The sequence below is a fragment of the Homo sapiens genome, chromosome 12 (genome assembly GCF_000001405.40).
Source record: "Homo sapiens chromosome 12, GRCh38.p14 Primary Assembly".
In the NCBI taxonomy this organism is placed as follows: Eukaryota; Metazoa; Chordata; class Mammalia; order Primates; family Hominidae; genus Homo; species Homo sapiens.
In genome coordinates this window covers 75,433,298-75,987,197 of record NC_000012.12, presented here as the reverse complement: position 1 = coordinate 75,987,197, position 553,900 = coordinate 75,433,298, and the positions used below count along the sequence as shown (strand labels likewise).

Below are 553,900 nucleotides of genomic sequence, written 5' to 3'. Positions count from 1 at the left end.
TGATTTCATATTTAAATGATGTTTTGGGTATATTGGGTTAAAACTAAATAACTAAAATTAATTTCACCTGTTTCTGTTTATAATTTAATGTGTCTAGTAGAAAATTTAAATTATATAAGCAGCTGGCCTAATTTTCTATTAGGCAGCACTGATGTAGGTGGTGCCACATTGACTTTAAGCACAATAACATTTTTCACTAATGCACTTCATTCTGCCAGCACAGACAGAAGTCTAAACTCCGTTAAAAGTAGGAATCAGTCTTTTTAACCCCTAAATTATTGCCTTAAAAACGAACTGCTTTATCTTACAGAGGTCTTCAGAAATACCCAATGCAGTTATATTTTTTACACTTTCTTTTGCATTTGTTTAATTATTTTTTCAGCGTGCTGTCGTAATGATAACTTTCTATTCTTTGGAAAAATTAGATCAGATGATTAAATCCCCTTCTGAGCATTTAGAAGGGGGTAGCCAAAGAAAGCTGATTTGAATACAGGGAATAAACAGTAATTAAACTGTAAATGTTGATTTCCTTTTGAAGTCCACTGGCGTGTTTGGTGTGAATAAAGAGTACATTGTCAGTTATTATTCCTGCTGCCACAGTTATGGCAGATGAGAATCGTTGAAAGGCTAAGTTAAATTGGGGAGTTTCCCAGGGCTGCTGTACTGAGACTGCCTTTGTTTATATTAAAGCCTGAATTTTCCCCCAACCTCAAACAGTACACATCGATTTTTTCAATAAAATCTGAGAGTTTTTTTCTTTTCCTTTCAAACTCATCTGCTGTGCTGTATTCTGGAGAGGAGTTTTAAGACCTGGAAACGTGGCTTATTGTAGGAAACTAAAAAAGATTTATTTATTTCGCTGTGCATTTTTTTGAAGATTTTAAAACAGTAATCTCAACCTCAGCTGTTTCTTAGACTCAGGTGACGAGGTTTGAAAACTTCCAGGGTCCAGGGTGCATGCCAGTCAATTATGTTAGAAACGCTGGGATAGGGCTAGGGATCAGTAATTGTTAACCACCCCCAGGTGATTGCAGTGAGTTGCTGAGGCTGAGAACCACTTCTGCATTAACAGTCTAAGGAACACCTGTGTCCACCAGTTTTTCCCAGAAGCACTCAAGGAACCCGGCTTGCAGTATGCACAAGAGTTAAGTTTCTAGACGACTTTTTTCCTCCCTCTGATGGAAAATTAGAGGGGCAGTACATTGGTTCACTCTGAAACACATAACAATGTATACTTTTCTCACGCTCTAATATAAACACCGAAGAGACTTTGATGATTATAAAACTGACACAAGTTCAATAATTACTTGAGCTCATTTTATTCAGGATATGTGAGCTAGGCTGTTTGTCTTTTAAAGCCACACACACAATAAACACACATATACACATACAGAATCGAAGTATATTCTGCCAATATGTTTTCACAAGTTATTACATCAGCAATTTCAGCTGGATTCTAGAGGACATTTTCGGCAGGGTGAGTATAGTAGGCATTGTACTGAATTATTCTGGGTTAGGTATTACCGTTTTTGCAAATGCAGTTGTTATCATGGAATCCAGATTTTTCCATTGTGAAACTGTTCCTCTTGAATCTAGTTCTGTTGCATCTAAGGCCTTTGACAGGGGTTCATGTGGTAAAAATATTTTGTAAACTATAAAGCACTAAGTAAAGTAAGCCAATTCATTATATGCATTTTGTGAAGTTGGTGGTTTTGTTTAAAATCAATATCAAATGAGAAAATCTCTTTTGTGGGTAGCCAAGAAAGGTGATTTATTCTGGGGTTGCTCTTTTGGGAGGGGTTGGGATTATTTGGTTGTCACAAAATGGATGGCGAGTAGAGTATAAAAATCTTTGAATCAGTAGCAATTTGTTGTTGGCCACGTATTATTAAGAGCTTTGTGATGTTCATTCGCTCATTCGTTCATTCAACAAACACTCATTGACACCTTCCAGGTGTCAGTATTGCTCTGGGTGCTGGGGATACAGCAGTGAGCAAAGTAGAACAACAAAACCAATCCTGTTCTCCACGAGTTAACCTGTGGTTGGTGGAGACCAACAATATGTTAGTAAATTATGAGTGAAAAATAAAGCAGAGAAAGGGGATAGGAAGCACAAGATTATAATTGTTCATGTGACTACAGCCAGCCTCACCCAGAAGGTGACATTTCAGCAAAGGACTGAAGTAGGTAAGAGAGCAAACCACACAAGTATCAGAGGAAGGGTGTTTCAGAGAGCAGGAACAAGCAGTACAAAGGGCCTGAGGTCAGCGGGAAACCGGAGCTGGTTGGATGAAATGCAGGATGCCCAGTTTAATATGCATTTCAGGTTGCACATACACACACCCATGCATGCACACACACGTGCATGCACACACACAGAGACATACACGCACATGTGCACATGCACACACACACACACACACACACACACACATATATTTAGAGATGGAGTCACACTCTGTCACCCAGGCTAGAGTGCAGTGATGCGATTATGGCTTACCACAGCCTCAAACTCCTGGACTCAAGCAATCCTCCTGCCTCAGCCTCCCAGGTAGTTGAGACTATAGGCATGCGCTGTTGTGCTGGGCTAATTTATTATTATTTTTTTGTAGAGATGGAGTCTTGCTTTGTTGCCCAGGCTGGTTTGAACTCCTGGCCTCAAGTGATCCTCCTCCTTTGGCCTTCAAAAGTGCTGGGGTTAGAGGCATGAGCCCATTTTTTAATATAAATATGTGCCATGCCATATTTGGGGCATACTTATGTTAAAAACTTAGAGTGCCTTGTATTTTTATTGCCCAAATCTGGCTAAATCTGGTAACACTGGGTATACCTACCAGGTTTTTTTTTTTTTTTTTTTTGATATGGAGTCTCGTTCCGTCCACCAGGCTGCAGTGCAATGGCTCTATCTTGGCTCACTGCAACTTCCACCTTCTGGGTAAAAGTGATTCTCCTGCCTCAGCCTCCCAGTAGCTGGGATTACCGGCACCCACCACCATGCCTGGCTAATTTTTGTATTTTTAGTAGAGACGGGGATTTGCCATGTTGGCCAGGCTGGTCCCAAACTCCTGACCTCAGGTGATCTGCCTGCCTTGGCCTCCCAAAATGCTGGGATTACAGGCGTAAGCCACCATGCCCGGCCTGCCTAGCAGGTTTGAAAGTGTGAAAGGACTCCAGTGGCTGGAGTGGAAGTGAGGAAGAGGGAGAGCTCCTGGGCACCAGAATGAATGGGGAGGGTCCTTTAGGGCACTGTGAGGCCATTAGCTTTTACTCCTACTGAGACTGGACATCCCAGGAGAGTTTCAGAGCAGAGAAGTGCTATGACTGCTCTTGAAGTTTAAGAGGACCAGGTGGCTGGCTTTGCTGTGTGTCAGAGAACAGGAGCAGAAACAGGGAGACCAGCTGGGAGGTGACTGCAAAAGTCCAGGTGAGAGGCGATGGAGCTAGTGAGGAGTGCCGGAGGCCTGGTGTATTCTGACGGTAAGCCAATAGCATTTGTGGATGGACTGGACATGGGGCATAAGCAAAATAGAAGAGTCAAAGGAGGGATGAAGTTGGCATTAAGTGAAAGGGGGAAACTTTAAGTGCAGCAAGGTTTTTTTGAGGGGTGGGGATAGGGAAAGATCATAAGTTCATATGTGAGGTGTTAAGTGTTAGATGTCTATCTGACATCATGTCCAAGTGGAAACAAATTGGCATTCCATATGTCTTTTCCAATAGCAAAATCTGGAATTGCATCGTTTCACTCAAGTGGAAAAGGAAAATGAAAGTAAGGGTGAGGAATGGGTGAGAAAGAGGAATATTTGGAAGAAAAAGATGTTCTTCACCCTGCTATGGGGGACTTGATTGAGGACTGTGACAGTCTTTGGGAACTGATAACTAGGGGAAGCTGCCAATGCTTGGTGATCTCTCAAATCCCAGGGAAGACAGGCTGTCAGAGCTCTCCGATGGCATGTAGAAGAGCTGAGCTGAAGGTCACGTCTCCATGCTTCCAGCTGCCAAGGCGTGGTGGAGTCACTTAATGCCACCACCTCCCAGTTATCCTCCCACAGCCTTTTGTAGTGTGCCCAGGTTAACCCATTCTCGCCACTTCCCCTCATAACAGAGGAGCTGTAAGGAAATATATATGGCTGGGCATGGCTCACATCTGTAATCTCAGCACTTTGGGAGGTAAAGTAGGAGGATCCTTGAGTCCAGGAGTTTGGAACCAGCCTGGGCAACACAGGGAGACCTGGTCTCTACAAAAATAAAAAAAAAATTAGCCAGATATGGTGGTAGGCACCTGTGGCCAAGGATTCTGTCACCTTCACCTTTGCTGAGTTGGGAGGATCGCTTGAGCCTGGGAGGCAGAGGTTTCAGTGAGCGGTGCTCGTGCCACTGCACTCCAGCAGAGTGAAACCTTGTCTCAAAACAAAGCAAAAAATAAAAGCAAAGAAAAAGAAAAACATATATAGGCATTACTCTCGTACAAATTACCTCAGGAGGAAAAAAATAAAATCTTTTCTTGGAGGAGTGGAAAAACTCTTTTTAATTTTTATTTTATTTAATAGAGATGGGGTCTCATTATGTTGCTCAGGCTAGTCTCAAATTCCTGGGCTCAAGCAATCCATCTGTCTCATCTCCTAAAGTGCTGGGATTACAGGCATGAGCCACCGCACCTGGCCAATAAAGCCCTTTATATGATATGTGTTGTTGCTCTTGTCCACAACCACAGTCATGTTCATCTCCGTGATGTCTAGGAACCTGCTCCTACTAAGCACAGCCTCCTCCCACATCTCCAGGAGCCTTTCTTTTCTCCAAGGCGACTCCTGACTCTTTCCTCTCGGCTGTCCCTGCGGATGTTATCATTTCATCTCTCCCACCCACTAAAATTTGGCTCCTCCTCAAGGCGCTTTCGCATTTTCCCACGGTTTTCTTCTTGACTCTTCCTGTCAGCTTCTATGTTCTCTTCTCTCATTCTCTGTAGATTCTGTGAGAACTTGGCAATTTTTCTCTTAGGCTTTTTTTTGCCATTTATTCTCCCCCTCCCCCTCCCCCTCCCCCGTTTTATTTTTTACGGCTTGTTATATACTGAGGTTTTGTATTTATCTTCTATCCTCCTCTACTCCATAAGGCTCAGAATGGAGAATTTCTTTAAGCCTTCATTATATTACTTGTGAGTTTCTCAGTTTCATTCAGAAATCAGTTATACATACCTAATAATGAAACTTAATTTGGGGAAGTTTTGCTGACAGTCTCTATGCCAAGTTCATGATTAACAGCTGGGATAGGATATATAACAATTATGTTTAATATTTTGTTTCGAGATGATCAAACTCCACCTGCAAGTTTCCCGCTAGCTTTACTTTGGAAAGAAGTTATTTAATGCAGAGATTGGGATGTGGGAGAGCTACTTGGTTTATGTTTTTTAATGACTCTGGGTTAACTCGAACTCAGACTACAGTTCACATGGTTCTTGTGCTCCCTTTGTCTGACCCTCTCTTTCTGCCAATTAGCTGGGTCTGATTTCAAAAGCCTTTTTCTTTTATGCCAATTATCGTTGATTATCTTGGCAAATTCCCACCTAATGCTCAGTTAAGGGCGGGTTCTCAATCTTTTTCCACTGGTGTCTCAACAGGTTTTCCATGGGGAATGTGATATGGGTACACTTCCTTGGAAAGGAGTGCCTTAGTAATCACTAAGCTCCCTTGGTTGGGCCCTAAATAGACCTTCCTTATAGCAAAATCCGCTTTGTAGCCAGTATTTTTGTGGCGAGTCTTTATTGTGCTGCCAGGTCTTATCTCATGTAGGCCAGCCTGTCTTTGGCATCTGTAGTTTGCAAATTGGTAACTGGAAGAATACAATGAGGATTTTTCCCTCCCTCCCTCCCTCCCTTCCTTCCTTCCCTCTTTTTTTTTTGTTTGTAAGCTGCGTGTATGGAACTCTTACTCTATGCCAGGCACTGTGATAGTGCTTTAGACAGAAGATTCATTCGGTTCATACAACCCATTTTATAGATGGAGATGGATGCTTAGAGGGCTTAAATAACTTGCTCAACTTATAGCTAGCTAGTAAGTGTAGGAACCAGGATATGAACTAGATCTAGTTTCAAAACCTGAATCCTTGAAGATAGTTCTTCCTGTTACACTATGGGGTTTAAAACTAAATCAGCGAGGCCGGGAGTGGTGGCTCATGCCTGTAATCCCAGCACTTTGGGAGGCCGAGACGGGTGGATCATGAGGTCAGGAGATCAAGACCATCCTGGCTAACACGGTGAAACCCTGTCTCTACTAAAAATACAAAAAATTAGCCGAGCGTGGTGGCACATTCCTGTAGTCCCAGCTACTCTGGAGGCTGAGGCAGGAAAACCACTTGAACCCAGGAGATGGAGGTTGCAGTGAGCAGAGATTGCGCCACTGCACTCCAGCCTGGGCGACAGAGCGAGACTCCGTCAAAAACAAACAAACACCCACTAAATCAGCAAAAGAGAATCAATACAATTCATTTCTCTTTTCCTAAAGATTTTAGTTTTCCTAGAAAATTTCTAACAACCGTGACATTCATTTGAAATCTAAAAGTTGGGTTGTCTTTTTCTATTCCCAGAGTCAGAACTTTGATTAACGTAAAGAAATCTCGAATCTCTAAGCTGCTGATTTAAAAAATAAATATGTATATATGTGTATGTATTGTCTTGAACATAATGAGGTCCTGAACCAGAAACCAATTGTACTGTACATCTGCAATAAACTAGCTACTAAATGCCAAGCTATGGGGAACATGCACTAATTAAAGACAGACTGTCTAATTTTTCTGTGATTGCTACAAAGTAATCGTGATAGTCTCAATGCACATGACAGATGCTCACTAAATTGTTGATAGGTTAGTTCCGGTTCAAAATGGTGGGAGAAGATGAGAGTGTGATTTATCTTATCGTAAATGTTGTTCCCAACAGAAGGTCAGACGATGAATTCCCAATGAGAAGTTGAACCCAATTGGCCCCTTTCTATGTGTGCTTGATGAGGTGTTTCTGATGGGGCTTTTATTGGTCAAGCTTGAAAGACCATCTTTTCAGAAAGGTCAAATTCCCCATTATCCAGGAATAGGGAAATAAGGCTACAAACTTCTAGGGCTTCTGCTGCTGTCTTTCTTCCTTTCTCATTTCTTATACATAAGAAAGAAATATCGAAAATTCATAGATGACAGCTGAGATGTCCTCTTGGAAATAAGACTTCATTATGTTTCCCGTCTACTGCCTGCTATGATTACATAAAGAAAAGGTGACCAGAATCACTGTAGCAACAAATAGAATTCAGTTGCTTCTTTTCCTGCCCTCAGCCTCCTAGGGCCTATAGTGTGGTGGCTGAGAGCTCAGATTCTGGAGGTGAACAGCTCTGGGCTTAAATCCTGGCTCCTTTACCTTTTGGCTTGATTTTGGGCAAGTTACACAATCCCCTAAACTCATCATTTCCCATCTGAAGTGGGGATGAAAATAGCACCAATCTAATATGGTTACTATGAAGATTAAAAGGATTAATGTTTGTAAAAAAAAATTAGCAGTGTACCTGGCATATGGTAAATATCAAATTTATGATAGCTGTTTTAAAAATTATTATTATTGCAGAAATATACTAGTTCATTAGTTGCATATACTGATAGAAGTGGGGATGGAACTTCATAAGGGAGTGGAAAGAGAATACTAGCACTCCCTGGTACCACTTGTATGTAAATCACTTAACGGTGTGCAAAGGATCACACTATAGTTCTGTGATGTGAGAGAAGACTGAATCACTTCCATTTCCGTTGGTAAATGCTAAGGGCAACTACAGGGTGCAGGGCAATAAATGCTGCCTCTCTACTTGGAAATGACTAATCTCCTTTCTCTAAAGTAAAGTGATGTTGAAGTGGGTAAGAAGAGAGAAGATGAAGGTAGCCAGAGTGAGAAGTGGGATGGAAGGGACAGGGAAGTTTCTAAGATCAGCCCCAAATCTTCCTTCTTGAGCTGTGACCAGAACACCATCCAATATCCAATGTCTTCTATCAGCCTGAGTTATCAAGCACAGGAGAGAGCTCCGTATTAAACTGTGTGGCATACGAGTGCCTAATTCCCAGTCTTCTAACTAGTAAGGACAAGGTTTCCTTGCCAAGTTTATCCTGAGGGCAAAGGCCTGGGTGATGTTTTTTGAGGGATGGTATATTCTTTTTAAAAAAGGTATTTAGGAAGCTGTACTTTGTAGACCCATGTGAGAAGGGAAATTGCATTTAAAACTCACCTTGGGGTGAAGGGAAATGCCTTTGAACTCTGCAACTCAGTAGGTAGTCACTTATCCCCCTCATCATTGATGGGTGAGCAGACAAGCTGAGAGCAATCGCATCTCAGCGTACAGTCCTGATGCACTTGTATTCAGTAATGTAGGCAGTTTGAGGTTTGCCCTTCTGTCCTCGCTAGGTGTTTGCTTTCTACTCTGTACATGTTTTAGGATGAACTATAGTTATCTTCCAAATTAGCATTTTAAAGGCATTCTGATTTTGTTTAAAACAAATCACAACGTGAAGTATTGGACTATGGCTGTAGATAATTCTTCAGATTGTGTTAGTACTCCTGGACCAGTTATTGTGAACTCATGGCCTTTTCAAAATGCAGTCGTTGGCTTTCATCTTCTTAAATGTGACTCTATCAAATCCATTCCAACTCTCATACTGGCATTAGTTTGGCCTACTTCCTCTAACGCAAGCCAAGCAAATTCTCCAAATACCAAATATAAGATGGAGATTCAAAGGTCATTGTTTTCTTCCATGCCATTCCACTCCACTCCCACCCCCAGCCAGCAGGGTAAGGGTTCAGATTCCTGCTTAAAACAACAGGTCAGTGGGCACTGCCAAATCATCCTCAATGCCGTTTCAACTGCTAAGTTTTCTGTATCACAAAACCAATGTTTATCCTGTATTTGCAACCCCTGAGCTGCGTTCTCTTGCCCTGATTCTCTTGCTCTTCCCTGCCAGTGAATTTGCATCATTTCTGTGTGTGCTTTGTTTGACTGCCCTGACTCCAGTTCTGCTGAGACTGTCTGTGGGTGGTTTCCCTGTGCAGAGATGACAAGTGCAAAGGTCAGAAGCTTCCATGATTCATTTCCTCTTTGCTGCACGCAGTGGATGGTTTTCTGGGTGAGTCACTCAGATGCCAAACACAGGAGGGATTTTCTTCACATAGAGGCCCTGAGGCTCTGCTATGCCCTGAATTGGAGGAGGAACTGAGTTCTTAATATTTCCTGAAAAATTGTGTATTTTTTCCAATGATTTCATAAGCCCATTTGTATTCCCTTTCTTTGCATCTGATGACTCTGATTTGCGAATGCTGCGTACCCCTTGGAGAACATTTTGGTATCTTGTAGAGCTTCACTGAGTTCTGACTCAAGAGTAATTGGACTCTTTGAAATATACCCCAAAAGCCTGGATGCAGTAGCTCACACCTATAATCCCAGCGTTTTGGGAGGCCAGGCGGGAGGATTGCTTGAGGCCAGGAGTTTGAGACCAGCCTGGGCAACATAGTAAGACCCTGTCTCTCTCTAAAAAAAAAAAAAAAAAAATTACGTGTGTGTGTGTGTGTGTGTATTATGTTTGTGTGTATATATCTCAAGCATATTCCTGTATTAAAACATTCCCTGGTATGTTATCTATACAGGAGTATTAACAGCAGTCTACCTGTGGCTCTTCAAAAATCCACCCTCCTAGCCAGGCACAGCGGCTCATGCCTGTAATCCCAGCACTTTGTGAAGCCGAGGTGGGCAGATCACTTGAGGTTAGGAGTTCAAGACTAGCGTGGCCAGAGTGGTGAAACCCCATCTCTACTAGAAATACAAAAATTAGCCAGGCGTGGTGGCGGGCACTTGTAATCCCAGCTATTCGGGAGGCTGAGGCAGAGAATCTCTTGAATCCAGGAGGCAGAGATTGCAGTGAGTCGACATCGTGCCACTGGCCTCCAGCCTTGGGTGACAGAGTGAGACTCTGTCTTAAAAAAAAAAAAAAAAATACTACCCTCCTCTTCTTCTTCCAGAATAAAAATCTATGGGAGGAACAAGAACATCAACTGAGGATGATGGTAATGTTGCAATACCTAGGGCTGAAACCTACAGCAAAGTATTATTTTCTCAATGAAGAGAGGTTATTATTTTCTTTTTTTTAAACCTTTAAAAATTATGAAATAGAATATGCAAACAGAAGGCATAAGTGTATAGTACAATGAATAATTACAAAGTGAATACCCTCCATCAAGAAATGGAACATGGCCAGCCCAGACGTCCCTCCTTTGTTTACCTTCTAGACGTACCTCCCTTCTCCTGTCTTGAGGTATCCACTACCCTGATTTTTGTGGTAGTCATTTCCTTGCTTTTCTTACCACCTATGTATGCAAGGTTGTTATTTTGTAAAGCAGTATCAATTCCATCTTCTGCCGGTGGCACTATGTAATTCACTTGTATTAAGTAGCGACCACAGGATGACTTTGGGCTAGAGTGGTATATATCTATTCTCTCCCCACCCTAAAATTCCATAAAAATGCTTATCCATGTCTACTGTGTCATGAACTAATAATACTCCTGCTAAGACACATGTTTAAAGTAATGACAGTGAAGAGGTAAAATAAGCACGAAATTTTCAGTGGTCTGTCTCCTGTGCTCTGGGGTTCCTGAGCTGCAAATAGAGTTAAATGATCTGTGATGGGAATATAGAAATCCTCCCCGCCAACCCCCTGCCACCTCTTACTATCCCCTCTCTCTGATTTCCCTGGGAAATATCCCAGCAAGTTGTAAAATCTGCAGAACTTGGGCATGAAAAGGATCTATTTACAGGTCCTGAACTTTCCCCTTTTGGTTTCTTACTTTGAGAACATACAGGCTGTTTCAGCATATTTCTTTATCAGGGCAACTCACCCCAAAGATTATTTGATCTTCTTTAGTCTGACATGTTCTCTGCTGAGCTAGGAAAAGCAGCTGAGTGGAAATGGGACTTAAAATGTAATTCTTAACCATTTTTACTTCCTCGCCTTCCTTCTCTTCCTTGATTGGCTCAGGCAGGTTTGTAGAGGCAGAAAAGGAAATTAACGTTTATTACACCCCTATTTTGTGCCAGGCACTTTTGAGTCCATTATCTTATTAAATACAACACCAGGAGATACTTATTTTTTTTTGTTGGCTCCATTTTGTAATGGAGGCCACTGCATTTCAGAGCACTTAAGTAACTAAACATCATTATGTAGTTAGAAATGGCCATAATGAGGAACTAAACGGTCTAACTCCAAAGCCAAGTTCTCTTTCTTCTCTATCAAGCTGTCTCTTATTTCACTTGCCTGATGACCTTGGAGTGCCCTTGGCAACCACTTTTTAAAGGAGGGTCTATTTTTGTTAGGCAGAATGAAAAGTTATTGGGTTTATTAGCAGTAATGGGTTCAAGGTCTCAGAGTTTTCTTTTTTTTTTTTTGAGACAGGGTCTTGTTGTGTCACCCAGGTTGGAGTGCAGTAGCGCAATCACTGCTTACTATAGCTCCAACCTCTCGGCTCAAGTGATCCTCCTGCTTCAGCCTCCTGAGTAACTGGGATCACGCCCAGCTAATGTTTTTATAATTTTTAGTGGTGACGAGGTCTTGCTATGTGCCCAAGCTGGCCTGAAGCAATTGTCCCACCTCAGTCTCCCAAAATGCTGAGATTACAGGTATGAACCACCATGCTGGCCTCAGTTTTCTTCTTAAGAGCACTGGCTTAGGGCTGGGTGTGGGGTGTGGTGGCTCACACCTTTAATCCCAATGCTTTGGGAGGCCGAGGCAGGTGGATCATTTGAGGTCAGGAGTTCAAGTCCAGCCTGGCCAACATGGTGAAACCCTGTCTCTACTAAAAATACAAAAATCAGCTGGGCCTGGTGTTGCACACCTGTAATCCCAGCTACTCGGGTGGTTGAGACAGTAGAATCACTTGAACCTGGAAGGTGGAGGTTGCAGTGAGCCAAGATCATGCCACTGCACTTCAGCTTGGGCAACAGGGGGAAAAAAAAGCACTGGCTTAGGCTTCGGAGCCACCAGGATGAAAGGCTTCAGGTTATGGTAGTTTCATAAGGGATGGAGGAGGACCGTCAATCTTTGAAGCTCATGTTTGATCCAAGGCCACTTTCTGTGTTTCCTTACATCACAGGTCTGGCTGCCTCTGTGATCTGGTGCCCATAGTCTGTAGGAGACATTATAAGCTTACTGTAAGAAAGCCTAATTAGAAAACAAAGACAGCATGGAGGGGATTACCCTGGAAACATTCCTTGTGCTATAATGCTATTCACTGTGGAGTACAATTTGGTGAAATGCCCACCCCTCTTGCACCTTATCCAGGGAATGTTACTAAAGCAGCACAAGTACTTTGTTTTGTGTTGGTCTTTTGTGTAAGGCAGCTCTCCAGTGTGGTTCCTGTAGCCAGTGTTTCCCCAGAAGAGAGCATGTTAAATGCTTACGGGAAACAGTTTGGTCAGTTGAGGAGCAGGTGTCGGGAAAACAAATGAGGCAGGAATTTAATTTTGGAGTATGTCTGGAGGTGGTATTTACAGAGCACATGGAAGTTATTTTTGGAGGTGCTTATGAATTGTTTAAGTCCATGTCCTTAACTTTAGGAGGAAGTAACATCTGTGTCACACTAAATGTGGAACCTGAATGAGGCTCATAGCCTGTGGCAGAGGCCAGGACCTTGGGCCAGCAGTTTTTGCTCACCATGTGAGGTTGAGTGTCAGTGTTAAAGGGCATTTTTTCAGAGGGGGAAGTTGGAGAGGGAGTAGTGGGTAGCAGCTCCTACTTCAACCATCTCCAGGATTCTGCCCTTTTAATCTGTGAGACATGAGGAACGATTTTTCATCTTCTCCCCAACACAGGCACTACTCCACAACTCCATTGCAGTGATCATATTATTGTTATCCTCTTATGATATACTTCTCTCTTTTGTAATATCTATGGCCATTCATTTGTTCATTCTTGATTCATTTGTTTAATCAAAAAATATTTTTTGGGCCGGGTGCGGTGGCTCATGCCTGTAATCCCAGTACTTTGGGAGGCCGAGGCGGGTGGATCACGAGGTCAGGAGATCGAGACCATCCTGGCTAACACGGTGAAACCCTGTCTCTACTAAAAATACAAAAAATTAGCCAGGCGTGGTGGTGGGTGCCTGTAGTGCCAGCTACTTGGGAGGCTGAGGCAGGAGAATGGCGTGAACCCGGGAGGCAGAGATTGCAGTGAGCAGAGATCGCACCACTGCACTCCAGCCTGGGCGACAGAGCGAGACTCCGTCTCAAAAAAAAAAAAAAAAAAAAAAAATTTGATCTCATAGTAAATGCTAGGCAGTGTCTTAGACCCTGGTGATACATAACGATACAGACGAACATCATAGTTTGTTTTATTTTAAACAATTTTCATTTTTTTGCATGAATTTTAAAAACACAATTATGTAATTGCAAGTACTACAAAAAGAAGTTGCTTGTTTGTCATTGATAGGAATAATTAAAAAAAAAAAAGTCATATGTAAGACTCAATGGTAGGGAAATAATGTGGATTTTACTAGGAGATGGAGCAGGAACCTGACAAGAATAAAACCACATGTGTCATTTTCCCTGCTCTTGTCATTGCTGTTTCTACAATGGCAGCAAAAACTTGGGTTATGTTTTCATGGATATTAGTCTCTTCTCCAAGTCATTGTAGAAGCATCATTGATCTGTTTTTTCACTTTGCGTAAGTTACCAAATTTTTCCATATATCTCAAATAGTTAGTATCACACAGTGTTAGAATTGGAAAGGCCCTCCAATGTTTATCTATGAGGAAATTGAGTTTCAGATGGAGAGGTGATTTGTCTAACATTAGTGGCTAGTTAGTAGCAGAGCTAGTTCTGCTCTTCTTCCTCCAAAATGGAATTCCTGAGTTATTTGTTTTCCTAAGATCTATTCCATGATTGACCAGACTACACTATGCTGCCAGCTCCTGTCTGTATCTAACACAGATATTTACATAATGCCTCTCTTGACAATATAGTAATATATATTGAAAGTCTACTGTAAGTAAGCGATGAGCTGAGGGCTTTACACACATGATGTTATTAATCTTCACCCTAACACTTTAAGAGGAATGTTGTTATTGTTTTCATTTTACAGATGAGAAAACAGAGAGACTAAGTCAACGATTCCTTAACTAGCTTTAAAAAGTCAGATTATTCAAGGCCAGGTGCAGTGGCTCATGCCTGTAATCCAAACACTGGGAGGCCAAGGTGGGAGGATCACTTGAAACCAGGAGTTCAAGACCAGCCCAGACAACAAAGTGAGACCCATTTCTACCAAAAAAAACCATATTAGCCAAGCATAGGGGTGCACATCTGTGGTCCCAGCTACTCAGGAGGCTGAGACGGGAGGATCATTTGAGTTCAGGAGTTCAAGCCTGCAGTGAGTCACAATGGTGCCACTGTACTCCAGCCTGGGTGGTAGAACAAGACCTTGTCTCTTAAAAAATTAGATTATCTTGAAGAACAAAATAATGATAGCATTGAATTAAAACTCAGAATAAAATAAATATCCACGAGTCCATACTGATATTGATAAGTAATTGAAAAAATGAAGAGAAGGCACAACTTTTCCTTACAGAACTCTTCCTGGAAAATTCTAACTAATAAAGGTAGAAGGAAGGAAATAGAAACTCACCATTAGAATACCCCATTAATAATTGTTGCAGACATCAGTGTGTGGAAGTTTGAGGAGAAACACAATATTTACTCTCTCAGAGTATCTCCCTCAAGATTATTAATCACAAATGGAGACATACTAACTTGACAGCAGAAAACTCCAGCAGACACCACCTTAATTGAGTGATCCAGGTTAACCTCACCAGTAGTGAGATATAATGATATCTCCTAACCCAAAACGATACACTGAGAAGGGCACTTCACTTTGGTGGCATTCTTGCTAAAAATGTAAAACATCAATCTCATCTTGAGAAAACATCAGACAAACACAAATTGAGCAACATTCTATAAAATATTTACCACTCATCTTCAAAAGTGTCTAGGTCATGAAAGTCAAGGAAAGACTAAGGAACTGTCATAGTGTGGCGGAGACTAAGGGGACATGACGACAAAATGTAATGTGGAATCCTGTAAGAGAAAAAGATTTTGGTGGAAAAACTGGTGAAAATTGAATAAGTATCACTCCATGTAGGTATAGCATTGTGTCAATGTTAATTTCTTATCTTTGATAATTGTGTTATGGCTATGCAAGTTGCTAACATTAAAAGAAGCTAGGTAAAGGACATATGGAAACTGTCTGTACTGTTTTTGCAACAAATTTTTCTTTTCTTTCTTTCCTCCTTTTTTTTTTTGTTTTGTTTTGTTTTTGAGACAAGGTCTTGCTCTGTCACCCAGGCTGGAGTAAAGTGACATAACTCACTGTAGCCTTAAACTCCTGGGCTCAAGTGATCCTTCTGTTTCAGCCTCCTGGGTAGCTGGGTAGCTGGAACAGGTGCATAGCACCAGGCTCAGCTAATTTTAAAAATTTTTGTAGGGATGGTGTATTAGTCGATTCTCATGCTGCTAATAAAGACATACCTGAGACTGGGTAACTTATAAAGGAAAGAAGTTTAATTGACTCACAATTCCACATGGTCGGGGAGGCCTCAGGAAATTTACAATCATGGCAGAAGGTACCTCTTCACAGGGTGGCAGGAGAGAGAATGAGTGCTCAGCAAAGGGGGAAACCCCTTATAAAACCATCAGCTATCATGAGAGCTAACTCATTATCATAAGAATCATGTGGTAACCCCCACCCCCCATGATACAATTATCTCCTCCTGGTCCCTTCCATGACGCATGGGGATTATGGTAACTATGATTCAAGATGAGATTTGGGTGGGGACCCAACCAAATGATATCAGATGGGGTCTTGTCATGTGCAACTTTTCTTTAAGTGTAAACGTATTTCAAAATTGAACCAGGTCCCATTTAAGACTTACTAAATCAGAATTTTGCCAGTTCGTATGATCCAGAACTCTGTACTGTCCTGGGTGACCCCTGTGTCTGAGTTTGCATATGTAGGAAGTGGTAGGACCAGGATTTGAACCTAGGTCTGCCTGATTGCAAAGCTCTTCGCCAGAGCAGGCTGCCTAATAGATACTTGAAGTTAAGTGGAAATCCAGATTAAAAATATCAACAATGTTTGAGATAAAAACACTCAGTGAAAATTATTGTATTTTTATATCTTGTTCTTTTAAATATACAGAGATGATGTTTGGTGATTAAATTGAACTAAAGACTAAATCCTTCTTCCTGATCCTAATTCCCAAGTCATCTTCATTTATTTTAAATAGGCAGCGTAATTATCTCAACCAAATAGGCTATTCCTGAGTTATAGTACCAAAACTTGCTCCATTGTTGGTAGAGAAGAACTCAAAACTGTAATTGCAAATGTCACTGTTGTAAAGTATGGTCAAATCATAAGAATTTAATGATATATGCATTTTGGACTAAGTAAAAAGAGCAAAATCAAATTCTAAAGATAATTATCCAAGCGTGGTTAAAAAAATCAAGGCCTGTTTAATCTGTTTTCTCTCTCATTTGGCCCAGTTCATCTCTCAGATGGCCTCAGACCCTGGCAAGTAGAAGTTCTGAGCAGGCTGGAATTACCCACACTTGGGGAGATAGGTTGCCAAAGAGGTGTGGCTAGGAGGGTGATGAAAAAGGCTCTGTGCCCAAGGCTTCTTCCTTCTCACTAACTTTGGTGCCAGGCACCCTATTAGTGCCTAGAGATGTAGAGATGAATATGGCACAATCCCTGCCTTCAAATCACTCCTGGCTTAGTTTGGGTGAGAGAACTATGGATGGCTCAGAGCTGGGGATTGGACAAGTAAGGGCAAAAAGAAGGGAAAAATTGCTATTGGAACAAAAACTGATTCTCACCATTTCACATACTAGGAGACTGACATGAGTTACCCAGGTGTGATGGCTCTTTGACTTAAAAATTAAACTTGAACTACTTCTTTTTGAGTAGTCAGCCTCTCCTCCTCTGTGGCTGGGCCTGTGGTCTGGAAGGAGAGAAGGAGATTCAGAGAAAGCTTTTGGCTTTGCATAACAAAGCAGCAGGAATTGAGGACTGTCACCTGGCATCTCAAAGGCAACTGGGAATGAGTAGAGCGGTGTGGAAGCTGGGTGCAGCCTGTGCTGACTCAAAGCAGGCAATCTCCTCCGCGTTTCCCCAAATTCTTCGGAGAAAGGAGAACCTTAAAAGGGATGGGGTGAATGGACCCTCTGTCACATAGGAAAGTGAAGAATTGCAACATAATGCAGTGGAGTCATGTGCTGCTTGGGATGAGATCACAGAGGAGCGTCTGCCTAACTTTGATGGGGCAAGGGTGGGGGTTGGAGGTGTGAAAACTTCACAGAAGACATCATGTCTCAAGTTTATACAAAATTATGAATAGGAGTTCATCAGATGTCTAAGGAAAAAAGAGCTTTCCAGAAAAAGGGCTCATACATTAGTGAGTAACCCCTTCCCAACCCCACCCCTCCCCATTTGAGTTTTTTCTTGGGTGAGAGATTGTATCTGTATAGGGCTCTGCCAAAATACAAATAAGTTCCCTGGGAGGGTATTATGCTTTTGTAGCAGCAGTTTCGGAGGAATACACTGGGCGAGTTTTATCAACGGAATAGAAGAAAACCAGAGCACTTAGCTCTGGGAGGTCAAACTCCACCCTACCCCTGCTTCTACCCCATTTGGAGCTGAAAGGGTGCTCCTGGGTAGCCAAAGGGCTCCAGAAGGAAGGAAAGTGGTGCTTGAGGAAGGAAGTGATGGGTCGGGGGAGGAGAAACAGGACCCAAAACAGACTCTGGAGACAAACATTACCTCTCCAGCCAGGCTGGCTTTGACAAAGTAGCTTTTCTCTTGTTTAGATGGGAGATGACCAATAATTTGACCATTTCCAATCATTACCATGTTTGAAATGAGCAACAAGCAAAACAAAAAAATGTGATAGTGACAATATGATGTGTTGTATTTACTGAGAGCTCATTGTGTACTTTATATGCTATTTTTCCTTTAAAGCTTTCCACCAGCTGGTGAAATAGGTGTGATCTTTAACATCTTCATTTTGCAGAGGAAGGAACAGAAAAGGGGTGAAGTCACTTGTTCATGGCCATTGAGCCCATAGGGGCAAGTGCTGGATCTCAGTCCAGGCTCTTAACCGCTAGCCGTGCTGCTTCTCTGCTGCTGGAAAATTCAAGCCTGAAATCTGGGCATAATCTTATCTTCTGTGAGTTTCCCTTCCTGGCATTTTGGGCAAAACAATTCTCGTGTTGGACTGTCCTGCACAGCAGTACCACAGGTCCTGCTCACTAACTGCCAGGCACTCCCCAGCCACTGTGACCACCTAAGATGTCCTCACATGCCCATTTCCCCAGAGTCCTCTGGGAGTACCCTACTGGCTAAGAATGATGCTAGGCTCATAAGGGAGAAGTGGAGCAGATAAAATTTACAAATCTGACCATTGGCAAGAGCTTGGGATAACCTGCTAATTCTGGGCAAGTTTTTCAAGTTCTCCAAGCCTACAGCAGGATAGTGAAATTGGTTCTCCAGATTCCAATTCCAGGATTTTGGTGAGAAGCCAACAGGTTCCTCTTATTTCGAGAATGCTTCAAAATAATTGAAGTAGAATGTTGTGCCAGATATAAAGAAGAGTAAGAAAGAGCTCCTGCCCACAAGGAACTCACAGTATAGCAAGGCAAGTGAGGTCCTCAACTGACCCTCATGCGATGAAGTGATGTAGAGCTTTCCTCTTCTCAAAGTGTGGCACCAAGGCCAAGAACATCAGCATCAGTGGATGTTAAAAGTATAGAATCTCAGGCTCCATCCCAGGTCTACTGAATGAGGATCTGTCTTTTAACAATATCCCCAGGTAGCTTGGATGCACTTTTTTTTTTTTTTGAGATAGGGTGTTGCTTTGCTGCCCAGGCTGGAGTGCAAGTGGCATGATCATGGCTCAATGCAGTCATGACCTGCAGGGCTCAAGCAATCCTCCCACCTCAGCCTCCCTAGTAGCTGGGATGACAGGTGCTCACCACCATGCCCAGCTAATCATTGTAGTTTTTATAGAGACGGGATTTCGCCATGTTGCCCTGGCTGGTCTTGAACTCCTGGGCTCAAATGATCCAGCTGGCTAGGCCTCCTAAAGTGCTGGGATTCCAGGTGTGGGCCATTGTGCCCGGCCTGGATGCACATTTAAATGTAAAGATCTCTGGTTATAGAGCACATAGGAGAAAATAACTAAGTTTGTTGCAGTGATCAGAGAAATCTTCCAGAGAAGAGAATGCTAGACCTTGAAAAAACAAAACAAGTAGGCTTTTTTTTTTTTTTTTTTTTTTTTTGAGATGGAGTCTCGCTCTGTCTCCCAGGCTGGAGTGCAGTGGCACTATCTCGGCTCACTGCAAGCTCTGCCTCCTGGGTTCACATCGTTCTCCTGCCTCAGCCTCCCAAGTAGCTAGGACTACAGGCGCCCACCACCACGCCTGGCTAAGTTTTGTATTTTTAGTAGAGATGGGGTTTCACTGTGTTAGCCAGGATGGTCTCGATCTCCTGACCTCATGATCCACCCATCTCGCCCTCCCAAAGTGCTGGGATTACAGGCATGAGCCACCGTGCCTGGCCACAAGTTGGCTTTTTTAGTAGGCAGAGATAGAAGAGAATAAGAGCCTACTAGTTAGGAACATAGAATTTTTCCCCTTGGAATTATTTATTGGTTTGAGACACCAAAAGGGATAAAGATTTATGTGTAATCAGGGAAACAAGAGTCTTTGGGTACTCACATTCATGTCTGATAATAATATTAATTCAGTTTGACAAATATTGTTAAGCAACAATTATTCATTATCACTCAGCGTATGGATGTTCCCGGTATGCGGTTGAACAATGAACACAACAGATGTATCCTCTCCCTGAGTACTGAGTCCAGGTTAGAATCCTGGGAAAACCATGTATCAGCTGTGTAAACTTGGGACATTATTTAGCCTCTCCTTTTCTTAGTTTCCACATCTGTAAAGGGGGATCATAATGGCACCCACCTCATTGGATTTATGTGAGGATTACATGAACAATACACTTAGAGCTCAAAAAATAGTAATAGGAGCATACAGAAGTTTATTGAGCACTTTCTGTAATGAGGAATAGTGTGCGCAGAGTAATGAAAATTTTTGAAATAGGTTAAACATTTCTGAAGAACTTTCGAGACTTCCTGGATTACCAAATCTTCTTATATCTCTTCATTGTGTATGAAGATTGTTTGAGGTCGTATGTTTCCTGACACCTAATGGCAGAGAACATTAACAAAAGGCTACGTATTGTTCATGATGATGTGTAGTCATGAGCCTGTCCAAAACTTTCCTCTTTAGCTGTTTTATCCTGGCTTGTTCCTTGCTAATGGTGTGACCATGAGCCAGTCATTTAACTCCCCAGGCTTTGGTTTCCTCATCTGTATAATGGGGATAATCAATGTACCTGCACATAGGGCTGCTGTCAGGATTAAGTTAATTTCTGTAAGTAAATCAGGCACTTAGAATAGTGCCTGATCCACATTAAGCAGTTGATAAATCTTAGCTACCATTGTCATCATCATTCTTATTTTGATTATTTCCCTTAGTTAAAGAGCTACCTGGAAGTTAAGCCCAATATAGGGAAGGCATTACTCACATGTCAAATCAAGGCTAGCTCTCACAGTAGAGTGTCCTTTATGCTCAATTCCTTGGCTGTCCTGCCTCTTCTGCCTTGATAGAAACTTGATTTGGTTGGTTTTTAGGCCACATAGAGTGTTGTTAGTCCATACCTGTGATGTGAACAGACAGAAAAATGTGATCTGCATCCTCCAAATAAAAATGAGATCTGCATCCTCTTTCTGTTAAAAATGGCCATTCTCTTGCCACCATCACCCCCAAAACCTTGTCAGACACACTCTGTCTGCAATTTGAGTTTCAATATTCTTCATCAAGTTTATGTCATAACCAGTGGTGACTTCTTTAAAAGGGATAGATGGACTAAGTGCATTTATAGAGATGTGCACTTAGTCTTTCAAATATGACAGCTGCTCTAAAACTTCCAACCAGCCAAATCTCAAATCTTCTGTCCTGCTGGGCTGGATATTTCATTGTCTTACCTTTCTCACTCTCTTTTCATTACTACACAATGTACTATTTCACCATGAGGTGAAAATAGAACACCTGTTGTGAGTCTTTGAGGATTTTGTTCAGTGTTTTCTTGTAAAGTCAAACCAGAAACCCCCACTGGCAAAACTAGCTGTGTCTCATATTTAAACACAAACTATAAAGTGTCAGGGAAAGAAAAAGTGACTTAGCCAATGAAAACAGTGCACTGGGGGCCAGAATCTGTTTTCAAGATTTATGAGCTGAAAGTAAGTCACGCTTTAATGAATGTTAAATGAAACCCATCTTATTCGTGAAAGACAGGCTATATTTTCTTATGAACATGACCAAGGAATGCCTCTTTTCTGAAACTTGAGTTGTGTCCTTAAAATGATATGCAGGTGAACACATTACAATCAATCTTCTGAGAACTAGAAAATATATGATGGTTTGGCATTATAAAAATCATTTTTCCCCTCTGAAGTGTGTCAGAATTTTATGTGTGTGTGTGGGGGGGATGTTACAAGTGAAGAACAAGGAAAGAAAGCAGTGTCTTATATTTCAACCTATTTTGTTCTTGGTTTGAGTATTTGTGACTTTGAAAACCAGGCCCAAATTTGGTATAAGGGGTCAGACATGGGCAATATCTGTCTCTGGTGGCCTCAGTACTTTTTTCTATGCTCCGAATTCTCCTTCAATTTTGGCTGCCACAAAGTGTTCCACCCTCACTCCCCTACCACTCCCACCCCTAAATATCATCAGGAAAAGATTTGACTCTTAGTGTGAATATGATCTTTTTTTTTCTTCAAATCATTTTATCTTTAATAATCTTGCAGTAATTTAAAATATGAGAAAAAAAGTTAAACGTGTTCCCTTTACAGGTGATGCCACCATGATTGCCTCGCACAAGCATGATCAATCACCATGATGAGACTGGATGCCAAAGAGCATGGCTGGCAAAAAGGCATCAGGGCTCACAGATTGAAGAGTTTGGTTACGGAGTCTCTAGGGGGTAACAGGTGGCAGAAGAGACATCAGTTTAAGGGACCTTCAGAGGACAGGGCGCGGTTGCTGGGTCATGAGCACCTTTAAACGTTTCTTGATGGTGATTCGGTGTCGGGAATATTTGTCATCTGGGGAGAACTGAGCAGGATGGGCTAAGCAGGTCTGTTGTCCCATCGAGTCAAATTTCTCCAGCGTATAGACCTGATCTCCCTGCTCACTAATACTGAAGAAACATGATTACTCTTAAGCCAGAGGTTCCAATTTGGTCCGCAGCTCCGTCTGTCGCTGTCTGCCGAATATGATCTTTTAGAAGGTCATTTGCATTTAAAATTTTCTAAATGCAGAAGGAAATGTTGGTATATTTGGGGGCATTTGGGAGTATGTAAGGAATTAATAGTGTGTTGTGGGAGAGGAGAGACAGAGCCTCTTCTCCCAGGGGCACCTATCATATCCTGTTGTCTGTGCCCCTGCAGATGGGCAGTGCAGTAGCCCTGGAGAAGGAGATGGTACTGTTAGCTTCTCAGTATTTCTGAAATCATACTAAAATACTAAGTAGGAACCTACCTGTGTGGCCTGGCTGTGTGTAGGAGATGGATAGAGAAACAATCCTAGAAGTGAGGCAAGGCCAGCCTGAGAAGGAAGTGAACTGAAATATCTGTTAGAAATACTTCCTCAGGCAGGGAGGGAACCTGTGCAAGAATAGGGGGTGTGGCCAGCCATGAGTGACAGACACTCGTGGACTTCCACATTAGTGCCATATTCAAACTGAGCAGAACTAGAATGCAGAGGTCCCAGGCTTCTAGAGTTGTACTTCCAGAATATAGTCTGAATTTTCTAGAACTCTTTAGAAATTTTTCCTTTTGCTTGTGAAGGGTGATGGCAGGGTATATCAGGCTACAGTCTCCATGTAAGTGAAGGTGTCAGTTCTTTTCCAGGTTAAGGTATACTATACTAACTGGTATGACTGTTTGATCCCTAATTTGGGAAATGATACATGTAGTGGTAAAGAAACAGGATTTGGAATCAGACTGAAGATAAATCCCTCTAAGACAGGAATAGCATCCATCTTGTTTGTTGATAACCAAAACCTAGCTTCACTGGTTCCTGGCACAGGGAATATACTCAATAACTATTTTGAATGTTGAGGGAATGAATCAATGGATATATGAATGAATGAACTAACCTGTTTGAAATTCCAGAGCTTCTATATTTGAGACTTATGGCCTTGGGCAGGTTACCCAAGTTCTCTGAGTCTTAGTTTTCTTATTTGAAAAATTGGAAAAATAATACTCAGTTTACAGGGTTGTTATGAGAAATAACATGATCTAACATATCCATAGCCCTTAGCACAATGCCTTAATAAAGGCAAGCTGTCATAACAGTGATAGTAGCAGTATTAATGTTCATCACTCCCATAATCACAGAATTGTTGTTCAGTGGGGGAGGAGGTGGGTAAAATGTGGACATAGATCCTCATGGCAGCCAATGAGAGATTAACAGAGGAGAATTGTTGTGGAGTGGAGAGTCTGGACAGGGGTTATTTTATGAGGTTTAGGTGAGAGATTGTACATGCCTTGACCTTGATAGAGAAGGTAGACATGGCTGGGGTGAGGCCTTAGCAAAACTGGGTCAATTTGAACTAGTTTCCTTTGGGAAATCACCAGTGTGTCTGGCCTCAAAGTTCAGGCCATTTCTACCACATCATAGTACATACTCCTACCTATGTGAAGAAAAGAGGGGGATAAATAAAATGTAGGTCTCTCTCTCTCTCTGTGCGTGTGTGCGTGTGTGTGTGTGTGTGTGTGTGTGTGTGTGCGCGTGTGTTAAAGGCCTGGAAGATACTGCCTAGTTGGTAATGGAGACAAAGTTGTTGGGAGGTAGTCAAAAGGAAGGGTTGGTGTTAATCAGAGTAAATTTCTGCCTTTCCCTTCTGGCTGGGCCCAGTCTTACCTCTGGATGGGAAGCACAGCTGATATGCTGCCATGCTAGGTTCACTAGCTCATGCTTTCTGGAGGAAAGCAACGATGTTTGCCGTCATGCAATCTTATGCTATTTTGCAAGCCAATTTTTACAGCCTTTACAAAGTACTCGTTAAAAGGGAATATATAAAATGCTTGAAGGGAGAACCATGAGAGAAAGTTGGTGCCATGAGTGTATCTTATTAGGTGTGTTCTAACAGGCTAGATATTTTACATACCTTATGTTTCATTTGTATGACCTCTCTCTCCATTTTATAGACGAGGATGCTGAGACTTGGAGAGGCTAAGTAACTTGGTTACTAAGTTGTGCAGTCAAGATTCCAACCCTGACCTTTCTGAATTCTGAAGCTATTCTCTGACCATATTCTATAATGCATGTGAGGATGCAAAGCTAAATGAGCCTTTCACTCTCTGCCTTTGTCTTCTCTCTGCAGTTATCTTGCATTTTATGGAAGGGCTAGCTCAGCGATGGGAATGGATGTTTTTATGGAAAAGAATCACTTACCGGCCAGGCATGGTGGCTCATGCCTGTAAGCCCAACACTTAGGGAGGCCGAGGCGGGTGGATCACGAGGTCAGGAGTTCAAGACCAGCCTGGCCAAGTCTCTGCTACAAAAGTGAGCCAGGTGTGGCGGCGAGCACCTGTAATCCCAGCCACTTGGGAGGCTGAGGTAGAGAATTTTGCTTGAACCCAGGAGGTGGATGTTGCAGGGAGCCGAAATTGCGCCACTGCACTCCAGCCTGAGCGACAGAGCAAGACTGTCTCAAAAAAAAAAAAAAAAAAAAAAGAATCACTTGCTGTTCCAGGCACAATGGTTGTATCTTAACTTAATAAGAGGAGTAAACAAGTGTTGAATCCTTAGTATGTGCCAGCCATTACACTAAGAGCATCACCCTCACGATCTTACTTAATCCTCACCGCAAGCCCATGAGCTGAGCACTGTGCATGCATGCTACTGGGAGGTAGTGGGTGGGATCAGTATAGGCTCTTCCAGCTCATTGCCACGCCTTGGCAGGGTGAGGTCCATTGCATTGGCTTCCCTGCCAGATGCTGTAGGAAAATACACTGGAGGCCAGGTGCAGTGGCTCATGCCTGAATCCCAGCACTTCGGGAGGCTGAGGAGGTGGGCAGATCCCTTGAGCCAGGAGTTTGAGACTAGCTTAGGCAACATGGCAAGGCCCCATCTCTATGAGAAATACAAAAATTAGCCAGGCATGGTGGTGCATGCCTGTAGTCCCAGCTTACTCAGGGGGCTGAGGTGGGAGGATTGCTTGAGCCCAGAAGGTCAAGGCTGCAATCAAGCTGAGACTGCACCATGACACTACAGCCTGGGCAACAAAGTGAGAAGCTGTTTCCAAAAAAACAAAAACAAACAAACAGAAAACACCAGAGACCTGGTTCCTAGGTTCATAGCATTCTCCCGTGGAACATAAACAGCTAGTGTAAGACCTATCTTCCTCCAGAAACAAGTGAGTTATGAGTGCAGATACAGTTCATTGACAGTCAATGTGATCCATAAGCTGGGTGGGACAGTGGTTTTTCCAAGGCCACATCCCACCTTATCATCTTCTTCCCTGTAATAGCTGTAAGAGTATTAGCTCATATTTGTTGACCTGTTGTTGAGCTCCAGACACTGTCCTAGTCATTGTACATGCATTCTCTCTAATCCTCATTGCTATTCTCTGAGGGTGGAACTGAGACAAAAAAAAATTAAGTCCATTTGCCCAAGGACTCACAGCAAATGGAAGGGCTCTGATTTGGACCTGAGGGCATCTGTTTTTAGAGGCTAAATGCCTGACAGGGAGGTCTACAGCTGAAAGTCTCAACCAGATGGTAAATGAGAAGCACTGCGTTTTATTTACCTTCCTGACACCAGGTCATGTACTGTAGGGACTCAGTAAGACTTGTTACTCAGGGCCAGTTGCGGTGGCTCACACTTGTAATCCCAGCACTTTGGGAGGCTGAGGCGAGTGAATCACCAGTTTAGGAGTTCAAAACCAGCCTGGCCAATATGGTGAAACCCCAACTCTACTAAAAATACAAAAATTAGCTGGGTGTGGTGGCGGGCACCTGTAGTCCCAGTGTCTGGGGAGGCTGAGGCAGGAGAATCGCTTGAACCTGGGAGGCAGAGGTTGCAGTGAGCCAAGATCATACCACTGCACTCCAGCCTGGGTGACAGAACAAGACTGCATCTCAAAAAACAAAACAAAACAAAACAAAACCCAAAAACTTGTTACTCAGAAGAAGCACCAAAAGGTGGTTGTTTTGGGGGATTGGCAATGGTGTGGAGTATATCGTATGTGCTAAGTGCTTTTTAACCAACTTGGATCGAGGCCAGGGTTATTTTCCTATTCTAGGTCTGACCTCAAAGTGCTCCCTTTGGCATGTTGGATTCAATTATTAGGGTGTTTTCACATTTACCTTTCCCAGCAATAGTTTTCAGCCTTAGCATTCTGCTCACATTTCACTTTTAACTAAGTCTCTCTTTAGCAATCTGCTCAGACCTCTTGCCTGTGTGAATAAAGTTTGATTTTCACAAAGGGCACTTTCTAGTCAAAATTCCATACTTGCTGCTTTCCGGGCTATGAAGTGCTGACCTGGGTGGAGGAGACATTGTTTCCTTAGAAAACGACAGAGCTTGAAGCTCTTCACTGATGTGAGGGCCTTTCTCTCCCACTTTGGAACAGTATCAGTCAGATGTACTTCATTAGAGAGACCCTGGGCTAGTTCCTAGGAGCTTCCTGTCCACCAGCTGCTACAGTGGGGTTGGCAGGTACCAGGTGTGGCCAGCAAACATACCTGCCTCAGAGGCCTGGGTCCTTTGAAGTGCCGAAGGAATGTCACACTTCAAAGAAACCTCACTGCAGCTGTCACCTGGCTATCGAGGGGAGGTCAGAGAGTTAATATGCAACCATGAAACTCCCACCTCCAGCCAACACCTGCAAAGCTGAAGCACATTTTTTTTTTCTGGTGCACAGGATTTGAAAGCATTGTTCCTAATTTATCTCAGCATTGTTCCTAATTTATCTCAGCAAGAGCTCAATGCCCTATGTCTTCAGATAAAGATCTATTGTATATATCTGTCCAACAATAAAATAAGTAAATGAGCTGGATTTTTCTTTTCTGAATAGGAATTATTTAGTAATGAAGTAAGTATTTGCAATTACTATTTGCAGGGGTTTAATTATGGGACTAATTTGTAAAAAACATTAGCAAGGCTTTGTACAAATGTAGCATCTTTTATCCGAGGATCACAATGTGTTGTATGCAAATGAATGAACTCTGCTGATGGCTCTGTTTGGTATGCACTCAGTCACTGTTTTAAATTTTCCTTGGGCATTCAGCACTCTAGGGCTGGGGTGGGAAGCCAACATTTATTTATAAATTGCAGCAAGATGGATGTAGATTAGATCTAAAAAAGGACTTCCTGGTTGTGATGTTACTAAATGCTGGCCTGAATTACTGCAGCAGTTTTTAAAGACTTGCGTGAACAAGACTTCCTGCCACTTTGATAGTAGTCTTTTTATTAGAAAACCAAACCCATCATCTTCTTCCAGTAGAAGAAGCTAAGTTTTCAACTTAAACACAAATAGTAAGCCATTAAAGAAAAGAAAAAGAGGGTTGGAGTGAGTGACTATAAAAGCCCAAATTCTGGCAGACTCTCCTTTAAGGCTCTGGACTCTGCTAAAACCTGGACTGCAGGAAGGTATGCCTCAATTAACATCATAAAGGCTAAATTTTGCCTGGGGATAGCCTTTGTTACAGTTCCTAGCCTCAAAAAAATGGCTTCAGCTCCCTTTCCCTCCCACCCTTGTTTATACATTCCAATACAGATTTGCATCTAAAAAATAAGATAGACAAATGCCTGCATGTATATGTTTATAGTGGAATTTCATTACAGATATCTGCCTAATGCTGACAGATAAACCAGGCCCGATGACCTAATATTCCTCCTGCACTTGTTTTATTTGAGCTTCATGTTTCTTCTACCTACTCCTCCTTCGGCAGGAACAGAAAGATTTAGAAAAGAACAGGTTCTTTGCAAACAGCCTATGGCTACTCTGATGGCGGACCCTCATTCACCCTCACTCTCTGCTTTCTAATCTCTTTCCTGTCCCACTGCCTTACGGTTTATTGAAACCTCAAAACTTTCTATAGCTTTGGTGCTAAATTTTGCAATCAGTTTTCTTCCTCACTTAGGGGTTAGTGCCCCTGGACTCATATTGGGCTGCAGCAGAGCAAGTGGAAGGTCAGAGGAGTTGAAAAGAAGAGTTTCTGGAATTGGGCTGCTTAATTCAAAATCTGGTTTATGAACCATGGGAACTTGGGCAGGTTTCTTCACCTCTCTGCCTAGTTTCTTTAACTGTCAAATGGGGACAGTATTAATCCCTACCTTATAGAAAATTCATGAGAGTTTAAATGAGATGATACATGTATAATACATATTTCAGGTAACATAATACAGATTTCTGTTAATTAATTAGACTCCAAAAACATAAAGATGGGAATACTTGTATCTCATAGCATTTTTGAATGCTTTTCACATGCTTCTTAAGTATTGTACACATACCATCTCATTTAACTCTCATGACTTTTCTATAAGGTAGGAATTAATATTGTCCCTGTTTGAAAGTTAAATAAACCAGGCAGCGAGATGAAGAACTCTGCCCAAGTTCCCATGGTTCATAAACCAGATTTTGAACTAAGCAGCCCAATTCCAGAAACTCTTCTTTTAATTAATTAAACTCTGAAAACATAAGGATGCTTATACTTATATTTCTTTCCTGGATCCAGAGCATCTTCAATTATTATGGTGTTTCTCCAACTGTGGGTTGGGTATTATTAATGGCTCATGAACTCAACTTAATTTGATATCAACTAGCCTACGAAAAAAGGAAAAATATCTGTGTACAAGGCAGGTATTAAGGATAGTACTACCAGGCATGATAGCATGCATCTATAGTCCCAGCTATTCAGGAGGCTGAAGTGGGAGGATCGCTTGAGTCCAGGAGTTCTTGGCTGTAGTGCATGATGCCAATTGAGTGTCTGCACTAAGTTCAGCATCAATGTAGTGACCTCCCAGAAGCAGGAGACAACCAGGTTGCCTAAGGAGGGGTGAAGTGGCAGAGGTTGGAAACAGAGCAGTGCAAAACTCCCACACTGATCGGTATTGGCATCACACCTGTGAAGAGCGACTGCCTTGCAGCCTGGACAACATACTGAAACCTGCCTCTTTTGAGTTCTTACCTTATAAAGTATCCTTTCTTCTCATGCATCTATCCTAAGACAACAGAAAGTACAGTATGTAAACTTTTTTTTAAACATGATAGTACTGTTTTAGAAAACTTTTATTTATTTTATACCTGTATACTTATATGTGATATGTACATTTACTTAACATGCTTTACCTATGTATATTTACATATATACTTACATGAGGTACATTGAATCATGATGTAAAATATTATTTCAAGTCAAAAAAGTGAAAAAATGCAAGACATTTTTCCATACAAATTGAACAGAGTTGCCTGCTGTACCCGTTTCTCCCCTGCGTCATGGGTTATGTACTGTACTCTTTCAAGATGATAGTGGTCTTTTAGAAATATTATTAGGAAAGTCATAAATGCAGCCAAGGAGGGAAGAAAGGAATAATTTAAATGACATATACGGCAAGGCAGACAAAAACTATTGGGCATAGTATGTAAATTATAGAAGTTCATTTTTTACAAAGTATATATATGTAAAGGTTTAATATCTTTACTATATACAGAACACTTACAAGGCATATGAGCAATTAATTCATAAAAGGACAGTCAGCCACCTCTATCTGCGGATTCTGCATCTGTGGATTCAACCAACTGTGAATCAAAGCATTTCAAAAAAAATAATAATTATCTCTGTACTGAACATATACAGACTTTTAGATCTTGTCATTATTCCCTAAATAATACAGTATAACAACTATTTACATAACATTTATATTTTATTAGATAATGTAAGTAATCTAGAGACTAGTTAAAGTATACAGGAGGCTAGGCGTGGTGGCTCACGCCTGTAATCCCAACGCTTTGGGAAGCCGAGGAGGGCGAATCACGAGGTCAGGAGTTTGAGACTAGCCTGGCCAACATGGTGAAACCCCGTCTCTACTAAAAAAGACAAAAAATTAACTGGGTGTACTGGTGGGCGCCTGTAATCCCAGCTACTCAGGAGGCTGAGGCAGGAGAATTGCTTGAACCCGGGAGGTGAAGGTTGCAGTGAGCTGAGATCGCGCCACCGCACTCCAGCCCTGGTGACAGAGGGAGACTCCATCAAAAAAAAAAAACTTTACAGAAGAGACTAGGTGCGGTGGCTCATGCCTGTAATCCCAGCACTTTGGGAGGCCAAGGCGGGCAGATCACCTGAGGCCAGGAGTTCAAGACCAGCCCGGGCAATATGACAAAACCCTGTTTCTACTAAAAATATAAAAATTAGCCGGGTGTGATGGTGGGTGCCTGTAATCCCGGCTACTCAGGAGGCTGAGGCAGGAGAATCGCTTGAACCTGGGAGGTAAGGGTTGCAGGGAGCCGAGACGGCGCCACCGCACTGCAGCCCGGGCGACAGAGCGAGACTCCGTCTCAAAAAATAAAAAATAAAAAAAAGTATACAGGGAAATGTGCATAGGTTATATGAAAATACTGTATCATTTTATATTGCAGACCTGAGTATTTGCAGATTTTGGTACCTGCAAGAGGTCCTGGAACCAATACCCCATGGATACTGAGGGACAACTGTAAATAGTAAGCATATAAAAATATCTTTCACTTCATTACTAATAAAGGAATACAAAGGAAAACCATGAAATTATTTTTTTCGTCTATCAAATTAACAATTTTGTTTTATGGTAATATCCAATGTAGAGAAAGTTACAGGGAAATAAACACTTCCATAAAAGACTAGCAGGGATAAAGACTGGGATAAGTTTTCTGAGGGAGCAATCTGGCAATTTGATTTCAAAAGCCGTAAAAATGTATATGCCATTTGAATTGACAATTCTACTTCAAATAATTTATCCTAAGGCCATAATAAAGCTGTTTCACAAACATTTAGCTACCAGGATGTTCACTGCAGGACTGTTATAGTTTAAAAAAAAAAAAATTGGATGATAATTTAAGAAAAAAAGACAATTGATAAAATAAACTTCGGTGTACTGACAGAAGAATTTAAAATGATGCTCTGGTATGGTTTAAGATAATTTCCTTTTGTGTAGGGCTTGGTCTCTACAAGCAAAGCTTTGGGTACCAGACTTCTCTTAAATTAAAAACTAGGACCTTACGTTTTGCAACTGTGCCTAAGTGCAATAGATTGAATTTAGGCAGAAGTGCTAACTTGAATAATAATGCGATTAGCTTTAAGTAATATATAGTGTGGAAGAAATTGCATGTTATTTATATAGATGCCAAGTAGTCCACACTTGCCTGCTGTTTTCCGTAAGATCTGTAACCACACCGAGTTAAGCTTTGGCCTCCCTGCCTGTAACCTGATAAAAGGGTCAAGCCTGCAGGACGGTGTGTTGTTATACTCACTGATGGAATTTTCTCTCCCCTGCCTGGGCAGGTGAACCCAAGGCTATGAACCAGGGCCTGTAGGTATTTGAGGCTATCATGATGCTGCCCCCTGCATTCCTGCAGTCAACTGGGAGCTGTGGGGGCTGCAGCACTTGCTCTCTCCTGGCCAGCAGCCCAGGGGGTGAGTGAGGAGGGCTTGGGGATCCATTGAATTTCCTTTTTGTTTTCTTCATTTCTATTGGGTCTAACTCACTTGTTAAAAAGAAAAAAGTCTTACTAGTCTTACTATTGGAATTAGGAAATTAGTCTTTAACTGGACTGCAAATATGGCTCACACTTGTAATCCCAGTGCTTTGGAAGGCCAGGGCCTGAGGATCATTTGAGGCTGGGAGTTTAAGACCAGTCTGGGCAATATAGTGAGACCCGCCTTTACAAAGAATTAAAAGCAGCCAGGTGTGGTGGTGAGAACCTGTAGTCCCCACTACTTAGGAGGCTGAGGCAGGAGAATCATTTGAGCCCATGAGTTTGAGGCTGCAGTGAGCTATCATTATGCCGCTGTATTCCAGCCTGAGTGACAGAGCAAGATCCTATCTCTAAAAAAGAAAAAAGAGGAAAAAAAAAGAAATAGATTGAAAAGGAGAGTGTACACCCCATGAAGTTAACAGTTGTTTTTTTGTTTTTGTTTTTGTTTTTTTCCTGGTTGGGAGGATTCAGGTGGTTACTCTTTCCAGTTTACCTCCATTTTATAGTTTTTGTCACCAAGCACTTATTACTTTAACTAGAAAAACGAAAGAATCTTTTTGTCACTGTTGTCTTGTTCACTGCTGCCCATGTCCTAGAATGGTCTCTAGTCTATAGTAACCTCTCAATAACTACCTGTTGGAGAAATAACTGAATGAATAAATGTCAAAGGTCATTGCTTCCTTTGGGAATGGAAAGCTTTAGTACCATCAGATTTTTTCCATATCCTCAGCTTCTTAGGATCACAGGTTGGAGTTTTAGTAGCATATGTTAAAAAACATAGTTCCTGTCTTCTTCAAAAATCCTGTGACTTTCAAGAAACCTATGACTTTGGGCACCCTGTGTGCTATCTTTCCTTCAGCACGGATGGTTCCTGCCTGCTGAAAAGTGCTGACTATTGCACCTCAGCTAACCCACTCAACCTTTTTCTAGAGGCCCAGGGAGATATGAATGTGACCAAGAACTTGGCCTTTGATATTCAGCCCAAGTCTGGCTAGAGGTCAGAGGGAGAAAAAAAAAAAAAATCCCTCCATGAGCCATAGCTGTCTGTATATTCAGCGTCTCTAGGCAACTGGGAGGACATTTACCATTCATCCTCCAAGAATGCTGAGTAGCCCTTCTTACGTGTGATTCACTTTGGGGTAAATTTCTGTCCTTACTAATGAGCCTGTGATGGGAGTCAAGTGAAAAGGAATCATTAAATCTGGTTTTATTCAAGTTACATAATTAATTCTGGCACTGAAGTTGGCTTCCCAAGTTTTATACATGGCCTGAGTTTGTTCATTGAATTAAAGGTGAGCATGGGGGTTGATGACACGGTGGCTATAGGTTCTTATTTCTTGTCCTTCTTCATGGGGTTAATTTGAAGAATAATTTAGCTAAAGCACCTTGTGCAGGGTTGGGAATGTGTTAGTGATCGGTACATGAAATTTCCCTGTCCATTGCCTCTTTTCCCTCATGACCTCCTACATGGGAGGTTTTCCCTTGGAGGGTGTGACAGCTGATTACTCAAGCTGGTGTGGGAATTTAGCTCTGGAGATTGACTGGCAGATCAAAACTTGGACTGTTCTCACCAATAGGGGTACGGCTCTCTACTTCATTATGTGTCTTTGTGGCATTTTGTCTTTCTCTCTCCTGGCTAGTCTACTCAAACACCCTTCTCAGAGACTGCCACTGTGGACTCTGAAGTTTTCACAATACCAGGAGGTTTGTGGGAACTGAATAAATTGCTTCAAGATCGAACATAAAAATAAGTCCTGGCCCCAATCCTAAAAGAAGTCACTGGGAACCCAATCAGTGCTGGGCAACCAGCCCAGGCCCAGGCTAATGAGATATTTACATGCTAGGCTTTTCCCTTCATTTTGGTCTTCATGGGCCTCATTTATGAGGAAGTCTGGAGTGCGTGTGCTGTAGGCAGAGGCCGGTGCTTCCCAGCTTGGTGCCATGGACTCCTGTAGCAGATCAGGGGCACTACCACCCACCAAAAAATCCAGCACATTCAACAAACAGCAAATTCCCAGCCCAAAGCAATTACTTGCTTTTTATTTATTTATTTTTTTGCTATTGTTTTTCATTTACATTCTTTTCTGAGTTTTGCATGTTTTACTCTGACAGGAGGTATAAACAGGCAAAGGAAATGTAATCTATTTCAGTATTTGTGGGAGTGCTTGTCCTAGGAGTTTTAGGAGAGCATTTTCATCTATCAGATTAAGACAAATTTAAAAGGGTCCCCAAAGAGAATTTAGAATTGGAAAACTAAACCTAGGAGGAAGTTAAAGGTACAGTGATTATTTTGCTTGGAGAGTAGTATTGGCTTTCCAATAAAATGAAGGTGATTACTAAGAAAGGTAGCTGATTGGTCATTAGTGCATGGCCAGGACAAGAGAGTGAAGACTCATGTTTGCTTAAAAGAAGCATTTTTCTCTCAGGTGGAATTTGTTTGACGTTAGTGTGGCAGATTGTGATATTTCTTCTAAAAGTGGGAAAGCAATTTGTGTAATCTGTGCTCGTGTGCAGAGGACAGAACCAGATGGCTTTCGCAGTAAACTTTCAGGGCTTTACTAGAATAGGGAGAGACAAAAGGGAGGCAAACTTGGTGGCTTGTGAGATGGGGAATCGTTGTTTCAAATCAGGGGTGAGAACAACCCAAAATTTAGGAATGGCTTTTCAATAATAGCTCTTCTGATGTGTAGTACTAGAATCTAATTTTTATTTAAGCACAGCTTCAGAGGTTTTTTTAAAAAATTGCAAACTTGGAAATAAAGAAAAAAGAGGGGGCCGGACGTGGTGACTCATGCCTGTAATCCCAGCACTTTGGGAGGCCGAGGTGGGCAGATTGCCTGAGGTCAGGAGTTCGAGACCAGCCTGGCCAACATGGTAAAACCCTATCTCTACTAAAAATACAAAAATTAGCCGGGCACTGTGGCAGATGTCTGTAATCCCAGCTACTCGGGAGGCTGAGGCAGGAGAATCGCTTGAACCTGGGAGGCAGAAGTTGCAGTGAGCCGAGATCGCACCATTGCACTCCAGCCTTGGCAAAAAGAGTGAGACTTTGTCTCAGAAAAAAAAAAAAAAAAAAAGAAGAGGAACAGCATGTCTTATCAATGTCACAATGGGAAAATGTTTAAAAGGCCACCAAGGATTACTCATTATTTACTACTGACAAGGCCTAGACTCTGTGAGGTCACATGTTCATTTAGGTTTATGTCCGGTATAAAAGATAACTCTAAAGATTATGGTTTCATTGCCCTGTAGGACATTAACCTCTTTTGACTTAACTAGTAATCTTATTCATACATTCTCTTTTACAAATTTCACTAATTTTTCTGAGTACCCAGGTCCCCAAATGGCCTTTAAACCAGCTTGATCATGCTTCTGGCTCCCCACCAGTGAATTGAATATGTGTTAACATGTGTTCATTATTTGACTCATGTTTGTAACTATTTTAAAATTGCTCTTTAACTAGTGGAATTTTATCTTTTATTGTTTGCTGAGTAAGATTTTTCATAATAACTTCTCTTCTGCTCTTTGATTAATGCTGAATAGAGTCATGATTTTACTAACATTTATTTTTGTGGCAGCCTCATGTGTAATCCCACCTGCATTCTTCAAAAGCATTTGTAAATAACCAACAAAACTATTTCCTGGTGTAAATCAGTGCATGGAAATCCGTTCTTGTTTTTAAAGGAAGTTAAAGTGAATGAGGTTTCTTCACAGCAATCTAGGATTTTTATCTACAGGGAAAAATCTGTGTTTATGTAGTTTTGTACTTATTATCAACCAACAGGTCTTGTAAATATAGGGTTTTTGCTAGCTTTTGTGTTAAAAGTTACATGTACTCACATAAATGGTTTGGGAAGAAACACTGAATTGGTTTGGAAGGAAATCAGTTCTTTAAAAAAGAAAACAACCGGCCAGGCGCGGTGGTTCACGCCTGTAATACTAGCACTGTGGGAGGCCAAGGCAGGTGGATTGCCTGAGCTCAGGAGTGCGAGACCAGCCTGGGCAACACAATGAAACCCCGTCTCTACTAAAATACTAAAAAAATACACCACTCGGGGTCGTGGTGTGTGCCTGTAGTCCCAGCTACTCGGGAGGCTGAGGCAGGAGAATTGCTTGAATCCAGGAGGTGGAGGTTGCAGTGAGCCAAGATTGCACCACTGCACTGAAGCCTGGGTGATAGAGTGAGACTCCGTCTCCAAAACAAAACAAAAACAAACAACCTGAACCATAAACAGTTGAATTCAGTCAGGATTGTTTGTTCATTGCATGAATAAATTTGACCCCTTAAATAATGGCCACTTGAATTCAACTGCTTTTCGGTGTAATACAGTTGCATCTTTGAAATTTTGGAGATGCAGCATGACCTCAAATGGTTGTAATTGCCTATTAAAAAAAACAGGCATGAGAAACTGTGCTACTTTAAATGCAACAGATACACATATTTGGACTTTGGTAATTCCATTTCAGTCTCTTCCATCCAGAGAGGTAAGATCCCTTTATATAAATAAATACCTGAGACTGGATCCTGGCTCACTCCTGTAATCCCAGCACTTCCAGCACTTTGGAAAGCTGAGGCGGGAGGATTGCTTGAGTCCAGGAGTTTGAGATCAGCCTGGGCAACGTGGAAGGACATTGCCTTTAAAAAAATACAAAAAGTAGCTGGATGTGATGGTGCGCACCTGTAGTCCCAGCTACTTGGGAGACTGAGATGGGAGAATCACCTGAGCCCGGGGAAGCTGAGGCTGCAGTGAGCTGTGATTGCACCATAAGACTCCATCCTCAGTGACAGAGCAAGACCCTGTCTCAAAAAAAAAAAAAAAAAAGATCATGACAAATGAGCTTCAAATGTTTTTCTTAGTGTTTCAAATATTTAAAACCAAAACAATGCTAATGATTTTTATAGACATTCCATAGTTCACAGCAATCTAGGATTTTTTTAGAATAACCATTCCATAGTTAAGTAATTAAATTATTGCTTTAGAATAACCATTCCATAGTTAAGTAATTAAATTACTGCTTAGAGCTGCGCATAAATGAACTATCAGGAAACATTTTCAATTTTTTCTCATCGAGGGCAGTGGGTAAGATAGAAAATAACAAGTGAGTTTAGTATGTTTTAAAAAACAGTATTCATCACTTTTTGCTCTCCAAATCTATTGTTTCATAAATATTGCATTGCCTTTGTTTAAAAATTGGGGTAAGCATTATACTCCTTACTTTAGGAGTTCCTATAGCAATCTGTTTCCCAAGATGGAGTATCAACCAGTATTTGACTAAAGAGGGAATATTTAGTTTTTAAAGTCATGTATTAAAAATTAAAGACCAAGAAGAAAATTCTATACTTCCATGATTGGCAAATTAGAATTGGTTAAAAAATAAAAATGTAGAATTGCAATATAATTTTTAACATGATTTTACTAATCAATATGGAAGTTATTTTTATCTTTAAGACTGACATTCCTTGTACTCAATAATGTTCGCAGGCATCTAAATCAGAATTTAGAATAGTTTCAAATGGACAAACACATAAACTTCTCAGATTTACAAAACTGTTTGTAACTCTTATTAAAAGCTTCCTAGGCCAGGTGCAGTAGCTCACACCTGTAACCCTGGCATTTTAGAAGGCTGAGGTGGGAGGACTGCTTGAGTCCAGGAGCTCAAGAGCAGCTTGGCAACATAGTGAGACCCCATTTCTACAAAAAATTTAAAAATTTGCTGAGTGTAGTGGTGCATACCTGTAGTCCTGGCCACTCTGGAGGCTGAGGTGGGAGGATTGCTTGGTCTTGGGCAGTTAAGGCTGCAGTGAGCCATGATTGTGCCACTGCACTCCAGCCTGGGTGACAGAGTGAGATCCTGTCTCAAAAGAAAAAAAAAAAAGAGGCCGGGCACGGTGTCTCACACCTGTAATCCCAATACTTTGGGAGGCCGAGGCGGGCAGATCACCTGAGGTCAGGAGTTTGAGACCAGCCTGGCCAGCATGGCAAAACCCTGTCTCTACTAAAAATACAAAAAATTAGCCGGGCCTGGGGGCAGGTGCCTGTAATCCCAGCTAGTCGGGAGGCTGAGGCAGGAGAATTGCTTTAACCCAGGAGGTGGAGACTGCAGTGAGCTGAGATGGCGCCATTGCACTCCAGCCTGGGCAACAAAGAGAGACTCCATCTCAAAAAAAAAAAAAAAAAGCTTCCTAAAGGTAAATATTTTTATTATTTGTTTCCGTTTTGATTAGTAAGGAATTAAAAGTAAATACAAATAATGAAAAATCTTTACTCTCAATAAAACATTTTCAAATTTAAAAAAAATTGGGGTTTGAAATTGTTCAAACCAGTTTCTAGCAGCATTTCCACTCTTCAGGCTTTAGTGCTTTTTTTGTCTTTAGAATATGGACTTCTGAATATAGACACCTTCACAGCTGCTTACCTGAACATTAAAGTTCATCTGTTCTGCAGGTATTATTGTTGTTATTATTATTTCTTGAGACAGAGTCTCGCTCTGTCACCCAGGCTGGAGTGCAGTGGCACGATCTCACTCACTGTAACCTCTGCCTCCCGGGTTCAAGCAATTCTCCTGCCTCAGTCTCTCAAGTAGTTGGGATTACAGGCATGCACCACCACACCTGGCTAATTTTTATATTTTTAGTAGAGATGGGGTTTCACCATGTTGGTCAGGCTGGCCTTGAACTCCTGACCTCAAGCGATCGCCCTGCCTCGGCCTCCCAAAGTGCTGGGATTACAGTTGTGATCCACCGCGCCCAGTTCTCTGCAGGTATTATTAAATGTTATCACAGAGGCTCAGTTATTTCAAATAAGCAGTGTTTACAAAGTCCTTTTCTGAGCACATCTCATCCAGCTTTGATTTATTTGGGGAAAATGGAAATGATCTGTGAGCTATCAACTCTTAGAACAAGAGAGTTGGTCAGGTGGTCAGGTTTTTTATTTTTGTTTTTTAAAATGACTGTTATAGTGGCAATGTGTATTTCTAGCTGAATATACAGAAAAAATTAAAGATCTGCAAGGGCTCAGTCAGAGTCAATCTACAAGGCTAGATGCTACTATTAGCCAGAGAAGCACCTGTTTCTCTTCTGCTGAGCAACTTTGAGGAAGGAATTTCTGTTATTTGCAACCCAAAGCAGATAAATATTCTTAAAAACATTCCCCCAGATTATTTTTTTTAATTAGCAAAATGGCACTAAATTTGAAAATAAAATGATACAGACAAATTAAAATTCTTACCACTTTAGACATTTCAGCATTTTGTTCACATAGCAGCATGACCTGTACAAAATGGCCTGTAACTGGCATCTCAAAAAAATTTTAAAAAGTTACAGGCACCATTTTACTGTGAGTAGTCAAATAAATCTTCAACTTAGAACAGTTTTTACCAAAGGGAAAAAATATTTTAAGTTTCTTTTTAAAGTCATTCTTTCAAGTAGTACACAAATTATTTAGAATTGAGTAGTACACAAATTATTTAGATGACTTTCCCACATTACAACTAGCTGCCTTAATTCCTTCAAGTAAAGATTTAGTATTCACTTAAAATTATTTTGAATGTTCCTCAGAAAAGCAAACTTAACATGTTTTGTGTGAAGAACTTGATGAATCTAACGTAATCATGGTCATCCTGAAGCAACAGTTCCAGTGACCAAAAATTATTCTTTTCTTACTTTTTTTTTTTTAAATAGAGACAGGGTCTCGCTCTGTTGCCCAGGCTGGAGCACAGTGACAGGATCATGGCTCACTGCAGCCTTAAACTCCTGGGCTCAAGTGATCTTTCCACCTCAGCTTCCTGAGTAGGTGGGACATAGGCATGTGTGACCATGCTCAGCTAATTAAAATAATTTCGTTTCTTGTGGAAACTGGGCCTCGCTATGGTGCTCAGGCTGGTTTCAAACTCCTGGCCTCAAGCAGTCTTCCAGCCTTGACCTCTCAAAGTGCTGGGGTTACAGATGTGAGTCACCACATCAGACCTGTTCTTTTTTATGAAAGAATGTAGGGGTTCCCAAAGGAAATAACATAGTTCAAGGAATTTGGGAAGGGATCTGGACATTTCAGGAGTTTTCAGCCTTCAGGATTTAACAGGTGGAACAGGTACAGTTTGTGTTGCTTAAGATACTTGGTAGATAGAGAGACTTTCAGTTTAGCTCCAGCCCACATAGAACTGGCCGGTATCTTTGCCCTGATTGGCTTTCTTTGCAGATAAACTCATGGACTCTGAGTTCAAATCCTGATTCTACACTAGCTGTATGATCTTGGGCAAGTTGCTTAAACTCTCTGTGCCTTAGTTAACCCATATGTAAAATAGAGATATCAGTAGAACCTATAATAGTCTTGCCTTGGTATTCACAGGAAAATTGATTCCAAGACTGCCTGTGGATACCAAAATCCATGCATGCTTAAGATCTGCAGTGGGCCCTGCAGAACTGTGGGTAAGAAAAGCTGGCTGTCCCTCCATATTTGCATCCCACAAATACTGTTTGGTTGCAGATACATAACCTGATATGGAGGGCCAAGCATATTTATTGACAAGAATTTGCACATAAATGTACCTGCAGGATTCAAACCCGTGTTGTTCAAGGGTTAACTGTACTATGTAAATTGCAGTAATTGACATAACATATATAAAAAAATTAGAAAATGTAGATGATACAGGACAAGCATTCAATAAATGTTTGTTGTTATTATTTTTAGAATTTCACCTATGTTGTCCTACGACTCTGTTTTTAACTTTGTTTCCATGTGCCTATATATGTGCTTTTAAATTTATTTATTTTGTGCATGTGATAATCACATATCTAGTCTTTTCTTTTTTTTTTCTCTGAGAAGAAGACTCAGTCTGTCGCCCAGGCTGGAGTGCAGTGGCATGATCTCTGCTCACTGAAACCTCTGCCTCCCAGGTTCAAACGATTCTCGAGCCTCAGCCTCCTGAGTAGCTGGGACTACAGGCATGCACCACCATAACCAGCTAATTTTTGTATTGCTAGTAGAGACAGGGTTTCACCATGTTGGCCAGGCTGATCTTGAACTCCTGACCTCAAGGTGATTCACCCGCCTCGACCTCCCAAAGTGCTAGGATTACAGAAGTGAGCCACGTGCCCGGCCATCATATGTGTAGTTTTTTTTTTTTTTTTTTTTTTTTGAGATGGAGTCTCGCTCTGTCGCCAGGTTTGAGTGCAGTGGTGCGATCTCGGCTCACTGCAACCTCTGCCTCCCAAGTTCAAGCAATTCTCCTGCCTCAGCCTCCTGAGTAGCTGGGACTACAGGCGAGTGCCACCACACCCAGCTAATTTTTTTTATTTTTAGTAGAGACAGGGTTTCACCATGTTGGCCAGGATAGTCTGGATCTCTTGACCTTGTGATCTGCCCACCTCCCAAAGTGCTGGGAATACAGGCGTGAGCTACCATGCCCGGCCCACGTATCTAGTCTTAACAGTACATTCAAAAACATTTTTGATAAAGTCAGGAAGAATTGGAATGTCTTCCTAATACTCTGAAATCTTATCAGATAAGAACAATCTTCAGATTCACCAATTACCAGATAAGCAAAGTTAGGGAAAATTCTTGTTGAGAGAGCAAAAGACTGCTGCTTCCTGGGTAGGGTTTTCCTCACAACCCATGAGGAGGATTACTTAATAAAACACTAAAAAGAGAAAAACACTCCATTCTGAGGTGACACGGTTTCCTTTCTTGTATGAGATGGATCTAAGGCATTCCAGTTTTTCTGTATACCCAGAGTCAAAGCTCCGGCTTTCTCTTGAGTCTCCCCTTCTGGAAGTCTTTTCTTTGCTTCCACTTCATCCTTTAGGTCTCAGCTTGGAGGACACTATTTCCTGAGAAGATTGTCCCCTTCGCCCTTCCTTGAGCTCTCAGAATAACCTGTTCCACCTCCTCCACCCACATTAGAGCATTTAGCATTGGCATTGGAAGCACCACTCTGTCAGTGTCTCCCATTGAACTGTAGCACCCAGAGAATGGAAAATGATCTATTATTTTGCTTATGGTTGTAACCTTGGCACCTAGCACAGTGCTTAGCACATAGTAGGTACTCAATAAAATATTGTTGTATTATGTCAGGCCTCCCAAGGCCTTTAAACTTTGGTGCTGGTGGCTCCTGTTAGCTGTGAATGTGGACATGGGAAGGGTTGGGTGAGTCTGAGACTTTGCCGGACATAGTTTCATATGAAGGGCTTAGAGAAAGGATGAATCAGGCCTCTAGAGCTCCCAAGGTAATAGGAATGTCCTTCGGTTTCTACGTACCTGCTCTCTTCCTTCCTACTTTACTCTTCAAATTTAGTCTTCAACTCCTGCAAAATGAATCAGCTCTGGTAAATCTGTCTCGGGGCTGAACAAGACTTACAGTAGACATTGGAGTGGGAGAGAAGCAGTCACTTTCCCATACACTTGGCCATCTCAGAATACTACTGTGGTTGTTCTTCGATTGAAAGGTCAAGCCCTGTGCAGAGTCCTCATCTGAAGATGAGCCTGTGGCTTGTTTCCTTTTCCATTTTCTGACCATAGCCTTCTCTGAGACTTCCTCCAAAGTTCATGAGTAATTTTGCTACTGTGAGTAACATGGTGTTAACTTCCTTTTGGAGGAGATAAACCTTACCTGAGTCATTCAAAGGCTTCTTGTTATTCAGATTCCTTTGTGTCAGGTTAACCCTGGCTGGACCTGTGCTTGCTTTGTATCATCTCATCTGCCTGTTAATCTCACTTGTTCATTTCCCTCTGCTGAAGGAGGGTATTAACTGGCCAAACAGTGTATACACTATATGCAAAATGATGTTGCTGTTTTGTTAGAGCAAGAGTCTTTTACCTTCTTGCAATTTGAATAGGAAGAAAAGGTCTGTTAAGAAGGTTTGTGCTGGGTAATGACTATGTGCCTCTTTCTCTTTTAGTTCTTGCTTTTAAAAAGGAAGTGACTCATACTGCAGATAAACTGGACTTGAAAGAATGTCTGGCTTATGCAAAGCTCTTATTTACATACTAGTCTCTTTCATTCACAAGCAAATAGGGACTCTAGGACTTTGGTTCTGGAGTTCCTCCCATTTTATTTTTGTTCTTTTATAAGCAGTGGCCTAAAATGATCCCTGGGGGGATTTTCTCTGCTCTTAGCAGGTCCCCCATTCAGACTTTTTTCTTTGCTGAAAGTAGGAATTTCATAAATATAAGACCAGGGACCAGAGAGAGGGTATAAAAATTTCCTCTCCTTCATTTCTAACTCCTCAGAATCTCAGACATCCCACCACTGGTATCTCATGTCTTCTTGTCTGTCTAGATGGAGCTATATTTACATCCTATGATTTCCTTCACAGAGTTCAACAAAGCAGCTTAGTGGAGAGGTTAGGAGTGCGTGCTTTAGTGTCAGCTAGACCTGGCTTGGTGCATACTCTTGGGCAAGTCATTTAATCTTAAGTCTATTTCCTCACTTATAGATGGGAATCATAATACCTGGATCCTTGTGCTGCTGTGATAGTGATGTGAGAATTTATGTAAAACATAAGGTTGTCCAATATTTGAGATTGTCATTAACAAGAATTTCATCTGTAACCTGATTTAATGTCTAATCCTTTTTTGATTTTAAGGTTCTTCTTTACGCCTTTTCTGAATCACTTCTTCAATTTATTTTATTTTATTTTTTTATATGCAGTATGATTTATTTTATATAATGTTCAAAAGCTTGCAAAAACAGCATATTGTTTACAGATGCATATTTTGGAGGTAAAATTATGAAGAAAAGCGAGATCATTATAAACAAAATTTAGGAGGGGGCTGGGATGGAGAAGGGCATGCAAAAGGGCTTTAACGGTGTTGGTTGTAATCTGTATCTTAAACTGGGTATGGGTAGTAGGGTGTCCAGTTTTGTTTTTGTTTATTTTTATTTTTATTTTTATTTTTTTATTGATCATTCTTGGGTGTTTCTCACAGAGGGGGATTTGGCAGGGTCATAGGACAATAGTGGAGGGAGGGTCAGCAGATAAACAAGTGAACAAAGGTCTCTGGTTTTCCTATGCAGAGGACCCTGCGGCCTTCCGCAGTGTTTGTGTCCCTGGGTACTTGAGATTAGGGAGTGGTGATGACTCTTTTTTTTTTTTTTTTTTTTTTTTTTGAGACAGAGTCTCGCTCTGTCGCCCAGGCTGGAGTGCAGTGGCGGGATCTCGGCTCACTGCAAGCTCCGCCTCCCGGGTTCACGCCATTCTCCTGCCTCAGCCTCCCAAGTAGCTGGGACTACAGGCGCCCGCCACTGCGCCCAGCTAATTTTTTGTATTTTTAGTAGAGACGGGGTTTCACCGTTTTAGCCCGGATGGTCTCGATCTCCTGACCTCGTGATCCGCCCGCCTCGGCCGGTGATGACTCTTAACGAGCATGCTGCCTTCAAGCACCTGTTTAACAAAGCACATCTTGCACCACCCTTAATCCATTTAACCCTGAGTGGACACAGCACATGTTTCAGAGAGCACAGGGTTGGGGGTAGGGTCACCGATCAACAGGATCACAAGGCAGAAGAATTTTTCTTAGTACAGAACAAAATGAAAAGTCTCCCGTGTCTACCTCTTTCTACACAGACATGGCAACCATCCGATTTCTCAATCCTTTCCCCGCCTTTCCCCCCTTTCTATTCCACAAAACCGCCATTGTCATCATGGCACGTTCTCAATGAGCTGTTGGGTACACCTCCCAGACGGGGTGGTGGCTGGGCAGAGGGGCTCCTCACTTCCCAGTAGGGGCGGCCGGGCAGAGGCGCCCCTCACCTCCCGGACAGGGCGGCTGGCCGGGCGGGGGGCTGACCCCCCCACCTCCCTCCTGGACGGGGCGGCTGGCTGGGCAGAGGGGCTCCTCACTTCTCAGGAGGGGCGGCCAGGCAGAGGCGCCCCTCACCTCCCGGATGGGGCGGCTGGCCGGGCAGGGGGCTGACCCCCCCCCCACCTCCCTCCCGGACGGGGCGGCTGGCCGGGCAGAGGGGCTCCTCACTTCCCAGTAGGGGCGGCCGGGCAGAGGCACCCCTCACCTCCCGGACGGGGCGGCTGGCCGGGTGGGGGGCTGACCCCCACACCTCCCTCCCGGACGGGGCGGCTGGCCGGGCGGGGGGCTGACCCCCCCACCTCCCTCCCGGATGGGGCGGCTGGCCGGGCGGGGGGCTGACCCCCCCACCTCCTTCCCGGACGGGGCGGCTGGCCGGGCAGAGGGGCTCCTCACTTCCCAGTAGGGGTGGCCAGGCAGAGGCGCCCCTCACCTCCCGGACGGGGCGGCTGGCCGGGCGGGGGGCTGACCCCCACACCTCCCTCCCGGACGGGGCGGCTGGCCGTGCGGGGGGCTGACCCCCCCACCTCCCTCCCGGTCGGGGCGGCTGGCCTTGCGGGGGCTGACCCCCACCTCCCTCCCGGATGGGGTGGCTGCCGGGCAGAGATGCTCCTCACTTCCCAGACGGGGTGGCTGCCGGGCGGAGGGGCTCCTCACTTCTCATATGGGGCGGTTGCCAGGCAGAGGGTCTCCTCACTTCTCAGACGGGACGGCTGGGCAGAGACGCTCCTCACCTCCCAGACGGGGTTGCGGCCGGGTAGAGGCGCTCCTCACATCCCAGACGGGGCGGCGGGGCAGAGGTGCTCCCCACATCTCAGATGATGGGCGGCCGGGCAGAGACGCTCCTCACTTCCTAGATGGGATGGCGGCCGGGAAGAGGTGCTCCTCACTTCCTAGATGGGATGGCGGCCGGGCAGAGACGCTCCTCACTTTCCAGACTGGGTAGCCAGGCAGAGGGGCTCCTCACATCCCAGACGATGGGCGGCCAGGCAGAGACGCTCCTCACTTCCCAGACGGGGTGGCGGCCGGGCAGAGGCTGCAATCTCGGCACTTTGGGAGGCCAAGGCAGGCGGCTGGGAGGTGGAGGTTGTAGCGAGCCGAGATCACGCCACTGCACTCCAGCCTGGGCACCATTGAGCACTGAGTGAACCAGACTCCGTCTGCAATCCCGGCACCTCTGGAGGCCGAGGCTGGCGGATCACTCGCAGTTAGGAGCTGGAGACCAGCCCGGCCAACACAGCGAAACCCCGTCTCCACCAAAAAAATACGAAAACCAGTCAGGCGTGGTGGCGCGCGCCTGCAATCGCAGGCATTCGGCAGGCTGAGGCAGGAGAATCAGGCAGGGAGGCTGCAGTGAGCCGAGATGGCAGCAGTACAGTCCAGCTTCGGCTCGGCATCAGTGGGAGACCGTGGAAAGAGAGGGAGAGGGAGACCGTGGGGAGAGGGAGAGGGGGGAGAGGGGGAGGGGGAGGGAGAGGGAGAGGGAGAGCCACTTCTTCAATTTAAACCACTTAATCTCTCACTGTTTTCTGGGTTGATGAAGAAATGGTGGTGGTTTATGTTTTCGGTTACAAGAGCCTACTAGATTCTCAAAAATTCAGGTTTGTTCTAGAGACTCCTGGGCAGGCAGACGAATGCAGGGTGAGGAGTTTATTTTATCTAACTACACAGTTAAAGGGTTTCCTAGAGGCCAGGATTCCTTGCCCTGCCCATCAGCTTCTGAACCAGAGATGACCTCAGGCTGGTGTGATCCAGAACAATCCCATTTAGACCTGGCTCCGTCTTCCCAGCAAAACAGCATCCGGCCAGGGCACTAGGCAAACAATCTTCTCTTGTTTTCACCTCCTTAAAATAACTCTCCTGCACTCAAAGACAATTATTAATCTAGTCACAGCTTGTACAGTAGTTTGGGTACAAACCAATATTAAAGTGAACTCCTGGCCAGGCGTGGTGGCTCATGCCTGTAATCCCAGCACTTTGGGAGGCTGAGGCAGGTGAATCATGAGGTCAGGAGTTCAAGACCAGCCTGGCCAAGATGGTGAAACCACATCTCTACTAAAAATAACAAAAAAATTAGCCGGGCGTGGTGGTGGGTGCCTGTAATCCCAGTTACTCGGGAGGCTGAGGCAGAGAATTGCTTGAACCCGGGAGGCGGAGGTTGCAGTGAGTGGAGATCGCGCCACTGCACTCCAGCCTAGGTGACAGAGCGAGACTCTGTCTCAAAAAAAAAAAAAAAAAAAGTGAACTCCTTTGAGTTTGTCTCATACGTTCTACTTTTTATTCCTTTAATATTTCTTTTGCTTTCCGAATATGCTTTGGTGCATATTCATTCACTTGTTCTTTTCAACCCTTCCTCTTGCTCCCAAACTCATCAACTAACTGATGGTGAATGGAAATTTGAAATTAAAGAATTACTTAGTCCTCCCACGTACACCATGCATTCTCCAAATATTTTATAAACATCTTCGTGGCTGGGTGCAGTGGCTCACAGCTATTATCCTGGCACCTTGGGAGGACAAGATTGGCGCATTGCTTGAGCCCAGAGGCTGCAGATATCTCTACAAAAATTAAAATTAAAATAAATTAGCTGGGTGTGGTAAAGTGCACCTGTAGTCCTTGCTACTCAGGAGGCTAGCAGTAAGCTATGAATGTGCCACTGTACTCCATCTAGCTTGGGTGACAGAGTGAGACCCTGCCTCAAATAAGTACATAAATAAATAAAATTAAATAAAAATATCTTCTCTATGCCAAGTACTGTACCAGATGCTGGGCATATGTTTAGAGAGAGAGAGAGAGAGAGAGAGAGACAGAGACAGAGAGACAGAGACAGAGAGACAGACAGACACAATGCTTGTCTTTATGGAATTTATAACCTATCATCATCATTATGGGACATTTTAGGGTTCTGTTAGCACCCATCCAGCAGCCATCTCACAATTTCATAACCTTCTTAATTTTGTTTGACTTTCACCTCCTTTCCACTTCAGCCATCCTTTCACATAGGCACTTCATAGGCATTTACAATTACACTTGACCTTGTCATCAGTCAGAACTGACATCTTAAACTCTAAAGACTGGCTTGCTACCCACAGCCTCCCATCCTCCCAGCTTTCTCACCCCCATTTTCCAGCTATGCAGGATGGCGAGTTTCATTTTTCTTTGAGTCTATCAGTCGCTTCCGTGTTTTCCTTCTCTTCCTATCCAGTCTAAACAGGATGCTGGCTTACTGCTTGAATTTGTCCCTGGTTAATACCATCATATCCTTTGCATCTTTTTCTGTGGTCATATCCTTTAAGATCTGTACTCTGTACCAATGCAGCTTTTTCGCTTTCACATCAAGGCTTCTGAATGCTGCTAGGAAAAAAAGTCACTTGACTTTGTCACAACAAATTTATTGTCTTCATCTTTAGCCAGACTTACAATGCTTCACCGTAATCTTTCTGTATGCTTTCAGTTGTATCTTTCTTTCATTTCCCATGATTTCATTGCTTTTTCTTCTGGCTTATAAAAATATATATTTTTGGTTTAAAAATTTTTATTATGGAAAAATTCAGATATATATAAAAGAGAGAATAGTCTGATAAACTTTTATATATCTATCACTCAGCTTACAGCCAATCTTGTTTAATTTAGGGCCTTTATCCTACCCCCAGATTGCTTTAAAACAAATCCTTGACACCATATTATTTTATCTGTAAATATTGTGCGTAGTCTAAAAGATGAGGGCACTTAAAAAATTAACCACAACAGCATTATCTAAACAAAAAAGTTAACAGTAATTTCCTAACACCAGCAGACCTGCAGGCAATTTTCTTATTTCCCAAATTGCCTTTTGATTTTTTAAAGTCTGTTTGAATCATGATCCAAATGAAGCACATGTTATTGTGATGGGTTGACATGTCTGTTAAGTTTTTTAAAGTAAAGTTTCCCCCTCCTTTTCTCTTTTTTCTTGCTCTGTGTGTGTATGTGTGTGTGTGTGTGTATGTGTACACACAGGGTCTCATGTCTGCTTTTTGAAACCGTTACTGCGTTACTATGACCAACTCTCATTCTTGACAGCTGATCAGTATTTATGGGAAGAGTCCCTTAACTCCCTGCCCTTCTGTCTGTAACCTGATTAACATCTGCATACATCATTCCCTCCTCTGCTAGTCTCTAAGGAAAGTAGTCTCTTACTCCCATCTAAGGCTAATTCTTCCATCAGTGCCCTGGTTCCCTCCTTACTTAGGGAGTGCATTTCATTTTTTAATCCTCCCTTTTTGGCATCTTTATCTCCCCCTGACTTTTTCCTGTCAGTATATAAACATGTTCAAGGCTCTCTCAACTATACAAACAAACTAACCAACCAAGTAATAGTCCCCCAGCACTGACATACACCTATACCCGCAGATTTTCAGGCCTGTGTATCATTCTAATTTTGGTTCCATCTCTCATCTTCCTTTCAAAGCCAAACTTCTATAAAATTCTCTAAATTCATTTTTTTTCTACTTTCTTAACTTCCATGTACTCCCTAATCCACTGCCTGGCTTTGGTTTCTGTCACTCCTCAGAAATAGTGCTTTGCTTTCCAAGCTCCCCAAAAACCTCCTCTGGGCTAAATGCAGTGGGCATCCTTTGAGTCTTTATCTCATTTGAAATCTCTGCCGTGTTTTGCAGTGTTGGCCATGCACTGGTTCTTGAAACATTCTCTAGCTTTGGCCTGTCTTGGTTTTTCTCCTACCTCTCTGATGGCAACTTCACAATTTCTTTGAAGGTTTTTCTTCCTCTTTCTGCCTTAAGTATTTTGTGAGTTCTATACCATTTCCCTGCATGATCTCATCTATTCCTATGAATGGCTCTGAAATCTTTCTAGTGTGAACTGGACCTCTGTAACCCATTGCCTATTGGACAAACATTTAATGTTCCTTGGACAACTCAGACTCAACATAGCTAAAGATGGATCCTTCCCACTTAATTTATTCTCCTTCCTGCATTGTCTATCTCTGTGAATGATAGCCCTGTCTACCTAGTTGCCTGAGCCAGAAATTTGGTAATTATCTTTGATGCCTTCCTCTGTCTCCTTGCTATCTTTACTCCCATGTCTAATGAACCACCAAGTGATATTAATCTTAACATTACTCTCTTTTCATGTTCTCCTCCCCAAAGCTCCTCATATTTTACATAGATTGCTGCAATGGCCATGACAGGGCATTCTCCCTCCTATATAGGATCCTTTGATCTTCTTCCCACACTACTCCCCGAGCAATCAGGTTACCATGCTGCAAGAAACCCTCCAATAGCTTTCCATTCCTCCAGTGAAACAAAGAAGTGTGGGAGCGAATATATAAAGCTCTTTTTACTTGGGGAAGTCTTACCTCTTCATCTTCTTCAGCCATTCCCCATCTCCTTTCCTACAACCCAACTCCTTGCATTTCCGAAAAGGGTCTATTTTCTTAAGCCTGTGCCCATGCTGCCTGCTCCAATTAGAATGTTCTTCCTTTCCTTTGTTTAACTCAACCTTCTAGCTAAGGTCAAAGGGGGGTCACCTCTACTAGAAATTCCTCTCTAATCCCCGGTCCAAGTTAGGTGCTCTCCTTATCTATCTGCCTCGAAACATCTCTCATGATAGGCCATGCTCACTGCTTTACTCTGTCCTTTACCTATTGATGTATCTGTGGTCCTGGCCAGTGTTCAGACCTGGCTCCCCAGGTCATGGAATGTCCCAGCTGGAAAGGACTTCCTCTTCATTTTGCAGATGATGATTTGTTTGTGTCTTACTGCCTTTAAGAAAGGAATCTGAACTTCCTGTTTTAGCAATTGGAAAACTGTTTACTAAGGCTCTGCCTTGGGCAAGGTGCTATGTTAGGCATCTTCAGAGTATATAGAAACCCTTCTCTTAAGTTGCTCAGTGAGGCAGGGGAGATAAAATATCTAATAAGTAAAATGCAAGCAGTAAAGAGGCAAATAAGAGAGGTAGAGATAAAATGCTGTGAGACCTCAGAGGAGGGTATGATAAAGGACACTGGGATCTGCAAAGGGGTCAAGGAAAGTCCTGTGGAGGACTGATGTAGGAGCTGAGCCTTGAACATGGGTGGCAGGGAATAAATTGTAGAGGGGGCATTTGGGGCAGAGAGGCTAGTAAGAGGAAAGGCAGAGGCTAATTGAATTTTAAGCAATGGGCATAATTTGCTGTCTGAGAGTTAGCAGTTTCTTTCATGATTTTTTTTAATTGCAAAAATTGTGTAGCACCAAATTGGGATCTTTTGTTGCTTGAAAAATATTTAGATAGCCTAGATATATTATCCTGTGTCATCATGTTACTTTGGCTGTCTCCTTTTTCCCAGCATTCAGAGGATCAAAAGTTTGTAACATTTATTTATTTATTCAGTAAACAGTTATTGATCTTCACTATGGGCTGGGTGTAATGGCATTCACAAAGATAAATAAGACAAAATCACTGTTTCCAAGAAGTCACAGTGTTGTGAGTGTGGTAAGAGATAGGAAGATTACAGGATGGTTAAAAAACAAAGTAGGCCAGGTGTGTTGGCTCATGTCTATAATCCCAGAGCTTTGGGGGGCAGAGGCGAGTGGATTGCTTGAGGCCAGGAGATCGAGACCAGCCTGGGCAACATAGTGAGACCCCATCTCTACAAAAAATAAAAGAATTAGCTGGGTGCAGTGGTGCATGCCTGTAGTCCCAACTACTGGGAAGGCTGAGGCAGAAGCATCAATTGAGCTCAGAAGTTAGAGTCAGCAGTGAGCTATGATCACACCACTGCACCCCAGCCTGGGCAACGGAGACTGTCTCTAAAGCAACAACAATAACAAGATAATAAATACTGTCTGTGACACAGGTATGAGGAGGTTGCTATAGAAGCTGAGCCAAGGGAGCCCCTACCTCTGGCCTGGGGGCAAGAGGAACCATTGAAGAAAATTTGAAACCTCTGAAATAGGCAGGGATAAAAAGTGTCCCAGAGACAGTTACACTATGTGAGAAGTAAATGGGAGGTGAGAAAATGGAACCAAGGTGGGTAGCTTTTTGTACTTTCGTAGATTTGCAACTGAGCTTCAGCAATATTTCTACCCTGATCTATGTTATTTTTATTTTATTTTAATTTTTTTTTTATTTGAGACAGAGTCTCACTCTATTGCGCAGGCTGGAGTGCAGTGGCACGATCTCGGCTCACTGCAACCTCCTCCTCCCAGGTTCAAGCAATACTCCTGCCTCAGCCCCCCGGTAGCTGGGATTACAGGCATGCACCACCATGCCTCGCTAATTTTTGTATTTTTAGTAGAGATGGGGTTTCACTATGTTGGCCAGACTGGGGTCGAACTTCTGACCTCAGGCGATCCACCTGCCTTGGCCTCCCAAAGTGCTGGGATTACAGGCATGAGCCACCATGCCTGGCCAATCTATGTTATTTTTAAAAGAAGAAGAGAAATAGATCAAGGAAGAGGAGAAAGACCTGGTTCCATAGATCTGACTCTGCAGTTTGTGTGCTGTGTAATAGAGAAAAGTTAGTGTCAATTTGGACATGGGCCAAATGACCTTTTGAGTCTCTTGTAGCACAAATGACCTGGAATCCTGTTTTCTTTATGATTATGAAGCTGGGCATAGGTATTCTGATGGGCACAGCCAAGATATTTAAGCCAACATTTGCTGAGAAACAGTGAAACTCATTTTCAGACATTTTTCCCCCATGACTGAGAAGTGTTAGGTTTTTGTCCAGCAGCAGTAGCTGTTGATTGCTGTTTTCCTGAGAGAGGGAGGCTTTTTTTTTTTTTTTTTTTTTTTAACATTCTGACACCTTTTTTTTCCCCTCCGTATCAGTACTGCTCACTAACCACATCATATGGTGATAAGAACTGAAATTACTCATTGACATTATCGTGGGGCTATTTCGAAAACATTATCTCATTTCATTTCCTAGAATATCATCAAGTCTCCACAATACCAGTTCCTTAAAGGAGAATGTTTTTGTTCCAACTGAAACCAAAATATTTTAGTGAATTTTGTCTTCAGTATTACTTCCTTCCTATTCTAATACTGTGGTCAAAAGTATAACTTTTGGCAAACTCTTTGCCATAGCGGAATCTGACTTAGTTTGCTGAATTTGAAGTTAGCTGTTTTCAGTAATTTCTTTTCTTTTTTTTTTTTTTTTTTTTTTTTTTTGAGATGGAGTCTTGCTCAGCCCCCCAGGCTGGAGTGCAGTGGTGTGATCTCGGCTCACTGCAGCTACCATCTCCTGGGTTCAAGTGATTCTCCTGTCTCAGCCTCCTGAGTAGCTGGGATTACAGGCACCCATCATCATGCTCGGCTAATTTTTGTATTTTAATAGAGATGGGGTTACTCCATGTTGGCCAAGCTGGTCTTGCACTCCTGACCTCAGGTGATCTGCCCCCCTCGGCCTCCCAAAATGCTGGGATTACAGGCTTGAGCCACCGCATGCAGCCTGTTTTCAGTGATTTGTCTTTACTCTTTATGTAGATTATCTGCATTGCAGATTACTTATTGTAATTTTCAAATCCTGGGCTGAATTTCTTTCATCATTTCCTGTGGATTTGTCATCTCTTTCCTCATCCTCACCCTCTATTCAGGCACCATGTAACCAGGCAGTTAGACAAAGCATTGTTTCATAGCTGAATCCATCACATATTTTTTTTATATATATTCCCAAAGGTATACAAATAGTTTTCATATTGTTTGAGAGTTTGATTTGTTTCCACTAACATAGAAAAATAGTTGTTTAATAATTAGACACTCCTTTTGTTTGATCTTGACTCCTTTTTCATGAGACCAGATGAAGTATTCATTAATGTTCCTATGAAATAATTATTTTGAAAACTTTTAACCAGTTCCAGTTTTTTTTTTTTTCACTTTTCTGATGTATTGATCATTCATGCATTCACTGACCATTTACACCATTTTTATATTGCTCTCTAAACTGCTATATTCAAAGCTAATTGTAGGCAACATCCTTAAATACAGTTAAAGCAATAATAGTTCAGGGGGACGAGTGTTAGCAGCATTTTAGGATATTCAGAGAAAGAGGTACAGTAAGACATCTTAGAGCTTCTGGGAGGCCAAGGGGCTTGCTGGCTAATGTTTCAACCATCAGAACTTGTTTGAGCAACAGTCTTGGCCCTACTACATGAGTCATAAACACCAGGATAGGCGATGCCTTCAGCCAGATGCAATGGAAAAGAGTTTGTTAACATGGAAAATATGGGATGGCTATACCACATACGTCAGTAGGACTCCCAGAACTGAGTCTTTTAGACCCGTTAATTACTTTTTGAGTGAATTAATGTATATGAGCAAACACATTTAGGGTGTTGCTAGCCTTATTAGCCAATAAGCACAATTCCTTGCCAGACAGTTTAAGACTGAGACCAGCTAGTTAATGAATTTACTGAAAGGCTCATTTATAAGGCTGCTTCACAGAGAATTTAGCAATAAACAATTCTGCCAACTCTTGATCTTTCAGCTATAGCCTTTCTTCCTGTATTTCTTTGGAATAACACATAATTAACATACAGCGATCAAGTTTTTGCTTGTCATTTAATATAGCACATTTTTTCTTTTGTTTTTTAGTATCTTTGCATATCAAGCAATGCTTTTAAAACTTATGCAAGCGTTGTATTTTGGACTCTATTTCTTTATAATTTTTTGTATCATCCTGCTGGGTAGATAGTGTGGGAAGAAATGCAGAGATTTTTATTGAATACTGCCTTGTTTTTAGGTGGTGTTTAATATTTAGATATGTTGGGTCTGCTAATTTAGGAGGAAAAAGTATTCTTTGGATTTTTCTTTTGCATAGCTTATTTTAGTTGCCAATCTTTTCTGGGTCTGAAGGGTCAAAAATGGCTGATAAAAATAGGTAAATAGCAATGAATGTGGTTGTAGGAAAATAGGAACTGATGGTGCTATGAAAGTGTTAATCTCCCATCATCAGTCTATATTCCTGGTTTTAGTGTCACAGGAATTTGACAGCCTCCTGAACTTTAGCCACCTCTCAGAAAATCCTGCTTCTCTTTTGAACAATGACTCCAGGGCTGGAAGATGGGTGAGGCATCCACTTAGTGTGTCAACAATGTAGAAAGGACCATGGTGAGAAGCTGACTAGAAGCCCACAGTGCTAGTTAAAGAGAAGAGGACTTTGAAAAGAAGTGAGAATAAGTGTGAACAGTTGACTCCAAGTAGGAAATTAGTGGAGGATGAACTAAATTAGAGTTCGGGATAAGCAAAGAACAAAGGTATATTCTATGGCCAGGATCCAGGCTGGTTGTGTAGTGAGTGAGGCAGTTTTATGTATTGAGTGTGCATTCACAGAATGTAGGGGTGCGTGTGTGTGTGTGTGTGTGTGTGATCAAGTCAGCTGTTTTCTCTTTAGCTCCAGTTAGTTGTCAACATGTGGGCCTAATGTTGCTGGGTCATCCCACTTTTCAGAAGAAATGGGAAACCTGATATTTTAAAGGGAATATGTAATTTTTTTTTTTTTTTTTGAGATGGAGTCTTGCGATGTCACCCAGGCTGGAGTGCCGTGGCTTGATCTCGGCTCACTGCAACCCCTGCCTCCCGGATTCAAGTGATTCTCCTGCCTCAGCCTCCCGAGTAGTTGGGCTTACAGGCGAGTGCCACCACACCGGGCTAATTTTCGTATTTTTAGTAGAAACGGGGTTTCAGCATCTTGGCCAGGCTGGTCTTAAACTCCTGACCTCGTGATCCACCTGCCTTGGCCTCCCAAAGTGCTAGGGTTACAGACATGAGCCACTGCGCCCAGCCAATATGTCAGATTTTAAAATGTAGCACTACATTAAAAAAACTGTGTGAGCCCAGATGACTATCTATGAGCTGATGGGACACTTTGGTCATCAGTGGGTCACCTCTATTCAAAGCTGATTTCAGGATTACATGCTACATGCTGAGAATTGTGCTACTGATTAACTGGGCAACCTCAAAATCACCATCTGAATAATGTGCTCTAAGAAGACTTAGCACATAAGGTTGTTTTGAGAATTAAGTAAGATGATTGATTAAAAAAGCCTCTGCCACAATGCAAGGCAGATAATAAGATAATAAGTGTTAGCTGAATTTGTATCAGCAACCTCACGTAGTACTGAGGGCTGGGTTGGTCTTTTTCATGTCTACATTCAAGACAAGCTTAGGAGGAATAAGTGGTGAGTTCTGTTATGTGTTTTTACAATGGCTTCCTCCAGAAGTCTCTCTTCGCCTTTGTCTGCCAAGGTACATATTTGAGATAAACCTTTGCAGCTATAGATAGGTCTCTGTTCAATATAAATGCCCCCTGCCTCATGGGTGAGTGGGCATGGAGGTGTAAGGTGGTAGAGATCATATGAATTGCATAGATGTAGCTATAGTACCTTTGTGGCCTTCTGCCTCCCCATCCCACAATCTACTCCTTGAGAGACTGCTTATCCCTAGAGCTTACTTTCAACCATCAACCAGACACTTAAGACACTTGAGACAATTAGTTATCTGAGTATAACTAGACATAAACCTAGCCACCTCCATGAATCAGGGATGTCAAGGGAAAAAAAGATTTGACTGTCTGTCTTTGGGAAGCATCTAACTTTCCTTTACAGAAAGGTACAGGGAAAAACCTGTCTGTCTTCCTCAATTTACATTTCTTGCTAGTTTTCACCCAGTGTTCCCTTCCACTGTATCCCCACTATGACACATATTAGGGAGCTGTTCCTTAGTGTTCAGAAGGTGTCACAAGGCTCTTAGGGCCAGGGGGAGAAGCAGCTTCATCTCGCTAGGCAGCTCCGGGTGTTAGGCTGTCCAGTGTCATACATAAAGGCTTATGAGATTCAGTTTGGAATGATGTCCCAAACTATTAGTGATGTCTTCCATAGGCCCATGAGTGGAAAGTAGAAAGACATGCTAATTCTGTGCCTAGTAAATATAAATATTCACTTAAATTTGATTTAAAAACAAGGAAAGAAAAGTAAGTTTGCCCATATCTATCCCTGGGTTTGTTTTGATGTGTTGAAACTAAAGGACAGGCCGGGTGCGGTGGCTCATGAGCGCCTGTAATCCCAGCACTCTGGGAGGCTGAGGTGGGTGGATCACCTGAGGTCAGGAGTTCAAGACCAGCCTGGCCAACATGGCAAAACCCTATCTCTACTAAAAATACAAAAATTAGCTGGTATGGTGACACACACCTGTACCAACTACTCGAGAGGCCGAGGCAGGAGAATGCTCCAATCCAGGAGGCAGAGGTTGTAGTGAGCCAAGATCGCACCACTGCACTCCAGCCTGGGCAACAGAGTGAGATTCCATCTCAAAAACAAAACAAAACAAACAAACAAACAAAAAAACACCTAAAGGACGGAGCCTATATTTTTAGTGGGCTTTATTATATATTTGCATGTCATTTTGGCAAGTATAAGGAATCTTTATTTTTGAAATCACTAATATGGAGATTACTCCTTGTCCTCTATAGATATTGTTTCTTCCTCCCTTCACCTTTTCCTTCCTTTCCTGTCATTATCCTTCCCTAATGTCTGTGTATTTAAGAGATGTCACTTCTAGCTCAATAAGCCACATTCTAGATAAAGAGTAGGTTCTGTGTCTGAAGATGATTCAAATAGTAAAAGATCTGGAAATTTTGAGCTCCAATTTTCTCATGGTCTTTCTGGTAACACTTGCCCAGAAAGCCAGTCTTGCTCTGCCTAGACCACATATAGTTTTCCTAGTTAAATATGAAGTTCTCTCATCATGGAGACCTCAGGTGGTGACTTGAAATGCCCCCAGGGACCAGGTGGAGTGTAAAGTGCGGGGGGTAGTTATGGGAAGGCAGTAGCCCAGTGGGAGAATAAATGGCACCTGGCCCTCGGCTGGGCATTGTGGTGAGCTGAAGGGTATGCTCATCTCCAGCTGATTGCTGCAGTAAACCTGGGTCCAGGGCTGCAAAAGCAGACACTTAGATCTTTTTGTGGATGTTAAAATATAATGTGGGGCAGATATAACATGTCTATGGACTGAATTTAGCCTTAAAGAGGCTCCAATTTCTGATATCTAGCTAAATTAGGAATTGATCAATGACATTAAGAGCAGGTTGCCTGAAATCTTTACTTATAGAATAGGAGGACCTGAGATAAATATGTGTATGGGGAGAGATGGGAATGGGTAGGCAGTGCAGAGAGGTGATGTCTTAGGGATAAGTCAGTACAGTGTCTTGAGCCCACCTGCACTACATGAAAGCCCCCTGGAAGAAAACATATGCAGGGACAGCAGCAGCAGCAAGATTAATGCTATACACGGGAGGTACAAATGCAGGACAAACATAGCAAGGGAAGAGAGACAAGAAAAGAAGGGCATGAGTAAAAAGGAAAGAGTTTACACATTTTGCAATCAGCACAGCAGAGACCTTTCAGGAAAGTATTAAATAATGTAGAGAGAGTCACTAATTGTCCTTTAACATACACAAGAAAATGACTGACAGTGAACCAGGAAACAGAAATGATGGGATTGAGAAACTGATTACCCAAAATTGACTAAAGAGCATTTACTTGATACTAAGAAGGGATAAATGGCCAGAGTCAGAATTTCAGGGACAGCATGCCTCTAATTTGTTGTTTAGGATGGTTTCTTAGTCTGTATATGTTGCTATTAAGGAATACCTGAGGCTGGGTAATTTAGTAAAAAAAAGAGCTTTATTAGCTGGGCGTGTTGGTGCATGCCTGTAGTCTCAGCTACTTGGGAAGCTGAGGTGGGAGGATCACTTCAGCCCAGGAGGTTGAGGCTGCAGTGAGCTGTGATCATGCCACTGCACTCTAGCTTGGGTGACAGGGTAAGGCCTTGTCTAAAAATATATATATATATATGAGGTTTATTTGGCTCACAGTTCTTCAGACTGAAGAAGAAGGATGATGCCAGCATCTGTTTCTGGTGAGGGCTTTAGGCTGCTTCCATTTGTGGTGGAAGGAGAAGAGGAGCTGGCATGTGCAGAGATTACAGGGAAAGAGAGGAAGCAAGAGATAGGGAAGGTGTTAGGCTCTTTTTAACCAGCACTTGGAGAAACTCTTGAGGGGAAATAATAAAGAAAAAACTCACTCATTAATGTGAGGAAGGCACTAAGAGATTCATGAGGTATCGGCTTCCATGACACAAACAACCTCCCATTAGGTCCCACCTCCAACATTAGGAATCAAATTTCAACATGAGATTTGGAGGATCACATATCCAAACTATAGCAGATGGTATACTTAAATATTTATTGGCTATTAGTAATTTTCTAGAAGATTCCTTAGTATTGAAAGCCCCAGGTTGGTGTACCACCTGGATTGGTTATACCTCAAATCCCCAGATAATGGGGTTATAAGGGTGGAAAGAACCCTAGAGATCATATAGTACAGCACTTCCTTTTTAAAATAAGGATCTTTGACCAGAGGGATGACAACTTAATCAATGTCACAAAGCTTGTAGTCTATCTGGGTCTAGAACATAGTTTCCCACCTTAGATCCAGTCCTGATTTCTGAGCTCAAATCCTAACAAGAGTTACTATCTCTAGTACCCCTACCTATCCACCTAGTGGAGAAAAAAATCAGGCAGAGCATGAAGAGGAGAACTGGAATTACAAACTAGCACTTGAATGAAGATTGCACATATTTATTGTGCCCTTGTTTTCCCCTTTCTTAACTTAGTGACGCCTTCAAATAGGATTCCTTGCTGGAATGATGTCTGATAAATAAAACAAAGTTTTTGCATGTAGGTGGAATCTATCAAAGAGTTCTTTTTACTCTTCATACAAATTCATACTAATTTTTTTGTCTCATTGAATGGGAGCCTGGTATGGTTTAGCTCTATGTCCTTACCCAAATCTCATATCGAATCGTAATCTTCACATGTTGAGGAAGGGGCCTGGTGGGAGGTGATTGAATTGTGGGGGCAAACTTCCCCCTTGCTGTTCTTGTGATAGTGAGTGAGTTCTCATGAGATCTGGTTCTTTGAAAGTGTGTGATACTTCCCCCTTTGCTCTCTGTCTGCCCTGCCACCAGGTGAAGAAGGTCCTTGCTTCCCCTTTGCCTTCCACCATGATTGTAAGTTTCCTGAGGCTTCCCAGTCATGCTTCCTGTTAAGCCTGCAGAACTGTGAGTTAATTAAACCTCTTTTCTTCATAAATTACCTAGTTTCAGATAGTTCTTTATAGCAGTGTGAAAATAGACTAATACAGAGCCAATCTCCTGCTATGTTTTAGGATCTAAGTCATGTATATTCATCATATCAGAACATAATTATTGATTATGGGGTTTTAAAAATTGTGGTTTTAACTTAATGTATAGACTTAGCTTATTTTTATTTTTATTTTATTTTTTTGAGATAGAGTCTCACTCTGTCACCCAGGCTGGAGTACAGTGGTGCCATCTTGGCTTACTTCAACCTCTGCTACCTGGATTCAAGCGATTCTCCTGCCTCAGCCTCCCAGGTAGCTGGAATTACAGGTGCCCGCCACCATGCCTGGCTAATTTTTGTATTTTTAGTAGAGATGGGGTTTCACCATGTTGGCCAGGCTGGTCTCAAACTCTTGACCTCAGGTGCTCCACCTGCCTCAGCCTCCCAAAGTTCTGGGATTACAGGTGTAAACCACTGTGCCTGGCAGATAAGCCATTTATTAACCTCACACCCCTAGCACCAGCTGTCACCCTGGGCTTGTCGGAGGTCCAGGGGTTAGAAAGGGAATGACAGAGTACACAAGCCCCTACCACCCCATTCCCCAGACACACCCTCTCTGCTGGCAGTGCAGATAATGTGTCCTGATACCCTGGAGGAGAACCACCACCCCAAGGAGAACCCTTTCTGCTCCAACCTCCTGGGGAGGTCCCAGGTTGGGGCAGCAGCTGAATGCAGTGGTTTGTCAGGCCTGGTCACACATGTGGACAGAGGATATGGTTGGGGCACCCTAGGGTATGGGGAGGGTCAGCCTGCAGTTGGGGGTCATGAAGACTGTGTTCCAGGACTCCTCCTCCTGCCCCCAATCCTCTGTGCCCTGGATAGAACTCTCCTAGCTTTGCTGATCTGTGCTCATGTCTTTGGGGAGCTGCCTGGTCTCCAGGAAGAGCCAGAGGTTGTTGCATTTCTCTGACTCCACTATTGTTACCCTGTAGCTGGCCACGGAGCCTGAGACCACAGCCACTAGTAGGCTCCACTACAAAAGGTATGGAAACTTCCTCTGAATGAACATCTGCAAGCCAAAGGCCATGCTGGTGCCGGGGGCTTTGTAGCCACTGTGTTGTCCACTTAGGACAGGCCCAGGTTCACCATGGTTGGCCAGGCTCGGGAGACTTAGCTTTTAATTAAAGTATTTTGGTTAGAGTATATAGTAAGCTGAATGGAGAAATATTAAGAATTTATTTTAATTTTCTACATTTGTATTGTGGATAGTGATTTCTAGAACAGAGATTCTTAGCATGTCATTTTATTTCAGCAACTTCCACTTAACTTCTGTGCCTTACCAGGGAAGTGATTCTAAAGGAAAGAGGGTGGTAGGTACTCCAGAGGTGTATCTGAATCTGATTCTTGGTGGATTAGGTGGTGGAAGTCTCATGTAGTTTGAAAATGCATGTTTTGGAGAATTTACAACATCCTGTTGTAGAGGTGTGTTGCCTCCTAGCTCTGAAAGTCCCTATAGTATTTGTTCCCATCTTGGGGTACTGGCTAAATTAGGATTATCAAGGGTCTAAGAGGGGTCTTAGAAAATGGTCCTCAACCTCCTGGTTAAAGAAAGATCTTATGGAGGCTCTCCGAGTTAGAATGATACTGTGTGTGTGTGTGTGTGTGTGTGTGTGTATTACCACACCAAACTGGGTTCATTTACCCATGCACAATGGAAAGCCAAACACCGAAGCACTGGGTTTTTGCAGTGAGAAAAGTTTATTGTAAGTTGACTGTCAAGGAGACAGAAGGAAATGCTCAAAAATGTCTTCCTTAGCTGGGGGCTGGGTCAGATTTTATAAGCATAGGGTAATGAGGTGTGATCTGATTGGATCTTGCAATGAGGTGAGGCCAGAACTCAATCTGATTGGATCCTGGATCCTGCCATGCAGTGTCTACTTAATACAGCCCGTGTTCCTGCTCCTCTGTTGGAGCACTTAGATTTCCCCATAGTGGCATGCTTGGTTCATCTGGGCATGCTCAGGTTACATGACCTTCAACCTGGGGGTCCATGGTGACTGAAAAGCAACTCACAACTTTGTTACATAAAAGTTGAACAAGATTGGTCTGGTGTGGCTACATGTGTTCTGGGAGGAGTGGGTTAGGAAGGGGAAAAGTTGGAAGAAAGAGTACCCCAAAGTAGCTCAGACTCCAGTAGCTGAAGGGATTTTTTCTTCTCCTGATGTGAGCCTCTGTAGTGTACCAGTTGTTCCCCAGACTTTCAGAAGCAGCTTGGGTCATATTTCTTTTCTCTCTGGTTCCTTAAAGATTAAAAGCCAATGTTAGAATGGGAGAAACAGATTAGTCAAACATCCTAAAGATTAAATGTCAATTTTGTATTTTGGCGATCATTGTTATATGTGAGTTTCATCCATTGAAAAATAAACACAACCACATATCCCTTTAGGTTCATCAGTTGTAACAAATGTACCACCCCAATGCAAGATGTTGGGGAGGCTGAGCACATGTGGGAGGCAGGGTCCATGGAAAATCTCTACTTTCCATTTAATTTTGCCATTAACCTAAAACTGCTAAATAATAGTCAACTTTTGAAAAGCACACCTTCTTCTAGTTGCCTTTCAGCACTTAGTGTCTTATAACTTCTTTGGTATTTATGGCAAAAAAATAAATTGAGGCTTCTGTGCTGGAAGTGAAACTGGCGCAATTGTCTCATAGAACTGATGTTTATGGTTTATTTTGGATAAACATAGAAATTGACCTTTCCAGTCTTAAAACTTGAGAAAGTGACGTTTGTCTTATCTGAGTTCCTTTCTCAGGAAACCAACCAGCAAGCTCCCCAGATAGTATTATGGAACTGAAACTCACCAGTTCACTGCCTCTGGACAGTGAGACACCAGATCCCTCCCTGGACATGATTGCCTAACTGACCACCAGCTTCCTGTTGACCAATCCTTTTCTTTACTCCTCCCTAATTCCTATTTTTCCACACAGTTACATTTCTCCCTTGCTGTGCAAACCCCTACTTTTAGTTGGTTGAGGAGATAGATTTGAGACCAACGTCCCATCACCTCAGATGCAGGACTTGAATAAGCTTTCTTCCCTGGCAATACTCCTTGTCTCAGTGATTGGCTTTCTGTGCAGAGAGCAATGGGACCTAGACCAAACCCCTAGTGTTTTGGTAACAGAAGAAATATGCTGACATATTCCTTTTTTCTTTCTTCTCTGCTCTCTCTGCCATCTCCCACTTCTTTATACAGCTGCTGGCTTTTAAACCTGTTGCCCCCTCTCTGATGTTCACTTAGGCTCAAGACAGTGCCTGGTATGTAGCAGATGTCCAATAAGTTTTATTGACTGACTGGAAAAAAGCAGGAATAAATAACCCTGATTTGAAGGTTGTAAGCTTTGGTGTAACATGAACCTCTGTTTCAAATTCAAGGGGCATTTGTTACATCTTAGGGGACTCCAACAATTTGAGGATTTCTAGCCCTATACATTTTTGTTAAGGGATAAAATGAGTCCTAGTTTTAGAATAGGTTGTTATAAATGGAAAATGGTTTTAGAGATCATCTAATCAAGTCCCAGCATTTTTCAGATGAGATTTTGTATGTGTGTGCTCTTGTGGGATTGAGAAAACAGGGATCAAGAGAGGTTTACAGATGTGTTCAAAGTGTGTTCAAAGTCACAAAGCTAGTCATGGGCAAAGCTGGTGTTTTGAAGTCCAGCTCTCCTGACTCTTAGTAGCACATTCATGACGTGACGATTCTCAGAGAAAAACTAAACTAGGAAGATGTTCTGGGAGGTGAGAAATGCCACATTGATGATTTGGATTCTATGGTGACATGAATATAACTTGTATATTTTCCTTATCATCAAGCTGATTTCTACTACTGAGAATGTTCCTGTTTCTGAGGAGGGTTCTGTGGCTTCCAGCTCTGTGACTTCTGAGAAGGGCTCTGTGGCTTTGACCCTGAACAGAAGTTTTTAATGAACTTGTTATATATATAAAGTCACTTAAGTTTTTGATGTCAGGAAATTCTAACTGGGAGCTTATATAAATTTGGATTCCTACTGGGAGATGAAAATTCAGTAAAGTGGGCCCTGCTGATAACCTACAAAACATTAAGTTATATTTCAAAGATCAAAATGGGGTATGAGTAGAAACACTTATCTTAGACTCATCTCAAGTTAAGCACTTTCATCATGATTGGCTTGAAAACATTGCCTGCCTAGAGGTGAAATAGAGTCTGCTCACGTGTATGCCTGCAACAGAAACAGAGAAGGCAATCAGTTGAAATGATGTCTTCAAGAGCATCAAGATGTCATTCATAGAAGGCTTGGAGGCCTTTGGAATTAAATGGAGAGAGGTTGAATTCACTTTAGGTTTAATTGTCTAGAAAATATTTGTAGTCTTTGCCTACCATCCTTGCCAAATTACTGTGATCCTGGCTGCTTACTGGTCTGCCTATCCCAGCCCAAACACATTAGAGTCATTTGGGAAAAGAAATGATTAACTCTCATGTTAGCTATGGGGACCTGTGGATGTTTGGATTGATTCAAAGAAGAGGAAGAAACTAAGCCAATGGGGTGGGTGGCTGATGAAAGTTATTTAAAGAGTAGGAAATTCACAGGTCCTATTTTAGACAAAATCTGATTGTTTGGTCATCTTCATACCTTTCACTGATTACTCCTTATCACTTCTAGAAAGACACTAAAATGACATTTTACACTTTAGTATAAATTACATTAGTTTTACTATTTTTTAATATATTTTTCTTTTTTTCTTTTAATCCCCAATGTGATAGTAAAAGTATATTATCTTTATCTTTTTTGCATTAAAAAAAGCAGCTAGGACTTCAAACATTTTTGGCCCCATGTGCACTTAAAAGAAGAAAAAATTTTCTGAGTTAAACTAAATGGAGACCTGATTAGATTCTAGCTTTAGTACTTTTTCTGCCTTCCTTCCTTTTTTTTCTTTTTGTCTTTTCCTCATCCTCATTCTCTTCCTCCTTCTCCTTTTCCTTCTTCTCTCACTTTCTCTCTCCCTCTCCACCCTCTCTCCCTTCTCTCCTGTCAGGAGAGGAAATGGAAGAATGGTGGAGCTGGGAAATGTGGTTTATGAATGTTTTATCCCTGCAAGGATGTAAGATATATTACAATTTACCAATAATAAAATTCAGATCCTTGAATATAAACCACTTTCCTTATTGACTCTGCTTTTTATCTGCATCATTTTAAAGCTGGGTAAACAAGGCATGGCCAGAGAAATTCGCAGTGCTCCAGCCTGCTTTTCCACTGTAGGAATCTCTTCCCTCTCCTGTGAAAAGGCCACGGAGGAGAGCTCAGGCCTTTCTCCATCGCACTGTGTAAGAGCTTGGCAATTGGACTCCCGGACATCCCTCTCCTGGATGCAAGAACAGAGAGGCAGCCTCAGCCCCGGCCGTTTGTTCAGCCCCCCAACTGTGTGTACAAGGTCTGTCCGAGGTGGTGCATATGCAGGCAGCATGAAGTCCAGCTACTTCTCTCTCCAGCCTCCCCCATCATTGGCCTGCCACAGCGCCTGGGAAGAACTGAGAAAAGACTGTTAGACCTTGTTTATTGAACAACGTGTTATGAGATAACTTTTAGGATGTTTTGGGGCCATTTCCTCAATCTCTGTAAAAGTTTTTATTTGTTATTTTCCTTCTGGTACTTCCATCTGGTACTATTTACTTTTTATCCTCCCACCTGTTATCATTTCTCTCACCCCTAAAACATAACAAGACATTTCTGATAATGTGTGATGTTTATCCTTTTAGTGAGAGGCATTAGATAGTAGATAAATAAGACGGGGAGTTTTAAAGTAGTTTTTCCTCAGTATAATTTAAAGCAGGATTTTTTTTTTTTAAATTTATTTTTAGCTGCTGTCTTGCTCTGTCACCCAGGCTGGAGTTCAATGGCACGATCTCTGGTCACTGCAACCTCTGCCTCCTGGGTTCAAGTGATTCTCCTGCCTCAGCCACCTGAGTAGCTGGGATTACATAAAGCAGGATTTAAAAAACTGTGAACCTCAATTCATTAGTGGGATATAAACTCAATACAGTGAGCTTCAACTTGCAGCAGCATTTTTTTTTTTCTTTTTGAGATGGATTCTCACTCTGTTGCCCTGGATGGAGTGCAGTGGTGCAATCTTGGCTCACTGCAACCTCTGCCTCCTGAGTTCAAGCGATTCTCCTGCCTCAGCCTCCTGAGTAGCTAGGATTACAAGCACCTGCCGCTGTGCCTAGCTAATTTTATTTTTGTATTTTTAGTAGAGACTGGGTTTCACCATGTTGGCCAGGCTGGTCTTGAACTCCTGACCTTGTGATTCGCTTGCCTTGACCTCCCAAAGTGCTGGGATTACAGGCGTGAGCCACCAAGCCTGGCCAGCATTTTTTCTTTTTTTTTTTAAGGAAAAAAATTGTATAGAGCATAGCAAAAGTCAGCACGGTTTCATGAAACTTGCTTCAGTTACACAGCCACGTGGGATTGTAGACTTGAGTGTGATGTGAAATGCATTTCTTTCTTGTCTTTGAAACAGAGTCTCGCTTCGTCACCCAGGCTGGAGTGCAGTGGCGCCAACATGGCTCACTGCAGCCTCAACCTCCCCAGCTCAAGCAGTCCTCCCACATCAGCCTCCTGAGTAGCTGGGACTACAGGAATGCACCAACATGCCCGGCTAGTAAAATGCATTTCTTACAGAGGGTCCAAAGAATCTGAAGCCATTGTTTTAAGGCATTCATGCTTTCTGGGCTGAATTTGAAGTAGCATATACTCTCTTTGTAAGATCTTAAATCACTCAGTTTACCACTGAGCTTACATTTCCAGAGAAACCACTTCACCTGACTGGTAGGGAATCCATAGGGCCTATTTTGGGTAGGCTGGAAGTAAAAACTTACTAGATAAAAGAGCTGAAATAAGAAATTTAAATAACTATTTGTACCAACTGTACCATCTGCTTGCCACTGCTCCAAACTTTTACCCACTTGCTTTTGGTAAAGAGGTCACCTGCGTATTTAAAATATCCTTTTGTAATGTATTGGGAAGGTGCGAGAACATATGAAAATGGTTGTCAATGGAGATGGAAGGGGCTTTATTCTCACTTAAGAGAGCCCTGGGAGGAATAAGGTTTTATCTGGATCAGGTATCCAATTGCATTGGATAAACGTGGCCTGAGGCAGGATAAAATTTAAAAACACAATAATAAGCCTCCTGGTGACATCTCTGTTCCTTTTATAGTCCCTCAGCTGGCTTGTTTGCAGGGTGCAGGATGGGTGACCACCTGACGTGCTTATGTGGTCAGTAAGTTATCTGAATAGGGTCTCTCTAGACCCCCTAGAATTTGTGGAGCTGGGTTGTATCATAGGAAATGCAAGCTGTGCTGGTGTTCACAGCTAGAGAGGAGAATGGTTGGATGTGCACCTGGCTCTGCAGGAAGCCCATCTCAGGTTATTGCTGAGGATAAGAAGCTGGCACTGGAATGGTTGGAAAGGCTGTAAGAGCTCCACATGCCACCTGGCCCTTTTTGGGTATGTGGTGCCCAGACCTGAGCTGCTATTTAGTCTGACAAAGATAGAGGGATTTTTTTTCTTCCCCCTGTGGGCAACCTGCCCTGTATTGTACAGAGGAAGGCACAAAGAGATCAGTGATTTATAGACCCTCTGTAGGGAAAAAAGAAAAAAAAGCAAAACAAAAAAAGTCCAATAAACTTAAGCTATACTTTTCCATCAGCAGCTGGTTTTGCCTTTCTTGGAAATAGCGTTTCTTGTATTGAATCCAGCTTTAGAAATTCCTCCTGTAGTCTGAAGACCTGTCATCAGACAGGTCAATGGGTAAAGCTCATTGAAGCTGTTTTTATCTTTATTCTGTCCAAGATCTTGCCTGCTTATCCTCTCAGACAATATAATGGTTCCCCAGACTCAGGAGTTGGTAATGGCTTATGAAAATATATTGATGTCCTATTTGGAAACTGACCTTTTACTTTTATCCTTGTTATCCTTTTTCTTCTTCCAGTCTGTTATTTGAGATGGCTGGGACAAAGAAATGCAAGAGGGGGGACCACAGCTTGCTGGGATCTCTCCCACCTCCAATAGGCCACAGGCCATGTCTGTACACTTAGTCAAGGCCCTTTGAATATGTTTTCTGCCAGTTTGACTCCTTTTTCATGTGCAGACTTAAAAAGAAAAGTAAACTGACATCTCATTATGGGAGGACTTCACCTTAAGTATGGACATCAGAGGGAGGCTTTGACAGAAGTATGCCTCCTGACTTCTTTTCCCCAGGATCCCAGTCTTTACCATAAGATCTTTGAATTGTTGCGATGGTGGTAGTTAGAAAGTGAATAAAGAGGAGGCACATTACACACAATGGATGAACCCCTATAACTTTTCATTCAGTGGAAGAGGCTGGTGTAGGGGAGCGAAACAAGGCTTCCCCCTACCTGTCTAGGTTCCGTGTCTGGGCTAGAAATTAGACATAAGACAGATGAACAGGAGAAAAACATATTTATATATGCATGGGAGTCCCAAAAACTATGAGACTCCCACAAAATATGGAACTCCATGAAGAGTGAGATGGTTGAAGCTTATCTAGCATCCTGAGCTACAGAAAAAATAGGGACCCAAGATCTCTGGTCGGGGAGCCAGCAACAAGCCTCGGGGAGGGTAAGGGGAGGAAATGCATGGTGAACAAAGACCGTCCTGCTATGCAGATAGAAAATCTTCAGGTAAAAAAAATTATCTCAAAGCAGCCTTCTTGCTTGTACCAATAATTTACTACTATAGATTTTCTTTATAAAAAAATTTCTTTTATAGACGTAAATTTATTTTACAAAAGGACAGTTTTTCAGAGCTATTTCTATGTTAGCAGTTTCTCAGAATAACCAGCTCAAAATGAGCGAAAGAGGTATATTTTGGGATGGCATATTCTGGTCTCCTACAGTCGTATTTTGGGGTGGAATATCCTGAGCCCCAACAATGAACACTCATGAGGGAGAAGGGGATGGGTAAGTTATGCCTTGATTGTTAAGTTGCTGGAATATCTAGGCCTCTTGATTTCTTGTCCTCCTGCTGTTTGGTCATTAACCCAGCTGCCCAGGAATTCAGTGGTGAAAAGATAGGGGGGTAAAATTAAAACAAGTAAGCATTTCTATTAGAGAGTAGACAAATCTGATTTTATTTAAAAAAAAAAAAAAGAAAGAGTTTAGCTCAATTTTATTTTTCACATGGTGAAAAGAGGGTGTCCTCTTAGTCTTTTCTCTACTTTTCAGTGACTGCATTTTAATAATATGATTTCTCAGGATATCTGACTAGTGAAGCATTTCCTGACCCCAGTTACTGAGGCTAATTGAGAGTTAATTATATGTCTGCTCATTATTTTGCTTACTTCCTAGTCTGAAAACAACAGCAATTGCTCACACTCTAGAACTGGGCCAGGAAGTAGCATCACAGGGTATGATGTGAGATGTTAGAACAGCTCCCTCCTCACTATCTTTACCACCGCCTAATCAGACTACCTGGAATTATACCATTAGAGAGATATTACGTAGGCTAAACATGGCTTTGTTTTTCTCAGGAAGAGGCAATCTTATAAATTTTTTTTTAAGTTTTTCACTTTTTCTTTTTTAAGTTGGTGTGCATTGCAAGTTATAAATCTAGTATTTCTTCCTAACAAAATTTTATTAATTTATAATGCATTTTTGGTTGATGATATATTAAGCTATTATTAGTTAATCATATCAGAGTATAAAGTATTTCAGGATTTTGCTACTGAAAAGCTACCTGAGACAAAGCAATTGTAGAATTTAGAATGCTAGAAGAACGAGGGATGGAAATAGCATAATATAGAGTATGTGCAGGCTCAGGGATCTAGCTGTCAGGTAGGAACAATTTTTTCTCTACCCTCTTATATTCAGTATATGGGGACCTTCAAATTAAACTAACAAAAGACAGATCAACAAAAGAAAGGGCACATGATTTTATTAACATTTACATGCTTGGCTGTTCACAGAGCAGAAGTGAAACTCAAAGAAGTGATTAAACTTGAGTGGTTATAGACCCTTTCCTTTTAACAAAGGAAAAAAGGTTTGGACTTCAAAGTATGATAAATTGTGGGGAAGTGAGTAGGAAGTGTGTGGTAGGAACTAATGGAAGATAAAGGCTATTTTAGTAAGGCCTATTTATGCAAACTCTTCATCTTTGATAAGACTTTTAGGTAGATAAGTGGAAGACACTAGATCTCTTCCTGTATCTTTTGATTCTCAATTGCTTTCAGCTCAAAATAATCCTTATGTCAAAGTAGCATATTTTGAGTAGCATATTCTGATCTTCAGAGGCAAGTGAAGGGAGTGTTACACGCAGTTAGATGGCTTTAAAGACCCCAAGGCTAAATTATATAGTTCCATGACATTTACCTAATATTGAACCTATTCCTTAAAACGTGAATGTTGGGTGACCCCTGTCTTAATGAATAGACATATGACTTTATTCAACCAATTTGAGGACATAATTTGTATCCAGACTTAATGGAAACCCTGTCTCTATTAAAAATACAAAAATTAGTTGGGCATGGTGGTGCATGCCTGTAATCCCAGGTACTCAGGAGGCTGAGGCAGGAGAATTGCTTGAACCCGGAAGGTGGAGGTTGCAGTGAGCCAAGATCGCACCACCGTACTCCAGCCTGCGTGACAGAATGAAGACTCCATCTTGGAAAAAAAAATAAATTTGGCTTGGTGCGGTGGCTCATGCCTGTAATCCCAGCACTTTGGGAGGCCGAGGCAGGTGGATCACGAGGTCAGGAGATCGAGACCATCCTGGCTAACACGGTGAAACCCCGTCTCTACTAAAAAATAGAAAAAATTAGCCGGGCGTGGTGGCGGGCGCCTGTAGTCCCAGCTACTCAGGAGGCTGAGGCAGGAGAATGGTGTGAACCTGAGAGGCAGAGTTTGCAGTGAGCCGTGATCGCGCCACTGCACTCCAGCCTGGGCGACAGAGCAAGACTCTGTCTCAAAAACAAACAAACAAATAAATAAATAAATAAATTTTACTATATACTTTGTGATATACTGGCAACCTCTTTAATATCTAGAGATGAAATATTATAAAATCAGGACTCATTTGTCCATTATATATACACTATATATGCAACAAAACAAAATGCACAAAACACACAGAAAAAATGGTGCCTGAAACTACTGAACATACTAGCACATTACTCTTTGCAGTTCCTTCCTTCCCACCTCTTCTAAACCTTTGAACAGGTGTAGTACCATATTGCTCACAGAGGTGGTTTAACAATTCCATTTCCAAAAGACAATCTTTCCTATGAATTTTAGCAAAAAGGTATCTACAAAGTGATATTTTACTACCTCTACATTTAATAGATGTTGGGCACTTCTAAACATCTAGGTAGACTAGATGTTTTAGATAAGGAGTTAATTTGTCCTCTATATACACAGCAGTCTTCAATAAACTGCACACATATAACAATAGTTATAATTTGAAAGAGCCTTCGAATATGAACATTCTGGCCTAGAACCTTCCTATCTCCTTCAACCCAGTGGGTTATAATGCTCGGATTTTCAGAAGAGAATCTTTCCCAGGAATTTTAAAACAAAATATACAAAATATATTAGTTTACTAATTGTAATTTTGTCACACACTGACAACCTCTTTAACATCTGGAAAGACTGGGTGTTGTAAATTAGGACTCATTTGTCCTTTGTATACATTATATACACAGATAAATAAAACAAACGCACAGACATAAGGGATGATGGTTAATCTTGCCTCACTAAAAAGCACAATGGCACAGAGCTCTTCACTCTTTCTTCTCCTCCCTCCTCCCTTGAACCAGTGCCCAAACACAATGTATATTACTTAAGAGGTGGTTTGGTCATTCCCTGCCCTGCCCCCACCCCCACTCCCCCAACCCTGCCACCCCAAACCGACATATCATATGAATTTTAACAAAAGGATATTTACGGAATGTTAAATATACTTTATTGGTCAGTGTAATCCATATGTTACTTTGTTTTCATATACACCCTGGGGCAATTAGTTAGCATTTGAAATACAATGTGGGTGGTTTGCACTTGAAAACATTTTTTATTACAAAAATATTGCTAATTTTGAATGTGTGATAATGATTTTAAGATGTGGTTATATTATATTTTAGAGCTTCATACTAATGCATCTGTGGATGATATGATGTGATGTTTGGATTTGCTTCAAAATAAGTCATTGTTTGGGTTGGGTATGAGGGGAGAGGAAGACTAGCTGGATAGAGATGAACAAGATTGGTCTGGGATTGATAATTGTCAAAGGTGGGTGATGGGTTAAGGGCGGTTATTACTGTAGTCTCTAGTTTAGAATATATTTGAGATTTCCATAATTAAACCTATTTTTAAATCATAAAACAATAAAAATAAGTGTATGAAAGAACCTACTTACTGCAAGCACTTTGTTTCTGATTAGCCCTGAAGGATATGGTAATTGGGGTAAAGGATATCAGAAATTATTTTCCTTTTGCTGAAACAACAGCTGTTCATAAAATGTGAATTGGTAGAATATTGTACAGGCATCTCCAATATCACAGGAATAGGATTTAAGAATCTGGCAAAGGTAGTAGACTCCCTTTTGAACTGGTGTTCTAGACCTAGGGTATACTGGGTCTCTTGTCAGGTGCTTAATAGAGGATTTTATCTTGATTCTAACCAGAGGGGAGCTGTACCTGCCTGCTACCAGAATACTGTCTATATTAAGCTGTTTTTGCATTGCTATAAAGAAATACCTGAGATGGGGTAATTTATAAAGAAAAGAGGTTTAATTGCTCACAGTTCTGCAGGCCGTTCAGAAATCATGGCAGCATCTGCTTTTGGAGAGGCCTCAGGTAGCTTTTACTTGTGGTGAAAGGCAAAGTGTGAGCCAGCATCTTATATGGAAAGAATAGGAGAAGATGGGGGGGGTGGGTGGGGATAGTGCTACACATTTTCTAAACAACCAGATCTCATGAGAACTCACTCTGTATAAAGAACCAAGGGGGGATGATTCTCATTCATGAGAACTTTGCCCCATGATCCAACCACCTCCCACCAGGCCCCACCTCCAGCACTGGGAATTACATTTCAATATGATATTTGGGTGGGGCACCCATCCAAACCATATCACTGTCCCATATGCTGCTAGTGAAATTTGCAGGCAACAGTCTTTTCAGAGGCCACAATCGTCAGTGCACTGAGAAGTGCACTGAAGTGTATTGAGTTGAAGAACAAACTCCATGACTCTTGCACCTGCTTGAAAATGAATGTTTGTGTGCTTGCCAGATTTGCTCATATGGCCTATCAGAGAGGTTAATGGAAAGGAGAACGCTAGGCCTCACTACAGACACAGGGAGTTTTAAATAGCCCTTAACTACAGACACAGGGAGTTTTAAATAGCTACTTTGGCTTGGGCTGGGCTCAGAGCGGACACTGGGTGCATCCTCCCACTTCTGTGTTAGGCACAGCATGTCTGCCACAAAGTGAGGGCTCGGGAATACCTGGACAACAGCAGCCCCTCAGGAGTGGTGTCTGTGTAAGCCCAGGGGCAGCACCCTGCTGCAGCCTTCCGCAGTCACCTCTGCTTAGGCCTCCCACAAGTGGGAGGGAGTGGAAGGAAAAAGGAGTGGGCACATTGACAGCATTTTTGATAACACCTGATACTGCCTAGTGACTCACAGAACAATCTGAAGGAAATAGCAATTCTGGAAAGGGGTCCTGAAGTGTGTGGGTAGAAACAAGAGTGAATGAATTGGTGCAATTACTCTTGATCTGACTCCCATGTGTACCCTTAGCTTTATAAGGCTTTGGCAAACTTGTGTTACACAGATTAATATGAGTTTCTTTTCTTTTTTTTTTTTGAGACGGAGTCTCATTTTGTCGCCCAGGCTGGAGTTCAGTGGTGCAATCTTGGTTCACTGCAACCTCTGACTCCTGGGTTCAAGTGATTCTCCTGCCTCCGCCTCCCGAGGAGCTGAGACTACAAGCATGTGCCACCAGGCCTGGCTAATTTTTGCATTTTTAGTAAAGATGGGGTTTCACCATATTGGCCAGGCTGGTCTCGAACTCCTAAGCTCAAATGATCTACCTGCCTTGGCTTCCCAAAGTGCTGGGATTACAGGCATGAGCTACCATGCCTGGCCGAGATGAGTTTCTTATTCATCTGTACATTGTCACTAATTTAAAAAATGTGCGTATGTATTTTATGTAAAGTCATGTATGGCTGAATGATGGGGATACATTCTGAGAAATGCGTCCTTAGGCGATTTTGTGATTGCCAAACATCATAGAGTACACTTTCACAAACCTACAAGGTATAATCTACTACACACTTAGGCTTTATGGTATAGCCTATCACTCCTAGGCTACCAAGCTGTACAGCCTGTGACTATGCTGAATACTGTAGGCAGTTGTAACACAATGGTATTCGTGCATTTAAACATATCAAAACATAAAAAGCATACCTAAAAAGTAAAAATACAGTACAAAAGATAAAAAATGCTATACCTTAGCTGGGCATGGTGGCTCATGCCTGTAATCCCAGCATTTGGGGAGACTGAGGCAGGTGGATCACGAGGTCAGGAGTTCAAGACCAGCCTGGGCAAGATGGTGAAACCCCGTCTCTACTAAAACTACAAAAATTAGCCAGGCGAGGTGACGGGTACCTGTAATCCCAGCTACTCGGGGGGCTGAGGCAGAGAATTGCTTGAAACCGGGAGGCAGAGGTTGCAGTGAGCCGAGATCACGTCATTGCACTCCAGCCTGGGTGACAGAAAGAGACTCCATCTCAAAAAAAAAAAAAAAAAAAAAAAAAAAAGCTACACCTGTATAGGACATGTACTATGAATAAAGCTTGCAGGACTGGAAGTTTCTCTAGGTGAGTTAGTGAGTGGTGAGTGAATGAGTGAATGTGAAAGCCTAGGACATTACTGTACACTACTGTAGATTTTGTAAACACTGTACGCTTAGGCTACACTAAATTTATACAAATATTTTCTTTCTTTAATAATAATTAACCTTAGCTTACTGTAACTTTTTTACTTCATAAACTTAAAAAATTTTTAAAAACCTTTTAACTCTTGAAATAACACTTAAAACACAAACACCTTGTACAGCTGTACAAAGATATTTTCTTTCCTTATATTCTTATTCTATAAGCTTTTTAAAATTTATTTTTACTTTTTAAACTTTTATGTTAAAAAAGAAGACACAAACACACATTAGCCTAGGCCCACACAGGGTCAGGATCATCAGTATCATTGTCTTCCAACCTCCACATCTTGTCCCACTGGGAGGTCTTCATGGGCAATAACACACATGGAGCTGTTATGTCCTATGATAACAATGCCTGCTTCTGAAATATAATACCTCCTAAAGGACCTGCCTTAGGATGTTTTACAGTTAACTTTTTCTTTAAATAAGTAGGAGTATACTCTAAAGTAACCATTAACATATAGTCATTTATTATCTTTATCAGTATTATGTACTGTACATAATTGTATGTGGTATACTTTTTTTTTTTGAGATGGAGTCTTGCTCTGTCATCCAGGCTAGAGTGCAGCGGTGTGATCTTGGCTCACTGTGACCTCTGCCTTCTGGGTTCAAGTGATTCTCTTGCCTTAGCCTCCCGAGTAGCTGGGATTAAGGCACCTGCCACCACGTCTGGCTAATTTTTGCATTTTTAGTAGAGACAGGGTTTCACCATGTTGGCCAGGCTGGTCTCAAACTCCTGACCTCAAGTGATCTGCCTGCCCCAACCTCCCAAAATGCTGAGATTGAAGGTGTGAGCCACCATGCCCAGCTATATGTGGTATAGTTTTATACAACTGGCAGTGCAATAGGTTTGTTTATAGCAGCATCATCACAAACACATGAATAATAAGTTGTGCTGTGATATCACTAGGCAATAGAAAATTTTCAACTCCATTATAATCTTTATTTTTATTTTTAAAATTTTTAATTTGAGACAGGCTCTCAATCTCTTGCCCAGGCTGGAGTGCAGTACACAATCATAGCTCATTTTAACTTTGAATTCCTGGGCTCAAGCGATCCTGCCTTAGCCTCCTGAGTAGATAGGACTACAGGCATGTGCCACCACACCTGGATAATTTTTTAATTTTTTGTAGAAACAGGGTCTTGCTATGTTGCCCAGGCTGGTCTGGAATTCCTGGCCTCAAGGAATCCTCTTGCCTCAGCCTCCCAAAGTGTTGGGATTACAAGAATGACCCACTGTGCATGGCCCATTAAATCTTACGGGACCACTGCCATATATGTAGTCTGTCACTGACCAAAACATTGTTATGCAGCACATGACTCTGTGTGTGTGTGTGTGTGTGTGTGTGTGTGTGTGTGTGTATTTAAATTAATATATCTTGAGTACCTGTTAATGTGTTGGGCTCTGCTTTTGTTAACATGATCTCACCTGATCTTTAAAACAACCCTACCAGATAGGTGTTAACTTTTATTATTATTATCATAAAACTTTGGCTCAAATAATTGGAATGATTTTTATTTATTTAACAGATATTTATTGAGCATCTACTAGGTGCTAGGAATCATTTTAAGCGCCAAGGATTCAGAGATACATAAAGCAGGTATTGTCTCTGTGCTCAGGAAGCTGACTGTGATAAATAAGCAAACCCATAGTGAGATAATTTCAAGTATTATTTTGAGTGCTGTGAGGCAAATAAATAGGTTCATGCATCTGAGAGTAGCAGATGGTTGTGGGGGTCACCACTATATAGGTGAAGGGAACAGCAGTTACAAAGTGCTGAGGCTTTGCTTGAGGCTTTCTGACTTTTCAAGGTCACCCAACTTGTGAATGACAGCTCTGGGTTTTAATCAATTTCTGTGGAACAGCAGGCAGCAGGGGCATGGAAAGTTTAGCTTATTCAAGGTGAAGACTTGAGAGTTATGGGAGCATGTTAAAATGATATTTGCAGGGCTGGAACGGCTCCAGAACACCTGGGCTGTGAGGTCCCCCATCACCACGCAGAGCACCAGGGACTTCAGAGGAAATATTTGTTTTAATCATTTCTGGAAATGGGATTGCTGTTTGATATTTTCTCATTCTGTTTGCCTGACAACCACACAAGAAATCAGACTTTTTAAAGGCCTCTCTTGCCTAATCAACTAGATGCTTTGGAAAAAAATTTGCCAAATGATAGAAATATTTCTCTTTCAGCTTAACTGCTGACCCAGACTAGTGAAAGAAATGGCCTTTCAAAGAATAAATCTATGAAATTCCATTTCTGGGGCAAGTGCCTTGATTTGCATTGAGCATTGTTGTAAATGTCAACTGTCCGGCTCCCACTGTCAGCTTGAATGGCCATCAGTGTTTACCCTCCCAAGATAATTGCACTAACTTATTCAGCACATGGTTGGAGGCTGAGGCCATACTGTTTCTTGTTAATCTCAATCACGTCCCTCTTTCCTCCTTCCTTTTTCTCCTATGAGGCACTCCTAGATTTTTCAAGTTTATGATGAAATACTAAATTCTTCGCTTAGCAGGGCTGTTAGATTTCCTGAGTTGCCTTGCCGAGCCAGTATTCCCATGGCTGTTCCTGAGAGCAGGTGGGAGAATGTGAACCCGTTGAAGAGACTGAACAAAGGGACAAGCAGTGGCAATTTCCTTCCCTCACCACTGGAAGTTGATGTGAAGAGCCAAGGGCACAAAATTTTTCCAAATCAAAAATACCAGAATATACATGCTGTCTTGTTTATCAGTATCCCAAGGACCCAGAACATAGTAGATGTTGAGTAAATATTTAGTGAATGACAATCACAGCAAGTTGTCTCTGCTAGCTTAACCATCCTCCCATGGCCTCCTCAGTCCCTTCCTCATTGGACACTGCTGGATTTTTGCCAATTGTGTTCTCTTGAGGAAGGGGTTGAGGGGACAAAGGGAGGAAAGGCTGGACATATTGCCTAGGCTTGATTGGCTGCAGCCATTGTGACTCTTTTCCAGCTGCAGAGCATTTTGCATGTGAGGAATGATACGGAAACATGCCTCCAGCAGCCAGCTGGCTCCTCACCAGTTCTTTGTAAATACCAGCCAGAGGCAGCTCTGGTCTTCTGCCAGGATAGAGACAGTGAAAGCAAACTTCACAGGTTCCTCGCCCTCACATGGGGCTCATCAAGACCCTACAGCTGTTGTTTCAGCTCCAGATGAATTCTTTGTATTTTTACTTTAGAGAATCTACTAAGGAAATGTCATTCCCTCACTTCCCTCTGCCTATATATGTTTGCTTTGGCAGAGAATCACTCTGTGTTCCTCTCTTCTCCACTCTCATCTCTTTGATCCAAATGTTCTCTCCTGCTGGTTTCTTCTTGTCCCTGGAGGTACAAAACACATGTTTGGTTTGGTAGAAACATTAGGAGAATATCTGACTGTCTTCAATTGCTTAAGGGGGGGTCTTGATTAATATAGCTGTGTGTTTCAAAATCTGTTTTACCTGTTCTTCTATCAGCAGCATTATCATTAGCCAGTCTGGGAAAGACGCTTTATATAAATGAAAGATTTGGCCCAATTTCTAAGGAGTAATTTTACCGTGTTTTGTAGCTTTTGAGACTCATACATTTTCATACTTTAACACCTCAAAATTTGGGAGGCAAATTCTTTCTTATCATAGATATAGGCCATGCATTGATCAGTAGTACTGTTTTTTCTTTTTTGGTAGCTAAAATAATGGTGTGTCTTATAATAGATGGAATCTTAGATTTGATGAAATGCAGTAGTTTATTTTGGCCAAAAATATCTCAATTTATTTATTTATTTTTCTTTTGGTTCTTGATTTGGAGATTTATTTTTCTAGTTATTTTTTTTTCTATTTGGTGTTAATCATTCAGACTAATCTATGAACTACCTATTTCTATAATCAGCCCATTTTAAAATGTGTCCATCATGATAATTTTAAATATATATAGATAGATTTATATAAAGGAAGAAAGGATCCAGGAGTGAGAAAGCCGAGGTTCTAGTTCTGCTTTTGCTTTAACCTTGGATAAGTAATTACCTTTTGAGCTCTTCTTTCTTGGCTATAAAATAATGGGTAAGAATGCAATGATTGCGAAGACTTTGATTTCATTGTGGCTCCTCCTCCCTGTTGGTTGTTATTCAGAGTCAAAGGCATGAGATGGGTAGCAAATTTGGTTAATGTCTCCTCAGAGTAAGTTTATGTCATAGTGACTTGCGAGAACCTGTCATGCCAGACCCAATTAATTTTCTCTGTGAGATAATGATCCCATTGCATGAACAAATGAGAAGAGCTAATAGTTGAGTGCCAACAGAGTGCCAGGCACTGTGCTATCTGCTTGCTATGGGTTGAATTGTGTACACCCCCAAAATGTTGAAGTCCTGATTCCCAGGGGCTGTGGCTTTATTTGGAAATAGGATTGTCTTAGTCTGTTTGTATTGCTATAACAGAATACCTAAGACTGAGTGGTTTATAAAGAAAATAGATTTCTTTAGCTCACAGTTCTATAGGCTGGGAAGTTCAAGGGGCAAAGCACTGGCATCTGCTCTGCTACTGGTTAGGGGTTTTGTGCTGCTTCCACTCATGGTGGAAAGCAGAAGGGTAGGCGCATGCAAAGAGGTTACATGGCAAGAAAGGGAGCAAGAGAGAAAAACTGGGGAAACCAAACTCTTTTTAACAAGCTACTCCTGTGGGAATGAATTCATTCTACAGAGAACTAATCCAGTCTCAAGAGTGTGAGAACTTACTGACTACCTCAAGAATGGCACCACGCCATTCATTCATGAGGGATCTGACCCTCCTTACCCAAACACCTGCCGCTAAGTCCCACCTCCCAACACCACCATATTGGGGATCAAATTTCTACATGGGGACAAGCAATATCCAAACCATAGCAGGTCTTTATGGATGATCAAGTTAAAATGATGTCATTAGGACTGGCTTTAATCCAATATAATTGTCTTCTTAAAAAAAGAGGAAATTTGGACATAGAGACAGACAAACACACAGGGATAGTGCCAAGTAAAGATGAAGGCAGAGATTGGGGTGATGTGTCTGCAAATCCAGAGCACAAAAGATTGCCGGCAAACCACCAGAAGCTAGAAGAGATGTGTGGAAGATTCTCCCTCACAGCCCTCAGAAGGAATCAGTCTTGTTGACACCTTGGACTTCTGGCCTCTAGAACTGTGAGACAATCCATTTCTGCTGTTTAAGCCACCCAGTTAGTGGTGCTTTATTATGGCAACCCTAAGAAACTAATACACTGCTGTAGACAGACTGAATCATTCCATCCTCAGAATGAAACTATCCATTTATTCCCCAATGTGCTAGCACTAAGGCAGGAAGCAAATGGAAAATGTTTGCTCTCGTGGGGCTTATGTTCTAGTGAGAGAAGCCAGATAAAAAACAAACAAGTAAATATGTCATATGTCAGATGATTAGACATGCAATGGAGAAAAAAATAAGGCATGATAAGGGAGACAGAGAGTGTGTGGTATGGAGGTGGTGGTTACTGATTTATATAGGGGAGTCTGCAAAATACTGTGTAGAAAGAATATTGCAACTTCACAGCAACCAACATGAAGGCATGCTCTTGACATATTCACCAAACAAGTTTCTTTTTATTATTTTTAAAATATTATTTTTTAGAGGTGGGGTACAGTAGCATGATCATAACTCGCTACAACCTTGAACTCCTGGGCTCAAGCAATCCTCCCACCTCAGCCTCTTGAGTAGCTGGGACCACAGGAGCATGCAACCATGCCAGGCAAATTTCTTTATAAATCTGTTTTGTTTTTGTTTTTGTTTTTTTGAGACAGGGTCTCACTCTGTTGTTTAGGCTGGAGTGTAGTGGTGCAATTATGGCTCACTGTAGCCTCCACCTCCAAGGCTCAAGTGATCCTCCCAACCCAACATCCTGAGTATGACTACAGGCATGCACCACTATTCCTGGCTAATTTTTTATTTTTTATTGAGATGGGATCTCACTATGTTGCCCAGGGTGGCCTCAAACTCCTGGGCTCAAGCAATCCTTCTGCCTCAGCCTCCCAAAGTGTTGGGATTACAAGTGTGAGCCACTGTGTCTGGCCTATAAATCTGTTTTATGTGTGAAAAGCTTAGACATGTGGAAGTAGTTGCCTAGGGTTATATAGACAGCAAATGGAGGAGTTGGCATTTAACCCAGATATGTAACTGCAAGTGCATACACTCTTAATCATGACAAAGGCTTTTTGCTCACCCTGTCTTTATTGATTTCAGTATAATTTATGTTCTGTTTAGCCAGAGTCTAGTTGTAGAGTTTCTGTGATTAGGCAAGTAGAACATTTCCCTGATGATTCTCCCAGAAGCGTAGTTTCCAATGACCTGGTATCAATGTGAGGGGCAAATGTCAAGTGGTCTTATCGCCCTTGGAATCATTGACGTCTTGACTAAAGGTGTTGAAGGTGTGCTTATTTAGCCTATAGGTGATGTAACATCAAACAGACCAGTGTGATATTATTAAATAGGAAGCACAACCCTAGGCAAACAGGATGAAATCCAATTATATAAGGGTGAGAGTAAGGACTTATATAAACCATAAAAATAATTATAGAATTGGCTAGCCACCATCACTGCTTTAAAAGACCTGTGGGTCAGGGCTGATCTATGATCAACGATCATGATCATTGCTGATCATGAATCAGCAATATCATGTCATTGTGGGGGAATAAAGCTAAGACCATCCAGGGCAGATGTAATTCTTCCTCTATGCTCTGAGTACATCAGCCATGACTGTGCTACAAATAATATTGCTCCCTGAACTTAAAAAGAAAAAGTCTCAAATATTAGTATTTTAGTTTAGCCAATAAAATTGGCAAAGTTAAAAAATAATCCGGCCGGGCGCGGTGGCTCACGCCTGTAATCCCAGCACTTTGGGAGGCCGAGACGGGCGGATCACGAGGTCAGGAGATAGAGACCATCCTGGCTAACACGGTGAAACCCCGTCTCTACTAAAAATACAAAAATTAGCCGGGCATGGTGGCGCGTGCCTGTAGTCCCAGCTACACGGGAGGCTGAGGCAGGAGAATGGCGTGAACCCGGGAGGCGGAGCTTGCAGTGAGTCGAGATCGCGCCACTGCACTCCAGCCTGGGCGACAGAGCGAAACTCCGTCTCAAAAAAAAAAAAAAAAAAAAAAAAAAATAATCCTCTGTGTTAGTGCTAGTTTGAAGCAAGTATATTTTCATATACTTCTGATGGAACTCCTAATGATACCACCTTTCTACAAGGCAATTTGACAACATGTATTAAAAACCTTTAGCTGTGAATATTCTTGGAGCAATTCCAATTTCAGTATTTTTTTTTCTCAAAAGAAATCACTGGAGACAGATGCAAAATTTAGCTACAAAGTGTTTATTGCAATATAATTTATATAGCAAGATCGGGTAATATGGTAAAACGTTGGCTAGGCACGGTGGCTCAGGCTTGTAATACCAGCCCTTTGGGAGGCCAAGGTGGATGGATCATGAGGTCAGGATATCGAGACCATCCTGGCCAACACTGTGAAGCCCTGTCTCTACTAAAAATACAAAAATTAGCTGGGCATGGTGGCCCGTGCCTGTAGTCCTAGCTACTCGGGAGGCTGAGGGAGGAGAATCGCTTGAACCTGGGAGGCGGAGGTTGCAGTGAGCTGAGATCGCACCACTGCACTCCAGCCTGGGACAGAGTGAGACTCTGTCTCAAAAAAAAAAAAAAAGAAAAAAAAGAAAAAAGAAAAGGTAGAATGTTATATGGCTATTAAAATCATGATGCTAAATAAGAATTTTTAACTGTTTTCAGTTCATACACCCTTTTGGGCATCTGGTGAAAGCAGTCAACTGCCTTCTTGGGAAGAAAGCACATACGTACCTACATAAAATTTTGTCTGTAATTTTGTGTATAATTTCATGGACTATGTAAAGTCTATACACAGACTCAGGTTGAAGATGCCTACCCTGTAGGGGTAATAATTAGTGACAGGGAAAATAGTCTCCAAAGCACATATGTGCATTGGCTTATGAGACTGGAAGATATACGTCAAAATAGTTATTAGCTCTGAGAAGCAGGATTATGGGTTTTGAAAAATTTCTCCTTTGGGATTTTTCATATTTCTCAATTTTCCACCATAAACATGTATTATTTCAATATGATTTAAAAAATATTTTAATATGGAGCAAAGGAAAAAAAACCCCAAAATTAAACACAAGAAGCTTAGAGAAATCCCCAAGAAATATAACAAAAATGATACATAATGAAAAGTGCAAAGAAACAATATTGCTTTGCCTGCAGTAATAGGTATTACTATGAGGGCGCAAAACAGTTTTCTAAGCTCATGGAACATTCAAAGGAAATGGATTTAATTTAAACTAAATGTTACGCTTGGGCAGAAAGTAGAATTGTTTTACTATTGGTGTTGTAAAACGCTTAGATGGGGGTACCCAAGGACAACATGGAAGCTTTGTCCCTGGAAATGCAAAAGATGTAGCCAAAAATTATGGATCTCATGGATTTAGGCATCCATCTCCCTGAAGGCATTAAATGGTATCAGGTCATTTATCTTGAGCCTTTCTGCTCAGTTTGTTTATGGCTTTGAAGCAGGGCACAGTGGTACACAAAAGGGAAAGACACTGCCGGTACCCAGACATCTGCTCCATCCTTACCTACTTCAGTGATGCCCCCTCCTCACTCAGCATCAGGATGAGGGTAGAGAGTGTTGCTTCTCTATTAAGGTGATTTGGGTCTCCTATTAATCACATTGACAACCAAGGAAATTGGGGATCTGATTTCAACAAAGCTGAAATTCATTTTTGTTCCTTGGTCTGATCCACAGCATTAAGTGAAGTATTCAATAGACAAAGTCCAGCCAAGTAAAATTCTACTCCATGCTCACGGTTATTAATGTGAATGACTCCTCTGGGGGAAAGCATTTTGTTTATTGGATAGACCAAATCCTCTGGAGACCCACTGAATCTGTAGGGGAATTTCTTTAATCTGCACTGTAGGTTTGGCAATTCTTTGACCTGTTATTTTTTCTTTTTTATCATGCTTACCATTCTTTTTGTGAATGTTAGGTACTGCTGCTAAAAGTATATGCCTTAGGACAATTCAGTTTCTATGACAATGTGTGGATTGAATATCATCGTAACACACACACACAGACACACACATGTACACATGTATACTGCACATGTAGATGTAGAAAGTCATGATTAAGAGCCTCAGGTCTGTGGACAGACTTCCTGGGTTGGGCCTCTGGTTCTACCATAGTTTTGTGAACTTGAGTAATTTATTTACTCTTGAGAAACTTCGGTGTCCTCATCTGTAAAATGGACATAATAATGATTACTGTCCTCAGAGAGTAGTTGTGATGACTAAATGCATTAATAGTAACACAATGATTGTAACGTTACCTGGACTGTAGTGCATGTTTGTCAATAGTATCGACACTTCTGAGTGTTAGAAAGTTTATGAGAGACTCTGATTTCTTAGCCCTCTTAGTCCCAGGACACAAAACTCTTGCATGTTCCTAAGATCACAGGAACCAGGATCTCCCTTGGATACTATACCCTTTCTAGGTACTAGCATCTCTAGGGTTGGTACTCCCCAAACTGCCTTTACTGGTGCAAGGTCATTCTGTGGGCAGGCTTACCCAAAGGAGTTCATGAAGTAGATAGAGCTCCCATGGCTCTGGGCACCCACAGGAGTGGAGTTCTGGTAGTTATCTATCCCTAAGTTAGCCTACTTGGCATGGCTACCTGAGGGAGAGGTTCCATCTTAGGCTCTTGAGTGTGTGGGTTTTTTTTTTTGTTTTTTTTTTTTTTTTTGAGACAGAGTCTCGCTCTGTCGCCCAGGCTGGAGTGCAGTGGCGTGATTTCGGCTCACTGCAAGCCCCACCTCCGGGGTTCACGCCATTCTCCTGCCTCAGCCTCCCGAGTAGCTGGGACTACAGGCGGCCACCACCACGCCCGACTAATTTTTTGTATTTTCAGTAGAGACGGGGTTTCACATTGTTAGCCAGGATGGTCTCTATCTCCTGACCTCGTGATCCGCCCGCCTCGGCCTCCCAAAGTGCTGGGATTACAGGCGTGAGCCACCGCGCCCGGCCGGGCTCTTGTGGTTTTACTGGTCTCACAGGACGCCACGGACTGGGAGTATAGAGTGTCCTTTCTGCTTCACAGCTTCACTGTCTAATTGATTATTTCTTTATGTACTCTCTAATTTCCAGTGGGGTACCTGAGTCCCTCTTGGGATTCTTGTTCTTTGTGATCCCAGACTTACTGACTTTTCTAGATGAGCCAGGGGAGCTGATTATATTGACATGCTGACAAGGACAGCTCACAGAATGATGGGTGAATATATTTCCCTTCCCACAGAGTAAATTTTCTAGATTTGTAACCCAAATATAAACTCAAACTTGTAAAAATTTGTTCTTTCTCTGGTAAAGATTCTACCACAGTCTCAAACAATGCATCAAATAAACACATATTAGTATTGTCTATAGCATATATAAAGCACTATAAATCTTGTGAGAAAGTTATCAGAGAAATCGACATTTTATTTGTCTCCATAGAGTCTGTGTTTTAATGGGGGAGTCAGGGAAATGTCTAAATGAAGGTTCCTTTTTTTTCAATGTATATGATCCTGTTTTGAATGTTCTACTGTTGTGGGGAGTAGAAATGGTCTCTACCAAACTTCACAGAGGCAAATCTGCAATACTTTTACTATTTTGATTTCCTGAAGGCTGCATACCCTGGGTTTTCTAGGGCAGCATCTACCTCATGTGATTTTATTCTATTTAATATAAGTGATTTTTAGAATCTATACCAATGCAACTTGGTTACGTAGTCATACACAACTTTTCATGCAAATAAAAAATAAAACAACAACACACCTTTGATGGACTTCAAGTTCTGGTATTTGGTTCTGAAAAATATGATCTTGTGGATTCAGATCCCTTTGAGTTTCATGGGTTTTTGAAAAGTATTACTGAGACAAGGAAGCCAGAATAGTTTGGGCATCTGACAGCCTCCACTGAGGTGAGTGAGGACAATGCTTTCCTATTTGTGCAGGACATCTCGGATTTAAGTACGCTTTCGGCACAGTTAATCATGGGGCATTGTGACCTCTGTACCACAAATAGTGGGCCTGTCAGCCTTTCATCTGTCAGAGTGGATGGAGGACAACGTTCCAGTGACCCTGCAATTGTTTATCCCCGGCCCCTGCTTCCTCTCCTCTCTGTTTCCCACAGCTGCTCGGTTGTCCTTCACTGGTTAACTTTCTCACCTGTGACACTTCGAAAGCTGGGTAGTACAGGGATGGAGCAAGGCGTTATTGAATGTCTCCCCGCCAGTCAAAGGGAGATGCAAGAAAGCCTCTGCTCTATTTTCTTTTAAAGGAGATTGAAGAGAACGTTTGTGTGTCATGTGTCATGATGTGAATTTGGCCTGCAGTGCCTCTGTTGTCTAAACTGAGAAGCAGAGAGTTCATTGTTCATCTTTGTGTCTTCGGGCTGACAATTCTTTAGGTGGTTTTGCCCTTTGTCTAGAAGAGTAAATGTTACACGTGGAGCTCAAAGGAATTTTCCTGCTTACTATTTAATAGTACAAATAATAACTTTAATGTCATACAGAAAAGACACTTCGATGACTGACAGAAAATCTTTAGGGCCAACCCCTCCCTGGAGTTAGGGGAGAAGAGAGGATGGGGCAGACTGAGTGTTTGAATCGCTCTAGATCAGAGTTGCAGTTTTGTGGTTTCTCCTTTGGTTCATAAGCTGTATTTGCTACAAAACATTTTAGAAATCTTAGCATAAAACATCCTCTAATATTGCCTCAGAGTCGTCTCGAAATAATTTCCCTTAATTAGGTCTAATGGACTGTCTCATGAATTGTATGACTCTCCATTTGGTCTGACAGAGGTAATTAGCCATGAACAATTGTACTTGGCCGTTTTTAATTAGACCAGTGTGAGAATTATGCTTTTATTTTTACAGCTGCCAATTGAAGAAACCTAAAGACTTTACTGCAGTAAATATCGTATCTATTTTTTTTTCTTTTAAAACATCTATTTCAAATCAGGACTCTGACTTTTGAGGTCTGCCACATCCCGCTGTTCTAACCTCCAGCACTCACTGGCTGTGTGGTCCTGACAAATCACTTATACTGTCTGTTTTCTCAGCTATAAAATGAAGTTAATAATGATTCCCACGGGATTAAATGAAATAGTATTGTGATTGCATTTCATAAATAATGCCATGTCATGTTGTTTATATTATAAAAAAGAATAGTGAGATTTTCCAGAGGCTTGAATAAGTGATGTTTTTTAAACAGAGGGTTGTATCCCGTTATTGGATCCTGAAATCAATTTACTAGGTTGGGATGAGCAGGTAAAAAAAGTGAAACAGTATAGGATAGAACACAGAAGTATGATTCAAAAGTAGTACGGGCCAATGTTGTTTCCTTGAAGGTTTGACGTGTATGTGTATGTGTAGGGTTGTGAGATATATATTTATTTACTGTGGCTCAAAGGCAACAATATTTGAGAGCTACTGGAGTAGGTGTGACTTATAAATGGAAGCAACATCCATTGTTGAGCATTTTATCCACTGGAAAAGTTTAATACTGTAGAACTTTTTTAGCTGCCTTCCTCTGGGTTTTTATTGAAGACGAAATGTCAATTTTTGAAGTCTTAGACCAACAGCATCTTTTTTTATATGTGTGATAGGGGAATACAGATTAATTGGAAAAGAAAATGGATTGTCACCAAAGATATAAATGTTATCATATGGATGGAAGTTTAATGCTGTAATTGTCTATCAGGAATATAATGTTTGGCCCCTTAGGGTTTATGTTTTATACTATAATTTCAAGAATTTGAAAATCATATTCTCTATGCAAGTAATGAAATTATTCTTTTTCATATCAAAAATGAACTCTTTTATATGAGTTTCCCACTTCAGCACAAATTTTTATTGCTAAATGGCTTTGTAAGATTGCAGAAAATGTGCTTACCTCTTTAATATCCTTTTAGATTAAAGTGGACTGGAATCCACAGGGAACATTTAGTTATATCAAGAGGGTGGGAAATTTGATTAACTTGGTGTTTTCTTATGAAAGTGTCGAGAAAGGAAATTTTCACCCCCGTTTTCATTTTAGATGTCAGGAAGTAGATGTGCAGGTTTGTTATGAGGGCATATTGGTGTGGTGCTGAGGTTGGGCTTCTATTGATCCCGTCACCCAGATAGTGAACATAGAACTCAATAGGAAGTTTTACAGCCCTTGTCTCTCTCTCTGTCGCTCCTTTTGGAGTCCCCAGTGTCTATTGTTCCCATCTTTATGTCCATGTGAACCCAAGATTTATCTACCACTCAAGTGAGAACATGCAATATTAGGTTTTCAATTTTTGCATTAGTTTGCTTAGGATAATAACCTCCAGGTGCATCCGTGTTGTTGTGAAGGACATGATTTCATTCTTTTTTTTTTTGAGACGGAGTCTTGCTCTGTCGCCAGGCTGGAGTGCAGTGGCGCGATCTCCGCTCACTGCAAGCTCCGCCTCCCGGGTTCAAGCGATTCTTCAAGCCTCTGAAGTAGCTGGGACTACAGATGCATGCCACTACGCCCAGCTAATTTTTGTATTTTTAGTAGAGACGGGGTTTCACCATATTGGCCAGGATGGTCTAGAGCTCTTGACCGATTTCATTCTTTTTTATGGCTGCATGGTAGTCCATGGTGTATATGTACTACATTTTCATTATCCAATCTACCTTTTATGGGCACCTAGGTTGATTCCATGTCTTTGCTATTGTGAAAAGCACTGTGATGAACATACACGTACGTGTGTTAGACCCATAAAATCTTAATTAGATTCATTAAATGACACTTTTGAAAGCACAAATATTTTATCTCTGTAGCAGACAATTTTGCTTATCTAATTGCCAGATTCCTACAGCTTCTTCTTCCTGATTGCCACCTCCCTCTCCCATAAATCTCATGGAAGATTCCCTCTATCTTCTGGTCTAGGGATAAATCCTGACACGTCTAAGCCAATTTTAATAGTTTCATTTGCTTGTTGCTGATTGGTTTAGGAATGGAAATGTGACATAGTTCCAGCCAGTGGGATCTGAGGAGAGCTCACCTGGGAAGCTCCTGAGATGGTTTCTTTGCTGATAAAAATGAGTTACAGGAAAAACTTACCCCCTCTTCTTCGACTACATGCGTCATCCAGTAATGTCTGCGTCTGTGACAGACTTTTTTTTTTTTTGAGACAGAATCTCGCTCTGTTGCCCAGGCTGGAGTGCAGTGGCGCGATCTCAGCTCACTGCAAGCTCTAGCCTCCTGGGTTCACGCCATTCTCCTGCCTCAGCCTCCCGAGTAGCTGGGACTACAGGCGCCCATGTGACAGACATTTTTAAACTCAGAGTAACCAGCTGGGCACATCCCAGGGAATGGCAGAGCTGAAAGAAGAAAATAACCTGGCTCATTGATAATGATGTTGAGCCCCGGACTTTACCCACTTGAAGCTGGTCTGCTTCTTGCAATCTGAGATAGTACATGTTCTTTGTGGTCTGGCCCCACTAAGTCAGGATTTTCTGTTACTTGGATCTGGAAATGAATACCATCTGGATTATGTTCCTTAGAAAGGTAACTACTGCCACTGTATATCCTTGGACTGTATTGAGCTTTACCATGGGGCTGTTTCCAGCCTGAGAGCCAGCTGTGAGTTAGCAGATTCTGCCTCATCCTCTTCTAAATCATTATGCCTCATGTTCTTTGGAGTAAATTGTTTCAGCCGATAGAGATGACACCTATCTCAGGCCAGTCATCTCTCTACAGGGATTATTGGTGTTGGCATGTGGGGGAAACAGACTCTTAATGCCTGCTGTTGGTATTTGTAGTTAGTACTTTTTGAAGTAATTTTACATCTATTTTTACTGAGCATTCATTAATTAAAAATTGCTTATTGAACATCCACAAATGCCAGAGTGTTGTCAGGCATTGGAGAAACAGTGGTAAATATAATCAACATGGTTTGTCTTCACAGGGAACCTAAAATCAAGTTATTCTTAATAACTTCGTAAAATAGGGAAACTATTATAAAATTTATTAATTTGTGCATTTACTCATTAATTCACCATGTTTTTTTAAATTTGATTTTATTTTAAGTTCCAGGATATATGTGCAGGATGTGCATGTTTGTCACATAGGTAAATGTGTGCTGTGGTGGTTTGCTGCACCTATCAACCCATCACCTAGGTATTAAGCCCAGCATCCATCAGCTATTTATCCTGATACTCTCCCTCCATTAACTCCCTGACAGGCCCCAGTGTGTGTTGTTCCCCTCCCTGTGTCCAGGTGTTCTCATTGTTCAGCTCCCACTTGTAAGTGAGAGCATGGGGAATTCACCATGTTTTTGATGAGATTCTGCTATACACCTGGGAATGTGCTGGGGAATACAGTGGTAACCAAGATAGCCATGACTGCTTACTCCACTAGGAGCTTAAAGTCTAGCTCTTTATGATAATCTTACAAAGTAGTATCTATTACTAATTCATTCACTCAACAAATATTTACAGAACACCTTCTATGTACTAAATACAGGTGAGAAAACTGAAGCCAGAGAGGTGAAATGACTTAACCAACTTAATCCTAGATAGTTAGAAAGCTCAACCTAGAACACAGAAATCTCTCGTATTCTACATGACCTTCTCACTTGATCACATTGTCTTTTATACAATACAAATAAAAATTAGAATTACTTCTTAAACATACCTTGCCAAGTTTGTTAAAGAGTCAGCATCAACACTGTCCTCTCAAATGAAGCATAGAAAGTTCAGTGGACTATTCTTCTGAACTTTAAATGTAACATCTACTTTTATATTCCAGGGGCAAAATCAGCCCAAATATTTTTAGCCCAAAAGACTGGGGCTCAATAAAAGTGGAAAGTTTGCAAATGAATTAATAGGAGTACTAGAGTGCTAAGAAAAAGTAAAAATTCTAGGATTTATGGGGGAAAGACTACAGATCAGTGCCATTGTAGCTATTCACCCAGAATAGTTATTTCTTTATACTTTCAGTATGCTGTCTGTAGTATACTTTCCCAAAGAGTCCGTGTATCCTAGGTGTCTGTGTAGTGGGAGTTCCTGCAGGTGATTGTCTCATTGTTTATGTTTTTCTTCACATCAAACCTTTCTTTGGATTCCTTACTTTTTCTAAAGTTGTTTTTGACATTGATATTTTATCCAACTTCTGACTCATTCTGATTCAGAAGGACAAGAAAGGATGATTTAGGGCCATCAAATATAGAATATTTAAGGCTTAAGGGGCTATACATTTCTAAATAGCACCAATCCTCAGAATTTGGAGACAGGGTTGAAAAATGTCACTTTCTGAAATGGTAACTAAGAAGCATCACACAATATGACATTAGTCACCTCGTGGAAATAATCCTGGGGAATAGCATACCTTAAGAGAAGGAGGACAATGAAGAAGAGAAAGGTGAGGAGAAAAAATACTGAATTAAAGAAAGAAAAACTGGGAGGAAGTGGAGGAGATCAGCAGAGAACATGGATTAAAAAGGTCACCTTTTAGGTCAGCCTAAATGAATTTGTTTCTGGAGTAAAAGTGGCCACAGTCGTGTAAGGGGGTCTTGCCTCTCTGATCTGCATAAGGAGGTCTTGCCTTGCTGATCTGAATGTGGATTCCAGGTGGCTACAGGAATGCTACAGAGAGCTCTTGGGAGAGAGTAGAAAGGAAGGCTTCCTATCAGATGACTAATTCTTTTGGAGTTACCGCTTCTTGTTCAGAATGACAATTCTCATATAGAATTTTGTCCCGTGAATGGTATTGATGACATTCTATCTTGCAATACAGTTATAAGTTGAGTGAATGGCCTGCCTGGAATCTTTTAGACAGTGCTGTATTGGTGCATTGTTAGTTCTATTCACATATTTACAGCTCCAAACATAATTTCTGGCACATGGCAGAGAGTCAATGAATGTTCTCGAAAGTTCAATCAACTAAATGGAAGGTGAGTGTGACTGTTCATGTATCTCAAGTGGAGAGGTGAAAAGTTGAAATGTGTCATTCTATTTTTATTGCATTTAACTTCCTCAGTAGTTGTTGCTTCTGTTGTTGTTACCTCCCAATTTAGGAAATAGCTCAATATTGGATCAAATAGCTCAATATTGGAAAGCCAATTACCTAACAGAGGCAGAGAAAAGTGAAAGCAGCAAGATGGTGACAAAATGAGAATCAAAGGAAATGCCATTAATGGAAACTTACTCTGGCCCATGTGACTTACTTGGATTGGAGCATATGTAGGCAGACCAGCCAGCATGAACTGTTTTTATTATTATTATTATTTAATTTTATTTTAAGTTCTGGGATACATGTGCAAGACATGCATGTTTGTTACATAGGTAAATGTGTGCCATGGTGGTTTGCTGTACCTATCAACTCATCACATAGGAGTTAAGCCCCGCATGCATTAGCTATTTATCCTGATGCTCTCCCTTCCCCCACCCCCACAACAGGCCCTAGTGTATGTTGTTCCCTCCCTGTGTCCCTGTGTTCTCATTGTTCAGCTATTATTATTTTGTTTGAATTTAGTTATCACAGATTTCCTGGTTGTACGTCTGGTTGTATATATGCCAGTGTACACACATATATCAAAGTTTGTATCTTCTTAGAAATATGCTCATTTTCATAGAAAATAAAATCAACGTCAAGGTCACAAATAATTTTTTGGTTAAAAACAGTGACACCAATATATGATTGCAAACCTGAGTTCTCCACTGATTAAATGTGAAAACAGAGGGCTTGGACTCTGGAACCAGATATCTGAGCTTGAATCCCAGCTCTGCCACTTACCAGCTCTGTGGCAAGTTAACATCACCTCTCTGTGCCTCCGTTTCCTAATACATAAATTAGAAATGATAATAGGTCTACTGTATAGGATCATGTGAGGATTTAATGAGTATGTGAGTACATAATGTATGTTAAGTCATTAGAACAGTGCCTGGCACATAATAAATGTTGGCTATTATTATTAACAATTAATAATAGACATTACTAGTAATAACAGTGTCACAATTTAATTATTAATATTAATATTAAAATGTAGAACCACAACGTGTTATAATAGCAAATGTTGGCTGAGAAAATAGGCAATGATAAAAGCTTTTATAAATTAAATAACACTTTAAAATATATTTTATTAATAGCCTCTATATAAACAACCTATATTTGAAACAGCAATGTTGCATATATATGAATATATGTGGATATATCTGTGTGTGTTTACATAGCATTGTTCACTCAGTCCTCACATGAATCGTAACGAGTGCATGAATTTGTGTTCCTTGAGGCCTCCAGGGTATGTGTAGTCCTCAGTTTGTGAACCACTGGCTTCGTGAACCTTTATGTTTACTCTGTATATCAGTCATATAAATTAGTGCAGATTCTTTTCCTGAAAAAAATTCCATTGAATACAAAAAAATTAGGCTCTAGTTGTTGAAGAATCAAATACACTTAAATATAGTTAAAAATAATGAACAGAACTCGGATGGTATCTCCTTTAGGCTAGCATGGTTCACTCTGTGATACCAGGGATCTCATGGATCTCTTGGAAATAAGTGAAGGAGGAACCAAGTGCAATGTTTTTGGATTGCAGTTGTGTAGTGGGCAGAATGGTTAAAAGTACACAGTAACCCTGCGAGGAAGGTGGTATTCTTGTCCTCTTTTACAGATTAAAAAAACTAAGGCTCAGCGAGATTCAGTAATTTGCAAAAAGTCTTATAATAGAGCTAAGATTCAAATCCAAGATTGGTAGATGCCCAAGCTCTCTCCTTCTATGCTATAGTCCTGACAACGATGGCTGTCATTTTAAGATATCCTCCAGATTTTGCAGGGTTTCTGTTGTTGTTATTGTTATATTTTTATTTTGTCAGACTCCCAGAACACAGTGCATCCATGTAATAGAGGTAGAGATACCAGGACACAGCACATCAGTGTAATAGAAACAGACAGAGACACCAGAAAAATAAACATGGCTATTCATCATGGCAGCCAGCAGCAGAGGCCTGTGGGTTTTCCATGAAATTCTTTACAGGCCAGAGAGAAAAAAATCTAGGTTATTCAAATCAGTTACTCAGGCATTGCTGGTCAGTAAAGATTAGGCCCATTGGGTGTGCTTAAATGCCTGTGGCGAGTAAGGTGAAGCAAGATTGGAACTGCTGCCAAGGTGGCCGGGGGTGGAACTGACAGTGGTGAGGAAGAGGCCATTCTGAGTAGCTGGTTATCTTTCAGAGGATATGGGATAGATAAGGCCCTATCAAGATCAAAGAATGCATGTGGCGGGGGGGGGTTTATAAAGGAAGAGAAGGGAAACAGGCTCATTGAGAAACCAGGAAAGGAAGGAGGCTGACAGATGATATTCATCAAGTCCCTGTGGAGTGAGGGAGATGTGTGTAGGGTGTAATGTGGGAGTGAGGTGAGGAACATGACCCTTACTGATAAAGTCCGTTCCTCGTCTTTTGCAGTTGCTTTAAGCTCTGAAATGGCACTTGGGGGATCTGGGCTTGTCTTAGATCAGTACTTTCTAAGATATTTATCTCTTATTGCTGACACATGGCCCTTGGTTGTTCCCTCTTTTCTATAGTTCCCCTCCCTGAATCTTGTTTTAGGGGTTTCTTTCTTTATGGTTCCCAGGCCTACTCTCCTATTGTCTTATTTTATTAAATGTTATTCCTGTGAGGGAGGTCCATTAAGCTCCTTTCCTTTGTCTCAAGTCCCCTCTGCTGAGTTCCTGAGGACCGTGTAAAAGAACAACAGTACATGAAGATGGACAATTACTTATTGAGCATCTACAATGTGTAAGGCACTGAGAAAACCATGATAAATAAAATATACTTTTTCCTTTAAGGAGGTAACATCCCCTGATGAAGTTGACACTTTAGAGGGGAAAACAGAATTACAAACTAATATATACAATACAGTGTAAGAATATAATATTTGAAATATATGCCATGCAGAATATGATCCAGTTTTTCTCAAGGATCCCCCCTCTACCCTATGCCAGGGGAATCTACTATGTTTGAGGGAAATTCCATCTGCCCAAGAGGTCAGAGTTTATGGCTGGATGTGGTGGCTCACGCCTGTAATCCCAGCACTTTGGGAGGCTAAGGTAGGAGGATTGCTTGAGCCCAGGAGTTGGAGTTGGAGACTAGCCTGGGCAACAAGGGAAACCCCCTGTGTACAAAACAAAACAAAACAAAAAAAGCCGAATGTAGTGGTGTGCACCTGTGGAGGTTTTTGGAAGGCTAGGTGGGAGGATCACTTGAGCCCAGGAGTACTAGGCTGCAGTGAGCTATGATCATGCCACTTGCACTCCAGCCTGGGTGACAGAGTGAGACTCTGTCTCAAAAAATAAAAATAAAAAAGTCAGTTTCATTTACCTGGCAGCAGGTCAGTGTAACAGCAGAGGAATGACAAAGTAGAATGGAGAGAATGAGTGAAGAACTGTGAGCTGACACTTTCCCCTCTATGAACAGAGGACTGTGTGGGCCCAGAGCTGGCTGCTGAGCCTATTCAGCCAAGCTCCTTAGCTTTATGGAAGTACAGAACAAATGAAAGTTACCACAGGTGATATCATACCTACCCATAATAAAGAGAAAATGTCTTGATACCATCTCTTCCTTTCTGTTAAAGAAAAAAACTAGTCAATGATACTTGTTAAAACACAGGAAGGGAGACTTTATTCAGGACCATCTTAATAGGTATAGAGATCACTGCAATCAGATTCTGCAGTGGGGGAGAGAGATTGGGCTCAACTCAGAATACGGCATGGGCAAGTGGGAATTTATATGGAAGAAGCACGGTGGGGGTCATTAGATAAAAAAAATTACTAAGAGGAAACTTCAGGGGCAAGGGAGGATTCTGGCTAAACTGACCTAACAGGATTCTTACTGAAGACAGGCCAGGGTAAGCAGACATCACCTGGGGGATGGTGGAGGAGGAGGAACCCAGCCAGATACAGAGGGTGCTCGGATATCAAGGGTGGAAGTGCTTGCTAAACTGACTCAGCAGGATTCTTTGTTAAAACTGGACTTTATAAGAAAGTACACAGATGAGCCTAGGAGAAGTTTCAGGAGCTTGCCCAAAATTTGGTCAAGTAAATAATCTTTGTCCTCTCCTTACTTAGATTAAAATCGGATGGGTTAGCCTCAAAATTTTTGTGAAGAAGATTTAAAAAGAGACTGGCTGAAAACTGGTCTAGAAGCTAGTTATGAGATTATTTTGAAGCAATGTTGATTCCTGGAGCCTGGGCCCTGAATGCTGAGGGAAGCATCTGAGAAGAATGGACAATGATCTAGGGATGAGATCTAGGGAACAGAAGAGATGTTCGCCACAGGGTACATTGACAAGAAGTGTTGCTGGGAACTCTGTGACCGCCTCCACCCTAGGAACAGCTGACATGGGGAAAGGTTGATTTTGCAAACAGGAAGAACCAAAACTTGGCACTAGCTTTTGGAACCACAGGTTAACTGATGCCAATAGACATAAATGAGAATGCCTCAGAATTTAAACAATTTCTAAGTAATAGGAAGAATCAGCCTACTGTTGGAATGACATCTGTCTAAATGTCATCTATTAAAGAATCTCCATTTATTTCAAAGTTAAGAAATAACACAAAAAGGAGATGTTACAATATTGTGTAAATATCAAGTTAGAGAAGGATTTCCACAAAACGTAAGCGGGAACATCAATGGCAAATAAATAGTTTTTGAGAAAACTCAGGGTTTTCTTTTTCTTTAATCTTTTCTTTTTCTGGGATAAATACTTCAAGTGGAAATGGGATTTTCTGAAATGGGCACTTGCAAAAGTCTCCAGAAACCCCCAAGGAAGAGGGTTGACTCATCCAGAATACTGGGAGATGGAAAAGGGCCACAGAAAGCTGTTGGCTCCCTTGTTTGTGGACAAGAGAATTGCTTCTGGGCTGTTTTAGTCAGAGGCACTACATAAAAAATGAGCCAGGAAAGACACAACCAGCTAGGAGCCAGGCACTGTTTCTATGCTTGTTTTACATCCAAAAAGAACTAGAAGAAATTGCAATTTAAAATTTTGGTGGAATTTCTGGAATTATGAACAATGTCATTTCTGTAAATAAATATTTATGGAGTGTGTATCTTTGCCCACCCTGTCTTTGGCACCGTGAAGGTACACCAAAGACTCTAACTGTGATTCTTGCTTGTATTTCTCAACCACAGCTGGGATGTGATTTGTGCATAGGATTAAATATGTTGAGATTCTTTGATAAATCAAAAAATATTCCCTATAAGACACTGTGATCTTAAAATTATTCACAGATAATTGATCAACATTTTTGAGAATCCAGAGCTTGCTTGGTAGCAAATGAAACATATCTAAGACCCTCAAACTCCATCTCTAATAGGTTATGTATTTTTGTTTCTCAAATAGCAACTAGAATTTGGGGGTGGAATGGGGTAGGACGTTAGCTAGAAGACACGTATTAGGGAGAAAAGCCATTTCCAAATTGAGATCTTTGTTTACTGAATATCTGGCTTTTAGTAAGAGTATTTAATCCAAAGTGAAATTGGTAGATTTCACAGATGTATTTATCCCTCTATAATTAAAAGATCAGTCCTGTAGAGTTCTTTTCTTGAAAGATTATTCTATAATGTGAATAAACCATTCTCAGAATTGACAGCTTCTCTCTTCTGAAACCTTTCCTCTCTTCCTCAGCTGATTGAAAGGGCTGCTCATGGTCTTTTTCAGCTGCTTATAAGGAATATAAAGCAAACCAGTACAGCAGAAAGAGATGAATAAAGATTCCTTTGTTCCCGATCACGTGCCTGAAGAGAGAACACCATTGCCCTTGAGGCGCTCTCTTGAGTGGGTTCAGGATCTTCCCTCTTCCTGCAGCACTCTGCGATTCTCTCCCAGGGCTGCAAGAAAAAGCAGCACTGTTCCCTTCGGGTTGAGCCCGGCCATCGCCATCAGTGCTGCCACTGCCACCACCTCCATTCCCCGCAACCCAGACAACAGAGTGAACCTGCTAACAGCACAGAGTGTGTTTATTTATTCTCTCTGCATAGTGGAAACTTGTTTCAAAGAAAGTAACAGGGATTGCCTGATGTTAGAAGATTCAAAACACTGAAATACACTTGTAAAACGATTTGGCTGTCTTCAATGAATGTAAATAGTATGTATTTGGGGGAGTTGCAAAGGAGCCGATCAGCATATTTGTCAGAGAGGGAAGGAGGCAGAGGAAAATATTTATCTCTCTTTGTGAGCTGTCACACGACTATAGTTTGCCCATCACATCTGAATATCTGTTCAAATGATGTGATATTTTTATTTTGATTTCCTGAACTGATAAAATGTCCTGGAAAAAATAGGGCAGCTGATCTTTGGAATGTTTTTTCTCTCATAATCCTAAATTTTTGATTTCTGTGATTTCTCACTCTTCCCTTTTCTTAGAAATCCTCATGCTCTAGCTTTCTGGGGGGACAATTCTTATGGTTTTTTGTTATGTTGATGCTTTATCATCATTTATACCTCTGGCCCTTACTACAGAACCTTGCACACACTAGATGCACAATAAATATTTCCTGAAAAAGTGAATGAATGGAAAAATGAAAATGAAAATGAAAAATAAATGGAAAAATGAAAAGCATTGAGCTGTTTTGTGAAAATCTGATGAGTAAGCCTTTCTTCTTAGGAATTCTAGCCTTGGTTCCAGGCTCAACTGTTAGACTTCTCTGAAAAGAGTATACCCAAGTCTGCTTTCCCTTGGGTATACTGAGCTGGACCCCTGGAATAAAAACTTTGAGGAAACATCTAGTACAATAGTCACTGGTGCTAAGATTAGGGGCAAGACATCAAGAGTAAATTTGGTCTTACTCTTTCTCTGGAAAATTTTTAGGTATTTAGCTACCTACCTGAGATTTATTAGGCTGTTAATATTTCTTTGAGTATAAAGAAAAAAATAAGGGTGAAACATTGATGATCTAGTTTAATTTACTGAGAAATGTGCTTTTCTTCTTGTGAAAGTCCTAAATCTGTCCACTTGTATCAGTGGGACTGGGCATGTGGGTGGTGATAGTGGAACACTGTGTGAGCCACTGATATTGTGTGTGTGCTGGAATGAGGCATGCTTTCCACCTTACTCCTCCTTCTAGCAGCAATGAATATGGAGGGCAGCAATGTCATTTTCTCCTCGAAGGTCACAACCAAGAGAGAGGTGTCTCTTCTTATGTTTGTTTTCTAGGGCTGTAATAACAAAGTACCACAAACTGGATGGCTTAAACAAGGCATCTGTTTTCTCACGGTCCTGGAGGCTAGAAGTTTGAGATCAAAGTGTCAGTAGGATTGGTTTCTTCTGAGGCCTTTCTCTTTGGCTTGTAGATGGCTGTCTTCTCTGTGTGTCCCTATATGATCTTCCTTCTGTACATGTCTGTGTCCAAATTTCTTCCACTTATAAGGACAGCAGTCATATTGGGTTGGACCTGCCCTTGGGACTTTATTTAACTTTAGTTACCTCACTGAAGGCCTTATCTCCAAATACAGGCACATTCTACTGTACTTGGGATTAGGACTTCAGCCTGTGAATTTTGGGGGGGACACAATTTAGCCCATAACAAGACCCTACTGGCCAGAACTTTGTTCTGTCATTGGATTTTACATCTGGAGGAGAATGAAACTATAAAACATAGAGAATAGATAACTACTGATTATAGATTAGAGCCACCAGATAGAGTTGGAGATAGTGAAATGAAAAGCTGACTATAAGGTAATAATGTAGCTCGGTATAGTTAATTAAAACAAAACAGCCAGACGTGGTGTCTCACGCCTGTAATCCCAACACTTTGGGAAGCCGAGGTATGTGGATCACCTGAGGTCAGTAGTTCGAGACCAGCCTGGCCAACATGGTGAAACGCTGTCTCTACTAAAAATACAAAAAAATTAGCCAGGCGTGGTGGCGCGCCTGTAATCCCAGCTACTCAGGAGGCTGAGGCAGGAGAATCGCTTGAACCTGGGAGGCGGAGGTTGCAGTGAGCCGAGATCGCGCCACTGCACTCCAGCCTGAGTGACAAAAGCCAGACTCCATCTCAAAACAAACAAACAAACAAACAAACAAACAACAAAACAAAACAAAACAATACCACCACATTTCCCTGCATTGGAGTGAAAAAGTAATTCCTAACATATTGGGAGAACAAGGACATTTTCTACTCAAACAATAAATTAGGTTTCCATATTATATTACTTAAAGATGGATAATTCAAAGGCTGAAGAAAATGACAAAGGTGTAGGAAAACAAATTATGGAGAAAAATCAAGAAGAATCAAAATTGTTTAGCTCAATGAGAGCTGAGAGGTGAAAGAGGAAGACTTGGAAAGGTCTGAGGATGGTAGTGTTATACTATGGGTTATTGGATATAGTGAACAGAGAGGGTGTTCATTTTCACTGATGTCAAAAAACTTCTTTCAAGAAATTATAAAAGGAATAAGCACTCATATAAATGAGGGTTTTGGTTGACGAAGAGCTTGAAGGGCTTATCTTCAGGATGTCCTCGGAGAGAGACAATAATGCTGAATTTTGAGAGTCTTACCTTCAAACACATTACAGATAAGAGGTTTGAGTGTAAAATCAAGAATAGGAAATCATTGGCTATTAGGCAAGAAAAGATGCTGTGATCTTCTGGTCTAACTTTCTTCTTTTATAGGGACCCACAGGGGTTTGGATTCCAACCCAAGGTCACTCAGCTAGTATGCAGAATTGCTGCGGCAAGTCTCATTTTTGTTCTTTTACTAACTTGTTAAATGGGCTTAGGCAAGTTATTTAAACGCATAATATTAAATATAGATAGGGTAATGCATGAACTGCAGGAAGGTGTAATGAGAATGTAATGATTTAAAATATTGATTCCTATGTAATTGAAAATCTACATGAGTCCCATGTGGCTCAAAAATCTTAGCATTTTAAAGAGGTAATTAAACTGAAAATGTGAACATGTGGCACTTTATTTAATGTCCTTTTTGTAGAATCAGAACCTGAGGGGGAAAATCTGTGATTAAATGCTCTGCAGGCCCCCAGAGCACCCCATCCATGTAATTGTGCTTTTATTGCAGTAAAGCATAAACTTTTTTTTTTTTTGCAGTAAAGAATGCTTTTATTGCTTTCTTATCCAGTAAGAAAGCAAAAACCATAGGGCTATTTATTGTAAAAGGGCCTCCTATTGTTTCCTACCCCTTCTTCTTCATACGTAGCTTGATTTTGCCTTTGTGAGAAAGTTTTATAATAAGAAAAATTTTGGGCTGGGCGCAGTGGCTCACGCCTCTAATCCCAGCACTTTGGGAGGCGAAGGTGGGTGGATCATAAGGTCAGGAGTTTGAGACCAGCCTGACCAGCATGGTGAAACCCCATCTCTACTAAAAATACAAAAATTAGTCAGGTGTGGTGGCGGGCACCTGTAATCCCAGCTACTTGGGAGGCTGAGGCAGGAGAATCGCTTGAACCCGGGAGGCAGAGGTTGCAGTGAGCTGAGATTGCACCACTGGACTCTATCCTGGGCAACAAGATCAAGACTCCAACTCAGAAAAATAAAAACTATTTTGTTATTTCATGCAGAAGGGCCAGTATTTAAACTATAGAAAGGAAACTTTTTTGCCATAGAATTTTCTCTATTTTAGTAATTCGTTCTTGTTTTCTTTCTCTTCTTCCTCAAATCTTATTGTTGTTGAACAACAGAATTATGTTCTGTAACTTGCTGTATCTTAAAAATAGGGAAAGCTACATTATTGGTACATAAATGGAAAATATACAATAATATCTTTATCCAATTAAGTTTTTGAACCATAATTTTAAAAAGTAAGCTTATTAACTTAGATGTAAGAGAAATTTTTGAAAGGCACATACTGAAATTGATTTGCTGAGCTTTGATAATGGTTCAAACTTTTTTTTTTTTTTTACCTTAGACATAATGGAATAAATCAAACTAAATCTTTAAAAATAGTACCCCAATTTTAGCAGAGCACAGTCTTTTTAGCACATCAATTCATATATAATTTGTTTTTATATTTCTCTTGGCATTTGGGAGAGTTTCTTTTCATTTTTACTCTTTTTTAAAAGTGGTTGGATTCTGAAGATTGTATCCCTTTTGGTTTCCTTCAATCACTTTGTCACATCTCCTTAGCAACTTATAATTACCTACTGAGGAAGATAGTGCTTCAGTTTCCTAGTGAGAAAGTTGAGTATCTGAAAATTTGAGCTTAGTGTTAATCAACGCTATTGCTTTTTGAATTTAAGGGGTAAGTATAAGGTTAAGTGAAAAAGTTTACTTTTTCCATCCTTTCTTCTTGTGTGTATAATGTGTTTTCAAAGGTAGTCCTAAGGCAGGAGATTTGAGCTGACTAGGGATCTTATTATCATGAAGAACTGACAGGTGGCCTAGGAGAGCGCAGGAAGAGGAAGGTGACTGAAACCTGAGCACCAGAACGGTGAAGGTAAGACTCAAACAACGAGCTCCCTCAGCTTCTTGGGGATTATCCTTTAAGGCAAAGAATTCAACCTGAGGTTAGAGATTAGAGGAACCCAGACCGCATTCTAGGATGCTAGTTTATTGTCTTTGAGAGTAACTCTTCAAGTTGTGGCAATCTGAGACATTCTTCCAGTTTTTTCTGCATGAGAAAGATAAGAATAAAGAGGGCAAGGACATTATTTTGTAAGCCAAATAAGGATTTTAATTCTGATGGGGAGAGGAGCCTCTTTCACCTTAGGAATGTTCATTAGTTCATTTTTATTCATTCATACACACATAATGCTATGTGGCAGGCATTATTTGAGATGCTAGAAAACTTAGCAGAACAAAACTTCAGCCCTTGTGAAACTTGTATTCTAATAAGGGAGGCAGAAAATAAGCATATATCATACAGCAAGAAGGGTTACAGACAAAAATAAAGTGGGTCCAGGACTGGAAGAGTGGTAGTGAGCAGGGGGCAGGAATTATTGTAGAGCTCAGGGAAGACCCCTAGGATAAGAGGACCTGAAAGAAGGGTGGGAATGAGTCACAGACACCTGGGGAAGAGGATCTCAACATGTGAGAAGAGGTCCATGCCTAGTGTGTGCAAGGAGGAACATGGAAGCCAGTTTTGCTGAATCCTAATGACTGGGGGTGGTGGTGGTGTGGAAGATGATAAAAGAAAGATGGGTTGTAGGGCAGTCAATGAAGGATCTTGTAGATTCTTATAGGAAATTCTGCTGATTCTTATAGGAAATTCTGCTTTGACTAAGTGAGACGGAAAGCCCTGATCATAAGAGTGAAATACTGATGTTTAAAAGGGCCATCTGATGACTGAGTGGGAGAATAACTCTAGCAGGGCTAAGGTAGAAGCAGGGGCCCCCATTGGGAGACAATTACAATAATCCAGGCAAGAGGAGATGGCAGCTTGGATCAGGGTGGTTAACAGTGGAGATGTGAGAAGTGGTGGGAATCTGACCCCTCTGATGGTGGATTCAAAAAGATATGCTGACAGATTGGAGGTCTAGTGTGAGAGAAAGAGAGAAGGCAAGGATGATCGTAACTTTAAAGTGTGGAACTGTCCATCACTGAGATGGGGAAATCATTGGAGGAGCAGGTTTGGTTCAGTTTTAGGAAACAAGTCTGACATGATAATCAGATACCTAAGTGGAGACGTTGACCAAGCAGGTAGATGAGTCTGGGCATCAGGGGAAGTTTAATTTGGGAGTTTTCAGTATGTAGGTGATATTTAAAGGTAAGGCAACAGTGGTGAGAGGAACGATAGGGTATTTGGTAATAACAAGGAAGTAGCAGCTTGGCACAAGATCAAAAATAGCCATGGATTAAGACTTTTGGCAGCAGATGGAGGAGAGCAAAGTCAATAGCAGCTAATGAAAAATGTTTATGACTATCAAGGAGACTGGGGGACCTTGCAAAGGGAAGGCAAGCAGGCCAATTTCAGGGGAGTAGGGGATCAGTGACACAACTTAACGGAGGCTCAGATCCTGCTGCAAGCATGATTTTTACCCAAAACACATGACTGTTTTGCTAGGTAGGTGTGGCCTAGTAAGGTAACAGGTACACCTTCACAATATTGAATTACAAAGGTACTTGGATTTTGAATAATTAGCTTTAAGTCTTCTATTTCTGATTGTAAGTTCTTTAAGAGAAGATTCAATGTTAAAATTCATTTTTATATTTTGCATGGAGCTTAGAACAGAAGGCTTTGTATTTCATAGGTGTTCAACAGATATTTCTTGAATGAATTGATGAAAACAATACTAAAAGCTTCAGATATCTCCCAAAGGTGCCTCAACAGGAGTAGTTCCCATGAGGATTAGCCATGCTGGGGTCTCTTGGACAAAAGGCTGGTACTGATTGAAAAATTCCCTGAGTATGTCTAGAAGTGTCAGGCTCCTCTGGAATCAGTTACAGTGGGATTGGCTGCTTAGGTATAATCTTTATAAGATTAAAAATTATAGATTATTTGGCAGCTTGTTTGAAAGTGTTGGTCCCAAGAAAAAGTTCTGCTGTGTGTTATGGCAGAATTATTAAAAAAAATACATTCTTAAGTTGAGGTTTCTAAGTAGGCTTTTGTAAAAACAGGCAATTACTTGCTGGAGGCAGTTAATTGCATGCACAGATGGGTACTTGTGTTACAAATTCCTCATTTGCACTTGTGATTACCCATTTGCAATAATTCATGAAACCTAGGGAATTCTTAGGTACAAGGAAAGGTTTTAGGCATTTAAAAAACGTATCACTACCATCAGAGGAGATGGAGAAAACAAAGAGCTAAGTATAAAGCCTTATTCCAAATGCTAAGTTCAGAGAATATTTTCTGAAGCTCGCGGTTGTTGAGGGTAAGAGGTTTACTAAGCTATTGTTTCCATGGACTCTCTCAGCTTTAAAAAAAAGAAAGAGAAAGAAAGAAAACAGTATTTCATCATTTCTCATTTCATTTTATTTTTCATATAACTTTCTGCTAATGGTGGTCTCTGTCAAAATGTTTCTAGTTTGATCATAAGTCTGGTTAGCAGAGTTTTTTTTCTGAAAAAATGCACTCAAAATTCTTTGACATTACATAAAATCATACATCTGAGTGAAAAGTGGATAAAAATCCCCAGTCTTCCAAGGTTGTGGTAAAATGTCAAGGAGTCTTGTTTTTAGAAGCTGTTATCATGACAGCCCAGTGCTGTGATAAATGAACAGTGAATATAAACAAAAAAATGAAAGAAATTCCCCTTCCCATCAAAATATGAGCACTGACTTGAAGAAATATTTCTTCTTAAAATATTTACTTTTTATAGAAGTAATTTTTAATAATTGAAGAGCCTGAAATAAATGCTTTGTGAGGAAAACTGTCCTATACCAAGATGGTTATGTGCTATGTCAGCCTTTAGTACTGAAAAGGGAATGAACCTGTCAAACTTTCTATCCTATGGAAGCTACAAACAACTTTTACTCTAATTCCCTCAGTGTATTGCTCATGATTTGTTATTTTATTTTGGCAGTTGGATCGAATGTCCAAAACATTTTGGGGAAAGAAGGCAGGGAATAACCTATCTCACGGAAGCAATTTAGTTGGGGGGACAATAGTTTGAAAGCCTACAGACCCTGAATTTCCTTTTGGCTTTAGAGAACTGCTTAGGGATGTGGGATAGAGGAGCTAGGGTCTTCAGCCTGAGAGATCTAGCATAATCCTTGATTTGGGGAATTCCCAGTGAAGATCAGGTCAGTTCTTGGAGTCTGTTATGGTCGTCTATTCTTGTGTACATTACCCCTGCACCAAGAAGATCCAAACTTACGAAGCATTGTATCAGTCAAGATAAACTAAGCAGTGCTGCAGTAACAAACTATCCCCAGATCTCAGCAGCCTAAAGCAACATAGGCTTAATTCTCTTGTGCTATCTGTTCATGATGTGTCCATACCTGGGAGCTAGACTCACTCTGGGACCCAGACAGATAGAGCATTATCCATCGTTAATACTGAGCAGTTGGTCATGCCTTTAATCCCAGTGTTTGGGAGGCTGAGATGGGAGGATTGCATGAGCTCAGGAATTAGACACTAGCCTGGGCAACACAGCAAGATTTCATCTCTACAAAAAATAAAAAAAATTAGCCAGACTTGGTGGCACATGCCTGTGATCCCAACTACTCGAGAGGCTGAGGCAGGAGGATCACTTGAGCCCAGGAGGTTGAGGCTGCAGTGAGCTCTGATTGCATCACTGCACTCCAGCTTGGGTAACAGAGCAAGACCCTGTCTCAAACAAACAAACAAACAAACAAAAGCTTACTTCTGGTCACTGTGCTGGAGGAAGGAGAGAGCTCTTAAAAGTCTTGAATTATCAAGTAAATAAGAAGGAGTTTATTTCCCTTTGGCTCACAAGTCACTGGCTGTAACTAGTCATGTGGTTCCACACAACCATAAGGGGGCCAGAAAAGGCAATCCTGTCCTGTGCCTGGAAATAGGGAGAACCAGAAATATTTGGCAGACAGCACTAACAACTATCACTATTGGTTTCAGATGGAAATGAACCCCACAGGATGTTCTTTCATTGATTCCAGGAGCCACAGACTCATGGCTTGATGTAGCCAAACTGGTGTCCATGAACTGTCTGCTTTTTAGGTGATTTTTCTTTCACCACATGATTTCCTAGAAGGAGGATTGTACTATGGTACTGAATGCTACACGGTGCACATTTAAAAAATTTAACTTCCATGATGGGTAGTAGATTTTAAATAACTTTAGTGCCACCTCTTACGAATTTCTGTAACATTTGAAAAGAAATCTAATTGTGTTATTTGTGGTTGTACATAAGATTATCAGAATTCTAAAGTCCCCCCTTAAAGCATTCAAAATTATTTAAACACTGGAGTATTTGGGCTATTTCTCTTTGGTGGGAAACCTCATTTTATATTTTATCCTAGTTGTGAGGCATGGGACCATTTTGTTTTGGCAAATGTCGATAGATCAAGAATTGTATTAAATCTAAAGACTCAGCATAGAATTGAATTGTTCAATTTGTTGGCCAAACCAGCTCACAAAGTAGAAAAATTAAGGCAAAAATAGACAGTAGAAAAAGGACACCTAGATAAGTATTTATTCTTTATGGTTTCTCGATTTTTAAAAGCTGCATTCTAGCTTTGGTGACAGTGTTTCTTCAACAAGGTAGATAGACAATGGTATAAAAAAGATTTGAGCTGATGCCAATATCGATCTCTGGTTTCTTCTCATAGTGGACCTAGTGATAACACCAACTGGTATGGCTAAGGTAACAGTTTCTATTGTAGTCCAATATGGTTCATTTCTTTTTATTACTGTGGTCAACTGTAAGTTATCTCCTTGTTGCTTTATGATCTTTATTGCTAAGTGTTAGTCTTTGCTTAAGTATTGCTTAAAGTGCATTTTGAATACTGGGCTTTCATTCATTAATTTTTTATGGTAGGCTTTGCTCCCTCCCAATGTGAATTGCCAATTCTGACTGTGGGTGTGTAACGCTGCAGATCTCTATGTTCCCAACCTGAACTCGATATTTCACCTCTTCCCCAGTAGCGGCTTGCTCTTGGAATTTATATCATATGTTCTGGGGGATTAATGTTCTTTCCAGTGCCTGTGGTAATAGGTGGTATTTAGATGCTCTTTTCCTGAGAAGATTTACTTCCGACTTGGAATGGATGTTGAAATCTGTTTATTTGCATAGAGCCACGATAGTTTCTTGTTTGGTACTATGGGGAACCATTAATATCCCGTGGCAACAGTGATTCCAGATGAAACTGTTTAATTGCTTATTGACCATTATAGTTTGTGTTACAAAAGCATTTTCAAATATATTATTCATTTTTATCACTGCCTCTGCTACTTAATAGCTATACTACATTGAAAGAATTATCAGGATTTCTCATTTCCAAAATCTATAAAATCATTCAGCCTCTCAAATTTAAAACAAAGCCTATACACTTTGCATGTGCTGAAAAGTAACGCACATGGCACTATGCATGAATGAATGCTTAATAAATGCATATTTTTGATGGTGAAGGTGATCATATTGGAGAAAACCATCATGCATGAACCAGTTTTCCACTTTGTATAGTGGTCTGCATTAATGAGCTTATGTACTGCAGGAAATTGAAGCTATCTGTGATCCCAGAGAAAAGCCACAGAATTATGGAAGGTGAGAATTGGAAAGGACAGAGATTTTTTTCAAACATATAAAAATATGAAACCCTTTCTCTGTGGAAATCCAGTATGTAAACAGATAAGAACTGACCTGTTGTGGCTAAAGTATGTGGTGGGAGTGGGGTCCTAGAGACCCAAGTATCCTTCCCTAAATTTGTACCCTAAATACACGGTGTACAATTTGAAAACCACTGATGCTCAGTCAGCTTTTGTAGATAGAAAACCTTAGCCTAAGGAAGGTATGTGACTTCCCCAGGGCCAAGACAGACCCGATATCATACCCAGGTCTTCTCAGCTGCCTAATTTTGTCCTTTTCCACTATACTATGTGGTCTCTTAGCAATCAGAGAGTGTTTTGTGTAAACAAGAAGAAAATGAACATTTTGTGTTATTATTATTGCAACTCAAAGAAAAATGTGAAAACAAAATCTTTTAGGATCATTAAATAAATACACATTTTTTTGTCCTGGGAAGTTATCTCAGTCATGAAAAAGAAGTAAGCTGGCTTCAGCAAAGTCCCCGTAAAAGCAAGGAGAGGGGAAGCGTTCTGTGCAATCAGCCTCAACCTTTTTGCTCACCCTGAAGTCCTGCTTACGTTGTTCTTCTGATTGCGTGTGACCCAGTGTGAAACTGGAATGGGAATTTGTCAGAACAAGTCGGTGGAGCTTTCCTGCTCAGAAAGAGCTTATCTCAGTTCTTGGGGGAAAGGAAAAAAAAGAAAATGAAAAATATAAAGCAAAACAACCAACACCCCCACTGTCACCATATCCAAAACATGAAACCCGAGGCTGTTAATGCATTTTAACAACTCCTCGTCTGGAGAAAATTACATGTATTCCGATTTACACACAAATCAATAGTTGTCTGCTGTGATTGAACTATGCACTAGAGAACTGTACTGTAATTACATTCATGCCAGGCATCAAGGACAAATCCCCTGGGTTTTGAGTAGGTGTGAGACAGGAAAAAATTACCAGCCCAGCCACAGAAGATTAAAAAAAAAAAAAAGTACCCACAAAGCTTTTCTTTCAGAACGGTGGGTTTAATTACATAGTCTTCATCTAACAAATAACAGTTCTCAAACCCTTGCTAAAATCATTGCATTTAAAATACATGTGTTTGCAGGGAGAGCAGGAAGGTTGAGGCTGATTGCACAGAACGCTCCCCCACTCCTCGCTTTTACAGGGACTTTGCTGAAGCCAGCTTGCTTCTGTTTCATGACTGAGATAACTTCCCAGTACAAAATCTTTATAAAACAGTTTTGTTCGTATCTCCGTGGATTCTCAGTTGTTTTACCTCTTCCTAATGGGAGTAGATTTTTCTCCTGTTTCTTAAAATAAACGATTTTAAAAGATTTTAATTTTATTTTTTTTTCTTCCATTGTGACATTTTGAAGTAGAACAGTACAGCTTGTGATTCTGAAATTGCAAATCACACCCCTGCCCTGAAGTGTTAAATTTCACATTGCAGTTTTCTGGAGAAGTTTTGGAACCACTGACTGAGGGTTGGACCAGGAATTTTTTCTTTACTATGTCATATAATACAAAAACTGCTCTGCTTACTCCAACACCCGGCCTACTATGTGCCAGGTGCCATGATTGATTCTCTGAATACATAGATTAATAAGATATAGTCTAGTTTTTGAGAGGCTCTTGGTCTACTAAGGGATTTGGGCAATAATTAACCATATTAATTATTACTGTGTTCTTTTCACACAAATAGGCTGTCCCCTCCCTCCTTCTCTGGCAGACACAGAATCCTTGTTTCCTCCCTTGCTGTTGCTGGGAATTTCTCTACCACTCTCACTGTTGTCAGACCCTACCATTGTAGGCACCAAGGACACTTGGGATCCTGTGAGGGGACAGTGAATGTCACCTGGGGTGGAGGTTGGTGTGAAAGGAAAATAAAAACTCAGGACCCCATTCACTATGCCAAAAGGAAAAAATTAAGCTGAAAGCTGAGTCACTCCAGAAACTGCTTTTCCTTTTGTTCCTAAGCAGATAGCTACAGATAAAAGGTTAAATATCACCACAGGTAGCTACTCTGTGTTCATCTTATCTTGAGATGAATACATAATTGACTATTACCAAACCTGCTCCTTTTCTCTTGCAACATGTGGGTTACCACACCCTCCCTTTTTCCCTTTAAATATGGAAGCCCTTAAAATCATCTTTGGAGAAAGGCACAGACCATGCACTGTTTCGGTGATTCTGTGTTCTATTCTCTTGGGCATGTCGTCCTTATCCTGGGAAAAATAAACTTCTAAGCTCATTGAGACCTATCTAAATACTTTTTGGCTCACAGCAGGCTCCCCACTTGCTCTGTCCAGTGAGTTGAGAGTTGGGACATGCTCACATGTGTGTAAAGTTTTAAGATGTGAGTAGTAAGTACATTTTAACTTAGCTTTCTGAGCTGTGTATGAAAACCATGAAGAGTATTTTCTATGAGGGAAATATTTATTTTTTCTTTTTTCTTTTATTATTATTATTATTTCAATAGTTTTGGGGGAACAGGTGGTATTTTGTTACATGGATGAGTTCTTTAGGTGTGATTTCTGAGATTTTGGGGCTCCCATCACCCGAACAGTGTACACTGCACCCAATGTGCAGTCTTTTATCTCTCAACCCCCCTTCCACCTGTCCCCACAAGACACCAGAGTTTATTATATCATTCTTATGCCTTTGCTTCCTCATAGCTTAGCTCGCACTTATCAGTGAGAACATACAATGTCTGATTTTCCATTCCTGAGTTACTTCACTTAGAATAATGTTCTCCAACTCCATCCAGGTTGCTGCAAATGACATTATTTTGTTCCTTTTTATGACCGAGTAGTATTCCATAGTATATATATATGTACCACTTTTCCTTAATCCACTTTTTGGTTGATGGGCATTTAGGCTGGTTCCATATTTTTGCAATCATGAATTGTGCTGCTATAAACAAGACTGTGTAAGTATCTTTTTCATATAATGACTTCTTTTCCTCTGGGTAGGTACCCAGGAGTGGGATTGCTGGATCAAATGGTAGTTCTACTTTTAGTTTTTTAAGGAATCTCCATACTGTTTGCCATAGTGGTTGTACATTCCCATAGCAGTATAAACGTATTCCCATTTTACTACATTCCCACCAACATCTATTTTTTTTTATTTTCAAATTATGGCCATTCTTACAGGAGTAAGGTGGTATGGTATTGTAGTTTTAATTTGCATTTCCCTGATAATTAGTGATGTTGAACATTTTTTTCATCTGTTTGTTGGCCATTTGTATATCTTCTTTTGAGAATTGTCTATTCATGTCCTTGGCCCACTCTTGATGAGATGATTTATTTTTTTTTTTCTTGCTGATTTGTTTGAGTTTCTTGTAGATTCTTGATACTAGTCCTTTGTTGGATGCATAGTTTGCAAATATTTTCTCCCGCTCTGTGGGTTCTCTGTTTACTTGGCTGATTATTTCTTTTGCTGTGCAGAAGCTTTTTAGTTTAATTAAGTCCCATCTATTTATCTTTGTTTTTGTTGCATTTGCTTTTGGGTTCTTGGCCATGAACTTTGCTGAGGTCAATGTCTAGAAGAGTTTTTCTGATATTATCTTCTAGAATTTTTATGGTTTCAGGTCTTAGATTTAAGTCTTTGATCCATCTTGAGTTTATTTTTGTATAAGGTGAGAGATGAGGATCCAGTTTCATTCTTCTACATGGAGCTTGCCAATTATCCCAGCACCATTTGTTGAATAGGGTGACCTCTCCCCTACTTTATGTTTTTGTTTGCTTTGTGGAAGATCAGTTGGCTGTATGTATATGGCTTTATTTCTGGGTTCTTCATTCTGTTCCATTGGTCTATGTGCCTGTTTTTGTACCAGTATCATGCTGTTTGGGTAACCATAACCTTGGAGTATAACTTGAAGTCAGGTAATGTGATGCCGCTAGATTTCTTTTTGCTTTGTCTTGCTGTGGCTATGTGGGCTTTCTTTTTCCATATGAATTTTAGGAATTTTTTTTCTCTTTCTGTGAAGAATGATGATGGTATTTTGAGGGGTATTGCATTGAATTTATAGATTGATTTTGGCAGTATGGCCATTTTCACAATATTGATTCTACCCATCCATGAACATGGGATGTGTTTCCATTTGTTTGTGTTGTCTATGATTTCTTTCAGCAGTGTTTTGTAGTTTTCCTCATAGAGATCTTTGACCTCTTTGGATAGGTGTATTCCTAATTATTTTAATTTTTTTGCAGCTGTTGTAAAAGTGGTTGAGTTCTTGATTTGATTCTCAGCTTGGTCACTGTTGGTGTATAGCAGTGCCATTAATTTTTGTACATTGATTTTGTATGCTGAAACTTTACTGAATTCGTTGTTCAGATCTAGGAGCTTTTTGGACGAGTCTTGAGGGTTTTCTAGGTATACCATTATATCATCAGCAAACAGCAACAGTTTGACTTCCTCTTTACCAATTTGGATGCCTTTTATTTCCTTCACTTGTCTGATTGCCCTGGCTAGGACTATGAGGAAGAAATTTAACAGAAGATTAAAACAGATAGGAGTTTGATTATATGGGTTTAGTCTTCTCAGAATTGGGTTTAGCTTTCATTAGCATATAAGGCAAATGTTGAGTCCCAGCTGAATGTGGTTAGAAGCTGTTTTGTTTGTCCCACAGAATATGGCAGTGTTGCTATTTAAAAATTTGAGTAAGAGCTGGCTAGGCGTGGTAGATCACACCTGTAATCCCAGCACTTTGGGGGGCCGAGGCAAGTAGATCACCTGAGGTTCGGAGTTCAAGATCAGTCTGGCCAACATGGTGAAACCCTGTCTCCAATAATAATACAGAAAAATTAGCAGGGCATGGTGGTGCACACCTGTAATCCCAGCTACTCAGGAGGCTGAGGCAGGAGAGTTGCTTGATCCTGGGAGGTGGAGGTTGCAGTGAGCTGAGATCACACCATTGTACTCCAGCCTGGGCAATGAGAGAGAAACTCCATCTTAAAAAAAAAAAAAAAAATTGAATAAGAGGACAACTTTTTACATTTGAGGAATTTCACATGAAATCTAAAGTCTGGCTTTTCTTGAAAAATCAGAAGATCTGGTTATGTACATAACACATGTCAGCTGGTAGCAGTTGCCTGGTATAAGGACTATACTGTTTCCATTTTACTACCAGGGCCTCAGTGATTTTTGTTATTTGAATGATACCCAAAGACTTTTCAGATTCACCTTTGTAGGCTGGTGGTAGGTTCCATTCTAGTCAATATTCAGTGGAGAAATTGTTGCTCCTTGAGCTGATTTGCTCTGAAAAGTTTCTACTGTCCTCAGGCACATGTAGTTCTGATTGGGTGCTCATTATTTCTGCATAAAGCTGCTGTGGTTTTTTCCAGCTGATATAGAGCATCCAGAGCCATCTAGACAAATCATATGTGAGCCAAAGCACCATCCGTCTCCCACCCAACTCCCCTTGCCACAGTTACTCTTCTATTTTCATGGTCTGAAATGTCCACTAGGAAAAGAATAGTATGTTTGGGCTGGGCATGGTGTCTCATGCCTGTAATCTCAGTACTTTGGGAGGCTGAGGTAGGAGAATTGCTTGAGGCCAGGAGTTCAAGACCAGCCTGAGTAACATAGCAAGACCTCATCTTAAAAAAAAAAAAAAAAAAAGAAAAAAGAAAATTACAAATATAGAAAGAATAGCATGTGTGGCAAGGTGCAAATTTAATAGCAGAAGACATCATCCCTGGTGTTATGGTGAAGGTAGCTGGAAGCTCTTTCATATTTTTTTTTTGAGAATTAATATTTGTTGAGCCCATACTTGGTGCTAGACCCTGAAGACAGAGTCATGAATAAAAGGGATAAAATATCTGCCCTTCTGCTTTTTGCATTCTAGAAAGGGAGACAGGTGATTAAATAGCATTATGTCAGATTACACTAAGTATGTAGGGGATTAGGTATAGTGTTGAAGGGGGTAGGAGGATAAGGCAGGATTGAGGAAAGGACATATCAGGAGTGGGGAGCTGCAATTTTAGATAAAATTGCCAGGGAACTTGGTTCAGATGTCTTACTCAAATGCCCCTTTCTGAGTAAGACTGGAAAAAAAGTGAGGGAAACTTCCATGCAGATATTGTAGGGAAGAGAGTGCCGAGAGCAAAGTACAAAGTCCCAAAGAAGGAGCAGATCTGGTGGTTGGAGGCTAGAAAGTTCACGGGAGTCCTTGTTGTCCACAAAAAGAGTCAATCTCTGTAAAATGTTTGAAGAGATTCATTCCAAGCCAATGAGGACCAATGGCCTGTGACAAAGGCCCAGGAGATCCCAAGAATATATGCTCAGGGTTGTCAGGCCACAGCTTGGTTTTATACATTTTAGGGAGACATACAACATCAATCAATACATGTAAGATGTACATCGGTTCAGTACGGAAAGGCAGGACAACTGAAGTGGTGGGGCAGGGAGTAGTTCCAGGTCATAGGGGGATTCAAAGATTTTCTGATGGGCAAATGATTGAAATAATTTTTATCTAAAGACCTGGAATTCATAGATGGGAGTCTCTGGGTTAAGATAAGGGGTTATAATCCCAAGGTTCTTATTATGCAGATGAAGCCTCCAGGTAGGCTTCAGAGAAAATAAAATTGTAAATGTTTCTTATCAGACTTAAAAAGATGCCAGACTCTTAGCTAATTCTCTCCTGGATCAGGGAAAAGACCTGGAAGGGGAAAAGGATTCTCTACAGAATGTAGATTTTCCCCACAAGAGACAGCTTTGCAGGGCCGTTTCAAAATATATCAAATAAACACATTTTAGGGTAAAATACTTTGATTTCTTTCAGGGCCTGCTATGTGTCCTGTGATGCTATATTAGAGGCAGGCCAGAATTTGGCGTCTTATTGCTACAAAAAGTCTTAAGTTCTCTGTTTTAATGTTAATAATATAATGGTCAGTTGTACCTGAATTCCAAAGGGAGGAGGGCATAATGAGGCATGCCCAGCCCTCACTTCCCATGGAGGCCTGAACTAGTTTTTCAGATTAACTTTGGAATGCCCTTGGCCAAGAGGAGGGGGTCCATTCAAATGGTTTGGGGGGCTTAAAATTTTATTTTTATTTTACGTTGTCATCATAGTCTGGATTTCTGCTTTTGTTCCAAGTAGCTGGGCAGCCACGGTGGGTGGGGGCAGTGGAGGAAGACATCTTCTAATGTAGGCTGCTCAGCAGGCTCACTATGTCTGCTATGCTGAGAATAGACTGAAGCAGTGGGAGTGGGAGGAGGGAGGGCAGTCGTCAGGGGCTGCAGTGATTCAGGTGAGGGATGGCAGCCAGTAGGACTAAGCTGGCAGCACATTTGGAGTATATTTAGAGAGTAGAGCTGATGGGCTTTGTTAGTGGGCTGAATGTGAAGTGTGAGACGAAGAAGGGAGTCAAGGATGACCCCAAGGTTTTGACCCAAACAATTGAAAGAATGGTGTCGCCATTAACTGAGTTGGGGAAGACTGCAGGAGGAGCAGGTTGGGAAGGGGTGAATATCAGGAAAGTTTTTTTTTTTTTTTTGATATGTTAAATTTGAGATACTTATTATTATTATTATTTATTTTTTTTCTGTCCTCACAATCTGTTCCCATGAGATGCTTATTAGATATTCAAGTGGATGTTGAGAAGGCAGTACATCCTGGTTACTTCAATTAAGGTATTTGCCTGTATAAATGTACTATAGAAATTCTAAATAATAATTAAGTGTAACCTTATTCTCATGCAATTAGGGAAAGATATGGTAAAAAAAAAAAAGATCTTTTCAACATTCAGAAAACTTGCAAGGGGCCAATGTTGATAACTTTCAATTTAACACTAGATTCTTCTATTGTTAATGAAAAATGTAAAAATCATCATAAAAACTAAATAGTCATTAGAAATCAACTTGGGCTGAGAGCTGGGAGAATAATTTTTTACTTCAATAGACTTTAAATAAATATTTAATGCTGATAATAGAGACACACAGAAAGTCAGTGGGAAATTTGCATGACTCACAAAGTAGGCATGGAGGGCTTTTTAATCAAATTAAGTCCTTTTACAATAAAAGTTCTTTGAATTTTCCTATGACTTTTTGAAATGAAAGGATTTCTTAGAAATAACCTCATTAAGCTGTAGTGAGACTAGCCAGGACGCATAATATTATTTCTAATTTATAGATCTGGCTGGGGAGGAAGAGAGGATTCACAATAGAGTTGCTATGTTTCTGGCGACTCAATGGCTAAACAAGGTTTAGAAACTGCATTTTTTCATTTCAGATAAGTTACTTTCTAGCTTAACTAAATTGTTTTCTTTCTTTTCTCTTCTGAAATAAACAGAAAAATGCCTTGTTTTGTTTCTTTTAATGTCTCCTACCCCTTTAGCTCTAAAGGGTCATATGCAAAATATTTTCACATTAAAGGAAAGATTTGAGCTCTGTTTGAGTATAACTTAGTTTTCAGTCTCTAAGTTTCAAATTGTGGACAGACTTATGCATTCTCCCCTCAAAATGTGTGTGAAGGACAGTTCCTTCCTCTAAAGATTCAAATAGCAGGCTGGGCATGGTGGCTCATGCCTGTAATCCCAGCACTTTGGGAGGCCGAGGCGGGTAGATCACCTGAGGTCAGGAGTTCGAGACCAGCCTGGCCAACATGGTGAAACCCCGTCTCTACTAAAAATACAAAAATTAGGCTGGCATGGTGGTGCACACCTGTAGTCCCAGCTACTCAGGGGGCTGAGAAAGGAGAATCACTTGAACCCAGGAGGCGGAGTTTGTGGTGAGCCGAGATCGTGCCCTTGTACTCCAGCCTGGGTGACAGTGAAACTCTATGTCAAAAAAAAAAAAAAAAAAAAAAAAAATTCAGATAGCTAAATTGAGTCTATTCCTGTTGTCAACTTATGGCAAGAATATCATACTATTTTTAATATTGATATAATATAAAGTGTGGCCAGAGATGTAATTAGTTTGTGCCCAATTTTCAGTATTATGTATATCTGAATGCAAGAGATTAATTGTTAACAACGAATGTTACAACGAATGGGCACAAACATTCATTGTTGACTGAATCTCTTGTTAAACAGAAAACTCCAGTTAGAGAGGCAATGGCCTTTGATAGAGGTAAGGCCAATATATTCTAAAAATATATCAAAATTCTTTGGTTCCATGGTGGAGAATGTGGCTGTAAGTAACCCCTGTGCCACATCCTTCTATTTACCTGATCCCAGAGACAAAAAAATCTTCCTTGCTTGCTCTAGTTAGAACAATCCAAGGGAGGGCAAGGACTTTTATTGGCTAAGTTTGTGTCACACGCCCACTTCTTGGACCAATCACTATCACAGGGGCCACGGGATGCTGTGATTCGTTGGATCTGGCTACTGTGCCTGGAGGGTGGCAACTGTAATTAAAGATACTGCAGACTCCCACAGAGTAGGTAGTGTGAGAAGAGCCATTTCTCAAAGGAAAGACGAGTGAGGCTGTTAAGGGAAGGGAGGCTGAGAGGCCCATAGTAATTGATGTTTGCTAATAAGTGACCAGAGTCAGTGCACCTAGAGGGGGAGTCAGAGATGGCTTCCTGAAGGAGGTGTTACTCAAACTGAAGAGTTTTTTTTTTTTTCTTGTTTGTTGAGATGAAGTCTCACTCTGTCTCCCAGGCTGGAGTGCAGTGGCGTGATCTTGGCTCACTGCAACCTCCACCTCCTGGGTTCAAGCGATTCTCCTGCCTCAGCCTCCCTAATAGCTGGGACTACAGGTGCACACCACCACGCCCAGCTAATTTTTTGCAGTTTTAATAGAGATGGGGTTTCACCATGTTGGCCAGGCTGGTTTTGAACTCCTGATCTCAAGTGACCAACCCACCTGGGCCTCCCAAAGTGCTAGGATTGCAGGTGTGAGCCACCGTGCCTGGCCACACTGAGGAGTTTTAGAAATATGTGCTAAGCATTGAAGAAAGAGTAGGCATTCTCCAGGTGTTTATGTGTATATTTGTATGCAGACACAGAAGAGGTTAGGGTGGACCAGGCAAAGGGAACAGCGTATATAAAAATATAAAGGTGGGTGAAAAGAAAGTGGCCTTTTTAGAGAACTAAGAGGTTTGGTATGGCTGGAACAGAAGGTAAGATGATCAGGTAGCAAGAAATGGAGAGCTTTGATACCTTGGGATGGGAAATCACCTGTTGAATTTAAATCAGTGAATATTTATGGAATGGAGTACTTCTCAGTGCCAGTGCTCTTCTATTCATTCACATGTATTAGCTCGTTTAATCCTCACACCAACTCTATGGAATAAGGAAGAGAGAGTTAAAAATATTTACCAACTGGCGTGGACTGGTCCTCATTGGCAGCCATCCTAGCAGGAGGGATGCCAGCTGTGAAGCACTGCTACCCACCACTGTCACTGTGTGTATCGGCAACTGCTGGCCCTGGATGTGGGCACTCTCATGATTCTTCTTTTGCAAATGAGAAAGCTAAAGCACAGGCTTGTTAACTTGACCAAGCATGCATGGTCTAATGGAAGAACTGGGCTTCAAACCAAAGGCATCTGGCTCCAGACCTCATGTCTTGCAAGGAGTGAATATGAAATTCATTTGTTAGAAAAAGAACATGAGAGAGTGTAAGTTTCAGGAAGACAGGGACTGTGTCTGCTTTTGTTTCTCATTATCTCCCAGCACTGTTCCTGACACATAATAGACACCCAAAAATATTTATTGAATATTATTTACCAATGATAGAAAGCTCACTGCAAGAAAGAAAGTTCTGAGAAGGGCGGCCAGGCACAGTGGCTCACGCCTGTAATCCCAGTACTTTGGGAGGCTGAGGCAGGTGGATCACCTGAGGTCAGGAGTTCGAGACCAGCCTGACCAACATGGAGAAACCCCATCTCTACTAAAAATACAAAATTAGCCGGGCATGGTGGTGAGCTGTAATCCCAGCTACTCGGGAGGCTGAGGCGGGAGAATCGCTTGAACTGGGGAGGTGGAGGTTGCGGACAGCTGAGATCGTGCCATTGCATTCCAGCCTAGGTAACAAGAGAGAAACTCCGTCTCAAAAAAAAAAAAAAGTTCTGAGAAGGGCAAATAAAGCTAAGGCATTAGCCCAGATGAGAAAATAATAAAGCCTTGAAGAAACAATATCACGTGTACACCAATTGGAAGATATTAAAGGGGTATTAATATTGCAGAATTTAGTTGCTGGATGTGGGGGTGAGCCCCAGGTTTCTATTCTGAACAACCAGGTGGGTGATATTGCCATTCACTGGGATAGGAAATATAAAAAGAATAGGTTGTTAATGGTGGTTAAGGTGAAGGTGCTAAGAGCTCCTTTTTCAGATGTGGAGTTTGAGTGTTTATAGCTGCCTAGGAGGCAATTGTATCTGGAATTCAGAGACAGACCAGCACTGGTGATGTAGATCAATAAAAAATTAGGATATGGGTGAAGATTTAAAGGCATGGGGGTGGATAAGATCATCCAAAAAGTGTAGGCAATTGACCCTTGAACAACATGGGTTTGAACTGCCGGTTCACTTACATGTGGATTTTTTACATATAAGTAAAAAGTAGAAAATACAGTATTCAAGGGATGTGAAACCCACTTATATGGAGGGCCTACGTTTCCTATTTGAGGGTTCCTGCAGGGCCAACTGTGGGACTTAAGTAGTTGCAGATTCTGGTACAGGGTGGGGAATGGGTGGCCGTGGGGTGGTGGCTGGGAGGAAGAGTGAGGAGGGTGGTTCTGGAACTAATTCCCCACATATCCACTGTGTAGACAGAAGGGGCTGGAGGATGGACCCCTGGGGCCAGTGAAAGAAGAAGAATCCCAAACAGAGAATGAGAATGAATGTCTAGAGATAGAAGAGGAGAAACCAGAGAGTGTGTTGTCAGTGAAGCTGAAATTTGTAGGGGCATCAGCATGTGCGGTTTTCTGATTTTCTCCAACAGCACTGAGCACTCTGGATCTAAACGTGGAAAAGGTAGACAGGCAGTGGGATTGATTCAGAGTTTGGGTTTTGGTGGGCAAAAGTGGCTGACTATAGGCAAGGGAGTTGCAAATATTAAGAGACACTGAGTGTTGGATCTGAGGCCAAGGCAGGTAGGGCAGGAAGTGAGTACGGGAGGAGTTTAAGTTGGTCCAAGATGGGAGGTCAAAGGGAGGGTGTGGTGGATTTAAAGGACCCAGGGAGCTGAAGGGATAGGAAGTCGTGGTCAGAGTTGGGTAGAGGAGTGCTAAATTTCAGATCCAGGTGGTAACAAGGTCCAAAGGTGTGGTCATGGGTCATGGGTGTGAGGGGCTGAAGTGCAAGGGAAGTGTATTAGGGTTATCCAGAGAAACAGAACGAATATGGTGTGTGTTTGTGTGTGTGTGTATATCTGTGTGTGTGTGTGTGGATCTATCTGGACAGAGAGAGAGAGAGAGAGACCCAGAGAGAGAGGGAAATGGAAATTGGTTGTCTGATTATAAGGAATTGGCTCATGCATTTATAGAGGTAGGAAACTCCCAAGATCTGTAAGATCAGGCAGCAAGTTGGAGACCCAGGAGAGCTGATGGTGTAGTTCAAGTCTGAAGACCAGCAGCCTTGAGACCCAGGAAGAGCCAATATTTCAGTTTGAGTCTGAAAGCAGGAGACTTCTCTTTTACTAGGAGGAAAGTTTGCCTTTTTGTTCTATTCAAGCCTTCAGAGGATTGGATGAGGCCAACACACATTAGGGAGGGAAAACTGCTTTACTCGGTCTACTGATTTAAATGTTAATCTCATCTAAAAATACTCTAACCGAAATACCCAGAATAATCGTTGATGAAATATCTAGGCACCTTGAGACTCAGTCAAGTTGACAGATGAAAGTAACCATGCCTGGAAATAACTTATTTACTCCAGTTTCTGTACTTGCTTTGGTCTTTTTGTCCTTGGCTTTCTAGATCCAGGTTCCCACTTTACCTCCTGCCTTTGTCTATGGACTACAGAAACCTAGTCTGCCCATTAGAATTGTGCTGGGAAGCTTCTGTGCAGATTGAAGTTGAGACATCAGAGCTGGGTCTGAGTCGTGACCCAACTCTATGAGGAATGCTTATTGGTCTGCTATTACAAGGGACATCTAGAAGCATTGCTACTTGTAATTGTTTCACCTGTGCCCAATACACAATTCCCATAGGAAAATCAGGGCTACACTAGTTCCTCAGAGCAGTTAAGGACCAAAGAAAAAATTGCAGGTACATTACTTTGTGTCACCTGTGATATTTTATAACATATATATAACAAATATATATTTATATATGGATGAAAACATATATGTTTATATATAAATGAAAACATTATATATATGAATGAAAACATATATGGTTTATATATATGAATGAAAACATATATATGGTTTATATATATGAATGTCATGGTTTCCTGGCTTATAGCTTCCATTAGCCCTTTTATAGTCCTTTGTTATAATGATGGGGCACTTTAGGTCTCAGGTGCAGGCCGCAGGAAACAGAATCACTCTCTGACCTTCTCCTTCCACTTGCCCAAGGCAGGACTCAATCTACTTGTGGGTCATAAGAACTTATATTCCAGAGAGGGTCCTGACTCATACCCTAGAGGAAGGAAGCCTGCACAGAGAGGCCAAGAAGAATCTGAACAGACGGGCCTCGCTGGGTTTAGATCACATCTTTTTTGTCCAATCACATTTCTACATGGTTTTCTATGTTTCAATCATGCCTATCCAGTGGAGTCTGCATAAAAGGCTCAGGAGGACTGGATTTGGGGAGCTTCCTGATAGCTGATCATGAGGAGGTTCCTGGTGTACCTTGAGGAGCTCTGTGCCCCTTCCTCCATACCTCACTCCCTTTATCTCTTCATCTGTATCTTTTGTGATATCCTCTATAGTAAACCAGTAAACATGTTTCCCTGAATTCTGTGAGCCATCCCATGAAATTAATTGAGCCCAAAGAGGTGGGTCATGGAAACCCCAACTTAAAGCTGGTCAGTCAAATTTCTGAGGGCCTGGGCTTGTGGCTGGTGGCTGAAGCAGGGGCCAGTTTTCATGATTGAGCCCTCTACTTGTGGGATCTGACGCTGTCTGCAAGCAGATAAAGCCGGAATCGAATTGGAGGACACCGAGCTGTTGTCTGCTGCAGAATGGATTCCTTGTTTGCTAGTGGGGAGAAATCTTCACATGTTTTGGGGTCACAGAAGTCTTCTGTGTTGATTGTTATGCTGTCGACGTGAGAGCAGGGGAAAAACGTGGTTTGAGTTCCTGAACACCACCCCTTGGGCAAGCTTGATGGAACAGATAACAGATGCTATTGGCTGTATCTACGTGCACACTGAATTGCCCTCCTGAAGGCTGGGGACTGTTGAACACATTTCACCTGTTGGAGGCTACCGGAGAGTAGATTATGATTAGGCCTCTTGCTTTCTGAGCAGAGCAGTGTTATTGGAAATAATGGGAATTCTATTTAGCTGGATGCTTTGGATTAGTAGGTGAATCATGGGTAAAAGATCTGCCTTTATTTAGTGATTCTCATGGTTTCAAAATGTATTAAGAGTAGTAAGTAAGATACCTATATTCAGGAGCTAATAATATTTGTAAAAAGTACCTATTCTGAGCCTCCAGTGATTTGTTTTATAGATGTGACCCTTAAGAGAAAATTTTAAAAATTGGACAATTTTTTTGTGGGAGGGGAATAGGCCTTGGGAGAGACACATAGTATTCTGGATCTGGAACTGATTTTCTTTCCTCCTTTTGATTCAAATTGGTTGTATTCCCAGCCACACCTACCACTTTGGGACCATCTCCTTTCCTGTCTGAACTGCATAGAAGTGGAAATCCTACTTGTATGCCAGACTCCCTTAACCCCAAAAGAACTTTTAAAGGTGTTCACTGATTTTTCTCTGCTTCTTGACTCAGATGTTAAATGATTGGCTTAGATTTTTACCTTTTTATCTTTCTGGGATTAAATCCTGGCCCCTCTTTTATATAATGTGTCATCTGGGGAAAATTATTTGACTTCTATGGATGTCAGTTTTCTTATTTATAAAATGGTGATAATAATAGACTTTACCTCTTGGGTTAGTATGGAGATTTAAAAGATATATTCTGTATTAGTCAGAGATCTCCAGAGAAAGAGAACCAATAGGATATATATAGATATAAGAGGGAATTTATTAAGGGAATTGGATCATGTGATTATAGAGGCTGAGAAATCCTGATATGCTGTCTGCAAGCTGGAGAACCAGAGAAGCTGGTAGTGTAATTCTGTCTGAGTCCAAAGGCCTGGGAACAGGGGAGCCAACGGTGCAACTCTCAGTCCAAGGCTGAAGGCCTGAGAACCTGGAGTTCCGACGTCTGAGGGCAGGACAAGATGGCTATCCCCAACCCAGAAGAGAATGAATTGACTCTCCCTCTGGCTTTTTATCCAGAGGATGTGGGTGATCATCATCTAGTCGGTGCAGAGCCTGGATGGAAGTCTGCTGATTACTAAGTCTACTGATTCAAATGCTTATCTCTTCCAGAAGCACCGTCACAGACACACCCGGGAATAATGTTTTGCTCGCTACCTGGGTATTCCCAACCCAGTCTAGTGGATACCTAAAATTAACTGTCATATATTCCATATTGTTAGTGCAATGTTTGGTGAACAGCAAAATGTTCAACAGATGTTAGCTCTAATTTTTATTTTGTTATCCTATGCCTCAAATTCTTTCAGGTTGTCTTTATAAGTATACGACTGATTCATGTTTATTGACTCACTAACAATAGAGTATTTACCTAACTGTGAATCATGTTTTATTTCCTATAGGTGGCTATTTTATATTTGAAAATGGAAACAGGAAAATCTTGCCTTTTATAGTCAGCCTGAGTAATCTGACTTCAATTGAGTGCATGCATTTATGGGGGGGTAAGGTGATGGAAGGAATATTTGGACTATAAAGCTCAATTCCCAAATCCTATTTCTCAGCCTTCAACGGTGCAGGAAATCAGTCACTGCATTTCTGATACTGATGACCTCTTTGGTCCTGACTCATCTGAGATGATGCCATACAGAAACCATGGCTCTGGCAAATAGACATGTAATTTGTTTCTTGGACTTAGTAGTGTACAAATTGGGATATTCTCAGCACTAATCTCCCTAACAAGGACAATTCCTGGTTGCAAATTATTTAGTCTACATACAATTTGGGAACTTGGGAATGTTTAGATATTCAGCTGTTTCACAAGCCAGACTATTCAAGTTCAGAGAATTTCTGCTGAATCCTCTGATTTGATTCAGATTATATACAAGCTTAGGCAACTCTTTTGTGGAAGGTATTGAACAACAAGGCAATGAATCATATGGCTTAGTGAACTCTGCCTTAGGTTATTCAGTCATTCATCAAACATTCATTATACAACTACTCTGTGTCAGCCCTTGGTCTCAGTACTGAGGACACACACAAATGAATGTGCTACCCTGTCTGTTCTCTGGGGCCTCAAGGGTGGATAGTAACTTTGTAGGAAATATTCTGTGGAAAAGCAGGGAACAATTATCCATCCGTCCATTCTTCAATTCAACAAATATTTATGAAACATTTATGTGAGCCAGGCATCAAGTTAGGTATAGGTGATTCAGCAATAGACAATACAGATGCTCCCTGTCCTCCTAGACTTATTATAACTCATGGTAGAGATAAACAATCAAATAATTAAACATAAATTTATAGTACCTTGGGATAAATGCAAGATAAGTGAACCATTTACAGTACATTGTGATATAGGGAATATAGTAATGAAGGCTAAATGCTCAATTTAGAAGTGATTTCTCTCTCTGCCTCACCTGAGGAAAGATCTGAAGCTTTGAGCGGAACAGTTCCATTTGAAAGTGGTCATATAAGAGGACTGTATCTTTAGAAGTTTCTTTGGTTATACAGGCTCGTACAAAAGCAATTACGAGCAGAGACTGGAACAATACTAGAAATATAGTTGATGACTTAAATGGAAGAAAACCTGTGTATTAGGCATTGGACTTTGAGTAATTGTAGACATAAAAACTCAAAGTTCTTTACAATGAGCATATTAGCACTGACAACAGGAAACAGCCAAAAAAGACCTTCATGGATGAAAACTATAAAATAAGATGCAGATTTGGACTCAGATAAGGACAGAGTTTCTCTCCCAAGTGGTCCTGGTTAAGGGCTTTACCAATGTTCTAGAGAGGAGGACATTTAAACCTGTGATTATTTATATTTTACCATACGTATTTTTGCTTACAATAAGTAAGGTATATGGATTCAATTCATTTATCATAGGAGGTTGTATTTCCTTATATATTGTCTCATTTTTCTCATCAGGTCCTGTGTTAAAAAAAAGTTTTCTCTTACTGTTGAGAAGTACCTGAATCAAATAGAACAAACCAACACTACTGTCCTAGTACCCTAAGCAGGTAGCTGGCTAAAAAGCTCTCACTAATTTTTGGTACAAGGCCTCGAATACTGAGAGTGTCTACAAAGTCAGAAGTTCTCAAGTCTATTTGTATATCAGGAACACCCAAGGAGCTTTAAAAAATAGAGATAACCAGACCCATCCTGCGAAATTGTGTTGTAATAGGTCTGGGGGAAATAACTGGGAATATATTTTTAAAAAGACTTCTTGGCCGGGCACGGTGGCTCACGCTGTAATCCCAGCACTTTGGGAGGCCGAGGTGGGTGAATCACAAGGTCAGGAGTTTGACACCAGCCTGGCCAATATGGTGAAACCCCGTCTCTGCTAAAGGTACAAAAATTAGCCGGGCATGGTGGTGGGCACCTGTAGTCCCAGCTACTTGGAAGGCTGAGGCAGGAGAATCGCTTGAACCCAGGAGGCAGAGGTTGCAGTGAGCTGAGATTACATCACTGCACTCCGGCCTGGGTGACAGAGACTCCACCTCAAAAAACAAAAAAAAACCCAAAAACAAAAAAAGACTTCTCAGATGATTCTGATGTACCTAGTCTGCATGGATTGCTGTTTCAGAACCTCTGTACTAGGTTAACAGTATGATTTTTATTTATTCCCACTTTTAGATGGGTTACTCATATTAAAACTTAAAAATATAATTTTTATCAATGGCAATTAAAAAATCTTTTTTTTTCTTTGAGACAGAGTCTCTCGCTCTGTTGCCCAGGCCGGAGTGCAGTGGCTCAATCTTGGGTCACTGCAAACTCTGCCTCCTAGGTTCAAGTGATTCTTGTGCCTCAGCCTCCTGACTAGCTGGGACTACAGGCAGGCACCACCATGCCTGGCTAATTTTTGTATTTTTAGTAGAGACGGGGTTTCACCATATTGGCCAGGGTGTTCTCGAATGCCTGACCTTGTGATCCACCTGCCTTGGCGTCCCAAAGTGCTGGGATTACAGGTGTAAGCCACCACGCCAGGCCAAAAAAAATTCTTAGTCCCTTTCTTTGTCCCACCCTCTTTTTATTCATCTCTTCCATGTTTTTCACAGAATTCTAAAATACATTGTGATTACCTTATCCAAACTCTGTTTTGAGATAAGAGGGGATAAATAGCTACCATTTAGAGAAGTCATTTTACTTATTATTACTATTTTTTGAGACAAGTCTCGCTCTGTCACCCAGGCTGGAGTTCATGGTATGATCTTGGCTCTCAGCAACCTCTGCCTCCCGGGTTCAAGGGAGTCTCCTGCCTCACACTCCCTAGTAGCTGGGATTACAGACATGTGCCTCCATGCCCGGCTAATTTTTTTTGCATTTTTAGTAGAGATGGGGTTTCTCCATGTTGGCCAGTCTGGTCTCAAACTCCTCAGGTGATTTGCGTGCCTCTGCCTCCCAAAGTGCTAGGATTACAGGTGTGAGCCACCACGACTGGCCAATCATGCACCTATTTAGCCCAGTAAATTTTCCTGGAAGAGTCTTGGTATGAGCTAACAATTCATAAATAGGACTGCTTTACGGTGAACTGCATGGCTGCAAGAGATGTAGGGCAGAGCTGTTGATAATCTGCTGAGATCCACACATGGCCCAGCTGGCTTTTTCAGACACTGCCTTCTTGCCTTTGGTATGCTGTTTCAGGGTGTTACACCCCAACCCATGACTCATGACTCAGTTTTTTGACTGGGCAGCCTTCTCATTGTGGTCCTTTGGCTTGGCATTTGGTTATGGCTCTCCTTCTAGGGCAGGGCACTCATCTAGGCCACACTCTGCCAACTTGGATTTAGCCTATCGGCCTCTTTGTCCCTTTCCTGGCTTCCTCATATTTCAGCTCCCTCCCTAGGTAAATGGCCTTGTGGAGTCACAGTACCTAACAAACTCTTTACCAGCATTTGATTGGCTTGATAGCCAAATAATTTCTTCTTTATTTTTAGCTGAGATCTCCTACAGATCAGCTGAGATTACATTTGTCCTAATGTAAACCATTATCCCCATCTCTGGTCCAGTATCCTCATAGGGCCAATTTTCCATTCCTTTAATCTTCCACTCATCTCTAACTTTCACTCTGTTTTATTAATTGAATTAATTAGTATAAAATACTTTGAACAGAACCTGACATAAACATATGCAGGTGGTATTATTATTTTCTTCACATCCTTTTAATAGTATTTTAATAACCTACTTCTGCATTAATGCCTTTTTAACACTGATTCAGTTTCAGATTAGACATTTATGAGTATTTGCTATGTACACAGGTACAGTGCTTGTTGGTTCATGAGTAGTATAGCATTTAATTCTCACAATGGGCTAATATTACACACAGATACATATACTTTTTGAAAACAGATGAAGGTACTAAGGCTCCCAGGGTATAAAGAAACTTACTCACGGTCACACAGACAGCAAGCGTGGACCCAGGATTGGAACCTGACTCCTTTGATGCCATGTCCCCAGTTTTTCAGTAGACCTTGGTGTCTCTCTTCCGTAAAGGATTGTTTAGAAAGGGTTGCTGTTTACAGATTGTAAGTAAAAGGACTAGTGCTATGGTTTTTAGACTTTTAAAAATATCATAAAACCTTTTATTTAAGTGAAATCTTGTGAAGAAGCCAAAATGTAAAACAGCTAATACAAAGCTGCTTGAAGCAGGTGAAGGGTGTCTGCAATTATCTCTATTACTTCCCTAATTCCCCACCCTATGGTCCCTCAAGGCCTGCTGAGGAACACAGTTCCACAACACTGAATTAGTGTAATCATGAATATGCATCCATTTAATTCAAATGGCTCTAAAAGGGCATGCCGTGAGAGACTACCATCCTTGCCTGGTCAGCCAGCACCAAATTCTTCTCCCTGGAAGCAATGAGACAGTGCTTCTGCATTCTTCTTATTTCTTATGTGTCTATAAGCAGAAGCATTTAGGTGTCCTCTTTAAAGAAACCTCTTTTTGGTGAACAAATTGATTTAATTTGCATTTATGATTTTCTTCACTTTCCTAAACATCCTTTGGAATCCCAAAGATCAAACCAACATTTTGTTAAGGTGATTTGAAAGGCGGGCCAAAAAAAAAAAAAAAAAGGCGGTGCCTATGCATGGGGTGACTAGCCAGCCCAGTTTGTCTGGGACACTGGATTTTCACTGCTAAAACTGTGTCAGCCCCAGGCAAACTGGGATGGTTTATCACAAACCCCTGAGGTCACAAAAATCGGCCTTTAAGGACCACTAACCAGGGTCCCACAAAACCACTACTCCCATGACCTGGGCCACTTGGTTCCTGGTCTTGTTGATCAGGTGAATTGCAGGTTGTTTTGAGTCTAGTTAACACTATTCCTTTACTCGTGGCCCTGAACTTGAAAATCAATATCAAAGGTAAGCCATTTCAAAGAGATTAAAAAACAACATCTTTTTGTGTTTAAGGCATAGTTAGGATATGGGCACTATCTTTCTCTTTTTCCCTCTTATTCTTTTTTTTTTTTTTTAAACAGGGTCTCACTCTGCAACCTCTGCCTCCTGGGCTCAAGCGATCCTCCCACCTCAGCCTCCCAAGTAGCTGGGACTACAGGCATGTACCACCACACCTGGTTAATTTTTGTATTTTTTGTAGAGATGGAGTTTTGCCATGTTGCCCAGGCTGGTCTCAAACTCCTGAGCTCATGCGATCCACCCACCTTGGCCTCCTAAAGTGCTGGGTCTTATTCTTAAGGTATTTTTAAGGCAAACTAATAAATAAAGATATTTTAAGGTTACCTGTAGATAAGTATTTTTTATTTTCTATGGATTTCATTTATCCTTTATCATTTTTTAGTATTGGGCATAAATGAGACTTAACCAAAAAAACAAAAAACAAACAAACAAAAAAAACCACACACACACACATGGAAACAAAAACACTCTCTTAGTTGCAAAATACAGTAAGCTATATTGCCTGGCAGTGTGATCACAGGGAAAAAACAGGCCAGGCACAGTGGCTCATACCTATAATCCCAACATTTTGGGAGGCTGAGGCGGAGGATAGCTTGAGGCCAGGAGTTTGAGACCAGCCTGGGCATCATAGCAAGACCTCATCTCTACAAAACAAAGATTTAAAAATTAGCCAGGCGTGGTGGTGTGCACCTGTAGTCCCAGCTGCTTGGGAGGCTGAGGTGGGAGGATCAATTAAGTGCAGGACTGAGCGAGATTCCGTCTCAAAAAAAAAAAAAAAGAAAAGAAAAAACAAAGGCCTTGAGCTGCTTACAGACTGTAAGACATTGGAAAGGCCCCTTAAACTCTCAGAGCCCAAGTTTCCTCATTGGCTCAGTGGAGATAATTACACCTAACAGGATTAGCATGAAATGTCAAAGTGCTTAGAAAATTTCATTTGCTCGATAAATGTTCGTTTTCTTTTCTACCTGGAATGGTCAGAGTTCTGTTTAATCAAATATTCTCATAATATAAAGTTAGCAATAAAGTATATTTACCATTAAAAATGAACCCAATAACATGCAGGCATAAAGGAACTTTCTGGGTGATAGAAATAGTCTATATTTTTATCTGGATGGTGGTAACATGGGTGTTTACATATGTAAATATTCATCAAGCTGTGTACTTAATAGTTATATATCTTACTGTATGTAAGTTATTCTTCACCTAAGAAAAGTACTTTGAACATAAAAGTCTTCTAAAATTGATTTATATACTTTTTTAAGGGTGAAGGGGGCTCATGGAACTCTATTGCTAATCTATTGCCCTACTTTTAGTAGGGCAGAAATACCATTTATTAGAGTGTTAGTGATTAAAATGTTAGCTAAGCCTGATATTATGATTCATACTATTATATATAGATATGTGTGTGGGTATATATATATATGTATATGTATATATAAATGTTTACAGAATGATGGGTTTCGCTGTGTTCTGTGTGCAATGGGGAGAAATGACACTCACTCCAGGTCTAAGTCAGTTGCATTTTGTATTCTCCATGGAATACGTGGCAAAATTGTGCTTTTTTTTGGTTTTGCTATTTGGCTTTCCAGGGAGCCTCAGCTAACCAAACTTTTGTGATAGCGTATTTATTATCTAATGTTTGAATTTGAGGAAAGGAGCCAGAGTCTGTACTCCATGTAGCAACGGCCTCATCAATGATTTTAGAAAATGGATTTGTAAAAAGGCTTTGGGCACTGGGCCTACACAGAACTCACTCATAGACCCCTGGTGATATCATTTAGCACAAAGCAATTGGCTTGAAAAAGAGAAAAACACTGGGATTTCGAAACTAATTTTTACATCATGCCATTTATTACAGTCTGTCTCTCTTTTTCTGGCATCCTGGGTTTAAGGAAATAATGTTATCATCTATTTCCAGAAATGGTTTGGATAACAACTTCTTGGAAACCCTTCACACACATTTGTATTTTGGTTTCTCTCCATTATTTCCCATTCAGACAGACTGGCCACAGGGGCACTGGAAGGCTCTCAGGCTCTGGAATACACCAGCACCCTACTTTCACATGCCCAGGACACATGTAGGATCATCTAAGAAGAACAGGGGGTAGTAAGAATGTGGAGGGGAATCTCTGGCCCAACTGTGGGAAAACATAGCTATTACCACCACCACCACCACCACCACCACCACCACCACCACCACCTCATGTGGAGAGGAGATTCAAGGGAGTGCCCAGGAACATTTCATGAGATACAATGTCTAAGTCCCTGGCTGATATTAGCAGGTTGTCTCAGAATGGTAGCTGGGCAGTAAGTCCAGAGAGCAAACATATTTCTTGGAGATACCCTCAGGAGAGTGGCCGTTCCTTCTCCCAGAGCAAAACATATCTCTCGGTATTACATCTTCTCGGAGATATGTTTCAGCCTGTTGAAAGGAGATTGATTATTCCTTATGGTAGAAAGTTTGCCAATGACTTTGTGATTACTGAAAATTTAAGCAAGGGGGAAAAATATAAGGAAAACAAAAAAGTTTATAAGAAAAGATATATAGTAACAGAAAACAACATGATGCAGCTGTGAATAAATGTCCTATCGTAATAATGTAATACTGAATATTGACTTAACTCAAAAAGTTATTTTGGGAGGATGAATGAAAAACCAAGTTGTATGCTTGTGTATGTGTGTATGTTGAATGATAAGAAAGCGAAGTCCTCATTTTTTATAGTAGACAGTCAATACATAACATCTAAATGGAAAAATCAAGAACTAGCAGTATCAGCATAATATTGAGAAATATGGAGTCAAGAAAGAGTTATGAGTATTGGAAGTAATTGCCCTCAGGATATAGGGATAGAATGTAACTGTGATCATTGAAATTAAGTTAAAAATTAACAAATTTCTCTTAAGTCATTTCAGCTAATTCAGTCATTAAAATTAAAGCCTTTCCTCAAGAAATTATAGTAAGCAGAAAAGTGCTTTTAGTGGGTTAGGCAGCCAGCAGGTAGGAATTTTCACTGAGAGTGGAAAATAGAGCCCAGAATTCTTTTACCAATAATTAAAACTGTTGATGCATAGGATTCTCACAAGGGACTCTGGTAAGAACAGGAAGGGCTGGAAAGAGACTTCAGCTGCACGTTCCTTTCCTTCCGGAGGCTGTTGAAACTTTGAATCTGCAAAAAAGTACTTGGCCAGCTTGAGAATATTAGTCAGGGTGCAAAATAGTGGCCAAAATATTTCATCTGTGGTTTTGGTTCATCAGCTGCTTCCATTAAACTATAGCCATGCCTTCCCTATTATAGAGTTTTCAGTAGTGGATTATAACTACCTCCACACATTTTCCTAAATTCCGGATTGTTGTAGTGATATCCCTGCCTATGCCTTTGGGCAATGCAGATTCATTCTTGCTCTATTCTATGACTTCCTCTTATCACAGGGCTAGTAGCCTGACTACATTTTCACAATTCTTTGCCAATAGTGGTCCCACGTAGATTCTGTCACTAGAAGGCACTTGTGAGAGATCTGGACCCAGAAGAGGAGCAAAATGATACACATTTTTTCCTCCAGCAGTAGAGGGTAGATGTAAAGGCTTTATGGGATGTGAGGTTTTGTAGCAATCTCTAGGTAACCCCCTGGAAATCATTTGCTGTGGTGCGGCAGGCAGCTGGAATCACTGGTGGTAGTGATTTGTGATTCATTCAGCTTCTTGATTCTCAGAAAACAGTGGCAAACTTGAGCACTAGTGATGGTTTCCCCTAAACCTTCGATTCATAAAGACCCGGGTTTGAATCTTGACTCTTATATTAACTATGCAACTCTGAGCTAGGTATTTTAATCTTCTATTAATTTTTTCAACTGTGCAATAAGGATAACACCATTATCATATAGGTTATGCGGAAAAAATATGATTATACATGTAAAAATACCCAGTGAAAGAGCTGTTCTCACAGTAGGCATTCGACAAATGGTAGCTATTGTTATTTATTTATTTATTTATTTATTTATTTATTTTGAGACAGAGTTTCACTCTTGTTGCCCAGGCTGGAGTACAATGGCTGGATCACAGCTCACCGCAACCTCTGCCTCCCAGGTTCAAGCGATTCTTCTGCCTCAGCCTCCCAAGTAGCTGGGATTACAGGCATGCACCACCATGTCGGGCTAATTTTTGTATTTTTAGTAGAGACTGGGTTTCTCCATGTTGGTCAGGCTGGTCTCCAACTCCCAACCTCAGGTGATTTGCCCACCTCTGTCTCCCAAAGTGCTGGGAATACAGGCGTGAGCCACCACACCCGGCTCTATTGTTATTTTTGTCCTTTGTTTGCCACCTGCTGCTGTTGTTATTTATGCTGTAGCTGCTGTGCAATTGCTAGGCAGGAAACCCATGTGCCGGGTGCTGGACTGAGCAGCTGGGATTACTCTCCCACTCTCTCTTCCATTGGCTTTTCCTTTTACAGCGGGGAAATGCCCACAACCTCCCTTCTGTCTACTTCAGAGCAGAAGCCTGAGTCTGCCAGACACCCAGACTTGTCTGGCTATAGGAAAGCAGGACTGATCAAATCAGCTGTGATCTTGGCACATGTGTTTTGGTTTTCTTGTGTTTTTACTAGTTTGCTTCTTTCAATAACCCAGGGGTAAAAATAGCCTTTTTCTCCAAGCAGCAAGATAACATTTGATGGAGATCTCTGGTTCTGCTTTTTTAGGGGCCAGTCACTCCTTCCTACTTCCTGAAGTTTCCATGCTTGAGCAGGTTCATTCTTATACCTCCGAGGGCTTTCACAACAAACTTCGTTGCAAGGCAAAACCCCATCTAGGCAAAGTTGTAGAGTTTGGGTATTTTGGGGCTTGGGTATTTCTTTCCTAGCCCCCCTTTTATATGTGAAACACAAATGTTCCAGCTGATAAGCCCTGTAAGTGATTTTTCCCCTCATTGATTTAAAAAATTGTACCCTGTCTCTATATGGCACATGGTCAAGCACTTTAAAGTATATAATTAATTAAAGCATTTACTGAAACTGACATGCAGGCAAAATAAATGCAAATGAAGTAGGGAATCTATAGAAATAGCCCAGGAACAGCCATCTCTGCATAGACTGACTGATAGGATACCCTGAATGCTAAGTAACTGGGGTCCTTGTAGATCAGGGAGGTAGCGAGTCCAGACATGGAGGTTGCCACACTTAGTATGCAGTTTCTGGTTTCTTCTTGCTTAAACATGTTCCTATAGAAACTTCTGGTCTCTCCCAAAAAGATGGGAGAATAGGGATGGAGAAAACAAAAATGAATGTATAGAGTGAACAGTTGTGATATCACTGCTCTATTCAATTTCCCCGCTATTTCTAGTTTCTTCTCTTTTTGTACTGAATTGCTAAGGACCTCACGTAGGAACTAGGGGAAGACAAGGTGCTGTGGGAGGAAAGCACCCTGAGTGTCCAGGTCTCTTCTCTCTCCTTCATTAGAGACCCTAAAACTAGGATGATGGCATGTGATGCTGTAATAAACAGAATCTGCTTTCTCTCCTGCACACCTGGGTTTGAATTCTGGCTCTGCCATTACTAGCTGTGTGGCTTTGGGCAAGTTACTTAACCTCTGTGTGTCTCAGTGCTCTTGCTTTTAAAATGTAGATGATAATAGTACCTACCTCATAGGGTTGTTGTGAGGATTAATTAAGATGAGGCAAGCAGAGATTTAACACTGTGACAGTGGCATGTAAGTTATGATGTTTATATTCTCCTCTCAAATAAGCTAAGCAGCTCCACCAGAATCTTAATTTCCTGCACTTGTTTCTCAAAATCTCCCCTTAATTTGCCTGAGATGTCAAAGGCGGGTTCTTTGGCTGGGTCATATGAAAACCCTCCTCTGATTAGGGAGAGATGTAATCTTTATAGAAATGAGAGTCCCAGTGGCAGAGAGTACCCTGCAATTATTTGAGCTAGCTACTCGCATCCTGGCAGCACAGTCTTTCTGGAAGAGAATCATGTGAGTCACAGAGGGAATGAGACCATCTCACTGTGTTACTGAACCATGACCAATGGCTTGCCAATCACAAGAATGGTTCTCTGTCTTTGTTCAATACAAGTTTTTACCTGCTTTATTATTCTGACTCGGGCTTGTCTTTAATTCTTTCATCTGGAAAAATCTCTGACAAGAGGAAATATTAAGCTGCTCCCTTAGTTGGTATGAGGTTAATTCTACCAGACTCAGACTATTTTGCTGTAATTGTCTGTGCGTGAGGCAGTGCCCATTGGTATTTTTGCATCTGTACTTCAATTATTTTTCAGATCTTCCTTCGTTACCTTTCATCACCTTCTTTTATGAAAAGTACAGATGCTAGAATTCAAAAGAGCTCAGCCAGGTGTTGGTGAATCGAATCAATGCTTTTGGAATGATCAATTCATTGCTTTTTGGAATTTTAGGTTCCAACTAAAATTCTTCCATTGGCTATTCACATATCCTCTTTCAACCTCCTTTTTCTTATATGTTAAATGGGAATAATAAACACTCATCTAATTGTCTTTGTCTCTCTGGATTCATTTATTACCATTACTCATCTTCTTCCCCAGTCCTCTTCATGTAGTACACATGTATCTGGATAAGTGGAAATTTTTGTAGTCCTGGATCATTTCAGGGTTGCTGTGGAGTTTATATCAGATCAAAAATATGAAGACACTTATTACTGTGTCTGGCATAGTACGGATATTTCTCGGATCTCTATATATAAATTCCAAAGCCTGCTATAGGTCACAGAACACAGAAGCTTTAGAAGACTTGTGGTAGAGTCCCAGCTCCATCACTTAGTAGCTATGACACTTTGAGCACGTACATCATTTGCTTCCCCAAACTTCAGTTTTTCATTGATAACATGATAAAAAAAAATTGCCCTGGGTTATTAGATCAAATGTATGCAAAAGTGCTTTCTAAACAGTAAAGGATAATACAAATGTAAGGTGCTGTATAGGTACTTGTAACAATTTACTCCATGGCTTCAGGACACTCATCTAAACATTAATAAAACAGGAGCACTCTAGACCTTGCTTTACAATCAAAGCAAAACACACACAAGCCTGTATACACAGCTGTAAAATGCACTCAGTGCTTCCAGACTTGTGTTGGGGAAAAGGTGGATGTGGCATCCCAGCAGGTAGGAGCGTGGGCTGGTTTACTCCATTAGTGCCCTGGGGCCAAGAGCTGACAGTGAAAAGCTAAGAGAGGAGTCGAGGTTGGCCCCAGTATCAGCCAGAGAGGAGAGGCTGGTTAAGTGCCTGTCCTGGACGTCCTTCCCTGTTGCCTAACTTAAAAGGGGTTAAGTACTCAAATTACTCAAATGTGTTCCCTAAGTCTCATCTCATTGCAGTGGGGGGAGTGGTTGGTAGATGGGAGGTCTGCTGCTGTTGTTTGTCATTCTCTTCTTCCTCTAATCCAGGGAAATTGGAGAGGGAGAGTGGAAGGTAGTATGAATCATCTGTTAGAGATACTTACTTCCCCAGGGCTTGCTTCCCTATGCATAGGGGAGACAACTCCAAAGTCATGAACTCTGGAGAAAAAAAGTGAATCATCATCATCCTCTCAGGCGTCAGATTTATTTGGCTTCTTTTTCTAGCCTATGGTTTGGAGGCCTGATGTCAGCACAGGATTTCAGAGAGAGAGAGAGAAAAAAAAAGAGAGAGAGAGGAAGAGAGAGAAAGGATACATAGTAGAGAACGTGGTATGCTAAGAAGTGTACATGGCCAGGGAGGTTAGATGTCTTAGTGGTAAGAAGAATCTCTGAAAGGATCTGATGGTTGAGGCAAGGCCCATAAGCCTTGTGTGGTTCCAGATGAAACAGCTGAGTGTCATTGATTAGTGTAAGAAATTGGGTTTAAAAAAGTTACTCGATTAGCTGGGTGTGTTGGCACACGTACTTGTTCCCAGGTACTCAGGAGGCTGAGGCAGGAGAATCACTTGAACTCGAGAGGCGGAGGTTGCAGTGAGCCAAGAACGTGCCATTGTACTCCAGCCTGGGCGACAAAAGTGAAACTCTGTCTCAAAAAAAAAAAAAACACAAGAAACCAAAAACAACAACAAAAAAACCAATGAACAAAGTCTATTAAATTTGAAATTGTGTAGATGTTTTAAGTGGGGGATAGTTTCTGAAAAGTAGGAGGTCAGTGGCTATTAGTTTGCTTGAGCTGTCATAACAAAATACCACAGACTGGGTGGCTTAAACAAGAGAAATTTATTTCCTCTCAGTTCTGGAGGCTAGGTGTCTAAGATTAAGGTGTCGGCAGGGTTGGTTTCTTCTGAAGTCTCTCTCCTTGGCTTGTAGATGGCTGTCTTCACCCTATGTCTTTATATTGTCTTCTCGTACGTCTGTGTCTAATCATCTGGCCTTACAAAAACACCAGTCATACTGAATTTGGAATCATTCTAATGACCTCATTTAACCTTAACTACCTCTTTAAAGACCATATCTCAAAATACAGTCACATTTTGAGGTTCTAGAGATTAGGACTTAAACACATGAATTTTAAGGGAACACAATTTAGCCCATAACAACTATGGAACCATATCTACTACATAATATACCCTCAAAAAAAGATTTTTGAATGTCTTTTGCCTCAGCCAAGATGTTTCCTATATATTCTGCTCAGTCAGGAATCAACCCCAGGCTCTGGTGAGAGGGCCTAAACAGACCCTGCCACAGGGCAACAGTGTTGTTTCAATCTTTACTGATCCCGTAACCGTACACCAAAATGAGCCTGGATGGGGAAGATCCTATAATTGCAAGGAGGGCACTCCTAGTCCTATTTCAATAGTTCAGAAAACTGGAACTCAGAGACGTGAAGTGACATCTCCTAGGTCACACAACCAATGCATGTCAAAACTGGGAATTACGTGTGAGAATTTCAAGCACCTGGAATTGTCTTCCCATTAGGTCGGAGCTAATGAAGTTTAACAGAGCTTGAGCTTTGAAGGAATGAGTGTGTACTAGTTCTCAGAGAAGACTTGCAGCATGCAATGAGAAAAGAGGTCATTCCAGGTGAGTGAAGGAACATGAGCAAAGCAGAATCAGGAATTGTAAAAGGGGCTCTTTATTTTAAGCTACTGTCCACTCTCCAGTATGTACAATGGCATATATTACCATTGACATTGAAGTTAGGTTGACAGTGCCTCTCTAAATAATCCAGGAAATAATGAGGCATCTCAGATGTGTCATCAATTTATTTACTGGCTCATTGGGAAAGACATTACATTATTCATTAGCTGCTTTATATTTGCAAAATGGTTTGCCATAATTTTGATTTGATTTCTCCCTAGCAAGCTAGCTCAGCGTGGTCACTGCAAGTTGCTCAGCTCACTAAGGAAACATTTAAAGATATAAAGACATTAAATTGGCCAAAACCTGCTAAGAGCAAGAGCTAGGATTAAGAATTGGAAACTTCAGAGACCTCCTCTGTTTTGCCTCTGGGGCCGGCTTTTTCCATAAACAGGCTTCTGGGAAGCAGCATGATGAGGGGATTCCATGAAGAGCATGGCATTTTCTATAACCATTTATTGAAAATGCAAGTCATCAAATTAGAAGAAAGGCATACCAGGGAAGCAGAGAGGCCCACACTCTGGGCCAGGGTTTTAGAGCAAGGGTCCTGGACTGGGTTCTGTGTAACACATTTGTATTGACGACCATGAAAGGATTCAGCGTCTTGAATGAGACAGCTGCTTGTACAGAGGCGTTTTTTATGAGCTGACAAGTTAGCCAGAAACAAAGCATGTTTGTAGGAAGTAAATCGTTGCCAGTTTTAATCTGAGCTTTTCATTCAGCTGTAGCTGGAGACAATTGAGTTTTTAATGTTCTGCATGAAGTTCCTTGATTCGGATTTTGGTCAGAATGAGGCCCGGGGTTTGGTTTGGCTTTAGGTGTTCCATTTGCAAAATGTCACCAATATCAATGAAAACAAAAGCTATGCTGGTTGTTTTCATTTCCTGCTGATCATAACTTTTCCAGGGGACAGGGTCTGGACAAACAAAGCTGCCTCCTTGAAGGATGTTTATGTTTCTAGCTCCAAGACTGAGATTAAAGAGGGTAAACAGTTGACATGTTATGATGTGAAAATGATTTAAAGTCCACACTAAGATGAGAATTAAACTGAGATCCTCACTGGGGTCTTGAGGAGTCAGAGGAAGTTGCTTTGAGGCACATCAATGAGAGTGAAGAATTGCTTCTTTGATTGGGTTTCTTCAGGAGAGATGTTTCTCCTAAGAAAAATTTCCAGATAGCTGAAAAAAAAAATCTCTTTTAAAAACACTAAAAAAAAAGTGTGTTTGTGGAAAATTATTTAAAAATGCATTATATAGTTTCCTGCCTTATCAACAAGAGTGTAGACCACAATATGCCCTGTTCTTGATGACTCTGGGTAGTCATTACCTTCACCAGCTCAAAAGCAGTGACACCTGTGGGCCCTGTTGATGCCATCCTGCACCAGTTCCCTAGAGGAACCTGCAGGGTGAATGGATGATGGCTGGGTGCCACTGAGAATTTATATTTGTATTGTGGACCATGAATGGTATTCTTTCACTAGAACATTAAAAATAAAGGTAGTAACTAAGCATACCCAAATCTTGCTAAGAGAAAGATAACTAGATTTACTAAGCCAACTAAGTTAACATTTCAACTAATTACATGTTGATTGGGTTGGTTTGACCAGCAGTGCCTTCTCATAAGAGAGTTGTTCCTGAACCTCAGCCCTGTGGCCTGAAGTTTTTTACTGTTTGTCTCTTCATGTACATGTAAGCAGGGACCTTAAAAACTACCTCTGGGTTTGCATCATGTCAGTTACTGTAGCACAACTCAATCCTGTACAATTGGAACTCTAAAAACTAGAATTTTGCTCTTTTTAGACTACACTCCCTGATGATCATTCATCTCTTTTAAAACTGTATTCAGACTTCAGGCAATCTTCTTTGGGATTTCACCTTCGTAAGGATGCACCTTCTTAGAGATTCTGTCTTAGCCTCCTGAACAGACAGTCAGTAACCCCAGTGGCTGAGTTATTCTCTGGTCATGCTGAGGTCCAAACTACACTAAACAACACAGTTTACCTGTGGTCTACCTGGCCTGAATTGTCTTACCACTTTCCTAAAGGGAATGGATATTATCTCTACCTGCAGTTTTAGGTGGGAAAAGATTGGTTTTGTGGCTGAATACCACTAGAAAGACTCTCTTCCCTAGGAAAAAAAATTAATCTGAATTTATGGTCTTCCCAGGTATCCTAGTTTGAAATAGTCTTCTTTTAATCCTGAGGGACATGTTAAAAAATAATATGCTTTTGACTTATTTCAGACTATTGCTTTCCCAATAGTGAATCCTTCTGAAAAATTTTAACCCTAGGATGTCTCGCCTACTGGAAGACTCTGTGATACCTACTTTGCGTTATTTTCTGATTCTTAGCTGTTGTATATTTAAATTTCCTGGATAAGAGATCCCTGGATAAGAGAGAGACTATTCTTCATGATTTTAATTGACTTTATTCGGTTGTTTGCTACAGATTTATTAAATCAAAAGCCCTAAATCTAAGGCTGAATAATGGGCCCCACGTAAATCAGGCCTTAATCCCAGGAACCTGTAAATGATACCTTACAAGGAAAGAGGGCCTTTGCCAATGTGGTTAATTTAAAGATCTTGAGATGGGGAGATTATCCTGGATCATCTAGGTGGACCCTAAATGCAATCACAGGCATCCTTATGAAAGAGAGGCAGAGGAAGATTTGACATAGACAAAAGAGGAGAAGGCAACATGACCATAGAGGCCAAGCTTGAAAGATGTGGCCACAAGCCAAAGAATGCAGATAGCCACCAGAAGCTGGAGGAGGCAAGAAACAAATTCTCCCTTAGAGCTTCATGAAGGAGTATGGCTGTGTTGACACCTTGGTTTTGTCCCAGTGATCTGATTTCAGACTCTGGCCTCCACAACAATGAGAGAATACATTCCTATGTTTTTAAGTCACCAAGTTTGTGACCTAAAAAAATCATTTTAAGTTACATTTGTTACAGCAGCCATAGGGAACTAATACAAAGGGCTTATGAACTGCTCTTCAATTCCATGTTTAAAGTAATCATCTGCAATACATTCTTAAAATGCACCAAGTTTTGTGTTAGTCCATAAGGAAGGCAGAGAAGAAATAAAGGACGTGGTTTCTTCCCTCAAGGGCTTTATGGCCTCAATGGGGAGACAAGGTTCATGAGACAAGGGCAGGTGACACAGGGAAGTGTATCATTAAATGCTACATTACTTTTATAGGCTCATAAGAGCTGATGAGGTTCAGAGAAGAAGTTGATGAATTGGTAATATATAGGGAAGGATTATTGGAAGAGAAGGAACGTGGAATATTTCCAGGCAGAGAGAAGGAGGGTAAGCATTCCTGCAGAGAAGAATATGAGTGATGGCAGAAGTAGAACTGAACCTGGTATGCATTAATAGGGCAGGGACCATGATTGTGTCATTCACTATTGATCCCCATCACCTAGTGTAGTGTCTGGCACATAATATGTACTCTATAAATATTTAATGAATAAACAGATGTTGTCTTTGTAGGATATCACCATTCTAGCTGGCCTGCAGGAGCAGAGAACATACTTTAGGAATAATGGGGAATTAGTTTGGGTATGTAGGGCAGGACCCATGAAAACCAGGGAGAAGAAAGTCATCATTTTAAAGCACCAACATACTAGAGGTGGATTATTCCTTTAGAGGGTTTGAAAGGCATTTAAGGAACATGCCTCCATGACTCGCTCCCTTCCTTCCTTTTTTGTCCACTAGATCTCCAGTCTTCCTATGAAACTGGGTTGAAAAATACATAAAATTAACTTGACAATCTACTTGTGCCATCTGAATTTGCCTTAGTTTCATCTGGAAAGAGGAGGTATTGATGGGCTTTCAGAATCCAGGACAAGCGATCAGCCTGAGAGTCATGTCCCTCTTGTCATGGCTTCTGAAATCTACAGACTGTCTGTGGCTTTCTTTTGCCTCCCCTCTCTTCGCTGAGCCAAGCTGGACAAGAACTGGCAGCTTTACCAGGACAATTGGATACATTCGGGCTTTATTTTCTTGGCACACTGAAGACATTAACCAGCTTCCAAATGATAAGAAACGGGAATTTTTAGTACCAAATCCAAGTTCCTTCTCACAGAAGGGGTGTTTCCATTGTTTGAAAAGAGGGGTGCTAGCTGCTGAGTGACATGTTCTTTATCCATGATGACAGTCCCTGTTGGCACATCACAAGCGTTGTTTCAATAATAAAATTATCCTAGCTGCCAGCGGGGCCAGCTTCTTTACAAAATGAAGTAACAATAGCATGTTTCATACGATTGTCACTTCTTGTTGATCAATTAATTCTAAATAGTACTTAACAAAGATTTTTAATAAAAAAATGCATACTGAAACCAACACAATGAAACAAACCTTTGTTATGTTAGTTTGCACCCTCTTTCATGCTACTTCAAATCTCTTTCTGTTGATCATTAGGCTATCTTTCCTGTTAGCCAACAAAAATACTCAGTTCTTTCTAATCCTAAAACAAACAAAAAGCCTTTCCCCCGATTCTACCATTCTACCTTCTCATTTTTTCATTGCTAAACTTAATGGAGACATAGTGAATTCAGCAGGTCTCAGACTGGCAGGCAGTGAGCTAGATTATGCCTGAAAACCTGTTTTGTTGGCCTATGTCATGTTTTCTTTCCAATGTTTAAAATTTGGGAGATTTGCATAAAAATCTAAATTTCTCTTTCTCTTGACACATTGGGGAACTGGTAACACTGGGCCCACATTCTCACACGACGACAGTCTGTTGGAGCTGAGTTTCTGCATCTGCCTTCAGATGGGGCATACGTTCTCTAGCTCACCACAGGCCCCACCATTCCATATTGTCTTCGACGCTGAGACAAAGTGTCAGTTGCCATTTATCATTGCCTTGCACCCTTGTTTTTCTTAGATACAGAAGTATTTCACCGTACTGATGCTTCTGTCAAATGTGGGAAGTAAAAGACCCAGAGTGCTGCATGATCGTCTTGCACTCAGCCTGCTTTATCCTTGCGTGTTATCTATCTGGCCCCATCTGGGTTTGCAACCCCTGACCTGTATTACACTTCTGTCGGTTTCCAGCATTCTTCATCTCCTTGTTAGCTGGCTTTTTCCTTTTCATCTACCATGACCTGTCTTAAGAGTCACTTCTCATTTAATAGATTAGATGGCCTTTTGTCAGTTCTCTTTCTCAAAGCCTTCCCTGCCTGCATTTCCCCCCTCACTTTCCCTTCATCTTAAGATACCTTTCTTCTTTGCTTCATTTCTACCACCTGGCATTTTCTGATTCCCCTTCTTCTCCTCACGTCTTATACTGTGTTTCTCCATATTTTATCTTGATATACTTGGTCTTGGAAATTTTCTTCATGTCATGGTTTTCATGATTTCCTCTATGTGGATGACTTCTAATTCCATCATTTTTCCCCTGACCTCTCTCCTGACCTCATCCTATAGAACAGCTCCATGAGGCTCCTGCTAGCCCCTGAATCTCTTCTCCTAGACCCCTACCACACACTTTTCTCACATCATTGTCCTTTCTGTTGCTCCAGAGCATGACATTATTCCATGTCTGATCACTCTCCATGTTTGTTCTTTCTTTTCTCTCTCATTGTCCTATTCAGGCCTTTGTTACCTGGTTTTGTTTTTTTTGTTGCTGTTGTTTGTTTTTTAAAAAATCTGTTGGTTTCATTTCTTCAATATCTCTCTCCTTCAATCTATTATTATGCTGATGCTTGATTAATTTACCCTAAAAATTCTTTGATTGATTCACTTAGTAATTCATTCATTAATCTTATAATGCCCGTACAATTTATCATTTTTTTCTCCTCTTAAAAAGTCATCAGTGACTCTGCATTGCTAACAGAATGAAAGTCACAGTCCTTATATTGGCCTTGAAGGCCTTTGCCATCCAACCTCAGCCTGTCTTTCTGGTCTCATCTCCTGCTCCCAGGTATAAATCTTTGCTCCTTGAATAAGTGTCTGGGAGGGCTTAAGTGTAAAGCCCTAGAGTCTGCCTTGATTGGGTCTCAGCTCTGGCACATGTGGCTGTGTGACCTTGTGCAAGTCATGTAACTTCTAAGGCTCAGTTTCTTTATCTGTTTAGCCCATAGGGTTATTTGAAGACCAAAAACATAATAAGCCATGTAATATAAAGCCTGGTGCATATATTACTCCAGGAATTATATTAAATGAGAGTTCGATAAGTATTAGATAGTCTCATCCAGCCAACCCATAGTTTGCCTGCCATACATTCTTATGTAAAAAAAGCTAGACAGAGGCAGACGTTCTAAGACCAAGGCTTTTTTACATGTCTAAATCTTATGCATCGTTTAAGGCCCAGGTCAGACTGTATGACCTCAGTGAAGCCTTCTTGGACTCTAACAGGTAGAAATCCATTCTCTTCTTGCATTCTTAGTATAGACATGATCACTTCATAATTTGCAAGACTGTGTTTATATACAGGTCTCCTCTAACCTACCCCACAGTAAGCTCTTTGATTTCTAGGATCTTAATCATGTCTTCGCTGTTCATGTCACCAGTATGCCTTATACAAAGTAGGTGCTCAGTAACTATTTGTTAAATGAATAAGCTTTCATCTGGGTGGGATTTCCTCACAGTTATTTATTTTTATTCATTAAAGAAAACATGAAGAAGTATTAATCATTTGATTTGAGAAACATAGCATATTTTCCAGTAATTTTCTCCCCTTACTCTTATGCTATGCCAACGCAGGTGTCTTTTGAGGAACTCTGTATCTATTGATTTATTCAGAACTTATATCCCACCTTCTTTCAAAGGGATGTGAAAGAACATACTAAATTAAACCTAATGTGAAATAGGACAATTATGGCTAAAAAGAAAACAGAGACCATCTCAAAGAAGCAGGGAGCAGATGTTACCAGGCACCTGGGATGAGCTAATTACTATACTTGGTAACTGAATTTGGCTCTGCATTTCTTGGCAGCTAGAGCTGAAAGGAAACACATTGGGTTATTCATTCAGCAAACGTTTGTTGACTATCTTTGATAAATGGGGCACTGTGCTAACCCTGGGGATTCTAAAGTGAATAAGCCTGGGTCCCTGGCTTCAGCACATCACTTAGCCTGAGTTAAGTGACTGGAGATAGGTATGAGGGGCAATGGAAATACAGGGAAAGGACATTGACTCTGTTTGTAAGGGGAGCCAGGGAATGCTCAGGGAAGAGCAGATGATTTCACCAAACAGTTCAGTGAGGGAAATGCATTTCTTGTGTAAGGAACAGAATATCCAGAGACCAAGAGGCCTCAAAGATGTGTTTGTGGAATGATGCGTTAGGCGAAGGAGTAGCAGAAGGTGAGTTTAGAGGGTTGAGTAGGGGTCAGATTATGCTGGACTTCATATGCCATGTGGAAGAATTTGATGTTAACCTCTTGGCCAGCGTTTGCCAACATGGCTGCACACAGGAGCCACTGGGGAGCTTCCTGAATCAGAATCTCTGCAAGCAAAGACTGGGAATCTCTATGCCCATAGCATGCCTTGGTTGATTTTCATGCAGTCAGCCTTGGCACCAGTTATTGGATCAAGTTTGTGAATCGCTGTGGCATGGGCTAGAGAGAAACCCCTGCAAAAGTTTAAGCAGGGGGAATATCTTACAGATGTGGATTTTAAAAACTACCTCTGATGTGGAAAAACGGGTCAACAAGAGCAGACATAAGATTGGAGGAAGGGACCAATATGAGCTTATTTTGCTCACTTGATATGAGCACTGAGCACAATATCTGGCAGAGAGAGGTGCTCAAAAAGCAACTCATTGAATGTAAAAGCTGGTTTTACTTACAGTGTTCTGTGACTTCTGGGAACATGTAGCTGATTCTGGACAATTGAGCAGAAGTGAGATGTGATAGATGTATGGGGTCAAATAGTCCCAGGTGCAGATTTTAGTTTCATCCCTGGGCAAGTTGTTTTAAACCTCTCAGAGCGTAAATGGTGGGAAAAATAATCCTAAATTTGCATAACTTCTGTGAGGATTAAATGAGATAACACATATAGCATAAAGTGGCAGAGGACTATTTCTCTTTCTTTCTCTCATTACATTCATAAACAATAGCCAGAGATGCTTTGACTATCTCAGTTCTGTTCTGATTATCTGTTGCTGTATGTTCCACAGTGAGCAGGTCTATGCAAACCTAACCTCAAAGGCTGAGGGAGTTGAGAGGCTGAAGAAAGAGACTGACAAATGCAGTTTCTCTGAGAGGAACGTTTAAGAGAAACTTAGGAACAGAAGCCGTGTCTTGGGATGGCCTCTAGACAGTGGATCCCCATACCTGCCCTCCAGAGAGTATTCCTTATTTAGCAAGCTTTTTTTGGTAAAATGTGCAACTGGTCATGTCTTCAACCCTCTTGTGAAACTCACCACTGGGGAAGTTAGTTAAGTGTTTTTATGAGGGATTATCTATGCTACAGGCATTGCTTCTTTATGAGGGGTTATTTATGCTACAGGCATTGTTTCTTTATGAGGGGTTATCTATACTATAGGTGTTTCTTAACCTTGCTGCAGGAGTCAGACATCAGTCATTATGGTGGTTTTGCTTCAAGATGGCATTACTCTTGCCATGCAATAAGCTGTTTTCCTACACTATATAGCAAACTATACCAAACTTAGAAGTATAAAACAACAGCCATTTTACTCTACCGATAGATTATGTGCATCAGAAATTCAAACAGTACAAAGTAGTGATGACTATGTTGCTGCCCTATTATATTTGGGGCCTCAGCTGGGAAGAATGGTATGACTGGAGAGTGGAATTATCTAGAGTGCCCTGGTGGGGATGACATGAAGGCTAGGTCCAGGCAGGACTATCAGCTGGAACACCTGCTCACTTCTGAACTCTACATGTGAGTTAGGCTTCCCCCACAGTTTGGAGGCTTCAGGATATTTAAACGTTTTACATGGTGGGACAGGGCTTTAAGAGTTAGTGTGTGTTTTACCTTACACCACCACCATGGCAGAGATCGAGACCATCCTGGCTAACATGGTGAAACCCTATCTCTACTAAAAATACAAAAAATTAGCTGGGCGTGATGGCAGGCGCCTGTAGTCCCAGTTACTCGGGAGGCTGAGGCAGGAGAATGGCGTGAACCCAGGAGGCAGAGCTTGCAGTGAGCCTTGATTGCGCCACTGTACTCTGGCCTGGGCAACAGAGTGAGACTCCGTCTCAAAAAAAAAAAAAAGTCAAAAAACAATAGATGTTGGCATGGATGTGGTGAAAAGGGAATGTTTATACACTGCTGGTGGGAATGTACAGTATAACCTCTACGGAAAACAGTACGGAGATGTCTCAAAGAACTAAAAGAAGATCTACCATTTGAACCAGCAATCCCACTCCTGTGTATCTATCCAGAGGAAAATAAGTCATTCTATCAAAAAAAAAAAAAGAATTAAAAAACACTTGCACACATATGTTTACTGCAGTACAAGTTACAATTGCAAAGATATGGAGCCAGCCTAAGTTCCCAACAACCAATGACTACATAAAGAAAATGTGGCATATATACACCGGGGAATACTACTCAGCTATAAAAAAGAATAAAATAATGTGTTTTGCAGCAGAGGCATACAGAATGGTTATAACCATCATTGGAGACTCTGGGTGATGGATAAAAACAACATAATGGGTAAAATGTATACTACTTGAGTGACAGGTACACTAAAATTTCAGACTTTACCGCTATACGATCCATCCAGGTAACCGAAAACCACTTACACTCCTAAAGTTATTGAAATTGAATAGAAATGAATAAGTGTGTTTAGAAATAAGGTGGAAGCTACATGGCCTTTTATAACCTAGCCTCTGAAGTCATATAGTATCACTTCTACCTTACTTTGTTAGGTTAAGTAATCACAAGGCCACCCATAACTATGATGACAATACATAGACCTGACCTTTTATCAAAATAAATATCAAAGAATCTGAAGCCATATTTTAAAAGCACTGTATCTGAGCATTTTTTTTTAAAAAGACACTTGATAGGCTCTAGTAGTTTTTAGGTAGTTGTCCTTGTATTTATTTGCAGAAACCAAACAAGAAAGGTATGATTCTTTCTTTTTAAAAATAACGAATTAATTTTTAATTGACAAATAAAAATTGTGTATATATATAGTGTACAAAATGATATTTTAAAATAGATATATATTGTGAATTGGCTATATTGAGCTAATTGACATATAAATTACCTCACACTTTTTTGTAGTGGAAACACTTAAAAATCTAGTCTCTCAGTGATTTTCAAGAATATAATATGTTGTTATTAACTGTAATCTCCATATTGTTTAGTAGATCTCTTGAGCTCATTCTTCCTATCTGACTGAAATTTTCTGTATTTCAACCAATATCTCCCTCCCAACACACCACAGCCCCTGGGAACCACCAGTCTACTCTCTGCTTCTATGAGTTTGACTTTTTTAGATTCTACATGAATGAAGTCATGCAATATTTGTGTTTCTGTGCCTGGCTTTTTTCACTTAACATAATATCTTCCAGGTTCATCCACCTTGTGGCAAATGGTAGAATTTCCTTCTTTTTTAAAGCTAAAAAGTATTCCATTGTGTATGTATGGGACATTTTCTTTATCCATTCATCCACGGATGGGTACTTAAGTGGATTCCATATTTTGGCTATTATGAATAATGCTGCTATGAACATGGCACTTCGACATACTGATATCATTTCCTTAAATACTCAGAAGTGAGATTACTGAGTCATATAGTAATTCTATTTTTGATTATTTTGAGCAACCTTTATACTCTTTTCCATAAGGGCTATAATAATTGACATTCAACAGCGTGCAAGGGTTCCTGTTTCTCCACACCCTTGCAAATACTTGTTATGTCTTGGTATGATTCTCTCTTAACTGTGTTCTCTGTTGCTACAATTCTGTCTATCCCAAATAGTTGGCCTTGCTTACCCTTGTTTTTCTACTTTTCTCAAGTATATTTAAAGCAAACCCAGTCTTTATGTTGCATTAGGCACTATTTACAAACCTTCAGTCCTTCTGGGATTCTTTATAAAGAGAATGTAAAATATGTTTTAAAAAGAACTTAAACTCTTCAAAAGGTAAGGAAGCAAATAAATGGAACCCTTTCTGGGATTTGCTAGAGACCATAGCAGGAAGACTTCTGATTTATTGGGCCTCAGCTTCTCTAGGTGCTGAAGAGAATTAGAGGATTTGAAATAAAATGGGAGGATCATTGTGTCTGCTTAGAGCTCATCACAAAAAAGTGATGCATAGTTAATGACCTTTTGTGACAACCTTATTCTTGCAAACTAGTGGGGCCATATGTGCACTGCAGTGACAGATGGTCCCAATCTGCTGTTGCCAGATAATGGCTCGTTTAGAGGCTTGGGGTGACTGTGTGACAAGTCCCGGCTGGACCAGCTGTTTCTGTTGCAACAAATGCCTGGTCTGGCTGAATGAATGCAGGCCACAAACTTTAAAAGACATGCTTCTACTACATGAAAGTATCCACAATTTCCCTGGCAGGAGAATTGATTAATGTATTTCTTTGAAAATTTTTACACCATTTTCCCCCCTAACAGCACTGGTCCAGGAGTCAAGGAACCTGGGTTTTAATCTCATCCTGTTGCTAACGAGCTATGTAACTACGGATGCATCATGTAGATTCCCTGAGCTCCTATTTCTTAAAGTGGGTCTGAGTTGGATAATACTTGAAGTCTTTTAGTCTTTTGCTTTTTTAAATCTTTCAATCCAAATCTTGAACCATAAAAGTTAGTGTAGTAAGTACAAAATAGTATTTACAAACTTACCGAATATTGGGTTCTGTACTTAGCTCATAATAATATTGTTTCTTAACAATCCTGGTGGCCCAATTGCCCAATATTGTTATTATTCACTATGTTAAAGATGGGGAAACCAAGTAACAGAGAATCACATAACTTTCCTAGAGTCAAATGTGTGGGACAGGGCAAAACTGGGATTTGAACAGCTCCTCCTTTTTATCCTCATGCTATACTGTATACGCAGTATACGCTGTATACGCAGGTGAGATGGAAAAGTAGGCAAGGCAATATAGAATCCAGATGCAAACAGATGATATTGTGGCACCTCTGTTTCCTCTGCCTGCATGCTATCATTGGTATTTATATTTGTAATAACTCGGGGCACATGTCCTAATCTATTTCAAGACCCCACCAAACCAACCAGGGACTTGGCTCCCCCTAAGGCACCAAGGAAGCCCTGGGGAACCAGCCCACTGGTGTTCTCATGTGGTTTGTTTGGAAAAGCCCTACTGTTGTGTAACAGTAGGGGACCCTTTGGTATGGGGTGGGCTGGGTATGGGAGGATACACTTTCCTAGGAAAAAAGCAAAGGATTCATGGTATACTGTTAATGTATCTCTGGGCTTAAGTCACATGTACAGATTTGTATCTTAAGTCCACTTTATTTAGTTCACATTTCTGAAACCTCTCATTATATTGGTCTTGTGTTTCCTGGTCATATGAATTTTGAGACAGTGATCCCTTTCTGTGAAGAATGACCTCATTCTCCTCATGGAAAAATTACTTTGGCATTTGAGCAAATAAGAATTAAATTGAAACCTAAGCCATAGCTTCTCCACCCAGCAGCTCTTTGGTGTTTTGCTATGGACATGGGGTTATATTTTTTTCCCTAGGCTCAGGTTTATTTTAAGAATATAATATAAATATTGTTTAAGTAAATCCTTCCTTGCCAAACACAGGATGTAAAACTTGATCATGCTATGAAAAAAGACTAGATATTTAGCTGACCTTGAGGTTAGTGGATAGGCTCTTCACTGCCAGCTAAATTTTCAGCTGGGATTGGAGTCTCAAGAGGCATTTTTCTTGTTTGAAAGAAAGCCTGTGGGTATTTTCAAATATTGCAGTGTTGGGTTCAGGAAAGAAGAGGGTATTATGGCTCCCATATGATGCTGCCAGCCCTTTTGTATATTTGTTGATAATTTTACCTTGGTCACTTGTTCTCTTATCTGGCATTATTGGGTTAGCCCCCACTGTGCCTGGTGTGGAGAGGGTAGAAGAGTCCTTAGAGGCCTGCAGAAAGGAATGATGGGATTTAATCGATGGCAAGATCTTTAGCCCTGTGGTCACTCATACATAAAGCCTGCTTGCAGCCCTCAGGCATGCAGGTAATATCAGAGACCATTTGAATTAGGAAGAAGGAAATTGAGTCCAGGAGGTGAGGCCAGTACCTCCATTTAGTGAGGTTTGAGTGGAGCTAGGACAGAGAGATATATATTAAGTTGACATTTTAAATCTAAAAAATGATATTCTGTGGACATCAGCGAGCACAGGCAGCTGGGTAAATTAGTAAAGTATATCATTGCCTGCCTCTCACATCTACAGTTCATAGTGTTCCTGTGATTACAGTATAGATCAGTTACATTGACAGATGTGGTCTGGCCAATAAAGTTACTGTGTTACGTGTACTGTCTATGGAATATTCAGTTTAGGTTGGTGTTCTCTGCCCTACCACTGTGATGTCAAGGTTTCTCAAGCTTGTCCCTCTTGATGTTTCAGGTCAGCAAAGCCTTTGTTGTGGGGAGCTGCCCTGTGCCCTGTAAAAGCAACATCCCTGGCCATGACCCACTAGATGCCAATAGTATTATCCATTATGACAACCAAACATGTCCCCAGACAGTGCGAAATATCTATCCACTAGCATGGCAAAAGTGCCCTCCTCCCCATCTAAGAACCACCATATCAGATTCACAGTGACCCATAGGATTAAAAGAATGTATGAGTTTGTGCATGTTTATGTGCACACATACATACATACACATACACACATCCCCAAGTTGGGCTGATACGTTGAATAGGGTCTTTAAGCATCTGTGCATCATGTTCTGAGGTTTCTCCTTTAGTTATTTTCCATTAGTATAAATATAAGAGTGAATCGGCTAGGCACAGTGGCTCACGCCTGTAATCCCAGCACTTTGGGAGACCAAGGCGGACAGATCACGAAGTCAGGAGTTCAAGACCAGCCTGACCAACATGGTGAAACCCTATCTCTATTAAAAATACAAAAATTAGCTGGGAGTGGTGGTGCATGCCTGTAATCCCAGCTACTCAGGAGGCCGAGGCAGGAGAATTGCTTAAACCCAGGAGGCGGAGGTTGCAGGTAGCCGAGTTCCTACCACTGCACTCCAGCCTGGGCTACAGAGCAAAACTCCGTATTAAAAAAAAAAAAAAAAAAAAAAAAGAATCGATCCTCATTGGCTCAGATTTCTAGAACGAACCCTTCCTTTCTCCATTTTTGAAACAAAATGCCCACAATGCATCTATTCCCATGCATCATATTTCCATAGAGGAACAGGCACAAGGAACAGGAAATTTACTCCATGCCTTAGGAAGGCAGATATGGGAAGGAATACTTCCAGGTTCTCTTGGCCTCTTTAGTCATGCTCATTGGAGCAGGACTTTGGTGACTAATGAGTTTGATTAATGAACATCCTCTGTTACGCTCCTGCATGTCTGTTTATTCCTGTCTGTCAGCCCACTAAAAGGGTGCATTCTCATCCCCTTTCTGCCATGAAGCAAGTTGCTGCTCTGGGCAATGTCTGTGGACAGCGAGTGATGCCAGTGATTAGGGGGTAAGGCTGTATGATGGGGTGGCACATAAGGAAGCTACTGAGGCTGCAACGTGGAGATACACCCTTCAGTTTCGCTTCGATCAACAATACGTGTGTTATGATCTTCACTGGGCTCGGATTCAGGTCTGTCTGTCTGTTGGTTGTGAGCTTGGTTAGGGCAGAAAGCTGTTATTTATTAAAGGGCCATCTACCTTTAAACTCCAAGTAAAAGGACTGACTGTCTCATAAACATCAATGTGAAAGATGCCAATAGATTTTTTTTTTTTTTCAGTAGGGTCTTGCTCTATTGCCTAGGTTGGAGTACAGTGGTGTGATCACAGCTCACTGTAGCCTCGACTTCACAGGCTCAAGTGATCCTCTCACCTCAGCCTCCTGAGTAGCTGGGACTACAGGTATGCAGCACCATGCCTGGCTGATTTTTGTATTTTTTTGTAGAGATGGGGTTTTGCCATGTTGTCCAGGCTGGTCTCGAACTCCTGGGCTCAAGCAATCCTCCCATTTGGCCTCCCAAAGTGCTGAGATTATAGGTAGGAGTCACCATGCCCAGCCAAGATTTTAATATAACAAATATTCAAAGTTTTTCTGAATCCTGACAGCCAGAACTTTTAACCATATGTTCTAACTTTCAGGTAATTTTGTACACTGACAACTGATGTTCCAAAGAGACAGCAGAGTGTTGAGATAAAGATTATGAGCTTTGAAATCAATAAGACATGACAACAGTTCCCAGCTTGACCCTTTATGAATAGCTTTGGGTTAATTACTCAAGTAGCTTTGGGTAAAGTGAGGTCATGTACATGAAGTGCTTGCATGGTGCCTGGCACAGAGTGGGTGCTCAATAGAAGCTAGCTGCCATTTACCTTCCCCATGCCACACGACTCCAAGTTAGCCAGAGTGATCAGTCCCTCATAACAGCCATCTATTATGGCCATTAACATTTGTATTATTCTTTATACCTATTGAATGCATTTGCATATACAGTTTGATTTCTCTAAATCGCTGCGTGAACATGTGAGGTAGGTGCATGGGTGGAAGTGATCCTATGTCACAGATGAGCAAAAGCGGCTCAGATGGTTGACTGATTTGCCCCAGGTCAGTAGAGTCAGGTCTCAAACTCAGGTAGGATTCTAAATCCAGCACTCTTTCTTACAATGACATGACAAAGATTGTCATGTCTTACAACATTGTGTCATTCTGTTTGAGAAGAATGTTGGCATTTACTGGCTATTCTGACAGATAGGGAAATTGGAAGACAGAGTATATGCATATAAAATCCAAAGTAAGTGTTAGAATAACTTTTGGATATGTGTCCTTACATTATTTAAATATTGCTTCCCCACTAGGGCCTTTCCCTATAATGTTTTCTTTTCCTAAATGTTTACTTTCTCCATTCATTCATTCATTCATTCATTCACTCATTTATCATGAACATTTCTTGAATCTCTATTATGTATATCAAGCAGCATAACAGGGTCTGAGAGTACAAAAAACCCAAGATGGGACCTCTGCCCTCTTAGCATTGCTGGGGAGAAAGCTGTTCAGACCAATAATCATAATTACTGTGTGATGGTTTCCATGGAGGAGGAATATACCAGGTGCAAGGCAGCTCAGAGGAAGGAGTGATGGAGGAAGCCTGGAGTAGGTGAGGTCAGAGGTAGAGGCTTCTCAGAGAAGATGCTTGAATCGGGCACTGACAAGGGAGGAAGATCTGGTTACTCCTCTGAGCCTCAGCCATTCATCTGTGAAAATGATAATATTAATAACTACCTCATATGGTTGTTAATGTCTGTAAAGTGCTTAGATCCATGCATGGCAAATAGTAAGCCCTCTATTAATTGATAAATGGTGGCTGTTATTACTATCACAATTCCATTCAGGAAAAAAAATTCTATTTATTTATTTTAAAAAAATTATTTGTTTTTTTGAGACAGTCTTGCTTTGCTGCCCAGGCTGGAATGTAGTGGCAGAATCATGGCTCTCTGTATCCTTGACCTCCCAGGCTCAAGCGATCCTCCCATCTCAGCCTCCTAGGTAGCTGGGACCACAGATGTGTGCCACCACACCCAGCTAATTTTTAAGTGTTTTTTTGTAGAGATGGGTGTCTCACTATCTTGCCCAGGCTGGTCTTGAACTCCAGGGCTCAAGCAGTCCACCTGCCTCAGTCTCCCAAAGTGTTGGGATTACAGGCATGAGCCACCTCACCCAGCCAAGCCATTTCATTTTATAAATCAGACTTCACACAGGACAGTAGGATAAAGCAAATACCTTCAAATTCTTTACATGTTGTTTCCAGAGATGAGCTTAAAATGGCACATGTATTAGAGCCTCAATCCTAAGTAGTACCAAGGAGAATAATCTTTAAATTTTATTTATAAAAGTTTGAAATAACATGTTCCTGACCTCTTCTTTCTCTTCCTTTTCTTTCTTCTATTGTTTGTGACAGGCAATATTAAAATGGAGCTTTTCTAGTTTCCTGTCCAGAAGCTCTGCTGTTCTGCCCAAAGTGTTTCTGGTATATCTGAGGTAGTTAATCTTAGTGTGTCTTTTTCCCCTAACCTTTGGGATCTGGTTAACCTTTGCAAAATTTTGTTCCTTCACCATGGACATTTACATGTTTAATTGCAATGAGAAAACTTGGGAGTCACATGGCTTAATCCTTAAAAGCAAACTTGGTCCACAGGCAAATGGTTTCTCAGGGCAGTGCACTTCTGAAAGTCCTGAAGCTACCCTAGGCCTTTGTGAAACAGCTTTCTGTTAACTAACCATATTTATATATTTATTATTCAATTTTCTCTACTTTCTTAAACTGCCTCAATAAAGCAGAGCTATAGGCATTGGAGGTGTACGTATATGCTGTGGAAGGCATTGTGGAGAATCTTGCTGATTTCATGTTGTGCAGTAGTCAGTCAGGGATGAAATGACAACTCAAGAAAGACTCCTGAGAAAAATCATGACTAGGGTCACTTTGTTATGGCTTTTCTGGGAATATGGATTCAGATAAGCCAGTGGCCTAACATGAACTTAGCCCAGCATTTTATCTTACTTCCTCTTTGATAACAGTTCACGTCTCCAAAATCCATCATAGACAGCATGGCTCAATTGGAATTTTAAATATCCAGAATGCGTTAGTGTGACAGCTGTATCACATTTCTTCCCTTGAGAGAGAAAATGGTAGGCTGCCAATAGCAACACTGTTAACATTAGTGGGGCCAAAAGATAGACCACTTGAGGGAAAGTCTCAAAGCTTTGTGAATTAGGCATACATGAACAGAGGGGGTCTGTTTAGCCCTCTCTCAGGCTCCTAATTTGAATGTGTTACTCTTCTTCTTTACTTCCTCGGCTTATCTGATGATACTTTTGATGTGAAATTAAAAAAAAGTTGATGTTCATACATAATTACAACATATAAACTTGTCCTTTAAAAGCAATTACATTTTAAAATCACTACCTATTCTATTGGTGATGCTAATCTGATATTTTAAATTTTAATATAGTTTATTTTTAATTACATAATTGTCAGTTTTAACAAAACTAAAATTGCGCCAGAGGCAATGAAGGCTGATTTTCAAAGGAATTAGGTATTCTGGCAGTTACTGTGCAATATGTCCGCTACTGGAATTAATAGAAAAATACCTGTCTTACTTTTGATTGTATGGTGTATTGTTTGTACTGCCAAATCGGTGAACCTGTAAAAGATATGATACCATTAGGTGTGAGATTTAATGAAACTTTATTTCTATTATTACTATTATTGTCAATAACATTTAAGAAATAGGTTTCATTTCCAAAGAATAACTTGTCTTTGCTTTTCAAAGCTATTTTACTGTATACTTCAAAGATGCTAAAACTAAGTTATACAAATATCTAAAGACAATGGAAGTCAAGATCAGCATAAATATTTTACAAGGTAGAGAAGAGATATATTAATATCTTCTATTAGATTAAAACACTTGAACTTTTGAATAGGAAGTCCTTTCTCCATTGCTTGTTTTTGTCAGCTTTGTTGAAGATCAGATGGTTGTAGGTGTGCAGCCTCATTTCTGGGCTCTCTATTCTCTTCCATTGGTCTACTGTCTATTTTTGTGCCAGTACCATGCTGCTTCTGTTACTGTAGCCCTGTAGTATAGTTTGAAGATATCAAGTAACACGATGCTTCAGCTTTGTTCTTTTTGCTTACAATTGCCTTACCAGTTTGGGTTTTTTTTTTTTCTCCATATGATTTTAAAATAGTTTTTTCTACTTCTGTGAAAAAAACTGTCATTGGTAGTTTGACAGGAATAGCACTGAATCTATAAATTGCTTTGGGAAATATGGCCTTTTTAATAACATTGATTGTTCTGATCCACAAGCGTCAAATGATTTTCCATTTGTTTGTTTCATCTCTGATTTCTTTGAGCAATGTTTTGTAATTCACACTGGAGAGATCTTGCACCTTCTTGGTTAGCTGTATTCCTTGGTATTTTACTCTTTTTGTTGCAATTGTGAATGAGATTGTGTTCCTTATTTGGCTCTCAGCTTGGCTGTTGTTGATGCATAGGAACGCTAGTGATTTTTGTACCTTGATTTTGTAACCTGAAACTTTGCTGAAGTTGTTTACTAGCCAAAGGAGTTTTTGGGCCGAGACTGTGGGATTTTCTAGATATAGAATCATGTCATCAGCAAACAGGGATAGTTTGACTTCCTCTCTTCCTATTTGGGTGCACTTTATTTTTTTTCTCTTGCCTGATTGCTCTGGCCAGGACTTTCAATACTACGTTGAATAGGAGTGGTAAGTGAGGGCATCCTTATCTTGTGCCGGTTTTCATGGGGAATGCTTCTAGATTTTGCCCAATTAGTATGATGTTGGCTGTGGGTTTTTCATAGACAGCTCTTATTATTTTGAGATATGTTCCTTCAATACCTAGTTTATTGAGAGTTTTTAACTTAAGAGCTTTTACACAGCAAAATAAATTATCAATAAACAGACAACCTACAGAATGGGAAAAAATGATTGCAAACTATGCACCTGATGAAGTTCTAATATCTAGCATCTATAAGGAAATTAATAAATTTACAAGGAAAAAACAAATGACCCCATTAAAAAGTGGCCAAAGGACATGAACAGGCTCTTTTCCGAAGAAGACATGAATGTGGACAAGAAGTGTCTGAAAAAAGCTCAATATCACTGACCATTGGAGCAAATGCAAATCAAAACCACAATAAGATGCCATCTCACACCAATCAGAATGGCTATTATTAAAAAGTAAAAAAAAAAAAAAGTGCTGGTAAGGTTGCAGAGAAAAGGGAACACTTATACACTGTTGATGGGAGTGTAAATTAGCTCAACCACTGTGGAAAACAGTGTGGCTTTTTCCTCAAAGAGCTAAAAACAGAACTACCATTCAACCCAGCAATCCCATTACTGGGTAGATACCCAGAGGAATATAAATCGTTCTACCATAAAGACACATACATGCGTATGTTCATTGAAGCATTATTCACAATAGCAAAGACCCAGAATCAACCTAAATGCCCATCAGTGCTAGACTGGGTAAAGAAAATGTGGTACATATATACCATGGAATACTACACGGCCATAAAAAAGAATGAGATCATGTCTTTTGCAGGAACATGGTTGGAGCTGGAGGCCATCATCCTTAGCAAACTAATGCAGGAACAAAAAGCCAGATACCACATATTCTCACTTATAAGTGGGAGCTAAATGATGAGAACACATGGACACAACAGACACTGGGGTCTACTTGAGGGTGGAAGGTAGAGGGTGGGAGGAGGGAGAAGATCAGAAAAAATAACTAATGAGTACTAGGCTTAGTACCTGGGTGATGAAATAATCTGTACAACAAATCCCTGTGACATGAGTTTACCTCTATAACAAACCTGCATGCGTACCCTGAACCTAAAATAAAAGTTAAAAAATACTTGAAGATTTGTTTTAGAATTTAGCTGTTTTTTGTGCATAAAATTGCTTATAAGTTAATTGCTTGATAACAGCAGAAAGACTACTTCATTTTAAACCCCTCCAAGCAGCAGAAAGAGCAAGAAGCAAAAAGACTCATATGTAAGATAGGTATGTTTGGGGAGGTAAAATATGCTTTATTATTAAAAGCTCAAACTTCAGCTCTGGAATTAGGCTTTGCTTCAAGTTCAGCACCACCATTTACTAATTGTGAAATTAGAAAAGGTGTTTGATCTCTATTAGCTTCAGTTTCCTCTTCAGTAAAAATGGAACTAATAAAGCCATTTCATATAGTTAGAAAAAAAAAAACTACGATGCTTAACAGACAGCTTAATAATAATAAGCATGCAATGAATGATAGTTCTTATTGATATTATTTTGGATGGGAGGTTTAAGTGTGCCAAGTGTGCTAAGATCTTGTTGATATTATTTTGGGTGAGGGGATTTAAGTGTACCATGAAACAAAATCTCATTAATTAATTCAAAGATTACTAAATGTTCTAAAGAAAGATAATATGTTTTAATAATATGTGCTCTACTTACAATGTCTGTGGAATTCTGTAAAGCCAAAAATATAATCATAAGCATCTATGAAGGTTCTAATATCCAGCATCTATAGGGAAATTAATAAATTTACAAGAAAAAAAAGACCCCATTAAAAAGTCCATGTTTGTCATGTTATAATATGGGAAAAGCTGTCAGACTTTTTGTACTTTTATTTGTGAGAACAACTAAAATTAAGTGGTGAGGATTTAGAAAAGCCAACTCTATTTCTATGCTTTTTTTCTCCTTTAAGGTGGTGTTTAGTGCTTAAAGAAAATCATCCAGAGCCAGGATCAGTTGGGTAATTGCAAAACTATCACAACCACAGAAATCATGATATATCAAATTGTGTGTGTTTACAGAAAATGTGTGGTATCAGTCTAGCTGGCATAAAGGAGTAAAAATGACAGTAGCAGTAAACAAAGCATATGGTAACTTAAAAAATGGGCTTTAAAAGTGTGAATATTTATATACAAAGCAACTCTCCATTCTGCAGCTTTTATAATTATCTATATTTATCATCACTCTGCATCCTTCCACATCCTTAGTGTTTTTTGAGAAAAGGAGCCCCAAGTAACTGAAGCTGCTGAAAGTGACTCTGTCTTAGGCCCATGTGCACCAAAGAAAACAAACCTAAATATCCTGGTCCTGATTGTGGGTCAGTGAAGGACATCTGATCTAAAGTCTTTATGATTTGACATGGGGAAGGCCAACTGCAGCAGTAGTGGCTTAGAGTCACCTGCCAATGGGACTGATTCAAACTCGATGAGCACACACCCCATTCAGATAGTGGGATGGATAAATGAAAGGGGCACCAGAAATAGTGAGTTCCTAGTGTTTATGTAATGTCCAAAGTGGCCCTTTGCAATTATGTCTCTCTCTATGAGACCAACTATACATTCCAATCTCAGAAGCACTTGGAAATGGGTAATTTGACCGTAAGATGTCACATCTGTGATCACATCCTGGATCACGGGTCATGATATGTTTTGGCTGTGTCCCCAGACAAATCTCAACTTGAATTGTAGCTCCCATAATTCCCATGAGTTGTGGGAGGGACCCAGTGGGAGATAATTGAATCATGGGGGTGGTTTCCCCCATACTGTTCTCATGGTAGTGAATAAATCTCTCGAGATCTGATGGCTTTATACGGGGTTTCCCCTTTCTCTTAGTTCTCATTCTCTCTTGCCTGCTGCCATGTAAGACATGCCTTTCACCTTCCACCATGATTGTGAGGCCTCCCCAGCCACGTGGAATGGTGAGATCATTATACCTCTTTTTCTTTATAAATTACCCAGTCTTGGGTATGTCTTTATCAGCAATGAGAGAACAGACTAATACAGGTCACATCCTGATGTTGGAACAGCAAACACTCTGGGAACCAAACATTATTCTGTGAACTCTTCTGATCAATAACCAAAGGTATTTCTGCATTTCTTTATACCCGAGTGTGAGTTCTCTTGAAATTTTGGTGCTGCTGAAATGTGCTCATAAGAATGTGCCAAACCTTAAAGCCAGAGTACCCACATCCCATTCCCAGCTGCTCCATCAACAACCCAGGTGGCCAGTAGTAGAAAAGGGGCAAAGGGATTAGGGCTGGAGTATTGGTTTTAGATAAGAGAAAGGATGCTGTCTCTGGGATGGGTAGGAAGGAGGTAAGAAAAGATGCTGATGAAGACACGGTTGTATGAGTAGAGGGAGGAGAGGGATGGGAAGTTAAGGGAATTTTTACCTGATTGCTCTGTTTTCTTGGTGAAGACTGAGGTAAGGATATCTATTGTGAATAAGGGGATGGGTAACTCGAATATAGTAAAGATTTGAAGCAACCTTCGTAGGAAATGATGGTGTTAAGGAACAATTGATATATAGGAAAATCATTGTGGTAATATCTAGGGATACAGATCATGGATTTGTAGAAGCATGTTGTACAATTCTCTCCCTGCATTGCCTGAGTGTAGAATCGGGGGAAAGACCGATGTGGGAATGATAAAAATTCAGGATTGTAGTGGACTCATTTGGAGGAAGCAAAAGGGAGCAAGAAAATTCAAATCATTCATAAGTGAATGATTAAAGAGATGGTTTAAGCCGTGATGGGAAGGAAAGTGAAGACAGGAAGGCACATACTGGGGAAAATGGGAGCACGGGGCAGTGAGTCAGAGCATTTTTTTTTAATGAAGTTGAAAAACAAGTTTAAAGGAATTAACAGAGAATAGGAAATTTAAGTAGGTTGTGTGGTCAGGCTGTGGTTTATTAGAGATTAAATTTTCGTTAGTAAAGCAATTCTGTGGGATGACAAGCTTCAGGGTGTGGTTATGCATGTGGGTAATAAAATTTGAGTAGAATTGAAGGTTATTGGAATGAGGAGGCCCAGGAACTGTGGGGCAAGGCATTTTATGGGGTATGTGCACGGACTCAGAATTCACCCAGGATGATGGTAAGACTAGGGGTGGAAAGGACAGTGTGACTCAGGGGCTTCTTAATATTTGGGGATGAATGTGAGAGAGTTGGTTGATGGTAGTGAGAGAAAGGCATTTAGGATTGTGTACTAGAAGGCATAAGCTTGCAGAGTGCAGGGGTTGTTCATTAAGGGAAGAAGAATTTGAGAGTGCACAGAGAACTATGAGAATACTGTTTCACTTCCAAGCCCCATGTCAAATGAGGCTTGAGAGACCCAAAGCTGCACCTAGACAGGGCTGTAGAAGAGAAGATCACCCAGAGGGAGGTCCAGGTTTGGGTTCAGCAAAGAAGTGGTGGAAGATTTCTTTCTGGAAGTTGAAAATGCACTAAACTTTGATAATCAGGAAATGGAGTTCTAGAGGAGACAGCAGAAAGATTGAGGAGTGAATAAGGGATGTGGGCATTTGCTTCTCCCTGATCCAAATATTAGTTTAGTGTTAGTGGTTAAGGACAGAATAGATGACTGCAGGGGCTTATCTTTAGGACAGTGACTGAAGGTGACATGAATATGAGGCATAGTGGAGTTCATTGACCTCAAGTTTTCAAAAGAAATTTTTATGTGAGATTGTTTTAGTGTTGAATCTAATGTTCTGAAAGCTGTGGAAAGCCTGATAACTCTAGAAACCTGTGAACTTGCCTACTTGAGATCGCTTTCAGCTCATGAAAGCACTATGGCTATTTCAAATATCAATGAGTAAAGTATTTTTCCTTCCTGATCACCAAGTTGTCTTCAAAGATTGTCTCATGAGGAACTACATGTCTCTTAGGAACTACAGTTCCTAAGCTTCCCATAAAAGCAAAGGCAGTCCACCTGCCCCATGATTGGGCCAGTGCAGAAGCATGGATCCAGGCAAATGTGGGTAACCACAGGGTACCAGCCGAATGCCCATGGCAACAGTCCATGGTTGAGCCTCTTTTTATCCCTTTAACTGTCTCCCTGTCAAACTATCTGCCAAAGTACCACTTAGCTGGAAGTGTATGAAGTGGAGTTTTCCTTCTTCCTTCCCTGAAGTATATATCATTACAAAAATTTTATTTCTTCATTGGTGAGAACTTTTTCTCTGAATTGGGTTCATTATTTTTTCAGAAGAGTGAAGATTTCAAAGCACACATTTCTGATTCACATCTATGCTGATGCCTGTAAAAATAACAAGATGCAGTAGCCATCCCAAGGTTGTTTGCCTGGCAGGGGGACTTTGGACCAGTTGCTTTGCTTCTTTGTACCTCAATCTCCTCTTCTCAGAGACAGTTAATAACACAGGGTTCTCCTTGCAGGGTTGTTTAGATGTGACCTCTGAAGTTAATGTATGTGAAGTTCTTAGCCCAGAGCCTGGCATATATTGGGTATCTAATATAGGGTGGCTGTTACTTTTACAAGGAAGATTATACCAGAATCATGCTAAGATTTAACACAAGTAAACTAATTGCATTTTCACAACAATTTGGTGAAATGGCTATTAATGATGACACTTATCATATGAATAATTTGAGGTTTGGTGTGATTCCATAGATCATTCAGGGTCAGGGTCAAATATTAGTAAATTGCAGAGCTGAGATTTGCCCTCAGGTCTATTTGATTCTAAACTCAGTGCTCTTTTCAATATAGTTAGATCATCCTGGGCGAATTATTTAGAATTTAGAGAAGAAAATTTCAAAATATTTCATTGTTGCCATGGCTTATTGTAAGCCCTACAATCAGTTGATTTTCTTGGCTCAATCTCAAGCCCTTTATGCAGAATTGCATGCCCTTTTTATCCTTTTCGGTTTTCAGGGACACAAGGAGAGATATGCATATGAAGGGTTATTTTCTAGGTAAGGAAAATCATATTCAGAGCAGTTGGTTGGTTATTCATAAAGAGCTCACCAAGTAGGCTCAAATTGGATAATCAAAGCTAAGCTGAGGGAAGCCACAGTTGATTTGAAATATCAAGAGGGAAGAGTAGGGACACTAAAAATCAGAAATGTGGTGAAACCACACATTTCCTGATCCAAGCACATCAGAATTCATTTGGTTAATAGTGAACAGAGGCACCCCACTGAGTTCCTTAATTATAACACCAGGACACTTTAAAGAAATATGAGAGGAATGCCTTTTCTGGCAATTTATAAATCATGTGATTTTCCTTTCTCCCTTGGGTGGACATTTTATTGCAGAGCAGGGTAGGGTTTTTGCTGGACATGCAAACTTCATTCACTTAATCGTTGAACATGAGGAACTCCATATTGCTTGTGGATGATTTTTAATTATCCACGGTTCTTTAGTAGTTAATGTTCCTTCCCATCCCAAGCCTGAGGTGTCCCTGTGTTTCTAATATCACATTGTGGAGACAAAGCCTGAGCTGGATACCCCAAGTTTCAGAGGAGATCTTGGAGATCATGGAGTTCTATCTTTTTCTGGCAAAAATGAAGAAACCGGGGCCTCAAGAAGTTTAATGACCTTTCCAGCATTACGTGGCCAGATAATAGAAAGGTTAATATTGGAAAGATTAAAACTGGAGGTCATATCTTGATGAGGAAAACCAGTGTTATGGCATTGGGCAGACTTTGAAGACAGAGATATGGTAGTATTTTGGGGAGAGGGAAGAAGAGGGAATTACTTAACCTCTTTGAGCTTCTCCCTATAAGCATCTTCTCTGTAAAATGTCTTCATATCTGTCTGGTGAGACGGTTGGATAATCGAATGAAGTTGTGAGCTTAGCAGAATATCTGGTGTATGGAGTGTGCTAAATAAATGATCAATTTTATAAATTTGTCTTTGAACTTTATGTCATTAGATTTAAAATAAAAGAGGACATTTGTTCCATTTTCTTTGTATTTCCAGCTGAATTTACTGCCCTTTACTAACCACCCCAGCTCAAACCTGTTTCAGAGCCCATCTGGATTGTGGTCGTGAACTAGCCCTGACACTTATAGGCTCTTGCTGCTGCAGATTTATCAGAGAAAGCCTAGAGACAGCCTTGCTCTCATCTTCGTGTCTGCTCCACCCTTGCTCCTTCCTCAGTCTGCTCCTTACACATGCCTGCCATACTCCATGTCATGCTGCCAGACATGACAGATACATTCAGCTTTCTGTCTCATTCCCTTCTAAGTATTCCTGTTTGCCCTGGCATTCCAGCCCATCTCTCACCCCAGAATCTTTGGCTGGAGCCATAACTTGGATTGGACTTGAGCCAGTCATTTCCTCCAGTCCCAGAGACATCTACGTGGGATGTTTGCCCAATGGCAGCCAATCCTAGAAGTCTCAAATGTGTCCTTACAAGTTTCTCAGTGTGTCTCCTAGGCCTAGGTGGAGCTAGGTGCCTAGAAATGCAGAGTGCTAGACAGAGGGATGTGGAATTTCATGACACGCTTGCCTCGTAGACCCCTACAATAAGTTACTCTGTTCTACGCAAGAATGTGAAAGGGTCACCTTCCTTTCTACCTGGGTCATCAGGACACCTGGGGTTTCTCTCTTATGATCTAGAGGTTGATGTCCAGTAGGAATCTCTTTGGATATCTTCAGATGATCTGGCTGGGTTTTGATCCCTGCTTTGTGTCCATCTTTCCAGTCTGTGACATGGAGTGTGGATTGCAATGGGGTCTTGCTTCTTCTCTAGCATCTGTCTTTAACAGAGAATAGACCACTCTCTGGTGACTGATAATGCAGCCTTATGGGGCAGTTATGAGATTGCAGATCAAGTTGCACCCTGATTGATTCCCCAAATGTGATTGCCTCCTTTATTTACACATGGCTTGGACTAGGAGAAATGATCTGCCTCTGTGTCCTTTCCCACAGCTTTGGACTTGGTCTTAGACTATCAGTTGTTAAGGTAAAAAAAATTATTTTTATACTGACTTGGAGATTTGACAAAAGTTCTTCTAGACACTAAGCATACAATAGATAGGGCTTTTTGTGATTTTTCCTCTTTAAGTATACAAGGCACGAAACCCTATAAAACATTACAAATTACCATACTTTCCCTGTATCAAAAATAAAAAAATTTACAGATTAACTTTTCCTTTATTCAAAATGGCACTAGTTGTAATGAGTTCCATAGTGGGGAATTATAGGCAATTGAAATATCTGCCTTGTTGAATAGAAGAAGGTGAGTAAGAACATTTATGTTGATTTTCAACCTCGAATGTTAGTCTGCGGATGTATGTGAGAAGTGGCAACACAGATCAGCTTTCTTAGCATTTATCTTGACTCTGGCTCTTAGGATGAATCACTTGTATCATAAGATTTGGGTTGCTTATCACTTCTGGAGATGCTTGTCTTTTTCTACCTACCTTTCTCTTGCCATGATCATGGGGAAGACTAGCACTATTTACTGAAATTCCAATGAGGCAATAACTTAGGAAAATGGCCATGTCAGTTATGACACCACTAAAAACCTGTTTAGTAAGAGAGCAGTTATGGGATTTTAAAAAACCATTGCAAATCACAGTCCTCCTTTAGCACTGAATCCTCCTTGACCTAATTCCCCCCCCCACCCCCGCCGCAACTCAGTTCCCCAGCTGAGCCTGTGACTTCAGCTTGTAAACTATCCTTGGCCTGGGATAGCCAATAAGGCAGCAAGATGCAGCTGTTCGACAGGGTGGCCAAAAATATAAGCGTAAAAGATGGATACATATTTTCCCTTTTTGATTGGTTTACATTTACCCCCGATTCATGAACATATTGTTTAAACTTGCTTTTCCAAAGCCCCATTAATCTTTGCTATTGGTTCGTCTCCTGTTTCCAAACATGACCTCACTCCAAGTGCCGCCCAGTGGTGAGCAACTCTGAAGTATTTTCTTTTCGCCATCCAAGAGAATCAGGGTGGAAGATTGCCGAGTTGGTGCTTGTTTAGGAGCTTTTCAAAATGAATCATTGGAGTGTGGGGATTTGATGTGGATTACTGGCCAAGTAATTATCGGAAGATATTAAGTATTGGAACTCAGGCTTTTGTATAAGTAGAATTAAAGCCCATGTCCTGGCACATGAGCTTGTCATTTGGGAGTGATGAAAATTATGTACCCTTGTTAGCATTTCTCAGTCCTTTTCATATTATCTCTCTCTCCAGTTACCTTCCCTGTTATTCAAAAGGTGATTTTGGGGTAAGATTCAAAGTCGTGAGATGAGGGCTGAATACAAGGTCATAGTTTTTCATTTGGTGTCTAATCTTCTATCTTTATTCTCCAAGGGTCCATTGACTTTTCTCTTTCTTTCCTCTCAAATGACAAAGAAACTGAGTGGTTAGCCCAGAGATTAAATTCCTTATCCAAGGGGCCACACAAGTCACTCTTAACCCATGAGCTATAAGTTACACCCCAACATAAATCTCTAAAGGTTGAGCAACTCTCATTTTTTTTTTCCCTAGGAGATAGGGGTGTTACCTTCAATTTTGTGATGTCTTTTTTCATTTTTAACAGATGCTACAGTTAATTGAGTGCTCCAGGAGTTCAAGCTGTTATCCCTTGTTAGATTTGCATAGCACATTGTGCTAAATAACTTTCATGTCTGAATGCCCCCAGAGATGATAATGCTGGAACCTTTTCATAGTCTAAAAAGGTTAACTCATCTGACTGAATACACTGAATACACATATACTAGCTGAATTAAAAAGTTTATGGAGAGTAGTCTAAAGGAATAAAACTGGAGCATTTCTCCCAAATTTTATGGTAATTTTTTTAAAAGAGAGAAGAAAAATATAGAATTTATCTTAAAATGAATTTAGTTGAGGAAGAGAGAAATCAGCAGCAGGTGAAAAAATGCCCCAGGAACTGGCAAGAACTGGTTTCATCCTGTGAGTTGAATTTTCATGTTTTATTTGTGTATGGTTGTTCCTTTTCAGATATGCCAGAGGGAAATAAAAAATAAGCAAAAGAAATCCCGTTTACCTGCCAGGGAAAAAGAACAAACAACCAGGGACTAACACCTCCCTTTTCTTCATCTCCCACATGGGGCTGACTGTACGCAGAGGGTGACTGGTATCATCACCTGGAGAATAACCACTAACACTTCTGTAGCTCTCTCGGTACCTGTGTCACACACTTTGCATGCCTCATTTAATCCTCTCCACAACATTATGAGCTAAGTACAGCAGATTAATATCCCCATTTTGAAGACACCGAAGCTAAGGTTTAAAGAAGTAAAATGCCTAAGGTCCCATGGCTGGGAAGTGGAAAAGCTAGGCTTCGAACCCATTCTGCCTGATTCCAGACCACATGCTCGTAAGTGCATCCAGTGCTATCTACATCCTTGGTACAGGATATCAGTCCTGTGCTCCTTTGGAGGCTGGTGCCTGTCCAGTGACTGTAAAGAGATAAGTTAGTTCTGGGTCAGCAAAGAGACCAAGAACACCTCCCCTGTAACACATCATTTACCAGGCCAGCTTTCTTTCACTAGGCATTGGAAACTTACTTCTTCAAATGTTATTTGTAGAAGATTTAGAAAAGTTATCAACATAAATAGCAGTGAACTTTTTAGTATGTTAGGATCAATCAGTTGACAAGTATGTGTTATACTGCATACTTAAGGTTGTGCTAGGTGCACATGGGGGTTGAGGGTGGCATATTAATGACACATATAAGCCCTTGACAAAGAAGCTTATAACCTCCACCATGTGACATGAGACTACTCAGGGTCAAAGGCATATATTTAAATGCTAAGTGCTATGATTATGAATGTTAAGATGCTCAGGGAAGGGGATGGTTTGTTTGAGTCTTTAGTGTGCTATTTGAAGAATGTGGAACTACTATGTCTAAGAGAACTGAAAGAATTTAGAAAGCAGAAGAAACAAGCACTAAAGAGAAAAGTTGTTTTTATTATTTATTACATGCTGACTGCATACCCAGTGGTGAACAAAGAATAAAAGGAGGGACTGCTGGAAACATTGGGGAAGGCGCAGAACTGGCAGGCTTTTATTAGGTACGAAGATGAGTGTCACATCAGTTCATTGTCTTCTGTACCAATATTAGGATGATGGACTGAGGGCTTCAAATTTGGTTTTATATGGTGTTTGCAAAATGTTTATGGTTAAATTCTAAGATAGTAATGTCTAATGGGTAATCCATTGCATTATCAAGGCATGTAATCAAGTTTTCTTGAACAAAACACAATGAGAGAATATAATTATGTTTAGGGAAAGGTGAGGCAGGGGTGTCTGCTTGTTTGGTAGGCTCATGTAGGCCTGCAGCAGCTCCCTCACTGGTTCATGTGGCAAATGAGGGATCTCATAATAGATCTGTTTTTGAAGCTTTACTCAGACATTATTTCTTCTCTCATCAGTGTGTTCCCATTGCATTTTTTCTTTTTTTTTGAGACAGAGTCTCGTTCTGTCACCAGGCTGGAGTGTAGTAGCGCGAACTTGGCTCACTGCAACCTCCACCTCCTGGGTTCAAGCGATTCTCCTGCCTCAGCCTCCCAAGTAGCTGGGACTACAGACAAGCTACCACGCCCAGCTAATTTTTGTATTTTTAGTAGACAGGGTTTCACCATGTTGGCCAGGATGGTCTTGATCTCTTGACCTCCTCGGCCTTGACCTTGATCTGCCCACCTTGGCCTCCCGAAGTGCTGGGATTACAGGCATGAGCCACCACGCCCGGCCCCATTGCATTTTTTGCATAACCATTTCTTTTCATTCTCAGAGCAAGCAATCCAAGAGACAAGATAAGTTTCTATGCCTTTTATGGCCTAGCCCCAGAAGTCATGCACCATCTCTTCCATGCTATTATATTGGTCAAAGTAGTTAAAGGCCTTTTCAGGTTCAAGAAAAAGAAAAGTATACCCCATCTCTTGATGTAAGTTGTAAACATCACATTTTAAGAAAAGCATGTAGGATGGAATGTAGTTCAATATGTTTATATTTAGAAAATGCAATCTGCTGCAACATGGAAACCAAGTAACCCACACAAAGTGCTTACAAATATTAACTATTATTAATATTATTCAATGAATGTTTTCTTAAAGAATAAATTAATATACATTTCTTTCTGCCTAGAACTTTGAGCTGTAGTTAAATAATTCTTGACTTGTAAATTGTCAGTTTGAGCTTGTCTTGTTTGCTCCTACCTGCTACCTGCATTAGGATCCCTTCAAATTGGAGAGTTTCTAAATTTTACTTTTTAACTTAAAATCATTTCAAATTTACAGAAGTTTTAAGAGTAGTACCAAGAACTAACTCTCTAAACCCATCTGAATTTGCCTGTTTTAACCTTTTCTTCATTTTCTTTTATATTCTCTCTTCTTCCCTCCTTTCCCATTCAAGTATTAGTTTCAAACATCATACTCCTTTTCCCCTTATAGATCCATAGTACCAACATCAAATTCAGGACGTTTAACATTGATACATGCTATTATTTAATATATAGATCATACTCAAATTTTAATAATTGCCCTAAAAATGTTTTTGTAATTGTTTGTTTTCTCCCTGAACCAGCATCCAATTCAGGATCACAGATTGCATTTAGTTGTCATGGCTCATTAATCTCCTTTAATTTGAAGCAGTTCCTTAGCTTTGTTTTTCAGGACATTGACATTATTGAAGTATACAGGCCAGACGTTTGGTAGAAATGTCACATGATTTGGGTTTGCCTCAGGGTTACTCATCATTAAGTTCAGATTATGCACTTTTGGCAAGCATACCATGACAATGATGTTGTGTCCTTAACAACATATCACCACCTAGAGGCACACATTACTGATGACATTAACTTTGATCACTTTTTATAAACTGGTGATTGCTAGGTATCTCCACTAGAAGACTACCATTTCTCTTTATAATCTACAGGAAGATATTTTGAGACTATTTAATATCCTGTCTTCTTCAAACTTTTACCCTATAGCTTTAGCATCCGTTGATGAATCTTGATAAAATCAGTTATTACTATGATGTCTTTTAAAAAAGATGATTGACTTACCAACTATTATTACTTCTTCTACATTGATTAGCTGGATTCTTATTTTTATTCAGTGAATTAGATCCAATGCTGCCATTTAATTCTTGTTGAAGCTTAAATTGTCCCAAATTTAGCCAATAGGTACCCTTGAAGCTGGCCCTAAGTCTTTTTGACATAGCCTTCATCATTTTTTGTACACTTTTTTGTATAAGATATTCCAGACCCTTCTTGTCTTGCTTTGCTCTGGCCCTCCTCTCTCCAAGGAATCCTAGCTCCTTCTAGTGAGGAACAGTACCTAGAAACAAGGTCTGTGAAGAAGTGTTTGTTCAGGTTATCCAATGTTGAGGTTATTCAGGCAAAAACACGTTAAATATTGAGTCCATCAAACAGAAAGTCTTACTTAAATTAAAAAGTGTGAAGATAGTTGACCCTTGTTCAAGATGTTCTATGTGCAATTTTATTTTTATATCTAGCCAATTGCAAAACATCAGAAGAGCCATAGTCCTGGGCTTATTGGAAGTGAGGTTCTATTGAACATTGAGCTGGGAGAGTAGGGAAATTGCAAGATAGCGAGAAGTCAGGCCCCACAGAAGGAGCTGCAGCACTTGCGGGGCATCCACTTTTTAGAAAACTGGTCAGAACCAGTAGACGAACAGCCCATTTTGAAATAGTGGTTGTTTGTGCCATCTGGACTTAGCCAATCATAAAACTCAGTTGATACTCCAAGCCTAAAATGGTCTTGGAGACCCTTTTTGGATTTTGGCTTAAGCCCCATTTTAAGGAATCCAACCCCTTCTTGTGAGATCAGATTTCCCTGCCTTGCACTGAACTTGTTTAGTCCTTGTCCATCCTAGAGCTTCACATGACTCAGTCTGCCAGTTAGGTTGGGAGATATAGCGGAGCTAGAAGGAGCCCTGGCCCTGGTACTTACTAAGCATACCCCTTTGATGACTTTAATTGACTCACTGTGTGGCTCTAAGTCCCTTCTCCTTTCTGGGCCTCAGTTTCCTTATTTGTAAAATCAGAAGGTGAGGCTAAATCTCAAAATGTCCATCTAGCTTCATGTTCTATGAAATCTTCTCTGCCTAAAATCTTTAAAGTGCTAATTAAACTGGCAGATCAAGATAAATGACCAGAGGAGCTGGACCCATTACAGAATTAAAGTCTTCAGAGCCCTAGCAAGCCTGCTTTTTGAAGCGTGCTTTCTTTTTACAGCTGTGAAGAGAGGAATCAGCACATGCGCTATAACTTCATATGACTAATGGTAACCATGGCGACCACTAAATATTCCTTCCAGACCTTGCATCTGCACAGCTCACTGAAGCAGAGGAAATAAACGTTGCTGCTTTGAAAAATGATAAAAATAATCTAAGCCAGCTAGAGGCTAGGAAGGAAAGGAGAGATCTTCCACCTGAAGGTCAAGCCATTTCATCTCATTATCTTTTCAGGGCCTTGTTTAACCTCAGGGGGCATTTGGTACCAACCGAATGAATAGGTCACAGACTGGAGGGATTTAGTATCAGGCTACTGAAACACTTGACTAGTTTTTAAAGAAGCTTCTGGGGTTCTGACAATGTTTGCTAGGCTGGTGTGATGACCCCTATGTTAAAATGCAGTAGGTCATCAAAAGCAGGTCCCCCAGCAGTTCTTGGTGTCAGGTCATATTATTGGTTTAAGAGAAGAGCAACTAGAAGACTGGCCAAGGTCAAACAGGGACCTGAGAAACCAGGCAGAGAGCAATAGTAAGGAGGTCTGCATGCACAGGAAGGTGGGGGATGGAAAGGCACAGTGAGGCAGGCTGGATATCAGCACTCATGCTCAGAGAGCAGAGCACAGGCAAGAGAACTGGGCCGCATGAAGCCTGCAAATTGGACAAAGAGAACAGACAACAGGTTAATTGCACTTTCTGTAAAACATGAGGCAACAGCCAGGAATACTGCAACCAATAGTATAGCCAAGGAGAGAGATGCAGGAAATGTAAAGGAGTGAACTGCTCATGAGTGGTTGGATTCTATCTAAAGAGGGCAGCCTATTGTTGCCACGGGGGATTGCATGTCCAGAGCTCTCATTTGTCAAGAGAAGCAAGAAATCTGGATTTTAAAAAATGTGAAATTCCTTAATTGTTTAACGATGACATGGTGTGGATTGCCATTTTGCATCCTCTAAAATTATAGTTACCTTCTGAGAATAAAAATAGGAAATGCCAGAGGAAGGAGATTCACAGTTAGCCAAGTCCACAGTGACACACACGGCTGATTGTGTCCAGCATCTGAGGCTGTGAGCACCTTGCCCAGTGGCTAGTCAGTCTTCGTAATGTCATCTCCCCTACCCCAGTATTTTCACCCTGAATTGCGGTAGATGCTAGCACCAAGAACCCAGCATTGAGCTGCTCCTATGCTTTAGTTGAGTCTGGGGTCTACAGATAAGTCATAAACATCTGACTACAGCAGGGAGTGAGGGGACAGACAGCAAGTGGACCATCTCTGACATTCTTACATAAGGTGAGAAGCCAACCTGTGCAAACTTGACCACCATCCTATTTGCTGTGTTGCTCCACAGGAAACTAGTCTGGATAAAACTTAGTTTCAACCCTTAGTGCCTGGGGTTCAATAAGACACAGTAGATCATGTTACCCTTTTGAAAAGCACACTTACTTTCTAGATTACAAAATTATTAAAGGGAAATCTGAAAATGCAAAAAAGAATAGTAGCATGTAATCATAAGGTAAAATACAGATGAAGCCAATAAAATGTCTTGTGGGAAATCACTCTGATGCAAGGATAGCCTACAAGTACCATACCAGGCAACTTATTACAGAGGTCACAGAACAGGAAGGCTCATAGCTGGAATGAATATGTTGGAATCTCATACTTCATTGAATCAATTCAAAACAGAGCAATAAACAAGGGGAAAGAAGAACATAACTCACTTAGGGCAGGGTGCATGTGGGCAGAAAGACCACACTCCCCAAATCCTGTGTTATCCAAACTTCATACATCCTGTCTGTCTTCTACACTAACCTTCCCTCTTAGTGATGTGGATATAAGGACCAGAGTAAAGGCAGAGCAAGAGGGTTCAGCAGATGAAAGATGCTTGGAGCGGATGCTTAGCTAATCTTTGGGAGGGATGCATGGACAGGCACACGTGGACACAGCTACCACTCAGATTAACCTGATGAGCACTTGTGTATTATTTGCACTTTCTGTATAGAGGATTTGTAGGGCCAAATGGCACCATAATGGGTACCACAAATGAGTGTTTGATTCAGGAATGACACAGTCTTCCATCTGGAAGTGACATGATTTGTGCTTTACTAATACTTAAGGTTTACTTGTGTAGCTTTTGAGCCATTGACATTGGTGGTTGGGGGTGGGGGATATGTTCTGCCCAGGTTTGGGGGTGTCCTAACTCTTTACTAGGAAAGACTTCAATTGGAAGGCAGGAAATGGCAGCCAGATATAGAGTCACTGCTGCTTTTGTGTGAAGAGAGTTTGGTGCTTCATCATGAAACTCTGAATGGGCCCATAGAAAAAAGCAGCCTGTGTCAGAAAGGGTCTAGAATGAGTCCCCCTCTTAAGAATGAAACCAGCACTATTTGCATGGTCCTTTAGGCCTCAGCTCATCTTACACCATATACTTACTCTCCTGTTTGCAGCCTCAAACCTGCAACAGGAGAGTAAATATATGATGTAAGATGAGCCGAGGACAGAAGTTGAGGAAACACCAACATTTAAAGGGCAGATGGAGAAAGGGGAATACATGAGGGGGAGGAGAAAAAGAACAGTCAGGGATTTTGAAGAACCAGGAGAAGATGCTATCACAGAAGCTCGAGTGCTCCATAAATTCCTGCTGAACTTGAAGTGGCTGCTCAAGTACTAAAGGTGAGAATATCTGAGAGAGTAGTACACCTGTCTACAAGGGAAAGCCAAATGAGGCCAAAGCTAGGGTAGCTCCTGCCATTTAGCAGGGAAGGTAAGGGAGAGAGAGACAGCCTGATTCCCAGTGCTTCTGATGCATACTGGAAAGGGTGGTAGTGGTGTCAGAAGCCAACGTACCCTTTTGGGTTCCCCTATTAGAGATCCCATTGCTTCAGAGTTGGCTTTATAGCATCCTGCTACCTGCTACTTTCTTTCATTCTGCACTTCTAAGAGGTTTGCCTATGTGCACGTTTGTTTTCAGATGTCTAATTCTGACTCAGAAAATTGCTGGTTTCAACTCTTTTGCCAGATGGCTGAGGAAAGAGCAATTGACTGTTAGCGCTAAATGCCTGTGTCAGAGCCCAAAGCAGCCGATTTCAATTAACATAAGAAGCAGAACAGATCTCCTATCGTGCAAATGTAAAACGATGAGAGAATGAAACCTCATCCTAGCTGAAAAAGGCAAAACACACTGCGTTTTATCTCCTCCCAGATGCTGGCCACGCTGTTGGGTTACTGGGGTCTACATACAAATGGGAGAGGAATATAAATCAGTTCCTATATGACTCTAATTCCCAGAACACCACCTGTGCCCTTGCTTTCTTTCTGCTTAGCTGGCAGGGAGTGGTCCTCAAAATCACATGGCAGAAATCTTTTGTTTATTTGTTTGGGTGCATGGAGGATACCATGGGGTTGTTTTCAACACAATTTCCTGTCTTCTCAAATGAGATGTGTTTTATAGAAGTTAAGTGCTCTCTTGTTATTTTTCCAGTTTCTTTCTTTTTTTAAATTTGTTTTGTTTTAGAGATGGGGCCTCATGATATTGCCTGGGCTGGAGTGAAGTGGCTATTCACAGGTGCCATCATAGCACACTATGCTAATTTTTAAGTGGATGATATAGAAAAGGAGATTTTAATTTTTTACTTTGGTTTTTAAAAATGTATATTTCTTTTCCTTTTTCTTTTCTTTTCTTTTCTTTTTTTTTTTTTTTTTTTGAGACAGGCTCTCATTCTGTCACCCAGGCGGGAGTGCAGTAGCATGATCTTGGTTCACTGCAACCTCTGCCTCTTTTTTTTTTTTTTTTTTTTTTTTTTGAGACAGGGTCTCATTCTGTCACCCAGGCTGGAGTGCAGTGGCATGATCTTGGTTCACTGCCACCTCTGCCTCTGGGTTCAAGTGATTCTCCTGCCTCAGCCTCCCCAGTAGCTGGGATTACAGGCATGTGCCACTACACCCGGCTAATTTTTTTTGTTTTTAGTAGAGCCGGGGTTTCACCATGCTGGCCAGGCTGGTCTCAAACTCCTGACCTCAAGTGATCCACCCGCCTTGGCCTCCCATAGTGCTGGGATTAGAGGCATGAGCCACCGCACCTGGCCTACAAATATATTTTTTGTTATGTACTACACTTTACAAGGTGAAAATAAAAACAAAATTTAAAAATCTAGATTGAGATATGTTGCTCCCACCTTGCTCTTCATCTACCCAGTTTCTTTCTGCCCTTAATAAGTAATTTCAATTAGTCTCTTGCTATTTTTCCAGTGTTTTTTATTTTATTTTCGAGACAGGGTCTCATGACGTTGCCTGGGCTGGAGCGAAGTGGCTATTCACAGGTGCCTCCATAGTGCACTACAGCCTTGAGCTGCTGGACTCAGTGATCCTCTGGCCTCAGCCTCCTGAGTAGCTGAGGACTACAGGTGCACACCATTGTGTCCAGCTGCAGTGTTTCTTATTGCATGTACAAGCATACATATACATTCTTATTTCCTCCTCTCTTTTTTCAGAAAAGATAGCATATTACACTATTTTGCACCAAGCTTTTTCATTATTGAACAATATATTTTGGAGATCTTGCCATATTGATACATAGAGAGCTTCTTCATTCTTTTTTTATTTGTGTACCATATTCAGTTATACAGATACACCATAGTTCTTTTGACCAGTCCCCTATTTTTGGAGGTCATTTCCAGTTTTTGCTATAAGAAACAGTTCTCTAGTTGATATCTTTAACCATCTATGCTGTGATACATAGGTAACAGTAACTGTGGGATAGATTCCCAGGAGTAGCATTGTGGTTCAAATGCATCTGTAATTTTGGTAGATATTGCCAGATACCCTTCCATGGGGGCTGGCCATTTTGCCTGCCTTCTAGTGCAGTGTGAGAGTGTCTATTTCTTTGCAGCTTTAGTAACTGAGCATTTTCAAACTTCTGTTTGGGGCTTTTTTGTTTGTTTGCTTTGTTTTGTTTTGATTAGTCAAATAAATTAGCTCAAGGTAGTGCAATTTGTATTTCTCTTATTATACTTTCTTGAGGTCATAGTATATTATTATTTTTGTTTGGTTTCATGATCTCCCAGAGAAGGATCATGACCCGATGATGGCAGGGTGGGGGATTGTTGGGGTGGATAATCCTTCCTAGATGCTTCACTCTTGGGCTCTAAGGACTTTATAAGATTCTAGATCCTCCATCATGTCCTTGTGTGTTAGTTTTATTACTCCATGTTTTCCTGTAGTGATTAGTAATTGTAATACTAACCAACATGTATTGAGTGCTTGTTACATTCTAGGTACTATTCTGAGCACTCTCTATATAATTCATTTACTCTTAAAAAAAAAACTTTATAAGGAAAGATGTTATAATCTATATTCAGATGAGGAAATGGAGGTACAGCAAGGTCGGTAACTTGCCTAAGGTCCCAAAGATAGAACCTAGGCAGTCTGATAGAGGGTGAACAACATCTTGGATTTTTGTTTGTTTTTTTTTTGTTTTGTTTTGTTTTCCTGGGACAATCCTGGTTTTTGCCTTTAAAGTTCCATGTCCCTGAAAACTCCTTAGCCTGGGCAAACTGGAGCAGTTGGTCACCCTAGTTTGACCCTAGAGCCCTTGCAAATCACTATTACATTTGTCTTAAGCCTACAAGAGGATGGATGCATGTAATCAGAGGAATGGGAGAGAGAGCGTTGCTATAGCAGCATGTGTGAGACTTTTAATTTGTAGATTCCTATTTTTATTCAATTAGCCTGACACCAAGGGAGCAGGAAAAAAGAGTGGGGCCATTCCCTCAGTCAAGTAGCTGCAGAAATGAGAAATAGCCAGAGAGAGAGAATAGCTAATCCAGCTGCTATCATCAGAAATCCGTGTGGAGGTCTAGTAAAACAAAAAACAAAAAACAGAAAACATATATAGTCTTGTCACTACGGTAAGTGAACAATTTGCATGCACTATTTCAATTACTCCTCAGAGTAGCTCTGTGAGATTGGTACTAGTATTGCATCCATTTTCCAGATGAAGAGAGGTGAAGAAACTTGCCCAAAGTAAGGTAGATCGAAACTCAAGCTCTCTGCCTGCAAAATCCATGCATGTTTTACCTAAATTTAAGTGCATATTTGATTCCTAACTGGGCTCTTAATGACTAACAGTAGGAAAGACTCTTGAAATCCTGAATCTTTGGCCTTGCTGCAAGAGATGCTGATTTATTCTTGAATGGAGAAACCTAGCAGCTAAACAATTAGAGATGCTTTTAAAGATTTCTAACAGCTTCGGGAACAAGCACTTGTTTAAACATGTTGAGGCTGTGAAGAGCAACAGATAAGATTCTGCTCTATTTTTGCCACCAGGAGCCATGTGGTCTTGAGCAAGACTCATTTAAACTCTCTTGGTTTGGGTACTTAAGTATAAAATGAGGATAATTGTTTCTTACTTACTTCAAAGATTATCTTCTGAAGACCTTTCTTTTTCTAAGATTCATCAGCACAATCCATACGTCTCTGATTTCTCAAGCTACATTATATTTGTATTAGTCTGTTCTCATGTTGCTAATAAAAACATACAAGACATACCCAAGACTGGGTAATTTATAAAGGAAAGAGGTTTAGTTGATTCACAGTTCAGCATGGCTGGGGGGTGCCTCAGGAAACTTACAGTAATGGCTGAAGGGGAAGCAAACACATCCTTCTTCACATGGCAGCAGGAGAGAGAATGAGTGCCCATTAAAGGAGGAAATCCCTTAAAAAACCATCAGATCCCGTGAGAACCATCTCACTATCATGAGAACAAGATGTGGGAAACAGCCTCCATGATTCAATTTTCTCCGCCTAGTCCCTCCCATGACATGTGGGGATTATGGGAACTACAATTCAAGATGAAGATGAGATTTGGGTGGGGACACAGCCAAATCATATCAATACCTGAGAAAAAGCAAGGACCCAGTATAGAAAACATTATACTAAGTACACAGTATATATAAATTTATATAATTCAAGAATGAATTTGGCTAGAGTCCTATAATAGGATTTCTAAAGTTAGAATTTCTAAATTGGCCCCCCAAAGATGCTCTGCCTAATCCCCAGAACCTGTGAATGTGATGAAATGTCTTTGATTATGTTATATGACACAGTTGACCTTGAAATAAGGGGGATTATTCTGGGCTATGCAGTGGGCCCATTACAATCACATGATCCCTTAAAAGCAGAGAGCTTTCTTTGGCTGGTGGCAAGTGGGGCTGAAGTAGGAATAATGGTAGTTGAAGAGATTTGAAGCAACAGGGCCATTTGACACACCACTGTTGGCTTCGAAGATGGAAGGAATATGGGTGGCCTTTATAATCTGAGAGCAGATACCAGCTAACAGCGAGCAAGAGACCAGCAACCTCAGTCCTGCAAGTACAAGGAATGAATTCAGCCAATAGCCAGAATGAGTTTGAAAGTGGATTCTTCTCTAGAACCTCTAGATAATATCCCAGCCTAACCAACACTGATTTCAGTCTTGCGAGGTCCTAATCACAGAACTCAGTGAAGCCCACTTGGATTTCTGACATGCAGAGCTGTGAGATGATAACTGTACAGTGATAACTGTGAGATGTAACTGAGAGATGATAAGTAACTTGAGGGTTTTTTTTTAGATATCAATAGATAATTAACATGTCTCCATCTAGGTTTCTTAGAATCCTGATTTTTTATCTCCTACTCTTGTGGTCTTTTGAGTTGCATTCTAGACTGAGGATATGGTCTCAGTATTTCCATATTCCCTCTTGATTTCAAGCAGTTCCACAAAACTAGGAGTCTCCAATCACATCCTCTCTAATCAAATTCCTGGCAGGATGCTGCTGCTTGACTTTGGTTGTCACCGTCTCTGTCCCTTACCTTACCATTGGTACAGGCCACTGTTTCAATTATTGATCAAGGCCTTACTATCTCACCTTTCCTACTTTCTATTAGAGCTATTAGAACTAATAAATAAATTCATTAGAACTGATTAATGAATTCAGTAAAGTTGCAGGGTACAAAATAAACATACAAAAATCAGTTGCATGTCTTTACACAAATAATGGTCTCTCTGAAAAAGGAATCAAGAACATAATCCCATTTACAATAGCATCCAAAAGAATAAAATAGTAATAAATGTAACCAAGGATGTGAAAGATCTTCACACTGAAAACTATAAAACATTGATGAAATAAATTAAAGAACACACAGTTAACTGGAAAGATATCCCATGTTTATGAATTGGAAGACAATATGGTTAAAATGTCTATACAATTTGAAGCAATATATGCATTCAATGTAATTCCCATCAAAATTCCAATGCATTTTTCACAGAAATATAAAACATTCTAAAATTTGTATGGAACCACAAAGATGTCAAGTAGCCAAAATAATTTTGAGAAAGAAAAACAAAGTTGGAGGCATCATACTTTCTGATTCCAAATTATAATACAAAGAAATAGTAATCAAAACAGTATGGTACTGACATAAAAACAGACTCCTACATCAATGAAACAGAATAGCGAGCCCAGAAATAAACCTATACATAGATGGTCAACTAATTTTTGACAAGGCCACCAGGAAGATACCATGGGGGAAAGGCTAGTCCCTTCAGTAAATTATGTTGGGAAAACTTGGTATCCACAGGCAAAAGAATGAAACTTGACTAATGCCATACACAAAAATAAACTCAAAGTAGATTAAAGAATGAAACATAAGACCTAAAACTGTAAAGCTCCCAGAAGAAAATATAGGGGAAAAGTTTATTGATTTGGCCTTGGCAAGGATTTTTTTGATATCTCACCAAAAGCACAGAGAACAAAAGCAAAAATAAACAAGTGAAATGACAGAAAACTAAAAAGCTTCTGCACAGCAAAGGAGCTAATCAACAAAATGAAACAGCCAACAGACTGGGAGAAAATATTAGGGAATTATGTGTTAGATAAGGGGTTAACATCAAAAAACAAGGAATTTGCACAGTGCAATAGTAAAAAAAATCAAATAATTCAATTAAAATTTGGGCAAAATACATGAATAGACATTTGTCCAAAGAAGAAATAAAATGGCCAACAATTATATGAAAATGTACTCAACATCATTGGTTATCAGGGAAATGCAAATCAAAACCACATTGAAATATCATCTCACTCCTGTTAGAATAGCCATTATCAAAAAGACAAGAGAAATAAAGTGTTGGTAAAGTTGTGAAGAAAAGAGAACCCTAATACAATGCTGGTAGGAACGTAGATTGGTGCAGCCATTGTGGAAAACATTATGGAGGTTTCTAAAGAAATGAAAAATAGATTTATCATAAGACCCAGCAATTCCTCCAATTTTTTTTTTACTCTATTTTAAGTTTAAAAAATGTTTTTAAAAGTGTCTATTAGATGAAAGGAGAATATAGGACTTATGAGAAATTGAGATGCTTTTTTGTTGGTCAAGTGTTACTATGGAGATGTTGTGGCAACAGAGTTGAAGCAATAGAGGTGAAATCCAAAGTGACATGAGACTAAGATTAGAACCAGAATAATTATGAGGAAACAAATTTACACCAGATGATAGAGTTCAAGAATAAAACGGAAATGGAAAAGGAAAAGCAATGTCAATAGCTAAGAATAGAGCAGGACTAAGGCTGTGAATGGCAAACTGGCGCTTGGTGTGTATTACAAGGGGTGTGTTCTCTATGTTCCAATATACATAGAGTATATTAGCCCTGTCCTTAAGTTCAAGTCCTAAATATGTACTAGCTGTTACTAAAGTACTGTGGGTATATGTGTGCAGGAAGAGGCAAGGACAAGCAATTGATGGAAAGATGTTCACACAAGATGGAGCAGAGTGGGAAGCTGTTTTTAAAAAGAATACAAATTATATGTGGTTACAGATTGATCCCCTCTTTTAATAGTGAATTTTACTGATTTTATCTAAACAATTTACACTTTAAGGACTCTGAAGCTAGGAAAATAAACCTGTTTTATATTAAACGCTATTTTAGCTACAAAAAAAGACAAAAGGTCTTTGGTGAAACTAGCAATGTAACCCTTGGGCCCAAGTCATGAAAATGTGTATATTCACAGCATAACTCTCTCTAGCTGTTAAGCTGTCCCAGTGCCTGCTCAGTCAATGTTTTAGAGTATTCTGTCACCCCAGTGGCATTCTACAAAGTTTTTGGAGCTGATGCTGGAATTTTCTGAGGCTAACTCTATAAATAATTGAGTTTCCATCCCATAGATTTTACTTCCGTTTTTGTTATGTCTAGCTGGAAAATTTACTGACACCATTCAACTTTCTTCTCTCCCTCTAGGTTTCTTCCAACACTAACTCTGGCCCATTTCTCCCTTAAAAAATAAATGTGAAAAGAGCTGAGATTAGTTTCCCCTGCTAAAAATGGTGCCTTCGTGGGTAAGCTTCACCAGTACTATTGATAAGATTAAATTGTTCTGTAGACCTCAAAAGAATTTTAGTTCTGTTAGGAGCCTCTAGATTGAGAGTGTTAGCTGGACGTTTGAAATTTTGTAGGCCTTAGGAATAGGCCTAGACAGGAAGATATTGGGTTTTGCTCTCTCGATGCAGGATTCATTTTTTAAAGATTGGGCAGAAAGCTGTTTTTTGGTCTTATTAATTCTTGCTATTGTGCTTTGATTGTGTGACAGCTTCATTGCTTTTAATTATTGATGGAGGTGATGATGGTGATATACTTTCTTGAGACCAGGTGGCGTTAACAGGTTTTAACATTGGTTCCTCATTCCTACTGAACCAGCATGACTTTCTCTTGATGTTTTTCATGTTGTCAAGATCTTAGATTATTGGAAATGAAAGACAAATAAGAAAGAAAATCTCACCCACAATTTTAAGATATCTTAATTCATAAAGTAACTGTTTTTGTGATCCTGGGGCACCATACTTCATCTGATCAAACAGTTTCACTGGAAGCTAATCTGTTGGATATAGTTAGTATTTATATGGTAGATGACCAAAAGAATTGGTAGGCAATCCTACTTTTGGGTTATTATCTACTGCAACCTTGTTGGTTGTTATCTATTGAGTATTATCTATTGAGTTTAATAGAAGTCAACTACTTCCATGTCAGATCTTCTAAAAGAGTGAAGATACAGAGAATATCATTTATTTACTCAAAAATATTTATTGCATATCCACCATGTGCCAGATACTGTGTTAGGTGCTGGGAATACATCAGTAAAGAAAATGGACAGGCTCTCAGGGCACTTACATTTTCATTGGGAACACAGAAGACAGTAATGAAATAAAGTAAGAGATAAGTACTAATAAGATAAAGAAGACAATACTGTGGGTAAGAGTGATTAGTCACTAAAAAAAATAAGAATTTCTAAAAAGGTAGATAGATAATATATCTTATAATAACCATAATATCATAAGGAGCAGCAGTATATTATATAGCTATTGACCATCAGGATACATGATATTTGCTACAATGACTTTCTTTTTCTTTTAACTTTGCATTTCCTTTTATATTTCTTCAGGCTTCCTATTATATAGGACATCGGGGGTGGGGGTAGACAGGATTGCAAAACTTTTGATCTAATAGATATTTTAGAATGATCTAATTTCCTTCACTTTGTAGATGATGAAAATGAGGCTCAGAGAAGTTATCAGACTTGTTCAGGGTTTACAGCTAGGTACAGCTAATTACAAGTACCCAGCGCTCATCCCTGTACATTTCCAGTGAGTGGTGCTTGTCTAGGTTTTTAATTTATAAAGCCCGAAATCTAAGCTTTCATGGTCTCATATGTGATCAACACTGAGATGACTCAAGTTCTCCAGGGGTTACTTTTTATTTAATACCTATTAATAGCACACAAGCTCTCTTCTTACCCCCAAATCAGGAAGAAGCCTAGCCTTTAATGAGCTCTTACTTGCCTTCTCCCTGTCTGGCTTAATGCTCTCTAGGCTTCAATATGGGTGGATTCCAGCAATTTCAAACTGTTTCCCCAGGCTGCTACGGATATGCTTACATTGCTTAAGTCTCAATGTGGACACAGTTAATTTTGTAAGCACTTCTAAGACTAGACTATGTAGTTAGCAAAACATTACCAAAGGTTTGGGGATAACAGAAGAGAATTATTTTGCAGAACAGAAAAAGGAACCTGGATATTAGCTGTCACTAGAGTTCATTGGCAAAGCCCTCAAGAAGAGTTCCCTCATAGTCATCTCTTTCAACCTTCCTCTAAACCTAGTCCTACACCATAGTGCAGGAATCAGCTTAACATACCATGGCCTCTGACCATGTCCCTATTACCTGTAGCCCTAGCTGTTGGGTCATCACTGGCCCTAGAGAGTTGAGAAAATCCTTTCTTCCTCAAGACAGACACTTCAGTCCACAATGATGATAACCTTGTATTAAATCATACAGAGCAGTTTATTCTTCATAGTCTCACATTTTCTATCCCAGATTTGAATTTGGACTTTCTTTTTACCCAATCAAGAAGCTGCTCCCCCTGCTACCATTTATGATGCCTTCACTTCCAGCTATATTAAAAACAAATAAACAGAAAACTGTTGGCAGCTTTGAAATAATAATTTCCCTTGCCTAATAGCCAGCTGTCAAAATTTTAGTTCTGATTGTGTCAAATTTCTGAACATCTCCTTACATGATAATCTAAAGAATTTCCACCACTACTCCCACTACTTCGTTGGTAGTTAGCTTTCCTTACCAACTTCACAGTGTGTTTCAAAACCCAGCCTTCTCTGGGAGGCTGCTTATCCTCATGTCCTTCTTTTTTTTTTCTTCCTTTATTTTATTTTATTTTATTTTTTGAGACAGTCTTGCTCTGTCGCCCAGGCTGTAATGCAGTGGCACAATCTCAGCTCACTGCAGCCTCCACCCCCTAGGTTCAAGTGATTCTCCTGTCTCAGCCTCCTGAGTAGCTGCTATTACAGGTGCCTGCCACCATACCCAGTGAATTTTTTGTGTGTTTTTAGTAGAGACAGGGTTTCACCATGTTAGCCAGGCTGGTCTCGAAACCCTGACCTCAACTGATCTGCCTGCCTTGGCCTCCCAAAGTGCTGGGATTACAGGCTTGAGCCACCACCCCCAGCTGTTATCCTCATGTCCTTCTTTTTTTTTTTTTTTTGAAACGGGGTCTCACTCTGTGGCCCAGGCTGGAGTGGAGTGGCACAATCTCGGCTCAGTGCCAGCTCCGCCTCCCGGGTTCATGCCATTCTCCTGCCTCAGCCTCCCAAGTAGCTGGGACTACAGGCGCCCACCACCACGCCCGGCTAATTTTTTGTATTTTTAGTAGAGACAGGGTTTCACCATTTTAGCCAGGATGATCTCGATCTCCTGACCTCGTGATCCACCTGCCTCGGCCTCCCAAAGTGCTGGGATTACAGGTGTGAGCCACCACGCCCGGCCCTCATGTCCTTCTAATCAGCACGTTATTCTTAGCACTTAGGTGTTTAGTTTGGATGTCATTTTCACCTGTCATTTATACATATGCGTTCTCCTCACAATTAGAGCACAAACACTTTAGAGACAGTTATTTTGTGTCATGATTCCCTCACCTCCTGTTCTCCACATCTCACAACAATGCCTATTTAGTACCCAACAAATATAACCTATTTCTTGGCGACTAAAATCTATTATTTATCCCCCAAACATTGCCAAAGGCCTTACACTTACTGCATTGTCATTTCTACTTTGATATTGTCCTTCATTTCACCTTCCTATTGAATTTTTCCCAAGGTCCGTGCTCATTGCTTGTCATATGGATTTGGCATGAAATTCAGATGAAATTCCCATTAAAAGGCATAATTTAGATCTCATTTGACATGAGAAAGCTTAATCTTTACAGTTTATGCTGTAATTTTCTATTGTATAACCCAATAGGAAATAGTATGTTGAGAGGCTGGAGATTGAACTGAAGACGGAGTGTCACATTGTTGCTGCCTCAGCCAAGAAAACTACATGGCCTTGTGTGTAATGGTGGGGATGCTGGTGATCTTAGGAGGCTAGTCAGAGCTGTAATCAGGGCCTGAAAGCCAGTGCAGGGGAGTGTACAGGCAAAGGGGTCACACCTAATGAATGGGTCTTATTGAGAACAGGGAGATGGGCTAAGAAAGAGACATGGGCCGGGTGCGGTGGCTCACACCTGTAATCCCAGCACTTTGGAAGTCCGAGGGCGATGGATCATTTGAGGTCAGGAGTTTGAGACCAGCCTGACCAACGTGGTGAAACCCCGTCTCTACTAAAAAAAACAAAAAACTTAGCCAAGCATGGTGGTGCATGCCTCTGGTCCCAGCTACTTGGGAAGCTGAGGCAGGAGAATCTCTTGAACTCAGGGGGTGGAGGTTGCAGTGAGCCGAGATTGCGCCATTGCACTCCAGCCTGGGTGACTGAGCAAGACTCCATCTCAAAAAAAATAAAAGAAAGAGACATGGAAAAGGTGTGGGTCACTACACTCTCAGGCCCAACTGTGGCCTGAAAACACACAACATAGGAGGAGAAGTAGAGGGATGGATCAAGGAGTGAGGAGTACACTTTGCAGGTGTTAGCAGAACTTGGTGTGTTGTTTAAAACTTTTTAGGTCAGTAAAATTAAATGGTAATTCACCCAATATATCTTCATTACTCATCCTTGTGCCCAGTCTTACCCCATCCTCCTTTTACTATATGTATAATAAATATATAATAAATTTATTTATTTATTTATATTTGAAATGGAGTCTTGCTCTGTTGCCCAGAATGGAGTGCAGTGGCCCTATCTTGGCTCACTGCAACCTCCGCCTCATGGGTTCAAGTGATTCTCCCCGCTCAGCCTCCCAAGTAGCTAGGATTACAAGCGTGCGCCACTAAGCCTGGCTAAAATTTTTGTATTTTTAGTAGAGATGGGGTTTCACCACGTTGGCCAGTCTCGTCTCAAACTCCTGACCTCAAGTGATCCACCTGCCTTGGCCTCCCAATGTGCTGGGATTACAGGTGTGAGCCACTGTGCCTGGCCTCTTGTAAATATTTAATACCGTGTGAAAATCCAAGAAGCTTTGCCTTTCCAGAGTTTGAATTCATCAATATGCTCAAAATAACAACTTGATATCTTTGAAGGTTTTGGTTGTTTACCTAATCTAGTTGTACTTTTCTTAAACAGAGGAAAGTTATCTTTGATTAGAAATAAGCAAAACTAATCTATGGTGGAAATTTAGAATGCACACACCTATAATAATTTCAATATTAAGTAAAACTACTTCTCTGGGTGTCAAAACATACACATATCTATACATAATGGATGAAACTGACATCAGCCAACAGAGTGCAGAATGGATGCATTTGGGGCCAAACAGCTTGAGTTTCAACCCCATCTCTACTCATTTAACTGTGTGATCTGGGCAAGTTATTTTGCTTATTTGAGCCTCAGTTTCTCCATCTGTTAAATGAAGGTAGTTCAGTTGACCCTTGAACAACATGGGTTTGAACTGCATGGGTCCACTTAAACATGGATTTTTTTCAATAAATATATTGGCAAATTTTTTGGAGATTTGAGACAATTTGAAAAAACTTGCAGACGAACTACATACCCTAGAAATATCCCCCAAATTAAGAAAAGTTAAGTATGTCATGAATGCATAAAATATATGTAGATATTAGTCTATCTTATCATTTAAATGTAAATGATACATGTGTAAAATATACACAAAGCTATTATAAAAAGTGAAAATTTATTAAAACTTATGCACACAAACACTTACAGACCATTCATGGCACCATTCACAATCAAGAGAAATGTAAACAAATATAAAGATGCCATATTAAATTATAACTGCATACATTCAACTGTGGTACATACTGTAATAATTTCATAGCCACCTCCTATTGCTACTACACTGAGCTCAAGTATTGCAAATATCTGCTTAAAATGCTGTTGGATGCTAATCATCTCCACGTGAGCAGTTTGTCTCTCCAGTAAATTGGATATTGCAATAAAAAGTGATCGCCCACAGTTTTCACGTATTTTCCATCATATTTAGTGCAATATTGTAAACCTTGAATAATACCATGGGTTCCATATGAAGTGCTACTGGTGATGCTGCTGGAAGTGCTCCCAAGAAGCAGAGAAAGGTCATGACATTACAGTAAAAAGTTGAATTGCTTGATGTGTACCATAGAGTGAAGTTTGCAGCGGTGGTTACTGCCATTTCAGACGGATAATTCATCTTATAACAGATGGCATAGGTTGGGCGCGATGGCTCACGCCTGTAATCCCAGCACTTTGGGAGGCCGAGGTGGGCGGATCACGAGGTCAGCAGATCGAGTTCATCCTGGCTAACACGGTGAAACCCCGTCTCTACTAAAAATACAAAAAATTAGCCGAGTGTGGCGGCGTGCGCCGGTAGCCCCAGCTACTCGGGAGGCTGAGGCAGGAGAATGGCGTGAACCCGGGAGGCGGAGCTTGCAGTGAGCCGAGATCGCGCCACTGCACTCCAGCCTGGGTGACAGAGTGAGACTCCGTCTTAAAAAACAAACAAAAAAAAGCAAAACAGACGGCATAAACTTATGGTATCAATAAATATAACATATTACTGTAAATACATTTTTTCTCAAGTTTTTTAAATAACATTTTTTCCTCTAGGTTACTTTATTGTAAGAATACAGTACCTAATACATATACCATGCAAAATATGTGTTAATCAACTCTTCATGTTACCAGTAAGGTTTCCAGTCACCAATAGGCTATTAGTAGTGAAGCTTTGGAGAGTTCCATTATGCTCGGATTTTTTGACTGTGTGAGGATTGACACCCATAACTTCTGCATTGTTCAAGGGTCAAACGTATTTACCTTATAGGGGTAATGAGAGTTTAAATGAATGAATATGTGTAAAGCTTGCAGAAGAATGTCTGGCACACAGTACCAGATAAGTATTAGCTATTATTATAATTACACTCCTGTGGTTTACTTTTGTAGTGAGTTTGTGTTTAAAGTGCTTGGGGGTGAAGAAGATTTTACTGTTAATCACTTTTACAAATATTGAAAGTTGGATTTTCTCTTCTTCTCCTGAAGAATGTGTGTGTGTGCATACATATATACTATGTGTTTGTGTACATAGTGATTTTTGAAAACAGGGTGCTTGTTAATTTCTGTATTACCCAATCATGGATTGAATTTTCTTTTTTGGTAATGCTGAAAGTATTTTACTAATAGGGCAGTTTCTTTCTCAACTTAATCACCAGAGAGAGAATGTAATTCAAATGTGGAAACAGTTTCAGTGAAGGTGTGAGCCCACAGAGTTTTCTTTATATTAGGGCCACAGGAACAGTTTAATTTTCTCTGTTATGTTCCAAATACATCTCAAGCTGTACTGGGAATATCACTATAAAATAAACGGGCTCTTGCAATTCAGCACCTCCTACGCACAGCTAATTAGATAGAATAAGAGGCAAGGAGCAGACAAGCATCAGGCTCATACATATTACACATTTTTATTAATAACATACAAATGATCTTAATGAAACCTGCATTTTCCATGAGTAACAATCTCACACAGTTTTGTTCCCTTGTCCAGGAGCTCCAGAGGGAATGGAAATGCCCTGAAATTTTAATGGTTTAACAGACTCTCATTATTTTGCAGCCTCTCACTCTAGCTTCTCCCAGTTTCTAGGACCCAAGTGACTAAATGAAAGACCCATGTTTCCTCTGGGCTCTACATGAGCTTGTGATCCTAGAAACTCCCAGAGACAAGTCTTGGCATTAAAAAAAGAAAATCGCAAATCAAAACCCTAATAATTCACAAGGTCTAAACTAGCTCTCTCTGTTTTCTGTTCCCCTCACTCCCTTCATTGTGTTTACCCAAATTTGTGAGTATATATTTTTCCTGTGATAATTTTTTAAGAAGTCTGTCTCAGCTGGGTGCGGTGTCTCACGCCTGTAATCCCAGCACTTTGGGAGGCTGAGGCGGGCGGATCACCTCAGGCCAGGAGTTTGAGACCAACGTGGTGAAACTCCTTCTCTAAAAATACAAAAAAATTAGCCTGGCTTGTGGACAGGCATCTGTAATCCCAGCTACTCGGGAGGCTGAGGCAGGAGAATTGCTTGAACCTGGGAGGCAGAGGCTGCAGTGAGTTGAGATTGCGCCACTGCACTCCAGCCTGGGCAATAAAAGCAAAACTTCATCTCAAAAAAAAAAAAAAGCCTGTCTCCCACTGTATATGCAAGCTCCTGAAATCAGGTATCATCTCTATCTCTGGCTATTGCCAGAGCTATGCACACCTCTGACATACTGTAGGTTCTATATGATTTGATGTGTGTGCCACGTGGATGCTACAGCTGGAGCTTTTATGACTTCTTCATTAAATTGAAAAATTATTTATACATAATACAATTTACACTTTGAAGCATATGCTTTCATGTGTTTGACAAATGTATGGAGTCACATAATCTTTACCATAATCGAGATAAAGAAGCGTTACATCAATCCCCAAATTCCTTCATGCCCGTCTTCACTCAGTCTTCTACTTCACTTTCACCCCTACCCCCTGGAAATACCAATCTGTATTACCTTCCTATAATATTGCCTTTTCTAGACTATCATATAAATGAAATGATATACTGGGTAGTCTTTTGTGTCTGGCTTCTTTCACATAGCCTAATGCTTTTGAAATTCATCCATGTTGTTTTGTGTATTAATAGTTTGTTACTTTTTATTACTGAAAAGTAGTATAGTAGATTCTTAACAATTATTTGTGGGAAATATAAACAGGAAACAGATTTGGAAATATACCTACAAATGGATTAAATGAGAAAATTATAAACATCTGTATCTGCAAATCCTTGCTGTGTGTCAGGATAATAGGTTAATAATATTTTAATGGTAATCACTGTAAATCTTAACTCTAGGTTTTTTTTTTTTTGAGACGGAGTTTCACTCTGTCGCCCAGGCTGGAGTATAGTGGCGAGATCTCGGCTCACTGCAACTTCTGCCTTCTGGGTTCAAACAATTCTCCTGCCTCAGCCTCCCGAGTAGCTGGGACTACAGGTGCATGCCACCATGCCTGGCTAATGTTTTGTATTTTTATTAGAGACAGGGTTTCACCATGCTGGCCAGGTCTTGATCTGCCCACCTTGGCCTCCCAAAGTGCTGGGATTACAGACATGAGTCACTGCGCCCAGCCCTAGGTCTTGCTTTTAATCTTCAGATTTTTGATGGAGTATTGTCCAAATAATTGGACAATTTAATTAAATTGAATAATTTAAGCATCATTTCTAGTTGAAATGAAATAATGTTCTGTTTCTTTGATACCTAGACATTAACATCTAGATATTGTCTCATGAGATCTATAGTGGAGACCCTGATACATAAGGGAAGCTGATCTTTTCATCATAGATTATCCCCATTGGTATAGTGGGCACTGCAATTTTCAAGTAAAAATTTCACATTTCAGCTAAAATGATATGAGAATTATCTTAGATGATGAAAAAATAACTTAAAATGCATTGTTTGCCCAATCTTACCCTTAGAAAAATAAAAACCAATATTGGATGCTTTTGGATGAATCCAGGTTTCATCTTGGATTCTTTTTTAAAATTATTATTTATCTATATTCTTAGTTTTTAGAGATGGGGTCTCACTCTGTTGCTCAGACTGGAGTGCAATGGCGCAGTCATATGTAACTGCAGCCTCAAACTTCTGGGCTCAAGAGATCCTCTTGCCTCTCCTCTTGGATTCTTGAAGAGTATTTTCCTCAGTGGTTACTGGGACTATGACAAAGAAAATGTTGCTATTTCAAAGAGTGCCCTAATGTTAAGTCATTGAGATAAAAGGAAAATCAGGTCTGTCCTTTCTGTCACAACATAAATGATTAAGGAGAGGCAGAATGTGTGAGAAAAGAGTTACTGGATTAAGAATGAGATGTGGATTCTACTTAGCCAAAGTGATTTAACCTCTTGACAGTAGTGTTCTCTGGTAAAATTTGGATAAATAATTATTAAGTCCTGCTTATCTCTTGGGCTTGCTGCTTATTTAAAATGCTACTAGCAATAATATTCTCTTTGGTTTGCCTGTTCTTCTACTGGAAACACTCCTGTATAATAGTTGAACATGTTGACCTCTCCCCTAACACAGTGGTAGAGATTACTGTGGGGAAAATGATTTCTTCCTTCACTCCTTTGCAATAAAGGTCTTCATGAGCATAGAAGAGTCATATAAAAAATATCTTGTGTTTTAACTCAAAAATGACATATGACAATATACAAGCTTATTTGTAAAATTCTTCACATTAGCTTTGGAAAACTACTAACTAGACAGTAAATTCCCAAGATCTTGCTTATTTACTTACTATGTGCCTGGCACTATGCTAGGAATATGACATATATTATCTCATTTAACCATCACAACAATCCTCCAGGGTAGGTAATGTTATGGGTCATATTTTAGAGATGAGGAAACAGGCTTAAAGATGTTAAATAACTTGCTCAAGGTCATCAAAAATAGAAATGGGATTGAAATCCAGCTCTTTCTCTCTCTCTCTCTCTCTTTTTTTTTCTTTTTTTTTTGAGATGAGTCTCTCTCTGTTGCCGAGGTTGAAGTGCAGTGGCACAGTCTCGGCTCACAGCAGTCTCTGCCTCGCGGGTTCAAGCGATTCTCCTGCCTCAGCCTCCTGAGTAGCTGGGATTATAGGTGTGCACCCCCACGCCTGGCTAATTTTCATATTTTTAGTAGAGACGGGGTTTCACCATGTTGGCCAGGCTGTTCTAGAACTCCTGACCTCAGGTGATCCACCTGCCTTGGCCTCCCAAGGCTAGCTCTCTTTAATTCCAAAGGCAGCCCAGACTCTTAAGCAGTGATATGCTGGTAAACTGGATTTCTAGTTTCTACTTTTTGGTTACTATGAGTAATGCTACTATGAACATATTTTGAAATCTCTTGGGCATATACCTAGGAATAGAATTGCTACACGCATGGTAACTCTGGTAAACTTTTTGAGGAATTGTCAAACCATTTCCTAAAGCAGCTGAAATATTTTACATTCCCACCAGTAATGTATGAGAGTTCAAATTTCTCCATATCCTTGAAAACAATTCTTATTGTCTGGCTTTTTTACTTTAACCATTCTAGTGTGTGTGAAGTAGTATCTCATGGTTTTGATTTTTATTTCTCTAATGATAAACGTTGAGCATCTTTTCATGTGCCTATTGGACGCTTGTATATCCTCTTTGGAGAAATGCCCTTTTATATCCTTTGCTTGTTTAAACATTATATCCTTTTCACCTATGTCTATGTTTATGACAGTAACAAAATTTTGATGATTATAGCTAGGTAGAAACTTTTAAAATTCAGCAGGGTGAGTCTTCTAATTTCACTCTTCTTTTTCAAAATTTTTAGGTATTTTATTCATTTGGATGCTATTATAAATTGATTAATTTCCCTTAATTTTATTTTTAGGTTGTTCATTATTTGTCTTTTATGCTTGAGTTGTAAGGGTTCGTCACATATTTTGAATATGGGTCCTTATCAGATATATGATTTGTAAATATTTTCTCCAATTCTGTGGGTTTTCATTTTCTTGATGGTGTCCTTTGAAGTATGAAAGTTTTAAATTTTAATGTAGTCTAATTTATCTATTTTTTAACTTGTTGCTCATGTTTTTGGTGTTACATCTAATAAACCATTGCTGAACTCAAAAGGCCATGAAGATTTACACGTATGTTTTCTTCCAAGAGTTTTGTAGTTTTAGCTTCTACATTTAGGTCTTTGATCCATTTTGGGTTAATTTTGGATATGATTTGAGGTTGGGGGTCCAAATTCATTCTTTTGCATGTGGATTGCCAGCTGTTCCAATAGCAGTTGAAAAGGCTATTAGTTCCCCCATTGAATGATCCTGGAACCCCCTGTTGAAAATCAATTCATCATAAGTGTACAGGTTTATTTATAGATTTTTCAATTCTTTTCTGTTGATCTATATATCTATCTTTATGACAGTAGCAAAAGTTTGATGATTACAGCTAAGTTACAGCTATGTAACTTAAAATCCAAAAGTGTGAGTCTTCTAACTGTACTCTTCTTTTGCAAGATTTCTTTAGACTATGCTAGGTTGCTTGTGTTTTCATATAAATTTTAGAATTGGTTTGTTAATATCTGTAAAAATGGCAGCTGGAATTTTCATAGGTATTGTGTTAAATCTATAGATTAATAGTATTACCATCTGAACAATATGAAGTCTTCCAGTTCATGAAGATGGATGTCTTTCTATTTTTTTTTTAGGTCTTCATTAGTTTCTTTCAATGTTGTTTTGTAGTTTTCAGTATATGAGTCTTACACAACATGGATAAAATTTATTTTTAGGTATTTTATTCTTTTGGATGCTATTATAAATTTATTTTTCCCTTAGTTTATTTTTCGATTGTTCATTGCTAGTATATAGAAATACAATTGCTTTTGTGTATTGATTTTATAGCCTGCAATCTTAGTGAACTTCTATTAGTTTGAATAGGTTTTTTCATGGATTTCTAAGTACACTGTATATATAAGATTATGTTACCTGCGAATAGAGATATTTCTTTCTTTAAATCTGGATGCCTTTTATTTTCTTGCCTGATTGTACTGATTAGAACCTACAGTACAGTGATGAAAGAAGCTTTGAGAGCAGACATCTACCCTTTGTTTCTGATTTTAGAGGGAAAGTTTTCAGTCTTTCACCATTAAGTATGATGTCATCTGTGCGTTTTCATGTATGCTCTTTATCAGGTGGAGGAAATTCCCTCCTATTCCTAGTGTGTTTAGTATTTTCATCATGATAGGGTGTTAGATTTTATCAAATGCCTTGTGTCTCTGGATATGATTATGTGGTTTCTGTCCATTATTGCATTAATATGGCATATTACAATGATTTATTTTTCTCCCCATAGTTAATCAAACCACATTCCTGAAATAAATCCTACTTGGTCATGGTGTATAATTCTTTCATATGTTGCTGGATTCAGCTGCTACCTAATAATATTTTGTTAAGGATTTTGTTCATTGTACATTCATTGGTCTGTAGTTTTCTTATGATATCTTTTTCTAGTTCTGGTAGCAGGGTAATACTGGCCTCATAGAGTGAATTGGAATGTGTTCCCTCCTCTTTTGTTTCTTGGAAGAGTTCATGAAGGATTGGTGTTAGATTTTCTTTAAATACTTGGTAGAATTTTCCAGTGAAACCCTCTAAACCTTTGAGTGTTTCTTTTTTCTTGGTCAGTCTAGCTAAATAAAGATTTGTCAGTTTTGCTGTTTTCAAAGACTAACTTTTGGTTTCATCAATATTCTCTGTTTTTTTTTTAATTCTCTGTAGCATTTATTTCTACTCCAATCTCTACTATTTCTTTCCTTCTGCTGGATTGGGGCTTAATTTGCTCTTTTTTTTTTTTTTTCTAGGTGGGAGGTCTTAAGATGGAGGCTTAGGTTATTAATTTGATATCTTCCTTTTAAAAATTGGCATTTACAGGTATAAATTTCCTTCTAAGCACTGCTTTAGCTATATTCCACAAGTTTTGGCATGTGGTGCTCTCATTTCATTCGTTTCAAAATATTTTAAAATTTCCTTCTGATTTCTGTTTTATTAGTTCGGAATATATTGTTTAATTTTCACATATTTGTGTATTTCTCAAATTTCCTTCTGTTACTGATTTCTAGTTTTATTCCCTTGTGGTTAGAGAACATATTTTGCATGATTTCAATCTTTTTAAATGTATTGAGACTCATTTTAGGTCTAACACATTGTCTGCCCTGGAGAGTGTTCCATGTGCACTTGAAAAGAATGTGTATTCTGCTGTTGTTTGATGGAGTGCTCTGTAGATGTCTGTTAGATCTAGTAGGCTTATAATGTTGTCAATGTTTTCTATCCATTTTCTTGTTGGTCTTCTGCCTAGTTCTAGTTTTAGCTGTTTTTCATGGCTACCGATGTGGTGAGCCTATCTGTTTCCAAGGCTATTTCAGAGCTGTGGAAGGTAGAATGGGAAAAGCGCAAGTTAAATCTCCTAAAATCTTGCTGTGCTTATTATGATTCAGCCATTTATATTGAATAAATCTTTCTCAGATAGTTGTAAGCCTTTTGTTAATTTCCAGAGTTCTGAAAGAAGTTGATTTTCATGAAATTTACCCATATTTTCATTGATTTTATAGAGGAACAGATTTTTGGAGATCTTCTTTCTACCATTCCCACTGATATCCTGGAAATCACAGTTTTTAGTATAAAAGGTGATGGCTGATCTGAGCCATCTTTTTTTTTTTTAAGTCTTGTAAATACATTCTAAGTACATAAATACATTTTTCATAAGGCTGAATTGATCAAAATATGGTTGAGGATCATCTCCATCAGAATTACCTGGGAGGTACATTAAGGATACAGATTACTAGACCATGCCAGGCAGTATTAAACCAGCTTCTCTAGAGGGAGAACCCATTACCTTATTATTTTTCACAACTTCCATGTTATTTATATATATGTACAAACTAAAATTGAAAAATCACTGACATGTGGTATTCTACAACTGATGTAATTCAGTGCTTACATACTGTCTATTGAGTTGTAAAATTGATTTTGAGCATCTTGAAATTCAGCAACAGGAACTTTGGCAGATAATAACGCTTTCCTTAAGTTTTACATTTATCAATTATACTTTAACATTGTTTTAACATAGCATATCATGAAAATATCAAGAGTTATGCATCTACAATTTGGTAGTGGCTCATGGGCTTTCATTCTGTCATTTATTTCTCAAGGGTATGATTTTTTACCCCTATTTTAAAGGCAAAGAACCTGCCAAAGGCAAAGAATGGTCATGTGACTAACAAGTGACAGAACTAGAATTTAAAAGAAGTATTCGTTGTACTAAATCCCATGTTCTTTCTGCTTTACCTTCCTAGTTCTCATAGGCTACATCTTTATTAGCCACTTCTCACTTGAACATAATGATTATTTTGCCAATAAATCCACAGCACATATTCACTTCAATTTCTTTTAAAATACTTTAGCACATTAGATGTCTTTCTTACCTCTTTGTAATGCAATTCAACTTCTCTTTGTCTGAAAGCTACAAAATAATTGCAAATAAAAATGAGTTGTATGTCACAGACATGAAATGTGGTATGCATGAGCAAGGAGGCAAGACAATTTGGAGCCTCTCTGTAGGCCAAGGGCTGAATTTCATAGCAGCTCTAAAATGAAGGTGAAAGAAAGGAATTGAGGCCCTTAAGCAAACCAAATCAAATTAGTTCAAAGAAAAGGAAATGACTTTTCACATTAATAGAGATGAGCTGGCATGCACATGCTAAACACCCTCATATTTTCAAATGACTATGTGTCACTTTCTCAAGGCTGTGGGCAATGGGTGTATATTTTAACAGATGATTTCAAAATAACAAATTTTCTGAGTGAGCTGGCCATCATTTCCTGGTGCAATTTTTAAGCTATGGGGCTATCTCTTAGAATTCTGAATTGTGTTCATCACTTGTCAAAGGAGAGAGCATGGCACAGAGGGGTGCCCCTGTAGCCCCCGACGTACCTAGAAAATTGGATGTCCCACTTCAGAGACTTTTAGAGCTGTCAGCTTATGATTTTGTTCTCACCCTTTCTGTGCCTGCGCAAAATTCCTCAGGTCAATTATGTGTGATAGAGGACTCGAGAAATCCTACTGTACGGAATTAATTTTGTGCTCTGAATTTTATCAGATTGGTTCATGTATGGGTATATATTCCTTACTCAGTGCCAATTTTTAGATAAATAGACTCAGAACTCTTTGAAAAGAGGGACTGTGTCTCATTTAGTCTTGCACTATCAAAACCTAACATGGCACCTTGCTCATAGTAGGCACTTGAAGCGTTTGAAGAATAAGCAGCTGTATTCATGATCTATGAATACAAATTCACAGATCATACTTCTCATCTGTTCTCAACCTATTGCTTTATTAGAAAATAGACTTTTTAACAGTCCAATAATAATTCAGTAAGTATAAAGGTAAAGAATAAAAATAAAATGAAAAATCTATGTGCCTACCTACTTTGAAAAACAAGAATGTTATAGTTAACTTTGACGTTTCCTGAGTAACCAAACTCTTTTCTCTCCACTGTATGCCCCACCCCAGAGGTAACTACCATCTTTAACTTTGAGTTTATCATTTAGTCTAGTGCTTTTGTTGTTGTCATTGTTGTGTTGTTTGTTTGTTTTCTGAGATGGAGTTTCACTCTTGTTGCCCAGGCTGGAGTGCAATGGCGCTATCTCAGCTCACTGAAACCTCCACCTCCTGGGTTCAAAGGATTCTCCTGCCTCAGTCTCCCGAGTAGCTGGGATTACAGGTGCCCACCACTACATCCAGCTAATTTTTGTGTTTTTAATAGAGATGGGATTTTGCCATGTTGGCCAGGCTGGTCTTGAACTCCTGACCTCAGGTGATCTGCCTACTTTGGCCTCCCAAATGCTGGGATTACAGGCGTGAGCCACTGCGCCCGGCCCTAGTGCTTTTATATTAAAAATAATTGTGCCTCTAATCATTAGGGAAATGAAAATCAAAACCATAATGTGATACCATCTCACGCCAGTCAGAATGGCGATTATTAAAAAGTCAAAAAAACAAGAGATGCTGGCAAGGTTGTGGAGGAAAAGAAATGCTTCTACACTGTTGGTGGGAATGTAAATTAGTTCAACCATTGGGGAAGACAGAGTGATGATTCCTCAAAGACCTAGAACCAGAAATACCATTTGACCCTCCAATCCCATTACTGGATATATACCCAATGGAATATAAATCATTCTATTACAAAGATACATGCATGCGTATATTCACTGAAGCACTATTCACAACAGCAAAGACATGGAATCAACCCAAATGCCCATGAATGATAGACTGGATAAAGAAAATGTGGTACATATACACCATGGAATACTAGGCAGCTATAAAAAAAATGAGATCATGCCCTTTGCAGAGACATGGATGGAGCTGGAAGCCATTATTGTCAGCAAACTAATGCAGGAACAGAAAACCAAACACTGCATGTTCTCACTTATAAGTGGGAGCTGAATGACACAATGGAGAGAACAACACACACTGGGGCCTGTTGTGGGGTTAGGGGGAGGGAGAACATCAGGAAGAATAGCTAATGGATGTTGGGCTTAATACCTAGGTGATGGGTTGGTCTGTGCAGCAAACCGCCATGGCACACATTTATCTGTGTAGCAAACCTGGACATCCTGCCCATGTCCCCCAAACTTAAAAGTTGAAGAAAAAACAAATAATAATTTGTTGTTTCATTATTAAAATGTTGCTCTTTTTTGGCTGGGTACGGCAGCTCACACCTGTAATCCCAGCACTTTGGGAGGCTGAAGCAGGCAGATCACCTGAGGTCAGGACTTCAAGATCAGCCTGACCAACATGGGGAAACCCCATCTCTACTAAAAATACAAAATTAGCTGGGTATGGTGGCGCATGCCTGTAATCCTAGCTACTGGGAGGCTGAGGCAGGAGAATCACTTGAACCCAGGAGGTGGAGTTTGTGGTGAGCCGAGATTGTACCATTGTACTCCAGCCTGGACAATAAGAGCGAAACTCCGTCTCAAAAATAATAATAATAAAAAATAAATAAATAAATAAAATGTTGCTCTTTTTAGTAGAGAGGGTATAAGTAATTTCTGTTTAAATTATCAATAACCCTTATTGATGGGCTCTAAGTCCATAAAGGGTGTGACATAAAGGTCAAAGAAGCTTGCCTTCTCAAAATATATTTAAATCTAAATAGGAGTTTTCATAGCCTTCCCCCAGTGGAGTCTACAATATGGGATGAATAAAGGAGAGATTTTTGGCTGAGGGCTGTTCTTAGTGTCTCTGTACATTCCCACTTGACCTCACATGCTGCTGTTGTGAATGAGACTCTTTACTGGCTGGAGACCTAATGCCCCCTAAGAGCATGGACTTACGGCACGAGGAAACATGGCTACAATTCTTATTATTTAAATAGCTACTTCTCTTGGATTTGTTGATTATAACAGCTTCATCACCTTGTAGATATGGTAGGCAAAAGCCACGTTAAAAGGTAGGCTTGATAAGTCAAAGTTGTTTTCTCACAGAAGATGAAAGAAGTGATTTATAGTTTACTCACAGAGAAGAGTTTGAGACCACATGAGAGAAAGGCTTTTCTTCTAGGAAACTGTAGGAACCTGATAGACTTTCCAGAAGAGGGAAGCTTTGCTCTGGTTGTTCTTTCTCATGGGGGTAGATTTCCTACTTTTTCACGGCTTCTTTTCCTTGAGTAGGACTAGGTGTTTTTTTTGTTTTTTTGTTTTTTGTTTTTTGTAAGAAAGAGTCTCACTCTGTCACCAGGCTGGAGGGCAGTGACATGATCTTGACTCACTGCAACCCCTGCCTCCCAGGTTCAAGTGATTTTCCTGCTTCAGCCTCCTGAGTAGTTGGGACTACAGGCATGTGCCACCATGCCCAGCTAATTTTTTTTTTTTTGTATTTTTAGTAGAGACGGGGTTATACCATGTTGGCCAGGCTGGTCTTGAACTCCTGACCTCAGATGATCCACCTGCTTTGGCCTCCCAAAGTGTTGGGATTACAGGCATGAGCCACCATGCCCTGCCAGGACTAATTTTTTTCTTTGTTCACCAGGGTGAGTAAATACAATCTTTCAAATACTCTCAAGAGTAGGCCTGCCTCAGTTTTGCTTGACATTGAATGAATATGATTCAATTCTCAAATACCTTGGTATTGAAAGTGGGGTATAGGTGGTCTATTATATTGACAGTATTTTTACATTAGTCTTATTCATGTAGCACATATTTGTTGAGCATGAAATGTGTGCTAGATGCTAGCAATATAACAGGATATAGAATAGATATAGCCTCTGCCTTCAAAAAGTCTATAGTCTACTAAGGGAGGCAGACATTAATTCTAATTGCAGTAAGTGCTATGAAGAAAAAGCATACATCATTTTGCTAAGTGTCATGGAGAGGAACCTCTTTTCCACCTGATTCCTATTTCCTTGTGGAGAGGTATCAATTAATATAGCACTCCTGGCTTCTCTGAATGGGGCATGCCTAGCTTAGCCTTTCTCATCCCTTTGCTTTTGGGATGGGCTTGTCTGCTCTGAGTCTCTGCCTCTGAGTGGGAATTAGGGTTGGGGCCTTCCAGGTTTCCGGTGCTGCCGTGACTGCATAGGTCTATCTAATTCTGCCAGTTAAATTAGGAAATCCACTGATACCCTGCACTTAAGTACAGTCCCCAACCTAGCCTTTATTAGTATTTTGTTGATAGTTGACTGTCATCTGTTGATCCTATTGTCTCTCTCAATTCAGAATTTAGGTGGAATAGGTGGTGTTATTATTGGGTCCCTCAAACCTCAATAGTAAGAATCAATTTGACGCTTATACTAGGGGAACTGACAGAGTGTAATTTCTGGAGCAGTGTAATTTCTGGACCTGTGGTTTTCAGAATTCTGCTGCTCACGGGAAGGTGGATTGTAGTGAGCTGACAGGGCCGAATTCTGCCCCCTTCACCAGTGCCTGCAGTGATGACAGATTTGTTTTGATCTATTTTACATATTAAGCTTCCACATAAAAATTCTGAGCTTAAAAATAATTTAAAACCAGTGCCTTGAACTTGTTGCTTTCAAACATTTTAAACCACAATCCTCAGTCATAGTTACATTTTATATTATTCAAACTCGTATATATTATATACATGTGTATACTGACCTTACTATCTGTGGTATAGTTTATTGCATTTCCATTTCATACCAAAGAGAAGTTTGGTTAAAACTCATGGAATTGATTCCACAACCCTCATTACATGAAATTTAAAAAATTCTGCACAAGACCATGTTTATTTTATCTCAGGCCTCTTGTCTAGTAAAGACCTGACCTTCCCCTGATCATATCCCTTTTGCCCCATGGGCCTTATTTCTTTTGGAGCTCAATATATCATTCATTTTCTGTATACAAATACATTAGAGTTAAACTTATGAAATTACCAGCCCTTCTGAGAAAGTACTTTTTCAACATTGTTATTATTGCTGAGGATTTCAACAATAGCAAAATAATGTATTACATTCCAAACTTGGCAAATGTTACTAAATATTTCTCTTGAGGCTCATTTTCAACCATATTATTATTACTGGCCTGTTTTTTTGGGTTTAATGAGATAATTTTCTATCAAATCATGGTAGCGAACAGAGCTGACACAAATTCTCAAGTTTGTGGTAAAGTTTATACTCCATTGGAAAGTTTCTTTTATATAACAATATTGGCAGGGCTCATGTTTTAGAATGAATTATTTATGTGGGCCCATTCACCACTGCTACCCCATTCTACACAGCATGACATCCAGAAAATGGCAGTTTTGATGAGCATGATGAAGGCAGTATCATTTTTGTGCTTGATACAGTGGCCGGAAAGTTCAGGTCTGGGTGGCATCCTGAGAAAGGGAGCAAGGCAGTGTGGTGATGCCAGGTGCAAGAAGGTGGGGGTGTCCAGAGGGAAGTGAGATGCTCTGCAAAAAAGTCAGAGGACATCTCAGAAAATAGAGCCACCTTCCTGATGTAGCTTCCAACAGTCCTGTCTCCTAATCCCTTCCAGCCCCCAAATATATGAAGCTGACTTCAGAGAGATAAACACCAAGGAGTCAACCCATTACTTAGCTTTTGTTTCCAAAATAAGACATCTTCTAGTTAGGAGAGCTTCTGACCGAGGGGCAAGTGGTTTATCCTCAAGATGGTAGAAAAGCAATGTGCATGCTCAGTAAAACTTGGCCTCACCAGATGCCAGGCTCAGAGAGTCCTCTTTCCTGCCTTTCTTGCGTCACTGCCTGTTTGCTTGAAACAAGCAGTAGAAATAGTCAAACACAGGTGCTGGCTGCACTGGCAGCACAGCCTCTCCTCCAGATTCAGGCTCTCCCTGGATGGCACTGGCTGGTAACCACAGAGTGAAGATCTAATCAAGCCAATGCTGGCTCCCTGCCCACCACTAGCTGGTTTTATTCAGCTTCCCCAGTGTTGATAATAAAACACAAGTGAGCCTTCAGTTTCTTGCCTGCTAGTTCCAAAGCCAGCATTTGCTGCATGCTCTCTGACTTGCAATTTGGTGGCATCCTGGACAGGACACTTGCCTACAATCAGCACACCTGGCTTCTTTGTCTAGGTTTTGCCTCCAACACATGGTACACATCACTTCAGCTACCTGTGCTTTATTTCAAATGGAGATACTAACCCCTAATGTTGGCCAAGCTTTGTGATTATTTATCTCAGGGATTTATCAGGGTTGAAAGCAGAAAAAGCTTTAATGAAATTCAAGACTCTGTCCTAAGATCCTAAATGGTTGAAGTGTGTCCTGGAGGGGGCTGGAGTGGAACAGGCCATATGAGAAACAATAAGGCTGGAAGGAGAGATTTCTGGTGACTGGGAGGGAGAGACAGATCCTGCCCTCAGAATTTGTACCCTACTCAGGTTGTGAGAAGGCCTCAGGGGGGAAGTGTTGACAGGAAGGGCACCTGTAGGAGGCTTGGGTTCTCCCACTTGTGTTCCCCTGTTTCATCTGAGATTTCTAGTCTTGGCAAAGAAGCAGCAGAACCTGGGATAATGGGTGTCTCAGCCACAGCCAGTGTGGACCCGCAACTGACACCTTGAGGGCATTCCCCATCTTGAAGCTAGTTAAGACCCCAGGACTTTTACATATTTGCAGGAGGAAACCCAAGAAAGCGTAGGTTTAACTTCTAGGTCCAGCGAGAGTGGAGCTTGGAGTCAGAATTATAGTGATTTCAAGAATGGGAAGAGTAGGTAATGCACAATTTTTTGCATACCCAAGTGAATGGACTGAGGTTCTTAGTCTATATGTGTGTCACTGTATTTACTCAGTGAACTCTCAGAAAACCTTGTACTTCTTTTCTGCACACACTGAGCTTCTCTGCCAGGTGCCTTCTGAGGACATGAGAGCTTCATGCTAGGCTGGCCTTGATGCAGTGTGGGCAAGGCCTGGAGCAAAGAGTCATGAAAGTTGGAGGCTTGGAGTCCTGCCCACGGGTGGATGAGTGGCCCAGGCAGGCCAGGACTAAGTGCTGAAAGCCCATCAGTGCAGAATCATCCCATCGGGGCAGCATCGGGGTAACAGTCAAGCAGCAGCTCTTTGCCCAGTCTCCTTTTGCACCAGCTGTAGCTATTTGGGACTGATATGTTCTCAGGGCTTCCTCAGCCCCAAGTCCATGACCCCGTTTGTGCTTAAGGTGAACAGACGTCTCTCCTTTTAACAGAGGGGCAGGAACCCAGGAGACTGCTGAGCCAAAGCTTCTCCCCAGCTGTAATGCTTTCCTGAAATAGAGACTTTGCCTTGGCTCTTAGACCCAGCTCCATACTTTACTGTTCCCAGTTAGTCATGGAAAGACGAAGGTGCCTAAAAATAAGCACCATCTGGGCCCACAAGGTTCAGCAGGGCACACTCACAGCTAATGGAGAAAGTTTCAGTCTGCCTTTGTGGTCCTGGAAACCCAGCTGTGATGCGCTTGCCAGAAGGGCCCTTCAAGCCGTGTTATTCTGAGTGTCTCTCAGGGCAGCCTTTGCAAAGGCAACTTTTCACTGCCTGTAAGTTCTTGAGGTCACCCAAGGATAGCAGCTTCAGGGAAAATATGAGAAAAAATGTATTTTTAGTGCATTTTCTCATGTCTTTGTGTTGCCCCGCTCTCTTTCATGCTTCTGCAGTCCCCACTCCACTCTCCATTAGCTGCCTAGCTTCTGTGCCTGGTCATCTTCCCAGATGCCCAGAGACTTCTATGATGCCCTGAGCCTCCCTTTCCTAACACCCTTTTGGCTCTCCTCTTTATAAAAACTGACACATCTGTCCTTCAGAGAATGAAGCTAATCTGATAAATTAATTCATAACAAAGTGTAAAGGAGGATGGTTTAAGATGACCTGTTATACAGAAAATGGTTGCACTTTTATAGTGGTTAAAAAACATATACAATTTACCATCTTAACCATTTTTAAGTGGACAGTTCTGTAGGGTTCAGCTTATCTCTAATGGTATGAAATGGATCCCCGGAAGGTTTTCGTCTTGCAGAACTGAACCTCTGTAGTTATTAAACGATTCCTTACTTCCCCCTCCTCCCAAACTCTGGTAACCACCATTCTGCATTTTCATATCTATACATTTGACTACTTTAGATACCTCGTATAAGTGGAATCGTATGGTTATTGTCCTTTTGTGACTGGCCTGTTTTACTTAACATACTGTCCTCAAGGTTCATTTCTGTCTTAGCACATAACAAGATGTCCTTCCTTCTTAAGGGAGCATGGTATTCCATTGCATGTACATAGCACATTCTGTTTATCCATTCATCTATTAATGGACATTTGGGTTGCTTCCACCTCTTTGCTATTGGGAATAGTGCTGCTAAGAACATGAGTGTTCACATATCTCTTTGAGATCCTGCTTTCAATTATTTTGGAAATATACCCAGAAATGGGATTTCTGGACCACATGGTAGCTCTATTTGTAATTTTTTAAAGAACAGCCACGCTTTTCCGTAGTGGCTGCATCATTTTACAACCCAATAAACAGTGCACAAAAGTTCCAACTTCTTTACATCCCTGCCAACACTTGTTGTTTTCTGGGTTTGTTTTTTTTTTTTATTTGATAGTAGTGATCCTAATGAGTGTCAGAGTATGATTGTATTTTAAGGGAAGATTTTCATGCTTCACCCTGAAAGAATGATGATGGTGTTGATTTCAGGCTCTGGCACAAGCCAAGAGGAAATATTAGATATTTTGTTTAGGAAATTCTTGTTGCATCCTTCAAATCACATGACATAAGCCTCAGCAGAATCATTATATATCACTTGAGTGACAGATAGCTGAGTCACCTGCCCCTGAGGTCTAGATAAGATTACCTTCTCCATACCCCATTCTAGAATTGAGAAAAGTCAGACTCATGACACAGGATTATGCACATTTCTGGAGGGCTTATTTGTCATGGTCTTATCTCTGTTTTTTGCGTCCTGCTCATGTTATTTTTTTTTTTCCCCCTCTCCTATCTATATCATTCTTGTTTTGTTTCACACGGATGCAGACCTGGACCTGAGCCACTTTTCTTGATTTCCCAGAAATAGTCACTCACTCAAAGCCCTTGTATGTGCAGCAGATTTCACTGATGCTTTAAGGAGGAGTTTATGCTGCAAAAAAGCAAGCTATTTAAAACTGAATATTAGCTCTCCTGCTTCTAGAAGTTCTTTGGGCCATCCTGCCTCAGAGCACTTGTTTCCCCTGCTGTCAAGCCACTCTCTACAGCACCATTTGCCGTTTTGCTGACTTCTCCTTTCCCTTCCCCCTCCATCTTTTCATCTGAGTCCTTACTAACTCCTAGTTTGCCAGGGCTCTGTGCTGCACCAGCTAGAACCATGTGGGACTAACGGGCTCTTGTCCCAGGTTCATGCTTCATTTCTTCTCCAAGGTCAACAGACATCTCTCCTCTTAAGAGAGAGATACAAGAACCCTAAAGCCTGGGCCAAAGTTTCTCCGCAGCTGTAATGGTTTCCTGAAGCTGGAGATTTTGCCTCGACTCCTAGACCCAGTCCTCCTTCCATACTTTAGAGTTCCCAGGGATGCCACATTCTCCTCTCTTTATGATGCACAACAAATCATATCCCTCAAACTCCACTGTAAGTAAGCCCTCCTTTGCCAACCCAAATCTCAAAATGTTCACCTAAATAAAATACTCTTTCTCCATTTATGAGCTCAAAACAGAAGTGGAGATCTTGAGTTTTCCTTTAGAAGGTCTATCCACCTTCCTTGAGAAGGTAATGGTTTGAAAAGCATTTGTTTTTCTTCTTATACCCCAGAAATCTCTGTGATTTACTGTTGTTGACGACCATTCTGACTTCATGCTTTTGGGAAGGCTTCTTGGAATGGCTGAGTCTTGAAAAAAAAAAAAAGATAGGATTCTGACAAATGTATTTCTTTTCTCCATTGCAGCTGAAATCAAGGCTAGCTAGGCATGGTTAACAGTGTTTCCTAAAGCTGTTTGAGTCTATTTACTTCAAGGACTCTCTTTTGCACTACCCATGGAAGCTAGACTTCCAGATTCCCCACAATATTGGCTTTCTAACTTGGGCAACTGTTTTGTGCCTTATTCACACACTGGTTGCTGTTTGCGGCAGGAGGCTAAAAGAGTTGTTAGACTCTGTAGCACTTGGCTGTAATTATATACTCCTTGACCTCACCTACATAGTTGAAACCCCTGCTGCCTCCCTCCAGACAGATATCCTAGTGGGGAGTCTGGCTGAAGATTGAAAGGTTGTCATGGAAGTCACATTTAATTGCTTCCTCTTACTATATATGGTAGGCTGGAAATGGTATCATGAAGCTAATCTTGTAATCCTTTTCTTCCTGAAAGGAGAACAGTGGAATTCTGTGAACCAGAGAAATGTAGGCAGCTGGGAGTCGAACTTAAGCACCAGTATGGTAGGCACCAGCCCTCCTGTCCAGTCTCATTAGCCCTTCAATGGTGATAATGACGTAGTCGGAAGGCAGCTGAAGATTGCAAAGGAGCCAGACTGCAGAGGTCACTGGGAGGGGCAGAACATGGCATGAGGGAGAAGAAATGTAAAGGGAAATAGTATTGTCACCAAATTTGAGAGCTGAAAAAAGAATTGCATCCAAATATGGTAAAAGCTCACAGATGTTGTCTTAACTATCCTGTCTATGTCAAAAGAGGTTGTAAACAGGATACAGCAGTGGGAGCAAAAATCTACTCGCCCGGTAGTGAGATAGCTTGTGTTTCTGGAATGCCCCACACTCCATCTCTCTGCCAATCTCATTTTCTCTATCTGAAACAACTTTCTACCTGGGTCTCACCTACTCCGCATGCTGCCATTTCCCCTGGGATTACTTCTACTGGTCCTTCACATTTCAGCATAATTGGCATTTCCTCTGGGAAATCTTGGGCTGCTGGAGACTGGGTGAGGTGCCAGCACAGGTCATACAACATATATACTAAGTATTGTAATTGGATCTGTCCTTATTTATCTTTTCTATTAGGTCAAGACTAAGGACTGTGTTTTCTTTATTGCTGTACCCACAATGTCTAGCACAGTGCCTGGAGTATAGAAGGCAGTCAATAAATATTTGTTGAAGGAATAGATGATTGAATAAATGGGCTGCTAGAAAATAATCATTTTCGTGTCTTCTGTGGACCAAAACCAAATCCTTTATTAGTTCAAATCCTTTACTGAACATGTTCTATGTGGAAAACCTAATTCAAGGTTTTTAAAAACATATGTAAGGGTTAATTCTAGCTATAGAAAATTGCTTTATTGAGGGTGGAATCTTTGGAGAGTCAACCAAAAAAGGTTAAGCATTCTGTGAAAGAATACAGTAGCTAGAGAATTTTATCCCAAAGGTCAATGTTGTCAGCTTTGAATCTCAATTTCTTTTATATCTTTGATCATTGGGTTACAGAATCTATGGTTATCATCCAAACTAAAGGGAATGAAAGCTTTACTCTGAAGGAACTGGGTCCAGTGAGTATCTTGGTTACTTTTCTACATGCCCCATAAGTGACAGAAAAATACATGTCAACATAAAAATGTATAGATCAGAAATACACATTTTTGAATGCAGGAGACCTCATTGTTTTGACGACACATAAAGTTTACAAGATCTGGCAATACAGAATCACCTTGGGTTGATCTTTTTTTAAAATATATTTTTAAAATGGATTCTTAGAAATAAGGCCTGGCCATTATTCATTTCACTACTCTTCCCACTATTTTTTTTTTTTTTTTTTTTTGAGATGGAGTTTCACTCTTGTCGCCTAGGCTGGAGTGCAATGGTACAGTCTCAGCTCATTGCAACCTCCACCTCCCAGCTTCAAGTGATTCTCCTGCCTCGGCCTCCTGAGTAGCTGGGATTACAGGCACCCGCCACCATGCCCAGCTAATATTTTTCTATTTTTAGTAGAGATGGGGTTTTGCCATGTTGGCCAGGCTGGTCTCGAACTCCTGACCTCAGGTGATCCACCAGCCTCCGCCTACCAAAGTGCTAGGATTACAGGCGTGGGGTACCATGCCCGGCCTATTTTTTTTTCTTTTCTTTTCTTTTCTTTTTTGTTGAGACGGAGTCTCGCTCTGTGCCCAGGCTAGAGTACAGTGGCACAATCTCGGCTCACTGCAACCTCTGCCTCCCGGGTTCAAGCAGTTCCCCTGCCTCAGCCTCCTGAGTAGCTGGGACTATAGGTGCGTCCCACCATGCCCCGCTGATTTTTTTGTATTTTTGGTAGAGAGGGGGTTTTGCCATGTCAGCCAGGCTGACCTCGTCATCTGCCCAACTCTGCCTCCCAAAGTTCTGGGATTACAGGCATGAGTCACCGCACCAGGCCTTCCCACTATTTTTGAATGCTCATTCTGTAGTGGTCAATCTTGGCTTTGACATAGACCCTGAACACTTTCTATATGTTATTACTATCAAATGGAAATAACAGAAAAAGTTAATACCAAGAATAACAACAACAGCAAATTATTACATTTTGAGCTATCACTTAGTCTTTTATTGATAAATTTTAATTTTTTGCTTTTAGGAAATATTTCAGCCATACCAAAAGGATAGAATAGCATTTTATTTTATGTTAAATAAGCTATTACATGCACTTGAATTTTTTCCTCTTCTAGAGCACGTTTTCCCTTTCAATGTTTGCCAAAATTATCGAAAAACATAATTATTTCATCTGACAAAAGCATGATTTCCAAGATAGTTGCCAAAATTTTTATCTTTTTGTGAAACATTTTAAAATAAGATTGCAGTTAAACACAGTTCCTTAAAAATGTACTCCCTGATTATATGAACCAGGATTAGAAAATTAAAATTCCCATGCATTCCAGAATTATCAGTGAGAAGCCACAGTAAAAATTTTATTTTTAAAATTCTTCCGTCCTGCGAATACATTTATTTTTAAAAAGCAAATGAAGGGTAATCTTGACACATCAAAACTCATACGAGAACTAAAGCCTCAATGTTTTTGAAACACAGCATATGGACTTTTGGGTGAGTTCTAAGCTTGCAAACCATAGCTGCCCATCTTTCTTGATACATTTTACAAAAATGATACTACATTTTATTCCTTCACTTACATATCTAATCAGTATTTATTGACTTCCCTTTAGGTGCCAGGACCTGTGATAGGTGCTGAGAGAGGTCAGTGATTGGCTGTGGCACCTGCCCTTATGCTGTGTACTCTCTGGCATGATTCTCCTTCCACCTGAATGGTAGACTTCCCCTTGGTGATACAGTGCATTGAACTACATTATAGAATTAGTCTTCATTTTTAACATGGTGAGCATAGTAACTGCCTTACAGAGAGAGTTGTTGTGAAATGTAAGTGCAATAATACATGGAACGTATTTAGAACAAAGAATTGCATGTGATAAATAAGAGCGCAATATATGTTAGCTAAAAAATAAATTTAAAGGATCATGGAACTGTAGAGTTGTAGGAAATCTTACATTTTTTTTTTTTTTTAACAATCCAAACTTTTCACTGTATGGTTGAGGAATCTGATTCTCATTGAAGTTAAGTAGTTTAGTCAAGGTTACAATGTGCTGTTAGCGGAAGGAGCAATGGAACCAAAGATTCCTTGATTGCTACCTCACTGAAATTTTCACTATAGTATCTGCCAGAGAAGTTGTGAGTGGGGGGAGAACTAGATTAATAGCTCCCAGCACATGCCAAATACTCAAAAATGCACACTGCAACAATATTGAACAAAATCATTACCTCAAGGGAAAAATTCTAGCAGCATAAGTACTTTCAAAAGCTTAATGATACCCAGTTGGGTGCTTTATTCTGATTGAGCATAGTCTGATTTCTTAAAGATATCACACTGGCTGGTGGTTTATGTGTGGTTTAATTTGCTTGGGTTGGGTTCATGGAAAACATGCTCCATGAAAACAACTCCACCATTGTTTATTGATCAGGTGCAGTCTCCTACCTACTCACTAGACATTGGCCACGAGGCATGTTCCCTTTGGCAACAGTTTCCAAGATTACCATAGGCATCCTCTCAGTTATGGAGATTTGAAAAGCTAAGAAAAAGTCTTCCTTATTTTCAACGCAATCTTTTTAGCCCCAGAAAACATCAAAAAGCTGTGAAAAGTGTTGTGTTCTCAATGCTTTTCTGTGCACAGCGTCCAGGGAGAACCTGAGTGGCACCATGTAAGCACATAAACCTTTGCAGTCCCATGAACTGCAGAACATTTTAATGTACTATTTAGGGAACAAGGCAGCAATAGCCTGCTGAAGGTGGAAAGGGAAAATAACTTTCCTTTCTAAGAGAAAATGAAGTTCTGTTTGTGCTTGCCTCTCCTCACACCTTCAAGGCTGTAAAAGGATTTTGAGGTGACCTGTGCATTTTTTTGAGATCAGCCTCAGTTATTGCTTAAGAAGCCACACACCTCTTTCAATGCCTCAGTTATAGACTTAAAGGGAAGGGCCAAATCTCCAACTGAGACAGCTGAGGGTCTTAGGTGAGCAATTTTCCAATTTAGGAAAAGGCCAGAGAAGAAGGAACAAAGACAGCATAGTCTACTGTCAATATTAATTACAGTGAGTGAGGATTCCTTTGATTAATGATATTAATCCTTGAACTTTAACTTTCCTTCTACAACTGTAAATCTAGTTATTCTTTACTTTTTTAATGCAGTAGCAATATGGTATAGGGCAGTGAATCTCAATGGGTAGTTGTAACATGCCTCCCAGGGGATATTGAGCAGTGTCTGGAGACATTTTTGGTTGTCACAATGCAGGTGGTATGGTATTGTTGCTACTGGCGTCTAGTGGGTGGAGGCCAGGGATGTTGCTAGTCAGCCTGCAACACACAAGACAGCCCTCCACAACAAAGAATTATCTGGTCCAAAGTGTCAGTAGTGCCAAGGTTGAAAAACCCTAGTGCAGGGGCTAAGAGTTTTGTTGATAGACCCAGACCAACTGGGTTTCACTTCATAACTGGTGACATTCTGAAAATTACTTAATCTCTATTCTTCAATTCCCTATCTGTAAAATGAGATAATAACAGTACTTTCCTTATAGAATTTTTATGAGGATTAAATGAGTTTCTAGATGTAAGGTCTTTAAACAGTGCCCAGCATATGGTCAACATCATGTGAATATTTGTTACTTTTGGCAAAACAGCAGAGGGTATATTAAGAATGATCAGAACAATAGAATCTCTGCACAGTATGTTTTTGAGGGGAACTTGACTAAAAACCACCTTGAAAGGAATTAATCCATATAGATGAACTAATTTCATGCAATCCATAAGATAGTGGAATCCATGTGATGTACTGTGTGACACTGTCATTACTCTCTGATGGTTTCTTTGTGCCAGTATTGTGCCATGCTGTTGAAAGGGAAGAAGAAATGTCAGCGCACAGTCCTAATACACCATATATGCTTGGGTGGTATTTGAGATTAGTTAGTAATCATTTTGGAAGATTCATAGAAGATCAAAGGGGTGTCAATTCCTTATGTGGATATGGAGCTGTGGATATGAGACTAAAGGAAAGACAAATGGAAATACAATTGAAAATTACTCTGCTGGGTGCAGTGGCTCATGCCTGTAATCTGAGCACTTTTGGAGGCCGAGGCAGGAGGACTGCTTGAAGCCAGGAGTTTGAGACCAGCCTGGGCAATAAAGTGAGACCCCCCCTACACAGAAAGAATAGTAATAATACTTAGCTGGGCACAGTAGCATGCATCTGTAATCCCAGCTACTTGGGAGGCTGAGATGGGAGGATCTCTTGAGCCCAGGAGTTTGAGGCTGCAGTGAGCTTTGACAGCCAATTGGGCAATAGAGGGAGGCCCTGTCTCTGAAAAAGAAAAAAAAGAAATCACTCACTTGGCAGGGCTATTGGTATTTGTAAGAAGTGGAGGTAATTGACCTTTAAGATAATAAAGATAAAACTAAAAAATGGGACTCTGACCTTGAAAAACCTTGAAAACCAAAGGTGGCGATATTTGTAGACAGAGCCAACAAATTATCATATGATTGATTCTCCCATTAATTGTAGAGTTCAAGCTGCCTAAAAGGGACATTTAAGTACATATGACAAATTATAGGTATTCAGCAGGGAAAAGAGGCCTGAATTGGCTGAATTGACCTGTCTGAATACTATGCCCAGAATTATGTTTAATCTTGTGGTTTTAATTTGCATAAGAGTCTGAAAATATCTCTGCTAAGCTTGGTTAAATAGTCCTTGACCTTGAGGTTTTTATTTTATGCTCTGGATAGTTTCAGCAGCCAGGGGACCCACTCTGGCTTTTCCCTATTTTAGATTCTTTCTCTCAGAATGAAAGTTTTAATTAAGACGATGTTTAACATTAGAGGCTGTGAAACTCAGGAAGGCAATTTCACAAGGCCTCTAGAGACCAAATTTAAAGTCACAGTTTTAGGAGCCTGTGATAAGTGCCCATTCACTCTAAATATTTGTGAACATAGCAGAAGATATTTACAGTATTATTGAGATCCTCTGAGCTTCCAGGAAATGCACCTTTATGTGATATACTCACTTTTAAGCTCAAAGGGCTGCAGTTTACCTAGTTCTGGTACAGTCTCATCAGGAAAGGGAACAAGCTACCCTTCTTGAATGCCTAATATATGCATAATCAGACACTGTGCAAGATATTTTAAAATCATTTTAAATGATATTTTAATATATTTAAAATGATTCTTTCTAGTTTGTAGATAATAAAACAAAGGTTCAAAGAAGTCAAGTTGTTTGCTCAAGATCACACAGCTGGTAAGTTGTGGTGCCCAAATCTGGATCTAGGTCTGTCTCTAAAGCCCTTTCTACTTTATCTATTTGTCTCCTGAGCCATTAGCACATAAAATACAGTTCTCAAGCACTACCACCACCCAAGGAGTCGCTACAAGGGAAATTGAGGTGGGCCATGTCTAGGGCTGGGGATCTGCATTTCTGTCTTTTTCTGACATTTTAAAATAGGGGGATTCCAAATTTTGCACCATATCACCATTGCCTTGTCACTAACCATAATACATTTACCATCTGAAGGAGGCAAGAAATATCTGTGAGTCACAAAAAAGAACAATGGGCTGATGCATATCCTATAGGTTCTACCTTCAAAATATATCCAGAATCTGATGACTTCTGCCCATCGCCTATACTAACACACTGGTTAAGTCACCATCATTCTTGTCTGGGGGATTGTAGCAGCTTCCCAGCTGGTTTTCCTGTTTCTACTCTCACGTCCTTAGAGAACGTTCTCCTCGTAGCATCTAGAGTGCTCCGTTAAAAAGGTAAATCTGGTTATGTCACTCCTTGCTCACCATCCTCCAGTGGCCCAGACTGCATTTAGAATAAAATCCAAGCAACTTTGCATTACCTTCAAGTTTTAATGTTGAAGTTTAATGTTCCTCCTCCCCACTTCTCAAGCCCTTCTCTGTCCCAGCCTCTTTGTACTTGCCGTAGTTTGTACCACCTGATGTTCTTCCCAGGGCTTTTTGCTGGTGAAGGAGATCAGAATATGTCCCCCCAAAATATGCCTTTTTGACATAGGAATTAGTTTGAGCTGAAGGCAATTAAGAAGTAGCAAACACAAGAACATTTCTCTCAACCCTCCCCCTTTCTGCCTAAAGGCAGGATCTAAATTCTCCTTTCCTAGGTCTGACTCCAGACTCTTACCAACCCAGAGACAGCACCAGAGGAATCTGCCAACAACTCTTACTCCACTAGTTTACCCCATATGTTTACCTTCCCATAGTTCCCTGCCCTTGGAAACCTAAAACTGCTTTCCTTTGTTCTGTCATTTCTCTACACATTTATTATTATTCTTTGTTCCGTCATTTCTCTACACATTTATTATTATTCTTTGTTAAAAATGCTATAAAAGTCGAGTCCTGAAAGGTTATGGACTCGTCTGTCTCTGGGTACTCACATGTGTCACATGCATGATTTGCATGTTAATAAACTCCTGTGTGTTTCTATTTTTTTTTTTTAGATGGAGTTTTGATCTTTTCGCCCAGGCTGGGGTGCAGTGGCGCAGTCATTGCTCACTGCAACCTCCACCTCCCAGATTCAAGGGATTCTCCTGCCACAGCCTCCTAAATAGCTGGAATTGCAGGCACCTGCCACCACGCCCGGTTAATTTTTGTATTTTTTAGTAGAGACGGGGTTTCACCATATTGGCCAGGCTGGTCTCGAACTCCTGACCTCAGGTGACCCACCTGCCTCGGCCTCCCAAAGTGCTGAGATTATAGGCGTGAGCCACTGTGTCCGGCCGTCTCTCTTGTTAATCTGTCTATTGTAACAGGGGCCTTAGCCAAGAACCTAGAAGGATAGAAAAGGAAGATTTTTTCTTCCTCTCCTTTACACCCAGCGCTGGTAGCCTTCTCTCATCGTTCAGTTCCAGTTCAAAGGTCAGTCCTGCAGCGATAACTTTCCTCCTGGTCAGCCTAAATAAAAGTCTTACATCCCAACCCCCACCCACCTGTGAGACACACACTCCCTGTCGTGACACCTTGTTTTCTTTAAAGCATTTATCACCAACTCACACTTTCTCCTTTATATGTGTGTTTATCAGGCCGGGAGCAGTGGCTCGTGCCTGTAATCCCAGCACTTTGGGAGGCCGAGGCAGGAGGATCACAAGGTTAGGAGACTGAGATCATCCTGGCTAACACGGTGAAACCCTGTCTCTACTAAAAATACAAAAAAAATCAGCCGGGTGTGGTGGCGGGCGCCTGTAGTCCCAGCTACTTGGGTGGCTGAGGCAGGAGAATGGCGTGAACCCCGGAGGTGGAGCTTGCAGTGAGCCAAGATCGCACCACTGCACTCCAGCCTGGGCGACAGAGCAAGACTCCATCTCAAAAAACAACAACAACAAAAATACAACAACAACCTCACAAAAACTATATATGTGTTTATCATCTACTTCCACCCTCTAAGAAGTTAAAGATTTTGTCTTTATTACTGTTATAACCCCAGAGTCTAGAAAAAGTGCCTGGTTAGTATAACTTAAGAAATATTCATTAATATTGAAAAGAACACTGAGCTGGGAGTCCTGAGACCTGTATTTAACTCTGGCTCCACTACTGATTTGTTTGCAGGGGATGCTGGACAAGTTAACCTTCTAGGCTCTCAGTTTGTCTCTTCATCCACAGATTAGATTAAATGACTTCTACAACCCAGTCCTAGTCCCAAAACGCTGATTCTGACATCCTGACTCACAGTGGGGGCCTGGGAATGGAGTTCGTTGACTCTTTTTGTTGTTGTTGACCCCAAAGGAGGTGTTACACTAAATGAGAAATGCTGCAAGCCTCAGTCATCCCTATTGACAAAGAGATTTTGTTTAATGATGTTAATAATGAAATTTTTAGTTAGTGCCCTGAAGGTGAGTTATGTGTATAGGAAAAGCTACTCAGAGGTTTTCTTTGGTCATAGAAATTAATATTCAGGCCAGGCGTGATGACTCATGCCTGTCATCTCAGCACTTTGGGAGGCTGAGGCAAATGGATCACCTGAGGTCAGGAGTTTGAGACTAGCCTGGCCAACACGGTAAAACACCATCTCTACTAAAAATACAAAAATTAGCTGGTATGGTGGCACATGCCTGTAATCACAGCTACCTGGGATGCTGAGACAGGAGAATCACTTGAACCTGGGAGTGGAGGTTGCAGTGAGCCAAGATTGCACCATTGCACCCCAGCCTGGGCAACAAGAGCGAAACTCCATCTTAAAAAAAAAAAATTCAATTTAACAGAATTATAATTAAAAACATCTAGTTCTACCGGCTTTTAACTCAGTCCAAAAATTTTATTGTGTTTTACATGTCTGGTGCATTTTAACAACTACTTTGATGGGTTTTTTGAATGATACTTAGTCCCATTTAAAATCTGGTTATTTAAATGCCTTTAAACATTTTAAATTATGTTTCTTTATTTTATTTTATTTTTTGAGACAGGGTCTTGCTCTGTTGCCCAGGTTGGAATGCAGTGGCATGATCATGGTTCACTGCCACCTTGACCTCCTGGGTTTAAAGTGATCCTCTTGCCTCAGCCTTCTGAGTAGCTGGCACAACAGGCATGTGCCACCATGCCTGGCTCATTTTTTAAAATTTTTTTGTGAAGATAGGATTTTGCCATGTTGCCCAGGCTGGTCTCCAACTCCTGTGCACAAGTGATTCTCCCCTTCAACCTTCCAAAGCGCCGAGTTTACAGATGTAAGCCACCACGCCCAGCCTCTACATTTTATTGATTTGAAACCTTCTAAAAAACTTTAACTGGCTATCAGAGTTTTCTGTATACTTTAACACTTGTTATGAATCTAAGAAGTACATTTATAAATATTGAGAAACTTGGGTCTGCTTAAGAGTTCTATTACTGTATATAAATTTAGGAAGATTTTGACTCAATTCATAAATCTGAATCAATTTCTCAAGCACATATTTCAAATTGAGATAAACAAGCTGAGCTATTATTCTACTAGGATAAATTTTATTAAACATTACAAGAAGAAAAAATTTCAAATATGCACAGCTTTCTCCACACAATAATGTATTTTTGTTTTGATGTACAATTTTATACTTTATTTTATTTTATTTTATTTATTTTTTGAGATGACATCTCACTCTGTCGCTCAGGCTGGAATGCAATGCAATGGCACGATCTCGCCTCAATGCAACCTCCGCCTCCCTGGTTCAAGCGATTCTCCTGCCTTAGCCTACCAAGTAGCTAGGACTACAGGCGTGAGCCACCATGCCCAGCTAATTTTTGTGTTTTTTTTTTTTTTTTTTTAGTAGAGATTGGGTTTCACCATATTGGCCAGGCTGGTCTCAAACTCCTGACCTCATGATCCGCCCGCCTCGGCCTCCCAAAGTGCTGGGATTACAGGTGTGAGCCACCGCACCCAGCTGTACTTAATTTTAAATACTCCCAAAGTTAACATATACTTATCAGTATTAAAAAATGATCACCTCATTCCCCACAGTCTCTTTTGAGCTATAAATGTACATGGTTGTGTGTGTAATTTAGGCTAAAATCTAGGGGTAGTCAGTAGCCCTGATCAGAAATTCACATTCCCATGGTTGTCAACTCACATTTGCTCAGAAAGTTTGCATTCCACAGGAGGCTTCTGCAAGGCTTTAGCTATCTTTACGTTCGATCAACACTACGCATTTGTCTAATTAGCATAATGAATAATAGAAGTATTTTCAAGTATTATGTTAGCATAATAGATCATAGAAGTATGCTCTCATGCATGGAATTAGTGCTATTAAAGAGATATGATTTGGCTAAAACATTTGAGACAATCTCCACCTTCAGTAAAGAGCACACAATTCATGCTAGCTTTTTACTCTTATCTCTAAACGTAATCGGTGCGTATGGCAGAATTTGGTTTGAGTTTTCATATTAACACAGCGGTGAGGTGTAGGTGAGCAGCTGACTGCTATTGTTATCTACCAAAAAAGAACCTAATGGTTGTTTTTAAGCAATTTGGCTCAAGCCAATTGGAAATGCCTTTCCATGTAATTTTGCTATTAACTTAAGGTTGCATAATCAGAAGAATTCTTTTGGGCAACCTTGATAGAACCCTGTTATAATTGTTATGCCAATGAATTCATAACTGCAGGGGAGGTGGTGGTTTCATAGTCAAGATCTTTGATTTTCTACTCAGGGGAATCTACAATCCTTACATTGTTTGATTAGTTTTGTACTTCCTTGGCTCTAAACATATCTCTTCCATTGATTTTTAAAGACTGTTGAACTTGATGAAATCCTGTGTTTTATATTATCTTTATATTCTTAGAATCATATGACTCTATGGTTATTAAAATGATATTAGATTACATTTTAGTGTTCTCTCTTTCTCTCTGGTAACTGTTTAAGTCAGAACTCCTGAAAGTGATTTTTACTGATAATTGACATTAGGAGAAAACACCCATGAACCATGCAGCAAATCCTTAACAAAGCTGGCTCTGGAAATACCTGTTATATCAAGTAGTGGTAGGTTACTGGTGTTTTATTTCCCAGAGAAGTATTTCAGAAATGTAGGCTCCCTCACAGGGCACCAGACCCAATGCCAACTGGAATAGTGGAATAGCCATCCCATTTGAAAAAAGGGGGACATGTGGAGAGGAGGGATAAGGGAAGGAATGTTGAGAGAGGAACGGGGGGAAAATTGTTTTCATGTGTATTTTTCTACTCTGAAGATTCTAGACAAAATGTATTCAGCAGAGAAGGGAGGAGGAGAACAGTCAAAGGTAAGTCATTTTAAATTTTCACTATCAAGAATTCCTTTAAAAGTTTCTCCGTTGACCCATGTTTTGATAGCTTTTACTCTACTAAGTAGATGGTATTTATCACTCAATAACTTATTTCTCCACTTTTATTAATCGAAGACCTATATGGGATTGTTAGGAATACTGATTAGCATGAGCTAAGTGTAGGGGAGGTAGGGATACCCTTCACTGCACCTTTACTCTTCTATGGGCTCTTTGGCTGGGTCTGGGAGCCAAACTGACACGAGGCAAATTAGCAAGAGAAAAGCATGCATGTTTTACCTGAGTGTGGGGGCATCTCCACCAGAGTGTGAAGTCCCAAGAAATGGCCAAAGCTTTTATAATTTTTAGACAAAAATAAATTTGTGAAGAAATGACAGGACAAAGAAATCTGCCTGGGGTAGTAAATTCTAGAGGAGTCACTAGGAGGTATATACATGGAGTGTAAAGCTAGTGGCAGAGTTAATTAATTCAGTCCTGTTGCAGTGCCAAGTCTGGCTCCAATGTTAAGAACTATTCTTTTGTCCTGGTAGTGGGAAGGCACCTGTCTCAAAGAAATCTTTATGGCTTGCACCTGACAGGAAAAGACAGGTCAGCCTTTTCTTGAAACTACAATTTTCCAGTGTTTTCAGCTTGAAATAATCAATATGGCATATTTGGGTATAGTATGTCTTTTACTCCTTCATAGGAAAGAATCTCCATAATGATTTGGTAGTTTCAGCCAAAGAAGAGGAAATTGGGGTGCTAGTTAGATATATTTTTCTTAGCCTTATCACAAACTAGTTCTTTCATAATCTTCTAGTGTTTAAAAAGAAATACAGATCTGGGCCAGGCACGGTGGCTCACACCTGTAATCTCAGCACTTTGGGAGGCTAAGGCGGGCAGATCACTTGAGATCAGGAGTTCGAGACCAGCCTGGCCAACATGGCAAAATCCCGTCTCTACTAAAAATACAAAAATTAGCCAGGCGTGGTGGTGCATCCCAGCTACTCAGGAGGCTGAGGTAGGGGAATCACTTGAACCTGGGAGATGGAGGTTGCAGTGAGCCGAGATGGTACCACTGTACTCCAACCTGGGTGACAGAGTGAGAGTCTGTCTCAAAAAATAAATAAATAAATAAATAAATAATTTTAAAAAATAAAGAAATACAGATATCCAGTTTCCACACCCAATAATCTAAAATATGATCTGTTGGGGTGGGAATCTTCATTTTTTAACAAGTGTTGTCCTTATCATTCAGGTGGTTTAGACCTCACTGTTCCTTGAACAACACTTTGAGAAGCAATCCAGTAGAAATTTTGAAATATTGAAAATAGTTTCCTGACCTCCCTCTGACTTGGCTTCACAGGTCTGGTGACTTCAGGTTGGGAACCTCTGGAAGGGTGAATAATTGCCAACTCAATTCAGCTGTTCAGCCTTGGGCACTGCTTCAGTTGAAGCTCAAGAAGCTATGACTAAGTTGACCTTTTGTCATATCTCTTTTCCTCCCTGTTTATTTAAGTTACCATCTTAACTGGCTGCTGAAGTCAAAAGTGCTTTTGTTCTCTGCATGAATGGTTTGATTCACATCACACCAATATAGCTTCAAAGGGAGAAAAGTCTTTTACCTTTGGATAATCTTTCCCTCCCCCTACAAATGCCACAACTTGGCCAAAGGATTTTAAAGATTTTATGTTTTAACTATTTCAGACTCTTCAGGTTGCTTCTCTCTCCTTTTTCTTCTTGGAAGAAATAGGCCAAAAGAAATAACAACCACTTACAGGATTTTTAACAAAGGCGAATTCCTGCACTTAAGACAGCGATTCGCAAATTAGGAATTTAAAAAGAACAGATTACAGGAGCCACCTCCAGAGAGCCTGATTTGGGAGGTGTGGGATGGGGCTTGGGAAACTGTATTTTGATTCAGTGATTAGCTAGGTCTGTGAATCAACATTTTAGTGAATGAGTACCAGCAGATCACTTTCCCAAGTCTGGATGACCAAGAAGTGACAAATTCTAACTGAGAGTACTCCATTCTCTCCACTATCTCATGCTATGGTGATGATGGAAAGAAAAGGAAAGGAAGAAATCAAAGGCAGTCCAAGCTATCTGCTGTTTGTAGAACCTCATGTTCTGTCATTCACTTTTCCCCTTACCTCCTTGCTCATTTCATGTTTCAGCTGCCCTGGATTTCTTACACTACATGCATGATCACACATGATTGTCTTTTGTCTTCCTGCTTTTATACAAGCTGTTCTTTCAGCCTGGGATTCCTTTATGCCCAACTCCCTTTTCTCCCTGGTAAACTTCAAGACTCCATTCAAATATAACCTACTTTGTGAAGCTTCCCTAACACCCCAGGCTGAGTATATCCTTCCCTTCTCTGTACTCAATTAGATTTTTGTGCATGTAAGTATTGTGGTGCTGAGAAACTCATGTTCTACCGCCTGTAATTTATTTGAAATACTTCTTCATAGATGATATGATATGTATGTGTGTCAGTTAGTGACAAACTCTACATCCTACTGGCAGGTTGATAAAGTATCCTAAATAGGTACAATCTCAAAAAGTGATGAAGTGGCATTTCCAAGCTCCTATAGTCTACATTCTAGGAGAGTTATTATAACCTAATCACTTGGAAATACTATCTAAATTGAGATCAAGGGATAATAGAAGTATTTTTTCATAGGTGAAATGGATGGCATTCAGGATAATTATACTGCCCGGAAAGATAGTACAAACACCTCTGTCTTCTATGAATGGGTTATGAGAACCTGGCAAACCCAGCAATCTTGTGTTCACCCCACTTAACAGGAGCAATCTAGATTAGATGGTTAGCTGAAACCTGCTGCTGGAACATAGGCCCCTCTGCCACCAGAACACCCTTCATGCAAGGTGCTGTCCTGAGTGACTAAAAACAGAAGCTAGGACTTCACTGAGCCTGCAGGGACAGATTGTATGACAGTGCATGTATTTGATTGTTTCACATCCATGCTAATAAATGCATGCTTGGCAGAATTTGGTCTGAGACTTGCTTTTATTGTAATATACAAACAGTAGTGAGGTTGTGTGAGAGGGCACCAATAGCTCTCCTTTACCTCTGGGTTAAAGGTTTAGTAGAGGCTGCCAAGAGAACCCGACACCTATGAATGGCCAAATTGTCTTGGGACAGCAATCTTATTTATCTTTGTATACCTGGTGATGACAGTGCCTGATATAGTAAGTATTCAATAGATGCATTTTTTTGTCCTTAATTCATATAAATATAAAACAAAAAAGAAATTGGACCAATTTAATGATCTTCAACTGTTTTATAGAATTACATAATCTGTGTGAAGGTTTTGATTTAAGCTGTGAAGGTTTTTATTTAAGCAGAGTGGCAACGATCAGGTTGTGAATAACAGACAATTTCATTTATAGACTCTGCTTATTTGGGGAAGCTTTGAATAAAAATTACTAATACCAGCTTTCGATGAAGCCACTGCTTCAGGTGAAGTGCCTTTTGAATAGAAATAAAAATATATTAAAACAACAGTGATACATATGTTTTATGAAGTTTTTATGCTCCTCACCTCCCTCCCCAAAACACCACTATGCAATTGCCCCAAAAAAGGGCAGCTTTAAGAATAGCTGGTGGGAATGTATGACATACTCATTTGCAAACAGTGGTATTCATTGTTCAACACTGTCAAGAAAATTCATCTAAAGAAATTATAAGCCTAAAGAGTTCCTATATTGGCTATTTATCATTAGAGGCACTTCACACAATGAATAGGCTTTACAGGTTGTTAAGCATCTCCAGGAACATTGCTCACTGAAATTTGTCGGAAAGATGATTGAATGTTATTTAAGTAGAACTTTACACACAATAAATAGTACATTTGCAGACTGCTGAGAAAATTGATGAAAAGTATAATGTTCCATTTTGGACTCTAAACAAAAGGCAATCAATTAGCAGAAGCAGTTTGAATAATGTGAAAGAAACTGCCTAGAAACTCTCCTGCTGAAAGATCAGACTTCAGCCTGAAATAACTGCTTTTGCATTAAAAAGATCTGTGGCTTGGCATAAACACGACACAAAAGGGAAGTAAGAACAAAATCCATTTCTGGACCCGCATTCCTCCCCAGAGCTGGATTTCTCCTAAGCCCACCTTCTTTTCATTGTCTCACCTTTATTACGGGCTGCATTTCAACTTCCTATTGAGTCCACAGCCAAACTCTGGGCCAACCTTTCATGTATCCTCCCTAGCAGAGATTTTAAGTGATCTAAGGAGGGATTATTAACAAGACGTCTAGAGAGTGTTATTGATTTCCAGAACTAGGCTTACAAAAATAGGCAGCTGACCCCTGCTCTATATCAAGGGACCAAAGTTACTATTGAACAAGTCTCACACAAAACAGTTTTAGATCATGGACACATATTTACAAAAAATAACTATTATCTCACAGGTAATTTTATATTGCTTGTATATTTTCTTTGCATCATAAATTTAATGGATTTGTATATGGGGGAAATCAGAAGTCTTAGAAAAGAAGTTATATTCTAAAACAAAACCAAATACCACATTGAACTTGAGGGAAGTCAGCTAGGAAAGTGAAATCTGCTGATTATGTTGCTAGTATTTCTTGTAACTGACTTCAATTAATGAGCTAACTTACTGGATTGTCTGACACTCTGTATTTCCTCTGTAAAACAGACTACCTGAGGCCAGGCGCAGTGGCTCAGGCCTGTAATCCCAGCACTTTGGGAGGCTGAGGTTAGTGGATCACCTGAGGTCAGGAGTTTGAGACCAGCCTGGCCAACATAATGAAACCCCATCTCTACTAAAAATACAAAATTTAACTGGGCACGGTGGCGTGCACCTGTAATCCCAGCTACATACATTTATCTAAAAGGGAAAATGGAACTCATTGCAAGGAAGAAACTATTCTGTCCCTCTAAGATTCTGGCTGAATATTTATGCTGAATGATCAGTAATTTTGTAATATATTTCAGCCATTAAACACTATACAGTTGGCCATAACTGGTTGCATTTTTTTATTCTCCATTATGAATCCATTTATTATTATATATTTAATTAATATTGATTTTGAGATTGAGGGAATTGGGTGATAATAAAAACATATTGTATTTATTACACTGGATTTTCATTAAATAGTAACTTTTGTAGCAAAGCTCTTGTTTTTTATTAATATGACAAAAGGAAATATTATTATATTGTTACAATTAATCCAAGAGATAAAATATTGAAGGTGTGCCATGAGATTTTCCTCTTGCAGAACTAACAGAGGAAGAGTTATAAATAAATAGAAGTACTCATGTCTTCTGAAAATAAGATATTAAAGAAAGAACCAACATCTCCAGTTGGTTTTTGGAAAAACAATTCTCTCTTATATTTGAAATTATGCAGTTACCTTGTGTTTTTTCATCAAACATCAATTACTGTGTCAATTATGCCTACTTATTGTACTTGATCACAGTAGCTTATACTAATGTCCTATTTATAAATTTGAATTTTAGAAAGGACATATATGGGATTCAGTTTAGAAATAGAATATATTCAGGACTGATACTTCCATAACCTTTTTGTTTATCTTCCTGTGGTTCAATAAGAATGAAATTTGGAATGTTTATTACATTTTTATCTTCCTGATAATACTATTGATCTGTCAGCTAACGTGCTGTCCTTCACATGTGAAAATTACCCTTCTGGTTTGTTGTGAATCAAGTGTGAGAGCTAAGATGTCTTTTCTCTCCTGGTGCGCTACCTACCCATGTTCTCTTGCTGGATTCCCTTTTTGACCACTGGAATGAGAGGGCTGCCCAGTGAGTGGAACAGCTATGGCCATGAAGCAGCACAAGCTAACTGCTTCTTATGGGGATGGAACCCAGGCTGGCTTGGCCTTTTGAGCACTATGCCTTGAACCTTCTAGCTATTGCCTTAGTGAGATCCACTAGTACAGCTTCCTGCTTTGAATGATAGGAATTTTTCCACATGAAGATACCTGGTATTAGTAACAGGCTTCTTTGTATCTGAACACTCTCCCTTTTACTTGAAACTTGGAGGTATATTGACTTAATACTCACTTTAATTTAAAGTTATTTTTCTTTAGATAGGAAAACAATTCTGAAAATGCAAGACTAGATTTATTGTTCTGTCTCTTTTGAGACCTTTATGGATGATGTCTTTCCATGGAGGAAACTAGTGTCCTTCACACATAGAATAGGTGGGAGGGATGGAGGCATCCTTTCTGCTATAGTCAAAGCTTTCAATATGGAAATATGACTTAGTGAATCAAGCTGCCATGATGTGCAGGGTGTGCCTAAGGCAAAAGCTAGTCAAGAGCAGGCTGGTTTGCAACATTAGTGCAGATAGAGACATCCACCATATAAACCACTCTGCCTGGCCCATGCCATCATTGAGGGGCTGGTGGGACTGGGACAGGGATCCTAGCCCAAGGATGGTTGAAACACAATTTATGTTTGGAGTTGCAGCTTTTTTTTTAAGCCTTTCCTACTGAAATCCTATAATGAAATAATTTAAGTTTATTGCACCTTTATTCCCCCTGAAGGGAAACAGTATTTTATTTTATTTATTTATTTATTTTTTTGCTAACCAGGGGTCTACAGGGCTGCGGGTCTACACGTGGAAGGAATGTTACATCATTCACTTAAATTATTTATTTATTCAACACCTATTATGTGCCAGAGATTGTGCTTAATGCTCAGAATGTAAGATAAAAGGCAGAGATGGTACCTGCTCCCATGGAACTCACTACTTCACTCTGGATTAACTATGGAGGTCTATGAATAGATAAAAAACAAACATACGAACAAAATTTTAAAAATCTGTATTTATAGCTTGTGAAGGAAATAAAAACCAGTAGAGGGATCAGAGGTCTGTGTTGACACTGGTACAAACTTTTCCTGATATTGAGCACCCCAAGATCAGGATTTAGGGTACCCAGTGCTAGGGTACCCCGTAAGACACTGGAAAGAAGGGGTCACTTTCCTTGTCTCATTGCCAAGGCTCAGAGAGATGTCCAGTAGGCAAGGTGAACTTTCAAGGTGTTCTTTCTTTGTCATTTGCTTATAAGGAGAAAATTTGAATTTCCTAAGCTGTTTACTATCTCCTGCAGCTTTTTCCAATAATTGTTTCATATGACCCAAAGGTAATGTTTCCGTCAGTGTTCTTAGCACAGACATAAAGGTACTCAACTGTCACGTTAATGACTTTATGTACTGCTACGTTAAATGGAAAATGTACCACTTGGATGAAACCAAAGACACCTGAAAATGGGGTTTAGAAAATTACACTGTTACTATGGCAATATCATCTCCTTGGCGGTTGAAGAAAATCATTTAATATAGGTATAAAACCCTAGTAAATATTGGACAGCTTTATGGAAATGTAATAAACTGTAGTCATATATCAAAAAGCACTAAAACTCATTTTGCATTTGTGGCACACAGCAAAATTATAATACAGATGAGGACTAAATGACCTATAAATGTTAAACACATAGTTAAGCATAGAATATGTCACCCAGAGTCTTCGCGGTTTTTCTGTGCAAAATGTTCAAGTCAGATCCAATTGTGTGGAGAAACACCTGCCTTTTTCTAAGCCTATGTATATTTTGGCCCCTTTCTGGGGCAGAAAGGCAGAACAGAAACCATATCCATTTGCTTGCAGTTAATCAGGTAAGATATCATGTGAAATGAGCAAGCCTCTGTCCTCGGATATGAATTTAACAAGGTAAATGCTGATAACATTGTTACCCTAGTCCTGTTACTGCTCAGTCTGATCCAAAATATAATTGCATTTTATGTTGTATGACACATAGTCTAGTTTGTGAGGAAACCATTGATTTTACTTGAAAGACATAGCTGTTGTTTTGTATTTTTTCAGACGGCGCTGTAAGAAGCTGAGCTTAAAGGTGCTTTGAATAACAGTCCTGGGATATAAAAGCTTTTACATTTGTAGGGAGCATTTTATCCTGCAAAGAAACAGATTTCTCCCCAGCAGATGGTCCAGATTTCCTGCAGAAAAAAAAAAAAAAAAAAAAATGAAAGGGACAGGGTCTTTCTAGGACACAAAGAGGAGGCATTTCCAGCTAAGACATTGAAGGTGAATGTGCATATTTTTACCATGTAATTCAGGCAGCTACTCTGTGATAATCAAGGTGGGGTATACTGCTTACTCACAAGATGGCCAAAGTGAAACAGTCAGTCAATTATCATATTCTCAAAATGCAAAACAACAGAATTGACTGATGGTTTTCATTGAGTCAGCTAGTGAGCTAAAGCAAAGTCATCAAGCTAGGGCAAACCAAAGGCACTATTTTTACTTTTTATGATTCATACTCCTAGTATCCCACATGTGACTTTGAAGGTTTCCATGGTCTTTTTCTTTGATTCCTATGCTTGAGAAGTTCTCAAAGACTCTGGCTCCAAATTCTTAAGGCAGCTTTTGCACTCTCTTTCAGCACTGGTTGCTCCGCTTTCCAGCTCTACAGGGACATGACTCAATGCATATTCCTAACCTCTTTTTAGGACTCTGTTGAATCCTATACTTGCTTAAAGGAATCTATTGCATGGAAGAATTAAGAGCAGTGTTTCTTGAAGAACATTCTTAGGTAAAATTGTTGGCTTGGCAGGGGACAAAAAAGACAAAGAACTGCAATATAATTAATGTAAAATGATTGGTTGTTGTACTTTCTATTAGAATATTACATTTGAAGTGAGAAGTGGTGAAGGGATGATGCCGTACAAGTAGATAATGATAATGAGAACACTGATGGAATACTTTTTAAATGCTAGGCATGAAGAGTTTTACATGGATCATCTCATTTGATCAGTAAAAGTTTTAAGGCGGGTATTAGTTTATATTTTTCAGAAGAGGAACTAAGTTAAAAAAAATAACTTGCTTAAGGTCATGTAACAATTAAGCGGTAGTACCAGGACTCAAACTCATGTCTACTTGAATCTAAGTCCAAGCTTTAAACCACTACACTACGCTAAGGTAAAACTAATCTAGCTGTAGCTCTGTGCAATATACCAATCCCTCTAATGGAAACAAAGGGAACTATAATTAACCCCCATCATAGAATTAAAACTTAGAGCATCTTTGCGCCACTAAATCCCTGAAAGGCCATGCACATTAGGGCTGTCCTTGGGGAACAAGAGAGCTGATGCAGAGCTACATGAAAGATGTCAGAAAATTGATGGTCAGCCCAGCTCAATACTAAGTTAGAAAAGTGAAAGTGAACAGTGAGCTGGGAAATAAGACCATTGATCAGAGGTTGGAAAGAAGGTATAAATCAAGACATGGCTAATGTGAATATAGAAAGTTTGATTCTGACTGGATGTTGCAAAATCAGAAATCTGGCTGATGTCCAATCCCATTGGGACAGGATCAGCAATACCTTAAAGAACCTTGATAGAAAGAAAGTGAGAGAGAGAAAGAGAAATTAATTTGCATATGATGTATTCTTATCATTTAAAAATTCGAACATTCAGGGACATTTTTTCAAAAGAAAATTTATCATAGTTTCAACTTTGTAAAGAAAATCACAGTTGTAACATTTTGATATATTTCCTTCTAGACTTTTTCTCCTCTAGGTAAAAGATTTGCATACTTCTACACAAATGTACCAAACTATATATGCAGTTTAGTGTCCAACTTATTTCTTTTAATATAATGTCTTCTACATTATTATAATTTTATAAGAATTATTTTATCTATGTAATAGTCTGTCATTTAAGTATACAGTTATTTGCTTTTTCCTTTGATTACATATTAGAGAATTAGCATTTAACAATTTTAGCTGGTATCAATATCAATTGTCTGATATTTATTGCTTTTCCTTTCCAATTTAGGACTATTTCTTCACAGATACCCTAGGTAGAATTTGTAGGTTGAAGGTTAAAGACAGGTTTTTTTGTTGTTGTTGTTGTTTTGTTTTTGAGAAGTAGTCTCGCTCTGATGCCCAGGCTGGAGGGCAGTGGTGCAATCTTGGCTCACTGCAACCTCCATCTCCTGGGTTCACGCCATTCTCCTGCCTCAGCCTCTCAAGTAGCTGGGACTACAGGTGCCCGCCACCACTCCCGGTTAATTTTTTGTTTTTGTATTTTTAGTAGAGACAGGGTTTCACTGTGTTAGCCAGGATGGTCTCGATCTCCTGACCTCGTGATCCGCCCGCCTCGGCCTCCCAAAGTGCTGGGATTATAGGCATGAGTCACCGCGCCCGGCCTAAAGACAGGTTTTGACCTTTGACACATATTACCTAATTGTTCTCACTTCTTTCAGTAGTGTTTAAGGGTACTTTTTCACTATATTATCAGCATTAAGTTTTTATAGAAAGAAAAAATATTATCACAAATATTAGGCAGAAAATGACAGTGTATTGATTGAAAAATTACATATCTTTGACTTCTAGTAAGCTGGATATTTTTCCCTAAGATGGCTAGTTATTTGCATTTCCACTTTTTGTGAATTTTCTGTGCACATCCATTTCCCATTTATCTTTTGAGATCTTTTCCCCCGTCTTATTGGGAAGTACATGTGGTACATACGGAAGAGTGTATAAAACATATGTACAGCTTGAAATATAATTCTACAGAGGACTGTGCGACCAGCCCTCAAGTTAGGAACCAGAATGTAAAACGTTGTTTCCGCATCTCCCTTCCTGCCTGCTAGACCATCGCCTTCTCCAGTGTTTCCTCTTCCCGCCTCCCTCCCTCACCCAAAACATGATCCTGACTTTGGATCATCAATCCCTTGCTTTTCTTAATATTTTTATTACCTATGTAGGGATTCATAAACAATTTAGTTTAGTTGTGCCTGTTTTCGAACTTCATAAAAATGAAATCATACTCTGAACTCCTGTGAGTGGATCATTTTGCGTAACATTTTGTTCATAGGATTCATTCATGTTAATGTGTGGAGCTGTGGTGGGTCGCAATAATTATTCTATCTATTTATTTCAGCAATTTCAAATATGATAGAAAATGTTCTCTATCATGTTTAAGGCAACTGTTTTCCCAGTTTTAAAAAGTTTCTTATAATTTTGGTTATAGTTTAACACACAGACATTTTAGACGTTTACATAGTAAAATCTATTGAACTTTTCCTTTGTGAATTCTTTTATTCCTTTGAAACTTAGAAGGACCTTCCCCTTCAGGATGTTGATAAATATTTGCCCTTATTTTAGCTCTTTCATGCTTTGATTTCTTTTTTTGAAAAAAAAAAAAAAAAAACTTTAGCATTCTAATCCATCTGTATTTATTCTGGCTTATGGTTTGATTTGACATTCAGATCAATTTTCCCTCCAAATAGGTAACTGCTTATTGAGTAATTCTTTTCCATGCCCATTGGGGCTGCTTTCTTTGCGTAGCAGAGATGAGACAGAGCTGTATTTATAGATGTAAGGCAAGAAAGCAAGTAAGTCCAGGCACAGTGTCGGACAGAGCGGGAGTGATTTAGTGTAAAGTTACTTACTAGCCATGACTTGTCTTCCCACAGACTCTATTTATATGAGAAATGCACTTCTACCATTGCTATTTTGTCATTTTTGTCACTTGCAGCTGCACCTAATTTTAACAAATTCTGATTCACCCTATTTGCTCTTAATCATTAGACAAGAAATGCAGCTTTTCCTTCTCTTTGTGTGTGTGTGTATATATATATATATATATATATCTAAGCCTCTAAAATAATAGATAAGAAATATTAGACTTTGTCTCAGTCTTCAGTGTTAAACTCTGCAAAGCCCTTTTTTGGCCATTGCATTCAGATTGCTTTTTCCTGATTTGCAGAGTTTTCTTTTGGCTTCCTGAAATGTGTCAATGTTCCTCCAGCCTGGGATTAATTCTGTGTAGAATGGAGGATTGTTTTGTATTTCTCTTAATATAGATTAATTTTATTTCTTAATTTTAGGGTGGTGTTGGTATCTTTTGGTTGTTTCTTAAATGAGCATAACAGTTGTTAAAAAAAATAAGGTTATACTTTTCATTGGCTTATTTGTTCTTTTCTGACTTGTGTGCATTCAAAATCAATAAATGATATTCTGGCCTAGAGAATCACTCATCACTTGGTTCCTTGTTGTGTACACAAGAGCCAAAGAGCATAATAATAATACTGGGAGGAGGGCCAGAGAGAAGATGATGAAAACTGCACAAGAGACAGTGGACATCTCTGCTTATTAGATCAGGTGTCTAATTCAATAAAATGATTTTTTAAATGTGTGTGTAAATTAATGTCTCATGGTCCTGAGCAGAAGATAATTATGTCTTCATTTCAGTCAGAATTTCAATTCAGAAATGGGTTTCGGAAGTAAATATTAAATACTAAATGAACACTAGCTCAGAGTTTGCCTACTCGTTGCTTCTCAGAGAAAGTGAGATGAATTACAGGTTCTATTAAGATGGCTTGCTTAGTTGAGTAATTGGGACTTTTGTGCTTTGCTTGCCTATTTCCTACTCTTTTTCTGGATTGAGTTGTTTATTTGGTTTACATTCCTCTAAACAGAATTCTTTTTTAAGCATCAGAGTAAATACTGGTTCACATCAATAGACACATAAAAAGTTATTGAAGAGTCCGAGTGGTGTGGAGCATGGAGTTTGGAATCAGGAACACCTGGTTCAAAGCCCACTTCTACAATTTACAAGGCACTTGCCCTCAGCCAATCTATTTGATATCTCTGAGTCTTAATTTCCTTATCTGTAAATAGAAGAAGTGGTATCTTATTTCCAGTTTTGTTCTGATAATTTTTCTTTATTGCAGGATTTCCAAGTTACTAGAATATGGGTAACCCATAAAACAACTGGCCATATAGTGCCTACTGATTATATGGTGACTGGGGCATAGTAAGCACTTACCAATTACTTGTTAAATAAAGGAGTGGCAAATACGTGTCTACGCCTCTATACTTCATATTTACTTTCCCTTAGAACTCGCACAGAACAGACATGTGTGTTGCCATGAATGGCCATGATGGTAAGGATGGAGTTGGGAGGATGGATAAAGATTTCAGGTGTGAGACAGGATGTAGTGTGTGTGTGTGTGTGTGTGTGTGTGTGTGTGTGTGTAAAAATCCAGAGCCCATCAAAAGACATCTGGTTTGCTTTGGTATTTCACTCACATAAGGAAATGTAAACAGAGGGCTCTGTTTGGATTGTGACTTTTAAAAGCTATCAGCCTATTTCAGGTATCAGGTAGTTTATAGTTTTGACATTGCCTCTACCGCACTGAGAGATATAAACCCTCTCAGGTGCAGCATTTTCACGTTTAGACTTTTTTCAGGATTCTGAGCCAGGGGAAATAAACTGAAGAAATTAAGTGGGGCCAACAGATTGTGCATAAAGATGGCCTCCTTCCTGGAAGTAAGAGTCAGGGAACTCCCTCTCTCCCAAACAAATGGGTTGATGTTCCCCACATTCACCATCAGGAGAATTTGAGTGAATTACTTCAGAAAGCTACTTCACAAGAACTTTGTGTGATGGTGACTTCCTTGATTACACATCTGTGAAATTCAGTGTGTCTGCAAACCACAAGGTTTAAACCACAGTGTTTAAAGCACACACATTTCATTGAGGTACAAATTGATTGGAATCCATAGCTTCCCTTTAGCTCCATACCAACCAATTTTTATTAGGATGCTTTGATTATATGTCTGACCTTTTTTTCTCCCCTCTGTCTTCCATCCTTTCCTCTCCTTAACTAGATAAAACAAGATAATATGTAAGAGAGAAACTTTTCTTTAAAGGCAAAGTACTATATCCACATCAGAATAATAACTTATTGATTTATTTAGCCACCCAAATTAACCTGCAACTTGGTCCCAAAAGCAAAACACACTCAGAAAAAAAAGGTTTTTAGACTTAAAACTTTTTTTCTTCCTTGTGAACTTTATCTTTGCAACTAAACATACTGAGAACATGTGCTTCATCTTTTCTGATACTTTGTTCCTTTGTGTTCTTACTGCACCAAATTGGACTGTGGCATCCCTGATTTTATAGCATTTCTATTGTCACTGCATCTGTAGCTTGGCTTACACCTCAAAGGGCTGAAGTGTGAGATGAACATCCTGCCTGAGCTATGGATGATGGTATGTCTAAGAAAGAAAATAACATGTTCTCTACATCTCATGACTGTCCTTGAATCATTTGATCACAGTTCATTTGTCTTTTTATTCACTGAGAAAACATTTCATAAATCTGTGTGAGATTTATTACGAGATTCATTAGTTTACCATTTCATCTATTTCATCTTCAACATTTTCACATTTTAAATCTAAGAAATATTAAAATTAAGAAAATAATCTCCTTTTCTTTAGACATGAAAGCTTCATGGCTATTTTTTTTTTTTTTTTGACACAGAGTCTCACTCTGTTGCCCGGGCTGGAGTGCAGTGGCGTGATCTCAGCTCACCGCACTCCACCTCCTGGGTTCAAGTGATTCTCCCGCCTCAGCCTTCTGAGTAGCTGGGATTACAAGTGCTCACCACCACACCTGGATAATTTTTGTATCTTTAGTAGAGACGGGGTTTCACCACGTTGGTCAGGCTGGCCTTGACCTCCTGACCTCATGATCTGCCCTCCTCGGCCTCCCAAAATGCTGGTATTGCAGGCATGAGCCACCGGGCCTGGCCCTCATTCATCCTTCCAAGACCCACATTAAATACCATTTCTTCCATGAAATATTTTCTAGCCCCATCACCCCAATCAGATATGAACCTTCTGAAACCCTAGTATATTAATTTACATCAATATTACAGAACATATATCACTACTAGCATTATTATATTGGTATACTTACTTTTGCTGATAGGTTGTGCAGCTGCAATGTTCCTGGCATTATGCTAGGCACTTAATTTACATTATTTCATTCAAATTTTAGGATTTCACATCAACTCTATGAACTACATAGAATCTCCATTTTATAATTTAAGACACCAAGTTTGAATAAGTTGCTCAAGGACAAGTCTTAGATTCAAATCCAGATCTATTTTCCACCAAAGCACATGCTTTCTCTATTAGACTATACTGCCTTTTGTGGTGAAAGGCTGTCTTACTTAGTTGTATGCCTCTTGTAACTCCTCAAACAATGAAAGTGATTTGTATGTAGTGGGCCTGGGAGGGTGTAGGCTGGGAGCTGCCAGCATATATCATGTATTATGTAAACCCTAAGATGGAGGTCAAAATGGAGGAGCACTGAACCAAGAAGAGAGACTAGGTCTGGGTGACATTACTTTAGCATCTGCATCAACCCAGTCCTATCTTTGAACTGTTCAAGTACATGAACCAGTATAGTCCAGTATGTATTGGATTTACTGTTTCATAATTTTTCTAAAACGATAGATCAGGGATATGTTGTAGGCTTTGATGTCACCAAGGTATTTGACAATTTGTTAAAATATGTTCATGGACAAGAAGGTGAATTGTAGGTTGTCTAATATATACTCAAATTATGTTTACCATTTCATCTATTTCATCTTCAACATTTTTACATTCTAAAATGTAAAATGATAGCACTCTGGAAAGGTTCTCTTTTTGGTATTTCACAAATCTTATCAATGCCTTAGAAGAAAATCTAGGTGAGCAAATATAAACTCTTATAGATCTTGAAAATAACGCTTGTACGTTGGATACCCAAATTCTAAATAGTCAGGAAGCACCTCATCCAATATGGTTATGGATAATGCACAGGAAAAAACCTAGGATGTTTAGGTTAGTGTTGGAAATCAGAGAGGAGGTGACAGAGTCTACCTGAGATTTTGCAGGGCAAGGTTAAAGGCAAGAAGCCAAGGCCAAAAAATACCCAGAGGCAGCATTAGCAATAAAACCATTCAGATATAGGTTCATATCATACTCTCGTCAATGAATAACTGTGGAACTTCAAGAAATTACTTAATCAATTACCCCTTGTTTCTGCACCTGTAGATACCTATCAACTGGGCTGTTGAGAAATAAGGAGGGCTGTTGAGGAATAACGCTTCCTATGTGGAAGTGTTAGATACACAGTAGATGCTCAATACATATGATTTGTTTGAAAGCATATTATGTACTAGGAGCTGGCTAATAATATGCTGGGAGCAAGGAGGGAAGGCCAAGGACCTGGGAGGCGGGGAAGCAGGAACAGTCATGAAGATGCATGAGTAATTCTGCAGAACATGATCTTTCTCATCTGGGAACAAATTTTTCCCCCATAACCTCTTAAGCGATCCACTTAGCACCTTGTAAGAAGGAAAGAACAAAGGTGATATAATCAATTTAACAAGGGTTAAATGTTAAGTTCCATAATAATAATAATAATAAAACCACCATTTAGATAATTATAGAACACAGTAAATTTGGTGGTGTAGATCAATAATAACTTGATTAGAGTTCATGGAATGATACTGTTTCTAAAATGTTTGGCATCCTTAGAATGTTTTGATAGAAGCAGAGGGTACATAGTCTAAGAATTATTAACTATCTTACTATTTGACCAGAGCAATTTAGCTGGAAACAATTTGATCAACATAACCTTGGTTGACATATTGATGCAGTTGAAATAGATATTTCCCAGTCATAGATTTTTGGAACATTGGTAATTTTTGTATCTAATTTTTAGCCATTGAATCTTACTCTGACTTAATTTTTCGAGTGAAAAGTTGGGACAACACCAGTGTTAATATTGGAATTCTTCATGGTTTTGAAGAGTACTTATCTTTTACTTATTATAAAAACAGAAACCCATTATAGAAAAGCTAGAAAATACAAGCAAAAGAACAACAACAAGAAATGCATCTTTTTGCCCACCCTTAGGTAACCACTGTTATTATCTTGGCTTATATCATTCCAGGTTCTTTTCCTTGCCTTTCATTGATCTGACAAAGGAAGGGACTGTGCTGCAAAGTAGTGAGCTCTCCGTTTTCAGAAGTTTTCAAGCAGAAGTAGGAAAATCTATCAGAGATGTGTCAGAGATATGGTATAAAAGAAAGGTTAAATTTTATAATGTCTAGTTTTTTTCAACTTTAGGATTCTAAGAAAAAAAACGATAAATGCCATTGTAATGCTCACAAGGATTGTTCATTTATATTGTATTTGTGGGATTCAGCTGAAAAATAACTTCTAAAATTCCAGCTCTGATTGGTAATTCATTCTGTCGTTTCTGAGGTATTGGCTTGAACGCCTATATTTGATTTCTGTGCTTGAGTAAACCCACCCACTGGCCAGACTGAACCCCAGTGTGTTTGACATTTTCCCTTTTGAACAGCATCCAGCATAATGTAGCTTACTGGAAAAAATCTACACAGTGTGACTCAGAAAGTCATGCAAGCATTTCTTTCTGTGGAATTCTTTATTTTTTTTTCCCAAAATGAAAATAGATCACATTATTTGAGGATAAACAAATCTGAAAGTGTTTCCAGTAATATCTTTTTATGTATAAGCTGCTGAAGATTAACTAGCAGTTCTTGGCTAAGATCTTGCTTCCTACCTAAATATCTCAGTAAATGCTGTCCTATTGAAATAAAATTCAACTTTTCAAAGTTTCCAACTGGAAATAGAAAATGAAGTCCTACTTCCCAGAAGGAGGAGTCATGCTTTCTTTTTGTTTAAAATGTCCGTAAATTATCCAACACAGGCCCAGCCACGCAGTGTACATTTAATGCCCTCTAAATGAAACTATGTAAGATAAAATTACAGCTTATGAAAAACCATGTAAGCTACATGGTTTAACAAGATCTGGATTCTTCTTCCTTTATCTTCCTTTGTTTTCTGATAAATTTCGGGAAATACTCCCAAATAAGCACATGTATTGTCAATACTCATAATTTAAAATTTATTATTTGTTTTAATTTTTATTTTAGGTTTGGGGGTACATGTGAAGGTTTGTTGTTACATAGATAAACATGTGTCATGGGAGTTTGTTGTACATATTATTACATCACCCAGGTAGTAAACCCAGTACCCTAATATTGTTTTTAAGGAGTTGTATTTTAGATATGTTTTTATAATTATTAATGGAGTGTTATTAGCTGAACATGCACATTTGAGATGTTCTTTAGGTAGAAGGATCTGTATGCAACTCGGCAAGTACTTTTAGAAGGTATTGACTATTGTAATGTTGGCAGTATAAAAGGAAGGAAGACAGGACCATAAGACTTGAGAGAATGGTAGTGGAAAAAGAAATAAGCTACAGAATGTTTGATCTGATCAATAAATAATAAAATAGTAGCTACATGTATTGAGTATCTACATTGTATATATTAGATACTAGGTTAGGTGGTTTGTATATACACTGCCTTTTATCGCCACCCTACAATACAGCATTATCATCTCCAATTTACGGGTGAATGTTCTGAAGCTGAGAAGAGCTGGGATTCATAGTTTGTCCCACGATAAAACTTACTTTCTTCAACCTATACCATGTTGTCTCAGACGTATCATAAATAAAACCAGGACAGACAAAGAATAAAAATGAAATCTTAAAATTCTCACAATGTAACAGTAAACAAAGTAAACAATCCAATTAGGAAATAGATAATAGACATGAAACATTTCACTGAAAAGATATACAGAAGGCAAATAAGCACATGAAAAGATGTTCTACATCGTCAGCCGTTAGGAACATGCAAATTAAAACCATAGTGAATTTAAAATTTAAATTAAATTAAAACCATACAGTACATCTATCAATGGCTAAAAAAAAAAAAAAAAAAATTAATGATGTAACCGTCCAATGGGTTCACTTTTCCCTCTGCCTAGACAGAGCCAATTTATCAAGACAGGGGAATTGCAATGGAGAAAGAGTAATTCACGCAGAGCCAGCTGTGCCGGAGACCAGAGTTTTATTGTTACTCAAATCAGTCTCCCCAAGCATTTGGGGATCAGAGTTTTATTTTTATTTTATTTTATTTTTTATTATACTTTAAGTTCTAGGGTACATGTGCACAACGTGCAGGTTTGTTACACATGTATACATGTGCCATGTTGGTGTGCTGCACCCAGTAACTCATCATTTACATTAGGTATATCTCCTAATGCTAACACTCCACCTTCCCCCAACCCCATGACAGGCCCTGGTGTGTGATGTTCCCCACCCTGTGTCCACGTGTTCTCATTGTTCAGTTCCCACCTATGAGTGAGAACATGTGGTGTTTGGTTTTCTGTCCTTGCGATAGTTTGCTCAGAATGATGGTTTCCAGCTTTATCCATGTCCCTGCAAAGGACATGAACTCATCCTTTTTTATGGCTGCATAGTATTCCATGGTGTATATGTGCCACATTTTCTTAATCCAGTCTATCATTGATGGACATTTGGGTTGATTCTAAGTCTTTGTTATTGTGAATAGTGCCACAATAACATACGTGTGCATGTGTCTTTATAGCAGCATGATGTATAATCCTTTGGGTATATACCCAGTAATGGGATGGCTGGGTCAAATGGTATTTCTAGTTCTAGATCCTTGAGGAATCGCCACAGTGTCTTCCACAATGGTTGAACTAGTTTACAGTCCCACCAACAGTGTAAAAGTGTTCCTATTTCTCCACATCCTCTCCAGCACCTGTTGTTTCCTGACTTTTTAGTGATCACCATTCTAACTGGTGTGAGATGGTATCTCATTGTGGTTTTGATTTGCACTTCTCTGATGGCCAGTGATGATGAGCATTTTTTCATGTGTCTGTTGGCTGCATAAATGTCTTCTTTTGAGAAGTGTCTGTTCATATACTTCAGCCACTTTTTGATGGGGTTGTTTGATTTTTTCTTGTGAATTTGTTTAAGTTCTTTGTAGATTCTGGATATTAGCCCTTTGTCAGATGGGTAGATTGTAAAAATTTTCTCCCATTCTGTAGGTTTCCTGTTCACTCTGATGGTAGTTTCTTTTGCTGTGCAGAAGCTCTTTAGTTTAATTAGATCTCGGAGATCAGAGTTTTAAAAGATAATTTGGCGGGTAGGGGCTTGGAAAGTGGGGAGTGCTGATTGGTCAGGTTGGAAATGGAATCAAAGGGGGTTGAAGTGAGTTTTTCTTAACGTCTTCTGTTCCTGGGTAGGATGGCAGAACGGGTTGGGCCAGATTACCAGTCTGGATGGTGTCAGCTGATCCGTCAAGTGCAGGGTCTGCAAAATATCTCAAGCACTGATCTTAAGCTTTACAATAGTGATGTTATTCCCAGAAGCAATTTGGGGAGGTTTAGACTCTTGGAGCCAGAGGCTGCATGACCCCTAAATTGTCATTTCTAATCTTGTAGCTAATTTGTTAGTCCTGCAAAGACTGGACATCAGGCAAGAAGGGGGTCTTTTCGGAAACGGCTGTTATCAATTTTGTTTTAGAGTCAAAACATGAACTGAGTTCTTTCCCAAAGTTAGTTTGGCCTGCACCCAGCAATGAGCAAGGACAGCTGAAGGTTTATAAGTAAGATAGAGTCAGTTAGGTCTGATTTCTTTCACTGTCATAATTTCCTCAGTTATAATTTTGCAAAGGCAGTTTCAGTGACATCACCCAGTGCTGGCAAGGATGTAGAGAAACTGGATCATTGTTACATTGCTGATGCTACAGAGATTCTGGAAAACAGTTTGCAGTTCCTTTAAAACTAAACATGTAATTACCATATGGCTCAGTAATTGTACTCCAGGGAATTTGTCCCAGAAAAATGGGAGCTTATGCTCACACACAAAACCTGTACACAAATGTTTAAATCAGCTTTATATATAATAGCCCGTAACTAAAAATGACTCAGATATTCTTCAACAGATGAATGGTCAAACTGTGGTATATCAGTACCATGGAATACTACTTATAAATAAAAAGAAATGAGTTACTGATACATGCAACAATCTGGATGAATCACCAAAGGATTATGCTGAGGTTTTTTTTTTTTTTTTTTTTTTGAGACGGAGTTTCGCTCTTGTTGCCCAGGCTGGAGTGCAATGGCGCAATCTCGGCTCACTGCAGCCTCCGCCTCCCAGGTTCAAGCAATTCTCCTGCCTCAGCCTCCCGAGAAGCTGGGATTACAGGCATGCACCACCACGCCCGGCTAATTTTGTACTTTTAGTAGAGATGGGGTTTCTCCATGTTGAGGCTGGTCTTGAACTCCTGACCTCAGGTGATCCACCAGCCTCGGCCTCCCAAAGTGCTGGGATTACAGGCGTGAGCTACCGCACCCAGTTTATGCTGAGTTTTTTTTAAAAAATCCATCCCAAATGGTACATACTCCATTATTCCATTTATATAATATTCTTGTAGTGACAAAATTATAGAAATGGGTAAGAAATTAGAGGTTGTGAAAGGAAAATGTCTTGGGCCCCCAAAATGACTAAGGAAAACTCAAGCTGGAAACTGCTTAGGGCAAACCTCCCTCCCATTCAATTCAAAGTCACCCCTCTGCTGAGATAGATGCATGTGTGATTGCCTCTCTTGGAAAGGCTAATCAGAAACTCAAAAGAAAGTAACTGGTTGTGTATCACCAATCTGTGACCTGGAAGCTGCCTCCCGACTTCCAGTATTTCTGCCTTTGCTTTGAGTTGTCCCACCTTTCCAGAGTGAACCAGTGTACTTCTTACATGTATTGACTGATGTCTCATGTCTCCCTGGAATGTATAAAACCAAGCTGTGCCCTGGCCACCTTGGGCACTTGTCGTCAGGACTTCCTGAGGCTGTGTCTCGGGTGTGTTCTCAACCTTGGCAAAATAAACTTTCTAAATTAACTGAGACCTGTCTCAGATTTTCTGCATTCACATTCTTAAAAGGGCGACATGAGGGATCCTTGTGGTGATGAAAATGTTTTGTATTTTGATACTATCAATGTCAGTATCCTGGTTGTGGTGTTGTACCATAGTTTACAAGTTTGGGAAAACTGAGTAAAAGGAATGTAGGATCTCTCTGCATTATTTCTCACAATTGTATGTGAATCTACTATTACCTCCAAAGAAAAATTTTAATTAAATAAAAAGTGAACATTATTAAATATGAATCAAATGTATTTCTTTTTTGTTTGAATAAAGTTATTTGAATTTGTTTAAGAAATTCATGATAGCAAAAAAGGAATTGGATTGAACAGGTAAAACGGAACTGATTTAGCCCGAGAAAGCATTTCCTGCCTTAGTAAATGTCAAGGTAATAGGGCCAAACAGTTTGGTATCCTCTTTGAATGCTCTTTCTCTAACTGCTGTATCTGATCAACTGTTTTCTTCCTCAAAATTCTCTAGAGTGTACTCATCTTTGGCAGGGCCTTTAATGCTGCGCATATATATGGTGACTTTGTGAGAATAACGAAATGGTACCTTGTCTAGCTGATGAATAAAAAAAGGGTTTCCTTCTTCCTCCTGCTGGGCCACAGTGCTTGGCCAGGAGATCACAGTCTGATCTTCAACAACCATCTGCCCCTTGGGAAACTGCTTGGTGCAGGGCATGGCTTTCTGTATGGCTGTATATGGTGGGCTTTGCCTTATTATTTTCTGCCACCCTTATCTTCACCATGGTTTGAGTCAGCACCATTTCTCCCCTGCAGCATTCTCTTAATTCTCCTTACCTCCAATCTTGCTTTTCTTCAGTGCTTTCTCCACACCGCAGCTAGAATTTGCTTTCTGAAATACAACTCTGATCATGCTGCCTCACCAACAACCCTACAATAAGCCCCCTTTGTCCTCAGTATGGAGTCTAAGCTCTGGGGGTATGGCACACAGGTCATCCTCTTCCTGAACCCACCAGCCTTTCTCCTCTCCACTTTTTCAACCCTTTTCTTATCTTCTACTGTCCTGCAGCTCACATGAGCCATGATCCCTCATCTTTGATATTTCTGTGCCTTGAATACCTGTTCTACTCTTAACCTCCAGCCTTGTATCTGGCTGACTTCTACATGTCCTTCAGAACTCAGCTCAGACATCCCCTCTGGGAAACCTTTCTAATCTCATGAGCTTGAGCTGCGTGTTTCTCTGTGTTCATACTCACTCTGAACCGTAGCCCTGAAAACACTGGTTTGTAAGTGTCTGCCTCTGCATCTGCCTTTCCCATATAGCTGCTATCTTCTCCAGGACAGGAACAATATCTTATTTACTATTGTAACCCAGGGATCTACCGTAGTACTTGGCACATTGAACAACCTCAACTGTCAGCTGGTAACACCTTTTTTTTATTAAGTGAATGCAAAATCATGTAGTTAACTGTTCCAGAAAATGTGAAGCTAGGGATAAGGGAAGAAGGGTGGAAAGGCAACTACTTTCTGGACTTTACATGTTCAGTGCCTCTGTTACAATGTCTCTGGAAGCTTTTTGATCTATGGGCTTTCACTTCTTTCTCATTCTGGCATGGAATTGGAATTTGAACTATTTTTCACACCTGCTTTAGTGACTCTGAAGGAATGTATCAATTAAGCAAAGAGCAAACCACTGGAAACAGTTCTGACAGGGTTATTCCAAAAGGATCTGCATTGGAAAACAAGGTCTGAAATGATATCTTTAATGTCTTACATAGCCATAAAATCAGGGAATGTGTAAAGGTCTGCAGGTGAGTGGCTGTTGATATTTAAAGCATTGAATTTTGGAATCTTCAGACATTCCTTTCAACGGAAGAATTATTGCCCAATGGTGGGAGTATTTATTTAGCTCTGCAGAGCCAGAAGATGCCTTTTCCCCCTCTTTTTTCAGCTGTAGGAATAAGGACCTGAGTGGAAAGTGCCCATAAAATTACTGACCCTCAAATCCTCCCTGATTTCCTTCTCATCTCTGAACACCCAGATGATCTTGCTCCTCTCATCATGTTTAGAACCTACCCCTCTGTCCTTCCAAGGGGAAAAATCAGCTGCCATGAAATGGGAGGAATGTATTTGATTCTTTTCCTCACTCGGCGAAGACTGTACCAATAATGTAACATGTGGGATCATAGAAGGGTATCAGCACCTGCTGTGGGTACAAAAGAGAGGAAACACTTTATTCAAGTCTTTATTTCTTGTCTTCATAGCTCATAACTTGTGTTTATTTTTTTAATTGACTTTTAATAGTTGTACATATTTTTGGGACATATGTCATATTTTGATACCTATTTACAATGTGTAGTTATCAAACCAGAGTAATTGGGATGTCCAGCTCTGTTTTTAAAAAAATTACATATGTGTTCTCCCTAGAACAAGGGCCAAAAAACTTTTTCTCTAAAGGGCAAGATAGTAAACATTTTAGAATTTACTGATCATACAGTCTCGGTCATAACTACTCAACTCTGCCACTGTATGCAAAAGCAACCACTGACAATAAATGAGGGGATTTCAAAAAGTGCATGAAAAATTGAATGAAAAAATAAAAATTAAAAATATAAGTTTTCTTCTCAGCATGAGCTTCAAGTTCAAGACATTTTTGTAAGTGATGGTACCAGCCATTAAGTTCATCTCTAAAAAACTGGGAGTCCTGGGAATTCACCATGTCAAAGTAATGTTTTTTATATTATTAACTGAAGGAAAATGGGTGCCTTTAAAGATTTTTTTATGATTAGGAGGCAAAAAGAATTCAGAAGGAACTGAATCATGACTGTAAGATGGAAGCCTAATGATTTCTTACTGAAACTCTTGCAAATGGCCCTTGTTTGATGAGAGGAATAAACAGGTGCATAGTCGTGGTAGAAAAGGATTCTAGTGAAGCTCTCCTGAGTGTTTTTTTGCCAAAGGTTTGGCTAACTTTCTCAAAATACTCTCATAATAAGAAGATATTATGGGCGGGTGCGGTGGCTCACACCTGTAATATCAGCACTTTGGGAGGCCGAGGGGGGCGAATCACCTGAGGTCAGGAGTTTGAGACCAGCCTGACCAACATGGAGAAAACCCGTCTCTACTAAAAATACAAAATTAGCTGGGCATGGTGGCACGTGCCTGTAATCCCAGCTACTTGGGAGGCTGAGACAGGAAAATTGCTTGAACCTGGGAGGTGGAAGTTCTGGTGAGCTGAGATTGCCCCATTGCACTCCAGCCTGGGCAACAAGAGTGAAACTCCATCTCAAAAAAAATAAAAATAAGAAAATATTATTGTTCTTTCACACTTCAGAAAGTCAACAAGAAAAATGCCTTGAGCATCCCCCCAAAATTGTTGCCATGACCTTTGTTCTTGGCCGATTCACTTTTGCTTTGACTGGCCCCCCTCCACCTCTTGGTGGCCATTGCTTTGAGTGTGCTTTGTCTTCAAGATTGTACTGGTAGAGCCTTGTTTCATCTCCTGTTACAATTCTTAGAGGAAATGCTTCAGGATCTTGATACTGCATGCTTAAAATTTCCATTGAAACCCCTGCTTTTGTCTACAGCTGATCTGGGTGCAATCATTTTGGCAGCCATTGAGTGGAAAGTTTGTTCAACTTTAATTTTTCAGTCAGAATTGTGTAAACAGAACCAATGGAGATGTCTGTGATATTGGCTGTTGTTTCTACTGTTAATCATCAGTTCTCTTCAATTAAGGCAGGAAAAAAGATAAATTTTTTCCTCACAAATTGATGTAGATGATCTGCTGCTGCTGGCTTCATCTTCAACATCATCTCATCCCTTCTTAGGATGAGTGATCCATTTGTAAACTGCTGATTTCTTTGGGGCATTGTCCTGTAAACTTTTCATAAAGCATCAGTGATTTCATCATTCTTCCACCCAAGCTTCACCATAAATCTGATGTTTGTTTTTGCTTCAATTTTAGCAGAATTCATATTGTTCTTATAGAGGCTCTTTTCAAACCAACATCGTATCCTTGTTTATGCCTCAAACTAGATCCTTTTCAGATATGTTGTAACCAGTTGGCATGAGTTTATTTTGGTGCAAAAAAATTTGAACTCCATGCATAGTTTTTTTCATAATACGCATTTTCCATAAACTTTTAAAAGACTCCTCTCATATAAATGAATGGGCATAGTTGTGTTCCAATCAAACTAAGCACTGAAATTTGAATTTCAATAAATTTCATGTGTCATAAAATAGTATTTTTCTTTTGATTTATTTCCAAGCATTTTTTTTTACTTCACAGACTGCTCAAAAATAGATAGTGGGCCAGATTAGGACTGCGTGCTATAATTTGTTGGTCTTTGCACTAGAATGTCAACTAGAGAGTGATGGGATTGGATTTGTGCTTTTAGCCAGTGCATCTCAAATTTAAATGTGCATATGGATCATCTGGGTTCTGTTAAAAATGCAGATTCTGTTGTGAGAGTCTGCATTTTTAACCAGCTGCAGGACCATACTGGTGCTGTGGTTTGCGGACCACACCTTGAATAGCAAGGTTTTCAAAGATTGCACATTGGCATCCATCCGTGCAAGACAGCTTGGATTGTAGAGGGACCGGATGGGGATGGGGATGAGTGGTAAAGAGGAGTTAGAAGGCTTTGTAATTGTTCAGGATTGCACTAATTAGGGCCTATCCTAGGTCAGGGTCAGTGAGGTTGGAGAGGGACAGATGAGTATGAAAGACTTCTGGGAGGTGGACTCAGCAGGTCTTGGTTGCTGAGTGGATGTGAGAGACAGAGGGAGGAGAAATTGAGGTTGACTACAAGATTCTGTTGGCCAATGGTGCACTTAGCAAGACCCCGATGATCCATACGGAAGTGGGTACAGAGTAGGTGCTTAATCAATGTTGTTTAAATGAAAAGGCAAGGGGAAGAGCAAGTTGGGTTGGAAGGGGATGGGAGAGAGAAGAGAATTACCTCAATTTGGGGTAGTTTGAGTTTGATTCTTCAGAAACCAAGAGAAAGTAGTAAAGGCAGGTAATGTTTTGAAGGCAGAATGCTGCCCGAAGCTGCTGGTCTGGGAATGGGTTGTTTTCCATCAACTGAGAATTTGACCCAGAACAACAGCACTACGCGTTGGGTGTCCCTTATCTGAAATGCTTGGGAGCAGAAGTGTTTAGGATTTCATGATTTGTTTTGGTGGGCGGGGAGGGGGGATAGATTTTGGAATATTTGAATATATACAATGAGATATCTTCGAGATGGGACCCAAATCTAAACACAAAATTCATTTCTGTTTCACATTCACCTTATACACATAGCCTGAAGGTAATTTTATTTAATGTTTTTAGTAATTTTGTGCTCGTGAATCAGTTTTGACTGCATTTTGTCTTCATTCCATCACATGAGGTCAGGTGTGGGATTTCCCACTTGCAGGGTGATATCAGTGCTCAAAAAGTTTCAAGTTTTGGAATCATTTAGATTTTGGATTTCTGGACTAGAGATTCTCAACCTATACCAACCAGGAAGAGCATAAGCTATACCAAAAGTATACTGAGGGCATTTGCCACCTTGCAAGGGTTCTTATATAAATGTTTAACTTTATTCTTATTTTACAATAGAAATTTTGTTACAAAAAACCATCGGGCTGCGCGTGGTGGCTCACGCCTATAATCCCAGCACTTTGGGAAGCTGAGCCGGGCAGATCACCTGAGGTCAGGAGTTCAAGACCAGTCTGACAAACATGGAGAAACCCCATCTCTACTAAAAATACAAAAGTAGTCGGGCATGGTGACATATGCCTGTAATCCCAGCTATTCGGGAGGCTGAGACAGGAGAATTGCTTGAACCCAGGAGGCAGAGGTTGCATTGAGCCAAGATTGCACCATTGCACTCCAGCCTGGGCGATAAGAGCAAGACTCCATCTCAAAAAACAAAAAACAAAAAACAAAAAACCAAAAAAAAAACCATCAAGGAATCAGAATTTGCTTGCAAATGTTTTAAAGCTCTGGCCTGAGAATCAACTTAATTTAAATATTATACCATAAGGCCTGTTGTCTCAGGTTTTCTCCACTCCTATGTTTAATTTAGTTGTTCTGCTGAAGACACTAAATATCTGTCATATATCAAAGGAATTTGTCATTTATGTAATATTATATAATGCATTCTTAGATGAAGCAGGTTTTGTTTCCTGTTTTTTGTTTTTGTTTTTAGCCCACTTTTACCTTTGCAAATTCTGATGAAAGAAAAATTTACCTGAATTTGCTGGTGATCTTTTCTGTCACTGGCCATAGAAAAACCCCAAACATACCAGCAGTGTTTAATTAACAACCTCCTGATTCTTCCTTTGTCTCTAGTCCTTCCCTCTTTTAATCCATTTTACACATTATTGCCCAATTAATATTTCTGAAGCTTATCCCTGATCCTATTACTACCTTGTTCAATAAACTTAAATGACTCTCTGTGGTCTACATAAGTCTGCACTCCTCAGCCTGCTTTTCAGTGTGCACCACCATCTGATTTCCATATACATTTCCAAAAGATTTCCTATTACTCACTTTTACCCACCCCACCTGACAACAAAATCAAACTCACTGCTTCCTCTCAGGTCCTGCTCTTCCCGGCCTCTGGGCCATGATGCAAGCTGCTCCATCCACCCACTCTCCCAGCCTACTCTGAGCCCTAAAGTTCTCTGAAGTTCAGGCCAAACTTCTGCTTCTCCATGAAGCATTCTCTGATTTCCAAGTTGAAAATAATATTTTTTTTTGTTTTTAATTTTCAAAGTTCTTTATCTGTGCAGCAAGGTATGGCAGGAAGGTTATGGATCTCTAGAATGTAAGCTCAAGGTAGGACCTGGTCCACTTATTCATTGCTGTGTCACCACTGCCTAGGCAAATGACTGGCACATAGTAGGTGCTGAATAAATATTTATTGATGAGTGAACAAATGGAATGAATGAATGACTAAATTAAGATGAGTTCAGTTTAAATTCAAGGCTACCATCACATGCAAATGCCTAAGACATGGATTGAAACAAGGTAGGGGCTTAATATGTTAAGTTCCTTCCTGTTTATTATCTCTTTTATGGCAGTTGTAAATCTCAGATATATTTATTTCTGCAGTGTCTGGGATCTAGTGTCAGAGGGAAAAGAAATAAATCTTGAGCACTTACTGTCTGTTAGGTTCTGTGCTAGGTGCCTTATATTCACATCTTATTTTAATTCTCCATAAGAATTCTATAAGGTAAGTATTATCCTTTCCATTTTACTATGGAGAGAAGCTAAACTCAAAGGTATTTGTCACTTTGGGAGCCCAGGAATTCAAGACCAGCCTGGGCAACATGGTGAAACCCCATCTCAACAAAAAATACAAAAATTAGCCGGACATGGTGGCATGTGCCTATAGTCCTGCTACTCAGGAGGCTGAGGTGAGAGGATCGCTTGAGCCTGGGAGGCAGAGGTTGCAGTGAGTTGAGTCATGCCACTGCACTCCAGCCTGGATGACAGAGCAAAGAAAAGAAAAAAGAAAACTTGTTATAGGTCACAGATTTCATAAGTGGTAGAGCTGAGATTTTAAAACCCAGTCAGCCTGATCTAAAACTCATGCCCTTATTACCTATATATAATAACATGGGTTATTAACTAATAAATTACAAAAGTGTGATGCAAAACCGTGTTTACCCAACTTCCACATTCTTACCGCTTTATTGTGATGGCTCTCAATATGTCACTACATAGCAAGTGCTTAATAAAGGAATAAATAAGTAAATGCATTTAAAATAAGCTAGCAAAAATGAATGAATTATAGAACTAGTGGATTAAGAATAAGCCATGATTTCCTACTAGAAAATCATGAAGTCAGATTAATGTCTGTTGACATGAGAGCACCAATTGCTTTTGCCAAAAGAACAAGGTTAGCTACAAAATGCAAATAAGTCCAAACTGACAAATAGTCTATTGCTGCCACCATGGAGTCAAGAAGATCTGCAGCCATCTTTGATGCCTGCCCTCTTAATTGCAAGGCCAGGCATGTAGTTTATTCTTAGTCTACAACCGCAGGCCTGAAAAGCAGCAGCTTTGGTTGTCTTCAGCTGTCATCCACAGCAGGTCCTAGACCATAGTAACACCCACTCCCGTGGAAAGTTTGAAGTAAAAGTCCTCTCTGACTCATCTCTTCTGACTATTCAAATCACAAAATTAACCAGGGTAGGTGCAGAGGAACTTGTAGCTGAGAAACTTCTGAGAGACTTAAGTTATTCACAGATTATCAACATTAGTTATCTCACCATATAAAAGAAATAACAAAGTAATTCTACCATCAAAAACATCTTCTAAAATCTTGAAGGCTATGTCCCATTTGGTCAGTGTGCAACTTTGGAAAGCTGATTAACCTCTCTAAGCCTCAGTTATCACATGGGGATAACAGTGAATGCTTTGTCTGTTGGTTTCAGAGGATTAAGTAGAAACATTTCACACTATGTTCAATAAGGGTTTTAATTAAAAATACCATTTTACATCTATCACACTACTTTCAGCACATCTGGGAATTTCTTTCAACAAGACACTGACTGCAAGCTGGACCAACTGTCTAGGAATTGATCCTGTTATTGAAAGACCTTCATATATATTTTATTTGCAACCCTATTGTAGGAACCTAGTATCCTAAAAGTATCTTTTAGGTGTGTGCAGCGATTCTTAGATATTTGAGAGAGATCTCAGAGTGTCTTTCAGGTATTTGCAATACATTGATTACAAATTGCTATTGATTTTGATCTGATTTGTATAGGAATAAATCCTGATTCTCATGATTAATACAATAATAATAAAAGCTACATTTTATCAGCACTGGGTAAGTGTTTGGTATGTATTATACTAACTTCTCACAATGTCTCTGTAGGGTAAAGATTATTGTCTTCACTTGCATATCTACAACCTAGATGCAAATTAGCTTATGTAAGTTGTCATCCATATCATAGACAGTAAGCAGCAGACCTGTGATTTAAGCGCAGGTCTGTCTGACTCCAAAGTATGCATTCTTTCCACCAAGTCACATGAACTTGGAACCCTTAGCCATATGGTCACAACCTATCACTTTCATATTACTGAGAAACATGGAGTGGTGTGTCAGTGTGACAACTCTGCTAGAAGACAGGAGTACAAAGATGAACAAGACATAAGAGAACAAGCAGCTTTGGTTGTCTTGAGCTGGGTCATCCATAGCAGATCCTAGACTATTGTAATACCGTCTCTAGTGGAAAGCTGGTTGTTTAAGGATTAACAGTTCAGAAGGGGGAGGCAAAGGAATACACAGGACTTGTGAAAACAGGCTGATTAATGTGTACATTGAGAGGGGCTGGATTAGGTAAGACAGTGGAGGAGGTGATGCCTTAGCTAAATTCTGAAGAGTGAATAGGCATTAGCCAAGTGAATGAATGGAGTTGGGTATGAGAGAAGACTGCCCTAGGGAGAAGGGATGATATATGCGAAGACCTGTAGCGGGAGAGACAGAGGCATGTTTGGAGACCAGCAAGGTGTTTAATGTATTTGGAATACAGTGGGTCCTCGAATAACATTGCTTCTTTCAACGTGGCTTTATTATAACATTGATTAGGAAAAATGATCAATTCTCTGCTGGAGTCGCTGTCTGGGTGGAGTTTGCACATTCTCTTCAGGTCTGCATGGGTTTTCTCTGGGTATGCCTCTTTCCTCCCACATTCCAGAGATGTGCACGTTAGATTAACTGGTGTGTCTAAATTGTCCCAGTCTGAGTGTTTACGTGTGTCTCTGTGCATGTGTGTGTATGCTTTGTAATGGAATGACGTCCTGTCCAGGGTTGGTTCCCAACTTGCTCCCTGAACTGCAGGGATAGGCTCAGACCATCTGCACCTTGAACTGGAATAATGGGTAAATAATTATCTTACTTGTTTTTATTAATCTCTCTTAAATGTCCATATAGCTCACATTTATTTCAATGTGTAATATTAGAAGTGTTTGGGGTCTTTATTTAGAAATTTGTTTTTGTGTGACCAGAAATATGCCACCAAAACTTAGCTATTGTTTATATCAATTAGCCTACGGTAAAATAATTTTCACTCTACATCGTTTTGCTTAAAGTCGCAATTTCCAGGAACATATCAATGATATTAAGTGAGGACTTACTGTATATAGAGAGGAGAGTGGAGAGCATGAAGCTTTGGAGTAAAGGTAGGGAAATTGGGCTTTATCATAATGGATATTTATATTGATGCAGGATGGAATTTAGGTTAGAGAACAGGAGAGGGACAAAGGAGCTAGTAAGAGGTAACAGCCATGGACCAGGGAGGTGAGGCTGGATGGAAAAGCAAATGAAGGCTGGAGGAAGCTCATAATTTGAAACGATGGTTCAGAAGATACTGGGAACATGCCTTGCCAGACTTCCCATTACTCCATGTATCACATCCTGGTCCATGGTGGAAGCAAACCTGTGGAATTACTAATGAGACATTGTTCAAAGGATTATTATATTTATCTCTCCATCCATTCTTAATCAAGGGCTTATGAATAAGAACAGTTTCTAAATGCTATTTATTCAGAATCTTCTCCACTAATTTGTCTCAAGAATTAGTCTTTGCTAGAAACTGTAGAACTGAGCCAAAGTGAATTCCTGCCAGTGTGAATGAGGTCAGAATACCTGAGTCACATAAGGTCCAGAGGGCAGGTAGCCAGCCAGGGCACCGCTGTGCTAGCCAGGGTGTCTTAACAACAGCCTAATGAAGAATAATTTTTTGTTCTGAGGCACATGGCTTTTAGTTGAAGAGGACAACTCCTAGACAACTAGCTAGAACTTTGCAGTAAGGAGAGCAATGTTGCTTGACCATAAATGAAGGAGAATTATTTGGTGCTGCCATATTCTCTAGGGGGCAAGTGCAGCTTCACAAAAGGGTGTCTTTTTGCCAGCAAAAACTAAACCAGACAAAAACCTTCCAACTCTTAGCTAAGGGGAATTCTGTGGATATAACTTGTGTTCTTACTCCTTATAACTTCTTGTTAATTTTGTTCCTTTTGAGTTCTTGTGCTTATATAGGAGGTAGTAATTTGGAACATGGTTGACTTAACTACACTGGTTGCATTGACATACATAGCACTTAAACTGTGCCCAACACATTTCTAAGGGCTTTATGCATTAACTCACTTAATATTTTTACAATCCTGTAAGGTAGGTAGATACTATTAATATCATCATTTCCAGTTTGCAGATGAAGAAACTGATGCAGAGAGACAAACTCATAGTAAAATAGCCATCTAGTAGAGTTTTGGACCCAGGGAGTATGGCTCCAGAGTCTGTGCTTGTGATCTGGGGTTTCCGAGTTTTAATGTGAAGTAGAAGCACTAGAAAAGTATGTTAAAATGCAGAATCCCAGGCCACACTCTCAGAAATTTGAATTTAATTTGTCATAGAGGGCCCTAGGTATTTCTGCTATTAACATGTGCCCTATATGCTTGTGATATGGGTGTTCCTCAGACTACACTTTGAGAAACAGTGCTCTAAACTACTACATTATCCTGTCTCTTGTTACTGTTGTTGAAAGTCTGATTGTGCCCTGACTGTTTCCTGCTTTCCCAGTATACTGCAGAATGCAAAGAAAAGAACGATGTGAAAATAACATTCTGTGGATGACTTCTATTTATCTATCATCTACTATCTATCTGTCTATCTGTCTACCTGTCTATCTTTGTATGTATTTTACAACATTGGTTCTGTCTATATACATATAAATCAGTTTGAATGAAACCAGTTTTAAGTGAAGTTTTAAAAACTTTACGTGATATCAAGTATTTCTTTGGACTTAATCTTCACGTTTTTATTCTTTGAGTCTTGCTCTGTCGCCCAGACTGGAGTGCAGTGGCACGATCTCACCTCACTGCAAATTCTACCTCCCAGGTTCAAGTGATTCTCCCGCCTCAGCCTCCCGAGTAGCTGGGATTACAGGTACCCACCATCATGCCCAGCTAATTTTCGTGGAGACAGGGTGTCACCATGTTGGCCAGGCTGGTCTTGAATTCCTGACCTCAGGTGATCTGCCTGCCTCAGCCTCCCAAAGTGCTGGGATTACATGCGTGTGCCACCGTGCCTGGCCTGGACTTAATCTTTAGCTATTTATTTTTATGTTCCATAGATTCATTTAGAAATAAATTCGTGGTCACTCTAAGAAGAGACAATCCTCGTATTTTTGTTACTAGATGCTTTGTGATCAAAAAGTGACACGTGTATAGTTCCGATACTGGGGTCAGAACTAATGTTTGTTGTGTTAGTCATTTTATAATGGCCTTTTAATGCATGTCGCTATGCTTTGAGAATGTGACCTGATCTATGGCATTTTCCTATTTATTCAAAAATGTCTAGTGTTTCTTGTGAGTTTTACTGTATTTCTTTTAACTCTCTGCCATAATTCTTATGCAACTGTGAAAAAAGATGTGCTGTCAGAGAAGAGTGAACATTGAACTCAGTGCTAAAATGATCAGATACTATTTGGAGTCTCATTTTTAAAATCTGAAATAAAAGCAGTATCTTTTTTCAATCTTATATTTATCTAAATTGGGTATTCAGAGGCATCTGTTTTTCGGTTAAAATTGTAATTCATTTCCACTTGATAGAAAAAAGGGAAAAAATAATCAGAAAGTCCTCACCAGTTACAATGTAGCCCTCTGAATTGACAAAGGTGCCAGACAGCTTCATCCTCTCCCTTAACACCAATATCCTTTGACTTATAATGAATGTCCCCTCCTCTAACTAAGCGAAATGATGTGAGAGAGAGCTCTTGCTTGGGGAAGAAAAAGAGAACAGGGAGATGAGATTTGCTAGAGACTAGAACAAAGGAACCTTAGCAAAGATGGCAGAGGCTCAGAATGCTTAGTGTATCAATGGAGGCAGGAACTAAAGTGAGAAGGGAAGAGGGGAGCTTTGAATGATAGTGAAGTGTGAATTATTTTCCATATCTTCCTTTTTTTCTCCAGTGGGCTCAAAATCTTGTGTTGTGATCCATCTCCTAAGAAGCAGCTTGTCTCTTATTTCCTTTTGCCTGTGACCATGTTCCAGAAAGTTCTGTACTCATGGGCCTAAACATTGAGAAAGGACCACTCCGTTTCCCCTACTTTCCAACAGAAGCTTTGTACTGTTTGGGCAGCCTGGGTGGATTTAACCTACCTTAGAAACTTTCCTATAAGGATACAGTTATTTTTTATTTTTTTATCCTCTTTAGATTGGGGTTATGCCAAAAAGAAATAATTGACTTCTGCTTCTGGCCAAGATGAAGTAACTGAGACCAAGTTTATCTTTCCAATTGAATCAATGAAAAAAAAAATCAGGCAAAATATATAGAACAAAGGTTGTTAAGACATTGGAGATCAGGTGATGAAAAAGTGATACCTGGGAGATGGGGAGCAAACAAGGTGAGCTCTATATTTGCCTCAGGTTATTGCTTGAATGAGTTCCCAGGTGGCTGTCCAGGGAGAGACGTCGCAGGTGGGGCCAGTGGCCCCAGCGAGTTGAGAGGACCTGAAAGTCTAGGAAGACAAAAGCAGCTAGAGTTTGCAGGGCAGGGTTCTGGAGAACAGAGAGCTGCAGAGGAGAGAAGTCCAGAGACCTGCTAAGGGTCTCCTTTCACTTTTTTGTTTGTTTGAGACAGAGTCTCTCCCGTTCTGTCGCCCACACTGGAGTGCAGTGGTGTGATCTCGGCTCACTGCAACTCTCCCTCCCGGGTTCAAGCCATTCTCCTGCCTCAGCCTCCTGAGTAGCTGGAATTAAATGTGCCCATCACCATGCCCAGCTAATTTTTGTATTTTTGTAGGGACAGGGTTTCACCATGTTGGCCAGGCTGGTCTTGAACCCCTGACCTCAAGGGATCTGCCTGCCTCAGCCTCCCAAAGTGCTGGGAGCCACTGTGCCTGGACTCTCCTTCAATTTTTACCTTTTTTTTTTTTTTTTTGAGATGGAATCTCACTCTGTCACCAGGCTGGAGTGCAGTGGCGCTATCTCAGCTCACTGCGACCTCCGCCTCCTGGGTTCAAGCAATTCTCTGCCTCAGCCTCCCAAGTAACTGGGATTACAGGCATGTGCCACCACACCTGGCTAATTTTTGTATTTTTAGTAGAGTCGGGGTTTCACCATCTTGGCCAGGCTGGCCTTGAATTCCTGACCTCGTGATCTACCCACCTCGGCCTCCCAAAGTGTTGGGATTACAAGCGTGAGCCACTGCGCCCGGCCGTCTCCTTCGATTTTTAAGGAGTGTGTTGATGGGCACATATGTGTGCGAAAACTTCTCTTGCCTGTGGAAAGAACTACACAGAAAGATTAGAAGAAAAACTACCAATAACTCACACAGGGATAGAAATAGTGCCTATTTCTTTATTTTATTTTATTTTAGTTTATTATTATTATACTTTAAGTTTTAGGGTACATGTGCACAATGTGCAGGTTAGTTACATATGTATACATGTGCCGTGCTGGTGTGCTGCACCCATTAACTCGTCATTTAGCATTAGGCATATCTCCTAATGCTATCCCTCCCCCCTCCTCCCACCCCACAACAGTTTCCAGAGTGTGATGTTCCCCTTCCTGTGTCCATGTGTTCTCATTGTTCAATTCCCACCTGTGATGGAGAACATGCGGTGTTTGGTTTTTTGTCCTTGTGATAGTTTACTGAGAATGATGATTTCCAATTTCATCCATGTCCCTACAAAGGACATGAATTCATCATTTTTTATGGCTGCATAGTATTCCATGGTGTATATGTGCCACATTTTCTTAATCCAGTCTATCGTTGTTGGACATTTGGGTTGGTTCCAAGTCTTTGCTATTGTGAATAGTGCCGCAATAAACATACGTGTGCATGTGTCTTTATAGCAGCATGATTTATCGTCCTTTGGGTATATGCCCAGTAATGGGATGGCTGGGTCAAATGGTATTTCTAGTTCTAGATCCCTGAGGAATCGCCACAATGACTTCCACAAGGGTTGAACTAGTTTACAGTCCCATCAACAGTGTAAAAGTGTTCCTGTATCTCCACATCCTCTCCAGCACCTGTTGTTTCCTGACTTTTTAATGATTGCCATTCTAACTGGTGTGAGATGGTATCTCACTGTGGTTTTGATTTGCATTTCTCTGATGGCCAGTGATGATGAGCATTTTTTCATGTGTTTTTTGGCTGCATAAATGTCTTCTTTTGAGAAATGTCTGTTCATGTCCTTCGCCCACTTTTTGATGGGGTTGTTTGTTTTTTTCTTGTAAATTTGTTTGAGTTCATTGTAGATTCTGGATATTAGCCCTTTGTCAGATGAGTAGGTTGCGAAAATTTTCTCCCACTTTGTAGGTTGCCTGTTCACTCTGATGGTAGTTTCTTTTGCTGTGCAGGAGCTCTTGAGTTTAATTAGATCCCATTTGTCAATTTTGGCTTTTGTTGCCATTGCTTTTGGTGTTTTAGACATGAAGTCCTTGCCCATGCCTATGTCTTGAATGGTAATGCCTAGGTTTTCTTCTAGGGTTTTTATGGTTTTAGGTCTAACGTTTAAGTCTTTAATTCATCTTGAATTAATTTTTGTATAAGGTGTAAGGAAGGGATCCAGTTTCAGCTTTCTACATATGGCTAGCCAGTTTTCCCAGCACCATTTATTAAATAGGGAATCCTTTCCCCATTGCTTGTTTTTCTCAGGTTTGTCAAAGATCAGATAGTTGTAGATATGTGGCGTTATTTCTGAGGGCTCTGTTCTGTTCCATTGGTCTATATCTCTGTTTTGGTACCAGTACCATGCTGTTTTGTTTACTGTAGCCTTGTAGTATAGTTTGAAGTCAGGTAGCGTGATGCCTCCAGCTTTGTTCTTTTGGCTTAGGATGGACTTGGCGATGCAGGCTCTTTTTTGGTTCCATATGAACTTTACAGTAGTTTTTTCCAATTCTGTGAAGAAAGTCATTGGTAGCTTGATGGGGATGGCATTGAATCTGTAAATTACCTTGGGCAGTATGGCCATTTTCACGACATTGATTCTTCCTACCCATGAGCATGGAATGTTCTTCCATTTCTTTGTATCCTCTTTTATTTCATTGAGCAGTGGTTTGTAGTTCTCCTTGAAGAGGTCCTTCACATCCCTTGTAAGTTGGATTCCTAGGTATTTTATTCTCTTTGAAGCAGTTGTGAATGGGAGTTCACTCATGATTTGGCTCTCTGTTTGTCTGTTATTGGTGTGTAAGAATGCTTGTGATTTTTGTACATTGATTTTGTATCCTGAGACTTTGCTGAAGTTGCTTATCAGCTTAAGGAGATTTTGGGCTGAGACAATGGGGTTTTCTAGGTATACAATCATGTCATCTGCAAACAGGGACAATTTGACTTCCTCTTTTCCTAATTGAATACCCTTTATTTCCTTCTCCTGCCTAATTGCCCTGGCCAGAACTTCCAACACTATGTTGAATAGGAGTGGTGAGAGAGGGCATCCCTGTCTTGTGCCAGTTTTCAAAGGGAATGCTTCCAGTTTTTGCCCATTCAGTATGATATTGGCTGTGGGTTTGTCATAGATAGCTCTTATTATTTTGAGATACGTCCCATCAATACCTAATTTATTGAGAGTTTTTAGCATGAAGTGTTGTTGAATTTTGTCAAAGGCCTTTTCTGCATCTATTGAGATAATCATGTGGTTTTTGTCTTTGGTTCTGTTTATATGCTGGATTACATTTATTGATTTGCGTATATTGAACCAGCCTTGCATCCCAGGGATGAAGCCCACTTGATCATGGTGGATAAGCTTTTTGATGTGCTGCTGGATTCGGTTTGCCAGTATTTTACTGAGGATTTTTGCATCAATGTTCATCAAGGATAATAGTGCCTATTTCTGTCACCCAGATGGGAAAACTTATAATTCATGGGACATTGGGTAGAATACTTAGAGAAATATTGCCCAGCAGTGGAGAATTATTAGCTCTAGGCTAAATACTGCTCTGGTATTGCCTAATGAATCTCAAAAGCATGATTCAAATGTGTCAAACTGTTTCCAAGTAATGTAATTGTGTCTTTGAACAAAACTCAAAAATATCTGTAGAAATGCAAATATGTCCAGCACCCATCAAGGTAAAAATCAAAATGTCTGGAATTAATTTAAAAATTCCTAGGCATGCAAAGAAGTGGTAAGAGATGACCCATGATGAGGAGGAAAACTTGTCAAATGACACCAAACCAGAACTTGCTTAGATGTTAGAAATCGCCAACAAGGACATTTAAACAGTTATTGTAACTGTATTACTCTATAGCACAAAAGCTAGAGCAAAAATGTTAAGTAGAGACCTGGAAAATATAAAAGGTCCAAACTGAACTTACAGGGCTGAAAACTATAATGTCTTACATGAAAAAGACACTGTATGAAGTTAACGGCAGCTTAGACATTTTTAAAGACAAGATAGACAAGATTGGCTGGGCACGGTGGCTCATGCCTATAATCCCAGCACTTTGGGAGGCCAAGGCGGGTGGATCACCTGAGGCCAGGAGTTCAAGACCAGCCTGGCCAACATGGTGAAACCCCATCTGTACTAAAAATACAAAATTAGCTGGGCCTGGTGGCATACTCCTGTAATCCCAGCTACTTGGGAAGCTGATGCAGGACAATTGCTTGAATCCAGGAGGTGGAGGTTGCAGTGAGCTGAGGTCACACCACTGCACTCCAGCCTGGACGACAAGAGTGAGACTCCATTTCAAAAAAAGAAAAAAAAAGCAAAGAAAAGATTAGGGAACTGGAAGATATTGCAATAGGAAATATCTAAAATGAAACAGAGAGACAAAAAGGAATAAAAAAAAATTTTTTTAAGTGTCAGTGTACTGTGGGACAACTTCAAGCAGCTGAAAATATGCATCATTTACTTATAAGAATAGCTAAAATGAAAAAGACTTGAGTATGCCAAATGTTGGCCAATATATATATATATATATATATATATATGGTCTAACCATTCCATTCCCAAGTATTTTTCCAAGAGAAATGAAGTCAAATGTCCACAGAAAGACTTGTTTGTAGATATTCATAGAAACTTTATCTTGTAATTATTAAAACTAGAAACAACCCAAATGCCTATCAACGACGAATGGATGGTATATCATCCATTGGTATGGTACATCCATACAATGAACACTACTTAGCAATAAAAAGGAATGAACTATTGATATATACTGTAGGGATGAATGTCAAAAATAATTACGCTGAGTGAAAGAAGCTAGACAACAGAGAGTACATACCATATTATTTCTTTTCTTTTTCTTTTCTTTTTTTTTTTAAGACAGAGTCTTGCTCTGTTGCCCAGGCTGGAGTGCAGTGGTGCGATCTTGGCTCACTGCTACCTCAACCTCCCGGGTTCAAGCAATTCTCCTGCCTCAGCCTCCTGAGTAGCTGGGATTACAAGTGCCTGCCACCACATCAGGCTTTTTTTTTTTTTTTTTTTTTTTTAAAGTACAGACAGGGTTTCGCCATGTTGGCCAGGCTGCTCTCAAACTCCTGACCTCAAGTGATCCGCCTGCCTTGGCCTTCCAAAATGTTGAGATTACAGGTGTAAGCCACCGTGCCCAGCCCCATATGATTTTATTTATATAAAATGCTAGATGATGCAAAATAATCTACAGTGACAGGAAGCAGACCAGGGATTGCCTGGACCCACGGCAAGGATGGGGGAGGCAGGTAAGGGAGGTAGTGAGAGATTAAAAAGGGGCACAGTAACTTTTGAGGTGATTAATATATTCACTCTCTTGATTATGTTGATGTCATTTATTTTGTGCTGGTTATGCATATAGTAAAGTTATTTTAAAAAAGAAATAACTTTTCCCAAATGATGAGCCATGTATCTTTTATAGAAGACCCTGGAATCACTTAAAAAATAAGATAAAGCAGGAAATGTTTTGTTGCACAATAGTTGGTAGGAGAAGTCTTTTCTCTCTGTTAAAACCCATTGGTCTCCGGAATCTAGGCCTCAGGAATCTGGGGAGGGGCTAGAGGCATAGTCTCTAGGCTGTACCAGCTGAGGCTCCCCACCAGGAGAAAATCCCAGGGCCACATTACAAGGGATAGTCATGAAGGTACAGAAGTAAGTAAATGTGCCAGGAAGGAGGAGCCAAACACAGACCAGAGGAAAAAAAGATAGTGTTGTGAACTCAAAAGGTAGAATTAAGATGCCACGTGGAAAGGGCTGGAAGAGTCTAAAGGTCAGTGAGAGGAGGTCTAGGGGCTGAAAGGAATTAAACAGAAGTAGAGAAAGGCAAATGCAGGCTCAGACCAAAATGGGAGCCTCTGGTGAACAACAGTCATCCCTTTGGACTTCTTCTGGTCAATGTTCGACGTGCTCTGCTGCTGCAAAGCAAAGCTGAGAAGCAACAGAAATGCATGCAACAGTTATAAGGCATTGCATAATTAATAAGAATGATTTTGTTGTGTAGATTATAGTAACATCTAGTTAGAAACACTTGGCAAGTGTGGTGGAGGGGAAAAGAAATTGAAAATCTATTTATTTAAACCTCAGTGAAAAAAAGTACTCAGAAGGTTAAGCTTTTTGGCCTTCGGCAGGGTTCCATCAAGGTATTTCCATTGGTTTGGACTATGAGATAGAACAGCTTTTGGTCTATGTGCATCAGCTGGCACTTGAAGAAAGGTGTGCAGTTAGGTGTAACAGAGATTTTGTTAAGAGTGCTTTATAATTACATTGCATTTTCAAATTTGTAAAATTCTTTCACATGCTTTATCTTTCTCATGTGGAGTTCCTATTTTTTAATCAGACTGATTAATTACTGTTAAAGATTATTTATATCAAATAATTTATAAAGTAAATTTTACAGTAGTGAGAATAAAAAGAAAGATTCACTCTGGGTCATTAGCTAGGTTGAGAAATCATCAAAACATAGGCTGGGCACAGTGATTCACGCCTGTAATCCCAGCACTTTGGGAGGCTGAGGAGGGAGGATCACTTGAGGTCAGGAGTTCAAGACCAGCCTGGCCAATATGGTAAAACCCCGTCTCTACTAAAAATACAAAAATTAGCCAGGTGTGATGGTACACGCCTATAATTGCAGCTACTTGGGAGGCTGAGGCAAGAGAATCACTTGAAACTGGGAAGCAGAGGTTGCAGTGAGTGATCATGCCATTGCATTCCAGCCTGGGTGATAGAGCCAGACTCCATATTTAAAAAAAAAAAAAAAAAGTAATCATCAAAACATAACCTTTAATAAGGAGCCTTAGAAATAATTAAACTTGCATTGTCCAATATAGTAGCCACTAGGTACATGTTTGTTTTAAATTTAAATTGATTAAAATTAAATAAAAGTAAAAATCCAGTTCTTCAGTCGTAGTACTTACATTTACACATGCAATAGTGCTCAATATGGCTAGGGCTACCATATTGGATAGTGCAGATATAGAACATTTCCTTCATTGGCCAAGGTTCTATTGGACAGTGCTGATCTAGACAAATATTTTTAGTGGCTAAAAATGTACTTTTAAATTGAATTTAACTTCAGGGCTGGAGAATTTGAGGCCCACAGAAGTTAGTGATTTATACAAAGTCACCCAAGAAGAACCTGAAAATGGCCCAAATTTCCTGACTTCTATATGAGTGATCATTTTAGCACCTCATACCACCAAACTTTTATTTTTAATTCTGCTCTTGAATAAGAGAGGATTGGATACTCCAAGCTGGCAAGTAATCAAACACTCATTTAGTTTTTTGTTTGTAATTTACATTTATATTTGAAGTTAGGCAGAGCTATAGTCCAAAAACTTTACTTCAAACAATATTAATGATGTCATGCTATAAAGACAGAATGCAGAAGAGCTTGGAAGTATTTCAGTTTCCTTGCTCTGTTTCTTTTTACACGTCCTTGTTCAAGCCACTCTACTCCATGCTGGGACAAGACAGTTTGTTCTTAGGTTAACAGAAAAACAGTCAGAGTCACCTCCTCTTAAAGCATCGAGCACCAGGTGGGAAAGGGCTCAGATTTTTAAAGGTTGCTCAGTGGGGCTTTGAAAATTAAAGAGAGCCCAGAAGAGATGTGGAGAAAGCATGCAATTACACTTGAGAAGGTGTAGCCTTTCCACTGGGTGCATTCTTGATGAGACAGCAAAGTGAGTCATTAAACAGTAGGCTGTCAATAAAGCTGAGACCCAGATTTGCCGTGGATCAGCTGCACTGCCAAAAATTTAACCATCTAAAAAAACCATGGGCAGATCCTTGGTGAACCCTTGGACCTGTTTGCATTACAAGCTTACAATCTTAATTTTTCTGAAAAGAAATAGAGAAAGGAGTAGATGTATATTGAAGAATTGCGATGAAATGCAAGAGTTCCTTATAAACATTACGCAGGGTCATTTTGGAAAGTCAATAATTTATAGCCTTTTTACTGGCCTCAGGGAAAAATGATCACTTCCACATTTGAATTTTAGTAAAAGTTGTTTTTCCTGGATCTCCATTAAATTTCATCCAGCTTTTGGCAGAAATTGTCTTCCTGGACCCTACTGGAGTGCTGGCTGACAAGTTACATCTTCCATGGGGCCACAACTCCCTAACGAATTCTGGGAGAGCAGCCTATTTTTGTTACCAGACGCTGGAGGATGCGTGACATGTCATTAACCTTCAAAACTGGCTCTGCACAAGAGTATTGTCAACAGATGGTGACTCTGATTCTCTCTCTCTCTCCCCTCCCTCCCTTCCTCCTCCATCCCCAGGATATCTTCTGGCATAGAATGCTCATTGGTTTCAAAGGGAAATTCGTGTGTGACACAGACACTGTGGAATGTAGAACAAAAACTGGAACAAAGTCTCTTATATTTATAATTGCGGACTATAGGAATTAAATGCACAGAGTAAACCATCAATAGTGTTTATACATTAAGACAGGCATACCAGTGATAAAGTGAATATTTATGCTGAGAGGCAGGCTCTTTAGGATCAGGGAAAGGTGTCTGGGCACTGGATGGAAGAGCTCAAAGCCAGCATTGGACTTAGAATTTTGGCCCAGCCATTTAACTCTTCAGTCTCTCACTTTGCCTTTTCAGTTTTTATCAGTGGAAGTCAATAGTAATTAGGGCATTATTTATCAGTTACTCCCAAAAAATGTAATCCCAGCACTTTGGGAGGCCGAGGCGGATCACGAGGTCAGGAGTTCAAGACCAGCCTAGCCAAGATAGTGAAACCGCATTTCTACTAAAAATACAAAAAAATTAACCGGGCGTGGTGGCGGGCGCCTGTGATCCCAGCTACTCAGGAGGCTGAGGCAGAGAATTGCTTGAACCCAGGACGTGAAGGTTACAGTGAGCCTAGATTATGTCACGGCCCTCCAGCCTGGGGGACAGAGCGAGACTCCATCTCAAAAAAAAAGAAAAGAGAAAGTTAATTCATTTATTATTTTTAGCAAATATTTATAGGATGCTTAAAATATACCATGCACTATGCTAGGCTCTAGGAAGAAACAAGATGTAAAGCAAAGTGCCTGTCAGGAAGAGGCTGACCAGTAATCAGATGATTATAATACAGCTTTTGAGAGCTTCCTATGGAAACACATATGGGGAAAGGAGAGGTCTACAACCCAGGATACCATGGGGCGCAGTTCCAGGGGCACAAAAAGCCATGCGGTAAACATATCACAGCTTCCCAAAGCATCAGTTTTATTTAACAGGACATTTAAACTATTTATCTTAAAATAAAATATATATATTACAGAGTAGAAAGAAATTTTCCAATAAATTTCTTTTATTTAGCCCACGTATACCGGGTTCTTTCACCTTTCTCTTAATGAAGACTTCTAGGGAAAAGTGAGGGCATAAAGACCGGTTTTTGTGTAGGCGTTTATGAAGCCTAAGAAGCCCTTTCAGTGCCACTTCGCCATCAGTGCTAGAGGAATCCACATCATACTATTTACATTCACAGGGCACCATGTGGTTTATAAAGGCATTTGACGAATTTTGCACCTCACAGTAAACAAGTGTGCTATTTTGCTTTACTGATGAGGATATCGAAGTTTTATGAGATTAATCCATTTTGGTGAGTGGTTCAAAGTCACAGAGTGATTAGTGGCAGAATCAGACTTCATCTTGGTTTCTGACACCAAATCCATTATTCTTTCTCCTGTAACTCATTCCTTCTCTTTCCAATGATTAAAAATTAAAAGACTGAGGTAAAGGATCTCTAGCCTTTTTCTGGCACATATCCACCTTCTTGCTCTTTGGGAATGGAGGGTAGAAGTGAGGAAGGTAGACTCTGGCAGATGCTGAGAGTGAAGTTCTTGAGAGGCCGGGTGAGATGGAAGGCTCTGCTTGATGTCTGAGAAAACTTAGGGAAAGGGGCATGGGAATTAATGAAGGTGAAACTGGGTTAAGTAGGGAACACTGTGGTGACAATTTAAGGATCTATCATGAGAGGTGTCAAGATCTGCTTGTTGTTAGATTTTGGGTCTCTTGCTAGTTGCCCTTCACATAGATTATACTCTTTGTTCTCTCATTGACGCCTCATGACCTTAGACTTGCTGTTTTGACTTTTCCATCCATCAAAACTAAACTAGCTAACATTGCAAAGTTTTGGAGGGATATAACATCAAAATAATGTTTAAGATGCCCCATCTTAAGTTAGGCAGTGAGGAAATACCACAAACCATGCTGATGCTTCTTGAAAAACAAGCAGGGCTAAGCCACATATCATTACTTGGCAATGCTAAATTCCTGAATTGCTTATATATACGTTTCACATGTAACCTCTGTCTTTAAACTAAAGAAGTTATTTGCTTATAATAATTACAGATTTGATTAAAATCATACACCGTGATTCAAGATTTAAAAATTAAATGGCTGAGACAAAGAAGTGACAAACTAAAGGAAGCCACAGTATGCTTGCCAATTGTTCTTGGCAGGAAATGGATGACTCATCCTGAACATGTGCTTTCGTTGCTGGGACAATGGGGCGCAATGAAAATGTTCAACTTACTGAATAGTGTGGACATTTTTGTCATCTGTTTGTAGGAGACTGATGAAATACAACTACAGATTAATAAGAACCCCGAAGTAACCTATGCTTTTGTGTGAGAAAACTAATGATAAATATTAAGAAAAAGACATGGACTGTTTCAAAATAATCAGTAGGTTTTCTATGCACTAAAAGAGACTGTGTACGGCAGATCCCAGGAAAGTAGAGGTGGAGAAATTCCAGAATTTAGGAAGGAAACTTAATATTGCCAATGGGAGACATGATTTATTCCCAAGAAGGAGAAAATAGGATTAGTAGCTGAGGGAGAAGTAAACAAGTAAGTTTTGGTTGCAGGAGAATGGGCCATTTCTGAAGTCCTTCCTAATGTGACCCTGATAGGATATCATCTCCTGTCTGGTATCTAATCCTGTAAAAATATCTGACAGGTAGACAGGGAAGGGGTATTAACTTGGTTTAACCTTCATGAACTGGCCCAGAGTTACTAAGCACTTAAAAGGACTGAGGGGCTGTGTAGGGGCCGGAGTATATGGGAAATTTCCGTACCTTCTCCTCGATATTGCTGTGGACCTAAAACTGCCTTTAAAACATTAAATCTATTTAAAAAAATGCTTTGTTGACAAAGTATCAGTGATCAAGGCAATCCTAGTTTGGCTAAAGGATGTGAACTGAAGTTCAGGTTTTATCCCTAACTGGCTCTGTAACCTGGGGTTAGTTTGCCTTTCCGAGCCTGTTTCTATATCTATTAACAAGAAGCTTCCCTAGCTTATCTTCAAGGCCTTTTCCAGATGGAAAATGCTGTAATTCATGTGAGCAGAAATATCTGTGTACATACAACAGTCTCAGAGGAGAGCACAGTTTTGCCAACAGATGAATACCTTGAGATACCCCAGGGAAATTTACACTCTGTTATTATAGATTTGCAATCACAGGTGTGTTGTCGGTAGTGGAGCATGAGCTGAAGGAAATGATTATTGTGAGTGGGGAAAAGGGCATTTTATAAGCTGGGGCAGATTAATAATGAAGGTTGTGCTGGGGATTCCTGTTCCTTGTAACCTTAGCCATTCTGTCCATGGGGAGATCCTAGATTTGCATTTTCTCATTCTATTTGCTCAGTTAGAGCCCTCCTTTATCAAAGACTACTTCCTAAGTCCAGAATTCAGAATTGTAAAAGGAAAACTACAGAGGTGGTTAACAGAGTCCTGTGGTTTGTTCTACAGCATGTGGACTTGGCATAGCCTCCCCAAGTCTGCAAAAATGCAGGCAGAAGATGCCCTCTAAGTAAAGTGTACTTGCCTTTTCCTGCATACAGCCCTATGGACACAACAGTGAATAATGCCAAGAAAAGGAGGCAGCATAATATAACACCAACGCAGAAGGAGATTTTAGCACACAGATCCTTGCAGCAATCTTGGACCGTCCCTGAATATTCTCTCAATTCATTCTCCCAAACATTAGAGCATCTGTTTGTGAGCCAGCAGAGCTTTTCATTCAGAATCATGACACTCTGCAGGCAGTTACAGAGAAGAAAATCTTTTATCTCAGCTTTCAAAAAGCTCCATTAGGCAGATTCTTTTTCTTCTTTTCAGAACAGACCCCTGCTTATTTTAGAGGAGGTATGTTCTTGACAAGTGCTCTTCCCAAATGTGCTGCATTGTAATTCAACCCCCAGTAACTTGACCAGTTCTCTGACTTTATCAGATCGGATAGAGGAGTCCTGCTGCCTGAGGCTCTTGGCTGCAAAGGTGAATGTTGAGAGCAGTGCCTGCTGCACTCCTCTCTGCGGGTTCTCACCTCCCAGTGGCTCATTTCCAATTTTCGTGTTAGAGCTGCATGCAGAGACCTACCTGTTAGCACAAGAAACAGATGTTGCCTCACATCTCCGAGGCTTCAGAATTTATGAATACTGGTATTTGTGGCATTCATCTCACATTTCCTGGGATGGTCTTGATTCCAAATTATTTTTCTGAGTCTTTGATATTGAAAATGTCCTTTTATAGATCAGTGGTTCTCAAGCTTCAGGGCACATTAGAATCATATGAGGGTGCTTACTAAACAATAAAGATTCACATGCTCTTCTCTCAGAGATTCTGATTCAAAAGGCCTGAGGTAAGGGCAAACCTTTTAATTGAGTTGCCACACACTCACAGTAAAGTGCTCCCACCTGAAGTGCACAGCTCAGTCAATTTTTATGTATGTATACAACTGTGTAACCACCACCCAGATGAAGCTGGGGAGCATTTCCAACAGCCCAGCCCAGAATATTTCCCTGGCACCTTCCCAGGCCACCCATTCCCCCACCCTGCCCCAAGATCACCACCATTCCTGCCATTTCAAGATGTCTGCTTTTTTTTTTTTTTTTTTTTTGGAGACAGAGTCTCACCGTGTCGCCCAGGCTGGAGTGCAATGGCACGATCTTGGCTCACTGCAATCTCTGCCTCCTGGGTTCAAACGATTCTCCTATGTCACCCTCCCAAGCAGCTGGGATTACAGGCGCGCCACCACGCCCAGCTAATTTTTTGTATCTTTAGTAGAGACGGGGTTTCGCCATGTTGACCAGGCTGGTCTCGAACTCCTGACCTTGTGATCTGCCCGCCTCGGCCTCCCAAAGTGCTGGGATTACAGAGTGTGAGCCACTGCTCCCGGCCAGATGTCTGCATTTTTAACCAGCTGCTCAAGTGATCCACATGTAGATGTTGTTCTTCATCTTTTGAAAATCAATGGATGTAATACAATGGCCAGGAGAAAACCCACCTGCATGTTTTGAGGCTGCAACTAGTAGCCTCCAATAGATATTCTTACCCTTGTCAAAGTAACCTGCTTGAGAGATTTGGGAAACTCCCAAACCTACAGGGGCTGCCAGCTACAGAACAATATGCCTGGAATGTGTCTGATGAAAACAGCAATCCCATTCAGTTGGATTGCATCTTTCTCAGGTAATGCCAGGGTGTTCAGTACTTCCTTATGGAAACAATCTTGAGAGTAGGAAGTTTTAGTGTCTGTAAAGCACTACTACCCAGGCATGGTTGTTTTGACTTCATAAAAGCTATCCTAGTTTTTAATCTAGAAACATAGTTAATATTCTTTGAGTATCCTAATTAATTCTCATAACAACCCTATTAAGGTAGATTTTTATTCCAGAAAACCAGTGTCAATTCTTTGGATAGGAGTATAATAATACTGAACATTTATTGAATGCTTCCTATCGCCACTGTACTAAATGCTTTGAAAGAATTCTTTCTTTTCCTTCATCCTTACACGAGTGAGCTTTCCCAAGGTCACCAGAGGTAGTAAATGAGATTTGAAGTCAACCCTAGTCTCACTTAGATCCTAATCTCTTAGCTCTGTGCTGGAATATTTCCCTAGATAAATACAATTCATTTATTTCTTGGCTTGGTGGAATCCTCTTGTCTTGAGATCATGCAACTTCCTTGGCTTTCATTTAAGCTTTTTAATGTGTAATTTGGAGGTCTGAATATTCATGCCCATCAGAAGACATAAACTCCTACTGGGAGATAACTTCTAACATAGGTTCATAAAATAGCATTCTGGTTTATATATCAAATGTTGTGAGTTTGGTCAGTCTCTAACTGGGTCCTGAAAGGCCTGAATAGCTCTATGTGCCATGACAAAAATTACTTTCAGAACTTGAAAACCTGAGGACAATAACTGGCTCAAGATAATCTCACCATGGTATTAGCAACAAACCCAGCTCCATCTCCTAAGCAGCTCCCCCATGCTTCATGCCCTCCAGCCCCACAAGAGTTCCTGTCCTAAAGGAGCTACACCCTCCATTTTCCTTACTTTACCTAAAAATCCCAAAGAAGGAATGTAGGTTCAAGAGAAACATTTACTATTTCTTTACCTTTGCCATTGAAGATGTACATACAATGATGTGAATATTAGTGTTTGAAGTTCTGGTCCCAGTGTTTTATTGGTTGTACCATAAATTTTAGTGGAAAAGGCAGGGTGCGGTGGCTCATGCCTGTAATCCCAGCACTTTGGGAGGCCAAGGTGGGCGAATCATGAGGTCAGGAGATTGAGACCACCCTGGCCAATATGGTGAAACTCCGTCTCTACTACAAATACAAAAATTAGCTGGGTGTGGTGGTGTGTGCCTGTAGTCCCAGCTACTCGGGAAGCTGAGGCAGGAGAATAGCTTGAACCTGGGAGGCAGAGGTTGTAGTGAGCTGAGATGATACCACTGCACTCCAGCCTGGGCGACAGAGTAAGACTCCATCTAAAAAAAAAAAAAAAAAAAAAAAAAAAAAATTAGTGGAAAAAAAATTGCCTCAAGGTTGTTTTCCTAGGCAGGCCTAATTTCTTTCAGAAATGAGAGTGATAGGTGCCATAGTCTACATTCATGAAAAATTTCATTTCCTTTTGCTTATTTACAGTAAGCAAAATCCAAGTATATTCTCATGAATGGCCTGACCAATACCAGTCTTCCTTAGCTTTGCAGACACAATTGTGCACAGAGCACACCTGGTACTTTTTAGATATGTGTATTATCCCTCACAGAGAAGGAACAAAATGTACTTTTCATTTTAATACTTTCCCTTAGTTTTAATTTTTGGCTCCATCCATGGATATGTCATTCATCAGTATAGAAGGCAGTTTGATCTCAATGGCAGCAATAATCCCACAGCATGCAGATACTAATGCTTAAGAGTCTGTTCAGGTTAAGGCAAATGCACTCTATGGTTTGTGAAACAACTTAACAGGGACTTAAGAGCTCTCATACCCATTTTGGATTTATTCAAGCATCTCTCTAGTATTTCACTAGGATACATGCTCCATGAGTACAGAGATTTTTATCTTTGATGACTTTGTGTCCCTAGTATCCAAAACAAAAGTGCTCAATAAATAGTGAATGAATTCATTTATCCATCCATCCATCCAGTCATCCATCTACCTATCTATCCATTGTTTACCATTCCACCTCAGCTAAGGTACCTGCATCCTTAAGTGCATAGAAAGAAAAATAATCTGCCTCCTCCAAGATGACTGGAAAGCAGCTCCCTGCTTCTTTAGTTCAAATAAGTACTAAAATATATCAGACTGCTGGCCAGGCGCGGTGGCTCACGCCTGTAATCCCAGCACTTTGGGAGGCCGTGGTGGGCAGATCACGAGGTCAGGAAAGCGAGACCATCCTGGCTAACACGGTGAAACCCCGTCTCTACTAAAAATACAAGAAAAGTAGCCAGCTGTGGTGGTGGGTGCCTGTAGTCCCAGCTACTCGGGAGGCTGAGGCAGGAGAATGGCATGAACTCGGGAGGCGGAGCTTGCAGTGAGCCGAGATCGCACCATTGCACTCCAGCCTGGGCAACAGAGCGAGACTCCACCTCAAAAAAAAAAAAAAAAAAAAAGTATATCAGACTGCTGCATTAAAAAAAATATATATATTACCATCCTGCTGCCCAGAGAAATTGTTATTCTTCTGATGTAGATCATTTAAGCGATTGCTTATTATTGCTTATTTGCCTAAAAACACTTTTTGATAAACTTTTGCTCAGCAGCTCCAGTTTATTCTTTTAATTCCAGCTTTTATTTATGGAAATGCCAATCCATTTTTATTCAATAATTGAGGGGAATGTAAAATATTTTTTAAAGTACAAAAATGCTTATTTTTTTAATGTATGTTTGTGTGTGAAATATGTAAAAAATATATTAAGCCTCTGACTTAAATCTGATTTACTAATAGAAATAGTTAAGGAGGAACAGGAGCATTCATCCTTACAAGGCCACATTTCCATTGAATGAGTATTTAAGATCAGTTGGATTAAAGGAGGGAATGGAAAGATAATGATAGGGAGAACTCTCATTCAGTTCAGTCTCATCAAGGCTCCCCTGCCTGCTGAGTAGCAACGGTGGGGATGGGATTCCCTCTCTGTAATTGCACCACTATCATGCCATAAATGATTAGAGAGACGCAGCCTAGCTGTGTCTGAGTCTCTATGGGACAGTTGTGCTCATTAAGCATCTCAATATTTGCCACACAACTTCAATTCCATCACTTCCTCTCTGGAATATTTGTTTAAGTAATCTCCTTGCCTGGGAGCTCTAGGATACCACTCTAATACATGCCACCTTGTGTTGTTGAATCCTACACAGGCCTGTAAAATGAGTATATTCTCAGATATAATAATGATTCTGCTTAGAGTGATCTGGAAGTGCCCAAGGCTAGACAAGGGTGATGGCAGTTCAGTAACTCCGTGCCCTGACTGGTTGTCACTGAAGCCACAGTTGCCACAGAAACTGGGACATGCTTAAATCCCACATCTCATTTCCAAATCCCATGAGCTTCTCCTTCATGACTAGTGGAATTAATTATCCCAATCGTTCAGACACATAATCTTACAGAACCTTGCAGCCACAGATAGTCAAACTTCTTGCAAAGCCAAATCTTCATGGATCATTTAGGTTAATTAATATCGAGTGGTAAATGCTGCTAAAAATTCAGGGCCTCATATGTGGCAGGATTTCATTTTATCATTACTCTGTGGTTAGGCTGTTAGATTAGCATGCACTGGGATAGGTTATTCATGATGGCAGAGTAAATGCAATGAACTGGAAGATAGAAACATTGTTACCGTAAAATTCATGTTAGCATGCTGGCAAACATAGACAGCCTCAGTTTCACTTCACTGACTCTGGGGATTCTGTTCTCAGTGTGTGCAGATAAAGCATCTCCTCTGGGACTGGGTCCTAACCTTAGGACTCAGGTTCCATCTTCCATGGAAGGGCCACTGTGCCAGGCCCAGAGTCATACTTGGAGAGCTCAGATGCCACAGTACGACTAACTGGGGGCTCTAACCTGCTTTCCTACTTAAACTATCTGTGTGACCTTGGACAAGTGCCTTAACCTCTCTTAGCCTCTGTAAGATGAAGAGAACAATTGTACTCATATTTGACCCTTGAACTAGGGGGTTAAAGGCGCAGACCCTTGTGCAGTTGGAAATCCACGTATCACTTTGACTCCCCAAAAGCTTAACTATCAATAGCCTATTGTTGACCGGAAGCTTTGCTAATAACATGAGCAGTTTGTCCCAGAGAACCATAGATTAACACGTTATTTGTACGTTATATGTATTATATACTGTATTCTTACAATAAAGTAAGCTAGAGAAAAAAGTTATTAAGAAAATCATAAGAAAGAAAAAAAATTTAGTATTTATTAAGTGGAAGTGGATCATCATAAAGGTCTTTATCGTCATTGTTTTCAGGTTGAGTGGGCTAAAGAGGAGGAGAAGGAGGGGTTGGTCTTGCTGTCTCAAGGGTGGTAGAGGCAGAAAAAGATCTATTTATAAGTGGACCTGCAAGTTCAAACCCGCGTTGTTTAAAGCTCAACTGTTTTCATAGGATTAAGTGAGATGACGTGTTTTTCATGCTGGGTACATTACATGGAATTCAGGAAGTGCCCCCAAAATATTAGTCCTGATATTATTTTTCTTGTTCATTGAAGAACAGACTTGAAAGGGCAGTGAAAAGGCTGGAGAAAAATGAAATATGTAGGAAATTTTGAGAAAGATATTTGACAAATTATCCTTATATTCATTCTTAGCCAATACTTATTGAGCAATTACTCTGTGCTATGCACTGCTCTTTGTGTCTGGAATATAGTAGTGGACAAAACAGATATTTCTGCCCTTGTACAGCTTATGTTCTACCTGGGGTAGGGGGTGGGTACAGAGTACTTAATAAGCAATAAATAAATTATGTAGTACATTACAGTGTGAATGTTATGAAAAAAGAAAAAAAATGTGAAATCAAGTAAGAGGAATTAGGAGCACCAAGGAAGGAGGGGGCAGGGCTAGATTAAATCTACCATTCTTCTCATAACCAAAGTGGGAGTAACCCTGCCATTCAGACCGTGATTCCTTCAAATGATTGGATTTGCTTCTATTAATACTAAGAGCACCAGACAAAAACCCAACATTGACTGAAAGCTTATTCTGTGCCAGGGACTATTCTAAGGACGTCATGTTTAAAACCTTTTAAAATATGTATAAAAGGTAGATGTTATTACTTTCCCCATACAGAAGAGGGATCTAAACAACAGAGGAGTTAAGTAAATTGCCAAAGGTCACACAGTTCATCAGTATCAGAGCTATGATTCAGCACCAGCATTCTTTACCACTAACCTATACCATTCACACAAAGCATGAGTTGAAGTTAGAATGTAGAGATCTCAACATAAATTCAGGCTGCTTGGGCAACTCTGCCTTTCAAAATAACAAAGGAAGCCTCATATCTAATCACATCTAGATACCTATTTTCTGAGTGTAAATACTTTTAAGATAAGTTATCATGTATTCATATGATAATTGACTTACTTTAGTCATCCCTTGATAGAGGAAATGAAAATGATTACAAGTGATGAAATGATTATAAAATCAGTAAATTTAAAAAATTCATTTGTACTACTATTCCTCTCAACAGCCTCTATTTAGTTACTTGGAAAACAGACTTGTACTCTGCTTGGTGTACATATGGATTTGGGAACTCTTTGCAGTAAATCAAGAGTGCCGCAGGGGTTTGTGACCCACAGGTGGGATCTTTAAAATAAACTCCTACTTGGATTTTTGTGGTTGTCTCTAAACTGGAGATGGATGACAGAGTTCAATAGGAAGGGAAAGGCAGATTTTATTTACTTTTATACACATTTTCTCAGATGGTTACTGTAAGTTTTTCTTAAACAGGAGATCTCAGTTGAGAATTCTTTGATTCAAAGTTTAATCAGCCCAGAGGACTTCTTACTAACAAATTTATAAGAAAAAGTATAGAGTATGGAGTTAAGGGCTAAGACTCTTAAGCAAGATTTATTAGTTATTGTCCCCTAATCACTTAATAGCTGGATAACCTCTATGAGCCTTAGATTATTTTTCTATGAAATGGGAGTTATCATCACCATCCCCTCCACCAACACCATTATTATTATCTCCTGGGATTGTGGTGAAAAGTAAACGAAATATTACAATTAAAATGCTCAGCTTGATACTGGCACCTCCTCAACATTCAGTGAACGTAGCAATCATCATTAATACACAAAAGAGTTGTTGATGTTTTTAGCAGTTATGTGATAGATGGAGTTGAAGAATAAGCGGAAAAGATAGAAATGAGTAGCTGACTTTGATTATGACTTTTGGCATTAGACATAGCAAAACCTCAGGCAAGTAGTGATCAAGTCTACTTTCACCCTCAAGTGTTCTGAATAGAAAGAGAGATAAGAGTGATTGTGGTAGAAAGAAAGCTAAAAAGCTTCTCTTTTCTTTTTTTAAAAATTTTAAATCTATTTTATTAGTATGCTTTATTATGCTTTAATTATTGTTTAATTAATTATTTTTAAATTACTTTATTATGCTTTAATTATTTTTATTATGCTTTAATTATTATTTATTATGCTTTAAGTTCTGGGGTGAAAGAAAGCTTTTAAGAACTGAAAACCAATGTCAGTTCTCTGATTAAAAGGAAAAGGTGGTAAAGGATATGCTAATTGGTGATGTGTATATGCAAAGAAGCCAAGGAAAACAGGAAAAAGAAGCAAAAGAAAGAAGAAAAGGGGAAAAAGAACCAGTGGAAAATAGAAGCTTTGAGGATGGTAGGGTAGAGGCCGCTGGATGGCGAGCAGAAGGCCACTGATGGTGGAAGAGTGGAACAAGCAATGAAAAAGGCAAAGATGACCGGCAGTGCTTCTGCCTGGCAGCTCCTTCACCAGTCCTTATAGCAACAGGCATGAGGCGTTTTCTACTCTAAAGGCTGGCCAGTATCTGGTGGGAGAGGTAGAACACAACTCTGTAATAATAACATGATTTTGTAATCCATGTTTATTATGAGCCAGGTGTTTTTCATAGTTCACAAAGTGGATTCTATTTTATAGATGCCAAAACTAAAGCTTAAAGGGGTGAGGGTTACTCAACAAATAAGTAGAAAAGATGGACTCCAGAATCTTCTGCATATTTCTTCCTGTTATAGTTCTTGAAGCTTCAGGTGGTCAACTTGCTAAATCAGGAAACTATCACTGGAGTAACTCATATCATAATTATGCCAGATAACTGTGGCATATTACAGATTTTTTTTAAAAAAGAAAAAAGTACTGCTTTTTTTTTTTGTTTGCCATTGTAAATCAACTTAAAAAAAGTCAAAAAGGCATCAAGTGCTACAAATATGGCATTTGATAATTTTCAGTTAATTATAGATGGCATTTACTTAACATTTAGGCAATTTGAAAAGGAGTTATTGAGTATTAGCAGAATCAGCAGCAAAGGTTTTTCTAAGCTCCTGGAACCATGAGTCAAGGTAAATAAAAGTTCCCTGGTTAGAAAAGGGCACCAAAAAAGCCTTTGAAAAGTAGTTCAACTTGACTTTGACTTATGATGTCTTTGGGAACTTGCCCAGTTTCAAGGTGAGGCTATTGAGACAGGAAATACAAATGACAGTACAAAGAAATTACAGGGTTCCAGTTAAATCCTCATAGAGAAAGGCTGAAACTGTAAGGGAAGTTAACCACAAACTCTAAAGATAAATTAAGCAAAAGTTAGAATTGAATTGTGACTTGAAATTCTCTGGCCTTTCCTATTAGTCCTTTATACAAAGGAATAGCCCACACAATAAATGTATCCGCTTTGATCATTATCTAGCAAGCTGTCTTGATGTATTTAAAGAAAAATCTCTGAGATATTAATAACCCATTAATTAATTTTGGCCAAAGTCTATTGGTGTTAAAAATAAAACCAATTGCATATTACCTGGCTAATTTATGACATTTATCTACTTATAACAGTAACTATTTTGAGAAGCTGGTATATTATTACAACACACAAATAACTGTAGTATTGAGGGGGTGGAATATGTAGGCAAATATGTAAGTTCTACAATCCAACTTTTATCTTCCCTTTGTTCCCAGTTTTATTTTTCTGGCATTAATCTTGGCATTGAGTTCTATTTTTGTTGACTAGACAAAAGAAACGGGGGGGTTTGGTGGACAATCAGAGTGAGAAAGTAGGGCATTTGGAAAAATAGGTAGGAAGTGCTTGGCCTCCAGTCCATCCTGCTTAGTTTTTCCTTCTGAACAGAGCATGCATCAGCACCCAGACTCCCTAACTGATTTCAAAGCGAGCTTCTAAACATTTAGTTTTGCAAATAATACCTTTCTTATTCCCCAGTGAAATAAGACTGGGTCAGAGATGTTACAGCAGGTTCCTTTTCCCTCTCCACATAGTTAGAAGAGCCAGGCTTTCTAGTAAGCAGGTAATTCAGCTCTAGTGGTTGGCTTGATTCAATTAGTGATGGGGCGAACTTCAGTTTCCACATTCCAGGAGGAGGGGTTGCCCTTTTCACATTAAAACAACAGACTATGGTCCTGACTGGTTCCATCACTTGCTTCTCTGTAATTAATCTGTGGGCCCAGACAGTGAGCCTTGAGTAAGGAGTCAAATGCACACGATACACAAATAAATTTGTCAAACTGACCTCTAGGCAGCAGAGAGTATCTGAGTGAGGAAATATTTAGCAGGTATACATTTGCCAATCCCTAAATCAGGGTGTGTTTCTTTAGTAAGTAGGGGACTAATTCACTGAACTCAGTGCTTAATGTCTACAGACACGTCTCATGTACTTTGGGACATTCACACCATTGCTAGACTGAACTATTGGCCCATCAGAGATTCTTAGTGCCTTCTTTCTTAGTGCCTTCTTCCCTTTGTGTAGGCAAGAGCTATTCTTGTGGATATACAGGAAATCAATGACTCTTTTCAGCATTAGTAGTTATCATTGCTTGGGCAGCAACTCAAGGTAGAAAAATATAGCTAGAACAACCATGCCACAGTGGAAGATGGGCCAAAGACAGGAAGTTAGGATGTGCGGTCCAATCAGTATTGGGAATGCTTAACTAGACAACCAAGCTCCTTGGAGATCAACTGTTGGCTATAAATGTACATGTGCAAATATAATATATGTGTTAAGCAGGAAAGGCAGGAAGTAAGGGCTGTATGTTTTAGGCTATAGAACCTAAGAGCTTCAACAGTAATTTCCAGTGCAGGTAACTAATAGTTGTTATTTTTTTTTTTTAGTTTAAAGACACTGGCCTCATATAACCTGAGTGTGAAAAAGAACCCAGAACTCTTCTTGTACCCATTGTCAGAAAATCTTAGAAGGCCAGTCGTCTCTTTCAGAGATTTTCAGCCCTCTTCTAGGGCAAAAGACTGAGTCAGTATAATTACAATCACCTGGAAATAAACTGCAAACAGAGCTGCTTTTGTTCCCCAACTGAAATCTTGCAAAAGAGATGCATTACTTTGCTAGCTCCACTTCCTAACAGGAAAACAGTTTTGTATATTTGCTGCATTGTTTTGTTGTAATTTTCTGAAAAATATCAATTCTGATTTTTATTAACATATGAAAATAAAAGCTAATGCCCTGCTGTACCCTCCATTCTATGAAGACATTGTTCTCTTGACCTCTTTTCATTAATGGGAAAACTAAAAAGAAAACAGACATTTCCAATTTAATAGACATTCTACTAGATCTAAAGACTTGGCTCCTTTTTCTTTTTTCAAAAGTCCTTCTCTGAAGTAACCTGTCACTTAAAAAAATTCAAAATCTTATGCAATTTGTTCTGAACTCAATATTTTTGAAGTAAATACTAATCATTTTTTTTTTTTTTAGTGCTGCTGTATATTATGGTTGGGTGGCCTACATCTTCTGTTGTGTATCTCAAGCTGGATCAAGTTCACTTTGCAGGGAACTCTGTGCACCTACAGGAATAGAATGGGCACAAAGAGGATTAGAATCCCTGCAGGGGCAGCACAGAGAATTATGTTTTCTTCATGAGCTCTGATGTTTTATTAACCATTCTAGCAACTTTGCATCTGATAGAATCCACAGATGAAGTTCATGTTGTTTGTTACTCTGCCAATATAAAAGGCTCTCTTTTGAATGGAATATGAAGCTAGTGGCTCTCACCCACCAGCCATAGGGCATAAGCTTGGACCTTGTTTTTCTGGCAGCAATAACAAGTGTGCTGACTTGTGCTGTCTTAGTGGGTCCTGCCTGTGACCAACAGGGTGAGTTTCTGAGTTGGCTGTGTAGGGGGAACTCTGCATTTTGGCGCTAGAACAGAGAAAAGTCGGGCAGTCTGGAGTCCTGACCCTGACCTCATTAGCACTGTGCTCCTGTCCATTGAAATAACTGTGCAGTGATTTCAACTTTAATTTGGTCCTAATTCTGGGATGATTCCAACTCAGCTACTCAAGGCTGTAGAAAAACAAAATAATGAATGTTCTGAAATCTGCTATTTTCTTTAACACATCAAGCTCATCCTTGTCCAGCATAAAGACACAGACCCAGAATTTCCTCCTGACTTTCCTCTATCTTCCCTCTTTGCCCCTGCCTTTAAAAAGATGCATAATAATTTTGCTATAGATGAAAAAACATGGTACTCCAAAGTCAAAAAGGCTCAGGTTTGAATTTCAGCTTTGCCATATATTGGCCATATAATTTCAGGTAAAAATTTCAATCACTTAGAGCCGCTGTTTACACATTTGTAAAAATGGAACAAAAGCTGTGGCATGGAGAAGAGATAGAAGCAGAAGAAATGAGTTTAAATCTTAGTTCCTTAACCTCTTGGAGCCTAAAAACGTTAGTTAGTACCCACTCCATATGGTGATAATGATGATTAAGCACCATCTCTGCATTGTGAATTTATAAGGGTTAATGGAGTAAATGTGTATAAGTTTCTAGTATTATGTATAGTGTTCAGCAAGGACTACACAGATATCAATTTCCTTGTTTATTCTGGGCAGTTTTATAGAGGTCAAAAATCCCTTTGTTTTTCAGGAGTCAAGGACTTCTCATATTGTCAATAAGCTTTTTGAGCTGGAAGGCCAGAGTAGGTCATGACACATTTACTTGCATTGCTCAGTGGAAGAGGATTCTACAGGGTGCTTATAAAATCTCCAAGCTTAGGAAAATGCACATAAGTAGTTTCTGGATATTCTCTTTTAATACAGTGTTCACTGTGTTAGCCTCATCCACAATATGTAGTTCCATGTGCTGTGCAAAACTACAATAAAAATGTGGCCGGGCGCAGTGGCTCACACCTGTAATCCCAGCACTTTGGGAGGCTGAGGCGGGCAGACCACCTGAGGTCAGGAGTTTGAGACATGCCTGGCCAACATGGTGAAACCTTATCTCTACTAAAAATACGAAAATTAGCTGGGCATGGTGGTGGGCACCTGTAATTCCAGCTACTCGGGAGGCTGAGGCAGGAGAATCGCTTGGATGCAGGAGAATTGCTTGAACCCGGGAGGCAGAGGTTGCAGTGAGCCGAGATTGTACCATTCCACTCCAGCCTGGGTGACAAGAGTGAAACTCCATCTCAAAAAAAAAAAAAAAAGGTGCACCCTAGATATCCAACCCTGCCACTGCGGTGCAATGAGGTAGTGCACCAGCCTTAAATCATCACTCTGGACCGCCTCTCCTAGTCCATCAACTAACGACATGATTTAGTCACTTGAAAATGGCAAACATGTGCCTATGTTTCCAAATTTTAAGGCCACCCTGTGGTTAAGTTCTAACATTTGAATAAGATAAAGGGCCTCCAGGGAGAAGTTTATTCTGCTTTCCAAATTGCAAAAGTCACATGATTATAAGAACAGTCTGCTTTCCTAGAGGTTTGTGGGAGCAGAGTCTATTCATGACCTTGTTTTCAGATACAGCCACTAAAAGGACTCCCTGCTAAAAAATATTTTTCCCAATATATCCAATTTATACATAATTAGTCATTTTCTTTTTGTTTTTCCTTAAGCTGATGAATTACTTAGAGTTCTTATAAATTCACTTCAATATTTAGAGGTTACATAGAAGAAGAAGAATGAAGAGACAATAAGAAAGGGTAGGGAAGTAGAAGAACCAAGAGAGTGTGATATTCCAGAACCAAATGAAGAACAAGTTTCAGGAAGGAGACCATGATCAGCTATGCCAGATACTATTGATAGGTCAAGTAAATGAAGGTTGAGAACTGAGTGTGCATTTGGTAACATGACTATCAGAGCCCATGATGAGGCAGTTATTAGTGTGGGGACCAAGAGAAACACTGGAGTGAATTGAAGAGAGAAAACAATATTGATCATAGACAACTGTTTTAGCCGGGCGTGGTGGCTCACCCCTGTAATCCCAGCATTTTGGGAAAGTGAGGTGGGTGGATCATCTACAGTCAAGAGTTCAAGACCAGCCTAGCCAACATGGTGAAACCCCATCTCTACTAAAAACACAAAAATTTGCCGGGCATGGTGGTGGGCACCTGTAATCCCAGCTACTCAGGAGGCTGAGGCAGGAGAATCATTTGAACCCAGGAGACGGAGGTTGCAGTGAGCCGAGATCGTGCCATTGCACTCCAGCCTGGGCAACAGAGTGAGACTCTGACTCAAAAAAACAAAACTGTTTTGAGTTTTGCTGTTCTTTTATTTATGTTGTCACACTCAGTGTAAGGTAGTTTATGAAAATCATTATATCTATAGACATTCTGTTTGTGAAAATAGAACTCACTTTATCTCTGACCTCTATTTTCCGTGATTTTTACATAACAAAGTACATAGTTCCTCAGGCCAACATATGGAAACCTAGAACAAATGGCTTCCAAGGCCCCTCCCAGTTGAATAATTCTGGTGAATTCCCTTTCCATGAACTTCCTGCCAGATGTTCCTCATGACTGATCTTATTTCCTTTATGCTTATGAAAGTGAGGCATAGCTTTTTTACAAAATTACTTAAGTGTATGTTATCAGAATGCAGCAGAGCAAAGCAAAGACCACGTAACTTGACACAGCCATGGCTAGAAGAGAAACCTTATCTGCGACAGATATTTTTAGTTGCCACTATTTTCTATCACACTAAGCCCCATTATTTTAGGCTATATGGAAATGGGTAAACTGAGGGGCTGTACCTCATAACAGCCTCATTTTTCACGTGAGAAACCTACTTTAGAGAAAGCTCTTAAGATGTGTCTTTATATACTTAGCCAGCAGATGACCACTTTTATTTTTTCCCTGCTAAGAAAATTCTTTTTTCAATTCCCTGGAAAATACTGTTGAGGCTGTCATGCTGTTGGGGGAAGAAAACATATTTCCTCATTTATATTGTGCCTGCTTATCTATATTTCTGCAAACATTTCAATCTTCCTCCCCACTGCATTTTTTACATCAGCCTTTCTAAATACAGTTCATGGTGTTCTGTTTTATGTCACTGTAACCCTGACTGCTATGTGGAAGCAGGTCCTGCAGTGCAGGAAGCCTGCTTATAATTGACAGATAAATCTGTTTTCTAGAAACTCTGCATTCCGCAGCAGCCCCAGCATATATGATTCTTAAATAATCGCTTTGCTTATTCCCCAAACAGAAGGCAGTCAAATCAACCAGTTTATTCTTCCAGAATTGCAAGAGGACTGCCATTCATTTTCCAACTTTTCCTTTTTTTTTTTAAGCTGCGGTTGTAAAAACTTGGTGTGCTTTGGGATGTGTCATCTCTTATTTCTTAAGGGTCAACTGTGTTAAGAGAGAGAAGGTCAACCTAAACAGTTCTTGGATTTCATTTCGGGAAATTCCAGGCCCCAGCTCAGCTCGTTCTGTGCATGTCCACCTACCGAGGCTCGGCCCTCTGTTGTTGCAGCTGTTGCTGAGTACAGAGCTCATTTATCCCCAATCAGCTGGAGCTTCCTGTAAGTGTTGGATGCTTTTCCCTATTGCTACTCAATTGGGATTTTTTTTACAAGATTTATCAAAACAGTTCCAGCTACATGGTGCTTTGGAATACATACCTCCAAAGTCCAATGACTTTTCAAAACACAGATACTATGCTAGTGGCAAACTATTAGAGATGTCAACTGCCTCACTTGGTTCAACCTCTACCATGTTGTAGGTGCCTCCATGCAGAATGGGGAAATGGAATGAGGAGTTTGAAGGAACACATGGAAAGTCTCTAAATTGTACCTCTCACCCCAACCACGCCATATTGGAATATACAAGACTGAAGAATTCAGAGTCACAGCCTTGACTCCAACTCCCTTGTTCTAAGATAAGAAGAATCTTAGTGATTTACCCAAGGTCATATGGCTGATTATGGCATTAGCCTCTTGTAATCCTTTTGATACATACGATCTTGAAAAAAAATCCAAAATCATAGACAAGGGGTTCATTTTTATAAAAAAATATTTATTCTTGTTATTATTTATCCTAGGGGTCTTGGAACATTGTGTTTGATGGCAATAGTTTTAATATGGCCGATTCTTTCTAACCTTGTCAGAAGTCTGTATTTTGATAAGATAGAAATATAGATTTATACCATATCTGTATAAACAGTCATCCGCATACATGTGTGTTCTGCTTCTATCAATAGCTCTTTTGTCTCAGGGATAGGAAATAAATGTGTCTGAATTTATATTAAAAAAACACCATCAAAGTAGTAAAATACACTAATCCACTGTGTATTACATAAGGCATTTAAATTCCGATAATTCATGTCTGATGCAAGCAGTAAGAATATGAAATAGTACACATTTATCTCTTTTCTTCATGAAAACTGGGGCAAAAATAATAATATTCTAAAATAAAGGAGAATACCATTTAAAAATTCAAGCCTCACCTCTCACTCTACTCCCGTTGCCTGAAAACATGCAGAGCTCCCTTTGATAGTTTGATTTTGAATCTATTGACTTAAAAATATCTCCACTAGTTTTTCAGGCCAGTCATTCTTCATTCTAACAAAAGTAGACTTCATTTTTGTTTTCATTATCTTTTAGAGACATTGGATTGCTGAACAGTTTTGGGCCAAAATCCGTCGGCTGCATTTCTTTTAGCTTGCTGGCTAAGACTGTCCATAAGGAAGGATACTCACGCTTTGCTGACATTTCCTCCCTAGGTCTCTACATTGCGTCAATTGACTCGCCAGTGGTTAATAATGTGCACTCTGGAGTCAGATTACGTGGGTTGGAATCAGGCTCTACATCTTGCTAGCCTGGCAAATTTGAACTAATTATTCAAACTATCTGAGTCTCATTTCCCACCCCTATCCACCATAGGATTTTTGGGAAGGTCATATGAGATAATTCATGGCACAAATTAAAAACTCTATAAATAGTAAAATTTATTTACTATTATTACATATGAAATTACATATGAAATTAAGTATTTTTAACCTTGAGAGAGACGGAGAGAGTCAGATTACATAGATTTTCCAAAAAGTGCACCTGAATGGAACTTTGAACCTCCAGGCCAGCCTGCACAGGTGTTCAGAGCTATTCTGTGGACCTGTCAGTCATAGAGTTGTTGTTTTCTCTTGTTCTCTTGTCTTTCAAAGGACTAAGAGGAAGGCCTATTGTTATTCACGGAAGGATATTTATTGGCCAGAGTATATCTGACCATAGCCTCTTATGGAACAAAAAAAATCATTGTTTATTCATATTCTAACTTCCCCTCCAGGAAGTACAACAATGCAATAGACAACAACCTTTTTGTAAGGTGAGTTCAAGCTAGATAAACAGATAAACAGACAGAACTGTGCCGGCTTTTTTTCTTCCTTTCCACCATTCTTATGAATGTGTAATAAGATTGTTGGATCTGGAGTCCTGTTTCCCAGTGTAAATGCTCTCTGTATATTTGTAAAATTCACTCATGTCCCTTCTCAGTAAACCACTCACGATTACCCAGAAAAGTCTTCTGAGTGTTTTTCATTTTATATTAGTTTTCTAGAACTTCATATAAATTAAATAATGCAAGCAAACTATCGCAAGGACAAAAAACCAAACACTGCATGTTCTCACTCATAGGTGGGAATTGAACAGTGAGAACACTTGGACACAGGAAGGGGAACATCACACACCGGGGCCTGTTGTGGGGTCGGGGGAGTGGGGAGGGATAGCATTAGGAGATATACCTACTGCTAAATGATGAGTTAATGGGTGCAGCACACCAAAGTGGCACATGTATGCATATGTAACAAACCTGCACGTTGTGAACATGTACCCTAGAACTTAAAGTATAATAAAACAAACAAATAAATAAATAACTAAATTAATTAAATCATGCAGTAGATTTTTTTTACGTCTAGCCTTCTTCAGACTGTTGGGGGAATTTTGTGTCATGACTTATGCAGAGATACCAAATTTGTAAATTACTAGTATATCTTTCCTTCTTCCTCAAATGTCATTGCTAGATAGAACTACTACTGTTGAAAGACTGAAATATGTGCAAATGAGTACTCAGGATACATTCTCCAGTAGACAAAATGATTGATTACATTTTAGTTAGCTTTAGTTGAAGTGTATCTATAGTATGTTTTTAGGTAAAGTAGAGGTTAATAGACTTCTATGAAATAATTTAGGACTGTAATAGTAAGAGGCAGTGGCCTGTGTCTATAATATAGGGAATAGGGAGTGTCAGCTAATCCAGCATGCCTGGGAAGTGGTTAGAAAGGTCCTGTGCACAGTGGCACCCCTGCATATCAATTGAGTTGTGGAGTTGTTCTTTCTTACTGAGGGTTAGTTGATCTTGAGTTTGTTTTGAGTTTTTTCTCAAATGTGTAACATCAGGTATATTAGTATTTTAATTATACACTTTTAAAATTATATAAACTGGTGAACATAAGAGCAAAAAGAAAGTGGCTTATTGATTTTATATCAACTAAATTTAATGTTATGGACAGGCACAGTCAATTTAGTTGGCAAAACCTGTCCAATTAGTTATGAAAAAAGGCATGTTAAAGAGAAAAGCTGTATGGAAAAAGTTGTAACAGTCTAGAGTTTTGCACAATGATGGCTTTATATGTGTCTTTAAGTTTTCTTTCTACTTTAAAGGGAAAATGACTAGAAATGCATGGGGCGGTTTATGCAACAAAGATAAAATGAAACCCGAAGACTTACGATCAAAGAAAAGACCGTGGTTGGTGAATGAAAACGTTGGTGAATCTATGTTCATCTATATATGAGTTATTTTTAAACATTTTACTGCACAAAAATTTAAGCATACCTGAAGTAAAGGGGATGTAATAAATCTCCATACACCCATCACCCAGCTTCAATGATTTATCAACTTTCTGCCTTTTCTGTATTGTTTTCTATACATCTATCCCCACTCCCCTACTCAATTAATCTCACAACTTTTTTACAGTTTCTTCCTCCCTTCCTCCCCTCCCCTCCCCTCCATTCCCCTCCCCTCCCCTGCCCTCCCTCCCTTCCTCCCTCCCTTCCTTCCTTTCTCTTTTTTTTTTTTTTTTAGGTAAAGTTTATGTGCTTTGAAAGGTATGAGTCTTAGCTGTACAATTTTGACAAATGGATATACCTATGTAATGCACAACCTTATCACGACACTATAGAACATTTTCATCTTCCCATAAAATTCCCTCCTGCTTCTTCCCAGATAATCCCCCACCCCAGCTCCCCAGATGGGACCACTTTTCTGATTTTTCTTTTTCATTTTAAATTAGTTTTCTAGGACTTCATATAAATGAAGTCACATAATGGGTACCCTTGTGTCTGGCCTTTTTGCACAGCTTATTGTCTGTGAGATTCATCTAGTGTCATGCTAGAGCCAGCTCAGACTAGGTTGAGAGAGCCAACTGTGTGCATGTATTACCAAATTTGCGTGCAGTGACTTCAGTTTGGTAGCTTGAAATTGGCCATGGTGGGACTATTTACCTCATGGAAATTGGCAAATGCTACAAATCAGGGTTTCCCTACCCTAAAGAGCCAGTTGTCGGCACATCACTGTATTCATTCATGTGGTTGGGTGAATCAGTAGTGTAATCCTCTATATTACTGAGTAGCATTTCTTTGTATAGGTACACTACAAATTGTTCATTGATATATCATGTGGATTGTGTTGATGTACATTTGTGTTGTTTCCAGTTTGGGGCTATTATGAATAAAGTAATTATGAACATTCTTGTACTAGTGGACATATATTTTCATGTTGTTGCATGTAACATGTTAATTTTAATTGGTTTATGCTACTCTGTTGTATGAATAGTCTCAATTTATTTTATTTGTTCTAATATTTATAAAAATGTTGAAGTTCTCAACCTTGGGCAATTATGAATGGTGTTACTATGATCATTGTTGTATATGAATCATATGAATCTCAATGCATATTTACATACTTCTCTGCATCTATGAGTGAACTTGTTGGATCATAAGGAGATATATCTTTATCTTTAGTAGATAACACCAGAATATCTTCCAAACGTACTTATTTATACTCCCACTCAGAATGCATGAGTATTCTCATTTTACCATATCCTTCTTTACTTCACTTCTTAATTTGAGCCATTGCATGTGTGTACAGTTGTTGATCAACAAAAGGGAATAGCAGAAAGCGAATAACTGAGAAAACAGTACACAGATGGGCAGTTTTCCACAGGCCCATTACATCCTAGGGAAGCACATAGAAACAGGAAACAGGAAGGGCCAGACATCAAGCTCTGGAATGGTTACCTTGACACTTGAAACTTTTAAGCTACATGATTGGTGTTTTAGTTATCTATTCCTGCCCTAATAAATTACCCCAAAACTCAGTGACCTAAGTAAACAACCATTTTAAGCTTTCTTATGATTCTTAAGGCTGACTAGACTCAGTTGGATGGTTATTCTACCAGTCTCACTATTGTAATTTTAGATTAGACTTTTTTCCTTTGTAATTTTGTCAGTTATGCTTTATTTATTTTGAGGCAATGTCATTAGGTGCATAACAGTTTAGAATTGTTAAACATTCTTGGTCAGTTGTAGTTTTGAAACTGTTATTACTATGAAATGTGTCTTTTTATCTTTTATAATGCATTTTGCCTTAAAAGTCTATTTAATTAGTTTCCTAAATTTGTTTCCTTTGGTTGATGTTCTTTGGTTAATATTTTTTCATTCTTTTGTTTTATTTTTTCTTGCCCCCTCCCCATTCTTTTATTTATTTATTTCTATACTTTTGTTAAGATAACCTCATATATATAGAATATAGTTGCATTTTTTTAAGTCCACTGTAACAATCCATCTTTTAATTTGAACTTTAGTATTTATATTTAATATAATTCAGATCTGCTTGGATTTAAATCTACCATCTTATTATGGGCTTTTAGTTGTCCTGACTATTGTTTATTTCTTGTCCTCTCCTTTTGGATTAATACTTTTTATTTTTTCATTTTCCTCATCCATTAGTTTAGTATTTATATACTCTTACAGTGTCAACCTAGGGATTAGATATGTATCCTTGACATATCAAAGTCTAATACTAATTGTTACTTTTAACCTATCCCAGAAAATTTAATAATCTTAGAGCATTTTAACACCACTTACCACACCCCAAACTTAAATGCTACTTTTGTTATTACTTTATATGATTAATATTTGAATGCATTTACTCACAAATTCACTACTTTATTTGCTATTTCTTCTTATTCCTCTCCTCCTCCTTCCCCTCCTCCTACTCCTCCTCCTCTTCTTCTTCGTCTTCCTCATCTTCATCTTTTGCCTTTCATCTGGTTTCCTTTCCTTCCACATAAAAATGCCTTTGGATACTTCCTTTCCAGCAGTATTAACCTACTGATAATTAATTCTCTCACTCACTATTTATCCCCAAACGTTTTTATTTTACTTTATTAGAATTATAAATCGGCACTTATTTTCTACATTAGTCTGATCAGGCTGCCGTAACAAAATTCCACAGACTGAGTGACTTAAACAATAGAAAATTATTTTCTCATTGTTCTGAAACCTGAGAAGTCCAAGATCAAGTTGCTGGCCAATTCAGTTTCTGCTGAGAGCTCCCTTCCTGGCTTACAGATAGCTGCCTTCTCACTGTGACCTCACATGGCAGAGAGAGAGAGCTCCCGTATCTTTTCCTTTTCCTTTTCTTACAAGGGCACCAGCCCTATTGGATTGGGGCCCACGCTTATGATCTCATTTAACCATATTACCTTCTTACAGGCCTTACGTGCAAATACAGTCACACTAGAGGTTAAGGCTTCAACATATGAATTTCAGGGGGATACAAACATTCAGTGACAACATTTTCTTTTAGCACTTTAAATATTCATTATCGCTGGCTTTTATTTAACCTGCTTGGGTTTACAGGGTTTCTCAAATCTATGTCTAGAACATTCAGTTTTGGAATATTCTTAGCCATTATTCAAATATTACTCCTGCCACATATACTCCCTGCTTTCTTTCTGGGACTATAATTTACACATAGTTTAGAGCTTCTTATTCTGTTCTCTACATCTCTTATCCTTGCTTCTGTATTTTTTATCTTTTTCTCTCTTTGTACTACATTCTAGATTGTTTCTTTTGATTTTCGTGTCACTTCATGAATTCTCTCTTCAGTTGCATCTAAACTAGTATTAAACTCATCATTGAGTTCCTAATTTGTTAGCTGTATTTTTTATTTCTAGAAATTCTGTGTGTTCTTAAGAATGTACTATGTCTTTTTAAAATTGTTTTCAGTTCTGTCCTAATTGAAATTCTTAATTATACCTTTATAACCTTAATCATGGTCAGCATAGTTTAAGTCTGTGTTTGATAACGTCAGCATCTACAGGCCCTACAGGCCTTTTAATTATCCTGTTGTTTCTGTTGGTTCTCATTTATTGTATTTTGTCCTTTCACATGCATGGATGTTTTTTATTGTGAGGCAGACATTATACTTAAAAATTGCTTGTAGAAATTGAGGCCTAGTATAATATTTTTCTCTGGAGATTGTTTACTTTTGCTTCAACAGTTGCCTCTGTACACTAGTAATCTGATCACCTCAATTTAATTTCTGGGACTGAGAGAAACTGTACCTGTCGAGCTCTAAAGACAGTACATGGGATGAAAGAAGAAGAAAGCTTAGCTGTAGTTCCAGTGATGAACAACTTCTAGTTAACATTTACTCCTTGGATATAACTCTTCAGTGTCCTAACCCAAAGTGCATAAGATTTATCGGCACCTCTGTATTCTCAAGCAGGTCCTGGCCTCCAGCTTCTGTCTGCTTATTCCTGGGATGTTGTTAAGAGCACCACTCAGCCCCTCAGCCCCTAAGCAGCCTCTTCCAGTATTAGCCAGTGCCCCAGGAAAGAGTAAGCCTAAATCCTGACCTTGCCTCTATTGATTTCCCTCTTCTTCTGGATCATGGCCTGGTAATTACTCACTATTTTGCTGAGCCTCCAATGCCTTTAGAGCAGATTCTTATTTATATTATGTATAGGATTATATGAATTAAAGACTTTATAATTACTGTAATTGAAAGTCCAGAGTTCTTTTAGCATCCAACTGTGTATTACATGGTTGAAAAGGAAATACATGTCATTGAAAAGCTCATAAGATGTTTAGGGATACAAAACATGTGATATAGATTTAAGAGGAGGGTACATATATATGATCTCTAAAGCTAAAGAGGAAAGAAGTAGGGGTGAGCTGAATGACCTGGTTTATCTGTGTGACCATGGTCTTCTTTCATCCCATGTACAGTACTTGTCTGGGCTCATTCACTGGCCATGGCTTTAGCTCCCTGTTGCTAAATATGCAGTCTGACCACTTTATCTCCTTTGAGCTTGACCGGTACAAGCCTAGCTGCCTATTTAGCTATTACCACTAGGTTTGTACAGGTTCTTCAAGTGGAATATGTTTAAAACTATGCCCATTCTAGATTTTTCCTCCATTTAATGGTTTGTATTGTTTATTTTATCTGTGTAGCTCTATTCATGCTGCCCTATTAAAGTTAATTAAGTTTAATTATTTGTAAATTTTCTAAGCCATTTTTAAATGATTATATCCTCAAAGTGCTGAACACTTATGTGAACTATTTTACCTGAAGACTGGGTAAGAAATGTTTAATGATACTAAGGCACACTCCTTTTTAAACTATTCTGTGGGCTTCAATCTTGTTCAACTGTGTATGTCTGTTTTACACATAATTGTGGTAGAAATTTAATAATTTTATTATTTCATTTGGGGGTTATAATTTATTAAAATATTCTTATTGAGAATTCTGGAAATAATTTTAATAATAAATGACCACTTTTCTATTTTTTGAAATACCCATTTGATGAACTATATGCAATTATGAAATGCTAAGTAGTTGAAAAAATTTTAACAACTTGGCTAAATATCCTTGATTATAATGCTAAGTGAAAAAGGATAAAAATCTATGTCTACTATAATTATAGTGTTCTGTGTGTATGTGTGTGATTGTGTGTGTATGTTAATGGAAGAAAAGATGAAAAGAAATGTATCCAATTTTTATGACCGATTTTTTTCTGGGTGGTGAGACTTTGGAGATTTATTGTCATGTTTTCCAAATTTCTACAACTGAATATATCTTAATTAACTTAAAAAGTACAATAATAATACAAGCCTATTGTAGAAAAGTGTGGAAGTACATAATGTAAAAGGTGATAGTCCCTCATTCCCTTCCCTTTTTTATTCAGTCTTATTATCTTGAGATAATCACTATTATAAATGTTGGGCATCTATTTCCAGGCCTTTATTTCTGTCCATGTGTATGTGTGTGTGTGTAGGTAGGTATATGTATGTTTATCTTTCTGGCAGAACAAGTGTTTAATTCTTAAATTTACTTGAAAATGAGGATATATGCCTCCCTTTTGAATTCAGAGATTAGTTGGGAATACTGTAAAATGCTTGGCACAGTTATTTCACTTGGACCAAAAAGTAAAGAAAGAAAAAGCTGAGGGGTGAGCCTGAAGAGCAGATAATTCTATAATGAATTTTATTGGTTATTCACCAATGTATTCCAGGGTACAATCTGCACGTTGGATGTAGAGCAAAATGGATTTAAATTACAGGCTGAAACCCATAATTAGATAAACTAATCAGTTCATGAATATTAGCATTACAAATAAAATAGATAATAGCAGAATATGTCATATGTATTGGGATAATTATTGTGTGTCAAACATTTATTCAGTTATATTTATACATGTGTATGTTTTTATTAGATCATGATGTAAAATGTGCATCATGTGCTGACTGTGAAAATCAATTCTTGTTCGTGGAATATGTGTGTGAATCCACATGTGCATGTACATATGTGTGTGTATAAAACCCATTGGAGTTCAATGGTAATACACTAGATGATGCAGAAAAATAAGTAGGGACTTGGAGTGTGAATTAAGTCTACAGAAGACAGGACTTGAGAATAGAATAAAATGAAGACTGAAGCACATAGATTGTATGTGAATTACACTTTATTGCATTTACCTTAAAAGAGATGGAGATAGCGTTCAACAAAAATGACAAGGTAGCATTAATTAGCAGATGCTCCATGACAACAGCTTATCAAGTTTCCTCTGGTTCCCTCAAAGAAGGCATGCTTGATCTTTGGCTAATGTCCTCAGCCTCATGAGGACCTGCAATGCTGTAGGAAGTACCAATCATGATCTTGAACTTTTTGGACCTCAATCATGCCACCCTAAAATTTCAGAATAATTACTGAAATGATTGCAAAAACTTGCTTGGCAAACCTTGTCACCTAAATCTAACATTCAAATTTTGCTTTCAGTTTCTTACTCCATCACTGGTGCCACGTTGTGTCATTAGCCTCAAGTTATATAGTTGTAAATAGGCAATAAGCACATTCTTACTACACTATTTTTAATCTGTATGGCGAAAGGTCTGAAAGCATGGTAAACATGGCTATACCACACTTCAGAGGCTAAGCCCCACCTTGGACCGAAGTCTTCCACTCATTCTCCTCGTATTCTAGTCAGCATAGCTCAAAGTTCAGAAATGTACTGCTGAGGATGTTGTGTTCTATGGATTATCTAGTAGGAGAGGGAGATGTATTCCAACACTCCTGTCTGGGAAAGAAATGGAGTTTCCTGAGAATGATGAGGAATTATATATGTGGAGGAACAGAGGAATGACAGAATTGGCGCTGTATTCAAAGTTTCATAGACCCATATTCCTTTTCCTAAATGTATTCACTGGGCCCTCTATTTTGTTAGGCTAACTTCTGCAGTGTTAGATCTGCAATCTCCTGTGCTTCCTTCTCCTTTCTCCTTGCTCATAATTTGTCTTTGTTCCCTCTCCTTCATTCAATTCCAAACACACATCAATAAGGAAGGCTTTGTAAAGCAGGAGTCACTGAGGTTAGTGCAGATCGTTGACTACGTTATTGCGTGTTCAGCTACGTAAAAACATGCTTGGATAGCTTGGGTGGGGGTGGGGGGCGGTGTGGTGTTCCAACAGAGCTTTAATTTCATAAAGGGTCAAGGAACCACTGCTGAAAAGTAGTTATCCTAACAGAGGAGATTGTCGGGGATCTGAAGTCTGGCCAAAGAACATGGGACTGTGTCAAGTGTAGAGGCCATCTTTAGTTCAGCAGAAGTTTTGTCACTTAGCCATCCTTTAGCCTTTGGCCACACATAATGTATATGAAACACTGGCAAATATTTTTTTGCAGGACTCCTGTCTATAAAAGCAATTCTTTAAAAAATGTATTGGAAAATGTATGGGCTCATGTGAGGCGTAGTGATTTATCTTGATTGGTGAAGATCTAGAGAAGCACTTAGGTGTTTGCATATTGTCCAGTCACTGCACAAGAAGATTCCTTGCAGTGTTAAGGCATTGTCTCTTCCTGTTCAAATCCAGGAACTCTCTCTTTATAGTCTTTGTAGTCCACTTCTTGTCAATTTTATATCTCCCACTGTGAGAAAAATGTAGCAGTGCTGTGATGACTCACTCGGCCATGACTCTTCAGGACTCAATTGTATAGAAACAGTATAGATCTTGTTTCTGCAATTCTCTAATACAACTTATTTGATATTGATTACCTCATTACTCATGACAGTGTATCATCTTTCTTGCTGCCCTTGAAGAGTGGTGTCCAGTGAATCTTTCAAAGAATGATACTGAGCTTCATTGTTGATGAACAAAAATGCAAATCTCACCCAGAGCATGCAGGAACATGTGAGCAATAATTCATTTACTCATCATGTTAAATTTATCATTCAGAAAACAGATCTTCACACCATGTCTTCTCTTGACCTTTGTAGGCTATAATCACTACACTCCTAGAATGTGATCTCTTTCAATATTGACTGCATCCATGCCTTCCACACACTTGCACCAGTTGGGAGGATGGAGATGTCATCTGGGCAGAGGGAGAAGAGCAGTACCATTCAGAGGTCTGTCCCTCTTAAGATATATTCTCTCTGTCAACCTAGGTGAGTATTTTAAGTCTCCAACATGATATCACTAAATGCAGAGTTAGGAAGAAATACATGCAATCTTGCAAGTTAGTATAAGCAGATTCAGTACACCACTGACTATTTGTGTTACCTAAAAATTACCTGAAAAATGCCGTGGCCTGCCCAAGTTTTTATCCAGGGGACAGAGGAAGGACAATCCCCCAAATATTGAATAAATATAAAGACAGCAGAACAAAACAGAACGGCTTTCTAATTTCTTACAGACCATAGTTGTTCAACATAATACTTACACATTTGAAAAAAGAAGATTGTTTTATTGGAGTGCCTTAAGATGTTTTCAACATATGGATTTTACAGCAGGGCAGTTCAAGAGGCATGAGGAATGTTTCTTTTCTCTATTTGTTGGAGCACTGGAGTGTGAGCTGAAGCAGCCTAATCCTGACTTGCAGAAATGGAGAGGACATGACTTACCGGAATTGTTCATGGAATTGGTTTGGCTAATTCTCATTGATTCTGCCATTTCTCCAGAAGCCATTACTACAGCTGTTGAAACAGGGGTAGAGAAAAATGACAGGTGCTAAGTGGTATCTAGGAGGTTAATAATGAGCATATTTAAAATAATCTCTAGGACTTCTGGAATTTTCTAGGAGGAATCTTAAGAAATGCTCTAGATTTTGTAACAGCTAATAAAGGAGATATTATAATGCTGATGGTGACAGTGGTGACCCTGATCTACCCTGGAAAACTTGGCTTTTATTGTTTATTCTGTCGTATCTCATCGTTAATTCCTATTTTTTATTCTTTACTTTAAAAATTGTTTTTATTTTAGCTACACAATTAGTTACACTTTTTTTATTCTTGGGACCTATAACATTCAATGAACGTCTTAGAAAGGTGATGGTAATGTCTAGACCAAACAAAAGAAGAATAGGAAACTGTTCAGGTAAGTAAAAAAGATAGTCTGTCCTCTTTTAGAGTTTTTGTGCTCAGAGGTGAAGTTTTCCCCTCACATACCTAATAAAAACTATAATTTGCATTATAAACTCCCTGCTACTTAGGTTCCTAAGGGGTGGACCATCTTGACCTTTTAATTATTAATGCTTTTCCTCAAATTACAATTATTTGAGGAATAATTACAATCCCTGTCCTGCTAACTGGCAATTTTCTAATAGAGTTTTCATTTCTCCATATTTCATTAATTGCAACTTGTGTATCATATAATGATAGAATCTTCAGAACAGCACCTTGTTAACTGGAAAGGTTATGAAATGCTAATGAGCTCTTTTAAATGGCTAACTCCCTGTAAGACTCTCCAGATTCTTTCTTTTCTTTAATGTTTCTTATATTTTTAGACATTCTTCCTTGTAAAGTATTCTTCAAGATTATTTTAAATATTCTTGAAAAGAAATTAACATATTTGATGGCCTTCTGTATGTTGAACCTGCTCACATAATTACTGTGTTTATTTCTTTCAACAAGCCCTGTGAGTAAGGCATTCCTGCTCCTCTGCAGTAAAGGGAAACAAGGATAAAAAAACAATGTTATTGGCTCAAGGTCAATGGTGGAGCAACGATTTAAGTTCAAATTTTCCATCTTCAAATCTTGTGTTCTTTCTTTTGTAGAACTCAAAGGGCTGTGTGAAAAGTTTACTGTGGAAAAAGAAATTGAAAAAACTGCCACTAAGTAGCAATGGAAGGACTTTTCCCGCTAAGGTGCCATTATTATCTGTCTTCATCATTATTGTCTTATTTCACTTCTCTTCATTACTCTACTTACTTCTTGCCTTTATTCCTTTAATCAGACCGAACATTGTTTATTTTCTTCTTTTTCTAATTTGTCAACTAATATGCTGAAATTATGTAAGAATCATTCAATTATACACATAAAATGATCTATAATGGTCCAATTTACCAGTTCCCTTTCTATCTTCACTGGGTTTTACACAATTTGAATTTAAGCATAATGGAAACACCACTTGTGAATGGCTTTTGTGTCATGTTTAATTTTTCCAAAGAATTGCTCAAGATGCCCCTTCTACTGTTCAGCAGAGTATTCTGTAGCTTTTTATTAAAACTCCATTGCACTCCTTCCCCAAATTGTCCACGGATTCTGAGGTTTGCTGAATTCTGAGAGGTTAGACCCGTTTACAAATGGAAGGTGAAATGAGAACTGAAGTCTAATCTGGCTACTAGTGGCCATTGCATCTGCCTCTGTCCCAGTATTGTTGTTTTAGGCTGTTTCCACAAATCAGATGGCACTACTTCTCCAGATTCTGAATGTTCTACATCTGGGCACAAGATTACCGTTCTTTCATTGTACCATCTCAGGCTCAGTCATTGTTACTTAAGCAGGCCACCATGTTGCGGGACTGGTGGGGATGAGCTTGCAGGCTCAGTTGTCAGTGTGAGAACTTTCCCTTTCCTATGACCTTCCAGATGAGGAACTGCTCAGATCACCAGCTGCTTCAGGTTACCAGCCCACACCTGTCTGTCTCACCTCTGACAACCTTGGTAAGTTTTTCTGCCACTGGGACTGATTATTAGAGTTTCTATAAATAGGCATGGTACAACATCTCAGAATATTGACAATAACAATTATTTTTCAAGATTTTTATTAAAGGTGCTAATTATTTCACATTACTTGTTATAATTTTAGGAAGTAGTTATTAAAATTATGTTTTTAATTTCCCGGTCATCTGTCATCAAGCAAGTAGTTATAATTTAAAGGCATGAAAGTTTCTTCTAGCTTAGGTGTCATACCTTGGTCATACCTTTTAGCATATTTAGGTTTATGATCTTCATCTGTGAAATGAAGGAATTGGATTAAAATAGCACAATCTAGTTTAGGTTCGTTTTCTGGCATATATCCCTTCTACAGTAAAAATCATCTCATCATCTTATGTGTTGCATAATAAATAATTTAAAATTTATGAAAAGGCCAAGATGTTATTACAGATCATATTCTTAGTAGTATTACCGACAGTCCCATTTCCTTAGGATAGGCCTGGATTTTATATATTCTCCTGGGATGATGATTATTAGTAGCCCTTTCCATTCTCAAAACTGTTCTAGTTTGGATGATAAATTACATGGTTGTCTTAATTGATTGTTTAAATATAATCTTAATAATTATTATATAAAATACATTTTAACGTTTTCCCACTTAACAAGTAACATTTGCTATCAATTTTTTAAAATTTTATTTAAAATTTTTTTTTAGTTTTAAAAAATTGAAAGATCTGAAATGTAAAATGATTTCTATAATATTTAGTTGGGGACCAAATATATATTAAAATATAGATATAAATGTAACTACTTGTGGCGACATCAACAAAACTGCTTATTTTATGTTTGGATTTCTTGGATTTTACTTTTAAAAACACAAGTGTTTTATTGAAATAATTTTTATATTTTTGTTCCTAAAATATGGGTTCAGAGAAAAGATTTCAGTTGTCATTTTCCTAGCCTATGCTCAAATAAAACATTTTGTTATGGATAATATTTAATCCCATTAGACAAAAAACCCAAATTCCATATTATTGGCAAAATAGTTTCCCTTTCAACATTCTAAAAGTAGAACTAGAGAGAGCGTGATGTGCTATATAAATATTTTGATTAGTTCAATGCAACTGGTAGGTTTGGTTAAAGAAACTCTTAAGGGAATTTATAGAATTATCTCTTTTATGTTTCGTATAAATTTGTATTTCAACATCAGTGTTCTTTTGCTTCCTGTCTTTAACCAATGATCCACCACAGATATAAATTAAACAATGAATAAGAACAAAAACAATTTAAAACTGCGTAATGGTCCAAACCACCATGGATGGTGTTCTGACGATGATACACGGGGTGAGGTCTGACTCATGAGCCGCTGTCCGTGATGACTTGACATTCTCAAAAGGAAATCCCGAATGTTCTCACTGCATGCTGCTGCAGGCCCTCATGGCAGGGCATCCACACCACTGGCTCAGGTGCTGGTTGCTCCAGAATCTCTCTTCAGCTGGCCTTTTTCTACTGAACTGTCTGTGAGAACATCACTGCAGGCACGGTTTTCTCCAACCATAATTGCTGCTGCCAAAGCCACCTCGGACTTGGGAAAGGGTAAACAACTCCACTAGACATGTGCACTCCAGCAGTTGGGCGTCTCCTTTTTCTTTAATTTCTCTTAGTAAAGGAGAGGCCAGGAACTACATTTAATCATTTTCAGATTTTTAGGATTTGGAGCATTTTAAAACATATTGTTTGAGGATAATAGAAGGGAAGTGCAACTTATACAAAACATCTGAAAATTGCCGCCTCTGTTCCAAATCCTTTGGGGGTTCCTCATCAGGCAGGTGCTTGCTTTATTCTTGATTATAGGGGCAACTCACCCCATGCCCAGTCACTAGCACTGGCTGTTACAGTATTGAGGCTTCATTGCTCATTAAGATGAGTCCCTCACCTAGAAAAGGGAGAGGTTCTCTTTGTCTTCGGTAACTGACATATATTTCCCAAGCCCTCCTTTCTTGTCTCAGGATTTACTTCCTTGTGGGATAATTGATAATAGGAACATCAATTTTATTTTAGGGAAACTTTACTTCCACCCATTGCAGTATATAAAGATCCTGTGGCTGTACTATGTTCATTGGTTTCCCATTGTCAGAGTAGTGTGGTTTTAAACACCACTTTTGAGATGCTAAAAATTCAGTCCCAATGGGACTTGTTCAAATTCAGTTCAGTTTCTGGTCATCAAAAAATCAATCTGTTTTAAGATCTAGTCTTACCCATGAAAACTTTAATAATGGTAGATATCTAAAACATGAGTTAATTACCCCCAAAATGTTTCAGTTTTTTCATTGTTATATTGCCAAAAACCATTCTGGCTATATATATTTTTAAAAGAAGCCATTTGCATGTCCTTTAGTGGTAGAATAGAAATTTGGTTAAAATTGGATGACATTTACTTTAATTATCTTCAAAGTATGATGAATTTTTCATGTGTGGAATGTGTGGTCTGATAATTTTTTAGGAAACAACACTCCACTAGAGAGCGTAGAATCTTAGAATTCATCTACTTCATTCTCCTCCTGGTACTCTACTTTCTTCTACAACGTCCCAGCCGAGCTGAGGTCTGAGCTGTGCTGCTCAAGGCTGTCCCATGTGAATACAGATGCGGAGACCCTGTAAGGGTAACAGAGGAAGCTGTGAACCCAGGGGAAGAAGATAAACTTGTGGACATATGTGCAAGGAGCAATTTTAAGTATATTGCACTAACCAACTCATGATCTGTAACTCCTTTGTTAAGGAAAAGAATGTATATCTACGTCAAACTTCCATTTCAGAAAGCCGAGGTCAAAATAATGAGTCCTGGGGAATTCAAACTTGTGTTAAGAAAATGTGTCCCAGTGTGCAATGGCTGCAAACAGCAGCTTCCTTGGTAGTGTATGCAGCCTGTTTGTTGTACGGGTTGCTCTAAAGGGCCTTGGAGACAGTCCTTTCAGATGGATGTACATGTTTTTGACCTTGCACTACCCCAGTGTAGGCTCCAAACAGGCATGCGAGGTGCCTTTGGAAAGCCCCGGGGCACTGTGGCCAGTTGGCCAAGTTATCATCTCCATCCGCACCAAGCTGCAGAACAAGGAGCACGTGATTGAGGCCCTGGGCAGGGCCAAGTTCAAGTTTCCTGGCTGCCAGAAGATCCACATCTCAAAGAAGTGGGGCTTCACCAAGTTCAATGCCAATGAATTTGAAGACATGGTGGCTGAGAAGCGGCTCATCCCAGATGGCTGTGGGGTCAAGTACCTTCCCAGTTGTGGCCCTCTAGAGAAGTGGTGGGCCCTGCACTCATGAGGGCTTTCACTGTGCTTCCCCCTCTTAATACTCACCAATAAATTCTACTTCCTGTCCACCTAAAAAAAAAAAAAAAGAAAAAGAATGCTTTAACTTCAATTACCCCTCTCTCTTATGTACGTTTAGTCTGTTATTTTAGTTTTATCCTGATTCCCTCGCATAAACATTATTATTATATTAAAAAAAAGAAAAGAAAAGAAAATGTGTAGAGCCGGGCACGGTGGCTCATGCCTGTAATCCTAGCACTTTGGGAGGCTGAGGTAGGCGGATCACAAGGTCAAGAGATCCAGACCATCCTGGCCAATATGGTGAAACCCCGTCTCTACTAAAAATACAAAAATTAGCCGGACGTGGTGGTGCATGCCTGTAATCCCAGCTACTCAGGAGGCTGAGGCAGGAGAATTGCTTGAACCTGGGAGACGGAGATGCAGTGAGCCAAGATCATGCCACTACACTCCAGCCTGGGCAACAGAGTGAGACTCCACCTCAAAAACAACAACAACAATGACAACAACCCCAAAAACAAACATGAATAAATATCATTCTCCAATAAAATCATTCATGCCAGTTAGGGAACCAGTTAGGAGGTTGTTACTGGAAACCAGGTGAAAGAGATTTTATTGGAGAATGATATTTATTCATGTTTTCCCTAATGAACCCTTTAACTTTACTCCAGTTACCCTTAAGATTGAGTTCAAGCCCTTGGTATGGCTGACAACACTCAGTGAGATACGGCCCTGGTCTCCTAATCCAATCCCATCTTTTTCCTCTGTCCCCTCTTTCACCAACTTCTTTCAGTTCTTTGAACAGGAAACCCTTTGTTTTTACTCCTTTACATCAGTTGCTCCCTTAAAAACTCTTCCTCATTCCCTACTCTGCCCTGTTTTAGGTTTCAGCTTAGAGTAATTTTCTCCAGGAGGTTTCCCGCTGGCCTCCCCAATGGGAGTTAGTGGCGGTCAAAGCATGCTGTTCTCATCACAGCCCTTAGAGCACTGTATTGCAAAAGCCATTTCAGTTGTCTACGTCTTCTGCTAGATTGGGGGTTTCTTGGTCTTTCTTGTTTACCATTGTATCCCCGCAGCTAGCATAGTTCTAGCTTGGGATTAGGTGCTCAATAAGAACCTGATGAATGGCCAGACAGATGAATGAAAGAAGGTTTTCCTTTTCTGACAAGAGAAGGTGGTGAATGGAATAGTTGGGAAAAAATGTAGTGGCTAAAAATAAAGCAAATAAACTTTTTCTTACCTTTGACCAGCTATATTTTTCTTAAAATAGGGAAAAAACCAAAAACAAAACACTGAGAAAAGTGTTTGCTGATTGGTTAGTTTTAAATTTTTCCACCAATGAAATATTACTGCTATGTGCCTGTTGCTTCTGTTTTCTTTTCTATTAATATCATGGGCTTTTTTTTTTTCACAAAGGAATTTGTTATAAAAGGACATTATTCAAGGTATCACTGTATAGAACCTGACATTTGTAAATGGTAACATTCAGTGAATATAATCACTTAAACTCCAGAGTAGATAATATACATATATATTGAAACCTAGAGGCCTGGGGTTTGGTCTTGTTTGTATCATTATCTGTGTAACTAGCATTAGGACATTAAACTTTCTATGTTTCATTGCATTTAAGTAAATGCATCATCTTCAAAATGAACTGATGCCTTTTCTGATATCTCACATGTGAAGATATAATGAAATGACTCATATAACAATACTGTAAGCTACTCTGTAAAACATAGGTACCAAGAAGTGTGATAGGAAGGGTAACGGCCCAGAAGCTAGGTTGCCAGTAGCTAGTCCCATTCATACTGATAATTATCTACTTTTTCTCTATTGTCTTCTTATCAAACAAAATAAAACATAAGATAAGAAGGTTACACAGAATGTTGTTTTGAGATTCCTTTTAGACTTTATCTTTTAAAATTATTATTATTATACTTTAAGTTTTGGGATACATGTGCAGTACGTGCAGGTTTGTTAGATAGGCATACACATGCCATGGTGGTTTGATGCACCCATCAACCCGTCACCTACATTAGGTATTTCTCTTAATGCTATCCCTCCCCTAGCTCCCCACCCCATGACAGGCCCTGGTGTGTGATGTTCCCCTCCCTGTGTCCATGTGTTCTCATTGTTCAACTTCCGCTTATGAGTGAGAACATGCAGTGTTTGGTTTTCTGTTCTTGTGTTAGTTTGCTGAGAATGATGGTTTCCAGCTTCATCCATGTCCCTGCAAAGGACATGAACTCATCCTTTTTTATGATGCATAGTATTCCATGGTATATATGTTCCACATTTTGTTTATGCAGTCTATCATTGATAGGCATTTGCGCTGGTTCCAAGTCTTTGCTATTGTGAACAGTGCTGCAATAAACACATGTGCATGTGTCTTTACAGTACAATGATTTATAATCCTTTGGGTATGTGCCCAGTAATGGGATTGCTGGGTCAAATGGTATTTCTGGTTCTAGATCCTTGGGGAATTGCCACACTGTCTTCCACAATGGTTGAACTAATTTACACTCCTACCAACAGTGTAAAAGCATTCCTATTTTTCCACACCCTCTCCAGCATCTGTTGTTTCCTGACTTTTTAATGATCACCATTCTAACTGGTGTGAGATGGTATCTCATTATGGTTTTGATTTGCATTTCTCTAATGACCAGTGATGACAGCCTTTATCATTCTAGGAAATGAAATGAGTACTATATTCTGTACATAATCCTATTAAATTTCTTAAAGAATTTGTTGCCATTTAATCCATCCTTGCGTTTCATGGGTTGCTGTAGTTCAGTGGCTGTTGTAGGGAATTTGTCTCCCTTCTTTTTCTATCCCAGTTATTTTGTGATTTTTTCCAGATGTGCATGTTCTCCATTGATATATCTATGCATTGTCTTAGAAAGTTTAAAATCTACCCAGGAATCTATACTAGCTAAAAGCTCTTTGAGTGTCCCTTCACAGCTATACAAGATGTTTTTAGTAATTGTGTTCTGTAGAGCTCAGCAGCTGTTATGTTACCCGAGTATTTTTTTTTCTTTCTTGGCTTTTAAGTTGATGTTTGGAAGTCTATTCCCAAGTGCTCAGCCTAAAGGAGAGACAGTTTTCTGTTCCCCCTGCTAATGCTAAACACACAAATAAACAAAACAGAACAAAACAAAATTCCAATTAAACAGTCTGGGAGATTCTAGTTGAATGGTGGATATTAGCATCTTTCAAAGCTAGACCACCTGTGCCTAGACAATTTGTGGCTTTCTATTCTTATGTAATACAAGGAATAGATGTCTGGCAAAACAAAAAAGAATTTAGAAAGTAGGGATGAAACATGATTCCTTTTCAGGGAGGAAAATCACTTCATTCAAGTACCAGCTTAGTTTCATTGCTGCATTTGAACCTCCAAGGAGAGAAATGTGGAGCAGTTGATCCACAGTTGTACCTTCCATTGTTGGTTTATTAAATGGGCTCTTTTGTGCGTGTGTGCAATTTCATTCAGACCGTTAATCACTACTTGGAGTATTCTTAGCTTTCTACAAATTGACAAACATAGCTGTAGGGAAATCTATGTGGAAATTCTGTTTTTCAGAGGTTTGGCAGTTTCTCTTTAATGAGTCCTCAGGGTATCTCAGGTTTCACTAATTTGTGTTTAATTAGATTGGAAAAATTCGGGCAGTAAGCGACAAGAACCTTCTGCCCCATAAGTTGGAGAAAACCATCACTCAGGCACTCAACAAAACCCCTTCCAAATACATGATGTAATACATTCACTCCAGAACAGGGTATGAGCCCTAAAGGATGATTCAGACATAGAAACAAAAGTTGCTGTTAGAAGATAAAAAGAATTATCAGTGGATGTGTTTTTGCTTGCCGCTTTGACATTGCTGTGGCAGGCAAGAGCAAAGGAAGAAATGATGCCCTGAGCTGATGAAAACAAATTCCAGAAGCATTTATGACCAAGTTGTGGTTAGAGGAACAGAATGAAACATAATTTTTCAAAGTTTCCAGAAGGGCTTGTGCATGCTGAAACATAACCAGAAACAATATAACATGCTACAGGAGGAATCAGTGATAAAAGTGACATTCCCCACATAGACCTAGTTATTTACAAAGAGCTGTAAGAACGAAGGGCTCTGAAGCCTTTAAGATGAACAATGTTGTAACAGGAAAGGGGTCCTGATTCAGACCGCCAGAGAGGGTTCTTGGATGTTGCATAAGAAAGAATTCAGGGAGAGCCCATAGAGTAAAGTGAAAGCAAGTTTATTAAGAAAGTAGAGGAATAAAAGAATGGCTACTCCATAGACAGAACAGCCCCGAGGGCTGCTGGGTGCCCATTTTTATGGTTATTTCTGGATGATATGATAAACAAGGGGTGGATTATTCATGCCTCCCCTTTTTAGACCATATAGGGTAACTTCCTGTCATTGCCATGGCATTTGTAAGCTGTCATGGCACTGGTGGGAGTGTAGCAGTGAGGACAACCAGAGGTCACTCTCGTGGCCATCTTGGTTTTGGTGGGTTTTGGCTGGCTTCTTTACTGCAAACTGTTTTATCAGCAACGTCTTTATGACCTATATCTTGTGCTGACCTCCTAACTCATCCTATGACTTAGAATGCCTTAACCTTCTGGGAACGCAGCCCAGTAGGCCTCAGCCTTATTTTACACAGCTCCTATTCCAGATGGAGTTGCTCTGGTTCACATGCCTCTGACAATGTCATATATAGAGTCAGTACAGCTTCAGGATTAAAAAGCTAGACTCCAGAGTCAGACAGACATGGCTGATATCAAATCTTGCTTCCACTGATCTTGCCCAACTCACTTGACAATTTTGTGCCACAATTTTCTCGTTAGTGAAATGGAATAATGATTAGCCCTTTATCATAGCATCAATTTGAGGAATTAGGAAATGCTTGTAAGACATTGGTAAGTATTCACTAGTGTGTGTTAACAAATGATGTCTATTATTGCTATTGTTATTAACAAGATATTCTGGCTGTGGACTCCATGTAGTTCCAGAACATTTGGTCACAGACTGAACATGTCCAAAACTGTAGTCTGTTAAAGCCTAGACTTGGGTTAGAAATTGCATTTTCCAAAGAATTTAAACATTGCAGGTTGTACTTTCCAAAGATGGCTGCTACAATAGTTCCTATCCCACATGCTATGTGATAATGTGACCTTGCCACTCCTTCCATGAGGAGGTGGGGTTTATGTTTTCTCCCCTTTGAAACTGGGTAGGCTTGTGACTACTTCAACCAATAGAGTATGGTAGAAGTGACACTATGCGACTTCAGAGGCCAGGTCCAAAAATGCTTTCATTTGTTGCACTGAAATACTCCTTCTGGGAGTCCTGTCTGATTCCCCTGGGGCTGCCATGTTATGAAGAAGCCAACCCACACAGAGAAGCCACAGATGGGTGCTCCGCTTGGCAGTCTTAACCTTTGAGCCTTTTCCTCTCAAACACCAGATATGAGTAAGTCTTCAGATAATTCCAGCTCCAGCCATTGATGATTAGTCTTCTCATCTGAGACCCCAGACCTCATGGCAGAGAGAAGCCAGCCCTAATGTCTCCTTTCCAATTCCCAATAAATCCTTGAACATAATAAATTCTTGTTTGAAGCCACTAAGCTTTTGGGTAATTTGTTACATAGCAAAGAATACCTGGGATAGAAATTCTCCCTGGTCTGGCCAGTTCTCCCATCTATGGATTTTCCAACTTTTCTCAATCAAGTAATTAGCATTTACCATGGCCTTTTAATGCAAGTCACTGTGCTAGAACAGGGATAAGCCAACATAGTTAAACAGAAATATACACAAGGATAAAGAATACTTAGGAATCCTATGGTAAGAACTGTGTAGCATAGAGTAGTGCAGGCAGGACTATGGTGTAAACTTAAAAGAGGCTGAGACAATCTGGGAAGGCTTCATGGTAAAGAGGCTTGCATAGGGCCTTGGATAAGTGGTACTCGGATAAATAGAAAAGGGAGAAAATGAATTCCTGGCAAAAGTGTGAAAAAATGTTTTGGAAAAAAAAAAGATTTAGGCATTGCCTCTTATAATTAATCTGTTAAAGTCATATTTGTCTTGCAAAATAATATTTACAAGAAAGAATGCTTTTAGATATATTTCTAATTCTAAGAGAATTTACTTAGTACTTTATAGAGGTTGAGTTATGTCAGTGGTGTCTTAAATTGGACTAATTTCCATAGGATTGATCAGCAAACTTTGCCTCCTATGTAAACATAATTTACAACTTTATTAGAACACACAGAATTTTCTTTCCTTTTTTTTTTTTGAAATGGCGTCTCGCTCTGTCGCCCAGGCTGGAGTGCAGTGGTGTGATCTCAGCTCACTGCAAGCTCTGCCTCCTGGGTTCACACCATTCTCCTGCCTCAGCCTCCTGAGCAGCTGGGACCACACTTTTTTTTTATTATTATATTTTAAGTTCTGGGGTACATGTGCAGAACGTGCAGGTTTGTTAGATAGGCATACACGTGCCATGGTGGTTTGCTGAACCCATCACCCGTCATCTACATTAGGTATTTATCCTGATGCTATCCCTCCCCTAGCCCCCAACCCCCAGACAGGCCCCAGTGTGTGATGTTCCTCTCCCTGTGTCCATGTGTTCTCATTGTTCAACTCCCACTTATGAGTGAGAACATGTGGTGTTTGGTTTTCTGTTCCTGTGTTAGTCTGCTGAGAATGTTGGTTTCCAGCTTCATCCATGTCCCTGCAAAGGACATGAACTCATCCTTTTTTATGGCTGCATAGTATTCCATGGTGTATATGTGCCATGTTTTCTTTATGCAGTCTATCATTGATGGGCATTTGGGTTGGTTCCAAGTCTTTGCTATTGTGAACCATGCTGCAATAAACATATATGTGCATGTTTCTTTACAGTAGAACGGTTTATAATCCTTTGGGTATGTACCCAGTAATGGGATTGCTGCATCAAATGGTATTTCTGGTTCTAGATCCTTGAGGAATTGCCACACTGTCTTCCACAATGGTTGAACTAATTTACACTCCCACCAACAGTGTAAAAGCATTCCTATTTCTCCACATCCTCTCCAGCATCTGCTATTTCCTGACTTTTTAATGATCACCATTCTAACTGGCATGAGATGTTATCTCATTGTGGTTTTGATTTGCATTTATCTAATGACCAGTGATGATGAGGTTTTTTTCATACGTTTGTTGGCCGCATAAATGTCTTCTTTTGAGAAGTGTCTGCTCATATCCTTCGCCCAGTTTTTGATGGGGTTGTTTGTTTTTTTCTTGTAAATTTGTTTAAGTTCTTTGTAGATTCTAGATATTAGCCCTTTGTCAGATGGAAAGATTGCAAAAATTTTCTCATATTCTGTAGGTTGCCTGCTCACTCTGATGATAGTTTCTTTTGCTGTGCAGAAGCTCTTTAGTTTAATTAGATCCCATTTGTAAATTATGACTTCTGTTGTCGTTGCTTTTGGTGTTTTAGTCATGAAGTCTTTGCCCATGCCTATATCCTGAATGGTATTGCCTAGGTTTTCTTCTAGGGCTTTTATGGTTTTAGGTCTTACGTTTATGTCTTTAATCCATCTTGAGTTAATTTTTGTATAAGGTGTGAGGAAGGGGTTTGGTTTCAGTTTTCTTCATATGGCTAGTCAGTTTTCCCAACACCATTTATTAAATAGGGAATCTTTTCCCCATTGCTTGTTTTTGTCAGGTTTGTCAAAGATCAGATGGTTGTAGATGTGTGGTGTTATTTCTGAGGCCTCTGTTCTAGAACACTCAGAATTTTCAACTAATTCCAACAAATATAACGTCTTATAATAGACATTCGTCATCTCAAAGTTACACATCGGTAGTCTTTAGAACTGTTACATCAAAAAATTCTTGAGAAAGCTCTTTGCCCTTTTTAGGAAATATATTTAGATAAATACCCAAATTTTAATGACAAGATATAGCATAGATATAGCTATAACTTACATTTTATAAATAACATATAAATATTCACAAAACACCTTCCTTTTAAAAAAACAAAAACAAAAAGTAATGGCTAAACCAAGCTTTTGCGTTCTTAAGGTCCTGTGACAACTTTTCATTAAGTACCGTAGAAATGTGTGGGCTTGCATTTTTTCTTTTTCTTTTTTTTTTTTTTTAAGATGGAGCTTCGCTCTTGTCACCCAGGCTGCAGTGCAATGGCATGATCTTGGCTCACTGCAACCTCTGCCTCCTGGGTTCAAGTGATTCTCCTGCCTCAGCCTCCTGAGTAGCTGTGACTACAGGTGTATGCCACTACACCTGGATAATGTTTTTGTATTTTTGGTAGCGACATGGTTTCACCATTTTGGCCAGGCTGGTCTTGAAATCCTGACCTCAGGTGATCCACCCACCTTGGCCTCCCAAAGTGTTGGGATGACAGTTGTGTGCCACCACGCCTGGCCTGGACTTGCATTTTAACTATAATTTAAAATTTTTTGCAACCGGTTTGAACATAATTAGTGGCTGGAGTGTATCACTTCTTAAATAGTGAATTCTGCTGAATAGCTCAACTTCCTGCTCATGCTTACATTGGGGCATCCTATCTCCCTTTAAGTCCTCCCTTTTGACCTTAGTCCTTCTCTTTGGATAGCATAGAATAAGGATTCTCTTTCCTGTGTGACAAGCATTCAATTGCTCAAGGGCAGCACCTATACCACCTTTGTGCCTTCTCTTTTGGCTAACAATTCCATGTCTTCTCATATGACCATCTTTCCAGAACCTTCTTTATCTTTATTGTTGTCTTTTAAATCGTTTCCAGAATGTCATTCTTAAAATGTTGCCTAGAACAAATGAATACTCTAGCTGTTAATAATTGCCTTGATTATCAGATAGTAGATATTTAGCTTGATCTAAGTCTAACCATTGGGAAGCGATTCCTTTTTTTTTTTTTAATTTTGGAAAAAGTGTTTTATGACAACTAATTTGGTGATATAAAAATGTCCATCAGCTTGGATTCTTTGAGAACATCCCAAAATGTATTGGAAATCCATAATCTCTGTATCCAAAGGAATCTTTGAAACTTTGGCATCATCCTAGATATTAGGTAGATTTTCTTGGGAGGATTTTTGGCTAAAATGAGTCACTTACCTCTTCCTTAATCTAGAATTTTTTTTTCAGGTAATCTAGAGTCTCTATTATATATGTGTGATATATGGTATACCTGGGTCTGCCGATAGACAGACAGGCCAAGATAGGCCTGCAGTATTATCTTTGGTTATTCCAATGCCATAGCCACTAGCCCCATATGGCCATTTACGTTTGAAGTTAAAAACATTTGAATAAAATTCAAGTAAAAATTTAGTTCCTCCATTGCACCAGCCACATTTAAGTGCTCAGCAGTCACATGTGGCTAGTGACTGCTATATTGGTCAGCACAGATATAGATCATTTCCCTCATTGCTGAAAATCCCATTCCTGCCACCTAGATAAAAATGTAGAAAATGTGAAAATTTCTGAATATTTAAAATGGAAAATAATATGATGAAAATGGATATTGGCATAGGCTAGGCATTAAAAGCATTAACTATTTTATTATTTTGTATAATGCCTAGTTCAATGTTTTACAAGGGAAGCCTATTGAATAAGACTTTAGCTTTGTAGACAGGCCACCTGAGTTCAGGTTCTGCCTTCACCATTTTCTGCGTGATCTTAACCTAGGCTTTGTTTCCTTAACTATAAAATAGTTTTAATGAATTTCTTAAGATGATCATTAAGCTCGAATGAAATAATGCTTGTAAAAGTATTTAGCACAATGTCTGACACATATAAGTTGTTAATATAAACATAAGGCATTATTGCAATTATTTGGAGAAATGTAATTATTAGCTCCAAAGTACTAATTGCAGAATACGTGCATAAACACCAACACAATATAACACTTTATTAAATAAATTGGACTTGTTAAAAAGCAAACAGAAAGCACAGATACAACAGCCTGTGCCACCTAACTTCCAGGAGACACAGGTGTAGTGATCTGGGTGGGTTTCCAAAGCCTTCCTCATTTGGTTTGGTTGGTAGGGGAGCACAAGCACTTCCTTCTCCTACACTATTCTGTGTTGAGGGAATGCATAAACCACTGACAAGTCTCCAAGAACATCTTCACCACTCAGGTTCTTAGAAGTGATGAACCAAAACTCCATCTTTGTATGTGTCAGGGGCCCATATATCAAGATGTATAGGGTCTTAGTACTGGTTTGGGCATAATTATACTCAGTGTTTGGGCCTCTGCTAAAATTCTAAGACGATAAGAATATCAGTTTAAGTTCTGTTACAGTTGTTTTCATGAAGCTTGTAAGATTGATATTTAAGTGGACAAAGTGGGAAGTAGTCAGTTTTCAGGGCTCCAGGGGTCATCACTTTGTGCTCAGAGTACAGCTGTCAACTAGTGATTTGGTGCATTTAGACAAGGAACAGGAGCAAAGGGCCTATTTCAAGAGGGTCATAGACACTGCCTTGTGATAAGTGAATGGCTAGAGGGTTTCTTGGTAAACTGAAGTCCTTTTCACATTTTTAGCTTTTTCTGTGGCAACCTGTCTTTTACAGAAGCTACTCATGAACTCTGGCTTTTCATTTTCAGGGTTGGGCTGGACATTCTTTGTTTTTTTGTTTTGTTTTGTTTTCTGAGACAGAGTCTCTCTCCATCACCCAGGCTGGAGTGCAGTGGCGTGATCTCAGCTCACTGCAATCTCTGTCTCTCGGGTTCAAGTGATTCTCCTGCCTCAGCCTCCCGAGTAGTTGGGACTACAGTTTCATGCTACCACGCCCAGGTAATTTTTGTAATTTTAATAGAGACAGGGTTTTGCCATGTTGGCCAGGCTGGTCTCGAACTCCTGACCTCAAGTGATCCACCTGCCTTGGTCTCCCAGAATGCTAGGATTACAGGAGTGAGCCACCGCGCCCGGCCTTGGACATTCATTTCTGATTCACTGATCACACTGTGTATTAAAAGAAATGTTGGTCCAGTGACAAAGAAAAACGACCTATTCTATTCCTCGCCATCACATAGCTATTTGGAGTAAAGTATTCCAAAGTAATGCTTTACTGTTCACTGTCTGTGAGAATGATGCCATGCCCCACTGTCCTTGATTAACCATTTATCATTTCTCAGAGATACAGAGTTAGGTGACCCTTCAAATTAATGACATTCTGTTCACACATAAAATTACCTCCCAGTTCTTGATCTGCTTTCTTAATGCCCTTCTGACTGGCTAGAAACACTTAGAATTGGGCATTAAGATTGAAGAATTTACTTATAATTATTTGAAAATCATATAAAGAGAGATGGCAATTCTTTTTCTAGGTAGGAAGCCTATTGGAAATGATGATGGTAAGCATACTGGTGATGAGAAAGCAAGCCCAGAACATTCCTAGAAGCATGTGGGAACACTTGGTATCTCCCGCAACCCTCTGCTTCAAATAAACAACTAGCTTTTCTTGGACCTATGGATAAGACTGTTCTTTAGGAATGAACTAGGGAGCAGCTATCTGAATAAGTGATTTAATGATGTTACGCTGTTGGAGTATATTCCCTATCTGTTGACTCGTGCCAAAGATGCCATTAATAAAGCTTTATTCTTTTGATTCTTATTAAAATACAAAGTTCTCAGGATCTCAATTTCCTTACCTTTTAACTTGATCATTTTAGAATAGATAGTCTATAAAAGTGGCTTTAATTCTGAAGTATACATTTTTTTAAAGCACTCCTGGAATTATTTCAGGCTGTAATCAGTTAAAATGATCATTTAGTATATGTTTGTTATTGAATGAATGCATTTACATCTTACTGCAAATAAATTATACGTCCATACTTAAAATCAGGCTTTACTACAGAGCAAGGAAAGAGTCTATAAAAGATCTAATTCTTCTCCAGGAATCCAATAAATATATCTTGACAGATTATTTTGGATAAGACACCATTTCAGTACTAGGTTGCTTAGTAGTAATACAAGTTGCAGATGGTGTCTGCAACTTGGAGACTAAGAACAAAAAAGACAAGCTTAGGCCAGCGCAGTAGTTCATGCCTGTAATCCCAGCACTTTGGGAGGCCGAAGTGAGTGGATCACTTGAGGTCAGGAGTTCTAGACTACCTTGGTCAACATGGTGAAACCCCGTCTCTACTAAAAATACAAAAATTAGCTGTACATGTTTGTGCATGCCTATAGTCTCAGCTCCTGGGGAGGCTGAGGCAGGAGAATTGCTAGAACCCGGGAGGTGGAGGTTGCAGTGATTCGAGATCATGCCACTGCACTCCAGCCTGGGTGACAGAGTGAGATACCATTGCAAAAAAAAAAAAAAAAAAAAAAAAAAAGACAAGCTTTACCCACTTCATAGTTTTTCTCGAACTCCTGACCTCAAGTGATCCACCTGCCTTGGCCTCCCAGAGTGCTGGGATTACAGGCATGAGCCACCGTACCCAGCCAAATAAATATGTGTGTTAATTAGCCTTGATATATATTAGCCTTATTTCTCTTTGATTATATTTAATACCTAGATCATCTATATCTGGTTGCATAATGTAGCCTGAATAAAAGGAAAGAGGAAATATGAAAAAAATAGCATCTATTGAGGGTTTAATATAGTGCTAATCACCTCATATAGACATTTTCATGTAATCATCGTAGTTACTCTATCAAATAGATACTATTATTATATCTTTTATAGATAAGGAAACAGAGGCTCAAAGAAGTAATGTAACCTGCCCAAAGTCACATACCTAGAGCCAGTATTATGATATTAGATGGTCTTACTCTAGAACCAATAGCTTAACCATTACTCTAGAGGAAAAATCATTCATTGGGTGCATATCATATGAGCTGCAATGTTACCTAACTCACACAGAGAAGAGAGTCATTTCTTTTCAAGAAACTGCAGGTGATATTTACAGTTCCAAGAATAGTTTAGGTAAATTTTGAATGACAGAGTTTCATTTGGCTTCTTAGCAAGGTAATCTTTTAATTTTGGAAGGGCTTTTTGGAAAGCAGTTCCCAGAGATGATCCTGGAGTGGTCCTGGTAAGATTAACCTGTGTTCAAGTCTTGGTTCTGTTGCTCAAATGTATGCACATTTGGGTAGCATTCTATTTTATTCCTTTATCTATAAAATGGGACCAATGCTCATGGAGGTGTGGTGATTAATAGAGTTAATATATATACTCAGTGGCCTATAAAAGCATGGTGCAAATAAGTAGATTCAATAGTAGTATAGAGATAATCAAGAGAAGCCATTGTCATATTTTCACTTCTTAGTACAATGACACATCTAGTTTGTATATCTGGACTACATTAGGATTATCAGATCTTTGACCAAATAAGATGCTTGATAAAAGTTTAAACATGAATTAAAAGATTGATCAAAGACCATGGACAGGCTATTTCTGGAGAAGGCTAAGATCTAATCCTTCTCTAGCAATCCAATAAATATATCTTGACAGATTATTTTGGATAAGACACCATTTTAGTACTAGGTTGCTTAGTAGTAATACAGAGATGGCCTCTGCATCTTTGCAGAATAACTAGCTCAGAAAAAGTCTTTCCAGAGCTGAGATTTCAAGGTTTCCATCTCAAAAGCCTACTTCATTCTGGATTGCGCTCAGCCATCATTCTTTCCAGTTCACCTTCAGCTCCAAAAGCTCACAGCAGCATTATTTCACAGTGGGCTTTCCATTATGTGCCGACTGCACTTGATCCTGGAGAAGAGCACTTTCCAGGACTTTTCCTAGAGTCCTAGCAATACAGGTCATCAAAAACAAGGTCTGATTTTCCAAAGTCAATATTTAGGAATACTTTTTGCTCTTGGTCACTTCAAAAATCCACCAGGTAACTATAATGGTTAAAATTATTCCTTTTTCCTAGTAAGGAACCCTTTTTGAGATTGGATCTTTATGCATATTTTGCAGAGAGTGTCTAAGGGAGACTCAACTAAGCTCCATAGCTGCTATGATTGTGAATAGTTATGAGACTATTGACATGAATTAGTGATGCATTCCCACAGCCCTTCACTCCTTTATGGTTGAATTTCAGTGGATGCCTGGGGGCTCTTCTGCCTTAAGAGATCCTGTGTCAGAGCCCTAGGATTTCTCATCAGTCAAAACACCTTCAAAGTTTGAACTAAATTCACACAAAATTAAATGCTGCCTACTGGAACTATAATTGGTTATGACGTGTCTTCTCTGCAGTGATTCTTGACAGCTTTGAACGACTTTATGTCATTACCTTCTGAGGCTTTGCAAACCAAATGTATCATTTGTACAAAGCAATGCCAGGGCTTGGTTGCCTTAAACATTCAGAAGCAACTAACTGATACTAGACTCTTGACTTCTAGTACATAATGGATCATTATGCAATCTACAATGAAGCCCAGAGTGCAAAATATAAATTTGAGCTTTTAAGATGAAAATTAGGCACACAGGTTTTCTAGAGAGAAAAGTATTTAGGATCTACTTATTGGCATCTCAGACATGAATCCATCTGTTTGCTGAGTGCGTTGCTCTCCACTGTGGTGCCTTGGCATTTGCTTCACATGTTTCTTCTGATGTGCAAACCAAGCAGTAATAGCATAATATTGATCTCCATTTTTTTTTATACACCTAGGAGTGAACTCTTCCATTCATTTACCATTTTTGCAAGCCTATAATTACAATGCTTTGATATTTGGTAAAGTAAATGGTGCAGCAGAAATTATATGTTAATGGTTTCCCATGATTTAAATATTTAATATTCTAGGTTTTCTATACTTGAATGAGATTACATGAGAATATTCTATTTCTTTTAAAAATCTTTGTGTAATAGTGTAAAATTTCTTTTTGTTCTTGGCTAAGTTAGTTAATGTCTCATATATTTGATGAAACCTAATTCTAAGAGTGGTGGAATTTTTGATACCTCTCCTTTATTTCCAAGACAGGCAATATTACATAGTAATTAAGAATGTGAACTCCATACTGGAGTTTGAATATTGGCTTTACCACTTAATAATGATGTGACCTCATTAATAAAATGGGAAAAATGATAATACTTACCTCCCAGAGTTCATTTGTTCTATAAACACTTGTTGAACACCTTCTGTGTGCCTGTGTCAGAAAATTTGCTAACCACCCAGAATACAAAAGTGAACAATACCACGTGGTCACTGCCTTTCTGGGATTTGCAGTCTTACATGGGAATGTTGTCTTCTGATTACCAGTTCACTTGGCTTTATTCTAAATTTAGTACTGAATTTACATTTGTTGAATTATTTAGTCTCTGATAATCGATAACAAATTTGACTAAATGAATATGAATATACTAATTTATTTACACAATGGGTTGGGAAATTTATAATGTATAAATATTAAATTTAAAAGGACACAAAGTTCAAAGCATGATGTGGGCCATTAAATAAAAACAAACCAATAAGCAAACAAAGGACGGAAAGAGAAATGAATGTCATAGGCAGGAGAGTAGATAAAATGTAAGAGAGACTTGTATGGGGTATTATGAGTGAGATGAATTTTCAATTTAATATACAGAAAAATTATGAAGAAAGCATTCAAAAGTGTTGAGGTCTATGTTATCATGGCAAAATTAAAAGCAAATATTCTTCTGACCTTAAGAGGCTGAAATTAAAAGAAAACTTCAGTAGTCAAGAACACAGAGAATCTAAAAGTAAATCTTTTCATTTTAAGCAACATATTTGAAAACAAAGGAATGGAAATATCTGTTTGATGAAGGAAAAAATTATAATAAAGTAAGCATTCCACAAATTCAGTTGTTTCATACATTTGCAGTTAAAGAATATTAATCATTAAAACAATTTTATACAGCTCTTTAAGCTATCAAAACTCTTCCCCTTTCTCCCAGTCTGGTCTCCACCAAATAAGCTGAATGATATAAAGGTGGTCCCTGAATTCTTCAGACTTTGTACCATTTTATTATGTATATACAAAATTATTTTTAAAAATAATTTTAAAAATCAAATAATAGGCCTCAAAGGGACTTACTTTAAAAACAATTCTGTTAATTGCATTATAAAGTAATTTTAAGTGAATCAAGCAACTTACTATTTAAAAATATTCCAGAGTGAATTATATTGACAAGTTAAATTTTAAGTGAATAAATTTATGTCCTATATACCTAAGGGTTAGAGGAATAAACCACTAAACTCTTTTGAACATTAATTGGAGAATGATGACTGTAAGTTGCAAATACTGTATGTTATGTGTATTTGCAGCAATACATGTTGCAAATATGTTTGAAGAGTCTGTCTTTTCTAGAAGCACTCTGCCTGTCTTGCTTCTGTGGAACTGTTCTGATAGGAAAGAGCCAAGCAGTTTCAAACCCTCAGGGGACCTCAGGTTTCCTCTTCCACCACCTTCTCCTCTCTCCTTGCACAGACATGCAGGCCTCACTAATTGGACTGCTTTTGCAGAAAGGAAAGTCTGCAGCCTCCCAGATATCAATTACAAACCCTGGTTAGGACTGTGGCCTCTGCTAAACTCCATTAATTCTCCCAGCTGCTTAAGTATCATCAATCAAAAAAAAAAAAATCAAATTGTGACACTGAATTGTAAACAGTTTTTAGCTGGGAAGATATGGGTATGGTGATGTGATTGTTGACAGTCGGTGTCATAGGATTATGCATGCTATAAGCATAATTAGATATACAGAGTACAAAATTGAGAGAAACAAGCTCAAAAACACTATTTGTTGATACTTTGAAAGTCTGGAGGGATGCTTGGTTATGTGTTGTTTTGGGCATTAAAATAGCTATGAAAACACAAATCCAGAGGATCTCAATCAACCTTTACTATTAGGCAAGGAAGATGGTAAGTTTGTGTGCTTCTCTAAAGTAATATATGAAAGACTATAAAATGAGCCATATCCTGTTGGGTGAGCAGAAAGCTTTTGAAACTCCCTGAGAATCTCTATGAAGAATTTTGTAACTAGCAGAGATTATGTAGAGAAAGCCTCCAGTGAAGATTAATTTCAAGATGTTCTTCAATGGATTTTCAAAGTGATTTCATGCTGGCAAATGTACAGGTAAAAATTGTCTGTTCGAGTGCCATTTAAGCTACCTTAAATGAAGTTACAGGCAGAAGCTGTGCACGAATTAGACATAAATACATATTTTGCAGCCATGTGGCCTTCCTCCAAACTCTGATGAATAAATGAGAATACTTCAAGAAAGTGACATTTTGGTGGTGGGGGGTTGGGGCGGCGGAAATGCTGTAATAATTTTTTCTGTACTGGAAACAAACGCAGAGAGTCACCACAATAATCTACATGTAGTAAAAATGCATACAATACTTTATAGATGGTGTTAGTTTCTCAATTTCAGTGATACTTGGGTCTTCAAATTGCGTTATAAAATGCAGTGAGCCATTTCAGAGAGACTCAATGGATAAGTAATCTTGAACGAACTGGGAGATGATAAAAGTACAGGAAGTTTTTACCGTTGGCCCAATATTTAAAAGTATTAGGTATGGAATGAGGAAGGTTTCAGAAAGGAAATTGGGACTATTATTTTTGGCAAAATGATATAAGGTTTTAAAAAGCACCAACTCTTAGCCCTTTGCCCACAGTTCAAGGAGGTTCCCAATATGGTCCAACCTACTTCTCCAATTCTGTCTACCTGCATGTACCCTCTACCCTAAATGTGTCCCACTCGGTAGTGAAAGAAATTGTTTATCATCTGTTGTACATGCCCCATAATTCTCACCTCCATGTATTTGCTTATAAACATTCCATTGTGTATCTCTATATGCCCAACCTGCTTTTCAAGACCCAATTCAGTGCACTTCCACCATACATTCTTGATAGATCATCCCCAGCTATTCCCTGTAGTTTAGCATGTAGCTTCTACCTTGTTTTAATTATTTGTGAGCACATCTTACCTACCTGGACCAGTCTTCTCGAGGAGAGGTCTTTCTCTGATTGATAGTCCCAGCCTTTATATTTACTATAACAACAATAATTACAAAAAACAGACTCTTAATAAATATTTACTAAATAAATGCTTGAACTACAAATTAAAAGGTTTGTTACAAAAAAGATTTTGGGGAAAATGCAAATGTATCATTGGTCCTAAATTAAAGTAATTATTTCTTGCTTTGTAACAAATTATGACAAAATTTAGCGGCTTAAAACAACACACATTTATTATCTCGCTGTTTCTGTGGATCAGGAATACTGGCACGACTTAGCTGGATTCTCTGAGATAGAGTCCCTCGTAAGGCTGGAATCAATGTGTTGGTGAGAACTGAGCTCTCATCAGAAGGCTTGAGTGTGAAAGGCTGTTAGACTGAGGGCCTGAGTTCCTTGCTGTCTATTGGCTAGAGACTGTCTCCGTTTCTTGACACATGGGCTTTTCCAAAATCACAGCTTTTTTCATCAAAGCATACATGCTGAGAAAGCAATAGGGAGTCTGCTAACAGACTTGGCCAGAAAGCAATAGGGAGTCTGCTGACAGACTTGGCCAGAAAGCAATAGGGAGTCTGCTAACAGACTTGGCCAGGTGCGGTGGATCACACCTGTAATCCCAGCACTTTCAGAGGCCGAGGCAGGTGGATTATCTGAGGTCAGGAGTTCGAGATCAGCCTGACCAATATTGTGAAACCCCCGTCTCTACTAAAAATATAAAAATTAGGCCGGGCACGGTGGCTCATGCCTGTAATCCCAGCACTTTGGGAGGCTGAGGCGGGCGGATCATGAGGTCAGGAGATCGAGACCATCCTGGCTAACACGGTGAAACCCTATCTCTACTAAAAATACAAAAAAAAATTAGCCAGGCGTGATGGCAGGCGCCTGTAGTCCCAGCTACTCGGGAGGCTGAGGCAGGAGAATGGTGTGAATCCGGGAGGCGGAGCTTGCAGTGAGCCGAGATCGCGGCACTACACTCCAGCCTGGACGACAGAGCGAGACTTCGTCTAAAAAAAAAAAAAAAATATATATATATATATATATATATATATATATATATATATATATATATATATAAATTAGCCAGGCGGGGTGGCGGGTGCCTGTAATCCCAGCTCCTCAGGAGGCTGAGACAGGAGAATTGCTTGAACCCAGGAGGCAGAGGTTGCAGTGAGCCTAGATTGAGCCACTGCAACCAGCCTAGGCGACAGAGCAAGACTCTGTCTCAAAATAAATAAGTAAATAAAAAGACAGAAGTCACAATCATGTAACCTAATTATGGAAGCGACATCCCACCTACCTTTGCCATATTCTGTTGGCTAGGAGTAAGTCATAGGTCCTACTCATATTCAAGTGGAGAATATTACACAACTACGTAAATGTGAGGAGGTGGAGATCAGTGGGGACTGCCTTACAAGGTTTCTTGCATACCATGCTTTTTAAGAGTTCTTTGTCTTTCCTTACACTGTAACTTGCCTTGTATCAAACTTCTGAGTTTACAAAGCATGTCAATTATTTGAGGCTTAGATCAAGTGCTAGCTTCTAGTAAGATCTTCCTTGATTGTACATGTTGAGGTTAATTTCTCCTTTGATTGTATTATCCATAATACTTTGTACCCTTTTTCATGAATTAGATTTTATTTTGAATTCTTTAGGATAAATATGGTCAGCTTGCCTTTACCTGCCATAATTGCTTTCCTTATAGCAGGAGGAAAAGCATACAACATTAAGATTAGCACATTTCTTTCTTTCTTTCTTTCTTTTTTTTTTTTTTTTTGAGACAGAGTCTCACTCTGTCACCAAGGCTGGAGTGTAGTGGCAGGATCTCGGCTCACTGCAACCTCCACCTCCTGGGTTTAAGGAATTCTCGTGCCTCAGCCTCCTGAGTAGCTGGGATTATAGCATGCGCCACCACGCCCGGCTAATTTTTTTGTATTTTCAGTAGAGACGGGGTTTCACCTTGTTGGCCAGGCTGGTCTCACACTCCTGACCTCAAATGATCCACCCACCTTAGCCTCCTAAAGTGTTGGGATTACAGGCATGAGCCACCCCTCCTGGTCAGCAAGTTTATTTTCTAAAGTCTATGTCTCTTGACAATGAATAATACTACAGCTTGAGTGAAAAGATAATAGATAATGAGTGATAAGTTTCAAAGAATCTACTAGATCTGAACCAATATTGTCAATTATCTTATAACATTTAAGATTAAAAGAAATAACCCACAAGAGACATCTGGCACAGTGCCTGCATACAATGGTAGTTCATTCAAGGATTGATGCAGTTGTCACCTTCTTTTTAAATTTTCTTTTCCCCGCATCTTAGCACCCTCTTTTTATATAAACTGTTTGAAAATGCTGCTTGAGGTCCGGGCATGGTGGCTCACACTTGTAATCTCCGCCCTTTGGGAGGCCAAGGTGGGTGGATCACCTGAGGTCAGGAGTTCAAGACCAGCCTGACCAACATGGCGAAATCCCGTCTCTACTAAAAATACAAAAATTAGCCAGGTATGGTGGCGCATGCCTGTAGTCCCAGCTACTTAGGAGGCTGAGTGGGGAGAATCACTTGAACCCAAGAGGCGGAGGTTGCATTGAGCCAAGATTGTGCCATTGCACTCCAGCCTGGGCAACAAGAGTGAAACTCCATCTCAAAAAAAAAAAAAAAAAATGCTGCTTGAACTATAATACCAGGATTAAAATCACTTATTTAATTATTTAGTGTATTCAAACAATTATTGAGTATTTTCTAATGCCATTACAGACACAGACATTAGAGATACAGCAAGAAAAAAATTGAAAAAAGTAACTTTTCTTCTATTGGAGCTTGTATTAGGTTGGTGCAGAGGTAACTGTGGTTCTTGCCATGGAAAGTAGTGGGAAAAACTGCAATTACTTTGCACCAACCTAATATTTTAGTTAGGGGAGACTGATAATAAGCAAGTATGGCAGATAGTGATAAGTACTATAAAGAAAAATAAAGTGAGGAAGGGGATAAAATGATGAAGTGGGTACTATTAATATTTTGTACAGGATGATGAACTGGTATTTGAGCATGAACCTGAAGAAGTGAGAGATTAAGCTATGTGAATATCTGATAGAAGAGCGTTCCAGAAAGAGAGAAGAACAAATACAAAGGCTTTATAGAGGGAGCGTGATTGTGTTGGAGGAACGAGGAAACCAGCTGATGAGGAACCATTGAAAGTTCTCAGCAGAATAATACAGTCTGATAAATATTTCTAAAGGATCACTGCAGCTGTTGTATAATAAGTAGACTGTAGGAGGCAGGGATATAAGCAGAGAGACCAGTAAGTAAGCTACTGCACTATTCCAGGTTAGAGGTGATCAAGGTTTGAAGTAGAACCAATAGAATTTGTTGACTGATTGGATATGGGCTGTAAGAGAAAGATGATGTTACTATTATCTGAGATGGGAAAGACTTTGGGAGGAGCTGGTTCAGCAGGGGGAAAGATCAGTAATTTAGTTTTGGATATGCTAAGTTTGAGATGCCTATTGAACATTGAAATTGAGATGTCAAGTGGGAGGTTAGCACTATAGAGTTCAGGAGAGAGGTTGTGTTCTGAAAATATAGATTTGGGAGTCATCAGTATGTGGATAGTACCTAAGAAATCAATAACTGAATGAAGACAGAGAAGAGAAGGTCCTAGGGCTGAGCTCTGCAGCTCCACAGTGATGAGAAGGCCTCTTTCATCTGGAATGCTGCATCCTGTTTCACTGATTCTTTGGCAGAGCTACAAACCTTTTTTCTCCAGAATAGGACTCACCGCCTACTCAATCTGCTGAAGGGAGGCACTTTATCCTAGAAAAGCAGAAACAAAGTATGGTGAGAAGCAGCCTGATGTGTAATCCTTAACCGAGGGGATCTGTAAACACCTTTCTAAACTAAATTATGCAGAGTTTCTGTGAGATTTCTGTAGATCAGCATCAGGGTCTGGGGGCCCCTACAGGATGGTTGAAATGGAAATGAGCCCCGATCCGTCTTTTGGGGTCAAAGGGGTCATCCTGTCAGCTGAACTCCTTCCTCTTCACTTTTCACTGGTAGAATTTCAGAAAACTAAAAATTGTAGATAATAAAAAGGTTTAAAAGTAGCAATAAAACAATAAAAAAGAACAGTTAAATAAAGATAAAATGATACAAGAAACTAGGTTACATAAATGAACCCAACCCCTCCCTGCCACCAAAAAAAAAAAAAAAAAAAAAAAAAAAAGCAGAAGGCAGCAAGCAAACCATGAGGTAAGAACAACTAAGATAAAGGAAAATCTGAAACTAAAGGTCAGAGAGAATAAAAGAATAATCCAAACAAGCTAAAGTGATAGAAAAGAGAGTAAACAATGATTTCAAAGTCCAGGAGGTTAACTAGTCAATATTGACTAAATTAAAAATCAGTAGCACAAGTTCCAAAGATCAACTGAGAGAGTCTCTTTAGCTAAGGCCCAAAAGCCGCAAATAAGTTTTTTCTTCTGTGGCCTGGGATCCACGGGCAGCTGTCCCCTCAGCAGGTTAGGGGCCTGACTTTCACTCCGCACCTCTTCTCTCTGATTCTGGTATCTTCTCTCCTGGGTTCAGTTGCAGACAGGCTCCTGAGTCTCTACCACAGGAATGTCTGTGCTAGCCATCTTTCTCAGCTGTGACTCTACCCTCTGGCTGTTACTGATAGAGGAGAGGGAAGCACTTGGCCCAAGTTGGATCAATCAGAGTCTCTTTTTTGAAATCTGGATTTGTTATCAAGACTCACTCATTTAGGGATGGCCTCTTTAATCATAATATTAAATAATTAATATTTGTTGAAGATTTATGTGGTGAACATTGATCTTTATATGTGTTTTCCAACTAAATTTTTAAGAACCTTATGAAATCAGTATTATTATTGAAGAGGAAACTGAGGCCCAAGAGGTTAAATGACTTTCCCAGTGTCACACAGCCTGTAGATGGTAGAATTAGGATTTAAACTCACCTCTGTCTGACTCTGGAGCCTGTTCTTAGCCTCATGTAATAGTGCCTCTTTTGAAGAAAGGAGATATAAACTTGGAAACTGTGGGATCACTGTCTTTTGTCCACCACGTGAACAGAGAGCAAAGAATGAATTGACGTTTAAATATATAGAGGAGCTGCAATGGACTGAATGTTTATGTCCTCCTAAAATTCATATGTTAAAATCGTAACCTCAAGATGATGTTATTTGAAGGTGGGGCCTCTGGGATATGATTATGTCATTACAGTGGAGCCCTCCCTAATGGGATAAGTGCCCTTATAAAAGGGACCCCAGAGAAACCCCTTGTCCCTTACCCCATGTGAAATTACAGCTATCTATGAAAAAGGGAGTGCTCACCAGACATCAAATCTGCAATGCCTTGACCTGGGATTCTTAACCTCCAGAACTGTGAGAAATAAATTACTGTTGTTTATAAGCCACCCAGTCTGTGGTATTTTGTCATAGCAGCCTGAATGGACTAAGATAGCAATCAAGATGAGAAAGGGAAATTCCTAAGCTTCTCCTTTGAGTTTGGGCTCCGTTTCTACTACCACGCATTGTGAGCCACCCCTGCTTTTCCATAATATATTCCTTCCCACATTTTTTTTTTTTTTTGAGATGGAGTTTTGCTCTTGTTGCCCAGGCTGGAGTGCAATGACATGATCTTGGCTCACTGCAACCTCTGACTCCTGGGTTCAAGCGATTCTCCTGCCTCAGCCTCGCAAGTAGCTGAGATTACAGGCATGTGTCACCATGCCTGGCTAATTTTGTATTTTTAACAGAGACAGGCTTTGTGCATGTTGGTCAAGCTGATCTCAAACTCCCGACCTCAGGTGATCCACCCGCCTCAGCCTCCCAAAGTGCTGGGAATACAGGCATAAGCCACCACACCTGGTATTTCCCCTTTTTGTTTTAAACTAATTCAGTTATATTTCTGGAACTTGCAACCACGAATCCTAACTAGTATTGATGTGAGTTATGGAGGACCTCAAAGCTCCAAGCTTCCCTTATAAGCCAGGCTTCTTTTGATTGCTAAAAAATAGTGGCCTCTTGGATTTGGCTCTCGATCTTTTTTCTCTGCTACCCACTTTCTAAACTGTAGCTTCTTTGAGTACAAGGATAATTAATAGGTCTTTTTTGTGCTCCTAAAACACTAGATGTTTTGCAAATGCTAGGTCTCAATAAATTCTTGTTTAGATAAGTTAATTCATATGATTATGTATTTCCTTACACAAACGTGACACCTTCCTAAAGTAAACTTGGGAATGATTAAAAGGCTATCTTTCTAGAATGAAAAGGTCACATGTTACATGATTTTATTTATATAAAATATCCAGAATAGGTACATCTATAGAGACTGAAAACAAACATTTGCCAGGGACTGGAGAGAGGGGAGAATGGAGGAACTGCACAATGGGTCCAGGGTTGTATTTCGAGGTAACGAAGATGTTTTGCAACTATATAGAGGTCATGATTATACAACACGTGAATGTAATAAATCGGTCTGAATTGTTCAGTTTATAATGGTTGATTTTTGTTATGTGAATTTCATCTCAATTATAAAAATATTAACAAATTTCTATTTTCTGAAAAAAAAGTTACCTTCCATGTAGGTGGTAATCATCTGGGCTTGAGCTTATTGGTTTGAGGATGGTAGGTCAATTCTGGGCATGGGAGCAGGGCACTCCCTGACCATTGTCATGTTACAATGATTCCTTCATCTGAAATATAGGAGTCAGAGAACTCTTCACAAGAAGAGCATGGCACAGCAAGGCTTACTTTGTTCTATTCCCACAAGATAATCTATGTGAATTATAACCAAGGATTCGAAGAGAATGAGGCTGTTCTTACAGGATTCGTGAAGTCTCTAGAAGTTTTATGGGTTTGCTATTTTGTAATATCTCTATTGGCTAGTCAAAGCACACCTCATAGTTCCCTAAGTGGGAAAGGAAATATACATGTTTTTGTCACCACTGGAAATCATCCGAGATATAAAATGGGAGGTAAGTTGACGTCAAGGAAGGATCCAATTGTGTGTTCAATGCTTGAAAATGGCAATCTTCTGTCTATTGGCCCTTCTAGGATGAAGATAGCCCGAAAACTTGCCTGGAAGTTTAACAACAACAGAGGAGAGCTCCTTTATCATCAAAAGCCAAGAAAGCAATGCAGGTGATGACTTAATGTCATCTTACATAAAATATAAAGAGACTTTCTAGGAAAACCCTACTTTTGGATGCTTGTCTCTTAGAGTTCTAAACTTTTCACCCATTTAATTATAATAGGAATTATTTATTACTTTTTGAAACTTATGTGGAAAAAGGACCATCCCTGATTTGGGGACCAAAATTCTCCTACAGTTATTCCCTTGTTAGTGTTCTTGGAAATTCCTTATTTACAAAGTTCAGGTGGCTTCTAATTTCTGGCCAAGCTCAGATTTATGAAAGAAAATAATCAAGATGAAGCATAGATTCTTAGAAATAGAAAGCATGCAACTTCCTTCTTTTTGGGAAAGGATCCAGAAAATGAGGTTCAGAGAGGTTGACAGGCTTTTGCTGGAGCAGAAGAGAAATAATGGCCAGAAATGTCCACTTTGTGGGTCTTGATGCCACAATGCCCTAGTAGATCATGGAGCCCAGAACTTGGGTCTCTTGGTACTAGATTTTTTTTGCCTGTTTTAATTGGGAGGAAATGAAAATATTTGAGAGGCTTAATGTCATCTTTACTATTTTAAAAAGCACAGTTTTGTGCCCACAATTCAACAATATTCATCAGATCATAGACCCAAGGAGCTTTGAAATCGTTTCAGTGTTCACCCTGCCCAATGCTTTGTCTGTAATATCACTTCTCACATGCTGTTTCTTCTAAGAGGTTGTCTGGTCTCTGCTTTAACCTTTGGAGGGACAGGAAACTCATCACCTCTTGAAGTAACACATTTTATTTGCATGTGTTTGTGTTTATATTCTCTCTCTCTTTGTTTCTGTTTCTCTCTATAGAGTGCCTATATTTCATAGTCTGCTTATGCACATATTTCATAGTCTGCTTTTTTGCAATTGACATCCCACACATACTTTTCATATTGATACAAAGTCTTAATATGGTTGATATGGTTTGGCTTTGTCCCCACCCCAAATCTCATCTTGTGGGAGGAACCCAGTAGGGGGTAATTGAATCCTGGGAGCAGGTCTTTCCTGTGCTATTCTTGTGATAGTGAATAAGTCTCATGAGATCTGATGGTTTTAAAAAGGGGAGTTTTTCTGCAGAAGCCTTCTTCTCTTGCTTGCCATCATGTGAGACATGCCTTTCACCTTCTGCCATGATTGTGAGGCTTTCTCAGCCACGTGGAACTGTGAGTTCTCCATTAAACCTCTTTCCTTTGTAAATTGCCCAGGCTTGGGTATGTCTGTATTAGCAGTGTGAAAATGGACGAATACAGTGGTAATTGCAAGTGGCTTCATATACGATATAATTTCCCTAATAAAAATTTATGCAAACATGACTTAAAAGTTTTTACTATTATAAGTAGAATTCAATACTATTTTGGTTTGGGAAAGTTTGGTTATTAGATCATAAAGAATTTAAGATTTAACTTTTACTCTTTGGCTTTAAATGTATACTCCAGAGTAACATTGAATAAATCAAATCTGTCTTCCACCAGACAGTTCTTTTCAGTGTTTTTAAAAAAGCTATCATGTTCCTCTTAAAATGTGTCTCTTCCAAGGTAAACATCCTCAGCTCTTTCCATCATTCCTTACAAGTTGTGGTTTCCAGACCCTTCACAAGATTGTTTGTTCTCCTCTGGATGGGCTCCAATTTGTCAAAGTTCTTTGTAAAATATGGTGCCAGAATTAATTACTGTAAGAACAATAACCGTAATAATAATAACCACCATTTATTGACTGCACACAATGTTCCAGGAACTGTGCTATAGACTTAGCTCTTTTAATCCTCACAAAACCCTCTAATATTGTATGTTATTATCTTTATATTTTTAGACAAGAAAACCAGTTTTAATACGTCAGCTGACTTATCCAAGGTCACACAGAAAGGAAGTGGCAAAGCTAGGATTAAAACATGCTCTGTGTTCTGAACCATTTTATAATGCTACAGAATTTCCTGGCTATGCAAAATTTAGGGCTGAGATATTAAATTTATGTGAGAATACCTTAAGATTTCATTATCTTGTCAAATGCTTTTCATACTTATGAAAAGTATGATAGAGCCCAGTTCTTCCAAACCAATTTATCCATTTGTCAAATATTTATTGAGTGTCTACTTCATGCCAGGCACAATTTTAGGAGGTAACAATATTGAGAGATGCAAAGTAGACAAGGTTCCTTCTTTCATAGGGCTGGCATTCTGTTGAGAGAGAAAAACATTCTGGAAATAAACAAACAAATAAATAAAGATGGTAATTTCAGATAGTGATAAAGTGATATAAAGAAAGTAAGACAAAGTAATGTGCTAGAAAGTGTCAGTGTTAGGTTATCAGGGAGAGACAACGTGAGATTTGGTGACCAAGGGAGACCTCTTGGAGGAGGTGACCTCTGGTCTTAGACTGAAATGGTGAGAAGGAACCAATCATGTAAAGATCTTGGGGAAGAACATCTAAGTCTCAGGGAATGGAAAGGGCAAAGTTTCTGGCACCAGAATAAGCTTAGTGAGCTCAAGAAACCAAAAGCCATATATGGCTAAAAGTAGAGTAAGTGATAGAAGAGGGGAGAAGGATAACTTCAGAGATACAAGCAGGGAAAGATCACTTGAGGTCCTGTAGTCCATGGCAAGAATTTTGGATTTGTTTTTAAGTGTAGTGGGAACCCTATGCCATGTTTTATGCAGGCAAGTGGACTGGTCCAAGTAATCTTTTAGAAAGATGACATCGCTACAGTGTAGAGAAAGGATTATAAAAGGCAAGGATGAAAGCAGGGGAATGAGTCAGGAGGCTATGGCAATGGTCTGGTTAGAAATGATGGTGGGTCTGATCAGGTGGCAGCTGATCTATTTGTGACTCATATCAATGGGAAGAAATGGATACGTTCAGAAAAACTGAAAGAAAGGTGGACAGAATTCCTGGTAAATTGAATGGAGTGCGGTGAGAGAGAAAGAAATTGATTTAACACTAGATTTAGAGGTTAGTAAATGTGCTGTATGTAATGTGTGCTAGGTATAGTATATACAGGCCATTTACATATATTAAGTGATTTAGTTCTCACAAGACTCCTATGATGTAGCTAGTATTCCTCCCAACTTGTCTCTGACAAAGAAACCAAGATTTAGAGACGCTTAATAACTTGCCTTAGGTTACGTAAGTAGTAAATCGGGAAGCCAAGATTTGAACCCAGGTGTGCCTGATATCAAAAGCAGTGCACATTTTTGTGTGACACAGCATTACCCCTGGAGCTCTGATAAAGATTGCATCTTGCCTATAAGGCAAGACAGAATTAGAGTCCCACAGCAAAACGTCTATTGAGTCACATGTGAGGACACGTTCCATCATCAAGGGGCTTGATTGATGTTGCCTGGCTTCTCTCTGGTTCCTTGAAGGACTATGTTTCAGTTCTGGAACCTCATGTTTAAGGGACGTAAGCACTTTGGGTGGAGTCAGAAGTAAATGAAATGATTAAGCCGATAGAGAAAATGACTTCTGAGAAATGATTAAAAGATTGCAGCTTAGCTCAGTGATGACTAAAGAGGACATCAGCCTATAAATATTTCAGGGGTGGAAATAGCAGGAAGGGGGGATTTTTCTGTAGAAAGGAGAAAGAAATTGCATGAAGGGACAGGCAGAGAATACAGTTCAGTTCCTGAGTCTGCTCTTTATGATGTTGGTGGCTTATCATGACTTTGAGTCTAAATTTTCTCATCTCAAAAAAAATGAGTTATGATTAAATGAAAAACAGTATCTCACTAGAAAGACATCAAAATCCCCATAAAACATTCTTTCATGCTTTTAACATTCATTTGATAAATACTTATTGACATGTACTTTGCATAAGATGCACAAAAGGGGAGGATTTGGGGCCAAAATGTGGATGTCCATTTGAACATTCTTGTTTTATAATAAAATATACATATTTTTATGAGACAAATATTATAAGGACAATTCCTTCACAACAATTGTCTAGCTGGAATCAGAATTATTCATGCACTGAAACATATCAGCTATTGTCATGTTCTGGAGTCTGGAGAGAGAGAAAGGGTAATGCTCGTACCATGCATCCCTATTGCCTGAATACTGCTATACTCTAAAGAACGGGGAGGCTTAAGTTTCAAACACAGGCTAGTGATTTCCTTGCATTTGCCACAATGTGTGTTTGTCTGGACATTTGTTAGTGAAATAAGAGAACACACTGCTTGATAACACAGGGACAACTGTCCAATACATTGGGTGCATTATCTTTCCATATACTATGAAAATTATATCTATCAAGCTGCAAAGTCAGAAAGCCTTGGTTTATCAGCTACATCCGGGCCGCACACAAAAGGTAAAGCCACTGAGGGAAAGCCTTCTTGAAAAGCACACCTGTCCTTTTCAGACATTTTTGAAGTATCATATTTGTTTTCAGATGATTTTGGCCTTCCGCCCTTGATTCTTTAGCTGGGTTGGGAGGCTGTCCTGTGGCCTGAAGGTTAAAGAGAAATACGAGTGAATGTGTCATCTTAATGGGCTTTGAATGCACTCCCAAATGACATGTTTTTTTCTTTTTTCTTTTCAGTCTTGCTTATAAAAGTTACACCTGCAAAAATGGGACTGAATCCAGTGAGGAAGGACATAACATTTTGCCTGAATGTGCAAAATATGAGTGGGGTGTTGTCTGTATCCCTGCAGGCTCCGAGCAGCCTAGTGGGTAAATGAGCGTTTGTTTCCTGTGCACCATCTTTGAGTTGAAAATGAGTCACACACTCGTGGAAAGAATAGTACTATCTTCTTTTGTCTAGCTCTGCATGCTTTTGTGGTTACTGAATTTGTCTTAATGGGAAGCTTGATTGTTTCTCTTTTTGAGGCAAACCATTAGAATTTATTTTTAATCTGGAATAAGATTACTTTAAATATATTATTCTCGATTCATAACTGGATTCACAGCCAGTGTATACAATTACAGAAAATTTATATGGGGCAAAAAAAAAAAAAAAATCTCTCAGGTTTATGTAGTCATCTGGAAGCATAAACCGATTCCTAAATGTTTAAACTAATTTACTTTGAAAATGATGATAATAACTGTAATTTGTTGAATGTCTACTTTGTACCAGCCACTATGCTATGCATTTTTAATAGATTATTCCTAATCCATATAACATGCCCAAAATGCAGGTATCAATAACCCCTTTTTATAGCAAAGGAGAGCAAGGGTCAGAGAGATTAAGTAACTTGCCAGAAGGCATAGAGCTGATCAGTGAGGGAACTTGTATTCATCTCCATTTATGTCTAACCTCAGGGCCTGGGCTCCCTCCATTATGACATCCTACCTCTCTGCAAAGAGCATTTGATGACAAATTTGCCTCAATTCTTATTACAAAGAGGTAGGTCATAAAGTAAAAAGACCAACAATAATTTCCTTTTATCTTTGTAAGAAATTGATTTCATAGGCTGGAAAATACTTTTAGTCTTCCCTGGATGTGCAAAGAGGCTCAGATACATTTGGATACTGGAGTAGTTTCCACGACTCAGGGGACCCTGATTCTAGTTTTATTTTATCCAGCTCTGCATAGCCTCGATTTTGAGACTCCCAGGTCCCAGATATCTGAGGATTCTGAGGCATACACTTATGAATTCTTACTCCATTACTGTGTTCTTCAAGAGATGGAGGGATAGCTTATGGCTCAGGCTTGCACAAGGATTTCCAGACTAATGGAAGAAGGAACAAAGACACCAGAGCAGATACATTTAATGAAAAAAGTAAAAACAGATAAATTTATCATAAGGAAAACATCTGAAAAGTGTCAGCAGAGGCTGTGGTATCTGAAATTATTGCTGGACTATCTGCAATGATAAATCATTATTTCAGATAATCTGACTGAATTGCTGGCATGCTAGGGCCCCAAACTAAGAGTCACAGCTTCAATTATGAAAGTCATTTTCAGACATTTTATGAATGAGGATTTCCTTTTGAAAACCAGAGGGGAATCAAGAGGGGCTCACTTCTAAGAAATTTACCATTTAAATTCTAGATTTTCATTGAGTCTCATTTATTTATTTATTTATTTATTTATTTACTTTCTTTCTTACTTACTTTGAGACAAAGTATCACTCTGTCGCCCAGGCCGGCGTGCAGTGATGCAATCTTGGCTCACTGCAACCTCTGCCTCCCAGGTTCAAGCTATTCTCCTGCCCCACCCTCCCAAATAGTTGAGATTACAGGCATGCGCTACCATGCCCAGCTAATTTTTTTTCAGGGGTGGGGTTTCACCATTTTGGCCAGGCTGGTGTTGAACTCCTGACCTCAAGTGATCCACCTGCCTTGGCCTCCCAAAGTGCTGGGATTACGGGCATGAGCCACTGTGCCCGACCCACTGAGTCTTATTTTTGCCTTTCTTTCTGCTCTATGGGCTGTTTCATGTTCACACAAGGGGCTTGTGGAGCCACCGAGGACCTGGGGCAAATGCCTGTTTGTAGAATTGTGGAAGAGCAGCATCTCCAGTCTGAGTATATCATACATCTCTGATTTTGATTGGTACATTATGGATATTAATTTGGATTACAGACATTTTTATTAACTAATTATAGAACATTAAAGGAAAAGAAAACCACATTTGATAGTCGAGGCAAATTTCTCAAAGAAAGTTGTTCATGACCATATCATACTGCAGCAAGCTATGCCTGATGTGTACATTACCTAGCAATTTGGCTTTCTCACATCTATCACCCCTGTGTTACTCCAGATGCAAATTGGAGAGAACTTCCATTTACCTGTTCTTCTATTTTCACAACTTGGCATTCACTTGCCCTGGCTCCCATGTCTGATTAAGGAGCAGACACCAGGCGAGCACAGCAAGCTGATGCAATGGGTAGAGCTGCTGCTCACCAGGAAATGAAAGAATTCCTTTCCATAACTGTCAGACAAGGGAAGGGAAGGGCCATGCTCAGCTGGTCCTAGCCCATTCCTGTGTGGTGGGTCACACCCTTCTTGCAGATGGCAAGGCCTACTCTCTTCCTCATCTGCCACATCTACCTTTTCTTCAGAGACACTTCTCAAGATACTTGTGTAGTTTTCATTGGCTACACCAGCCTTCTCTGATCTTTGACTTCCCTGGTTTCTCCAGCATGTTTTGCCAGGTTCTGTTCTCCATGAACACCTACCTGATCACTTTGAAGGTTGTCTCAGTTAGAATGCATCCAGTTACCATATCAGAAAACACAAATTAAACTGGCTTATGCCATAAAGAAGATTTGTTGGCTCACATAACTGGAAATTCAGAAGTGTATAGGTGTCAGGATTGGTTTGATCCAGTCACAAAATTGCATCACCAAGGACTTGGTTTCTGTCCTTTTCTCTGATACTCAGTGGTGAGTGATGCAGCTTTGTGCCAAAGCTGCTATGCTTTTGTCCCAACATGGCTGCCAACAACTCCCAGGTCTACACCCACTGCCTGAAAAACCTGTTACTATTTGACCCAAAACCTCAGGCAAATGCTCCCTCCTGCCTTGCAGCCCAAATATTTGTCTTGGGCCAGATGGTAAAAATACTCTGATTTTTTAGGCCCTAAGAGCATGCTTTATGTGTGGAGCCAGCCTGGAGTCAGCATCCCCTGTCCTCTTGGTTTGCCTCCATGGACAAAAACGTAGGTAAGATAGTGGGTCTGGGTGTTGGCAAGTCAACCTCAAGGTCCATTTAGTTAGTCAAGTGTAATCATTTGCCTATCCTACCCTGCAGGTTCAAAACTCTCCATCTCTAGGATTAATTTCAGCCCTGTTGGGATATATTAGAAGATGTGTCTTTACATTAAGTTTGGGTCTAGTTGAAAGTGGTTTGATTTCTGTTGCCACATACTGATTCTCATACAGGGATCTGCTTCCTGGTGACACTCATCCCTCATCTCCTTATCTGGGTTTCTTAGACTTCTCTATGACATGACTCTGATAACTCCCTGCCCACTACCTGGATCTCCTGGAGGGCTGGGGGATCGAGTTTAAAATACAAGAGTCAGTTCCTCTTCCACTTTTCGCTTCCAACACTTGCTAGGGGAGGCCTCTGACTTGGTCTTCAGAGATCATTGAAGATCATTGAAGATCTCTGAAGACCAAGGCAAAGGCCACCCCTAGCCTTTTGTCTTTTATCTTCTCTTTTTGCCAGTGAACTCCACCTCTCTGGTACCAATGTGGTTCCTGCTTTTATACCACACCACCGCAGTTTATCTCTGTGCCACCCCTCACCATCCCTACTTTTCATCTTTGCATCTTTCTTTTCTCAGCTTCATTTTTCTATTTCCTTTTCTGTCCTCATTGCCTTATAGATGCCTCTTTCAAAGCAAAAACCACTTTGAAAAACCATTTCCCTTCTGGTCGGCCACTGACTCATTTGAAACTCTTAAACCCCTACTGTATGCAGAACACATGTACTTGATACATATTGAGGATGAAGAAGCAGTTTGTGCAAAGAGTTACAATATAGAGATATAAAAGCATATAAGAGCTGTAGAAGAAAAAGGGGTTACATCTCACAAGGGGTGCTATGGGGAAGGCACAAAAGGTCAAGAATAACCCAACTTATTTGTGGTTTTGGGACTTTTCAGGGTGCTTGGCAATGTTGATGGAAAGATAACTGAAATTTTAGTTCATATAATGCCCTATGTGTCCCAAATTATTTCTTGGACATCTAATTTCTTTAACTGTATTGTATTGTAACTTCATTAAGGGCAGAGACAATTCTGTCAAATCAACCCCACTTTACTCCTAAGGAGCACATGTGTTTAAAGGCAGCTCAGTGCCTCATCAATAAAAAGTTTGCATCAAATGCTTATTGAACAAAAGAATAAATAATCCATGACCTGAGCGGAAGTTCATATAGCCTCTATTGAAAAAAATTCTATTTTTAGAGATTCACAGAAATTCAGGAGTGAAAAATACCTTAAGAGTTATTTGGTCTAGTAATTCCCAAATCTGGAGATATATTATAACTGAATAGGGGTGTGTTGGGATGGGTTGTTTTTAGAATGTAGACCCCTGACCTCTTCCCCAGACCAACTGAATTAGAATCTGTGTGTTTCGTGAACTAGAATCTGTGTGTTTTGGAAACTGTGGTCTAGCATTTACCAGGCCCTGCTGCTTCTGCTGGGCTGTCAGGTTTTGGGCCCACAAATGAAGTCTGACTTCATCTAGTGTCTGACAATTCGTTTTTTTCTCCATGAGATTGTAATAATAACACCTTTGCAAACAGGATATGCTGTCTAGGTGTCCCCGAGTCTCCAGCAATCTGGGATTATCTTTGATCTTAGTGGCTAAGGGAGGTGACTTGTGCCCCCTCCTCACATTTATGTGAGTGCCTGAAGGGAGTGGTGTTTGTCTGACTCTTCCTATGCTTGAAACTTTTCCTTCTAACTCTCCAAGCTCTAATTATCCCTCCAGTTTGCAGGGCTGTCCTCTTTCTCCCATTCTGCCCCTCACTGCTAACAAAAAATCACTAGAAAGGGTGCTTATAAAAGTTTGGGGAAAATTATCTAACAAATATGTATTGAGGATCATTCTGTGCCAGGCAATGAGCAGACAATAAATGTAAGCGCTTCACAATCCAAAAACAAAACAAAGCAAACAAACATGATCCTTACCATCACAAAGTGTAGAGTCATTGGCTGATGCAGATATTATTAACCCAATAGTTACTGAAAATATGTATAAAACCTCAGCTGATGCAGATGAAGCATCCAGAGTTGTTATAAAGGGGAGATACATGGTGCAATAAAAATAATAGTAAGAATTGACTTATTTGGCACTTAAGAAATGGCTTCCTCAAAGAAGTGATAACTAACATGAAAGCTATCTACAGGAATAGCACGTGAAAAGTTTTGTGACAGGGAGGGTGGGAACTAAAAAGAGACTAGTATGATGTACCTCAGAGAGAAAGTAGGAATGTGGTACGGTTGGGCCTGGTGAGGAGGATGAGCCTGCAAAAGAGACAGGAAAGACTGGAGGCAATTTGAGATGGGATAGCTGCACGAGAGCCAAGCAGGGAGAGAATTCAAGGAGGAGCTGATCAATAAGCCAAATGCTTGAGGGTCAAATAAATAAAGTGAGCCCTGAATAATTCCTATTGGATTTAGCGTCTTCAGGTCATTAATAGCCTACATAGCCAGGGCTGTTTTTGATGGTGTGGTGGAGATGAAAGTCAGATTGAAGTAAGTTGTGAGATGAATGTGTAGGGAGAACATGGAAAAAGAAAAAATAACATAGTGCTTTTGAGATCCTTAACTATGAAGGAGAGGAGGAAGATAAAGGGATGGCAGGGAAAGAGTGAAGTTGAAGGAACTTTTTAAAGATTGGAGTGTTTTTTGTTTTTTGAGATGAAGTATCACTCTGTCACCCAGGCTGGGGTGCAGTGGCATGATCTTGGCTCAGTGCAACCTCCATCTCCCAGGTTCAAGTGATTCTCCTGCCTCAGCCTCTGAGTAGCTGGGACTACAGGTGCGTACCACCATGCCTGGCTAATTTTTTGTATTTTTAGTAGAGATGGGGTTTCACCGTATTAGCCAGGATGTTCTCAATCTCCTGACCTCATGATCTGCCTGCCTTGGCCTCCCAAATTGCTTAGCTCCTATTTGAAAGTTAATAGAAAGGACCCAAATGGGAAATGTTAAATACACAAAAAGGAGGAATAGTCAGCACTAAAATTACTGCAATAGCAGAGCAGATGGAAGGGTTGGCTTTAGAGAGCAAGCAAACAGCATCTTCACTGTAAAGTAGTGGAGGAGGTGATTGTGGGAGCAGAGAAGTAGGTATGCCGCCCAGCCTAGCACACACCTTAAACCTCAGGATGGGACTGCTCTGTCCTAGAGCCTACCATCCCCTGCTGCCATGGGGAACTTCTTGTGGCCAACTTTCTTTCCAGTTCCTACCTATTGATATGCTGCTCATAAACAACACAGCCCTTCTTCTTTCACACTCACTCCTTCTGTTTGTCTTTCTCTTCCTCCATTCTTCTCCCATCTCCCTTCTGTTCTTTCTTCTCATCTTTCCTCTTCCCACACCTTTCTTTTCAGTTCTTGGACCATGAGTCCCTTTTCTTCCATGCTTCCCAGTAAGATTCAAAATCCCTCACAACATGTAGCATGTAGAAAAATGTAGTACCCTCTGTATTTAGCCACAGTCCTTCAAATGGTGCCCAGCAAGCCCAACCTTTTTCCATCAAAATGTCCAAGGTCCAAGATCATTTTTTATCTAAACAGAGCTGAGCCATGCCTCTCCCCAAGAAGGCAAAACTTCGTCTTTCCTTCTATTTATTTTAATAAAATTTATCCTTCCCAGTGTACTCACCTTATAGAGTTGCTGTAATGATAAGACAAAATATTTAAGTTGTGCAGTAAATCACTTCCAATTTTCAAATCATTTTGCCACATCATCCTCTCATAAATTGCGCTAAAACAACAAGAAAAATGATCAAGAAAAGTAGAAATTCCATCTTTAATAAAACTAAGAGACAGCTAAAACCCTGAACCACAATATACAAAAGTATACAGCAGATGGAAGAGTGATGATATGCAGTATCTGATTGACTTTCAATATCTGCATTTAGTTACGTAACTACCTGAAAGTTTTTCTTTAAGCTATGGATGTATATTTTATTTACATCAATAAAACTAATGGGTCTATTTAAGTGGTTTTTCTAAAATAAGAGTTAGTCTGTTCAGATATAAAGCCAAACTTTCGTGTTTTACGAGCTAGAAAATCTCCTGCTTTTTTAATGATGATAGCTTTTTATGGCAAGCAATCTTCAAGGTTTCTAAAAATATCTTAGGGTTTGGTTTTAAAAAACAGGGGCCCTATTTTTTTAAATACCTTGGATAATTCCCCCTGTAGAATGAGTAAGCCACAAGGTCATAACTCTTTCTTTGGTTTATTTCTTCCTATGAGAATGGAAATCTTCCTCATGTCAAATATAGCATCCACAGACAATCAGATATTACATGTTTCCCTTTTGGCTTAAGTAAAGAAATTCAAGGGAAACATGGACTTGAGAACCCCAAGATTCTGTCTGACTTTTTCATCGCTAGTGCCATTGGACATTTTTAGCCCCAGCATCATACTTCTGTGGGACTTTTCACTAAGCTCATAACACAGTGGGGGAAGTGCCAAGTTGGCTCCATATATAGGACATTTAGGAATTGTCCATTAAGGGAGTTTAATTGGTTTTGTTGCCTGGGGTAATACAAGTCAGGGCAAGATGTTCTTACTCCTACATAATGAATATCAATACAGGAAGATGAATGGTAAGTGGTTCCACCCCTCACCCCACAACCCTGTACTTTCCATAAAAAAGATAAAGCCCATGTCCAGATACTCAGAACAGGGAGAACAGCACAGTCCGCTCTTCTTTTGCTTTGTTTCTATATTAATAGTGATAAAAGAAGTTGAAGAATAGTTTTCCCTCACAGAGTTCCCTCCTGCATGATAAACATGTGGACAAAATTCTTTCTGATCTGTTCCAAGCCTCCCTGATCACCCTCAGAGGGAGCTCCGCATGGGAACATTTGCAGAATATTTGATAACTAACTGTGCTGTGGTTTGCAGATATGTGGTGCATATCCAAGCAAGAAAATTTAGCCTTTGCACTCTGGGAATTGACTGACCTAATTAGTCGATTCAGACCTTTCATCATGAGAAAACAATTTGTGCCTCTCTCAGCCCCATTTATGGTTAATGGGACAAATGAGAAAACAGGAGATTAAGGTAAAGAAGGAGAATGAATTGAGCTGGGACATAAACTTCAGTTACCACTTTGGACTAATTAAGGGATAAGGCTAGTTTGAAACAGTGAAAATTCTAATTAAGGGACATTTTTCAAGAAATGTAATGTTAATTTCAAACATGAATAATTACCATCAATAATGGTTGAAAACAGGCAGAGGTCATCCCAGGCCTGCTCAGAAGAACAGGGAAGGCTGTCTCCAAATTTGCACATTGCTTGCAGAAACCATTGCTGAAGTGCTCAGACAACTTTGCATTCTTTACAAGGATGTCAACAATAACATGGACTCTCTTTCTGTGGCACCCAGAAGTTAGCTTTTTTGCTCCATTTACTCATTCATTCAACAGATATTTTTTTGAGAACTTTTTAACTATCAGGATTCAGCACTGAACAAAAAAGAAAAGAATCTTGTCCCTCATGGAGCTTTGGGAGAAATAGGCAATAAGTACGTAAATAATTAAAATGTATAGCATGTCAGATGCTGTTGAGTGATATGGAAAAAATAAATTGAGTGGGAGAAGAATAGGGAATAGTGACAGGGGTGGAGAGAGAGGGCAGGGTTGCAGTTTCAAATAGCATGGTTGGAATAGGCCTTTTGGAGAAAGTTATGTCTGAGTAAAAACCTGAAGGTCATTGGCATGAATTCACCTGAGAGAATGAGTATTCCAAGTGGAGGGAAGAGCCAGTGCAAAGGCCCTGAGGCAGGAACACATTGGGCAAGGACTAGAGGTAGCAAGAAAACTGGTGTGGATGGAGTAGAGTGAATAAGGAAGAGGGTAAGTAGGAGTTTTATGGATAAGAGAGGAAATAGGTAGAAATGGGGGAACCAGATTACATAGGGCTGTCTAGGGGATTGTAAAGATTTCATTGATGCTTTGGACCATGGAGGTATATGCATTAAGAAGTGTAGCTTATGAATTTTTCTAAGTTAAAAGTTAGATTTGGTCAAAGTCTCTAGCCTTTGGGTAGTCTCAAGCATGCTAAGGTGTTTCTAAAATAATAACTACTTAAATAGCAGGCGATGAGAATTGCTCTCAATGTCTAAAGTTACAGATCTCATTCCCAGTAAAATTGCTAGTGAAAAGTAACCTAATTGACAAAGAATGCAATTGTCTCCCCAGAGAAAAGTAGCATTTAACTATGGGAATATTTAGAATTAGTATAAAAATTAGTATAAAAATGCTTAAAGGAATCAGAACCATAGTATTCATATTATGTTTAGAATTTATGCATAATTAGTATTACATATATCAATTTCAAATATATAACAGAATAATAGATTTTGGTGAATATTTCTGAGGTTATATATAGCACTAGAATATTAAAATAATTCTAATTTCACCATATAAAGTTAATTTGATTTATCTGAGTTTCTTAAGTATTATGGAAGAGCCTGTCAATCAGAAATTTTAACTTAAAAGGAAAATACAATGTATTAAATTTATAAACAACGTTTGTCATATTGAAAGTATTTAAGTTACCAAGGTTATAAGTGGAAACCAACCAGTATTATTCCAATCCCCATAACAAGCAGTTGTAAATATTTGCTAGATTTTTAAATTAGAATAAGAAGTTGAACATAAAAGCTCAAGGAAGAATTCAATTTCAGCATCTGTAACTTTAATAAAAGGTTATTAATAAAGTATCTCGAATAATCTTTTCTGCACACAAAACTACCCTTAATTGTACCAGAATGCTTACATTTATCAGCAGTCGTTTACTGTGTAGTTTCTAAAACTCCATTTTCTTGCCTTGTTCCTTCACTGCACTTTTTCTCACTCACAACTTCAGTTGCAGCACGTATTTTAATGAAATTACTATTTAGAAAAAAAGATTTCATGTAGGATCCTGAAAATTTTCTGAGTGTGCCTAGAGGGAATTGTGCAGCAGTATTCATGCCGTCTTTTATGCCATTGGGTGGGCTTTCCTTTGTTAATCATTGTTCTTCTGGAAAACTGGAATGCAGCCCGGGCAGAATTAATTTACAAGATTACAAGTTATGCACATCTCTTCTGGAGCAATTGGTCTTCCATTATACACCTTATTTCCTAAAATTTATCATTTTATAGCAAGAAATGTATGTTGTATGATAAAGAACAATGTGTTCCAGCTTGTGTCAGGCTAATGAGATATGAATTAAAGGATAATATTTATTCATCTGAATTAATTAGATAACTATGTTGCTCCATTTGAGGGAAGGCATTTTTAAATAATCTTGAAAATTACATTATAATCTACACCTTGAATTTCTGTTTTTGGTACCCTTTGAAGCAAACCACTCCTTGTGATAAATCACTCACTCTGTATACTTCTGGATCCCCAGCCACGTTTGGGTCAAACTTCAGAGCTTTTAGGATCTGGCTTTAAGAATAAAAACAGGCCCCCAGAGTTTGTTTGTTTATACATATTTATTTTTTCTCCCCAAACATATTAAGCAAGAAAAGACTATAAAAATCTAGAAAAATTAGCTTAAATAATGCTTGAAGACTTATAAATTTAGCTTTTATATTCATCTTTTATTTTGCTGCTATTCCTTATATAATTCATTAGTTCATGATTTTTGACATTACAATTTTATGACTTTTTGGGTTTTTTTGTATGTGTGTGTGGTGGGGAGTTTTCTCTAATAGGAATACATGTTTTTGCTAATATTTGTGGGGGAACTGGTGGAGATGCCAGCAAGTGGAGAAATCACTACCTTAATGGATGCCAGTGAAATAAAACTCAGGGGAACTACATGTACAGCAATTATCAAATACTGTCAATTACTTGTTAGAACATTTTTCCAGGAAAAAAAGGTTCGATAAAACTGAATGTTTTTTGTAATTGGAGGCAAAAGCTTTGGTCTTTCCTAAGTTTTACCTAGGTTTCTTCAAGAGGGCTCGCTGGCACCATCAACATTTTCACCCCAAGAGAGGGCATTTCTTCTGCTCAAAGCCCTGCGAATCCTGTCCCTGTCCCAACCTCCTCCTCTCCCAGCTCAATAAGAATTTTTCTCTCATAATTACATGAGAACTTGTGCCTATCTCTATTCTGACACATCACAATATGTCAATATAAAAATATTATTTATATTTCTTACTTCTCTACTAAATTAGATCCCTGAAGACAAGATATATTACACATATAACACGATAAAAATTATCAACAAGTGAAGCCTGTTGTGATAGGCTGTGTAGAATGGAGGAGAAGGCAATCAAGAGCCAAGATATTAGGGACAGAGCAAGACAAATGAGAAAGGTTTCTACTGGGGCAAAATGTGAGATACTCCTGGTATCTCACACGTTCAGGGTGCCTGAATATAGCAAGGGACCAAGAAGCTTGATGAAAATTTCCCAAGATCAGTCACGAATTTCTGTGAGCTATAGAAGAAAAGGTCACAAATTCTATTGATTTAAGTGCAACACAATTCCAAAACTGGACTACCAAGGAATTATAGCCTCATATGCCTCACACAGAGATCTTTGTTCCTGTTGTTCAAGATCTCAGTGCTTAGTGCAATGAATAGCTTATAGTAGATGCTCAATTAGTACTATTGATTGAATGTTGAACTGAAAGCTTTGTGCCATTCTCTGCTTTGCATAGGCTTATTTTTGTTCCTTGGAGTGGATGTTCCCTTTATATATATATATATATATATATATATAACATTTATATATTCCCTTTATATTCTGTATATTCTGGCTTTGTAGTAAATATTAAGTGATAATTAACTGTTATTAACCATCTGTTCAAGAAATGTGTACAAATGATACTGAACTTGCTTAACAAGCAAAATTTTCACTTGATTTGGGGGCATTTAAAGTTCACATTTGTGTCAGCAGACCAAAGAGTTAGAAGTAATGCAAAAACTTTTTATTATTAGATGAAGTGTTTGATTAATAGGAGCCCATATTGTGAATCCATGGATGTTAATTTCATGTTAGTTTCCTTTTTACTATCTACACATTATCTAACATTTATTGCTATGATTCTATTTCCTATGTGTTAGCAAATATTTTAGTGCTAGGAGGCAGGGGGAGAAAAAATTATGTAGGCTAGTTGGTTGAAGGTCCATGTAGTCAAGAGAGAATCCTTAGGGTAACAGACAATGCGAGGAGTATGTACTCTCTGGAAGCACTTCTGGAGGGCTTCTTTAATTTGGCATAAATAGGATCATTCATCCTTCTTTAACTGCTCTGACCATGCCGGCTACTCTGATTCTCATAGCTAAAATAGCTCAGTGGGAAAAGAGGGGGTGGTGACAAGGGCACCACAAGTAGAAATGACATAAAGGAAAGAGATTGCAGTGGGGGAGGGAGATATTGACTGGGTTATATGAAGCTGGGAAGAGAGATACGGAAAATAAACATAGCTATCTAAGCCCTCTTCTCTATAATTGTAAGAATTAACCTCAACGCAAATGGTCAACTCTCTATTTACCCCCTAATGGCCTTCTATAATGACCTCAAGGCCTCACCTTCACACTCCCAAGCTGTTCCCAGGCTACTGAGATAGGATGGAGCCTGACTGATTGTGGAGAATTTGTGTCAGAGAGTATTCTAAAGTCAAATGCAAGTGATTTGAGATTTTTCTTTTGCTTTATTTAAGTTGTCTCTTTTCCTCCTTTAGGGGTGGTTAATTAAACATTGGCTCCATGTTCCTGTTATAATATGAAAGTTTCCTTATTATTCTCACTTTGAATTCTCTAATTCATAATCTCCCTGATACTTAAAGCCAAGGCTTGCGAAAAGTTTCAAAAGACTTCTGGCTTATTTTTTTTTCCTAGCAACTTCTGGCATATTGCATTTGGTATTCCATCTTGAACTTTCAAAAAATACCATAATAAAAATCTATCATGAGAGATACTTACATAGCATCTCCAACATTCACAATTCTGAATATAATGATATTTTAATTTTCATTGAGAGCTCTTTCACTAGATTTTATTTTAGATGTACCCTAAATTCTTTGGGGCTTGAAGCTGACAGTAGATTGCTGGTTTGGGGGACAAGCACAGAAGCTCTTTAGAAAGCCATTAGATCTGAAATGTTGTAATGTGTTTATGACGGAACTACAAATGGTCAATCAGTTAGGATTATTTAGATCTGTTTATTTTACACTGTTACCTGTGGAGCTAGTGTCCAAGGAGATCTTGGGGAAGGGGGGTGAGTCTTCTAAGAAAAGAACATTGGGCAGGGTTCGATGCCCACCACCCATGTCTTCCCATGCCACAAATCCTATTTTTATATGTTTTCAAATGTTAGGCTTTCATACAAATTTATTTTGAATAAAGTACCTCATGGCTTAACAAGTTGAAAGCCTCTAATATACATGACTGGAGTTTCTTGAATAACAACGTATTGAATGCATTTATTTGGGGCATTCAATAATCTCTGGCATTCTAATGCTCCGGCATTCTAATAGCTAAAGGAGCAAAACTGGACACATTTTGCTTTATGGTTAGATTTTATTCTAAATGCCTGGGGACTTTACTTTCTTTTCCAAATATTCATATAATTTGGGCATGTGGATTTACAATAGCAGCACTTAGAAGAGCTTTTCTTCCTAGATCCTTTGGTGATGACTTGAATGTACTGCAGAAAGATCACTATAGATGTCTTAATAATTGAGTCTGTTGGGATGTTTTCAACTGCAAATGATAAAAAGTTGAACCCTGACTGGTCCAGGTGATTTATGGATTCACATTCCTAAAATCACCAGAGGTAAAGGTGGTTTTGGAATGAATTCGGTGCCTCAAGGGGCTGTCAGTGCTCTATCTGTTAGACCAATTGGCCCCATTCTTAGGTAAGTTCATCTCTAATAGGTGGAAGACGGTTTTAGACATTCATCTAACCTCAACAACTCTGGTAGAAAATAAAGTTTCCCAACAATTAGGAAAAAAAATATCAATTTTCATTCTCATTAGCTCTGAACATGCATGTCTCTGAAGCAGCAAGACTGACAATATTCAATTATATGCCCAGTCCTGGGAGTTTGGGGTGTGGTCAGTCCCGTCTAAACCACAGAGATTGAGAATGGATGAGGGGTGGCTTACCCAGAGGAAATCAGAATATTGTTGACAAAAGGTGAAAATCGAGGCAGAATGGCAAGTATAACAAATGCCCATTTCAGTTATGCATGACTTTTTGTTCCAAACAGCTATGTTTTCAATCAGCATTAAAAATCTAAGATAGTAACCTGTTTTTCTGTTCAAAGGTCTTTAAAAAAAAAAAAAGCAGAGTAAAAATAAAATGCTACATTAAAAGAACTAAATCAAAATATCAAAAACTGAAGTAAGTTTTAGTCATAATTTGATTCTCTCATTTCCTTCCATTTTTCCCCTGGGTAAACACCTGAAAGGCACATATCTGATGGGTTGAGGAGTGTGAGAGCCTGACTGGGAAATTATTTTATTACAGAAGTCACAAAAATATCTTCTTTTCTCAGTCTTCCTGCTTTTTTCACACAAAGAAGAAACAGAAAAATGAATTTCAATAGTGACAGCTCAAGTGTTTCTTTTTCAGCGGTAACTTTCTCTCTCCCTTTTCAGCTTCCTCTCTTTGCTGCTCCTCTTGATCCTACCAAAGACCTTGCCCAGGTTACCACTGGGATCAAGAAAATTAGGGAATCTTGCACAGAGGTGAGAAATGGCAAATGGGCGTTCTAGCCTGTGGGATAATCATCTACATTAGTGTAGAGTGAAGGCGTCTCATGCCTCTTTGGAAAGAAAATTCCACAAGAGCAACAGGGAGAGACTGCAATCTCATGACAGCCTGCTCAGGCTTTCCCATTATTTGTGATATAAATTATCATATAAACTAAACACTGGTATTTTTAAACTGTTATCTGCCACTGTTTCTCGATTTTGTGCCCATGCCTTGGTGTCAACCATCCCTGGGTCTTTAATTTCAAACACTATGTCCTTGTATTTGGGGATCTCCCCCAAATTGTGAATGACTTTCCTCTATGGGCCTGACCCAAAGTTGACTGTATTAAATGCCATGAAATAAAAATTTCTGGATACCAAAGAGAGAAATGAGTCAAATAGTTAAACATTAAATTCCCTATTAAAAATAATTCTTATATCATTGTTATCAGTTTTGTATCTGAAGATGGGAAACTATGTGTTGAAACCATACTGGGCCCTGAGATGGTATTTTGATTCATGTTAGGGCACATAAACTAAAAGGACTACCATAGCTTTCAGTTTAGCCTCTGCAAGAATATCTGGGGCATCTACTATAGCCCCTGGAGGGAGGGTCTTTGCCATTTCTACTCCATTCCAGAGCTCTGAGAACAATGTTGTGGCTGATAGTAAAAACCACCAGATCCTCTGCAGGAATAATTGTATTAGCCCATGTGTAGACAAGGGCACAGTCTTAGACCCTTCAACAAAGGAATATACTTTATTATTTATTTTTACTTTTTCGAGACAGAGTCTTGCTCTGTTGCCCAGGCTGGAGTGCAGTGGTGCAGTCTCAGCTCACTGCAACCTCTGCCTCCTGGGTTCAAGCGATTCTCCTGCCTCAGTCTCCTGAGTAGCTGGGATTACAGGTACCCACCACCATGCCAGGCTAATTTTTGTATTTTCAGTAGAGATGGGGTTTCCCCATGTTGGCCAGGCTGTTCTCAAACTCCTTATCTCAAATGATCCGCCCACCTCGACCTCCCAAAGTGTTGGGATTACAGTCATGAGGCACTGCGCCTGGCCAAAGGGATATTCTTTAAATAGCTTAGTAAGACATGATTCCATAAGTGATGATGGAATCTCTGAAACAAAACTGTGGAATTTTCATATGTTACAGAACAGTGTTATCCAATAGACATGTAATGTGTAAAGTTTTAAATTTTCATGGTGCCGTATTTTTTAAAAAGTTAGAAAACAGATGAATTATGTTGTTAATGTATTTTAACTATCATGTGAAAATAATATAATTTATATTATTTCAGCATATAATCAATATAAAACTTATTAATGAGTTTTTCCCCTCCAAACTAAATATTCAAAATCTGTGTGTATTTTATTCTTACAGCCAGTCTCAATTTGGACTAGCCAATCTTCAAGGGCTAAATAGCCACATGTCACTAGTGGCAATTAGTTGCTAATCTTGGATGGTGGAGTTATAGAGTCTCCTGAGATTGAATATACAGAAATTCGTACATCTCAAGATGCAGTAATCTTTAGCATGTCTTGCTTAGGAATAAGGGTCACAAATTATTATTCTGTTCTCAAAACAAGTCATTAAATGTCAGGTTGATAGGACATTCAAGCTTCAAAGTTGAGCGGGGAAGTATAGATTTTCCCATAGATCTCCTATAACTTCTTTTGAGGCTTTGTTCATATTATTTTTGCTTTGTTTTGTCTTGGGCTTTAAACCAACTTGATATAAAAACTACATAGTTAGTTTTTGTTCTAAAATGAGACAGCCTTACCTAAGTAATTTCAACTAATTTTTTAAAATGGACTGTAATTATTGTTTTTAGAACTGTGCTGTTTTCTTAGATGTCATTAAAGAAACTGCTGTGGGAGATGAGTAAGAGCATGTCTATTTCTATTCCAGGAATATTTTACTTGTTAACCTCGTGGTTGATAAAATTATGATCAATTAGTCAGAATGTAAGCTGCATGAAACCATGTGATAAATTGTTCCTCAATTAGAAAGTTGGTTTGCCTCCTTATTAACTTGCTTATTTTCCTTCTTTTTCTTATAGCTGTCCTTCCTGATAGATATTTTTATTATGGGTGTTATAAAATCAAACTTATATTTTAATTTTTACCATAGTAATAAGCTCTTGGACACACACACACACACACACACACACACACACACACACACATATTTAGATAATACATTGTAGTACAAAAAATTTGTTAAATAACTGTTTTCTTTTTTTATTTCTAAATCTCAGTTTATACCAGAGAGTAACCACTGAATAGTACCTAAAGAGAAGTTAACAATGGTTATGAAAATATAAATTACCTTTACTATAATTATTTTGCCTTTTGGAAATGCTTAACAAGATTATGGATAATTTATTATCCAACATTGATACATGACAACTCTCAGAGATGCCTGTCATTGGTAGCTGCCTGGATTAATTTTATATTGCTGCATAACACATTACCACAAGCTTAGTGGCTTAAAACTTAGCTTATTATCTCATAGCTTTGTTGGTTGGAATTCTGGGTAGAATATAACTAGGTTCTCTGTTCAGGGTCCTGTAAGGCTAAAATTAAGGTGTCAGCTGGGGCTGGGGTCTTATCTGAGGCTTAGGACCCTCTTCCAAGCTCATGGGGTCATTGGCAGAATTTGTTTCCCTGCAGCTGTCGATCTTGTGGACTTTGTGTCTTTAAGACCAGCAGGAAAATTCTCTTATGCTTCAAATCTCCTCTCAGAAAGGGCACATTCTCTTCTAAGGGTTCACCTGGTTAGGTCAAGCCCACCAAGGATAATCACCCTTTTGATGAACTCAAAGTAAACTATTTAGGGCCCTTAATTACATCTACAAAATCCCTGTTGCCATATAACTAATCTTGGGTATAACATCAGGGAGTGGAGATAGTGGAAGATCTTAGAATTTTGCCTACCAAATTTTCCACATGCCTTCAACACCCTCTATTCATTTGATACTTCTCCACATTGTGAGCTCCATTTTCCAAGGGTAATTTGAAAAGAAAAAAAAAAAATCTGCATTCTCAGACTCCCTTGTGGCTAAGCTGCAGATGTGTAACTATGGTTTTGTAAGTTAGAGGCGGAAGTGAGACTTAACCGTGGAGGTGAACTGTAGCAAGAAACAAACTGGGGATGATTCATTCCTTTTGCTAATGTGGGGGTGGTGGTGGCCATGGTAACTTCCTGCTCAGGCCAGTTCTTTGGTGTGGTTCTGAGGAATGGTTCCGGAGGGGCTAATCTTGAGACTATTCCTCAGCCCACCCAACAGTTCTCTGAGCTGTCTAATATCTTTCAATAAATTCATTTTTCTACCTACGCTAGCCACAGTAGCACCACAGTAGATTGTGGTGCTTACAAAATAGCCCCAACAGGCACAATTCCTAATCTTCCTTGTATATACTTTATGACTCTGGAGGAAATAATGTCTTTCTAATAAGATGAAATTCAATTAAAGCATTTTCCCTGCTTAGAGAAAATGGCTGTGGTTTATTAAAGAAGCATTTGATGTCTATTCCTTCTCAACTATTATCTTATTTGCATTTTCTGGAACATGATTAGTTATAATGTACTATAAGTTTTCATAAAACCAACATGAAAATAATTATGCCTGAATTATATGCATTCCATAAATATCATCTAGCTATCTCCTCATTTCATATTACCTCCTTCCTTTCCCTCAATTGCCACAACACTGTTAAGAGATATAAATAAATCATTAATACTTGATTTTCGGATATATGCTCTTGCTTTTGAGCTTGAGATATTAAAAAATCTCAGTTGACTATAGTTTACCTTGAAATGTTCCTCCCATGAAGGCATTTGACTTTTTTGGTTATTGTTGACTGATAACAACAAGCTAGTTCATGCTGAATAATTGTGTGAAACTCTTTTCTACACAATTTTCAAAATTCTAAACAAGTTGCATTTTTACTACGCTTGTAATTTTTTTCTTTAGGTTTATGTTGTATGACTAATTGCATTCTAAATTCCAGGAGAAAAGGTGTGAATACCTGCAGAGTATTTTGTAAATAAACATTGATTAGGCAAAAAATGCCATGTTTTCTTTCATATGATTTCAAACTGATGGTATTTTTCTGTTTTTATTTTATATATACCATAGTAACATTTTTAATCAGTACCATATGCCCAAACTTCCTTTTTATGGAAAATAACCTATTCCTAACGATAAGTAATCCTGTCTTTAAACACACACGTACACACACACACACACACACACACACGATACACTCATTATTAAATATTTTGTACCGGAAATAGTCTGTGATTCAGTGCTTAAATTGTTTAATAAATGATAAAATATTTTGCAGATTGGCCTCAGTGTAAGGTGAATAGTGATTTTTCAATGATCTTTTGTTCAGCTCCAGTGTTTCCTTCATACCACCAAACTCACACTCTGCTTATACCTAGATTTGCATCCTGCTGCTCCTGCTAACTCGCTGAGTGGCAGTGTGGCCTAGTGGATACTCTTTTGGCTTTTTGTTTTCTCATCTCTAAAATTAGGAAGCAGATTCTATGATTCTAAAATTTATCTACAAGTGGCCATTATTTATGTAAAGTAGTGTTAGTAGCTTTATTAAGGACATCATTTTTATCATGATATCATTTATCATTATTTTTTCAAATGTAGTTCCTGCTGAGAGTCTCTACTACTCTACTGTGTTTTCTCCTGTCTTATTTTATACTCAGGAAACATTTTGGCTAGTGTATATGTGCGCATGTGTGTGCATGTGTGTACTTTTAGTGCTTTCCCTGTGGAGCTGTGTAAGAGACATCATCAAGGGGATCTTATGGTTAATGACAGTTGTTTAATGCAATTACTGTATTTTACAAGTGATCAATTTCATTTAACAAAGTGCTAGTGAACTCACAGAGTTTGCACCATTTTTTAACCAGCTCCAGTCACTAGCCAATTCATAAAAATAAGAATGTACCTCTGGAATGGAGAGAGAAATTTATTTTACCTAAATGTTCAATCGGATGAAAATTTCCTGTTCCCAAAAAACATTTTTTTGGATACTTTAACGATTGCCAAATATTCTTTTAAATTTTCAATTCCAAATTGTTAGTGGGACATTCCATTGACAGGGCTCAGTGTCAGTGGGTCCTGAACTAGAACAAAGAAGTATTCATAAGCTTGGTATTTCCTGGACCTTTAAAAATCCAGGTATAAGGTAGTATCAATTAGGATTTGTTGGTTGTAAGAAGCAGAAATTAACTTTTTACTAAATAAATTGAACTTATTAGAAAGATCAAATAGCTCAGAGAAGTAAAAGAAAAGCTTTACGAGCCAGCCTGGGCTGGGTGTGGTGGCTCACGCCTGTAATCCCAGCACTTTGTGAGGTCAAGGCGGGCCGATTGCTTGAGGTCAGGAGTTTGAGACCAGTCTGGCCAGCATAGCGAAACCCTATCTCTAATAAAAATACAAAAGTTAACCGAGTGTGATGGTGTGTGCCTGTAATCCCAGCTACTCTAGAGGCTGAGGCAGGAGAATCGCCTGAACCAGGGGGGCAGAGGTTGCCATGTGTCAAGATCGCACCACTTCACTCTAGCCTGGGTGGCAGAGTGAGACTCCATGTCAGGAAAAAAATAAATAAATAAACAGAGCCAGACTGAAGAAACAGCAGGAACCCGAACAGCCAAACAGCTCGGGGCATCTAGATGCAGGGATACCAATTATCTTAAATGTTAAAGATGCACTGGGGATGAATTGGCTTCAGACATTCCAGTTGTGCAAACAGGTGTTCAATCGGCACCCATTCCAATTCCTTCTTTCTTCTTTCACTATTGGAAGTCAGGAAATGAAAATACTTAATTTCCTAGTCTCCCAGTTAGGGTTGTCTATGGGACACAGTTATAGCCTTCAGCAGAATTTCCCGACCCTATGCTTTCTAACTTCTTTTTATCTGGAAGGTAAAAGTGATGCCTGGAGCTGCAATGGCCAACCTATGACCATGAGAACTGCAACCACATTGTAAAGATAGTGGTGCAGGAAAATAGAAGGGGCTTTCCTGTCTGATAACATCAGTGAGCTGGTATACCTGTCCTGGCCTACTATCCCCAAAATTATTATTTTGGACCTAAAATGCCTTACTCAATTAAGCTGCCAAGTTGTGGTGGTTTTTTGTTTCTGTAATTAAACACAATTTTAACTGACAGTCTTTCAAGGTTTATTTTCTGATTGAATGAATTTAGGTTATAACTGCAACCCTTGGCCAAGGGAGTCCTGGATGCTATTGTTTAACAGTCTCACTGTGGCAGAAACAGCTAGATGGTCTTCTTATCCATTTCCTGTCTTTCTGAGCATGGTCAGAACACATTTCTAATCTCTTTTCTCATTAGGTATAGTCATGGGACTGACATCCAGTCATTAGAATATGAGCAGAAATGATATATGCCAGTTCCTGATGTGCCCTATAGAAATCTTCCCTACATGTTCAAGCTCCTTTCTGTCTCCAGATGAATAAATCGAAGACGATTCCCAGATGACATTGGCAATTGTGTTTTGCGATGGAGAAGTTTCAAGATGGAAGGAACCAGGGTCTTTGAGTCCTCTGAACTACTCAAAGGAGGATAGCCATACTAGAAATACTCATTGGACCTTTATGTGAGCAAGAAATCATTAAAAAAATTTTTTTTGAGGCAACTGAAATTTTGGCACTAGATATTAAGCCTTACCTTAACTAATACACCCACTAAGATTGTGTGAAGTTGGGGGAGAAGGAGCTCCTCTGGGAATATGAAGATGTCATTGCCATAAGAAAGAAAATAAGTGATAGGCAGGCAAGAATAACAGCCATTCACCACAGCAGCCCCTGTAATGATCCACTGGACACCTTATTTGCATATCAATTTATGAGCCATTAATGGGGGCCCTGGTAGTCTGAGTAATGGCCTCCCAAAGACATCCATGTCCTAATCCCAGAAGCCTATAAATATATTACCTTATATGACAAAGGGGAATTAAGGCAGCAAATAGAATTAAGGTTGCTAATCAGATGATCTTAAATTAAGGAGATTGTTCTGGACTATCCAGGTGATATGTAATTATAAGGGACCTTAAAAATGGAAGAGAGAGGCAAATGAGGAGATCAGAGTGATTCCAAGTGGGAAGGACTTCCCTCGCCTATTCTAGTTTTGAAAATAGAAAGAAGGCAGCTTCAAGCCAAGGAATATGCATGATCTCTAGAAGTTGGAAAAGGCAAGGAAATAGATCCTACCTAGACCCTACAGAAAGGAATACAACAATGCAGTCCTGCTGGTGCCTTGATTTTAGCTGATGCCTTGATTTTAGCCAATATCTTGATTTTAACCTGATGAGACCTGCCAGACTTCTGGTTTGCAGAACATTAGATGATAAATTTATATTGTTCTAAGCCATTATGTTTGTGACAATTTGTTACAGCAGTAATAGGAAACAAATACAGGGACGTAGGCATTTTACTTTAGTTAATTGGAATACGCCAATAAAGACATCTCCCCTTAAGAGGAGAGAGTCAAGAAAACAAACAATTTCAAAGTGCACTTAATTGAAGGGTGGAAGTGTGTGGGTGTGGCGGGGGGTGCAGGGAATGTTGGAAGTAAGAAAAGCAGGGAGAGCAAAAAGATTTCCAGGAGGAAGAGTAGTCTAGATAAAAGCCTGGAAGTAAAAGAGAACTTTAAAAATTTATGTAAGTCATTCTAATTAACAAGAAGACAGAATTTGAGAACGATGATGCTTGAGAGTTGAACAAGGCTAAGATCACGAAGGGTCTGGTAAATCCACCAGGAGCTTAGACTTTCTACAGATGACAATGGGGAGACCTTAAAGGGTTAGGAAATGAACAGACATGGCTAGATCCATTCTAGATGGAGTCTGATTTCAATGTGAATGATGTATTAAGAGGGGATGGATCTGGAAGCAGAAAGGCCAATCAGGAGTTTGCCACAGAACCTTGGGCAAGTGATGGTAGGAATCTGGCATAGCACAATGATAGTAAGAGTGAAAAGTAGATGGATTTCAGAAATATAGAGTAGAGCCTATAGACTAGATAGATGCCTTTGGCTTGGGCAACAGTGTGAAAGGTGATGTGATTCATCCAGCTAGAAATACAGGATGAGAAGGAGGTAGGTGTAAGGAGAAAGAGTGGGGAAATAATGTGTTTATGGTTTTACTTTATCATCACAATCATCATCATCATTGTAACAATACTTACAACAGTACGATATCAGCTGAAATTATACTGTCATGTATGTATCTGTTTATGTGGTCACTGTCAGCAAACTTCACAAGGGCAAAGGACATCATCTTATTCACTAGAACCTGGGAACGCTGCACACAAGTTCCTTCACCCAATAACATTAGAGGTTCTATTTTGTACCCAAGTAAAACTGAGACCTCTCTGAGAATTGCCTGGTGGTTAGCTGGGGCAGGGAGAGAAGGCTTACTCACACTCAGCAGGAAGAAGGTCATTCTGTGGTCATAACTCAGTAAACTTCAAAGTGCTGTTTGAAAAGGTTGCTGATGGAATACGTTTTAAAAGGATTACTGTATGTATGCAGTAAAACATGAAGGGGATGTTTTGTTGATTTCAACTTTTTTCTCAAACCGCTGAAAAGCAGCATTGTCTCATATGGTGGGGGGGCTGAATTTTCTCATCAATCTCTAGTGCCTAGAACAATACCTGGAACGTGGTTGGTGCTCAAGCGATATTTATTTATTTTTGTGTGAGCCAGGCACTGTTCTAAGGACATAAATTCTTACAGCACTATTTTGAGGTTTTAATTATTCCGACTTTAAGAATGAGAAAACAGGCTGAGAAATCCCACAATTCAAACTCAAATCTGGCTACAAAGCCCATTATTTTAATCATTCTATTACTCAATTTGTGGGACGTGTGGAACATCCAAGTGCTAATATCTGGTAGATAGTTGAAAATATGGGTCTGAGTTCAAGATAAAAATCTAGCCTATAGATACACTTTTCAAAACCATTGGCATTTAAATGTCATATGACAGTAAGTGGGTAAAATAATGTTACCAAGGCAGTGACTTTCAAACGTATTGACTACAGTCAGCAGTAGATTTTTTTTTTTTACAGAGACCTACAGAGACCTACTACACACACAGACACACACAGACATGCACACACACAGATCTCCTTTTACAATTCCTACCCCATTAAATGTGATAAATTCTGTTGCTTTCTATTCCATTTTCTTCTATGCAATTCTATTTCATTTAAAAATGCTACTTGCAACCCATGAGATTGGTGACATCAGCCATCAGTAGGTTGTCCTCTGCAGTTTGAAAAGCACTGCCTTTAGTAATTTGTGATAAAGAAGCCACGAACTGGCAACCCACTGACCATTTCTGTCATGGAGATGTATTCTCTTTAGCATGCTATTTCTGGCATGTAGATATGTTATCCTCGAGCAAATTTTTAAACATCAGAGATTTCAAATGAAAGCCTGAATTTCAGATTGTCTTGAGAAATGGAAAAAAATTTGCTAATGGTTATGTTGCCTATTGGCTGACATTGGCTGAAGCTGAGAAACAGCTGCTTCCTGTTTTCCATAGACACATCCACTCCTTCTTATCTCCCTGACATTGAATACCAGCTGCCATTTAAAATTATGCTTGTATTTGTTTTCTGTTGTGGTGGTTGTTGTTTTTCTAAGAGAAAAGGTATTTCTTTACTTTATCAAAGATGGAAAAAGTAAAGAGTAAGAGAGTCACATAATTTTTCCTTCCTACCACCTGCTTCATTTATTCATGTCATCTACAGATCTGTGTTATCACTTGGGTTTGTGAGCCACAGTCTAGAGTGTTAAAAGAGAGGCTGCTAATACCCACAAGAAAAGGGAGAAAAAAGAGCCCTAGAAAAATACTAAAAAGGAATTACCAGAGGGTTTAGGAGAAAATCCATAAGAATAGGACACCAGGGGTTAAGAGCATCCAGTTTAGGCTTTATGGTATTTTAATGTCAAAGGCATTTGTTGATCTACTTGGCAAAAACTGTCAAAGAAGATTCTCTTCTCTTTAGACAATTCAACTCAGTATCTTACCCCGAAAGTCAGGAAGATACAAAAATAAAGGATTTTAGCAATGGGGACCTGTATTAACATGCTAGGGTTTAATAAAAAATATTATCATGTCACACTAATAAAAATATTATCATCTTACACTTTATGTTAGAGGATGAAGATGTGGAATGCAGTTTGCCAGACATTATTTTGGTGATGGTTTTTGGATTGAGTGAGAAAATGGTTCTTGCACATGCACTGCTCTTTGAAATAGGGTTCATGAGACAGAGGTGGTAGTGGAAGCCCTTGTCTCAGTGTGGATTGGGACTGAGCACTTTAGCATAACTTTAGCCATCCATTTGAGTGTCTCAAATTACCCTACCGATGGATCCAGGAGCCTGGTACTATTACTGAGGTCAGAATTGTGACATGATAATATTTTTATTAAGCCTTAAGTCTGTGCTAGCATTGGCTACCATCATGGCATATCATCGAAGTGGGTATATGCCTTGGTCGGTTTGGGATACTGTAACAAAATACTATCAACTAGGTGGCTTACAGAAAGTAGAACTTTATTTCTTACAGTTCTGGAGGTTGGGAAGCCCAAGATGAACGTGAAGGCATGGGCAGATTTGGTGTCTGGTGAGGACCCACTTCTGGTTTATAGATGACACCTTCTCACTGTGTCCTCACATGGTGGAAAGTACCAGGAGTCTCTCTTGGGCCATTTTTTTTTTTTTTTTGAGATAGTGTCTTGCTCTTGTCGCCCAGGCTGGAGTGCAATGGCATGATCTTGGCTCACTGCATCCTCCACCCCCAGGCTCAAGTGATTCCCCTGCCTCAGCCTCCTGAGTAGCTGGGATTACAGACACCCACCATCATGCCCAGCTAATTTTTGTATTTTTAGTAGAGATGGGGTTTCACCATGTTGGCCAGGCTGGTCTTGAACCCCTGACCTCAGGTGATCCACCTTGGACCTTTTTTATAAGGGCACTAATTTGGTCCATGAGGGTTCCATTCTCATGATCTAATCACTTCACAGAGGTTCTACCTCTTAATCTCATCGCTTGTGGATTAGAATTTAAACATAAAAATTTGGGGGGGGGGGGCGGATCACAAACACTCAGATCATAATAGCATATAAAATGAGTTGAAGTCCTAGGAAAAAGGCTTTGAGAGAAGGAGTTAGTTTGCATAGGGAAATCATTTACAATCAGTATTAACTGAGGGTACTCCTTATAGTGGCTGGAATAATATATCATTTGAATAAATTGGTGGTCTTCAATTTTGATTGCACCACCAAAGAATCAAAAGTTACTCAAGAATTAACAACTGAATATCGCATTAGACAATTTGAAGGAGGGAAACAAAATAAGCTCTGCTATAATTTTCAAAAAATGACGAAACTTTTTACACAAATTAAAAATAATTTCAAAAAGGATTTTCACCTTAGCATTAGTCTTTTTTGTTTAATAATAAAGGAAGGAGAAGAAACAAAAAGAAAAGATAGACTATTTTTGCCTAAATGTCATTCTTAGAAGCAGAGAAGTATTTACTTTTCTTTTGTTCCTTCAAATCCTAAGAGGGCAGTACAAGCTGGAGCTTCTCTTCCTTTTCATTTGCCAGGAAACAGCACACAAAGGCAAGGCTTCTCTTAGCAGGGCAGAGACATTTGTTTTCTTTTTTTCTATTCCCTGTTGAGCTGAGCCTTTAAACAGAAATCTATCCGCTGTGCTTCTATTGTGTTGTGAGCACCATGACTTATGTTTATTCTTTATAGATCACGTTTTCCATGTTTTACCATGTTAGCGAGTTAAAATGAGTACATATTTTGAGGTATTCACAAGTGGACAATTTATAATTCTTTGGTTATGACTAAAGGTTGAGTTGCTAAAATATCATAAAGGGATATTTGCCTAGAATTAATATATGTAAAATACTCTGTGTTAAGTAGCCAGCCATAGCACATAAACTAATGAAATCTCCAGGAACTGAGATTTTACAATAATTAAGATAATGCTTATAGGTAATATACATTATAATGAGAATTTTATTTTTCTATGGAAGATTGGTAAAAATAGCCAACATGACGTATAGGGCAAAAATGACTTCTTAGTATTTGTCGGTCTAAACAGGGTCACTTTCCTACCTCAAAGTCATCTATCAAATAAATCCTTCTTCCCCCATGGAGGGAAATCAACTAGTTTAGCTGAAGTCTCTCCAATGTGAAGCAGCCAGCCAAGAGAAAAGGAGAGGATCCAGAAGCTGAGAGATGCTTTACTTAGTCAAGTTGGCAGGAGAAGACACAATGAGAGAATGATGAGCTATGCATATTTAGAGAATTGGACAAGAGATAAATAAATAGTAGCAGCTGTGGTCTGGACGTGTCCCCTCCAAAATTCGGGTGTTGAAACATAATGGCCAATATAATGGCGTTAAGGGGCCTTTAAGAGGTGATTAGGCCAATGAGGGTTCCCTCTCTGGTGAATGGGATTAAGGCCCTTATAAAAGAGGCATAATTAATGCTTTGGCTCCCTCACCCTTCTGCCTTTTACCATGTGAGGACAACACATTCCTCCCCTTGAAGGATGCAGCACCAGGTGCCATCTTGGAAACAGAGAGTAGCACTCACCAGATGACCAAACCTGTCAACACCTTGATCTTGGACTTCCTAGCCTCCTGCACTGTGAAAATAAATGCCCGTTTTTCACAAATCAGCCAATCTCAAGTATTTTTGTTATGGCAGCATAAAACTAAGAGAGTAGCTCTTGTGATTAGAGTGGATGTGGCTTTCATTTCAATTAGAATGGATGTGGCTTTTCAATTGCAATAGGGTCTTACTACTTACGTAACAATACTATTGATATTTTACATGTATTCTGCATACTTTCATTTGAGACCTACTCATGTATTATTCTATATGATCCTCAGAAAAACTTGGTGAGGAAGTAATAGAAGGCTCTATTAATAATAATAACTTTGTTATTATTCTCATTTTACAGGTAAAGAAACCAAGGCTTAGAGACCTGCTCACAGTCGTTTCGTGAGGGAATGCAACATCTGGGTCTAGGGTCCAAATCTATCTCTGCTGTGAAGAGGAACTCATACAGGAGATCTACATGATTACCAATTCTTGGCCTTGCAGTGGAGGTAAGTCTTTTTATCAGCCTTTCAAAGCTGCCTATAGATACCTAGGCATCTATAGGATTTTATAGAGATCATTAGGATTTTATAGAGCTCTTCATATTTTATGGGGCTAATTTTAGCCAATCTTGAGATTGTGGTCATGTTTCTGTAACTATTGATTAACTCAGCAAATATCATAGAGGAAATTATAAGATATTTAATATATGATTGTTGAATAAATGAAAAGATCTGTGATGAGCATAGCAAGATCAATGTATTTCTAGGTCATAGCTAATGATAAAATATATAAAGCAATTATTTGCTTTTCACATTTTATGATTTTATAGTGACAAAACCTATTTTTTATCTCAAAAGCCTCAAAGGCCAGAAGCTTTTTTTTTTTTTTTTTTTTTTTAATAATTTAACCTCAAGTAGGGTTGTGGACATGTGGCCAAGATTGTTGCTGCAGGGAAACTTAAGCATAGAGAAAAGGAAATAAAGAAGCAAGGACAGTGACAGTTCAGTCTGGTGAGAGTGTCAGCATCCAGCAGCAGCTATGGCAGTGGCAAGAGTAGTAGGGTGTCCGGTGGCCACGACTAGCAGGGCTAAAAGCAGCTTTGTTCTAGCCAGACTTTTCCTTTGTGTCATTTCAGTTGTGGTTTTGGCCTTCTAAGGGCTTTGTTCCTCCCCATTTTCCAAGGCTCTTTTTCTAGTTATTCTGGCTATTCTGTGAGCCACTTGATATCTTTCTGTTTTAGTTAGGATTCTCCAGAGAAACAACCAATAGGACATGCATATATAAAGAGATTTAGTATTTAGTATAGGGCATTGGCTCACGTGACTATGGAGTCTGGAAAGTCTCAAGATCTGCAGGGCAAGTGGACAAGCTGGAGACCTGGGAGATCCCATGGTGTAGTTCCAGTCTGAAGCCTGGCAGCCTGGGGACCCAGGAAGAACCAATGTTTCAGTTCAAGTTTCAAAAAAGGAAAAAGCCAATATCCAGTTCAAATGCAGTCAGGAAAGCAGAATTTTATCTTACTCCAGGGAGGTCAGCCTTTCATTCTATTCAGACCTTTCGTCAACCAATTGAATGGTTGCCCACAGAAATTGAGGGGGAGCAATCTGTTTTATTCAGTCTACCAATTTAAATATTAACCTCATCCAAAACTACCATTATAGAAATACCCAGAATAATGTTTGACCCAATATCTGGGCACCCAGTAACCCAATCAAGTTGACACATAAAATTCAACATGTTTTTCAATAGGTACTTTTCTGCTCCAGTTCACTGGAGTTAGTTTCTGTTGCTTGTAAATAAAAAAACTTCAATTGATTAGTTGCACAGATGAATGTTTATGTAAAAACTATTTACAAACAGAACAGTATGTGTTAGTCACTATCCTGGATGTTAAGAATACTGCAGTGAATACAATCAACAAGATATTTGCCTTTATGGAGATGAAATTTTAGTGAAGAGTAGAAAACAATAAATAAGAAAATAAAGGATAAAATAATGCCAGCTAGTAATAAGTGGTATGGAAACAACAATGACAGACCTACAGAAAGTAACGGGGAGCAGGGGAGTTCCACTTTGGATTAGAAAGTTAGAAGATTTCTCTGAAAAGATGATATTTGAGCCAAGACCTGAATGCAAAAAAGAAGGCAGATGTGGTAAAGTCTAGGAGCAAGGCATTCCTGGCACAGAGAATAGCAAGGCCAAGTTCCTGCAGTGGGAATGAACTTAGTGTGATTGAACAACAGTAAAAAGGAGAGTATAGTTACAGCCCAGTGAGGAAAGGGTTAGTAGTGCAAGATGAAGTCAGATGTGGAAGAGGTTCAGATTTTATTCTAATTATGATCGGCTGCCATTTGAGTGTTTTAACTAAGGAAGGAAGAGAAGCTGATTTGCATTTTATAAAGATGGCTCCAGTGCTCTGTGGAGAATGGATCATAAAATGACAGGAGGGCAAGCCTACAGATCTGCTGGGTTCCTGTTACAGGAGTCCAGGTGAGAAAGGACAAACAAATGATTTTTTTTCAGGGCCTCTAAGTTGTGCTAGATGGAGAAGTTTAGCAGAGATGAAGTGAAGAAAGCATATGCCTTGAGCTGCTTATCTTAGAAAAACAGTTTATATTAATCAAAGGCACCATGAGCCAGGGCCACCATGTAAATGCTTGAATAAACACTTCCATTTTCAGGCAATTGAGAAGGTCAAGGCAGTTTCTGTGTTCAATTTTGTGTGATTTTCCATTCCATTCAGCTGAAAAGAATAAGCTGACAAGCATCACTGCTCAATTTTTCAGCTTTGTGATAGAAAGAAATAAAATGTTATGCCCAAAAAAAGCAAAATTCATTTTCTTTTCACCGAGATATTTTCTTCATTTATTCAAGGACTCATGACAAAGAATGTTTGCTTGAGATGATAAAAATATAGGCCACTACAAAATCATTGTACAAACAGTTGTCTTAATCTAGATTATTTATGTACTAGTGTATAGCTCTGTTTTGTGTATATTTAAACAAGCCAGATATTTTGGAAACATGGTGCCTAGAGTTCCCTTAAGTTCTTTATAATCAACACAGTAAAATCAATAAAAAATTATCAACATCAAATATTGATTACATATCACTATTTATTGATTCTATTAATACCCCTGAAGCTATTTCTAATTTTAAATAAAATTAGAGCATGCAAGAACAGTTTATGTAATAGTTCAGTGAGAAGTGTTCTAATTTTGCCTTTCACAACAATGTGGAAATTTTTGTCCTTTACAAATTCCTGATAGGGAAGAAAATGGATAACTAGGGTATTATCTAATCAATACATTGACCCACTTTAGTCATCTCCATGTACAACTGGTTTGACTTCTAAATGAAATGATTCGTAAGCTCAAATAATTGTCAATTCAGGTAACTTTTTTTTTCAGTCCTCTTTGAATAAATTATTTCCTGTCTTTATTAATTATGGAAGGAGATGTATTTTTGTATTCAGCTGTGCCAAATGTCATTTTAAATTTACCTTACATAGATGAGGCCTTATGGAATCAAGTTTTAATTGATCATAGTGGAAATACTGGCAACATTAACTTGATCTTAGGCAAAAGATTAAGGCTGAGCTATCAAAAGGTAAGATCTAGGTATCAGTAAGGGGACATGATGAAACTTTTTTGGAAAATCTACTCTACATTAGACATCATGCCAGGCCCATTGACTATGTCAACTCAGTTTCAGACAAGAGTCATGCAAGGAAGGGTATTTAGCCTGTAGATAAGAAAGCTCCAAATATGACATATTTAATAGGTAGTTAAATCGAGACTGAAATCTATGTCTAGGCTGGGTGCAGTAGCTCATGCCTGTAATCCCAGCACTTTGGGAGGCTGAGGCAGGTGGATCACTTGAGCCCAGGAGTTCGAGACCAGCCTGGGCAACATGGCAAAACCCTGTCTCTAAAAAAAATAAAGTACAAAAATTAGCCGAGTGTGGTGGTGCTTGCCTGTGGTCCCAGCTGCTGGGAAGGCTGAGGTGGGAGGCTTGCTTGAGCCTGGGGAGGTCAAGGCTGCGGTGAGCCATAATCACCCCACTGTACTCCAGCCTGGGTGACAGAGTAAGACTGAATAAAAATAATAATACTTTTTTTTTATTTAAGAAAAAAAAACTATGTCTATCCAGCTCCAAATAGTTTGTGTTTTTTACTTATTCTTCTTAATTCTGTTGCAATGTTTCCTAAAGTGATAAGTCAAAGTTTTTCCATTTGTTCTATTTAATCCCTACTCTAGTTATAACCCTTACACCATAGATAAGTTCATCAGATCCTTAAAAAGACTATTTTTTTTCTTCTGGTTATAAGGTGATATATACTCGCAGAAAACTTGGGGAAAACAAAGGAATAAAAAAATCACATATGTTCTTAGCGACATAAAAATAACCTCTGTATTAGTCTGTTCTCATGCTGCTAATAAAGACATACCTGAGCCTGGGTAATTTATAAAGGAAAGAGGTTTAATTGACTCACAGTTCCTCAGGGCTGGAGAGGCCTCAGGAAACTTACAATTATGGTGGAAGGGGAAGCGAACGCGTCCTTCACATGGCAGTAGCAAGAAGAAGTGCTGAGCAAAAGGAGAAAAAGTGCCTTATAAAACCATCAGATCTCGTGAGAGCTCACTCACTATCACGAGAACAGCATGAGGGTAACTGCACCTGTGATTAAATTACCTCCCACTAGGTCCCTCCCAAAACACGTGGGGATTATGGGAACTACAATTCAAGATGAGATTTGCGGGGGGCACAGCCAAACCATATCAATCTCTATCAATGTTTTGATGTCTTTAATGTCTTAATCTTCAGTGTTTTTCATACAAAGTGGGGTTATGTTTCATCTCTAGTTTTGTATTCTATGCATATATAATATTGTGTCATATTTTTTGTATGTTGCTAAATATTCTTTGAATTATTTCAATTCCTTATATTATTTATATGGTGCAAACCACTCTTTTGAATGAATATATTAGGATATATTTAAGAATTCTCCCACATATGAATATTATAATTTTAATTGATTCTTATTTTTAATCATATTGTAATAGACATCCCTATTTGCCCACAATTCTTTTTATTTGCTAAAAATACATTCCTATAAGTAGAATAACTATTTAAAATATACATTTTAAAGGGCTTTTGATACATCTTGCCAGATTTCTCCTGTTGCTCTCTATAAAAGTTGTAACAATTTGTTCCCTTACCAGTCTTCAATGCACTGTACCCACAAAGTAATTGCAAATTTGAGAAGCAAAACTGGCACCTAATTACGGTTTTAATTTGAATTTGTAGCTTATAGTGCAGTTGGATCTTTTTTAATATGTTCATTTGTATTTTGCGTTTCTTCTGTAGCTTGGCCCTCCATGTCCTTTTTTTTTTTTTTTTCCTGTGAATTTGAGTTAGAGAATGTTTGCTCCCTCTTTGTTCATTTTTTAAGGGTTTTAATAAGATTGGGGTAACCTGGTTTTGAATGTTTGGTGGAATTCACCTTGTAAATTTATTTCAGCTCATTTATTCCTTGAATGTAGATTTTTAAATGCTTAGTCAACTTAACAGTTATAATACAAAGTTTTTTTTGGTAAGTCAGTATTGGTAGGTTATATTTCTCTAGGAATGTATCAGTTTCATCTAAGGTTTACATTTTATTGACATAAACTTGAGTACATATTATTTGTTTTTGATGATTGCTTTGTTTTAGGTAGTTAGGCTGATCAATCTTGCTGTTGATTGTTTTATTTTACTTTTTGACTACCAAAAAAATAGAATGTTCCAATCAAGTTTCTCTTAAATTATTTCTTGTTTTTTCTTTTGATATAATATTAAATACACATTTACTGTCGTGTTTGAGAAAAGAGCTTGTCCCATGCTTTTCTAGAATACACAGAGGTGTATAGATTCATCTATTTTTTTTTTTTTTTTTTGGGGGGGGATGGAGTCTTGCTCTGTTGCCAGGCTGGAGTGCGGTGGCGCGATCTTGGCTCACTGCAACCTCTGACTCCCTGGTTCAAGAGATTCTCCTGCCTCAGCCTCCTGAGTAGCTGGAATTACAGGCACACGCCACCATGCCCAACCAATTTTTGTATTTTTAGTAGAGATGGGGTTTCACCATGTTGGCCAGGATGGTCTCCATCTCCTGACCTCATGATCTGCCCGCCTTGGCCTCCCAAAGTGCTGGGATTACAGGTGTAAGCCACCGTACCTGGCCTCTATAGCTCTATCTATGAGGGACTTGGTCCTGAGGATACATGGATTATTACCCTGAAACTCTCTCACTTTCAGAAAAAGCTGAAGAATGCTCCAAGAGTGGTTAGAAACTTAGGCCTTAAATGTAAATGGGAAAAACATGTTTTCAACATTATTACTTAACATTATTCAAAGCCTGTATCTCATTTATTTTTACTACTTCGTCTAAAATGGACTGATAATGGAATGAAGTATCTTACTACAATTATCTGTCAGTTTCTGTGTGAATCTCTAAAAATTTCTATTTATTTCTAATGGTATGGTATTATTTTAATAAGCTCATAAAATGTTGTGATGGCCTAATGTTAAGTTTAGAGGTAAAAGAATGCGTTGGAAGTTCAAGAATTTATCTATAATCCAATAACGATACTTTTTTGTTTTTTTTTTTTTTTTTGAGACAAAGTCTCTGTCACCCAGGCTGGAGTGCAGTGGCACGATCATGGCTCACTGCAGCCTCTCACTCCCCAGGCTCAGGTGAACCTCCCACCTCAGCCTCCTGAGTAGCTGGGACTACAGGCACGTACAACCACACCAGTCTAATTTTTGTATATTTTGTAGAGACAGGGTTTCACCATGTTGCCCAGACTGGTCTCAAACTCCTGGGCCCAATTGATCTGCATGTCTCAGCCTCCCAAAGTGCTGGGATTAGAGGCGCGAGCCACTGCGCCTGGCCTACCAATAATGATACAACTAAAAGCAATTCCCTCTGAACTTTTGATTCATGGTCTTTCTTATCTTTACTTCTCATTACCTTTGCTACCTTTTAAAGTTTCGTTTTACTTTTTTTTCATAGGAATTTAAGTAGGTAATTTGTAGACACTGTAAGACATGACCTTTATTTAGCTACAAGTCCCTTTTATCTAATACCTATTGAAGTGATCAATACCATCTGGATATAAACCAGACTTTTTCCACCTTGCCGCCCATCACCATGTCACCCCTAGTATTTTTATTTTAAGTATCCTCCCTGTTTTCCCTTAACTCAGTGTTAGTAAGGCTGAACACTCCACCTACATTCTTTTTGTTGATGTCTCCCAGCTCCCAGGGTACTGATCTCCAATGTAGGGTTTAGGCTCCCTAGAAGGTGCTAGTAAACATTCTTTTGAGGAGTAGGGGAAAATGCTAGAACTACTAATTATGTTTATTTTTTTATCTCACCTTAAATTATTCTTTGTTTATGCTCTATAGTGTTTATGATATAATTACAGTAGTACAGGTATACTTTACTAATAAATAAACATGTGTTTATTGAGTGAACTGAATTTGTTGCGTGCGCTACAGATCTGGTGATTTGTATGCAGGAAGTTTATTGGGGAATGCTCTTAGGATCAGCGCCTCAGGGGGTACTGTCAAAAGGGCAGGATTGCATCATGGTTCTCAACTGGGAAGGTTTGGAACCCCAGGATATATTTAGCAACATCTGGAGACATACTGGCATCTAGTGGATAGAGGCCAAGGACACTGCTAAATACCCTGTAATATACAGAGTGGCCACCACAACAAAGAATCATCCAGGTCAAAATGTCAATAGTGCTGAATTTGAGAAATCCTGGGGTAAAAGGATAAGCTGAATGGCAGTCAAGGCCAAGGCCTCACTTCATTCCGTAGGGAGCTCTGGAATCAGGTGGGCCCTTCACAGTGTTCTACACAGGCCAGTCATGGGACACAGGAAGGAAGTATGACCTCAGAAGGGTGATTGTCTTTGGCTTTAGGCAAACCTGAGAAAGCTAAGAGCAGGCAGCTGCCAACACCCACAATACTGGAGAAATGAGAGCTTCAGCCCTGAGAAGGTTATGGAGAGAGACTAGGTGGAAAACCACAGCATCCACTACAGGAGAAATCACTAGCCAGCTTTTTTTCTCTCTCATTATTGTCTTTAAGTTTTTTTCTAAATGTTATTTTTAATTGACAAATAATAATTGTGTATATTATGGGGTACAAAGTGATATTTTGATCTATGTTTACATTGCGAAATGATTAAATAAGGCTAATTAACAGATTCATCAGCTCCCATACTTACCGTTTGTTTGTGGTGAAAACATTTAAAGTCTACTCTCTGAGCAATTTTGAAATATGTACTGCATTGTTATTTATTACAGTCATTCTGTACAATAGATCACTAAAGCTTATTCCTTTTGCCTAATTGTCTTTAAGTTTGGTTGAACCTTGGCCTCATCCTTCCCTCTGCCTTACCACCAGTGAATCTCACTGCTTCTTAGGGCAATTTCAGACATAAAAAAAAAAATCCATTTTCAAGCCTTCCAAACTCAAGGACAATTTATTTCAGAACATTAATCCCTTATTCGGGGCAAAACTTCCCTTTCTCTTCACTCCAATCTACTCTCGGCTGGGGAAATGGTGATGGACAATGGAGCATGTAGCTTTCTCTTATTTCTCTTATTTTGACTTCCTTTCCCACATGCTCTGTGAAATGTTGGGACAAAGGGCAGGAGGAGATGTAAAACAGTTTAGTTTGGAGGCCACAGTGTAGAGGGTGTTGATCCAATAATCATCACATCTCTGTTACATTTTTTACAGTTTCCCTTTCTACTGGTTCATTTCTGTTTGTCCACTAAGGTACTCACAAATTGTTTCAGTCTTAACAGAAACACACCAAAAAATAAAATAGTAGCATCATCCTTCCTTGCTATCATTGTGCCTTTTTCTTTCTTTCCCTCCAAAGTGGAGTAGGCGGGACTTACTGTCTGCTTCCTGTTATCTGCTTATCTTTAACTCTTGACTGCTGGCTCTTTTACTTCTTCTCCCTGTGACTTCCCTGAAACTTCCAAAGGCTGCACATTACCTGTAACTATCAAATGTTAAAGCTTTTATTTTTTTCTCATTCCATTTGATCTTTTTGCAGCACTTTAACATGAATTGACAGACTATATCATCTGCTTCTTTTCTTTTAACTTTTCTCCACTGTGAAATAATGCAGAAAGAAAAGTAGACAAAATTTTAAAATATATACCTCAGTGATTACAGAGAAAACTCATGTGATTGTCACCTACCAGATGAATGTGTGCATTTCTTATACCCTAGAAGCCCCCCTTGCAGCTTTCCAATCACTACCAGTTCAAAAATAGTCAATATGCTAACTACTATGCTAATTACTTTGATATTCTTTATAGTTTTCCACCTAAGAATGCATTTCTAAGCACTATAATTTGATTTTGCATCTTTTTAAAAGCAATATAAAGGCCTGCAGTATATATTCTTCTGTGTATGGCTTCTTTTGCTCAATACTACATTTGTGAGATTCATCATTATTGTTGTGTATAGCTGGGATTAATTCCTTTTTATGGCTGTATGCTATTCAATTTCATGAATATACCACATTTATCCATTCTATTGTAGATGAACATTGGAGATGTTTGTAATTTTTGCCTATTGCCAGTAATATTGCTATGACCTTTCTTGTATACACCTTTGGCTACATGCGTGTATGCATTTATATTGGGTATATATCTAGGCGTGGAAGTAGTGAGTTGTTGGTTTTTGCATATTTTTAAATTTAGTAGAAAATGGCAAATAGTCTTCCAAAGTGGTTATACCAATTTATACTCCTGTCAACAGTATATTAGAGTTCCCATTGTTTCATGTCCTTGCAAACATCTGGCATTTTCAATCTTAATATTACCATTTGGGTGGTTTTATAATGGTATCACAATGTGATACTAATTGTATTTCCTTAATGACTGATGAGGTTGAGCCTTTCTTTGTGTGTTTATGGGCCATTTAGATATCTTATTCTGTGAAATGCCTATTGAAGTCTTTGCCCAGTTTTCTATTGTGTTGCCTGTTCTTTTTCTTATTGATTTGATGAGTTTTTTTTAAAAACATACTTTGGATTCAACCTCTTTGTTAGTTGTATGTTTTGCAAATATCATCTCCAATTTCCATGTTCTTAAAGTGTTTTGATGAAAACAAGTTATCCATCTAACTGTAACCCAAATTTTCATCTTTTCCTACATGATTAGAAACTGGTTTTTGTTTCCTGTTTAAGGCTAGCCTAGATGATGAAAATATTCTATTATGTTTTTCTCTAGAAAGTTTATTGTTCTGTCATATTTATAACTAAGTTCTACTTGGAATGGACTTTGTGTAGGGTAGGAGGCAGGTAATTAAGATTCTATTCTGTTTCCAAATGGATATCCAATCTGCCCAGAATCATTTATTCAAATTACCGAATTTTCCCCACTGTTCTTTAGTGGTTACTGTATTGTATATCAAGTTTCTTTATAAACAAGGGTCTTTTTCTTTTCTATTGTATTCTGTTGGTACAGTTGTCTATTTTTCTCTTATTTACTGTAGCTTTCAAATAAGCCTTGATATGCAGTATAGCAAGTCATCCTACCTTATTTCTCTTCTTCAAGAGTATATTGATGGTTTTTGGTCCACTGCCATTTTCATTACAATTTTAGAATCAGCTTGCCACATTCCAAAAAAAGTCCTGTTATTTTGATTGAAGAAAACATATCTTTGCGATGTTGGAAGTTGCATTCATACACAATGTATCTCTCTCCCTTTATGCCATTCTAAGTTTATCTCAATTATGTTTTGTAGTTTTCTGCAAGGAAGTCTTGAACATCTTATTCCAAGGAAGTTGATCTTTTTATTTTTATTTCAAAAAATTTTTATTTTAAGTGTTTATAGGTGCATAGTAAGTGTATATATTTAAGGGATATATGAGATATTTTGATACAGACATACAGTGTATAATAATCACATCATCAGGGTACATGGAGTACCCATCACCTCAAGCATTTATCTTTTGTTTGTGTTACAAAGAATCCAATTATACTCTTTTCGTTATGTAAAAGTGTATAATAAATTATTGTTGACTGTAGTCACCCTGTTGGACAATCAAATACTAGATCTTATTCATTCTCTCTAACTATATTTTCATACCCATTAGCTATCCCCACTTCCCCCTTCCTTCCTTCACTCTCCGCAACAACTACCCTTCCCAGCCTCTGGTAACCATAGTTCTACTTCCTATCTCCGTGAGTTCAATTGTTTTAATTTTTAGTTCCCACAAATAAGTGAGAACATGCAAAGCTTGTCTTTCTATGCCTGGCTTATTTCACTTGACATAATGACTTCCAGTTCCATCCATTTTGTTGCAAATGATAGGATTTCATTCCTTTTTATGTCTGAATAGTAGCCCATCGTGTATGTATATCACATTTTCTAAAAATTATATTTTAAGTTCTGGGGTACATGTGCAGAACTTGCATGTTTGTGACATAGGTGTACACATGCCATGGTGGTTTGCTGCACCCATCAACCCGTCATCTACACTAGGTATTACTTCTAATGCTATCCCTCCCTTAGTCCCCCACCCCCTGACAGGCCCCAGTGTATGATGTTCCCCTCCCTGTATTCATGTGTTCTCATTGTTCAACTCCCACATGTGAGTGGGAACATGCAGTGTTTGGTTTTCTGTTCTTGCATTAGTTTGCTGAGAATGATGGTTTCCAGCGTCATCCATGTCCCTGCAAAGGACATGAACTCATCCTTTTTTATGGCTGCATAGTATTCCATGGTGTATATGTTCCATATTTTCTTTATGCAGTCTATCATTGATAGGCATTTGGGTTGGTTCCAAGTCTTTGCTATTGTGAACAGTGCTGCAATAAACATATGTGTGCATGTGTCTTTATAGTAGAATGGTTTATAATCCTTTGGGTATGTACCCAGTAATGGGATTGCTGGGTGAAATGGTATTTCTGGTTCTAGATCCTTGAGGAATCACCACACTGTCTTCCACAATGCTTGAACTAATTTACACTCCCACCAACAGTGTAAAAGCATTCCTATTTCTCCACATCAAAGCATTCCTATTTCTCCACATCCTCTCCGGCATCTGTTGTTTCCTGACTTTTTAATGATCGCCATTCTAACTGGCATGAGATGGTATCTCATTGTGGTTTTGATTTGCATTTCTCTAATGACCAGTGATGATGAGCATTTTTTCGTATGTTTGTTGGCTGCATAAATGTCTTCTTTTGAGAAGTGTCTGTTTATATCCTTTGCCCACTTTTTGATGGGGTTGTTTGTTTGTTTCTTATAAATTTGTTTAAGTTCCTTGTAGATTCCAGATGTTAGCCCTTTGTCAGATGGATAGATTGCAAAAATTTTCTCCCATTCTGTAGGTTACCTGTTCACTCTGGTGATAGTTTATTTTGCTGTGCAAAAGCTCTTTAGTTTAATCAGATCCCATTTGTCTATTTTGGCTTTTGTTGTCATTGCTTTTGGTGTTTTAGTCATGAAGCCTTTGCCCATGCCAATGGCCTGAATGGTATTGCCTAGGTTTTTTTTCTAGGGATTTTATGGTTTTAGTTCTTACGTTTAAGTCTTTAATCCATCTTGAGTTAATTGTTGTAAAAGATGTAAGGAAGGGATCCAGTTTCAGCTTTCTGCATATGGCTAGTCAGTTTTCCCAACACCATTTATTAAATAGGGATTCCTTTCCCCATTGCTTATTTTTGTCAGGTTTTTCAAAGATCAGATGGTTGTAGATGTGTGACGTTATTTCTGAGGCATCTGTTCTGTTCCATTGGTCTATATATCTGTTTTGGTGTCAGTCCCATGATGTTTTTGTTACTGTAGCCTCGTGGTATAGTTTGAAGTCAGGTAGCGTGATGCCTCTAGCTTTGTTCTTTCTGCTTAGGATTGTCTTGACTGTCGGGCTCTTTTTTGGTTCCATATGAAATTTAAAGTAGTTTTTTTCCAATATTGTGAAGAAAGTCAATGGTAGCTTGATCGAGATAGCATTAAATCTATAAATTACTTTGGGCAGTATGGCCTTTTTGACGATATTGGTTTTTCCTAACCATGAGCATGGAATGTTCCTCCATTTGTTTGTGTTCTCTCTTATTTCCTTGAGCAGTAGTTTGTAGTTCTCCTTGAAGAGGTCCTTCATATCCCTTGTAAGTTATATTCCTAGGTATTTTATTCTCTTTATAGCAATTGTGAATGGGAGTTCACTCATGATTTGACTCTCTGTTTGTCTGCTATTGGTGTATAGGAATGCTTGTGATTTTTGCACATTGATTTTGTATCCTGAGACTTTGCTGAAGTTGCTTATCAACTTAAGGAGATTTTGGGCTGAGATGATGGGGTTTTTCAAATATACAATCATGTCATCTGCAAACAGGGAAAATTTGTCATCCTCTTTTCCTAATTGAATATGCTTTATTTCTTTCTCTTGCCTGATTGCCCTGGCCAGAACTTCCAATACTATGTTGAATAGGAGTGGTGAGAGAGAGAACCCTTGTCTTGTGCCAGTTTTCAAAGGGAATGCTTCTAGTTTTTGCCGATTCAGTATGATATTGGCTGTGGGTTTGTCATAAATAGCTCTTATACATTCCATCAATGCCTAGTTTATTGAGAGTTTTTAGCATGAAGCGCTGTTGAATTTTGTCAAAGGACTTTTCTGCATCTGTTGAGATAATCATGTGGTTTTTGTCATTGGTTCTGTTTATGTGATGGATTACATTTATTGATTTGCATATGTTGAACTAGCCTTGCATCCCAGGGATGAAGCCAACTTGATCGTGGTGGATAAGCTTTTTGATGTGCTGCTGGATTCGGTTTGCCAGTATTTTACTGAGGATTTTCGCATCAATGTTCATCAGGGATATTGGCCTGATATTTTCTTTTTTTGATGTGTCTCTGCCAGGTTTTGGTATCAGAATAATGCTGGCCTCATAAAATGAGTTAAGGAGGATTCCCTCTTTTTCTATTCTTTGGAATAGTTTCAGAAGGAATGGTACCAGCTCTTTTTTGTATCTCTGGTAGAATTCGGCTGTGAATCTGTCTGGTCCTGGACTTTTTTTGGTTGGTAGGCTATTAATTGCTGCCTCAATTTCAGAACTTGTTATTGGTGTATTCAGGGATTCGACTTCTTGGTTTAGTCTTGGGAGGGTGTATGTGTCCAGGAATTTATCCATGTCTTCTAGATTTCCTAGTTTATTTGTGTAGAGGTGTTTATAGTATTCTCTGATGGTAGTTTGTATTTCTGTGGGATCAGTGGTGATATCCCCTTTATCATTTTTTATTGTGTCCATTTGATTCTTCTCTCTTTTCTTCTTTATTAGTCTGGCTAGTGGTCTATCTATTTTGTTGGTCTTTTTGAAAAACCAGCTCCTGGATTCATTGATTTCTTTTTAAGGGTTTTTTGTGTCTCTGTCTTCCTCAGTTCTGGTCTTATCTTAATTCTTTCTTGTCTTCTGTTAGCTTTTGAATTTGTTTTCTCTTGCTTCATCCCATTTTCTTAAGTTAACTTTTATTTTAGGTTTGAGAGTATATGTGAAGATTTTTTTATGTAGGTAAACACATGTCACAGGGGTTTGTTGTATGTATCATTACATCACCCAGCTATTAAGCCCAGTTACCAACAGTTATATTTTCAGGTCCTCTCCCTCCTCCTACTCATTCCCCTGAAGTAGACCCCAGTGTCTGTTGTTTCCTTCTTTGAGTTCATAAGTTCTTATCATTTAGCACCCATTTATAAGTGAGACTATGCAGTATTTAGTTTTCTGTTCCTCTGTTAATTTGCTAAGGAAAACAGCCTCCTGCTCCATGTATGTTCCTGCAAGAGACATCATCTCATTCTTTTTTGTGGCTGCATAGTATTCCATGGTGCATATATACCACATTTTCTTTATCCAGTCTATCATTGGTGGGCATTTAGGTTGCTTCCATATCTTTGCTATTGTGCATAGTGCTGCCATGAACATTGGCATGGAGGTATCTTTATAGTACAATTATTTATTATCCCGATGGGTTTCTGGGGAACAGGTTTTTCCCTTGAGTCCCCAAAGTCTATTATATCATTCCTATGCCTTTGCATCCTCATAGCTTAGCTCCCACTTATGAGTGAGAGCATACAATGTTTGGTTTTCCATTCCTGAGTTACTTCACCTAGAATAATGTTATCCAATTTCTTCCAAGTTTCTGTGAATGCCATTATTTTGTTCCTTTTTAAGGTTGAGTAGTATTCCATTATATATATATATATATATATATATATATATATATATATATATATATACACCACAGTTTCTTTATCCACTCATTGATTGATGGACACTTGAGCTGGTTCCATATTTTTGTGCAGTATCTTTTTTGTATAATGACTTATTTTCCTCTGGGTAGATACCCAGCAGTGGAATTGCTGGATCAAATGGTAGTTCTACTTTTAGTTCTTTAATGAATCTCCACACTGTTTTTCATAGTGGTTGTACTAGTTTACACTCTCAACAGCAGTGTAAAAGTGTTCCCTTTTCACCACATCCATGCCAACATCTATTATTTTTGATTTTTTGATTATGGCCATTCTTGCAGGAGTAAGGTGTATCACATTGCGGTTTTGATTTGAATTTCCCTGATAATTAGTGACACTGAGCATTTTTTTTATCTGTTTGTTGACCATTTGTAGATCTTCTTTTGAGAATTGTCTGTTCATGTCCTTAGCCCACTTTTTGATGGAATTGGTTTTTTTTTCCTAATTTGTTTGAGTTCCTTGTAGATTCTGAATGTTAGTCCTTTGTTGTATGTGTAGATTGCAAAGATTTTTCCCACTCTGTGGGTTGTCTGTTTATTCTGCTGATTGTTTCTTTTGCCATGCAGGAGCTTTCTATTTTAACCAAGTCCCAGTTATTTATCTTTGTTTTTGTCACATTTGCTTTGGATTCTTGGTCATAAAGTCTTTGCCTACACCAATGTGTAGAAGGATTTTTCCAATGCTATCTTCTAGAATTTTTATAGTTTCAGATCTTAGATTTAAGTCTTTGATCCATCTTGAGTTGATTTTTGTATAAGATGAGAGATGAAGATTCAGTTTCATCCATCTACATGTGGCTTGCTAATTATCCCAGCACCATTTGTTGAATAGGGTGACCTCTCTCCACTTTATGTTTTGGTTTGCTTTGTTGAAGATCAGTTGACAGTAAATATTTGACTTTATTTCTGGGTTCTCTATTATGTTCCATTGGTCTCTATGCCTGTTTTTATACCAGTACCACGTTGTTTTGGTGACTATGGCATTATAGTATAGTTTGAAGTCGAGTAACGTGATGCCTCCAGTTTTATTCTTTTTGCTTAGTCTTTCTTTGGCTATGTGGGTTTTTTTGATTCCATATAAATTTTAGAATTGTTTTTTCTAGTTCTGTGAAAAATGACAGTGGTATTTTGATGGGAATTTCATTTAATTTGTAGATTCTTTTGGCAGTATGGTCATTTTTACAAAATTTACTCTACCCATCCATGAGCATGGAATGTGTTTCAATTTATTTCCACTTATGACTTATTTCTGCAGTGTTTCATAGTTTTCCTTGTAGAGGTCATTCACCTCCTTGGTTAGGTATATTCCTAAGTATTTTATTTTATTTTTGCAGCTATTGTAAAAGGGATTGAGTTCTCGATTTGATTCTCAGCTTGGTAGCTGTTGGCGTATAGCAGAGTTACTGATTTGTGTACATTAATTTTGTATCCTGGAACTGCCAAATCCATTTACCAGTTCTAGGAGCTTTTTGAATGAGTCTTTAGGGTTTTCTAGGTATACGATCACATCATCAGCAAACAGCAACAGTTTGACTTCCTCTTTACTGATTTGGATGTCTTTTATTTCTTTCTCTTGTCTGATTGCTCTGGTTAGGACTTCTAGTACTACGTTGAATAGAAGTGGTGAAAATGGGCATCCTTGTTGTGTTCCAGTTCTCAGGGGAAATGCTTTCAACTTTTCCCCATTTAGTATAATATTGGCTGTGGGTTTGTCACAGATGGCTTGTATTGCCTTCGGGTATGTTCCTTCTATGCCAATTTTACTGAGGGTTTTAATCATAAAGGAATGTTGGATTTTGTCAAATGCTTTTTCTGCTTCTATTGAGATGATCGTGTGATTTTCGGTTTTAATTCTGTTTATGTGGTGTATCACATTTATTGACTTGCAATGTTAAACTATCCCTGCATCCCTGGTATGAAACCCACTTGATAATAGTGGATTATCTTTTTAATATGTTGTTGGATTCAGTCCGCACGTGTTTCATTGAGGATTTTTGCATCTATATTCATCGGTCTGTATTTTCCTTTTTTTATTATGTCCTCTCCTGGTTTTGGTATTAGGGGGATACTGGCTTCATAGAATGATTTAGGGAGTATTCCCTCTTTGGCTGTCTTCTGGAATAGTGTCAATAGGATTGCACAAATTCTTCTTTGAATGTCTGATAGAATTCAGCTGTGAATCATCTGGTCTTGGAATTTTTTTGTTGGTAACTTTTAAATTACCATGTCAATCTTCCTGCTTGTTATTAGTCGGTTCATAGTTTCTATTTCTTCTGGTTTAATCTAGGAGGGTTGTATATTTCCAGGAATTTATCCATCTCCTCTAGGTTTTCTAGTTTATGTGTGTAAAGGTGTTCATAGTAGCCTTGAATGATCTCTTGTATTTCTGTGGTATCGGTTGTAATATCTCCCATTTTGTTTCTAATTGAGCTTATTTGGATCTTCTCTCTTCTTGGTTAGTTTTGCTAATGGTCTATTAATTTTATTTATCATTTCAAAGAACCAGCTTTTTGTTTCATTTATCTTTTGTATAGTTTTTTTTTGTTGTTTCATTTCCATTTAGTTCTGCTCTGATCTTGTTTATTTCTTTTCTTCTGCTGAGTTTGGGTTTGGTTTTGGTTTGTTCTTGTTTCTCTAGTTTTTTTGAGGTGTGACCTTAGATTGTCCATTTGTGTTCTTTCGGACTTTTTGATGTAGGCACTTAATGCTATGAACTTTCCTCTTAGCGCCACTTTTGCTGTATCCCAGAGGCTTTGATAGGTTGTCTCACTATTGCCATTCAGTTCAAAGAATATTTTAATTTCCATCTTGATTTCATTGTTGAACCGAGAATCATTTAGGAGCAGGTTATTCAATTTCCATGTATTTGCACAGTTTTGATAGTTCTGTATGGAGTTGATTTTCAATAATATTCCACTGTGGTCTGAGGGAGTACTTGCTGTAATTTCGATTTTCTTAAATTTGTTGAGACTTGTTTTGTGGCCTATCATATGGTCTATCTTGGAGAATGTTCTATGTGCTGATTAATAGAATGTATATACTTGAGTTGTTGGGTAGAATTTTCTGTAAATATCTGTTAAGTCCATTTGTTCTAGGGTATAGTTTAAGTCCACTGTTTCTTTGCTGACTTCCTGTCTTGATGACCTGTCTAGTGCTGTCAGTGGAGTATTAAAGTCCCCCACTATTATTGTGTTGCTGTCTATCTCATTTCTTAGGTCTAGTAGTAATTGTTTTATAAATTTGGGAGCTCCAGTATTAGGTGCATATATATTTAGGACTGTGATATTTTCCTGTTGGACTAGTCCTTTTATCATTATGTAATATCACTCTTTGTCTTTTTTAACTGCTATTGCTTTAAAGACTGTTTTGTCTGATATAAGAATAGCTTCTCCTGCTCACTTTTGGTGTCCATTTGCATGGAATACCTTTTTCCATCCATTTACCTTAAGTTTATGTGAGTCCTTATGTGTCAGATGAATGTCTTGAAGACAGCAGATACTTGGTTGGTGAAATTTTAATCCATTCTGCCATTCTGTATTTTTTAAGTGGAGCATTTAGGCTATTTACATTCAACATCAGTATTAAGATGTGAAGAACTATTCTATTCTCATGCCATTTGTTGCCTGAATAACTTGGTTTTTTTTCCCATTGTGTTATTGTTTTATAGGTCCTGTGAGGTTTATGCTTTAAGGAGATTCTATTTTGGTGTATATTGAGGATTTGTTTCAAGATTTAGAGCTCCTTCTAGCAGTTCTTGTAGTGCTGGCTTGGTAGTGGCAAATTCTCTCAGCATGTGTTTGTCTGAAAAAGACTGTATCTTTTCTTCATTTATAAAGCTTACTTTCACTGGATACAAAATTCTTGCTGGTAATTGTTTTGTTTAAGGAGGCCAAAGGTAGGACCTTAATCCCTTCTAGATTGTAGGGTTTCTGCTGGGAAATCTGCTGTTAATCTGATAGGTTTTCCTTTATAGGTTACCTGATGCTTTGGCCTCATAGCTCTTAAGGTTATTTTTTTCATCTTGACTTTAGATAACACGATGCTATGTGCCTGGGCAATGACTTTTTGCAATTAATTTCCCAGATGTTCTTTGAGCTTCTCATATTTGGATGTCTAGATCCCTAGCAAGGCTGGGGAAGTTTTTCTTGATTATTCCAAATATGTTTTCCAAATATTTGGATGTCTCTTCTTCCTCAGGAACATCAATTATTCTTAGATTTGGTTGTTTAACATAATCCCAAGCTTCTTGGAGGCTTTGCTTATTTTTTAAAATTCTTTTTGCTTTGTCTTTGTTGGATTGGGTTAATTCAAAAGCCTTGTCTTTGAGCTCTGAAGTTCTTTCTTCTACTTGTTCAATACTATTGCTGAGGCTTTCCAGTGCATTTTGCATATCTCTAAGTGTGTCCTTCATTTCCAGAAGTTGATTTTTTTTTTAAATTTAATGTTATCTATTTCACTGGAGATTTTTTCATTCATGTCCTATATCATGTTTTTGATTTCTCTAAGTTGGACTTTACCTTTCTCTGGTGACTTCTTGAATAGCTTAGTAGTCAACCTTCTGAATTCTTTTTCTGGCAATTCAGAAAGATTTCGTCTTGGTTTGGATCCATTGTTGGTGAGCTAGTGTGATCATTTGTGGGTATTAAAGAACCTTGTTTTGTCATATTACCAGATTCGTTTATCTGGTTTCTTCTCATTTGAGTAGACTATGTCAGAGGGAAGATCTGGGACTCAAGGGCTACTATTCAAATTCTTTTGTCCCACAGAGTGCTCCCTTAATGTGGTGCTCTCCACTTTCCCCTAGGGATGGGGTTTCCTGAGACCCGAATTGCAGTGATTGTTATTTCTCTTCTGGATCTAGCCACCCAGCAGAGCTACCAGGCTCTGGGATAATACTGGAGAGTGTGCAAAAAGTCCTGTGGTGTGATCTGTTTTGAGGTCTCTCAGCCATGGATACCAGCACCTGCTCTGGTGGAAGTAGCAGGCGAGTGAAGCGGACTCTTTGAAGGTCTTGGTGTATTTTTGGTTTTGCACTGGTTTTGTGAAGTTTAGCCTCCAGGCAGGAGGTGGCGCTTTTAAGAGCACATCAACTGCAGTTGTATAGGGAGAATACAAGCTTGCCCTAGCACCCTAGGGCAAATTCAGATTTCTCAGGCAGTAGGCAGGGCCATAAAGCTCCCAAGGGATTATCTCGTTTGCTTTGGAGTTCCTCAGCTGTCCTATGTAGCCTGCAGTGGCCAGTGGCAATCCAGCTCCTTCAAAGGGTCTGTGGATGCTCTTGGCTTTCCTGGTATGTTCCTGCAGTAGTTCTTGGAGCAAAAGTTCACGATGTGGGTCTCCACACGCTGCTCTGTCTGTCCTAGTGGGAGCTGCAAGTCAGTCCTGCCTCCTATCTGCCATTTTCCTGTGTCTCGCTTATTAGTTTTAGTAGTGGTTTTGTAGGTTACTTAGGATATTCTGCATAAACAGTCATAACCTACAGATAGAAAAAGTTTTACATTTTTTCAAATCTGAATTTTTTTAATGTATTTTTTTTTTTTTTTTTTGCCTTTTATCACATTGTCAAGGGCCTCCAAAAGACTTGTGAGTAAAAGAGATGAAAGTGGTCATTATTGACTTATTTCCAATATTAGGGGGAATGTAATCAATATTTTTCATTAAGTACAATGCTACTTGTAAGATTTTATAGATACTCTTTAACAAATTGAAGTTTCCTTCCAGTTTGTTTTAGACCAGCCCAGAAGGGCAATTTTTAAAATTTATTATTCATTCTTTAATTCATCTTAGATGAAGGTCTTGGTATGTTGCCTAGGTTGGACTCAAACTCCTGGGCTTAAGTGATCCTCTCACCTCAGCCTCCAAGTAAGCTAGGACTACAGGTATGCATCCCTGTGCCCAGCTTTCTTCTAGTTTTAGTTTGCTGAGAGTTTTGACATGGATAAATGATGAGTTTTGTCAATATTTTTCTGCTTCTAATGAAAGAATCATATGGTTTTTATCGTTTTTTGAAAATATGAAGAATTATATTGATTTTAGAATGTTATACCATCTTACATTTCTTGGGTAACTCCTCCTTGTAATTGTTCTTTACATATATATTGATGTATTTGATTTGCTAATATTTTAGTTGAGGAAATTAAGGCTATCTTTATTACAGATATGATGCATAGGCCAGGTGCGGTGGCTCATGCCTGTAATCCCAGCACTTTGGGAGGCCAAGGCAGGCAGATCACCTGAAGTCAGGAGTTCAAGACCAGCCTGGCCAACATGGTGAAATGCTGTCTGTACTAAAAATACAAAAATTAGCTGGGCTTGGTGGCACATGCCTGTCATCCCAGTTACTTGGGAGGCTGAGGCAGGAGAGTTGCTTGAACCTGGGAGGCAGAGGTTGCAGTGAGCCAAGATCACCCCATTGCACTCCAGCCTGGGTGACAGAGCAAGACTCTATCTCAAAAAAAAAAAAAAAAAAAAAAAGAGATATGATGCATAATTCAAAAAAAAGTCTTTTGTCAGTTTATGGATTAAGATTATGCTGTTATCATAAAATGAATTGAGATTGTTCCCTGCTCTTTTCTGAGATAATGTGTTTAAGAATTTCTTAAATATTTGTTAGAATATTTCTTCCTTAAATATTTGTTAGAATTCATCAGTGAAACCATGTGGGCCTGGAATAGTCTCTGAAGAAAGAGTTCAGTAATTATTTTAGTTTTCCTTAATAGATATAGGACACTTCAGATTTTTGTCTTGTGTCAGTTTTTGTACATTTTGATGTTCAAAAAAAGTGTTCATTCCATCAGAATTGATCAATTTGTTGGCATGAAATTGTTAATAATATTCCCTCATTATTCTATCCCATTATCTATCCTAAGATAGAATGTCTATTCTCTCTTAGTAATAACTACTCTTTTGTTCTCAATAGTGACATTCATTATTTGTTTTTTCTTAAGTTAGTATATCTAGGGTTTATAAATCTTTTTGAACTTTTCAAAGAAACTTTTGGCTGTGTTTTTCTATCATTTTTCTCTTTCATTGATTTCTGCTCTTAACTTTATTATTTTCTTCCTTCTGTATACTCTTCTTGTGCTTTTCTCTTTTTATAATTTCTCAAGAAGGATCTTCAGTCATTGATTTTAGACCCTTTTTTATTGTAATAGAATTATTTAAAGCCATATATTTCTCTGTAAGTACTATTTTAGTTGCAGTCTACAAATTTTGATATGTTGCTTTTTTCGTTGTTGTTATTCAATTTGAAGTATATTCCAATTCTTATTATCAGTTCCTTTTTGTCCTCTAGCTTATTTAGCATTGTGTTAATTTTCATATTTTAGGAAGTTTTCTAGACACATTATTGTTTTCTAATTAATTTTCCTCTGTGGTCAGAGAACATCCTCTGTATAATTTCAATCCTCTTGAAATTTACTAGACTTATTTTATACTCCAGAATATAGTTCCTTTATGAACATACCATGTGTACTTGAAACAAATGTGTATTCAGCTGATTCTGGATGTACTGTTCTGTAAATGGCAATTAGAATAAGATGATCAATAATGTTGTTCAACTCTCTTATGTGTTTGCTAAGTGTCTGTTTGGTTGTTCTATTACTTGCTGAGAGTGGGCTTTGAAGTCTCCAACTATGTTCATGGAGTTATTTCTCCTTTTAATTTTGTCAATCTTTGTTTCATGTATTTTGTTGCCTTGTTATTAGACACATACACATTTATAATTGTTGTATCTTCCTGATGGATTGACACTTTTATCAGATCAAACTTCCTTATTTATCTCTGATAACACTTTTTGTCTTAAAGTCTACTTTACTTGATATTAAATAGCCACTTCAGTCTTTCTGTTTCCATTTAATTTCAACCTATCTACATCTTCGTATCTAAAATTCATCTCATATGGTCATAAAATAGTTGAGCCTTGCTTTGTTTTTAATTAATTCTAAAAATTTCTGCCTTTTAACTGGAGTTAAAAGGATTGAAGTGTATGGGTACACTATCCATACAACTGGACTGTATGGATTTTTAATATATTTCATGTAATTATTGACAGGGTTAGATTAGGTCTGCCTTTTTATTATTTGTTTTCTGTATATCAATCTCTATATATTTTTCTTTCCTTTGTTTCTTCTTTTTTTTAGCTTATTTGAATAATTTTTAGAGTTACATTTTAATTTACCTATTGCTTTTTAGCTATATCTCCTTGCGTTAAATTTTAGTGGTTGCTGTAAGAATTAAAACATATATCCTTAACTTTTCATAGCATAGTTAAAATAAATATTATGCCAATTCACATTAATGTAACAATTTTCATAGCAATGGAGGATATTTCACTTATTGTCACCTTAGTCTTTTATGCTATAATTTTCATGTGTATTACATATATCTATGTATCTATACTAAATCCTATATATCTATCTATACTAAATCCCATAAAACCATGTTTTAATTTTTGCTTTAAATAGTCATATGTATTTTAAGAAAACTAGAGGAAACACTGGTTTTTAAAATGTATCCACACATTTACCTATATAGCCAATCAGTTGCTGAGTCCTTTTGAGTCTTTCTTTTTAAATGTGTACTGTGACTTTATTTTTCTTTTTATTCCTATTGTCTTATTTGTCCCTATAATAACCTCATGACTAGACCATGCTTCTTAACTAATCACTTTTCCTTCAGACTTTGTTTTTTTTGTTTTTTTGAGACAGAATCTCTGTCATTCAGGCTGGAGTGTAGTGGCATGATCAAGGCTGACTGCAGCCTAAACGTCCGGTGCTCAAGTGATTCTGCCACTTTAGCCTGCTGAGTAGCTGGAACTACAGGCACACAGCACCATGCTCAGCTAATTTTTATATTTTCTGTAGAGACAGGGTTTTGCCATGTTGCCCAGGCTGGTCTTGAACTCCTACGCTCAAGTGATCCACCCATCTTGGTCTCCCAAAGTGCTGTGATTACAGGTGTGAGCCACCATACCCAGCCCACCTTCTTCAGACTTTCTATTGTCAAATCCTCTTTCCCAAACATTGTCAAGGGGAAGGGGGATAAAAGGAAATGCGGTGAAGAGTCCCTGAGTCCCTGAAAGTCAACACGTGTAAGTTACCTCAATAAATTGCCAGAAAATAGAGCCTATCTTAGACAGTTTTATATTCTATGCATTGTCTTGTGCTAGGCCTTTCACAAAGAAGGCACTCGATGAATATTTATTAGATTGTTGAATGAACAAAAAGGCTCTTTTATTCTTACCCATAATGAGGGAGAACCTGTGTTGCTGAGACAAAGTTATCACTCTGCAAACCAATAATGACAACTAACAAGAGATGCAGTTAATGATGCATTATTGCTTGTCAGTGAAAACACATAAGTAACAAACAAACAAATCTCTTTTATTTTGTGCATAAAAAAAGAATGATTATAGCCAGTTAAGAGAATCCTATTGGAAAGGGGATGAAAAGTTATGAATCATACCATACCAGTTACAAGGCAGTTTAATTTCGGAATGAAAAGAGCTAAACAAAATCTATATTTAAGACATTAAATTTATCACCTAGTATTATTGCCATAAACATCACGTCAGCTTATGAATGTCTCCAAGTACTAGTTTTATTTTCTAAAAGATGCAGAGTGAGGTACTACCTAGTATTTCCTTTCTTTTTCGTTTTCCTTTCCTGCTTTTCATGTTCTTTTTGTGCAAGCTGGTACATTTTATGCTCTTTCAGCTGCTGAACTTGTAAATTGACAGGAGATTTCTTAAAATGACAAATAGGAAGGGGTCTCAGATTAATTCAACAGCTGGATTTCTACAATAACTCTAGCCTGCCAGGAAAAATGAGCTATGTGACACTAAAGAGAAAAGGAGCACAGTTTAATTAAAACTGGCTCAGGATGGAAACTTTAATGAATTGCAGTTCCAGAGAAGAACAGAACTCAGGACCCAGATTTCCTAAGGGGACTGTCAGTAATAAAGATGCAATTATCTGAACTGACTGCTCATGAGAACAAACTTGTTTTGATAATGCCACGTGCTGTTTCCCAGGGCATAATGATTTGGCAGAGAAATAACCTGGCGGAGTGCACTGAAAATAGCTGCTTTATGATTACATTGTTACTTTCTACACATCTGATAATGAGGTAATACCTGATCTGCAAAAATTAATCATGCATCTAGAGAGTTCTATGTCAAATGTCACTTGAATGAAATTTCTACTCAGTAGATACAGCCTAGTCACAAACACCTCTTGGTAGCTGAGTTCAAAATTCAATTTTGGATATAAGAAACCAAATTTGCCATTAAGTCTACATTGCTGTTCTTATTAGATCAAAAAGGAAACTTTTAATCTGCTGAAAGTGCATGGTCGCATGCTGACCCCACTGTGCCCTGAATGGATTTGAGGGGTGAGTAGAGGTTGTGTGATTCTTTGGGAACACTTGCTGGAGTCCAGTTGCATTTATACTGTTAATCAAATCCCCTATGTTAGTTTCCTACTGCTGCCCTAGCAAATTAAAACACACTTAGTAGTATAACACACAAGTTTAACGTTTTATAATTATGGAGGTCAGAAGTAAAAAATGGGTCCATGGGGCTGCCTAGGAGGTGCTAGGTAAGAATCAATTTTCTGGCCTATTCCAGTTTTTAGAGGCTACCTCTACTCCTTGGTTCAAGGCCTCTTCTTCTGTCTTCCAAGTCAGCAGGGTAGCATCTTCTTTCCTCTCTGAACTTTGCTTCCAACTCCATATCTTCTTTCCATGTCTCTGACCTACCTACTTCTCTGTTACAAGAACCCATGTGAATACCGAGATAACTCAGGATAATCTCTCCATCTCAAGATACTTAATCACATCTGCAGTGTCTTTTTAACCATGTACGTAACATATTCACAGGTTTTTGTTATTTTGGATGTGGATATCTCTGGGAGGGCTATTATTCAGCCTACCACACCTCCCAAATAGTCAAGGGCCTCTAGAGAAAGAAAAATTAGAGAGACAGAGAGACATTTATTATGATTTGGCTGACATGATTATGGAGCTGAGAAGTCTCAGATCTGCAGCCCCCAGTACAAGATCCCCAGTAAGCTGGGGACCCAGGAGAGTTGATAGTGTAGTTCCAGCCTGAGTCCAAAGGTCTGAGAACCAAGAGAGCCAGTAGTGTAAGTTTCAGTCTTAAAGCTGGCAGTATTGATACTCAAGGGTCTATTTTTCATTTCAAGTCCAAAACCAGGAAAAGACCAAGGTCTCAGCTTATGCAGTCAAGCAGGAGAGGTTCCCTCTTATTCAGCCTTTTTGTTCTACTCAGGTCTTTAACTGACTGGATGAGGCCCACCCACATTAGAGAAAGCAATCTACTTTACTCAGTCTGTAGATTCAAATGTTAATCTCATCCAGAAACACCTTCACAGACATACCCAGAATAATGTTGGACCAAATATCTGGGCATCCTATGCCCCAATCAAGTTGACACATAAAATTAACCATCACAAGGGCAAAAAGATTTGCAGTAGCAATTGGCTACCTTTAAGTACCAACTTTCAGTAATTCTTGCCACTTTCCTGATGCTGGGATAGCTATATCCAGTGTATTGTGCTCGGCTATGAGTTTCACAAAAACCCCACAGAGTGGCTTATATTAAGGAATTTGTCTGCCTCATACAAGAGGACTCCAAGCAGAGGCAGTCCATGCTTTCTCACTTTCTCTTCTTTTCCTTCTTTTTCTATCCTTAGGGGTGGCTGATGCACCTCAGGTATCCCTCCAGGATTTCAGGCAGGAAGAACAGAAGGGGAAGCACCAATAGTTTTTCACTTATATCCCATTCACCAGAACCAAGTAACAGGACTACCTAGGGCTTCTGGGGATTCAGGGATATAAGAAGGATTTCACTTTCTTGTTTCTGCAGGGCAGGAAAGCAAACATGAAAGGGTAAAGTCAGCAACTCAAGTATCTTCTACAACAACCAAGAATTCTAAGCCTTAAACTTCCCTCCTTATCACTCAGTGACTGAATAAGAACAGCTGTCTTATAGTTTAAAAAATATGTCCCTTTGCTCACCTAATTTTTCATCAGAATTCCCAATAGGCAAATAAAAATAACCACAGTGTGTTTATGCATCACCAAAATCACAAAGTTTTTAAAAATAAAATTGTTTAAACAGACCCAAGTAATAGTTATGATTGTAGTTTTCTTCTAAGCAAATTGACTTTTTAAAATTGATTTTTTTAAAAAATTAAAGCGACTGAATTAAGTTATCACTCTTTAGGACAGTCTCTGGTGTGTTGGTGTATAGGTGCACATCACATCCTCATCATAATGGCCGTAGATCCAGGGCAGCCATTGAGCCCTACATGTCCATGGCTCCTGTCTCCAGTTGACAGGTTGGGTCAAACCCTATTCTCCAACGTGTACCCACTCCTTGACCAGAGTTGACTCATCGAAGAATGGACAACTGATGAAAATAGCCATTTTTTTTGCCTAGGAATTTTAAAATTGGAACAGAAAGAGTACGTTTAGTTTCTTCCTGAATGACTGAATTCTAACACATAGAATCAGGGAGCTACTGTTCTCCATGTTTTGTATGTTGACTGGGAGCAGAGAAAGCTAGTCCTCAGAGAAAGAAAACAATGAAATTGAAGGGCAGAATGGAGCATGGACAAAACCTGGATCATTCTAGATTATTCTTGGAGCCCAGCCACATTCCTGGGCTTGGCTTGGTTACTGACCTTTAGTCATTATGAGAATACTGGGGTTAGTTCAATGTAATGCTCTGCTATTTATAATTAGATATAACTCTATAAAATGTAGGATTATTGACTGTGCATAAAAATTATGTCTGTAAAAGGACCGAGCACGGTGGCTCACACCTGTAATTCCAGCACTTTGGGAGGCCAAGGCAGGCGGATCACCTGAGGTCAGGAGTTCAAGACCAGCGTGGCCAAAATGGTGAAACCCCATCTCTACAAAAAATACAAAAATTAGCTGGGCACCATGGCAGGCACCTGTAGTCGCAGCCACTAGGGAGGCTGAGGCAGGAGAATCACTTGAACATGGGAGGCAGAGGTTGCAGTAAGCCAAGGTTGCACCACTGCACTCCAGCCTGGGTGACAGAGTGAGACCCTGTCTCAAAAAAATAATAATAATAATAAAATAAACCATAGCCACTACTTGCATTAAATATTTCTAAACTTCAATTAGTAAACAATGGTGAGTAAAAGTAAGCCTAGGATTATAAAGCCTTTTTGTTTTTGTAAAGCTGAGATCGTGCCATTGCACTCCAGCCTGGGCAACAGAGTGAGAGACTCCATCTCAAAAAAAAAAAAAAAAAAAAAAAGTCTGTAAAAGGATTACTTCTGTTATAACAGAGGAAATTACTTTGATTAACTGAAAGGCATAATTAAAACCTCTGGCCTATAATTAATCAAATTGTAGTCTTATTTCTTCATCAATTTCTAATGCATCATACAGTATAACAAAATATGATAAAGTATTTGAAATAGCAACAGTAAATTCCAGAATATATTCATAAAATCTAGAGGAGTGCCATACATCAAGAAGGAAATATGAAATATTTTACAGAAATTAAATGTGTTAATTTTACACTTTATTTAAAATCTCCGGGATAGACTAGAGAGAGCTTTTGTATGATATAGAGAGATTTATTACTATGGGAAGATTTGGTTTCAGTTTTGCTAAATTTGAAAATTAAGATATGCCATATTTATATTTCTTACAGGAAACCATCTTTTAATATTTGATGCAAAATAATTTTATCAACCTTACTTTTAGTATCTAATTTTAAGATGCTGAAATCTGACAGTTCTGATACTAATTATGTCTTATTTAAAATATAGCTATACTATAAAGCACTAAATCCCGGGTCTGTGGTGGTGAGAGATTGTACCGTGTAACATATTACACTGCTAATTCATAACGTTTCTTTGTAAAACTGCAAGCAGGGCCATTTCAAACATCTTGTTAATGAGCCTTATCCTGCCTCCCTTGGGAATGCAGATGGGGTTTGCTTCTAGCCCTTCTGGAGGCAAATAAAGAAATAGAACTGACTAGGTTATAAACCCAGATGAAATCCTCATATGAGAAGATTCTCATTTGTGCCATGTGTTCGGGCTGAGCTGGAGATGAAATATAAGGTGTCACTGCACAATCCCTAGAGGACTGTCACCAAGTGATCTTCCTTCAAATTTGCCTTCAACTTATCACAAGCTGCTTTAATTCCTTTCCAGTATGTTCACCATAATGTCATCTGCCTTCAGTTTCCTCTTGGTTTTTAAATGCATCCATGACACAGCTGACCAGCTCTTTCCTTGAAATGTGTATCTCTGCCATGAAACTTTCTTGATACCCTTTCAGAATTTTGTCTTTCTTTTTTTAATAAAATATAGCTTTTATTGAGTAAAGGAAAAAGGGAATTCAGCTGCATGATAGAAATATTCCAGTTTGATCAACTTGTAACAACAGTCTTCCTATTTACGTGAGAGGAGCCTCACTAGTCCACAGGGAGCACTTAGGAACGACTGCTTCAACGGGTTGGTTCTCACTCTCGTGCACATTATCAGCTCCTGGTCAGTCCCAAGAGGCAAGGGCAGAGGGCATGATGGTTCTCACAGAGCTACTTCATAAATAAACTCTATATGACTTTTCTGGGAGTCTCTTACATTCTTTTATTTTAAAAGACCTGAGCAGAAAATAGAACAAAGGACCATTAAGTGGTGTTGTGTGGTTGTGTGATACATGAAACGTCCCGGTCTATGGAATTGTGACGGGCAACAGAAACAGCATGATTAGGCATTATGTGAAGAGCATGACACACTGCCACCATGGCCTGTCCAATTGGTGTGGGTAAACTGTCCCTGTTTTTCTAAGCCTTCATAAGTGTGAGCCCCGAAGTAATCCCGCTGAGTCTGGATGAGGTTGGCTGGGAGCATCTCGTGTCTATATCCATCACAGAAGGAGACAGCAATGGTGAAACAGGGCATGGGAATGCTAGCTTGGACCCCAGTGCTGACCACCCACCACCAGCAGTCCTGGCAGTTTTCAACAGCCAACTTAAAGAAGTCGTCTAATAATAGGTTCTCAAGTTCTGGGCGTTGATGAAATGCATCCTTTATCTTTCCTAGAAATACACCTCTGATGATGCAGCCTCCCTCCTCCACAACAGGACAATACAACCATAATTGAGGGTCCAGCCAAATTCAGTGGTTGCCTGTCTTAGCAGTATAAAGCCTTGAGCATAAGAGATGATCTTGGAAGCATAGAGGTCATTCCGAATGTCTTCTAGGAATGATTTCTTATCACCATCAAACTAGATCTTTTGGGAACCCTTCAGCTTTTTGCTAGCTTGAATTCTTTCATCCTTCAGAGAGGATAAGCACCGAGCAAAGATAGCTTTTCCAATGAAGGTGACAGGAATGCCATCTTCCAGGGTGGAGATGGTGGTCCACTTTCTGGTGCCCTTCTGTCCTGTGCTGTCCCTGATCTTTGGCAGCAGGTATTTGCTATCAGTATCTTAGAATATTGGCTGTGATTTCAATCAAGAATGGATCGAGCTCTGTCTTATTCTAGTCCTCAAAGGCCTCCGTCATCTTGTTTTGATTTCATTCAAGAATGAGTCGAGCTCTGTCTTATTCCAATCCTTAAAATCCTGTGCCATCTTGTTTTGCTCCATGCCCAGCACATGTTTCATCAGGTGGTAAGCCCCACAGATCAGCTGCATATCCCCATACTGTATCCCATTGTACACCATCTTTACAACGTGGCCTGCTCCCTCCTCTCCCACCCAGTCAGAGAAAAGTTCCTCAGTTCTTTCTTTTGCAGTGATGCCTTAGAAGATTGCCTTGATAGGGGCCAGCTTTTGTTCCCTCTTGGCATGAGTGATAGGCCATACTGGGATCCTTTTCCTCCAGCACTAACTTTGCTCTCCACTGATAAAATTTTCTTGGCCTTGTGGTATCTACATCGTCTTGTGTCATCCCTATATTCAGAATTTCCTCCATCAATGATGACATCACCAGTGTGCAACAATGGTACTAATTTTTTCATGAAATCATCAACAGCTTGACCAGCCTTCACAAGAGGGATGATACGCCTGTGGCTTTTTCAGTTTGGAGACCATCTCCGTCAAGGACTGAACATCAACATCTTTGGTTCCCTTTGCCTTGTTGCCAAGAAATCATCAACTTTGGAGACTGTACTATTAAAAGCACAGGCCATGAAGCCATGGTCATTCATGCACAATATTAAGTTCTGGCCCATGACAGCCAGTCCAATCAGTGCAATGCCAGCTTGGGCCATGGTGGAAGCATCGGACAGAGTAGAACTGGAGTGGGCAAAGTGTGGAGGGCTCACGGCTCACAGGCAAGTGAAGGATATACCAGCTGCCAGAATTTTGTCTTTTTAGATGCCTCTTTTTCCTCCACCTTCTGCTAAATAGAAATATTTTTGAAACTTTTATCCTTAGCCATCTACAGAAGCTTAATCTGTGTACTTTGTCCCATGAAAAACACATGTACTTCTTCAGTTTCAGTGACATCTTTATGCCAATTCCCAAATCCTCCCTTGAGTAGTTTTTTTTTCTATTCTCCGACAAGCCAACTTCACACTTCCAAATGGATTGGCCCTTCGAATTTAGTAAACTGCAAACCTCACCTATCTTTTGAGACCCAAAACATTTATCTTTATGACTTTCCTATTGCTATTAATGGCAATGCTATATTCACAGTCTCATAGGTTTCAAAAGGGAAATAGCTTTTGATTTTGCCTTCTCTTTCTCTTCTCCTAGTTCTGGTTAGTCTTCTTTGTAATTTTGTCCCCATTTGTTTATTCCTTTTTATTCCAGTTTTTGCCACCATTATGTGGCCTTCATATCACTACATTTAGACTATGGCAATTGTTAGGGGGATGTCCCTATGTTCCATGACTGCTCAATGCTGCCAGCGAGACTGAAGCTGCAGTTGTACCTTGGTTGCCATGGCACTGCTCCATAACCCAGCCACTATAAGGCAGATGCACTATAAGACTTTCCAAGTCCAAGAAATGAATCCCAGGAGATTTTCCCTTGACTAAATCCCATGCTTACTTTGGCATAACACTTCAGAGGCCAGATTCAATGGGAGAAAACAATAGAGAGAACTTCTTGATGTTGCTGGCCTTCTGCGTTGCAGAGGCTTTGCTGCCTTCTTGCAACTTGACCATAAATCAGACTAAATGTTTTTCGGTGGATAGGGAGTGGTTCTAATGGGATGAAGATGCAAGTTACTTAATAGTCTTTAGCTCCACTACTTTTTGCTTTTCTGTCTACCTAAGTCTTCAAATAACACTTATCGGAGAACTTTGGTGGGTAGGTAATGATTATTTATAAGATGAACAGATTACTGTAAGATTATTTATAAGATTATTGATAAGTACTATAATATTTTTATTTATTACTTATAATAAATAATATATTATTAAATATATATGGCTGGGCGCAGTTGCTCATGCCTGTAATCCCAGCACTTTGGGAGGCTGAGGCAGGCGGATCACTTGAGGTCAGGAGTTTGAGACCAGCCTGGCCAACAAGGTGAAACCCTGTCTCTACTAAAAATACAAAAATTAGCTGGGTGTGGTGACACTCACCTGTAATTGCAGCTACTCAGGAGGCTGAGGCAGGAGAATTGTTTGAACCTGGGAGGTGGAGGTTCCAGTGAGTTGAGATCACGCCACTGCACTGTAGCCTGGGCAAAAGATTGAGACACTGTCTCAAAAAAAAAAAAAAATATATATATATATATAAAATATGATTAATAAATACTCATTATGAGATTAGTTATAAGATGAATTATAAAGAAAGTTTTGCATTCCCTTCTTCTATTCTTTGTACTATCTGTATGGGATAAGAATAACTCATCAGATGGTTCTTAACCTACCAAATAAAACAGGCATTGGCATATCTTATTAATAGAAACAATCAATTCTTGAATATGCTCTAAAGTTATCACTGTGGAACATGCCCTCCTGAAATTAAACAGAGCTAAACAATTTCTGGTATTAATTTGGTTTACACACTTAATCCTGTAGCTTTCTGTCTGATAAACCTCCTTCTGTATCTTTTGACTAATTCCATGGTTTGTTGAGGAAAAGGAAGTTAAGCCTTAATTATTGAATTAGCTTATACGTTTTTGTTTAGGAAACAAACACATTTACTAAGAACATGCTAATTATGGGTACTACCATGTGAGATGTAAATAGACGCTCCATTAATTCAGAAGCTGTACTATTTCTTTCATACAATAGTAAAATTTATTCTTTTTTCAAAATTCTATTTAAGACACTGTTTCCCCTGTTCAGATGAATCTAACTAATCATTTAAATATTCTTGAAAAGCACACTGATTAGCAAAGTAAAGCTTAGGCTTAAAATCTTAACTAGGAGAATTCCTGTTTCCATTGTAAAATAACTTTTTAAAAAATTTGTATAATGAATGAAGTACAAATGCAATTTTGTTACATGCATAGATTGTGTAGTGGTTAATTCAAAGCTTTAGGATATCCATCACCTGGATAATGTACATCATACCCACTAATTACTCATTATCCCCCCACATAAAATAACCTTCCCTATATTTGATTATTTGAAAAATCTGAATGTATCTTACAATCAATGTCAAATGAAATTTGCTGCCACCAGGGAGAAGGTAAGTTGATAAGTAGTTGTCAATGACTAAACATACACAAATTTAACAGGTGTCAGGCTATTGATCATCCAATTGTCACCTCAATTAAGAGCCTACATTAATAACATCACATTCTGGTAAAGTTTTAATGAAATGCATATCCCTGTCACTGAAAACTTTTTCTAAAATAGATTTTATGGTGCAATCTTTAAGTTATTTTGCATTAGGAAGGTTATCTGTTTTAGTTCAGGTGACATATTGAAAGGCTGCAGAAAATTTGGGAGAATAAGTGGAGAATTTTCTAAGATAGCAGAAGTTGGTATAGACAATGTAAGCATCAAAAAGGCACCCGCAGCATCAAATGTCTATTAGTTGAAAGGTCCCAGCCGGCTTATGAGACAAACTACCTCCCAGTGGTATATCATTTAATTACCAGAAGTAAAATTACAAATTTGGCTAAGTAGAGAGTTCAGATGAATCCCTGGTACTGTTTAGGATGTCTCATGGTTGTGATTAAGCCTGAATAGTGGTGTGTAATGACACTTGATGTTGCACATGACTGCCAAGGGACAGCAGTGACTTAGAACAGTCTTTACATCCTAAATGTTAAGAAGGCTTAGACCAATCTTTCTCAATGTATGTTGGTGGGCTACATTAGAATTAGCTGATATGCTTGTTTAGAATTGATTGCATCCCTGGGATCTCCTGCTCATCCTCAAGGTAAAATATGGAAGGTAGGAGCCAGGAATGTGCATTTTAACATTTGAAGGCTGTCATCCTTAAACTCCTGTGAGTAGTCCTGAAAAATAAAGTGGAATGCAAATACATATACCATTTGTGGTTTATTAAGCTAAAAAGAATACTTTTTAACATTTAATATATATTTTAAGTAGAAAAAAAGCTGTTGTGAATCCTACAATCAATGAATGGTATTTTACAATTAAAGAACTGTAATATTTTAACAATAGTGAGCTTACAAGTCATAAATAAGAAGGATACACTTAGGTTGCTCTATAAACGTTCATGAGTATACTGATATGGCTATGACCCATAAACATGCTCTAGACTAAGCCACCCTAGTCAACAATAGCATGAGGTCCAAGGTTCAGCCTATGGTTAGGAACTGGAAAAACCTAGTTCATTTGTTCAAGGATGTGCTCAAAGTCACCTAAGTTTTGCCAAATTTTTAAACATTGCTTAGGAAAAAACTTCATAGTGAGAACAGAGTAGGGTAAATGTAAATCACTCAGGCAAGTGCTTGGCAGAGTAAGTGTGGGTAAAGTGCTCTCAACCAGGACGATTTTACACCTCAGAAGACATTTTTGGTTGTCACACTGGTGTGAAGGAGAGAGGAGATACTGGTAGCCAGAAATGCTGCTAGACATCTTTCAATGCACAAAAGAAGCCCCAACAACAAAGAATTACCTTGCCCAAAATGTCAATGGCGTTGAGGTTGAAAATCTCTTTTCTTGAGAATAACCTTCCATAACCACCAGATTTTCAGGGTGATTCTGGACAAAGAAATAGAAAAGAAGACCAAGAGTACAACATCTGTTTTCTTTCAACAACAGAACAAAGCCATCAGTTAGAAGAATATAGCAGAGAAGAACCAAAGTCCTGACGATTATGCCTAAAACATTCTTTTGTTTCATAAACTGAAAGAAATTCTCAGATTGGCCACTGATATTCACAAAAGGGCAACATGTCAGTTTGGAGATTGAGATTCATTAAAGAAAATTCAGTAGGAGACAGATAAGACAATAACAACAAAAAATGATGAAATGTCAGAAAGAGAGAGGACGGAAACCCATGATAGAAATAGCAAAAATTAGAATAAGGACATAAGTAGCTGCTTTGCTTATGTAGAATAACTTGTACACTAAGGGCTCAAAATAGAAATGAAACAACAACATAAATAACAGCTACTGTCATATTCTATATTACCTAATTTAATGCTGACAATATCACTATTGGATGGATACCAGCGTGCCTGTTTTCGAAATGAGAAAACTAAGGTATTGAAACTGGACCCCTTCCTTACATCATATACAAAAATCAACTCAAGATAGATTAAAGACCTAAATGTAAAACCTAAACCTGTAAAAACTCTGAAAGATGACCTGGGAAATACCATTCTGAACATAGGCCCTGCAAAGATTTTTTGACAAAAACAACAAAAGCAATTGCAACAAAAACAAAAATTGACAAATGGGACCTAATTAAACTAAAGAGCTTCTGCACAGCAAAAGAAACTATCAACAGAATAAATAGACAACCTACAGATTGGGAGAATATATTTGCAAACTATACCTCCAACAAAGGTCTAATATCCAGAATCTATAAGGAACTTAAACAAATCAACAAACAAAAAACAACTCCATTAAAAAGTGAGCAAAAGACATGAACAGACACTTTTCTTTTGTGTTGTTGTTTAAACATTTTTTTAACTTTTATTTTAGGTTTGGGGGTACATGTACAGGTTTCTTATGTAGGTAAACTCATGTCACAGACGTTTGTTGTACATATTACTTCATCATCCAGGTACTAAGCCTAGTACTCCATAGTTTGTCTGCTAGTCTCCTTTCTCTCATTCTCCACTCTCAAATATGCCCCAATGTCTGTTGTTCCTTTCTTTGTTTACATGAATTCTCATCATTTAGCTCCCACTTGCACATGAGAACATGTGGTATTTGGTTTTCTGTTTCTGCATTAGTTTGCTAAAGCTAATGGCCTCCACCTCCATCCATGTTCCCCCAAAAGACATGATCTTGTTCTTTTTTATGGCTGCACAGTGTTTCGTGGTATATATGTACCACATTTTCTTTATCCAGTCTATCACTGATGGGCATTTAGGTTGATTCTGTGCCTTTGCTATTGTGAATAGTGCCCTACTTGAAGGTGGAGGAAAGGAGTGGGGAGAAGATTAAAAAACCTACCTATTATCCTTGGAAGCAGTGGCAATAAGGTGAGTTGAGAATCCAGTGCTCCAGCAACCAACAGCCATGATAGCAGTGTCAGTGGTGTGTATCACATAGGAGTAGGGCCCAGCTTTGTGTCCTAAGCAGATATTCCTGTCAGGGCCTTGTCCTTGTTCTCTGCTGGGTAGGCCCCCATTTCCGTTCAGTTTTTGAAGGTTGATGCTCCAGCATTTTTATCACATCAATAAAATTCTCCTATTTTTCCAATAACTTATTTTCATCTTAAATTAGCTAGGATCAGTTTCAGTGGCTTGCAAGCAAGAGGGCTGATTGCTTCAGGACTGGAAGGGGAAGATCGGATAACTCCTCTGAGTTATACATGGGGAACGGAATTTGAAATAAAATGTGAACATCTCACCTCCCCCATTTCAGGGGATTGCCGCTCTGACCATGAGATGTTGTTTTCAAGCGAGTGATCCTGGGGTGAGGAGGAGAAAGGCAATGGAGAGGGAAATGACAGATGCCTAGATAATACTTATCTGGCATTCAGTGGATTTACATTTCCTTAAAGTAAAATATTTGAACTTTGTCTTTTAAAATGTTATGTTATGCCCTTTCCCCAACCCCGCGCATTCTTCCCCAAATTCTTCTCAAGTCCTCTTTCTTTCTGTCATCCTTGTCTCAGCTCAAATGCCCCTTCTTCAGAGGTGCCCTCTCTAACCACCTGAAGTGGTCTCTCACGTTCCTATCTCTCACAAATCCCATTTTATTTTCTCAATAGCACTGACCCTCCCAGATCTATTTGATTATTGTTTATGTGTTTAAATTCCCCAGTCCTGTACCCAATCTTTTCTCCAACTGTATCCCCAATGCCTCAAACAGCCCTAGCATAAAGTGAATATATTTTGGATAAATGGGGCAGTGGATGAAGCCCCAACTTCTTAGCCTTTTATATACTCTTTACATTTTCAGAATCGCTGAAACTCCTGTGTTTTTATATTCTTGCCATGTGGAGATTAGTGGGTGGGGGATGAGGATGGACTATTTATTTAGTTGGACAATAGTCCACAATTTCTAAAGGGAGAGTTTTAAAAATTAAAGGAATATCTTATCATCTATAAATTTAATTCTCTTCTATTAATATCAAGGTACTATCAAGGAACTTTTGAAAGAAGTTGAACTGTACAGACAACCTAGTATATGACACTGGTCCCTTTCTCACAAACATATTTTAATTTGATGCAATTAAATATCTTTATGTAAGTAATATAAAAATTGTTTTCTGAGCATATACTGGGTATCATGCACTATGTCCATTGCTGGAGAAATCGTTGTGAATAAGGTAAAACAGTCTTTGCCCTTGGGGTGCTAAAAATTTTGTGAAGGATCCAGATAATGAAACTGTTCAAAACACGTGATAATTGATATGACAGATCAGTCCAGAGTGCCATGGGAAGATACAGGAGTGGTGCTTACCCCAGGCTGGAATGGAAGGTGGGTGATAGGCAGGGAAGCCTAAGCTGAGATCTTCTGGTGAGTTAGCTGTAAGCAGGAGGGATCATGCAAGGGAGTCAGCAGGTGTAAAAAGGAATCCCATGAAGAGGTCAGGCTAGAGCAGCACATGCTGACCACATCAAACACACGGAACCAAGATCAGTTCACTGATCCTGGACTCTAGGTGTCAGACACAGCCTGTTTCCTCCAGTTGAGTTCCTTCTACCATCATTCCAACCCTTGTGTGTATAAATCCTCTGAATGCACAACCTACATATCACTTCTTCCAGGAAACCATTCCTGATATTTCAGACTATTTCAGACGGAAGAAACTTCTTTCTCCTTTGAACTCCTGTTGTTTATTGGTTTACTTAGAGGCTGTCTCAGATGGCCATGCAGGTTGTGCACTGCACAAGTTACCCAAGCATGTGTGGCAGCTAGCTCTACCTACACACAGGTACTTATTAACACATCGTATCTTTCCTGCCAATCTTTAAGCAAGTCAAGGGCAATTTCCATTGGCTTTTTCTGTATTTCCTTTTGTGCCAAAAACATTTCACTGGATCAGTTACCCAACTGTCTATATCAGTATGAATTTGGAATGTGACTGATAATATTAGTTCAGTGAGAAACATGAAGAAAACCTGTATGTATTTTGGAAAACGTGTGAGAATTTGTTAAAGGTGTATCCTTAATGGTATTTAGATGTGGTGGGAGTGAGAGACTGATCCTGCCCTGCCATGAAGCTCAGTTCAGCTCCTTTCTTTTTAAATTCTGAAATTCACTTTGTGTTATCTCGTGACTATTTTATGACTTCAATGGATTCGCAAGAAAATCTGTTGAATTTACCATTGAGTAACTACCCATTGTTTTCTTCTTTTTCTTTTCTGTTCTTCTTATTTTTAACAGCATAACAGTCATTTGAACTGTACATCTGTTAACCAGAAGGCCAACCTGACTTCAACTTTTAACTGCTTTCCTAATAGCTATATTGGAAAGCTCTTACATCTTACCACCATCTGGTGCCATTGGCCTCCGAAATCTTTTAGGCAGTCTGTGCTAAAAGGTGTGCGTGTGTCGAAAGACATATTCAGGGATTTTCTTTTCTTGAAATTACCTTCAGTGACTCAGAAAAGTTTAGTTTGTATCCCCCATCCTTATTTTATTAAATTCAGTTAGATCATCAGGGTTAAAGCTGTTTTGGATGGTGTCTAAACTCCATAGAATTCTACTTTTCCCTTTCCCTCCTGGCTTTTTCACACATGTACAGTTTCAAAAACAAAACCTCTTCTAACTCCATTTATCTATCTTGGGGATTTGAGAGGCTCCAGGAAACATCCCCCTACCCTCCCACCAAATGATATCATTATAGGGCTGGGAATTCCCACTTCTAGTTAATCTTTGAGGTTGCATCACTGAAGGCAACTGTGAAAACACAAATGTAATCTAAAAGCAGCATCAAGTTAAGCCCTGAGAGCTTCAATTACTTCATTAAGGGGTACATGGCTGAGGAAACGAGAAGCAGCACAATTTATTACTGATGGAAAAAAGGCAAAGGAAGTGAGTGTTGCCAGATGGTCTCAATGAAGGCTCTGGACATAAAATAAAAATGTGTAGAAAGCTATGTACACAATATTGGAACCTTGACAATTATCACCATTACATTTTACAGTTGGCAATCAATTATATAACACTTATCAACCTAAAATGTTTTTTCTTTTTTTCCCAAGTAGGTACATTTTTAAAAATTATCAAATTTTCTTTTTTACTGACTCGGTACTAAGTCTGCTGCATTCATAGACAGATGAGCTACTCGGGATGCAATAAATCCCCTCGACTTCAGCAGTGCCCTGAAATTGAAACAATATGCAATTGATTTTACCACATTTGGAGAGGTGGTATCCGGGCTGAAAGGGAGAAAACTTATGATAAATGATAAATTATCAAGATGTGCTCTTACCTTAAGTATAGGGAGCATTTTTTCCAAGGGAACAAATATTTAACACCCAGATTTGGATTTGGGTTTTTGAGAGTTTATTCATATATGTAAGTATAGAGACACTGCTTGACTAAATTAACAAATAAATCACCCAGGTTTGGATTTGGATTTTTTGAGAGTTTATTCTCATATGTAAGTATAGAGACACTGCTTGACTAAATTTGAAGTAAGATTTTACAGTGAGAAGAGCTGCTATATTTTCTGTCTTACCAAGAGTAGTGATTCACCAGATTTCTCAGAATTAGCCCAAATCAGAACACGACAAATGAATTTTCAATAGGAGAGCACGCTGTTTATTTGAAGGCTGTATGTACACATTCAGCATTTCAGAAGTAAATGCTTTAGATTATTGAGCTGCTAAGTAGATCTGCTTTTTAGAATGACAACCTTAGTATCAATTTCTTTTCTCAAAATATTTTCAAAGGAAATTATTTATTCAACAAATCTTTTTCTTAAGTGTCTATGCACTGTAATGTGCCAGATACTAGGTTCTAGATATGATACCTAAATATGGTACCTATTTATATAGTCGGAAAGATTATGCAGAGAAACAAAGGTGATGAATTAAATGATAATTTTGACACTAAAGATGTTTGTCTTTTTGATAAAGTTACCCAATTGTCTTATATTTTATGAATATCGGAAAGATAATACTGATCTGAATTATGTGTTGATAAAAGAGAAATATTCAGCTTAACTGTGCAGTTCTGTCCCACCTGGCTGGTGAACCACATTAACATGAATGGGGAACCATGTCTTGTCTAGCTACTCTGTACAGAGACATCCTTATTGAGATGCCAGTAAGACTAACATCCAAACAGCAAATTGGTCTAGAAACGTGGGGCTGGCATAGAGAGTAAGTAAGACAGCCTTCTCCTTTAAAAATGTCCATCCCTAAGGCATGTCAGATAGTGAAAATAACATAATTTGCTTAATTAGAAAAGTGAAATTTTATTAATTTTTTTTTCCTGGGCAGAAACCTCTGATACCAAATCTCCAGATCATTATGAGGCACTTGCCCAACCTAAGTGAAATGTAAATAAAATTGTGTGTCAATGACCTGGCTATCTGTGTTGTTTATAGTCTTGAGCATCTAGGGAATAATTAAATTTACAAAGTCCCCAAAAAAGATGACATCTTACGGTGGGCATGGAGAGTGAAGAGAGATTTAAATAGAGAACTTAAAGGCCAATGTGACCTACTTCACATTTTTAGCTGGGTTTGCCCTTCAGTCATTGAGCAGTTCTCAGAAGTACTGAGTGTAGAGGAAACAAACTGTGAAATGTGGCTGGAAACACATGGTTGTGAAAGGGGAGTAGTAGCCAGAAAAATAATTTGGTATCTTAACAGAAGGCTCTGAATGGCCAGTCAAGTTATTTGGACCTCATTCATTTTTTTTCATTCAGTGAATACTTATTAAAGATTCATTATGTGTCAGGAGCTGTTTGAAGCAATGAAAACTCAGCGTTAAACAAGACAAAGGGGTGGAGAGAAAAATCAACAAGAAAATATTAGGTTTTGGTAAGAGCTATGAAGGAAAAACACTGGACAGTGATTGAGATCACAGGATTGATGGGGCTCCTACGTGGTCAGGGAAGACGTCTGTAAGTGAGTGACATTTAGGCTGAGACTCTGATGACAAGAAGCAAGCATCCATAAGGATTTCCAGGGAGAGGGAACAGGCTGTAAAGTGGGAAGTGGTTGTATGACTAAAGAATGATGATCAAGGGGGAAGGACAGTTGGAATGATGAGGTCAAGTGAGGTAGGCAGTGGATCAGTTTATGGAAGGTCTCTTAGGCCATGGTAATGAGTTTGTGTGTTTCCCTAAATGCAATGGAAGGTTTTAATCAGGGACGTGATAGGATATGATCGACAGATTTTTTTTTTAAAGTTCATTCTACTGCTGTATGTGAAAAATAGATTTGAGATGGGCAAGGCTAGAAGCAGGGAGACTAGTTTTTGGTAATTAACAAGAAGGATATTTTCATAGCTAAATGAGAGGTGCTGGTACCTTGGACAAGGAAGATAGGAAGTGGAGCAAAGAGACAGATTTTGGATATATCTTGAAGGCAGATCTGATAGGACTTGTTCATGAAGGTTACAAGGGAAAGAGAGGAATTAAGAAAGACTCCTGAATTTTTGGTTAATGAAGTGGGAGGAAGCTGGAGGAGACTGGGGTTGAGCAGATTTGATGGGAGTTCAGAGTTCTCTGGGTGATGGGGGAGCCATTTAGGTTTTGTTTGTTTGACATTAAAGTGGAAAATGACATGATGAAAGTTGCACTTTCAGGAGATGACACGTATCTGTGAGATTATGTGTGGAAGGATCATGGATGTAGTTCTAGTCTTAATTCTAACATTAGTTAACAATGTGACAGTAAAAGTTACTTTTTTTTTTCCTCACTATCATTCATGATTGTTTATTAAAGCTTAGTAAGTACCAGAAACTAGTCAAGGAGTTGTGAATAGCAAGATGAATGAGAAATTTCCTAGTGGAGGAGCTTGCACTGGGCCTGAAGTCATTAGGAAGAGCACATCTAACTCTAACACCAAGTATTATTATTTACAGTCATGTTTCTGGCACAAGACCGAAGTACTATGGAATTAACAAAATTGGAATGCTTATTTCTGCCTGGGATTATTTTGAGTGGGCTAGGGAGAGGAAGGGTTTATTCAGTCTACTTAAAGTTACCCCAGAATCCCTCTGAGTGTGTTAATATGGCTTGGCTGTGTCCCCACTCAAATCTCATCTTGAATTGTAGCTCCCATAATTCCCATGTGTTGTGGGAGGTACCTGGTGAGACATAATTGAATCATGGTGGCGGTTTCCTCCATACTGTTCTCGTGGTAGTGAATAAGTCTCACAAGATCTGATGATTTTATAAGGGGTTTCCCTTTTCGCTTGGCTCTCATTCTCTCTCTTTGCCAGCCACCATGTAAGATGTCCCATTGCTCTTCCTTTGTCTTTCACCATGATTGTGAGGCCTCCACAGCCATGTGGAACTGGGAGTCAATGAAACCTCTTTTTGTTATAAATTACCCAGTCTCAGGTGTGTCTTTATCAGCAGCGTGAAAACGGACTATTACAGATGTGGTCTATATACGCCTCACCATTCTCTGAATACATTTTTAATTTTCCCCATCTTCTCCACAGTAACTGATAGTTTTTGTTGTTTGCTTTTTAGTTTTCAACTATTACCGGGGGGGACATTATTATATAAGTTATCAACAGATGACACACTGTCATGCATAGGGATGTTAAGCCACTTTGTAGGCAGAGGAAATATTCAGAAGAAGGCCATGGGGCATGGTGAGAAACAGAGCATCTGAAGTAAAAACTACTTTCAGTAAAGCCAACTTCATTTGTTTCTGTGACTCATCAGTTTGTATTTTAAAAGGCCCAAAGCCTTGCCATCAAAGATCTGAAATCATTCATCTCTAGTCCAGAGCCAAGCATAGTAAAGAATGGGTACTCAAGAAAGGCTTACTCTTTGTTCTGGGGGTTGGCAAACCTTGTTTGTTATGGTGGCTGTTGTTGTTTAATTATGACACTAAGACTAATATAACTGAATAGAAAGCAAAAATTAGAAGCGGTAATGGGAGAAAGCCATTAACCTTCAGCTTTTCCTGTCCTGAGAACTGTTAGGTCATTGCCTTTACTTTTCAGTCCTTCAAATTGTTACTCGTTTGTTGCAACAGATTCCTCAGGGCATAATCAAAAGCTGGCAGATGTCTATCACTCTTTGGATAGATGAGAAAGAGCAACCAGGCCAACTGCAGAAGCACATTACTGGCAGAAGGGCTGCTGTAAGCAAAGGCAAAGAGGTGCCTGCAGGTCCCACATTGCCCAGGGGAAGATGGTGTTTTAAAGGAACCGTTCTCACCTGACCTAGTTAGAAGGCTACATATTATCATTCATTATCCAATTCCATTTTCCATTTACCATATTTACTTTTATTTCCCCAGAAACCCTTTTTTTTCTGCCTAAATAGGAGACATGAGAGAGGAAGGCAGCAACCAAGGCAGACAAATCTGACAAAATAGTATCAGGACGAGGGTGAATGGCGACATGCAACAATATTTGAGGTGTTTTGGTGTGGTTTTTAAATTATTATTATTATTTTTCTCTTGAATGTTTTTAGGTGTTTAAGTGCATATAAATGAGACGATTCTATGAAACTCGCAAAAAAATTCTGACCAAAGAGAGTCTATCAGGGCACACTGTCAAAGGTTCTAAGCCAGGGATCCCAATATCTCTCAAAATTGCCCTCAATGGAGTCAATGATAGAAAGGTCTTATAGGGAAAGAGAAAATGCAAAAATGGGGGCAATGGCTCCACACTGAATTGTTGATATTTCTATTTATTGTCTCTGTGCAGTGGAGCAGAGACCACACCAAGAGCCAAAAACCCAAATCTAGACTGGCCTCACATCTCATAGACGAGCTTAGAGTGGAACTGCTCACCTGCAGGAAAGAACACAGCAAGCAGGAACTATGCTGTGGTGTTGTCTTGCTTGGCCATCACATCCCTGCTTTTATAAGTGATTCTGTGGTCTTCTACTTTTTCTTCTCCATTCCTCAAGTAAACCCACTGAAGTAAGCATGATTTGTTTTTCCTTTCTTATCAGTTTTCAAAAGAAAGCACATCTTTAAAACTCTTGAAATGTTTACAAGGATTTCTTGTGCAATGAAGGGAAAATAGAAAATACAGACAAACAAAGATATACATGTATCTTAAAATCACTTATAATCTCACTTCTCAAAAATAACTATTAATACTATAAGTATTTGTAAGGAATTTCTGTCCTGAAGCCTTTCTTTCAAGGAAACAAGAAAAAAAACTTACGTCCTTTCCAACATGAACATACACATGGAGGCATTAATGTATATGTGCTCATCTATAAGCTGCCTTTCTCTCTTAGCAATAAGTTAGTTAATGTTTTTAAGGCTGATTGTAAAATCTCAAAATAAATTTATAAGTGTTAAATTTTAGCTTTTCTCAAAAATTTTTCAAATGATTCTGAGAGTTTCCTGGGACATCTCATATGAACTCTAAAAACAATCTTCTCTGCTATTTTCCTCTGTCTCCTTCATTGCTTTATCCTATTCCTATTAACAGCCCAAGTGTGGCTATATCTTCCTCCCCTTCCCTTTTCCAGCAACAGGATCTTTGCTGCTGGTGGTGGCATCTGATGTCTGGGAAAATGTTCCTGATGCTTAGTGCCCAAGATATAGTGGTCACCCCTTATCTGCAGAGGATACATTCCAAGACCCCCCAGTGGATGCCTGAAACCTTGGATAGGACAGAACCCAACTGCCATCCATTGGAACACATTTGTGTTCATGGCTTCCACCTACAAATTTAATGCCTTTTGCATCTTAACTAAGCACTCATCATACACTGTGATAAATTTTTGCAGTTTGAGGTACATCAGCAAAACTAGTACAAATTTCTTTTTCCTTCTTTACAATTTCCTGGATAGAAGATTTGTTCTTATTGTAGATCTTAGCAACCTCTGCATTTGATTTTGTTTCTTTCCTTAAGTTGAGAACTTTCACCTTTCCACTTAAAGGAAGCGCTTTACAGCTTCTCGTTGGCATATCTGAATTGCTAGCATCACAACTCTTGCACTTTGGGGCCATTATTAGATAAAATAAGGGTTGCTTGAACACGAGCAGTGTGATAGTACAATGGTTGATCTAATAACTGAGATGGCTACTAAGTGACTCATAGGCTGGTGGCATGTATAGCATGAAAACGCTGGAAAAAAAGATGATTCACATCCCAAGCAAGATGGAGAATAGCACACAGTTTAAAATTTATGAGTTGCTTATTTTTGGAATTTTTCCATTTATTATTTTTAGACTGTTTTGACCATGAATAATAGAAAGCACCAAAAGCTAAACTGAAATCAGTGGGGGCTAGTGTATATATATCTGCACTAAGTGCCATGTCCTACTTTTATTAATGTCATTGAAACTAACAGAGTTGTTTTTTCGCTCTTAGTGTACCTGATTTTTTGTCCTTTATTCTTTTTATTGAAGCTTCCCTTTCCCTAGAACTTACGCATTCATCTGCTCATTTGGTCAACAGATAAATGAATGAGGTATTAGGAAAAAAGTAGACAGCAAGACAGACATGGTGCCTGGCCTCTTGGAACTGATAAAATAAAAACTTCAGCTGAATTAAATTGAAAGGGATTTAATTGAGCAATGAACGATTCGCGAATTGGATGGCCTTCCCAGCCAGAGTAGGCTCAGGGACTCCAGCGCAGCCATGTGTGGAAGAAGATTTATGGACAAAAAATGGAAAGTGGCATATAGAGAACAGAATTGAGGTACAGAAATAGCTGGATTGGTTACAGCTTGGCATTTGCCTTATTTGAACACGGTTTGAACAGTTGGCTACGTTTGATTGGCCAAAGCTCAGTGATTGGCACAAGTGCAGGCTACAGTCTGTATACACCTCCACTTGTTATAGTTCATGGCATACAAAGAAACCCTTAGGTTGAACCTAAAATATGTAAGGAGACAGCGTTAGGCTGAACTTAACAGAGCCTATAGTCAAGTAGAAGAAACAACCATTAGCTTGTAAACACACCAACAAATGTGTATTTTACTAGGAAGGAAGACTGCAGATGCTATGTGGAAGAATAATAGAGAAAGCACCGTTTAAGTTGTGGACTCGAGGAGGCTGCTCTCAGGAAGTGAGTCCATGGGTGCTGGGAAAATGATAACCTGAGAATCAAGTACCGTCTTGTCTGAAAATCATTTCCACCCTGGTGCTCTAGCCCATTTTCCTAGAGGTCACCTTATGGACCCAGCCTCTCCTCTTACAATGTGCTTTTTTCCAAGATTCCTTGTCCTTCGATGAAAGAGTTCTGCAAGCCGTCCTCTCAAATCTAATTTCTCAGAATCCTAAAATAAACTCAGTTTACAAACACAGTTCAAATCAATTCATTTTTATACACCTTGATGTACAGCGATGGATAGAAATAGCTTCTCAATAAAGAAAATCTAATTATCCAGTCTAGAAGATACTTATAATCAAAGAAACTGCTTGATGAGATATCTATTAGAGTGTTGGTTTTGTTGTATTTTGTTTTGTTTGAGACAGGATCTCACTCTGTTGCCCAGGCTGGAGTGCAGTGGCACAATCACAGCTCACTGCAGCCTCTACCTCCCGGGCTCAAGCTGTCCTCCCACTTCAGTCTCCCACATAGCTCGGACCACGGGCACGTGCCACCGTACCCAGCTAATTTTTGTGTTTTTGGTAGAGACAGAGTTTCGCCATGTTGCCCAGGCTCTGTTAGAGTGCTTATTACTACTCATTGCTACTGTGTAATACAAGGATCATATGATAGCTTTTGCAACTGTAAAAGAATAATGGATTAGAAAGAAAAATAATTTTTCTTCTCAAACAGATTTCCTTTTGTCCTTTGAATAACAGAGTTTTCACATGAGGGACAGAGGAAGACAGAGAAAGATGGAGGGAGGGAGGGAGAGAAATCACAAAGCCTGCTCCGAGAGAGAGAGAGAGAGAGCACTAAATGGTTATAGCATTTTAAGTACCAAGGTTCTTACCGCTCCTCAGCTTTTTCTGGCTTAATGACCTAATATGAATGAGATAAAGTTATACTCCACTACCTTTGATTTATAGAGTTAGGCAAATGTCTCCTGCTCCATTTTTTTCAGCAATTTCATTTTTGTTTAATGACATTTCTCTCTCCTCTCCTTCTCTATACATAGACTGGGTGACAGGGGCTGATAATGGGTAATGAGTTGTTTCATAATAGAAGTTTATAATGTTAGCCACATAAAGACTTCCCCCATTCACAGGAGCCATTTATGTAAATATGTGAAGAAATTATAGGTCTGCCATGTCTTAGGAGAACAGCACCTCGAAGCCTGGCATTTTAAAACAGCTTTTAGACTCCTGAGCATAACTTCGGTGCAGAAATGAAAAGATATGCATACACAGCTCAGTGAATTGTCAGTGGCATGTCGTGAATTAGAGCATCACTCAAGAGGCTGTTTCTCTGCTCATTACTAAATCTGCAATTTTTTTTTTTTACCATGGCACTTTATGATGTTAAATCATGAAGCTACCTCCAAAAAAAATCTTATAAAACTATTTTTTCCTGTAATCTCAGCTACTGGGGAGGCTGAGACAGGAGAATCTCTTGAATCTAGGAGGCAGAGGTTGCAGTGAGCTGAGATTACGATACTGCACTCCAGCCTGAAACTATTTTTTCCCTCAAACTACTTTGGATATAATTTCCTGTTTCTCGGGAGGCACTTCTTATAGTTTAAGTTACCTAAAATGTCACCTTGTTGTATGATTGCATTGTTCTGCGTTGGTGAATTTTTCATGTGCTTTCCCAGGCTTGATCCTGCAGTTATCAGTGGAGTGAGAAGCCAAAAAAGAGGCGAGGGGCTGGGGTGCAGAAGAGGGTGATGTAAATACCTGTGCCAACCCTGAAGCAGCCCCTTCAATTCTAGATGCTGTCAGCTGGAGATGCTGTCAAAGTTTATATTCCTTCAGCTGGACAAGATGTTGAAGATACACTTGCTTCAAGAACACCCTCATATCCTTGACAGAATAGCACATTCTTTTCCCTGTTACTCTGAACGTATAAGTCCATATTTAAGGCAACAATTATGTGAACTGTCAGTCTTTCATCAACAAGAGAGATGATATTGAGACTCATTGTGATAATATTACTATTCCAGTATATGTAAAATCTTGTGAAAAAGACTACTTACTGCTCAAGCAAAATTTTGCCTTTCACAAAAAATTTCCTCTGATTGTTCAATCAGTTGGTATTGTGAAAACCTGGAACTTCTTTATGAAATGCAGTATTCTGAAATGGACTTAAAATTGACCATTTTGCAGACATAATGGCAAGTGTATTTCATCAGAAATAATAATAGCTATACCGTGTATTGATCGTTTATTCTCTGCCACACAATCATGCCATCTATGTGATCTTTCTTAATCCTTACGATAACCTGTGAGTAAGGAAGCTGTTATTATTCTTGTATCATAGATGGAAAAGCTGAGGTTAGAAAGGTGAAGTAACATGTTCAATTTCATGTGCCTAGAAAGTGGTGGAGCCAGGATGTGACCTCCTTTCTGTCTGATCACAAAGCTGATGCCCTAATCACTAACTTCAACCTCACAGAATTAACATTACATGACAGATTTTGGAAAATGGTTTGGTTGGCTCAAAAGTGAAAGTGTTGCTGAAGTAAGAATATGGTAGAATTTTCTTTCAGAAACTTTCAGAAAGTATTCATACTTGCTATAAACTGAATGCTTGTGTTTCCCCCAAATTTATATGTTGCAACTTAATCCCCAACCTAATGGCATTTGTGGGTGAGGCCTTTGGGAGTTCACGGTGGGGAGCCTCATTGAATGGCATCAGTGTCATTATAAAAGAGACTTCAAAGAGCTTCTTCACCCATTCCACCATGTGAAGACACAGCAAGAAGACAGCTGTGTCTACAAACCAGGAAGCAGGCCCTTACCAGACACCCAGTCTGCCCGTGCCTCGATCTTGAACTTTCCAGCCTCCTGAACTGTGAAAAATAAGTGTCTGTTGTTTAAGCCATCTGGTCTATGACATTTTTTATTATAGCAGCCCAAATAGACTAAGACAATACTCATTAACTTTCTGTCTGCTGTACATCCATTAGTTAGAAGATAAATATATATTTTGCTAGTTTTTTAAAAAGCCAATACTACATGATTCTCAACCTGGAAAAATAAAGTGGCTTGAGACGAGCAAGAATCCAGGTCACCTTTAAAATGCCTCAGCGCTTTTTAGCTATTTTTAAGTTAAGATATTTTTGTATGAATCCAATAATATAACCAGAATGTATTCAATAGCCATAAGCACTGAAAAATCTCACAGTGGTTCTAGGAGAAAACTTTCATTATTACTACCATTTTGTGGGCTAAAGAACAAGCATACTAAAATATTTTAGTACTGAATATAAAATAATGGCACTTAATATGTGCCATCTCTTAAGCACTTAATATGTGCCAGATACTCAACATGTGCCAGACATTCATTTTTTTCACATAGTAACTCTAAGAACTAGATACTTCCATGTTACAAATGATAAATTTGAGATAGAAAGTCACATAACTTCCCCTAGCTCATACAAAGTATCGGAGTCATGATGAAAGCCAGGCATCAAGTACAATCTCTATAGTCTACACTCCTGATCATTCTGTAACATGGCCTCTTCTTCTATATAGGCTTCTGTATTTACATATTAAACATACCATATGTTGCTATTATGTTTAAATTGTATATTACATTTATTTTCTGGAGTCACTTTCCATGGTGACTAAAATTCATAATGGTGGCTATGGCTCAAATTTCTTTTTTTTTTTCTTTTTCTTTTCTTTTCTTTCTTTTTTTTTTTTTTTCCAGACAGAGTCTCACTCTGTTGCCCAGGCTGGAGTGCAGTGGCACCATCTCAGCTCACTGCAACTTCCGCCTCATGGGTTCAAGTGATCCTTGTGCCTCAGCAACCCAGACAGCTGGGATTATAGGCATAAGCCACCATACCCGGATAATTTTTGTATTTTTAGTAGACACGGGGTTTTCCAATATTGGCCAGGTTGGTCTCAAATTCCTGACCTCAAGTGATCTGCCCACCTCAGCCTCCCAAAGTGTTGAGATTACAGATGTGAGCCACCACGCCCAGTTCAAATTTCTATAATTATCTGATTTGTTCAGTAGCATTTTTGGTTTTTATTTCTTCCAGGACAGAATCATTATGATATTATGCTTTTTCAGTTCATTCATTAATTTGTCCAGTGTGTACTGCCTGTGCTAGCTATAACACACTCTACTAGACCTTTGAGGGAGTTGCAAAGATTATTACTGCTTTCAGCAACCCACGACTTGAGGGAGAAGGCAGTGTGATGGAGTAAGGCACAGCTAGCTTGACGACAGTATAGGATAAAGTAAGACAGGAACATAGGTGAGAATTAAGCATTTAGAAGTTGAAAGATGGGATTCAGTTTGATCAGGATAGGGGTCAGGAAAGACTTGTGAAGGCGATGCCATTGAGGATGGTTCTCAGCATTCTCTCCTCTATGATGAGAGAATAAAATGCAGTGGATGAGGATGTCCTCAGGGATGAACCTTTGCTATCAGGGATGTTACATTTGGAAGGGATCTCAGAGACACTGCGCTTAATTCTCTCATCATAAAGGAAAGAATGCTGAGAACCAGAAACGTTGAGTGATTTCCCAAGGTCACACTCACCCATCTGTAACCTCTACTTCAATTTCAAATCTGAATGCTTGTTTAATGCTTTTTAAAAAACAGTTTTGACAGATTTGTCCTGATTTTAGTGCTAGTTACCTGACTCACGTCTTAAGGATACTCTCGAGGACCAAATAAAATAAAATAAGATGTAGTAATTAGGAAAAATCATTACGGAAAAGTAATGCTGACTAGTCAACTCTAATGTAGAGTCTGACAGATTTAGTGCCAAGTCAGGCTTGGAAGAGAAGAGGAAGTAGCAGATGGAGTTTTATGCTGGTAATGACAGCAGGTGGGAAACAGGTAATAGCAAACAGATGGGCCCCATAGTATATAAAGACCACCAGCATCTCATTTTCTAATGCTTTGTTCCCAAATAGTAGTAAGATTCAATTGAGTTCTTGTAAAAATCTTATTGAACACAAACTCACTATTAGGTATAATGTTAGGTATCACAGAGGGACAGTTTAAAAATAAAACTGTTACTATACTGAAGCTCAAGAAAAGTAGGAAATATGACACAAGTACAAAAAAAGAACAATATAATACAGAAGAGCACAAATAAATGCTGCAAAAGAAACACAAAGTGTAGGATGAATCTGGTCTATAAGGGTAAAGGAGTCAGAAAGCAAACAAAAATGTTCAGACAAAGAAAGGCTCAGAAGCAGGTAAATGCCAGAGAGGATTTGCTTAATTGTGAATGGCACAACACTGCTAGAGACAAGCAAACATGTGTCATGGAAGAGCAGAATAATTAGGTGGTACAGACCCCTAAACATCACTGTCTGGCTTGGAACAAGACACTCAAACCCTCTCACCTTCCATTTCTTTATTTCTAAAATGAGATAGTTTCCATAACCACTTCCAGGTTTAGGAGTTAGTAATCTCTAATATAGAATCTCCTTAAATTTCTTAGTCTAATATTTCCCAAAGTATGAGGTGTGTGATCCCAGTGAAATGGAGATTTTAAAGAGTACATATGTAATATTTATGTTAGTAATTACATAATTTTTAGTAAGGTTGTCTTGTATTTAAAGCAAGTGATAGTGATTTTCATTTTTGTAGTGTTAGAAGTTTTCTTTAAAATTTTTATTTAAGTGAAAAATGTGTATCAAGTTATAGAAAAAATTTAACTATTTCCATTGATGTGTCACATTTTCAATTCATACATGTTTTCTGTGCATACTATAACGTAGCTGTGTTTGTTTTGCTATCATCGATTCATTCATTCACTGAACAAATATTTATAGAGTACCAACCATGTGTCCTGCTCTAGGCAGCATTGACAATCTGGTAAACAAAACAAACAAAATCTTTGCCCTGTGGAACCATCATTCTTGTAAAGTGAGATTGACAGTAACAATAAACATGACAAAAAAGTAAATTATATAGGGTCTTAGTAGGTGATAAGTGCTAGAAAAAAAATAGAACAAGACAGGAGGACTGGGAGGGCTAAGAGGTATGTGATAGATGAGATGGTCAAGTAGTCTCTTTAGGGAGGAGCCATTTTATCAAAAATTTCAAAGAGATGAGGGAATGAGCCATGTGAATATTTTAGGGGAGGAATAATATTACACTTTACTTACCACTGAGTAAAACTGATGTTCCTACACCCTGGGCTCACATATGCCCATCGTTATTAGGGGAGAAACATATTAGAACAAAGCTTAAATTCATGATGACATCTCTGTGCCAGGTATATTCTAATTTGAGACACAATTTGAAATGCTAGAGGGACATCTTATGGAGAAACCCAACAAGCCAATGGATATATGGAGGCGATATCTGGAATTTGAAGTAGACTTTGGGGTCATTTTTATAGCTTTTATTTTTAAAACTGTGATATTGCCAAGAAAAAGGGATAAAACAGAACCTTAGCAACCTGTTACTTCTGTAAGGGATGGGAGGGTGGACAGAGATGGAGGAAACTAACTTGTGTTATGTGCCAGGCCCCAAGCTAGCAAGGCAGTTTGCATACACTATGCATTGATTGCACAAGAAGTAGGCAATGAATATGTAATAAACATGTTTATTTTTCAAGGAGTTTTCTGGGAGAGGTGAAAGAAGCTAGTGGTGGGCAAATCTGTGGTCTCTAATATATGTAATGGCTCCGTCTATAACGTCTATAATGGATGTAATGGCTCACGTCTATAATCCCAACATTTTAGGAGGCCGAGCCAGGAGGGTTGCTTGAGCCCAGGAATTTGCCAGCCTGGGCAATATAAGGATTCCCCCATCTCTACAAATAACAATAAGAACAAAAAAAAGAGATTCCCCCATCTCTACAAATAATAATAAGAATAAAAAAAAGTTAGCCTGGCGTGGTGGCATTCACCTGCAGGCCTTGGGAAGCTTAGGTGGGAGAATCACTTAAACTCAGGAGTTTGAGGCTGCAGGGAGCTGTGATCATGCCACTGCATTCTAGCCCAGGTGACAAAGCAAGACCCTGTCTCTAAAAAAATAGTAATAATAAAATAAAGTGAGAAAACCCTGGGTCCAAATATTCACAGTGGAGCTGACTTACTTCTCTGAGCTGACTTCTTCCTCTAGAGCACAAGGCCAGTGACAGTAACTGCATCACTGGGTTGTTACGAGATAATGTATGTCAAATCTCCTGCTACATAGTAAGACCTCAGTAAATGCTGGCTATTCATTTAAAGTAAAATAAAAAGATAATATGGTAGCTTACAATAACAAATGAACTGCTTTTTATGGCTGTGTTATTTTAAAACCATGAGATATTTGAGCATTTTTATTTTTATACTAGCAATGAAGAAAAAATTCAGTTAAACAAGAACTTCCAGAATTAAACAAGTTTTTCTTACTTTTTGCAATTATTGAAAAATTCGAATGGGATCTGTTCTATTTTATTTTTTAAATTTGGTTGGTTTTACTCTCTCTTTTTAAAAACTGAAAATCCCTTTAGATTTTGGCTGTTCTCTGTAGAAAAATACATATAAATATGCTAAAAAAATTTCCAAAATTTGGAAATAAAGCAAAATGATAACTATGACATTCCCAAGTTTTGCTTGAGCAGTGTCCAATAAGCCTGATGAAGGCTCATCTGATTCTTGAAATATAGCTTTGCCTGATTACTGTTTACTATTGATTAGAGTCCAAATTATAAAATTACTTCTTAACTTGTAGAAATTTCATTGGATGACAATGATTTTTGTCCAGATGAGATGCCAATGATTTCTCTCTAAAAGGGAGATAATTCTAAAATTTATGTTTTGATTGTCGTGTAGTACATTAACCAGTTTTGAATCTAATTTAGCAATCATATTCCCGCATTCTTTCTTATACTTTCATTGGTGACTTACATCCTTCTTTGAACTATTTTTGACATCCCGCTGGATCCTCATTAATAACTTAAGTAAATCTTTGTCATACTATGCTCACTATGAATTTGTATGAGAGTTACATTTGTAACTTATTATTATTATTATTATTTTTGAGATGGAGTCTCGCTTTGTCACCAGGCTGGAGTGCAGCGGCGCAATCTTGGCTCACTGCAACCTCTGGCTCCCTGGTTCAAGCAATTCTCCTGCCTCAGCCTCCTGAGTAGCTGGGATTATAGGTGCGTGCCACCATGCCCAACTAATTTTGGTATTTTTAGTAGAGACGGGGTTTCACCACGTTGGCCAGGATGGTCTTGATCTCCTGGCCTCATGATCTGCCCGCTTTTATTGTTGTTTGAGAGGGAGTCTCGCTATGTTGCCCATGCTGGAGTGCAGTGGCGTGATCTCAGCTCACTGCAATCTCTGCCTCCTGGGTTCAAGCGATTCTCCTGCCTCAGTCTCCTGAGTAACTGCGATTACGGGAGCATGCCACCATGCCCAGCTAATTTTTTGTATTTTTAGTAGAGACAGGGTTTTACCACATTGGGCAGGCTGGTCTTGAACTCCTGACCTCAAGTAATCCACCCGCCTCAGCCTCCCAAAGTGCAAGGATTACAGGCATGAGCCACGGCACCTGGCCATACATTTATAACTTTAAAAAAATTATACTTTAACATACAATGTATCAGGGTTTAAGCAAAACCATACACGCTTATTAGTTTATACAGTTATTAAAATATATATTTATAATATATTTTAGTATATTTAATATATAAATATATATTTATATTTTATTAACTGTATATAATATCACATATAATATGCATATATTTATATATAATGTATGTATATATTTATATATAAATATATAAGCAAATATTTATATTATATATTACATATAAATATATATTTACTTATATATAAGTAAATCTTTACACATATAAATATATATTTACATAAGTAAATATATATTTTTCAATTTTCAATTTCTTAATTTTCAATTAAGAAATATATATTTCTTAATTGTAGGGATTTGTCCTTACAGTGCTGTGGAAACTGGTGAAGAGGTCTGAGTTTGGATATAAAGCTGTAGTTTCTGGCCTGGTGCTGGCACCTGAAGTCCACAGACAGCTGGGCAAAGAAGATGGATGGGAAGCAGAGGAAGAAAAGGCAAGCTGAATGAAGGAGAAACTGGTGCCTTCCATCATGGAGCTAAATATGCATCTGGTCCAGGATTCAGGGAAATTGATGCAGCAGGAGGATCTGGCAGGAGCCCAGCTGCTGCCCCTCACCAACAAGGTGAGCTTGTGGATAAGTGACAACATGCATGAGTTCCAACAGTGCTTGGAGCCCTGCATCCATCTTCCAAGCATAAAAAAACAAGATGGCTACTGCTTCACTTCCACTTTCTACATCTTATGCAAAATGTCTCTTGAGGTCCACACTGTCCAAGAAATCTGCAGAAAAGACATATGGAAGACTTAGTTCTAAGCCAAGTTGATACAATAGACATCTATCACACACTATTTATCATAAGATTTGGTGAGGGACGGGGGGTTCACAGATGCCCTAAACCCCACTGATAGATAGCCTAGGGGTTTATGAGCCTTGGATTATTAAAAATCTCTCTTCTAGTGTTCATGATAATAGGAATGGCATCAGTGACTTAATTAAGAAAACATCACCTTCTGAATTTAGGCTGATCCGTGTCAATGAGTTTTAATAGCTGGAAAAATTTGTATTTTAGTTACCTTTCTAATTTTCTCTTCACTTGAGAGCCTGTCAATCTTCTCAGTACTCAGGAGTCAGTCTGTCAGTACTAAGGAGTCACATTCTTTACAATGCCTTTTTAAAATGTTAAGTTTTATTTCCTAATTTTTCAAGCAAATGCACATATTATTAAAAATGTATATGCCACTGACTTTAGTCATAATTAAATAAAATAAATGAGTGGTTTTTCTTTGAAATCAAATGTATCAGGTAATTTTAAGCCATGGAATTGTGTTTAAGTTATTGCCATTTATTTTGAATTTTTAAACTTATTGAGCACTGGGTCCTCCTTTATTCTTACTCTAGTTTTTCACTTTTGCCCTTATGAATCTTTTGAGTTAATAGAAAACCTTTCAGTTAGATTGTCTCTTGATCTTTTGACCAATCTTCAACTTCATAGAAAGTAGGTAGCCCCTGCCCATCTGCTTACTGACACAAGGAAAAGCCTTTCTATTGCTAGGTGCTATCTAGTGCTGGATAATAACAGCTGAGATATTGGGAGTTTTATGCAGTGCTACTTTATTGCTATGGGAACTTAGACAACTCTCTTTTCTGAAAACTGTTTTCACAAAAAAATTGCTTCATAGGATTTCACTAAACATCTTCCCATTGTCAGGTGGTTCTCAAAGTCTTACATCTTGTAATGAATGTGATTATCAAGTTTACATAAACATCGATAAAAAGAAAAGTCTTTTTCTTTTTACCCATTGTCCAATATGTACCTGAGATACTTTCTGGTATTATATCATGGAGGCGAAAAATAGCAGTTGATGGAAATATGGTATTAGTACAAAAAGTGATTTTGGATTTTTAAAACTGTATTCATTCAAAAATTATGTCCATTAAAAAATAATTCCTATAGATATTTAGTTAGAAAGTAAACAAGACTTCTTAGGTTCTGGCCTTATGATCTAAACAGAAAGTTTCATTCATGTATCTTATCTGTAAAATTACATTTGTAATTTCTTAATTTTCATAGAAAATGACCTCGTTTTAATTATTGGTCTTCTGGACTTAGGCATAGCATAGTGCTCTAAAATAGACAATACTCAAACACTTGCTTCATGAGAAAGGATGGAACAAATGAATAAATAAATTTATGATGCTCTCTAATTTCTAACATCAATTAATGTATTTATTCCTAAAGCACCTCCTCCAAACTGAAGCATAACCTCATTTCTACCCCAATGTGGCACACACTGTTGATACTGAGAGATGCAATGCAACTAGCTCCGTGTGGCAAGTCTGTAGGATCCCACAAATTACCGGGAGTACAGAAGTTCTGGTCCATTCTCAGAAGAATTCTCTAACCAAGGAAAACCAAAATCATGTTATTGCCATCACTGACAGTTCCAACTGCACCTGAGCACTGCTCTTCACTGTCTTACCCTGAAGTTTAAACCCTAGATTGAGCACCAACCTGTGCCCCCATCTTAAAATCTCATTAAATATCTAATTCATTCTTCGGCTTTCCCATATTAAAATAACTTATTACACACTCAAGCATCAGTTGCTTGTTTACCTCACACTGAAATATCCTCATGTGTTTTGCTAATCTCAAGACTTCTATACAACTCTACCTAGGAGGACCTAAACAGAATTAGCCCTACAAAAACTAGGAAGGAGGTGTCGTTTGCCTTGTGCACATTTCCCTCTTCCCATCTTATCTTCCACCACACTCTTCTTTCAAGCTATAAAGACACACTCTTTCTTGGCTATATGGTTATATTTTTCAAATATGTGTGTGTGTGTATGTGTGTGTTTATGGTAATGCTCCTCCTCTATACACACACACATGCACACACATGCACAGAATATATAGATATTTTTTCAAGTGTGTGTGTGTGGATGGTAATGCTCCCCCTCTATATACATACACATACACACATACACACACACACACGCACAGATGCACACTTAACTTTCAGTGGCTTCCATTCCTCTTAAGATAAAGGCCGAATCCTAGCAAGGCCTCCATGCCTCTGCATGCTCTTGTCCCAGCCTACTGTCTCTTCTCCCCATTGTCTCTGCCATCCATCCACACTGCATCTTTCAGTTTCTAGAATAAGCCATGCTCACTCCTGCCAGGAGAAGGGTCTTTTAATATACTGCTTAAAAAAAAATTTGTGTTACAATACACATAACCTACAATTCACCATTTTAACCATTTTAATTTGGACAACTCAATGGCATTTGAGTACATTCACAATGTTGTATAACTATCACCACAGTCAAGTTCCACAGTATTTCATAATCCCCAAAGAAAATCCATACCTACTAAATAGTCACTAGTCATTCCCTCCTACTCCCAGGCCTGGTAAACATTCATCTGACTTCTGTCTCTATGGATTTTCTATCTCTATCTCTATGGACATTTCATATAAATGGATTTATACAATACATGGCTTTTTGTGCCTGGCTTCTTTCACTTAACACAGTGTTTGTCATGTTCATCCATGGTGTAGCATTTATCGGTACTTCATTTCTTTTTATGACTAAATAACATTCCATTTTATGGATATTGAGCATACTGTTAATTTGCTCAGAATGAGTTTCCATCCTTCTCCTCACCTAGCTGTCTCTTGTTCATCCTTCAACAGTCAGCTCAATGATTACTTCCTCATTGGACTTTCTGAGACCCCAGCCTAGATGAAGTCATAGGCTTTTTAAGGCCCACCTTTCTCTTCTGCATAGATCTTCTCTCAGTCTGTAATTAAACACCCACTTAGGGGTTATTTGATTAATGGCTGTCTCCCCAGCTGGAATCTAAGATCCAGGAGGTAAGAAATCATGTCTATGTTAGTTCCATATTGTATTCCCAATAGCTTTTAGAGGGCCTGGTACATAAATAAACTTTTGTCAAATAAATGTTGTTGAAATTATTTCCTAGTAAGAAGTAAATAATTGGCAGCAGCTTAATGTTCTTTCATTCCCAATGGTATTTTGAGTTTGAATAGAAATAGTGCTGTCATAGAGAAATTTCATGGTGGAATTTCCCTGGCAGAGAATAAAGGCTGGATTGTTTTGGGGGAGAGACTTCTTCCTGCTCCTGAATTCCACTGCCCGATGCCTATAGCACCTGAAAGATCAGTTCTTGAGTCACCATTTAATCCGCTGTAAATATGTACTGCTTCCCTTTTATTTGAACTGAAAAACAGGCATATTTGGTTCTATTAACATTCTTATTTCTTCACTAGAAAAGTAGTGACCTGCTGTAAGTAATTATCCCTCATCCATCTTTCCTCTCCAATATTTATAACGTAAGCCTGATTGAAATTTGATGGGTTTCTTTGATGTCTGCAACTGAAGGATGCTTTTATTTGTAAATGGGATTGTAATTGTATGTTGGAATGTACCCTTCGTTAACTCAATGGGGCTGTCTTTTCCCAATCTTTTCCTGATATTCGTAATGGGTTTAAAAGTAGTCTTTCCTCTTTCATGCCCTTACGTTACCTCATACATAAACCATATCTTTTGTGCAAGTGTTTGCAGTCTACACAATGCTGTCCTGTTTTGGAGTAATTATGTCTGGAAAACTGCCAGTCATTATGTTCTTAAACTGATGGCAAATTCTTCTCTAGTATTTACAGACAGATGACAATTAAATTGAGGCCCTGATACAGTAAAAGCACAATTTAACAAATTTACTTGGTGGCAGCATTTTTATTTAAATTTTGTTTAATTACTCATGAGAAAAATTTTCTCCAGAATGATAGTTTTATGCTATAAATGAGCTGCCTGATATTTTTCTCAATTAGGCATCAGATTAAGGGACAGTTGTGCCAAGTGAATTGTATCATTTGCATGTAGAATTACTATTATTTCAGTTTTTGTTTATTATCCAGCTGATTATGTCAACCCAAAGAAAATTGGATATTTTTGTTCCAGGTATAGCTGAAGTCCTCTGATGTTTTTTTTCTCCCCAGGTGGGGTCAGTGGGGCTAGATATGGATAAAGTTAATCCTAACTTTAGGCTATTCTCTGAAGGTTGAGCTGTGAACACGTAATGGCTAAACATAAATATATTTCAAGAAACCTAAAAAAATATCAAAAGTGATCCCTGGACTCAAGTATTGCCAATAGCCTGATTAATTCTACTAATGTAGTAAATTAAAGAGAGATTATTTTTTAGCCAGAGAGGCATTGTTGGAAATGGAGCGCCAGAGGCAAACATTGGTAATTTAGATCTTGGTATTCAAGACTGACTCAGATCTTGCTATAGTCAGCTTAGTAATCAATTCACAATTGTATAGGTGGCTACCGGAGTCTCATAAGGTATGTTTTTTTCTTTAACAATACACAAAATCTCACATGTTCTGATCATAACTTGGCATCGCATGAATCTTATCTTTATGTGACTGGTAAAAGAATGTGCTAGTCAGGTTAACATGATTGCCCATTCATCTTGGGTGTTATAATTCTCATTGTATAAATTTAAAGATTTTTCTGCTTTTATATTCATCTTTGTGTTGTTTGAGAGAAAGAGAAGAAAACTGGACCAACTTTGGAATATAGACCAGTTTAAATTTTTGAGCTTGCAAGATTGAGAACAAGGACCTAAACACGGATGAATTCACCAAGAAAAAGCCAACCAGTAGGCATCTAGAGAGATGCTCCTGAGAAGGGTCAGCTGTCTCTGTTCACACAGCACTGTCTCTCTTACTGTAGGTCTTCTTTGAATTATTTATTTTATTCTTTCACTGGCTTCTGTAAGGGGATAGAGAGGCCTAATAGGAGTCATACATACACACATACAAAACTAAACAAAACAAAAAGTCTTTAGAATTCAAGGATCCTAAGTTGGAATATTCTTCCTGCGTCTGTCAAATGACATTAGACAAATAACATTTTTTCTTCAATTTCCTCATCTTTTTTTTTTTTTTTTTTTTTTTTTTTTTGAGATGGAGTCTTGCTCTGTCCCCCAGGCTGGAGTGCAGTGGCACAATCTCAGCTCACTGTAAGCTCCGCCTCCTGGGTTCAAGCGATTCTCCTGCCTCAGCCTCTTGAGTAGGTGGAATTATAGGCGCCCACCACCACGCCCAGCTAATTTTTTTTTGTATTTTTAGTAGAGATGGGGGTTTCACCATGTTGGTCAGGCTAGTCTCGAAATCCTGACCTTGTGATCTGCCCACCTAAGCCTCCCAAAGTGCTGGGATTACAGGCATGAGCCACCGCGCCTGGCCTCCTCATCTCTTTAAACTGGAAATGCTACCTATCTTTTTGTTTGTTTTGAATATCAAAACTGTTTTAAAAATGTCAGCCTAATGTGAGACTGACATGGAGTAACCCTCAATTATTCATCTGCCTGGCTTTCATTTCATTCATTCTTTATTATTATTATTATTATTTTTTGAGATGGTGTCTCTCTCTGTGGGCCAGGCTGGAGTGCAGTGGCACAATCTCAGCTTACTGCAAACTTGGCCTCCCAGGTTCAAGCGATTCTCCTGCCTCAGCCTCCTGAGCAGCTGGGATTACAGGTGCCCACCACCATGCCTGGTTAATTTGTGTATTTTTAGTAGAGACAGGGTTTCACCATGTCGGACAGGCTGGTCTCAAACTCCTGGCCTCCAGTGATCCACCTGCCTTGGCCTCCCAAAATGCTGAGATTACAGGCATGAGCCACCAAAAAAAGTTGACAGTTATATCCAGTTCTTTGTTTTGGAAAGGTATGATTATAGAATTGTATTTATAAACTCTGATTTTTTTGTTCCTAGAAAGAAACTACAAATAAGCACACATATTGGTTCCTGGATATTCGCTCCTGTCTAGACTTAGAAAATTAGGGTTTTTTTGCTGTCTGTGGCACTGCAGCCTAGACAAGTATAGAAACAGTCTCAGAGTTGGGGCATGTGCCAGGAATCTCCTGATACTGCAACACTGTGAGCATATATGAAAAACACGAAAACACAAAGACAATCACATTCCCACATTCAATTCGGGTATATGGCTTTTGAATAAGCCTGTCATCTATTTTAAATTTGGTCTTTTAATATCCTGTTTTCTACTTCTGTTCCTTGAGTAGCCAATTAACAGACCAACATCTTCCTAAGATGCCTGTCTTTCAGGCTTTGGCCAGCACACTATGGTTTTTAAACCCACTCTTAACATGTCACCCCACGCCTAGGAAAGAATAACTCATTTCCATTTACTGTAATAGGATAACCCGTGAAAAGACCTATTTAGAGCTGCATGTCAGATACTTTCATTTGCTCAAAGTGGCCTTTCATGCAGAAACATGTTTTGTGTTTTTTTTTGGAAGGTGGAGTGTTCTTCAATGTTGATGTTGGAAGACTCCAAAAGTGAGGTCCGTGGCTTTTATAATTATGCAGGATTTTAGTATAAACCAGTAGGCAGATCTTAGCTAAATCTGCCCCACAGAAAACTGTCTCCAGCCAAACGACCAATTTAAAGGTCAATGTAAATGCTAAGATTATTAAGCAATAGCAGTTGAAGAAAGACATTCAGCTGTGGTGGAAGGACTCTTTGCAGGGTGAAAAAGAAAAAAGGTTGTTTATGTTCCTCCACTTCTTCCCAGAAGTGGGTTTCTTGAGCTTCCTCCTTTTTCACACTGGGGTTTTATTGTCTCACATTGTCTAGAAAGAAAAAACTGGAATTTTTCAATGGTAACACATCCTTGAAATGTGGGGTTTTAAATTCTCTAATTGGGGCTCTTGCAAGGAAGAACACCAGATTCCCTCATTATCTTAATGGCTTCCCTCCGCTTCTGGGCATGGGCCTCATTATAGCTTGGAGTCTCTTTAGGGACTGTGCAGGTGCCTTTTTTAAGTTCAGGTGGACAGTGTGGAAGTCATGCATAGAGCACATGCCAAAAAAGAGCTCCAACTGCTCCACTGACTTCCCCACGCACACTCTTGGAGTTATTTCCACTAATAAAAGCAGAATAGAACATGTACCAAATCAAACCATCAAACCATTGATTATATCTACTGAACGTCAGAGAACATGCTATTTATTGCATACATAGCATGTATTAGCTAAGATGATGCTCCTTAGCTAATAAACAACACATTATCTTTCATCTCAATCCCACACCTGCTCAAGAGGTCTCTGGGGCTGTGCCCTCATTTCCTATTGCTGCTGTTTCCATATCTTTAGATTCAGTACCTCCCCATCTCTAAAGTGACTCCATGTGGTACTTGTGTGTGTGTTATGTGAGCATGTATGTTTTTTATACCTATCTATCTATCTATCTATCTATCTATCTATCATCTATCTATCATCTATCTATCTCTTTATATTTTAAGCACAGATTCCAAGGCAATTCTCTTATGGGTATATTCTCCTGGATCTCCCAAACTGAACTCAGTATCATTCATTCCCTCTCAAATATTCCTTTCTTCTTATGTTCCATGTCTCAGTATAGCACACTGTCATTCACTCATCATGTTTGCCTTCTTCTCTTTTCACTCTTCAAATCCCATTTCTGACCACCTTATCTGCTCCCCAGGGAATCATCACATTGACCAATTCATTTCCACTGGGACATTTATCACTGATTTATGCTATGGGGTTAACTGCTTATTTACTTTGTTTCATCTGCCTCTTTCCTCTAGAATATAAGCCCCAAGAAGGTAGGGTTCTTTTCTGTGTTTTTCCCTGCTGTGAACCTAGAACAATACCTGGAACATAGGCATTGTTACTTATAAACCCGGTAAAAGTTTATTAACTACATGAATGAATCAAAAACTGTCTCATTGATGCTATTGCCTTAATGTCTTGCAAATCACTTTTTTAAATCCCTGCTGCTGCCACCCTAGTTAGAGCCAGTATATTTCTCATATCTGTGACTACAATAGCCTCTAAGCAGCTCTTCTCTTTTTTTTTGTTGAGACCCGGGCTGGAGTGCAGTGGGACCATGTTGGCTCACTGCAACCTCCATCTCCTGGGTTCAAGCAATTCTTCTGCCTCAGCCTCCTGAGTAGCTGGGATTACAGGCGCCCACTACCATGCCCGGCTAATTTTTTTATATATATTTTTAGTATAGATGGGGTTTCACCATGTTGGCCAGGCTGGTCTCGAACTCCTGACCTCAGGTTATTCATTGGTCTCGAACTTCTGACCTCAGGTGATCCACTCACCTCGGCCTCCCAAACTGCTGGGATTACAGGCATGAGCCACCACGCAGAGCCTCCTGAAGCAGCTCTTCCTGCTTCCACTCTCACTCTTCTCTAAATCGTTATCTGCCTGGCAGTCTGAAGTCTTTCTAACTTGCAAACTGGCTCCTGTCATTGGTCTCCTTAAAACTCTTAAGTAGCTCCCCATTACGATCTGCTTTGCAAACTTTTCCACAAGCATTTCCCCAATGGCAAAGGAGAGAGCAGGCCTGGGATCTGAAGTTCCCTGTCACAAGTACAAAATATCTTAGGAGTTTTATAATTTATCTTACAAATGTATGCAGATTTTGCACTCTACTTCTTTAGTAATAAATATTTTAAATTACTCAACACTTAGCAAAAACAATGCTCCAGGAAGATATTTCTTGTTTATCCTGTGGTTTTGCAATATGGCCACCAGGATATCAAAGTCTGAGAAAGGCAAAAGCAGATCAAGATCAGATAAACTTATTTGATGCACAAAGCCCTTCAAAACCTGGTGCTTGATTTGCTTTCCCTTCTTACCTTTTGCCATTCTCTCACACCCACCTTCCCCAGGCTGGCTCATCTCAATGCCACCCTCCCCTCCAAGACTGCTTTAGGTCTCCCTTCTCTGTTCCCCCTCAGGATCCTGTGCCTTGTTGCCTGTACATGATCAGTCCTTATTGTTTATCTCTGTGTCTGTAGCACTAACCTTGAGGAAAGGAGATGCGTTGTGTTCATTGTTACCCAAACCTGGCCCAGTGCCTGGTAGATCTCAAGCACACAGTAAACGTCTATGGAATGAATTAGTGAATGAGTAAATGGATTACCAATTATTCCAAGTAAGTGCTCATTTGAAGCTTTAAGGACCCTGATATCTGAGATTAAGCGATATTCTATTTCAGTAGCCTTCCCCCATCTGTTACTCCATCCTTCCCAATACATACATGTAAGAAGAGAAATTTATTTTGGGTTGATTTGATTGCCCAAGAACTGAAAACTGCGATCATGTCTAGGACCAAATCATGGATTCAAATTTACTAAGAGACATGTAAAGTTCAAAGAATGATCCTTTTCCCTGGAAACTGGAAGGGATTTTTGAAAGCACAAGGACTCCCTAGCTTGAAGCAGCAATTAAAGAATGGATCTTTGGTAACATCATCCTTTCTGATCTAGACAGCAATCAAATGTAATCTGCAAAGGTTTCAGAGGAAAGTTGAGCTCATGTTTAAGAAGATACTCAACCTCATCGTTCCATTTGTCATAGAGAATCGTAACTCATCTGTCCACCTATCTTTTCTGTTTCTGACATTTACTATAAAATGTTGTCACTGGGACTGTAACGTCTAATCAGCCAGGCTATTTGAATGATCTGATGAGCTAGTTTTAGGGTTCAATGTGTCATTAAAAAAAAAAAAAAACTTTTCTAGTGGAGTACAACTAGTGGAGCCGCCATAACTTCAAAGTCTCTTAGAATGGTTTTGGCTGAAGTCAAACATCCTCTTCATTTGATACAATTTTTGGTTATGCGTGACATATGCTCAACAGGAAAATTCTGCAGATGGAATCTTTCTACCGAGGGAAGTAGTTTGCTCTTATTAAAAAGTCTGAATGGGGACTAGAGATAGAATGAAGAGGAAAAGGAAGCCACAGAAAAAGCTCTGGCTGCAAGGCCATCCCTAGGCACCTGACAACATAGAGCAGTTGGCAGAGGATTGAAGTTAAGCAGCTGAGTCCCGTCCTCTGAGAGCTTGCAGTCCCCAACCGACTCAAATGCATGATTAAACATCACTTGGCCAACTATGCAAGTATTGAACCACAACCAAAGTAGGTTTTTAAAAATAGATTCAAATTAAAATGCAAGCCAATAAAGTAAGAGTAAATCACTCCTTCCCACTGCAGTATGGAATATAATCGAGGTATTTTCAACTGGTTAACAATGGATCCTTCCTGAAATATTCGACCCTTCACTGGCTTAGAAGGTATGCTTTTTTATTTATCAGATATGATTTGGGGGATGTTTAACACATGGGACTCATGGTTTAGAGTGTTTGCTAATTTTGTTACAGTGTTTCCAGTCAGGACAGCCTTAAAGGAAGCATTGCATATTTTATTAATTAATTAGTCATAATGAATTCTTTATTTCTGGTGTTGGCAAAGGCTAAAGCAGCCTGTTTGGCTATTGTTACACAGCCTGGTTTGCAGGCATTTCCTCCTGAGATTGCCAAGGGCAGCTGCCATGGGGTCACAGCAATTCCTTCAGCCAGTACTGCCCCTTTCCCAGAAACACACGTCTCTCCTTTCAACCCACAAATGAGGATGCAGCAGAGTGGGCCTGGGCACGGGCTTCACCCCAAACACAGCCAGAACACCTTTGTTTTTAATATGACTTTTTCAGATGAGTTTTTTTTTTTTTTAAGTGTTCTATAGCTGAAAAGGTTTTGGAAAACTACTCAATAAATAGAAGATAGGTAGATAGATGATTGATAGGTAATATAAACAGAATATTATATTCTACAAAAGCTGCTGCTTCCCCATAAGGCTTTGTGAATTTAAACTCCTCCTTCATCAACACCAAATATTAAATATATTACTTTGTACTTGAGGAAAAGTGGCGCAGTGGCTCACACCTGTAATCCCAGCGCTTTGGGAGGCGGAGGTGGGCAGATCACTTGAGGTCAGGAGTTTGACACCAGCCTGGCCAACATGTTGAAACACTGTCTCTACTAAAAACACAAATGAGCTGGGCGTGGTGGCAGATGCTTGTAATCACAGCTACTCGGGAGGCTGAGGCACGAGAATTGCTTGAACCTGGGAGGTGGAAGTTGCAGTGAGCAGAGATCACACCACTGCACCGCTCCAGCCTAGGCGACAGAGCAAGACTCCATTTCAAAAAAAAAGAAAAAAGAAAAAAATTACTTCCTACTAAAATGAAAAAGAATAATGGCTCCCAAATACCTAGTGTCTATCTGTTCCTCTAAATTAGGGGTTGTGTTTAAATTTACTAAATTTATATGTATATTTCAGATAAATTAGGCTGAAAATCTTTGTTCCTATCAATACTGTACAAGTGACTTTCACTAATTTATTTTGTGAAGGAAATTAAAACTTGTGACCATGACATGTAAATTCATTGAAATTAAATGCAAATAAATCCAGTCTTGTTATGGTCTTCTGTTTCAAGACTGAGGTTATTGACTGACACATAACGTTGAGAATCCATTTCCCAAACACTTTGATTGACAGGCAAGACAACACAACAGCAGAGACCTGGCTGTCTGTTTAAAAGCCGTGCTCCAAATACAGGCTATGTTGATAGAATTGACTGCTCCATTTTTCTGCTTTCTGAAGAGAAGGTAATCCTCTACCTTCTATTTGCAGGATATTAATTTTAAGTACCTGTGAAATGAAGTTCTTAAAACCTAAGATTCCCCAAAACTCCAGTTATCAACAAGGTTATATAGGAATCAAAGCGAGGCGTTTGGAGTAGATGCCGAGATCACCTCTCCCTCACACCTCTGCTGACCCCAGCTACCTGCAATCCTGCCAGGACCATTCTGGAGGTGAGGTGATCCTTTTTATTTGTAAAAGGTCTAGTAAAATATACAACAGTTTATTCTTTTAATTTTAAATGGCAATTTACATACATATATATATACTTGTATACTTCATAATCGACTTTCTTTTAAAATATGTGATTTCTTTCTAGGAAATGTTTCAATTTAAAAAATTAAATCATTTATGAATATGAATTTAATATTCATTTCCTTCAACTTCTTTCATCTGAATTTCTTTCTTCCCATTATTCCTTTTTCTTCTTAGCTAAACCATCAAATGACTTTCCTGCTATTTTACATTTTGCTGATAAGCAGTTCCTGTAATTAATAACCTTATCTTTCTATGTATGAAAAAAACAAATTTAATGCATTTTAATAAGGAGGTTGAAAGGACAAGGAGACATTTTATTGCTATGTTGATTTTGATAAGACTAGAAATAACCTGGATGGCTGGTGATGGCATATTGATGTTGGTTGCATTTGTGCACACATTTTTGGTTCCTCTTGCTGTTTGTACTTCAGTATTTCTTATAAATATATTTCTGAATGGGTATGCAATGTAGATTTCTTTAATAAGCAAATCTCATTGAATAATGTGATGGTTTTAGGCCACTTTATCATTATATATGTCTGATTCTAATCTCGTGTTTACAGTTATTAGCTGACCAACCAACAGGGCTGAGAATCAGAAGATTTGGTTTTAAGACTAGCTCTTCCAAAAAATTGCTCTTAGCCCAAGGAAAACATCCCAATTGCTATTTCCTTATTTATATATGGAGGTGGATCACCAGGAGACTACCTAAAACAGCTCTAAAATCTAAACCAGATCTAGTATTCTACAACTCCAGCTAATTCATTTTAAAAAAAATGCTATGTTAAGGTTTTAAAGTTGAAGATCCTTTGGAATGTAAATAATCAGGTCTCCATCCGGGGCCAAAATTTTGTACATCCCAAATGAAGGCTGAATAAAGCCTGTTCTTTTGAAATTAGTGACTTTTATGAGCTCATGAAGGATCCACAACAGAAAGAGCTCTGTGATGGGCATCAGGGTCGTTCCCACCCTTATTTCCTTTCCACTCACACACTAATCCCGTGATGTGGTTACATCTGTAATTTCATTCTGCAAAGAGGAAACTGTGTTGTACAGAGTAGTTAGTTGTCTTGGGCAGGGCTGTACAGGGTCACATAGCTACAGAGGGCTGAACAAAATTCTCGATATTCCAGACTGTGGTGATTTTTGTTAGAAATCTTGGGGTCACGGCACTTTGGGAGGCCGAGGTGGGTGAATCACGAGGTCAGGAGTTTGAGACCAGTCTGGCCAACATAATGAAACCCCGTCTCTACTAAAAATACAAAAAAAATTAGCCTGGCATGGTGGCGGGCGCCTGTAGTCCCAGAGAATGGAGTGAACCTGGGAGGCGGAGTTTGCAGTGAGCTGAGATAGCGCCACTGCATTCCAGCCTGGACAACAGAGCAAGACTCAAAGAAAAGAAAGAGAGAGAGGGAGCGACGGAGAGAGAGAGGGAGGGAAGGAAGGAAGGAAGGAAGGAAAGAAAGAGAGAAATCTTGGGGTCACTGTCCCCAGGACTGTGTCCTCAAGTCAGGGGTAGAAAATGAATAGGAGTGAATACCTAGTACTGCTCAGATAGGGCTGTTCTCACGCTAGGAGAGGGGATGGTTGATTGGGTATCGGGGCATCTTCTCCACTAGACGGTAAGCTTTTCTATTACCGAGTGTATCCATATATCCTTCAGGGCAGGGAGAAGATTTAAAATTGGTGTAATCTGCTGTAGTACCCAGGAGTGTGCTGGGCTCCCCAGTATTTTTCAATTCTGTGACACTGTAGGCAATCAATATAAACAGAAGATGAGGGTAACAGTGAAGTAGAAAAGGGTCAGATGTTGAGAATGGGAAAGTAGAGGTTACTACACCCACCTCAGTTCAGTAAAACAGAGCCCCTTCCACTGGCTGATTGGTGAATCACCTGGGCTGGCTCCAGGAACAATGAGAAGTCTTGGATTTGGTGCCCTTCAATGAAATCTTTCATTAGTCTCTCATATTCCTCCTCTTTCTTACTCCCACCAGCCCCTTTTGAAAAGTATGAATGCTGAGTTAATCCCTCAGGGTCCCAATGGTCCTTGTTCAAGCAAACGTCAAGGCGAGGGACTGTCTTTAATTATGGCTTAAGGAAACAATGCCTCCCTTTTGACAGTCTATGTAGTTAGTGATACTCTTGCTTGAAGATTCATGCAGGTAAAACCAAAAGGGGTTTCTATAGTATTGAAATCCATCTTCAAACACCACTAACCACTCCCTCTCCAACACCCATCTCCTGCTTCCAAGGGCAAAACTTAACCATCAAATAACATTACATATATGTTTTGGGCCTTGTATTTTGTACCCTACAGCATGTATGACTATTATACTGATGAGAGAAAACAAGATGTTTACGTAAATAAGTTTTTCATCACTGAATTCTAATGATAATCAACCCAAAACATCAGATTATTTTTCTGAGCATTTAGTCACAGCTTCAACAAAAATTCTTTCTTTAAGAGCTTATTGTGAAAGGATTTCATGTGCATTTATAAAGATGTCTTCTTTCATTCATTCTTTGGCAATTCTAATTAGTAAATTTTACTGGCATTTCTCTTTCTCTGTGCCCAGGAAGTTAATACAGCATCATCATTGATTACTGCCGCATGTTAGAGCAAACATATTTATTTCTCTTTTTTTCTCCCAAAGAAATAAAATCTTTATGTGCTCTGCACGTGGGTTAGGGAAGCTAATAATGGTCTGATTGTTCCAGTCTTGGTGCTGCCTAACCTTTGAGGTAAGGACTGTTACTCTTTCAAGCACTGTCCTCTAGTGTGGAAAATAAATATTAGCACTTTTACAACAAGCATTGCTGCTCAAGAACTGCTGCTTGATAAGTGTGTGCCTTCCACTAACCCACTCAGTGCTTTTCCTGGGAAGGTATTGACACCTTTAACCACATAAGTTAAAGTAATTCTTGGTGAGAAAATTACTGGCAACACATGCACCTTTACCTAACAGTGTTAGGTCATCAGAAACCACTGAATAGATGAAAGAAATGGGCTTGTAGTATAGCATAGATCCATGAGCTTGTGATAAAATGCAAAAAAAGAAGAAAAAAGGCACAGTTCATCTATTTTTAAAAATTAGTATTTCAAAAAGAGTGCTGGCTCAGCACGGTAGCTCACGCCTGTAATCCCAGAACTTTGGGAGGCCAAGGTGGGCGGATCACCTGAGGTCAGGAGTTGGAGACCAGCCTGTCCAACATGGTGAAACCCTGTCTCTACTAAAAATACAAAAAAATTAGCCTGGTGTGGTGGCAGGCACCTGTAATCCCAGCTACTTGGGAGGCTGAGGCAGGATAATTGCTTGAACCCGGGAGGCAGAGGTTGCAGTGAGCTGAGATCATGCCACTGCACTCCAGCCTGGGCCACAGAGCAAGACTCTTGTTTAAAAAAAAAAAAAAAAGCTATCATTTTTGACAAACTGGCCATTCCGAAATTAATTTCTGTGTGAAGCACACATATACATTTCTTTGAATCCTTGTATAACTCAACTCTGACTGGCTGTTTAATGGAATAGTTCTGACTATTCACATTTTCCAGGTTATTATCTCTTAGTTTCATTTAGTATAATGCCTGGCTTTGAAATCATAGGTAAATATTCAACAATGCCTATCAGTTAAGATTTTAGGGCACTAGATTCAGATAGACCTGGGTTAAGCATTCATTTGTTAGTTGGCCTTTCTAAACTTCAATTTCCTTTACAGTAAAATGGAGATCATAATAGTGCTTTCTTTCCTTAAAGAATTTAATTATGAACCTATGAGGCTTGAAAAATATTTAACATAGTATCTGGACCTTCACAAACACTAAATAAACATCAGAAATTCTTTTATATATTTTTGTATTTTTTTTTGACACGGCCTCTAGAAAACTTTCTATCCACCAACCAAGCCCCAAATGACATTCTTCTAATAAAACATACGGTAGACTATTTAAATTCATTACAGAGTTCACTTGTATTAGATTTAAATTCATTACAGAGTTCAGTTGTATTAGTTCCTTTTACTACATTTGAAAAAGCCTTTTCTCAGTGTGCACATTCAGCTGGACGCATGCTTCCTAGCTTCCGTTGAATTTTTGTGTTTGACACCTTCTTAGGGGACAGTTTCATATCAGGTGTCATTTCACATTAAGAAGCCAAATTTTGTGGATGCTTATATACACTCGAGAGTATGAACACAGTCAAGCTGGCTGTTATTGTTGTCAGTTCCCAAAATAGTGATCCGACATCCATGCCCAAAGGAGCATAAACCACAGACTTGTAAAAGGGGTACTCCTGGGAAGCTAATGTTGGGGGATAATCTCCAAAACACTCATACCTTTCATTGCTTCATAGATTATATCTAATGTCCTTCAAGGTTATAAAAATAGTTTACAGAGCATCTCTACCATAAACTGCTCTGTCCCTCCATAAAACAGGCCAGTTGCGTAGCTGGAAATGTTTCTGCAAGACAACAATGGCTGATAGGAGATTGAGCATAACCAAGCGCTTGATACAAACCATCTGCTTTTCTCTGAATGGTGTCCTTGAGTCTTCATTCTTGCTCAGTGTCCTGTGAAAGGAGCTGAAGCTGCTGCCACCTGATCCCAGTGTTTCATTACTGCCTGTCCCTGACCTGTGCGTTGACTTTTCATTGCCCTTTCCCTTAAAAACAAAGCTCAGGTCTCCCTTGGGCTAGAGAAGGGTGATGGTTGAGGTTAGAATGGGGGTCAAAAATCAATAGAGGAATCCAACTACTTCTTTGCTGAAGCAAACCAAGCACAAATTCTCCGAAGTTAGGTAAACAGACCTGTGTGCAAGGTGGGGAAAACTGAGTGGAAAGCAAAAGGAAGGAGAAAAATGAGGCAAATAACCTCCAAACATGTTTCTCATAGCTAACATCCTGGCACAATTTAGAGAAATGTCAAAGTTTACTATTGCACTTATTAGAGCTAGTGAGCTCCCAAGGTAAATGGAGAACTAAAAGGCCTTCATAATGCGTATTAATTCTTATAAAAAAATCTAAGGACTTCATGTCTTCTGACCAGCATGCAGCACATTCATGGAAACTGAATTCTTACTACCACATGTGTTTTTATTTTTAAAAAACAAAGTGAGAACAGGTTAATACTTCAAGCTTTCCTCAAGCAAATTGTTGGACTAGTTCAGATGGTTCTCGAAAGAGTAATTGCTCTTCCTTGGACATTATAGGCAGGACTATTCTAGAAGAAAAATCCACTTTGAATCACATAACTAGTATTGTTTTCTATAAAGCAAAAGTCGTTATGAAGATAGGCAAAGGACTAGTTTTAAAGGATCATCATGGACCTTTTATTAGAAATCTCTAATAAGGAGGAATAATAGTGATTCTGACAATATTTTTTTCAGAAGGTGACAAATGAATTGTTGACACGATAATGAACTTCATTCTTAGTTATTTAAATTAACATTAACATATTTTTCTTTACATTGACAGCTTATAATTTAGTTGTGCACACAACAAGTATTTTCTCAAAGACCTATTACGTGCTGAAAATAAAGCAAGATATTTTTGTTAGAGTGGATCAACAAGAGGAAGGATCCTTCTTTAAAAAATATCTCTTGAAGATAGATGAAGAAATAATGCATCATGATGAATTATTTAAGTATAGAATTCACTCAAATGTCATCTGTTGCTTCTGATCTAGTGAGAGTTGTTGGATGCGAAAGATAGTAAAATACCTGCGTATACATACATAAAGCCCAAAGTTCAACAAGTAACACTTCTCTGCCTCATGAACCTCTGTCATCTCTCTGATGAAGAATACAGAGAGAAGGCAATAAACTGCAAATGTTATGACTACATTTCCAAAGCCTCCTTACCAGATCACATCCTGTCGGAGAGATAGCATGAGGGATTTGTGCACACGGAGTCATGCAGCAGGTGAACCCAGGTCAAATGTAACATCACTATAGCTGTGATTTCAGATCCTTTGCAGGTATCCCCTTAAATTGACTTTTATGATATTATAATAAAACGGGAATAGGATTTCACCAGATTTAGAAGCTCTTATAGTTATTGACTTCTTCTGAGGATGCCTGAAGCTTCTTCTTATGGTCAGAGGCTGCATGAAACTTTTGTTGCTGTTAGGTTTCAGAAAGCCATTTAAGGTATACAGCTAAAATACACCTTGCAGAAGCGAAGCTAGGATACACAATTCAAGAGGCAGCTCCTCATTTATACTATTAACTCAGCCAGCAAATATTTATTGAATGCCTACTATGTGCCAGTTACTACTCTAAGTTGTGGAGATATTACAGTGAATAAAAACAAAACAAAACAAGTATCTTTGCCCTTATAGACTCATGTTACACTGTTGTTGTTTAAATAAAATAATCCCCTCCCCCAAAACACACACATCCTTTTAGGTAATTTCCACACTGTATTGCCAAACTGTATGTGCCTTAGGTAGGGATATATTTGGCTACAAGTAAGAAAAAAATTTGACCAATCGTGGTTTAAACAAATAGAGCTCTCCCTTTTCACTTGGCATAAAGTCTGTATGTAGAGAGTCAGGAGGCTTATACAGCAGCTCAACTGTGTCATGGGGGATTTAGTTTTTTTCTGTCTTAATACTTTGCAGTGCATAGCATGATGGTTGTTTGTCATGGTTATAGGATGGTTGCTACAACTCCTGGCACTATGTCTGTACTCACAGCAGGGAGAAAGGGAAATGAGTGTCTAGTCTTTATTTAAAGAGGAAAATAAAATTTTCACAAAACAATTTCTAACGTATTTCAAATTATGTGTCATTGACAAGACTGTACCACATGACTACCCACATCTGCAAGCGAGGCTAAGAAAGTGAGTACATAGTATTTATAGCCTCGATAGTGAAGGTAATCAAGCAAAGAACAGGGTTGGGAATGGGTGTTAAGTTAGCTAATCTAGACTGTAGTTTATATTGATTACAAAAACAAAACAAAGCAAAATAGAAAATCCAGTGTTATTTAAACATAAGACTGGTTCATTTTTACATCTGTTAATTTTCTTAATGTGTGACTGAATGCATGAATGCCTTGTCAAAGTACACAATGTCCTGTAAAAGCCTGAATAATTGAATAAATGAATGAATGGTCTAATGCAACTGGCACCGGCAAAAGATTGTCTGAAACTCTACATGGACAATTGTTTTGGCTATTTCAACTACTTCGATTGCTTATTTCAGTAAAAATTATCAACAAGCCTGACTATAATCTTAATTATTATCAAAGTTAGCATGCTTTAAAAAGTTCCATTCAATAATCATTTATTAAACAATGACTATAAGGTAAATACTAATCCTGAGAGTTGCATAGAAAAATAAGACAATATTTAGGCTGGGTGCGGTGGCTCACGCCTGTAATCCCAGGACTTTGGGAGGCCGAGGCGGGTGGATCACGAGGTCAGGAGTTCGAGACCAGCCTGACCAACATAGTGAAACCCCGTCTCTACTAAAAATACAAAAATTAGCCGGTGAGGTGTCACGCGCCTGTAATCCCAGCTACTCAGTAGGCTGAGGCAGGAGAATTACTTGAACCCGGGAGGCAGAGGTTGCAGTGAACCAAGATCACACCACTGCACTCCAGCCTGGGTGACAGAGTGAGCCTCCATCTCAAAAAAAAAAAAAAAAAAGAAAGAAAAATAAGACAATATTCCTATGTCAAAAGGTAAATGCTCAAGAAGAAACAGATAAGCAGATCTGCACACAGTGGGACACCTAACTCTGCCTGGGAGAATCAGAAACGTTTTCATAAAGAGTTGTGTATGTGCTTTTCTGTTGTGTGTGAAGAAGGGGATGAAACAGAAAAGGAAGACAAGGAAAGAGATAGATATAGGCTTTTTCAGGCAAAGGGAATAGCATGTGAATGTCATAAAGGCATGTGAGTACACATTAAGTAAGAGAAACACTTTGGTATAGCTGTGTGGCATGATACAATGTTAACGAATGTCGGAATCATGCATACCTGAGTTTGAATCCCAGTTTAGGTTCTTTTTTGTTGTGAGACCTAGTAAGCTCCTGAATGTCTCGGTTTCCTCATCTCTAAAATGGGGATAAAATATCCATTTACTTGCATTATAGGGAATTTGGAGGATAAAATGCCATGATACATGCACATGAGCTATGATGCCTGACACAAAGATAATATCAATGTCTGTATCTGTTGTTGTTATCATTATCATCATAATTACCAAAACAATATTGTGTTTTGAGAGTAACGGGAGACAAAGAAGGAAAGGTCAGTAAGTGTAGGTCATGAAGAATGCAAGGCAAGGTGTTACTAAGGTATTACAAAATACAGCCACAAATTTCTCACAACCCTGTAGACATCCTCTTTGCAATGTAATGTTGCTGTTCCTTCCTTCAGGAGGTAAAATTTATTTCTCCAACATCTTGAATCTGGGCTGGTCTCATGATCTGTTTTGATGAATAAAATGTGGCAGAGGTGACATTGTGCAATTTATGAGCTGAAGCCTCAAGAGGCATTTCCAGCTTTCAGTTTTACTATCTTAAAATCCAGCTCCCTTATGAGAAGATCCCAGCCAGCTCGCTGGAGAGCCCATGTGGAGGGAAACTGAGGCACACTAGTTGAAAGCCCTAGTCAACTGCCATCTGGGACCAGCTAGTCGCTAGCTGAACTGTCACCTGACCACAAAATACATAAGTGAGCCCAGCAATACCCTAGGGAGCAGGGACAAAGTATCCCAGCTGATCTCTTCTTCAACTGCCAAACCCAGAATTGTGAGCAAATACATAGTGACTGTTTTAAGCTACTGAGTTTTGGGTGTTTTTTTATATGCCAGTAAATAACCGAAAGAGAAGCATAAGAAGTTTTACTTTACCCAGGAGATAAGAAATAATCTTTGAAAGATTTTTAACAAGGTAATGACCTCAACAGATTTTTATTTTAGGAATTTCATCCCAATGCCAGCATAGAGGTTCACTGAATAATGTTACTGAAAACAAGTAAAGAAGATAGAAGATATTAGGAGTAATAGTTCAGTAAAACTTGATGAAGATCTGGGCGATGATAGAAGAGCAAGAAAAAAGCTACTTGCCTGAATGAGGAACCTCAGAAATGCCCTGCATGCTTCATTGAATGATCTGCAGAAAGATTCCTAAAATTCTTCATACTTTTTGAACAAGGAGCATGCAGTTTTACTTTGCACAGGGCCCTGAAAATTATGTAGCTGTTTCCAAGGAAGGAATTCACAGAAACTGAGCTTCAGGCCTCACATATTAGGAGGTAAAAAGGATCTGACTCAGTATGTTCTTGGTTGTGGCAGTTTAGCCACCAAGACTCTCAGGTTTGTGAATGTTTGGATCTCTCAGTGGCAGTCAAGCTTTGATTACTCTGATGCTAAAATCAGTGGCAGTTCCACACAGCAGAAACACCAAGAATAAGAAAAGCATTTCCAATCTTCTCTTTCCTAAGAGCTACCTGAGTGGCATTGAATGAGTCAACCTTCTCCAGCTTCCTCATTCATGAAATGCAGTGCTAATCTTGTCCCTACACAGCCACAGGATTGTGACAATTAAGCGGACATGTGAATGAAGCACTTTAAATTCCCCACAAAGGAATGCATTCAGCTAAACAGAGGGACTAAAAATAATTCTATTAACAACCATAATCCTCAGGTGGTGTCCTCAGCTCAGGTCCTTCTGAGGTGGCTATGGCTGCATGCTGTTTAGAATTTCTGAATCAAAATGCCTGACACTTTTCTGAGAGATAAAGAGAAGACGATAGATAGATAATCATTTGATTGGGCTGGCTGTGTGTTTATATGTTGTAAACTCCTTTTCCTTTTTATTTATTTACACTGTCTCATAATTTAAATTTTCTGCATATATTCAATCATCAAACATTTGTTGAACATATTATTATGTACTGGGCACCATGCTATGGGCTAGAAAAGAGGAACCAGAAGGGGCCCCTGCCCTCAAGGAACTCATAGTGTATAAATTGGAGATTGATACAAATAAACAACTAGAAAGTAATGTGGCAATGTTAAAAAAAAGTCATAAGCCAAGTGTTGGTGGAACACAGAAAGAAACCATTTATAGTCTGGAGGGACAGAGAGAATAAAGGCTTCTCTGAAGAGGTAACATTGAGTTTTTAGAATTTCATTTTGGCATGTTATGAAAAAACAGAATCAATATGGAATGAATTTCTGAGTTTGAAAAATATGTCCAAAATGCGAAAATAACCTTACATTGATAACGCCATACACATAGGGGCTTTTTTTTTTTTCCACCATGCTTCTGAGTTCATTGTGTATTTCTTCATGATTTGATACTGACTTACTGTAATACTGATTTGGCAATTGAACCAATGTCAATGAATATTTATAGTCCCTAAACCTTCTGAGCCTGTTTCTTTTGAAAATAAGAGATTTAGAAATAACACACAAGGTTGTTTTAAGATACAAATTCGAACAGACTTTTAAATGAATATATCAGAACTTACACTTGTGAAAATGTCAGAAATTTGAATATGGCTTTTCTGGGAGACTATATTCACATGCCAACGGTGTTACCATTGTTCAAAGCATTTTTTGCAACCACACTTTAGAACTGACTTAATGATTTGAGGATTTGATAGATTAGGAGAACAACCCAAGGAACGGGGAAAATTCCTCTCTGGGATAAGAAATCCCCTTGGAGACAGAAAAATCAGAGTTTGCATCAGAGTGTATAGACTCGTTCTCTTTCTCTTTCTTTCTCTCTCTCTCCCTCAGGTTCTTTATAAGCCAGGCTTGGTTGAACCTAACCAGCCTAGTCTAAAGAATTGCAAGTAGATACAAATGGTAAGGTTATGTGACATTGTAACCATGAAGCATAATATAAATTATCTTCCTTTGAGTATAAACTTGATTTTTGGATCTGAGCCAAAAGGCATACAAAGTATTGTCAGGTAAATAGGGTGGATGCTATTTTGGGTCATAAGTGAGCATTGATTTTTTTCCTCAGTTTGTATATAGATTCCAAAGGTAACTCAACAGGATGACTTTTAAGAAGTGAAATGACTTCCTTGTTAGTCTGAAGACATGGTATCTCAATGGGGCGTGGTGGTTCATGCCTGTAATCCCAACACTTTGGGAGGCCGAAGCAAGAGGATTACTTGAGCCCAGCAGTTTGAGACCAGCCTGGACAACATAGGGAGACCTTATTTCTACCCAAAATAAAAATTACCCAGGCACGGTGGTGTGAGACTGTAGTTTTAGCTACTTGGGAGGCTCAGGTGGGAAGATTACCTGATTTCAGGATGTCAAGGCTACAGTGAGCCATGATTGCACCACTGCACTCCAGCCTGGGCAACAGAGTGAGATCTTGTTTAAAAAAAAAAAAAAAAAATTGAAGACATGGTATCCCAAGATGACTACTTTTGAAACATTACCAGTTTAAAAACAATTGTAGTACCAATACTAGAGTCATGATTCATAAGCTGTGTTTTGTATATGATTTTGAAAAATTATCAGTGATAGAGATTAGTATCATAAGTCATGTTTACAAAGGAGTGAGCTACTCTAAAATGCTCAATGATACATTTGTATGGACTTTACCATTTAATAAGTGCTCTGTAGAAATCATCTCATTTGAGCCTAATCACAACACTGTGAGGTATGTTTTAGTTTTATTCTCAGTTTACAGTTGAGGAAATTGAGGATTATCTGAAAAATGACACTTGGCCAGTTGTTAAACTTTGTGAGCCTTAAATTAGCCACAAGGCAGTGTTTCAGCCCCACAAAGCCTGAATCTGAAGTCCTTCCATGCTTACACACATATTTAGACTACCAGATATCTTCATTTTACTGATGAATTTATTAAAGCTATGTCAAATTCATCTGGATGTCTGGGACTGTCCAAACAGCTGTGTCTTCTCACCTACTCAGGATGCCAGTGATCTGGGTTTATGACATGTTTAAATTGATTTCTTTGTGTCTGTGTCTTGGAAAGGGGCTGTTTCCCACCCTAAGGTTTCATCTGGTGGTCACGTGGTATAATGAGTAATGGACTCTTTTCCCCTTTTTAAAGGTCTGTGGCATGGCTAGAAACAGAGATTTGACTTGCTCATTCCCAGCCTCTTCCTTCAATTGTGCTTAAGCCCTGGCCTTGAAATGAGGCACCTGTTATTCTCACATAACATGATAAATAGTCAGTAAGGCAGGGTTCCTAATGGACTCCTGGGCCCCCACCAGAATCCCTCTCTATGGTTTGCTAGCCACACCTATAAACTCTCTTGTCTTTTCTATCCTCCTTCTCTTCCTCCTTTTGTCACACACTCTAAGTGTCCACAGATGTCAAGTGTAGAAAAAGACACGTGGTGTTAATGCTTTAGTGCTGGCACAAGGGTACTTCCTGGAGAAGATATGGCCCCTCACAGAGTTGCTTCGCAGGCTGCCCATCCGTATTTTTCACTGCCTAGTGCTGATTCTTGATTCAAATGGCTTGACAACTTTTGAGCTGGCATGATGCCACCCCAGATATCAGTCAACGGGCCATCTAGCCGTATCAAGTGCGACTGTTAAGGGCAGGAATCCTAGCCAGGAATTTCTAAGCTGCTGTCTGTGAAGAGGTTCTATGCATTTTGGCTGGGGAAAACTTCCAAAAATAAAAACTAGATACGGAGGCCATTTGTTTGGACTTTGTAGAAGAGTTATTAGTCATTGGAGAGAGGGAAAAGACAGCAGAGGAGACAGCATGAAATTAAATCTAATTAATCATTCTGACAAGCAGAGGGAGAACTGAGCCCATTCTTCCCAGAACAATTGTTGGAAACCTAGGAAATGAAAAAAAAAAAAAGCATTTAATCTTACTAAATTGTGTTTATTTCTTCAGAAATTGGAAAGTGCAGATGAAAATAAGTACATGAAAGTGAACGATGTAGTCATCTGAGGAGTATGTACATGCTTTCTTAGAATTTAGATGGAAGAGGGTCAAAGTGAAGATGCTTGTTTCAATCTTTGTAATTTACTTATTCCACATGATGTTTGCTAATTTAGACCTTCTTGTTGGAGGAGCAAATCCACTGCTCTTTTAAGTCAGGGCTGTGAGTGACTTTGAGGGTATGTGAAGTCTCTCGTCAGGGCATGAAGGGAGTTGATATATACCTTTGTTGAGAGCATGGGCTCTTGAGTCAAATAAAACTGGAATTATTCCTTGCCCCCTCACTGGAAAAATTGTTTTCCTTCTCTATGCCTGTTTCTTCATCTATTAAAAAGGGCTAATAGTGATTCAACTTCATAAGATTATTGTGAAGAACACATAAGAAATTCCACAAAGAGCTTCCTGACATTAATAAGTTCTCAATAAATATTAATGAACATAAAATTGGTCCACTATATACATGACTCACATAGCATAGGAGTTTTTGTGTTTGCCTTGTCTAAATATTCTCATGGCTTTTTATGCCTGTTTTCTTTTTCCTGGTCTCCCTGGGATGTGCTGAACTCACTTCGTGCTGCCTTGTGAAGGCAATTGTTTTACTTTTTTTTTTTAATTGAGATCTGGTTGTTAAATACTGCCAATATTAAAAAAGATAAAAGAAACATACAATTAAATAAGTTATATTTGAAACAAAGTTGATAATTGAACCTCTGGCCAATCACCAAATAAAAATAACCTAAGGTTCCAAATGTGTCATAAAAGTGCATGAAGCAAGATATGTTTCCTACCAGAGAGTAAAAGATTCTTTTTGCTTATATAAAGATTCATAAAGAACAAATCTGAGACCAAGATTGATAAGCTAGTTTGCAATTTTATATATATTCAATAGGCTTTCTTTATAAACAACTGAATATATCTAATTTACTCAGAAACTTCTGAAGTTGAGGCTTGTCTGAATTTTAGTTTGAATGAGTAAGAGAATGTATCTCTAGTAAACAGGGGAAAAATGGAAATGTCAGGTTTTTTTCTACTCAGTGCTTTGTAATAAATTAGAGTACTGGGTTATAAGTAAGAGAGCTAATTAACATTCATCAAGTTATATTTGATTACATCTATTCTCTTCCTTTCTAGCTGACTTACCTTTCCGGTTCCACAGGTTCTTTTCAGTTTAGGCTCCTTGATATCCTTTATCTTTACAACCCACCCCTCCCCACCAATCCAGAGAGTACCACAAAGATGAGTTAGAAGTAAGTAAGGAAAACAAAGGAATGCTTTGCAACTTTCTTTCTAACTAATCACTTATTTCTTATTTCTTTCTCTTTGAGTCATTAATTTTTACAGAACTGCTATGAGTACTCTTTTAATAAAAGTATGGCTGCGTTTTCTAAATGCATGTAAAGAATAAATGCAGTAGAATTAAAAGTAAACACAGTCATGTAGATCCAAGGTGGTTTAAAAGAAAATAAACTGGTAAAGAGACATGCAACGGTAACATGTCATACAACTTTAGCGTCATAACAGAAGATGTATATAGCCTTACCATATCCCTTTTTATTCATGTCCTATGATTTGTTCATAACTTCAAGAATCAAGATGCAAATCATGTTCATAAAAATTTATCCAAGCATGAAAAGCAGGTTGTGAAAGAAAATGTAAAAAACTGTAAATTTGGTATAAATCAAAATTCAACCAGCTTCCAACATGTAAATTTTTTTCATAGCAGATTGAGAGGAACATCTTTAATTGATAATACCTGGTGCTTATGGAATTAGAGCAGGGATAACCACTTGTGCTTTGCAGACATTGATTATTCTATTCTGATCTGACTAGAAAATCATAAGCATATCCTTTTACAAACATGAGGATTACACAGCAGCCAGTAAGTAACCTCAATGGGGATGTTCAGTGAAAAGCAGAAAGAATGAAGGATTTTGCTATCATTTCTGCTTGTTAAGCTGCCATTTCGAAGTCCCCATATTTGTATTTTTTTGCTTTGCACTAAAATAGATAAACTCAAATTGCTTCAAATAAGTCAGTTGTTCGAAGCATAAAAGTGAAATATTGTAATAAAAGCATCCCATTGTTACAAATTCTCACTCTGTCTAATTCCCTTTAATTTTGTCTTTCTACCTTCACCTTAAAACACACATACACACACACATACACACACACACACGTCAGATGCTTCTCTCCTTTATGATTTCTCTGACTTCATTCCTATCTCCTGACAATTCTCTTCTATTTTAAAATGAAGTTTTCTGGCCCATAGAAAATGTAAATTTGGCTTCCTGTCTATTTTTATGCCTTCCACGTAAATTTAGTGCAGCAACTCAGATGGAGGCACTCAAAGTTTTAGAAGAAAATCAGAGCATGAAAAGCCCTTAAAGTTGTGTAGAGTTTTTTCATTTTAATGTAAATATAAAAATGGACTGGGAGCCGTGGCTCATGCCTATAATCCCAGCACTTGGGAGGTTGAGATGGGCAGATCACGTGAGGTCAGGAATTCGAGACCAGCCTGACCAACAGGCTGTATTTTTAGTCTCTACTAAAAATACAAAATTATCCAGGTGTGGTGGCACATGCCTGTAATCCCAGCTACTCGGGAGGCTGAGGCAGGAAAATTGCTTGAACACGGGAAGCGGAGGTTGCAGTGAGCTGAGATCGCGCCATTGCACTCCAGCCTGGGTAACAAGAGTGAAACTCTGTCTCAAAAAAAAAAAAAAAAAAAATGCCATTTCTTTCCTTCTTGCCTCAAAAAAGTCTGGTAAAGAGACAGACCTTTGACTATAAATTTAATCTGATTTTTGCAATTAAGTATTTCAAAACTTGGGCTGCTATGGGCAGCCATAAGAAATTTGTGCTTCAAACTCAGGTCTCCAGGTCCAGTATCCAGTCTCCTGCTTCTGGTTGGCTCTCTCTAATCCTCATGTACAATTTCAGTCTGTTTCATGTTGTTTTAAAAATGATTGCTCAACAGCATCATACTTAAATATGAAGGATTGGAGTACAGTGGTATGATCTTGGCTCACTGCAACCTCTACTGCCCAGGCTCAGGTGATCCTCCCACCTCAGCCTTCCGAGTAGCTGGACAACAAGCCTGTGCCACCACTCCTGACTAATTTTTTGTTGTATTTTTAGTAGAGACGGGGTTTCACCATGTTGCCCAGACTGGTCTCGAACTCCTGAGCTCAGGCGATCCACCCACCTTGGCCTCCCAAAGTGCTGAGATTACAGGTATGAACCACCATGCCCAGCCAAAAATTACTTCTTTTTAATGTCATCTTTTTTTTAAATGACTCAATAAATGCTTCCAGTAAAAAGTTTAATACATACAACATTTAGGGAATAAAACTAGGGGTCCAGTTGACCTCTGGTATCTAGTTTAATTCCAGATAAGTTTCTAATATGTGGAAGCTGGGAATATCTTTAGAAAGGCATATTCCAAAGGAATCCTGAAAACATTGAAAATCATGAGCATGTCCCATATATGGTACCTTGGATCTGTGTATAAGAATGAAGTTTCAATTGCACTTTTTCTTGCTGTCTCCTCTAGTAGCAAGATTATGAATTCTGTTAAGATTTGCTCTAATAAGCTATCTTATATTTTTTCTTAAGAAAACATTTTTTTCCTTCCATTATTAAGCTATGCTAATCAGATCTGTTTTACTCCACCTGAGTATATAACGGGCAATGTTGCCTTTATTCAGTAAGCTCTGAGCTGCAGAGTCTACTGTGAATCCCCCTCAAATCAGTCATCAGTTTCCTCTCTTAACATATGTCGTAGATTTACTAAATGTTTTGTCATCTTGTGTGTCATTCGTTTAAGCAACTTCAGTTCATTTCATTGACTCCTTGTCTGACTTTTCTGTTTTTCATGAACTAGAACACAATGTCTTTCTAGACAAACATTGAGAACTTAGTAAACAACAAACCAAATGAACAAACAAAAGCTGTGATTAGGCCCTGACTGAGTGGTGTTTTGCATTCAAGAACAAGATTGCTAGTATCTTGAGGAACATGCTCTCTTAAAAATTCTGCATCAGTCATCCTTGTATACACTCTTACCTCCTCCCAATTCCCTTTCCTGTTATGTTTTTTTCCCTAGTTTTGCTTAATGTGGTCTAAAATGTTCTTAGACATTTATATGACTAGACTAAGAAATTCATAGACTTGTTTGAGCCTTATGGAAGATGGACATGCTTTAGAGGTCAAAGGAATTTTTTACTCATTTAGAGAAACAGAAAAGTTCTTTAGACAATGATCCATCAAGTCACGGTGTGATTCTCTTAAAAATCACTCATATTAAAGATTTCTTAAGCAGTGACTACATATCAAATGGGTGCTAATAAAATGTCCCCTGTCTAGTGAACAGCTGTTATTATTGGTTAAGCTGATTGAAACAAGAGAGAATTATAGCCAGCTGCAAAACACATTCATGAGTGGTGAGAGAAACTGGCAGCTGTTATTCCACTTGCTATAAATATTTTTAATTAAAATTTGTCCCCTGGTTTTTAATTTGCTTAATAGCATAGATTTTTAGTCAGTTACTTTGGCATAAAGGGATGTCTCTCTCTTCAAAAAGAGCTTTTTAGTTCTTCCATTAACAATGACTATTAACAACAGTGGCAGCACCCTGCTGGCCGATAGAAAAATGAGCTGTGAAACTCTCATTCTTGTCTAGAATTATATTTACTCAGTGGTGTTTTGCATTCATGGACAAGGTTGCTAGTATCTTGAAGAATATGCTCTCTTAAGAAACACCAGAAATATTGCATCAAAGTCATCCTTGATGCACTCTTTAGCTCCCCACCTACTCCCTTAACTGGTATGTTTTGGAATTTCAGTTTTGTTTACTTTTAATACTTGCATTTTCATATAAAAGTTTCTGCTAAGGATGGTGAATTCTTATAAAGAGTGAAGACAAGACCAGGTGCGGTGGCTCACGCCTGTAATCCCAGCACTTTGGGAGGCTGAGGCGGGCGGATCACGAGGTCAGGAGTTTGAGACCAGCCTGACCAACATGTGAAACCCCATCTCTACTAAAAATACAAAAATTAGCCGGGCGTTGTGGCACATGCCTGTAATCCCAGCTACTCAGGAGGTTGAGGCAGGAGAATCACTTGAACCCAGGAGGCGGAGGTTGCAGTGAGCCAAGATCGTGCCATTGCACTCCAGCCTGGGTAACAGAGCGAGACTCCGTCTCAAAAAAAAAAAAAAAAAAAAAAAAAAAAGAGTGAAGACAGTGAATAGAATTACCTTAGAAGTATCTAAATGGGACCACCATTAGCAATAAAACACACACACACACACAACTTCATATATTTTCATACTGAAAATCTGCCCTTTTGGCTTATAGGACTCTCCTCCCACTCTTGACAGTCCACTTTAATCTCATCACCCATTTGCTTCTCAAACATGGATGCTATCTAGAGTTTAGTTAACCGTGATCTATATGTTAATGATGCAAAAAAATCTCATTCTGTAGCCCTGCCTGCTCACCTAAGCACTGTGCTTGTATATCTTGTTCCCGAAGGCACTTAAAAACTTATAAATTTCCTCATGTCTGCTTCTTTTTCTGTCTTCCTCATCTCAGTTAATGGCACCACTATCCACTACATCACTGAAGCCAGAAGTCTTGGAGTCACCTGTAACTTCTTTTTTTCCCTTCATATTCTTTGCTAAATCTCTTGAGTCTCTAAGCCCTAATGATTTACTTCCTAAATATTTCTCAGTTCTGTTTCCTATACCTCCATTTCTATTGTGACAACCCATTATCTGTACTGATTCTTCCTTAGAATATTAAAACAGCTTCCTAACTGGTATCCCTATCCCTAGATTCAGCCCTTCAAATTTATCATCTACCTAAAAGGAAATATGACTGTATAGTCACTTCCTTGCTTAAAACTGTTCAATGGCTTTCAATCATCTTCCAAATAAAGTTTGAAATTGTTAGCACGGAATATAAGGCCCTGGCCTCACACTATTTCTTCTTCCACTCCCTACTTCGTAGCTAAGGCTGAATCGTACTGAATTGTGGTAGTTTGTCACACATCATCCTTTGGAAACGTAGCTCAAACATATATCAAGATATAATACTCTATTTACATGTTTATATCTTTTATGATTGTGCGATTCTTTGATCAAGGACTATTCTTGTTTCCTGTGGTAACTGGCATGTGGACAATGAAATGATTCATAATATAAAAAGAAAGAATTTTGAATAACAAAATTAGATCAGTATTCTTGGGGGTCTTAACTGTATTAATTGTGGAAATGAGAATTTTTAAAAGCACTCATTAGTTTTATTTTAACGAGATGGACACTTTGTTAATGAAAGTGAGAGAAGATTTTATATTTTATTTAAAAATGATATTCAGCCAAAATCATTTATTCTCCTGTAAAATAATGACATGTTGGAATTACTCCTTATTGATTTAATTAATTTCCCTCCAGTGACCTAAGACTTATGCTTTGGATATCTTCATAAGATGAATAGCTATTATGATGTGTCATCAATATATTTATTGTTACAATTTAAATAATCTTTAAAACACATTTCTTTATGAATAAGCTTTATTTCAGCTTTTCCTAGTTGAGAAACCAGAAACTAGAGATGAATCCAAGAATCTGGATACAGCCAGTAATAAGCACATGGCTGAAAATCTGTTTGATTATATAAGTTGACTGGGCACTATAGGAGAAATACAAAAAGCTTCATAGAAAGGAATGTCCCATGTAATCTAAGTTTTTCTGTATTCATGAATTAATCAAACCTCTTAGTTCTGTCAATCATGTGGACCAACCTAGTATGGAACCCCTCTTATCACAAATAGATGGAAATGCTATATACAATATAACCTAATAAATAGACAAGCCTGTGTGTGTGTACACCCCTCCCCACACCTACCCCTCACATATAAATAGCTGATTAAATAAAAAATTAAAAGGGAAATCTTAAATCATCATCAGAAAAAAAAAACTTTACAGCCAGTGTAACAGCCTTGTAAGCTGATATCTCGTTGGATCCTTCATTGGCAGTTAGGATTGGGTAATACCCATGTTAGGACAGCAAATTTGGTTTTTGGTTGTGAACTAAAATACTGTAACTGAGATGCCCATACAGACATATGGAACATTGTTAAGGCTACAAGATGAGTCACTAGAAAGCTTATCTTGGTCTAAAGCTGAGTGAAAAAAAATCCCACTGGCAAATCTATATACAGATATGGAAGTTATATTACTAGTTTTGTGTAGAATTCCTTAATTGAGAAATAACCAACAGTGTGATTCTAGACATTGTTAAACAATAAGTACCTTGAGGTAACCAGCAGAAGCAAATATAAAAATGCTTTGTACCAATAGTTCAAAAAATAGGATGCTTGGGAATCCCACACTAGAAAAATAATCTTCAACTAAAAATTAGCTCACAATTTTAAAAACGTTACTGACTACACAAAGAACATTTATTAGGTAAAGTTAGTGGAGATAACCATTTGGAGGATTAATATTGTATAAGAGCTTGGCTAATAGAACAATCTGAAAAAGACTATAAAATAAATACGTTTAATGTATTTAAGAGATAAAAGAACTAGAAACCAAGAAGAATAGGATACTGAAAATAGAACAGATAAATACGAAAAAGAATCAAATAAAATGTATAGAAATGAAACAGCTAAAAAGGGAAATAGTGAATTAAAAGAAACCTCTAAGGAAATGGCTTCGAATGAAGCATAAACACAATATCAAAAAGTGGTTAAGAGAATTGGGGTACAGAATAAGATAAAACTCTAATGAGAATTTCAAAGAGAGAAAAGAAAGAGTGGGGAAGAGATAATATATAAGGAGACAACAGGTGAAGATTTTTAGTACTAATGAAAATACATGAGGTTACAGACTGAAAACACACAGGTGCTAAGTAGAATAAGGAAAACAGAATACACATATAGACACATTGTGGTAAAACTACGAAATGTTAAAGACAAAGAGAACATTTTAAAAGCAGCAAGATGAAAAATCAAAGATTACCTACAGAGAAAGAATTATTAGATCAATAGCCATGTTGTAATCAGCAACAATAAAGGCAGGAAGACAAGTGAATAGTATCCATAACATGCTGAAAAAGATGTGAACCTAGAATTCTATACACAAAGAAATTTCTTTAGGTAAGAATTAAAAAAAACAGATATATTTCAGGAGGAAAGGAACTGGATCCATAGAGAGAGTGGCAGTAGTGAGCAAAGAAATGTATAACATGTAATTAGGACTAAATAGGCTCTGACATAAAAATAAACAAATATGTATGTATGTATGTGTTTTATTTTATTAATTTGTGGATATTTAAAAACAATGTTTGATATTTCTAGTCAACATTATATTGAGTGTTTGGGGCAGTATGACAAGAAAAAGTAATAAAAGCTTAAGGACTTGAAAGAAAGAAAAAACTATCATGATACAGAGACTCTGTAATTACGTAAAAATCTCATGAAAATCTGTAGACAAATTAATAGAATTAATGAATGTCCTGAATGCTTGCTACATATAATATTGATATATAAAAGTCAAACAATTACATTCCTAATTGTCTACCATAGCAGAAAATGTAATTGTACAAGACATCATTTAATATAAGAACAAAGTTGTTAGGGGCCTAGGAATACATCTATTAATAAAAATGGGCAGAAGTATATGAAACATAATGGAAAGACATTTAAGAAGGCTTAAATAAGCAGAAAGACGACATCATGTTTATGGATAGAAAAACTCGGTATCATGTCAATTCTTGCCAAATTAATGTTAAATTCACTGTGATCACACAGTCAAATCCCAACACCAAATCTCAATCCCAACATCCCAAAGACATGTATGTATGTGTGTAACTTCAGAACTGATTTTAAACATTTAATTAAAAAGCAAAGGAGCAAGAATTTCTTATGCAATTTTTAAAAAAGACAAGATGTAGAAAATCTCAGTACTAGATTTCAGTATGTATTATTTTTAAAAAGCATAGTGTTAGTATGGGAATAAGTAAGTAAACCAGTGAAACAGACTAGAAAGCCCATATATGGAAGCTTAATCTATGACTGAGGAAGCATTGCAAGACCATAGGGAAGGACAATTTAATCAATAGTCCTGAGACAATTGGTTTTTTTATTTGGAAATAATACAGTTTGATTCCCACTTTACACTATGCACAAAAATCGATTTGAAGGGACAAAATGTAAAAATATGTAAAAATAAATTCTTGATAGCCTTAGGAAAAATGAGAATATTTTATGATCATAGTTTGTGAAGAGGAAAAAATTTGAACAAGATACATAAACATCAAATCATAAAAAAGATATTTACAAATTGGAGTTATGAAAATTTTTAATGTCTATTCATCAAAGAAAACCATACAAAATAAAAAGAAAAACTACATACTAGATGGAGTTGTTTGCAATACAATATGATACCATTCTGTGATTATCAGACTGATACAATTTGAAGGCTAAAAACTGAATGTTGGTGAGGACGTGGAGAAAAGAGAATATTTATTTACAGCAAAAATTGGCAATATTTATGAAAGATGAATATTCAACTAAGATCCAGTTGCTTAATTTCTAAGTGTATTTTCCAGATAAATTATTACACATTGCAGAATACATGTACAGAAAAGTTCATTGGTTTCATTACAGTAGCAAAAACAATAATTAAAAGTATCTGTAAACAATACAAAATAAAAGTATATTTATATCATGTTAGAAGTTAAAATGAATGAGAGCTGTGTGTACTATGATGTACAAATCTCAATAATAGAGTAGAAAGCATGTGGCAAAATATGTTCAGTATACCATGTTTATCAATTAAAATCAACATAAAACAATACTGTATGATATTGTGAGGCATGCATATGTAATAAAAGTATAAAAGTATGCATGGGAGAGACACTCTCCACCCTCAAGATAGTGATAGTAATTGGGCCTGAAAGGTTAGGAACTCTGAAAAAAAAATGACAAAACGTTATTGTAGATACTGGGTACTAAATGACTTTTGTTTCTGTAGCTTTCCATATGCTTAAAATATTTCATAACTAAACAAAATCTAAATAGGCATTCAATTTAAAATAAATATACACATGTGTATATATTTGATTAATTGGAGGATATGTAAAAACATTGCACAATATCTTCTAGTCAACATTATATTGGATTTTTTTTTTTAGAGAAGCAATGAAAAAATTATTCTTAAGAAAAGTCTTATGCCTTAAGCTGGACACCCAAATGTTAACGCTATACTTGGCAAATAACTTTGATCCCTAGAAGGATGAAACAAATTGTGTTTTCAGCCCTTGCATACACCTGCATCTTCACGTAGTGCTCTCTCTGAAATGATTTGGGTACCAAACATGAACTGGATAGAACTGAAAACTGGAGGTGGATAAATCTGGTCTCCTAATAAATTGAATTACTGAAAATGTTGAAGGATACAGATATAATTTATTGATATCAGCAAATTCGGCATAAAGCCCAGGGCTGTGGATGACTGAGTGAAATTTATGCTTGGATAGATTTCAGTTTACATTTTTCGTTTTAATGAGAATGCAGAAGAGGACCTAAACAGGGGCAGTGCAGTGATTTTTGTCTCTCTGGGTCACACCTTGCTGTCCCTTGTTTGACATTCAGACCAGCAACATGAATGCATGTTAAAGAGCCTGCCTGCTAAGCACTGATGGCTTTTCCTATTCACTCGCCTAAGCCAGGTTTAGGAGCTTCTGTTTATGGGGGTGGCAGAACTGCCTCAAGGGTGCTGATGGGGCTGAAATGGTTCTCTGCCATGTAGTACAAGACTCTCAGGCCCTGCAGATCCCCTTCTGTGCAGCCCTTGTCTCTCTCACACCACCTGGCAAAGAAAGTTCCAAGCCACCCTGGTTTTCCTCACTCCCTCCTCTCTTCTCAGGTTTACTTTTGTAATAGTACCTACCACCCGTAATATAGCATGTGTCTTTGGAGTTCTATATTTATGGATTTGGGGCTCCTTTTGGGCAAGAACTATGTCTCAGACAATATGCAGGTAATTTGCACATTGTAGACCTACAATATGTAAACCAAAAAGCATCTGAGACAGGTCTCAATCAATTTAGAAGTTTACTTTGCCAAGGTTAAGGACATACCTGGAAGAAGAAAACATGGAATCACAGAAATAATGTGTGGTCTGTGCCTTTCTCCAAAGATGAATTTGAAGGCTTCAGTATTTAAAGGGGAAAAAGTGGGCTGGAGGGAAAGAAGGGTGGGTACGGTAACCCATGTGTTGCAAGAAAATAGGAGCAGGTAGGGGAATAGTCAATTATGTATTCATCTGGCAGCACATTACATAAGATAAGGTGAACATAACGGTTTATCTGTAGCTATTTGCTTAGGAACAAAAGGAAAGGCAGCTTCTTGTATGACTCTACTTTCAGTTTAATTTTTTCCTTTTGGCATAGTGAATTGGGGTCCTGAGTTTTTATTTCCCTTTCACAAATGTTTGTGGGAAAATATATCTCCTGCATGGATACTATTTGGATACTCTAACAAAGAAATTATGGGATTGTTGGCAGCAGTGAATCCATACAGGTCTGCAACAACCTCACTTCTTGCCCTCTCAGAAGAAATAATTCAACCAAGGGGCATAAGGCAGAGGGAGAGACTGAGGCAAGTTTTAAAGCAGGAGTGAAAGTTTATTAAAAAGTTTTAGGGCAGGAACGAAAGGAAGTAAAGTACACTTGGAGGGGGGTCAAGCGGGCAACGTGAGAGATTCAACTGCCCAGTTTTACCTTTGACTTGGGGTTTTATATGTTGGCATTCCACATGTGCCAGCCAGCATTTTGGAGGGGCTGCATGCACAGTGTGTTTACTGAAGTTGTACGCATGCTCTCTTGAGGCATTTTTTTCCTTATCAGTCGCGTGTTCCTAGAGAAAGTTTATACATGAGTTAAACTCTGCCATTTTGCCTCTTAGTGTGCATGCTTGAACCCACTTGCCCAACTCCTCAGATCTTATTAGGAAGCTGCTCACCACCAACTTCGGGTGTTTTTTATCTTTGGGAGACTGCCTTTCCCTGGCACCAGGTGTGACCAATTATTACTTTAGAGAGACAGTTTAACAACTACCTGACCATCACCTGATGGTCACCTGGCATTCCTGGGTGGTGGGGGGACCCTCTTCTGCCCTGCTCATGTCTGTCTAACTACTTACTCTAACAGGCTTACATATTTAAAAGTCTTTGTCAATTCCAATTTAGTGAGCCTGGGATGCGCGCGTGTCATGCACACACACACATGCATGTATGAACACATTTTTAAACTGTTTTTTAAATATATTTATGTTTCTGTTATGTTTGTCCCTAAATCAATGTAGCATTCTATATTGCTTTTTAAAAATATTCTAGGCCAGGCACGGTGGCTCAGGCCCGTAAGCCCAGCACTTGGGGAGGCCGAGGTGGGCGGATCACCTGAGGTTGGGAGTTTGAGACCAGCCTGACCAACATGGGGAAACCTCGTCTTTACTAAAAATACAGAATTAGCCAGGCATGGTGGCACATGCCTGTAATCCCAGCTACTCAGGATGCTGAGACAGGAGAATCACTTGAACCTGGGAAGCGGAGGTTGTGGTGAGCTGAGATTGTGCCATTGCACTCTAGCCTGGGGAACAAGAGCAAAACTCCATCTCAAAAAAAAAAAATAATAAATTGTGACAATGCTTTGTTATTTAAGGGGAAATATACATTTTGGAATTAGGTAAGAGTTCATTTTAATCAAAACATAGCAACACCATCACATGGAATCGCTCAAGTCTGCCAAATTTCTAGTTAAAATGCATGAGTTGGAGAAAACATTTAAGAATATTTGATATGTTTATACCAATCTAGGACTGTTTATCTCTGGACTACTTTACATGAAAGAAAATAATCTTCTAGGTATTTTAAGCTGCAGCTTTTTTAGCTTGTTTTGTTATTTGTAACCAAACAAAACTAATGGAATTCATAACAGATATAGTACCCAAGAATGTGTCAAATATCAACAAGGTAGCAGACATCAACTTTTCATCTAACCTGAAGTTTAGAAAATTGCAGTTCAGTGTCTTCAGGAATTTCTTGATTCTACCTGTTCTGTAGTGACAGCACCTGAAATCATTGTTTTATTGTCTCTCTTTGCAAGAGTGTGGGTATCCCCAAGCATGCCTAAGGGAAATCAGGGGCATATGTTGAGTTCCCTTCTCTGATCAGTTTACATTTTTATTTATAGTTATATTTTTGTGTTTAAGGACAATACATGCCAGTCAACTACAGCATAAAACTGCCGAGGAAGGCCTATTGTTGAGCAAATCACTCTTTAGAAGACAAAAGCATTAATGTATTATTAATACAGTGCCTATATTCTATATGTGGGGTCTGCAGAAATACAAAATTGGCTTCTTGAGACTTGAAATTTGTTTCTTGTCTGGTTCTGCTTTCCCCTGTTTGAACATGTTAGATTTTAACACATCGTTCATACGGTTTCAATTTAATTCCCACACAATTGCTATACTACTTGAACAGAACAAACAAAACTAATAAATAACAAAGAAAGCCCAGGCATTTGAGATCTTTTCAAAATGCTAGTAACACTGTAGATAAAAACAAGTTCTAGGAGTTCAGAAGTTAGTATACAGAGACATTGGGTACTTTATGCTCTAAATATAGCTTTTATTTATTTTATTATTTATATTGGCCCCTTATAAATGTAAAGTAATGAGTTGCCCAAGGGATTTTCTTTATCTCCTTTCATAGCAGTCACTTACTTGTTTATTTAACAAATGTTTGTTAAGCACCTACTATGTGCCAAACACTGTGCTGGACACTGGGCAAAAATGTTTCTTGCCTTCAAGGTGCTTCGAGGACTCCAAGGACTCTAGTGGGCTTACATATCATCTATTAAAAAACACTGCTGATGACTTTTTATCCATAAGACCCACATAACCTAAACACAGGTAAAGAAAGGTAATAGCAACCAAAAATGAAACATAAACAAACTTTAAGGTAAAGCTTCTGCCACAATAATTGTAATTGATAGCATTTACTGGAAATGTAACTATTATCCAGTAGATGCAGTTTTAGGAGGTAATTGTTGTTATAACTCCTTTTTACAAATGAGGAAACTGAACATTACTGAAGTTCCATAACTTGTTAAAATTGTACTGCCAGTAAGGGTTTACAAAGGTTTTTAGCCAGGTAGGCTGACTCTAGAGCCTAGAGTGGTGATATTTTCAAAACTTTTTGTGTAATAAGTCACAACCCCTCACATTCCCAAAACGTTTAAATATCTGAGGGATGTTTTCTGCAGAGTGGGAACTTTTGTTTAATATGCCCCATGATATGTAGCTTGAGACAACCTTGCATTTTTAAAAACAAATATTTTAGCCTTAGACTCTATCCCTCTGAATGGGGAACATCACCTCACCATTGAATTCAGAGTGGTCACAACACTGAGCTTCTCAAAATTAAAAGTATTTTAGTCTTCTTGTCAGTAAATGTAGGGACTGGCAGCTTTTCCATTTAGTTTGAATATTCTAATAGTTATTGATCAAAATCTTATACCTAGAAGATAAAATACTGTGAAATAACAAGGATGATTTTATACAACCTAAACCAGTATGAAGATATTCTGATTAATTTTAGGCTACTTCCAACTGCACCAAGGCCACCCTGAAGTTTCTATATATGAGCTTTCTGTATACAATCAGTATTATTATTATTAGAAGTTGATCAGTTAGAATTACATTCATTGTGACAAACAAAAACCCAGTAAACATTTAAATATCAGGTTTAATGAAGATTGTTCAAGGCTGAGGCGGCTTTTCTAATATGTCATGAAAGAACCAAGTTCATTTTATTTCTGTTCCATCAACTTCACCATGACTTTCATCCTCACAGTTTCATTATTGTTGCTGTATTTCCAGCCATCACATGCCTGTTCCAAACAGGAAGAATGAGAAAAGCGAAGCAATAGGAAGCCTTTTTGGTTTCTAGGGACTTCCTCTACATCTTATAGGCCAGAATTGAGCTACCACGACCTGAAAGAGACTGAGAGTTAAGCATTTCCATTTTCTGGCATCAATAATAGAGGAAAACAAGAGAAGGGTTGGAAAAGGTATTGAAAGAGCCATACTACAGCATCTACTACAGAAGTCATTTGCATCTTTACTTCAGAAACCATGGAAAACATAAGCAGGTTTCTATTTCTCTGTTTATGTGACTCTTCCCCTTATTTTGGTGATGAAAGGCTAACAAGAATAATTTGGGGGTTTTGTTTATCTACTTGATTACTTAAGGGAGAAAAATGAGAGGATACAACCTTCTGAGACAGCACTTTTAGGGCACGTGACAGCTCACTATGAATCAGAAGTGAATAGTACCCCTACCCAGCTTGGTACGCACACAGAAAAGGGGCATTTGTGAAACAGATGGTAAGACCCTACAGGATTCCACAAGGACTTTCTTCGTAGTGTATTTCCAGTAGAGGTCAGTGAGCATCCCAGGTTTCTAAAATTAAGCTTCACTGCTGGCACTCTAGGGATGGTCAAAGACATAACCATTGTCTGCACTTAGTCATTAACAAGTCCTCAAATTATTCTTGCAGAGAATATGCCATTGGAATATGCTTTTGGGATTGGGAAGATTTGAAAAGGATTCCAGCACCTTATCACTGAAAGGGACTTTAGAAATCATTTATTCCAATTCCTCTTACTTTTATCCAAGGAAACCAAAGCCCAGGAAATTAAGTCATTTGCACTGGGATACCCAGATGAGGATCACTTTGGTGTCCTTTTCTACCAGTTGGAAGAAGTAAGGACATTCCTATAACAGGTTTCCATAGCACTATGTGCGTCCCATATGTAATACTTGACCGCAAACATGTGTTTAGCGCTGCTTTTTAGTTTACTGTAGTTTAGTGTCTCCCTTCACGTCTACACTGCAAGTTCATATGCAGGTTAGGAACAACATCTGTCTCATTAAATGCAGTATTTGTAGGGCCCAGTACACTTTGGGGAACAGAGAAGGCACTTGATATATTTTTATGGAATAAATAAAAGACTAGATGGTTCAAGAGATGCTAGCCAACATCGGATAGAGGTTGTAATTTTTATTTCAAATTACCAGCATCTCTAAGGCAATTGTTATTTAGGTCATCTGCAGAAATTGGGTGAACAGCCAATACTACATTCCACTAAGAGAACATTTTTCTACCTGCGCCGTTCCTGACCCCCTCATCACCCACTTTCCCAGGACTAAGGATCATTTAAGCCCCCGCTGTGTGTGAATCTGTGAGTGAAGGCAAATAAAGATATTTTCAGTAACATATTCCACTATCTGGGAAGACATTGGTTACCTGACAGTGATATAAACCCAGTAATTCTGGGTGGGGATTGAACCAAACATATGCTTTTAAGTTGAGAGCTAAAGAAAGTGTAACAGTATCTGTCATAATAAATCCCAAGGAATCTTCATTGAGCTGTTTAGAGTGGTATGGAATGTGTAACCAGTTTTCATATTCTCCACCTTGTACCCTATATCCAGCTGGAGTTCAACGATAAAAACACTTTTTTAAATTTTTGGCATATCTTTAGGATCTGCTGTTTATCTTATGTTTTTATCAGCTTACTTCTGTGGGGTAGTCTCAGTGTTTGCAAGGTTACAGTGATAATTTTCTATCTAATTTTATTCCAAATAGAGTTGCTATTTGGATGGCTGGGGGCTAGAGCATGCCCTCAGATTGCCTGGTCAGAAAGGAATGCAAGTAGTTGGAAATCTTTCAGTTATTTGTTATCCAAGGTAACAATGCATTTTAGAAGGAGGAATCACTTGTTGTTGCTATTTCTAAATCTATTTATAAACTTTTATGTTCGCTGAAGGACGAGACACCCTAGAATTAGGACTGATATAGATTTAGAAAGATCAGATGGTTATTTAAGACCTTTTGAGAGCAGATAAGGCTCTCCCTAGAAGTTAAAAAAGAAGAGGTTTGACTCTTAAAGGCTATAATTTCTACCACTTAAAGGGATTATTATATAAACTGAATATTAGCATTATATTTTCTGTTAAATTACAGTCTAAACAAATGGCTTTTGATGTTAAGCTGATTGTCCTAACCAAAATATTATCTTATTATTATTCATTTTTAAACACTGGTGCATCCCAACCACTATATGTTCCCATTTTGCCAAATAAATCTTATGCTCTAAAATTATAATTATAATTAAAATTATATCTCATTGAATTTTGTTGAATTCTATATCAATAATTCCTCATCTACTTAGTCCACAAATATGTGACAAACATAAAAAATGGCAAAAACTCTTAATTTATGTGATTTTTTTCCTTTCTCTACCCTAGTACCTTTCACTGAAGACAAATTTATTGTAAAATTTCTACTGGGATTCATTGTAGGTAAGGACATTTAACTTATTAATATCATGGGACTTTTCAATGAGTTTTTCATGAACAGGCATTGTAAGATTAGCTCTTCTGGCATTAGACCTTTAGGTCATAAAATACATCAAGTTTGCTGTTTCTTTCCTCTGTCCTCCTGCCTCATTTCCACTAATAAACTTCAACCACCACATAATTATTTTAAAACTAATATTATTAAGTTTTCAAAGTGGTGACTCTTGATAAGTTATCATAGATGCTTAGACATTGCCAGTTATTGTTGGCCAACTAAGAAATTTGTCTTAGAAGAAAGCAAAGTTTAAAAAGTCAGTATTTAAGTAAAAATATATTCAAATTGAATTCTAGCAGTAATGATCTTCACTTTTCCCAGATTTTATCTAAAGGCAAATAACCTCTATGAGGGAAGGATTGCATTTGCAGGCACATATATATATGTGTGTGTGTGTACATATATATGTGTGTATATATATATATATATATATACACACATATATATACACGTGTGTGTATATACATGTATATATATGTAGGCGTATATATACACATCTGTAGGCATATATACACATGTGCATATATATACATACATATGTACATACACATATATGTATGCCTACAAATGATTGAAATTAATTAAAATACATAATACAAATATAACTAATATATATACATATACATGTATATATGTATACATTATACACACACACACACACACACACACACACACACACACAGTGTTGCCAGCATTAGCTGTCAATGGCTATGTGTCTATTCTAATTTATCAAGAGTCACCATTTCGGAAACTTAATATTAATTTTAAAGTAACAATGTAGTGGTTGAGAGTAATTAAGTAACTTGACCAAGATCACACTGCTAGTAGGTTGCAGAGCTGGGTTTCAAATGTAGACACTGGTCTCTTAATCTGACATTCACTTATTTAACAAATATTTATTAAGCATGTACTATGGGCAGGATATTGTGTGAGAGGATAAATAAACGAAGAAATTAAGACAGAATTTCCTCTTTCAAGGAAATCATTGCTAATTTCAAAAGAATGTGGAAGGGTCTCAACAGAACATTCATGGGATATCACAGAGAACCATGCTATGTATGCAAAAGAAGAGTGGTCTTTCTAATTCTCTTATGAAAAATGCCCTTTCTTCAGAAGAAATTAAGTAAGTGAAGCCTTCCAGAAATGTAGGACTGTAAAATATCTAGTTCCTTGATTCTCTTAATTCAAACTTATTTTCATTTGAAGAAATAACTTCAACTTCTATTTTAGATTCAGGAGCTACATCTACAGGTTTGTTAGCTGGGTATATTTTGTGATGCAGAGATTTGGGATATTATTGATCCCATCACCTAGGTACTGAAAATAGTACCCAGTAGTTAAGTTTTTCAACCCTTTTGCCCTCCCCTTTCTAGTAGTCTCGAGTGTCCATTGTTGCCATCTTTATGTCCATTAGTACCCAATGTTTAGCTCCTACTGTAAGTGAGAACATGTGGTATTTGGTTTTCTTTTCCTTCATTAATATGCTTGGGGTAATGGCCCCCAGCTGCATCTGTGTTGCTGCCAAGGACAAAATTTTGTTCTGTTTTATGACTGCATAGTATTCCATGGCATGTATGTACCACATTTCATTAACCTATCTACCCTTGCAACTAAAACAAAAATTGACAAGTGAGACCTAATTAAACTAAAGAGCTTCTGTACAGCAAAAGAAACTATGAACGGAGTAAACACACAACCTACAGAATGGGATAAAATGTTCATAAAGGTCTAATATCCAGAATCTATGAGGAACTTAAACAATTTAACAAGCAAAAACAAATAACCCCATTCAAAAGTGGGCAAAAGGCATGAAGAGACACTTCTCAAAAGAAGATATACAAGTGGCCAACAAACATATGAAAAAATGCTCAACATCACTAATCATCAGAGAAATGCAAATCAAGGCCACAATGAGATACTATCTCATATCAGTCAGACTGGCTATTATCATTATTATTATTATTATTATTTTGAGATGGAGTTTCACTCTTGTCACCCAGGCTGGAGTGCAATGGTGCGATCTCCACTCACTGCAACCTCTCCCTCCCAGCTCCAAGCGACTCTCCTGCCTCAGCCTCCCGAGTAGCTGGGATTACAGGTGCCCACCACCAGGCCTGGCTAATTTTTTTTGTATTTTTTTCTGTAGAGACAGGGTTTCGCCATGTTTGCCAGGCTGGTCTTGAACTCCTGGCCTCAAGTGATCTGCCTGCCTTGGCCTCCCAAAGTCCTGGGATTACAAACGTGAACCATCGCACCTGGCCTCAGCTGGCTATTATTAAAAAGTCAAAAAACAAATGATGCTGGTGAGGCTATGGAGAAAAGGGGACACTTATACACTGCTGGTGGCAATGTGAATTAGTTCAGTCACTACGGAAAGCAGTTCAGAGATTTCTCAAAGAACTTAGAACTGCCATTTGAGCCAGCAATTCCATTAGTCAAAGGAAAATAAATTGTTCTACCAAAAAGACATATGCACTCATATGTTCATCAGAGTGCTATTCACAATAGTGAAGGCATTGAATCAACCAAGGTGCCCATCAAACTCATTTTCTTTGAGTACATCAATGGCTGTGTCTTAGGAATGGTGTTAATAGACTGCATGTGGACCAGCAAAGTACCTGTACCACCAATGCTAGCACATTCCATTTTTACTTCCCTAAAAAGCTAATAAGGTAGGGGAAAAAAATCTACCCCACCAGATCAGTTTCAGTGTTAACAAAGCTAAGACTCAAAGCACAAAATGGGAAAGCCCTGCCCACACCATGAATTGTGTTTACTCATACCCAGAAACTGCTAATTAGGTTACAGATAATTAAACTGTATTACAATCTCGGGATGAACATTTTCTTTATTTTTTTCTGTTTGTTAGTTTATTGCTAATGCATTGTGGGGAACCCTTAGAAAGACTCTGATAATGCTATCACATTACCCTTCCCCAGATTAATTGCATTATCACCAACTGAAATTATCTTTTTGCTTTGGTTGTTATTCGTCTTCCCCAATTAGGATATAAGCACTATGAGATCAGGGACATTATCCATCTCACTTAGCCCTACAGATGTTCCTTAACTTATGATGGGGTTGTGTCCTGATAAACCCATCATAAGTTAGAAAATATAATCTAAATTGAAAATGTACTTAATATACCTAACCTATAGAACATCAGAACTTAGCCTAGCCTATCTTAAATGTGCTCAGACACTGATATTAGCCTGCAGCTGGGAAAAATCATCTAACACAAAGCCTATGTTATAATAAAGTGTTTGATATCTCATGCAATTTATTGAATACTGTACTGAAAGTGAAAAACATGATGGCTCTCCAATTTATGAAGGTTATGATGTAAGTCCAACCATCGTAAGTTGGAGACTGTGTGTGTATAATCCATATGTCTGATGTATAGTAAGCAATATATTTATTCAACAAATATTTGAGCATGAATGCCTGAGTGAACAAAGAAAAGATAACTGCTCTATCTTAATCAGACTTTTATAAAACTAAAATTTGTATCCTCTAAAAGGCAACTATCCTCTCAATTGTATCAAACTCTTACTGTTTTTCCCTTATTTCATTTCTCTGAAGAAATCCTCTACTTCATTTAGCAAAGAGAGAATATCAAGAGATATATGACCCTATTTTAAATGTTGATAGGTGTCTCAAATATCTATTGCTATATAAGAAACATGCCAGCACACAATGGCTTAAAAACAATCTGGACTGAACAGTTCTTTTGCTCCACATGGTATCTACTGAAGCTGAAATGTCTAAGATTGCTTCTTCACTCACATTCAGAACCTCAGTTGGGATGACTGGAATATCCGAGAGCTGGTCAGGCCTGTTTCTGTCCCTCTTTCCACATGGCTAGCTTGGGCTTTCTCATAGTGAGATGGGCTCAGGGTATTTGAACTTCTTATCCTGCATCATTCTTCCAAGATAGAGGAAGCAGAAGCTGCCAGTCTTTCTAAAGGCTGGACCTAGAATTAGCAGAGTCATAGCCACAGTATTCTCTCGATCTAAACAAGTCACAGGGCCAGGCCAGATTCAAGGGGCTCCTCACTCTCTTAGTGTGAGGAGTAACATGCATATCAACAAGGAAGGAAGCTATCAGTGGTGGCTATCTTTGGAGATTATATGCCACAATAATGAGGTGGCTCTTCTCGAACTGCCTGCCTGTCTGTCTTAGAAATGCTGTAACTCTGTCCCAGTCTGTGCCAAGCAGAGATGATGAACAAAGCAGTGTGTGAAGTAGGCTGCTATTGCACCCTCTTTGCGTCTGACTTGATGTGGCTGACATATTGACATTATTTTATTGCTTTGGTGTGGCAACAGCTCCAGCTAAGCCACCACTGCCAGACACTTGCCCATCTGTCCTAAAATATGACTAATTACCATTATAATGATTCTTCAGCTTTATTAAACTTCTGTCTTCTGCAAAATCAAATGAGATTCATGAAGACTTTTTCATTAATCATCACAGCATCCCTGCTGAGAGCTTAAAAGAGGTAGGTGTATTCTTATTTTAGAAATGAAGAAGGTGCAACAAAATGAAGCTCTAGGAAGGTTAACCAGTATCACAAAGCTGGTCTGCTAGAATGAAGGAAAGAGGCAATATGTGTGTGTGTGTGTGTGTGTGTGAGAGAGAGAGAGAGAGAGAGAGAATTTTTCTGGGAAAAAGGGAAGGAGAGTCATCAATTTTTTTCTTTTCTGTTCCAATGTTATATGGCAATCATTTAAATGTCTCAACATACTAAAAGTTTCCAGAAGCAACAAACTTCTGGTATAATCAGAGGCTATGAGCTGTGCCCTAAGAAAAATATTGCAAAGAGATTTAACGTCTATCAGAATCAAATTTGTTTTCCTTCTTTCTAGCTACGTGTCCTTGGACAAGACACTGACCCTCATGCATTGATAGGCGTAAGTTTCAAAGCTTCATTAGATAGATTAAATGAAAAGACATGTAGCACATGTGTATAATAAGTTGTTCATAATAGGTACCCAATAAATGGCAATGGTTGTTATCATAAATTTTGTGATCTTAGGAATTTTAACATGCTAGTTGAAATAAAAAAGATAAAGCCTTCTTTATTTGTACCTAGTGACTTTCAGAAATAGCAGCATTAATTAATAGTTAACTGATTGGCACAATAGGGTGACTATAGTCAATAATAACTTAACTGTACATTTTAAAACAACTTAAATAGTGTAATTGGATTGTTTGGAACTCAAAGGATAAATGCCTGAGGGAATGGATACCCCATTCTCCATGATGTGCTTATTTCATATTGCATGCCTGTATCAAAACATCTCATGTACCCCATAAATATATAAACCTATGTATAGATGTATACACATAGGTGTATATATATATATACATAGATGTATGGTGTACAGGTGTATATCACAAAAATTTAAAAAAATTTAAAAATAGCTGGTTTGTATGTTATTAACTGCAGCTGAGTTTTTACGTTAAGATCTAGCCTGTGTGAACTTGAACAAGTAAGTTAATGTCTGTGGGCATTTGTATACTCATCTGTAAGGCAACAGAGCAGATGGTCTCTAAGAATGTTTGCATCGGACATCTGAGTTGTATGGAAATAGAAAAAGCCATTATTTGTGACCATTTGCCCTCTAGTGGCAAGAACCAGGGAAAACTATTTCTACTGAGAAAAAATTTCATGTCTGTATCCCCACCAAAACCTGATATATTGATAAATTCTTAGATTTGCTTCAATATTGTGTTAGTTATGTTTGTCTGTGTAAAAATTATCCCCCAAATTAGCAACTTAAACATTTACACAGTGTCTGAGGGTCAGGAATTTGTGAGCAGCTCAGCTGGGAGCTTGCAGCTCAAGGTCTCCCAGGAGGCTGCAATTAGGTCGGGCTGCAGCCATCAGACAGCTTGACTAAACTACATGAGCTGCCTCCAAGTTCTCTCATGTGGCTGTTGACAGGTTTCAGTTCCTTACCACAGGGACCTCTCCACAGGGCTGCTCACAACACGACAGCTGGCTTTCCCCAGAATGAGTGATCCCAGAGAGACAGAGAGAGAGAAAGAGCTAGAGAGAGAATGCAACAAAGATGGAAGGCACAATGTCTTTTATAAACAAATTTCAAAAGTTATTTACTGTGGTAGAATGAACTAGCATTACATGGATTCGAGATGAATATATCTAAAAACAATATATTCCACATAAAAAGCAAGTTTCATAAGTACATGCACATTATATATATAATTTTGTATATATATAATATACCTATACATTATATGAATGTAACTAATGTAAAATAGTTATATAATAATTACATACATGTTTATTAAGTATAATGTACAATGTGTCATATAAAATATGAAAAGCCTACTTTATCTTGTTTAAAGATTGTATGTGTGTGTGTGTGTGTGTGTAGTAGCCATAAAAACAAAAATATGCATGGAACTGATAAATACTGATAAAACTAAACATAAGTGGTCACCTGGGACTTTTGATATAACTCTTCAGAAAAAGAAGCTCTTCTTCTGTTAAGAATGTACATCCTAGAATTGCTGATAGACACAGAAGGGGGACAGAGAGAAAGAGAGAGAGAACATGTCAGTGATTGAGGGAGGGCATTACTGTCTTGATGACACTGTTGAGTTCCTAGATGCAGTATCCAGGTTATGGGACTATAAATCCTCTTTTTTACATAAGTTACTTTGAGTTTCTATGACTTTCCGTCAAAGGAGTCTTGAGAAGTATAGTTCTATGCAACTATTTAATCATACTGAAATCATAATTGTAGAAGAAGGCATATGCTTATTTATTAAAGGTAAAGAGTGCTTCCATCCCCTCTACCTCCCCTGGGCAACTCTAAGAGCAGGACACTCTAGTGCTTAAAAGATCAGATTCAGGCTTCTGAGACACTCCTCTCATGTTGCTTTAAGGCAAGGCCCCCTAAACTGGTAGCCTGATCCTCTAGGGATTCTATGGAAGAGTGCTATTATGTCTATGCAAACATGTGCTCTTCTGGGGAAAGAGTCTGTATTTCATCACATAGTAAAGGGAATGGTAAACAAAAAGAGGTTAAAATCACTGTTGGATGATAAAAAGTATTATGTTAAAGCCTGCATTTACACACCTCCCAGTGTCAGGTAGCTAGACTTTTTAATTAGAGAATTTGAAATTATGAAGTAGCAATGCCACCATCTTATTAACATCATGAAATCATTTTTAAAAATATAAATGTATTAAATGTTTAAAATATTTCACTTAAAAAGTTCATTTTATTATGGGCCATCTGCAGTTACTGCCACCTAAAGGATGGGAAAGGCATATAGCTTCAACAAATGACTAAAGATTTGCTTTCCAGAAAAGTTCAAGTGTTCTTTCAGTGTTATGTTTACAAATAAAAGACTGTCGTTTGCTTTTTCTATTAGCATAAAATAATTCTCAGTAGTATCAATACATTTCACATGCCACTGATTAAATCCTGAATATTCATGCATGCAATAAAAAGCCTTCCGTTGCTATGGTGGAACCTAATACCATGGAATGTATTCCAGCTTCCTTTAGGGGGAAGAACGTTCAAACTGAAAATTATATCAAAGCTGGTCCTTATCAATGAGAACAATCACAAAGAGAAAGAGGGAAGATTGCATGTAAATTATAGGAGAGGCTAGATTCCCAATGAAAATATGAATGTTTTATTGGCTTGGGGCCTGAAGAGACTAATATTCAAGCCGTAATGAGTGTCTTTCAACCCAAAGGGTCCACTGTATGTACAAATCCCAGTGTTTTTTCAGGTCATGAGGCAACAGAATTCCACAATGATATGGTTGAGGAAAATGGAGACCTGTCCACAGAGGAGCCCAGCATCATAATGAACAGCCATCTGGAATCTTTGGCTTTGGTACCAAACTAATACTGCCCTAGGTAGGTTAAATTTAAAAAAAAAAAAAAAAAGGTGGGGGAAATAACTCTGCTTTCATGGCATGCTTGGTTAGGCACTTACTGGCCCTTTAAAGTAGAATAACAGCAACTCAGAATACCTTTAGGCCAGAGCGTCTTATCCTTGGCACTATTGATATTTTGGGTTCAATAATTCTTTCTTGTTGGGGGGCTGCAAATTCTCAGGGCCTACTATACTACTATAAAGTGAGAGTGGGGCCACCCCTCCATGTGATTCTGAGGCTGGTTAAAGTTTGAAAAACAGTAATCTAACCCAACTCTCTCATTTTACAATAAAAGAAACCAGTTGGTTAAGTCTTATCTAAGATTAAATGTCTGGTTAGAGTCAAAACAGTACATTATACCTTATTCTCCACAGAATTTGCGAAGTGTGGCCTTGGAGAAAGAGGTGGGTATCCTGCAAAGATGTTTCACCCAGGCACCAACTACATGAAACATCCTGCTGCACAGCAGAAAGCATTTCAAGACTTGCTGAATATGTTTCGTAAATCTTGTCTCTGTCCTAGATTCCCAGGGTTCTTGGGTTACATGCAGAACAATTCACTTTTATCAACACTTTATTTTTCTAAAGATAGGTTAATAATATAATAATTTTATGACTGATAATGTATAATTAGTTTACAGCTAGGGTACATTTTTTGTGTGTGCTTGACTAGATACCTATTTCATCATGAAATCACTTGGAGTTAGAAGAGGGCTTACTTTTACAGCCACAGGTATCATTACTGTTATTGAGTTGTTAGATATACTGATTTAGAATTTTAAACTTTTCCATGAAGTTGACTGGAATGAAAAGCAGCTAATGTATGTTAGAAAATAAAAATGTGGCTATGCAACCATAAAAAAGAATGAGATTACGAATTTTGAGGGAACATGGATGGAGCTGGAGGCTCCATCCTCCAGCTCCATCTGTTTTCTGTTCCTGCATTAGCAAACTAACACAGCAACAGAAAAACAAATACTGCATGTTCTCACTTGTAAGTGGGAGCTAAATAATGAGAACTCATATAAAGAAGGGAACAACAGACACTGGGGCCTACTCGAGGGTGGAGGGTGGGAGGAGAGAAGCAGCAAAAATAACTATATTGGGTACTAGGTTTAGTATCTGGGTGATGAAATAATCTGTACAACAAACCCCCGTGACAGGAGTTTATCTATATAACAAGTCAGCATATGTATCCCTGAACCTAAAATAAGATTTAAAAAAAAGAAAATAGGGAGTATAGCCAAGATGGCCGATTGGGAACAGCTCCAGTCTACAGATCCCAGCGTGAGCGATGCAGAAGACGAATGATTTCTGCATTTCCAACTGAGGTACCAGGTTCATCTCATGGGGGATTGTCAGACAGTGGGTGCAGGACAGTGGGTGCAGCGCACCAAGCATGAGCTGAAGCAGGGCGAGGCATTGCTTCACCCAGGAAGTGCAAGGGGTCAGGGAATTCCTTTTCCTGGCCAAAGAAAGGGGTGACGGACGGCACCTGGAAAATTGGGTCACTCCCACCCTAATACTGCGCTTTTCCGACAGTCTTAGCAGACGGCACACCAGGAGATTAGATCCCGAGTCTGGCTCGGAGGGTCCTACGCCCACAGAGCCTCACTCATTGCTAGCACAGCAGTCTGGAATCAAACTGCAAGGTGGCAGCAAGGCTGGGGGAGGGGTGCCCACCATTGCTGAGGCTTGAATAGGTAAACAAAGCAGCCAGGAAGCTCGAACTGGGTGGATCCCACCTCAGCTCAAGGAGGCCTGCCTGCCTCTGTAGACTCCACCTCTGGGGACGGGGCATAGCCAAACAAAAGGCAGCAGAAACCTCTGCAGACTTAAATGTCCCTGTCTGACAGCTTTGAAGAGAGTAGTGGTTCTCCCAGCACGCAGCTGGAGATCTGAGATCAGACAGACTGCCTCCTCAAGTGGGTCACTGACCCCCGAGTACCCTAACTGGGAAGCACCCCCCAGTGGGAGCAGACTGACACCCCACACGGCTGGGTACTCCTCTGAGACAAAACTTCTAGAGGAACGATCAGGCAGCAACATTTGCTGTTCACCAATATTCACTGTTCTGCAGCATCCGCTGCTGATACCCAGGCAAACAGGGTCTGGAGTGCACCTCCAGCAAACTCCAACAGACCTGCAGCTGAGGGTCCTGACTGTTAGAAGGAAAACTAACAAACAGAAAGGACATCCACACCAAAACCCCATCTGTATGTCACCATGATCAAAGACAAAAGGTAGATAAAACTGCAAAGATGGGAAAAAACAGAGCAGAAAAACTGAAAATTCTAAAAATCAGAGTGTGTCTCCTCCTCCAAAGGAATGCAGCTCCTCACCAGCAATGGAACAAAGCAGGACGGAGAATGACTTTGACAAGTTGAGAGAAGAAGGCTTCAGATGGTCAAACTTCTCTGAGCTAAAGGAGGAAGTTTGAACCCATGGCAAAGAAGTTAAAAACCTTGAAAAAAGATTAGACGAATGGCTAACTAGAATAACCAATGCAGAGAAGTCCTTAAAGGACCTGATGGAGTGGAAAACCACGGCATGAGAGCTATGTGATGAATGCACAAGCCTCAGTAGCCGATTCGATCAACTGGAAGAAAGGGTATCAGTGATGGATGATCAAATGAATGAAATGAAGTGAGAAGAGAAGTTTAGAGAAAAAATAATAAAAAGAAATGAACAAAGCCTCCAAGAAATATGGGACCATGTGAAAAGACCAAATCTACGTCTGATTGGTGTGCCTGAAAGTGACGGGGAGAATGGAACCAAGTTGGAAAACACTCTGCAGGATATTTTCCAGGAGAACTTCCCCAATCTAGCAAGGCAGGCCAACATTCAGATTCAGGAAATACAGAGAATGCCACAAAGATACTCCTCAAGAAGAGCAACTCCAAGACACATAATTGTCAGATTCACCAAAGTTGAAATGAAGGAAAAAATGTTAAGGGCAGCCAGAGAGAAAGGTACGGTTACCCACAAAGGGAAGCCCATCAGACTAACAGCTGATCTCTCAGAAGAAATTCTACAAGCCAGAAGAGAGTGGGGGCCAATATTCAACATTCTTAAAGAAAAGAGTTTTCAACCCAGAATTTCATATCCAGCCAAACTAAGCTTCATAAGTGAAGGAGAAATAAAATCCTTTACAGACAAGCAAATGCTGAGAGATTTTGTCACCAGCAGGCCTGCCTTAAAAGAGCTCCTGAAGGAAGCACTAAACATGGAAAGGAACAACTGGTACCAGCCACTGCAAAAACATGCCAAATTGTAAAGACCATCAAGGCTAGGAAGAAGCTGCATCAACTAACAAGCAAAATACCCAGCTAACATCATAATGACAGGATCAAATTCACACATAACAATATTAACCTTAAATGTAAATGGGCTAAATTCTCCAATTAAAAGACACAGACTGGCAAATTGGATAAAGAGTCAAGACCCATCAGTGTGCTGTATTCAGGAAACCCATCTCACATGCAGAAACACACATAGGCTCAAAATAAAGGGATGGAGGAAGACCTACCAAGCAAATGGAAAACAAAAAAAGGCAGGGGCTGCAATCCTAGTCTCTGATAAAACAGACATTAAACCAACAAAGATAAAAAGAGACAAAGAAGGCCATTACATAATGGTAAAGAGATCAATTCAACAAGAAGAGCTAACTATCCTAAATATATATGCACCCAATACAGGAGCACCCAGATTCATAAAGCAAGTCCTTAGAGACCTACAAAGAGACCAAACTCCCACGCAATAATAATGGGAGACTTTAACACCACACTGTCAACATTAGACAGATCAACAAGACAGAAAGTTAACAAGGATATCCAGGAACAGAACTCAGCTCTGCACCAAGTGGACCTAATAGACATCTACAGAACTCTCCACCCCAAATCAACAGAATATACATTCTTCTCAGCACCACACTACGCCTATTCCAAAACTAACCACATAGTTGGAAGTAAAGCACTCCTCAGCAAATGTAAAAGAACAGAAATTATAACAAACTGTCTCTCAGACCACAGTGCAATCAAACTAGAACTCAGGATTAAGAAACTCACTCAAAACCGCTCAACTACATGGAAACTGAACAACCTGCTCCTGAATGACTACTGGGTACATAACGAAATGAAGGCAGAAATAAAGATGTTCTTTGAAACCAACAAGAATAAAGACACAACATACCAGAATCTCTGGGACACATTTAAAGCAGTGTGTAGGGGGAAATTTATAGCACTAAATGCCCACAAGAGAAAGCAGAAAAGATCTAAAATTGACACCCTAACATCACAATGAAAAGAACTAGAGAAACAAGAGCAAACACATTCAAAAGCTAGCAGAAGGCAAGAAATAACTAAGATCAGAGCAGAACTGAAGGAGATAGAGACACAAAAAAACCCTTCAAAAAATCAATGAATCCAGGAGCTGGTTTTTTGAAAAGATCAACAAAATTGATAGACCGCTAGCAAGACTAATAAAGAAGAAAAGAGAGAAGAATCAAATAGATGCAATAAAAAATGATAAAGGGGATATCACCACCGATCCCACAGAAATACAACCTATCATCAGAGAATACTATAAACACCTCTACACAAATAAACTAGAAAATCTAGAAGAAATGGATAAATTCCTCGATACATAGACCCTCCCAAGACTAAACCAGGAAGAAGGTGAATCCCTGAATGGACCAATAACAGGCTCTGAAATTGAGGCAATAATTAATAGCTTACCAACCAAAAAAAGTCCAGGACCAGATGGATTCACAGCCGAATTCTACCAGAGGTACAAGCAGGAACTGGTACCATTCCTTCTGAAACTATTCCAATCAATAGAAAAAGAGGGAATCCTCCCTAACTCATTTTATGAGGCCAGCATCATCCTGGTACCAAAGCCTCGCAGAGAAACAACAAAAAAAGAGAATTTTAGACCAATATCCCTGATGAACATTGATGCAAAAATCCTCAATAAAATACTGGCAAACCAAATCCAGTGGCACATCAAAAAGCTTATCCACCATGATCAAGTGGGCTTCATCCCTGGGATGCAAGGCTGGTTTAACATACGCAAATCAATAAACGTAATCCAGCATGTAAACAGAACCAACGACAAAAACCACATGATTATCTCAACAGATGCAGAAAATCCCTTTGACAAAATTCAACAACCTTCATGCTAAAAACTCTCAATAAATTAGGTATTCATGGGACGTATCTCAAAATAATAAGAGCTTTCTATGACAAACCCACAGCCAATATCATACTGAATGGGCAAAAACTGGAAGCATTCCCTTTGAAAACTGGCACAAGACAGGGATGCCCTCTCTCACCACTACTATTCAACATAGTGTTGGAAGTTCTGGCCAGGGCAATCAGGCAGGAGAAGGAAATAAAGGGTATTCAATTAGGAAAATAAGAAGTCAAACTGTCCCTGTTTGCAGATGACATGACTGTATATTTAGAAAACCCCATCATCTCAGCCCAAAATCTCCTTAAGCTGATAAGCAACTTCAGCAAAGTCTCAGCATACAAAATCAATGTGCAAAAATCACAAGCATTCTTATACACCAATAACAGACAAACAGAGAGCCAAATCTTGAGTGAACTCCCATTCACAATTGCTTCAAAGAGAATAAAATACCTAGGAATCCAACTTACAAGGGATGTGAAGGACCTCTTCAAGGAGAACTACAAACCACTGCTCAATGAAATAAAAAAGGATACAAACAAACGGAAGAACATTCCATGCTCACAGGTAGGAAGAATCAATATCGTGAAAATGTCCATACTGCCCAAGGTAATTTATAGATTCAATGCCATCCCCATCAAGCTACCAATGACTTTCTTCACAGAATTGGAAAAAACTGCTTTAAAGTTCACATGGAACCAAAAAAGAGCCCACATCGCCAAGTCAATCCTAAGCCAAAAGAACAAAGCTGGAGGCATCACGCTACCTGACTTCAAACTATACTGCAAGACTACAGTAACCAAAACAGCATGGTACCAGTACCAAAACAGAGATATAGATCAATGGAACAGAACAGAGCCCTCAGAAATAATGCCACATATCTACAACTATCTGATCTTTGACAAACCTGAGAAAAACAAGCAATGGGGAAAGGATTCCCTATTTAATAAATGGTGCTGGGAAAACTGGCTAGCCATATGTAGAAAGCTGAAACTGGATCCCTTCCTTACATCTTATACAAAAATTAATTCAAGATGGATTAAAGACTTAAATGTTAGACCTAAAACCATAAAAACCCTAGAAGAAAACCTAGGCAATAGCATTCAGGACATAGGCATGGGCAAGGACTTCATGTCTAAAACACCAAAAGCAATGGCAACAAAAGCCAAAATTGAGAGATGGGATCTAATTAAACTAAAGAGCTTCTGCACAGCCAAAGAAACTACCATCAGAGTGAACAGGCAACCTACAGAATGGGAGAAAATTTTTGCAATCTACTCATCTGACAAAGGGCTAATATCCAGAATCTACAATGAACTCCAACAAATTTACAAGAAAAAAACAAACAACCCCATCAAAAAGCGGGCGAAGGATATGAACAGACACTTCTCAAAAGAAGACATTTATGCAGCCAAAAGACACATGAAAAAATGCTCATCATCACTGACCATCAGAGAAATGCAAATGAAAACCACAGTGAGATACCATCTCACACCAGTTAGAATGGCGATCATTAAAAAGTCAGGAAACAACAGGTGCTGGAGAGGATGTGGAGAAATAGGAACACTTTTACACTGCTGGTGGGACTGTAAACTAGTTCAACCATTGTGGAAATCAGTGTGGCGATTCCTCAGGGATCTAGAACTAGAATTACTATTTGACCCAGCCATCCCATTACTGGGTATATACCCAAAGGATTATAAATCATGCTGCTATAAAGACACATGCACACGTATGTTTATTGCAGCACTATTGACAATAGCAAAGACTTGGAACCAGCCCAAATGTCCAACAATGATAGACTGGATTAAGAAAATGTGGCACATATACACCATGGAATACTATGCAGCCATAAAAAATGATGAGTTCATGTCCTTTGTAGGGACATGGATGAAGCTGGAAACCATCATTCTCAGCAAACTGTCGCAAAGACAAAAAACCAAACACCACATGTCCTCACTCATAGGTGGGAATTGAACAATGAGAACACATGGACACAGGAAGGGGAACATGACACATCAGGGCCTGTTGTGGGGTGGGGGAAGGGGGGAGGGATAGCATTAGGAGAGATACCTAATGTTTAAATGGCGAGTTAATGGGTGCAGCACACCAACATGGTACATGTATACATATGCAACAAACCTGCACATTGTACACATGTACCCTGAAACTTAAAGTATAATAAAAAAAGAAAATAAAAATGTGTCAACGTTATGTACTTGAGAAATCCTATCTAGATTATTAAAAAAGAAAATAAAGTTAGCAAGAAAGTAGATTACTGTGCAAAATTAATTTTTATCTCTGATAAATCAGTGTAGAAATGTTAAATAAAAATAAACCACATTTATTTGCCATTTTCCTGTTTGCTTTAATAAGAGATAATACACTCTCCAAAGACATTGTTAAATCTCATCCTTACTCTTTCTTTCCCCTCTACCCTCTGGTTACCGTGAGAATTAAGGTCTTTAATTCCAAAGGAGAGTTGTTGTGAGGACAATCTGTGCTTTCCCTGGGAAAATGAATAAGCAGGGTAAGAACAAGTAGAGCAGATTTCTCACAGGAAGATGATTGTGGCTGCATGTGGGTCTAGATTGCTTAAGAGGCTAAAGAGGAGAGAAGTCACAATCAAAAAGGGCATGCCTATAATCCCAGCACTTTAGAAAGCTGAGGTGGGTGGATCATCTCAGTTCAGGAGTTCAAGACCAGCCTGGCCAACATGGCAAAACCCCATCTCTACTAAAAATGCAAAAATTAGCCGGGCATGGTGGCAGGCGCCTGTAGTCCAGCTACTTGGGAGGGTGAGGCAGGAGAATTGCTTGAACCCAGGAGGTAGAGTTTGCAGTGAGCTGAGATGGCACCACTGCCCTCCAGCATTGGCAACAGAGCGAGACTCTGTCTCCAAAAGAAAAAGAAAGGCCTGCCTGTGGCTGTGACCCAAGGGCTTTCCAATCTAGATTCTAGATTTGTGCCAAGAAACCCTTTAGAGATGTCCATTTTTCTTTCCCCTTTTAGTGTCATTTAAGTACATATTCTATTTGCTTATTTATTTACATATTTATGTTCAGATTTCCTAGGATGTTAAAGAAAAATGATGTATATTGTGATTGATTTACAACTGTATTGCCATTTAATTGCCATACTTTGAAATGTCTCTATACTGAGAGGTAACATAGTCAACATTTAGATGACCATCTTTTCATACAGAAACACACAAACACACACACACACACACATACAGTTGTATGTAAATAGTATCATTTTATACATGCTATTTTATCATGGACATCTTCTTCTGTCTTTTTGCCTAGTTTCATCTTCTTTTCTAATCATCTTCATCTCTAAGTTAGCCAGTCTTAAAATCTTAATGTGTATCTGTCCCAATTTTTTTATTGTACAATCACATACAAACTCATGTATTCATATATTATATTCAGCACATAGAATATAACCAAGTATTTAGAACAGTGTCTTGAATGTCATAGATGCTCAGTAAATATTTGTTGAATAAATGAATGGTTTGCCTTAGAAAAATGAGATCATATTATATATACGTGTGTGTATGTGTATGTTTATATTACATATCTGGCTTTTATTGCTCAATATTCTATGTATTTTTTCATATAGATTTAATTCTTATAAATGGTTGTATAATAGCCCATGGTTATGAAAGTAATATCAATTTATTTAACTAGATCCCTAATTGATAGTTTAAATGCTTTTACTTTTTGCCAGTATAAACAATAATAGCTAACACCTATTAAGTGTTTATCATGTGCTAAGTTTTTTTTTTTTTTTTTTTGCGCTTTACATGTATTAAGCTACTGAGGGGTTAGGTTATTCTCCCCATTTTAGAAAACTGAGCAGGAGTAGGTAAGAAACGCCCCAGGCTATATAGCCAATAGGTGGCAAACTAGTCAGTATGGCTCCAAAGTATATTTCACTAAACTACTTTTATAGAAGGTAGTAATCAACACTATTGTAGAAACATTCTAATTGAATGGTCCTTTATTTCTATTCAATAGTTTATCTGGTGTGGAATTACTGCAGAACCATATGTGTGTATTTTATATTGCTAAATTGCTCTGCAAAAAGGCAGTAACAGTTTACATTTGCACTAGCCATGTATGAGACTATTCTTTCCTCTAGCAGTATTTTTTTTAAATGTATGTTTTTTATTTCTTTTCTTTTTTTTCAATCTGGTGGGTGAGAAGTGATATTTCATTGTTAAGTCTGTATACTTTGTTGACAGTAGTGAGGTTGAACATCATATGTTCGTCAGTCATTTGGATTAGCTCTACTATAAATTGTTGTATTAGGGCTCTCCAGAGAAACAAAACCAATGTGTGTGTGTGTGTGTGTGTGTGTGTGTGTGTGTGTGTAATTTATTTTTATTTATTTTAAAAAATTGGTTCACATGATTATGGAGGCTGGCGAGTCCAAAATCTGCACGGTAGGCTGGCAGGCTGGAGACAAAGACAAGACAATGCTGCAATTCAAGTACAAGGGACTTCTGCTGCACAATTCTTCTTTCTCAGGGGAGGTCAATGTTTTTGTTCTATTCAGGTCTTCAACTGATTGGATGAGGACCACCCACAGTATATAGAGGACAATCTACCTTACTCAAAGTTCACTGATTTAAATGTTAATCTCATCTAAAAGTACTCTCACAGAAACATCCATAATAATGTAGGCCCAAATATCGGGACAATATTACCCAGTCAAGTTAACACTTAAAATTAACCATCACAAATATCTACTAATATATTTTCCGTTTTTCTTTTCTTTTTTTGAGATGGAGTCTTGCTCTGTCACCCAGGCTGGAGTGCAGTGGCATGATCTCGGCTCACTGCAACATCTGCTTCTTGGATTCAAGCGATTCTCCTGCCTCAGCCTCCCTAGTAGCTGGGACTACAGGTGCGTGCCACCATGCCCCGCTAATTTTTTGAATTTTTAATAGAGACGGGGTTTCACCGTGTTAGCCAGAATGGCCTCAATCTCCTGAACTCGTGATCCGCCCGCCTCGGCCTCCCAAAGTGCTGGGATTACAGGCGTAAGCCACTGCCCTCGGGCTTTCCTCATTTTTTGATTGAATTGCTTACATCTTTTTATCGCCTTGAATATTATTGTAATCAACCCATTAAATGTTTTGCGAATATTTTGCCCTCTTTTATATCCTTTATTTTTTTACCCTATTTCTCATCATTTTAAATTTTAAATTATTATTTTGAATACTTTATAATCAGTGAATCATTGAAATTGAGATGAAAATTTGGACACTGTCATTTTGATAATCACTTTTGAGTTTATAGTCTTCTAAGGTGATTTTAGGAGATTTTTCAATATTTATTTTCAATATGTATTCAATAAATATTTATAATTTTTAGTCATTATTCAATATTTATTTAAAATCAAATTGTTCTTTCAATTCTAATGAATTTTTGGAAGATGTTGAAATTAGATCTGCTCTTTTCCAAAGTAAGGAATCTAGAGCAAATAGTTCCCACATGTGGAAACTATTGTTAAGAGGTTTTAAAAGTTTAAACTACTCATATGTAATATTGGTTACAATGTTTAATTCTTAGAAGAACTAGTCGAATTAATTTCGGAATTTGTTTATTCCATACCACGTTTATTTTAAAATTTTTCTTCAAAATTGCTTAAAACATAGTCTAAGCAAATTGTTGAAACGTTGTTCTCATTCAATTTGACTGTCAATTTTAATTTTTAGTAAGTATATATATATGTGCTATTCCTGCTTGTCAAGCCAAAATATGAAAATTCAGTTAATGAGTAACAATATTTAAGCATCAGAGTCTGTTTTAAAACTGAAAAAAAAATGTATGTGTACTAAGGAAAAGCTTCAGCCTCTCAGTCTCATGCAATTTTCTATTCATTTAATTTTTATACATTACTTCTTATAACTACTAGCATCAAATTAGTATCTTGCTATATTTTATCTCATATTATCACAGAGGAAAAAGTACTGTATAATTATATATACCCTTCAGTATATGATTAATAGTCATTATAATTAATATTTTTAAATTAATTTGTGATTTTTGTTGCAGGATTCATTTTTTAGTAAAAGCTTTTATATCCTATATGTAAGATAACTCCCTATTCCTGTGATATAACTTGTGTTAGATTATGGGTTCTGGAAGGCAAGTAACAGACTTAAAAAAATTCACTTAACTTCCAATCATATATTGTTTTTATATTGTATATTCAGTTGGTGGACAACATGAGGGCTTTTGAGTTAGGGAAGGGAAAGAATCACTTAATACTGAAATAACTTATTGTAGGAGCCTGATGAATCTTTTCCTTTGGAAAGCAGACAGTTTTAGTGTGGTGTCATCTATAATAGGAGGTCTTGAGGACGTTAGAGAATCTTAGAACTCAATTATTATCCATGTTTTTACACCCCTTTCAGTAATGATTTGGAAAAAGATGTAAAAATTTCAAAAAGGGACAGGTGAACTGTGGGCTCTGCATAGTATGGTAATTAAAAGGTTGGGTTTTACAAACAGACTCAATAGTGCCAAGAAAAGGATGGGTGGGTTTTCGTTTTCCCATCTCCATCATATTCTCAATATTCCTCAAATAATAGCAATACTAAGATTAAAAATATACACGTAAATGGGAAGAAAAGCCTATGTAGAAAATTTTGCTATAAAATAAAGGGCTTTAACACAAATATTATTTCTAGACTATTCCCTCCCCTTAATCCCTATCAGCCCTCTAACACATTTGAAGCTCCTAATGAATAGTAGCCCCCTGAAGCTGCTAGGTCAAACTGCCTGAACTTGAAGACGGGCCTTCCACTTATTAGTGATTGAGTTACTTAAAATAAGAATGATAAAAACCTGCTTCATGAGGTGTACTCCTCACTTTATAACTTTCACCTGCTGCTATCTGTTCTATTTTAGGAATTTATCATTTTTTGAGGAAATTAAAAGAACAGAGATAAAATCCCTGTCATTTATAAAACTCACAGGATAAAAACAAAAAACCCCTCTGTCGTGGGTTCTTCTGTCCATATGTAACAATCTGTTTCATACCTGGATCTCATATATGAAAACCTAAATTATTGTATAAGATACACGAGAGTGGATTTATCAGACAAACGTGTATTTCACTAATGCAAGGAATTTAACCTATCAAAGACTTTCCCTATTTGCTGCAGAAAATTTTAGAAATGCAAGCAATAAAATCAAAATTTAAAAAAATCTTATATTTGGCATGTCGAAGAACTCTTATACTTCCAAAAGTGTAGTTATTTGTAGTTAGTGATGAACCTCTCTACACATCTTAGCCCTATGTAATGTTGGGGGTAGAAAAGGAGTTTAGAGATTTTGAGAAATCTTAGGCTAGTTGAAATACTTCAGAAACGTCAGGATGTTGAATTACCATCCCTCTGACTTAGAGAAATACCAACACTCGGGAAGATTACCATCAGAAACAACTTTGAAAAGTTTAATTTTGTCACTGTTTTTAAAATTAGAAATAATGTAAATAAAGTACTGAAACAAAGTAGTCTCACAATAAATAGTAGCTATTCCTGTCACTTGTTGCAGTGGAGGCCCAATATACATTGTATTCTCATATTTGTACTTCCTCCCAACATCTAGCGCATATTTGGCCAACATATAAATATTTATCGAAAGAATGAATGACATCAATGACAGGTTGGTAGCACTCCGCTGTCCGATGGTCCAGGTTAGGCCGTGAGGCCACGAGGAAACTACGGATAAAACAGTATCCAATTTGCCTATACCGCCTGCTAAACTACAAGTCCCAGTACGCAAACTCCATGGTTTCAGGGCATACTGGGAGAAAGTCTCCGGCTCTTCATTGGCCACGTAGGAGAAGCTGTGGTTTGTGTAAAAGCGCGGGCTTAACGCACGTACGCACGGAGACTGCGCAGATCTCCTCGTCTGAGTTCCGCGGAACTCATTTTGAGTGTAGGCGTTTTAGCCGGTAGGGTTTAAGAACAGTTTCATTTCCGGAGCCACCGGAAGCAGCTTGCAAATGGCGTCTCCCTCGCTGGAGCGGCCAGAAAAAGGCGCTGGAAAAAGTGAATTTCGTAACCAGAAGCCGAAGCCGGAGAACCAAGGTGATGTTATGTGGGAACCGAAGCCTGGGGTTTGTGTACGTTGAGTTGCGATGTTTTTTTCTTTCGTTCCTCGTGGACTTATAAAACCACCTGGAGCCTGTACTGTGTAGTTGAGTACCTGAATAATCGCTGATAAGATTTTGGCTGGGCCCACAGGAACGGCTGGCCGATATGGTGCCACCCAGGTGTTCCTAATTCATTGCTTTTGCTAAAGGGTCCCCAAAGCGAAGCTGTTGCGGATTACGTCTTTTGTAAAAGGATGAGTATTAAGAAAATGCCTAGGGCGACGCAGAACCTTGTAAGCCTGCGGGTGGCTGAAAGTCACTGACGGAATGAGGAATAGGGTGAGGTGGGAATAGGTAGTCATGATATACAAGAGTGGACCCTGATAATGGGGTGAGGTATGGGGAAAGGAGCTATCCGACATGTCCTTAGCTCTAGTTTGTCAGTAAAGACATTTTGAAAGATTATCAATTCCTGTTTGTCAGATGCTAAAATATTAGACGACACAGCCCTTACTGTTTAGGTTGTGTTACCTTTTAATTGTTAACTCCTGCGTTGTAGTCTGGTTTTACCCGTTTTCTTCAGTGTGAATGATAGAGAAGTCATAAATAGCCTGGGGATCTGTTCAACCAGGCTTATAGGAAGTGTTAAAAACATTGAACTCTCAATTTAGATGCATTGGGAAAGTATTCAAAGTTTCTTTGTTGTTGCTCATTAAATGATTATGTAACGTACATAGCAGGGGATACAACTTATATAGAGTTTAATAAAACCATGCGGGAAACTAGCATTCAGACTAAGTAAAATAGAGCATTACCATACCCCTCAAACCCTTACGTGCACCTCTCAGATCATATTCTCTTTTCCTGTATCAGACGTAACCACCCTGAATTGTGTTGCATTCTGTTCCTCTTCTTGTAGTCATGAAGTGGCTTAATTTAGCCTGTTTTTTAATTTTATATACATGAAAGTGGACCGTATGCATTTTTCTGTGTCTTCTTAGATTTAGCTTTTTGTTTTTCAAACAGGGTGATACTTGCGGGTGTAGTTTTAGTCTTTTCACTGTTATGTGGTGTTTCCTTGTATGAATATACCCCAATTTATTTTTTCATTTTACTATCGGTGGACATTTGGATTGTTCCCAATTGCTTGCAATTATAAACAATACTGCTAAAACATCTTTGTACATGTCTTCTGGTTAACATGTTCAAGGGTTTCTCTAGGTTGTGAACATAGGATTGGAATCACTGAAGTGTAGGGTGTGTGTAAGTAATGCTAACTTTTTTCCAAAGTGCTAGTGTCAGTTTTGTTCCCACTAGGAGTGGACGAAAGTTGTCATTGCCTTACATTAGTATGAATACATGTTATCTGAATTTTGAATTTCTGTCATTTTGGTAGTTATGAAATGGTATTTGGTTGCAGTTTTAGTTTGCATTTTCTGATCACCTATGAGGTTGCATATCTTTTCACATGTTTTGAGGCTTCCTTAATTGTGAAACTCCTGAGTATTTCTTTTGTCAGTTTTTTTCCTGAGGTTGTAGTGGGGATTTTAAAAAAAATTATCCATAGCCTTTGAAGTGTTTAAATTGGATAGGGACTTCGTCAGGTAAACATTGTAAGTAACTAGTTGCAGTGACTCACACCTGTAATCCCAGCACTTTGGCAAGCTGAGGAGGGGGGATTGCTTGAGCCCAGGAGACCAGTCTGGTCAACATGGCAAAACCCTTTCGCTACAAAAAAAAAAAAAAAATTAGCCGGACATGATGGCACATGCCTGTAGTACCAGCTACTTGTGAGGCTGAGGCAAGAGAATAGATCGCTTGAGTCCAGGAGGTCCAGGCTGCAGTGAGCTGGGATGGAGCCATTGCACTCCAGCCTGGGTGACAGAGCGAGGCCCTGTCTTTAAAAAAAAAAAAAAAAAAAGAAATGTGTATAGTATATAAGTAATCACTTTTGTGGAATTCGTGTTCTTTAAAGGACATTGGAGAATCCTTTATATGAAGACTAGCCAATTGTCTGTGATTTGAACCAGAAATAGCAACGTGGATGTGAGTATAAGCAGAAAGTTTACCTGTCTGAGGCTGCTAACATAGGGTAATGACGTGTTTTTCAAACTTTACCGTGCTTAAGAGTCTCCTGTTGAGCATGGTAAAACACAGATTCTTGTCCCTCGTCGAAGAGATTCTCATTCAGTAGGTCTGTAGTGGGGCCCAATAATTGCATTTCTGACAGACTTACAGTTTGTGCTGATACTGCAAGTCTATGGATCATACCTTTGAGTATAACTGAATTAGAGTATAGCTATTGAAATTAAGGAGTTCTTCAAATTCAAGATCAAGAGTTTTTTAAATAAATGATTCAGAAGATAATTTACGGCCCTTAGGAGGCATTTTCTTGTAGTGAAAGGAGTCCCAGGCTGAGTGAGCTTTGTGTTCCCTTAGGCAAGTCACTTAACCTTTTTAGACCATCTTCTATAAAATGAGAATAATAATACAGATTCTACCTTTTATAGTTACGATGAAAGGCGTATGGAAATAAGGCACTCAAAATGCTTAGGAAAATCTAGAATTACCAGTGATTATTAACTGAAAGATAAACTAGAATTCTCTTTCAGAAGTTTTACACAAACACATACATCCAGATTCCATACACTCCAGGAAAGTCAGAAAGGTTAATTGTATTTAAAATACTAACCAAAATGGCATTCAAATCTTCAATTTTATGATAGTGTAGTGCAGTACATGTTTCTGGAGTACTCACTATCTGCCTGGCATATGCCAACTAGTGTGAAGAGGGTTTCTGCTCTTAAGGAACTTTGTCATATGAGGCAACTGAAATGTGTACAGATAATTTTAATACAGAGAATTGATGATAATGACAGAGGAACGTTCTTTGACTCTTGAATAATATAAAAAGCAGGGGAAAAGGAAATGCAAGGAGTATTGGAAGGTTTGTGAATATGTGCATAGGATGTTCATAAAGTGTCCAAAAGACAGTTAAAATGTGATGTGTATGTCCAAAAGACAGTTAAAATGTGATGTGTAAATTTTTTCCTTTCTGTAGATGAATCAGAACTCCTTACGGTTCCTGATGGTTGGAAGGAACCAGCTTTTTCCAAAGAGGACAATCCCAGAGGACTTTTGGAGGAGAGCAGTTTCGCAACTTTGTTCCCAAAATACAGGGAAGCTTACTTGAAAGAGTGTTGGCCATTGGTGCAGAAAGCCTTAAATGAACATGTATGTGTATCTTATATCAATACATTTATTTGAGACTTTGCTCTTGCTTATGCCTTTAAATGTATGTATGCTAATGCTTTTTTTTTTTTTTTAATGGTGCTAACATAGCTGGTTACTTTGGTTCCTTTGGTATTCTAAACTATTTAAGTAAGTTTTCTTCTTACCTAATGTTCATTTGTTTTAATTTTATGAGTAATAAATTACTTTGAAAAATTTACATACCTTTAATATTTTAGGAGCTTCACAACTGTCTGAAATTCACCTGTGAAGTCCCAATTTCAGTATGCCTGCTCCAGGCCATGATAGTTGTCATGTATCTGTCCCAGTCTGAGCTGAGTCATGTTTCTAATTGATTACCTTTCATCTTAAATGGAAGATGTGGATGTGTCCAACTTTTCCTTGTTTATTGCTGATGCTATGCCCCTAGATAACTGCATTTTTTTTTTCAAACTGGGGATTGAAACCCATTAGTGTATTGAGAAGTCAATTTAATGGCTATAATGAGCCTTTAGAAAATGACATATCACATGGTAAAAGTATCTTTTTTTGATATTGGCTTTGTTTGTGTGTGTGTGTATATGTATTAGGTTGTGATATAAAATGTGTTTCTAACTGTGGGACTGCTCTGGAGTTGGTTGTGCCATTGTGGGTGAAGGTGGCTCAGCAAGCTGCAGGTTGTGTTTTGTAGCTGCATCTGGGATTGAGCTCATTTTTTTTTTGTAAACTCATAGAGACTCAACCATATGTTGAATTGTTCAGCACTTAACTATGTTGAAATATTCTTGAGATTATGCTCACAAGTGAGAAAATAGCATTTTAATTCGCTTTGTTGAAATCTGTTTTTTCCTGTTGAAAGTTAATGCTTAAGTTTTCTAATCATTGCTTTTTTCTGAAACTATGATAATTTGCTTTTACTTTGTATTTAGTCCCCTAATTAGCTCGAAAAAAGTTTGAAAGGGAAAGTCAATTCTTACCCAATGGAGCAGATGGTAGACTGGAGCTGGGTCCAGAATAGGGAAGCTGTACAGCTTTACATTTTTACCTTAGTCAGATTTTAAGTATGACCTCATTTGTTTGATTTATAATTTTTAAATTAGAGGCAATCTATATTCCAGTGGGTACAAAGTATTCTAAAACCAAGGGTAAATGGTTTCAATTGCTCCAGTTTCTTATAGTCTGTAAAGTGTGAAAGTAATTGAGTATTCATTATTTATACTTAACTACCTAGCTTCTTCAGGGAAGTAATTGATAGGAATTGAGAGGTGACAGAAATTAATAGGTTGGTTAGGAGAGGCTTTATAATTATCTAAAAAAACTCATTTTTAGACAACTGCTTGTTTGCTCTTTCCTTCTGTAGCATGTTAATGCAACCCTGGACCTGATCGAAGGCAGCATGACTGTTTGTACTACAAAGAAGACTTTTGATCCATATATCATCATTAGGGCCAGAGATCTGATAAAACTGTTAGCAAGGAGTGTTTCATTTGAACAGGTAAATCTAGAATTACAGAGACTTTGCTTTGTTTGCATCAGTGTTAACCTATAACATCCCACCATCAAGTTTTCATATTTGTGCTTAGGTAACAATAGCGTGGGCCTGGAAAATGAATGTAATTGTAAAAAATGTTGATAATGTCTTCTTTTTTTTTTTTTTTTTGCAAAAGGCAGTACGAATTCTTCAGGATGATGTTGCATGTGACATCATTAAAATAGGTTCTTTAGTAAGGAATAAAGAGAGATTTGTAAAACGAAGACAACGGCTTATTGGTCCCAAAGGATCTACATTGAAGGTATTTTTTAATTAGTGGAAAACTTGAGTCTCTTCCTTAATACTTTTTCAGAGTAATGAATTTTAACTTGATCTCTTGATACAGGCATTGGAACTCTTAACTAATTGTTACATTATGGTTCAGGGAAACACAGTTTCAGCCATTGGACCTTTTAGTGGCTTAAAAGAGGTGAGAACTATGTATTATCTTCGATTCATTTTCAGCAGAGAACAAATAATTTGGTTATAATATAGTTTATTGGATAATGCTTTATAATTTTATTTCTTTAGAATGTGCTTTGATTTCCCATTAGTAAATACTTTTTATGTCATATAATTCAAGGGAATCATCATATCTGGACCCTAACATGTTTTGGCCAACCTTGGCAACTATGGAGACATCCATTTCTGAATTAGATGGTCTGCACACTATTACTCCTCCCACTATAAAATTTAAATGAGCATTAAGATCTTCAGTCTGTAGCATGTATGAACATGGTATAGTTACATATGTCCAAATGACGGGAAAATTGAGCAAAAATCCAGTTATTTGCAGTAGTGTATACAGCCAGTAGAGGTCACACTCTGAAAACTTTTCTTCAAGATGTAGTTTCTTTTGTTTGAATTTTAGTATAATGTTTAATAACTTTTCATGAACATTTTCTTTAACTTCTCAAATTACATGTGGTGAGGAAATCTGTGGAGCAAATGCTGTTTCTGTTAACTCCTTTTGGTACTATTACTGTCTGGATCTGGCTTGTGAGGTTGTGCTTCCTTTCCAGGGCCTTTAATAGTAATCCTATTGGCCTTTTTTGTCATAAATTGTCTGCTCTTTTCTCATGGAGCAATAATTAAGTATATTGAATACAATTCTTACAAGAGAGTCTTGAGGTATATGGTTTTATCTTATATTACAAATGAGAAAGCTGGAACAGGAAAGTGATTTTCCTGTATGCAGTGGCAGTCCTTGTATTCCAGCCCTCTTCCTCCTAAATCACATTGCTTTAGAGTGTTGTATTAGTTCTCTGTGCTACATTTTAGCAGTAATTGAGAAACTGTATTGTATTCAAGGGAGATTGACTGCCTTTATGAAAGATGGAGAAGCCACTCAGAGCAGTTGAAGGAACTACTTAATTATTTAATTACATTATTTAATTTGGTACCCATTACCTGATTTTTGCAGTATTAATCCTCTTCTCCATAGCTCATTAAAATCCTTGTGACTAATTCATTTTTCTTTGCAAATTTCAGGTTAGAAAAGTAGTCCTTGATACTATGAAGAATATTCATCCAATTTATAACATTAAAGTGAGTGGTAATTATATATAACTGTACCAGTGATTATCATACTTCTTTTAGCTACAGAAACCTTTCTTGAAATTAAATGTTTTATGAAATTCTAATGCACAAACAGATAAAGCAGAGCTATTTTGGGTAAATTAGGGGTAGACTTCAGCCTACTTAATTCTACCCCAGTTTTGTAGGTACTTCTTAGAAGCTCTCTGTGGAGCACAGTGTGAAAACTACTGAAGGGGATACTGTAATATGTTATATAGTTGTAATCAATGAAAGTAAGCTTCACAGAATCTGTTGTAGATCATATCAATCCAGTTTTCTTAGATTATGAACCCATGTATTTAAGGATATGATCTTTCGGAAATCTGCCTTTTTCTATTAAAATCTGGAACATCTCATGTTGCGTTAAAACCTTTTTATGAATTTAACACTCAAATTGTAGCTCCTTTGAGAGAGAACTGTTATATCCCTGTGTGCACAAAGTTTGATTATTCTTGGAAATGTAACCATGGTATATAGAACTATTTTATGATGGGTTTGTTGAGCAATCCACTTAAATTTGATGAACTTAAGTTATAAAGTCACTGTTAGATTGGGGGAAAGTGATTTTGAGTTACATTGGGATATTGGGATATTGCAGACAAAAACAAAACTATGTGTCTGATCCCTGGTTTGCATCCTCTGATGTTCCATGGTCTGAAATTTAAATGGAATAGGGAAATGTGAAAATACTGGTTTTCTGTAATCGTGAGAAAGTTTACTTTTGTCTTTTTCTGTGATATTTCAGTTGCTACTGAAAACTTCCTGCTTGCAGGGAACATCAGCTAATTAAGAGCCCTCCCTGCTTTTATAAGTGGCATTTTAAATGTTTTAATGAAATAATGGTTGAAAATTCAGTTTTATTTTTGTCTCATTTTAACAATTCTGCATTTTGTAATTAAATTTCTAATGGTTTTCTAATAATTATACATGTTTGTGATAACCTACCTTTTTGCTTATGTAATTGGTTTAATTTCACCAAAGAAACTAGGAACTGTTTCTTTTATTATTTATAGAAGCAATATTTATAATGTCTGAGTCTGACAAATGTGTGACTTTGGAAAGTAAAAATTTTTACTTTGTTGCATGACTAAAGAGCTTAATGATTAAGAGAGAGTTGGCAAAAGATTCTGAATTACGATCACAAAGTTGGGAGAGATTTTTGCCACAGTTCAAACACAAAAATGTGAATAAACGCAAGGAACCAAAGAAAAAAACTGTTAAGAAAGAATATACGCCATTCCCACCACCACAACCAGAAAGTCAGGTTAGTACTAAATGTAGAACTTCATATGAAGGAGAATCTATTTTAATGTATTTGGTCAGAAACTTTATTGAAAGTATTTCAGGTGGGATATGTGTATATATATATATTGTGTGTGTGTGTGCAGAGCTATAAGAAACTGAGGGTAAATATAAATAGGCATATTTTGAGCTGAGTGCATGGGGGTGTGCAGTGGGGCGTTCACATTGATTATAAACTGCATCCAGGAGGTTTGTGACCCTGTAGCCACTGTAAATGTTCCATGGATAAAAGTTCGTTTAGTCTGCAATACTCTTTTCTCTGATTTGGCAACATTATTGTGACTGTGTGCTCTATGGTTGTTCTTGTTCTGAAATCTTAAATTGTAAATTGTAACACCCACCGTTTTTCTAAGTTATGATTCCTTTTGTCAGGTGTCTTCTGCTTCATTTCCTTTCCCACCATGACCAGTTTCCATTTTGTTCTTGCACATCATTGTTTTGATTCATGCCCCTTTTTACTTCTGTCCCACCTTCTCAGCAAAGCTCTAAAACTTGGATCAGTCTAAAAACTTGACTTCTTCCTTGCAACGTGGCTACCAAATTAAGTTAGAGAAAGTTTTATCTTTGGATTAATTTCATTCAAAATTCATGTTTCCTCTTAATTCTCTCAGTGCCCTCCCATGTTTAGCATATGACATTGCATTTTATTGAAATATTTGAGACCACCAGATAAGAACCCCTTTCTGTTTCCTCTTCTCTCACGTATGGGTTTTCTTCCACCTGCATCAGCCTCTTCTATGTGTTCTTTGAATTCCATCTTCACCTGTCTCCTGGGGGTTCTTGCTTCATTATTCCCTTCCTTGGCTATATCCTAAAGCCTTCCCTTTCTACTTCTGCTCAGCATGTGAACTCATTGCTTTCTACATCTCTTTTTTCCACAACCATGGTTGGAGTCTTTCAGGGAAGATTTGTGATTGACGGGGAAAATGATGATCATAGTGAAAAAACAATGGAAGTTTTGGATCATGGAGGAAATTGATAGTAGTTAGGGGGAAAGTGGAGTGATGCAGTCATTAAACCATGCTTCCATAACACCTGCCTTATTTCTTATGGCCCTTTCTTGTAGTAATTGACTTATCTTTCTTCTGTAGCTGTGTAAGCTTCTTGAAACAGTGATGTCTCGATTGACTTGTTCTTAACACTTAATTCATTATGTGACTGGGCGAGTTATTTATCCCATCCATACTTAAGTTTCCCCATACCTAAAGTGGGAGTAATGGTAATACCTATCTTAAAGAATTGTTAGTGAGGATTAAATGAGTAATTATAAAGAGCTTAGAACAGTGCCTTAGATATAATAATGCTATGTAAGTGGGAGACAGGTCAGTTATACACATTTTACATGTTGGCTGTATATTGAATGAACAAGCTGTTGCTTTTGCTAATTAGTCACCAATTCCTGATAGTTCTGGCTTTTATTCTGCATGCCACTACCTTTATTCCAGGCTCTCATCTATTCTTCATTCCTCTCCATTAAAATTATTCTTTGGTCTTTACAGTCTTCTCAGAAACCTACAGTCATTTCTAAATCTTATCCCTCCTACTTTGTCTGCCATTGAAGCTTCTTCAAATTTTCCCCAAAACTCTCTCTCCAGTTTCTTCTCACACTTTTCTGAATCAGTGACCTTCCATGCCATATCCCTGAACTACTCTGGGTTGTATTCCATGGAGGTGCTTTCCTACCTCCACACTTTTGTGTATGTATTCCCCTCAGCTTAGACTCTGTTTCCTTTATGTCACTACCATTTTTATTAATAAATCAGTTTGACCCCATTGTTTTTACCCTAAGGATATTGTGACTTGCTTAGGACATGACTTCTCCTCTACATTATTTCTGATGTAATTGTAAATACCGTTTTCAACAGATCGATAAAGAATTGGCTAGTGGTGAATACTTTTTGAAGGCAAATCAGAAGAAGCGGCAGAAAATGGAAGCAATAAAGGTACGGCACTTTATGTCTGGCTCACATGAATAGCAAAGTTCATAGATACTTGAATTATTTAACTATAAATACATTTAACTGATATATTTTTTATTTATTAATGTAGGCTAAACAAGCAGAAGCCATCAGTAAGAGACAAGAGGAAAGAAACAAAGCATTTATTCCACCTAAGGAAAAACCAATTGTGAAACCTAAGGAAGGTAATGCTTTCTATGATGTAAAAGTCTTTATTAATTAGGAAAAGTAAACCCATAATAAATTTGTCTGAATCTTTTTAAGAAACAGTTGTATCTTTTCATCAGTTCTCTTAGCATTTCATTAATTACTAATCCTAAGGACAAGGGATGGCTGAGATAATTTATAATTTAGAGGCAGCTAATGCCTATTTCAGTGCAAACTGGATTGACAGTCCTCTCCTGACCTCTGGTCTGTGCTTGGAAAAGACTCTTTGTTGTGAAAGATACAAACCCAGGGCAGCCAGTGCATCTTCTGTAGAAATGCAAGAAGATCCCTGAGCTCTGCTGTCATGCCTCTCAAAGAGGAATTATCAGAAGTTGTACTTTTTCTTCTCTTTATGTGATCTTGGCTTAGAGTTTGGCTTCTATATCGGTAACATGGATTTCTCATCACCTTAGACTAAAGGATGCTGACAGGTCTTATTCAGGAGCTATTAGTGCGAAAGTGATTGTGGTTTTTAAATGGCAGAAATCACTTTCGCACTAACCTAGTATTTAAAAGACACTAAGAGAAAACATTGTCATGCCATTTCTTCTGATGCATCCTCTTCTGCATTTTTTTCCCCTGTGGTAACACTTATCCTCTTCCTAAAGTAACCCTCCAAAGTGAACAGTGACACACTGAAGGGAGAGGGCTCACCAGCAATATTGTACATAGACTGGGTCAGAAACAGATATAATACATTATTATTTTAATATATTGCTTGTTAATAGCTTTAAAAATACTACATTCTATGGTAGATTATTGGTTATATAAAAGGTAGAAATGTCATAAGTATTATAATTTCCAGTCTGTAAAACCTGTCAGTTGAGTGCTTTGAAGGTACTCAATATACTCAATAGCTAGTTACCCTAATTTAGTTTCTCCACACGGTGGAGGCTTTAACACTCTGTGCTTCTCAGGTTGCTGGGTAGTTTGATGTTTTATCTTATGATTCTTTTATGCTGTGATCCTGTACTTTGAATGGTAAGAAAAAGTTGCATTCTTTTTCACTGCTTCCTTTCTCTATTTTGTTCACACTTTTGGCATTGATTAGATAGTTGGCTTCTATTAGGGGGACTTCCACACACTCTCAAATTATTGTCTTTATTACCAAAATGTTGTTAAATATACCAAAATCTTGTTAAAATACTATTAATTAGTCATTCATTGAATTAATATTCAATGAATTAATCTAACATTAAATGAATTAATTCATTGAATATTCAATTAATATTGAATTAATATTTGGAAAACTTTAAATTTTCGTTTTGATATTAGAGGAAGTAGATTTTGACCTCTAGCTTAGGGTTAGCTGATTAAACTTATTGAGAAGGGATACATGTAATTTTAAATTATTTTAATGTGCAAGATGGAAAATAATGACTCAGAAGTTCCAAAATATGGAAAAGAATGTAGGTAAAATAATTTAGTCTGAAGTAGGATTTAAGGAAATAGTCTTAATATAGTTGAATCCAGTAATTGGTTCAATTATGCCATTTATGCCATTTTTATGTATACTTGTACTAATATATAAAGTATTTTATGATTTGTTTTATCTTAATCTGAAGAAATTTCTAACTGCTTTAGGCAAGTGTTTTTATATTTTATACTGTGATCACCTTTCAATTATTCAATTATAAGAATACTCTGAAGTTAACTGCCTTAAACATATATTCTTTGTTAAACATATATTCTTTGTTTTACTTGGTAAAATCTAAAGTATTACATGTGTTGTGCTTTTAATTTGTCTAGCTTCTACTGAAACTAAAATTGATGTGGCCAGCATCAAGGAAAAGGTTAAGAAAGCAAAGAATAAGAAACTGGGAGCTCTTACAGCTGAAGAAATTGCACTTAAGATGGAGGCAGATGAAAAGAAAAAGAAGAAAAAAAAGTAACATACCCAAAACTCCTTGACTAGAACTATCTCCTTTTGTAAAGGATTTTGAGATATCAGGCATTAGTTGCCTTATTTGTGAGAAATTTTCTGAGGGCTTTTTTTTTTTTTGGTGGTGGTGGTTGTTCATAGAAGAGTGTTCTTTATAAATTATATTATTATTGTATTTTTTGAAAAATTTATACGAGAAAGTGGTATATAAGTCTTTGTATACATTACGACCATTGTGATTATCCATTAAATCCAGTGTCTGATGCTATTGGTTAGTAATGATGTCCCAGCATTTGATGTTCCCTCTCTAATGATAACAAGTAAATATTTAGGTTTATCCCTTTTGAAAGTTTGGTTTTACTTTTAACAGTCCATGAACAGAAAATTAAGGCCTCTAAAATCAGATCCCCTAGTTACTCCTCTGTTCTGAATCTGGGGAAGTAGTAAACCAAAAAGACAGGGAAAACCAGATATTTAGAGTCGAAGCAGCATGCAAAAAATAATAATGTTTTTAACTAATGAAGGCTACTGGAGTTACTAAGAATCACCTAAAAATGTGCTACTGTACCTTGCTCATTTTGCAGATTTAGAAGCTGAAACATGGGTTAGGTTACTTACTAAAAGTCCACCTGTGGCAACCTGCAAATAATGCTTATTTATACTAAAGATGAGTTTATCTGATAGAGTTAGGAAATTTCTTCTTTTGAGTAAGAGTATTGCTATAACATATATTTTTTTCTGAAATGTTTTAAAATAGAAGTACACCTAATTGTTATTGGTTAAAAAAAAAGCCATATGTGAATGAGGTTGGTTTTTGGGTTTTTTCTTTCCTGAATTGTATTAGTCCAAAAGAACTAAATTAGGGTACTTGTGCTGTACCAAAATGGTAATTATAACAGACAGTATTAGAATTACTGAATTAACAATGAGAAAGAGAGAAGTGTATCTGTTACGTGGATATATGGGCCAGCCTGGATATACAACAGAGTAGTAACCTGTGAAACAAACATAGAATATCCTCTTAGACATTGTTCCTCATAATGCACTGACAGAATTCACATAGCTCTTAATGAAACAATTTAAGATTGATGTACGTACGTTTGACTTGGTCTCGCTGTCGGTTAACTGTAAAGTTAGGGGGAAGAAAGAAAAAAAATTAAAAGGGTAGACACAGTTGAGAGTTTTATTTTAAAAAGCTAAGTCTTATAATTATGACCATTAACTTGCTTTGGCTTTATTGCAGTGACTTTCCAAGTTTAATTATTCAAAACTTTTTGAACTGACTGAATTAACTTGGTATTTTTAAGTTGACTTTTTACATAAACTTTATAAACCTTTTATAAAAAGGAAACTATACCATTACTATAAATGGAAAATCATTTTACACATCATACCTAGCAGGTAATAAAATTTAAAAAATAAAAATTAAATATTAGAATGTGAGAAATTTATTAAAATATAGTTCTAAAAATAAGTTTCTTCCTGAGAAGAATGATACTGTTTATGATGAATCCATAGTGAAAAGACAGTGACCTCTCTTTCATCCAGTCTAGTATATCACTAAATCATCATTACGATGTTTGGCTATCAAGTCATTAATTACTGTCCTCCTTTCACTGAGCTTTATTCAAATTTTGACAATCAGAGCACTGGGAAGAAATAAATTCCACAACTGCCTTTAGCCTTCTGGATACTTTCTTTTATAAAATAGAAACCTTTTCCACACCAGTTCTGCAGCAGTCGCTATTAGATGCTCGTGGTAGAACCCATCAATCATCTGGTCCTCTGGGTACTGGTGAGCATCCCTGGTCTTCATACCTGTGAGTGGGCTTTGTGGTGAATTACTGTAAATATGCTACCCTCACTTTTCTTGGCAGTTATGTCGATGAAATCAAGAGTGTGATGTTCTAGTTATTTTTTTTTATATATATTTTTAAATGTTCAATATTCAACTATTGAAACAAATGTACATCTGTGAACTAGCTAAAATCATCTTATGTACCACTAATATGCCCAGCACATTTTGTAAAACAGTCCTGATTTGGCCTCCAAGGGTATTTATTGAACTACCAGCAGTATCTAGGAGACCACGAAGGAATACCACGAAGGAATTTATGCTCCAGTGCTTGCCATAATTTGTCTGAGAAGGAATCTGTTAAATAAAAGCTTTTATCCTCTAACCTTTACCTTCATCAGACCTTATAAAAGGTCAAATGGTGATTCTTAAGTTTTTTAGTCACAAATCTTACTTATTCAGTATTAGTGCGAAGAGTAGAATACTTTCAAGTAAGCCTAAACTTACATGAAAACAAATTACATAAATCTAGCTCTGAGAATAGGAAATTAGTGACAAGATCAATCTGTAAGATGTTGAGCACTTATCTGAAGTAAATGGGTAATGAGTTTCACATCTTATAAATACAAGTTAGCATGTGTTTTCTCAAGAGTCCAAGGGTTTTCATTATTGGACTACAGCTTTAATCTTCTAAATGTTATTCCCCAAGATTAAAGAGCATCTCAAGTTAGATCACCAAAGATCAAAAGCTAAAACCAGAAGTATTTTTGTCATTGTGGTGGTGGTAGTGTTACTAATTGCCTAGATTTTTAAAGGGAAACATTTTTTTCACTGGGTTGTTTCGTTGAAAAAAATAGAAGCAGAAACTTGCCCAAAGTCACAGTGGTCAAACTGGAAATTGCACCAAAACTTGGCATACTGGTTCTGAAATCCATAGTTTTAGCCCTTATGTATACTGGTTAATTTGGAAGGAAGAAATATATACGTTCTGAAGTGAAGAGTGAGTGAAAGGAAGAATTCAGTGAATACATTGATACCTTGATATTATCTGCATTGTGGCTACATGTTACTTTTCTTCACAAGAGTGATATAAGTGAAATAAAGAATGATTGGACTGGGAGAAAAATGGCTCAGAAAACTTTGCAAAAGTACGACTGTATGTAAAGATAAGTATTCAACATTAAATGGGAAGGAGGAGAGCAAGCAGTTTAATATATAGAATTTTATAATTTTAGGCCTGCAAGGGACCTTATAAAACATGAGCAATGGAACACTTTTTTCCAAACTAAATTTCGTGCAGTGGAACTTGGCCGACTCTGTCCTTCCTCTATTCTAAGCACCCTACTCTAGCCCGGCTGCTCTGAGTTCAGTTTGTTACAAATATGGACACGAAAGTACCACAGGCTTTGCACAGCTTAATTGAAGTTTCCCCTTCACACCATGGTAAAAAAACATACTGGGATGGAAGGGTTTGTGTCTAGAACAAGAACAAGAAATAAACTCTTGGTCACTTACTAATATTTCAAAATCACAAAGCAGAATTTTGCTTGGATGTTTAGTAAAACATCCTTGGAAATTTAACTGCTTGCAGCTTCTACACTTCTTCATTAAATGCTGTCTGGCTAATAAAAAGTGCCATGTTGCAGCTTTATTTTATTTTCATTTTTTGGAGATAGACCCTCACTGTGTCACCCAGGCTGGAGTGCAGTGGTACAATCTCTGCTCACTGCAACCTCCACCTCCTGGGCTCAAGTGATTGTCCTGCCTCAGCCTCCTGAGTAGCTGGGGTTACGGGCGTCCACCACCACACCCAGCTAGTTTTTGTATTTTTAGTAGAGGGGGTTTTTGCCATGTTGGCCAGGCTGGGCATGGTGGCATGGTAATCTCAGCTACTTGGGAGGCTGAGGCAGGAGGATCGCCTGAACCCGTGAGATGGAGGTTGCAGTGAGCTGAGATCACACCACTGCACTCTAGCATGGGTGACAGAGCAAGACTCTGTCTCAAAAAAAAAAAACAAAAAAAAAAACGAAAACAGAATTCTGTTTGTTTGGATGACCTGTTATACTTATTTTTGATCTTGCTGAAATAAGCAAATCTTAGGAATCTTAGTCTACAGTTTCTGACAGTTTTTTTTGTTGTTGTTGTTTGACCAATTAGAACTAAATAAAAAGAACGTGATTTTCACATTTAAATTTCTCTTAAATGTATTCCTAGAACAGTAAGCCATTGGTTTAATTGCTACTTGATGCCAGTTTCCTTGAAGATAGCCGTTAAGATAAAACATGGTTTCATTGTTAATTCTGTAGAAAGTTACATGTTACTATTATGTTATTCTATTGGTGTATTGTTCCTTTTACTCACCACAGAGATTGTCCAAACACTTGTCATTATTGGGGCAGGCACTGCAGGTGGCTCCTCTCTTATATGGCCAAGTTGGGTAATTCCCTCTGTAAAGCAGAAGAAGGATGTCCATTAGAAGTTTTTCGGTTTTTTAAAATTGCAATTTACTATGAATCCTTAACTAAATCCAGAAGAATAGTGGAGTGAAGTACAAAGGTCCAGAGAGTTGGTAATAGAAGTGAAGACAGGAAGGCAGAAATGGAAGGCTGCTAATATTTGCATAGTTCATTCTATGTACCTGTGTCTATGCACCTGTTTTAATCTGCATCCCATTTAATTGTGACAGCTCTGAGAGGAAGTTATTCTTGTTTTACAGATGAGACAAAAGATGTAAGAGATACCTTTAATCACAATTTATACACTTCAGAGTCAGAGGAAACCTGGATTTAACTCCAGGGCTGTGCTCCCTCTCTTTACCTACCCTCTGGCCTATATGATTACTGCCATTTAAAAAACTGTCCATCTTAGAAAAGCTATGGTGACCCACATTCAATATTCTCAGTTGGTCAGCCCTCCATAATTTTCACTGGATAGGAGCCATTTGGCTGGTGCCTTCCAAAAAAATAATAAATAATGGTATGGGGGAATTTCTAAAGTACAAATTGTTTTCACATACAAGATGTGATATGAATAATAGCTGCTAATTAGTGAGCACTACCATGTGCTTGTCTTTGTTCTAAACAACCTTGAATGAAATAATCTTCACAAAAACCCTATGAGGAAGTTACTGTTGTCTATTTATACCCATTATATAGCTAGAGGCTGAGTCACAGAGTATAAGTAATTGACCAAGGTCACAGACTAGAAAGTGAAATAATATCCAAGCATTTTATATCCCCATAAATATCCTCATAGTAGTAATGGGGAGAGGGGGCACATTTATCTCAATGAACCTGCCATTGCACTAATTTTTTTTGGAACTCTGCTTTTGGAAAAAGTTCTAAACTTTTTTGTGTAATCGTACCCTTTGGCAGTCTGGTGAGGCCTATGGGCTCTTTCTCAACATAGTTTGTTGTTAAATGCATAAAATACATAGGATTATAAAGGAAACCAATTAAATTGAAATAGTTATCAAAATGTTTAAAACAAGATTTGTGATAAAGTAATATGTGCTTCTCTATTAAGATCTACCGGGGGCTATTAGTTTCAATGCAGTGATGAACACAAACTATATTTTGAGTTCTCTGCAGCAAGTGGAATGTGGTATGAAAATATCTGATATTTACAAAGATGATACTGCTAAGTCAGAGTCACGTTTATTGCTAATATGATGGTGGAGTGTTGTCTTCATTCATAATGAAAGGAAATGTTATTTTTAATAGAGGTTAGTGAAAATAAAAATAAAACTATTTTCTAATCAAAGTTTATGGTCCTCCTCTCCCCAGCACTCTACAATTACCTCCAAAGTTGAGAACTCTCACCTTAGACACACAACTTTATAACGATACCTTATTTCCAACCCCAAATCTATGTTCTTATCTCATTTTGCTCCAAATTTTAAGTTGCTTCAGAAATTTAATTAGCCCTCTGCTTACTCTACACCATGGAAAAAAGGTAATATAGTAGAAATTCTGATAGCAATTTCAAAAGATGTCCAAAATAGACATTAATCATTGGAATGTCTTTCATTGTTAATAAGCACAGTATTAAGTGGTTTAAGTTCTAGAATGATTTTAATAAAGTCATTTATGATACTTAGTTGTGCATTCCAAACTGTAAAGGAAAAGGTAAAAAATGCTACTTAAAAATAAGCTAAAAACCAAGACAGTCGGTGAGGTCTGTGGAAATGGTAGTATTCATCTTGGGAGAAACATGCTACTGGAAAGGCCTGGATTTGTCTAGATGGGAGTCATTAAGACTGTGGGACCTAAAGTATTCAGCACAATAAAGCAACAGGACATTTCAATGTTTTCCCTGGTAGCCTGAGAGAGAAGAGGGTTGGGGTTATGGGACCCAGGGGAAGACCGAAGACAAATCTTTAAAGAAAAAGATAAATATGGGTAAGGGTCCCTAAGGCAGTGACGGCCTAAGCACACTGGTACTATCTTGACTATCTTGTGGTCAAAGTTATTTCCTCTTCTGTGCTATAATCCTCTCCTCCACTAATCCACTCTGAGTAAAGATCTGTTACACACCATACCCTTGTTCATGGTGCCCAGGGGAAATGAAGAGGAGAGTATTACAGGCAACTGGAAGATTAAGCATCCCAGACCCCATTCTGAGGTATCAGAAATATTGAGGAGGATACTGGACTTCCTAAGATTATGTGGAATGGGGGCCTACAACTTTTTGTGTATAGGAAAATAATACCTCAGAGGGCAGAGGGCAAAGGGAAATGAGGACATTCCTAACTGGTCTCTCTGTTTTACCTTTTATGCTCCTCTAATCCATTTTCCATCCAGACTGATGTCCAAATTTAAAGGTCTCATCGCTCCCCTGCTTAATATACTTGAATGACTTCTTATGTAAACTTTGTCATGATCTAAAAGTTCCCGCTAGATCTGCAACTGCCTTCCTCCCCCCGTTTCATCTGTTTAGCAGACCGAGGGCACCAGTCTCTGTGGTTTAAACTTGCCAAACTTTTCTTCACGGAAGTTTTGCTGTTCTTTTCTCCACTAGACAGCTGTTCCAGAAGTTCTTATGTCTGATTCCTTCTCATTCTTCATGCCTAAGCTTAAATATAACACAAGAAGCCCTTCCCTGATTATTCTAAACAGGGGCCTTGCCTATTGATAGTTTCTATTACAGTATTATTTATAGTTCCTTAATTGCCCCATAATGATGCAGTTATTTTACTTGTATTTTTATTATCTGTTTGCCCCATAAATATTACTCTCATAAAGACAGAGACTGCCCTGTTCTCCTTTGGAGCTCAGTAAAACAAATATTTGTTGAATAAATGAATATTTGAAGTTAGTCTTTATGGAAGCATTATAACTTTGGTTGTAAGTTTTATAATTTAATATTGTTTATAACTCTGAAGATAAGTGAGTCTAAACCAGGAAAATTTACATTTATACTTTAATGAATAAAAATCATGAATACTTACAAAACATTCACTATTGCCAAGCATTATATATACCTAGTATTTTACAAAGCCTTCTCTTGTCACTTTCATAGCTACTCTAAGTGATGGGTCCTGTAACCCTGATCTATTGGAGGTTAAACTGAGATTCAGAGTTAACTTGTCCAGGGTCACACAGTAAATTAATTGTATCTTAACCATTAAAAATGTCATATGAGGCCGGGTGTAGTGGCTCATGCCTATAATCCCAGCACTCTGGGAGGCTGAGGCAGGTGGATCACTTTAGCCCAGGAGTTGGAGATGAGCCTGGGCAATATGGCAAAACTCTGTCTCTACAAAAAAATTAACTGGGCATGGTGGCATGTGCCTGTAGTCTCAGGTACTAGGAAGGCTGAGTTGGGAGGATTGCTTGAGCCTGGGAGGTTAAGCCTGCAGTGAACCGTAAGCGAGCCACTGTACTCCAGCCTGGGTGACAGAGTGAGAGACCCTGTCTCAAAAAAAAAAAAAAAAGTCATGAAAAGTTACCACTAACTGAATTATGGCTTTGTCTAGTTTTTTCTGGGTTTTCTTTATTTTCCAACTCTTAAGATATTAAGTCAAAGCTGTCATCTTCAGAATGACGCTTTGTCTCCTCCTTCACACCTACAGCACTCAGTCAGAGTATCGAGCATGTCTTCTGCACATTACACCAGGGAAATGGCTTTCTTTCAGCCAATCTCCAGGAATCCAAAAATTCAAAGGCAACAAATTAAAGATCATTATATATATTGCAAATGGTTAAAAACCTTTAAAATATAAAAACTTTTATAAATAAGAAAATCTAGTAGAAAAATGGTCAGCCCACATGATTCACAGAAAAAGGAATATAAATAGACAATTATGTGAAGAAATTTATAATTACTAGTAATCACAGAGATGCAAAAGAAAGCAAATGAAATGCCATTTCCATCAAATTAGAAAATACTAAGAAATTATAATACCTAGTACTGATGGTGAAATACAAATTGATATAATGGTGGAATGTAATTTGGCAATATGTACTTAAAACAAAAATGGTCACAGTCTTTACGTGCTAGTATCTCAAGGAATTATAGGGAAATAGAAGTGACTGAAGATACATATATGAGGTTGTTCATCATATATTAAATGAAAATATAGTGAACAATCTAAATTCTTCAACAGGATGGTGGTACCATCAAGAGCATGGACTCTGGAGCTAGACAGCCAGATCAAAGTCCATCAGTGATAGTCACTAACTGTAGAACTTTGGGCAGGTTGCTGACCCGTGTGTGCCTTGCTGTTCTCATTTGCCAAACAGGGGTAGTAATAGGAGCCATCTCATAAACTTCTGGTGAAGATTAAGTTAATATATGTGAAGCACTTTAACAGTGCTGAGAGCATTGTAAGCATTATATAAACAATCTATCATTTTTATGATTAAAATCACTTAAAATTTTGAAAAGGAAAATTTTTCACAGCATAATTTTAAGTGAAAAATAGAAAATGTATATTTTCAGTATGATCAGATTTCTAAATATGTGTATGACACAAGCACACATATGTAAGTTTAAAGAAAGTAGGAGGAAGGTGTTTGCCCTGTTTCCCAAAGTGGGAACTATATCTGTTTTAAAAACAACTGTCAAAAGTAAATGAAATAGGTTATATAAGTTGAGGAATCTGTTTTGCTTTGAAAATTGTGTAAAATTGCCAAGTTTCTAATAAACCAATAAATATAACATCAGTTCTTCCACTTTGTGGTATTACCATATACAATTTATGTCCCTGATGAATATTTTAGTCTTACCACTCTTAAAAATATGTGCGTATGTATTTAGGTAGTATATATAAAGGATGTACACACACACACACACCCTCTCTCTCTCCAAGAAAAATGTACCAGAATGTTAATTAAGTATATCTCTGGGCAGAAGAATTAAAGGTTATGTTAATTTTTTATTTATACTTTATCCAGATTTTCTATAATGAAGAGGAATACTGCTAAAATGTTTTTTTTTGTTGTTGTTTTTTTTTGCGGGGGGGGGGGGGCGTTTCCTATAAACCGGTTGATTCAGGCACTTACCCTGGTCCGTAGTTGCATATAAAATGTGCTCCATTGGAAAGAGCGTCAAAGCCAGAAACTTTAGGGCAAAATTGAACTGCGCAGCCAACTTTGTAACTATCTGCCCAAACAACCTGAAAGGAAATAAGGATTTTTAACAGAGAAAAACCATAAGATAAACATTGGGTATGATTAGGTCTTCATAAACATGGTGAGGTATACCACTCTAGTTAGAGTGCTTAAAACCCAGGAAGGTTTAGATACTCAGAAATCAGCTGGATAGACCTGTAGTTACCATTATTGGGGTGTGTGTGTGTGTGTGTGTGTGTGTGTGTGTGTGTGTGAAATAAGATAATTTTTGACAGTACAATGAAGAAATAAAACGGTAATGCAATAGGGAGTGATTGCTGGCAAGGTGATGCTGATTTTACTTGGGTGTTCAGAGGAAGCATTTGAACTGAGACTTGGACGACGAGGATGCAGCACTCAGGACAAACATTCAGGAAACTTAAACAATGGAGGAAGAGCATTCCAAGCAGAGGGAACACCAGGGAGAAAGGCCCTGAGATGGAATTTGCTTGGCATTATAGATTGGCAGGAAGAAAGCAAGTGAAGCCAAGATCTGATGAGTTGGAGAGAGTTGTAAGCAGTGAGGTCAAAGGCAGAGAAACCGATCAGGGAGATTCTTGTGAGTGCTATGTTCTTTTTCATGTCTTAGGTCACGAAGTGAACGGACTGAGAAGAGCAAGGGGAACAGGAAGCAGGTAATTTTGGAGGCTGTTTCAGTGGTACAAGAATGAAAAGATAGTGACTCACACGTGGGTGATGCCAGTGGAGCTCCCAAGAATGAATCAGGTTCATGGCTCAGCTTAGAGGTAAAGTTAAAAGGATTTTGAGTGTAGGGTAAGAGGGGAAGAGATAAAGTTTTGGTTTGGGGCCTGAGAAACATTTACTGAGATGGAGAAAACTAGGGAAGGAGGAGGGTAGGTGGGAGCGTGGGCAGGGGTTTTGTTCAGAATATGTTGATTTTGAGAGGCCTATTAGATATCAAGTGAAGATTAACTTGGTGGCTGCAGTCCAGAGGACAGGGTAAGGCTAGAGATGTAAATCTGGAAGACATGGAGCAAGATTAGATCACACAGGCAAATATAATAGATCAAGTAAATGAGAGTCTGGAATAATGAAAGCAAACACAAAACCAGCCTGCAAAACAGACTGAAGGAGTGGTCAGTGATGTAGGAGGGAAACCAAGAACAGAGAGACCTGCGCTGTTACATGGGATCCAGCACTCAAAAGAGCCCCATGCTTGGTTTAGATCAGTGCTGTCACATATTTTAGCACCTTTAGTGGTGCTTTTCTTTTGCTTTCTGAACAAAAGATTCCACATCATTTTGCAATGGGCTCCACAAATTCAATTATATAGCCCATCTTGACCAAGAGTGTTTGGTGTCACAAAAGCCTAAAGAAGAGAGTATTTAAAGGTGGATACAGCCAGCAATTAAATGCACTCATTTTTACAGCAGTACCAAATTACATTTTAAATTATTTTTTACTCATAAGTTTTTGAGCAATTTTGTCATAAGAACTGTGCCAAATACATTCAAAATTGAGTGAGCTAGAACCAGTGGGTACATTCACAAAACTTAGAAAAAAAGCAGTCATGAAACTCATCAGGTGAGGGTTTGACCACTGTGAATAGGCAGTGGAAGATGCTAAGGGCATATATGGCATGGTGCCTTTCTCTGAAGAAATGAGGTGGAGCTGGAGCTGGGATGAGCTGGTCTGGAGTCTTCCAGCAGAGGGCAACATCCTGTGTGATCCCTGGGTGGGACTGACCCATTCACAGAACTCAAAGAAAAGCCAGTGTGGCTGCAGAAAATGAAGAAGTTTACTTTAAAAATAAATGAAATTTACTCCCTGTATCAGGTGTTTGAACTAGAGCAACTCCATCTTGGTGTTGTGTTTTTTTGTTGTGGTTTTGTTTTTTTGTTTGTTTGTTTTTGAGACGGAGTTTTGCTCTTGTTGCCCAGGCTGGAGTGCAATGGTGCAATCTCGGCTTATTGCAACCTCCGCCTCCCAGGTTCAAGCGATTCTCCTGCCTCAGGCTCCCAAGTAGCTGGAATTACAGGCATGTGCCACCATGCCCGGCTAATTTTGTATTTTTAGTAGAGATGGGGTTTCACTATGTTGGTCAGGCTGGTCTCAAACTACTGACCTCAGGTGATCTGCCTGCCTCGGCCTCCCAAAGTGCTGGGATTACAGGCGTGAGCCACCATGCCCGGCCCTAACAACTCCGTCTCGAATAGGGGCTGGGTAAAATGAGGCTGAGACCTACTGGGCTGCATTCCCAGACGGTTAGGCATTCTAAGTCACAGGGGAGATAGGAGTTTGGCACAAGATACAGGTCAAAGACCTTGCGGATAAAACAGGTTGCAGTAAGGAAGCCAGCTAAAACCCACCAAAACCAAGATGGCGATGAGTGTGACTCTGGTGTCCTCACTGCTGCACTCCCACCATGACAGTTTACAAATGCCGTGGCAACGTCAGGAAGTTACCCTGTATCGTCTAAAAAGGGAGGGCATGAATAATCTGCCCCTTGTTTAACATATCATCAAGAAATAACCATAAAAATGGGCAACCAGCAGCCCTCAGGACTGCTCTGTCTATGGAGTAGCCATTCTTTTATTTCTTTTCTTTCTTAATAAACTTGCCTTCACTTTACGGACTCACCCTGGATTTTCTCGCGCGAGATTCAAGAACCCTCTCTTGGGGTTTGGATCCCGACCCCTTTCCTGTGACACCTGGAGGGAGAGTAGGAAGTGAGGCAAGAGGGGAGCTGAGGTTGGAGTCTCAGCTTCTCCAAGATTTAAAGGTGTGGTAGAAGTGGGGACGTGACTAGGGAGATGATGGGCAGAGTGTGGGCTGCCTTCTCCTTGGTTTGGCAACTGGAGAGGGTACCCTCCTTTGGCAAGGGCGAGTGTACTTCCCTACTCCATGATCTAAAAGGGGTGCTCCCTAGAAACATTTCTTTATCCCCAGGAACCCCCTGCGGGGAACTCCAGCCTGAACAGGCAATGAATCAGCTTAGGCCTCTGTCTCACTGCGAAAGCCCAGTTTTATAAGGGTTGTTAATCCTCAGGTTTGATCCTTAAACTTCTACTTTCTAATCAGTTTTGTTTTATTTTTAAAATTTCTTAATTTTATTCTATATCTCAAGTGATTTTATGTGGGGTCCTTTGTTTAAAATGATCTTGGGCCTGTCCCAGACCTACTGAATGCCAGTCACTGGAGTTGCTTTTGGGGTCTGCATTTTAACAAGTTCCTCAGGTAATTCCTATGCATGCTGTGTTCAGTGTTGTCTTTATTCCTTTATTGTCACCTTGGCTCATTTTATATTTTTATCCTTTGGTCTTCCAGCACTTTCTTCTGTAGCGTTGTTATATCAAAAGTATTCTTAATCTTTGGATCCCTTCCCCATTTTAATACTTTTTCCTCAGAAGTGTGCAAATGTTAGTTACCATTCATTTTGTGTGTTTTAGTTGGCCTCTTTTTTTAAAAGTCAGGTTTATTAGGGTATAATAAAGATACAATAACATTTATGATTTTTAGATGTACATTTCTATGAATTTTGACAAAAGAATACAGTTGTGTAGCCACTACCACATTCAAGATATAGAATATTTTTATCGCCCCAGAAAGTTCCCTTGAGCCCCTTTGTGGTCAACCCCCACCAGACCCCAGCAGTCATTAATCTGTTTCTGTAGTTTTGCCTTTTCCAGAATGTTATATGAATGGAATCAGTCTAAATATAGCTTTTTGAATCTGGCTTCTTTCACTTAGTATAGGCATTTGTTGTATTCATTTGTAGTCACTGCTTTTTATTGCTGAGTAATATTTATTACGTGGATGTAGCACAGTTTATCTATCCAAGTCAGTCTCTTTTTAAAAGCTTCATGGGCACTCTGGTTTTTGGTTAAACTTGTGGGCTTTGGAGCCACAAGGCTTGAGTTCATATTCAAGCTTTGCCACTTACAGTGTGACCTTGGTCTTAGGTTCCTTATCTATTAAATGAGGATAATAACAATACCAACTCCATAGGCCTATTTTGAAGTTTTAAATGAGCTTCTGGAACATAGCAAGCACTCAGCAAATATTCTTGTTTCATTCCCTTACCACTAAGTTTCTTAGGCTTAAAAATTCTTAACACTTTAATTTTTTTTTTTATCAGGCAGGTTTCTGTTGTATGTTTTCTTACTGTAGTAAACAAAAAACCATAATTATAAGCGCTACTCATTTTTGAGAACTTAGGTGTATCATTAAGCATTTTACATGTGACATCATGTTTAATCCTTATAAAGTGTTATTGCTCTTCCTTTTGTAGGTAAAAGATTGGAACCTAATTCTGCCTGGCCATGAAGTACTGTGAGGACAGTCCATGCCCTCAGCAAGATGCTTTTAGAGTGTTTTCTCTTTTAGCAAGCTCTTCAGAACCAGGAACCACTCTTTATACCTTTCTTACAAAAGCACTGCACCTGGGGAACCCAGAGGGAAGGAAGATGTCTCCCTTATAGGCCCACAACCCCTTCCTACCATCTTTCCCTTTCAATTCTCGGTATGAGCTCTTCTGGTTCATTATCGGGAGTATGGTAACATTGTAACATATATGAAACCTACTACAGAAATTGTGAAACAGGTCACATTTCCATGGTTCTATGCGAGTATAAAAATAAAGCTGGCCGAGGCGGGCGGATCACGAGGTCAGGAGATCGAGACCATCCCGGCTAAAACGGTGAAACCCCATCTCTACTAAAAATACAAAAAATTAGCCGGGCGTAGTGGCGGGCGCCTGTAGTCCCAGCTACTTGGGAGGCTGAGGCAGGAGAATGGCGTGAACCCGGGAGGCGGAGCTTGCAGTGAGCCGAGATCCCGCCACTGCACTCCAGCCTGGGCGACAGAGCGAGACTCCGTCTCAAAAAAATAAATAAATAAATAAATAAATAAATAAAATAAAGCTGTCAAGAGGGTGAGAGGAGGAGGCAGGAAGAGAAAAACTAAAATAAGATCAGTAGCGCCATCTAGTGAGAAATCCTAGCACTATCAAATCCAAGTAATCCTCTACCCTGCCCAGATACTTTAATTAAACTATTTCTAAACTTTATAAAGCTGAACTGTCAGCAACAGAATGTCGAATTTGAGTCATCTTCCATTTTATACACCAACATTTTTTCTCAATGCCAGTCTATCTCCAGTGAAGACAAAGCTAAAGTGTTGAATGAATACATCAAGAAATATCATACATTTTGTGAGGAGTTAATGGGCCTGAATCTATTTTCTTTATTCTGTACAACCTCCCATCATCAGCCAAAATCTGCAAATAGCTCGATTTTTGAAGAGAAGATGAGGATAAGTAGGAGGTTGTAATATCCACTTAAAGTAACTGTTCAGCATGAATTTAACACAGCAATTGAGTAGTTTTGAGTCCCCCAGGAAGATTTCTTGTCATGATGAAAACAGTCTTTCACCTAGCTATCAGATCCTTCTTCCATTATGATTGTTGGAAAACCAGCTTATGTAAGGATCTACCCTTTGTTCAATGCCTACTAAATACTAGTATTTTATTAGGTAATGTATACATATTTTATTTGTCAGGCCTCTGAGCCCAAGCTAAGCCATCATATCTCCTGTGACCTGCACGTATACATCCAGATGGCCTGAAGTAACTGAGGAATCACAAAAGAAGTGAAAATGCCCTGTTCCTGCCTTAACTGATGACATTACCTTGTGAAATTCCTTCTCCTGGCTCATCCTGGCTCAAAAGCTCCCCCACTGAGCACCTTGTGACTCCCACCCCTGCCAGCCAGAGAACAACCCCCTTTGACTGTAATTTTCCATTACCCAAATCCTATAAAACAGCTCCACCCCATCTCCCTTCATTGACTCTCTTTTTGAACTCAGCCTGCCTGTACCCAGGTGATAAAAAGCTTTATTGCTCACACAAAGACTGTTTGGTGGTCTCTTCACAAGGACGCAAGTGAAATTATTATTTAAGCCTTCCAACATATCTAATATCTGAACCTCAACTCTTCATCTTACTAGCTAAATGACATCAGGGGAACAACTTATTAACCTCTCTAAGTCTGTTTATTCACCTGTGGGTAATACCATTAACATCTCCTTAATAGATTTGTGGTAATAATTGAATGAGGTCTTCAGTGTAGAGAGCTAAACACTATGCCCATTTAAAAAGTGATTGCTGCTGCTCTATCTTCCCAGCCCAGGGGGTTCTTGGACATTCTCCCCGTGATGAGTGCCCCTCTTCTGAAGTGGGGGTAGAATGTAGTGGTTTCTTAAAGAGGATCACTCATGTTAGGATCACTGAGCTTGGGTTTTAATATCTGTATGTATGGGACTGGGTTTTAGAAAATGAATTTTCTCATGACCAAAATATTAGTCCTCCTTTTTTCCCTTAGATGTAAGGGGAAATTTTACAAGTAAGCTCAGTTAATTTTGGGAGGGCCATCTGTGAAATCTCAGGCATTTATGGCATAAACTCAAATGTTCTCTTCTTTCGATTTCCTGGAATGGTGAACATGGAGTGTCTTAACTTGTGTATTGAGCATGGTTTAGGAGTCTGTTGTCAATTTTACAGTCTTTTGACCTCTATATATTTGGCATGCTGAGCTTCTTGCCATTGATCTAAAGTACCAGGCCCATTCATACACATTGTATACTTTCCACACCTTGCTGAGAATTCTCTTCCCTTTCCTTTTCATCTGAAAAATTCCCACTCAGTTTTCAAGTACCAATTCACATGTCTCCAGCAGTGTGAAGCTTTACACTTCCTTTTGGCCGGATAAGTTGCTCATTCTGTCCTCCTTGCTCACATGGCACTTTGTCAGCTTCTCTAAATTGTACTAGCCAAACACTGTCATAATCCATTTACACATAAGTCTCTCCCAAAAGGTCAATTTCTGAGGGCCAGGGACCATTTCCAGCTGTATTTCTCCTCCTTCCCTGGCTCATTCCCTATTTCTCCTCACTTCCGCTTCTCCAAGATTGTATCCCAATAAAATGTTAGCTCATAAACTATTGTCTCAGGCTCTGTTTTCCAAGAATCTGGACTAAGACATATCACTAGTGCCTGTTATAGGGTAAAAGCTTAAACACTGACTAATAAATAAATGAAAGTAGGCACCCTCAAACTGACAATTATTTCTGAGTATTTAAATACCGCAATGCATAACAGTACAAGTACCACTTGTAGGCTATCTAGATTTAGCTTTCTACTCCCCTAGGTCTTGTTGGAATCCAAGGAAACTTATTTCCTGGTTAAATTTATTTGTAAATGTAAACCAAAATTGTTAGTTTATGAAGTAAATTTAGGAGAAATTCATTTTACTCTTATAATAATTTTTTGTAACTGCACCAAACTTGGTTCATCTGTAGCACCACGAATGAGATCACAGGCTTTGTAAGGCTGAGCTGGAGTAAGGGAGGTTTTCTTACACCATGTTGTTCCTTAAAACCACCTAATGTTTCAATGTAACTGCCTTGATAGAAACGTTTTTGCCTTCATACCTCATTTCAACTGATTTTTTGTGCCCCAAAACAGTCAATTATAGGTTAAGTACCGTACGTTATTGGTTTGACAAGGATGGCCAGGAAGTGACAGTAAATAAACAAAATGTAGCCAGGACAGGAAGGCAGCGTCTGAAGACAATTATGACAGATGCTCCCTAGAGAGTTGTTTCCATCATGCTGCAAATGTGAGGTAGGGTTAGGGAGCCAGAATCAGCTTGAGTAAAAATTAAAAAAAAAAAAAAAAACTCAATGGGTGGCTCTGAATGTGGCTATTGGGACTAATAATATGGATTCTGGGGGCAGAATACCCTCAGAATGGTTCATATAAGTTTACACGTTGGCCTCTCTGTTGGCCTGGGACTGACTTTTTCTCCCTCCTTGTGTAGCACCGTGCGTGGTGCCTAGTGCATGGCACACAGTAGGTTTTCAGTCGATGTTTGAGAGAATGAGAGGTTGTGGAAGCATCAGTTCTTATTGATGTTTCTGTCTGAGAGTCTTGTTTCTTCCAATTTTATAGTCCCAAAACAATTGGCTCAAATTTCATTTAAAACTCATGCTACAGCTGGAACCTGAAAATCCTTTCACTCATAAGGTTCTTTGATTTCTCACAAATGGAATAAAGTCCTATGGGAGAATAGCTGTTACAGGAATTGTTCAAAGCCTGTCCAAGTTGGTGGGCCTCACATATTACCTATTATGTGTTTAGTTCACACAACTAAACTTTTCAAGCATTATTTTCTGTTCTTGGAGGCTGTTCTATTTAACTCCCTTATATTTACAGGTATACTAGCATACTATACATTTTCTTAACTTCATAGTACAATTTTTCTCCTCATACTTGAAAAGACAGTTTCAAGATAATATAGGGCAGATCCTTACCTGAGTGTAGTGGCCACAGACTTTTTTGCATATCCGAGTCTTGAAGTCATAGTCCTGGATTTCGTCATACCAGTTTGTGATGGCGGAAGACACAGAAAAAATGGGCACAGACCCAGTCCAGATGTTCTCTCCCAGTGAAGTGAAGTTTGGGTGCAGCTTGTGGGGTGGCTTCAGCCGTGTATTATGTGAAAACTGGCAATTGCTGGCCCATGCTTTTGCAATTTGGGCTAGTGCTGGGTCCCAAGTCTGCAAAAATAAACATTAAACAATAGGGGGTTCATCTGAAATGTAACTGGGGTGAGTACAGTGGGAATTTGAATGGAAAACGAGGTGAGATAAGGAGAGAAGATACCACTGCATATGAGTCCTCTATAAATATGGTCTTCAAGCACTGAGTAGGGCTGGTAGGAAACGTGACAATTTAGTTTCATGGAATTTAGAATCTAAGTGAGGAAAACTGACATTTCACTGAAGGCTAATTGTGGGCAAAATAGTGTGTGCCGTGTTTCACAACATTATTCCATAACCACAACAGCCCATATCCTAAGAAGTTCAGAAAGGTTAAAAACCAGCTTAAAGCCACAGATCTGAAATTCAATCCCAAGCCTTACTGAATCAAAATCCCATCCTTTCCCCAGATGCCATTCTGCCTACCTGAGCAACTCAGTACTTTGTCAGCAGCAAAAAAAGTAAATTTAGAGACAAAAAAAAAAAAAAAAAAAGAAAACCAAATCACAAAAATTAACAGGGAGGAAGATAACAAAAAGAGAAGTAAAATCCACTGAAAACCAGAAAACAGGAAGTGTCCAAAGAGAAGTAAAATGTGCTGTGGCACTTGCTTATAACAACAGTTGGGTAGACAGAGCTAAACTGGATGTGTTTTGATCACAGACTGTGAATTTACTGCATACATTAATCACAATGAAAAAAAAATCATTCAGTATTACGAAGGTATTAACACCAAAGTCAATACACATTAGTTGTTTCTGACTGACTGACGCCACAATTAATGATATTTTCCTTACCATGTATAGCATATCACTGGCTGTTGGTTTCACCTCTGATCGGAACTTGTTATGGATTCGAACGCAGTCTTTGATGAAATCTTCATTTTCGATATCTGGCAAAATATTTGCTGTGTGTGAATAATTGGAGACAAAAGAAACCATCCAGGCTATTGTAGCAAGTGTGACACGCATGCTTTGTCTGGCATGGAGCCTTGGGAGGCTGCAGTCCAGAGCCGCCGCAGTTTCTGAGAGTGTGATTGCCTGAGTGCTCAGCCCACAGCTTTGCAAACCTAGCCGACTTCAGCTTTGAGAAAACAGAACAGAGCATGAGTTCATCACTAGTTTTAAGAAACGGGTTTCTCCATATATGGTGTGCAGCTCACTTTGTGTTCTTAACCCTGTCTTTTCAGTGGTTTTCAGTGACACAGCACCTATTACGACATAGATTTTTATGAGGCTGTGTCAGACTTCCTTTTGAATTGGGAGATATTTCCAAAGAAAATTCTGAAGTCTCCAGGAATAATAGTCTCCAATTTTTAATGGAGGTTGCGGTGATAAAATGAAAATATCTCTTACTTCTATAAATGCCTCGCAAAATGCTTTCAGAAATCTTTTTCTTTTTAGAGTCATATCAACACATAGTGGTTGGAATATCTGGTTAACATCATAAACTTGACCTAGAATTCATTCACGATGGTAGAAACATGTAAGCGTGTATGTGTGTGTGTGTGTGTGTGTGTGAGAGAGAGAGAGGGAGAGAAAGAGAGAGAGAGAGAAAGAGAGAGAGGGATTGAGAGGGAGAATAGTAGAAAGAATACAGGACTCAAGTTGAGAATTTAGTTTCTGTTTCTAACTAGCTGTAAGACCTTGGACAGGATACAAAACTCTCTAAACCTCAGCCACCTATTGAATGAGACTATGGGACCTTTTCTGCTTCCTTAATTACAGAGGTTTGGCAGGATCAAATGAACTAGCTAATATTAAATTCCTGCCTTGTATATTCACCTTAGTAATACAGAAATAAAAACACAGTCACTGGCCCCAAGGAGCTTACAGTGGTAAGAGCTGTGAGATGGTGATGACAAGGATGTTACAACAGGGGCTGTTGGAGATCTGGATATAGGAAAGCACAGGTAGATATGGACACACAAGAGAGCATACTTAACCCATTCTGGAAACGGCAGAGCCGGCCTACATACAGCAGGTGAGGTCTTTGCTGAGGCTAGAATCAGCTAGGTGTTGATCAAGTGAAAAAGCGCTGGAGAGGAGAAGGGAATTAGAGGGATAGGAACTATATATCTAGTTGTGAAATTGAAGACATGGTGTTATGGCAAGAATAGAGCAAGAACCTCTCCATATTGTCTCCCTCTGTAAATATGGTCTGTAAATAAGTAGTGATTCTGACTGGTAGAAAACTTGATACCTGGTGTCATGGAATTCAGAATCCAAATGATGCTTTCATGCCACTTGGGGGAGAGAAGTTAAGAGTCAGATCAGGAAGGATTTCTCAATTCTGCTAATGATTTTTTATTTTATCACCAAAGTCATGGGAAGTTATTGGAGGATTTTAGCTGTAGGTGGGGTTTAGACCTGGTTTTAGAAAACACGTGTATTTTAGAAAATTAAGAGAGATGGAAAATGGAATGAGGTGGGGAAATATTTCTAATGCAAACAAAAAGTAAAGAAACATTCCAGGCACACCTGTAGCCCCACCTACTCAGAAAGTTGAGGTGGGAGGATAGCTTGATCCCCACAATTTGAGGCTGTGAAGAGCTATAGTCAGGTCACTGCAATCCAGCCTGGGTGACAGAGCGAGGCCCCATCATTAAAAACAAACATACGGGCCAGGCGCGGTGGCTCACGCCTGTAATCCCAGCACTTTGGGAGGCTGAGGAGGGCGGATCATCTGAGGTCAGTTGTGCAAGGCCAGCCTGACCAACATGGTGAAACCCTGTCTCTACTAGAAATACCAAAATTAGCCTGGCATGGTGGCACATGCCTGTAATCCCAGCTACTTGCGAGGCTGAGGCAGGAGAATTGCTTGAACCTGGGAGGCGGAGTTGCAGTAAACTGAGATTGTCATTGCACTCTAGCCTAGGCAACAAGAGTGAAACTCCATCTCAAAAAAGCCCAACCAACCAACCAAACAAACAAAAACCATTACAGAACCATAAGGCAGAATTACTATTGCCACACACACACAAATAACCTTAAAAATACTCATACATAAATTCAAATTTTGTCCAGGCTGCCTAATTTCTACTAGCATGTCTTTACATTATAGGAATCTGAGATAAGCAGTGTCTTATCCAGGTCTCATAGGCAACTTTTTGATCAATGTAGTGACAATAAACAAAGAGACCTTTCTCCAGTTTGAAGTGGTAACCATGTCTAAGGCCTGCTTCTCATCTTCTTCTGGGTCTCTGTGAGCTAGACTGAGTTTTGAATACAACAACAAGAAAGAGGAAACCCCACGAGCAAGCAAAATCAGTGGTTTTTTTGGTTGCTTGCGTAATCCCTGTTATACACATACAACTCCCAAGAATGAGCAATGTTATCTTGGTCTTGAAATGATTTAATATTTTTTCTCTACTTTCCTGAAAATAATCAGCAAAAGGGAAAGTCTGCCGTCACAGAGATGATTTTTGTGTTATTGTGCAGACCAGGTTAGCTCCTTAGAGCTACAACTCTAAAACTTTTCAATTCACACTACACGTTTGCACCAAAAGTCCAGAGAAGTGGTTTGCCACAGAACAGGAACTTTTACTTGGAAGCAAATGTAAGCCTGCACTGCTTAGAAGGCTTTGAACTTTGCTATGACTTTTTCCACTTCTTAACCCAAGTCTTCACCATGATCTCTTTGATAATTATGCACGTGTGTTAAGACAGAGAGATTGGTTTTTAGTGCTCATCACTCATGGTAGCATTTTAAAAGATTTTTAACTTTCTTTTTAATTCTTCTCTGTATCGTTTAATTTTTTTACAGCAAGAACATGCTATCTTTCATAGTAATAAAATAAACTGCAATTATTTTGGAGAGTCATGGGATCTTTAAAATCATGCACAAATTCATACATATACATTGCCTGATAAACCCATGCATAGATAAAAGACTAAAGGAATATCCACAATTTCAGTATTGTGGGTAATACTGCATAATGGACTATGTCTCTCTATCCCCGCAAGCTTTACTCAAGTGTCTTATAAAAAGCAACAGTTTGTGTAGCTAGAGATAATCATTTATATTATGTGGAAAAATCTCAACCTTGCTATACTGTTCTAAATATATCAATTTATATATATGATGAGCTTTTTTATTTCTTGGGGAGAAATGATATAGAATTTTCTATAATCCCACACTTCCTGATTAGATTCCAAAAACATTTAGGCTCCAAAACCTCTAGCCACCTATTCTACTGGGGCTATGTGTTGGGTGTGGGGATAGACAAAGATAAAGGATTCAGAAAGAGGGAGGGGCTATATTTATTAAGCAAACATGTCACTGTTACATTGTTGTGTGATGATACTTTAATTTGGTATAAATTAGTTTTACGTATGTGACAATGTACAAGTTAACTGTAGTCCATATTCTAGAAGCAGTTAATTAGTGCTGAAGTACTCTAACCAAGAATCCACACTCCAAAGGTGATGGTTAACACTTCAGATATGGTTATGGAAATTGATACCTGAGAGTTTGTTAATTAGAACAGGGCATGTTAGAGAATCATTTTCACTGGCAAAATGAGTAATTTTCATGGTGAATGGCTTGTGGGGAGATTGAACACAGCCTCCTGCTATTGCATGAATGAAGTATAAAGAAGCAGACATCCTCAGATCTCTATTACTGCTGGTGTAGTGTTCAAGGGAATTGCCACCTCACAAGAGGTCCCCGTTTTCTGCCTTGACTTCAAGGCTGCTAGTCTTAACTTTAGAATGTCTGTTTAGTGAGCTTACCATTGGAGCGTCTAAGAGTAGAAAGCAGGAATGTTTCTGTAATTGTTTGCTAATGAATGTTAAGACATTTAGCAAAATTTGTCCAAGACTTACTTTCATAATAGCATACTATCAGGTACTGGGTTTGTAAGGGAGGGGAACATAGCCTTTGCATAACTCAGCTCTAACTGCAAGAGGCTTCAATATTTATCAAAGGAACCTGACATTTGAGGCCATGTTAGCTTAGGTCAGTTGGCAGCAGTGATGACAAGCACCAAACCTTTTCAAATTCATTATCTCACTATGCTCTCATAATAATCTTGTGACATATATATGTGTGTATATATATGTATGTGTATACACAAAATTATTCCTATTTACAGATGAAAATATTGGGACATAAAGAGGATAAATAACTGGACCAGGGGAATGACACTAGTAAGATGTTAACTTAAGGTCTCATTGCAAATCTTGTCTGTAGTTGTTAAGAGCACAAGTTCATTAGACTGTCTGGGTTCAAATCAAATACCCTGTACTAGGTGTATGAATGGGCATTTTGTCTTTCTGTCCTTTAGTTTCCTTATCTGTAAAATAGGAATGATAATATTACCTCCTTCATTGGATTGACAAACAAATTTAAATAAGAAGTTATTTCTAAAAACAGATTAGGTAGTGCCTGACACAGGGTAAGTACTATATATACCAGCTATTATTATTATTTCTTTTCCTTTATTACTCTAGGTATGCATAAGTGCATTCCATACTGATAGGGTTTGGCTGTGTCACCACACAAATCTCATCTTGAATTGTAGCTCCCATAATTTCCGCATGCTGTGGGAGGGACCCTGTGGGAGAGAATTGAATCATGGGGGGTGGTTTCCCCCATACTTTTGTCATGGTTGTGAATAAGTCTCATGAGATCTGATGGTTTTATAAGGGGTTTCCCTTTTTGCTTGGCTCTCATTCTCTTGCCTGCTGCTGTGTAAGACATGCCTTTTGCTTTCTGCCATGATTGTGAGGCCTCTCCAACCACATGGAACTGTGAGTCCATTAAACCTCCTTTTCTTTTCTTTTTTTTTTTTTTTTTTTTTTTTTTTTTGAGACAGAGTCTCCCTCTGTCACCAGGCTGGAGTGCAGTGGCGCGATCTCAGCTGGCTGCAACCTCCGTCTCCCGGGTTCAAGTGATTCTCCTGCCTCAGCCTCCCAAGTAGCTGGGACTACAGGCACATGCCACCACACCCAGCTAATTTTTTTGTATTTTTAGTGGAAATGGGGTTTCACCATGTTGGCCAGGATGGTCTCCATCTCTTGACTGCCTCCCAAAGTGCTGGGATTACAGGCGTGAGCCACTGCGCCTAGCCCTTTCCCTCATAAATTACCCAGTCCTGGGTATGTCTTTATCAGCAGGATGAAAATGGACTAGTACACATACATACAGTTGAGGCTACGTTTAACCTAGAACACTTTCATATTTATAGCATTACATTTTGACAAGAGAATAAAATCAAGTTAGGAAAAAATATACCTTGACACTGTAAGTATTATTGCTATAGATCAATAATGGATTTTTGATATAAACTACTCACAATGGTGTTACATTTGTTTCTTGACGGGTTCTTTACCTTGTGACTTTTTATACACTGCATTTGGTATTCATTTGAATAGTCTAAATAAATAACTTATTTTCCTATTAGAAATAGATGTATTTAATGACCCATAAATGATGTTTTATAATTAGTTTTTAAACAGTTTTAGATATTCAGATGAAAAATGTTGGGCAAATGCCACTTGATATTCAAGGTTAATTCTTATACAATGACACTGGAGCAGAGCAATGCTCCTACTAAATATACTCATTTCTTCTAAAATAATGTACAAAACAGTAATATTGGCTTTTTTAGTTATTAGACTGCAACAATTTTATGTTGTATGTTTGGACATTTTTAGCTTTATTATGTATTCCCTTTCTCTACCCAACAAAGGATCATTTTCAAAAATAATTGCCTTTTAAAAATATATAGCTTTGTAAAATTAATTTTTTACTTTAACATCTTTTGCCTAGCTTGGATGATTTTGGGTTATATGCAGTTCTCAGGACTAGGTTAATTATATTTGTATATTCAAGCATAACTATAGCTACATTGAATTCTTCTGGTTGCCAAGGATTCTGCTATGTGATATTTCCTTTCAATTTCTCAGATGTAAGAGCAGAAATAATCTATTCTTTTATACTCTTACTACTTTTCTTTTCTCAATCCCTTTCATTAGTGATAATATATACTACAACCAGATCTTTCTTCCCCAAATGGAGCCAACTGTGTCAGATTAGGATAGTAATACATACCTCACTGATTTTGCCTACAACTGCCTAACATAGGACCTCAACACCTTGTAAAATCACCCACAAAAGGTTGTCTGAGGGTTTCTTTTACATTAACTGGTGAAGAAGTCCATTTCCACCAAGAGCTTATGCTACTTTTCCAGACACTTATCTCTTGTGTGGCCACGGTTCCATGGGTTTCTATTAGGGGTGCCTCAAGAAGTCAGTCCATAGGGTCAGCCCCAAGGCAGTGCTACATGCTCAGACGCCCTTTAGTTTTTACTTACATCTTCCCTGATTGCCTATCTACAGAATTTGGGTTAGGAGATAAATTCGAGTGATGGTATCCATGCTGTTCAGAATCTTCCTTCTCTGTCAAGGGCTAAAGAATTTTCTATTGGGTCAATTTCAGCACAACTTTCTTCCTAGGAGGCTCCTTCATTTACATGAAAATAGGACTTTGATTAGGCAAGCCCAGATATGCCCAAAATTGTACCCAACAGGAAATCCCTGCCCACTATCCCACTAGTTGCCAGCTATTATGCAAGGCATTTTCCATATTTCTATTTCCAGCCTTGAGCTCACCTCATGCACTCAACTGCTACCTGTCACGTCTGCCCCAAGGTCTTCCTCATCTCAGTACATTGTCATCAAAATATCTTCCAAATTCTCAAGTCTAAATCTTGGGATTATTCCTGCATTTTCTTTCTCTCACTCCTCAAATGTAGGCAATTAGCAAATCCTATTATGTCTATCTTTGAAATGTATCCAGAATTCGACTATTTCTCATCGCTCCACCTTCTACCAACCTGGCTTTACTTCTTGCCTGGATTATTACAATAGCTTCTAAGTACTATCCTTGCTTCCTTCCTTGCCCTTTACATATATGCTCCTCTGGCAGTCAGAATTATCCTCTTACAATATAAGTCAGCTATGTCACTCCTCTGCTCGGAGCTCTCTAAGACTTTGATCTGGAGATGAGCAACATGAAGAAACAGCCTCTGCATGAAGCTTCTATTTTTGACAGATAGTTGACAACAGACATGTACAGCTTTTGGGGGTAGTAGTTTAAGAGGTGGTAGTTTTCTAGAAGAGCAGGTAGCCAGAAGTTTTAGAAAAGTTCTGTTGCTGACATTTATTACTCAATAGCAGCAACAGTGATGATTTTCTTTACAGCAGACTTGGTGGGCATTGCCCTAGGAAGCTTAGCCTAGAGACTGTTCTCAGCCGCCTTAATCATTCTGTCAGCTACCTAATTGCTTTTAATAAATATCATTTCCACTTTAGTGGCTTCTTTTCTTTGCAACTAAGAATCCTGACTTTTTGGGGATAAAGGAAACAAAAATTATCAATACATCTCAGAAGACTCCCTCTCAACATTTTCATGTGCCTCTATCAATCTTTTATACATATTCTCATATATATATTTGAAATATATAATACACACATAGAAATTTTGTTTGTTAATCGAGGGCATAATTTCATGCAATCCTGTATCTTGCTTTTTGTATTTATTATTTCATAAGCATGTTTTTGGTTATTATAATCTTTCATAAACATTTTAAGGACTATACAATGTTTTTGCAAATGAATGCATAATTTACATAACACATTATTGTTGAATATTCAGATCTGTTTCAATTATTCCTTATTTTAATAATGCTGTGGATATCTTTATATATTCTATATTTAGTAAGATTGATTCCTAGAATTAGAATAAGTGAATAGGATATGAGTGTTTTAAAGATTTCAAATGTAGAGTATCCAGTTACTCTCTTGGAACTTGTACTAATTTATACTTTCATCATCAGCATATGGGCACTGAGACCATATATTAAACATTGGAACTATATGTATACATGTATCTGGTTGTACATATTATTAAAGAGAACCAGAGCCAGACACTAAAGTGGTAAAGATATATTTTATTTTAAAAAATTGCAAAAAGGAAAAAAAGGCCTTAGTATAGAATTGGGCTCAATTCTGAGTACGATAAAGACACTTGGGGATTTATAGCCAAGGAGCAGAGTCTGGATGGAAAAATCACTAAGAAGAGACATCAAGGATGAGGGGATTCTTGTTAAACTCATCTAACAGGGTTCTTGCTGCGGTCAGGCCAGGATGATCAGAAAAGAATGGGAAATATTTCCTCTAAATTGACTTAACAGGATTCTTGCTAAAACCAGGCTATGCAGGTCTGGGAATGATGAGGGCCAAGATCAAGCCCCAGTTGAGAAGAGGGCTTAGAGGAGCCTGACTGAAGTCTGGTCAAAGAAGGCATGTTGTTAATTCATATATTTAAGTACTTATATTTTCTCTCCCTTTGCATGCTAGATTTTACTTTATCACTTCCTTACTTTAGCTGCCCTTGAGGCAGTTTCTTCAAAGAGGAAGCTGCTGTGGAACTTCTGCTTTTTTCTTTAACTGATGTGATATAAAAAGAGAGTGAGCCACCACACCTAATTTATAAGCACTGCTGGAATCTGTGCTGCTCATACTTAAACAGAGAAGTCACTTTTAAAAATATGGATTTAAAGATAATATTAAGATGAGAATTGAGTAACATGAACTTCTAAACTCTTAAACATTGTTATACTTGTCTTTAAATATTTTTTAAAACTTTCTTTAGCATAGATATATAGCAATGAGCCTTCATCTTCTGCCCTATAGCTTCGACCCTGCCCAAGATTGGGGAAGCCTAATAGTTACATACTAGACTATTCCACTTACAGAGAGTAGCTATCTTCTGCCAGTTCACTGTGTCCCGTGACCATCGGCCTGATACTTTTCATGGCACACTATAGTCTGGCATGTTCTCAGTTCAAGTTTACTTCGTTATGATCCTGAAATGTATGTATTATATAGCTACATGTTTGATGAGGAAGCTGAGAGTCAGAGTTAAGTAATTTGCTCAAGTTTACACTGTTAGTGAGTGAAAGAAGTGAATTAAACCCAGGAGATATACCTAATGTTAAATGACAAGTTAATGGGTGCAGCGCACCAACATGGCGCATGTATACATATGTAACTAACCTGCACGTTGTGCACATGTACCCTAAAACTTAAAGTATAATTGAAAAAAAAAGAAAGAAATTGCATACCCTAGCAAGAAAAAAAAAAAAACCCCAGGCGGTCTCTCTTCTTTATAACAATGGCTCTCTTGACATGCATTTGAATGTCCACACCATAACAACCAATCGGTGCTTTTAATCGGCTCTCCCCAGTGTTTTTGGGACACAGTCAAAGTTTGAGAACCACTATTTTGTGCCATGCTGCTTCTCTTTGCCCTTTTGACGTCCTATCCCTGGTAAAGCGCTTGGCTAAAGGCATTCATTCACTCTCATTCACTGTATCTTGGGATGTTGGGACCAAATAGCTCCCAGTTTTCCAATGCTGACATTGCTACACAGCATTCCCTCAGTAACATTTGAGATGTCTGACATTCATTTATACCAGTTCTACTCATACCATCTTCATCCTCAGACCTTCTTTATAACCCCTGAGGTCTTGAGCCTTGGCCTATAGTCTTTATCTGCATTTGAATATCTAACACTCTGCCCACAAACTTCTTTAAGCAATTCTATTCCAGCAATGTTAACAAATCTTCCAAACAGACATACCCTGGGTCTTACCAAGTAGAATTGCTCTATCCCCCAATTCCTGTCCTTTGGCCACAAGAGTCTCCCTTCTACTTCTTAAGCTCTTCACTGTCCCTGCTGCTAAATCTTTTCTCCATATGTATGGTGACTTTCAGGCTTCTCATTATCTTATACTGTCAGCCCAGCATCCCCAGTCCCAAGCTGTCTTTATATCTTTATCTAGCCTGGAAGCCAATAATCAAAAGTCGCAAGCATGTTCACACAAGAATCTTCAGTAATCTTAGGATCTTCCTATGAGCTAACTTAGCCAATCCTTGATTAAAAAAAATTTGTTTTAGTTTAAGTAAAACTACAGAAAATAGAAAAACTATGCTGTGGGCATCATCAGTTTGTTGTTGCTCAGCAACATTTTAAATCAGATCTTCTTATTTTGAGCAGTGGTTGATACAAACACTTTGCAATCCTCAGGCCACCTACCCACCCTGGAGACCCTGTCTCTTGTAGTTCAGGTTTTTTAAACTTCTTAGCAGACACAAAATACAGGTTCTTCAGTTACTCAGTGTTTCTGTTCCTTTTGACTGGAATGCCATTTGCTTACTTATTTCTCTATCAAACTCCTGCTTATCCTTCAAGGCCCAACTCAAATGTTACCTTTTCTATGTTGTATTTTCTGACTCCCGTAAGAATCGCCTTTCTTCTTTGTTCCCTTATTTCGTTTTCATACGTCTTTCTTTTCCACCAAATTGTGAGGCAGTGGTTGTTGTCATTGTATTACATTTCGGTCTTTCCCTCTGTCTTAGTAGACTGGGTGGTTTAAACAACAGAATTTATTTCTGACTATTTTGGAGGCTGGGAAGTCCCATACAACCATCTGGGTGATGGCTAATTCAGTTCCAAATGGGGGCCATCTTCCTGGCTTGTAGATGGTCAACTTCTCGCTGTGTACTCACATGGCAGAGCAACTGAGCTCTAGTCTCTTCCTCTTCTTATAAGGACACTAATGCCGTATAGGGGCTCCACCCTCATGACCTCATCTGAACCTAATAACCTCTCAAAGGCCCAACCTTAGGGATTAAGGTTTCAACGTAGGAATTTTTAGAAAGACACAAACATTGAGTTCATAACACCCTCTAATACAGAATCCCTACCTCAAATCATATTAAGAAAAGTACTTGAATATTGAATAAGACGTGCTCTAGAGATGAGCCACTTGTAAGAGCTCAATCCTTAAATCTGTGCTATCAGGGCTGGGCACAGTGGCTCATTCCTGTAATCCCAGCACTTTGGGAGGCCAAGGTGAGAGAATCTCTTGAGCCCAGGAGTTCGAGACCAGCCTAGGCAATATAGTGAGAACCCATCTCTACAAAAAAAAAAAAAAAAAAAAAAAAATGTTTTTTAATTAGCTGGGTGTGGTGGCAGGTGCCTGTAGTCCCAGCGACTTGGAAGGCTGAGGCGGGAGGATCACTTGAGCCTCAGAGGCAGAAGTTGCAGTGAGCTGAGATCACACCACTGCACTCCAGCCTGGGTGACACAGCAAGACCTTGTCCCTAAATAATTAAATAAATACATCTGTGCTATCTCATACTAGAGCTACTAGTCACATGGGGTTACTGAGCAGTTGAAATGTGGCTAGTCTAAATTGAGATGTGCTCTACATGCATAATATACTTCAGATTTTAAAGACTTGGTATGAAACAAAGAATGTAAAATATCTCCTTAATAGTTTTTATATTGATTATAAGTTGAAATATTTTGGATACATTAGATTAAATAATAAAATGAGAATTAACTTTACTTGCTTTTTACCTTTTTAATGTAGCTAAAAGAAAATGTGAAATAAAATGTGTGGCTTATGTTTCTATTAAACCATGCTGTTTTAAATAAAAAATCCATAATGCTCAGTATAGATACAGTGATTAACACAAAAGTATAGGCTGAAAGAGCTTAGGAATATTTCTCACTGGGAACGTGGTGTATAAATTTATATTAAGAATATTCTGTTTTTATACTTCTCCAAACTATCTGGTAAATTCAAGTTTCTTGTCAATATGAGATTATAATTAAAAAGTAGGTGATACAGGAACAGAAAACCAAATACCGCATGTTCTTACTCATAAATGGGAGTTGAACAATGAGAATACGTGGACACAGGGAGGGGAACATCACACATCGGGGCCTGTCAGAGGGTGGGAGGCAAGGGGAGGGAGAGCATTAGGACAAATACCTAATGTATGCGGGGCTTAAAACATAGAATTTGATGGGTTGATAGGTGCAGCAAACCACCATGGCACATGTATACCTATGTAACAAACCTGCACATTCTGCACATGTATCCCACAACTTAAATAAAAAGAAAAAAAGGTGATAATGCCACCATGCCCCGTTATCAGGAGACTCTATAAAATTCTGTACTAACATATACATTTATAACAATTAAAATATGGCATCCTCATTTTCCAAGTATTCACATTCAAGTCACCACCTGTACAAGGTGGCATAGGGCAACGAAAGTAGTCATAACACACTCACAAATTTACTAACAAACTTATACAATTACTTTCTATATAATTACAATTAATTCTAGTGGGAAGAGTCAACATCTTTGTAGGTTTCTTATTAATTGTACAGTGCTGTTAATGTCCAACAATACAAGGCAAATGTGATATAATAAATAACTTGCAAAAAGACATCACAATTCTCACAAGAGATTCAGGATTTTAGAAATTCGAAACCTGTTGACAAACAGCTAACTAGAATTAAACCAATTAACATTTGAAGGAGAGCAAACAAAATAGTAACTCCATTAGTCCTTGAAAAGAGAATAATTTAGGCCAGGTGCGGTGGCTCATGCCTGTAATCCCAGCACTTTGGGAGGCCGAGGCAGGCGGATCATGAGGTCAGGAGATCAAGACCATCCTGGCTAACATGGTCAAACCCTGTCTCTACTAAAAATACAAAAAATTAGGCAGGTATGGTGGTGCGCACCTATAGTCCCAGCTACTAGGGAGGCTGAGGCAGGAGAATCACTTGAACCCAGGAGGTGGAGGTCGCAGTGAGCCGAGATAGCGCCATTGCACTCCAGCCTGGCAACAGAGCAAGACTCCATCTCAAAAAAAAAAAAAAAGAATAATTTAAATGTCAAATGATGGTAAGAGTTCTTTGGAAAATTGATGAAGATCTCTGATACATACTTTTTAATGACTCTCTTTACTTTGAAAATCAACTGTGAAGTGAAAAACGCTGTTCTGTGTTACCACATAATTTTGCTGATATAAAAATAACCCCTCCTCTGTTTTGTTTTCTGTTTGCATAATAAATCTTTCTCTATCCCTTTACTTTGAGCCTGTGAGTGCTGTTACATGTGAGACGGATCTCTTGAAGACACCAGTCGGATGGGTGGATGAGTCTTGTTTTTTTCATCCAACTTGCCACTCTTTGCCCTTTAAGTGGAGCATTTAGAAGGTTTACATTCAAAGTTAATATTGATATGTAAGGCTTTGAAACTATTGTGAAGTTGTCAGCTGATTGCTTTGTGGTCTCTTGTGTAGTTGCTTTATAGGGTCTGAGGGCTATGTACTTAAGTGTGTTTTTGTGGTAGCAGATATTCTTTTGTTTTCATGTTTAGAACTCCCATAAGGATCCCTTGTTGGGGAGGGACCAAGATGGCTAAATAGAAACAGCTCCAGTCTGCAGCTCCCAGCTAGACCAGTGCAGAAGGCAGGTGGATTTCTGTATTTCCAACTGAGGTAACCAGTTTATCTCATTGGGACTAGTTAGGCAGTGGGTGCAACCCACGTAGAGCAAGCAGAAGCAGGGTGGGGCATTGCTTCACCTGGGAAGTGCAAGGAGCCAGGGCCCTCCCTGCCCTAGCCAAGGGAAGCCATGAGGGACTGTGCTACCCAGCCTGGTACTACGTTTTTCCCACGTTTTTTGAAATCTACAGATCAGGCGATTCCCTCATGTGCCTACGCCACCAGGGCCCTGGGTTTCAAGCACAAAACTGGGCAGCTGTTTGGGCAGGCATCGAGCTAGCTGCGGAAGTTATTTTTGTACCCTAGTGGTGCCTGGGAACCCCAGCGAGACGAACCATATGCTCCCTTGGAAATGGGGCTGAAGCCAGGAAGCCAAGTGGTCTCACTCAGCGGGTCCCACTCCCACAGAGCCCAGCAAGCTAAGAACCACTGGCTTGAAATTCTCACTGCCAGCACAGCAGTATGGAGTAGACCTGGGAGGATCGAGCTTGGTGGGGGGAGGGGCATCTACCATTACCAAAGCTTTAGTAGGCAGTTTTCCCCTGACAGTGCTAAGGAGACTGGGAGGTGTGGACTGGGTGGAATTCACCACAGCGCAGTAAAGTGGCTGTGGCCAGACTGCTTCTCTAGATTATTCCTCACTGGGCAGGGCATCTCTGAAGGAAAGGCAGCAGTCCCAGTCACAGGCTTACTGATGAAACTCTCATCTCCCTGGGACAGAGCACCAGTGCAGAGGGGTGGCTGTGGGCACAGCTTCAGTGGACTCAATCTTTCCTGCCTGCTGGCTCTGAAGACAGCAGCTGATTCTGACAAAGGGGATTCTCCCAGCACAGTGCGCCAGCTCTAAGGAACAGACTGCCCCTTCAAGTGGGTCCCTGACCCCCGTGCCTCCTGACTGGGAGACACCTCCCAACAGGGGTTGACAGACATTTCATACAGGAGAGCTCTGGCTGGCATCAGGCTGGTACCCCACTGGGACAAAGCTTCCAGGTGAAAGAGCAGGCAGCAATCTTTGCTGTTCTGCAGCCTCCACTGGTGATACCCACACGGATAGGGTCTGGAGTGGACCTCCAGCAAAGTGCAGCAGACATGAAGAAGAGGGGCCTGACTGTTAGAAGAAAAGCTAACAAACAGAAAGCAATAACATCAATATCAATAAAAAAGACCCCCACACAGAAACCCCAACCAAAGATCATCATCCTCAAAGATCAAAGGTAGATAAATCCACGAAGATGAGGAAAAACCAGTGAAAAATGCTGAAAATTCCAAAAATCAGAATGCCTCTTCTCATCCAAATGATCGCAACTCCTCTCCAGCAAGGGCACAAAACTGGATGGAGAATGAGATTGATGAATTGAAAGAAGTAGGCTTCAGAAGGTGGGTAATAACAAACTCCTCTGAGCTAAAGAAGCATGTTCTAACCCAATGCAAGGAAGCTAAGAACCTTGATAAAAAGTTACAGGAACTGCTAACTAGAATAACCAGTTTAGAGAGGAACATAAATGACCTGATGGAGCTGAAAAACACAGCATGAGAACTTCATGAAGCATACACAAGTATCAATAGTTGAATTGATCAAGCGGAAGAAAGGCTATTAGAGATTGAAGATCACCTTACTGAAATAAGGCATGAAGACAAGATTAGACAAAAAAGAATGAAAAGAAATGAACAAAGCCGCCAAGAAATATGGGACTACGTGAAAAGACCAAACCTACAATTGACTGGTGTACTGGAAAGTGACGGGGAGCATGGAAGCAAGTTGGAAAACACACTTCAGGATATTATCCAGGAGAACGTCCCCAGCCTAGCAAGACAGACCAACACTCAAATTCAGGAAATACAGAACACACGACTAAGATACTCTTCGAGAAGAGCAACCCCAACACACATAATCATCAGATTCTCCAAGTTTGAAATGAAGAGAAAAATGTTAAGGGCAGCCAGAGAGAAAGGTCAGGTCACCTACAAAGGGAAGCCCATCAGACTAACAGTGGATTTCTCTGCAGAAGCCCTACAAGCCAGAAAAGAGTGGGGCCAATATTCAACATTCTTAAAGAAAAGAATTTTCAACCCAGAATTTCATATCCAGCCAAACTAAGCTTTATAAATGAAGGAGAAATAAAATCCTTTCCAGACAGGCAAATGCTATGGGATTTTGTCACCACCAGGCCTGCCATACAAGAGCTCCTGAAGGAAGCACTAAATATGGAAAGAAAAAACCAGTACCACCCACTGCAAAAACATACCAAAATATAAAGGATCAATGACACTGTGAAGAAACTGCATCAACTAATGAGCAAAATAATCAGCTAGCATCATAATGACAGGATCAAATTCACACATAATATTAACCTTAAATGTAAATGGGCTAAATGCCTCAACTAAAAGACAAAGACTGAGAAATTGGATAACGAGTCAAGACCCATCAGTGTGCTGTATTCAGGAGACACATCTCACATGCAAAGACACACACAGGCCCAAAATAAAGGGATGGAGGAATATTTACCAAGCAAATGGAAAACAGAACAAAGCAGGGTTGCAATCCTAGTCTCTGATAATACAGACTTTAAACCAAGAAAGATAAAAAAAAGACAAGGGATTACATAATGGAAAAGGGATCAATGCAACAAGAAGAGCTAACTATGCTAAATGTATATGCACCCAACAAGGAGCACCCAGATTCATAAAACAAGTTCTTAGAGACCTACAAAAAGATAGACTCCCACAAAATAATAGTGGGAGACTTTAACACCCCGCTGTCAATATTACACAGATCAACGAGACAGAAAATTAACAAAGATACCCAGAAGGTGAACTCAGCTCTGGATCAAGTGGACCTGATAGATATCTGCAGGACTCTCCACCCCAAAACAACAGAATATACATTCTTCTCAGTGCCACATGGCACCTACTCTGAAATTGACCACATAACTGGAAGTAAAACACCCCTCAGCAAACACAAAAGAACGGAAATCATAACAGTCTCTCAGACCACAGTGCAATCAAATTAGAACTCAGAATTAATAAACTCACTAAAAACTACACAACTACATGGAAATTGAACAACCTGCTCCTGAATGATAACTTGGTAAATAATGAAATTAAGGCAGAAATAATGAAGTTATTTGAAACCAATGAATACAAAGAGACAACATACCAGAATCTATGGGACACAGCTAAAGCAGTGTTAAGAGGGAAATTCATAGCACTAAATGTCCACATCAGAAAGCTGAAAAGATCTGAAATCAACACCCTCACATCACAATCAAAAGAACTAAAGAAGCAAGAGCAAACAAATTCAAAAGCTAGCAGAAGACAAGAAATAACTAAGATCAGAGCAGAACTGAAGGAGATAGAGACACGAAAACCCATCAAAAAGCAGTAAATCCAGGAGCTGTTTTTATGCAAATATTAACAAAATAGATAGACTGCTAGCTAGACTAATGAAGGTAAGAGAGAAGAATCAAATAGACACAATAAAAAATGACAAAGGGAATATCACCACTGATCCTACAGAAATACAAACTACCATTGGAGTGTACTATAAAGACCTCTACACAAATAAACTAGAAAATCTAGAAGAAACTGATAAATTCCTGGACACATACACCCTCCCAAGACGAAACCAGGAAGAAGTCGAATCCCTGAATAGACTAATAATAAGTTCTCAAATTGAGGCAGTAATTAATAGCCTACCAACCAAAAAAAAAAAAAAAAGCCCAGGACCAGACAGATTCACAGCTGAATTCTATGACAGGTACAAAGAGTAGCTGGTACCATTGCTTCTGAAACTATTCCAAATAGAAAAAGAGGGAATCCTCCCTAATTCCTTTTATAAGGCCAGCATCATCCTGATTCCAAAACCTGGCAGGGACACAACAAAAAAAGAAACTTTCACACAAATATCCTTGATGAACATTGATGTGAAAATCCTCAATAAAATACTGGAAAATTGAACCCAGCAGCACATCAGTAAGCTTATCCACCATGATCAAGTTGACTTCATCCCTGGGATGCAAGGCTAGTTTAACATATGCAAATCAATAAATGTAGGCCATCACATAAACAGAACCAATGACAAAAACCACATGATTATCTCAATAGATGCAGAAAAGGCCTTTGATAAAATTCAACACCCCTTCATGCTAAAAACTCTCAACAAACTAGGTATTGATGGAACATATCTCAAAATAATAAGAGCTATTTATGACAAACCCAAAGCCAATATCATACTGAATGGGCAAAAACTGGAAGCATTCCCTTTGAAAACTGGCACAAGGCAAGGATGCCCTCTCTCACCACTCCTATTCAACATAGTATTGGAAGTTCTGGCCAGGGCAGTCAGGCAAGAGAAAGAAATAAAGCATATTCAAATAGGAAGAGAGGAAGTCAAATTGTCTCCGTTTGCAGATGATATGATTGTATATTAAGAAAACCCCATTGTCTCAGCCCCAAAACTCCTTAAGCTTATAAGCAACTTCAGCAAAGTCTCAGGATACAAAATCAATGTGCAAAAATCACAAGCATTCCTATACATCAATAATAGACAAGCAGAGAGACAAATCATGAGTGATCTCCCATTCACAATTGCTACAAAGAGAATAAAACACCTAGGAATACAACTTACAAGGGATGAGAAGGACCTCTTCAAGGAGAACCACAAACAGCTGCTCAAGGAAATAAGAGAAGACACAAACAAATGGTAAACAATTCCATGCTGACAGATAGGAAGAATCAATATCATGAAAATGGCCATATTGCCCAGAGTAATTTGTAGATTCAATGCTATTCTCATCAAGCTACAATTGACTTTCTTCACAGAATTAGAAAAACACTACTTTAAACTTCATATGGAACCAAAAAAGTGCGCATATAGCCAAGGCAATCCTAAGCAAAAAGAACAAAGCTGGAGGCATCATTCTATCTGACTTCAAACTATACTGCAGGGCTACAGTAACCAAAACAGCATAGTACTGGTACCAAAACAGATATATAGACCAATGGAACAGAAAAGAAATCTCAGAAATAACACCACACATCTACAAGCATCTAATCTTCAACAAACCTGACAGAAACAAGCAATGGGGAAAGGATGCCCTATTTAATAAATGGTGCTGGGAAAACTGGCTATCCATATGGAGAAAACAGAAGCTGGACCCCTTCCTTACACTTTATACAAAAATTAACCCAATATGGATTAAAAACTTAAATGTAAAACCTAAAACCACAAAAACCCTAGAAAAAAAATCTAGGCAATACCATTCAGGATATAGGCATGGGCAAAGACTTCATGACTAAAACACCAAAAGCCATGGCAACAAAAGCCAAAACTGACAAATGGGATCTAATTACATTTAAGAGCTTCTGCACAGCAAAATAAACTATCAGAGTGAACAGGCAACCTACAGAATGGGAGAAAATGTTTGCAATCTATCCATCTGACAAAGGTCTAACAAGGAACTTAAACAAATTTACAAGAAAAAAGCAACCCCATCAAAAAGTGTGCAAAGGATATTAACAGACACTTCTCAAAAGAAGATATTTATATGGCAAACAAACATATGGAAAAAAAGCTCATCATCACTGGTCATTAGAGAACTGCAAATCAAAACCACAATGAGATACCGTCTCATGCCAGTTAGAATGGAGATCATTAAAAAGTCAGGAAACAATAGATGCTGGAGAGGGTGTGGAGAAACAAACACTTTTACACTATTGGTGGGAGTGTAAATTAGTTCAACCATTGTGGAAGACAGTGCGGTATTCCTCAAGGATCTAGAACCAGAAATACCATTTAACCCAGCAATCTCATTACTGGGTATATACCCAAAGGATTATAAATAATTCTGCTATAAAGACACATGCACACATACGTTTATTGCAGCACTATTTACAATAGCAAAGAATTGGAACCAACCCAAATGCCCATCAATGATAGACTGGATAAAGAAAATGTGGCACATATATACCAGGAATACCATGCAGCCATAAAAAAGAATGAGTTCACTTCCTTTTCAGGTACATGGATGAAGCTGGAAGCCATCTTCCTCAGCAAACTAACACAGGAACAGAAAACCAAACACCGCATGCTCTCACTCATAAGTGGGAGTTGAACAATGAGAACACATGGACACAGGGAGGGGAACACCACACACTGGGGCCTGTCCTGGGGTCAGGGGAAGGGGAGGGAGAGCATTAGGACAAATATCTAATGCATGCGGGGCTTAAAACCTAGATGATAGGTTGATAGGTACAGCAAACGACTATGTCACATGTATTGCTATGTAACAAAGCTGCATGTTCTACACATGTATCCCAGAACTTAAAGTAAAAAAAAATAAAACGATCTCTTGTGAGGTTGGTTTAGTAATAAATTCCCTTTGTGGTTGTTTGTTCAGAAAAGACTTCATTTCTCCTTTATGTATGAAGCTTAGTTTGGTGGGATATGAAATTCTTGATTGGAATTTCTTTTAAGAATGCTGAAAATAGGCTCCCAGATCTCTTCTGGTTTGTAAGTCTGAGAAGTATGTTAGCTTGATGGGGTTTGCTTTGTAAATAATCTGACCTTTTCCTCTAGCTGCCTTTGAGATTTTTTTATTCAATATTGACGTTGGACAATATGGTGACATATGCCTTGGTGATGTTCATTTTGTATAGTATCTCACAGGTGTTCTCTGGATTTCTTGTATCTGGATGTCTGCCTCTCTAGCGAGATTAAGAAAGTTTTGTTGAATTATTCTCTCAGACATGTTTTCCAGTTTGTTTACCTTTTCTCCTTTCTCAGGAATGCTAATAAGTCATAGGTTTGGCAGCTTTACATAATCCCATATTTCTTGAAGACTTTGTTCATTTTTAAAAATTCTTTTTTCTTTATTTCTGTCTGACTAGATTAGTTTGAAAGACTGGTCTTCAAACTCTAAGATTCTTTCATCTGCTTGGTCTAGTCTATTGATAAAGCCTTTCATTTTACTTTGAAATTCCTTAAGTTAGTTTTTCAATTCTGGAAGCTCTGATTGATTTCTGTATAAAGATGCTTATCTCTTCCTTCATTTCCTGGAATGCTTTCAAAGCTCCTCTGTGGTGATTTTTAACCTTGCCTTGAATCTTGCTGAACTTCCTTGCAATCTATGCTTTGAATTATTTATCTGTAATGTCTGAGTTTCCATTTTAATTAGAGACCACTGCAGAAGAGCTAGTGTGATGCTTTGGTGGTATCACTCCATTCAGATTTTTCTTGATGCCAGAATTCTTGCACTGGGTCCTTCACATCTGAAGATGTTGGCACTTCTAATTTTCATAATTCTTTTCATGTGGGTAGGATTTATTTTTGTTACTTTCCCTATAATTTTTTTCCATTTTCCTTCCCCTCACCCTTGGGGGTGTGACTGTAGAGAATGTTGAATAGGGTGTTTTGGCTTTGCTTCTACAGCTCTATGCACTTTTGTCAGCGGGTTTTATATTAGGCTTTGTGGTTTAAGATTCAAGCCAGTAGATAGCATTTATGGGTAAGAGCTGGCTGCAGCCAATGTAGGTGGGTATATACATGATCATTGTTTACCGGGAGAAACTCTTTGTTGCCTTAGGCAATAGGCTGATCGGCAGAGTGTACAGTGGTCTGAGCTCCCTGCTTAGTGTCTGGAAGTGGGGAAAGATGGGTGGTGCCAGAATGGGAAGGCCTGCCTACAGATTCCCCAATGGCAGGCACAAGAACCAGTGCTGAGGGAGAATCCAGGGAGCAGCCCCCAAGCACTTAGAGGTATCTCTAGGCTTGGAGCTGGGAAACCTCCTTGGCCCCAAGTTCTGTGTACCGAGAGGGGGTTGCAGCCTAAACTTCTAATCTAGGAGAGTGGGTGCTCCAGAGGCCTGGAGATATGCTTGGATGTGGTGTGTAGAGGTCCCCACTGCACCACAACCTCTTCACAGGAAGAACCGGGTGGCTTACCAGTCAGAATGGCTATTATTAAAAAGTGAAAAACAACAGATGCTAGTGAGGCTGTGGAGAAAAGGGAACACTTAATACATTGTTCAGCCACTGTGGAAAGCAGTTCGGTGATTTCTCAAAGACCTTAGAACTATAATTTCACCCAGCAATCCCATTACTGGATATATATCCAAAGGAAAATAAATCATTCTGCAAGAAAAGATACATGCACTAGTAAGTTAATCACAGCACTGTTCACAATAGCAGAAACATAGAATCAACCTGGGTGCCCATCAATGGTAGATTGGGTAAAGAAAATATAGTATGTATACATCACAGAATACTATGCAGCTATAAAAAAGAATGAAATCACATCCTTCAAAGCAACATGGATGCAGCTGGAAGCTATTATCCTAAGTGAATTAACATAGGAACAGAAAACCAAATACCACATGTTCTCACCTGTAAGTGGGAGCTAAGCATTCGGTACACATGGATATAAAGACGGGAACAATAGACACTGGGGAATACTAGAGTGGGGGAGAAAGAGAGAAGGGGGATGATTGAAAAACTACCTATTGAGTGCTATTCTCACTACTTGGATGACAGGATCATTCATACCCTAAATCTCAGCATCATACAATACACTCATGAAACAAACCTGCACATATACCCCTTGAATCTAAAAGTTGAAGTTATTTTTAAAAAGTATATTTGCTTTAAACAATCCTCTTCTGATACCAATTATCCTAAGATAATTATGATGGCTAAATTTTTAAAATTATTATAAATTCCAATAGGATATTCTTTCTTGTTGTGGGAAGTCAGGGAACCCAAATGGAGGGACCAGCTGAAGCCACGGCAGAATAACATAAATTGTGAAGATTTCATGGACATTTGTTAGTTCCCCAAATTAATACTTTTATAATTTCCTACATCTGTCTTTACTGCAATCTCTGGACATAAATTGTGAAGATTTCATGGACATTTATCACTTCCCCAATCAATACTCTTATAATTTCCTATGCCTGTCTTTAATCTCTTAATCCCATCATCTTTGTAAGCTGAAGATGTATGTCACCTCAGGACCCTGTGATGATTGTGTTATCTGCACAAATTGAAAAGCATGTGTGTTTGAACAATATGAAATCTGGGCACCTTGAAAAGAACAGGATAACAGTGATTTTCAGGGAACAAGGGAGATAACCATAAAGTCTGACTGCCTGCAGGCCAGGCAGAACAGAGTCATATTTCTCTTCTTCCAGAAAGTGAATAGGAGAAATATCGCTGAATTCTTTTCTCAGCAAGGAATAACCCTGGGAAAACGAATGCATTCCCAGGGAGAGGTCTCTAAAATGGCCGCTCTGGGAGTGTCTGTCTTATACAGTTGTAGATAAAGGATGAAATACACCCTGGTCTCCTGCAGCGCCCCCAGGCTTGTTAGGATTGGGAAATTCCAGCCTGGCGAAATTCTAGTCAGACCGGTTGTCTGCTCTGGGACCCTGTTTCCTGTTAAGATGTTTATCAATGACAATGTGTGCCCAGCGGGACATGGACCTTCATCAGTAATTCCAGTTTCACCCTGGCCTTGTGATCTCGCTCTGCCTCTCTGCCCTTGTGATACTTTATTGCCTTTGAAGCCTGTGATCTCTGTGACCCACTCCCTATTCATACGCCACTCCCCTTTTGAAATCCATAATAAAAACTTGCTGGTTTTGCAGGTCAGGGGCATCACAGAACCTTCCGACATGTGATGTCACCCCCGGAGACCCACCTGTAAAATTTCTTTCTTTTGTAGTCTCTTTATTTCTCAGACCAGCTGACACTTAGGGAAAATAGAAAAGAACCTACCTTGAAATATTGGGGGCTGGTTCCCATGATAATTTCTAAATAAACATGCAGAAATAAATAAAATTAATAGGTAATGCTGGTATGTATAAGTACTTACATGATTTTGAATAGCACTGCTAGATTTAGTCATTCATGAGTTAAACTTGTTAGGCATCTAAATTTGTCAGGCATCTGAGTGTTTATATTACAGGGGGGAAATACATGATGTAAATAGTCAAAGAGATAATGTAGGCCATATAGTGCGATAACATTGTATTAATGTTTATATTATTCAGCTAAACATTTTTAGCTTAATTTCACACTTCTGAGAAACATTATTTTGAAGTTGCTCAACTCAAAGGAAATGGTGGTTTCAACAGCAGTTTTGCTGTTTCCTTTGAACATTTTGATTGCCAATTTTTTTCTCCTGTTTTCTTTTTGCAGTTTCTTTGCTAAAATAGCTTTTAAAAAATGTCCTGTCATCAGTGGCTCCAATGACAGCTTTTTTTACATACTGAGAAAATTATTCAATTTTTAAAATTATACATACATACATTCAAATAAAAATAAATTGTAAGAAAATAATGTTTTAAAAAGTGTAATGTATTACCATTGCTATGAGTAAAATACCGTTGTTTATCTCTGACCTAGAGGTCTTGTATTTTCTTTCCTTGAAAGCGTTACTAACTTGTTAGCTTGCAATTAGGATAAAATCTTAGATCCTTTACAATTCTTAACATGAGGCTATCAGAATTGTTCTTTATTGTCATGTTTGTTTTCAAAATTCATTCAAGAATTTGTCCATTTCATCTAAATTGTTGAATTTATTAACAAAGTTATTCACCTTCTTATTCTTTAAATTTCTCTTGCACTTCTAGTGGTGTCCCTTGTTTTATTCCTGATATTAGTAATTTTTGTTTTTTTCTGTTTTTCTCTTGATCACTCTTACTAGGTGTTACTACTTTTATTAACCCAATGTAGGTAGACTCAGACAGGATTCCTTGGCACTGCCAGTTGCAAGGAGACTTAAAAATTTAGGTAAAAGTCAATGCTAGGAAAGCTGAACCAGAGAGAAAGAAAGGATTAAGAAACATTCAGCCAGATCAGAAACCAAACATGAAATTTACCAACAGGTAGTGTCTGAGGTCATTTGAGATCTAAAATTAAAGTCAGCAAAGACAAAGTCAAACACAATCACACATGGGAAAAAGTAAGTTGCTACTGATAGTCCTTTTTGTGAGGAAAACATCTGTCACTGATGAAATCATAATTTACAACTTCATTAATAGGTGTGGAGATGTTAGTCATACTTTGATTTAAAACAAAACAAAAAAAGAAAAATAGGACTAAAATATATACTACTTATTATATTAAAAAGATGTTATCTGCTTCTGTTGCACTTCTAAGATACGCCAATATTTAATCGTTTATAAACGTGATTCACTTTCAAAAGCTTGCATAAGCAGTAGGATTTTTGTTTCTTTCCCTATAATTTTGTTTCCCTTTTCCTCTCCCTCACCCTAGGGGGTGTGACTGTAGAGAATGGTGGATAGGGTGTTTTGGCTTTGCTTCTACAGCTTTATGCACTTTTGTCAGCAGGTTTTATATTAGGCTTTGTGGTTTAAGCTACTATCCAGTAAGAGCTGGCTGCAGCCAATGTAGCTGGGTATATACATGATCATTGTTTACCGGGAGAAACTCTTTGTTGCCTCAGGCAATAGGCTGATCGGCAGAGTGCACAGTGGTCTGAGCTCCCTGCTTAGTGTCTGGAAGTGGGGAAAGATGGGCGGGGCCAGAATGGGAAGGCCTGCCTTCAGCTTCCCCACTATCAGGCACAAGAACCAGTGCGAAAAGAAACAAGCTGTTTCGAGTTCCACTGTTTTGAGGTTGTTTTCCAAGGGAGAAACCAAACATGAGAGAACATAGATTAGTTGCACAAAAACTCATTTACAATAACTTAATTGCTATAGAGTATAACGTCTCTAAAATAAAAAGAAGTCCAAATGGGGACAGGAGCAACCCAGGGAGGGCTCAATATCAATGTAATGTCAACAGTATTTCAAGCTTTTTCTATACTCCTGCTTCATCATCCTCAGCCTCAGGCCATTCCACTCATACTTTTTATCTTGTAGTCACAAGATAGCTGTTCTGCCTATGGCTTCACCTCTACACAGTAAGCATGAAGAAGATAGAGGGAAGGGCTGGTGCCTATATCAGAGTGGTGATACAATGGAGATAGCTACTTTCTGCTTTGTGTGCGAGGCAAAAAAAATTAAGTTACTTTAAGGGAAGTTATTCAGAGAGATATCAGCATCCCGCCCAAGGCACCTATTATAGATTGAGTTGTATCCTTCCAAAAGATATGTTGAGGTCCTAACTCCTTGTACTTCAGAATGATATTTGTAAATAGGGTCCTTGCACGTGTAATCAAGTTAAGATGAGGTCATTAAGATGGACCTAAATCCAATATGACTAGTGTCCTTATAAGAGGAATACGGACACAGAGGAAAAAATGCCATGTGAAGACACAGAAACACACAGAAGGAAGACAATCATGAGAAGACAGAGGCAGAGATTGGAGTTATGCTGTCACAAACCAAGTAATTCCTGGGGCTAAAGAAGCTGGAAGAGTCAAGAAAGTATCTTCTCTTAGTGGCTTGGGAGGGAGCATGGTCCAGTCAACACCTTGATTTCAGACTTCTAGCCTCCAGAAGTGAGGGAGAATAAATTTCTGATGTTAGCCACCCAGTTTGTAACCCTAGGAAACTAATACAGCATCTAATCCAGATTTTGCTGGTAATTCCTGAGTACCTTAACTTGAGAGGACAGCAATATAATGGAATCTGCTTAGAGAAAGATTTTCTTTGGGATCATCTTGGGAGGGTAACAAAATAAGCATTACTATACCTCTGTAAAGGAATCACAGTAGAAATTGTGAATCCAGGTAGTTTGCTTCCAGGTATTGAAGTTTTAGTACAAGACAAAGTTTTTAAATCATTATATTTACAAAAATACTACTCTTCTTTCTCTTAAGTTATGTAAACAGTTCAATAGATTATGTCATATTAGAGCTATAATTATAATCTACTTTTTAAAGGAAGAATGATTATTTAATAAATATTACCTGCTTGAGAAAATAGATTTTCATAGCTTTAAAAATTAGAATAAATTTAGCATTAAAGGTAGAGAGTAACATGTATGCAGATGCCCCTGACATTGAATAATCTATTAACTTATAGCATTAAGCATTTACATCCTAATAATTATATATAAATTATAAAATTGTTAAGGACTCAAATATATACATATTAGTACATTATTTATTTGTAATTCAGGAATGTATCATGAACAAGAGAGAAAAGAGTAAGGAGGATATAGAAGGCATCCTCAAGGAAGAAAAAAATAGTGAAAGAAGCAGCTGAGCAGCAGAGGCAAAATAGTGTCTTACAGAGGAAAGCAATTAAGAGACAAGAGACAATACATAAATTGAATGAATATGGAGCCAATTTCATGAATTAGAAAATTGCATTGAAAAGTGTCAATTTTCACCAACTTATATTAACCTAAAAGGAAGAAGCTGAGGCAAAATTAATATAAGCAGAGCATTTGAGCCAAGACTGAGGACTGCAACCTGGGAGCATAGATTCAATGGCCCTGAATACACACTCCAATTAGCAACAGCTGCAAGTGGATTTTTAAAGGCAAAAAAATGGGCCAGGGAGTGGGCTAATACAAAGTTATTTGTCAGGAATTCTCATAGGTTTACAGAAATAACATTGATTAGTGATTGGCTATACATTGTTAAGCCATGGGTTGTGGGTTATGGTGTCCAGTGTGGCATTATTAGTTTAATTTATAGGCAATAGCAAGTAGTTTCAATAGATGAATATGTAGCTCAAAATGGGGAAGTAGGACATGATTGCTGTCTCATTTTAATGTCTCTCTGGGCCCAATAATTTGAAAGGGCTCACATTCCTCAGATAAAAGTACTTTTCTTTCCTCAAATATAAATTGAATATGATCCCAATTATAAAAATCCTAAGTAGAATTACTGATTGAAAGACTTCTGGTTTGTGATTCTGCATGTAGGGAGTTTGGACATCACAACTCCATCCTACCAAGTAAAAAGCTCAACACACTGAAAAACTAGCAACTCTGGCCGGGAGCGGTGGCTCATGCCTGAAAACCCAGCACTGTGGGAGGCTGAGGCAGATGGATCGCCTGACGTCAGGAGTTCGAGACCAGCCCGGCCAGTATGGTGAAACCCTGTCTCTACTAAAAATACAAAAATTAGCTGGGCATGATAGCAGGCGCATGTAGTCCCAGCTACTCAGGAAGCTGAGGCAGGAGAATCGCCTGAACCTGGGAGGCGGAGGTTGCAGTGAGCCGAGATCATGCCATCGCACTCCAGCCTGGGAAACAGGGAGAGACTCCATCTCAAAAAAAAAAAAAAAAAAAGAAAGAAAGACAAGAAAAATTAACAACTCCTTTTGGATACTTAAGTGAGGTGAGGACACAGGGCAAACTGTTGCCTTCAATATTAGAGAGACAGACAGGCAAACAAAGAGAGTCATGACTTACCAGAGCTGACTCATGAGCAGAGGCTGCTGCAGAAACCAGTGCCAGCATAGGAAAACCTGAACTGTAATTGATGAGCTGCTGGAGGTTCAATGTAGACAAATCTGAGGGTTAAAAACTCCAAGGGAACCCCAAACTTCTGTGAATTTTACCTCTAGGAACTCGACAAGGTCCTCACAGAAAAAAAAAATTACCTTTTGCTTCTGGCAGGGGGAAGGAGAAAGCAACCATTTTGAAATACTCCAGAGTACTCTGTTCTTAACAAGGTCTGCTCTCAGCAGAAGCTATTTAACCAGAGCCTAACCTGCAGGGGTTTTATACAAGCCTAATTGACTTGGAGGAAATACCAACTCCACATTAGAGAAGGGAGATACTCAACTTCAGCCCACTCTAGCCATCTTGTCTCACCTAAGGAGAGAGGGGAAACTGAGGAGCACTTGTACACTTTACAGTCCAGGGACACTGGCTCACTGAAAGACTGAGGCCTAATGTTTGGATTATAGGACACTTTGCCTCCCTTGACACCTTAGCACCACATTACTAAATAATAACTATTTACAGCATTTCCTTTTTACCTAGTACATCATGTATGTCTGTCAATAAAAAATTACAAGACTTACTAAAAAGCCAACAAATAATAATAATAATTTGAAGAAATAGAGCACTCATCAGAACCAGGCATAGCAGGGATGTAGGAATTATAAGCTCAGGAATTTAAAACAGCAATAATTAATATGGTAAGTGCTCTAACGGGAAAAGTAGACAGCATGCAAGACAGATGGCAATGGAGCCAGAGAGATGAAAATCCTAAGAAAGAATTAAAAAGATACTAGAGATAAAAAACGCCATAACAGAAATGAAGAATGCCTTTGACAGGCTCTTTAGGAGACTGGACACAGCTGAGGAAAGAATCACTTGCCTTGATTTTTATAGATTTATCAACAGAAATTTCCAAAACTGAAAAGCAAAGAGAACAAAGATTGTAAAAAATAGGAAACAACATCCAAAAACTGTGGAACAATCACAAATGGTGCAAATATGTATAAGGGGGATACCAAAAAGAAAATAAAAAGAAGTAGAAAAAACATTTGAAACAATAATGACTAGAATTTCCCCAAATTATTATCAGACACCAGATCACAGATCCAGGAAACTCAGAGAACACCAAGGAGGATAAATGCCAAACAATACAAAAAGCAAAACCCTACACTGGCATATTATTTCAAACTATAGAAAATCACAGGTGAAGAAAAAACCGTGAAATAAGCCAGAGTTCAAAAACACTTTGCCTATAGAGGAACAAAGGATTACACCTGATTTCTCCTCAGAAATCATGCAAGCAAGAAGAGAGTAGAGTGGAATATTGAAGGTGCTGGGAGGAAAAATGACAACCTAGAATTCTGTACCCTGTGAAATATTCCTTCAAAAGGGAAGGAGATATAAAACCTTTCTCAAACAAAAGTTGAGAAAATTTGTTGCCAGTATACTTGCCTTGCAAGAAATGTTAAAAAAGTTCTTCAGAGAGGACAATAATATAATTTAGGCCAGAAACTCAGATCTTCACAAAGAAAGGAAGATCATCAAAGAAGGAAAAAGTGAAGATAAACAAAAACTTGTATGTTTCTTATTATTAATTGATCTAACAGATAACAGTTCGTTCAAATAATAATAGCAACAATGTACTTGATTATGTATGTTTATGTACATGTCTTATGTGCGTATACTGTATATGCTTATATATAAGTGAAATGGATGACAATAATGATACAAGGGATAAGAAACAGAAATTAGGATTATTTTGTTATTAGAAAGCACTCACGTTACCTGTAAAGTGGCAAACTATTTTAAAGTGGACTGGATTAGTTGCAAATGTATACTGCAAACTCCAGGGTAACCACGTAAAAAAGTAAAAAGAAAATTATATATATATGACATATGCTAAGAAAGGAGAGAATATGGAATCTCAATTAACATGCTCAATTAACACCATAAAAGGCAGAAAGAGTGAAAGACAAAAATAGGAGCAAATAACAGGAAAACAAATAGAAAACAATAACAAATATGGTAGATATTAGTCCAACTATATCAATAATCACCTTGGATGTCAATTATCTAAGTTTACCAATGAAAAGACTAACAATGTCATAGTGGATCAAAAAGCAAGACCCAACTATATGTTGTCTTTAAGAAGTCCACTTTAAATATAAAGACAGATATACTATGCTAACTCTAATCAAAAAGAAAGCAGGAGTATCTATCTTAATTTCAGACAAAGCACACTTCAAAGCAAGTTAAATTATCAAGGATAATGAAAGCCATTATTTAATGATAAAGGGGTCAATTTTCCAGAAAGACAATTATCCATAATGTGACTGTACCTAACAACAGAGCATCAAATTATATAAAGCAAAAAGTGATAGAAATGAAAGGAGTAATAGACTAAACCATTATTATAGTTGGAGACTTCAACATAACTCTGTCAGAAGTGAGTAAATCCAACAGGCAGAAAATCAGTAAGGACACAGTTGAACTCAGTAACACCATCAATAAACTGGATATAATGAACATCTATAGACTACTTCATTCAACAACAGCAGAATACACATTCTTCTCATGCTTTCATAGAACATTTATGAAGATATACTGCATTTTGGGCCATAAAACACACCTTAACATATCTAAAATAATAGAAATCATACAGTGTCTGTGTTCAGACTGCAGTGGGGTTAAACTAGAAACTAATAACAGAAAGGTAACCAAAAAATCCCCAAATAAGCACACTTCTAAATAAACAATCCAACTTTAAGACTTACTATAATGTTATTGGCAAAAGATTAGACAAATTGATCAATGGTGTGACTAGCAAGCCCACAAATAGACCTGCATAAATATAGTGAACTAATCTTTGACCAAGAAGCAAAGGTAATAAAATAGAGCAACGAGAGTCTTTTCAATAAATTGTACTGGAACAACTGCACATCCACATTCAAAAAAATTAATCTAGACACAGATCCTACATCTTTCACAAAAATTTAAATGAAAATTGTTCATAGACCTAAATGGAAAAGACAAAACTCTAAAACTCCTAGGAGATAACATAGGAGATACTTCAATGACAAAACTATAAAAGATATTTAAAAGATCAGTGGTTGCCAGAGGTTGAAGAGGAATGGAGGGGTGAAGAGGCAGAGCACAGAAGATTTTTAGGGCAGTGAAACAACTCTGTATGATTGTAGAATGGCAGATACATGTCATTATACATTTGTCCAAACCTGTAGAATGTATAACACCAAGAGTGAGCTCTCATATAAACTGTGGACTTTGGGTGATTATGATGTGTCAATGCAGGTTCACCAAATATAGCAGTCTGGAGGGGCATGTTGGTAATGGGGGAGAGTATGCATGTGTAGGGGTAGGAGATATATGGGAAATCTCTGTAGCTTTCTCTTATTTTTGCTGTGAACCTAAAACTTCTATAACAAAATAAAGTTTTAAAAAATATTAATTGGGCCGGTTACAGTGGCTCACGCCTGTAATCCCAGCACTTTGGGAGGCTGAGGCGGGCGGATCACTTGAGGTCAGGAGTTCGAGACCAGCCTGGCCAACATGGTGAAGCCCCATCTCTACTAAAAATACAAAAATTAGCAGGCGTGCTGGCACTTGCCTATAATCCCAGCTACTTGGGAGGCTGAGGCAGGAGAATTTCCTGAATCTGGGAGGCGGAGGTTGCAGTGAACTGAGATTGCATCATTGTACTCCAACCTGGGCAAAGAAGTGAGACTCCACTTCAAAAATAATAATAATAATAATTGGATTTGTTTATAACATGACAAAAGTATCTTAGAGTTCATTCAAAAGATAAGTGAGACTAGCACAAAAACTTGAAAAAAGAAAATGAGTGATTTTTCTAAGCAGAATGGGAAAATACACTAATCATAATAATTTCACTGGTAGAAGAATGAATAAATTGGCTTCTTTTAGGAGCTCAGGCACTCATATTCATTCTAGATCTCTTACTCTGCCTCTAGCAAGAATACTGATCTTGACTTATCATTTTTCGTTGCATTGAGTGGGCCATGTTGTTTGGGTACAGCACTCAAACAAACTAAAAAGTCTTAATAAACATAGATGTGCTCTTTTCTCTATTTTCTTCCATGCCTGGAGGCAGCTCATTCTGGAGTTTGTAACACTTCCCCTGTTACCCACATAGGATAGGCCTGTGATATATATCTGCTAAATTCCTTTGCTTCTGTTTTCTCTGGTGCTGGCAGGTATGGGTTTCATTTCTACTCAGTGGTAGGCTCTGAGAGCCAAGTTGAGGTAGTAGGGTGAGAGAATGCACAGGCCATAGCTGGACATGGCTTAAGCAAACTCACTGTGGTTCTTTAGTGGGATTTGGGGATAAAGCCCTTGCTAACAGTAAACAATTACTTTGTCTTCTATAATTCTCATGCAGCCAGGGAGTGGGTGTTGAGGGGAGGGAGGAGATATGATATTTCTTGATTAACAGCATCTCAGTATAATCCATTTCTTATGACAAACTTAACTAAATAGATCAATGGAATAAAATTAAAAGTCCAGAAAAAATGCAGGTGTTTATAATAATTTAATATATGGAACATTTTACCAAACTGTATTCTTTTGAAAAAAATAGATACGTGAGAAAGTCCTCAATGATAAAAAGCACAAAAACTTCTGTGTATTCCACACACAGTTTAACTGTACCTAATTCATACTTGGCATCTCAAAGGCTCTGAGAATTCCTGTAGTACATAGGAAGGATCACTTTAACTTTGTTTAATTCAGCGGTTTCCAGTGCTGAAATTTCAAATTCAAAATTATATTTGACCACAATTGTGAGATTTTTTTAGGTCTGGTATGTGCCCAAACATATTTGAGTGATTAATTGGTTATTCACGAAGCGAGGTCAGGACTATTGTCTATTAACCTGGGAAAAATTACAGTGGCACACTGCTGCAGTTAACTGTGGTAAAGTATAGTGTTCCTGTGTCTGGAACGTTTTGCTATCCACCTGCTCTCTGTAGCCATGTTTTGGCTTCAGTTATGGTGCCCTAGTCCTCCATCTCCAGGTGCTAAAATGGGCACAGATTCCAGATTGGGCCAATCAAAGTATTTCTTGATCTTTCTCTGCATTCTTTGAGGATAGTGATTGATTCAGGAATTAGAACATGGTCTAAGATAAGTCAATTTGAGTCATTCCTAGGAATTTTGGGCTGAAGCTAGTAAGACACACCACAGTCTCTTCTTTGTGAGATGTAAGGGATAGGCCTAGGATACTGACAGCCATCTTTCCTGCTATATAGAGAGATTCTAAACAGCATCATAGGCAAATATTAAGGCAAATGGCAAACTAGGGAGAGATATTGCAACCCATGTAACATAGCATGATTAGCATCCCTAAATATATGTAGTCTTACATGTCAATAATAAATTGACAAAAACACCAACTAAAGAATGGCCAAAGAATTTGTATAGGCAATCAATAAAAGAACTTTAAAGCATTAAAAAATTTCCTACCTCACTAGCATTAAAAATGTAAATTAAAACATGCAGATGGCATTTGTAGTCTGTCAGATTGACAGAATAAAATTGATGATTGCACTCTCATTCATAGATGATAGGAGCTATTAACATTTCCAAAAGATTACTGTGGCAAAACAAATCAAATGCCTTCAATATTTTTATACCCCACCATCCCAGTTTTAACAACTTATCCTAAAGAAATAACTGGACAAGAGCTCAGATAATGTGTTTATATGGCAGGACTTAATCTCAAAGTTTTAATCTAATTATTTCTCCCCTTTCTCTTTCATGTATACTCCAAGAGATATTTTGTGCCCCTAACTCATACCAAAGACTGAAAGAAATCACTAACACTAAATGTATCTTGTAGTCTCAGTCACTCTCACTTTCTACCTCTGAATGTGACTGAAGGGCATTGGTATGACCACTATTTACTTTTAAATTAAAGACTCATGGCTTTTTTTTTTTTTAATCCAGCATCCTAATGATTGGTATTTTTATGTCTGATTCACTGTGCCTCACTTGCCAAAACAAATAGTTAGAACATTAGTCATTGACAGAGTTATTATATAAATAGATATCTATAATAGTAGATATCAATGTATGTATCTATCTATCTCATCCATTTATCTCAATGGGAGTTTATGCCAGCCACATTGGATATAATTCTGTCAATTTTGCTGATATACTCCATTTTTTACTAGAAATTTTCTGTTAGTTGGCATTCTTTCAAATACAAATCTCTATTAATCAAGCATTGTCATCCATAAACCAAGCTCCATGTTTTTTTTTCCCCCTTTTATGAATTAAGAGTCTCATACAGTGGGGCACAAGCTTTCAATGTTAGAGGTAAGTCATTTCATGGGGACAGTCTTGTCTGTAGGGAGGTGACTTCCATTGTTCATAGATCCCACGGTTTCCTTCCATGCTACTCACCTTTGCAGGTTTATGAATATATTCTTTGCATTTAATCAGTTCAGTTTGCTGAGCTGCGTGTTTCTTATTTAAATGCTTTTCATGCAATGCTCAAGTTCTTATTAGAATCTTTGATCTTAAAACTATTGAAGTCACTCATTAGAAGGTATAGTCTCATCCAGTACCCACTAGAATGCTTATAGTTATATTTAAAAGACAAAGAGCTGAGTAACTGAATCAAGGATCATTAGGTCTAAAAGCCCAATGTTCTTCCCTATAGCACTCCGCCAGCCTTCGGCCAGAAGTAGTTTCCTATTATACCCCATGGGGCCATTCTATTAAAATGGTTCCCTGTCTTTCAGCTTTGACTACTCCAAGGTTCCCACTTAAAGAAACTTCCTTACTTAACTCTCAGTGGCACCAGCTGAGTTTCCTACTCACGCATCACATTTGTACCAACAATAGGGTCAGGTGTTCCTCATAACAATTTGTCAGATTTGCCAGTCCAACACTTTTCACTCTTTCACCACTGCATTTCTGTGTCCTTTTAATATTTGGATATGGTTCTTGCCCTGTGATTTGGGTTATATTGTGCATTGAGCTCAGTACCCAAGAGTTCAGGAAGGCACAGTTACTTATCCTCAGGCCATTACACCATGACCTAACCATATAGCTTCAGATCTTCCCGACCAGCTTATCAATTGGAATTTTCATCTCATCCTCCAGGAATTATTTTTCTTATGGAGGGAGTTTAATCTCAGACTCTTTAGTCAGAATCCTTCTTAAAAACCCCCACAGTTATTTCCCCCTCAACTTCTCCTTGAAAGCTTAAAAGCTATAAGATAGGCTGTACAAATGCTTTGTGAAGGGGGCCAGCCTCTCCACACCTGTGGGTATTTCTCATCAGGTGGGAGGAGAGACTGAGAAAAGAAATAAGACACAGAGACAAAGTATAGAGAAAGAACAGTGGGCCCAGGGGACCGGCGCTCAGCATACAGAGGACCCGCACCAGCACCGGTCTCTGAGTTCCCTCAGTATTTATTGATTACTATTTTTACTATTTTAGCAAGAGGAATGTGGCAGGAGAGCAGAGTGGGGAGAATGTCAGTAAGAAAACATTTGAGCAAAGGAATCTGTGTCACGAATAAGTTAAAGGGAAGGTACTATGCCTGGATGTGCACGTAGGCCAGATTTATGCTTCTCTCCAACCAAACATCTCAGTGGAGTAAAGAATAACAGAGCAGCATTGCTGCAAACATGTCTTGCCTCCCGCCACAGGGCGGTTTTTCTCCTATCTCAGAATAGAACAAATGTACAATCGGGTTTTATACCGAGACATTCCTTTCCCAGGGGCAGGCAGGAGACAGAGGTCTTCCTCTTATTTCAACTGTAAGAGGCCTTCCTCTTTTACTAATCTTCCTCAGTACAGACCCTTCATGGATGTCAGGCTGGGGGATGGTCAGGTCTTTCCCATCCCACGAGGCCATATCTCAGGCTATCACATAGGGAGAAACCTTGGACAATACTCGGCTTTTCAGGGCAGATGTCCCTGCGGCTTTCTGCGGTGTTTGTGCCCGTGGTTTATTGAGAATGGAGAATGGCGATGACTTTTACCAAGCATACTGCCTGTAAACATTTTGTTAACAAGGCACATCCTGTACAGCCCTAGATCCCTTAAACCTTGATTCCATACAACACATGTTTTTGTGAGTTCAAGGTTGTGGCAAAGTTACAGATTAACAGCATCTCAGGGCAAAGCAATTGTTCAGAGAACAGGTTAAAATGGAGTTTCTTATGTCTTCCTTTTCTACATAGACACAGTAACAGTCTGATCTCTCTTTTCCCTACAGCTTTGATCTATGTGAAATGTCACTCTCAGTTACTCAGGTGAATCTGCTTTACCCATGTGGCAATATGGAGGCACATCCCTGAGATTTCCCTTCAAGAGAACTTGTCAAAAGGAGTGCAGTGAGCTGACAGTCTCCAGCTGCAGCACCTTTGAAATCTGCCACAGCATTTCAGCCAAGGCCACTCTTTTCCTGGCCAGCCCCACTCAATGACTAAGCATGACACTGTACTAAGACATTTTTGCCCAACACATACTTCTCCCGACACAAAAGATCTCCACTGAGGATTTTTGTGCCACAACTTTCCCTTGCGTGGGCTCAGATTTTTTCAGAGTTGCAATTAGAGCCTCTTCCTCCTGAATCTCTGTCCTTCCCCCAGCCCCACTCCCCTTCAAAAGTATCAGATATACATTGTGGTATAAAGCATTTTCTGTCTACTCCTGTTTCCTCTGCCATTTATTGTGTGTGTGTGTGTGTGTGTGTGTGTGTGTGTGTGTGTGTGTGATATAATAAAACTTTTTTCATGGCCACTGTAATTTAAATTTTATGTAATTTTCATGTGCCATAAAATACACTTTTTACAAAATGTTCTTAAGAAACTTCTATATTTTAGGACACATTTAGATTTGCAGAAAATTTTATAGTACAGAGTTCCCATATACCTCATACCAACTTTCCCCTATTGTTAACATCTTACATTGAACATTTTTCATGATTAATGAGCCAATGTTGATACATTATCATTAACCTAAAGTCCACACTTTATTTTTTTTTTTTTAGTTTTTACTTAATACCCTTTTATTTTCCCTTCCAAAATCCCATTCAGGATATCATATTACATTGAGTAGACATACTTCTAATCTTAGTCTCCTTGTGTTTGTGATGGTTTCTCAGACTTCCTTTGTTTTTGATGACTTTGACAGTTTTAAAGAGTACTTGTCAGGTATTTTAGAGAATGTTCCTCATTTGAGATTCATCTGTTGCTTTTCTCACAGTTAGGCTGGGATTATGTATTCTTGGGAAGAAGACCACGGAGGAAAAGTGCTATTCTCGTCATATCAAAAATACATACTATTAACGTGACTATTAACATGACTTGATGTTGACCTGATGGTGACCTGGATCACCTGGCTGAGGTAGTGTTTGTCAGTTTTCTCTCCTGTAAAGTTACTCTTTTTCTTTCTCCTTCCCATATCATACTAGTTAATGCCTTAGCTTTTACACCCATCAATGAATAAATCTCTTGCACTTCTCATGGCTGGTTTTAGTAGTGGAGCGTCTGAACTAGTGGCCCAAGGAAGTAAGTCTTAGTAAGTTTAGTAGTGGTCCAAGGAGGTAAGTCTCTTGGACCACTATCTCTTGCGCTTCTGACGTTATCTTGACATTGCCTTCTGAACTAGCACACCTTCTTTTTAGTATTGGAGAATCTGAACTAGCACAGCTGGTTTTAGCAGTGGTTCAAGGAAGTAAGTCGTAAAAAATCATGATCCCTTGCTTAATTACTGGATTTCAGACAGTTTTCAGACCTGGAACCTACAGACTAAAGAGGTGGCTGAATTCCTTGGAAAAACGCCACTGGTACGTACTTTAAAGATTCCTTAGTAACCCCCTTCTGTATGTACTCTAAAGATTTGTCTAGTCTTTCCCAAAGGGATCCATGGACATTTATGTGGTGAATAAGTACTTGAAAAGGAGAATATACACACAGTTGGGAGACTATTGGACACAGGATCTGGGTTGACATTGATATGCAGAGAGCCAAAGTATCACCATGGGCCCTGTTACATGGAGGTGAATGGGGCAAGGTAAAATATTACTAGCTAAAGTTTATCTTGCAGTGGGTCCATTTGGTTTGCAGATTTACTGCATGGTCATTTCTCTGGCTCTCCAATTTACTATTGGATAGTCTTCGACATTGGGTCCTTGGCTGTGGAGGAAGACACAGCCTCTGACATTACCAAGCTTAAAGACAGAAAATAAAAAACAATATTGTTTCCTGAAGATATGACAGAGATTTGTTCCCCTTTAAAGATCTAAAATCGGAGGAATGGTAGTCCCTATCATATATATTTTGGAGACAGAGTGTATTAGTCTGTTTTCACACTGCTGATAAAGATGTACCCTCCAAATCTCATGTCCTCGCATTTCAAAACCATTCATGCCTTCCCAACAGTCCCCCAAAGTCTTAACTCGTTTAAGCATTAACTCAAAAGTCCACAGTCCAAAGTCTCATCTGAGACAAGGCAAGTCTCTTCCTTCTGTGAGCCTGTAAAATCAAAAGCAAGCTAGTTACTTCCTAGATACAATGGGGGTACAGGTATTGGGTAAATACAGCCATTCCAAATGGGAGGAATTGGGTGTAACAAAGGGGTTACAGGGCCCATGCAAGTCTGAAATCCAGCAGGGCAGTCAAATTTTAAAGCTCCAAAATGATCTCCTTTGACTTTATGTTTCACATCCAGGTTACCCTGATGCAAGAGGTAGGTTCCCATGGTCTTGGGCAGCTGTGCCCCTGTGGCTTTGCGGGGTACAGCCTCTCTCCCAGCTGCTTTCATGGGCTGGCATTAAGTATCTGTGGCTTTTCCAGGTGCATGGTGCAAGCTGTTGGTAGATCTACCATTCTGGGGTCTGGAGGACAGTGGTCCTTTTCTCACAGCTCCACTAGGTGGTTCCTCAGTAGGGACTCTGTGTGGGGTCTCTGATGCCACATTTTCTTCCTCACTGCCCTAGCAGAGGTTCTCAATGAGGGCCCCGCCCTTGCAGCAATCTTTTGCCTGGGCATCCAGTTATTTCCATACATCTTCTGAAATCTAGGCTGAAGTTCCCAAACCTCAATTCTTGACTTCTGTGTACCCACAGGCTCAACACTACATGGAAGCTGCCAAGGCTTGAGGCTTCTACCCTCTGAAGCAACAGCCCCAGCTGTACCTTGGCCCCTTTCAGCCACGGCTGGAGCAGCTGGGACACAGGGTACCAAGTTCCTAGACTGCACACAGCACGGGGACCCTGGGCCCAGCCCACAAAACCACTTTTTCCTACTGGCCTGTGATGGGAGGGGCTTCCACAAAGGTCTCTGACATGGCCTGGAGATATTTTCCCCATTGTTTTGGAGATTAACATTAGAATTCTTGCTACTTATGCAAATTTCTGCAGCCAGCTTCAATTTCTCCCCAGAAGAAATTAGTCAGGCTGCAAATTTTCCAAACTTTTATGCTCTGCCTCCCTTATAAAACTGAATGCCTTTAACAGCACCCAAGTCACCTCTTGCTTTGCTGCTTAGAAATTTCTCCCACCAAATACCCTAAATCATATTTCTCAAGTTCAAACTTCCACAAATCTTTAGAGCAGGGGCAAAATGCCGCCAGTCTCTTTGCTAAAACATAACAAGAGTCACCTTTACTCCAGTTCCCAACAAGTTCCTCATCTCCATCTGAGACCACATCAGCCTGGACCTTATTGTCCATATTGCTATCAGCATTTTGGTCAAAGCCATTCACCAAATCTCTAACTTTCCCACATTTTTCTGTCTTCTTCTGAGCCCTCCAAACTGTTCCAACCTCTGCCTGTTACCCAGTTCCAAAGTAGCTTCCACATTTTTGGGTATCTTTTTAGCAATGCCCCACTCTACTGGTACCAATTTACTGAATTAGTCTTTTTCATGCTGCTGATAAAAACACACCTGAGACTGGGAAGAAAAAGAGGTTTAATTGGACTTATACCTCCACATGGCTGGGGAGGCCTCAGAATCATGGCGAGAGGCAAATGCACTTCTTACATGGTGGTAGCAAGAGAAAATGAAAAAGAAGCAAAAGGAGAAACTCCTGAAAAACCCATCAGATCTCGTGAGGCTTATTCTCTATCACAAGAATAGCATGGGAAAGACTGGCCTCCATTATTCAATTACCTCCCCCTGGGTCCCTCCCAGAACACATGGGGATTCTGGGAGATACAATTCAAATTGAGATTTGGGCGGGGACACAGCCAAACTATATCACAGAGTCTCACTCTGTTGCTCAGGCTGGAGTGAAGTGGCGCAATCTCAGCTCACTGCAACCTCCACCTCCCAGATTCAAGTGATTCTCGTACCTCAGTCTCCTGAGTACCTGGTATTACAGGCATGCACCACCACACCTGGCTAATTTTTTGTATTTTTAGTAGAGGTGGGGTCTCACCATGTTGCCCAGGTCGGTCCCAAACTCCTGTGCTCAGGCAATCCACTTACCTCAGCCTCCCAAAGTGCTAGGATTATAAGCATGAACCACAATACCTGGCCTATCCTATGTATTTTTAATGGACCAGTCTGGTCCCTGCTGAAAATAGATGGATCTTGGAGGAAACCTGTGGACTACCACAAGGTCAACCAAGTAATAGAACCAGTCATAGCTGCCATGCTGAATGTTGTATTATTGCTTGAGCAGATTAATAAGGCCTCAGATATATAGTATGCAGCATTAGTTTGGCAAATGTGTTTTTTTAATCCTAATCAATCAAGAGAATCAGAAATAGTTTGCACTCACATGGAAAGAATAAAATTTTGCCCTAGAGCTATGTTAACAGTTCTACCCACTGACAGAAAATATTTAGAAGAGATCTGGACTGTCTGGAATCCTGTACAATTTCAAATTGATTTATTATATTAATGGCATCATGCTGATCTGGCAGGATGAGCAAGAAGTGACTAGCATACTAGAGGTCTTGGTAAGGCATATGCACTCCAGAGGAATCTGTCACTTCAATAAGAACTTTAGAAATTCAGGGGTCAGGAAGATGCTGATGCACAAATTGCTGCATTTGTATTCTCTATTACAAAGACAGAAGCATAGAAACTGATAGGATACCAAGTGACCATGTGTCCAGAACCATCCATCATGATTTGTGTTTTGTCAGATTGAATCATAAAGTTAGGCAGTTCCAGTTACAACATATCTATAAGATGTAAATGGTACATTTAAGATTGTATCTAAGTAGAAACAGAGGGCATAAGTAAACTACGTAAGCAGACAAGCTAGAGCTCCATATCACCCACCACAGTTGTACCAGTAATCTTCTTTCAGCTCTCACTTAGCACCATATGAGAGATGGGTTCCTGTCCCACTAGATAAAGGAAATGAAAAAAAGTTCATTCTTGGTTTATCAGTTGGTTGGCTTGACAGGTGGGTACAAGCTGAAAATGGACAATGGCTACATTACAGCCATACTCAGGGGCGGCGGCCTTGAAAGACAGTGGTGAGAGAACATTTTCAAGGTGGAACTTTGGGTGTACCTGGCCATTCACTTTGTATGAAAGCAGAAGTGGCCTGAGGTGAAAATAAGTGTGAACTGTGGCAAATGCCTGGCCAGAGTTCAGGGGTTTAGAAATAAAAGAATTGGAAGATCAGAAATAAGAGGGTCTGGGCCAATGACATATGAGTGGAGATATGGGAGTGGGAATGGTGTGTGAAAAGTTTCTATAGATTAATGCCTATCAGAGCCACTGAATAATCAATAGACAAAATGACTCAACCAGTTGACATTAGTCAGCCTTGGTCCTTTTTCTACCCAGAATAAGTATTACAGGCAAATGGAATGCATGAATGCAACACATAAGTCTGTTTGTATGAACTCCCACTTATTGAGGCTGATCCAAATACCTCTGTATGTATGACCTATCAACAATGTAGATGAGTCCCCACCATGCTACTATTTGAAAAGACCAACTGGCATTTTGTAATAAATTGACTATATTAGTCCCCTTCCATCGTGGAAAAGTCAATAGTTCTTTCTCGTTGAAACAGATACCTGTTCTGACACCCATTCTGGATATGAATTTGACTTTCCAGCCCTCAGAGTCTTAGCCAACACCACAATTTGGGGATTTACTGAGTTCCTGATTCACAGGCATAGAATCCCACAGAAGCAAGCATCCAATCAGAGGTATCACTTTGCAGTAAAGGAGTTTCAGGAGGGGTGTCCTGACTGTGGAACCCACTGGTTGTATTATACATCACACTATGTAGAAATTGCTGGCCGATAAACCATTAGGATAGTCTTTTGAAGGTGCAGCTAAAGTTCCAGCATAGAGGCAGTACAGTTGGCCCTCCATATCTGCAGGTGCTGTGTCTGTGGATACAGCCAACTGCAGATCAAAAATCCCACCCTCACCCACACCAAAGGGAGAGAGTGCCAAAGCACCCTTTGGGACAAAGGAAACCAGACTGTGCACTCTCATCTGCCTGAGAGCTCCCTGCTTGTGAGAAGACGATGATTGTGCCCCTCCCAGCGGAGAAATGGGTGTGGTGTTGGGCTCTGTAGGGGAGGAGGGTGGTTCCACCACAGCAGCCAGGCAGTACCAGTGCCTGGAACGGATGTGGAAATAAGGTCTCCTCCACCCCTCATCTACTGCTGTGGATGTCCCTGCTGGGAATTGACACAGTAGCAGCTGTCCCTGCTGGGAATTGGCACAACAGCACCTGGGGAGAACATTTCTAGGGCTATTGAGGGTTAATTCACCCCCACAGATGGTGTGCCTACTGGCCTAAGCTTGCACAAAGGGTGGGGCCCATCCCAATGTGGAGCATTCGCATTCCTATGGCAGAGTGCAAGTGAGTTGCAGAGCTGTCTGTTAAGGTTTGAGGGAAGAGGTTCTGCCCCAAGGCCATTTCAGGAGTAGCCATGGAATGGGAATGTTTCTTGACCTCAGCTGAATTGTGGGCTGAGGATAAGGACAATATCTATTTGAACCAAATAACAAAAGCCCCTGGACAGGTGTGTGATAGGGAAGCAGACTGTCTTCTTGTTTAGTGCAGCCTCCTTTATCCCCCCATAGTGGAGACCTCAGGACCCTGAGCCCCTCTCTGCCCCCCTGCCCCATCAGGGTGGGTGCTTCCACTAGTAACTGGGGTATTCAAAGACGAGTTTGGAAGTCCAGCTCTGCCCAAATTTGTCCCTTGCTCTGGGCTGAGTGAGGAACTCAGGGCATTGAGTAGTCCACAGACCAGCCAACTGCCTGTGACAACAGAAATCCCCTCCCAGTGAACAAAGAAAAAGAACATAGGCATCAACCTCTGTGGTAGCCAGCTTTTACCCATAAGCACCACCTACTGGACTGGAAATTGAAGTGCCCAACCAAATATAAAACCTGCTGACTGAAGAGCACAGTGCTAGGGAATGAGATAAGCTTCCTGAGGCCTCTGCACTCTCAGCCCGGCAGAAGGTAGTGAGCCTGCTTATATACCCAATACATTGCTACTACAATCAGCATTTAAGAAAGCCACCACACAAAAGCTATCTATAACTAAGGAACTCATACAGAACCTTGGCTCACTGAAAGCACCCAGAATCAAAGCCAAATGATTATACACAATATACATTACTACAGTCACACCCTCGAGGGAAAAAAAGTGTCATTCAAAAGAAAGTAAATTCAAAAATAAAAAATGATAGCTTCCTCAGATGAGAAGGAATCAGCGTAAGAATTCCAACAGTATAAAAAACCAGTGTTTCAACACTCCCAAAGGATCATACTAGCTCTCTAGCAATGGATCTTAATCAAAATGAAAATTCTAAAATGACAGATAAAGAATTTAAAATATGTATTGTAAGGAAGCTCAATGAGGTCCAAGATAAAGTTGAAAACCAACACGAAATCAGAAAAAAACTCAGAATATGAATAAACAATTACTAAAGAAATACATATTAAAAAGCAAACTGAACTTCTGGAAATAAAAAAAATTATTGAAGGAGTTACAAAATACAACTGAAAGCTTTAACAATAGACTGGAACAAGCATAAGAAAGACTTTTAGAGCTCGAAGACCAATCCTTTGATTTAACCTAGGCAGACAAAAATTTAAAAAATAAAATAAAATAAATAAACAAAGCCTTCAAGAAATATGGGATTATGTAAAGTGACCAAACCTATGAGTTATAGGCAATCTTAAGCAAGAAGAAGAAGAAGTAAAAAGCTTGGAAAACCTATCCAAGGGAACAATTTGGGAAACCGTCCCTAGTCTTGCTAGAGAATTAGGCATTCAGATACAAGAAGCAAAGAGAATCCCTAGAAGATACTCTACAAGATATACCTCATCAAGGTATATAGTCTTCAGACTATTCAAGTCAATGTGAAGGAAAAAATCCTAAAAGCAGCAGGAGAGAAACATATAATAACTTATAAAGGAAATCCCATCAGACTAACAGCAGACTTCTCAGCATAAACCTTACAAGTCAGAGGACATTGGGGTTCCATTTTTAATCTTCTTAAAGAAAGGAACTGCCAGCCAAGAATTCTGTATCCTCCTAAGCCAAGTTTCATAAATGAAGGATAAATGAAGTAGTTCTCAGACATGCAAATGCTAAGGGAATTTGTTAACACTAGCCTGGCCCTAAAAGAAATTCTCACAGAAATTCTAAACATAGAAACAAAAGGATAATATTTGCCATTATAAAAGAACACAAAAGAAAACTCATGGGTCTTATAAAGCAATTATAAGACTAGAAAGCAACTAGGTAACAATTAACATTATGACAAGAATAAAACCTCACATATCAATATTAATCTTGAATGTCAATGAACTGAATGCTCCACTTTAAAAATTTAGACTGGTGAATTGAATAAAAAGACAAATTCAACCATATGCTGCTTACAAGAATGCCACCTAATGAGTAAAGACTCAAAGTACAGGGGTGAGAAAAATATCCCATGCAAATGGAAACCAAAAGTGAGCAGGAGTAGCTATACTTATATCAGATAAAATAGACTTTAAATCAACAACAGTAAAAAAAAAAAAAAAAAAAAAAAGACAAAGAAGATCATTATATAATGATAAAGGGATCAATTCAATAAGGAGATATAACAACCTTAAGTATATATGTACCCCAAACTGGAGCACCCAGATTCATAAAACTAATATTCCTAGATGTAAGAAAAGAGATCAACAGCAATAAAATAATAGTGGTGAGGCCGGGTGCGGTGGCTCACGCCTGTAATCCCAGCACTTTGGGAGGCCGAGGCAGGCGGATCACGAGGTCAGGAGATCGAGACCATCCTGGCTAACATGGTGAAACTCTGTCTCTACTAAAAATGCAAAAAATTAGCCGGACATGGTGGTGGGCACCTGTAGTCCCAGCTACTCGGGAGGCTGAGGCAGGAGAATCGCATGAACCCGGGAGGCGGAGCTTGCAGTGAGCTGAGATAGCGCCACTGCACTCCAGCCTGAGCGAAAGAGCAAGACTCCGCCTCAAAAAAAAAAAAAAAATAATAGTGTTGGGCTTCAATACCTGACTGACAATACTAGACAGATTATGGAGGCAGAAAATCAACAAAGAAAGTCTAGACTGAAATGACTCTAAACCAACTAGACCTAATAGACATTTACAGAACAGTGCACAATAACTGCAGAATATATATTTCTCTCATCAGTACATAGAACATTCTCTAAAATAGACCATATACTTGGCCATAAAGCAAGTCTTAATACATTTAAAAAAATCAAAATCATATCAAGTATCTTCTTGGACCAGGGTGGAATAAAATTAGAAATCAATACCAAGAGGAAATCTCAAAACTATACAAATACATGGAAATTAAACAACTTGCTCCTGAATGATCTTTGGGTAAACAATGAAATTAAGGCAGAAATCAATAAAAAATTTTGAAACTAGATACACAACATACCAAAACCTCTGGGATACAGCAAAAGCAGTTCTAAGAGGAAAGTTTATAGTGTTAAATGCCTACATTAAAGAGATAGGAAGATCTCAAATTAACAATCTAACATTGTACCTAAAAAAAAAAAAAAAAAAAACCTAGAAAAACAAAAACAAACAAAACCTAAAGCTAGCAGAGAAAAGAAATAAAAGATCAAAGCAGAACTAAATGAGATGGAGACCAAAAAAATGATACAAAGGAGCAAAAAATGAAAAATTGGCTCTTTGAAAAGATAAAAAATATTGATAGACTGTTGGTTAGAATAACCATGAATAAAAGAGACAATTCAAATAAACGCAATCGGAAATAACAGGGACATTACATACCTGCCACTTGAGTTGATTTCATGACTTCGTCTTTGGAATAGTGCTGTGATAAACATATGGATGCAGGTGTCTTTTCAATACAATTATTTCTTTTCCTTTGGGTAGTGATATGATTTGGTTCTGTATCGCTACCCAAATCTCATCAGTAGCTCCCATAATTCCCATGAGTTGTGGGAGGGACGCAGTAGGAGATGATTGAATCATGGGGGTGGGTCTTTCCCATGCTGTTCTTGTGATAGTGAATGGGTCTTATGAGACCTGATGGTTTTTAAAATGGGAGTTTCTCTACATAAGCTCTCTCTCTGCCTGCTGCCATCCATGCAAGATGTGACTTGCTCCTCCTTGCCTTCTGCCATGATTGTGAGGCCCCTCCAGCCAGGTGGAACTGTAAGTCCAATAAATCTCTTTCTTTTGTAAAATGCCCAGTCTTGGGTAGGTCTTTATCAGTGGCGTGAAAATGGATTAATACAGTAAATTAGTACCAGTTAGAATGAGTCATTGCTGAAAAGATACCTGAAAATGTGGAAGTGACTTTGGAACCGGGTAACAGGCAGAGGTTGGAACCATTTGGAAGGCTCAGAAGAAGACAGGAAGATGTGGGAAAGTTTGGAACTTCCTAGAGACTTCTTGAATGGCTTTGACCAAAATGCTGATAGTGATATGAACAATAAGGTCCAGGCTGAGGTGGTCTCAGATGGGGTTGAAGAACTTGTTGGGAACTGGAGTAAAGGTGACTCTTGCTATGTTTTATCTAAGAGACTGGTGGCATTTTGCCCCTGCCCTAGAGATTTGTGGAACTTTGAACTTGAGAGAGATCATTTAGGACATCTGGATGTTGGGAATGAAGTTTTTGGTGTCGAAAAAAAAAAAAAAAAAGAATGCAGGAACAAACAATCTCTCAGCCAGGTGAGCTTTACTTTCTGCAGAAAGGGTGCTACTCAGTAGCCATCCAGCCACGAGAGCACACCAAACAAAGGAGACAGAGTAATTTATAACCTGACATGTCTACCCTACTGCTGTGTCCAGTTTTCATTGGCTGGAATAGGACCTCACATTTTACACTTTACCTGATTGGTTATTAGTTTAAAACTTTCTTAATTAGGTAAGGGGAATAGAACAAAGAAAGAAAAGGAAGTTGCCCAGGGATACTTAAGGAAGCATCTCCAAATAAGGAGTGGCATGCACTATGGGCTGGGGCTTGTCTACTTCTGTCCAGGCATGCCGGAGCAAGCTAGGACAGCTGATTTGGAATATATATATATAATCCATTATATATATATATAAAATCCATTATATATATATATATATAAATAATCCACTATATATATATAATCCACTATATATATATATATAATCCACTATATATATATAGCAATCTTATAGTAAGAAATTGTGACTTTTTATAATCTTTGAAAAAGAACTCCCATTTCTCACATGGAGGAAGAAATTTCTAAGCAGTAAAGCTTTCAAGAGGTGACTTGGGTTGTTTTATGAAAGAAACAGAGCATAAAAGTTTGGAAAATTTG

The 553,900-nt window shown here is 39.0% G+C and overlaps 2 protein-coding genes, 5 long non-coding RNA genes and 5 pseudogenes across 14 annotated transcripts, besides 27 other annotated features; 7 read left to right on the top strand and 5 right to left on the bottom strand.

The window, feature by feature from the left end:
* Window positions 8,525–9,724: an enhancer, noted in NCBI's record as "P300/CBP strongly-dependent group 1 enhancer chr12:76371254-76372453 (GRCh37/hg19 assembly coordinates)". NCBI's record gives its function as "activates an origin of replication core promoter dependent on BRD2, BRD4, P300/CBP, MED14 and CDK7 cofactors, with strong dependence on P300/CBP, by STARR-seq in HCT116 cells {active_cell/tissue: HCT116}" and the evidence as "EXISTENCE:reporter gene assay evidence [ECO:0000049][PMID:35650434]".
* Window positions 8,947–8,996: an enhancer, noted in NCBI's record as "active region_6673". NCBI's record gives its function as "activates an Ori minimal core promoter by ATAC-STARR-seq in GM12878 lymphoblastoid cells {active_cell/tissue: GM12878}" and the evidence as "EXISTENCE:reporter gene assay evidence [ECO:0000049][PMID:35858748]".
* Window positions 9,006–9,150: an enhancer, noted in NCBI's record as "145 bp enhancer 5 fragment used in the MPRA reporter construct; PK_construct_1559". NCBI's record gives its function as "activates an SV40 promoter by MPRA in HepG2 and K562 cells {active_cell/tissue: HepG2 | K562}" and the evidence as "EXISTENCE:reporter gene assay evidence [ECO:0000049][PMID:23512712]".
* Window positions 9,027–9,196: an enhancer, noted in NCBI's record as "active region_6672". NCBI's record gives its function as "activates an Ori minimal core promoter by ATAC-STARR-seq in GM12878 lymphoblastoid cells {active_cell/tissue: GM12878}" and the evidence as "EXISTENCE:reporter gene assay evidence [ECO:0000049][PMID:35858748]".
* Window positions 9,072–9,085: a transcriptional cis regulatory region, noted in NCBI's record as "HNF4 motif; enhancer activity is reduced when this motif is scrambled". NCBI's record gives its function as "necessary for full MPRA enhancer 5 activity {active_cell/tissue: HepG2 | K562}" and the evidence as "EXISTENCE:site-directed mutagenesis evidence [ECO:0005528][PMID:23512712]".
* LOC124902969 (uncharacterized) lies at window positions 20,136–20,946 on the bottom strand. The gene is made up of 2 exons (XR_007063378.1): window positions 20,702–20,946; window positions 20,136–20,318 (listed from the first exon to the last, which is right to left on the bottom strand). It is a non-coding gene; the product is annotated as an uncharacterized LOC124902969 (long non-coding RNA).
* Window positions 21,952–22,446, bottom strand: LOC100289143 (NOP10 ribonucleoprotein homolog (yeast) pseudogene; annotated as a pseudogene).
* Window positions 28,771–29,716: an enhancer, noted in NCBI's record as "H3K27ac hESC enhancer chr12:76351262-76352207 (GRCh37/hg19 assembly coordinates)". NCBI's record gives its function as "activates a minimal SCP1, AML or CMV promoter by ChIP-STARR-seq in primed H9 embryonic stem cells {active_cell/tissue: H9 hESC(primed)}" and the evidence as "EXISTENCE:reporter gene assay evidence [ECO:0000049][PMID:30033119]".
* RN7SL734P (RNA, 7SL, cytoplasmic 734, pseudogene) lies at window positions 29,068–29,365 on the top strand (annotated as a pseudogene).
* Window positions 42,255–42,549: a silencer, noted in NCBI's record as "tiled region #2424; HepG2 Repressive DNase matched - State 5:Enh". NCBI's record gives its function as "represses a minimal TATA promoter and a strong SV40 promoter by Sharpr-MPRA in HepG2 cells {active_cell/tissue: HepG2}" and the evidence as "EXISTENCE:reporter gene assay evidence [ECO:0000049][PMID:27701403]".
* Window positions 42,255–42,570: a biological region, named in NCBI's record as "Sharpr-MPRA regulatory region 2424".
* Window positions 42,401–42,570: an enhancer, noted in NCBI's record as "active region_6671". NCBI's record gives its function as "activates an Ori minimal core promoter by ATAC-STARR-seq in GM12878 lymphoblastoid cells {active_cell/tissue: GM12878}" and the evidence as "EXISTENCE:reporter gene assay evidence [ECO:0000049][PMID:35858748]".
* Window positions 47,835–48,129: a silencer, noted in NCBI's record as "tiled region #14186; HepG2 Repressive non-DNase unmatched - State 23:Low". NCBI's record gives its function as "represses a minimal TATA promoter and a strong SV40 promoter by Sharpr-MPRA in HepG2 cells {active_cell/tissue: HepG2}" and the evidence as "EXISTENCE:reporter gene assay evidence [ECO:0000049][PMID:27701403]".
* Window positions 98,895–99,189: a silencer, noted in NCBI's record as "tiled region #12950; K562 Repressive DNase matched - State 8:EnhW". NCBI's record gives its function as "represses a minimal TATA promoter and a strong SV40 promoter by Sharpr-MPRA in K562 cells {active_cell/tissue: K562}" and the evidence as "EXISTENCE:reporter gene assay evidence [ECO:0000049][PMID:27701403]".
* Window positions 123,895–124,189: a silencer, noted in NCBI's record as "tiled region #6163; HepG2 Repressive non-DNase unmatched - State 23:Low". NCBI's record gives its function as "represses a minimal TATA promoter and a strong SV40 promoter by Sharpr-MPRA in HepG2 cells {active_cell/tissue: HepG2}" and the evidence as "EXISTENCE:reporter gene assay evidence [ECO:0000049][PMID:27701403]".
* Window positions 152,430–462,937, top strand: LOC105369844 (uncharacterized). Of its 4 annotated transcripts, XR_007063375.1 has the most exons (16): window positions 152,430–152,665; window positions 292,223–292,341; window positions 292,428–292,598; window positions 292,847–293,526; window positions 294,206–294,295; window positions 295,019–295,093; window positions 323,392–323,478; window positions 328,023–328,154; window positions 355,884–356,031; window positions 411,580–411,849; window positions 421,122–422,398; window positions 423,798–423,979; window positions 454,351–454,404; window positions 455,435–455,579; window positions 462,234–462,363; window positions 462,758–462,937. It is a non-coding gene; the product is annotated as an uncharacterized LOC105369844 (long non-coding RNA). The 4 variants fall into 4 exon arrangements; XR_007063376.1 differs by lacking the exons at window positions 421,122–422,398; window positions 423,798–423,979; window positions 454,351–454,404; ... (1 more) ...; window positions 462,234–462,363; window positions 462,758–462,937 and having other exon boundaries at window positions 292,428–294,295; window positions 411,580–413,818; XR_007063377.1 differs by lacking the exons at window positions 411,580–411,849; window positions 421,122–422,398; window positions 423,798–423,979; ... (2 more) ...; window positions 462,234–462,363; window positions 462,758–462,937 and adding an exon at window positions 402,545–402,866 and having other exon boundaries at window positions 292,428–294,295.
* Window positions 171,616–171,675: a silencer, noted in NCBI's record as "silent region_4663". NCBI's record gives its function as "represses an Ori minimal core promoter by ATAC-STARR-seq in GM12878 lymphoblastoid cells {active_cell/tissue: GM12878}" and the evidence as "EXISTENCE:reporter gene assay evidence [ECO:0000049][PMID:35858748]".
* LOC105369846 (uncharacterized) lies at window positions 205,733–214,506 on the top strand. 3 transcript variants are annotated; one of them, XR_001749217.2, is made up of 5 exons: window positions 205,733–206,307; window positions 206,904–206,971; window positions 207,968–208,029; window positions 209,668–209,836; window positions 213,236–214,506. It is a non-coding gene; the product is annotated as an uncharacterized LOC105369846 (long non-coding RNA). The 3 variants fall into 3 exon arrangements; XR_001749216.2 differs by having other exon boundaries at window positions 205,733–206,971; XR_001749215.2 differs by having other exon boundaries at window positions 205,733–208,029.
* Window positions 240,009–240,510: an enhancer, noted in NCBI's record as "NANOG hESC enhancer chr12:76140468-76140969 (GRCh37/hg19 assembly coordinates)". NCBI's record gives its function as "activates a minimal SCP1, AML or CMV promoter by ChIP-STARR-seq in naive and primed H9 embryonic stem cells {active_cell/tissue: H9 hESC(naive and primed)}" and the evidence as "EXISTENCE:reporter gene assay evidence [ECO:0000049][PMID:30033119]".
* Window positions 275,453–275,954: an enhancer, noted in NCBI's record as "NANOG hESC enhancer chr12:76105024-76105525 (GRCh37/hg19 assembly coordinates)". NCBI's record gives its function as "activates a minimal SCP1, AML or CMV promoter by ChIP-STARR-seq in naive H9 embryonic stem cells {active_cell/tissue: H9 hESC(naive)}" and the evidence as "EXISTENCE:reporter gene assay evidence [ECO:0000049][PMID:30033119]".
* On the top strand, window positions 297,893–298,055 carry LOC124900321 (uncharacterized; annotated as a pseudogene).
* Window positions 298,102–298,473, top strand: RPL10P13 (ribosomal protein L10 pseudogene 13; annotated as a pseudogene).
* LOC107984533 (uncharacterized) lies at window positions 334,709–338,012 on the bottom strand. The gene is made up of 3 exons (XR_001749219.2): window positions 337,905–338,012; window positions 336,335–336,589; window positions 334,709–334,873 (listed from the first exon to the last, which is right to left on the bottom strand). It is a non-coding gene; the product is annotated as an uncharacterized LOC107984533 (long non-coding RNA).
* Window positions 344,743–344,943: a silencer, noted in NCBI's record as "peak1837 fragment used in MPRA reporter construct". NCBI's record gives its function as "represses an SCP1 promoter by STARR-seq MPRAs in K562 erythroleukemia cells {active_cell/tissue: K562}" and the evidence as "EXISTENCE:reporter gene assay evidence [ECO:0000049][PMID:32103011]".
* Window positions 351,155–351,449: a silencer, noted in NCBI's record as "tiled region #10558; K562 Repressive DNase unmatched - State 8:EnhW". NCBI's record gives its function as "represses a minimal TATA promoter and a strong SV40 promoter by Sharpr-MPRA in K562 cells {active_cell/tissue: K562}" and the evidence as "EXISTENCE:reporter gene assay evidence [ECO:0000049][PMID:27701403]".
* Window positions 354,273–354,856: an enhancer, noted in NCBI's record as "OCT4-NANOG hESC enhancer chr12:76026122-76026705 (GRCh37/hg19 assembly coordinates)". NCBI's record gives its function as "activates a minimal SCP1, AML or CMV promoter by ChIP-STARR-seq in naive H9 embryonic stem cells {active_cell/tissue: H9 hESC(naive)}" and the evidence as "EXISTENCE:reporter gene assay evidence [ECO:0000049][PMID:30033119]".
* Window positions 385,479–387,199, bottom strand: PGDP2 (phosphogluconate dehydrogenase pseudogene 2; annotated as a pseudogene).
* Window positions 463,475–463,975: an enhancer, noted in NCBI's record as "H3K4me1 hESC enhancer chr12:75917003-75917503 (GRCh37/hg19 assembly coordinates)". NCBI's record gives its function as "activates a minimal SCP1, AML or CMV promoter by ChIP-STARR-seq in naive H9 embryonic stem cells {active_cell/tissue: H9 hESC(naive)}" and the evidence as "EXISTENCE:reporter gene assay evidence [ECO:0000049][PMID:30033119]".
* Window positions 463,976–464,476: an enhancer, noted in NCBI's record as "H3K4me1 hESC enhancer chr12:75916502-75917002 (GRCh37/hg19 assembly coordinates)". NCBI's record gives its function as "activates a minimal SCP1, AML or CMV promoter by ChIP-STARR-seq in naive H9 embryonic stem cells {active_cell/tissue: H9 hESC(naive)}" and the evidence as "EXISTENCE:reporter gene assay evidence [ECO:0000049][PMID:30033119]".
* Window positions 475,288–475,831: an enhancer, noted in NCBI's record as "H3K27ac hESC enhancer chr12:75905147-75905690 (GRCh37/hg19 assembly coordinates)". NCBI's record gives its function as "activates a minimal SCP1, AML or CMV promoter by ChIP-STARR-seq in primed H9 embryonic stem cells {active_cell/tissue: H9 hESC(primed)}" and the evidence as "EXISTENCE:reporter gene assay evidence [ECO:0000049][PMID:30033119]".
* Window positions 475,589–496,335, top strand: KRR1 (KRR1 small subunit processome component). 2 transcript variants are annotated; one of them, NM_007043.7, is made up of 10 exons: window positions 475,589–475,685; window positions 478,752–478,924; window positions 480,282–480,416; window positions 480,589–480,714; window positions 480,799–480,882; window positions 481,944–482,000; window positions 483,124–483,294; window positions 485,198–485,275; window positions 485,382–485,475; window positions 487,247–496,335. In NM_007043.7, the coding sequence occupies exons 1-10, from the start codon at window positions 475,601–475,603 to the stop codon at window positions 487,387–487,389; spliced, it is 1,146 nt and encodes a 381-aa protein (NP_008974.5). In that variant the 5' UTR covers window positions 475,589–475,600; the 3' UTR covers window positions 487,390–496,335. The 2 variants fall into 2 exon arrangements, with proteins under 2 accessions (NP_008974.5, XP_047284089.1); XM_047428133.1 differs by having other exon boundaries at window positions 475,589–475,720.
* Window positions 475,622–475,781: an enhancer, noted in NCBI's record as "active region_6670". NCBI's record gives its function as "activates an Ori minimal core promoter by ATAC-STARR-seq in GM12878 lymphoblastoid cells {active_cell/tissue: GM12878}" and the evidence as "EXISTENCE:reporter gene assay evidence [ECO:0000049][PMID:35858748]".
* Window positions 475,832–476,376: an enhancer, noted in NCBI's record as "H3K27ac hESC enhancer chr12:75904602-75905146 (GRCh37/hg19 assembly coordinates)". NCBI's record gives its function as "activates a minimal SCP1, AML or CMV promoter by ChIP-STARR-seq in primed H9 embryonic stem cells {active_cell/tissue: H9 hESC(primed)}" and the evidence as "EXISTENCE:reporter gene assay evidence [ECO:0000049][PMID:30033119]".
* On the bottom strand, window positions 483,335–506,443 carry GLIPR1 (GLI pathogenesis related 1). 2 transcript variants are annotated; one of them, NM_006851.3, is made up of 6 exons: window positions 506,144–506,443; window positions 505,119–505,364; window positions 496,680–496,792; window positions 491,536–491,621; window positions 488,478–488,504; window positions 483,335–488,374 (listed from the first exon to the last, which is right to left on the bottom strand). In NM_006851.3, exons 1-6 carry the CDS (start codon window positions 506,315–506,317, stop codon window positions 488,220–488,222), a joined length of 801 nt encoding a protein of 266 aa, NP_006842.2. In that variant the 5' UTR covers window positions 506,318–506,443; the 3' UTR covers window positions 483,335–488,219. The 2 variants fall into 2 exon arrangements, with proteins under 2 accessions (NP_006842.2, XP_047284087.1); XM_047428131.1 differs by lacking the exons at window positions 483,335–488,374; window positions 488,478–488,504; window positions 491,536–491,621; window positions 496,680–496,792 and adding an exon at window positions 497,418–499,459.
* GLIPR1-AS1 (GLIPR1 antisense RNA 1) lies at window positions 497,377–503,744 on the top strand. The gene is made up of 2 exons (XR_007063373.1): window positions 497,377–497,422; window positions 501,040–503,744. It is a non-coding gene; the product is annotated as a GLIPR1 antisense RNA 1 (long non-coding RNA).
* Window positions 499,056–499,555: an enhancer, noted in NCBI's record as "H3K27ac hESC enhancer chr12:75881423-75881922 (GRCh37/hg19 assembly coordinates)". NCBI's record gives its function as "activates a minimal SCP1, AML or CMV promoter by ChIP-STARR-seq in naive H9 embryonic stem cells {active_cell/tissue: H9 hESC(naive)}" and the evidence as "EXISTENCE:reporter gene assay evidence [ECO:0000049][PMID:30033119]".
* Window positions 499,556–500,057: an enhancer, noted in NCBI's record as "H3K27ac hESC enhancer chr12:75880921-75881422 (GRCh37/hg19 assembly coordinates)". NCBI's record gives its function as "activates a minimal SCP1, AML or CMV promoter by ChIP-STARR-seq in naive H9 embryonic stem cells {active_cell/tissue: H9 hESC(naive)}" and the evidence as "EXISTENCE:reporter gene assay evidence [ECO:0000049][PMID:30033119]".
* Window positions 501,649–501,818: a silencer, noted in NCBI's record as "silent region_4662". NCBI's record gives its function as "represses an Ori minimal core promoter by ATAC-STARR-seq in GM12878 lymphoblastoid cells {active_cell/tissue: GM12878}" and the evidence as "EXISTENCE:reporter gene assay evidence [ECO:0000049][PMID:35858748]".
* Window positions 504,126–504,175: an enhancer, noted in NCBI's record as "active region_6669". NCBI's record gives its function as "activates an Ori minimal core promoter by ATAC-STARR-seq in GM12878 lymphoblastoid cells {active_cell/tissue: GM12878}" and the evidence as "EXISTENCE:reporter gene assay evidence [ECO:0000049][PMID:35858748]".
* Window positions 506,444–553,900: the final 47,457 nt, after the last annotated feature.

What these genes read in the sequence shown, in the direction of transcription:
- KRR1 (NM_007043.7), top strand. Translation starts at nt 475,601, where the DNA reads ATGGCGTCTCCCTCGCTGGAGCGGCCAGAAAAAGGCGCTGGAAAAAGT. An exon ending in CCAAAGGATCTACATTGAAG is followed by an intron (nt 480,715 to 480,798) that starts GTATTTTTTAAT and finishes CTCTTGATACAG; the next exon opens with GCATTGGAACTCTTAACTAA. An exon ending in AGAAAATGGAAGCAATAAAG is followed by an intron (nt 485,276 to 485,381) that starts GTACGGCACTTT and finishes TTATTAATGTAG; the next exon opens with GCTAAACAAGCAGAAGCCAT.
- GLIPR1 (NM_006851.3), bottom strand. Translation starts at nt 506,317, where the DNA reads ATGCGTGTCACACTTGCTACAATAGCCTGGATGGTTTCTTTTGTCTCC. An exon ending in CCAGTGATATGCTATACATG is followed by an intron (nt 505,365 to 506,143) that starts GTAAGGAAAATA and finishes TTATTTTTGCAG; the next exon opens with ACTTGGGACCCAGCACTAGC. An exon ending in ACAGCGAGACCAAGTCAAAC is followed by an intron (nt 488,375 to 488,477) that starts GTACGTACATCA and finishes TTTGTTTCACAG; the next exon opens with GTTACTACTCTGTTGTATAT.